General features: G+C 38.6%; 5 protein-coding genes, 1 long non-coding RNA gene, 4 other non-coding genes and 5 pseudogenes across 34 annotated transcripts; 8 read left to right on the top strand and 7 right to left on the bottom strand.

Moving 5' to 3' along the window:
* The first annotated feature begins 14,007 nt into the window (after positions 1-14,007).
* MIGA1 (mitoguardin 1) lies at positions 14,008-87,575 on the top strand. Of its 3 annotated transcripts, none has more exons than XM_065910676.1 (16): positions 14,008-14,116; positions 17,178-17,290; positions 27,854-28,031; positions 33,149-33,285; positions 35,402-35,528; positions 38,067-38,200; positions 38,945-39,068; positions 61,063-61,163; positions 72,893-73,011; positions 73,259-73,331; positions 74,016-74,102; positions 75,938-76,036; positions 77,460-77,594; positions 78,914-78,967; positions 81,542-81,658; positions 83,964-87,575. In XM_065910676.1, exons 2-16 carry the CDS (start codon positions 17,192-17,194, stop codon positions 84,180-84,182), a joined length of 1,803 nt encoding a protein of 600 aa, XP_065766748.1. In that variant the 5' UTR covers positions 14,008-14,116; positions 17,178-17,191; the 3' UTR covers positions 84,183-87,575. The 3 variants fall into 3 exon arrangements, with proteins under 3 accessions (XP_065766748.1, XP_065766756.1, XP_065766739.1); XM_065910667.1 differs by lacking the exon at positions 14,008-14,116 and adding an exon at positions 14,486-14,679; XM_065910684.1 differs by lacking the exons at positions 14,008-14,116; positions 72,893-73,011; positions 73,259-73,331 and adding an exon at positions 14,485-14,679.
* Positions 19,006-19,108, top strand: LOC136156748 (U6 spliceosomal RNA). The gene has a single exon (XR_010661231.1). It is a non-coding gene; the product is annotated as a U6 spliceosomal RNA (small nuclear RNA).
* LOC136156695 (U6 spliceosomal RNA) lies at positions 45,924-46,033 on the top strand. The gene has a single exon (XR_010661183.1). It is a non-coding gene; the product is annotated as a U6 spliceosomal RNA (small nuclear RNA).
* LOC136150963 (small ribosomal subunit protein uS17-like) lies at positions 65,074-67,235 on the top strand (annotated as a pseudogene).
* Positions 87,576-95,557: 7,982 nt separating the features above from the next.
* Positions 95,558-148,192, top strand: NEXN (nexilin F-actin binding protein). Of its 5 annotated transcripts, XM_065910624.1 has the most exons (14): positions 95,558-95,691; positions 117,882-117,960; positions 119,229-119,420; positions 119,631-119,709; positions 119,795-119,943; positions 124,341-124,382; positions 125,567-125,764; positions 125,857-126,033; positions 127,725-127,913; positions 134,160-134,357; positions 142,124-142,345; positions 146,295-146,480; positions 146,741-147,098; positions 147,196-148,192. In XM_065910624.1, the coding sequence occupies exons 2-14, from the start codon at positions 117,934-117,936 to the stop codon at positions 147,207-147,209; spliced, it is 2,031 nt and encodes a 676-aa protein (XP_065766696.1). In that variant the 5' UTR covers positions 95,558-95,691; positions 117,882-117,933; the 3' UTR covers positions 147,210-148,192. The 5 variants fall into 5 exon arrangements, with proteins under 5 accessions (XP_065766696.1, XP_065766720.1, XP_065766712.1 ...); XM_065910648.1 differs by lacking the exon at positions 119,229-119,420; XM_065910640.1 differs by lacking the exon at positions 124,341-124,382.
* A 42-nt stretch (positions 148,193-148,234) lies between these two features.
* FUBP1 (far upstream element binding protein 1) lies at positions 148,235-181,732 on the bottom strand. Of its 19 annotated transcripts, none has more exons than XR_010659711.1 (24): positions 181,506-181,732; positions 175,621-175,711; positions 174,732-174,794; positions 173,872-173,910; positions 172,853-172,892; positions 172,362-172,414; positions 172,198-172,269; positions 172,016-172,073; positions 170,219-170,381; positions 170,029-170,127; positions 169,802-169,903; positions 169,447-169,549; positions 169,250-169,350; positions 168,732-168,873; positions 167,915-168,075; positions 165,080-165,231; positions 164,914-164,993; positions 161,475-161,612; positions 159,410-159,484; positions 153,546-153,605; positions 153,319-153,464; positions 150,654-150,700; positions 149,613-149,749; positions 148,235-148,424 (listed from the first exon to the last, which is right to left on the bottom strand). XR_010659711.1 is itself a non-coding variant. In XM_065910488.1 (23 exons), the coding sequence occupies exons 1-23, from the start codon at positions 181,623-181,625 to the stop codon at positions 149,719-149,721; spliced, it is 2,133 nt and encodes a 710-aa protein (XP_065766560.1). In that variant the 5' UTR covers positions 181,626-181,732; the 3' UTR covers positions 148,235-149,718. The 19 variants fall into 19 exon arrangements, 16 of the variants coding, with proteins under 16 accessions (XP_065766560.1, XP_065766547.1, XP_065766576.1 ...); XR_010659716.1 differs by adding an exon at positions 151,581-151,680 and having other exon boundaries at positions 148,237-149,749; positions 181,506-181,731; XM_065910488.1 differs by having other exon boundaries at positions 148,235-149,749; positions 172,362-172,411.
* A 2,779-nt stretch (positions 181,733-184,511) lies between these two features.
* LOC136163686 (uncharacterized) lies at positions 184,512-211,290 on the top strand. The gene is made up of 3 exons (XR_010662290.1): positions 184,512-188,122; positions 188,256-189,309; positions 210,824-211,290. It is a non-coding gene; the product is annotated as an uncharacterized lncRNA (long non-coding RNA).
* Positions 201,461-201,557, bottom strand: LOC136156803 (U6 spliceosomal RNA; annotated as a pseudogene).
* A 2,093-nt stretch (positions 211,291-213,383) lies between the features above and the next one.
* Positions 213,384-225,154, top strand: DNAJB4 (DnaJ heat shock protein family (Hsp40) member B4). The gene is made up of 3 exons (XM_065910462.1): positions 213,384-213,874; positions 219,903-220,471; positions 221,898-225,154. The coding sequence occupies exons 1-3, from the start codon at positions 213,664-213,666 to the stop codon at positions 222,129-222,131; spliced, it is 1,014 nt and encodes a 337-aa protein (XP_065766534.1). The 5' UTR covers positions 213,384-213,663; the 3' UTR covers positions 222,132-225,154.
* Positions 225,155-226,645: 1,491 nt separating this feature from the next.
* Positions 226,646-226,752, bottom strand: LOC136156697 (U6 spliceosomal RNA). Its single transcript, XR_010661184.1, has one exon. It is a non-coding gene; the product is annotated as a U6 spliceosomal RNA (small nuclear RNA).
* A 22,633-nt stretch (positions 226,753-249,385) lies between these two features.
* On the top strand, positions 249,386-344,688 carry GIPC2 (GIPC PDZ domain containing family member 2). The gene is made up of 6 exons (XM_065910447.1): positions 249,386-249,683; positions 276,779-276,964; positions 286,410-286,590; positions 310,872-310,978; positions 316,459-316,540; positions 340,589-344,688. The coding sequence occupies exons 1-6, from the start codon at positions 249,444-249,446 to the stop codon at positions 340,732-340,734; spliced, it is 942 nt and encodes a 313-aa protein (XP_065766519.1). The 5' UTR covers positions 249,386-249,443; the 3' UTR covers positions 340,735-344,688.
* LOC136156730 (U6 spliceosomal RNA) lies at positions 281,281-281,387 on the bottom strand. Its single transcript, XR_010661214.1, has one exon. It is a non-coding gene; the product is annotated as a U6 spliceosomal RNA (small nuclear RNA).
* Positions 344,689-366,814: 22,126 nt separating the features above from the next.
* Positions 366,815-367,594, bottom strand: LOC136148059 (E3 ubiquitin-protein ligase RNFT1 pseudogene; annotated as a pseudogene).
* A 45,108-nt stretch (positions 367,595-412,702) lies between these two features.
* Positions 412,703-413,052, bottom strand: LOC136163681 (small ribosomal subunit protein uS10-like; annotated as a pseudogene).
* A 17,692-nt stretch (positions 413,053-430,744) lies between these two features.
* LOC136147992 (surfeit locus protein 6 pseudogene) lies at positions 430,745-431,624 on the bottom strand (annotated as a pseudogene).
* Between the last annotated feature and the right edge of the window lie 69,670 nt (positions 431,625-501,294).

Genomic DNA, 501,294 nt, shown 5'->3' with positions numbered 1-501,294 from the left:
GACAGATAAGATAAGGTAAATAGTTGCTCAGTGGTGTCTGACTCTTTGCAACCCCGTGGACTGTACCCCCCTCTGCCCCCGCCCCCAGGCTCCTCTGTTCATGGAATTCTCCAGGCAAGGATACTGGAGTGGGTAGCCATTCCCTTCTCTAGAAGATCTTCCTGACTCAAGGATCAAACCATGGTCTCCAGCATTATAGGCAGATTCTTTACCATCTGAGCTACTAGAAAGCCCCAATAAGTGACAGAAATCTAATTAAATCGTGGTTCCTAATTTGATGAACACACTGGATTTGGAAGGGAGCAAGCAGAAAACAATTTTTCTCTCTCTCATTATTCTTCCTGAATGTCTGTAAGGATCCCTCCCTATTCCTCAGACAAAATCTTAGTCAAAGCCGTTAGTTTTTTCCCTGGAGTTACGGACTCTTTAACATTCATTTTTTTGAGTTTGCCATCTTACAGGGTTTTGTTTTGTTTTGTTTTGTTTTTGGCCATGCCACACAGCTTGTGAGATCTTTGTTCCCCAACCAGCGTGACAAAACTCTCTTAGCCTTTTCCCTGCTTCATTTTGTACTTCAGGGCCAAACTTGCCTGTTATTCTGAGTATCTTTCGACTTCTACTTTTCCATTCCAATCCCCTATGATGAAAAGGACATCTTTTTTGGGTGTGAGTTCTAGAAGGTCTTATAGGTCTTCACAGAACCAGTGAACTTCAGGTACTTCAGCATCAATGACTGGGCTATAGACTTAGATTACAATAATGTTGAATAGTTTGCCTTAGAAATGGACTGAGATCATTTTGTTATTTTTGAGGTTACATCCAAGTATTGCATTTTGAACTCTTGTTGACTATGAGGGCTATTCCATTTTTTCTAAGGGATTCTCGCCCACAGTAGCAGATATAATGGCAATCTGAGCTAAATTCTCCCATTCCCATCCATTTTAGTTCACTGATTCCTAGGATATCTATGTTCAGTCTTGCCATCTGCTGCTTGCCATGTCCAATTTACCTTGATTCATGGACCTAACATTCCAGGTTCCTATGCAGCAATGGACTTTATTTCATCATCAGACACATCCACAACTGAATGTTGTTTCTGCTTTGGCCCAGCCACTTCATTCTTTATGGAGCTATTAGTAATTGCCCTCTACTCTTCCCCAGTAGCGTATTGGACACCTTCTGATCTGAGAGGCTCAGCTTGTGGTATGGTGTCTTTTCGCCTTTTCATTCTGTTCTCGGGGTTCTCGAGGCAAGAATACTGGAATATCTTGGCATTTCCTCCTGCCATTTCCTTCTTAAAGAGATGAGAATACCAGATTACCTTACTGGTCTCCTGAGAAACCTGTGTGCAGGTCAAGAAGCAACAGAACCAGACATGGAACAACTGACTGATTCAAAATTGGGAAAGGAGTATGACAAGGCTGCCTGCTTTTATAACTTATATGCAGAGTACGTCAAGCAAAATGTCAGGCTGAATGAATCACAAGCTGGAATCAAGATTGCCAGGAGAACTATTAACAACCTTAGATATGCAGAAGATACTACTCTAATGACAGATTGTGAAGAGGTACTAAAGAGCCTCTTGAAGCAGATGAAAGAGAAGAATGAAAAAGCTGGCTTGAAACTCAGTATTTAAAAAAAAAGCTAAGATCATGGCATCTGATCCCATCACTTCATGGCAAACAGAAGGGGAAAAAGTGGAAGCAGTGACAGATTTTATTTTCTTGGACTCCAAAATCACTGCAGGAGATGACTGCAGCCTTGAAATTGAAAGATGCCTACTCCTTGGAAGGAAAACTATGACAAACCTAGACAGTATGTTAAAAAGCAGAGACATCACTTTGTTGACAAAGGACCATATAGTCAAAGGTATGGTTTTTCCAGTAGTCGTGTACGGATGTGAGAGTTGAACCATAAAAAAGGCTGAACACCAAAGAATTGATGCTTTTGAATGGTGGTGCTGGAGAAGACTCTGGAAAGTTCCTTAGACAGCAAGGAGATCAAACCAATCAATCCTAAAAGAAATCAACCCTGAATTTCATTGGAAGGACAGATGCTGAAGCTGAAGCTGTAATACTTTGGTCACCTGATACAAAGAGCTGACTCACTGAAAAAGACCTTGATGCTGGGAAAGATTGGAGGTAAAAGGAGAAAGGGGTGGCAGAGGATGAGATGGTTAACTGGCATCACTGACTCAGAAGACATGAATTTAAATAAACTCAGGGAGACGGTAGAGGACAGAGGAGCCTGGCTTGCTGCAGTCCATAGGGTTGCAAAGAGTCAGACCTGACTTAGTGACTGAAAAACAATTTCCCCAACCAGGTATTGAATGATGACCCTTGGCAGTGAAAATACAGATTCCTAACCAGTGGACCATCCAACAGATGATGAGATGGTTGGATGCCATCTCTGACTCCATGGACATGAGTTTGAGTAAACTCCTGGAGTTGGTGATGGACAGGAAGGCCTGGCGTGCTGCAGTCCATGGGGTTGCAAAGAGTTGGACATGACTGAGCAACTGAACTGAAACTGACTGAACCAGTGGACCACCAGGGATTACCCTTCATCTTACTGTTCTAAGTGCAGAGATTTTAGTTTAAAAAAATCCCAAATTGGGTCTTCCCTGGTAGTCCAGTGAGTAAGACTCCAGGCTCCCAGTATAGGGGGCCTGGGTTCAATCCCTGGTCAGGGAACTAGATCCTACATTCATACTGTAACTAAGAGTCTGCAACGAAGATCCTGAGAAAGCCATAACTAAGACCCAGCACAGCCAAAATAAACAAATACATGAATATTTTTTAAAAATTTAAATCCCAAATATTGGGCTTATTGTCTTCACTTGGATTAAATGTATGCCCTGGAGCATTCAGCAAGTGCGTAAAAGAGCAGAGTAGATCCAATGACAATTACTTGGATAAATGGAAAGGAAGTTTCCAAGAGAGAAAAGTAGGCGATCAGGTCAACCCAATATCACACACACAAAAATTGATACTGGTTTAAAGGCTGAGGAAGAAGATTTCTGATGGGCCAGAGAGTGGAGAATTTTTTAGGCACAGCTAATTTGGGAATTTGCAAGGGGTCAGTTTTACTGGTGCAGAGATTGAGGGCAGGGACAGACTACACATGGAAGGCAGGTCATGAATGATCATGTCAGTAAAGCAGACTTTCCTCTCTAAAGATCTGTGAAAAACTTAGAGAAAACCAGCATGATGAGATTTACATATTGGATTACTTGAATAGTAATGATTAGCATAGATTAGAGACTGTTGCAGAATCTAGACAAAACGAAATAAGGGCCCAGCAGTGGAGACGACTGTGAGAGATACTTAGGGGATAAAATCAGTAGATTTTGAACGGACTACATGGGGGTGGAACCTCAGAAGCTTCCTCTGCAGTCTCTTCGTTTCTATCTTGATAGTTCCCTACCAAGCTTTTCTGAGTACCATACTTCTGAACACAACTCTTCCTAAAACACAAATCAAATCACATAACGCATTAATGATTCCTTGTTGCCCCAGAGATTTTTTTTTTTCTTCTCAAGGGTCTACGATGAGAGGAGCAAATTGCCCAGGGTTTAACATCTAAGTATCTTTCACCTGTCTGAACAAGAGACTAGCTTTTCAAATTGTGTGCCCTAAGCACCTGCTTCCCTAATCCTACTCCCCCTTGGCTTTATTATTAGTCAAATTTACTCCTCCTATCTCATTTTTTGTTCACCAAATGTAACATCCTGTCCTCAAACCATTCTAATCTACATCTCATTCTCCTAAAAGGCAAAACATTTGGTTGTGCCCCTCCTATTTACTGCCACTTTCCTTAAGCCTAAATCCTTGGAATGCTCCTCTCTTTTTTCAAAAATCTTGGCTGCGCTGCGTCTTCTCTGTGAAGTGCGGGCTCCTTGTTTCCGGGGTGCGGGCTTTCTCTAGTTGTGGCACCCACGGGCTTCTTTCTAGTTGTGGTCGGCGGGCCTTCTGGGCTCCAGAGCACGCGAACGCAGCAGCTGTAGCAAACCAGCTCTCTAGCTGTGGCGCTGGCGCCTGGAGTTACTTGCCCCTAGGTATGTGAAATCTCCTCCCAGCAGGGATCCAACAGGCATCCCTTGTTAGCAAGGCAAATTCTTAACCACCAGACCCCCAGGGAAGACCTTTTTGTTAAAACCTTTCCTTTTTGTTAAAAGTGAACCCCCACTCATCTTTCAAGAGTTACCTTCTAGGAGTAGCTTTCTTTAACTTTCCCAGGCCAAGTGGGCCCTTCCGTGTATTCTCTAGTGTACTTCCTAATGATATTATACTGCTGATTATAAATTATACAGTGCAATATCATTATACATCGCAATAATTTTTCAGTCTCCTGAATCAAACCAGAGGCAGGGATCTTTCTTACTCATTCTATTTCCAGCATTAAGCATAGTACAAGGCACAGTGTAGAAAACGGACGAATCAATAAAGTTGCTGCTTAAAAATATGAATAAATGTGAAACTATGCAAAAATTATGTATTTTCCAACTTGGAAACAGAGTAATTTTTTTTATACTTTTCAAAATGTCCATCATTTAAACATACAGAAAGCAGGTGCAGTTCATCTTATTAACTTATTATTTTTGTTTCCAGACACTGGGCTGCATGCAAGAGCATGCAGCATTCTTTGACCAGGGATTGAAACCTGCACCTTCTGCAGCAGAAGTGTGGAGTCTTAATCACTGGACCACCAGGGAAGTCCTCCATTTTATTTATTTATTTATGTTTTTAAAAATTTATTTATTTACTGAAGGATAATTGCTTTACAGACTTTTGTTGTCTTCTGTCAAACCTCAACATGAATCAGCCGTAGGTATACATATATTCCCTCCCTTTTGAACCTCCCTCCCATCTCCCTCCCCACCCCACCCTTCTAGGTTGATACAGAGCCCCTGTTTGAGTTTCCTGAGCCATACTGCAAATTCCCCGTTGGCTATCTATTTTACATATGATAATGTAAGTTTCCATATTACTCTTCCCATACATCTCACCCTCTCCTCCCCTCTCCCCATGTCCATATGTCTATTCTCTATGTCTGTTTCCCCTTTGCTGTCCTGTAAATCAATTCTTTAGTACCATTTTTCTAGATTCCATATATATGTGTTTAGTTCAGTTCAGTCGCTCAGCCATGTCCGACTCTTTGTGACCCCATGGACTGCAGCATGCCAGGCTTCCCTGTCCATCACCAACTCCCAGAGCTTACTCAAACTCACATCCACCAAGTCGGTGTTGCCATCCAACCATCTCATCCTCTGTCGTCCCCTTCTCCTCTTGCCTTCAGTCTTTCCCAGCATCAGGGTCTTTTCCAGTGAGTCAGTTGTTCGCACCAGGTGGCCAAAGTGTTGGAGTTTCAGCTTCAGCATCAGTCCTTCCAATGAATATTCAGGACTGATTTCCTTTAGGATGGACTGGTTGATCTCCTTGCAGTCCAAGAGACTCTCAAGTCTTCTCCGACGCCACAGTTCAAAAGCATCAGTTCTTCAGAGCTCAGCTTTCTTTATAGTCCAACTCTCATATCCATACACACTCATAAGCAAAATCAAACAGTCCAACAAAAATAAAGTAAAATAGATTGACCTGGCAAAGGAAACCAAAAGTTATATCTACCAATTAAGAACAAAACTAACTAAAGCACAAACTGGAAAACCAAACTAAAGCAAGGTGCCAATTGGGGAATAAAGCAATGAAAACAAAGCTAACAAAAACTAAAACCAAAAAGACAAGAAGAAAAAATAGATATGCAAAGTTAAATAGAGGTAGATAAAGAAGATTTATATACATTAAAGATCAACTCAAAGGGGAAAAGAACAGTAGAAAAAGCAAACAAAGGAATAAATGTAGAAAAAATAATAGACTTAAAAATTAAAAAGAGCAGGAAAAAAAAGGAAAATTACACAGAACTACAATAGTCCAATGTAGAGGCAGAGGTATATAATAACAATAAAAAAAGTGGCTGAGAAAGAAGAAAAGCTCAAAAGCTTAATTAGATTTCATAGCACCAATAAAACTGACAACTACAAAGAGGAGGGGAAAAAGGAAAAAAAAATACCCAAAAGAATCTACAGACATGTCAAAACATAAGAATAATAAATGTTTTTCTTGAGTCACTGCTGTCAGAATCCTTTCCCTCGCTGGGAGTCACAGTTCACCTAACCTCTCTAGGGTGCCTTCCAACACTGTGTTGATCTCTGGACCTGCTGTGGGGGCCGCTCAGATTCCAATCTGGTTCTACCCCTGTGTGTTCTTGCCTCTATTGTCCACAGCTATCAGAACTACTGTGTTTTCTTTTGTGGGAGCTCTCAGTGTCCTTTTATATATTCCATAGACACAGAATCTGCCTAGTTGATCGTGTGGACTTAATCTGCAGCTTGTACAGCTGGTGGGAAGGTTTTGGGTCTTCTTCCTTAGCCACACTGCCCCTGGGTTTCATTTGTGGTTTTATTTCTACCTTTGCATGCGGGTCGTCCACTGAGGCTGCCCTGGAGGACTTGGGTTTGCCCCTCTGAGGGCCAGGTGAGGAGGTGGTGCAGCTGCTTGGGTCACAGGGGTTCTGGCAGCACCAGGTACCCAGGGGAGTTGGCGGCTAGGGCAGCAGGAAATGGCAACCAGTGTTTGGTAGTAAGCTCCAGAATTCTTGCCTGGAGAACCCCCCTGACAGAGAGGCCTGGCAGGCCAGTCTACAGGTTCGCAAAAGGATAGATGGAAAGTGCATAGATGGAAGACTTTTTTTTGCCTGTGACAGCTCTGTCCCAGTAAGAGTTGAGCATGAAGGTGGTGCAGCTGCTTGGCTTGCGGGGACCCTGGTGGTGCTAAGTGTGCAAGGACACGGACTGCCTCCACTGCAGGAGTTATGGCCCTATCAGAGTCTTTTTTTGAGCCTCTTGTAGCTGGCGATCAGAAGGCCTCTTAGGCCAGTCTTTCTCCATAGCTCTGCCCCGTTCAGGCACTTAGAGGGGTCCCTTGTCTGGGGTCCTACTCTGTAGATCGGCGCATCAGGCACTTAAAGGGGCACCCTGGGTGGGGTCCTATCCTGTCGTTCAGTGCATCAGGCATTTGATGGGCCAGTCTCTCTATTATTCAGTGGCTGCACCTTCCAGTGGAGAAGGAAATGGCAACCCACTCCAGTATTCTTGCTTGGAGAATCCTGTGGACGGAGGACCCTGGTGGGCTGCTGTCCATGGGGGTCACACAGAATTGGACATGACTAAAGCGACTTAGCATGCATGCATTGGAGAGGGAAATGGCAACCCGCTCCAGTATTCTTGCCTGGAGAATCCCAGGGATGGAGGAGCCTGGTGGGCTGCCGTCTATGGGGTCACATAGAACCGGACACAACTGAAGTGACTTAGCTGCAGCAGTGGCAGTGCCTTCCAGGGGACCTGTGTCCCTGTCTGGGGTACATACGGCTGCTGCAGGGACTGTCTGATTCTCTTTCCATTTAGGCTGCCACAGATCAGTGGTTTCACTTTCAGCCTTAAATGTTTCTTTTCTGACTCAGACACTTGCCCTGATGTGGGGATCGGACCTGTTTCAATTCCCCTACCCATCGAGGGCAGGTCTAGTCCCACTAACACTCCTGTTTTTCCCCCAGTTCCTTCATCCTCCCAAGATTTGCCGTGATTCTATATATTCTTTTCTGCTGGTCAGGTACTCCTATCCACTCTCAGCTGGTGTTCTGCATGGGCTTCTGTGTCTGAAGGTGTATTCCTGATGTATTTGTGGAGAGAGATGAACTCCTCATCCACCTACTCCTCTACCATCTTGTTCTCTCCCTTCAATTTATTAATTTTAAAAATACAATGTGGTTTTCTAGACCTTTGAAATATTATGAGTTCTTAACGTACAAAATAGGAATTATTGTTTCCTTGAGATTTAATTCTAATTTTATTGCTCTTCACTTTATTTATCTATTTATTTTTTGCTCTTCACTTTAAACTAGCTTTAGGATGAAGCTCTTAATAGGTAAACATTTGTGTTGTTTATGCTTTATATTACATTTTGATGTAAATACCTCCCGATAGAATGCATGCATCTTATTGGAGCAGCTCAGCATTTTGATAACTACTGAGGCCCGTGTTCAGTTCACTTCAGTCGCTCAGGCGTGTCCGACTCTTTGTGACCCCATGGGCTGCAGGATGCCAGGTTTCCCTGTCCTTCACTAATTCCCGAAGCTTGCTCAAACTCATGTCCATCCAGTCGGTGATGCCATCCAACCATCTCATCTTCTGTCATCCCATTCTCCTGCCTTCAATCTTTCCCAGAATCTGGGTCTTTTCTAAGGAGTCTGTTCTTCACATTAGGTGGCCAAAATATTGGAGTTTCAGCTTCAGCATCAAAGGAGACCAAACCAGTCAATCCTAAAGAAAATCATCCTGAGTATTCATTGGAAGGACTGATGCTGAAGCTGAGGCCCAGGTGGCTCAGTGGTAAAGAACCCACCTGCTAATGCCGGAGATGCGGATTCAATCTCTGGGTCAGGAAGATCACTGAAGGAGGAAATGACAATCCACTCCAGTATTCTTGCCTATAAAATCCCTTGGACAGAAGAGCCTGGCAGGCTACCACCTATGGGGTGGAAAGAATTGGACATGACTGAGTGAGCATGTACACATGGCAATGCAGGAAAAACATGCTCTAGATCAGCCTCTGGCCTCCCATCTCTAGCTTTTAGCATTTTCATAACCTCCTTAATTATCGATTTTTTTCACATAAGAAATCTTGGAGGATAATGCTTTTATTAAGACACAATTCACATGCTATAAAATTCACATATTTAAAGTATACAGTTGAATAGTTTTTAGTATATTCACGCATTTGCACAACCAGAACCACATCTAAATTTAGAACATTTCACTATCCCGCAAAAGAAGTTTCATGCCTTATAAGCGTCCCCTCCATTTCCCCTCAGCTCTTTCTACCCTGGGTTACCATTAACCTGCTCTCTCCCATCCAAGTACTAACCAGGCCCGACCCTGCTTAGCTTCCGAGATCAGACGAGATCAGGCGCGTTCAGGGTGGTATTGCCATAGATTAACCTGTTTTCTTAATAGAGTTGTCTTCTGCAAGTTTCACATAAACAGAATCATACAATAACATAATCATTTATGACTGGCTTCTTAACATATTTTCAAAGTTTACCCATGTTGTAGCATGTATCAATATTTCAATTATTTTTGTGGCCAAATAATATTCTATTATGTAAATTTACCACATTTTATTTATCTCTTATCAGTTAGTAGACATTTGAGTTGCATTTTTAATTTTTCTTTTTGTTCTTTTTTGATTGTTAGTAGTTCCCCAACCAGGGATAGAACCACACTCCCCACAGTGGAAGCACATAGTCTTAACCACTGAACCTCCAGGGAAGTCCCTGGATTGTTTTTCTTTTTCAGCTATTATGAATAGTGCTACTAGGCACATTCGTGTATAATTTGTACTTGATGAATATTCTCATTTCTCTTTTGTATTGTCTAGGCGTAGAATTGCTGGGTCATGTGGTAACTCTATGTTTAACATTTTGAGGAACTGCATTTGCAATATTTGGATGTGCATGGAATAGATGTTCTAAATTAGCATCTAGATGTCTTGGTTGGCTTAGTTCTGACTTGTAGAGAAGTCTTGTCAAACATTCTTGAGTGGGTGAAAAGAACAAAGATACAAGAGCCAGTATATGCCCAATGGCATTCTATTGATTTAAAGGAAGGACCTGAGTTATTTCTGGCGACTCTGCCAGGTTTTAGCAGTTAGTGTAGAAGGTAATTGGATACATGAATTACCTAAAAGAATTCATTTATTTAGGTAATGTAATTGGTTTTAATTGTCAGAGTGCTAGACTTTGTTCAGGCTTAATGTTGACACTTCATAAGTGCAGGTTCCACCAGTAATTAATGAAGTACATTGGTTATATATTATCTCAGCTGGAGTGAGCAGTAATCCTAAGTATCTGGAATAAAATATCAGACATACCCAATCAGTAGAGTCAAATCCAACTTTGGTGTTTTCTGCATGTGGTCTACTCCTAAGACCTGGCTCTTTTCTTCGGTCCCTTTAACACATTCCTCCATGATGATCTCCCCTTTCCCAACTTGCTGGGGACTTTTCAGAGTTTCATTTCCTAATACTTAAAAAAAAAAAAATCTGTAGCTAACCACTTAGATAGTCCATTTTGGTCCTGATTTCAAGATATAACATTTTAAGATATAGTAATTCAAGCCTGCTACATTATGTGGTACTCTCATGGTTCATAGGAAAAATTTTCCTTGTAAAATTGCAAGTATAGGCCACTTCTGCTGCAGCCCTCTTTCTGCTGTGTCATCAAATGCCTCTTTGGATAGTCTATTGCTTTTAGATTCTCCCAGGTGGAACAAACTACTGGGCACAGAGGTCAAATTGAGTGGTTTTTTTTTTTTTTTTTTTTTTGGCTGCACGACACAGCATGTGGGATCTTAGTTCCCTGAACCAGAGACTGAACCTGCATCCCCTACAGTGGAAGTATGGAGCCTTAACCATTTGGGCCACCAACGAATTCCTGTCTTTCTTCTTCTTTTTTTTTTTTTTTCTGTCTGAGTTTCTTAAAGTTCTTTCACTTGTCTCAGGTGGGGGGTAGGATGAAATAAGCAAGCACTCTTTTCTCTCCAGGCTTCCCTGGTGGCTCAGTGGTAAAGAATCTGCCTGCCAACACAGGAGACTCGGGTTTGATCTCTGGGTTGAGAAGCTCCCCTGGAGTAGGAAATGGTAACCCACTCCAGGATTCTTGCCTGGGACATCCCATGGATGGAGGAGCTACAGTCCATGGGGTCCCAAAAGAGTCAGGTGTGACTTAGCGAGTAAACAGTAGCTTCTTTCTCCGTTCTTGGGAAAGGAGAAAAAAATGCACGGCACTCCAGAAAAATGCCTCCAAGGCATTTCTGTTCTCCAATCTTTTTTGATCAATTCTGCCATATCATTCCCTGAAGGTACGTGTAGACTAAAGGTTGCAAAATGGGCTTCACATTTTCCTAGCAAGCCCTGTGTGGATGATCTAGCATCCTTTTTTTCAGAATGCTCAGGGCACTTGGCATCTATTTTTCTCCACTTTAGAGCTTCTGCCAAGAGACGTGGAAAAGTCCCATTTAATATGCCATATATCTTAGAAATACGCGCTGGGGAGTGTTCTAAATTCTTAACCATTTTTTTCTTTTGGTGTCATAGGTGGACTCCATTGACATTCTGGTAAAGCCTATGAACCCCTTTCTCAAAGTAATGTTTCTATGTTTATAAAGCAAAATATTTATGATTCCGAAGGAAACCAGTTATATGCAAATAGAGTTTTATCCTTGGATCCTACAGAGTACAAATAAGCCAAGTTAAAAACTTATATGAAAATCTTAGTGCTTTACAAGTGTTATTACATTTGAACATCCCAATAAGGAAACTGAGACATAATGAGGGTAAGTACCTTGCCTACGGCCATGTACCTAGTAAGTGGCAGAGAATGAATTCAAACCCTGGCAGTCTGACCCCACAGTATGGTATCAATACTATACACATAGGATCCCCAAATTCACTAATGGCTGGTGTAGCAAGTACCTCAGTTTTTGAACAATAGTAACAACTAATCTTCATGAATTCCACTTCCTGGTTTGGTGAACTTTACAGGATAGCTTTAGTTATCTGGGGGAGGGCAAACCTTTAGAATTAATACAAGCCCCATTTTTTTTTTTTTTTTTCTGGGCCAGGATAATGGAAGATATCAAGTTCAAATATGAGACTGTGTCGTCTGTTGCTAATATCCATGCGGGCCATCCTGTCCAGTGGTTTAAGTTACTATTTGTTCAGTGTTCTTCTGCTTCTAGCCTATAGCACCCTACCTGATATATCCAATAATGACTAAGATCAAATATTCTAGTAAGCCATGAGAAAGGAGGCTTGGAGCACATTATATTTATTTATAAAAATAAATAAAATATGGTATTTCCTAAAGAGTAAAATCTATACCCAGTGTGTAACAATATCTTTCTTATAATGGCTATTGTGGTATTAAAGGAGATAGTGTTCATAGGAAAGTTGCTTTAAAAAAAAAAAAAAGAAAGTTGCTTTAAGTGGAGTCATCATTATTACCTCCCAAGTGGCATTAGTGGTAAAGAATCCACCTGCTAATGAAGGAGATGCAAGAGACTTGGGTTAGATCCCTGAGTCTGGAAGATCTTCTGGAGTAGGAGATGGCAACTCACTCTAGTATTCCTGCCTGGGAAATTCCATGGACAGAGGAGCCTGGCGGGCTACAGTTCAAGGGATAGCAAAGAGTTGAACAGGACTGAGTACACACATCATCATCATTATTACTCTTCTTTCCATTAGGCTGAAAGTTTGAAAGTTGTGGGAAGTAGGAAGGAGGCAGCAGAGAGAAGATGGAAAAAGAAACAAACACAGCCTTACAAATTTCAGGTTCTTCAAGTGTCAAGAGCACTATTTCCTTTATAAGTGCACAATATTTTTTTTCCATTTATTTTTATTAGTTGGAGGCTGATTACTTTACAATATTGTAGTGGTTTTTGCCATACATTGACATGAATCAGCCATGGATTTACATGTGTTCCTCATCCCGATCCCCCCCCCCCCCACCTCCCTCCCCAGGTGCACAATATTTTTACATAGGGGCTTCCCAGGTGGCGCTAGTGGTAAAGAATTGGCCTGCCAGTGTTGGAGACAAAGAGAGATGGGGTATGATCCCTGGGTCTTGAAGATCTCTTGGAGGATGGCATGGCAACCCACTCCAGTGTTCTTGCCTGGATAATGCCACGGACAGAGAAGCCTGGCAGACTACAGTCCATAGGGTTGCAAAGAGTTGGGTACGACTGAGGTGACTTAGCACCCACGCATGGGTTTTCACTTAGAACTCAGTCTGTACAATTTTAGTTATTATTCGTCTAGTAATGTCACCCGTGGGCTTCCCCAGTGGCTCAGTAGTAAAGAATCTGCCTGCAATTCGGGAGACAAGGAGACTGCCGTTCCATCTCTGGGTCAGGAAGATCTCCTGGATGAGAAAATGGTAACCCACTCCAGTGATCTTACCCAGAAAATCCCAAGGACAGAGGAGCTTAGCGGAGTACAGTCTACGGGGTTGCAAAAGAGTCAGACACGACTGAGCCACTAAACAACAACAATAATGTCACACATTGGTACTACTGTTCACCCTATTTTCCATTTCACTAATAGGGAATTTTGAACACCACCAGAAATAACTGTTCATTCTTGTTTCTTAGATAGGAATAGTAACATGTGCTCTCATGTTTTAGCAATCCTTGCAAAATTATTTTGGCTTTTCACCACAAATATGCTCAGAAATTGGAATTTTTAAATCCTCAACTTGGACGAAATGTTTGGGCTCAGGACTGCATATAAAAACAGCATGTTAAGCAAAAAAAGAAAGAAAGAAAAAAACCAGCATGTTATTTTTTTGTTCTCCCTCCCCCCTCATTAGTTTATGTGTTTTAGACAGAACCTCAGAGCTGTTGAATACCTTGCCTAACTTGGAGAAAAGCTAAACAGGAATTGAAGTAAATAAAACATCATTAATACAGGATTGGAATGCTCAACATTAATTTGTTTAGGGGCTGAAGGTCTGTAGTAGAAGTTCTTAATCTGGGAGCCATGGATTGGTTCAGAGTATCTAACCATATATATACACAAAATAGACGTATATATTATATATATTCTCTTGGTAATGTACAAGCTATTTTCTTTTACTAATGTAATTAAATGACATACAGAGAAAATACCCCATATTTTTCACCAGATTCCTAGGATGGCCCTGAAGCCTTCAAAAGGTTACAACTGCGATGCTATTTTTTGACAGCACTCTAACAAGATGCAATTCTTGCATTGTACAGTTCACAGCCATCGGGAAGGGCAGGAGCCTCTACCCTCAACAAAAATGGCGGGAGCTGCTTCACACGTAGCCCCTCACGCAGAAAGGCTAGGAGGCCCCGGCTACTTTCTCTCCACCTTCCCACTCCTGACCCCGGAAGGACTCCGCCCCCGGGGGCAGGCTGCGGCTTAGCGCCGGGCTGCGGCGGGGAAGCAGGCGTGGACCGGCTGCACTGGGCCTGGAGCACCAGGTACGCGGATGGAGGGGGCGGGTGGAGGGCTGGCTGGGGTCTCAGCGGCCGCGGGTTAGTGGCAGAAGGGTGGGCGGGAGCTCTGGCCTTCGCCCTCTGGATTCCGTGCTTGGGTGGAGGAACAGAAAGCCAAAGGGAGGCCCGCCACGGAGCGCTGAATCAGGGTGGGCTGGCTGGCCACCGCTTGGAGCCCAAGCGAGGGTCTGGGTGGCCGGGCCGAGAGGGAACCCCTTTCCTGGTCTTGGTGAAGAAAAAGAAGCCCGAAGAGGATAACGCAGTGAGGGCGGAGGAGGCTTGCGGGAGGAGACGCTGGTGTGGTCCAAGTTTCTGCAAGAATGTCAGCGATTTGAGCGGGGAGTGGTTTTGAGCGGGGAGTGGTTTTTGGAGGAGGAAGATTATGCTTTCTTTGAAGGGGCTTACTGAGAATAATTTAGCATCAGGAGGTTTGTGGCCTAGGAGCCCTCCTGTAAATAAAGCTGCTCAACATTTATTTTATGGAGAGAAGACTAAAAGCTTTTGCTTGTGCACAGACCTTAATCATTATTGTTTTATCAGTATTCCAAGTAAGCATTTTTGCTGTGTTTCAGGTATCTTCTCAGAATTCTGTTGTATAGATTTACATTTCACGACAAAATATGGGGGATGTTTCAGACTTTCATTCTTGCTTGGATTATAAAGTCCAATTTAAGGGTGCTTAAGAAACAAACTCTATATATGCCACATTTTTACAAGTGTCTTGTGGTTAGAATTGGAGAGAAGCGAGTGATATTACAGAATATAATATGTTTGGTGATGATGAAATTGTCTCCATGTTTTTTTTTATTAATACGTTTGAAAGCAACTGAAATGACTGGTTTTAAAAAGCTGCTCAATTATTAATGATTAAGTTTGGAATCAGTGATTTTAAATGAAAGGGTATGAGGTGGTTAGAATGCAAAAGTGGACATTTATTTTAAGAAAACCACTGCAGCAAATTGAAGTGTTTGCTTTATTTTCTTTTTCTTCTGCTTCAAAATCTGGAACTGTATTATGGAGAAAATCACTTTGGGTGAATTACTTTCAGGATTTTTTAAAAATGCGATAGTATAGGTAGCTTTATTGGTCCAGAATCTATTTAGTTACTAAAAATGTTTTTCAAAATGAAGTTTTTTTTCCAGGGGGAATGGTAAATGTGCTTCCTTCTTGTTTTGTGAAACATTTGAAAAAAGTAATACATGTAGACACTTTAAAAAGCAAATATTACAGAAGCGTTTTTAATGAAAAATAGTGGTTTTCTGCCACCCTGCATTCCTAGTCTCATTCCTCAGACTTATTTTTCGCTTGTTTAACAGTTTCTTCATGGTTTCCTTGTATTTCTCATTAATATGTCTGTACCACAGTTTGTCAGTTGGAATTATTTTTTTTTCCATTTATTTTTATTAGTTGGAGGCTAATTACTTTACAGTATTGTAGTGGTTTTTGCCATACATTGACATGAATCAGCCATGGGTTTACATGTGTTCCCCGTCCCGATCCCCCCTCCCTGTCAGTTGGAATTAATGTACTGATTATACTAAGCCGAAAAATTGTAGTTAGAATATGAGTGTGGGGAAAATTAAGTTTCCACTCCTTGGATGTCATTGATAGGGAAATAGTAAACTGTTAGTAGCAGTAACCCCACCTTAATAAATATTACTGTGCTTGATATGAAAGGAAATTACTATTTAATCAGTGGTTTTGATAGTCTTCCAAAAAAAAAAATAGGGTTATTAAAAGAAAGGTTAGAAAAAGAGCAGAAATAAAGGACTTAAAGAAAGTATAGCAAATAAGCTATAGAGGGATTGTTGGTAATTTTAATTTTCTGTTTGGTAGTTTATACAACACCATCCAAGGAAAAGAAATATTAAATTTGGTAGGCATAAACATTCTAGTTAGTGGGAAGGCCTACTCTTGTATAATACATCAGAAACAGTTCTCAGACTTTTTCCCAGCCTGTATGAAATACTGTTAAGGACCCACTAATTTTGTGCTTACCCCAGAGCCTTTTATACTTAATTCAACTCCCTACAATGTCTTATTTCAGAAAGGCTATGTTTTGATAGCATATAAAAGATTGGGAGGTGATATATGTACCTATGACTGATTCATGTTGAGGTTTGACAAAAAACAGAATTTTGTAAAGCAGTTATCCTTCAATTAGAAAATAAATAAATTTTAAAAAGTTTTCTTTCACTAGATAGTGTATTTCCTTAATATAAATGAATAAATTTGTAGACTTATATATCAGTATTGTGTGAATTTGTTTAATGTGTGTCCAGCTGGGTGCATTTATAAAACTTGAGTTTCTGGCTCTATAAAGCATAGACCTAGACCCCAAACCATTGTGTTTTTATCCGCATTCTGCTACCTTTAAGCGTCTCTCTCAGTGATGACTGCCTTCTCTGTGAACAACTGACATTTCTTTCTTTGGTTTGAGTAGAAATAGGCATTAAAGCACTATTAGAATTTCATAGCAGGTATGTGTCATTTCTTTAAAGAGCTTAAAAATGGGACAGTAATACCAACTATAGTCCAATATAAAATAAATTTTTTTTTAATGGAACAGTAGGAAGATAAATGCTTGAACTCTGAAGTTCAGTGAGCCCTGAGGTTCATTTCTAGCCCCTAAAGTCAAGATTCCAATCAAATTTCTTTCAGTGCCCCCCCCTCAATCCCTGCTGTTATTGGAAGGAAATGTGGAAATAAAAGTATTTTAAATTACTATTTAAAAGCTGAAACATTTATTTCATCAGAAGAGAGAGAATATAGAACCTACAGTTTTTTAAGGAAAGTTGACTAGCTGAACTCAAAAGTTCAAATCTAACTCATTTTCTTTTTGGCTATTTTGGCTAATAAATAAACTTTTAGCTTAAATTTGGCTCAGAATATTATTTTCTTCAGGTTAGTGTAATGTCATGATTAATTAAGTGCGAAAAAATAAAGCTTTTTAAAAGAAGAGTTAAATTTTCAATTTGTATCTTTCATTTGGTAGAATAACTAGAAATCTTTGTGGCTAATATATTTTGTGTTTCATTGAATTAAGATAGAAGAGGAGTCATGTCAGAAGAAACAGTGAGTGAATCACAGTTTTCCTTGAAGACAGCAGCACTGAGAGTTTTTGATCTTCCTCTGTCTTGGTACTATTCTTTCTGCCAGGTAAAAAAAACTAAAAAAGAAATAACGACATTGACTAATACGTTTATTGCTCAGAGCATATTATGTTTGCAGTATTTAAATTTCCTTTGGCGTTTTAAATGATTCAAAGTGTTTGTTAAAGTAGTTTAAAACTTACTTGGTTTTTATTTGTTTCATGGGTTTTTTTGTTGTTGTTATCAAAAATCTTCCTACCTTAAGTGAATTTACACAATCTGTTATTACAATTATTTTTAGATAATTATGTTATTTAAATAGACTTGTTCTCACTATTACAATCCTTTCATGTTAATTTTGTTTTACTCTGGTAAAATATATATAGCATAAAATTTACCATTTTCACCATTTTTAAATGTGCAGTTCAGTAGCATTAGGTGCATTTATACTCTTATGCAACCAATCTTGAGAACTCTTTTCATCTTGTAAAACTGGAACTCTAGTGCCACTAAGCAGCAATTTTTATTTTTCCTCCCACCAGCTACTTGCAACCTTCATTGTATGTTCTGTCTCTATGAATGTGACTACTCTAGACACCTCATAGGGCTTCCATGGTGACTCAGTTGGTAAAGAATCTGCCTGCAATGCAGGAGACCGTCTGCATGCAGGAGACCTGGGTTCCATCCCTGGGTTGGGGAAGATCCCCTGGAGAAGGAAATGGAAATCCACTCCAGCACTCTTGCCTGGGAAACCCCTTGGACAGAGGAGCCTGGTGGGCTGCAGTCCGTGGGGTCACAAGAGTCAGACATGACTTAGCGACTAAACCACGGCAACCACCACCAGGTACTTCGTAAGTGGAGCTATGCAGTATTTGTCTTTTTGTGACTGGCTTGTTTTCAATTAGCGTAATGTTTTCAAGATTCGTCCATATTGTAGCGTGTGTCAGAATTTCCTCTTTTTCTCCCAAGTTGAAAATATTTGATTTTATGTATATACCAGATTTTGTTTAATCATTCATTGCTGGATACTTGGGTTGCTTCTGCCTTGTGATTTTTGTGACTACTATTTTTGTGAACATGACTGTACAAATAACTGCTTTCAGTTCTTTGAGACACATACCCAGAAGTGAGGTTCTGGATCATATGGTAATTCTATTTTTAGTTTTTTGAGGAATTGCTGTACTGTTAACCATAGTGGCTGCACCATTTTTTATTTCTATCAGCACTGCACAAGGATTCCAATTTCTTACTGTGGTTTTGATTTGCTTTTCCCTAATTAGTCATGTTGAGTATTTTTTCATGTGCTTATTCTCCTTTTGTGTATTTTATATAGTAACGGTCCTTTTTTTTTTTTTCCCCTTTGGGCCAGGCCACACAGCCTGCAGGATTCTAGTTCCCCGACCAAGGATTGAACCCAGGCCCTGACAGTGAAAGTGCTGAGTCCTAACTACTGGACTGCCAAGAAATTCTCAATCCTTTTATTTTTAATACCTGCTTCCAATGCAGTTTGCACTCCACTGTAGTAAATAAGTAAAGACTTCCCTGGTGGCTCAGAGGTAAAGAATCTGCCTGCAGTGCAGGAGCTACAGGAGAGAGAGGTTCAATCCCTGAGTCAGGAAGATTCCCCTGGAGAAGGGCATGGCAACCCACTCCAGTATTCTTGCCTTGAGAATCCCATGGGCAGAGAAGCCTGATGAGCCACAGTCCATGGGGTCACAAAGAGTTGGACACAACTGAAGCAACTTAGCACACACACGTGGTAAATAAAAAGATACATATGGAGTGCTTGCTTTGGCAGCACATATACTAAAATTGGAGAGATACAGAGAAGATTAGCTATGGCCCTTGTGCAAGGATGACACGCAAATTCGCGTTCCATATTTTTACGTTAGAAAGAAAAACACCAATACAGTATACTAACGCACGTATATGGAATTCAGAAAGATGGTAACGATGACCCTATATGCGAGACAGCAGAAGAGACACAGGTGTAAAGAACAGTCTTTCAGACTCTGTGGGAGAAGGCAAGGGTGGGATGATTTGAGAGAATAGCATTGAAACATGTATATTATCATATGTGAAACAGATCACCAGTCAGGGTTGGATGCATGAGGCGGGGTGCTCAGGGCTGGTGCCCTGGGATGAACCTGAGGGATCAGTGGGGAGGGGGGTGGGAGGGGGGTTCAGGATGGGGAGCACATGTACACCCATGGCTGATTCATGCCAATGTATGGCAAAAACCACTACAATATTGTAAAGTAATTAGCTTCCAATTAAAATAAATTTTAAAAAAAGATACATATGGAAAGTAGCATTTATTTCACTAAACTTACAATGAATTTCATCAAATCTAAGATGATCATTTTTCACATTTCAGCATTTCTAAAACTTGCTTACATCTTAAAATGAATAGTGTCTTAGAATTTTAAAATACAGTATGATTTTATTTCTCTCTCTTTTTTTTGGCCACATCATGTGGCATGTGGGATCGAATAGTTAGTTCTGTGACCAGGGATCACTTCCTGGTCCACTTCCCCAGCAGTGGAAGCTCAGAGTTTTTAACCACTGGACCGCTGGGGAAGTCCCTTAATATAATTTTATATAGGAGAGGATGTTACACAGATATAATGTATGAGAATAATACTGCTTAGTGTTCACTGTGTCTAAGATATTAGTTAGGTCTTTTTTACATATAATGTCTCTAATCCTTAAAAGATTCCTCGAATTTCTGTATCATCTTCAATTTATAGTTCTGGTGGCTTTTTAATAGCTTATTTAACTTGTCTAAAATTGTGTATATTATATGGGATTTGAGCTTGCTTTTCTTTGATCCAAAAACCTATTTTCTTTCTTTTTCTTTCTTTCTTTTCCTTTTTAGGATTACATGATTAAAAGAAAATTTGAAAAATACAGAAAAGAATTAAAGAGAAAATAAAATTGCCAACAACAGTTTACTGCTATACTTTACTTAGGTCTTTTATTTCTGCATACATCTCTCTGCTCCCCAGTCCCTCACTCCCCACCCCACTGCTTTGTCCCCTTCGAGATTACATTTGAGATTATAAAGTAGTATATTTTGAGCATTTTCCCTGTCATTAAAAATGCTTTATAAATATAGGCGTGCTATAGTTTATTGAATATTTCCCTATTTTTGAGTTTTTGGGTTGTTTCAACAGTTCATATATGTATATACATGTGTGTGTATGTTCATGTATATATTTGTCCAATTTCTATATTTTTATTTATTTTTTATTCCTAGAGCTGAAAATATTAAGTCTAAGTGTTTGGTATTTATTCTTTTATTGTTTGTGTTACTGCACCATTTGGATGACATTTAAAAAGACCAGCAACAGGACATAGCAACGCCCACTGTGTGTAAAACACTGTCTTAGAGGTTTTATTTGTATACATATGTAAATTCCTTAATCCTTACAGTGATCTTAAACTAATGTTATTCTTTAAAATGTATTATTTGAATAGTTGGAGGCTTCCCTGGTAGCTCAGTGGTAAAGAATCTGCCTGCTGATGCAGGAGATGGGGGTTTAACCCCAGAGGGGTCGGGAAGATTGCTTGGAGGAGGAAATGGCAACCACGCCAGTATTCTTGTCTGGGAAATCCCATGGACACAGGAGCCTGGTAGGCTATAGTCCATGTGGTTGCAAAAGAGTCATTGACTAAACAACATTTATGTGGTTCAAAAATCAAAACTACATATATGTACACACACAGGTACATACATGGAAGTGTTTTATTTTATCTCAGTCCCTATCCACATTAGATATCAGCAAATATAATTATGTGTTCTAATTTTCTCTTCTTTTTAACAGAAGATAGCATGCTACTTAATATTCTTGCTTTTTTTTGGTGCTTAAAAAATTTCTTGGAGATTTTTCCATATTAATATATGTAGATTTTTTTTTATATCTATAGCTGCATGATGTTTTTATATATGGATATTTGGGTTCTTTCTGATCTTGTTCATTACAAACAATTGTTGTTCAGTCACTAAGTTGTGTCTGACTCTTTGCAGCCCTATGGACTGCAGCATGCCAGGCTTCCCTGTCCTTCACCATCTCCTGGAGTTTTTTCAGACTCATGTGCATTGAGTTGGAGATGCCATCCAGCCATCTTATCTTCAGTTCAGTCACTCAGTCGTGTCCGACTCTTTGTGACCCCATGAACCACAGTACGCCAGGCCTCCTTGTCCGTCACCAACTCCTGGAGTTCACCCAAACCCATGTCCGTTGAGTCAGTGATGCCGTCCAACCATCTCATGCTCCATCATCCCCTTCTCCTCCTGCCCTCAATCTTTTCCAGCATCAGTGTCTTTTCAAATGAGTCAGCTCTTGGCATCAGGTGGCCAAAGTATTGGAGTTTCAGCTTCAACATCAGTCCTACCAATGAACACCAGGACTGATCTCCTTTAGGATGGACTGGTTGGATCTCCTTGCAGTCCAAGGGACTCTCAAGAGTCGTCTCCAATTCCACAGTTCAAACGCATCAGTTCTTCAGTGCTCAGCTTTCTTTATAGTCCAACTCTCACATCCATACATGACTACTGGAAAAACCATAGCCTTGACTAGATGGACCTTTGTTGGCAAAATAAAGTCAATGTTTTTTAATATGCTGTCTAGGTTGGTCATAGCTTTTCTTCCAAGGAGCAAGCGTCTTTTAATTTCATGGCTGCAGTCACCATCTGCAGTGATTTTGGAGCCCCCAAAATAGTGTCTCTGTTTCCGTTGTTTCCTCATCTATTTTCCTTGAAGCAGAGAGACCGGATGCTATGATCTTAGTTTTCTGAATGATGAGTTTTAAGGCAGCTTTTTCAATCTCCTCTTTCACTTTCATCAAGAGACTCTAGTTCTTCGCTTTCTGCAATAGGTGTGGTGTCTTTTGCATATCTGAGGTTGTTATTTCTCCTGGTAATCTTGATTCCAGCACAGTGCTATAGTGAATAATCTTGATATACATTAATTCACACAGTACAGATACAGGATTAATTTTTAGGCTTTGTGTTTTTGGGTTGAGTAAATGTACTTAAATTTTGATAAATATCACTTTTCAAAATTTGAAATTGAAAATTTTCAAATTTTCTCCCATAAGGACAGTTTTGTTTTGCACTCCCAAAAGCTTTGGGATTTTTGCCAGTTATTTTTGTATGTTTTATCCAAACTAATTCTACTATACAACCTGCGTTTCAATCATAGGAATAATTTTCTGAGGCTAGGACTATTGTCCACATTATTCCATGGAATATTTTTAAAAATAATACAAAGAATCATTGCAGATAAATTAAGGATACATCCTTTATTTTCAGTCATAGTATTGGGTATCCAAAACTCATTCCATGTTATGAAATGCACCAAGGTGGGTAAGCAGCCTACAGCCTATGGGCCAAATCAAGGCCACCACCTGTTTTTACAAGTAAAGTCTTATTGGAATACAGCCATGCTCATTTGTTAATATATTACTTGTAACTTGTTGTGCTGCAAGCACAGAGTTAAGTGGTTGCAGTACAGACCCGTATGTTCCCCAAGCCTAAGATAATTACTATCTGGCCTTTAACCAAAAGAGTATGTTGGCCCTGTACTAAGAGAGCAGACTATGGTTTGAAGAGCGTCAAAGGACCAAGTAAAGACCAAGGAAAAGCACAGAGTTCTTGTGTAGACAGCTCTGTAGCTTTAGAATTACATTGATGTTTTATGGAAAAAGACATGTATGAACGTTTTTGTTCATTAGTTCAGCCTCCCAAAATTAACAATCCATTTTGGATGCCATTCAGTTATATAGTTAATTGCATACTAAGCTATGTCGTCAGTGCAACTGAAGTAATTTTAACACATGGTACATAGCGTGCATGGATTTAAATACATCTTCTGTGATATGTTTTGATTCACATCCCACTGCTATGGAATTGTGTGATCTTTGGCAAGTTTCTTAACCTTTTTTAAAGCCAATTTGTATCATCTAGGAAGAGGAATGAAAAGCATGTTGTCTGGCATACAGAGAAGATGAGTGAACACCTCAATAAATGTTAGGACCTGTTTTGTTTTCTTGTGTATTTAAGGAATGATATATTTTCCAAGTATTTTTTTCTTTCATTGGATAAATACATACTCTAAATAAATTACTTGTCTTTTGCTTCTGTGGTCTTTTTAAGGATTTCTTTGGTCTATTACTATGTATCATACTAATACAAGCAGACTTTTTTCAGTTGGAAACCACAAAGTGAAGTGGTAAGTAGTTTAGTTGGTTCTCCAAATTCAGAGTATTAATCAGAAGAGTCTTACAATTAGCTCATCACTTAAAAATATTAATAAAAAATCTGTCTAAATGTAATGAATGTGGTATCTTGAATTGGCCCTAGAATAGAAAAAAGAACATTAGTGGAAAAACTGGTTAAATTAGAATAAATTCTGTGGCTTAGATATTACTGTCCTAACATTAATTTCTCAGTTTTGACAAGAGCACTACAGTTATGTAAGATGTTACTGTTAGAGAAAAACAGAAGAACTCTCTGCTGTCTTTGCAACTTCTCTGTAAATTCTAAAATTATTTCAAAATAAGGTGTTTGTTTAAAATTTTTTAATTAAAATAATAAGCACACATTTTTGGAATGCATGCTATGTGTCAGATATTACTTTCAGCAACTCTTTGAAGAAGATGGCATTATTCTCTCTTGTCCAAAGGTCACAGTTAGTATGTGACATGTGGTGTGTTCCAGTTATCAGAGAGGTTCATTCAAACTATGTTTATTGAATATCTTCTCTGTCTCAGTTGATATAAAGTAGTAAATTCTGCCCTTACTGAGCTTAGAACTTCATCAGGCTCTTAGAACTGCCCCTGTGCCCCCTACCCCATGACAGTAAAAAAGGTGTGTAAGGTACTGTGTTAGAGAAATAGACCATTTAGTTCTAGTTAGAAATGTATGCTGATACTAACACATATATATGGAATTTAGAAAGATGGTGACGATAACCCTGTATGCAAAAGAGAAAAAGAGACACAGAAGTACAGAACAGACTTTTGAACTCTGTGGGAGAAGGTGAGGGTGGGATGTTTCAAAAGAACAGCATGTATATTATCTATGGTGAAACAGATCACCAGCCCAGGTGGGATGCATGAGACAAGTGCTCGGGCCTGGTGCACTGGGAGGACCCAGAGGAGTCGGGTGGAGAGGGAGGTGGGAGGGGGGATCGGGATGGGGAATACGTGTAACTCTATGGCTGATTCATGTCAATGTATGACAAAACCCACTGAAATGTTGTGAAGTAATTAGCCTCCAACTAATAAAATAAAATTTAAAAAAAAAAAGAAGAAAGAAATGTATGCTGAGTCGCAGGAAATAGGTTATTGGAGCAGGAAGCTTGTGAGTGACTGCCTGTTCTCTGTCTCCTGAGAACATTAGTTGAGGGGGGAGGTTGACAGGAACATTTAACAATGGCATCAGGTTATGGAGTGGGGAGGAGTGTGGAATCTGAGCGCAAGGAACAGTGTCTTACTCCTTTCTTGTTATTCTCAGTGTTTGGCCTATAAGTTGGTGCTCAGTTCATGTTGAATGAATAGGACAGTGTTAGGTTTTCGTTTTCTCTGAAGTTAAGGAAATGGCCTATTTCACCTCAAAAAACCCCTCAAGTGTTTGGGATTGTGAGATGCTATATTTTCAGTTTTCTGGGTGATGATATAGGAAGTAGTTGACTTTGCTGTGGGGGAAAAAAGTAACAATAAATGGTAGGCAGGAGTAATAGTAGAAACTTTCAGACCTTGTGTCATCTAGATTAATTCTGATAAAAAACTTTTCATGGGAAATTTACCTTGTTTTCGGCGTGGAAAGGTTTCTTTTTTCATCAGATTAAGACTATAAGTTGTAATGGATCTTTTATGCAAAAATAGTAACATGTAAACAGAACTTGGATCTTAAAAGTGAAATTGATTTATATTTGAATTCATATTAATGAAGCGTATTATATTTCTGACAATAGTTTTGATATTGTATTTATGTCTCCTAATAGTTCTCTAATTTCAGTGCCCTAGGATATAGCAGAACATAACCACTTAGCCGTGGTTGGGCCTCTGTTAATAGATTTTTTTTTTTTCTTTTGACCACACCAGACAGCTTATGGGATCTCCTAGTTTATGGGATTGAACTGTGGCCACAGTGTGAAAGTGCAGAATCCTAACCACTAGGCCACCAGGGAACTGCCAGTAGATTATTTTCTTTAGTAGAGGTCCTAATTTTCTTATCTTAGTTTGCTTATGCCATAAATATTAAAATTTGATCTAAGAAGTATTTTTTTGGAGGGCGGGAAAACAAGATCATGGCAGTTTATAAAGTACAATGAGAAGTAAGGTGTTCTTAATGACAGTGCTATTTTTAGAATTTATTTTATTATTGGATGTTTAGCATCCAAATTCCAGGAACTGTTTTCTTTTTTCCCCCCAAATTTCATTTGGTTGCCATGAACATTGGAGCTATGGTTCCAGAGGGAAAAACAGAGATGGAAAGAATCAAAAATTTGGCAGTACCTGTAGTGAAGACATTACTGAAGAGAATAATTCTTACAGTTTGTAAAGGGAAAAAAGCCTGGGACAGCACTGGAATGTTCTGATTTTTTATGATAGTTTTGGAAGATTTAAGTGGATTTGGAAGAAAAGTAGAGTAAGAATAGTTTAAAATTTTTTGTTAGATCATAGTCCTTGAGGCCAAATTCTAATGACAAGTGGAAGTAAATCATTTCTGGTATACAAAAAAGGAGCTTTTTTTTTTTTTTAAACTTTATTTTATTTTTGGCTGTAGTGGGTCTTTGTTGCTGCAGGGGCTTTTCTCTAGTTGTGGGAGCGGGGGCTTCTCTTGTTGTGGAGCACAGGCTCTAGGGACACAGACTTAGCAGTCATGGCTCACAGCCCCTGGAGCACGCAGACTTCAGCACTCATGGCATGTGGGCTCAGTAGCTTTAACTCCTGGGCTCTAGAGCACGGGCTCGGTTGTTGTGGCGCATGGGCTTGGTTGCACCTCAGAATGTGAAACCTTCCTGGACCAGGGATTGAACCCGTGTCCTCTGCATTGGCAGGTGGGTTCTTACACACTGTGCCCCCGGGGAAATCCCAGTGTTCATGTCAATCTTTCCTTGCAAACACCAGTCTTCTTAGTTTGGGGGCCATTTGATTACCCTCCAACTTCAGCATTCTGATGGATTCAAAACAAAACTGAGAATTTGGCATTTGGCTTTTTTGTAGTTGGCAGATTGAACTCTTTGTGATACTCTGTCTAGCTCTCATTATGTCCCCAAAGCTATAGCTTTATTTTAAAGTTCTTTTGCATTTTAGGTGATTAATAGTGTGTGTCCTCCAAGAAAAAGATGATTACCGCTTGCTCTTATGTTAGTACTTAGTTCATACTTAACATTACTGTATTTATCCCATTATACTGTAGTTATTTGTAATACATTATTTGTATATCTGTCTTTACTCTTAGCACACTGCTTGAGGTAAGCAAGATCTGTATCCTCTGGTGCTACTTGATCAGTGGAAGACATTTGATACATATTTATTTGTTTTTTGTGTCAAAAGCAAGTTTATTGAAGAAAGAATAGAAAGAACACCTCAAAGGAGGGGTGGCCAAGCCAAGAGAAGCACTGGCTGATACATACATACTGAATAGAATTATACCAAGATTTTCATTTTCATAACACAATCCTGGTATGTTGTAAAATGCTGAGTAAATGTTTGTTGATTAATTCATGAATTAAAAAGGCTTATTCAGATGACTGGTGGCTCAGTGGTAAAGAGTCTGCCTGCCAATGCAGGAGATGTGGGCTCAGTTCCTGGGTCAGGAAGGTTCTCTTGAGTAGGAAATGGCAACTGACTTCAGTATTCTTGCCTGGGAAATCCCATAGACAGAGGAGCCTGGGGGGTTGCAGTCCATGGGGTCTCAGAGTCAGATACGACTGAGCATTTAGACAACAACAACAAATGATATTTATAAATTGAGTTAATTTATGTTTTCCCAGATTTCCAGATAGTCTGGAAAAAAACAGTTCATTTTAAGATGGCCAATGGAAATGTGCTGTGTGACTTGGAATGAAACGGGGGCTCTGTAACAACCTAGAGGGGTGGGGAAGGGCGGGAGGTGGGAGGGACGCTCAAGAGGGAGGGGACATGTGTATATACCTGTGGCTAATTCATGTTGATGTATGGTAGAAATCAAACCAATATTGTCAGGCAATTATCCTCCGGTTAAAAGTAAATAGAAAAACATTGGTTCATTTTAAAAGTCTGATTAAATCATTCCTGCAATTAAAAATCTTTCTGTTATTCAGATAGCAGATTGAGTTGCATGAATTAATCATTAGTTATTTAATTGATATTAATGGAATTGAATTATTTTGTGTTCCTGATGACTTTTTTATTTTTATCGTTTAGCTGAGAACTTTAGTGGCTGATGAATTACTACATTTGTTTAGTATGTTTTTGAAATTCATTTGGGCTAGCTGTCACTGAAAGAGTGAAATAATGTTATCTTGGCAGTATTTAGAACTATATTAGCTTCAGAGTAATTTTAGTCTTTTTGTAGGTTTTAAGCAAGCAAATAAAATACTTTTTTTTTCCACTCTGACTGCATCTTTTCTAGATCAAATTTTCGCCAGTAGCTAAAAAGTTATTCATGGTAACTGCAGTGAGTGCTGTATCTGTAATTTTTCTGGCCCATCACTTTAAAAGAAGACGTGGAAAGAAGAAAGGAAAAATGTTACCATGGGAACCAGAGCACCTCATACTTGAATACACTAAAAGAGCAGCATCAGACAAAGGTATGTAGAAATAGCTGAATTAAGTCTACAAAGGAAATTTTATATGTACGTCATTACTAGAGTGCAGTAATTTCAGTGTTTTAGTTTCCAAAATTTCCTTGCTTGATATATAACAGAGCATGGCCCCGCCCATCAGAACAATTTGCGCCTCAGTCAGTTTCAGTTTATCCAGTTTGCTCCTCAGTCAGTCTCTCTGATCAGGAAGCTTCTAAAAGCCTCTTATCCTTATCCATCAAAGGGCAGACAGAGTGAAAACCACAATCACAGAAAACTAACCAAACTGATCACATGGACCACAGCCTTCTCTAACCCTGAAACTATGAGCCATGCTGTGTAGGGCAACCCAAGGTAGACGAGTCATGGTAGAGAGTTCTGACAAAATGTGGTCCACTGGAGAAGGGAATGGCAAACCACTTCTGTATTCTTGCCTTGAGAATCCCACGAACAGTATGAAAAGGCAAAAGGATAGGACACTGAAAGATGAATTCCCAGGTCAATAGGTGCCTAATATGCTACTGGAGATCAGTGGAGAAATAACTCCAGAAAGAAGGAAGAGACGGAGCCAAAGCAAAAACAGTACCCAGTTGTGGATGTGACTGGTGATGGAAGTAAATCCGATGCTGTAAAAAGCAATATTGCGTAGGAACCTCGAATGTTAGGTCCATGAATCAAGGCAAATTGGAAGTGCACAAACAGGAGATGGCAAGACTGAACACTGACATTTTAGGAATCAGTGAACTAAAATGGACTGAAATGGGTGAATTTAACTCAGATGACCATTATGTCTACTACTGTGGACAAGAATCCCTTGGAAGAAATGGAGTAACCATCATAGTCAACAAGAGAGTCTGAAATGCAGTACTTGGATGCAATCTCAAAAACGACAATGATCTCTGTTCGTTTCCAAGGCAAACCATTCAGTATCACAGCAATCCAAGTCTGTGCCCGAGCCAGTAATGCTGAAGAAGCTGAAGTTGAACGGTTCTATGAAGACCTACAAGACTTGCTAGAACTAACACCCAAAAAAGATGTCCTTTTCATTATAGGGGCCTGGAATGCAAAAGTAGGAAGTCAAGAAATACCTGGAGTAACAGGCAAATTTGGCCTTGGAGTACAAAAGGAAGCAAAAGTTAACAAAGTTTTGCCAAGAGAACACACTGGTCATAGCAAACACCCTCTTCCAACAACACAAGAGAAGACTCTACACATGGACATCACCAGATGATTAAAACCGAAATCAGATTGATTATATTCTTTGCAGCCAAAGATGGAGAAGCTCTATACAGTCAGCGAAAACAAGACTGGGAGCAGACTGTGGCTCAGATCATGAACTCCTTATTGCCAAATTAAGACTTAAATTGAAGAAAGTAGGGAAAACCACTAGACATTCAAGGATGACCTAAATCAAATCCCTTATGATTCTACAATGGAAGTGACAAATAGATTCAAGGGATTAGATCTGACAGACAGAGTGCCTGAAGAAATATGGATGGAGGTTCATGACATTGTATAAGAGGCAGTGATCAAGACCATCCCCAAGAAAAAGAAGTGCAAAAAGGCAAAATGGCTGTCTGAGGCCTTACAAATAGCTGGAAAAGAAGAGAAACTAAAGGCAAAGGAGAAAAGGAAAGATACACCCATTTGAATGCAGAGTTCCAAAGAACAGCAAGGAGAGATAAGAAAGACTTCAGTGATCATGGCAAAGAAACAGAGGAAAACAAAAGAATGGGAAAAACTAGAGATCTCCTTAAGAGAATTAGAAATACCAAGGAAAATCATGCAAAGATTGGCACAATAAAGGACAGAAATGGTATGGACCTAACAGAAGCAAAAGATATTAGGAAGAGGGGCAAGAATACACAGAACTATACAAAAAAGACCTTCATGACTCAGATAACCACAATGGTGTGATCACTCACCTAGAGCCAGACATCTTGGAATGCAAAGTCAAGTGGGCCTTAGGAAACATCACTATGAAAAAACTTAGTGGAGGTGATGGAATTTCAGTTGAGCTATTTCAGATCCTAAAAGATGATGCTGCATAAGTGCTGCACTCAATATGCCAGCAAATTTGGAAAACTCAGCAGTGGTCACAGGACTGGAAACGTCAGTTTTCACTCCAATCCCAAAGAAAGGCAATGCCAAAGAATGGTCATACTACTGCACAGTTGTACTTATCTCACAGACTAACAAAGAAATGCTCAAAATTCTCCAAGCTAGGCTTCAACAGTACGTGAACCGTGAACTTCCAGATGTTCAAGCTGGATTAGAAAAGGCAGAGAAAGCAGAGATCAAATTGCCAACATCTGTTGGATCATCGAAAAAAAAAGAGAGTTCTGGAAAAACGTCTACTTTTGCTTTGTTGACTATGCCAAAGCCTTTGACTGTGTGGATCACAACAAACTGTGGAAAATTCTGAAAGAGATGGGAATACCAGCCCATCTGACCTGCCTCCTGAGAAATCTGTATGCAGGTCAGGAAGCAACAGTTCGAACTGGACATGGAACAACAGACTGGTTTCAAATCAGGAAAGGAGTAAGTCAAGGCTGTATATTGTCACCCTGCTTATTTAACTTATATGCAGAGTACATCATGCGAAATGCCAGGCTGGATGAAGCACAAACTGCAATCAAGATTGCTGTAAGAAGTATCAATAGCCTCAGTTATGCAGATTATACCACCCTTATGGCAGAATTGGAAGAACTAAAGAGCCTCTTGATGAAAATGAAAGAGGAGAGTGAAAAAGTTGGCTTAAAACTCAACATTCAGAACACTAAGATCATGGCATCTGGTCCCATCACTTCATGGGAAATAGATGGGGAAATAATGGAAAAAGTGACAGACTTTATCTTTTTGGGCTCCAGGATCACTGCAGATCGTGACTGCAGCCATGAAATTAAAAGAAACTTGCTCCTTGGATGAAAAGCTATGACCAACCTAGATAGCATATTAAAAAACAGAGACTTTACTTTGCCAACAAAGGTCCGTCTAGTCAAAGCTATGGTTTTTCCAGAGTCATGTATGGATGTGAGAGTTAGACTATAAAGAAAACTGAGCCCCGAAGAATTAATGCTCTTGAACTGCAAGGAGATCCTACCAGTCCATCCTAAAGGAAAGCAGTTCTGAATATTCATTGGAAGGACTGATGCTGAAGCTGAAACTCCAATACTTTGGCCACCTGATGTGAAGAACTGATTCATTGGAAAACACCTTGAATTCTGGGAAAGATTGAAGGCGGGAGGAGAAGGGGATGACAGAGGATGAGATGGTTGAATGGTGTCACTGGCTCGATGGACATGAGTTTGAGCATGCTCTGGGAGTTGGTGATGGATAGGGAATCCTGGCTTGCTGCAGTTCCTGGGGTCGAAAAGAGCTGCACATAACAGCTACTGAACTGACTGAACTGAATATATAGCTCACTGTTAATACAGATTCATTTTAGACAGCTTAGATAATACAGATAAGCAAGTAAGAAAAAATGAAGATCACTTGAAATTCTGCTACCCAGAAATAACTCCTGATAATATTTTGGCATATATGTAGTCATTTATACTTGCATTTAAATATATTGAGACATAAAATTTTTACTATATACAAATAAGTGATTTATATATTTTTAAGTAAAATTCATACCTCTTGTAGCCTTTTCATATTTAATATTATGGGGGCTTCCCCGGTAGTCCAGTGGTTAAGAATCTGCCTGCCAATGCAGAGGACGTAGGTTTGATCCCCGATCTGGAAAGATTCCACATATGTACAGCAACTAAGCTCAGTAACTTTTGACCCCCTGTGCTCTCCTTAAGAGAAGCCACCACAGTGAGAACCTGTGCACCGCAACTAGAGAAAGCTCGTGCGCAGCAAGGAAGACCCAAGCAGCCAAAAATCAATCAGTAAATCTTAAAAATATATATAATATTGTGTAAAAATGTCTTTAAATGTCAATAGATATATCTCTATGCTGTCATTTTTTAATATATGCTTAGTGTATAGATGTGCTTTACTTTTTTAACCAGTTCCCTATTGTATTCTTTAGGTTATTTTTCTTGCTTTGCATATACTTATCTGATTATATCCTAAGTTTATAAAGTTCTAGAAGTAGAATTGCTGGGCTTTAAAAAATCTGTGTGTTGTTTTTTTTTTTAAGATAGGGTACATATTATCCAGTTGTATCGATTGAAATAATTTCTTGAGCATGCTGGATTTATTCTTTAAATTTTAAATTATTTTTTATTTGTTAATTTAGCCTATGCGCTTGTGATTTGTTGGCATAGCAAGTAATGAATGACTATTTTGTGCCAAGTGTTGTGAACTTTACAACAATAATGATGCCTTTCAGGTTCAATCCCTATGTTGGGAAGAACCGCTGGAGAAGGGAATGGCAACCCACTCCAGTATTCTTGCCTCGAATATTCCATGGATGGAGGAGCCTGACAGGCCTCAGTTCATGAAGTTGCGAAGAGTAGGACATGACTGAGCGACAAACACAGACTTACTGAGGTTTTTATTAGATCTTAGGTGCAGTGTGGACATGCTGTATATTCACTGTGTTAAAATAACCTTTATAACAATCCTGTGAATCCTATAATCCTATTGAGATATGGAAAAGTTAAGTGACTTGCTCAAGTTCAGATAACTAGTAAGTGCCAGGATTTGATCTGAGAAGTTTAACTGCTGTATTAAGATAAACTAAAACACAGCATCTGCCTGAGATGAATGGGTAGATGGTTAGGGGAGACAGATGTATAAAAGACTAAGATAATGTGATATGGATAAAGTTTTGATGTAATTCAAGAAAGAATATAAGAAGTGCTTATATTTTGTTAAGTTTATAATTTGAAGATTCATAGTTGCCAATATTTTTATACTGATTGTACAGTAGACCCTTCAGATACCACCTTAATTAATTAGATGCATGTTTTAATCTTCATTTCAGAAGCAGTGTTAAAAATGTTATTTAGAAATGTAGATTTTAATAATGGTATGATACACTTAATAATTTACACAATTAGGGAAATTATATTTTAAAACGAGCCCTCTGAATGAATATATAAACTTTGAAATTTTGTCTGAAATTTATCATTGGGGTTATTGATACTTTTAATATGTTTGTTTGGTAGGTTCAAGTTGTTCCAGTAGCAGACAGAATTTGACATTATCTTTAAGTTCTGCCAAAGACAAAGGATCTCAGTCTTGTAACTATGCTAATGGAGGACTCTTCAGTAAATACTCAGGTTCTGCACAGAGTTTAGCCTCTGTAAGTAAACATTTTATTAATTTTTTCTTTTAATTTTATTTATGTATCTATCATTACATATTGGTTTAAATGTCATACAATTAGATAGCTTTTAGTATGGAGAGAACCTGAAGAAATCTGGTTGATCCTGTTTTCTTCAGACAAGTAAAATTACCTTTTTGTGAAATATTCAGCCAGCTTGGTTCCAGGTTTTTTTGAGTCAGGTAATGTGATCCTGTCCTGTGGGGTCCTGTGAGGATGGTGTTGGTATGGAAGTGTCGCTTCAAAGCTAGATATTCTACAAAAAGCTAGAAGATGCAGCCAAACGTGGTACCAGGTTACAGAAACCGCTTGACGAACCTGCTTGTGTAACAGCACTCGGCTTGCTGAAGCCGAGTGTGGAGTCTTTCACATCTTCCTTTACACCGTTAACATAGTGTTGATTGACAGGTGAAGAGTAAACTTAGTATTTATTTAAATATAATATAGCTTAAAAGTTATTTTACAAAACAGGTAGGATATGCACTTGCTACTGAATAATGCACATGAAAAATGTGCTCCTAATCTTCTCAATTCCCCTCCTTAGAGATGAACACTGACAGTTTCTTATGTGTATTTCAGGGAGAATAGGCCTCTAACATCATGTATATTCATTTAAAAAATAGCTTATAGAATACTATAATCTGTTCATACCTTGCTTCTGTATTTCATTGGAACGTATAGCTGCTCCTTTCTTAGATTCCTGAAAATACATCACATTTTAAAGGCTCTTCTGTTGTGCTGTGCTGTGTTGTAGTTAGTCTGGCTCTTTCGACCTCTTGGGCTGTAGCCCACCAGGTTCCTCTGTCTGTGGGAGGAACATTTAGATCAAAGACACGCCCTTTCAGTTCTCTGGGAAACTGTAGGATAATGAAGTATATGCCCATTCTATAATCTGAACCTCCTCTGTGTCAGAGAGGTACCTCTCTTTTAAATTTTCTCAACTGAAAATTGAAGCTGTTCTTGACTAGAGAAAAGGAGTTTTATGATAACAGTATAAATCATTAGTCTTTAGAATCACTTTGCTCTCCGTGCCTTAGCTGACCTACTTACTTACTCCGCTGGCAGGACTGTGAACCCAGATTTCTGCCTCTTAATGAGTGTCTGAGCGAGAGTCATGACAACAGGAGTAGAGAAGGAGGGGACAGGGTCCACAAGACTTGATAACTCGATATGAGAGGTGTGGGAAGAGGAATTAAAGATGACTTCTTGTTACCTAGTTTGAGAAGTTATAGAGATAAAAGTAATTTTACTGAACTTGGGAGGAGTTTTTGTTTTGGGAAGATGCAGAGCTCTTTTCTCGTATTATCAGTTTGAGATGCCAGCAGAAGAGCCATGTGGAGTCACCAAATAGGCAGGTGGAAATGTGAGCTTAGATTTCTCAAAAGAGGGCAGAACTGAAATTCAAGATTTGGGAGTCTTTGCAAAGAGGTGACAAATGATTGACTCAGCAGACCTTGCTAGAGAAGGAAAGATGATAGAGGCTTTTTGATTTTCATTATTACAGCAGAAAATCAGCATAATAAGTTCTGAAAGGAAAGTAAGTTAGTTACCTCAAAGCAAAGTAGGTGTGTGTAAAGTTTATAAGTAAATACTTAATGATAGTAAACTATAAAAATAGCTGCTTGATTTTGGATGGAAATAAATCCCCTGGTGGCTCAGTGGTAAAGACTCTGCCTACAGTGCAGGAGATGCAGAGATGTCGGTTTGATCCCTGAGTTGGGAAGATCCCCTGGAGAGGGAAATGGCAATCCACTCCAGTATCCTTGCCTGAAAAATACCATGGACAGAGGAGCCTGGCGGGCTACAGTCCTTGGAGTCAGAAAAGAGTTGGACGCGGCTGAGCTACTAAACAACAACTGGTTTATGTTCAAAATACTGTTCTACATTAATTTTGAGCAAACATGCGTTCAGAGTATTTAGGGTCTTATGAATTCTAAGTTTGATTGAGTATAATCAGGTTAATTTCTTCAGGTTGAAAACCCATGGGTGGTTTTACCAGGATTAGGATTTATGTAAATAATTTATAAATATAAAAGAAAACAAAATACTGTTACAAAAGAGGTTTTGAAGTAACTTCTGTCCATCTCAATTTTAGGTCCAGAGTGTCAATTCTTGTCATAGCTGTGCTTGTGGGAATTCTAATTCCTGGGACAAAGCAGATGAAGATGACATTAAACTTGTTAATATTCCTGTGACGACTCCTGAGAACTTATATTTGATGGGTAGGAATAACATAATAAAGGTTTAAGATACTGTACTTACATGTAATGTGAAAATGAAAAATGATGAATTTTTCTGAGGGAAGCAACTGTAATTCTAAAATGTTCTCATATCTGTTGACTCCAGTCTACATAACATAACATGTTATATTAGTTTTCTGAGGCTGCTATAGAAACTACCACAAACTTGGTGGCTTAAAACGATAGAAATATACTCTTTTGGAGTTCTGGATGCCTGAAGTCTGAAATCTTTATCACGGGACTGAAGTCAAGGTTCGTTTGGGCCATGTTCCCTCTGGAGTCTTGGAGGAGAATTCAATCGGTGCCTCTTGCAGCTTCTGGTGTCACTTTAGGCTTGTGGCCACATGACTCCAACCCTTGCCTTCCTCTTCATTGTGTGTTTCAGATCTCCCTCTGGCTCTCTGTTATAAGGATGGTTGTGATTGGATCTAGAGCCCATCAGATAATCTAGGGTAATCTCCCCATGTTAACATTCTTAATCATACCCACAAAGACTGTTTTTTCTTATATGGTAACATTTACAAGTTCCAGAGACTAGGAACCATCTTTGGGTGGTCATTTTTCAGTCTGTTACACTCTCCTAACCTCTTCTGTTGACTTCTACCTAATGAATATATCAAAATGCACTGAAAGTAGCCTTTTATCTCGCTATTATTTGTATTCTTCCTATATCTAGGAAGGATTTTACGTAGAAAGAGGCCTGTGTTTACAGCTAGAACATAAGGATGTCTAGAAAGTTTCACTGGAGCCCAGGAAGAGGACCAGAGTCCTTAATGCTGAATAAGACTCAAATACTTTTTCAAATCCTTGCCTGTGTTCCTCTGTACTCTATTTCAGGCTGTATTCCTTTTAAGGGAAATGCGTGCTAACTAAAAAATAAAACGAAAAGAGTCTTGTGGTCCCAGCCAGTGAGCAGTAAGGGGGTGAAGAGTTGGCAGAAGGACTGTGTGCCTTCCCCATACTCTAGAATCAACCGTTAAAGATGCTGTCATCTGCGTGGTGTTACACTGGGTACTCCTGCCCTTGGGGAAGGATGTAAGAGTAGTTCTTCTGCTACCTTTTCCGAAGTCTTCCAAGAATTAAACTCACTGTGCTTCTAGATTTAACTATACCTAGTAAACCTACTTTGGCCACTTCGTAGGAATATTGAGAGAGTTGAAGAGAAATAGAGCAAAGCTAGAGAAGCTGTAGGGAGTCTCAGTGTCATAGAATTAGGGTTGGTAGGAAATACTGTTTCAGTTCTCTTACAGAATTGCTGATATGTGACACTTGGGCCATGTTCTGTAGTGAGGTGAGACACAGTACTTCCTGAGAGGCACCTTTTCTCTTTGGGCAACTCTGGCGTTACATAATTCTTCCTTATATTTAACCAAAATAATCGGAGGGGCAGAGAGGGGATGGAGTGAGAAAAGGATGAAGGAATGAGAATTACATAGCAGTGATTCTTTGCTACAGAAAATGAAACAAAGGAAAAGCCTACATTTCATTTACAGAACATTTTATTTGTTTAGAGTAGTAGATTCTCTAGATAACCGAAGAAATGATTTTTGAGGACAGGTGTTCTGTTAACTGCTGGAGAAGGGAATGGCAGCCCACTCCAGTATTCTTGCCTGGAGAATCCTTATGGACAGAGGAACCTGGCAAGCTGCGGTCCATGGGGTTGAAAGAGTCAGACACGACTGAGTGATTAACACACATTCTGTTAACTACTGTATCTTAAAAACATCTTGGGAATGACTTGGCTAGATTTTTAAGCAGCTTTTAAAGATCTTTTATATGTCTAGAGAAATTGAGCTTTTGAAATATTTTGGGTTTGTTTGAAGTACATAATTATTTTGGTAATTTTTTTTTTTTAATTTGAAGAAAAAGAGGCACATAATCACTTATTTCTTCCGCAAAACCTTTTTAAGCGGGGATATGAAATTTCTACTTGGACTGTAACCTTTTATGGGTTCTTCTTGTTTATTTTTAACTCTGGTCCAGCACTTTATCCATCCAAGTCAGCAAGTTGGTGTCATAGTGGATTAAAACACATTTTGGTGGAGAAAAGATAGAAAAGACATTATTTTAGACTTCTGTGCTGTTATTTTTCTTCTTAGCTTTGCTTTCTTCTTCTGAAAGCCTCTTATAAACCTTATATTTTCTTTTCAGCTAGTTTTTCTATTTGCCTATCAGTTTTTAATTTAGAGGGACATTTTGAAAGATAGTTCTGTGACTATGCAAATTAGCTATTGTTGGGACTTTTGATGAATTCATGATATTGTTTTGGAAAAATTCCAATCACTGTATGCATTTGACTTACTAGTTTTTAAAAAGGAAAAACTCATCAGTCATTTCTCCCTTATTGTTGGTTGACTGGAACTGTAGACTTGGAATATATTAGGATATTAAGATTCTACTAAGAAGGACTTACTGGTGGTCTGGTGGTTAAGACTGTACACTTCCACTGCAATTAAGATCCCATAAGCCGCATGGCATGGCCAAAAAAAATATTAAAATTGTTCTGTTCTTAATTTTTAGGTATGGAATTGTTTGAAGAGGCATTGCGTCGATGGGAACAAGCTCTAACCTTTCGAAATAGACAGGCTGAAGATGAAGCCTGTGGTTCCATTAAATTGGGTGCAGGAGATGCCATTGCAGAAGAAAGTGTAGATGTAAGGGTAACTTATTTGGGAGTGATCTTCATAATATTGGAAAAATTTAACTATTTTTAATGTTGATTCAGTGTCCTTAATTTCTGTGGCATTTAACAGAACTTTTTATTTTTTTCTCCTTTGAGATTTGTGTAGGGATATTTCTCACTGGGCTCTTCCTCTTCACTTAGGAGTTAAATCTCAAATTTGCAATTCATCATTTCATGATTTTCCAAGAATATATAGAATTCAACAGATATGATTTCTGAAGGAATTTTTTAACTTCTGCTTTGTGCTTTGGGTTGAATTAAGTGCCATTATATTCATATAGTCATGTAGAGCTAGACTGTTATTTATTGATCATCATCTAGGCTAATGATTTTCAAAGTTGAGCATACATCACAAGCCTCTGAAAGGCTTATTAAAAAACAGACTTGGGGGCCCCACCTCCAGAGTTTCTAATTCACTTCTAATTTGTATTTCTAATAAGTTCCCAGGTAATACTGATGCTCCTGATTAGGGACCTTACTTTGAGAACCCCTGATCCAGTCCAACTCATTTATACAGAGTACGAAATGGAGATGACTCTATGTGAGGCACAGCCAGAACTCAGGCCCCCTGACTTCTATCGCAGTATTCTCACCACCCAACCAGTAGTTTTTTAAATAACATTCCTCACTTTTCTTTCATTTAAAAGTGGAAAATGTGTGGAATTTTAACATTAGCATCTAATACTTGCTGTGTGTATGTGTTCTCTCCTTGTAGGATATTATTAGTACTGAATTTATCCATAAACTTGAATCTCTGCTGCAAAGAGCCTATCGACTGCAAGAGGAGTTTGAAGCTACCCTGGGGGCATCTGATCCTAATTCCCTTGTTAATGATACTGGTAAGGTGGTTATTTTATGTGGTTTTTATGGAATGTGTCATTTTATTCTTTTATGTTCTTGAAATCATTTACTAAAGTGTATTAAGATGGTTACTACTTTTTAGAAAATAGCCAAGAGATAAACAGTTCTATCATATTTATTGGTTTTTCTCCTTTCAGTTTAACTTTGCAAGTCAACTTACTGATACAAATTCAAGTACTTACCATAGATAGGATTGTAACATTATTTTAAAATTACATTCCAAGTGAAAGAATCCCAGTTAAAGTGGAAAAGGTGGAAAAGTGTTGGAGGGTGGAAAAAAATAATAATATGAGAGAGAGACACACTACCTCAGAAATGGTCATGTAGCTCATGACTTACATTTAAAGTATTTTAAGTAATTCTATTTCTTGTCCCTGTTTCAGTTGCAGGCTACATTTTGATGTAAGTAGTTAATACATACATTATCATATACCATTACCTATGTTTCTTACTTTAAAAAGAAAAGAACTTTGAATAGACTTCTTAAGTGAAGTCTTCCAAGGAGAAATGATTAAAACTGCTTTTGGGAGTAGTTGTTAGGATTCTGGGCTTTCACTGTGATAGCCCAGGTTCAGTCCCGGTCAGAGAACTGAAGGCTGCCCAGCACAGCTAAAAAAGAAAAAAGAGAGAGACAGACAGACAGAGCGAGGAAAAAAAGATGCTTCCTTGACTTACTGTCTTAAAAAATTTTTCATTAGACCTGAGTGTTTTTTAATAGTTTTTCTGCTCTTGGCATAGGTATAAGATTTTGACATATAGAGATTATAGGCCAGAAAAAAAAATAGATAATATTCATGTCAACAAATAGAATTTGTCAAAGCTTTCTTTATATTTATAGGTAGATATATATTTATATAATTTTTTCTTTTGTAATTTATTAGGATGGTATCTGTGACAATAAGTTGGGAAAAGAACAAAGAGAAGGATTTTTTTAAAGAAGTCAGATGTAAAAGTGGGAATGGAACAACTAGAAAAGGTAGCAGAGTGGATAAGCAGCAAAGAAAGCCACAGAGAAGAAGTAGGAAAAAATTATAAATATGAGGAAGGGGGCCTGAGATCATTCATGCTTTATTTTAGGAAAGTTGTATTTGCCCTCACTGTTCTAATCTTCTGCTTGCAGTTTCTGTCTGACCTCTTGGTAAGGATCAGGCAGATGTTTGCTGTATACTTATTAGTCTGTTAGTATGCGTCTCAGATTTTGTTCTGTTTGGCATGCCCAGAGTTTCTTTTTTCTACTAATCATAGAGGTTGGTGGAATCCATCTCTCATTTCTTCAGGTTATCAGTTATAAAAGGTTTTTGGGGGTACTGCTCAGAGGGTCTGTGTTGGGTTTACATTGCATCTGGACAAGAAGACCTCTAGGCAGATGGCTTGGTTTCTGGGGCTTCAAGTTGTTTCTGAAGAATTGTTGTTAATTTGGAGCTCTAAATGGGTAGGATTTCTAGAGTGGGACCCATAATCAACCCATCCATTCGGTTAGCTTAGGTTTGTAATAAGTTCCTGACCCCACCCATGTCTTAACTTGAGCTGTCAATGACTATTTGGCTGGCTGGCTTTTCCTTTTCTCTGCAGCCTAACAGTGCCTTGGCCTATTATTGCCCTGGAGACTCCAGTTGACATGACGCTGTTATATTTTGTTCCTTCTTGGGAATTATTTGAATATCTTGTTATTGCAAGTTTCCATTTTGGAACTTCCAGATTGAAAGAGCTGAATCTATGGCCAGAACTCCAGTAAGGGAGTACTTCTGTTATATCTGTTATTTGCTATTAATCAGGATTGCTCAGAAGTCATTTAACTAGCCTCATCCCCTAAATCCAAATTCATTTTTCACACTTGATATATCTTGATGAGAGGCAACTTATTAATAGTCATAAATAAAGAGAGGTTAACAAATGCCTTCAGAAGCTCAGGGGTGAACTTAAACCAAGTATTGATCTGACTTCAGTGAGTACTTTGTCGTTTTGGAGTTTGCTTTGTCTTATTTGATAAAAAGTAATTTTTTTTTCTTGCTAAGAATTTGATAGGTTTTCAAGGTTGGAAGATTTTTTTTAGCAGCAGTCATCTAATTCATCTTTTCCCTGAACTTAATATCTAACAATTACCATTGTCTGCATGTCATGTTCTAGGCTCTTTGCTATGGCCCATAGTTCCTTTTCTGGGTCAGGCACAATTCTGAGTTAAAAACCATCTCGCTTAGTCCTCACAACAGCTTTTATGAGGTAATTATAGTTATCATCCTCATTTTTCAGATGGGGAGAGAGGTACACAGGTATTAAGTCACTTCCCCAGAGTTACACAGTGATAAAGTGACAGAGCTTAGACTTGGACCCAGACAGCTGACTCTGGAGTCCAAAAGCCCCCGTGCTGTATTATCTCACCACTTAGAAGACAGGTGTGTTCCTTGGATTGGAAGACTGACTATGAACTCTTTGTGGCATAGTTCCCTGTTAAGAAATGTTGTTTTGAAGCTTGTAGTCTGGAATCGCCACAGCTGCTGAAGTAAGGAACCTTATTTCTGGTAGTGTATTTCTGGTATTTCATTTATTTTGTGTGGATCCTCTTTTCCTAGAAATTAATTTCTTCCTCCGTATCTACCTGGGGATCTGAAGTTAACTCAGGTGTCTTTCCTCCTCTCTTAGGCTCTCAAGGCAGTCTAGAGAGAGATTTCACTCCTTTTATAGAAGGAAGTTGTCAAGGTTTAATCCAGGAACTGATGGAGTGAACTGCTCTATTTAACTGAGGGAATAGGGGAAAGGGCCCAACTGTGCCAACTGAATTTAGTGTATTGCCTTAATAAGTTACTCTAAAGGATTACCTTTTGGCCTTCATCTGTATAATGACTAAAAGCACAGATTGTAGATTCAGACTGACGGAGTCCAAATTCTGGGTTCACCATTTATTATTTATGTGATTATATAACTTTTCTAAGCCTCAGCTTCTTCATCTGAAAAATGGATATATCTTATTTATTTAACAAAATAATTATGAGAGTTAAATTATGTAACAAATACAAAGCCCAGGGGACAGGGTAGCAGTGTTTGTTAGCTTGGATTTGGAACTTCTCTAACACACCGAAGAGGATGGTTTTTGCCTCTGGGATAATTGAGCTATGGTTTTTTAGGATCTGCTTGAACCTCCATTGGCTAATTTCAATGTATTCTTTAAAATTTCTGGTCTGGTGATACCTTTTCCATGTTTTCCAGTGATGCTGTTATTTTCTTCCTGTCTTTTTCTTTTTTTTTTTGGTTGCACCATGTGGCTTGATTGAATCCATACCCTTGGCAGCGCAATTGGGGAGTTCTATCCACTGGATCTCCAGGGATCCTACCCTTCTTAATGGGCCTTTAGAAAGGAGAAGTAGATGCTTATGCTCCGTCATACTGAACAAGAAATTCTGAGCATTATAATTACGGAGCCTAAGGACTATATTAGTTTTGGGGGTTTTTTGGTTTTGTTTTTAAGTTTATTTATTTTTGGCTGCTCTGGGTCTTTGGTGCTGCACGTGGGCTCCTCTAGTTGCCGTGAATGGGGACTACTTCTCATTGTGGCGGCTTCCCTTGTGGAACACGGGCTCCAGGGCGCGGGCTCCGCAGTTCTGGCTCACAGGGGTTAGTTGCCCTGTGGCTGTGGAATCTGCCTGGACAGGGATGGAACCCACGTTTCCCTGTACTGGCAGGCGAATTCTTAACCCCTGGACCACCAGGGAAGTCCCTACATTAAGTAACATTGCTAATGTTGAGCTAATGGTAAGCTGAAACTTGAGTTCTTTGTTGTTATTGTTTAGATACGTTATTTTTAAGTCACTTCTTCCCTCATCTGTTCCTGTGTAGTTGTTTCTTTGGACCCAAGCTTTTAGATGTTATGTTTATTTTTCCTATTCAACACTAAATTGTCACTTCTCAAGTCATCATCCTGAATTAAGATAGATTCAGATTTAGATTTGACATCCCTCTCAGTTTTGTATCACTTTCTCCTTTGTTCAGTTTGGTCACCTTGGTCATCAAGGGTCTCATTGAAACCATTAACAAAACATGTTTAAAGGAAAACTTGTTTCCCTTTATTTACAACTTTTGACACAAAATGAGTGGATTTTCCATGCCAGGAAATTCTCCAGTTCTCTGTGGACACCAGTTGGGGTGTCCTGCAATTCTCTTCAGTCAAACACTTAAATACCAAGTGTTAGTGCAGATTCCACAGGTTAAAGGCTTATCTCACAAGAGCGTCCCCACTCATATGCCAATCGCAAAGCCAAACCTGTGCTTCTGACCAGTGTTTTTTCTATAAATCACAGGTCCCCACCAATCCCTCCTTAGGTTTGATAGTTTACTATTGATGGGATGGCTCACAGAATTTTGAGAAGCACTTTACTTTCTATTCCTCATTTATTATGAAAGATATAATTAAGCAGCAGTCAAGTGGAAGAGATGCATAGGGCAAGGAACGGGAAATGGGTGTGGGACGTTCATACCCTCTGCAGACACAGCGCTCTCCTTGCAGCTGGATGTGTTCACCAACCTGGAGCTCTCTAAACCGTCGTGTTCTTTTGGAGGTTCCATTATGCCGGCACGGTTGGCTGAGTCATCAGCTATTGGCGATTAACTTAATTCTCGGCCTTTCTCCCTTTAGGGGTCAGGGTTGGAGTTGAAAGTTCCAATTTTCTTTCTTTTTAGTTTATTATTATTTTTGGCTGTGCTGGGTCTTCATTGCTACACAGGCTTCCCTCTAGTTGTGGTGAATGGGGGCTGCTCTCTAGCTGCGATATGTAGGCTTCTCATTGGGGCGGCTTCTCTTACGAACTGTGGGCTCTGACACAGGCAGGCTTCAGTAGTTGCGGCTCCCAGGCTCGAGAGCACAGGTTTAGTAGTTGTGGCACTCGGGCTTGGTTGCTCCGCAGCATATGAGATCTTCCCAGATCAGGGGTCGAACCCATGTCTCCTGCACTGGCAGGCCTATTCTTTACCACTGAGCTACCAGCGAAGCCCCAAAAGTTCTAGTTTTCTAATCTCAGGGTTTGTTCCCTTGGTGAACATCCCCCATCCTCCAGGAGTCACCTCATGAGCATAATCTTTGGTTACAGTTGAAAGGGACTTATGAATAGCATCCCTCTCACCCCATCACTCAGGAAATTCCAAGAGTTTTAGAAGTTTTACTGTCACATTTTTTTCATCTTGATCGTAAAGAGATCTTAGAATACTTTGATATATATCATGCCAAAATATATGTATACTTATCTACTTAACTAGTAATTTAAGAAAATAAAAAAAAATTTTTTTTTTAAAGAGGAAGTTACCAGTTCATGGTTTTTGGCAATATTGTCAATGCTGAGATTTTTTGCAGATAGTAGGTATTTGCCATCAAGTATTCATGGCTGGTTTTATATTCACTTGCAAATAAATAAATCATTTTAGTTTTCAAAGGCACATTGTCAGATTTTATTGATACAAGAACCTCAGCAAAACTTACTTCACTAATTTGAGAATTCAGAATATACATAGGGACTCTACTTAATTTTACATTCTCTTATTCTGCTTATAGTAAGTAGTTTTCCATGTTAACATTGTGCACAAGTTTAGAGGACACTTTAAATCCTCCCCAGCACTATCCTTTTAGTATGTTTAAAACTGTCTTAGCATTTTTTTTTTAGATAGCAGTGTGTTTGTTGAGAGTAAATTGTATCTTCCCATTTTAGCAGATCCAAAAACCTTTTGTCAGTGTTATGAGTTAGTTTAGGTAAGTGAAGGGCTTTCCTGGTGGCTCAGCAGTAAGGAATCCGCCTGCAATGCAAGAAAAACTCAGGTTCCATCCTTGGGTTGGGAAGATCCCCTGGAGGAGGAAATGGCAACTCACTCCAGTATTCTTGTCTGGGAAATCCCATGGACAGAGGATCTTGGCAGACTCCAGTCCATGGGGTCACGAAGCGTCATGTACACCTGAGTGACTGAGCACACACAAGTAAGTGAAGCTAATAAATCTAAGATTTAAATTTTAGAGTTTAAAAAAATGTGTAGTATGATTCTAACACTGGATTGTGGTAATAGTTGCAAGACTGTATGTATTTACTAAAATTCATTGAATTGTACACTTAAAATGGGGAAATTTTATGGTTTGTAAATTACACTTCAATACAGTGTGATTTAAAATACAGTATGATTCTGTTAGCTAATTTTAACTGATTTTTGTGTGTGTGTGTGTGTGTGTGAATTTGAAACAGTACAAAATAGCACTTCATACTACAAATTTTAAGTAGTACAAATGTCAAGCAGTTTATGAATCTCTTAGTTTCAAAGCTGATGGACCTAGTGAATTATAAACCATGCTTACTCTAGGTGGTACCGCTTCAGCTGGTAACAGGAGTAGAGTATCATAAGTAAATATCTAGAGAACCATACTGTTGTTTACGTGCATGGGAACGTCTACAAACGGTTTTGATGATTATTGTGCTGTTGTTTTTACTTTTATTCTTAAGTTTTTATATTCTGTAATATTGTCATTCCAAGTGGTCATTAAATGTGGTAAAGAACTCAAATAACTGCTGACAATCTTGCTGTTAATTTAGTACAGAGTGTCCTGGAAATATTGGAACTAATGCTAAGAGAATAAAAAAGCAGAGTTGAACCAGGAGCCCTTTTATTTGAAAAAATGAAAAACCTCTGGCAACTTGGCTTTAAAATCTCAAGCAGTCCAGGGCACCCCTAAGCCAAGCTATCATCTGTGTTAAAATAGAAAATTATTTTTGATGTTTGGGAAGGAAGTGATAGTGATACAAAAGACTTTACTACAAGTACTTTGTGTTTTTAAAGCATTCTTAACAACTTAACATTCTTTAATATATGTGCTGCTCACTTTGGCAGCACATACACTAAAATTGGAACAATACAGAGAAGATTAGCATGGCCTCTGTGCAAGGATGGCACACAAATTTGTGAAGCGTTCTATATTTTTAATAGTCAAATTAATGAAAAGAAAACAACAGTAGCTAATAAACTATTAAAAACTGTGTGCTTAGTTGCTCAGTTGTGTCTGACTCTCTGTGGCCTCATGACCTGTAGCCCACCAGCCTCCTGTGTCCATGGAACTTTCCAGGCAAGAATACGGAATGGGATGTCATTTTCTACTCCAGGGGATCTTCCCGACCCAGGGATCGAACCCACGTCTCTTGGATCTCCTGTACTAGTAGGTGGATTCTTTACCACTGCACCACCTAGGAAGCAATAAAAGCTATAAAAGCCTCCCTCCACAAAAAAAATATACCCCAAAACAAGCTACATCTCCCAGACTTCCTTGTCCTTAGCAATCTGAGTTTGGGTTTCACAAATGAGATAGATTCTCATCAGATTTGGAAAGCAAGAAGAGGCAGTGACCATCTTTCTACAAATTCTGTTTCTGATGATTGAGAATATTGTGGTTTTCCTGATAAGTATGCTATTTTATAGTAGAAAAAATTGGAGGGAGTAAACCTTCACAGATTTCAAAAAAATAGACATTATAGCCATTTATTATGCTTTGAAGCTATACTTGGGAAAAGACATACAACACAATGGTTTTAATGTAAATTAGCATCTGTTTACATTTATTCTTATAGGAACATAGCTTTGAATTAGCCAGTGTTTGAATTATGTTTTAAGGCATGAATTCCTTGTATAAAATGTAACTACCTGCTATTCTCTAATTCATCTTTTATCGTATTCTGTACTGATACTTCCTTAACTGTTATGAATTAGTGAATCATTATTGGATATAGTTCTGTATTTGCTCTTACACATCAACAGTTTACTCCTGGCCTAAGCAGTTATTGTTGGTTCTGTTCTTCTGATTATTAAATAAAATGAAGATTTTAGTTCTCTAATTTAAAAAAATTTGTTTTCCTTCTTCACTTAGGTGGGACTGTTTAATGTTAAATGAAAGGTGTTGAAATCACTAGAGGGCAGCACATTCTATCTGCTAGTGGCACGCCTGTGACTCACAAATGCCATTCTGGGTTGTTCGTAGCACTGGGAGTTAAATTTAGGTCACCACTCTCTTTCTGGCGTGTTTCGTATACACCTGCTACTGTAACTCATAGTGAGACAGAGCCAGGAGGTTATGCAGAGACTTGAAATAACATTAGTGTACGTTTCCATTTGAGTGTGAGTTCTTCTAGCTAACAGCACGTAGTTAACATTTATTTGCAGTTTCTCTTTTTCAGATAATTGTTAAATTGTAATTGTTAAACTATAATTTTGTTATTGTAATTTTTGAAGTCTCACCCAAAAAACTCCAGTATGTTTTCATTTGTAGACAGTATAGCTTAGAAGTTCAGGACATGGGCTTTGGAGTTAAACAAACATGGATTCAAATCCCGGCTCTACCACTCTGAACTAGCTGTGAAACCTAAGCAGGCCTTGACCTTTCTTAGATTCATCTCCTTCATCTGTAAGCTGGAGGACTACATTAGGATCAGCTTCATAGAACTGTGACAATTAAGTGAGATAACATGCATATTGTATTTTAGCACTAGTACGTGGTAAACATTTGTTCTGCATTCATATACATTCTCACATTTTTCTGAGGCCTGTTCTAAGATTGTTTAAAAAATGCATGGTTTATCCCCATAGAGTCCACCTAATGGATCTCCCACTCACATCAGTCTGTTCTCTCAAGTAGCAAACTGAATTGTGTCCTTGTCATTTCTTTGACGTTCTTTTAGTTTGAAGCATGTAAAATTTCCAGTATTTGATCCTATTTGCCCTGTGAAACAAGCAATAAAATTAAATGTCATTGACTTATCACCCCTGTATGTATTCTTGTCCAATTTATACATTTGACTCTTTCTTACCTTGTTAGAAGATCAGTCTTAATAGAAGATTAATCTTAAAATATGAATTTTGTGTCCTGGCTGTTCCTGTAATTATTGCACTTTTGAGGTTCAGTCATGTTGGTGTAGCAGAAACAAACTCATTTCTAATACTTGGGACTTTACATGTGGTATCTTTTCAACATATATGTTCCTTCTGTTACTGACGGGAATTTAGTTTCTTTGTAATTAGTTCTCTGCATGAATCTTTCTTGAATAGGCTTTTATTTTAAAAAATTCATGGTTACTGGTAGGTGATATCACATGTTCATAACTTGTTTTACATGATATTATTCAGTTATATTCATTTCTGAAATTAATTTGACTTTTTCTCCTAATATCAACATAAATTTCATTTCCTAAAACAAAGTATTTAGGCCATGTTCAAAGTTATTTATTTGGGAAGGTAAAAAAGATGCCCCTTATAAATGTTTTTTTTGTGTGTTAGAAAATTGCCATCTGAAGGACAAATACTTTGTTGAAGAATTTATTCTAGATATAGCTAAGATCACTGATTTTCCTTGATTCTTGCTCTTGCCATATGCAAAGGAGGAAAGCAAGCAGTGGTAATGAATATACTCCTTGCCAGCACATCCAGTTATCTAGTAAGTTCTGTCAATTCTTCCTCCATAATATAGCTGTCATTTATTCTGCTTTCTCTGCACCCTCATTATATTTCGCTTGGATTTAAGAATCCTCCAGTAGGGTTCCTGCCTCCCGTCTCTCCCCGCTGGGAAATCTGTACCTTGTTTCTGGAGTTAATCTTGATGCAAAACTCATCTTGTCATTCCTAGGTTCTTAGATCACTTCTCTGATTCTATTTGTTTTACTCTTTCCCATATATTCCAACCAGACTATATATTCCAAAACTGAAATTCTTCTCTAAGACTGTAGTTTTGTAATCAACTCCAGATTTTTAGTAAATTTTCCATCTATTTCTTTTTCTTTTTTTGCTGTTACTCTTCCTTTGCATAATTCAACATGCTCTGAATCATTTTTTTCTGCCTATTGTGGAATTGGTTAGAAGCTGATTTTTTTAAATGTATATTATTACTCCATTTTTTGTTTTAAGCATTTGGATAACTAGTGACCTCAATACCATTCATTGAATGATGTGTTCTGTTCTTACTGATTTGAAATACACCCTCTCATATGTAAAGTTGTCTTATATGTGTGTCTTCTCTGGATTCTCCTGTTTTGTTCTGTTTGTCTGTTTCTGCATTGGTTTCTAGTATCTCAATTACTATAACTTTATATATAAAGTTTTATAATGAGTCTGGACACCTGGTTGGGTGAGTCAATTCACTGTGCTTTTTTAGAACTGCTTTGGCTATTCTTTTTTTTTTTTTTTCACTTATTTTTATTGAAGGTTAATTACTTTACAATATTGTAGTGGGTTTTGTCATACATTTACATGAATCTATTCTTAAGCCCTTTGCCTTTCCCTGTGAAGTTTAGGACAGCTTCTCAAGCTTCATGAAATCACCTCTTGGAATTTTGGTTATGTTAGGTCAACTTCATAAGCTGACCTAATAATATGAAAAATTTATATCTTTATAATATTAATGTTTCCATCTACAAACATAATATGGCTCTTTATTTACTTAAATCTTGTATGTCCTTCATAATTTTTTATGGTTTCTCTATACAGGTCTTATGTATCTTTATTCCTTTATTTTGTTGTCATTGTACATGGTACATTTTCTGAATTTATTTTCTAATTTGTTGTTACTGGTATCCAAAATATTGTTGATATTTACATTTGAGTATTATCAGCAACCCTTATTAACTCATATTAGTTCCACCACCAGTAGTTTGTCATAGGTTCTTCTGGAATTTTTATCTAGACCACAGATCTGCAAATGATAGTCTGTTTATTTTGTTTCTTTTCAACCCTTGTGCTTTTTTCCGACCTTTGTGTGTTCCTTTCTTTATTTCTTCCAGCACCACCCTCTGCCCCGACCCCCCACCTTACTGCTCTGGACAGATTCTTAGAGTCATTTTGCCTCTGAAGAGCTGTTTACAAAGAAGCACTGTGAGTTAGCTGGCCTGCTGCACAGAATCAAAGACTGTGCGTCTGTTGCTGTAGCCTCCCAGTTAGGTACAAGAGCATTTACGTAGGGACTTGTGAAGACTGCTAAGGTGAATTATAGCTTAAAAGTCAATTTGCAACTATTTATTTGTTTATTGTATGCTTCATGTGTGATGACATGCAGATGAAATAAGGACTAAAGTGCCTGTTTTCGGGTTATTTGTGGTCTGATTGGCAAAGTAAGACTTACTTTTAGGAAGCAGTTAGAAAGCAATATCATATAGACTAGTATAAAGCTCAGTGAGCTATTTTGTGAAACACAGAGCTTTAGGCTACAAAGCAGAAGATCCTTCTTTTATCTTTCCCACCTCCATTCTTTCCCATCCTTCCCAACTGAAGTGCCCTCAGCCTGCTTAAGAGCCTAAGATAAGAACTTAAAAGTAAACAGATCTGGTTTGGGACATGTGGTTATCTTTGGTTATCTGCTGCTGTTTTTACTGAATATCTCTGAAATTTATTTGGAGAGTCATATATCATGAGTATCAGATATCTCCAGTACTGTCTTCTGCATGATGGTACTTTTTTCCTTTCAGTTCAGTCTCTCAGTCGTGTCTGACTCTCTGTGACCCCATGGATTGCAGCACGCCAGGCCTCCTTGCCCATCACCAACTCCCAGAGTTTATTCAAACTCATGTCCATTGAGTTGGTGATGCCATCCAACCATCTCATCCTCTGTCGTTCCCTTCTCCTCCCGCCTTCAGTCTTTCCCAGCATCAGGGTCTTTTCCAATGAGTCAGTTCTTCGAATTAGGTAGCCGGAGTGTTGGAGTTTTAGCTTCAGCATCAGTCCTTCCAGTAATTTTGCAAGTTTTATGATATGGTTGTAGGGATTTGCCTGGCAGTCCAGTCAGTGGTTAGGACTTTGCATTTCCACAGCAGCATACCCGGGTTCCATCTCCGGTTGGGAAGCAAGATGCACTGTGTGGCCAAAAAAAAAAAAAGTGGCTGAAAATGGTTAGTAGATTCACAAATGTTTGTTTCAGTATTTTGATTCAAAATATTATACACACCTATCCTATGTATAGTTTTTGTACATATCAAATATTGTATAATAAAAGTATATATATCTATTGTATTAAACAGAAATTTATGTTATTTGAATTATTTTGGAAAAAAATTAGACTTTAGTTGATCACAACAACTAATGAGAGATTGGTAGACTATGGCATTAAAACCTGACACCAAGGAATGGTTTATATTTTAGGAGACTTTTCTTATCTTCACATCATGCAGAGTATACACCATTACATGGTTTGATAGTTTGTTTCTGTAACAGTGCATTTAGGAAGTAAGGTTATTTTTTACTCACTTTGGTTAGACTCTTAGGGCAGCACCAAAATGCTAAATTTAATACGAGTGTAAAAATAAACCTGATTAATGACAGATGAAGCTTGTTTACAGTTTCTTGGGCACATTATTTAGTTGATATGTTTTACAGCAAACATAATTTAAGGAATCTGTATTTTAGATCTCTTCTAAAATTAATTGCGCTTTATAGTTTGCTTAAATTTCTCTCTGTTTTTAATTGAAGTATAGTTGATTTACAGTGTTGTGTTAATACCTGCTATTCAGCAGATTCTTCCCAGGTAGTGCTAATGGTAAAGAAGCTGCCTGCCAATGCAGGGGACGTAATAGAAACGGGTTCGATCCCTGGGACGGGAGGGTTCCCTGGAAAAGGAAATGGCAACCCACTCTAATATTCTTGCCTGGGAAATCCTATGGACAGAAGAGCCTGGCAGCTCTAGTCCTTGGAGTCGCAAAAAGTTGGACACGATAGAAGCAACTAAGCACAGATACAGCAAATTATCTCAATTATGCGCGCACACACACACACACATATATGTATACACACATTCTTTTTCATTATGGTTTATCACAGAATATCAAATATAGTTCCCTGCGCTCTAAGTAGGACCTTGTTGTTTATCCATCCCACATATACTAGTTTGCACCTGCTAATCCCAAACTCCCACGCCTACCCTCTCCCACCCCCTCCCTCTTGGCAACACCAGTCTATTCTCTATGTCCATGATTCTATTTCTGCTTCATATATAGGCTCATTTGTGTCATATTTTAGATTTTGCTTATAAGTGGTATCACATGATATTTGTCTTTCTGACTGACTTCACTTAATATGATAATCTCTAGTTGCATCCATGTTGCTGTATGTTTACAGATTCTATGAAGGATAGTACATGTTTGCAATGACTGTGTTAGAAGGCAACTCTGAAGCCATAAGTTTGATAAGCATTGATTTTTTTGGCTAAAGCAAAGGACTTTGAAATTCTTTCATAGTGATGTGTACGAATAAATTATAAATTTAGTCCTTTAAACCAGGAATTTTTGTAGCTTAGCAGCATCACTGCATATTTCAGATATGTATTTAGGTCTCTTTATAATCTATTTTTTAACAGAATGAACTCAGAATCTTAGGGCTGGAATATTTGTTTAGCAAACATTTGATTTCCTGGTGTATGTCAAACACGGTGTAAGACACTGGAGGGACTAGAGTGAAGAAAGTCTCACTCTTGCTTTTAGGCAACCCAGAATCTGTCTTTGAAGATAGGCATTAAAATTTTTTATTTTAATAAAAAAGTGCTGTAATAATGTGTTTAGAAGGTGCTCTGGAGGTGTCACGCAGAAGTGTGCCTGAAGTATGTCCATCAGGAATAGGAAAAAAGGGTGTTCCCAGTGGAGGGACCAACATGGATCAAGGTGGAAAGTGGGGCCTGTTTAGGGAACTGTAAGCTGTTTGATACATCTTGGGAACACAGTGTAAGTAAGAGAGTGGTGGGAAAGGAATCTAGAAAGGTGGGCAGAAGATAAATCTTGCAGGTCTTTGTTTTATACGTTTAGGCCAAAGGGAGCCGCTGAGAATGATAAGAAGTCATTTAATCAAATTTACCTGTTTGCAGGAGATTATGGGAGCATTTACTGATACAATTTAAGTGTTTTATTCATCTTTCTTTCTGGTAACTTATGCATAGGACTTCATTGAGACAGGGGAAATTAGGTATTTTTCCAGCCTAGTACTGATTGTTGGAGAAGGAGATAGCAACCCATTCCAGTGTTCTTGCCTGGAGAATCCCATGAACAGAGGAGCCTGGTGGGCTGCTGTCCATAGGGTCGCTCAGAGCCGGACACGACTGAAGCGACTTAGCATGCATGCATGCATTGGAGAGGGAAATGGCAACCCGCTCCAGTATTCTTGCCTGGAGAATCCCAGGGACAGAGGAGCCTGGTGGGCTGCCGTCTATGGGGTCGCACAGAGTCAGACACAACTGAAGCAACTTAGCAGCAGCAGTAGCAGTACTGACTGTACAAATTCCCTGGCAGAGAACAGGAAAAGCTGTAAAGTGGGACCTCCTGACCACTAGAGAAATGTTCTTCGTCTTTCTGGTAAGCAGCCAGGTAGAACATTTAGTGAGACTGAAAGAGCTGGCAGCAAGAGGAAATAACCTCAACCTTATGTCAAACGTCAGACAGCCCAGAGTTGACGCTTTAAGACCTTGTCCCTTTCCTTCCATGCAGAATCACTGTGGTCAGAGGATAAACTCCCCGAGGGTTTATTTTTAGGAGGTGACATGAATTACAGGCTTAACTTGTATACTCAGACTTCTAAATATATATACTGCAAATTTCAGAACACATAAGAAATTTGCCCTGTAACTTCTTGTCATGCATTAAGGCTCATAATCTTAATTTCAAAATTTTTAATAATACTACAAAATGAAGTCTAACTGATGTTATATATGCAAGTCAAAATAGGTTCAGAGATGAAAGCAGTATAATGAAAATTGCTGGGGTGCCACATACAAGGGAAATTCCTGTTTCTTGCCTTTGCTTTTTATGTATTCAAGTTATATCTTACCCACTTGGATTTCTAAGTGCAGGACCTACACTAAACCATCCAAGGCCTTTGTTTGATGTCGATAAAGGCCTATGTAGCGCCTTGGGAGTGGGCTTCCCTCATGGCTCAAAGAATCTGCCAATGCAGGAGATGTGGGCTCTATCCCTGAGTCGGGAAGATCCCGGAGAAGGGAATGGCAACCTGTTCCAGTATTCCTGCCTGGGAAAGCCTATGGACAGAGGCGCCTGGTAGGCTACAGTCCATGGGACTGCAAAAGAGTCAGACACGACTTAGCAACTATACAACAACAGGCCTTTGGGAAGGGCACCTTTGTGATAAGAAAAAGGTTCATCTTCGAGGATGATACAGGCCCAAGATGTGGGCTGGAGTTCTGCCTGCCTTTGTCCCATTGACCCAGGGACCTTTTGTGTGGTGTACAGATTCACTAGCGGTGCTAGTGGCCCTGTTAAAGTCTCTATAACATCAGACCTACCCTTTATTACTTTTAGCCCTTTAGGTTATCCAATTACTTCTCTCCTGCTCCTAAAAAAAGATATAAAATGCTGTTACTCCTTTTTCTTTTCTTCTGTTACTCATTTCGCATAAGCATCTGGATTTCCCAGTTAGGAAATCACAGTTGTTTCATTGGCCAGTCATGGCATCTAAGAAGTTTTGATAAATGGGGAAAGCCAGAGACAGCCATTGTGGAAATATTGTTTTGAGTAGTGCCACAGTATGGGGCTGCTTTGTGCATGTGTGTTTCATATAGGCAAAATGGTATACGTGATAATAAACTAAGAATTGATTTGATTAGATAGCCTTTCTTTTGTTTTAGGAGGTTTCATTGTTACTCTTTTCAGTGTTAAGGCTCATCCAGGGAAAAATCAAGAAAATATCATCTGTTAGCTCACTTAATTCTTCCACTTTCTAAAATTAAGTGTTTTTTTCTTCCAGTTTTATTGAACTATAATTGACATATAGCACTGTGTAAGTTTAAGGCATACAAAATAATGATTTGACTTACATACATCGTAAAATGATTGCCACAGTAAGTTTAGCAAAAATCCATCATCTCATGTTGGTACAAAATTAAAGAAACAGAAAAAAAAGTTTTTTCATTGTGATGTGAACTCTTAGGATTTACACTCTTAATAACATTCATATATAACATACAGCAGTGATAATTATATTTATCATGTTGTACATTACATAACTGAATTTGTATCTTTGACTACCTTCATCCAATTCCCCCCCATTGTTTTGGGGTTTTATATTCCACTTTGTTTTTAGTATTAAATTAAATGAGGATAAAAAATTATCCTCAGTATGGATGGAACCAGATAGTCATACAGGGTAAACAACAGCAGTAATTTTCTAGATTTCTTAATTATTTTAACAGATTATAGAAGATTCTGGAAAATAACTTGTCTTGTCAGCAGCGGACCTTTTCCATTTTTAATAAAACCATAGAAAAGACAAGGTTCCAAATCATATTTTAACTGCTGAAAATCATCTGGAGAATAGCTGCTGACATAGAAGTCAGATGACATTGAGACATTTGGCAGACATCCTCTTCTTGCTGGTGTTACAAAATCCACAGTGGACAGCCTGGATTTGAAAAGAAGAGTGGCATCTTTGGAATCTCCACTAGAATCTGTTGAAGTTAAAATAAACCCGATGCCTTCTAAGTGACAGAAAATGAACCATGTCTGGGGATGGCAAAAGTGAGACACGTTAAAAACCCACTTGGATTGGTTTAAAGAAAATAGATCCAGGCCTAAGGTTCCAAGTTCCAGAGCCGAAGTGTCTTCTGATTTTTTCTTTTTATAACTTTCAAGCAAATTTTGCCTTGGAAAAAGCTTAAGTAATATGTGAATTATGAGATTGTGAAAGGAGGAGGAAGGCTTGAATCCAGTCATATTTTTGGCCTAAGCTATATGACTGTTGAGTTGAAAGTAAACATTATTCTTTCAGTGTTCTTTCAGAGAAGAACATTTTATGTCTGTGTGTGAATATTTTAAAAGTTCTGGGTGATTGAGACATGTAAAAAAAATGTTCTTAAAAATGTTAGGATTACTATTTAAGAAGGTTAAAAAAAAAAAAAGCTGCTCCTCTAAGAGCCAATGAGGTAACCCATGGTACATTTTTTTGTATTTAGTCATCCAATTATGTGGAAAGCTTTTTATAGGTATTTCTGAGGTTAATGATGAATCCTTAAGGGGCTTAAGCTGTATATTTCAGGTTTATAGTATCATAAGTTTAATTAATTTAGTGTATGGAAACATAAGAATTTTAACAGTGCTCTCAAAACAAAATAAAGTCATATAATAGGAAAAATGACCCAGGAGAAATATAGGAGAGGCTCAGCAATTAGCACTAGCTCAGCCATGTCCGACTCTTTGTGACTCCATGGACTGTAGCCCGCCAGGCTCCTCTGTCCATGGGATTCTTCAGGCAAGAATGCTGGAGTGGGTTGCCATGCCCTCCTCCAGGGGATCTTTCCAATCCAGGGATCAAACCCAGGTCTCCTGCGTTGCAAGCAGATTCTTTACCTTCTGAGCCACCAGGGAAGCCCTCATAACCTGAAATCTGGTGTCAAATAACTTGAGTTTGAATCCTGCCATTCCATTTCTAAATGGTGTAACTATGGGCCAAGTTACTTGACCTTCCTGTCCCTTAATTTTTTGATATATAAAAAGAAAAAAAAGTACCTAACTAAAAAGGGTAGGATTATTGTGAGAATTATTAGATAATATATGTGAAACATGTAATTTGGTTTCTGGTGTTGAGTATGTGTAAAGTAAGTGTTTATTAATCACAATCTTACTGTTACAATTAGATTACACACCTCATAATTTGTCTTCTTCCTGAGAATAGTTGATTATCTCCACCTAAAAATTCTCACTTAAAATTTGAAAACAATCATTAAAGAGCAAAGAAAAATCAGTGAGCTTGGAGAAGAAAGCCTGTGAGTGGTACACATGCATGGCATTAGACTCTACTATTGCTCCTGGTGTTTCCTTAGAGGGTGCAGGTAAATTATTTTCAGTTTACTCTTGTACTTAACCAGACTTACCAGATTTTTTGACATTTTGAATTTAGCATTATTTAGATACTTATTCTATCAGGGAATAAAATTCATATCTAATAATAATTTACAGCATCATTGTTAACATTGAAATATGAAAAATATTTTATTGTTTTTTTCAGCTCTTGGGGACCAAGATCCATAGATAACATCATTTTTCTTTCCTTTTATTTAAACCCTTAGAAGAACTGTGCACAAAACAAAATATCACAGTGATTTATCATATCCTCCTGTTAGTAGATAGAAAAATAAAGCATTGCCAGCTCCCTAAAAGATTCTTTTGCACCCCTCCCAATCAATACCCTTCTACCAACCCCCCAATTAGCCCCCTGTCCTGATGGTCATACTAATTACTTTCTGGCTTTTCTTTATAGTTTACCAACCAAGTACGTAGTCCTGATCACTGTTGTTTAGTTTTGCCTGTTTTTTTAAAGTTTTATTTGAATGAAATCATGCATAACGTTTTTCACTCAACATGTTGTAAGATTCACTTGTGTTCCTGCATGTAGCAGCAGTTCCTTCAGTTCTCTTGTTGTATAGTATTTAGTTGTATAAATATACCACAGTTTGTGCATTCTATGGTAGATGGATAGTTGTTTTCCTTCCAGTCTGGGGTTACTTAGTCAGCGCTGTTATGAGCATTTCTATGCATTTAAACATGTATTTCTGTAAAATACACCCAAGGAGAGAATTGCAAAGTCATAAGAATGCAATCTTGAACTTGCATAGATAATGGCCAAGCTTTCCACAGTGGTTTTACCAACTGTTTCTACCAGTAATGTGTGAGTTTCATTGCTATATACCCTTAACAAAAAAAAAAGATCATTTTTTCCTCAAATTGATCATTCTGGTAGATGTGTAATGATATCTTATAGTTTTAGCACTTTTTCCCTAAGAAGAATTTGGTAAGAAGTTTCTAAAACTATTGACTAGATGAAGCCTTTGGTTTTTAATTTTCCTTGCTTTCCATGTCTTTTAATAATTAAGTTGATGATACTTTTATTTATTTATTTATTTGATGATACTTTTAGAAAAAGTATTTTAAATTTTAAAACTACATGAAAGCAGTTAATTTGAGATATTACCCAATATTCTTTCTGTATACTTTTTGCTGGCTTATCTAAAAAACAGATGTATTATTTCTCTTCATAATTATTAAGCTACCATCCCAGAAATCATAACAATTACTGAAATGAGAGATATGGTCTGTGGTTTATGAAGTTGAGTTTAATGAATAAAACTTTCCAATTCCTCTGAGCCATTTTTCTTTGTTAGATTTTTTTAAAAATAAAGTACAACCGTGGTAACTCATCTGGATGACATTGAATGGCTAGTTACTGTTGAGTGAAGTAAAACAGACTTTTAACAGCTCCTGGGTAATGTCTGAAAGGTAAAGTGACATAAGATAAATGTCTGTGTTCCACTCTGAAAATAGCGAAAGGCATATGGAACCAAGATTTAACTTAGTTGACTTGTAACTTAATCCTGCTTTAAATATACTTTTGGGTTATTGAAGGTTGTACTATGATTTCTTTTTGCAGAATTAGTACCAACAATGGGAAATAATTAAGGTAAAAGTTTGAAAGTTTTGAATGCTGACTTAATTTTGTAAATAATTTTCAAAAAGCATAAATGCATTGAAAAGAGAATATTGGAAATTTTTCTGGATAACTGAGTGCCCCAAATAATAGTATTACAGCTATTTATAAGTGTAAAACAATTTGTTCTCAAGCTTGAAAAAATTTTAAATTCCTAAAAGGACTTGTGTTTTTGAAAATAGAATAATTTAACCTCAGATTTTTTTTTTTTAACCTCAGATTTTGTTCTGTTAATAGTTATTTATTAGTAGGATTTTGAACTGAGGAGTTAGGTATTTTAAAAGGACTGATGTAAGCTTGATTGGAAAACAATTATAACTTAAATTTGGAATTTAAATGGTTAAAATGTCAACTATGGTCCCACCAAGTGTAAAGTAGATAAAAATATGCTATGTGTATTTATACTTAATTGATAAGCATTGATGAACTTTGTCCCAATTTGCTCTTCTGCTTGGCTTAGAGATTATAATACAGATTGGTTGCAAATCTTTTGAATTTCAACTAAATTAATGGTTTGGACTTTTTAAAAACTTTACACTTCCTGTAGAGAATCACAAAATGTCTGTTTTCTGGTACTTGGGGGTTGTAAATGGGATTTGGAACATTTATGGTAAAGATAATGAACTTTATTTGGGGGAAAATGATGGAATAAAAATCTGGATGAATGAAAGCCAAAGAGATTTCTGATTTTTTTTCAAAGAAGATAAAGTATCTGACACACTTAGCAGATTGAAAATGGAAATAAAAATCTGTATGTTTTATTCTTTGCTTTTTTAATTCTTGTGATAGAATTTGAAGAATATCACTTGCTTGCCACAGTGTAGTCAGATCTATAAATAAGTATTGAATTTGTTTGAAAATATAATTTCTTTAAACTTCCCATTTTATATTGGAATATAGTTGATTAGCAGTGTTGTGATAGTTTCAGGCTTACAGCAAAGTGATTGTTAGACATACACATGTATCTATTCTTTTTCAAATTCTTTTCCCATTTAGGTTGTTACATAATATTGAGCAGAGTTTCCTGTGCTATACAGTAGGTCTTTGTTGGTTATCCATTTTATTTATTTATTTATTTTTCTGTTTTGGTTATCCATTTTAAATACAGCACTGTGTACGTGTCAACCCCAAACTCCCAATACATACCTCCCCCATCCCCTAACCATAAGTTCAGTCTCTGAGTCTGTGGGTCTTTCTGTTTTGTAAGTTCCTTTATATCATTTCTTTTGCATATAAGCAGTATCATGCATATTTTTCTTTTTCTGACTTACTTCACTCAGTACGACAATCTCTGGGTCCATCCATGTTGCTGCAGATGGCATTGTTTCATTCTTTATCATGGCTGAGTAATATTCTGTTGTATAGATGTATTACACCTTCTTTCCATTCCTCTGCTGGGGGACATGGAGGTTGCTTCCGTGTCTTGGCTATTGTAAACACTGCTGCATTGAACATTGGGGTGCATGTATCCTTTTGGACCACGTTTTTCTCTGGATGTGTATGCCCAGGAGAGGGATTGCAGGATTATGTGGTAGTTCTGGTTTTAGTTTTTAAAGGAATTTCCGTACCGATCTCCATAGTGGCTGTACCAGTGAAAGTAGAGTATCAACAGTTAAGATTCCGGATGATAGTATGTGAAGATACTGACATTCACATTCAGCATGTTAGGTGTTGGCAATAGGTAGCCTGTCTTGGTATGGTCAAAGTAATCATTTAGAAATGCCTTTAAGCTTTTTCAATCCTTTGAAATCATTGTGGGGAATTCCCTGGCAGTCCAGTGGTTAGGACTCCGTGTTCTCACTGCCAAGGGTCCAGATTCAACCCCTGGTTGGGGAACTAAGACCAGTAAGTCACTGTGCTGTGTCCAAAAAATAAATAAATGAAAATGAGGGCAGTTATATTTAACCTTCAAGTGAGCAGAATCAACATCAGCCAACTACACTGATCACTTTAGGCCTTTCAGTGTTTTAAAGTAGACCCTAAAGACTAAAATCTTCCTGAATTATTTTGATTGATTGCTTTATCACAGGTGACTAGCCAGACAGCATTATATGCTGATAACTCATTTAATGTAAATGAATCTGCCAGTTGTCTCAATTTGGGCAAGGCCACTTGCAACTTAAATTGCTGTGTTTCAGACTACCTGTGGTATAACATATACTGATTTACCGTGCTTGGTAGATAATCAACTCCAGTTATTATATACCAATTTGTTATTTACTCAAAAGCTTTAAAAATCTGAAATAGTTTAATCTCTTTTAAAAATAAAAGTGTCTCCTGTATACTATATCGTACTTTCTTCTTTGCTTGGTGGTGTTCAGCATCAGGGTGAAACACTTTGAGAGTCTGGTTAGAGTATATCCCATCAGTTTGTATTGTTTTTCTTTTAGATTCCAGAATTCTAATAAAGACTGAAGTTTAAACAAAAAACAGAAAAAGTCAACAGTAGAATATGAAATATGGCAATGACAAGGAATGTCAACTTCTGAACTTTTTGCCTTTTCTTTTCAGATCAAGATACAGATATCACCATGAAAGGGAATGCGGATGACTTCGGCTTGAGAGACACCTTGAGTGTTGCATCAAACGATTCTTTTGCTTCAGCAGCAGAGGTAGGACATGTATGTTCCTAATGAGGATTTCTTATTCTTTTTCAGCTGAACATTACCGTTTTGCCATTGTGCTGTAACTCAGTTCAGTAGCCATTTATTTAGCATCAACTCTGTGCCAGGATAGGTATCCAGATACCAGGATACAAAGTATCCTGAATATACTATGAACATAAGTTCCCACAGGAGTTTAGAGTCTCTTTAGAGAGGTGGACATGTAAACATAGACTTTAAGTGAACACTTTCCTAGACTGTGGATTATGGATGAGGCATATCAGTGTGTTAATGGAAAGCAATTCACCTTTAAGAATCTTAAAATTATTCAGATTGTTTAGCTGAGAAATCATGTTTCTAGATATTTTTTCCCCAAGGAAATGAGATTCAAAGATTTATATATAAAAACTATTCACAGTAGCATTTTAAATAATAATGAAAAACTGAAAACAGTGTAATGCCAAATTATGAAGTATCCATAATTTGAAATATTCTAGTGCCATAAACACACTTCCAATGTTTTTAATGACATGGGAACATAAATTAAGTGAAATGAGTATAGAGAGTGTGTGCTTATAATTTTGTAATGAAGTAAAATCTGTATGTGGTGTATTACATGAGTATTTAAGCTGACGGAAAAAAGGCTAGATATAAATACACTAATGTGTAAGCAGTGGTGATCACTAAATTATGGATTTATGGGTAATTTGTTTTATGCTCAGAGTTAAATTTTTTATCCAAAGAGAAGGTTGCAAAGTGGTCATCTGTTTATAATGTTTTCTACTTGAGACAGTTTTAAAAATTACATATCGCCAATTTTATCTTAGAATTGTTTCATTTTTATGGTAGATTCTTAGATATTACTGCTGTCCTTTTTTCGATAAATAGTATCACACATCTGTTATTGATGTGTGGATTCAAGCTCTAGTATGGAAAGCTTAGGTGTTCCAACACTCTTTTCCCTAAACTTTGACTCTGCCTTCTTTAAAGCTGTGCAGACCATAATCTTTCATCCTCTCAAGATTTTTCTGCATATGTGTATTTTAGCTATTGCTTACAGTATCATCTCCTGAGTTCAGTTTTCCTTATATTTTTATACTTGTAAGTTTGCAACACACAAAACATATCGACTTGTTTTATGAAGTAGCTATTTCCTCTGCTTTTTATGGGTTGTTATAGACAGAGTTATCTTTCTGTTTTTCCCCCAGCTTTATTGGGATACAATTGACTTATAACATGAAGTTTAACCTGTACAAAACAATTATTTGAAACATATATTTGGAATAATTACCACAATAAGGCTAGTTATTACCTCCAGCACCTCACATGATTACCTTTCTTCTTTGTGGTATGAAGATTTGCTCTCTTAGCAGCTTCCAAGCATATGATACAGTACTGGTAACTAGCATCTCGATGCTGTACATTACATCCCCAGAACATTCATCTTCTAACTGGCAGTTCGTACCCTTTGATCAGCATCTCCCCAGTTGTTTCCACATCCTGCTCCTGGTAACCACCATTCTGATCCTCTGTTTCTATGGGTTTGGCTTTTTTAGATCAAAATTATGTGATACCCTACAGTACAGTTGACCTTGACCCTACATAGGTTTAAACTGTGTAGATGCACTTATATGTGGATTTTTTTTTCAATAAATACATACTGCATCATCTGCAGTTGGTTGAATCCAAGGATGTGAAACTGTGAATACTAAGTGCCAACTATGGGACTTGAGCATCTGAAGACTTTGGTATCCAAGGCAGGTCCTGAAAAAGGAAATGGGGGGATGACTATTTCAACCACTGCTGCTAAGTCACTTCAGTCGTGTCCGACTCTGTGCGACCCCATCCCTGGGATTCTCCAGGCAAGAACACTGGAGTGGGTTGCCATTTCCTTCTCCAATGCATGAAAGTGAAAAGTGAAAGTGAAGTCGCTCAGTCATGTCTTACTCTTCGTGACCCCGTGGACTGCAGCCTACCAGGCTCCTCCATCCATGGGATTTTCCAGGCAAGAGTACTGGAGTGGGGTGCCATTGCCTTCTCCAATTTCAACCACAGATGGGGTCAATTCCCCTAATCCCCATATTGTTCAAGGGTGAACTGCACTTGTCCTTCTCTGTCTTATTGCACTTAACATAATGCCTTCAAGATCCTGCCCCATACATATTGTCACAAATGACAAGATTTCTTTCTCATGGATGAATAATATTTGATTGACTATATATACATTTATTTATGTATACCATATCTTCTTTATCCATTCATCAATTGATGTACACTTGAGTTGTTTCCATTTCTTGGCTCTTGTAAATAATGTTGCAATGAACATGAGAGTGCAGGTATCTCAAGATAGTGATTTCATTTCCTTTTGATACATACCCAGAAGTAGGGTGCTGAATCATGTGGTTTAAGCTACAAAGGTTTGATAAATTATGGAAACAAAATGCATGAATACCACAGGAAGGGCTCACTATCGGCGAAACCTCCTAGGAATGCTTCTAAGTATAAATGTATGATCTCAGAATGTGAATGCTCCAAGATAAATTCCTTTTTAAGAAATGTTTGCTAAATTATTTTTAATTGCACTTACTATCTGCCAAGAACTTAGCAGAAAAAAAAAAACTGTTCAATGAAGAAAGTTGTTAAGAAAATACGACCAGAAATCCTTGGAAAGTTTAAACAGTTTGTGATAATTTGAAAGCTTTAATTCAAAATTATCAGAAAGAGTTTTTGCCTAAATATTTAGATTAAAGCAAGTCCTGGCATAGGACTTTCTCTAAGGTTGGTCAGTTATTTTTGAAAGTGATTAACAAGATTCTCCTGTATAAGCTTTGCCAGACATTGGTTTGGAACCAGAGCCTTTTTTTCTCTGAAAAGTCTTTTTTTTTTAAATTAATACCTTTATTGAGATATAATTCATGTACTATAAAAGTTCACTCTTTTAAACTATACAGTTGAGTGATTTTAGTATATTCGCAGAGTTGTGCAAACTTTCTAATTCCAGTACATTTTTATCACCCCAAAAGAAACTCCTACCTATTGGTAATCACTTCCTTTTCTCTCCTACCCCACTGTCCTAGGCAATTACTCCTGTACTTTCTATCTTTGTGGGTTTGCCTGTCCTGAACATTTCATACTAATAGAATCATATAATATGTGATCTTTTGTGTTTGATGTTCTTTTACTTAGCATAATTTTCAAGTTCTGAAAAGTCTTTTTAATGTTAGGGTGCCACTGCATTGAGTACTCTCCTGACTTTCCTGTCTCTTAAAAAGATTGTCATTTAATTGTTGTTGTTGTTCACTCAGTCGTGTCTGACTCTTTGCAACCCCATGGACTCAGCACACCAGGCCTCCCTTTCCTTCACCAACTCCTGGAGCTTGCTCAAACACATGTCCATTGAGTTGGTGATGCCATCCAACCATCTTGTCCTCTGTCGTCATTTAATAGGTAGAAACTAAGATTGTAAAGGGCTTTCCAGTAGGCTTGGTGGTAGAAGAACATGCCTGCCAAGCAGGAGATGCTGGTTGGATCCCTAGTTCAGGAAGACCCCCTGGAGAAGGAAATGGCAACCCACTCTAGTATTCTTACCTGGGAAATCCCATGGACAGAGGACCTTGGAGGGTTACAGTCCATGGGGTTGCAAAGAGTGGGACATGACTTAATGACTAAACAACAATAACAGTATTTTTTAGCTGTAAATTTAGTTTTTCTTAGAATTACCACAATTACCATTGTGTGTCTGTATATGAATTTAATATATAAATTGTAGGGTTCTCTTTATTTATTTTTAAATAAATTTATATTTATTTAATATAATTTTAAATAAAATTTATTTAATTATTCAGCTGTGTCAGCTGTTAGTTGCAGCATGTGGGATCTTTCAGTGCGTGCAGGGGCTTGGTAACCGTGGCCCACAAGCATGGTTGTTCTTCAGTGGGTAGGATCTTAGTTCCCAGACCAGGGATTGAACCTGTGTCTCCTGCATTGCACAGCACATTCTTAACCACTGGACCACCAGAGAAGTCCCTAGGGTGCTCTTTAAAGAGAAAGTTTTATTTCCTATAATTCAGATACCTCTAGTCATACTCTAAAAGGAAACTTGGAAAGCTTTTGCTGTACCTCTCTGACTTGATAGTCCTTGTTTATAACAACCCAGAATTATCTTATTTCCTCTGGGGTCAATTTTGTCTGTTTATCTTGGGCTTTCATTTTCATACTGATGGTTTTCTTTTCAAATTTGAAAGCCTAATTGGTGACTGGGTTGATTTTCTCAAGCAGTTTGTGTGGGATAACAGCCTTGTTTTATGTTTGTTTCTTCTGGAAGAGGTGAACAGGGAAGGATAACTGGGCTTAGTCGATTTCTTTGAGGTTGCTGATTGGCAGGCATTTCTTTAGGATGAATGGCCTGGAGATAGGCCAGTAATCAGGGCACACCTGTATGCAGAATTGAAAGGGCTTTACTCTGGCAGGTCCATTTCTCACCCTGGCAGACTTACTTTCCCCAGGTGGTGCAAGTAGTTTGTTCTGTTTTTTGGCCGTGGCACCTGGCTTGTGGGATCTTAGTTCCCTGACCCTCGGCAGTGAAAGCACGGAGTCCTAACTGCTGGACAGCCAGGGAATTCCTGTTCAAGTAATTTTTAAAAAGAAATGTTCTTTGGTTGCCAATTTATTTTCCTGTAGCTGCCTTTCTATTCCGTGGCAGAAAGTAGAATAAGATAGAGGACAGCTACAGTTATCTGGGCGCAGGCTTCCATTTAAGCTCCCATTTTCAATCCCTCTTCTTCAGTCCTGCCCTCATCCCTGCTCACTGTGGGCCTGGTGCTCCTCTTTGACTATATCCTGTCTTGAACTTGGGTTTCCCTTGTGGCTCAGCTGGTAAAGAACCCGCCTGCAATGTGGGAGACCTGGGTTTGATCCCTGGGTTGGGAAGATCCCCTGGAGAAGGGAAAAGCTGCCCACTCCAGTTTTCTGGCCTGGAGAATTCCATAGACTACATAGTCCATGGGGTCGCAAAGAGGTGGACACAACTGAGCGACTTTCACTCACTCACTCTCTTGAACTTATTCTGGACTATGGCTTCCTCATCTCTTTCATCTGTCAACACACTTCCATTTGCTTTCCAGTTTTTAGAAGTCTGTGTATCTTTCCAGTTTTTGGAAGTCTGTGTATCTTTCCACTGTTATATTAGTAACTTGTTGCTATGTAATAAACTACCCAAAATTTATTGTCCTAAAACCAGTAAAATCCAGATGTGGACTGGGGTTGGTGCCAAGACTGTAGGTCTGTCCCAGGTCTCAGGAGTGTGTCTTAAAAGGTGGGACCATGTCCTGCAGTTCAGAGGTTAATTGCCAGAGTCCTCAGTTTGCTAGGGATTAAATCAGGTAGGGGGCATGTGCTGGTTTGTTTGCCTATATTAGAGTCTTCTATATATCCTGGGGGTTCCCCAGTCGGGGTTTAATAGAGGCTCAAGCATTTTAGGAGTCTCCTTCTTAAAATCCAAGGCTTATGGGGTGGTTTTCTGGAGGTCCTGGGCCTTAGGGTTAGTCCTGTGAGAACTAAGTCCTGAGCACTAATCCAAAGGGCCTGTTGTTTTGGTATTTAATTCTAGAGTCACATATGTTAGATAAGGAATGACTCCTGCACTGAGCATGCCTACCAAAGGCAGCAGACACCATTTTTCAAAATAGAAGGAGGGTCCAGCTTGAAGAAACTATCAAGGAGAGGGTCTCACAATACAAGGACGTTGGTCTGGGCTTCGAGGCACCCAGACGGCCACTGGGGGCACCTACATTGACCAGAAATGTCCCTTTACTGGTAATGTCTCCATCTGAGGGCAGATCCCGTCTAGTGTGGTGACTAAGACGCAGATGCAGAGGACCATTTTCATCGCCTGAGACACCGCTGTTATATCCCCAAATACATAAAAACATGTCCATTCACCTGTTGCTCTGCTTCAGGGGCATTCAGATTGGTGACATTGTCACGATGGGTAAGGCTGCCCCCTGAGCGAGGTTTTGTGAGTCCAGCATGCTCAAGGTCACCAAGGTTGCCAACGCCAAGAAGTGATTCCAAAAGTCCTGAGAGTGGACACCTGCCCACTCCCCCAGTTATTTCCCATTCAACAGTACCAACGATAGCAAACATTTATTATCTCGTTGTTCTGAGGATCAAGAATGTGGAAATGGTTTATCTGGGGGGTTTTGACTTAAGGTCTTTTGTACGCTGTAGTCATGAAGATTCACTGGAGCTGGAGAATCTTCTCCAAGGTCACTTATGTAAATGGCATGTTGGTGCTACCTTTTAGTAGGAAACCTATGTTTTTATGGTTTTATGGACTTTTCAATAGGACTGCTTGAGCCTTTTCATAACATGGCACCTGGCTTCCACAAGAGAGAGTGAGACAGAAGCAGTGATAATTTTGATCTAGCCTCAGAAATCACACACCATTATTTCTATCTGTTACTGGTTACCCAGTTAGCCCTCTTCAACATGAGATGAGGTATGAAATTCCAGGAAGTGAGAATGAACATGAGTGGCATTTTGTCTTTTATTTTAGAATTTAAAAATGTTTATTTATTTGGCTGCATTGGATCTTAGTTGCAGCATGCAGGATCTTTCATTGTGGTCACACGTACATGGTACTCAGACTTGGTTGCCCCATGGCATGGGGATCTTAGTTCCGCAACCAGGGATCAAACCCGAGTCCCCTGCATTGGAAGGCAAATTCTTAGTCACTGGACCACCAGGGAAGTCTCATGAGTGCCATTTTAGAAGGCAGTTATTGTAAGTTTATTTCCTTTTTTTTTTTCTATTAGTGAGATAGGGGATATAGTCATCCTGCTTTCTTTAACTGTAAGTCCTATTTATAATTTTAGGTGCTTATTTTGAAAGGAAAATGTAAATGTTAAAAATAGTCTATATTAAAATTGAACTTTGCCTATTTTATGATCCAACTTATAATAGTTTTGGGACTTTGGACATTTCTTTCATGGTTGTTCAGAGACTTTTAAAAATATTAGGGCTTTTAAAAATATTACTTCACATTCAGCGAAGTCATTGCTTGCCAAAGAAGATAAGGCCCAGTCTCTCTTGCATCTCTTGGAAGGCATGGGGGAAGTAATTTGAGATGTTAAATAGTTTAGAAATAAAGGGCATTTCAAGTTTCAGCTAGCAAAGAAAAGAACCCTTTTTCATGGTGAATTACATGTTTCCATATGCGGGGATTAAACTGTGTTACTGACTTCCCCTTCTGAAGTAACATCTCAGCTCTAGTAAAATGTTAACCACCTTCTGCAGCCTTTTAAAGTTTTTAGGAATTTTGTCCAAAAAAATCTTACTATAAGATATATTCTTTTTTTTTTTTGAGATATATTCTTTTTTTTAAGATGTATTCTAAAATGAGAATTTAAGCCATCATTTAGTGATTTGCTTTAAAAAAATTCAATCCTAATTTAATTTAGAACCTAAATTAGTAAATTCTGAGTTGTCATTGTCTCTTAGGAGGAGTTGATGATAATGTTAGCTAGTGTCAGATCTTCAATGTGATGTATTTTCACAGCTGCAAGCTTATTTTAAGAGACTTATTTACACAGTCACCTCAGCCAAACCAACAAATAAGCAAGATAGAACAATAAATCAAGACTTGACTCTGGAATCTCTCATTGTTGGTTTTGTTCACTTCTTATTAGTATAAAATATTTTATGTAACGAGTTTAATTGGAGCCCTAGTTTCCTCTTTAGGATTTTTTTCTACTGGTAGGTATCCATGGATCCTATTTGTTTTGACAGTGGTACAAAACTTTAAACTATTTACTATCTAAAGAATTTCCACTCTAATTTTTTTAAACTGTTATCTTTCTTTTTAACCTCAAAAACACTTTTAGCATAATATATTTTCTGTGAAATATAAAGGGATATATAAAGGGGTATATTACTTAAAGTCGACAGTATATAATGTCAGATCATTTCTGCCTACTTTTTTTTTGCCTCTGGACTAATAGACATATATATATAGAGAGAGACATATATATATATATATATACACACACACACACACACTATCTAAATAATGCTGACACTTAAACTTCTCCTTTGCCTTTTTGGATAAGGCTGATAGTAGAGTACATATCATTTGATATTTAAAAGTACATATAAACTGTGGAATAAATGCCTGGTTATAAGTTCTGCCATTTAGCAGTGGGCCTTGGGGCAAGTTCCTGCTCATCTAAATCTCTGTTTCTTTACCTCTGAAATGTAGATAGTAATTTGTTGTTCTGTCGCTCAGTCGGTCCAACTCTTTGTGACCCCGTGAACTGCAGCACTGCAGGCTTCCCTGTCCCTCACCATCCCCCAAAGTTTGCTCAAACTCAAGTCCACTGAGTCGATGATGCCATCCAACCATCTCATCCTCTGTCGTCCCCTTCTCCTCCCGTCCTCAATCTTTCCCAGCATCAGGGTCTTTTCCAGTGAGTTAACTCTTCGCATCAGGTGGCCAAAGTATTGGAGCTTCAGTTTCAGCGTCAGTCCTTCCAGTGAATATTCAGGGTTGATTTCCTTTAGGATTGACTGGTTTGATCTCCTTGCTGTCTTCCTCCTCTATCAGTGGTTGTAAAGAAGTGAGATAATTGCGTATTTAGCGCATTTAGCACAGCACTGGGTGGAAGTGAAGTGCTGGAACTACAGCATGGATGAACACTTCTGGAATAGTAGGGTGAAAGCTTCCAAAGGTCTCCTCCACAAAAGCAATGAAAACTCTGGCAAAAATTGTCAGAAATTTTCAAAACTCTGAACATTAAACACTTGTAAAAATTCAGAGAGCATTTATTTAAGGACAATGGCTGAATCTCCATAGGAAGAATGAACTTTGTAAATCTTTTTTTTTAACTTAAAAATTTTTGGCTCTGCTCAGTCTTTGTTGCTGCCTGAGGCTTTCTCGGGTTGTGGTGAGTGGGAGGTTGCAGTGCATGGGCCCCTCATTATGGTGGCTTAACCTGTTACAGATCACAGGCCCTAGGGTGTGCAGGCTTTAGTAGTTGGGGCCCGTGGGCTCGGTGGTTGCAGCTCACCGGCTCTAGAGCTTGGGCACAGTAGTTGTGGGTCAGCTGCCTTTTAACATGTGGAATCCTCTTGGACCAGGGGTCAAACCCGTGTCCCTTGCATTGGCAGGTGGACTCTCAACCACTGGGATCACCAGGGAACTCCACACTGTAAATTTTTAACTTGTTCATTTTCTATCCCTCTCTCCAGAGGAGTCTTGAAAACCAACAGGTTCACCACTGTGGTGACTGTGAAAATCAAGGGCTCAGCAGTCACTGGAAGAAACTTAATGGCTTTGGAGCCTCCCAGAAGTCCCATCACTAGAGAATTGTCACCATTTGGCCTGTATGGCAGCTCCTTGCAGAGCTCTGTTCTAAGGACTTGTCTTTATTTGACAAGATTTAGAGCTTGCGACTTAGCAGCAGCAGCAGCAGCGGAGCTTGCTATGTACAAAGTTTCTATCCCTAGAGTCTTTGTTGAAAAATATCAGCGGAAATTAACACTACTGTAACTGCTTGAAGTGGTAATACCATCAGAGCTAGTCAGAGGGTGAATAAAAAACTTAAAGGAAAAATTGGGCAATGAGATATTTATAGGGAGCTTTGAAAAGCTCCAACATATTCCTGAGAATCTAGAAGACCACAAGCATGTGCAGGGCTCTGCATGTGTCCAGGGAAGACCTTAGAAATCCCTAACCTCTCACCTCTGGCCAATCTTCATGTTCTGCACAAAACAAAACTTAAGGTGGACAGAAGGGGGAAAAAAGCAGTTAATTGGCATTTATCAGAAGTAGAAACTTTTGTGCTTTAAAGGACACCAACAGGGAAGTGAGAAGGTAGTAGAATGGGAGAAAATATTTGTAAACCAGGTAGTTGATAAAGATCTTATATCCAGAATATATAAAGAACTGTTGTAACACAACAATAAATGGACAAATAACCTAACTTAAAAATGGGCCAGGGATTTCAATAGATATTTTTCCAAAGAAGTTACACAAGGGCCAATAAGGATATGAAAGATGTTGCACATCATTAGTCATTAGAGAAATTTAAACCACTTCACACCCACTATGGTGGCTATAATAAAAAAAGATGGACAATAACAATTGTTGACAGAGGTGTGGAAAAATTTAAATCATTATACATGGCTAGTGGGAATGGAAAATGGTGCAGCCACATTGCAAAACAGTTTCCTCAAAAAGTTAAACACAGAGTTACCATCTGAACACTTCCATTTTTAGTTATATACTCAAGGGAATTGAAAACATAAAAAACTTGTTCAGTTCAGTTCAGTCACTCAGTCGTGTCTGAATCTTTGCGACCCCATGGACTGCAGCACACAAGCCTTCCCTGTCCATCAACAACTCCTGGAGCCTACTCAAACTCATGTCCATTGCGTCGGTGATGCCATCCAACCATCTCATCCTCTGTCGTTCTCTTCTCCTCCCGCCTTCAATCTTTTCTAGCATCAGGGTCTTTTCCAATGAGTCAGTTCTTTGCATCAGGTGTCCAAAGTATTGGAGTTTCAGCTTCAGGATCAGTCCTTCCAATGAATATTCAGGACTGAAAAAAACTTGTACATAAATGTTTAAAGCAGTCTTATTCATGACTGTCAAAAAGTGGAAAAAACCCACAAGTCTGTCAGCTATGGAAAGGATAAACAAAATGTAATATACTCACACAATTCAGTCAGAAAAAAGGATGGAGTACTGTTATATGCTTCCTTATAGGTGAATCTTGGAAACATGATGCTGCATGAAAGAAACCAAATGCAAAATGCTGCATGTACTTGAATCTGTCTGTATCATTTCCAGAGTGGGAAACTCCACAGACACTGAAAAATTATTGGTTTCCAGAAACTGGAGAGAAGGGGGATGGGGAGTGACTGCTAACAGGCAGAGGGTTTCTTGTTGGCATAGTATAAAAGTATTTTGAAATTGCAAAGTGATGCTGATTGCATAACCCAGTGAATGACTAAAAACCACTGAATTGTATACTTAAATGGATGAATTTTATAGTATGTGAATTATATATCAATAAAGTGTAGTTTATTTTATTTTTAAAAACCAAAAACCCCTACAGCATTCTATTTAAGTGGATCACCTGATAATGGAAAATAAAATTGCCCTGGAGTTTTCCTGCTTAGCTGGCAACTCTCTAGTGTTTACAGTTATTTTTTAATGAACTGTCAGAAGGCTAGAGTTCCATTTGTGGAGTTATTATGCTAGCCAGAAGTACATGACTATTTTTCAGTTATACAAATGTTAATCAAAGCTACATATAAGAAAAACCCTAGAATTCACCAAGTTGAGATTATTACAGTGTTTTTGTAGAAAGTTTTACTTCATATACAATCATGAGTTATAATACTTTAAAGCATTCTTTGGATGATAAAAAATTTTCTTTTTTTTCCAGTGCTTCATCATCAATTATTATTGTTGATGAGCTGTGAAATATTGCCTTTCTGTACACTCTGTGAATTTAAGTAGTTGGATTCAAAATCAACTAAGCTTGTTATAAAGTTTTACTCCTTACAACTGAATTTTGAAATAAAATGAATTCAGATCGTACTAGCTGTAAAATCTTATTGAATTATTTTCACATTTTAATCAGATTGTGCATATTAGTAAGGTCCTCTTTTTTATTTTTTATAATTTTTCATCCTGCATCAGTGTAGTCTGTTTTAACACACTGTATTCTTAGCTTGCAGAACACAAAGAAGTACGACATACCTACAGTCTGGAGTCTCTTTGCCACTGCCCTTTTTACGAAGAGGCCATGCGTTTAGTTGAAGAGGGAAAAATTTACTCAAGAGTGCTTAGGTATCATGCTTATGTTTATGAAAAATATTAAGATGCTGTTCATATGCTTGTCTGATATTTATTTAAAATATTTATGAGAATGGGGGAAAATGTTTTTAGGCTCAAAACAAATTTTTTAATGTATTTTGTCAGTATTGAAAAGACATGTGTTTTTTATTAAGGTCCTAAGGTTAAGCCTTATTCCAAACTTGTAGTAGGCTTGATCTTAAATGCACTTTAACAGTTGTCTCCCCTGTTTATTACTTAGAACTGAAATGTTGGAGTGCCTAGGAGACAGTGATTTTCTTGCCAAACTTCACTGTATTCGACAGGCTTTTCAGGTATTTTTTTTTTTTAACAATAAGTGACTTCTTCTAGCCACTCATCCCCACCCTCATGCTATAGAGTTCAGCTGAGTATCAACAGGACAACTCTTTGCTCCTTATTATCCTTATTCGTAATGGCAAATAAAAAGTACTAAGTTTATTTTTCCTCCCTGCTGTCTCTCTTCATTTATCTTCATTTGTCATCCTCTCCTGTAACTTCCTGGGTCTACCACATTTTGTCAGAATACAATATTTTGATGCTAGAAATGTGTGTATACAAATTACTCCTTAAAGTATGTCTTTTTTCTTATTATCAGTTACTATGCATTCTGGAATGTTTTTCTTTTGAATCAGTTGTAAAATCACCAATTTCCTAAGGTAAAATAAGGTCATTTAACAACAAAATTCTCTTTATTTTTCTGTTCTGGAGTTGTTTGATTATTTCAATTTTTTCTAATATTGAATAGATTTAAATTCAAATTTATCTTCCTTTAATCTTTTTAAATTTTCTGTTCAAGAGCTCTTTTTATTTTAGTTACTTAGGACTTTTTTTTTCCTGTGGTCTACCTGCTGAAATAGTACCATATACCATGTATTAACTGTATTAGGGTTATTTGTACATACATGTGCTATAAAGTCAGATATCCATTCAAATTAATTATAGGTTTCCTTTTTTCTTTGGGGATGGATATTTTTCAGGTAATTCTTTCAGAAACAGCCAACAGGATATTCCTTGCTGAGAGTGGAAGGAAAATTTTATCAGCGTTAATTGTAAAAGCACGAAAGGTAAACCTGTTTTGTTGGCAAGTTTATTTTATTGTTATTATTTCAAGATTAAAATCATTAAATTTTTAATCGAAGAAAATGTTTTTGTAAATATCTGTAAAAATTCACATAATAAAAATAAATAACCCCAAAAGTATTTCTGCTTGGGTTGATTTATTTTCTGTGTGTAAAGTTCATACAGTTTTGAGCGAGTTGATGTATATATTCACAGTTTCCCATAAAAAAAATCTATTAATGTCATGGTAAGAATTATCATTAGATCAGCTGTACAGCCACCACTATTATTATTTCTGATACCTCTTTTCTTACGCCTCCCTCAATCCTGTTCAGTAAGAAGGTCCTAGAAAATAGTGTAGATCTCAGAAATCTGGAAATACAAACTGAACTGTCTCTCACTCTTATTCATCTTCATGGGTCTGAATGAGGCAGAAGCAATGGCAAGAATTTTATTAATACTGTAAGGAAACAACTTTTCATTTATGCAGGATGTGTCTAGATGATGAGAAAAAGAAACCTCAAACAGACTTTCCCTGAGCCATTTGAACACCTGGTTTTCAAACACAATCCCTTTGAACCTCAGTTCCCTCATTTGTATAATAGGATTTTATTTATGGTACCCTATTTCAGAGTTCTTACGATGATTAAATAAATGATAAATAGGAAAACATATTTTAAAAGTGCAACATAAACTTGTAGTTTAGTCGCTAAGTCGTGTCTGACTCTACAGGATACTGTAGCCTGCCAGACTCCTGTGTTCATGGGATTTCCCAGGCAAGAATACTGGAGTGGGTTGCCATTCTGTCTCCTGGGGATCTTCTGACCAATGGATTGAACCCATATCTCCTGCATTGGCAGGCAGATTCTTTACCACTGAACCACCAGGGAAGCCCAGTATAAATTTAGGATCATATCAACTACTTACAATTTCCAATGTAAATCTTTTTGAAAAAAATAAAAATAAAAAAACAAAAGAAACAGAATATTAAATAATTACATGAAAAAGTTCCATGGTATTATAGTCAAATAAATTCAAATTAAAATAGCACAATAGGACTTCCCTGACAGGCCAGTGGTTAAGACTCTGAGATTCCAATGCAGGGGGTGTGGGTTCCATATCTGGTCAGGGAACTTAAGATGCCACATGCTACATGGCCGAAAGATTTTTAAAAAAATAATAAAACATAGTAGCCTGTTCTGCCTATCAAATTGCCACCACTAGAAAGACAGTGAAATGTGTTGGTTGCTCAGTCGTGTGTGAATCTTTGTGACCCCACGAACTGGAGTCTGCTAGGCTCCTCTGTCCATGGATTTCTCCAGGCAAGAATACTCAAGTGGGTTGTCATGCCCTTCTCTAGAGGATCTTCTTGACCCAGGGATTGAACCCAGGTCTCCCTCATTGCAGGCAGAAAGACAGTAAACCCAATATAAATCTTATGTTGCTTTCTTGGCCTTCCCAAGGCTGATAAACCCATTGCTTTGAATTAGAGTATGATTTGAACTAGAGTTCCTCCAAAAGGAGTAGAACTCTGTCAAAAGCATCACATAGTATCTTCTGTAACCAAGTTTTTATCTTAAGGACTAACCTAAATAAGCACATATATTTGAATAGTAAGCATTTGCTTATGGCATTTTACTTACATTCTTAATCTTGACTTCTGCAAAATGTTGGACTAACAAAGTAAACCAAATGAATATGGCATACCTTGAAAATGTGTTTTAATTGTTATCTAATAGAATGAAGATTTTACAAGCTTACTGGAAGAGTATATTTACTTTGAGGGTTTGAGCATTTTTATAAAGTTGAGATTAGGATTAAAGTGTGCTTTCTTCTGCAGAATCCAAAGAAGTTTGAAGATGTTTTTGATGAAATGATCTATTTTTTAGAGCAGACTGATCACTGGGATAATACTGAAATGGAACTTGCTGCTAGAGGAGTAAGTCAGATTTTTTTATAGTATTTATCCCCTTTCATTTTTTATATATAATATTTGCATAATTTGAGGCCACTGTTTCTTTGTCCTTGTTAAATGACAGTAAAACCAATTTTGTGATCGTGATTATGATGCAGTCGTAAATAATAGCAACCACAGTCTTTATACATTGGGGCAACCATTGAAAATAGTATATTTTTTAAAAAGCCCTGTGTTCCTTCTCGCGCTTCTTCCTTCCTTCCAAAACTCAATGAGCAGAAGCTTTAGCAGAGCAGTAATGGTACCTGTATAAGGGTGGTTTCAGTTAGGACAGTGGCAGCTCAGGGGAGGCGGGGGACTGGCTACATATACAGGATCAGACAAAAATACATATATTGAGAATAATCAGAGTGAGATTTCTCATGATTAGAGAAGTGAGACATAAAAAGCCAGGGATGGAATTGGAGCTGTTAGTGTGAATTCATAGTTTACTAAATAGAGAAATATATAGGAAGTTTGCATATATGTAAACACATAAACTTACTAACTCTTCACAGAGAGGGTCTGGGAGCAAGAACACCTCAAAGGAAATTATCCCTAACACACAGATCTTGGCTTCTAAGTCCCACTCTCCACTAAAAGGAACTAGGACTCCTTGGAAATTTGGCCGATTTCAGCACCCGAATACAGAAAGCATGTGTGAGCCTGGAATATTTTGTTGTAATGGAAGCTTCAAGAATGAGTTTGCAAGGGGTTGGAAGGCTTTCTTGGCAAAGAAAACAGTAGATGCGGAAACAGAGGTGCAGTCTTCACAGTCTTTCTTTCGCTGGTGTTCTTCACTCGGTTAAGAACCTCCCAGTATCTAGTTCACACGTGCTATAGCATGTAGTACAATACAGTCTGCATGAATGAAAGAGTAAGAGATTCGTAATGTGGTGGAGAAGACAGGCAGATACCCCAGTAACTAAATGACAGGCTTCCCCTGTGGCTCAGCTGATAAAGAATCCGCCTGCAGTGCGGGAGACCTGGGTTTGATCCCTGGGTTGTGAAGATCCCCTGGAGAAGGGAAAGGCTACCCACTCCAGTATTCTGGCCTGGAGAACTCCATGGATAGTGCATGGAGTCACAAAGAGTCGGACACGACTGAGTGACTTTCACAAAAATGACAGAGCAGAGAGAGCCTGTAGATACCATAATAAAAGCACGGACAAAGGCCTCCTAGAATAGAGTGGAGGGAGAGATTAATTTCACCTCATGGGATCTAGGAAGGAACAACTGACATGTGAATTACAGTTTTTGGCTGTGAGTTGTTTTCAGTGTTGTCTCTCCTCTGTTAACCTGATTCAACTAAAAGCGTGCTACTGTTGTCATATACGAAGCCCTCACTCAGACTGTATTTCAGCTCTCTGTAATAGTAATTTCTATTTTAACTTACAATTTAATACAGGTAAAAAATCTAAACTTTTATGATGTTGTTTTGGATTTTATATTAATGGATTCCTTTGAAGATTTAGAAAACCCACCTACATCCATACAGAATGTAGTAAATAATCGCTGGCTAAACTCCTCCTTCAAAGAAACTGTAAGTGATGGTTTACCTTTCTCAACATTTAAATTTGATGAAAAGTAGTCAGAGCTGAGAAGATGAATAAGATTAATATATATAAATATATGTCTGCCTGTAGAACGACTATTATGGAAACTGAGCTCATCCTTTGATATCGGGATCAGATGTGCATGATATGTAACATATGAAAGTGAAATTTTCCTTTTGGCTCTTCTGTCAGTCCCTGCCTTGACTTTGAGGACCCAGTATTTCTTTAGATATCAAAAAACACTTGGGTTTCAAACTAGGTCAGGCCTAACAAAAAATTGTAACTGAAATGACTCTATGACTAAATAGAAATATAGCAGTTTCAGTGAAAAGATGATATATATTTTTTTGGAGGAAAATACAGTTTCTTGTTCCCAAATACTATAAAAAATTCAGGTAGAAGGGAATTCCCTGATGGTCCAGTGGTTAGGATTCTGCATTCTCAGTGCCAGAAGGCCTGGGTTCAATCCCTGGTCAAGGAATGAAGAACCCAAGGCATGGACTTGCAAACCCCCCCCTCCCCAAAAAAAGATTAAGGTAGAAAAAAGTAAGCATGTGCAAAAATAAAGTGGGTTTAAACTGTATTATTTGCTTTGAATATTTTCAGTTTCTGGGGGGTTTTTTGTACTCAGATTTCTGTTTAACATTTTTTTGGTTGGGCTGAAGTGTGTACCTTGAAGTAGGTAGAATTAATGAAAGTTAGAATCTTTAAAAAACTTTTTAAAAAGTTTCAATTGGGTATTTCACAGTTATTTTGGAAATGCCTGATACCACATTTTAAAGCATTTTTCATAAATCCACTTTTCCCTCAAAGTATGTTTTAACCATTAAAAGGTGGATGTTCTCCATTTCTGTAACTGCTTTGGGACAGTGACCTTGATCGAAGTTGGGTCATTCCACAGTAGGGTCAGATTTCTTCAGAATCCACTGGAATGTTTTAGTTCCTGTTATTATGGATGTCTCTTAGTTTTTAATTTGAATAAAACTTTTGGCTCAACTCCTAACTATTTCCAGCACTACTACAATTCTTGAGGAAAAAATATCACTTGAATTTAATTACTGAGTTCCTTGGCACCAGAGTTCAGCCTTTCTGTCAGTGGCTTTGAATTTAATTTTAAAATTTATAAATACTTTTTCATTAATATTTATAAACAATAGAAAGAACATGAACTAGTTCTTTTTGTTAATATTTTAAACATTTTAGACCTTTTCAGTTTGAATTTCTAATAAAAGTCACTCTTTTTTAAATGAAAAGTTTATATAATTATTCACTTAAATCTTGCTTTTTCTCCTCTGTATACATTTAGGCTGTGGCTTCAAGTTGTTGGTCAGTGTTGAAACAGAAAAGGCAACAGATGAAGGTAAAACTCATCATGTCTTGGATTTCTTCGTAATTTGAGGCTCCTGTTGAAGAAACATCTGAGTCAGTTTTCCGCTGGGGATGGCAGCTCATAAGCCCTGCCCTTCAAGCTCGATGAGTGATCTGTTGGCACTGGGTTGGGTTCTCTGTTTTTGAAGTTGGGAACAGAGTTTTTGCTTTTTTGTTTTTTCATTTAATGATATTATAAGATTGAAAAAATTGTTTAACATAGTGGATGTTATTTTGTGTACTCCAATTGAGAAATGATGATTGATTCTTAAAGCTGCTTTATTTAACACCAACAGTCACGTCAAGGTTTATATCCTGTGCCCGCACCGCACACCCTCCAGCCCATCTCCCCCCCCACACTCTGCTCTCGGCACACGCTCCTGTGGTACAGGACGGACTCTGGAGTGAGACTGGCTCCAGGTGCCACTTGTCAGCTGTGACCTGGGGCAAGTCTTAAGCTTCCTTGCCTTAGTTTCCTCATCTCTAAAGAAGAGCATAGTATCTACCTTGTGGGGTTTTTTGTTAGCATCGAAGTGCTTAGAGTAGTGCTTGGCGTAGTGCATCATCCAAGTGTTGGTTATCATGATTATTTTTTTATTATTTGCCCAATGACCTATAGTATTTTATCATGTCCATATTTCTAAGCCTGAGCCTTATAACTTTGAGATGGTATTTCTGAGGGCAGTGTTTTTGAGCATAGTCCTCATAGCATCTGCAGAAGGGTGCTTGTTACAAGTAATTCTGGAGACCATATATTTGAATAATTCTTGTTTAAAAGATGTTGAACAGGGATGTATTGTAAAACATGGGGAATGTAGCTAATATTTTGTAATAACAGTAAGTGTAGTGTAACCTTTAAAAATTGTATAGAAAATGAAGTACTTCCCTTGCAGTCCAGTGGTTAAGACTCCATGCTTCCACTGCAGGGGCTGCAGGTTCGACCTCTGGTCCAGGGACTAGGACCCTGCATGCTGGGCAGCACAGCCAAAAAAAAAAAGAAGAAAAAAAATTGTACAGAAAATGATTCCAAAGACCCTGTGTTTTAAACAAGTTCCCCCAAAGATGATTAGAGACTCTAATGTTTGGGAACCACTGGTTTAGGACTGGGGAATAGACTTGTCAACTTGGGTTTGATTTTCATATTCACTGGTGTGATCATAGGGTAAGTTACTGGCAGCCGACCTTCAGTTTTCCTGCTTGCAAAATGGAATTAATATTTGCCTCATAAAGCTGCTGTAAAGATGAAATGAGGTGAAACATAAAAATTAAAAGAGTAAATATGTAAAAAAAAGAGTAAATATATAAAAGTTTAATAAATAGTAGTATCTATAATAATAGCGATTGTTATGGAATATTATTAATAATATTATTATTATTATACCTAAGCTTATTTCTTCTTAATATAAATCTTGTGCCTTGGACTACTGTTCTTCGTGTACCCGGACATACCTATATATTTCACCTCTTGAGGAACTATTTCCTATACCTGGAATGCCATACTCTATCCTCTGTACTTAAATAGTTCTTACCTACTGTTCAGTTCAGATTACATTACTCCCTGGTGCCTGTGCTAACTTCTTACCTGTCTGAATTCTTAGTATAGTTAATGTATATAGTTGATATAAATATGGGATTTAGAATTTTAATATATGCAGAACATCTCTTAGACTATTGTCAGTGGATCCATGTAACCTTTTGGCCTTATTTGTGAGCTCCGATAGTTTTTATAACCCCTCTGAAGTCTCACTTTTTATGTGGGATAATGATGTTAACATGACCTACTTTTTCAGACACATTTTATTAAATTAAGTAGAACTTAGCTTATTATCTGGAATATAATAGGTACTCATTAAATGGCAACTACTGCTGTATTTTTAAATTGAGGTTTAAACGATGTCTTGCAGCCTATAAAAGAGAAAATAACTTCTCCAAGAGATAGAGCCTTAAGGCATACTTATGCCCAGTAGATGCTGTGATAAATCTCACAGGGTGCTATTTAACATGGGAAATTTAGAAAGTTATTAATAAAGACTTTCCTACATCACAGCTGTATATATTACTATTTCACAAGAAGGTGCATTACATAGTTAAATGCTTCAATAATATCTGTTTCTTAACTGAAAGTTGAAATCCTAGTAAGCGTATTTTTGTGCTTAATCAATGTAAACTTTGTTTTAGTCTTTTTCGGATAATCTAAGTAAGTGATTGAGTAGAAGTTCTTCAATTCTACTGAGCTAGCTAAAACCATGGTAGTCTCATTAATCCTAAAAATTGTACTGCTAAGGAACATTGTAGCATTCTTGTTATTGCTTGGTTACAGCACTGTGATTTCTTTTTTATGAGGTGAAATGCCTTTAAGAAGTAATGTTTTCAGCACATTGAAATTGTTGGATAGATTATGAAATGTTCATAAAGCTTTCTGTGACTCCTAACAGTTGCTTCTAAGTTTATTAGACTGGCTTATCATTGACCCTTGGTCTGTCCTCAAAAAGAGCTGGTCATATGATGGCTAGCAAGCAAATGCAGGAAGGCAAAAATAATTTGTTTCTCCTTTACTTTGCAACAGATCCCAGATGGATTTTTTGCCCATTTTTATGCCATTTGTGAGCAGATTAGTCCTGTCCTAGCCTGGGGCTTTTTGGGTCCTAGAAATTCTCTCTATGATTTATGTTGCTTCTTCAAGGTATGTTCAGTCATTGAATAATTTCTTTTTCCTAAATTGAAAAAAATTTTTACTGGTTCTTTTTGCTTTTGTAGAAGAAAGAATGTTATTTAAATATAAAGTTATAAAAGTCACCCATGCCAGTGGAACAGTTTTATATAGATCTGTGCTTTATCCTGGAGAAGAGTCAACAATTCCATTCATCATATCAATTCCTTCTGTAATGGATACATATTTTCATATGTGTTACAGTGTTAAACAAGTTGCTATAGATAATTCTTCATGCCTGACACTTTTGAAATTTGTAAAACAAATAATATCTATTTTATTGCACATGCAGCAGTTTAAAAATAAGTTCTGGTTCAAAGTCATGTGAATGATAAAATCCTAGCTATAAGAAAGAAGGTGGGAGTTTAAAATTGTATTCTAATGTCAGCAATTTAATTTGACCAAAACACAAATTGCATCTTGTTGCAGAATTTTCTGCCTGGCACAGTGCCAATAAAAGTCTCACTTTTTTTTTTTTCCATTTATTTTTATTAGTTGGAGGCTAATTACTTTACAATATTGCAGTGGGTTTTGTCATACATTGGCATGAATCAGCCATGGATTAACATGTATTCCCCATCCTGAACCCCCATCCCACCTCCCTCTCCACCCGATCCCTCTGGGTCTTCCCAGTGCACCAGGCCCGAGCACTTGTCTCATGCATCCAGCCTGGGCTGGTGATCTGTTTCACCCTAGATAATGTACATGTTTCGATGCTATTCTCTCGAAACATCCCACCCTCGCCTTCTCCCACAGAGTCCAAAATTCTGTTCTGTACATCTGTGTCTCTTTTTCTGTTTTGCATAGAGGGTTATCATTATTTAATAGTCCTGAATTTAGACTGAGTTTCAAGGAGCAAATAAAAGTAAACATAATCAAGTATAAATTTGAAAGTTTTTGATGTTTGTAGTTTTGGATGTTTCTCTATACCTTTTATTTAAAAAATTAGATTGTTTATGTGCTATTAATGTAGCATTTGTGTAAATAGCTTAGGACTTTTTTTTTTTTTTTTACTGTCATTGAAAACTCATAAATTTTACTTGACCTCTCAACTGTAGGGTAGGTGTTTAGTGGGAAAACTTTGGACTGGGAATTGTCTACCCTTAAGGAACATTTGTCGGAGAAGGCAATGGCACCCCACTCCAGTACTCTTGCCTGGAAAATCCCGTGGACAGAGGCGCCTGCTGGGCTGCCGTCAGTGGGGTCACACAGAGTCGGATACGACTGAAGCGACTTAGCAGCAGCAGCGACAGCAGCGATGAACATTCGTGACTGTGGGCAAATCATGCTTTGTTCTCCTCATCATCATCTATATAATGAGAGGACTGGACAAGCTGATAGCCAACAACCCTTCCCAGATATAAAATCCATTGAAATCTATGATGTGCCTTCTTAGTACCTCTTAACATTTGATTTCTTGAGCTTCCCTAGTAGCTCAGACGGTAAAGTACCGGCTACAATGCAGGAGAACTGGATTTGATGCCTGGGTCAGGAAGATCCCCTGGAGAAGGAAATGGCAGCCCACTCCAGTATTCTTGCCTGGAGAATCCCATGGACAGAGGAACCTGGCAGGCAAAGAGTCGGACACAACTGAGTGACTAACACATGTAACATTTGATTTCTGTAGGATAAAAGCTAAATATTCCTGTTTGTTTGTTTTCTTGTTGTTGCTCTTTGGACATACTTTTTTCCATCACAGCATAACAACCTGAGACTTAATGCTTAGTAGTATACAAGATGCTTAAAATGAGTTTCAGCCTTAGTATTAAATTACTGAAATGAAATATCCTTCACGATCTTCCACTGATTTGAGACCTGAAATTATTTTTATTTTTCACGTCTTAACTTTTTTTGGCACAGAAAAATAGACATTTGGAATTTATAATTATTGGAAACAGTTTACTCTTCTGTCTTTAAATGGTACCAGTGCTCATAGGTAACACTGAAAACGTCAGTTATTGGGAATGGACTAATAATAGTAGACCCTTACATCTATACAGTGCTCTAGTGTTTACAGGCATTTCTCAGAGAGCTCTTTTTTGGTTGTTGACCATTACGTCAGCCAAGAGTAGTAAAAACAACAAGTAGTAATTAGCTCTTATTTTACCGAAAAAGAAAACAAGACCTTCCAAAAAAGTTGAAACACTTTTCCACTGAGATTTGAAATTAGTAGTGGAAGTGACCCCTCCTTCAACATTTGTTACAACATTAGTAACTGTTTGGATTTAATATAATTTTGGTCTAACAAGTGCCAATTTGTTTTGTGTTCATTTTCCAGAATCAAGTTCTTTTCTTTCTCAAAGACATTTTTGATTTCGAGAAGGTGCGCTATTCCAGCATAGAGTCTCTAGCTGAAGACCTCATGCAGTTGCTTATTCGCCGCACTGAACTTTTAATGGCCTGTCTTGGAGCTGATGCCCTGAGGCATACAAGTAGCTGTTTAAGTGGTCATGTTCCTGTTATGCCCAGTGGCCTACTAGAAGCCAAAGTACAATAAGTACCATAAAAATCAGACAGTTTGCGTGTGCTGTGAAATATTTTGCGGTAACTATTAATTTTGTAACATATATTACACAGAACTGGTGGATATGGACTCAGGGAGGATTAAAAAAACCTTGTAAAGGATGAGTGATTGTACTGTACTTACACAGAAGTTCTGTCATTGAATCCCTGTGTGGTGTATCCAAAGTGTCTTTTTACAAGCTTTAGGGAATAATTGTTGTGAAATGTTGTATATTTTATAGAAATATTGCTTGAATTGAAACCAGTACGTGGGAATTAATCGATTTGTTGTCTTCAAGCTGTCTGAAATGTCCAGTTTCATTCTCAAAAGCTTTGTTTTTATGCTTCACACCTTGAAGATACGTACTTTAGCCAAGACTTTTATAGCCCACACATGTAAGAATATATTACTCCTAGTGTCAACGAACTTAACTTTGCCTGAAAATGTATTTTTAATTGTAAAGTTATTCGTTGTTTAGGCAGTAGTGATGTTTAATATGTACTGCTTACGTCATTGCTTGTGCATTTGCTTAAGTATTTGAATCAAAGAAATTGTAATGGCCAAGTATTGTTATAAAACATTTAAATGAATTGCCACTGAGAAGTTTACAAGTTGATATTAGATTTACTGAAGTTTCCAAAATATATTACTGTTGGTCCCATAAGTTACAATAGAGAGACTGAAGAAATTTCTTTTGTCTTGGTATAGGTAAGAGAATTTCCCTTGAATGAATATTGATTAAAAATATAACATTTGTTAACTATAACAGCAATTAAAATTTCTCCCATGTATTTTTGAGACTACCTCCCAACATTCTAAGGTATTAATTTTGACTTAGGAAAATCATTTCTTCTTTCTCCTTCTACAAAACTAGCTTTTAGTTATTTCATAGAGAACTTAGCACACTTGAGAGTTTGTCGTATTCTGCCCATATTTTTGAAATATTCATTGACACTTTGAATCTTAGGGAGGTCTTAAAGAAGACTTTTTCCCCCTGAATATAGAACAAAATATTTTTTAATGGTATGGAAGTATGTTTTCTTGTCCTTGGTGATAAATATATGAACAAATGGGTTGTTTGTATAAGGATCTGGAGTATATTAGATACTTTCACAGCTGTTTTAATTTTGTGTGTAAATTATATACCACTTATTTAGAGTGGCCGGCTCAGTATAACAATGGATTAGATTTGTTGATTTTGCTCCTAAAGTGATCTTTATTCATTTTGGGAGTGAGTTATCCAGAAGGATCTAAAATATATTTTTTTAAATGTATTTTTAGATTAAAGTGCCTAGTTTCTGATTAATGAGTAGAAAATGAAAAGTGGGGAAAGAAGCATAATCTTTTAAGTTTTAAGTTTATGTATGTGCCATATTTATGTAATACTAGTTACAAAATAGATTCAGAATCTTTATGCTATTTGCATGTACTATATTCCATAACATGTAGGTTACAGCATTAAACAATGTGAAATATTGCTATAATATTTTTTGAGTATGTAGCTCCTTGATTTTTCTTACATGTATTCTTAATTTAATACTTGACTGTTCATAATTCTTATTATTAATGGAGGAATATCTTTAGATATATCAAAGCTAAAAATTCCATTGTATAGTATTTTGTATTTTATTTTTAAATTCTGTATTTTGGTTTCTTGTTGAGGTACCACTGACCTTGAATGATTCACACATAAACACATGTCTGCCCATACTCATCCCTATTATTGTGTAAGCAAAATAGTTATTGCTTAGGTTAATTTTCCTGTTTGAAGGACTGAATGTTTTAAGCTGTGGTTTTATAAGCAAAGCTATAAGTAAACTTTTTTATTTGAGTAGAATATTGTTTGAAATCTGTTTCAAAGAATTGCACTATTTAATAATGCTGCTAGTACAAGAAACAACTCTGGGGAATTTATTTCATCAGATAAAATGAATGGCTTTCCAGAAGTTGTATTTTTCTCTTTTATGCTTCACCTTAAAAAAAAAATTGTCCATGTTTAAGAGATTGGTTTGTCCTGTTCAGTGCTTGAGGTTGATTAGTTTCTGTTCAGTTCAGAAGCTACTACTTTAGTAAGATGCTTTCTTTGTGGCCTTTGACACAAGAGACAAGAATGACCAAATAGATTTTTAGGGTAATGGGTATAAAAAAAAACCCCTCTCTATTGTAAGGGAATAAACTTGACTTTTCTACAGAAACGTCTCTTAAAAATGTTTCTAAGCACTGAAGAGTACTTAAGGTGTATGTTCCAATTTCAATTTGCCTTGAAATTGGGTTGAACAGATAAAGCAATGTTTTAAAAATAAAAAGTAAGTAAACAAGTCTAGAGCCTTTTAGAATGAAACCCTGTTTGACACTTACTCATGGTAGTAGTATCGGAAAATTGCCTTTGCCACCATGAATCCGACTATCTGCTTCCCTATATAAATTATAAGAGGACTTTGAATTAATCATGAGAAAATGGGTTTTTTTTTTCCCTCCTATTTTCTGGAGGAAAAAAAATAAGTGTTCAGGTGATTTCTATTTGATACTTTTTCTTTCTTCTTTGGTTTCTCTATATCTTTGTTCAACTAAAAGGCTAGTTATTCTTGAAGGATTACAATATGTTTATTAAATATAAAAATGAGATTCTTTTTTTAAAAAAAGGCAAGTTTTTCATACTGTAATAGTCAGCGCCAAAGAACTTTTTCCTTCCCATAAGTATTTTTTATTTCCATCTGTTTGGTTCTATTAATTTTTTCAATTAACTCACTTTATAAAAAATATTTGCAAACTTTTTCTTGCCTTAAGATGTAATATTTTCCACTTAAATGATTGCCTATGGATGATTATCTGCATTACAAGAGAATTCTTTAGCTTATCATTCCTTTAAACTTGTGAGATAGGAGTGCCAAAGTAACATTTAACATCTTCTTTGTGACCTTTCATAATCAGAAATTTTAAATTATGTTCATAACATAATTTGCTTTTATTTTAAAGTGAATACATATTAGGGAGTTATTTGGAATATGTCAATACATTTCAAAGTGATTATAAGAATGACACTAAATTAAAAAAAATTTTTTTTTGCCTGGATTAACCAAATTTAGAAGTATCTCTGTGTGTGAAACTGAAGAATTTATATAATCTGTGATTAATGGAAATAAGGGCATCCTTTCTTTGTTACTTGTGTTTCTATTGTTGTTTTGCTTAATTTGAGAACAACTGTGTATTAGCTTCACTTGGCTGATATCCGTAAGTGTGTCTATTTCCTAAGTGTAAAGACTACATTCATTAATTTATGTAAAAGTAAAACACTACAGTAGCAGAAAAAAAATAGCACTGACTCTTTAGCCAAAATAAGCACTGTTACATGGTATTTCTGTATTGCCAAATAAAAAAGTGATGGTACATCTTGCCTGATGTATTGAGTACTTTATACAATACTTATATATATTTGCAAGGTCACACTTGTCTCATTAAATCCTACATACCCTATGAAACTTTCAGTCTCCATAAGACCACATATATAGGCATGGAGGATATAGAACACTGCAGAAGTACTGAAATCAAGTGTGAAAGTATATGTTTCCTTTACATACTAACTGGGAGAGAAAATAGTTTCATGATGAATAAAGGTAAAGTACTTGTGGGGTTTTTTAATTAATAATTTCAAGGGTTATGGTTAAAATTGCCATCAAACTCAGTATGAATCTATCACATTGATGGACATGCATCCTTCCCTATTCAGACATGCCCATTGCCCACCACTTGGTAGGGGTTCAGATACATTTACTTAAGGAGAGGGATGCTGCCTGGATACTGCTGAAGATACCAGACGGAGAGAAGGGTTTATTTGGTTATAAAAACAGTATTTTGATTTGGGGCTTTTAATGAAGAGGTTTGTTTTAGAACAAACATGTACAGGATAGGTAAATGTATATAGCTATATTTTTAGACTCTTAGACATAAACTTAAGTATATTAATAAGCAAATCATATAAATAGGAGTTAAACTTTTTCCTAGCAAGGATATGAGGTTGGAGACGGAATGGAAAACTAGATCTGTGTCTCCATCTCATCTTCTGTTTTCTTTGTTGTCTGCCATCCTTTTGTTATCTCATGCCATCTTTGATGGTGCTATGTGAACTTAATATTTTGCACTTTAAATATATCTCTCCAAATTATTATGTTTGTTTAAAATACTTCTCTACAGGCATCTTGGTGTCTTCATTGCTTGCATGCTCCCAGGTGTTAGTCTGTCAGTCGTGTCTGACTCTTTATGACCCCATGGACTGTAACCTGCCAGGTTCCTCAGTCCATGGGATTCTCCAGGCAAGAATACTGGAGTGGGTTGCCATTCCCTTCTCCAGGAGATCTTCCTGACCCAGAGATGGAACCCAGGTCTCCCTTATTACAGGCTGACTCCTAACTGAGCTATCAGCTTGCATAATCAGTCATGTCCAACTCTTTTGTGACCATATAGACTGTAACCAGCCAGGCTCACCTGTTCATGGGATTTCCTAGGGAAGAATACTGGAATGGGTTGCCATTTCCTTCTCTAGGAGATCTTCCGACCCAGAGGTTGAACCTACGTCTTCTGGGTCTCTCGCATTGGCAGGCAGATTCTTTACAAATGTGCCACCTGGGAAGTCCAGTTCTTAACACTATTTGTAGAGCTTTGCTGGAAATCATTAAAAACTCACTTGGTTTATACACTGTCTTTCTTACTTTCTTGTGCTGCTGTGACTTCTATTTTTTATGTAGTGTTGCTTCCTACACCCTGTATTCTATAATCCTTTACCCTGCATTTCTTCTCCTTTAATCCCTTTCTCTCCTCATGCTACTGACATAGCAAGTCAGTATGATCAAGTCACACTGATCACAATAGCAATAGCTGCACAGCTCTTTTGTCTGATGAGGTTCTTTTTTTGTTTTTTTTCTACCTTTTAACAGTGAAAACCTTTAAGTAACCTCTATCACTGGGACAGGAAAGGACTGAATTCCCGTACAGCAAAAAGAAGGGCAAGCCTTCCTTCTATGATGCTTTTTATTCTTTACTTAAAAGTCACAGCAAGGCAACTGGTATATCAAATACCACCTCAATGTTTTGCTTTTAACTGCCTCTTATGTGTGTCAGAAGCGTTTCACACAGTGTACTTATTTATAGGAAATTACAGAACTTTTATAATTTGCTGTTTGAAATAATATCACAATACTTAAATATAGAGAAGAACTTTGACATTTGAAAACACCTGAGATACATGACTTCTAAAAGTTTGCTAATTCTTTTATTTAATAACACTGTGAGAGAATAGGTCCAGAGACTTTAAAAAGGATTGAATACTTGGTGTGATAGCAAATGGGATTTTTTTTTAAGTAGGTTAAAGCAGGTGTACTTGTTATCTATTGCTACCTAAAAAATTATCCCTGAATGTAGCAGCTCTAAACAATGAACATTATGTCCCATGGTTTCTGAGGGTTGGGAATTTAGGAATGGCTGGTTCCAGTGGTCCTCGCTTAGAGTCTGTCCTGAGCCTGCAGTCATCTGAAGGCTTGACTAGGCCTGGAAGATTTTGCTTCCAAGAATTGCTTATTCACATGGCTGTTGTCAGAGAGCTTTAGGTCCTTGTCTCATGGGCCTCTGAACAGAACTGCCTACATATCTTTAAAACCTAGCAGCTGGCTTTCCCCAGAGTGAGTAATCCAGTAGACATCAAGACAAAAGACACAGTATCTTTTATAACCTAGACTTGAAGGGGACATACCATCATTTGTGCCGTTTTCTATTAGTCACACAGACCCACCATGGTATGATGGGGGAGGAGTTTACACAAGGACGGAAAGACTAGCAGGCAGGATCATTTGAGGTTATCTTGGTGGTTGAATATCACACCAGGGAATCATAATAAATTGTAAAGAGATAATTGTAGTTACATTATGTAGAAATACATGTTACATTATTACAATGAATTTTTTTCATTTATTTTTATTAGTTGGAGGCTAATCACTTTACAATACCGCAGTGGGTCTTGTCATACGTTGACATGAATCAGCCATGGATTTACATGTATTCCCCATCCCAATCCCCCGTCCCACCTCCCTCTCTACCCGATCCCTCTGGGTCTTGAATATGTGCACATTCTTGGGCCAATCTTTTGGGGTAGGGTCAGGGCCTTTATTTGTGTATATGGATCAGCACAGTATTCTGAGATGTCTGTTGCATAAACTATACCTCTAAATCATCATCTGAGATTTACAGTTTCCCTTACTTTTATTTATTTATTTTGGCTGTACTGAGTTTTCGTTGCTGCATGGACTTTTCTCTAGTTGCAGGGAGCGGGGGCTACTCTCTAGTTGCAGTGCACGGGTTTCTCATTGTGGTAGCTTCTCTTGTTGCAGAAGACAGGATGTAAGGCACATGGGCTTTAGTAGATGTGGTTCCCCGGCTCCAGAATATAGGCTCAATAGTTGTTAGGGCTTCACAGGCTGAGTTGCTCTTCAGCATGTGGGATCCTCCCAGATCAGGAATTGAACCCGTGTCTCCTGCATTGGCAGGCGGATTCTTTACCACTGAGCCACCAGGGAAGCCCTCCCTTACTTTTAAAGGAGAAAAAATATACATGAAAAGCAATGAGTGCCAAATCCCCATAGGTTTTCATAATTTTCTACACAGTCTTTTACATTTGTCTTCCCCACACCTAATTGGATGGTAATTTTTGAAAGCTGTTTGCCTTCAAGTCTTCAAAGCATTCAACTTAGCTTTTATAAAAATGATAACTATTTTTGCTTTTGTGATTTTTCCTTTTTGTAATGTTTATGTAATTTCAATAATGTGCAACTAATAGAATCAAGTCTGAGAACAAATCCAATTGATTCATGATAAATATACAAGAAGTGTTTATGTAAGTCAGCAAATCTTGAATTTCTAATAGTTTTCTCAAACTTAGCATGTCCAAAAGGCAGCTCCTATCCACACCTGCCTAAACCTCCTCCCAGTCTTTCTCGTCCTAATAAATGACAACTCCATTTTTCCAGTTCCTCAGGCCAAAAACTTCTTTTCCTCACATTTCATACTCAATCTGTTACCAAAATCCTACCAGTTCCACTTTTCTAAAGTACCAAGAAAAAAATACACCAAGCATTTCTCAGAGCCTTCAGAACTACCACCTGGGCCCAGACTCCCTTGCCTATCATCACGATTATTTGGGAAGTCTCCTAATTGGTCTCCCTGCTTCATTTTAGTGTATTTGCAGCACATCAGCCAGACTGAGGACTTCTCTTGTGGCTCAGCTGGTAAAGAATTCACTGGCAATAAATGCAGGAGACTCTGGTTCAACTCCTGGGTCGGGAAGATCCTCTGAGAAGGGATAGGCTACCCACTCCAGTATTCTTGGGCTTCCACGGTGGCTCAGCTGGTAAAGAATTGGCCTGCAATGCGGGAGACCTGGGTTTGATTCCTGGGTTGGGAATATCCCCTGGGGAAGGGAAAGGCTACCCACTCTAGTATTCTGGCCTAGAGAATTCCATGGACAGTATAGTCTGTCCATGGGGTCACAAAGAGTTGGATACGACTGAGCGACTTTCACTTCACTTCAGCCAGACTGACATGTTAAAAATACATCATGTCACTGCTTTGTTCACAATCCACCAGTGGTCACACATCTTACTCAGGGTAAAAGCCAAAGTCCTTACAATGTGAACAATGTTTCTCACAGCCAGTCTCCTGCCCCACTCCACTTGGTGTTATTTCATCCTTTGCCTACTTAGCTAGAAAGATGATGCTGTGAAAGTGTTGCACTCAATATGCCAGCAAATTTGGAAAACTCAGCAGTGGCCACAGGACTGGAAAAGGTCAGTTTTCATTCCAATCCCAAAGAAAGGCAATGCCAAAGAATGCTCAAACTACCGCACAATTGCACTCATCTCATACACTAGCAAAGTGATGCTTAAAATTCTCCAAGCCAGGATTCAGCAATACATGAACTGTGAACTTCCAGATGTTCAAGCTGATTTTAGAAAAGGCAGAGGAACCAGAGATCAAATTGCCAACATCCGATGGACCATCGAAAAAGCAAGAGAGTTCCAGAAAAACATCTATTTCTGCTTTATTGACTATTCCAAAGCCTTTGACTGTGTGAATCACAATAAACTGTGGAAAATTCTGAAAGAGATGGGAATACCAGACCACTTGACTTGCCTCTTGAGAAACCTGTATGCAGGTCATGACAAACAGTTAGAACAGGACATGGGACAACAGGACTGGTTCCAAATAGGAAAAGGAGTACGTCAAGGCTGTATATAGTCACCCTGCTTATTTAATTTATATACATAGTACATCATCAGAACTGCTGGGCTGGAGGAAGCACAAGCTGGAATCAAGACTGCTGGGAGAAATATCAATAACGTCAGACATGCAGATGACACCACCCTTATGGCAGAAAGTGAAGAAGAACTAAAGAACCTCTTGATGAAAGTGAAAGAGGAGAGTGAAAAAGTTTGCTTAAAGCTCAACATTCAGAAAACTAAGATCATGGCATCCAGTCCCCTCACTTCATGGCAAATAGATGGGGAAAGAGTGGAAACAGTGGCTGACTTTATTTTTTGGGGCTCCAAAATCACTGCAGATGGTGACTGCAGCCATGAAATTAAAAGATGCTTACTCCTTGGAAGGAAAGTTTTGACCAACCTAGATAGCATATTAAAAAGCAGAGACATTACTTTGCCAACAAAGGTCTGTCTAGTCAAGGTTATGGTTTTTCCAGTGGTCATGTATGGATGTGAGATTTGGACTATAAAGAAAGCTGAGGGCTGGAGAATTGATGCTTTTGAACTGTGGTGTTGGAGAAGACTCTTGAGAGTCCCTTGGACTGCAAGGAGATCCAACCAGTCCATCCTAAAGGAGCTCAGTCCTGGGTGTTCATTGGAAAGACTGATTTTGAAGCTGAAACTCCAATACTTTGGCCACCTGATGTGAAGAGCTGACTCATTTGAAAAGATCCTGATGCTGGGAAAGATTGAGGGCAGGAGGAGAAGGGGACGACAGAGGATAAGATGGTTGGATGGTATTATCGACTCAATGGACATGGGTTTGGGTGGACTCTGGGAGTTGGTGACGGACAGGGAGGCCTGGCCTGCTGCGGTTCATGGGGTTGCAAAGAGTCGGACATGACTGAGTGACTGAACTGAACTGAGCTACTTAGCTTTGCCCACATGGCCTTCTTGTTCTTTCTAGAATATGTTAGAAAGCATCCTTCATGGGGCCTTTGCACTTCCTCCTGGACCAGTCTTCTCCCAGAGATCTCCATATATTTACATAGCTCATAGGCTTTTCTCATATGAGGCTTTCTCTAAACTCTTATCCAAAGGGATAATATCCAGCCATTCCATTGCCAGCATTTCCTACTTTTCTGCTCTGCTTTATCTCTATTGCTTATTACTGAGCTGTTTATCTGTTTATTGTCTGTCCTGTTCCACTAGAATGTATGTCATATGATGGCAGGGCTTTTTGTTTTGTGACTGGTGTATCCTAAGTAGAACTAAATATTTGTTGAGTGATTGAATGATAAATCGAGGGGAGAAGACACAGCTTTGCATGCTGTGGGTAGCTTGCAAAGTTTATAGAATGAGGAGCTTTGTTGTGTCTGATGAATCTGCCGAGTAGATCTTTTAGGAGAGTTTCTACTCACTTCTCTAAGTCATAAATATAAATGTGTAATTATAAGTTGGTAAGTGTAGGGAGGAAGAGTGGAATAAGAATTTGTGATGGGACTGATACGTGCATGCATGCTGTTGTATCTAACTCTTTATGATCCCATGGACTGCAGCCCAGGCTCCTCTCCATGGAATTTTCCAGGCAAGAATACTGGAGTGGGTTGTCATTTCCTACTTCAGGGGATCTTCCTGACCCAGGGATCAAACCTGTTTCTCCCACATTGTGAGTGGATTCTTTATCGGTGAGCTGCACTGAGAGCCCAGGGACTGATACAGATTGGGGTAAAAGGAAGACTGCTCTGAGAAAGCAACATATAAGCAGATAGCAAAAGCATGTGTTGAGTTTAGGTAGGTTAAGAGTCTAGGGAAAGAATTTCATAGAGGGGGAACAGCTTGTGCAAAGGCCCGGCAACTAGAGTGACCACAGAAAGTTCCATGAATTGAAGAAGGTCAGGGTGATGGTATTGAAGGGAGCAAGAGAACAAGTTTAAATAGCTGTTTTTTTATTACCAATCTAGAACTTTTCTGTAATTTAAGAATAAATGGCTTATACCTCTCAAAAGAATTGCCATCCTGAGTAAACAGTGTATGGGGATGGGGTGGAGAAAGAAGGTTATAGTTAAGACCAGAAGGCCTTTTCAACATCTCTGAAAATGTAACCTGAGCTCCACTGTCTTTCCAGCGCTAGAAGTTGGAGGTGGTTGTCCCTGGTTTGTGTAGATGCTAGTTCAATTTTGTTTATTCATTCATTCATTAAGTTGATATTCATCTTATGCATGCAGTGAAGACTTGAAGATCTCCTCCACCAGGAAAATGTCCCCATTAAATGAATATTTCAGGGTTTAATATGGACTGTCTGATGACTTTAACTGACAGGCTGGTGGTCCAGATTGAAAACATTCGATTTAGTTCTAATATTCAATTAGCTGGTGCTAATATTTGCAAGACGCCTTAATATGGATTTAGAAAGACCAGAGATGATTTGCCCTCAGTTAAGGAAAACGAATACTATAAAAAATCTTATTTCTTTTTATGCCTCCTCCTCCCCGTCCACCCCTCTTTCGCATCCTCGCTTTCGTCCACTTTTCTCTATCAACCATTCTGTTGAGAGTGAAAGACCAGAACTAAGAGAAGGAGAGCAACAGACAGATGAAGTGGTCCCCGGTCTGCTGCCCTCTGCTCTCAACAGTAAAAGGAAAGCTGGCCGAGGGGCGACGCTTTGGATGAAGATGAGGTGGTGGTTTGGCTACTGAGACCCCAGAACCGATAGCTCAGCTGAGAAGCAGGCCCTAGCGCAAACCGTTAGTGGCTAGAGGGAAGGCAGCTGCAGCCTGCTTCCGAATCCCACTCCAGTAGCTCCCGTTCCTCACTGGGGAGGCAGCCTCCTTTCCCCGGAGCGCTTCGGGACGCGGAGGCGGACCCGAGGGGAGGGGGTCAGCTCGGGGATCCAGAGTCGGGCGACCGGCAGGTCCCGGCGGAAAGTTGGCAGCCGCCGCCCCCCTCGCCCGCCTTCTTTCTCGACTCCCCACCCCTCTCCGGGCGATACGGCGGAGGCGGGGGTTGGGGGAACTGGCCTCGTGTTTTGGAACAGCTGCAGCCGGCGCTGGGCCCGCCTGGAATGCGGGAACAGGCTGCGCACCAGGACTTTTATGGAAACTTGCTGTTGGAGCGGGCGGCGGCGGCGGCGGCCAGAGAGATCGCAGCGGCTGGAGCGGCGGCTGGAGCTCCCGGACCCCTGCCTACACCCCGGCGCCCGACGCGCACAGCCTCCCCGCGCGCACCCCGGACCTTCGCGTGTCGCCGGCTTGAGGAGGGTGAGAGGAGTCGGGGGGACGTGGGACTGGGGCGGCCGAGATCGAGCCGTCGGCTCCCCTTGGGCGACTGGCGGGGGCTGCGGGGACGCGCGCCGCGGCTCCTGGCCGGGGTCCATCCAGCTGTGTGGACGTGCTGGTCCCCGGCGCGAGCGAACCGGCCCTCGGAGCCGCATCCCCGGGCTCCGCGCGGCGCGGGGCGGGCCGGGGCGGCCTGGCTGTCTCTCCGCGGTCACCGGCCTTGGGCAGATTCTGGCCGCGACATCCCTGCCCAGCTCCGCAGCTTCAGCTCAGCTTGCGCCCTATGTGCGCAGTTTCGGGAGCTTTCTGGGTCCCGGAGGCAGTGATCCTCCGGGAGTGATCCTCTGCGAGTGGAGCGGGCTCCCGACCCCTTGCTCGGTCCCAGTGGGCCCGGCAGGTAAAGTGCCGCGTCCTCCCCCACCACGTGCCCCCGGCGCTGTCTCCTTGTCCGCCGGCCCTGCCTGCTGTTTTTAAGAGAAATCATTCCCCGTCTGTCCCAGTGGGAGGCTGGGCAGTGAGATGTGATTTAACTACTCGTCGTCTGCCCCTTCCCTCCAAACTAGTTGTTCGCGATTCTGTCCGAGGTCGGATGTTGGGAGTTGTGCAGCTAGAGCTGAACTTGGAATGAGTGATGGAATCACCTCTCGAGACCTCCTTTGACTATAAGCTGTTTAAAAACGCCAAGCCATTCCAGCTGTGTTTGTAAACTGTGAAACGCTCCACGAATGCTTATATATATATATATATATATATATATATATATATATATATATATAAAATTAATGGCTTTTGTAAAGAAAATAGCCAAGTTCAGAAGTTCGTTGATGGCTTCAAGGTCTTCATTTCATATTTATTTAAGGTCCAGAATGTGAACAAAGAGTTGGAAAGCGGGGTGGGGGGAAGGAGGGAGAGAGAGAGGACAGAAGGAGAACAAGATAAAAATAGCATAAGGATATGTCCTAACAAAATGTCTGTCCTTGGGTAGGAGGCAGGTAGAGAAAAGAAATAAGCCATAATAAGAAAGAAATCAGTTCCATGAGCGAAGCAACTGGAGCATCATTCACCAGCTAAATTTTGTTAATGAATTCATGTGTGGGCCCACCGGTCTTCGAGTCACAGCATAACTATGTGTTGGGTAGCATGATTAAATCAACTTAAGTATTTATACCATCTTAGTCACCCGTCATTGAAAGAATTGCCTTCCTTTCCCCCTGATAATCCTTTTACAGATTAAATTTCTGCTGTCAGAAAACACAGAATACACATAAATCTCTGAAATTCTTTTCAGTTTTGAAGTCCAGTAGGGTGGAAAAGTGAAAAATTAATTAAATTGAGGGACAAGGTTTTCTTTTTTTTTTTTTGAGGAGGTATATTTAGTAATAAGGCTTCCCAAGGGGCTCAGTGGTAAAGAGCCCACCTGCCAAGGCTAGAGAAGCAGAAGACTCGAGTTCGATCCCTGGGTGGGGAAGATCTCCTGAAGGAGGGCATGGCAACCCACTCCAGTATTCCTCCCTGAAGAAGCCCATGAAGTGAGGAGCCTGGCAGGACTACATGGAGGCACAGAGTCCGACAGGACTGAGCACGCACACATACTTAGTATAAATGAACTTGCATTATTTAATGAAGCTAATTAAGATTCTCACAGCTATTAGCCCCCTATTTTTTTTTTTTAATATTTTGTATTTTAACTGGAATATTTTAAAGAAAAATGTGGGCAACTCTGTATTTTATCTGCAGTGATTCCCTTAAAGAGCCCAAAGTAAAAACCACAAGATTCTTTAAAATCCAGTTTACCTTAATACGGTATTGATGTAATTCCATTTTTATGAAAGAGTCACACTTTTAAATCCATTTAAAACTGAAATGTAGAGAATAGCAACTTTTCCTGCTCACCTGAAAATGGAATCTGTGCTATTTTTGAAAATTTGATATGTAAGACTGATCATTGTCAAAATGTATGTCATCTTGAGATGACTATATTTAGCATCAACAAAGGAATGCATTATCTAGGTTTCTGAACAGTATGTTTCCCCTGAAATTACATTTGAGGTATTTAGGTTAGGGTTTCACTTGTGAACAGAATAAAAACTGGGTATGTATATTTGGGTGAGATTAATTGGCAATTTAAGAGCTTCCCTGGTGGCTCAGCGGTAAAGAACCTGCCTGTAGCACAGGAGACGCGAGAGAGATGGATTTGATCCCTGTATGGAGAAGATCCCCTGGAGTAGGAAGTGGCAACCCACTCCATTATTCTTGCCTGGAAAATTTCATGAACAGAGGAGCGTGGTGAGCCACAGTCCATGGGGTCGAAAAGAGTCGGACATGACTGAGCACATGCACACACAATTGGGAATTTAGATTGCTTAGAACCCAAGTGGCCTGAAATGAGATAACTATTTCTTTTAAGGGGGAAAAACCGCTACTGTTATCTTTGAAACTCATTAAGGGAAATAAGGGCCTTTCCCTTGGCTCAGCTGGTAAACAATCCGCCTGCAATGAGAAAGACCTGGGTTCGATCCCTGGGTCCGGAAGATCCCCTGGAGAAGGGATGGGCTACCCACTCCAGTATTCTGGCCTGGATAATTCCATGGACTGTATAGTGTATGGGGTTGCAAAGAGTCGAACTCAACTGAGCAACTTTCACTTTCACACTGGTGGCTCAACAGTAAAGAATCCTCCTGCAGTGCAGGAGACACAAGAGATGTAGGTTCGACCCATAGGTGGGGAAGATCCCCTAGAGAAGGAAATGTCAACCCACTCCAGTATTCTTACCTGGAAAGTTTCATGGACAGAGGAGCCTGGCAGGCTATAGTCCATGGGGTCACAAAGAGTCAGACACAACTGAGCACACACACACATACACACATGCAAAAGCAAATAAAAATATTGTTTAAATAAAAATACATGCCTAAAAGAAAGAAAACAATGTATTATAGTAAATGTAGAAAAGTATGTAACAGATGGGTAGATGTCTGGATACTTTTATAGAAAAGAGGACTCTGTGCATTTTATGTTATGCTGGCCAGACACACAAAACATCTTAGTAGTTGACTTTATAATTAAGAGGGAAAATGACCTATACCATTCTTAGTAATTTCACATATTTCTATTCTTATTTAAACTATCTGTGGTCTCCATCACCTGTGTGGTTACTTTTATGTTCTCTTCCTTCTGGTTTGATCATTTATCTTGATTACATACTTATATACACTTGGAGTTGTTATATTTTCTTCATCTATTTAAATACTCAGACCCATACTATGAAAGTATGGGTCTTCCCGGATGGCTCAGCAGGTAAAGAATCCACCTGCAATGCAGGAGATACAGGAGACGCAGGTTCAATCCCCGGGTCGGGAAGATCCCCTGGAGGAGGAAATGGCAATCCACTCTAGTATTCTTGCCTGAAAAATCCCATTCATGGAGGAACCTGCAGGGCTACAGTCCAGAGTGTCACAAAGAGTCAGATATGACTGAGTACATCCTTCACATTGCATGGTAATATACTTTCTATATGGTAGGATGGGTGAATTTTTACCCAGAAATCCAGTTATTTAACTTTCAGTCAAATTCGTTTTTTTATTAGAAAATTAATACAACTCTGTTATATTTATGGTTAAAAATTGTGGGAAACCGAAAAGGGGGCTGTCATCATCTGACACATAAACTATTTGATATAGTTCCCTCTTTTCTTCACAAATAGGAGTTTTTTCCCTCACAGTGCTATATCTCAGTGGAAGTACCTGTGTGAAAGCATTGATGCAGTATCTGCCATCTAGTAAGTGTTCAATAATTGATTCTTTTACTCCCCCTCCTTTTTTTTTTTTTTTTTTTGGTCATCTCTTCCTTTTTGTTCTCTGATTAGAAGACGGTTTGGTGTCCCTAGGCCAAGTTTTGAGGTTGGTGAAAAAAAATTTTTTGTCTTGATGCAGGCAGTTTGGTTTTAGATTATATGGGCTTCTGTTAGAAGTGTAAGCCAACAGAGTTATCACCATACAGCCGCTTACACAAACCCTGGGATTTACCGTCCTGATTCCTAGTCTGATGTTGCTACACCCTGCAAGGCAGTGGGGGAGGCGGGCAATGCCTCTACAAGGCTGGTTGGCAAGAGCCTCCCCGCCCAATCCTGGCTCCTGGCTCTGGTTTTGAAGGGATGACCCTATCAGCACACTTAACAAGATGAATCAAAATGCTGCTACTTTGGAAATTCAGGCATGTGATTAAGAGAAGGGACATTTAGGCTTTAATGACTTAAGTCGCTACTTGAGAAACTGTAACTTCTTGATGCCTGGACCCACTTGAGGTTGGTGAAATTTGACTTCGCCTTTCTTTCTGGACCTCTTTCCTGCCATTTTCTTTCTTTTCACTCTGCCTCCCTCTTTCTAGCCAAAACAGCCCACCCCTGTCTCTTTGTATTTTCTCAATGCTGCTTGTTTATTTAGATCAGGGTCTATAAATTGGGAGCCAAAAAGTGACTTTTAGCCACAGACATGTTTAAAAATTGTACATTTTATATTGAAATATGGATTTTCAGTCTCTCTTGAAAAATTGAAAGGTCTTGGCAAAACTGGGTCCACATTTCTGCATAGCAGGTACTCTGAAACTAAATAGTGACCCCCTCCTGAGACAGGGCACACAGCACACTCTCCTGTTAGCGTAGTCTCCACCATCCCCTATTGTCTGATAACCAGTCATCACTGATATACACTATTTGTCAATTATATTGCATAACATTAACTTACATTACCTGACCACAGACAGTTGAATATGCAGGGCCCTGATCTAAGTATTAGGGCAAGTCTGAAGCCATGATATGATGGAAAGTCTGCTGGACTTGGCATTAGGAAGCTGGACTTTAAATGCTATAGATATATTTTGATTAGCATCCTTCTCTTTAATATAATCATGGAGCTGGGAAGGAGAGGTTAACTGTCATTGACACTAATTGCTGGTGTCAGTTGAGCTGAAAGGAACCATGTATTGAAAACTAAAACAAAAATATTTTAACTCATGGGATTTTAGAAAGTATAGGGGAGATACTTCTGGGAAAGAGATCTTTCCTAGGAACTCTTAAATAATCCTTCTTCTTCCCCATCTTAGAAGTCTTTAGGAGAGTTTTAGCAACCCTTACACATTGGTCATAAAGTGAAGTTTACCTCTATTCTTCTACTTCTCCGCCCTTCCCACTTGTTTGCAGTCAGAGGCCTGGGTCTTTCCATTCCCAGTGGCATCCCTCATTGAAAGGCCCTCTTCCACTTGAAGAGGGTTGAGGAATTCCAGTCTGTTCCAGAAATTACCACATCCATTTGTTTGGGAATCCCACATCTGGTTTTTCATGATATCTAGCTTAATGTAAACTAACTCCATTTAATTTTACTTTCTACAATTTTGTTTGCTTGTTCATTCATTCATTCATGTATCCTCATCATCAGCTTTCCTTTGAGAGATATCATACACAAGTTTTATTTGGGCTCATTTTGGATCAGACAGTTTTCTGGTATCTCTTAGTTATTCATCCACTAGCTCAAATGTGAACTGACTTTGTACTGTGTCCTAGTTGCTATGTGAGACACTAAAGATGAAAAATGGAGTGGAGCACACTTTTTCCCTTCAGGGACTCAGAGTATGGTGAATGCTCTTTGAAAAATATTCCACACAGTCATACGAGTGCAAAGTATTATACGTTAATATGGAAGAATGACGAGGCAGGTTGAAAAGACTGTTGGTATGACTCCAACCAGAGATTATCATACGAAGTGAAGTAAGTCAGAAAGAGAAAGACAAATGTCATATGATATCACTTATATGTGGAATCTAAAATATGGCACAAATGAACCTATCTACAAACGGAAACGGATTCACAGACATGGAAACAGGCTTGTGGTTGCCAAGGGAGAGGCGGGTGGCGGGGGGAAGGACTGGGGGTTTGCAGTTGGTAGATGCAGACTATTACATTTAGAATGGACACACAGCAAGGTCCTAATGGATAGCACAGGGAACTGTACTGAATATCCTGTGATAAATCATATGGGAGAGAATACTTAAAAATGTGTAAATGTGTATAACTGAGTCACTATGCTATACAGCAGAGATTGGCACAACATTGTAAATCAGCTGTACTTCAATTAAAAAAAATAAAATAAATTAAAAACTAAACAAAATGAAAAAAAAACAGTCAAAGCAAAAAAAAAAAAGATTGTTATCAGTGAGGAATTACGTATTGGTAGGAGGAAAAAACTCACTATTTTAAGTAGGTAAAATAGGATCTAGTTTCATATTTTTGAACTATAATGAGGTTTATAATGTTTAATAATATAATTTTCAAAGTAGAAGGTTACAACCTTCATTAAATGTAATAAGGTTACATAAGTTTATATTTCTTGTACAAGTAGAAAATGATAAAAATTTAGGCTCACATTTTATGAAGCTGAAAACAATGTTGTTTGTTCTATAAAGAGGTGGGTTTTAACATTTGCTTCTAGTATATAGGTAAGTGTTATGTCTATAACCTTCTTAAAAGTTGAGACCAAAAAAAAAAGTTGAGACAAAGAATTTACTTGAGTTTAATGAAATGCAGATTTAAAGCTGTCACTGTCTTGTCAAGTCTGTTCTCTTGAGAAAGGAGATAATACTTTAACACGATGAAACAGTTATTGTAAATGATAGAGCTGTGATTTAAAATTCTTTTCTTAAATCTTGCATTGTTTGCTATCTTGAAATATTTTAATTGCACATCTAAAAATCAAAGTAACTAAATTTAGAACATTTAGAGGTCAAACAGAGGTCCAGTGAAGTTTTAGAATGGGAACATCAGCATGCATATTTTAAGATGATCTGTTATACTTAATATTATATTCTACTTTGAGACTCATATTATTTCAAAGTTTGAGTTCTATACCTTAATATTCAACCTGTAAATTACTTTATAACAGCCCCAAAGTATATTTTGAAACACATTTTATTAGGCTATTAAGTCATTTTCAAAAACTTCCTGAAGTCTACCTCATTAATTGCTATGCCAGTTGATACCAACATTAGTGTATTTGCTTATGTATACATATATACAGGCTTTCCCGGTGGCTCAGAGGTAAAGAATCTGCTTGCAATGCAGGCTACAGTCCATAAGGTCACAAAGAGTCAGACAGCACTGAGCAGCTAAGCACATACATATATACAATTCATGTTTATATATTTCAAGTACTTTTAGATAAAAATGTATAATGGTAGAGTGAAATAAGTAGTTGACTAGAAGTCAAGAAACTTGGAGTCTAGTTCCTTGTTCTGCTGCTGAACAGTTTGCAACCTTGAATTAGTCACTGAATCATTTTGAGCCTCCTGGTTTTTCATATAGTAAATGAATGGCTTTGACTAATTGGTCTTTAAGGTCTTTAGTGAATAAGCTCTAAAAATTCATAATTCTTAGTACATGTATAACAAGACCCCTAATGTAATTCTGAGAGGTAGTAAAACCTGTTCAAAGCTGAACTCATTTATTACCCCTTAAACATGCTTTTAATGGTAACCCTGTTCATCCATTCACTCAAAATAAAAACCTTGAACTAATTCCTTCCTTCCTCTCCTCACCTCTACTCTCCAAATCTAATTGGTCAAAATTTTTGCAATAATGCTCCTAAGAGAGCCCCCTTCCCTGGAGGAAAGGACTTTGACTTTTTGTTCACTTTCATTTCTTCATAGCCTAGGATCATCTCTGGCATATAGTTGGAACTTAATAAATACTTCTTAAATAAATGAATAAATGGGTTACATCTTGTCAATCCTATTTGTAAAATATCTTTTCTGATTTCATTCCTAATGCTACCATCTTAATTCAAGCCCTTATCTTTTCTTGCCAAGATCATTGTACTTGTCTTTCTCCCTGTAGTCTTCCCCCATTTTACTCCAATTTTCTGCACTGCTATCAGTCTCGCTCTTTCTTTTCTAGAATACAGGTATTGTTAAGTCACATTTGCTTTAAAAATCCTTTGCTGGATCCCACTGACTGTAGGATCAAGCCTAAACGTTTTCTTAGTCTGGCATTTGGGAATCTTTCTATTCTGTGTCCAGTCTGTCTGTCTCATTTTACCAGACGTTCTCTGGACAGCTCATGGATCCCCACATTTTCAGTGGGCTGTCAAGCATGGGTGTTTTTGTTCATGTTGCTCCTTTTGCCTAGATGCCCTTTCTCTCCTTTCTACTTCGTGAAATCCTCTCATCCTTCAGTGTCTACATCAAATGTCACCATTTATCTCTGTGCAATCTGCCTTAAACCCAACCTCCTCCTTAACCCCACCATGATCTTTTCCATGACTTTTCCATATTTCTATAGCTCTGTACATATCCTGCTATTATATACGCTTACTACTTTGTATTATAATTAGCTGTGGTCCCATCTATTTTTCCTAACAAAGGTAACTGATTTCAAAGGCTGTCACATATATTTTGTATACCATCACCAAGGCATAATTCCTGGTTCATAGTAGGTTTTCCTCACAAAAATACTATGTTGTAAATACTGGTCTAATCTGTCAAGTTTGAAAAAATGCATTTTTGATAAATCATAGACAGGCTATAGTAAGACTGCAATACTCCCTCAGAACCCTATGATGGACACTTGGTTGTCTTCATTTAACATCAGCACCTAATATGCTGGGTTGGCATTCTTAAATCCCTTCTGTGTGCTGTTCTCGGTCGCTCAGTCGTGTCTAACTCTTTGTAACCCCATGGACTGTGGTCTGCCAGGCTCCTCTTGTCCATGGAATTTTTCAGGCAAGAATACCACAGTGGGTTGCCATTTTCCTTTTCCAGGGGAGCTTCCCAACCCAGGGATCAAACCCAGGATTGAACCTGAGTCTCTTTTGTCTCCTACATTGGCAGGCAGATTCTTAACCCCTAGTGCCACCTGGAATTAAATCCCTTTATTATTCATCGTCCCTTTATGATGACCAAACTTGTTGATGAATCACACGTTCAACCTTATCCTTAGGTGGTTGTTCTCTCTTAGTTTTGATAACAATTCATCTGGCTTGCCTGAGATCTTAGACTTTAGAAAAGTGCAGTGGGGCCTAATGGTTGTGCTGCTGTTGCTGCTTTAAGGCGGCTAAGACCTTACCTCTGCCTGCTCAGACAAGAAAAGTCAATACTAGATTAAGAAAAGTCTGTGAGAATCCAGATATAGAATCCCTTGGTATTTAGGTTACTGAGTGTAAGAATTAAGTTGTTAAACTAATCCTCATTTAGTGTTCTAGAATACAGACAGGGAGTGCCCAGTCAAACTACTTTCTTTTTTGAATTAAAACTGGTGTGATTTGATAGAATATTTTTCCTATAATTCAGCAAATCTCAGAATATGGTTTTAGAATCCTTGGGAGTCCCGGAGACCCTTCAAGGACCCATAGGCCTTTCTTTTATAACTATGTATCTATATGAGGCCATACTTTCTTTATATACTTCAGTCAAAACAATGTATCACAATAGTTTGAATACAGAAGTAGATATGAGAATATAGCTATCTTTTTTAAAGCCAGATATTAAAGAGATGTGCAAACATGTAAAACAATGTCATTCTCCTAAGTATTTTTATTTTGGAAAACACATTTTTTTTTCATAATGTGTGTATGTTGATGTATAATAGGTTTGTTATTATTTCCCATGACAAGTATATATTTGAAAATTCTCTTTTAATTTTTAATACATTGATATCTGTATATATAATCTATATAAACAAAGGGTTTCTGAGCTCCTCAATAGCAGGCCCATACATTGGGCCCTTTTATATTTTCTTGGTTATTGTCTGTCATCCCATGTGGACTATGAGCTCCCTGAAAAGAAATATTTTATTCTACATTCATCTTTGTATATCTAGTGCCTTATACTGTCTAGTTCATTGTAGAAAGATGTTTAATAGATGTTTTTGAATTAATTAAGTACATATTTATTCATTTTAGCTAATTTTTCATTTCCCAATTATTTCTAACCCTATCATACTTATCATGTCTAAGTTTATGAAATAACATGCAAAGCACCTAGTATATTGCACATAATAGGGATTCCGTTGTTAGTTTCCACTCTTCTCCTTTATATAATGTAGAGAAACCAAGTCTTTCCTCTAATTTATTATAACTTTTAAAAAATTCTTACATTTTGTTGATATATGTAACTTCATTTTATTAATGACTTCCTCAAATGAGAACTCACCAGTTTTCTTTGAGTGGTTACTTTAAAGTCTTCCCAAGAGCCCAGGTGGGATGCATGAGACAAGTGCTCGGGCCTGGTGCACTGGGAGGACCCAGAGGGATCGGGTGGAGGGGGAGGTGGGAGGGGGGATCGGGATGGGGAATACATGTAAACCCATGGCTGATTCATGTCAATGTATGACAAAAACCACTACAGTATTGTAAAGTAATTAGCCTCCAACTAATAAAAATAAATGGAAAAAAAATAAAGTCTACCCAAGAAAGAATCAAAGGTAAGAATGATAGGGTTTGATTCTGGGCATAATTCTGGGGTGTTGGGAGGATGCACTGCACAGTGCCTGGAATGTGGCGAGTGCAGCTGGAGTGGGGTTTAGAGCATCTATAAAGTATTGTGCATTATGCTGAAATAGATATCGGACAAAGTAAATGAAATAGATTGTATTGTTGAAGACAATGGAAGAAGCGAATACTTGTTGAAGCTTAGTGGTGGGTATGTGAGGTTTGATTATTAAATAAAGAAGATAGATTAGACTAATATATCTGATATGTTTAATATAAAAATTTTAATTAATGCCGGATGCATCTAGAAACCAGAAAATCTAGATATATCGAGAAAAGTCTACGCACATTTTGAGATGTCAGAGACTGAAGGCAAAAAAATCCATTCTTAGCATGAAATGCAGAAAATCACCATTGTTAGTTTGGGAAAATACTTCACTGGTAAGGAAGTGGCTTAAGAATTTTCTTGGAGGGAATTCACTGCAGTCCAGGGGTAGGACTCTGAGCTTCCACTGCAGTAGGCAGGGTTCCATCCCTGGTGGGGAACTAAGATACTATATGCACTACAGGGAGAAAAAAATCTCTCAGAGGTAGAAACAGTCATTGAATATATTTGTCAAGGTGGGAGGCTGAAGGAATGGGAGAAGACACGTTAAATCAGAGAGGCTAAGGGAAGCTGCAAAAGGGCCTAATAAGCCCTGGTAAGAATTTTAGTTCTGGTCTTATGCAGTTAACAACCTCAGAGCTGGAGTCATAGACTAGAGTTAAAGAGCTCAGAGTGGTAGAGAAGGTAGTAGCCAAGCTGATGAAGGTAGAAAGAATGGCAAGCTGTTATATTATTAGAAATCAAAATAATTGGGGCTGGAAGTTACTCTGAATTTTTTTTTGACTGCACAGCATATGGGATCCTAGTTCCCCCACTAGGGATCAAACCAGAGTCCTGAGACGCCTAAATTGGCAGCACAGAGTCTTAACCACTAGGCCATCAAGGATGTCCCACTCTAGAGCTTTTGAAACTTTATTTTACAATATGTAACACGTACTTAAATTCATTTTTCTGATTATATGTGCCAGTTAAGAACTTTGAAGAAACTGTGTTTAATCAGTGTTCCTGTAGCGACCAAGGTAACTTTGTGTCCTTATCACATTGAATTCTGGTACCAACTGAAAAGTTTTAATGATTTTAAAAGGTTTATCAGCATTCTGAAGGAGAGAAAACTATTAAAGTGAATACTTTGAATTTTACAGCTGTTCTCATGTTGTAAGTTTATTAATCATAATGATAATGATCCACATGACTAATAAATATATATGAATATTTCTAGTAAGGATTATTATATGAAGTTGAAGGAGGGCCTGGGACCTCTGTGCTATAAAGCAACAAATATAGCAGCAAATTCCACATAAGTTTATAGACAAGTAGGTGAAACTCATCTATATGTTAACTAATAATATATGTAGAAAGCATGAAAGTGGGAGATGATAAAATGATCAAAGATTGAATGGATATTTGGAACTTGAGAATATGTTTCCAAAAGATTAATTTGAAAATCTTTTGTAAATATTCAATGGCAGATTTTAAAATGTAGTATAGACAGTTTATTAAGGGAATTAAAAACTGAGTCAAAGAATGGGATCTTTTAGAGTTCTTAGTTTTGATGGTTACTACATGGATATTGAAAACCTTTTCATGATGGCTTTGGGGATTTATTTTAAGTTATAGTTTATTAATTAGCAGGCATGGAGCTAGGCACTAGAAAGGAATCAATCCTCTGTATTGTAGAAAAAGAACATAAAGTTTACCAAACGTACAGATGAAGGTCCAGGTGGAAGTAAGAGAAGAGCAAAATGTGGGCTGAGAATGGAAGTCACTGACCTTAGGCATCTAATGGGAAGGTTGGGGTGTGGTGTCTGCTGTCTTCAATTCTGTATCAGCTATGGTTGATGTTAGAATCTTACCTGAGTCTACAGAGAGCATAGTGGGCTGGACCATTAAAAATCCTATTCCAAGGCTTTTGTTCAGAGTTTTGGCCAGGAGACTATTAATAATATGAGAATAGAGAGAGTGTCTGTCTATTCAGTGCTGCATTTCTCAACACCTGGCGGAGTGCCTGGCACATAAAAGATGCTTAATAAATATTGGTGTAATGAATGGTGTGTTCTGTTTATATTGTAGTCCCACATAATGTTAACCATAGTGAAAGTCATGCATTATATCCCAGCAAGTAAAGCGCTTCCTCTGGAAGTTGGCAGGATTTCCTTATTAAGTAAACAATTATTATATAAGTCTTCTATATATCAGCACATGCTCAATACTGTGGATACAATGGTATATAAAGTACAGTCTGTACTCTCAAAGACCTCACTTTCTGGTGGAGGAGGTGGTCAACAAAGTGCTTTATTACCACATATTATGATTGTTGTGTTTGTTCAATTGCTAAGTCATGTCCAACTCTTTATGATCCCATGGACTGCAGCCCACCATTCCTCCCTGTCCTTCACCATCTCCCAGAATTTGCTCAAACTCAAGCCATTGAGTCAGTGATGCCATCCAACCATCTCATCCTCTATCACTGCCCAGAATGTTCAAGTCATGTCTGACTTTGCAACTCCATGGACTGTAGCCTCCTCTCTCCTCTGTTCATGGGGTTGTCCCAGCAAGAATACTGGAGTGGGATGCCATTTCCGCTTCCAGGGAATCTTCTTGACCCAGGGATTGAACCCACATCTCTTATGTCTCCTGCACTGGCAGGCAGGTTCTTTACTACTAGCGCCATCCGGGAAGCCCTTATGCTGTGGTGAATGCCATAATTAGGGTAAGCATGGGAGTGCTATTGTAACACACACTAGAGAAGCCCCTAACCCAGTCTCATGAGTCAAGGAAGGCTTCCTGGAGAAGAGTGACAGTTTCAGAACTAAGGGATTAGTAGGAGTTAGCTAAGAGAATGAGTAGAATATCAAGCTGAGGGAGCTAGCTGTGTAAAGGCTCAGGTGGGCCAGTATTTCAGGACATGTGATAGAGTGGGAGGGAAGTATGGAGAAAGATGAAACCAGAAAGGTAAACCAGTCATGTGTATTAACTCATTGAAATAAAAGTGTAGAGTGAGAAGAAAAGGGCAAAGACTGAAACTTGGGGGCAAACAACACCGAAGAAGTGTAGAGAGGCAAAGAAACCCTCAAAAGAGAAGGAATGGCTAGAGACATGAAGGAACAGGGAGAGAAATGGTATCATGAGCCAAGTGAGAAGGATTTCAGAGTAAGGAAGTGACAGAGTGTCAGATGCAGCAGTCAAGTTCAGAGGGTAGAAACTGTCCGTTTTATTTGCTAGTGGTAAAGAACCCGCATGCCAGTGTAGGAGACGTAAGAGATGAGGTTGGATCCCTGGGTTGGAAAGCTCCCCTGGAGGAGAGCAAGGCAACAGACTCCAGTGTTCTTGCCTGGAATCCACATGGACAGAGGAGCCTGGCGGGCTACAGTCCACAGTGTTGCAAAGAGTCAGACATGACTGAAGCAACTTAGCATGCACGTATAATGAGAAAGGGGCTTCCCTGAGAGCTCAGTTGGTAAAGAACCCACCTGCAATGCAGGAGACCCAGGTTCAATTCCGGGGTTGGGAAGAGCGCTGGAGAAGGGATAGGCTACCCACTCCAGTAATCTTGGGCTTCCCTTATGGCTCAGCTGGTAAAGAATCTGCCTGCATTGCAGGAGACCTGGGTTTGGTCCCTGGGTTGGGAAGATCCCCTGGAGAAGGGAAAGGCTCCCTACTCCACTATTCTAGCCTGGAGAAGTCCATGGACTGTATACTCCATGGGGTCAAAAACAGTTAGACACAACTGTGCAACTTTCACTTCATAAAGAGAAAAACATTGTGCCTAATTTATATCTAAAATGGAAGTTCACAGAATTTAACTGGCTTTCCCAGGACCATACATCTAGTAAATGACCTCATCGAATTTTTCAGGCTCTAATTCCAGTATTTCTTCCACCACTGTTGTCTTTTGTTTTTGCTTTTCTGGCCACACACACTGCACAGTTTACATAATGTTAGTTCCCCAACCAGAGAGCAAACTTGGGCCCCTGGCAGTGAAGGTGCTGAGTCCTAACCACTGGGCTACCAGGGAATTCCCACCATCTTTGTTGCCATGTATTTGAAAAATCAACAATTAAGTGAGATATTCTCATTAGGATATAATTCTGAACTCTACCAGGGTCCTTAAGCATCAAAGGTTCTAGGAGAAAATTTTGAAAGATTTCATATTATATTTGTATGAAACTTTTGTCCAATTGAAAAAAATACACAAATCTGTAAACTTTTGTATGAGGAGGTTTATGAAATGTTATGACAAGATTGAACCTGTACATGTCATTTGTTTTGAAATTTTAATTTCATAATACACATTCTACCACATATAATTACGATCATTTACATATTGAGCAACTTAGTCCACAGCCTGGTCCCTAGCTAGCTGACAGAAAAGATGGAGGTAGTTTTGTCAGGGTTGAAGGTTACTTCCCAGGTGGCGCTAGTGGTAAAGAATCCACCTGCCAATGCAGGAAACGTAATGAGACTTGAGTTCGATTGCTGGGTGGGGAAGATCCCCTGGAGAAGGAAATGGCAACCTACTCCAGTATTCTTGCCTGGAGAATCCCATGGACAGAGGAGCCTGGCAGGCTACATACAGTCCATGGGGTCACGAAGAGTCAGTCATGACTGAAGTGACTTAGCATGCACGAAGGTGACTGTGGCTGTCTGGTAGGAAGGGCATGAGTATTTCAGGCTTATAGAGTGAGGATGGAGAGAGAGACAGAAAGAAGAGGATTTAAGGAAACTGAAACATTTTCAGCTGCAAGTTAGAGAGCACTATGGCTCCATTCCTTGACTAAAGTTCAGTGACTGCAACTCCCTTTCACAGGAATTTCCTTGATGGATTTATGGTTTAGTGTTGAGATTCACTAAAATGTGTGACATTCAGCTAATTTTTAAATGCTTCATAGAGTCCTTGTCATGACTTTGTTGGAGTCAATACTTTAAAAAGTTTTCATAGGACGTCTCTGGTGGCCCAGTGACTAAGACTCCACATTCCCACTGCAAGGGCCCCGAGTTTGATCCCTGATCCGAGAACTAGCTCCTATATGCCTCAACTAAAGAATCTTCATGCTGCACCAAAAATAAAAGATTCTGTGTACTGCAAGAAGACCTGGTCGCAGCCCTGGTGGTTCAGCGGTAGAGTCCAATTGCCAATGCCTGCAATGCAGGAGATGTGGGTTCGAGCCCTGGGTCAGGAGGAGCCCCTGGAGAAGGAAATGGCAACCCACTCCAGTATTCTTGCCTGGGAAATCACATGGACAGAGGATCCTGGCGGGCTATAGTCCATGGGGTCACAAAGAATCAGACACTACTAGCAACTAAGCAACAACAGCATTAAAAAAATAAAAAGTTTTCATAAAATCAAAATTCTCAGTAACTAAATAAATAAAAGGGAATTTGGTTACCCTGGGAGTACACTGTTAAATAATGTTCTGTCAGATAAAAATTTAGAAGCCTTTTGTACTTTTGGCAATTTAGCAGAATGATAGAATATATCCATGTGTTCCTCAATCAAGAGAATAACATATATGTGAATATTGCTACTGGATTCTTCATTAGTTGCAGCAGTCAGAGTGCTGCTTGCATGTTGCTGACTTGGACACTTTAAAAATCAGAGCCCAAACGGCCCCTGACTTCATCCCACATGAATGAGTTTACTAAATGAATTCTAAACCACAACCAGCTGAGATAGCAGCATTTGTTTCAGTACCTGGGAATGATTTCCTAACCTCAGTCTGTGTCCTGCATAAAGTCAAGAGAATAACTGTTAGCTTGTATCATTTTTAAAAGGAAATAAGCTACTTAAATAAAAACTCTGTGATGCTCTCATAGGGCAAAATACCTGTTTTTCAATTTATCCAGCACCCTATTCTGCTACTAGTTGCCAGCTAAAGATTACAAATTCACTAAATGTAGAGAATACCATTAATCATGTCTTTTCAGCTTCCGACATATTTCTACTGCTTGGAATTGTGGCTCTCAAATAATTGGATTAAAGGCTCTGTTGATTACACAAGTAAGTCAAAGCTTCTAAGCCGGTTGGTATTCCGCTCGTCCCCACCACACAAAGCAGTTGCGCTGCTCTCTTGGCATCAGCATAATACAGTGGGTAAGAGTGCAGACTCAGGAGTCACACTGCCAGTCCCTGTCCCCTTTGTCCATCACGCGTTATTTGTGTGGTCTTTGGCAAATTACTTGACTTTTCTAAGTCTCAGTTTTCTGTAACAATTTCCATAAGACTTCAGATCCTACTAGAGAAACTCCAAGACATTTTTCTCACATTAATATTTTAAGAAATTTTAAATGACTGCGTCTGGAAAGTTTTTTGAGATAGGGTTTGAGAATAGTATTCACTTCAAAGGATTATTGTGGAAAATAAGTGAAAGAATGATTGTTAGCCAGTTGGTACATTACCTGGCACACAGTAAAGGCTCAATAACTATTAGCTTGGATTATTATCATCATAAATTATTCATATTGTGATAAAAGGATGTACTAGTGAGATAGTGCTAGTGAGATAGTATAATAGTACTAGTGAGAGAATATAATACAGTCAATGACTGTGGAACAGAATTTTTTCCTGTAAAATTAATAAACTAAATGTAGTCAAATTTACAACTTTAACCCTGGTTTAGCACAGAAAGAGAACAGAGATAGCGATGGAATCCTGCTATTGTTTCTACCAGGCAGTGTAATGTCTTCTAAAAATTATCTATAAATCCTACAAATATTTATCTGCTTAATTTTGAAATCTTTCTGTTCAACCTAAAACTATGAAAGAGATATGGGCCCTACTTGTTTGTAATTTACACCTTAAAAAACAAAAGCTAATAAACTTATTTTGCTACAATTTTTTCATCCTCAAAGTTCAGAACAGAGTAAACTGTCAGCAAAGGATAGTTTGCTTATATTTTAAGCAAAAATGTTAACATTAGTACTATTCACATTTTCACAGACTTTCAGAATGAGAGCTTAGAATATTGAAATGACACTTTAAAAACTATTTTAATTGGTTTTGTTTATGTTAAATTCAAAAATCAGTATTTTATTCTGAATCTATAAAGAAGGCAAAATATAATGTGAATTATTTTTTAACGAGGTGACAAGGGTTAACGGATCCATTTATTCTCCAGGATTACTCTTGACAGCCTGATTCTTCAGTATCAACAAGCCACACAATTTTGTTTAGTTTAATTTCACCAGGATAAAAAGACTTCCTGAAATTCCTTCTGGTCAATTAATTCAGCTAAAATGATCAGTCCTTATAATCTCATGAGATTGCACAAATTTTCATCATACCCCTTTGTATTATTATTTTAAATTGCATAAATAATATGTGAATATATGCTCACTGGCAGGGAAATGTAGGTTTTTGCTGAAAAGGGTAAGGGAGACATGAATAATGAAATCAATCAAAATTATTGATACCAATAATGTAAGGCATTATTCTTGAGATAACATGTTACATGTTATCTAATTCTAACGAGGAAGCAACAGAGTTGGAATTTAGATTTAGGTCTGATTATCAAATTGTAGTAATCAAACTGTGAGGTGATGAAGGCTGTGTTAATACTGGAGCAGTGAAAATAGTGAATTAATACATAAGAACAAATCTGAAAGTAACATTAACAAATTGTGATAATCTGTTAAAATTAGGAGATGTAGAAGAAGAATGAACCATAAATAACTCTAAAACTTGAGAAGCTATGACAATGAAGACTGGGTTTTGTTAAGTTATACAGGAAGAAATATCTGATAGGTAACTCTAGATATAATAGAATGGCTCAGGTAAGAGAAAAGAACTAGAGCTGTTTGTTATTTTTATCTCAGGCGCATAGATTACTCAAACCTTGGTTAATGACACTCTCATTCATGCATGACCTACTTTTATTGGGCAATTACTGTTATATTGTTTCTTCCCATGTACAAAACCATTTTTTTCCTACGGAGTTGTTGTTTTTTTTTTGCGTTGGGGGGTGTAAAGGAAAGCAGAATGTTTTATCATGATTTTTGCTTCAGCAATTTTGGGACAAATTAAAAGTCCTAGAACTCTGAAAAAAAAAATATATATAGTAAGCACTCACAGACCTACTAAATGACCAAAGTTAAGAACTTGTTAATAATTACATGGAATCATGTCCACCTCCCTCCTACCATATTTTCTCCTGCCACAAAAGGAAACTTTAGCCCCAGATGGCTTCACTGGGAAGTTCTTGCAAACATTTAAGGAAAAACTAATACCAATTCTGCATGAAGCATAAAGAAAAGGAAGAAATTTCTTAGGGAAAATTAAAGAAAAGGAAATACTTCTCAACTCATTCTACGAGAGCAGTGTTACTCTGTTAACAAAAACAGATGTTGTAAGAAAAAAAAAATCTGCAGACCAATATGCTTTATAAACATGGATGCAAAACTTCTCAAAAGTTTTTATCAAATTATCAGTATGTTAAAGGATAATGCATGATTAATTTTATCCTGGGAATATAAAGTCTATCAATGCAAAGAAATAGAGGAAAACAACAGAATTGAAAAGACTAGAGATCTCTTCAAGAAAATTAGAAATACCAAGGAAACATTTCATGCAAAGATGAACTCAATAAAGGACAGAAATTGTATGAACCTAACAGAAGCAGAAAATATTAAGAAGAGGTGGCAAGAATACACAGAAGAACTGTACAAAAAAAATCTTCACAACCCAGATAATCACGATGGTGTGATCACTCACCTAGAGCCAGACATCCTGGAATGTGAAGTCAAGTGGGCCTTAGAAATCATCACCACGAACAAAGCTAGTGGAGGTGATGGAATTCCAGTTGAGCTATTTCAAATCCTGAAAGATGACACGGTGAAAATGCTGCAGGCAATATGTCAGCAAATTTGGAAAACTCAACAGTGGCAACAGGACTGGAAAAGGTCAGTTTTCATTCCAATCCCAAAGAAAGGCAATCCCAAAGAATGCTCAAACTACTGCACAATTGCACTCATCTCACACTCTAGTAAAGTAATGCTCAAAATTCTCCAAGCTAGGCTTCAGCAATACGTGAACCGTGAACTTTCAGATGTTCAAGCTGGTTTTAGAAAAGGCAGAGGAATCAGAGATCAAATTGCCAACATCTGCTGGATCATAGAAATAACAAGAGAAAAAAAAAGAAATAGCAAGAGAGTTCCAGAAAAACATCTATTTCTGCTTTATTGACTATGCCAAAGCCTTTGACTGTGTGGGTCATGATAAACTGTGGAAAATTCTGAAAGAGATTGGAATACCAGATCACCTGATCTGCCTCTTGAGAAACCTATTTGCAGGTCAGGAAGCAACAGTTAGAACTGGACGTGGAACAACAGACTGGTTCCAAATAGGAAAAGGAGTATGTCAAGACTGTATATGTATGTATGTATACATATGTATATATGTATGTCAAGATTGCCGGGACAATATCAATAACCTCAGATATGCAGATGACACCACCCTTATGGCAGAAAGTGAAGAAGAACTAAAGAGCCTCTTGATGAAAGTGAAAGAGGAGAGTGAAAAAGTTGGCGTAAAGCTCAACATTCAGAAAACTAAGATCATGGCATCTGGTTCCATCACTTCATGGGAAATAGATGGGGAAACAGTGGAAACAGTAGCAGACTTTCTTTTTTTGGGCTCCAAAATCACTGTAGATGGTGATTGCACCCATGAAATTAAAAGACTCCTTAGAAGGAAAGTTATGACCAAACTAGATAGCATAAAAAGCAGAGACATTACTTTGCCAACAAAAGTCCGTCTGGTCAAGGCTATGGTTTTTCCAGTGGTCATGTATGGATGTGAGAGTTGGACTGTGAAGAAAGCTGAGTGCTGAAAAATTGATGCTTTTGAACTGTGGTGTTGGAGAAGACTCTTGAGAGTCCCTTGGACTGCAGGGAGATCCAACCAGTCCATTCTGAAGGAGATAAGTCCTGGGTGTTCATTAGAAGGACTGATGCTGAAGCTGAAACTCCAATACTTTGGCCACCTCATGCGAAGAGTTGACTCATTGGAAAGGACCCTGATTCTGGGAGGGATTGGGGGCAGGAGGAGAAGGGGACGACAGAGAATGAGATGGCTGGATGGCATCACCAACTCGATGGACATGAGTTTGGGTAAACTCTGGGAGTTGGTGATGGACAGGGAGGCCTGGTGTGCTGCGATTCATGGGGTCACAAAGAGTCAGACACGACTGAGTGACTGAACTGAACTGAATTGATACTAAGTGTTGATAAAGATGCAGAGAAAGTATAGCTCTCATACAATATTCATGGGAAGATAAAATATTACAGCCATTTAGAAAACAACTTGGCAGTTCTTTTAAAAGTTGAACATATATTTACCATAAGGCCTAGTCATTATAATTCATTTATTTACCCAAGAGAAATAAAAAAGCATATGTCCACACAAAGACTTGTACGTGACTATTCGTACCAGCTTTATTTGTAGTAGTCATTGGAAACAACTTAAATGTCCATCCGCAGATGAATGATTAAGAGTGGTTAACTCTGGTATTTCATACAATGGAATATTATTCAGTAATAAAAAGAAATGAACTTTTGACATATGCAACGACGTGGATGAATCTCAAAATAATTATGCATGGTGAAAGAAGCTGAACAGTAGAGTACATACTTGTATGATTCCTTTCATAGAAAATTTAAACTAATCTACAAATGACAGAAAGCATTATCTGCCTAGGAATGGAGGTGGGAACAGTTGAAAGAAAAGGGAGGTTAAGGGGATCTGAGAATACTTTTCTGGGTGTAAGTATATATTCAGTTCTTTTCTTTATTTCTTCTTTTTTTGGTTGCACTGTGTGGCTTCTGGGATCTCAGGTTCCTAACCAGTGATTGGACACAGGCCACAGCAGTGAAAGTGCTGAGTTCTAACCCCTGGACCACCAGGGAATCCCTATGTATTTATACCTTGATTGTGGTGACAGTGACCTGGGTATATACATATGTCAGAACTTGTTGAACTGTGCACTTTCAAAGAGTATAGCTTACTGTATGTCTATTATACCTTTGAATTTTTTAAAAATTAAAAGTTTGAAGCCAATAGACAAATTAAAATAAAATTCTAAAAAATGTTCAGTCAGTACCGAAGTAGGCAGCAAAGGGGAATGGCATATGTACAGACGTGCATGCATATGCATTGTTAAAAGTTTGAAATTACATGAAATAAAAATGATAGAATTAAAGGAATAGACAATTCCACATAGGTTAAGAACTAGACCAAAACAAATGTTTATTAGTAAAGACATAGAAGATCCAAATAACATGATCAACCACCTTGACCTCAATAATTATAGAATAATACATCCAGTAACAATACAAATTCTTTGCACAGGCACTTGATACATTCACTAAACTATTTTGGGTTATTAACTTATAAGGATTTTTTAATACCATACACCTTATACCTTCTATACCCTAAATCTTAGGGAAAGAACTGAGAGTTACTATAATTAATTATGTGCTTAGATTATGTCAATATTTTTTGAGGAGTAATAAATGTGCTATTTCTCTTTATAAAAATATTTATATAGCACATTAAAAAATTAAGTCATCAAAAATTCTTACTCAATACTAATATTTTTTTTCAGGTGCAAAAAATTACAAAGCTTCATAATCACCCCAAGACCACATAGAGCAAACATGAATGATATTTCCCAAAAGGCTGAGGTAAGCTTTTTAACTTAAAAGTTAAAAATGGGGGAATCATAGAGCTGACTGCACAACCGCTGGAAGGACCACTGGTGGAAAGGTCATCCGCAGAAGTTCATAGTAACATAGTGTCAAGATGTAAGACATAAGAAGAGAGAAAATTCACAGGTTGGTCTGGGGCCCAGTATTTTCATTTGGATTCTTATCTAGGAAGCATGACTATAAAATTTTGTGTGTGATGGTAAAGTGGATGTGATGGCTAGCATCTTGAGTAAATTTTAACATGATATATCTTAGAAGATATATCTTAGAAGTTGTTTTTTCAGTATTAAAAAAAAAACAGAATTGACATATACTCTTACCAGAAACCAATGACACCATAAGTAGAAAATAAAATAGAGGCTGTGTATGCCACAGGTTAATTAATCAACTTGCCATTATCACTAGGAGAAGGAGTTTGGTGTTCTGAGGTGATGAAGTTTTATTTACTGAAACTTCTTTTAGAGATCAGTGTAATTTTCAAAAAGATGAAAATAATTTGCTTTCCTGGTTTCAGAATGGAGAAAACCCGTTTCTCCAGTCTTTTAACAGATTCCTCCTCCTTTGGAAAGCTTGTTTGTCATTTGGGAATTTCTCCTTAGAGCACATCCTACTTGGAATGATATAACATTCTCATATATTTTCAGTGTTGGCTTAAAGAAGTTCTAGATGGGCAGTATAGCAGTAGTAACAACAAAAATCACTGCTTGTGCACAAAGACCATGGCTCACCTCAACCCAAATGAGAAGCAAAGACTCTTCAGTTTTTCTCATATTAGATACAGAAACAAGCAAGAAAATCAATATGTAAATTAGGCTTAAGTTTTTTGCTTTGTTTTCAACTTATCTAACTTACTAAAATTAGACTTGGTATCTTTTAAGCAAGCAATGTAAAATTTGAATCTTTAATAATGAAATAGGTCAGTAGAATACAGGTTGTTTTGAATTGGAATCCAGTCTTCAATGTTTATATTTTTCCAGCTTTCAGCTTCAGTGGAACATATACAAAATGGGATTTCGTTGCAATATATTAGTAACATTTTACTCTCATATTTTCTGCAATATCATCTTTCATACTTAGATTTTAGAAGGTATCTAATCAGATTCTTATACAAATAAAGGTTTCAAACTCATTTCTATATTCTGTTTTGATAAATATTTCTTATATTGCTTATTCTGATCTATCTTTACCTAATTTCTTCCTCTCTTATTTTTTAACTTTCTTCTCTTTATTTTCTTCTAATGAAGATTCTGCTTTCTTCATCTAAACCTATACCAAAAACCTATGTGCCAAAACTTGGCAAGGGTGATGTAAAGGATAAGTTTGAAGCCATGCAGAGAGCAAGGGAAGAAAGAAATCAAAGGAGATCTAGAGACGAAAAGCAAAGAAGAAAAGAACAATATATTAGAGAGAGAGAATGGAACAGGAGAAAGCAGGAGGTTATTTTATTTTATTTTTATTTCATTCTTGTGCAAATATTCATTTTCATCATTTAAATTCACATTTTATTTATTATTCACATTAACCACATTTCATATTAACTGTACTTAAAATATTTTCTGCATTTATAAGCTAATTTCAAACTCTGCATATAATATGACTTAGTATGAAGTTTGGACATGTTCATATTAATTTATTTACCCATCTAGATTAAAGATATGCTTGCTTCTGATGATGAAGAAGAGGTATCTTCTAAAGTAGAAAAGGCTTATGTCCCAAAGCTAACAGGTAAGGCACTTGAGGGGTAAATTGTAAATAAAACTGCAAACAAGGAAACAAAACAAAATGTCAAACTTGTTTCATATATTCCTAGGAACTGTTAAAGGTAAATTTGCTGAAATGGAGAAACAAAGACAAGAGGAGCAGAGGAAGAGGACGGAGGAGGAACGAAAACGCCGAATTGAGCAGGATCTTTTAGAGAAGAGGAAGATACAGCGTGAATTAGCAAGAAGGGCTGAGCAGGTATACAATAGATATTAAGTCAGTAATTGCTTCAGAAACTAATTGTACAGAGTAAAACTAACCAGTATGTTGCCTAATCAAAGTGTTTTATTATAACATAAGCCTATTAAATAGCAGCTAGCATGAAAGTAAGGTCTTAAGCACAATATTTAGTATCGAATGCCTAGAAGGATAAGGGCAGAATGTGTCTATTTCAAGGTTGAGTACTGAGATAACTTTTGTTATATACTGTCTTATTCTGTCCACATTCTATATTTTTCTTGACACATTAGAAAATTTTACAAAGATATAAGGCAAATTCACACATAAATTATCCAGACATGTAACAAAATGCTAATCTTTTAATAGCAATAAAAAGTGCTTGCTGGTTATTACCAAGCACTAAGGCTTAATTAGAATATCTTCCTACTCAATTATTTGTAACATGTAACAAAATTAAATCACATTTTATTCAATAATGGTATTATTAGCAAGTTGGGGATGGTAGTAGGAGAGGGGAGATACATGTGACAGTCATGTCCTTCACGTAGCCATTCCTGATGCCCATAGCCATGAAGGACAAACTAGAAGAAAGACATTATTACTATGATTTTATAGAATCTCTTAATGAACTTAAAATTCCCATATATTTTCTGCTCAAAGGATGAGAACTTAGAGGCTGGTAAAGATTTTAAAATACTCAAGAATCTAAGTTCCAAAAAAAGTTAATCTCTCAGAATGATTAATGATTATAATGACGTAGAAACTTGAAATTCTAATAGTCAAAATTAACATTTTATTAAGTAAAGAACTGATCAGTTCACAAAAATTTCTCTAATATATTGATATTTGTTTTATATTATAAATGATCTGTAGTCATAGAATTGAAAAAAATGCCAGAAGACAGTTATATTGATTATTTACTTTAACCTTATCTATATTGTAGGATCAAAAGAGATGATTAATATACTGATTTTAGTGAGACTCAACTAGTACAATAATGGCATTTATCAGAGTTTTTATTAAGATTATATGAGTTAATAAATGCAAGCATTTAGGACAGTGCCTGGTACAAAGTAAGAGGGCTATAAATGGATGTTTCACCTAAATAGTAGTACATATAAATAAAATGTCATGAAGCCATTTTAGTTTTCCCCTCTCTCATCAACATTTTAACAATTTCCCTAATATAATCTTCACAGTATATTGTCTCTCTCATAACCATGTTTACTGTGAGGTTGTACTTGGCTCTTTTTGCCTTTGCTTTAAGTGTCTTAAATCTGTTTGCTGTGCTTCTTTCAGTTCCTACAACTCTTCTGAAAAAAGTGACAGGGACTTCCCTGGCAGTCCAGTGGTTAGGACTCAGCGCTTTCTCTGCTGGGAGCCCAGGTTCAATCCTTGGTCAAGGAGCTAAGATCTGACAAGCTGCACAGCATGGCCAAACAAACAAACAAAAACCCCAAAACAAACAGAAAAGTGACAAAGAAGGCAAAGCATATGCCATATTTGCATGTCAAGGAAATTTATTTACTCTGACTTTGTGAATAACCACTCTTATGGCGCAAGTAGCCATTTGTATGGTGTCAAATAATGATACATGCCAGATGAAATTATAGAAAAGAATTGGGATTTTCTATATTTTATTACTTCATATCTCTTTGTATAAAGAGAGAATGGCATACTTTACCTCTGTCACCTCCAGTCATCAAAGATTAGGATTCATTTTGAAGTGAAATTTCAGAAGGGAGCACAATTATTAAAAAATGAACATTTTAGGTTATGTGTTATAAATATAAAACATATCACTATATATAATTATATTTATAATGCAAATTGTAAAAGAACATAATAAAATTATAGTAAAACATATAATTAAAATATATGGTGCTTGGCAGGAAATAGAGTATACACATGGGGTTAGTCTACTACTTTTAAATCTTGTGTTCTTTTCCAAGAAGCACTGATTACACACTAGACTTTGAGACCCACTACAACCCCATGAACTGAATATGCAGGCAGTGGTTTCGCAAAGAACTATGTATGTGTTGAAGAGGTGAATTTGAATGTGATGAAGACATAGGGTACTCAGAAAGAAATGGAAAAAAGCTAATCATTAAAAAGAACCACTTTAGTAACCGTAGATACTGCATGGCAAGAGAATCTTGGTTAATAAAAATTTTAGCCTATTGAATTATTTGAGAATATGTGGGTAGAGCAATATAAAGCATTAATAGTAATTTCATTTTGTAAATATGGGAAATCTAATTTTAAAACCTAATTAAGTTTTCCACTCAAATCTAATAAAATTTTATCTATCTTTGAATATAAGAAGTAAAGCATGATATAGGTAGTTAAGAAGAGTCTTAATGAAAAATCATCTTGTATAAGTCCATTACTATAGATAGGATTTTTGAGTCAGACGAGTAGTTGAATAATGTTTGAAATAATTACCAGTTCTAAGATTCTAGATTATTTTTGTTGTTCAGTCATGTCCAACTCCTGGCAACCCCATGGCCTGCAGCACACCAGGCTTCCCTGTCCTTCACCATCTCCTGGAGCTTGCTCAAACTCATGTCCATTGAGATGGTGATGCCATCCAACTATTTCATCCTCTGTCATCCCCTTCTTATTATGATGAATTAAAAATAGAAATATTTTGTATACAGCATGTTGGAATCAAACACCAATAAAATTTGGGGGAGATCTTAATTTGGTATAATCTAGTTATCGTCTAGGGTATTTTGATGGACAACGTTAACATCTATGAAAGTAGAAAAAAAGAAGTTATTAGTGGGAGACTGAGCTGTTAAAGAGAAAAGGGAGCAAGGAAGTTGATTTGGGAAGGAGCAAGAGGAGTTTTTCCCCCCATGAATCAAAAGGAAGTGTTGGGAAGCAACTCTTCCATGGTAGCTTCTGAAAATTAGCACTGTAATTGAACTGAATGCACCCAGATATGACAACTGTCACAATACAATCTAACAAAATTGTTTCAAATGAAGTTAAAGGCAACTAAATGCTACTAGAGCCAGCTTACAGAAAAACCCAAATGAATTTTTTGGCCAACACAATAGTTTATTATCTAGTGCAAGCTAATAAAAATCTGAAAAGGTGGTAGCACCAAGAAAAAGAAATCTGGGGTTAAAAAATTTAGAATTTTTCCCCTATGCTCTCAATTTCTCACTTCTCACCATACCTCCTAGAAATTTTTATTGAGATTAACACAAATTGTGGGGTAATTATTATCACTCTTTTGAAGGGAAATAATTTTATAATTATTTTATTATAGGTCTACTAGAATTTTTCATAGTATCATTTATCATTCAATAAAAGTTTCATCATTTACACAGCAAATCAGTATAATAGATACTTCCATAACAAAGCAAATTATTCTGAACAAAACTATTTAAAATAAATTATTAAAATACACAATAAATTTATTTTTAAAATACAATTTGTTCAGAATAATTTATTTTTCAAGAAATTTGATATCTTAGTAAAATGCATAATTTCTCCCTTGATGGAGACTGTAGAAAAGAGGGATGATGAGAGAATAGGGATTAAACCAGCCCAGTTCCTAGCATGAGCAATGTACAGCCGAATTCCCTTAGCCTGAGTGAGGAACAGACTACTTCCAGATTCTTTCACTGGTGTTAGAAATCAAATTAAAACAGTAAACAATTTGAATTTTTACTTTCTAACTTTTTCATTTTCCCATTGTTTATGTTTCTTTTTCCTGAGACTTCAAACACTGTGCTATTTAAGTCATCTTTCTGTCATTTCTCACTCTGTTATATACATTAGCTTGCTAACCTCACTGGCCATATGGAGCTCCCTCCTTTTGAATGAGGGTCTTTCCTATATAGATCTGGTCAAAATATTTAATAAACAATTATGATTGTTTTTCCTTCTAAACTAGACATGTGAAAGCCTATACCTTTCACTGCACTTCATTATTGTGTCAGTTATATTTTGGCCATATTGTAAAATACAGTCATGATGATTATTTGGTTGCTAATGATAGATTTTCCTTTCATTGTGGCAGAGAATGGAGAAATGTTTCTGTATCTCAGTTTAAATTGCTTGTTTATTTAATAACTGTTGGTTGTAAGCTCACAGCCATGTTGTAAGAGCTTGGTCTGTTATTCAAATTCCAGAATTACAAAGGTAGGCTTTATTTTAATTTTTTCTTAATATAATGTTCCCAAGATATTGATATCAAAATACAAAAACTAGTAGAAGGTTTAATCTCTATTTAAAAGGACATAATTGGCTAATTTGGAGCAACATAAAAATACTTCCAAAATTCTAAATTTTGAAAATTTACCATAAATCACAACTAAATTACTTTTCAGTTATATGTTTAAAGCAAAACTCAGAAATCTGATGTAATGTAATGATATGAAATTCTTATTCAATAGATTGAGGACATAAACAATACGGAAACTGAATCAGCACCAGAGGTAAATGGACATTTCCTTTAATGAAACATTCACCTAAAATTATCTGGTTCACAAATAATCTTTCAATTAAAAAAATTAAAAGTTTTATTATGAATATAGCAACAAGAAAAAGGACAAAAATATTTTGCAAAGCAAGGTCATACTTTTGCACTTTCAAACACTATAGCTTAGTGTTTTTGGAGAAAAGTATGTTTTTGCTCTCATGGTTCAAGTAGAGGCACAAATCGGAGTCTGAAATACTCTGCCAAGACTATACATTTCTTGAACTGTTACTAATAGTTGAGACTGTTGAAAGCTAATGTTGAAAAATGCATTTTTCTTTTCATCGTTTGTCTTCTTTCCTCAGAGTTCCTGATAGTTTGTTTTGGTTATTACATACTAGCAGAGAGTACAATATCTATTGCCATGAAGGAATGTTCAACAACCACAATAGTTTTAGATCTCTTCTAATCTAACATACAAAGTTAAAGATCAATCAATTTGACGGTGTGCCTAGAAGTACAGACAAATAAATTGGAAGCAGTTTTACTTCAGGGGCCTATGTTACAAATTATAATTCTTCACTTTGTTTTTCAAAAAAGTTCAGAGGCAATAATAGATGATGTAAAAGAACTAATTAAAATGAATTTCAAAAACAAGTTTAAGAATATGTGAATAGGACCAAATGCCAAAGAGTTTTGTCTATAATATAAATGTTTTCTAGATCACTTGGAAATACTGTTGTTTTTTTTCTCACTAAATGTTGGTTTTATTAAGTATTTAAAAACTTACATGGAGAGAAAAGCCATATGCAGAAAGCTTTCTTGTGTGTTTAAACTGAATCTGTCCACCATCAAATTGATTGAGAGTATGCTCACATGCACATTACCTTTTGTGGGATGAGTGCATGATAGCGAAATTCAGATAATGTCACACGGTTTTATCTGAACACTGTATTAACACCATCTTCTAGGAAAAAGGATGCTTCTTGAACCTTGTCAGCAGTGGATTTCAGTAAGATTAATTCATAATGTACAATGAATTCAGAGAAAGAGCTATTTAATAGTAATCCATAAAAACTATATTTTTGTTCTTCATAGCATTGATAGCAATGTAATGAAATCCACCAATGATGGAAGTAATGTCCCGTGGAATCTAAATTTTGATATGGAAGAAATATGCTAATCACCTATTTTATAAATTAGGAAGGAGATGAGTCACTGCTTGTAACAGTGGTACCTGTCAAATCACACAAAACATCTGGAAAAATAAAAAAGAATTTTGAAGATCTAGAAAAAGAACGAGAAGAGAAGGAAAGGGTCAAGTATGAAGAAGATAAAAGAATAAGATGTGAAGAACAACGCCGATCTCTCAAGGAAGCAAAGTGTCTTTCGTTGGTCATGGTAATTTTTTTTTAAGAACAAATAAAAAGTTAAGTTGATTCAAATCATATCCTTTTATGATTAACGGGTAGGTTTTCATTATGTTTTCTTAGGATGATGAACTAGAAAGTGAGGCAAAAAAAGAATCACTTTCTTCTGGAAAATTGAAACTGACTTTTGAAGAATTGGAAAGACAAAGACAAGAAAACCGAAGGAAGCAAGCTGAGGAGGAAGCAAGAAAACGTTTAGAAGAAGAGAGGCGTGCTTTTGAAGAAGCAAGGCGGCAAATGGTAAAACAAACTGATGTATATGTGACATTTATATATGTGGATTATAATACATAATTATATTGTGATATATAATATTCATATATTACAATATTATATAAATTATATGTATAATATTATATAAATGCTATCTGTAAAGCATTCAATATTAAGAGAGGTAGCTGGATTTGGAAAGGTTCATTGCTATAAATTTAAGGAGATTTTCTATGTAGAAGGGTCTGATTTTGAAACTGTATACATATTCCATATATAATATGCATCCATATTATGTTCTAGTTTTCATTTTTGGATATTTTATCTAATATTCTCCAAATTTTTATTTGTATAATTTTTATAAATATGCAAAATATTTATTCAACAGAATAATTATTCAACTCTATCTGTTAGTTCAGTCTGCAGTGTGTTTAGCAGCCTGGTGCAGCACACTTTGAAGTCTAATCATTAAGTATACACTTAGTGTCAATGTGTGCATACACACACACACACACGTATATACTGAACATACGTGTGTGTGTAAATGTATACAATCTAAGTGGTTAAGAACATGGACTTTGGAGCCAGACTGCCTGGATTCATATATCTAACATTTATTAAATGTGTATCCACATACAAGTTATTTAACCTCTCTATATCTTTCCCCATTTGTAAAATGGTGAAAATAATTGGGCCTACTTCTTAAATCATTAAATGAGTTAACACAGAAAGCAATTAGCATCTAGCGTATAAGAAGTGTCTTATTTTTTATTCACTTTTATTTTGTAATTTTTATCTTTTTGACCACACAGTGGAGCTTGCAGGATCTTAGTTCCTTCTCCAGGGATTGAACCTGTGCACCCTGCAATGGAAGTGCAGAATCCTAACCACTGGGCCGCTAGGGAACTCCCAATAAGTGCTTTAAAGTCATTAACTGCTACCACAGTAACAGATTTACCAACAAAAAATAAAACTGAAATAAGAAAACACTGATTCCAAATCTCATTGCAAGAACCGAAGAATGGAACATATATAATCTTTTAAGCTTTCAGACTTCCTTGATCAACTTTAAATAATGATGTTCTAAGGACTGTACCTCCAAAATTAAAATTTTCTAGATATTTTGTTTGAAAATATTGTTACTTTTGGGCAGTTATAGTTGGATATCTACACATTTTAGATATCACTGGTGGTCAATTTAGTGAAAAGACATAGTAATATCATTAATTAATTAAATCATAAATTTCAATGAGTAATTAATTTAATTCATATTATATTAATTATAAAATAATTAAATTTGAATTGTATATAAAATAGCTCCAGATATTTTACCCATTTAATTACCATAGTTCATAGTAAAAAAAAAATCTATGAAAATTACAGAATGACTTTAATTTATTATCAAAGAGACTGTGTGTGTATACTTGAACCTCAATTAAAGTACATACACACACTTTTAAATAACCCGTAATTTTTCCAGCTTAGATTTTTTGGAATCATATTAGATTCATATTTTTTGAATATTAGATTCTGAATTAGAATATTAATCTAATATTAATTAGAATATTAGATGAAATATTAGATTCATACTTTTTGAATTATATAAAGGAAGGAGATTCTGGTCCCTTATGTGAGGTGACTGAGTCTGTGCCTTTCGATTGGTAATTCGTTCCTGTCTTTGATGAATCTCATTTCTTAATAATGAGTTGTTTGTTGGATAGATAAATGAAGAGGAGGAAAACCAAGACACAGAAAACATTTTTAAAGGGTACCGCCCTGGTAAACTCAAGCTCAGTTTTGAAGAAATAGAAAGACAAAGGAGAGAAGATGAAAAAAGGAAAGCAGAAGAAGATGCCAGAAGAAGAATAGAGGAAGAAAAGAAGGCATTTGCTGAAGCAAGGAGAAGCATGGTAAGACAGAATGTGACTGCAGGTGGCCATTGGGATTCAGCTTTTTAGAGTATGTTAGGAGAAAGCATTCAACTGAGGGGAATACCCTATTATTTCTGGAAGTTGTGCCAAAAGTAGGGATGGCATATATGTTTTTAAAAGTCTCCTATGGCATAATACCATCAGTTAAAGATGTTTGCTTCAGTACCATGTTGAAAAGGTTCTGATTAAATTGCTCTGCCTAGCATATATTATCTTCCTTCTTTGAGAAGGTGTGTTTCCCAGAACTAAGTATCTAAGCTAGGAGGGAGGGGGCTTCCTAGCCCCACCTTCCCTTCAATTCTCTCCATTCTTTTCTCGAACCTAGCCGCATTTCCTCCTTCGCTTCCTTACTCCTTCTTTCCTTCCCTCTTTTCTTTCCAAGTTCCATCCCATCAGGATACATTAAATGACCAAAGCCATTTAATCACAATTATTTAACTCTCCAAAATGCTTATCACCACTCTGGATATTGCTACCCAACTTAACTCTGCTACAAACTTATACTTCTTATGCCATTTTAATATTTGTAAATATATAATTATTTGACAAACTCTATTTTTAAGTACATTGACATGTGAATGCTGCACAATCTTCTTGAAACATTTTCATTCGCTTCAGTCATATAATGACTTGGTTTTTTTCCTATGTCTGGGTGAGCTTCAGACACATATTCCAAGTGTTTTTTGGCCTCATTATCCACACAGATGCTTAAATCAGACCTGAGAACCTTAAGCACTTCCACCTCTCATTTGTGCCTCATATCCAATCACTCACTCACTAAGTCTCATTTCCTATATATAACTCTAAAAATTCCCCCATTTCCCACTGTTGTTCAGTTGCTAAGTTATGTCTGACTCTGTGACTCTATGGACTGTAGCACACCAGCCTTCCCTTCCCTTCACCATCTCCCGGAGTTTGCTTAGATTCATGTCCATTGAGTCAGTGATGCTATCTAACCATCTCATCCTCTGCCGCCCTCTTCTCCTCCTTTTGCCTTCAATCTTTCCCAGCACTTTCTACTGGTACTACTATAATGCAGGTCACTGTTACCCCTTGCCTCAGGCCAACTCCTAATTAATTTGCTTTCTTGCCTATAATCTATTCTTTCCTATAAAGCCAGGAAAGAAAGAAAGAAAGTGAAGTCGCTCAGTCGTGTCCGACTCATTGCAACCCCTGGACTGTAGCCTGCCAGGATCCTCCGTCCATGGGATTTTCCAGGCAAGAATACTGGAGTGGGTTGCCATTTCCTTCTCCAGGAGATCTTCCTGACCCAGGGACTGAACCCAGGTCTCCCCCACTGCAGGCAGACTCTTTACCATCTGAGCCACCAGGGAAGCCCATAAAGCCAGGAGAGTTCTCCTGATGAAACTATGGACGGAAGTTCATGACATTGTACAGGAGACAGGGATCAAGACCATCCCCAAGAAAAAGAAATGCAAAAAAGCAAAATGGCTGTCTGAGGAGGCCTTACAAATAGCTGTGAAAAGAAGAAAAGCAAAAAGCAAAGGAGAAAAGGAAAGATTTACTCATTGGAATGCAGAGTTCCAGAGAATAGCGAGGAGAGATAAGAAAGCCCTCCTCAGTGATCAGTGCAAAGTAGAGGAAAACAATAGAATGGGAAAGACTAGAGATCTCTTCAAGAAAATTAGAGATACCAAGGGAACATTTCATGCAAAGATGGGCTCGCTAAAGGACAGAAATGGTATGAACCTAACAGAAGCAGAAGATATTAAGAAGTGGTGGCAAGAATACACAGAAGAACTGTACAAAAAAGATCTTCATGACCCAGATAATCATGATGGGGTGATCGTTCACCTAGAGTTAGACATCCTGGAATGTGAAGTCAGGTGGGCCTTAGGAAGCATCACTACGAACAAAGCTAGTGGAGGTGATGGAATTCCAGTTGAGCTATTTCAAAGCCTAAAAGATGATGCTGCATAAGTGCTGCACTTAATACGCCAGCAAACTTCTAAAACTCAGCAGTGGCCACAAGACTGGAAAAGGTCAGTTTTCATTCCAATTCCAAAGAAAGGCAATGCCAAAGAATGCTCAACTACTGCACAATTGTACTCATCTTACATGCTAGCAGAGTAATGCTCAAAATTCTCCAAGCCAGGCTTCAACAGTATGTGAACTGTGAACTTCCAGATGTCAAGCTGGATTTAGAAAAGGCAGAGGAACCAGAGGTCAAATTGCCAACATCTGTTGGATCATCAAAAAAGCAAGAGAGTTCCACAAAAACATCTATTTCTGCCTTATTGATTATGCCAAAGCCTTTGACTGTGTGGATCACAATAAACTGTGGAAAATTCTTTAAGAGATGGGAATACCAGACCACCTGACCTGCCTCTTGAGAAATCTGTATGCAGGTCAGGAAGCAACAGTTAGAACTGGACATGGAACAACAGACTGGTTCCAAATAGGAAAAGGAGTACGTCAAGGCTGCATATTGTCACCCTGCTTATTTAACTTCTATGCAGAGTACATCATGTGAACTGCTGGGTTAGAGGAATCAAGATTGCTGGGAGAAATATCACTAACCTCAGATATGCAGATGACACCACCCTTATGGCAGGGAGTGAAGAAGAACTAAAGAGCCTCTTGATGAAAGTGAAAGAGGAGAGTGAAAAAGTTGACTTAAAGCTCAACATTCAGAAAACTAAGATCATGGCATCTGGTCCCATCACTTCATGGCAGATAGATGGGGAGACAGTGGAAACAGTGTCAGACTTTAGTTTTTTGGGCTCCAAAATCACTGCAGATGGTGACTGCAGCCATGAAATTAAAAGACGTTTACTCCTTGGAAGGAAAGTTATGACCAACCTAGACAGCATATTAAAAAGCAGAGACATTACTTTGTCAGCTATTGTTTTTCCATTAGTCATGTATGGATGCGAGAGTTGGACTATAAAGAAAGCTGAGCACCGAAGAATTGATGCTTTTGAACTGTGGTGTTGGAGAAGACTCTTGAGAGTTCCTTGGACTGCAAGGAGATCCAACCAGTCCATCCTAAAGGAGATCAGTCCTGGGTGTTCATTGGAAGGACTGATGTTGAAGCTGAAACTCCAATACTTTGGCCACCTGATGCAAAAAGCTGACTCATTTGAAAAGACCCTGACGCTGCGAAAGATTGAAGGCAGGAGAAGAAGGGGATGACAGAGCATGAGATGGTTGGATGGCATCACCAACATGATGGACATGAGTGTGTAAACTCTGGGAGTTGGTGATGGAAAGGAGGCTTGGCGGGCTGTAGTCTATGGGGTCGAAAAGAGTCGGACACGACTGAGCAACTGAACTGAACTGTTCTTTAAAAAAAGAAGTTAATTTGATTTTGTTACTACTTTGCTTAAAAATTTTCTATTTCCATTAAAGCAAAAATCCAAACACTACAATTTTAAAACAAATTTCTTTACAATCTTGCCCCAGTATTTTCTCGTTTCATTTTTTGATTCTTTGTTAATCTGCCGTGTTTGTTCCAGACATACTAAATTTCTTTCCATTTCTTCAAAATGCTATGCTGTGATCTCTGGAACTTCATAAACACTGTATGAAACACGTTACCCCTCTCCTTTCCTTTCTCTGCTCTCTCCTATTAATATATTCCATTTCCTCTGGAAGCCTTTCCTGATAGTACAAGTCCCAGAAAGGGTTCCTTTCATGTACTGTTAAAGCATTTTATGTTCCCCCAGCATAGCAGTACTGCTGTATTTCTTGTTGCTTATGACTGTCTTCCTCCCTCAGTGAGGCTGAGACCACATTGAGCACATGGCACAATGCATTCTAGTGTAACAAGCTTCCTACTTGTGGAATAAGTGATATTAAAACTATCTTATGTCTATTATTAGGTAATCCTTGATTCACAAATGGTTTCTACACAGAAACCCTACAAAATTGTGAAAGCACTTACTTTTTCGAGAACAAGCTGGTTCAGAAGCGCTAGATGAGAACTAGCTGTGAAGATTAAGAAATACAGTCCTGGGGCAGATTTTTAGGCCGAATCTGTCTTTTATCATGATGTACTAGTGAGAAAAGTGCAGGGAAGGGAAATGTCATTACACCAAAACTCTAGCTTCCTAGAGACATTTCTATATTAGGAACGAGAAACTTTTTCCTTCGTTTATGTGGTTTTCTTATCTAGGACCAAGTATTGTCATTTCATTGTTGTTCAGTCGCCCAAGTCGTGTCCGACTCTGTGACCCCATGGACTGCAGCACGCTAGGTCTCCCTGTCCCTCACCATCTCCAGGAGTTTGCCCAAGTTCATGTTCATTGCATCAGTGATGCCATCTAGCCATCTCATCCTCTGACGCCCTCTTCTCCTTCTGCCCTCAATCTTTTCCAGCATCAGGGACTTTTCCAATGAGTCATCTATTCGGATCAGATGACAAAAATACTGGAGTTTCAGCTTCAGCATCAGTCTATATTATAGCTCAAGTAGCTCATATATTATAAAAAATTTGGGGGGTAATATGTGGATTTTAAAACTGTATAAATGTTGTTTCTGAGTTGAACTGGTTTTGTGGTAAAGCCTGTCATTTATAAAACTTGGAACAAATAAATAATTACCATTTGTTTTTTCTTATTCAAGTGTGTAGTTCAACCACAGGGACATTATTTATTTATTTATTTATTTATTTGATTTTTAAAGGCTTACTTTTATTTATTTTTTTTCCATTTATTTTTACTAATAAAAATAAAAAAATAAAGGGACATAATTTAAATGAGAAGTTTATGTATGTACTTTCAGGGAATAGAATTAGGTAATTGCTTGTCATGCAAAATGTATTACAAGTCAATGACTTAAAAGCAAAGTTTTTGCAGTTTAGAGACTGCCTGTATACAATGATATTGTAATAATAAAACTGCTCTTTGGGAGCTTACCTTGGTGTCAGGCACACTGCAGAGTGTTTCCAAACTTTATGTGATTCATGACAATTCAATGAAAGTTGTCGCAGATAAGGAAATTCAGATCTAAAGAGGCTATGTAATTTGTCTACGGTTGCAACTAAATCGCAACTAAATGGCAGTTAGACATGTAATTTATAAAATTATGAAAAGGTAGTCTAAATAGTTATTTATAATTTTATTAGATTTCTCAAGTTTTGAATCTCACCTTTTCCGTATAGTATTTGTATCAACTTTGGACAAGTTGCTTTTTATTGCCTTAGTTTCCTCATCTATTAAATAGGGATATTAATAACACCTACTTCATATGGTTATAGAAAAACAAGTCAATACATATAAAGTGCTTAGAATTATACCTGGCAATTGTAAGTATTAACTATTATCTATTTTTAATTAGCCTGACAGGAAATAAATCAGTATAATAAAATCACAGCATTAAGTGATTATTGCCTGATTATGAAGGGATCATAATGACAACTCATTCAGTTAAAACCATGATTTAACTGAAACGCTCTATTTTAATTACCAGAATTGAGGTTCATTTTACTTTTTAAAAATTTTATTTATTCGACTGTGCCAAGAGCTAGTTAGGGCACATGAGATCTTTGATCTTTGTTGTAGCATGTGTGAGTTTAGTTATGGCTTGTGGGATCTAGTGCCCTGACCACGAATCAAACCTAGGTAGGCCCCCCACATGGGGAGCATGGAGTCCCAGCCACTGGACCACCAGGGAAGTCCTGAGGTTCATTTTAATCCAATTAAAAAGTTTTCCCAATATTAGAACACTTTTTAATTTTTTTAATGAAAATTTTTGTTGTTGCTAAAGCTTCTTAATGCCTAATTCAAATTGTGTGCTCCGTCTCTCAGTTGTGTCTGACTCTTTGTGATGCTGTGGACTGTAGCCGGCCAGGCTCCTCTGTCCATGGGAGTCTCCAGACAAGAATACTGGAGTGAGCTGCCATTTCCTCCTCCAGGGGTCTTCCCCACTCAGGGGACTGAACCCTCATCTCTTGCATCTCCTGCACTGGCAGGGGATTCTTTAACCACCGTGCCACTGGGAAGCCCCTAATTCAGATTACTCATAGTAAAAGTCAAAGTATTTATTTGTGTTCATTGGAATGGAGACTAGATGGTCACCATTTTCTGTGTTACTACAAAATACTTTAGTCTTATGTTTTCTAATAACTATTACTTATTTGTTTTATATTTTTAAGGAGAATTTTTGTTTCTTAGTTCAATGTGAAATCTTTCTATTCAAGAGATATTCCCTTTTTAGTATGTATAATTCTGGCAAGAGTGATAAAATAATTATTTTAAATAGGTAGTAGATGATGACACCCCAGAGATGTATAAAACAATCTCTCAAGAATCTCTTATACCGGGAAAACTGGAAATTAATTTTGAAGAATTATTAAAACAAAAAATGGAAGAAGAAAGACGACGAACAGAGGAGGAGCGGAAACATAAACTAGAGATGGAAAAACAGGAATTTGAACAACTGAGACAAGAAATGGGAGAGGTAAGATTTTAAGAAATATCCATTTATATCTCACAAATATCTATTAATCTAAGTATTTCCCATACATTACCTTACAGTAACTTTCTAAGTATTATTATTCACATAAAGAACATTCCTATGAGGCACTTGGTACGAGTTTTAGCATAGTTGAGTTGAGTGTACCTTTCCAGCCTGCTATAACTCTACTCCTGCTTGCTAGTTTGAAAAATATACAATTCCAAGTGACTGAGATATTACATTAGTACTTATGTAAATATTTCTTCCTATATACCTCACAGTTGTGTGTGATTACACCATGATTGAGAACTGTTGTTCTAGAGTGCTTAGTATACCCATTTATACTTATTTTCCTTGAAACAGAATTAAACTGGTCATCAAAATAAAAACCTACAAGAGTACCATGGATGCTAATAGGAACATCAGTTTGGCAAGTCTTTGCATCATTTTACAGGCATACTGCATTTCATTGTGCTTCACTTGATTGCACTTTACAGATATTGCGTTTTTTAACAAATTAAGTCTGTGGCAACGCTGCATGGAGCAAGTCAATGGACCCATTTTTCCAACATTTGCTCACTTTGTGTCTCTGTAAAACATTTTGGTACTTCTTGGAATATTTCAGACTTTTTCATTATTATTATATATGTTATAGTGGTGTGTGATCAGTGACCTTTGTTGTTACTATTGTAATTGTTTTGGGCCACCACAAACTGCACCCATAGCAGATGATGAACTTAATCTATATATGTATTCTGTTCTGACTGTGTCACTTACTGGCTTCCCCTCTCCTTGGGCCTATTTCATTACACAAAAGTACTGAAATTTGGCCAATTAATGGCCTCTAAGTGTTCAAGTGAGAGTCTCATGACTTTCACTTTATGCTTGGTTGAGAAGCGATTTGTCTAACTTTAAAAGCTAGAAATGATTAAGCTTAGTGAGGAACGCACGTTGAAAGCTGAGATAGGCTGAAATCTAGACCTCTTGTGCCAAATGGTTAACCAAGATGTGAATGCAAAGGAAAAATTCTTACAGGAAATTAAAAGTGCTACTCCACTGAACACATGAATGATAGCAAAGTAGAACAACCTTACTGTCATGGAGAAAGTTTTAGTGGTCTGGATAGAAGGCCAAATGAACCACAACATTCCCTTAAGCCAAAGCCTAATCCAGGGCAAAGCCTTAACTCTCTTCAATTCTATGAGGAGTGACAGATGAAGAAACTGCAGAAGAAAAGTCTGAAGCTAGTAGAGGTTGGTTCTTGAAGTTTAAGGAAAGAAACCATCTCCATAACATAACAAGTGCAAGGTGAATCAGCAAGTGCTATTGTAGACGCTGCAGCAAATTATCCAGAAGATCAAAGATAATTAATGAAGGTGGCTACACTAAAAAATAGATTTTCAATATAGGCAAACAGGCTTATGTTGGAATAAGATGCCATCTAGGACTTCCTTAGCTAAAGAGGAGAAGTCATTGCCTGGCTTTGAAGCTTCAAAGGACAGGCTATCTCTCTTGTTAGGGGCTAAAATAGCTGGTGACTAAGTTGAAACCACTACTCATTTACCATTCTGAAAATCCTAGGACCCGTAAGAATTATGCTAAATCTACTCTTCCTATGCTCTATAAATGGAACAATGAAGCCTAGATGACAGCACACCTGTTGACAACACTGTTTACTGAATATTAAGCCCGTTGTTAAGACCTACTGCTCAGAAAAAAAGATTCATTTCAAAATATATTGCTCATTGACAGTGCACCTGGTCACCCAAGAGCTCTGATGGAGATGTGTGATGATATTAATGTTGTTTTCATGCCTACTGGCACAGCATCCATTCTGCAGCCCATAGGTCAAGAAGTAGTTTCTACTTTCAAGTCTTATTATTGAAGAAATAAATTTTGTACGGCTTTAGCTGCCATGAAGGTCTTTTTTTTTTTTTTTTTTTTTGTATAGTTCTTCTGTGTATTCTTGCCACCTTTTCTTAATATCTTCTGCTTCTGTGAGGTCCACACCATTTCTGTCCTTCATTGTGCTCATCTTTGCATGAAATGTTCCCTCGGTAGCTCTAATTTTCTTGAAGAGCTCTCCAGTCTTTCTCATTCTACTGTTTTCCTCTATTTCTTTGCATTGATCACTGAGGAAGGCTATTCTTTGGAACTCAGCATTCAGATGGGTATATCTTTCCTTTTCTCCTTTGCCTTCTGCTTCTCTTCTTTTCTCAGCTTTTCTTTTCTCAGTAAGGCCTTGTCAGACAACGAATTTGCCTTTTTGCATTTCTTTCTTGGGAATGGTCTTGATCCCTGCCTCCTGTACAGTGTCACGAACCTCCATCCATAGCTCTTCAGTTACTCTATCAGATCTAATCCCTTGAATCTATTTGTTACTTCCACTGTATAGTCATAAGGGATTTGATTTAGGTCATACCTGAATGGTCTAGTGGTTTTCCTTACTTTCTTCAGTTTAAGTCTGAATTTGGCAATAAGGAGTCATGATCTGAGCCACAGTCAGATCCCAGTCCTGTTTTTGCTGACTGTATAGAGCTTCTCCAACTTTGGCTGCAAAGAACATAATCAATCTGATTTCAGTATTGACCATCTGGTGATGTCCATGTATAGAGTCTTCTCTTGTGTTGTTGGAAGAGGGTGTTTGCTATGACCAGTGCATTCTCTTGGCAAAACTCTGTTAGCCTTTGACCTACTTTGTTTTGTACAAAAAAAATCTTCATGACCCAGATAATCACAATGGGGTGATCGCTCACCTAGAGCTAGACATCCTGGAATGTGAAGTCAAGTGGGCTTTAGGAAGCATCACTACGAACAAAGCTAGTGGAGGTGATGGAATTCCCATTGAGCTATTTCAAATCCTGAAAGATGATGCTGTGAAAGTGCTGCATTCAATATGCCAGCAAATCTGGAAAACTCAGCAGTGGCCACAGGACTGGAAAAGGTCAGTTTTCATTCCAATCCCTAAGAAAGGCAATCCCAAAGAATGTTCAAACTACCACACAATTGAACTCATCTCACATGCTAACAAAATAATGCTCAAAATTCTCCAAGCCAGGCTTCAACAGTATGTGAACCGTGAACTTCCAGGTGTTCAAGCTGGATTTAGAAAAGGCAGAGGAACCAGAGATCAAATTGCCAGCATTCGCTGGATCATCAAAAAAGCAAGATAGTTCCAGAAAAACATCTACTTCTGCTTTATTGACTATACCAAAGCCTTTGACTGTGTGGATGACAACAAACTGTGGAAAATTCTTTAAGAGATGGGAATACCAGACCACTTGACCTGTCTTCTGAGAAATCTGTATGCAGGTCAAGAAGCAACAGTTAGAACTGGACATGGAACAACAGACTGGTTCCAAATCAGGAAAGGAGTAAGTCAAGGCTGTATATTGTCACCCTGCTTATTTAACTTATATGCAGAGTATATCATGTGAAATGCTGGGCTGGATAAAGCACAACTGGAATCAAGTTTGCCGGGAGAAATATCACTAACCTCAGATATGCAGATGACACCACCCTTATGGCAGGGAGTGAAGAAGAACTAAGAGCCTCTTGATGGAAGTGAAAAAGGAGAGTGAAAAAGTTGACTTAAAGCTCAACATTCAGAAAACAAAGATCATGGCATGCGGTCCCATCACTTCATGGCAAATAGATGGGGAAACAGTGGCAGACTTTATTTTTTTGGGCTCCAAAATCACTTCAGATGGTGACTGCAGCCATGAATTTAAAAGGCTCCTGCTCCTTGGAAGAAAAGCTATGACTAACCTAGACAGCATATTAAAAAGCAGAGACATTACTTTACCAACAAAGGTCCATTTAGTCAAATCTATAAAGAAAGTTGAGCACCAAAGAATTGATGCTTTTGAACTATGGTGTTGGAGAAGCCTCTTGAGAGTCCTCTGGACTGCAAGGAGATCCATCAAGTCAATTCTAAAGGATATCAGCCCTGAATATTCATGGAAGGACTGATGCTGAAGCTGAAACTCCAGTACTTTGGCCACCTGATGTGAAGAACTGACTCATTGGAAAAGACCCTGATGCTGGGAAAGATTGAAGGCAGGAGGAAAGGGGACAACATAGGATGAGACGGTTGGATGGCATCACTGACGCAATGAACGATTTGGAGTAGTTTCCGGGCGTTGGTGACGGACAGGGAAGCCTGGTGTGCTGCAGTCCATGGGTGTGCCAAGAGTCGGATATGACTGAGCTGAACTGAACTGAGCTAGTGGTGATTTCTCCAATGAATATGGACAAAGCCAACTGAAAATCTTCTGAAAAGGATTCAACATTCCAGGTGCCATTATGAATATTCATGATTCTTGGAAAAAAAGAAGTCAAAATATCAAATTCAGAAGAGCTGATTTCAACTCTTTCAACTGATGATTTCAACTGATTTCAATGTAGAAAATGTTGATTTCAACTCCATGGATGACTTTGAGGGGTTCAAGATCAGTGAATGAAGTGACTGTAGGTGGAAACAGCAAGGGAATATGAATTAGAAGTGGTCTCTGAGGATAGGAATGAATTGCTGAAATCTCATAAAACGTTAATGAATGAAGAGTTGCTTCGTATGGGTGAGCAAAGAAAGTGGTTTCTTGAGATGGAAGCTACTCCTGGTGAAGGTGCTGTGAAAATTGTTAAAATGACAACAAAGGGTTTAGAATATTGAATAAACTTAGTTGATAAAAGTGCTAGCAGTTTTTAGATTGACTCCAATTTTGAAAAAAAATCTACTGTGGGCAAAATGGTATCAAAGAGCATTGCAAGCTACAGAGACATGATTCACAAAAGAAACAGTCAATTGTTGCAGCGCACTTCATTGTTGTCTTATTTTAAGAAATTGCCACAGCCACTGCAGCCTTCAGCAATTACCACCCTAATCAGTCAGCAGCCATCAACACTGAGGCAAGAATATCCAACAGCAAAAAGATTACGACTCACTGAAGGCTCAGATTAGCCTTTTTAGCAATGTTTTAAAGTTAAGGTATGTACTTTGTTTTTTTAGACATAATGCTATGGTACACTTAATAGACTATAGTATAGTGTATGCACTGGGAAACCAAAAAATGCATGTGACTCACTTTATTGTTTATTATGGTGGTCTAGAATTGAATTCACAGTATTCTCAAGGTATGCCTGTACTGTAGACTCTACAGGGCCAGCTTCATGAGCATGCACCTTGTGCCCACATAGGACCCAGACTCAGAAGGGTCACACTTAGGATTTAGTGCTCTGAGGTTGTCTTTGACACTTAACATGTTTATCTTTGACTCTCTGTGTTACAAGCAAAGTAGTTGGACAGTGGAGCTTGCACTAGAGTCTTGGAGCCTTGCCTCAACCACTCCTGATGATGTCTCTCTGCTTGTATCCATGGTGGGCTCGTGACACCTCTTCTCCTACCTCCTGATGCTGCAGAACCCTGTTTAACCTTCTTCCTACCTCTGGACACTCCATCTGGATGGCCAAGCAGTTAGTGGGGAGGGGGAGGGAGGAGGCCAGCATTCTACTGTCACCTTAGGCTTCTGGCTGGGCAACGGGCCACAGAAGCAACACAAGCAGCAGTCTAGGATGCGTGCACAACCCCATTGCTTGGGGTGAGGCGAGCACCCCAACTCAAGTAGGACTGGTAGTGTAATGGTGTGTTTAACAACTGACTCTGGGGGTACTTCTTGCCAGCTCCTGATCTAGGAACTGAGTGGGTTCCTTCACAGGGGTTGCAGCCTCTTAGAAGCTGACTCTGTCATGGGTTGGAGCAATGGACCTGTAGGGATATTTACTTCCTTGCCCAAATCGACCAAGAGACTACAAATGCTGTGTATATAGTTAATAAGACAATATAATGAATATGCTACAGGAAAATACTGCAAGGTCTAGCCTTGGAATTTAAAAAAGAGTAATAGCATTTATCTTATAAAGGAAGCTGGAAATGAATTGTCTGCCTAGAAAAATGAAGTAAACTAGAATATATTTTAGTATACTATTGAGAAGTAATCTAATTAATATATGGCAAGTTAATTGTCAGACATTATGGTGCTACTCCGCTATGTCTGGGAGTTTTCAATCAAGTAGAAAGCCAATTTCAAGATTACTCGGATTGTAACTGATTAGCCAACCATTAATTTTGATCAGCGACCTGGGAACCACTGTGATATGATACAATGTCATAATTGTTAATTTCTGCTATTTTAGGAGTTGCTCATTTTCACCCAGATAGACCAAAATGTGGAGGTAGTATGAGAAATGACTTTTTTCCTTTTGTTGAATTAAAAGATTAAGCCTCATGTCAAAATCATCCATTGTAACTCTCCCTGCTTACCGTTTGCTCCTATCCAAACCCGGTCCAACCTTTTTACTTCTCTGCCTGGAACTCTAGGTCTTCCCCAGGAAAAGTGTACCAGGAATAACTGCAATATTCTACTACTCCATTAGGATTTAGTGTAAGAAGTATACAAATACGTTATATTTGTGAAATACATAATATTTTGTGAAAAGCAAAGGAAAAACTTGAATAAAAAGTATTCAAGATACAATGGTATAAAGAACTGGAGCCTGATTTTCACTGACTCCTTATCTTTCTTGGCAGAATATAGAGAATACAAGTGATATGTAGCAAAATGTAAGGATTTTTATCACACTGTGTCTGTAGAAATGCTTAATTCAGAGTATTCAGTGATATTTGACTATCATCAAATCAAAGGCAGGAGTAATTTTTAGATACTGTGGCTCTATATAGAGATGAAAAAATCATGTCCAGTGGACTAAAAGGCCACACAGTATCAGAGTCAGAATTAGAACTTCTCTTAGCCCAGTGTTTTTTAAAATTTTCTTTACCTCCCCCTAAAAGATTCCTCTACAATTCCTCATAAAAGCTAATCTTCACATGCATATTTTAGTTTTAGCAGATTATAATGGAATATTAATGAGTTTTTCAGCCATAGTCTCTAGTTAAGTAGTATTTTAAATGAAGTTGTTATCTGAAGTCTTACATTTGTAGCACTATTTTTTTTTTTATTTGTTGGAGGCTAATTACAATATTGTAATATTTTTTGCCATACATTGACATGAATTATGTATTTACATGTATGGACTTACATGTATTTACATGTATGGATTTACATGTGTTCCCCATCCCGATACCCTCTCCCACATCCCTCCCTACCCCATCCCTCTGGGTCTTCCCAGTGCACCAGGCCCGAGCACTTGTCTCATGCATCCAACCTGGGCTGGTGATGTTTCACCATAGATAATATACATGTTTCGATGCTGTGCTCTTGAAACATCCCACCCTCGCCTTCTCCCAGAGTCCAAAAGTCTGTTCTGTACATCTGTGTCTCTTTTTCTGTTTTGCATATAGGGTTATCGCTACCATCTTCCTAAATTCCATATATATGCGTTAGTATACTGCATTGGTCTTTTATCTTTCTGGCTTACTTCACTCTGTATAATGGGCTCCAGTTTCATCATCTCATTAGAACTGATTCAAATGAATTCTTTTTAATGGCTGAGTAATATTCCATGGTGTCTATGTACCACGGCTTCCTTACCCATTCGTCTGCTGATGGGCATCTAGGTTGCTTCCATGTCCTGGCTATTATAAAACAGTGTAGCAATACTTTTAATTAGTAAATTTAGGCACAGTTTTTAGTGGAAAAGTTATTTATAACATTTAGTTTTGATTTCAAATAAGAAATAGTAAACTTTCTGGATAACTTATGTACAAACTAATTTTATGGTATTTAATATGTAAAAATCTTATTTTTTTGAAGGAAGAGGAAGAATATGAAACCTTTGAACTGAGCAGGGAATATGAAGAATTAATCAAATTGAAAAGGAGTGGTTCTATTCAAGCTAAAAATTTAAAAAGCAAGTTTGAAAAAATTGGACAATTGTCTGAAAAAGAAATACAAAAAAAGATAGAAGAAGAACGAGCAAGAAGAAGAGCGATTGATCTTGAAATTAAAGAGAGAGAAGCAGAAAACTTTCATGAGGTATATAGTTTTATATTTGTTATAATACAATAATGATGATGAATTTAACAGAAGTAACAATGACTTTGAAATTAAGTGTTTGTACTTACAATGAACCATCAGCGGATATAATAATCTGGGAACTAATGAAGAGCAAAATCACATTAAGATCTTGAGACTGAAAGATTTCGCTATTCTAGTATTGTTCCAAAATGACTTTGGAACAGAGAGAATGAGAGCCTATGGTGAACATCAAATGTTTCACTCTAGCAAAAATAGCTCAACAGTAAATATTTATTGGCACAAGTTTTTACTTTGAATCCGTAGGAACCAGTGCATATTTGAGTTAAACTCCAGGGATTATTCATACCTACTTAAAAGATGAGGCCAACAAAGCCTACCTATGTGATCTGCTCAGTCATGCTAAATCATTCAGAACAGAGCCTAAATAAAAATTCAGGTGATGTGAATTTGAAGTACCTCCATATGTAAAATAAGGAGATAGAGATACTCACGAGATGACCATAATGTCCCTTCCAGTTTAAGGACTAGTTCCATGATATGAATTTTGGTTTAAATAAGATCTGGAAAGCTTATTGTCAGAATTGCCATTTTTGTTGTATCTAACACGTACTCTTCTAAAAACTCATTCTCACCAAATATTCAACTGTAATACGGTGTGAGAATTTGGGAGGGCATTCAGAGGAGATTATTGAATAAAAACGATGAAAGTATGGGCAAACTCCAAAACTATAAGCAATTCATTGAGACAGGGAGAATGCGAGCACAGCACAAGGTAATGAAGACACAAGCACAAGCAAGATGACCCATCTTTGATGCCGTGTTAAGCAACTTTACTGGGGTGCGCCAAAGGGACTTTTAAACCATGGAATGATATTATCAAATAGACATCTTCATTGCATGATCATGTTGAAGCCAAAGATGGGTTTTGGATTCATGCATTAAAAAATTATTTGAAAGCCTAAGTTCCAGGGACTGTTCTGGACACTGGGGCTACACTGGCAAATAAACCTCCATGAGTCCTGGCTCATATGGTGTTTAGAATCATCTAACAGGTGTAGGGATGTAAAATAATGACTGGGAAGTAAAGTCACATGGTGAAGTGGAAAATAGTCTCAAACAATTATAGGTGATAGGATAAAAAGTTGTAAAACTAGGCGTTGTTAGCTGAAGGGCCTTTTTAACCTTGTAGGCACTATGATTTTGGAACAATGTTAGTAATCAAAGTTTTAGGACAGAGTATAAAAAGCTAGCTTTAAGAGTCCTGGGGTCATGGAGGATGAACTGGGACAAGGTAATGAAGTTGGGGGCAAGGGAGAAAAATTGAGTTACAGGCAGGTGGTTGCTTTCGAAAAGGCTAACATTTCTTCAAGATTACAAGGCAAAAAACTATATGATGTTACAGAGAATTCAGGAAGTCTGGAGAGGAGGGGTGGATGAACAAATTGTTTTGGACCTGTGAAGTTTGAGCTATATTTGGACAAGTAACGGCAGTCTGAAACACAGGCATTGAGCTCAGTTAAGAGGCAGGAGCTAAAAAAAAAAAAAAAAAGAGGCAGGAGCTAAAGACTAACTTTTTTGGATACTATTTGAAAGTACAGATGTAGATAAAGCCATCTTGAAAGGGTAGTTGTCAGATGAATAAAATCCTGGAAAGTACGAACATTCAGTGGATGGATGGGCCACAAGATCAGTTGATTCCTTACAGATAAATCACAGAAGGTAAAGAATTTAAATCAGGATGCACTTGCCCCCCTTCCTTTTTTTCTGGTTAAAGGTAGTAAAATCTCATAGTAGTCACACCTAACCCTATAAAATTTGTAGGTAAGAATAAGAGAAATGATGCTGATGGTTTCTTGTTTTAATACTGTTACTGGCTCTTGTATAAAACGACATGAGATTAGGACCTGGATGACTCTCTAACCCATGAGAATGTCCTGAGTTGAGTTTCCTGTGAGGAACCTGACATTCTTATCTCAATAAACTAAGGGTCACTGAAATACTGTATTAGCATAGTTTTGGCAGAGTACAGTCAACTTCCAGGGTAGGACCTGTCCCTTCTGATTGTTTCAGGTTTCCTTCTTTAGAAAATACCTTCTCTTTGTATTCCAGACATCTTTCAAGGCCTAACTCATTCATGTAAACTTACCTAATGTAAGAATTCCATCCCAGCTCCTGTAGCCCTTAACTGTACCAACATTTGGTACATAAATCACTTAACTGCCTAATAGTGTTTGATTTTCTAGTTTGATTCTCCAGAACCATTCTTTACATCCTCTTTTATCCCAAATTCACTGCTTAATTGTATTGCCTGTAATATTCACATGCTGGGAGTACCAATGCCCTACTAAGAATGCAACTAAAGAACAAAGATAATTCCATTTATAACATAATTCTCTGTAGATCCATTTCCTGTTAAAACTTCTAACCCGGCTTTACACGGATTCAAGGAAAGGCAACTGTACTTAATAACTGTAAGATTATTCATGAACTTTCTCCCAGTTAACTTTTACTTAAATTTACTTTCTAAAGGCAGGTTTTGTAACTACATAAGTAAAATTTATGAGTTTACACAAACTTTTATACAAAAATTTACAAGGTGAGTTATTAAGTGGGAGGGATTTAGTCAGAACAGTAGTTGTTATACTTGCTGAAATATACTATCTTGAAGATTTGTTAAGAATAACATTAAATATTCAGTGTGAACAAAGAGGTCCATTTTTCTTTCCATTTAAGTCTCAGGAAAGTCTGTTGAGATAAAACTGCAGTTTATTAGTTTGTTTATTAAACAAGCAGACCATTGTTTAGTATGTATTTTTTACCCTTTTTTTAAATATAACAAGAAACAATCAATAAAATTCATTAGCAATAATGGTAGTCTGGTATGTTTATCAACTGAAGGCTAAATAATGGCATGAACAATAGAATTTACCCATCAAGTATCTAATTATGTCTGATATCCTAGCATTTTCCAGTATCAAATAAAAACTGGATTCAGGAGAACCAGGAAAACAATCCAACTTAAACTTCTATATTCATTGGATCTGTGGTACAACACTTTAAACTATAAAACATTGGTGAACCAATATTTTTCTTATACAGGCAATTATTTTATAGCTTAAACTCGTAAGAGTCTAAGTAGTCTAGAAACCAAGAGTCAACTATAACCAAGGTATTTTTGAAACCATGGGTTAACTGTACTCACAAGACCCCATTCTACTAAAACTGCTCTTAAAGGCTAGTGAGTGACCTCCTCATCACCAAATTAGTTTTACAGACGCACTACCTGACAGATCGAATTCTACCCTTACATTACCCCTTTATTTTCATGGCTCCCAACTCTTACCCCTAAATAGACTGACTCAGAACTGTACTCCTTCCGTTTCCCCAAGTTTCAGTCATTGCCTCTTTCAACAGTTGTCTTCCTATTTTATTCTACCTGTAAACGTTCTTCTTTGCCATTGCTTATCGATAAATTATTTACTGGATGGAATTCATCTGTTATTAACAAAAAAGGGTGAGGAAGAAATCATGAAGTGGGAAATAACAAAATTGCATTTCTGTATTATGTAGTAGGGTAGAGAGTTATGTGGAGACTCTTATGAAAGTATTTTAATAATTGTTAATAGTGTATGATTTCCTCATCCTTTTCTGTCACTCAGTACTATTAACAAGCACTGAGATTTGGTTGGGCAAATAAAATACACTAGGACTTTAGAGACAATGTGTGATATTTACACTGGGAGAATAATTCCAACTGTTAAAAAGAGTACTTCACAAGTGAACTTTCATCTTTCCTAAACTGGGGGATAGTCTGCAGTGCAGCAAATAGCATAACCCGAACATGTTAATTATCTTGTGCCTAGGCATCTCCAAAACTATTAACATTTTAGTTCTTGCTGGTTTTTAGAAAGTAAACAATTCTTATTCTTGGCTCCTTTTTATAAAGGAGGAAGATGTTGACATTAAGCCTGCAAAAAAAAGTGAGGCTCCATTTACTCATAAAGTGAACATGAAAGCTAGATTTGAACGTATGGCTAAAGCAAGAGAAGAAGAAGAACAAAGAAGAATTGAAGAGCAAAAGTTACTACGTATGCAGTTTGAACAAAAGGAAATTGATGCAGCACTACAAAAGGTACCAGGCTTTCATAGCCTTTCTTTTCCAAAGATGATTTCTGAAAAACAATGAAATTTAAGAGGAGGGATTAAAAATACATTTTAATAGCTTTCAAATCAGTGAAATGTTAATGTAAAACACACTTTATAGTAAGCACACTTACATGTTCTTTACTTTGGGGGAAAATATACCTACCTCCAAATTCTATTACTAAATCACTATCCTTAAAACACAACTACAGTATAAATGCCAACCTGAATGCACTTATTTTAACACAGAAAAGAGAAGAGGAAGAAGAAGAAGAGGGTAGCACCATGAATGGATCTACCATTGAAGATGAAGAGCAAACCAGATCAGGAGCTCCGTGGTTTAAGAAGCCTCTAAGAAACACATCCGTTGTAGACAGTGAGCCAGTCAGATTTACTGTTAAAGTAACAGGAGAACCCAAACCAGAAATTACATGGTGGTTTGAAGGAGAAATATTGCAGGATGGAGAAGACTATCAATATATTGAAAGAGGAGAAACTTATTGCCTTTATTTACCCGAAACTTTCCCAGAAGATGAAGGAGAGTATATGTGTAAAGCAGTGAACAGCAAAGGATCTGCAGCTAGTACCTGTATTCTTACCATTGAAAGTAAGAATTAATCACTCTTTGAATCTAGAACTTTCATTCTATTTAAAAATTTTTTTCTGAGAAAAAAAAAAATCATTTTTCTTCTTTTCTTTTTTAGCTGACGACTACTAGGTCCCCTTCCCTCTCCCTGGAACACACCCTCTCTCTCCGACTTTCTTACTACATCCATCTTTTCTGTGGCGGGGCCAAAAAAGGAAACTGGAAGTACCAGTGTGTTGACTTCTTATTCCTTTCCCTAACAGTCTTCAAAAAACAAGCTCATCTAAAAAATATCTTTTTCCTTTCCAAAAGAGCACCAGATTCATCACCCCATTATGCAGTGTGAGTTAATGTGTAATTTAATGGGGCAAAGGGGGGGGGGATTTACTCAAATTATTCTATCAGAACCTATTACAAACGCTGTGTATTTTTCATGTTTACAGCAATTAAGTTTTAAAGAAATTATAAACAAGACACATTTTGCATGAAAAGACTATCATTTATGAACTAGTCACACCTCAAATTAGTCTGAAATAGATGAATAGTGAATTTGGAACCTATCAATTTAAGTGGGCTTTCCCCTCAGTAGTGCATCATCTTGGCTGTTGTAGTTTCAAAGTCTTTTTGGAGCAGAGATGAGGGGGTAGGGTTGTCATTTCTCCCTCTATGCAGAGAGAACACAAAACAAAACAAAAATTAAAAGACTTTTAAGAAACAACTGCCAGAGCAAATCTGATGGATACCACTGCCTAATACGGAATGTTGGGAATATCAAACATGTATTTTTCAAATCTGTGTAATATATATTCAAGCTTATAAAAAGTAAATTTATGTTGTGACTTTCCTGAGCAAATTATATTTTAATGAGAAAACTTTGTATTAATAGTTCATGCAGGAGAAAACATAATCAAAGATTTTCAGATTTAAGAGAATTAATTAGATGTAGGGGAAAATGGCACAATCATCAATTTTTAGTTTTTAAAGTGAGTTTGTAAATAATTAGCTATCATGTTCTATTATCAAGTTGTTTTATATTTTAGTTTTCTGGAAAACAATTTTATTTTACAATGTAAACCCATAATAAAGTCACTTCTGTATTTAAGAAAAGAGACAAACACTCCTTTATAATATTCACCAATGTACATTTTATTTTTTTTATTGAGGAAACCATAATCAATACAAAATTACATCAATCATATACCCCTTTACATACAATGGTATTAAAACAAACTAAACCACAGTTTGTAAAGTATTCAATTTACCTCAAGTCCAAGCTGCATCTCCCTAAGACACTGATCCCATCACAGTAGCCATTTTAAGCCAATCTTCTTTTTACACGGGTAGTTTCTGTAGAGAACACTTTTCTCAGGACGAAAATGCATTGAGCATGCATAAGAAAAAATATATATATGTGCAAATACATTTATGAGTTCCTATAAGGGGTATCACCGAAGAAAATAAAATCCTGGGACTTATTTGCTTTCTTAAAAGCACCAATTTAAAAAAATCCCTCAGAAGTTTATACTGTGGCAAGAAAACTCACGTGACTAAACAAAAAATAAGGTTATTTTCAGAGTCAAAATTATCTTTAGGTATTGTTAAAATACATTTTAAAGTGAGGCAGAATTTTCAGAAAATAAAAAGACATCTTTATTAACTAGTAATTTCTACAACCTTATTCTAAAGAACATAACTTTGCAGGTAGAAGCGGTTCTCCTGGCAAGAGTATTCAAACAAACATTATCACTTCTGAATATATTCCTATCTTCCTCTTAAGGTATTGTTTACACCTACACAAAACCCACTCCTGTAAATTAACTACTCAGGTATTTGTCTAAGAATATATTTTACAATGCTCATAAACAACTAGTATTAAATGACTAATTTTAGTATTAAAACCATTTTCATTTATTAAAAATAAAAGTTTACTTCCCATTTCTAAGAGAAACATCAAACTATAAGAATTCTAATTATCACCACCTATGAAATCTTAGAAACAAAAACACATTGTCAAGTTTAAGTGCTAAATAAATCAATTTCAAGCCAAACATTGTCTCTACCACTCCTAACACCACTGCATTCACATCAACTGGCTCACCTTTTCTGCTTTCCATTTATTTCAAGGTTAAGATTAGCGCCATTTAAAAAATGCCTGCAGTATCAATGAAGGCTTATGCTAATGAATAAAAAAATTCTCATGAGATAGAAACAATGCCCCAATATCTATTAGCATTCATATGTATTTTCTTTTATAAAAATGCAAACTACAACTAAGCAAAACTTGACAGGCTCTTAAGGTTCAAAGAGCTCCTTTATATTATCAATTTTAACATTGACTATTAAAACACATATACACACACATAAATGTGGTGCAATAACTGTAACTTTCAAAATTTAACATTTCATGGAACATTTAAGATCAAGTGAATAGCACTTTAAAATGAAAAGTGATCAAAAGCAGGTACAGTACACCCTGTATCATATTACGTATGGGAAAACATTTCATTTTTCTCAGTTACGATTTGCCAGTTTTACCTTCTACATTGAGCCCTTCTATGGTCCATGCTCATCGGCTCACCAATGGCATACACTCAAAGGATTCCTCTTTATGGGTAACTATCTCAGGACCTGATTTTATGAGCTATGATTTGGTGCTTGCAGCATCTTCAGCACTGTGTGTGAAAATGAAGGCAGTATTTTTTGAATATTTTTCTTTGTTGCAAAGATAAGCAGGAGTTTTAAAAGGATCAGCACATTTTAGAAATCGAATAAACAAAACTGATAAGATGCTGCTTTAATACATTCATCTTAACTCAAAATATTTACCAGTTAAAATTATCTATAAGAACACACAAACATTTAAAACTGGCAAAAAATAAAATAAATGCAGCGTCAAGTTATTAAAGTATTGTAAATCAGAAAAATATTGGTTGCTATACAGATTATGAAAGGTTATTTGCTATACAGTTAACATTTCACTGATGCACATGCCTTTTATCAAACATACTGCCAATATTTCTTTCGGTGTATATAAATAAGAGTTAGGAAAACTGAGTTGTCTTAAGAAAAAAAGGTCATAATAAAACTCTGACCCATAACGTCCTTACTGAATTGCTATAGTTCAAGAACAAGAAAAAAAGTAAAGACTCCATAGCTTTGGAGGGCAAAGAAAATGTCTTGTCAATCATTAACAGACTGTGAAGGCTGTTGAAGTTTCTGACCAAATGATCTCCTAAATCTTGAAAACTATGTAACTTTTCTTTTAAAATTCTAACAATTTTTCTATATGAGGGAAAAGATTATAAAAAGTTTGGATGTAGTTTAATTACAGCAGCAATCTACTCATCATTTTTTGTTTTAATAAAAAGAAAAATCAAAATAAAAACATCACCTAGAAAAGTAAACAGTTGTTTGAACAACTTACAGACTTTCCACTGAAATGGTAGCATAAATAACAAAATACATTTTGGGGAAGCAGTAGCAGATTGCTTTTGAATACACAACCACAAAAACCTCACAGGGACAACATTAATGTACTGAAATATTTATTTATATATGTCCTTAGGTTGTGCTTACCTGTTGCTTTTTGCAGCAGAACCTAAGGTGGAAGGTCTGGGAAGGCACTGTGAAGTATAAATAATTGCACTGTTTGCAATTAATAAAGATTTTAAACCTTAAATGAATCAAAATCAACAGCCTCCAATTTGTGAGTTATGATACTGAATCCAACTGAAAACTATCTCTTCAGTTTAATTAATAAATGCACCACTTTCCTAAAAGGTCATCTATAAAACAGTATCATGCAAAATAGTGAAACTGTTCACATCAATACCCTACTCTTAAACAGATAACTCCTTAACTATTAAAACTTCAAACTAGAACTACATATCCATATCTAAATAAGGGCAAGGGAAAAGTCACTCTAGGTTCTATAAGATAGTCAAAAACATTTCAAAATATCTACAATGAACTGTACCGCTATTTTCTACCCTATAAATAATCTCAACATTTATGTCCTGTACATCTTCCTTTTATAGTATATTCAGAACAACAAATGGTGCTCCCCTACCAATGAAAGAACTAGTATATATATTTAGGAAATGGTATTAAAACCACTACATTGCTTAATATTTGCAAACTGAAAACCACCCTGTCTGATACATTTCAAGTCTTTCAAATTAATATATAAGATATGCATTATTTTACATTGAAAAGCAATATATTTTAGGAGCACCAATGAGTAATACTATTCAACTTTGTTAATGATGAGTTTTCTTTAGCTATAGCTAAAGCATATCAAAAATACTTACCCATTAAGCTCACTTAAAAAAAAATACAGATCTATGAATATTCTATGTTAAATTAAGAAGCAGTTATGGTTTCCAAGATATAAGCACTGTATTCCAACATAATATTCAAACAAAGTATGGCATTTGCATTATGTGGAACATTGACAAAAAGATACTGTTGCAGTTCATCAATTTGTCATTCTGATGTACTTACAGTGCAATGCTCCTTGAAGGAACACAATCAAGGATGATACACAGCACAGTCCTCCTCACCCCTACAGAGCTAGTTCTATACTGGCTGGATCAAACCTGCACTTCAACAGACAATGGCAAGACAGACTGTATTTGCATGTAGTCTAATATATTAATATGCAAAGAGCCAACAAATATGCAAAGAGTAAAACAATGGATTTCAACAAAATATCAGAACTTCAGCATGAGTGTTATAGAGTAATAAAATGATTTCAAGTACATAAAAAAATTAAGTTGATTCAATGATTGGACTTGTGCATTTACAAAACGAAGCTTATCTATACTGCAAAAAGGAAAAAAAAAAAAAGAAAAAATAGCTCAAACATTTTCATACCACAATGTTTCAATGGCAGATGCACTGTAGCTATACTTTTTGCATACTATTCACTTTTTCTACCCTACATTAGAAAGAAACACACTAATATTGCATACCTTGCAAAAGCTCCTTTACATGAAAAAAAAAAAAAAACTGTTCTTATTATAGACTACTCATATTTACTATCTGAAAACTGTTTAAAATTAGTTATGCTGAAACAGTCTTGGAAATCAAGTAATTATCAAATTAAAAACAGAAAGGTTAACTGTTATAGCAGCAGTACAGGTCTGAAACAGTGGTCATGTATAAAAGGAAATTTCACTGTTAATGCAATGGAAGTATGCCAAAAGATCATTGTACACACATGCAGTTTTTAATCAAACAGAAGGAATAAAATGAAGATATCAGGATTACTTGTGCTGAAAACAGCCAAATACAATAAATGGAAAAGATCCTCCAATCTACTACTATACTGCAAGGGGGAAGAAAACATGCCAGTGTTTAAAAACTCAAATTAATATTTCATGGGGAAAGCTTATATATTTGTGTATATGTATCTTAATTTATCATTACTAAGAAATTATGAATTCTTTAAATACCCACATATCCAACTTACCGACACAGGAGGTTTCATATCATTTATTGTAAAGCACAAAACAGGCATTTTAAAAGTGAAAGTATACATTGAAAAAAGTACATTTATATCACAAAGCATTAACCACATAATAGTTGCAAATACATTTGCTGGAATGTGTACATCTACACTAAATACTAAAAACAAACCAATTTTCATTTCTACACAGAAATATTAACCTCCTATCAGTAGTGATAGATATTTTGTACATTTTCAAAAAAAAGAAAAAAGAAAGGAAGAAAGAAAGAAAGGAAAAACACTATTTAAACCAAAAACAAAATTAAGATCTTCATCAAGCCGTCTGCATCCATATATTTAACAAAGGTTTTTTTCCCCCACACAATGAAGCAAATACTGTATTGTCCACTTCTTATTATTGGCCCTGTGCAGAAGAGATACATAAGAAATACACAAAAAGTTAAAGAAAATCCTTTAAATGGAGCTAACTCAGGAGTGAATCCTCTAAGAAAGAAAAACTGGTTAATATAAATGGTGGTGGCTTCTTGCATGATTTGCAAATCCCTGGGGGAAAAAAGTTTATTTTTAAAATCAAAGGCATTATAGAAATATTCAGCACTCAGATGCCAGAAAGCAATATAAAAAACAAACAAAAAACCCAAACAATATACCACAGTACTTCATTTAGTTTTGCCAGATAAAAATTTAAAAAGCAAACAGAATCCCAGACAAAAGTAAACATGCAGAGAACATGACTGAAGTTAAACCAACACATTAGCAAGTTTATTATACCTGAGGTGCTGGAGGATGCTGCGGCATTCCCTGGGGACTTGTCTGGGCATAGTAGGCTGCTTGCTGTCTATAGTACTCAGCCCAGGCTGCACTATAATCCGGCTGACCACCTGGGGGAGCACCAGTAGGAGCAGGAACTGCTTGACCTTTTGAGAAAACAGAACAACTTTGTTGCTGTAACCACAATTAAAAGCCCCAAAGAATCTCATTTCTAATAAAAACAATACCTTGCTTCTTGTAATATTCCTCCCAAGCCTTTGAATAATCTTGTGTCTGCCCTTGTTGACCTAAAAAAAACCCCCTAAATTTTAATACAAAATTATATCCACTGTAAGTACAGGTTAAAAAGACAAAAGCACAGAGGGTCAGAATTGCTCCTGTTCTATTTTTAATATTCCTTAGTGTCAAAAAACTACTCTGTAATTAAAAAATCAAAATGCTCTTTAGTTTCTTTTTGCCATACTATCATAACTTTCAGTTCTTTAGCATTACTCTTTAATAAAAAACAAAACTATCTACATAGTTTCTTGATTCAGTTACAGTTTTTATGAACTATTCATATTCTAAATTGAGTCAGAAACATGCAGTCCACGGTTCCCCAATGGTTATGCTGGGCGGAATGAATGGACCACTATTTTTTGTAGTTTTCTTCTCCATTCGGATTTGTTACACTACAAGTTTTAAAATAAAATGAAAATCTTCAGTGAAGAGAAAGAATATTTCTTGAGAAACAAAAACCCAGTTAAAAGCTATTATTTTAAGATCTGGCCAAGATTTGTTGTTTACAGATTAGTGTTATACATAGTTTATAGGTTACTAATCTTCAAGATATCTTTTAATAAGATATTTACTTTTAATATGCTGTGCTCAAATGATAACAATTTTATTAAAAATAACCTGATGCAGGACATAATAATCACTATTGAAGAGGTTCTAAGCAACAGAATCAATGAAACACAAAGCTCAACAGCTTTCAAAAAGAGGTCTTTTTTTCTGGGTGACTTTCCTGAATTAAGAGACTAAAGAGACATAATCAAACGTAACGCATGAAACTTGAATGGGCTCTGCATAAAAAAAAAAAACAAAAACATAATGACAACCCCACCTCTCACACAGAAGTAGCTACAAGGCATTGCTTCTGACAACCAGGGAAACTTAAATAATATCAAAAATTTATTTAGAGCAACAGCTTGCAACTTACTTTGAAATGGCTTGGGCACCAAAACAAGTATATATACACACACAGTACATATGACAAACTTTTTGAAAACGGTGAATCTGGACAGAAAATACATATATATGGGTGTTTGCTGTACTGGTTTTCCAATTTTCTGAAGGTATTTAAAAAAAACAAAAGTTGGAGAGAAAGAGAACATAATTTTTCCTATATAAGTCCTTTATTTTGAACAGAATTTTATTTAGTTTGTAATTCATTTGGCTTTATGAAGTTATGACAGCCAGACAAAAAATACTCAGAGAAAGCCGTTTTATGTTTGTTAGATGTGCCAACAAGGCAGTTTTAGAAAATAGTCTATCACCATCACAAAACTGGTTAAAGAATAAAAGCAACTGAGGAAAATAAAAACTGAAGATGTATGACTTAAAAAACATAAGAAACTCCCCCTACTTATACAGGTAGCAGCACAGAGAAATCCTATATTCTCTCAACAAAATTACCACACTTTCATTTTCCATACTCTTTTTAGGAAATGAATTTAATATTTTTATTTTATGAGACACAATTCAAGTAAATCTAAAACTAGTCTCAGTATTTAGACAACTGCCAAATATCCTGGTACTAAGAATAAAAAACCACACAAATTTTTTGAGGCCAAATTTATTTAAGGCAACAACAACGTCCACTTCAGGTTTAAAAATGGAACTAAAACTCATTAAAAGATACTCATTTTTAGAGGGGAAAAAACTACAGTAACATGGAGACATATCAAGAAAATATCAAACTCAAATGTTCACTGAAAAAACACCCTCCAACTCAAAATATTCCTGTGGAAACCTGAAAGTAAACATGTTAAAACTCCAAGGAACATAAACACGTGGTTAAGTCATCAACATCCGAAATTCCAATCTTGAAAGCATCCATAGAAAAACTCATTCCACTCCTATATGAAGAGCAAATGCGATTGTTTTTGCTCAGCTGAAAAGTAGGGAAAGAACTTTTCCCATCTAATCTGTTTATGTTTTGGCTCTTCCTCTAGCCTCTTGCCCTTTGGAAAGGCATGTACTTAACTTGTTCCCTTTATTCTTTTCCTCAGTTCAAAAACTGTTTTGAACTGGGACAGTTTAGTTTATACTTCAGTAGAACATTACTTAACATTTAGATATAACTTGACAATGTATGAAGTCTTCATTTCATTTCATTCCAGAGATAAGACTTACCACCCTAGAGTTCACATGCAACATTCCATTACAGCCTAAGAGACAGTTCTGCTTGAACAGATTCCATCCTCAGACACCTTTATCTTTCCCACAATCACTCTCTCCTGGTTCTTTTAAAGGCTTAAGGTATCATATGCTAAGGGTTCGGAGTTCACCATATCAGAGCTTAACATCGAAAGGGCCTCCCTGAAGTCAAACTTATCCCAAAATGTCATCACTTACTCTCTTTCAAATAGAAACTCCCTATATCTCTTTTTTGAAGCCCTGTTTCTCTTTAGGGAGTTTAGTTCTTAGAAAAGTTTTCTTTCGTTCTAGCTTCAAAAGCACACACATCCAGATTACTATCAATTCCTTATAATGCAGCAATATGAATTTCTCAATTTCTTTCATTAACCTTCAAGAATTTTCTTCAACAGAAAAGGCTGAAAAGGCTTCAAAGTCTGGGACAGTTCTCCTAGTATGGTGACAAGGGCACTGGATGGAAATCAGGACATCCAGAGTCCTAGGAAATCCTACCTCTGCCACTTGGAAGAGGTAAAAATCTCTACAAATAAAGGAGCTAATTAGGAGATAAAGATCACTGTCTCTCCCTGGTATTCTAGTACTCTTTTCTTTCCCTTCCATTTAAAAACACCAAAGATTAAACTGATTAGTTTTATCCTTTAAGGTCTCTTATTTGTAGCTATCCTAAGAAGGTCTTAAGGACAAGCAATGCACTTAGAAAAAATCAAAGTGGTTAAGTAATCAATCATATATATATATATAAAAAATCCAAAACAAAAGAAAACTTACACAGGAAAAATAGACCTTGTAGCTATCATTAAGGGAGAAGGAAATGGCAACCCACTCCAGTGTTCTTGCCAAGAGAATCCCGTGGACAGAGTAGTCTGGTGGGCTGCTGTCCATGGGGTCGCACAGAGTTGGACACGACTGAAGCGCCTTAGCATGCATTCATGCATTGGAGAAGGAAATGGCAACCCACTCTAGTGTTCTTGCCTGGAGAATCCCAGGGACAGAGGAGCCTGGCAGGCTGCTGTCTATGGGGTCGCACAGAGTTGGACATGACTGAAGCAACTTAGCAGCAGCAGCAGCAGCTATCATTAAAGATCACCTAACATTATTTAAAATTTACATTTAAGGGGAATCATTCAACCAGTTCACTTTGCTCACAAAATTAACAGCTTATATTTGCAGTGCTACAGAAAAATAACAAGTGAAAAGGCGGCAAGGGTTAAGGAGGATCTTCAGTCAAACATACTGTTTTAAGTTATTTCTATACCACCTTTTTCCACAAAGGTTTCAAGACAGACAAGCAGACTACCTCTATAATTACAATTTTATACAGCAGTCAGCAGGGAAAAGAACACAACTTTTAAAAAGACAAAGTGAAATGTCTACCCTTAAAAATAAAGATTTGAATGGTTAGACCTGGCAGATTATACAACACATTTTGTGTGAGTAAAACGTGAATTTATTAAACACCTAAGTCTACCAACAAGGTTTATTTTTACCCCATTTCAATATTAATGTAGGGATCATATAAAGCATACTGCCCATTGTGAAAATACAACTCTTTAACCTTTAATAATCATGCTACTTCATAAAAGCTAGAGTGACCACAGGTCATGACCCCTATGTTGTTAAGGAACGATTACTAATAGCATTCCCAGTTATTCTCAACAGTATCCCAATTTGGGCAATAAATTGTGTGATCACCCTAATTACAGTATTCTGTCTTAAAGTATTTTTAAAATTTCTTTTTGCAGAATATCAGTTGTTGTAGGTCTGCCTGAGATAAGCTGGGTCAAGCTGGCCCACAAAAACAAAACATTCTTATCACCAGTTATATGTACTTTGACATAAAGGAATAGAATCACCATTCTGGAAATTTTTTTCTGTGAAAAATGGCAAACATTCTTTGGCAAATAATCCTGAAATTTACACTGAGAATCAATCACAAGTAGACTGTTATCTTATGATAAACCTATCACCAATAGATACTTTCAATATCAGTGCAGAATGGGCAAGTTTATATGATTAGCTTGTCTGTCATTTAACTTTAAATGACTAAGAGAATAAGCACCCAAGAAACAGCCTGATCTATCCAGAAGTACATCATCGGATGTGAAATGGTCCCTGAAAAATGCAAACTCAGGAGACAGGTTCAGAACTTGGGCCTTCTTAAGATTTCCAAAGTCTGGTTCCACCACTCTGTAGCTGTGTGACTTGTTTCCCAATCTGTACATGTGTACACACACACATGTACTGTACACATACTATACATGTACACATGTACTGTACATGGGTCAGTAAACAGACAGTAGCCCCCCACCATCCCCACCCATGGTTTTGTTTTCTGTAGTGAAATGACCTAAGGTCAATCGTGACCTGAAAATATTAAATAAACAATTCATGAAGTTTTAGACCGCACATCATCCTGAACGGCAAGATGGAATCTCACGCTGTCCCTTTACCTAGCATATCCCACCCATTAGTCACGCAGTAGCCATCTTGTTTACATAATATTGACTGTCCTGGTATTGCTGTGCTTGTGTGTCCAAGTAACCTTTGTTTCACTTAATAATGGCCCTAAAGTGCAAGAGGAGTGATGCTGGCAACTGGGATATGCCAAAAAGAAGGCTTTTCCTTTAAGTGAAAAGGTAAAAAGCTATCTGTTTAATAAGAAAAAAATTGTAATGCTGAGGTCGCTAAGATCTACAGGAAGAACAAATCTATTAAACTGTGGCAGAAAAAAATTCATTGAAGTTTTGCTGTCACTCCTCAAAATCCAAGTTACGGCTACAGTGTGTGACACATGGTTGGTTAAGATGGAAAAGGCATTAAATTTGGACAAGGTAATTTTGAGAGAGGTCATTCATGCTCACTTTCATTCAACATAATTGTTCTATTTTATTAATGTTGTCACTCTCTTACTGTGCCTAATTAATAAACCTTATAACAGGAAAAAAGCATAGTACATATATAGAGCTCAGGATGATCTGCACTTTCAGGAATCCATGCAGGGAAGTACTTAGAACATATCCCCCATGGGTAAGGGGGGCGGGGAACCACTGTATAGTTCTTTTCACTCACAGGAGTTTGCAATAATGTATTTGCAAAGTACTTTTATTAACAACTGTACTTTCCATTAGAATATAATAACCAGAAGGGTAGGACTCCTAGGTGTTATGCCCACAATCACATTCTCAGCATCTATTTCTATGCTTAGCATGTAATACATGTTCTATGTTTACTGAATGAAGACAGCAATTCTAGGTGACTGTTTCCTTTTTCACATATGCAAATGTTATTTAATTAACTTCCTTTATCACTGTAGGTTACTTCTGTATCTGTTTATTTTGCAGCAAAAAATAACATTGCACACAACCAATTTTTGCTTGGTGCTCTATATTTTAGTTTCAATTAGTAAGTGGCTGATAAATGTGTTTAGAAATAAAAAAATTTCTTAACCACAATTTAAACAATGATTTGTAATGACCATGATACTTCTGAGAGTTCAGTGATTTTGGAATGTATCCTTCTACACATCAAGATTTTAAATTATTGAATGAAAGAAGTCCAAAGTACTAAAACCATGGAAAAAACATGCTTTTTATAAAAACCTTTAACCTTTTAGTGTGGTATTTACTGAATATTTTGATAAAATGCATAAAAAATGAAATGTAGAACATACCCATTTTCTTGTAGTACTCTTCCCAAGCCTTGGTATAATCAACCTGTCCAGCTGGCGCTGGATTCTGCTGATCTCCTTATTCAGGAAAAACATAAAAAAAAATTATGATTAAGATTTCTAGAAAGCAATTTTGGCCCTCCTGGGGTTATTTTTGTATATGTGTGAGAGGTGTTGGGAGTAGTCTGTCACAGGGACTGAGGGGAGGGAAATGCTGTGTGGTAGTGGCATCCTTGCTGGTGTCAAAGACCCACCCAGGATTCTGGGGGAACAGAGATAGTGGGCAGAGAGATGGTCTATTTATCTAGAAGAGTAGTTATACTGAACATATAAGTAAATTCATTGGTCAAATAAGAAAACACACTGAATATACCAGGCCTTTCACCATGTATAAGCATGGAAGACAGAAAAGCTAGGAAAAAACTTTCAAGTCTTAGAATAGAATTGCAGGTTATATGAATGTATAGTTTAAGAAATATATACACATGCATATTTATGTATTTTTATATGTACGTAGGTATGCATGCATGTAAATTCATTTCCTAGTTCTGCACACTGAATGGAGCTAGTAGCGGTCACACTTCAGTGACAACGAACACAACTGTTTAGCTTCTAAATACCATCATCTACTAAAAATCAGGGCTCCTTGGAAAAATGGTTAATTCAAGGGCTGAAGCTCCAAAAGCACAAAGTAAGCATCTTATTGCGCAAGAAAGCAGGAAAGTGCTTAAAGAAATGACAGGCATGTCAAAAGAATACAGGAATATAGGCGCCATCTTTTTTTTTTTTTTAAACTAGGTCAGCCCTGTCTTTAATCCTTCCTTTGGGAAGTCTCAGTGCACATCTTGAAGGTGTTCCCGACTGGCCAATCCTAGGGCAATCTGGCTAAGTTTAAAATATAACCTACTAAATCCACACTGACATAAAGAAATAAACAGAAAAAAAAAGTAAAGCTCTTTCTTATAGTAAATATAGTAAAATACCACCTAATAAATGTAGAAAAAATTATATTTGTAATTGAAATTAGGTAGGCAATATCAACGAACGCTAAGGCCTTCAATGAGGAACAGAATCCTAAGTTTAGCTGAGAAATCTTAGAAAGTTTTCTAAGGAAGTTTAGCTGTGGTGTTATGTTTTGATCAGAAAGGTAACTTCTCTTTGCTATAATAGTTTTATAATTTGTACTAGTTCTTTATTTCTGTTCTCATTTGTTTTAAAAAAAGTTAAAATTATAAATCACATCTAATCAAACTGAATTGTAAAACTTCTACTGTGTCTTTAAGGAAAACAATGAAATTATCCCACTTGTCCTGCCAAAAAGAGAATAGAACAGTGGTATAATCACAGTATAACTCTCCTGCTGCTGCTATAACTCTCCTGACAATATTAATTTCAAAGAGAAAAATGGTGATCTTATAGAACCTTGGCAGACCTCATTCATTTTTTTGCACTATTCTTGCCATATTGTATGTAAGCAGGAAACATGATCATGACCTCATCTTCATGAGAAAAGGTTGAAGGGACCTATGGTTGACCCATCACAAAAGGTCTGTACTCTTTTGAAAGAAAAAGATAGGAATTCTTTTCGATTGGCGAGAAACTGTTGGAACAACTGGTGAAATGGAGTAAGGGCTATGCCTTGGGATAGTAAAATGTATCAGTGTTGATTAACTGATTTTGAATGCTGTGTGATGGTTATATATTTTTTGAAAAACACAGAAAGGAGTACTTAAAGGTAATGGGCCATTAAGTCTACACTTTGGTCTTAATGATTCTGAAAAAGACTAATGACAATAGATATGGACACATAAGATAGGGTGATGGAACAAATGGGGGGAATATACACATTTAACAGCTAGGTTATCTGGGTATTCTTTGTAATGTATCTTACAACTTTTATTGGTTTACCAGTTATCTCAAAGTAACTTGTTTTTAAAAAGTGAAGGCTACTTACTTAAGCTATTAACTGAGTATTATAAATATGGGGGTATTATACACTGATGTACTTCATATATAATTCCAAACACAAGTTTTCACTTCTATATAAAAAATAAAATTCTTTAGTTACCATAGTTACCTTGTCCATTGGTTTGGGTTGTAGCTGGTGCACCAGCAGGAGCTGCAGGTGGTGGCTGTGCTTGTTGCTGATAATAGTGAGCATAATAAGCAGCCCAAGCTGCTGAATTTGGATCCGTTCCTGTTTTAGCTAGAATAAACAAAAGTTATGCATTTGCATCTAAAATCCACAATCAATTAATCACACACACACACCCCTCTCTAACAAATAAACAGAACTCCAAGTTAACTGGACATTAAAAAATAGAAGGTGAAAAAAAAAAATAGAAGTTGGAAACTTCCAAATTCTTCTATTATTTTTACTGCCACAATTATCATTTATTTTAGAAAACTGAGGCTCAGATAAGTTCCTAGAAAACTAGCTCGTGGCAGAGTTGGGATAGGAATGAAGATCTTTTGGTTTCAAATCCAATGCTTTGTCTTAAACCATCCTGTGTGGTTTTCCTAAACCAGGTTTGCCTCAAGCACAACAGTCCTTATGAAGAATTTCCAGGCACTAGCCCGCACAAGATACAATTATTTTGTAACTATGAACCGTCCTATCTTCTTTCAATGAAGAGTAAATTAAAAAATCTTGGAAAAAGAAATCGAGATTAGCCGTATTTCATCTCATCATATTCAAGTGATTATCCTAAAAGATAAATTTGATATCACTGTCCTATTTGAAATTCTTTATTTCCTGGTGTCTTCAGGACTAATAAGACTTTTAAGGACAGCATGTCATTCAATGTTTTTACCAAGACTATTTGGACAGTCTGGCTTATACTTTCCTTTCCAGCCTCTCTCTGCCGTCAGTATGTTTCCAACACTCAAGGTCTGAACACAGTAAACTGGCTGTATTTTTCAAGTCATCATGCTCATATCTGGGCCTTTCAGCATGTTACGCTTCCTGTGCACTTGATTGTCCCTCACTCAATTCGTCATAAAAAACTGATTCATTAACGGTATGGGACTTTTCAGTGAGAAAAAGAAATCCTCTTACTGATTCTCTTATACTTGGGAATATCATAGAATGCTATACCTTTATTAGTTTATATCCTCAAGAAAAATCCTGGTAATTTCCTTAATCAGTCTATATCTATATGAAAGCCAGTCTACACATATGACTAATACATACCGAGAACTTACTAAATTCATTCAATATAATATTCATTCATCATTTTATAGATAAAACAGACTTAGAATGGTTCAAAACTTGCTTGCTATCCCATAATTAGTAAGTTGTAAGAGTAGGACTTATTCAAGTCTCTTACCTTCTGAAGTCAAAGTTATGGGACTTACTACACAAATCTTTCATAATCCACTGGTTTTTTATAGGAAGATTTAATTCAGAGAAAACTGACTTTATTGTCAATACAGGGCCACATTAAAATACCAGGGTATTTAACACAAAATCACAATTTCATTTAAATAAAATATTTTGGTTTTACAAGCAATATCTAATCCTAGATGCTATCTTTTAGCTAAATGGGTAAGTAACTTCTTTCCCAAAGGCACTGCTGAAAGCCACACTGAGTAATACCAATTCTTAGAGGAGTGGTGACTTCACCACTACTCCAAGTGGGAAAATGAGATTGTGATACAGAGACCACTTCTTTTTTAAAAAAAGCAAAGGAAGATCAGCTTTTACTTTCTATACAGAGATAGTCAAACATATAAACCATCTTTTTTTTCAGTAGCTTGAATGAACAGAAAATAAAGCTATATATAATTTTTGATATTTGGTCTTCATCAGCAACTCTCACTTCAAGGGCATGGCCTCATACAAGGACATCAACTATTCCAGGCATAAAGTATAGATGAGCTACATTTTTTTTGGGGGGGGTGGGGTGGGGAAGAATAACTGCTTTACGATGTTGCGTTGGTCAGAGTCCACTTCTTATTTCCATCATTTCTTTCAATCTTACTACTTACCTGAACAGAGCACCCAAATAGGTGCAATCCTACAGATTCAAGTTAACCAATATAAATCTGCCCCTTAACTTTCTCAGTCTCTTCAGTGGTGTGATTCTTCGGCTTAATAACACCATGCCTTAGCTTACAAGAGGGAAAGAAAAGTTCTTCCATTTTTAAAGACTAACTTTTAGACTATTATACAATAAATCATATTTGACCTTTCTTCTGATAAGTCCTTCTATTAAGTGCACAGTATTGCTAACACCTTAAGTACCCTCTTCTGCCTCATACTCAGACGTCAGCACACTTCTTGAATGTGTGAGAGCTAAGGTTATTTGCTGTCATGTTATATCACTGTATTCCAAAAAGCATACCTCTTATCATTCGAAAGAGCATGAAAAGTGAAAGAGAAAGTGTGTGTCACTCAGTAGTGCCTGACTCTATGTGACCCCATGGACTGTAGTCCACCAGGCTCCTCTGTCCATGGAATTCTCCAGGTAAGAATAGTGGACTGGGTTGCTACTCCCTTCTCCAAGGGATGTTCCTGACCCAGGGATTGAACCCAAATCTCCTGCATTGCAGGTAGATTCTTTACTGAGTTACAAAAGGCATACCTCCTACGAACTTAAAGTATGTTAAATATAGGACCACCCTCAAATACCAGAAATGTTTAATAAACTTCACTAAAACAATTTTATTCAAATCAATTTAGCTGTTTATATATATATATATATATATATATATATATATGTGTATATATATATATATACACACACACTAGTATGAAAAGGAATCCTTAATTCACTACATTCCTTGAAAATACTCCAGTGAAAAGGTACACAGTAGGTGAGAAAAAAGGATCATAAAAATGACTGGTTTCAATGAATTCCCTCTTTGCCCATAATGGAAAGAAAACTACAGGGTAGGAAAAGATTCATGAATAGGATAAAATGTAACAAATGCATAAATCCTGATCTGAACAGAAAAAATCTTTATCTAAATGAAATTTTAAGAGTTCCAACATGCAGATATTTAATACAGGCCTGACTTTTACTAATATGTGAAGTTATCATATCAGGAATACTAGAATAGACAACTTGCATATCTTATTTGAGAATCTATAAGTTTAATGCCAAAGTATTAAACACTTCAATTGACTCACATAATTTTGTAAACAAATGTACATTATTCTTTCAAGGATAATGTCACATTTAACAGACGATATATTTGATGGCACTAGCTTCTAAAACCTAACACACTGTACTTCTTCCTATAGCTTTGGCTTTTAGTATTCAGCTGTATCATTTCAGAAACAGAGAAAGCCAAATGTAGGTAGAAAAAGACTCATGAAAACAGACCATATTCACAACAGTCTTATTTGCTATAGTAGAACCAGAAGCTAACACTCCTGTTAAAGGAGTGAAACAAGTATAGAGAATGCACACAATATAGAATCAACACTAGAATACTTAATGAATGTAACAGAAGTGGAAAGCAAAAACACAGATTATACCCAAATGATAATCATCTTTTACCTGGATCTGGAGGGGCTTGTTGCTGCCAATGTGGATATGCATTTCCCCACCCTTGGGGAGCATAAGGGGCTGGAGGGCCACTGAAAAGACAGAAATCAATTTAAAAATACAATTTACCAAATCTGAAATCTTTGAGGAAAAGCCAAGAGCAAAACTCAAAACTTACTGAGGAGCAGGCCCAGGCGGTCCTGGATTATAAGGTGCAGGGTTGTATGGTCCCATTGGAGTTCCTGGTCCAGGAGGCCCAGGAGGCCCATGGGGGCCAGGGACGCCATGGGGCCCATGGGGTACAGGTGGCCCTAAAGGATTTACTGGGCCCTGCAGAGAGACAAAAACACAGAGACAATAAAGGTCAAACATCTCAAAGTTCAGATAACCTTTCACTGCTACCCCTTTACCTACCTGCAGTCTAAAACTTATGTTTTTCAAATTAACAGTATTAGCAAAGACCTGATACATTTCCTTTATCTTTTACTCTTTTCAGACTACTTCCCTTTCCTTGTACAATGTTTACTTTTACTATTTCCTTTATCACCTTAATCACGGAAGCTTACCAAACATCGAGTTCTTCCTTTACCCCTTCTCTCTCTGCACCAACTCTACATCTACTCTCCTAACATTAAGCAGACAAACATCTTAACAACATAGTGAAACGGCTGAATACTTTACCAATCACGAATACTAAACCAATAATATTTAGCAAGTTCTTCTTCAACAAACTAGCCCTCCTCCTAGCCCTTCTGTCACTGAATCCCATTTGAATCAATAATTTAAGTTCATTTTCTCCCTTACCCTTTTTCATAATTTTCCAAATATAACAAAGATTCCCTTTTAATTGATTTAATAAGTCACAGACTATTTCATATCCATTTCATGTTACAGCATAATTAATAATGCTTAGCTGATTCCTTTTTGATAATCCAACTTCTAAGGACCACTAGATTCACCTGCTCTAAAATAAAATACAGTTAGTACTCACCATGTGACAATTTGGATCAAAATGCTTAATCTATTTGGTTGTCAACTTTCTCACAATAAAACTAAACTTCAAGACTTTTAAAATCCCTTTATTAACATTATCCCTCACTTCTATTAGCCATAACCTATCCTTCCAAAGAGTAAAAAAAAAAAAAAGATTACTGGAAAAAAAGTAGCAACATTTTTATAGGGCAGGCACGCTTTTAAGTGATAGACACACATACTTCAAACATTTCATCCCAATAACCCTGTAAGGTAGGTATAATTATTCTCACTTTCAGAAGAACGAGAGGCAAAAAAAGTGTAAATATCTTCCTCCAAGATCACACAGTCAGTAAATGATTGAGAGTATTTTGAACCCAGATAGCCTGACTCAGGAGTCCATGTTCTTAATTGCTTTTCCAGAACAACCTGTCTTGTATGTCCATCAATCCAAATGCAATCCTAATTTTGCTAATGACAGCAAAATCCAAAACCAAGGTGCACTAATTGTTCTTCTGGCATCAATTCTTGCCATTACCGAGTTCAACAGTTACTTTCCTCATGTTTGTGAACAATTACACTTATTCTCCTTATCAGAGAACTTATATTTGTGTATATTTTTAAGGTATTCTTAGTGTCTTTTCTACATCTATTTTTGTTTTCCCAAGCACAGAGAACACCTCATTCAGAGCACGGCAAACATCAAGGAGAATTTTCCTATGATATTCTAATTATTATTAATAAATTAAGAAGCTCCCTCACAATATGTTAATTCTTCACAGTAAAATAACCATAGTAAAGCAGTATTTTGGGGGCTCCAAAACCACTGCAGATGGTGACCTCAGCCATGAAAATAAAAGACGCTTGCTCCTTGGAAGAAAAGTCATGACCAACATAGACAGCATATTAAAAAGCAGAGACATTACTTTGCTAACAAAGGTCTGTCTAGTCAAGGCTATGGTTTTTCCTGTAGTCATGTATGGATGTGAGAGTTGGACCATAAAGAAAGCTGAGTGCCGAAGAATTGATGCTTTTGAACTGTGGTGTCAGAGAAGACTTTTGAGAGTCCCTTGGACTGCAAGGAGATCCAATCAGTCCATCCTAAAGGAAATCAATCCTGAATATTCATTGGAAGGACTAATGCTGAAGCTGAAACTCCAATACTTTGATAAGAGTTTTGCCACCTGATGGGAAGAACTGACTCACTGGAAAAGACCCTGATGCTGGGAAAGATTAAAAGCGGGAGGAGGAGACGACATAAGATAAGACGGTTGGATGGCATCACCGACTCAATGGACCTAAGTTTGAGTAAACTCTAGGAACTGGTGATGGACAGTGAGGCCTGGAGTGCTGCAGCCCATTGGGCTGCAATGAGTTGGACACGACTGAGTGACTGAACTGAACTGAAAGCACTATTTCCTCATTCTTTTCAAACTTGGTTAGGCATCAGGATCACCTGGAACATTCTTCTAAAGTTAGACACTGGGCCCTCCTGCAGACATTCTGAACTACAACTATGTTACATGTCGAAATGTAAAGCACACAAGCTGTCTACATTCCAAATTCCCCTAGATGACTGTCTGGAGCCAGTCTAAGAAATAGGATAATGTGAAGTTCTACTGTAATGAGGGGGGGGGCATCTGATTCTTCTTTGCCTCACCAAGGTTGCCCTTAATAAATAGTAAGCAAGTAGTAACAGTCACCAAGTAAGTCCTTAACAAATAGTGACTTCTGGTTAACTATCTATACCTTTTAGTATTTTTCACAACCCTCTACTAACCCTAATGTTATAACTCAAGTAATGTCATCTTGTCTTATTTACCCACACTCTAGTACAAGATTTTGAATACCTGTAACTATATAACTTTTTTTTTTTTTTTTACTGCTGAAGAATTTTTCTATATTGTTATGTATCTATTATGTGATCAGATCTATAATTTTAGAGTAGAAATTTTCATTTTTCTTACAGGAACATATGAATTAATGTCTTATTTAACTAACAGAACCTGTGCTAACAACAGAAAGTTTAAAGCATACTCACACCAATCTTTTCTTCTATGAGTTGCCGAGCATAGTCTATTTGCTGTGGAGTGCCACGAATTGTAAATAACTTCATATTAGGATCTGCATTAGGTGGAGGATTTCTCTGAAGTTCTATTCTTGCACCAGACTGTTGGCTTATGCTTTTTATGGTTTCACCCCCTAAAATCAAAACACAGTAATTTCTTTAAAGATTCACAGGATACAAGTGGAGTTATTCAAAAGGAACCTTAATTGGTTACAATTAAGGAAGTTTTGAACAGTATCCCATCTGCCAATATGCTATTAGGAGTTTCCATTTATTCTACACTTTAAATTAATTTATGTAATATATAATCAATCATAAATTTTAAAGTTTTAAGACATAATTTAATATGTCTGTATCCAACCTTAAAATGAATTATAGCATCAACACTTGGTTCAAAGAAATTGCTTTTATAAAGCAATGAGAACTAACACAATGACTTAAAAATTCAAAAATTTAAAAACACATGTCAGGAAACAGCAAAATAAAAACACTCAAACCATTTTCCAGGTGAGAAGAAAAGTTTTTTACACTAATAATTAAACTGCTGATCCTCTTCTCTAGAAACCAATGTGATTCAAATCCCACTCTGGATTTAAGTGCATATAAGGCCGTTCATTTAAGCTTTAGCTGTTACATATCAACCATATCAGCATTAAGAACACTTTCCTACTAAAATACAGCCAAAGAAAAATCACTGCTATTCATCTACAACAGTAACAGAAATGGCATCCAGAAAATCAGATCAAGTGTTAAATTATTAACCACACATTAATAGTTTTAAATACATTGCCTTTTCCTATTATTAATCCAGTTTTCCCAGTTGGGACAATGAAATTAAATTCCTGTAGTCCACCAGGTGGTCCCATGTTCCAGTTGCCTTGACCTCTACCTCTTCCTCGACCACCAGGTCCAGGTCCACCAGGATTACCAGCCTAAAGAGGGCAAAGACAAAGTCAGAAGAGTCAGAAACTCTTCTTTCCACAATAAAATTATCACATGTCTATTTTCCTCAACTTTCATTTTCCTAAATCTGAAATTTAGAGAAACTGGCAGACGCCATTCACCCCCAAATCAACAAACCACCATCATCTTTTTATTCTTTTTTACTGTGGTGAATAAGCTAGTGCACTTATGTGGCTGTCCTCCTGCTCCAAGATGTGTACCTTAAAGCAATTTAAACTTTCTAGCAATTAATAAAGTTTCATCAAACAGATTTTGATTTAAAAACTATGGAGGGGCACTTCCACATTTAATGAAGGAAAATATTCTTTAAATGAAAACAATGAAAATATTAACATTCTATCAAACCTGAACACTTCGAAGAAGGTCTGTAATAATTTCTGCAGCATGTTGACATCTGTCTGGAGGTCCTGTTATTTGTGCTATTCTATCAGGTGTTGTTCCATCATCTTCAAAACAATGAAACCAAATTGTATTAACATTAAATTAATGAGTGTCAAAAGAAATTGCCAGTAATGCTTAGAAAATAAAACGTAAGTACTCACCTGGCTTAAACTGAATTCGAACACCAGCATCATTTTGTATTTTTTTAATCATCTCTCCATTTCTTCCTATTACAATGCCAACAGCAAATCTTGGAATGGGGACCTTATGCAAAGAAAACTAAGTATTAGGAAAGCCACTTCCTGAGAAATGTATCTGCCTCAAACCATAGAAGCACTATGTTTATACAGAAGAGGTTAAAAAGATACAAAATACACTGCATTCTAAGTAGAAAAGTTGGTGGGTGGTGTTGGTACAATACAATATTAGAGAAGGCTATGGAAGACAAAGCAGGAAAAATCCTACTTCCTTCATGGACTAGCATTCAACCATTTCTGAACTGGTATTTTTACTTACATCTATTCCTTCATTTCCTCCTATTCTTGACCCATACTCATTTCGAACTTCTCTGAAACCACCTTGATCACGAATTAACTCTAACACCATCTCCTTGGCTTGCTGAAGTAGAAAAAAAATTACCCAATTTAGGAAGCGTGTCTCAAAACATTGTAATTATTCACGTATGTTTTGCCCGCTGCCATCCACCCCAAACCCCTCTCTGTAAAATATAAACTTAAGTTTACTTGAACTTTGTATGGGTCTCCTGTAATCCTAAGAGGTTTGTCAGCACCAGTATTCTGAGGTCCATCTTGGATCATAACCATTTTAACTCCAGCCCGTTCCTGTTAATCATAGAAATTAGATGGATTAACAAAAGGGGAGAAGGAGGAAACAGGCTTCAAAATAGAAAGTAATCATTTTACACAATAATACCTGAAGTTGTTTAATAGTCTCTCCCCCCTTTCCAATAACTAATCCTGCTTTGCTAGCTGGAATCATGATTTCTTGAACTGCATTTCCTGGCCCATCACCATGATGGAAGCCAGGGGCTGGTCTTCCTTTTTCAACAATCTGGTCCAGTAACCGTTTTGCTGATCTGTTAACAAATTAATAGTCAATACAAAATAATCAGGTATTTCATCCATCCCAATTCAGATTTAGGTGGCCTAAAAGTAAATTTTAAAAATTCAAAGGAAATATCAATATCAAAAACTGAAACCATGCAATAAAGTTTCCAGGTATATAATCTTCAATATTTTTAAGAACAGTATGAAACTTCCAAGAAGACATACCCTACTTCTAAAGTTATCTCAGAATAAAGCTCATTCATCTGAAAATTAAATGATGCATTTATTTTTAAAACTTTACTTTGGTTACTAATGTTAAAATTTATTTGTTCATTCAACAAATAATTTAAATAGGTCAACTATATATGCCAGGTACTATTCTAGGTTGGGGTTACAGCACTGAAATAGTCAAGGTATTTGCTGATGTGGCTTAACTTTAATAAATAAGTAAAAACAGAAGGTTAAATAACTCATTTGTTAAGTGCAATAAAGAATATTAAAGCAAGATAAGAAGGACAGATTGTATGTGTGTGTGAAGGGATGCTATTTCATGTAAAATAGATGAATGAGGAATTCCCTGGCAGTCTAGTAGCTAGGACTCTGCACTTCCACTGCAGTGGGGCATGAGTCCAATCTCTGGTCAAGCAACTAAGATCTGGGCAGCCGCATAGTAGTGATCAAAAAGTAAATAAATAAAAATAAACAAAAACTTTACTGATACGGAGACATTTAAGCCAAGACCTGAAGTACAGGAGTGACTATGAAAACATCTGGGGGAAAAACATCCCAGGGAGAAGAACAAAAGGATTCAAATGAGAAACATTCTTGGTGTCCTGAAAAAACAGAGAAGAGGCTAAACAGAAAAGAGACTACTAGAACAGAGTGGGCTGGGAGAATGGCAAAACATGCAGTGAGAAAGGTGGCAGGGAACCTGAGCCATAATAAAGACACTGACTTCTACTGTAAATGGGAAAGAATTAGAGGGTTTTGAACAAAGTAGTATATGAACTGACTCACATTTTAAAAGGATCAGTGTGGCTGTACTATAATTGGACAAAGCTAAAAAAACAAAACAAAACAAAAAACGGAAACACCTTGCAGTAACACAGGCAAATGGTGCCAGAAATAAGATGACATGGGAGGTGGCGAGAAGAGACTGAATTCTAAATAAATTATGAAAGGTAAAATGACCAAGAGTTGCTTATGGATAAATGAGTCCTAAAAGAAAGATCAAAGTATTAGAATAGTTGTCACACAATGAAATGAGATGAATTAGACAAGTAAAAGAAAACATATGGACTGGAAAAACAATGATTCTGTTTTTAACAAGCTAAACTTTGAGATGTCTAAAAGACATCCAAGTGGAGAGTATACTGAGGAAGCAACAGAATATATACATCTGGAATTTAGGGAAAGAAATCAAGTCTGAAGATTCAAGCAGTGACCACCTTTTAAGTTTTTTGGTAAAAGAGACCTGAAAAATAGAAATGTGGGGTTCAAAGATGATTTTATGTTCAGATAGAGGGATTTTTAAAGCATGTTTATGTGCTTTTAGAAATTTTCTAGATAAGGGGAAAAGTAATAATGCAGAAGAAAAGTTGGTTCAATTGCAGGGACAATATCCTTCAGGAAGGAAGAACTAGAACATGATTTTCATACTTACTGGACAGACTCGGGTGTCCCAGTTAACATACAAGACCTTTCTGGAAGGCCACCACTGTCTACAAGTAAAAAGAAACAAAAATCTTAGGCCAAGAAAAGAGTAACAGCATCATTTTCACTAACAACTTTAAAAATGCTAGTTTTCTTGTGACTTTGAAAATTACAGCAAGAGAATAACATTACCAGGAGCTATCTGTATTTTACATCCAGATTCCTGTTGTATGCGTGAGATCTGTTCACCTCCTCTGCCAATTACTAGTAAGAAAAAAGAAAATTATTTGCTGAAAGGTTTTAAAGCATATTTTGATTATGTCTTTTCAAAGTTTAAAAAAAATTAGATTACTTACTAAATCCAACCATTCCATCTGGAACTTTGTATTCTTCTGTCATTACAGACCTGCTAAGAAATGACAGAAACTAACATTTTTCTTTGAAGAAATGTAATCTGTTTACAAATAAAAATAAACATAGAAATCTAACAGCTTCTACAAGCTTAAACTAAGTTTGTAGGCAAACACTTAAAATACTCAAAAGTAAAAATATGAGGCCTATGTAGCTAAAAAAGCAGATGGGGTGCAGTTCAGAAGTATCATTTTAAGTTATTTTAATCCTCTTTAGTTTTTCCAAAGGGTGGCTAATTCCACCCATCCTTCCAAAGTATAAATGTATTTCACTCAAAAAGAAAACTGATCATTCACTATTACCTATTTGAGTCAAGGGAAAGGATTCACACACACACAGACATGTATATTCACTACATACTAACTTGGTTACATTTCACATTGAATTCAACTAAAACTTGCAAAATACTCTTTGAAAAGCTTTTATTTTACTATACCTTTGCTGCTGATGCATCGGTGGTAACTGTGTTCCAAAAGCTGCCAAAAAATTAAATGAAATAAAAATTATTTTATTTAAATTGACAGATGTTTAACAATATAATCATTTAAAGCAATTCTACAATCTTCCCCTGACATAAGACAACATTTTGAAAAGAATAAAATTTTATGCAAAATACTTAAATCAACAGAGCTGGCAAGAAACTCAGCGAAAGGGCAGACATTATTAGCAATAGCATTAAAAAATGTCCTTTTTCAAGTGTTGTTAAGCAACAATTAAGAAATGGAACTGTAACACTTATGCTCACAGCAGCAGGATTCACAATAGCCAAGACATGGAAATAATCTAAATGTCTGTTGACAGAAGAATGGATAAAGGGAGATAAGGTATATATACAGAGTAAAATACTATTAGCCATAAAAAAGAATGAAATATTTGCATTCACAGGAACATGGATGCAACTAAATATTACCATACTAAGTGAAGTCAGAAAGAGAAAGACAAATACCACATGATATCACTTATATGTGGAATCTAAAACATGACACAAATCAATCTATCCAAGAAATAGAAATAGACTCATGGGCAGAGAACAGACTTGTGATTGGTGGAGGGAGGGCTGTTGGTGGAGGGATGGAGTGAGAGGTAGAGGTTAGCAGATACAAACTATACATATATATGGATAAGCAACATGTTCTTACTGTACAGTACAGGGAACTATATTCAATATCCAATGATAGACCATAATGGAAAATATAACAACTATCCATCAACTAAAAAGTGGGAGTTATAAAACAAATTGAATACATAAAATGATTTAGCAACCAAATCTTATAATATACACACTGCCATAACAGAACTGGAATATTATAAAGATAGAAGGTATAGTTTTACAAATAAATTCATTCAAAAAGAAAATTTATGGCCTTCAAATAACTTCAAAGATACCACAAAACACAGGAACAAAATCCTGTTATTAAAATCCAGTTTTTAACCAAATTTAAAATAAATACTTACAGTCATTTTGAGGAGCAACTTTCTTAGCATCTGGCTGATCTGCAAAATTAAAGAGTCTTTTAATTTTTTGCCAATAATATAATATAAGACTCAGCTCCCCCATACCCAATCAAGAACACCAATATAAACATTTATTGAAATAGCTGAGGGTATGGTTTATCATTTCAACCAAAACCACCAAAACTCAGCCCAAACACTTAGGAATCGAAACAAAGAAAACTACACTTCTTTCATGCTCTTCATGTTTAAAAGATGCACAGACATTAAAAGAAAATTCTTTTTACTGAATCAAATCACTGACCTTAACGTATGTCAATCACTTTAGAATGATACAAGAAAGTATTTAGTCCATTAGTTAGTAAACATCACATGCTAAAGTCTAATGATGCTTCCCACTGTAGGAAATGAAGATTGGAAGGAAAAGAACCTATCAAAATGTGAAATTTTGACATATCAAAAGCTGAGTGTACCTGACAATGAACACAAAGCTATGCAAAATAAGTTAAAAAAAAAAAAAATCACATTACAAGGCAATCTCAAGCTAAACTGTTCTACTGTTCCTAACCAAACATTTCACAGCATAAACAGCATAAACTTCAGCAGAAACTCAACAACTACATGACTTCATCTTTATCTACATCCTTTACACACATGAATACAATGCATTCCTTAGAATAGGCAACCTACAGCTCAAAGTACTACATTCTCCTCCCCCCTTCAAACTTAAATGATTAAACATCAGAATGTTGTGCAGCAAAAATTCAGACACATAATCCAAGAAATATTTGTGTCCATTTAAGAATCCACTGGTTTATTTCACGTTTACATACTGAACACAGGTAATAAATAAAAATTCCTGCCTTTAAAAGGAGAGGGCATTCCCTCCCAGTGTGTTGTACTGCTCGGACTTGTCCAAGAGCCATCTACACATAAAATAAAAAGAATACATTACATACAACATCTGAAGCATCATTAGCTCATTTTTTTTTGTATATTAAAACCTCACTATAAATGTGAAAGACACTTAAATAAAAGGAAACCAAGTACTCCTGATCAAAAGCTACAAATACATTCTATAAGCTCATTCAGAATCCTCCTTTAAAAAAGAATAAAAGAGCAAAAAGAAAATGTATCAAAATTCATACATCAAATCTAAAATAAAAAATACGTGCAGACTTCTAAGTTCAGAAGCTTCAACAATTATGTTTTTTTAAAAAATACAAAGCACTGTATATCTACTGTTTTAAGCCACATTTTAAGTTAAACCTGAAACACAAAACAAGGTACTAAAGCAAACAAAAAGGTAACGATGGTATAACCTGCAACACACGAAAGTAGCAATCTATATAGCAACTTCAACCTTTAAAGTGAAATCTAAAATAACAAAGTAATGAGAATATAGCATCTCAGATTAATTCATGTATGATGAGAAAAACCAGTGAAATGTTTCCTAGACTTTTACTTCAGTATATTAACAAGTTGTCTGTGCAAACTATCAATCTGGCACAATCCTAAAAAAGGAAAAATGATGTCTTCTACTAATACAAAACTGGCTGGTTAACTCAAATTTTACCTACCTTGTTTAGGTCTCTTTTTACCCCCTCTCCTTCTGAGGCCAATATAACCCTTATAATTTTAGGAACCTTATAATAAAAGCAACGTTTCAAAAAAAGAACACTTAAAAAACAATGAAAATCACTTCAACTAGACACTGTAAAACAATTTAAAATATTTATGGCTATAACTTACCTCCATCTTCCAAAGGTCTTTTTTGTCCCCCATAACCATAGTCATTTGAATTCAGTGACGTACCAGCATCACCTCCAATTTTTGCTGCAATCTTAAAAAACAAAAACACAACACCATCAAGGATAGCATCATAGCTTTAACTATTCATTACTAAATTTCCTCACATATGCTAAATATCTATCACGTAGGAAAATTAACCTGATAGACAAATTAATTCAATTTATTACTATCATTAGTAACTTCAGAAAGTTAAATAATCATCATCTGAAAGTTTCTCATATAGCTCTATAAAAACAAAAGTAATCAATTAGAAATCTTTAGAAGACTGACTAACGAACTTTGAGGAAAGTCTGACTCCTAATTGTATCTTCTCCATGACCATGTGTTGGCACAGAGAGAACAGCTGTGAATAGCTTATGAGATGCTAAGGCTATGCTGCCTAACATGGTATAAAACGCTAGTCACATCTGGTCAGTGAGTACTTGATATGTCTAGTCCAAACTGAGATGTACTTCAATTGTAAGAGACACACTAAGTAGTGAAACTGTGGAACAAATAAAAAGAATGTAACGCATCCCCCCAATTTTTATACGGAATACATTAAAATGGCAATATTTTAGGTATGTTGAGTTAAAATATGTAACTTGCATAATACTTCTTCTAGACAATCTTTTCCTAAGGATACGTTGGAGGTGTGGGGGAAACCTGGGAAGTTGTACATCTAAGTCTATTATAGAACCATGTCCTGGGGCAAACGTCATTTAAGAAGTACCAGCCTCACAAGTGAGGCAAAACTAGGGGATATTTATGGCATTTTTCTATGAAAAAGGAAATGGAAGTAAAATTGCTGAGAGCCAACAAACCAAACTCTACACTGTAATAAATGTTTTATACTCATTTTGTCACTGAATCACAACAATTCTATGAGATAGAGTGCTTATAAGATAATTATTTTACAACTGAAAAACATCTCAAGAGGCATAGTAAGTCAATGGTGAAGTTCCAATTTCTAGAGTTCCACTGAAATTACTGAAGGGGTAGTCACCAAAGATGGGTGATGCACTGATGCTATTCTTTGAATCCTGAGTTATGTTTGAAATTTTCCATGATAAAAGTTAAAAAAGTGAAACTTTTGATAACTGGAATTCTTCCAAAGAGAGATCTTGATGTGGAACTAAATCAAGTGCCTCAAGCTTCACTGTAATTAGAAAACTGTGAAGGATTAAGTGTATTTAACAACATGAATTCAAAATGTATCACATAAATCCTGATCCCATATACCAAATATATTTCCTAGGGTTCCCAGATTTTCCTTTGTCTCACCTGTAAATGCAAACACCCACTACAAAGCATATTAGGATTAAATCTAAAAATGTTTGATAAAGAGATATTTCTTGATGCTATAGCTTTGGTCACTCTAACCTACTACCTTAATCATCTTTTACTTTCTCAAAAGCTTATTTGTATATTTGATCTAATTAATATTATTTTTTTGAAAATTTTCCTCATCACACCTGAAAACTGCCTTTCCACTTCAGTTTTAAAGCAATGAGCATCTGAATTGTTGCAAAGGAACTAAGGTGCTGGGCACTGATTTATAAGGGAACTATTCCAGGTCTGAGAAACAACAATATAAATGAAGGAAATAGTTTAGGCTGGCAATACCTTCTGCAATTAGCTTTTATAAATACTCTGAGTTTGCAAAGCAGCACTCCTTGAACTCCAAGGAACTTCTGCATAGAAAAAGGATACTTAATTGGATACCTTCCTATTTATTGAATAGTTCTAAAAATATCCAAATGAAAACTGATCATTAAGTTCACTCAGAAGAACCAGTTAACACCATCTCAAAAATTCCAAACCAACACAAAAACATTTTTTGTGTGAAGTTGCAACCCCATGGACTGTAGCCCACCAGGCTCCCCTGTCCATGGGATTTCCCAGGCAAGAATACTGAAGTGGGATGCCATTTCCTTCTCCAGGGGATCTTCCTGACCCAGGGATCAAACCCACATCGCCTGCATTGGCAGGCGGGTTCTTTACCACTAGTGCCACCTGGGAAGCCCCCTTCACTCAAAATGTCAGTGAAGAGTTTTTAGTAAAAATACCACTTACTATTCGATCAGTTAAGCATACATTTGCTAGGTTACTTCACAGGATTAATTTAAGAGAAATAGTAATCCTTAAACTTCAACCTCTAGCTATACAAATTTCTTATGAGACCAGTAGAACCAAGTATAGGCGACTTCTTTGATTTTAATTTACAATAAAAATACGAGTGTTCTATTTGGACTCTCCTTACTTCTCAAAAGGGTAAATAACTTTTGTATTTTCATTGTTTTAGCATTTTCCACCTTTCTTCATTGATTATTCCTAGAATCCAAGAATTTTGGAGTTGAAAGAAAATTTAAGAGATTCAGTCATACCACCTGAATTTCAAGATTAAAACAATAAAACCACAAACAACAACACACAAAAGGCTGACTTTTAGAAGTAATTACCTAAATGCCCAAAATGACTATCTCCTAAGTTTCAGTCTACATACTTCCTTAGGCTTTGGGGTCCAACCGTGATTTGGGGTCAGTGGTAATTCTGGTTTTACTGCTTTGTGTCCTTGCCAAATTTCCTTAAGCATTTTGTGCCTCATTCATCTTCTGTGTACAAAAGAGATAGTTTCTCCACTTACCTTGTAGGATAATTGTAGGAATTAAAGGTCATACATTTTGAAAGAATGCAATTATTTTCAAAACAAAATTTCATCACTAATTCATTAAAGATATGTTAATTCAATTTAACAAATATTGAGTACCTACTATGGGAAAGGTCCTAATGGATTGTTTCCATGCACCAGAAATGTGAAGAGGTTAGAAATATTACCAGGCCACCATTTCATTAATATTGTCCCCTCTCTATAGTCCTAAGTCTTTATTATTACAATCAAGTTTTGCTATCCTATCTCAAAACATGTTACTAAAAAAAGCCCCCAAAACAAAACTCTCAAATGCTAGTTTTCACTGAAGAGAATAATGGCAAGTAAAAAGTTAAGAGTTCTATTTTATAAATTTTTCTTTTTATTCAAACATAGTAGTCTGAATTACTTTCACAATTATCAAGGAAGAGGTTTAAAGAATTGAGTATCTAACAACTAATTTAATAGTTCTTTAGGGGGGAAGTGATGAGGGTTGATAATCTTGCTTAACCGCAATCTACTACTCAGTCTCAGATTTACGTCTATCTTCATATAACTTTAAGCCGAAAAAAGTAGATATATATTAATTTTCTAATGTTTCAGGGATAGAACTTATTATCAGTGTGATCACTAAATATCTAGTCAAAGAATTTCAACATCACCCTCTACAGATAAACTTGAAATAGCCAAATATAATTTCTAAACTATACCGTTGGAAACCCTAGAGAAGCAATTTGGTGCCCTTGTGTTAGATTTAGCTCAGAGAGTATTATAAAATCTGAAAACTTCACATTTAAAAAAAAGTTATTAGAATTCTCTGGAAAAAAGACTGGGCTCCACTGCCAGATGGCAACAATCAGCTGGAGTGAAGGCTACGAGCTTTAACTAGATAGGGTCCAGGGACCCTAATTATTTGTTCTGCTTTCCTGCATAACAAAGAACTGTTCAGCTGAAATGCCAATAGATTTCCCACCAGCATGTAGCTCTTTGAAGGCAATAAGCTGTTCTTATACCTCTTCCTTCCAAAGAACATAGCATAATACTCTGGACAAAGAAAAGAAACTTAAGGTTAGATGGAGATTTTGGAAATACAATTCAGAATCCATTTAATACAAATAAGGAAAAAAGGAGTTCAACTATTAACCTAACTTGTTCCTTCAGCCCAAACTCCTTTCCCTATACTCCACCTGAGTAATCAGACAAGCAGCTACAACCAATATATATATGGAAGCATTCTCAGATACAATGAGAAGGGGCAATTAAACTCAAATGCTCAAATTGAGAATATGAGATTTAAGATCAATTCTGAAGAAATAAGCAAATCACAGCAAAGACACTTGTAAACGCTATTGCAGGACAAGAAATCCATAGTTTGAGGACAATTTCTATATTAAAAAAGCATTCTAACTTGGTAAGAAGATTGTCTTCAGAAGCTGTATCCATCTGCACTTTTTCTTACCTCATTTTCCACCCTCCTTACCCACCCAACCCTATCCTCCAATGACTTCACTCTCAGGTTCTCATCTTCCCCCAAACCCCCATACCTTAGTGAATGCTGCTTCTTTATCCACTGGTCAAACTCTCATTCTTTAATGCCTTGCTTAAAATATCAGTCCTTTGGCCGTAGGGTACCCCACTCCCTTGTGATGTGTACAGTACCTGATTCACAGCAGAACTCTATAAATGTTTACAGAACAAACGGACGAATTAACAGTGCCTAAATCTTGTCTACGCTTTGAAAGCATTAATCAGATACTACTACTCTTTTGCATTTGGTTCCATGACTCTATCATGGCTTCCTAGAAAGCAAAAAAATCCAATTAACACATTTAAAAAAGTCTCCAGTATGGAAGTATAGTGTACGGAACAAATTGATTCAATGCGCTGCTTGAATAAATTAATTCTTGTTGAGTCTTCTCTAAAAACCCCTCTAACAGGGTTGCTGTGATTATATTAACGTCTCAGTCACTATTTCAAACACGATCAGAAATAGTAAATAAAAATTAGGCAAACAAATCGAGTAATTAGTGTTAATGGTACCCCCCTGCTGACTACTTGGAAAATTTCTGATTATAAACAAGTACAGGTACATTTTTATTTATAATGTGTTCACATTATAAAAATATGAGCGATATGCTACATCACTGCAGATTTTATGGATTTTGAGTCAAAAGATCCTTTAATCCAACTAGGAGTTAAAAAAAGTAAGTTAACGAAGTGAACTCCTAATGTTATCAAAACACACCACAAAATTGATTTCTGATTACCATTAGCTTAACACTGTATTCCAAAAATGTCTAGCATCTAATACGCATCGTGTCACAAAAATTCTTACTTTTGCTTTAGACACAAGTTCATACCGACATCATACATTTGAAAATTACATGAAAACTACATGAAGGTAAAGTTCAAATTAAATCCTAGAGTACAACGGTACTTCTTTTTTTTAACAGCTCCCGTTTGGGAAAGTGCCTTCAGGGCAAATGTACGCACCTACGTAATACAAAGAGTCCTGGTCAGTTTACGACTCTGAACTGAGAGGCAGATTCAAATTGAAACTTCGGGTATGAGGACCTGAAGCCATTTTGAGAAGAGGGAAGGAGCCATAGAACACGCGTAAATCCCGCCGTGAGGAGGGATTCCAGCCCGGGATACTAGTGCTACCGTAATTCTCTTCCTTGAATGTGTGAAAGTGAATGATACCGAAAGATTAGCTGCGGGAGAGTTCGAATGGGCTGGAAGCTCTAAGGACTGCTTTAATGACAGGTCCCATCCCTTACTATGGCTCCTACAGACGGACCCTAGTCCTTTCCCAAACTCATTACTAGAAGCTTCCATGCTATTGTGTAAAACTACGCGCGCTTTATCCCATGGAGGTGGATGTTCACTCAGAAGAAAAGGAAATGCTAACTCCTTGGGGAAAAAAGCGCGAGTACCGCAAAAGCTGGAAAATAACCTAAAGCCATCTTCGCAGAGCATGCGTTGGGGTTCAAAGTGGCTCACAGACTAAGAACACAAAACCCGAATTCCAGCTTCTAATCAGTATTACCAACGTGGAGAAAGGTGAGTCTTCTCACATTTCAGAGGCCGGAAGGGCACTTCTTTCCTCTTCCTAACGCGCGAGAAGTAGCGGCCTACTCAGCCAGCGGCCAATTACCGTGAGCTGTCGGGATCCCGCCGCGCGGTCCTGACTTACCTGCCGGGCTCTCTGCAGTGCATCTTTGAAAGCATCGTTAACTCCTCCACCACCACCGCCGCCGCCTCCGCCACCGGCTGAGCCAGAGGAGGGTGGAGGCACTGTTGAATAGTCTGCCATGCCTACACTACAGTTGCCGCTACCGATTCTTCCCAGTGACCTCTCAGCCAACTGCTAAGAAAGAAAGAAAATGGCGGCCGTCAAGCCTGTATCGCATTCTTGTGCGACCATCGTGCCGTAAAGGGGCGGAGACTGAGAGAAGAAAATCTCGCGATGTTTTGAGGCAACGCGCTAGCCTGGGGGAGAGAGGCTAGAAAAAGACAGGCGAGTAGACATCGCGAGAATTGTCTTTATATTTCGCGAGAATGGGGTTTACTTTGGCACCGCCTCTTTGTGCATCTTTGGGCTAAGGTGGTACGGTTTTCCTACTTGGGTGGTGGGTAAAGACTCGTGGGGCGACTGCGGTTAGGTTTAATTTTTGAAAGCCTGGAGGAAAGGAGTAGTGTCTTATTGACCACCGCCTCAGGGAGTAGAGTGGGTGGATTTTTTCACCGAGGGTCATTCTGTTGTATCCTTGGGGAAGCAGGTGACGTCGACAGGCGCAACGGCGGCGCAACAGTGTCTCGAGAGCGCTGCGGCCGGGAGTGCGCCTGGGAGAGAGCGCGCCCCGGCCGCCGCGAGGTGATGCTGCCGAAAACGTCCGCCCGGCCTAGCGGGAATGCGGCCTGATTTTCAGGGTAGTAAAGTGTCCCTGTATTTTACTTCTAGATGGTCAGTTTGGAGTTTTATCACAAGCGGGGTGAATCCAGGCTGGAGGCCTTTAGTTCTAGAGTTTATTTCACAAAGGTTTTATGTAAATATTTTGGATGAGGCTGTGACGACATGGTTGCTCATTTCTTTAATTTTTAGAAATGTGATTGTTCCTAAAATGTAGCTTTTGCCGGACTTAGTAACCTAATATCGTATGTAACCATGGCCAGTTTTATTGAGGTCCTTATAGTTATGAACAGCATCCATTTCTTGACAAAAATTCTTTGTGGCTTCTTAAAAAGTGTCCCAAACCTGTGAGAACTCAAATGTAATTTATTGTCATCTGGGGACTAGGTGGTTATTCTTATGTATTTTCTGTTATCTTAGGTTACCAGATAATTTCCTTTTGGAGCATATCGTCACACGTATTTTACTGCAATAGTAGTAGTAGTTTAGACTCATTAGTAATAGTTTCAGACACATTACAATGCTTTAGGAGTCTGTTACAGTGATTGTATTTCCCTCTCTGCCTCCATTTTTTCCGCTTAGGTAACAAAGAATGAGGTAAAATGAACTTTACCAACTTTGTTTGGTATTTACTTTATATTAGTTTATATTATAAACTTTGTTTAATGAATCAGTTCTCAAAAGTTTTTGTTTAGTCTCTCAGTCATGTTTGACTCTTTGCGACCCCTTGGCCTGCAGCACGCCAGGCTTCCCTGTGGGTCACCATCTTAAGGAGTTTGCTCAAACTCATGTCTATTGAGTTGGTGATGCCATCTAACCATCTCATCCTCTGTCATCCCCTTCTGCCTGGAATCTTTCCAACATCAGGGTCTTTTCCAATGAGTCAGCTCTTCTCAGCAGGTGGCCAAAGTATTGGAGCTTCGGCATCAGTCTTTCCAATGAGTATTCAGGATTATATCCTTTACGATTGACTGGTTTGATCTCCTTACTGTCCAAGGGACTCCCGAGTCTTCTCCAGCACCACAGTTCTGAAGCCATCAGTTCTTTTTTATTGTTCGGCTCTCACATTCGTACATGGCTACTGGAAAAACCATAACTTTGACTATACGGACCTTTATGGGCAAAGTGATGTCTCTACTTTTTAACATGCTGTTTAGGTTTGTCATTACTTTTCTTCCAAGGAGCAAGCGTCTTTTAATTTCATGGCTGCAGTCACCATCTGCAGTGATTTTGGAACCCAAGAAAATAAAGTCTCACTGTTTCCATCCTTTCCCCATCTATTTGCCATGAAGTGATGGGACTGAATGCCTTGATCTTTATTTTTTGAATGTTGAGTTTTAAGTCTCATGCTTTTTCCATTGCTAGTCTTAGAGTAATGGAGAGAAATATGTGCTGCAGTCTTCCTTACAGCTGAAGTTAATGTGTCCACTTGCTCAAGGCCCAAAATAAGTCAGATAACAGTTACATGCACGCAGATACACGTGGGCCATCATTCTCCTATTATTAGCTTTTCCTACCATCTTACAGCTCTGATTATCTTTTTCAGTGTGCAGCATGGCCATCTATTTCGCTATAGGGGAGATTTGTATTTGGAAAAGCAGTGCATGTGTTGGGCTACAGATTTAAATGTAACCGGTAAAAAGAAAATCTAAAAACAGTGTTGAGTGGTATTGCTAAATAGACTTCCTTCAGTTGTTCTTCGAGAAAGTCTGCCCAATAAATGGCATTTGTTAGTCAGTAATTGATTTTTTGATACTTTGTTAATTAGACATACACCAGTTAGTCCTTATTGACATAGTCACAGAGTGCTAATTTACCTCCAAAGAGATAGACTTTATGTATACCACAATTTTAGTTATCTCTAAATATTAAAACATCTGTTTCTGCTTTATTGACTGTGCCCCCACCCTTATGGCAGAAAGGGAAGAAGGCTAAAGAGCCTCTGGATGAAAGTGAAAGAGGAGAGTGAGAAAGCTGGCTTAAAGCTCGACAATCAGAAAACCAAGGTCATGGCATCCGGTCCCATCACTTCATGGCAGATAGATGGGGAAACAGTAGAAACAGTGGCAGACTTTGTTTTTTGGGGATCCAAAATCACTGCAGGTGGTGACTGTAGTCATGAAATTAAAAGGCTCTTGCTCCTTGGTAGAAAAGCAATGACCAACCTAGGCAGCATATTAAAAAGCAGAGACATTACTTTACCAACAAAGGTCAGTCTAGTCAAGGCTATGGTTTTTCCAGTAGTCGCGTATGAATGTGAGAGTTGGACTAGAAAGAAAGCTGAGCACTGAAGAATTGATGCTTTTGAACTGTGGTGTTGGAGAAGACTCTTGAGAGTCCCTTGGAGTGCAGAGAGAGCCAACCAGTCCATCCTAAAGGAGATCAGTCCTGAGGTTCATTGGAAGGACTGATGTTGAAGCTGAAACTCTAATACTTTGGCCACCTGATGCAAAGAGCTGACTCAGAAAAGACCTTGAAGCTGGGAAAGATTGAGGGCGGGAGGAGAAGGGGGTGACAGAGGATGAGATGGATGGCATCACCGACTCAATGGACATGAGTTTGAGTAAACGCCGGGAGTTGGTGATGGACAGGGAGGCCTGACCCCCTGCAGGTGTGCTACAGTCCATGGGGTCGCAAAGAGATACTACTGAGCAACTGCACTGAACTGAAATACTAAAAATAAGTAAAGGCCTCCATTTCTAGTTTTTTTTTTTTTTTTTTTGGTAAAGCCTCCTGGAAGTATGGATATTCTAGGATGGGAACCATTTGAAATCAGTCAAGACCAGGATTTCTCTGCCTCAGCACTGTTGACACTTTATGACCAGATGCTTTGCTTTGTAGCACTACTGTGCATTGTAGTATGTTTAGCGGCATCCTTGGCCTCTACCCATGGATGCCAGAAGCACATACACCCCCATACCAATTATGACAACCAAAAATGTCTCTAGATATTGTAGCTGTCCCGTGGGAGGCAAAATCACTCCACAATTAGGACCACTGGTCAGCCTTAATAGCTGCCCCTGATTTTCCATCAAGAAGACGTATTTACCATCCTTCAGCAGTATATTCTACATGCCACTACTTTTCGCCTTCACTGCTCCTGAATTACCATCACCACAGTCCTGGGCTGTTATAGTAGCATTCTAGATTTTCTGCTTTTACCCTTACTTCTCTTCAACTTACTTTTAAAAATTATGAAATTTTGTACAACCAAGTATATAATTATATACGTAAGTTCTCAAAAGTAACAAGCACCCGTGCATCCACTATCCAGGAAGAGTCCAGAAACAGACCATGAACAGTACTTTTGAAGCTCAAAGTTGCCTCTACCTGATTGTATTATAATTGTATCTTCATATAGGAGCTTAAAAGCTTTATTTAAAACATCAGTCAGATAATCTCACCTATGTCTTTCCTACTGCACTTTAAATCCTATCTCCTGGAATGGCCTATGGGCTCCACATAATTAGGCTACTATCTAAACTCTCCTGTTCCTTATTCCACTTGAGCCATCTGGCTGCCCAAGATCATTCCTGCCTCTAGGGTTTTATATTTGCATTTTTCTTTACCTGATTTAGATGTTCTTACTGACCTTCTCATGGACGAATTGTCCTCGTCATTTGGATCTCAACTTAGATGTCATCTTAGACCATCTCTGACCTCTGGTTGTGCCATTTTGCAGTCACTCCCCAATTACCATGTTCTCTTTATAGAATTGATTGAAAATTGTATTATGTTGTATGTGTTAACTTGTTTATTGTCTCTCTTCTATTAGAATGTTAACTTCTGGATAGCAAGGACCTTGTCTGTTCTCTACCATTGACTAGTCCCTAACATGTACGCTTACATATTTGTTGAATGAATGAATATTGAAAAAAATCCACTTCCACATTTTAGTTGACTCTGTGATCTTGGTCAAGTGAACTTAGCCTCTGTGTCTCAGATTTCTCATCTACATAAGGCTCATAATCTGTGTTGGTATCCTTAAATGAGACTTCTCTGTGAGCTCTTCAGAAACCGGGAAACACTATCAAATGGAAATTGGCATTATTAAATGTAGAATTTGTCTTCTGGTTTTTCATAACGGGCTTCCCAGGTGGCACAGTGGCAAAGAATCCACCTGCCAGTGCAGAGTACACAGAAGACATGGGTTCTATCCCTTAGTTGGGAAGATCCCCTGGAGTAGGAAATGTCATCCCACTCCAGTGTACTTTCCTGGAAAATCCTGTGGAGAGAGGAGCCTGGCAGCCTAGAGTCCGTGAGGTTGCAAAGAGTCAGATACTACTGAAGTGATTTAGCATGCACATCTGAGTTTAAATCTCCAATTCATCACTAACTACCTGGGTGACCTTAAGTCACTGAACACACAACAGCGCATTTCATAATTAGGAAAGGATAATCCATGGTACGCCACTTCTATACACTTTTTGGATTAAACATCTATGTTAAATCTTAGTTTTTGTAAAAGCCAGGATCCTGAAATAGCAATTGAATTGTGGAAAACTATAACCAATAATTTTTGATTTGGTTATATGTGAATTAGTTCTGAATCCACTCAGTCTTCAAACCCATTTGTACTTTGCTTGTGACTCCAGATGGCTTCCCTGGTGGCTCAGATGGTAAAGTGTCTGCCTACAATGCGGGAGACCAGGGTTCAATCCCTGGGTCAGGAAGATCCCCTGGAGAAGGAAATGGCAATCCACTCCAGTACTCTTGCCTGGAAAATTCCATGGACTGAGGAGTCTGGTAGGCCACAGTCAATGGCATTGCAAACAGTCGGACATGACTGAGCGACTTCACTTTCTTTCTAATGTGACTCTAGATAATTTCATTATAGCTGATGAAATCAGACTTTTCTTTAGTTAAGTTCATTTCCCTTTGCCTAATGTAAATCATGGGCTTCCCTGGTGGCTCAGATGGTAAAGCATCTGCCTGCAATGCAGGAGACCTGGGTTTGATCCCTGGGTTGGGAAGATCTCCTGGAGAAGGAAATGGCAAGCCACTCCAGTACTCTTTCCTGGAAAATTCCATGGACTGAGGAATCTAGTAGGCTACAGTACATGGGGTCGCAAAGAGTCGGACATGACTGAGTGACTTCACTTTCTAATGTAAATCATCTTAAAAATGGGTGTATAATAGCTAATAATCTAAAACTGGTTTATTGTGCTTTAAGAGATTGGCTAATTGTTCAGCTGAATTATATTTTATAGTCACTGCCTTAACATAGAAATTAGTATTTCATATTTTGTGCTTAGAATGAAACAAATTCAGTGTTTTTAAGCTTATAAAAGTCTATCCACTATAGAATTTGTTAAGTTTGTGTGAAATATTAACAGATTTTTATAGCTCCTGAAGAAAAACAGTCCTTTATGGCTTTTTGGATAGGTGTTTGAGTGGCAAAATTGTAGACTTCTTGCCTCAATTTTATTATCCATCACCTACATCCGAACAACTCTTAGCCAAAAGGATCTGATAACTTCATCCCGTACTCTCTGTGTCATTTGAACCAGGCCTGTACTTTGTCAGTGCACAGTCACAACAGGTCCAGGTTAGATATGAGGAAGAAAGTGGCCAATTCAAACTGAAGTAAGTGGTCCACAGTGTTATTTTAAGGTATTTGATGGTTAATGTTGTTTTAGGGTGTTTGATTATTGGTCTTAATGACTTGTGTATCGTTTCTGATTGAGTTTGTAGGATACTGTTTCAGACTAAGGTGTGAATGGAAGCTGGAAATACTTTTATTTTAAAGGACAAAGCTGTTAACACAAAGGTAACTTGAGAGCTTTGAGGAGAACCACAGTTGACCAGTGTCTGAAACTGGAGGCAGCTTCATATAGTGAAAAGAACTCTGGACTTGGTCCCAGAGGATCTAGATTCCAGTCCAACCCATGTGCCCTTTGGTAAGTCACGTAACTTCTTCCTTTTACCAGCATGCTAAAAAGAGAGAGCAGTTTAATCTGTTTTTGAAAAGTAAAAAAAATGTTTTTAAAAAGTCATCTGTTTTTACAGAGTGATTTTTGTTTTCTCTTTCAGAAGTATCATCTCACCCTCAGTTATTAGAAATTTCTTCTCTGATTTGGATGTCAGATTTAACAGTGTGTCCTGATTGAAAGGCTGTTAGCAGATTGACAGATCTTCTAGGATTTTGCTGATGACCATTAATTTGCCATAAATCCAGCCTATTGCCATCCTTGTCATTCCCACCTATTCTTAACTGCAGAGCCCCTGGGCCTTTACCCATATCTTTTTCTTTGTCAGGAACACTGCCTCACCTCTTACTTCACTGTTGTCTGTTGAAAAATTTCCATTTTTCCAAAAAACCTGTATACAACTCTAAAATTTAAGGATTCCTATTTGTTCTGATATACCGTGTCATGGTAATAATACTGTAATATCATTTATTGTTTACTTAGGATTTCACTAAATTGTAAGGTTCATGATAGTAAGGGCCATGTCTTTTCCTGTGTCTTTACTCCATAGCACACTCTAAAGTGCTATATACTGGGCACTCTTCTACGTGCTTTGCATGGTGCATGGTCAGTCACTTCAGTCATGCCCCACTGTTTGTGATCCTATGGACAGTAGTCCACCAGGCTTCTCATTCCATGGGATTCTCCAGGCAAGAATACTGGAGTGGGTTGCCATGCCCTCCTCCAGGGGATCTTCCCAGTCTAGGGATCAAACCCGCGTCTGCTGCGTCTCCTGCATTGCAGGCAGATTCTTCACCGCTGAGTTACCTGGGAAGCCACCTCTAAGTGCTTTACATATGTTTAATTCATTTATCCATACAATGGCTTTATGAGGTAGGTGCTATTAATATCTCCATTTTACTGGGGTACAGATGAGTTAACTAACTTGCCCAAGGTCACATGTTAATAAATGTTAGGGCTGAGATTTGAACTTAGGCAGCCTGACTTGGAAAAAAAAGAATCTATTAAAAAGTAAAGTAATGAAACGTATCTCTCTGTAATTTCTAGGGTATGAGTCACAAGTTGTCATTTCTTACTTGGATTTTTAAAATATTTGCGTAAGTTCTTATCAAGATGTAGGCTAAAATTCTTCATGGGAAGGCAGCTCTTAATGTAAGGTAATAAAAATATTTAGATTACTTACAGACTTTAAAGAACCTATGTGTTGTATATTATAGAAGCTTATTTTTCTGTATGACTGATTGCATTGGTGGATTAGTAATATACCTTACTAAAGTACATAGTGCTTTATGGTGTGTATGGATGTGTATATATATATATATATATATATATATATATATATATATACCTGTATATTTGATGATGCTGTGTTATTTTTTAAATATATTGTTCTAGGGGGTTTATGTATTTGTAGTACACATCACTAACTAGACTGTAAGACTCTTCAGGACCAATTCCAATGATCTTGTCTTTAATTCAGTGGTTGTCTGCAATTGATTACAGGAGATTTTGTTTTAAATGTTAGGACTGAGCCCCAGCTACCACTCCCAGAGACTCTGATTTAACTGGTCTATATCTGTACCTGTAAAAACTGTAAAAATGTTGATTTTTAAAGTGCAGCCCACACTAGAGAACCACTGAAATATAAAGTCTATGTGCTCCGTCAGCCTTTTGCTTATTTTTAATGCCTTGCAATTTGCCCTCTGGTCGTTACAGGCATATAATCTTGAGAACTCAAGCTCTAGAAACACTTTCTGTTTCTAAACCCTATCAGCTTTTTGAAAAATGTGGATACCTGAGCCCCACCTGGACCTAGTGAATTATATTTTGGGGAGATACACATTTTAAAAAATAAGCATCTTAAGGAAATTCCCTGGCAGTCTAGTGGTTAGGACTTGATACTGTCACTGCCAGAGGCCTGTTCAATACCTGCTTAGGGAACTAAGATCCCACAAGCCACAGGCATGGCCAAAAAAAAAAAAAAAAAAAAGAGCATCTTAGATTCTTAATGTTTATCATAGTTTGAAAACTGACTTTTATACAAAAAAGTATTTAATAAGTATTTGCATGAGGAGGCTGAATTAAAATTTGTTTCCCCAGCTAGACTGTAGTAAATGTTCTGAATTCAGAGATCTTATCCTATCTAGTTTCCCCTCTGTGTAAGAGAGGGCTGTGGTCAAGGACTGCATCTTATTCTTTGGCTTGCCCCATCTGGCTTACACTTTTCTGCTGGTAGAAGCCTAAATTTTTTTTTTGTTTGTTTTGAAGCCTAAATTCTTATTGAATTGAGTTTTATGTGTAATCATTATTTTTATAGTCTTCCTGCCAAGCTAGAGCTAAAAACAAATTGTGGAACATGATTATGAATGTTGGGGCCCTTTGAGGCTAAATGGTGCTGAACAGCATCTTCATTCCAGCTTTTTCTAAGAACTTGGAAAGATGTTGAGGATCATCTAGTCCATTTCTTTCATTTTACAGTGGAGGAAATTGTGACCCAGACTACTTGAGTGCTGTGTACAAAGTGACCGAATTAATTGCAAGACTAGATTCCTAGTCCAGTGCTTCTTATTTCATGAAATAACTTCTCTTTTGAAGCAGCAGTGATTGGGTTAAGTTTCAGATAGAGGTTTTCTGCTTTTTAGGTACATGGGAAAGAAGAATCTGTGCAGAACCAAAAACATTTTGGTTTTTTAAATTAAGACATCTGCCTTTACTCACATTTACTTTTTAAGATAATTAGAAGATGGAGAATCTTTGCCAGTGAAGTCTTTAACTGAAGATATGTGGGTATGAGATATAAAACTCTTTTGGCGTACAATTTTGTTGTTGTTTTTAGTGGAACTTTGCTTCTCTGTCCTGACATTTCCACATCTCTATTTATAGCAGTGATCTCTTTGGAATTTGTCTTCTGATTCTGTTTGTTCTTTTATGTTGCTTCATATTAACTGATATTCTCACTTCATTTTTTAAAAAATGTTCTTTAAGGGACTGGAGAAGGAAAATAAGAAATAAAATTTTTAAAAGTATCTGAAATTACTATTTTCCTGTGACTTAACCATAATATTCTTTATAACATTATATAATTATTGTACCTAATGATAGAAATAACTAACTTCTCAAGATAGAATGGTAGTTTATTTTCTAAATTTAAAAACATATGAAGTAAAAAAAAAAACTATATGAAGTCTACAGTGAATTCCTTTTATCCAGGATAAAAAGAATTACTTTGAGTCTTAACAACTTGCTTTTTAAACTATACTCTGATATAAGTAAAGATCAATAAATTTTATTTTAGTTAGAGCCTTTAAATGGTATACTCTTTAAGGGCAGGAACTGTCTTATTTACTTTTGAGATAAATATAATATCTGGCATCTAGTGGCTACTTATTAATCTGTTCATTTATTCAGTTCATTGAAAATGCTGGGCATTGTTCTAGGTATCAGAGATACAGTGGTGAACCAAATAGACAAATATCCTTACACTCAGGGAGCTTATTCTAATGAGTGAATGTTTAATGAAACCGTGAATCACTTTGGAAGGACTCTGTGTTTGTTTTTATGTAGTTATTTACCTCAGTCTGAAAAAGGGAATTCCCTGGTTGTGCAGTGGTTAAAACTTGGTGCCTTCACTGCTGGGGGCCTGAGTTAGATCTGTGGTCGGGGAACTACAATCCCATAAGAGTGAGATGCAGCCAAAAGAAAAAAAGAAAAAAAACTTTGAAGGAATGGAAAAGAATAGACTGTAGTTTACTAAGCAGTGTATTGCAGAGTCAGAATGGGAGATCAGATCATTTGTTTATTTAAATACTGATTTCCTAGTGTATGTAAAATTATTTGAAGTAAATTGCGTAACTGCCAGTCTTTGTCATCCCGATTGTCATTTAATTCTTGTGTTTTGCTTGTTGTTGTTCAGTTGCCCAGTCGTGTCCAACTCTACAATCCCAGGGACTGCAGCACTCCAGGCCTCCCTGCCCCTCCCTATCTCCCGAAATTTGCCAAAGTTCACGTTCATTACATCGGTGATGCCATCCAGCCATTTCATTCTCTGACAGTCTCTTCTTCTGCCCTCAGTCTTTGCCATCATCAGGGACTTTTCCAATGAGTTGGCTCTTTGCATCAGGTGACCAAGATACTGGAGCTTCAGCTTCAGCATCAGTCCTTCCAATGAGTATTCAGGGTTAATTTCCTTTAAGATTGACCTGTTTGATCTTGCTGTCCAAGGGACTCTCAGGAATCTTCTCCAGTATCACAGTTCGAAGGTATCAATTCTTTGGTGCTCTGCCTCCTTTATGGTCCTGCTCTCACAACCATATATGACCACTGAGAAGACCATAACCTTGACTATATGGACCTTTGTTGGCAGAGTGATGTCTCTGCTTTTCAACACACTGTCTAGGTTTGTCATAGCTTTCCTGCCAAGAAGCAGTTGTCTTATGATTTCACATATCATCCACATGTCAAGTTCTTGTTTTTCCCGTCTGTCTTGATTCCTGCTTGAAACTCATCAGCCCAGCATTTCTCATAATGTGCTCGGCATATAGGTTAAATTAACGGGGTGACAGCAGACAGCCCTGTCATACTCCTTTCTCAATCCTGAACCAGTCCAGTTGTTCCATACAGGGTTCTAACTGTTGCTTCTTGACCCGCGTACGGGTTTCTGAGGAGACGGTTAAAATGGTGCCTGGTATTCCCATCTCTTTAAGAGCTTTCCACAGTTTCTTTTGATCTACACAGTCAAAGGCTTTATTTAGATAGTCAAAGAAACAGAGGTAGAGGTTTTTCTGTTTGTAACCCTGAGTAAAATGTTCTGTTTGTAATTCTGATTAAAGGCCTCGGTTGCAAGCCAAGGAACTTCATAAAAAATCAGATACCACTGAGTGCCTCTGACTGTGGGCCCCAAAACTCGGTGCACACCAAAGTTCTAGTTGGTTGTTTGCTGCCAGTGTTTCATACCATAGTGTGAGCTCCACAGGGTCTAGTCATCACTATATCCCAAGTACAGAAAATGCGTCACGTAGTAGATGCTAGTAAATGTCAATAACTCAATCCTTGACCACACAAAATGCAATTTCCTCCTACTCACAGCTACAGTCTGTGAGTACAGTCTACATTTCATCTTCGTCCAGACCACTCAAACAATAAAAGCCTTCCATTCCAGTATTCTCTTAAAAAGACTTACTGTTTTAGACTCTTGACTAACACTCTTTCTGTTCTTCTTGTCTTTTCACACTTCCCTTTTTTTCAGTCTCTGTTACTTCCTGGTCTTATTTGTCAGTCCAGGAATTCTCAACTCCCGTTCCCCTTTGTCTTTCAGTTATGTCCACTGTTTAAAATCCACTCTAAAATAAATAAATAAATAAAATAAAATCCACTCTAAATCCCTTGAAAAAGATTTTGGAATTAGATAAGCTTCAATTCATCATTTGCTACCTATGTGTCAAGTTATTTAACCTGGCCATGTTTAATCTTATTTGAGTCTCATTTTGTTCTTTGTGCTCTGAGGATTGTTATGAAAATTAAGTGAGATTATGGTAACCATATAAAATTGCCTGTAAGTAATGAAAACCCTTACTAAATAATAACTAACAAATTTAGATGTAGAATTACTCTTGGGCTGGTTGATTTAGCAGCTCAATAATATATGAGGTATCCATATATTTTTCTTTTTTTTTCATTTTTGCCCTCTGCCATCAGCATTTGTCTCAGTGCACCTAATGATTGCATAATGGTTATCACAGTTCTCAATGTTATGCAGGCATGATTGTAAAGTGGAAAAAAGTTTCTTCTCTTTAAAACAAGGAAACAACTGAAAAAATTGGTATGGATGATTTTCATTACAAAGCAGAAATAGAGACGCAGATACAGAGGACAAACATATGGATGGATACCAAGGGGGAGAAGAGGGGATGGATGAATTGGGAGATTGGGATTGACATGTATACACTATTGATACTGTGTATAAAGTAGATAAATAATGAGAACCTACTGTGTAGCACAGGGAACTCTACTCAGTGCTCTGTAGTGACCTAAATGGGAAGGAAATCCAAAAAAGGAACATACATGTACATATATGTATAGCTCTCCAACTCTGGGAGATGGTGGGGGACAGGGAGGACTGGCGTGCGGCAGTCCACTGGTTGCAAAGAGTTGGACACCACTTCGTGACTGAACAACAACAAAATACCTGATTCACTTTGCTGAACAGAAATGAATACAATATTGTAAAGTAACTATATTCCAGTAACATTTTTTAAAATAATAAAAGCAAGGAGACCTTTCTACTACGTCCACCTCCTTCTGGATGCCGACTGATTAACCTTGTGCTGATCAGAGCGGACTCACTGGTTTACTTTAGCAAGTATCATACTTGTCTTTGAATAATTGAGATTCATCTTCTAAGGCTGAGAGAAACCCTAACTTATTAGTGATAGTTATTGTTAGTACTATATTTGTAAATCTGTGACTCTCTACTTGGACCCTTTTTTTTTTTTCTTTTTGTGTTCTACATTCCATTCACTCTAGTATAATCTGCTTAGTCTTGCAGTTTTAAAGTTCACTTCTACTGATTTTTTTGTCTTCCCTCTGTACTGCCTCTATGAATATCAAACTCATATCCAACAGCCTATTAGACATTACTGTTTATATGTTTAACTGGCATCTTAAACTTAACATGTCCGATACTGAACTCTCCAATTTCCTCAGCTAGCTCTTCTGTCTTACTATTTTAGTAAATAACAATTCTGTTCTTTTAATTTACTGAAGCTGAAAAACCTTGGAGTCATTATTGATTTCTCTTACATTCCACAGCTGAGTCACCAGAAAATCCTGACTCTACTTCTAAAATAAATAAAATAGGCCCTTCACTACTATATCATGGACTAAATCACTTGAACTATTATTGCAATACATTCTTAAATGGTCTTCCATCCTTGCCTACTATCCTACATTCTAGAAGCCAGAGTAATCCCATCATTTTTCTGCATAAAACTCTCCAATGGCTTCTTAATTTCCCCCAATGCAAGGCTCAACACCATCTAGGCATCTTATTTCTCTGACCATTTCCCAACTCCTTCACCACTCCTACCCCCTTATTATTTTTTAACTTATTTATTTTTGGCTGCACTGGGTCTTCATTGCTGTAAGCAAACTTTCTCTAGTGGTGAGTGGGGGCTACTCTCTAGTTGTGGTGTGCGAACTTCTCATTGCGATGGCTTCTCTCCTGTTGCAGAGCACAGGCTTTAGGCGCACAGGCCCAGTAGCTGTGGTCACAGGCTTAGTTGCTCTGTAGCATGTGGGATCTTCCCGGATCAGGGATCGAGCCCTTGTCTTCCCCATTGGTCAATGGATTCTCAACCACTGGACCACCAGGGAAATCCCCTACCCCACCGTTTTTAAATAATCAAGCCTCAAAGATGCCTGGCATTCCCTCACTTCTCAGCTTTTGTACTTGAAATTTCCCTCTACCATATTTGTTTTACCCCCCATATTTATATTGCTTTCCCCTTTCCTTCTTTCAGGTCAGAGTGCAAATGTTATTTTCTTGGTGAAGCCATTTCTGGCCACCCCATCTAAAATTTAAATTCTCTTATTTCCCTTTTCTACTTTATTTTCTTTAGTACCTACTACCATCTAATATTTCATATAGTATTTTAAAAAATATTTTAAAATTATATCTTTATTAGAATGTAAAGTACATGAGGCAGGAATTTTTGTGCTCAGTTTATCCCCAACATCTAGGAAAGTGCCTTGGCATATGGAAAATCCTTAAAATGTTTATGAAGAAATGAATAAAATATGTTGATTGATCTTACGGTTTCTGGTTTTGGCTGGGTCCTCAGTGAGACTTAGTAATCCTTTACATGTTTCTGATCAGTTTCCTTCCTAGTTCCCATAACTGCTGTGTCAAACCATCATTCTGCATCAAATGCCCTACTTTTATTCTCAGCTCCTTAGTTGTGGATATTCTAATCCTCTTGCTTTCAGATTTATAATTTTTTCCTTATTTATTTTCTCTTAATCTCAGAGCTTTACTTCTGAGTTTGCTCCAATTTCCTCTGTTTCAAACCTTCCTATCTCCTCTGAGACTTTACTTAAGCAAATATTTCTTTTCTTATGTATTTGTATGTATTTTTATATATCTCATTTTCCTGTTTTTTTTTTTCCCTCTCTTGACTGTCTTAAAATTAACTTACTTGCTGCTGTTGCTGCTAAGTTGCTTCAGTTGTGTCTTACTTTTTGTGACCCAGTGGACTGTAGCCTGCCAGGTTCCTCTATCCAAGGGATTCTCCAGACAAGAATACTGGAGTGGGTTGCCATGCCCTCCTTCAGCATATCTTCCCAAGGCAGGGACTGAACCCGTGTCTCTTATATCTGCATTGGCAGGCGTGTTCTGTGCCACCTGGGAAGCCCCAAACCTTCCTTATCTCTACTTTATTACAACTCTCTCTTCTTCCCTCAGATGATTATCTTTAAAAGCTTAAATTTACTATTTCATTTTCATATCTCTTATTGTTTAGTTCATATGTATTAAAGTTTTTAGAATAATTCTTGCACATAATTAATGACTGAGTGCTTACTATGATTAGTTATAGTTACTGAAACCAAAATCATTCTCACTCTTGTGGGTACTTTTCTGTCACCCTTCCTGACTTTTCAGTATCCTTCATGAAACACTGCCCTCCTTTTGGTTTTGGGACACCAGTGATATCAAGATGCTTTCAGCTCCAAGTAACGGAATTCCTCTAACAATAAGGCCAGTGATAGATGGTCCCAATACTGGTTCAGGGATGCAACCCAGCCTCTTGCTTGCTTTTTACTCTAGCATTCTCACTGTGTCACAGATGTTTACTTTCAGGGTTGTAAGATAGCAGGCACAATATTTTCATTATCCCAAAGCAGAAAGGCAATGCTGGGTTTTCTCTTGGGTAGGTATCTCTTTATAGGGAAGAGAATTTCCCCCAGAGTATTTCCCGTGCATCTCATTGGCCACCTGTGCACCAGTCACTGGCAAAAGGAAATGCGATTACATGATTGACTTAGACTAACCACTAGTCATTCCTCAGAAGCCAGGGGGAGGCATCAACCTTCCTTGAGTTCATTACTCTGGTGGAAACTAGATATCTGTTTTCCAGGAAGAAGATAGGAATGGCTGTTTGGTTCATAATCAGTCCTGTCTGCCATACCACTCTCACCTGGTTGATCTCCGAGTGTGACTTCTTAGTATTTTTCATTTTCTCCTCTTTTTTGAAGTGTCTCCTAAATACTGGTATCCTAAAGCATTCTGTCTTTGATTCTTTAAAATGTTATTCTTTTTTTTTTTTTTTAAAGGATTGTTTTGGTGTGGGCCATTTTTAAACTCTTTATTGAATTTGTTACAGTATTGCTTCGGTTTTATGTTTTGCTTTTTGGCCATGAGGCATGTGGAATCAGCTCCCTGACCAGGGATCGAACCTGTACCCCCCCTGCCCCCCAACACACACACACATTGGAAGGGGGAGTCTTAACCAAAGACCACCAGGGAAGTCCCTCAAATGTGATTCTTTTAATCTTTTTAAAAATACCACCTGTGTTATGATCTTTTCTAAATCTTTATCTCCAGCGAAGACTTCTTTCCTAAAAGCCTGTTTAGAATATCCAGCTGTCTCCTGGACATCTTCATCCACATTAAATTCAATTAAATATTGTTGTGCCAGGTTTTGGGGAGTCAAAAAGTAAATAAACTTTGCCCTGTATGATCTTACATTATAGTTGGAACAAGTTATTCCAACATAGCTAGTACTTAGGAATGCAGTTTTATCAGGCAATAAAATTTTCCAAGTATAGAAGTAGCATAGATGAAGGGGTTATAGGCAACTAAATGGAACTCATCTATTTCTTCAAATCTACTCTTCCTATATTCTATACTTTCATTGGTAGCCCAACATTGCACATCTTTGGCCTAATGGTTATGATTCCGGGCTTTCACAGATGGTGCCCGGGTTCAATCCCTGGTTGAGGAAGATACTGCAAGCCACATGGCCAAAAAGAAGAAGAAGAATCCAGGGCAATCTAAAATCTTTCCAAATTCCCCATATAAACTTGGTTGGTAAATTGTGTGTATTCTACCTCTATCAGATTTACCCACTTGTCTTTTTATATCACAGTCTTCACACTTTCAGTTCAGTTCAGTTCAGTCGCTCTGTCGTGTCCGACTCTTTGCGACCCCATGAATTGCAGCACGCCAGGCCTCCCTGTCCATCATCAACTCCTGGAGTTTACTCAAACTCATGCCCATCGAGTCGGTGATGCCATTCAGCCATCTCATCCTCTGTTGTCCCCTTCTCTTCCTGCCCCCAATCCCTCCCAGCATCAGGGTCTTTTCCAGTGAGTCAACTCTTCGCATGAGGTGGCCAAAATATTGGAGTTTCAGCTTTAGCATCAGTCCTTCCAGTGACTTCATACTTTAGGTCCTTATAATTCCTCATTTCATTGAATAATTTGCTCAGTAGAAGTTAATCGAACAGCAATGTATAGTAAGGCCTTATGCTAGGAAAATGTTCTTAAAAAAAAAAACAACAAAAAACACACCGTAGGGAGGCTACAAGCCAGTGAGTAGGGTATTGGCAAACAGATGGTTACATAGTTGTGATAAGCGATAGAGATACTGAGAAAAATGTGGGAACTTGTGGTCAGAGGAACCTAACCCAAGTTGGGAGTCTGATTTTTTCAATTAGAGATTGAATCTCAAAGCAGTACTAAGCTGAGTGTGGAGAAGAGGAAAATACACACACACATACACATCATTTGATTTATACATACTAAAGAAATATTACTTCCAAGACATTACTTTGGGTGATTATGTGGTATTCATTTTGCTTTTGCTTAAAAATAATTTTTAACTGATCATAATTTAGATTATCAGTAGTAGTACATCATTACACAGTTGATCCTTCATTATCCACCAATTCTTGCAATTTGAGCACTCACTAAAGTTTATTTATAACCCTGAAGTTAGTACTCAGGGTGCTTTTCTGGACATTTGCATGTGCATGTGCAGAGCAGCAAAAAAAATTTGAGTCTTATGTTCACAGCTGATTTCCAATAAGGTGTTGCTTAGCCTTATTTCAGCTCTCATGAAGAAGTCTTTGTAGTGTATTTAGTGCATTTTTGCATTTTTGGGCTTTTTAAAAAAAATTTTACTGTTTAAAGAGATATTTCAGTGTCACACTGAAGTGCTATCTGATGTTCCCAGTAAGCACAAGAAAGCTGTGATGTGCCTAATGGAGGGAATACATGTGTTAAAATAAGCTTCATTCACATAGGAGTTAAAGTGCTATTTGACCATGAGTTCAGTTTTGTAATAAACAGTCTTTATACAGGAACACATGTGAAAAAAGGTTGTGTGTTGATGGATTGACTTAATGCAGCATTTCTCTTAGGGGCAATGATTCAGTATTTGCTAATTCGGTGTTCATGCAAGTTTGTAGAATGTAACTATGGTAAATAATGAGATAGCATAAATTTGACTTTTCATTTATGGCTAAAATTGATGAGTTAGATGATCAAACTGGACGATATAGAGGTATGATTATTAAAGTATTGTGGGACTTCTAAAATACATGCCCCTCTTTTGATAAACATCTCACCTCACTACCCTAAGTTTTCTTATATGTTCCCTTTAGCAAACGTGCCCAGGTTGAGAATTTTAGTTTACAAGTTTTATTTTATCATCAGCCAGGCTGACATTTTATAAGCCAAGTGTTTATAGTGAAAACTATGTTATTTTTAAAAATTTGCTAGATTTAATAGGATTTTATTGTGTTCACTGCTGTTTTAGTTTGCCCTCTGCCTCCAGTCGAGCAATAATTTATATAATGCAGGGGTTGGCAAGCATTTTCTCTTTAGGGTCAAACAGTAAGTTTTTAGGCTTTATGGGCCACAGTCTCTGCTACAGCCACTCAACTCTGCCCCTGTATGGGGCAAGCAGCAATAGACAGTACGTATTATTTTATGTTTATATTGTAAGGGGAGGGATCATGACTTAAAACTGTTTTGATTTCAGTAACTGTTGCCAGAGTAGGCTCTGGGAGTTGGTGATGGACTGGGAAGCCTGGCGTGCTGCAGTCCATGGCGTGCTGCAGTCCATGGGGTCGCAAAGAGTTGACAAGACTGAGTGACTTGAACTGAACTGAACAGTTGTCTTAACTTGCTGCTTTAGCCTAGAAAATAAAAAGGCTGTATTTTAAAATATTAAAAACTGAAACATTAAATCCAATTCGTTTAAAATTAAATAATTCTTGAAATCCTACTTCTCTTTAAGCAATTACAGTACTTTGGGCTCATTGTATTTGGAGTTAGGCAGTCAATGGCCTAATTTTATAGCAGTTGGTGAATACTATAGAACAGGTTGGCTTATTTTATACATGTCTTAGTACTATTTACTAGGTTTCAGTGAAGTCTTTGAATCATATTTTAGTTTCCACAGTGGCAGTGGTTTAATTATTTATGCCTTTACAGATGCAGCACATAAAGATATTTCATAGTTAAGGTTAGGTACTGTTTTAAATGTAAAATAAATCATTTTATTGAGTTATAAACAGTTGGAGAGTTAAACAAACTTGCTAAATAATCAGCTTATTGCCGTCTTGCCAGAGTCTTAATAGTTGGCAAAACAGCAACTTATCCTCCCCTTTCCTGCCTTACCTCTGTGCTGCAATCTTTTTTTTTTTCTCTCTCTCTAGTGCTTGTCTTATCCTGAGGAGGTGTTGGTTTCACTTTTTGACAGACTGCTGTCTGACCAGCCAATTAGGTTTTCCAGGTGACTATGATGCCTTCCCTAGCTACCTGTGAGAGGAGAAACTTCAGAAAAGAATAAAGTGAAAATCACATGAATTCCTCATCTCCCAGTGTTGCTTTCACTTTTAAAATTGTGAAAGCATATATTGAGGGAGCATGTGTAAACAGAACAATTCCCACTACTTTATCCTAAAAGTAAAGTATCACTTTGAAAAAATCCTCACAAAAAAAGTCTTTTTGTAGATGAAAAATGAGATGCTTTGTTTTTTGACTTTATTGAGATATAATTGACAATATTGTAAGATGTTTCAAGTGTACATTGTTAAAATTTGATATGTATACATTGTGAAAGGATTACTTTTACTCCCCTCTAATTGATACATCCGTCACTTCACATATTTATCTTTTTTTTTTTTGGCCATGCCAAGTGGCTTGTGGGGTCCTACTTTCCCTACCACGAACGTGGGCCCTCAGCAGTAAAAGCTCAGGCTCCTAACCACTGGAATTCCAGGGAATTCCCTTCCTATCTTTTTAAAAAATGTAAAATGCTTTATGAATATGCATGTTTCCTAGGGCAAGGGCTATAATAATCTTCTCTGTGTTATGCCAATTAATGTACAACTGGAGTCAGCACTGAGATACTATTTTATAAGTCAAAATAAACTTTTATTTTAAAATTTTATTTGGCCATGCAGTGTGGCTGTGGAATCTTAGTTCCCCAAGCACAGAGTCCTAACCACTGGACCACTAGGGAATTCCCCAAAATGAGCTTCTCTTTAGTATTCCCCTGTTAAGATTTTGTTTTCCCCAAATGTGCGTGTAAGAGATGTGTATATATGATGTACTTAAGTTTATAGCTTAAGGTTTCTGAAAAGTTGGATCATAGCACTGGTAATTAGAAGAAACCTCTAGATCTACACTGTCTAATATGGTAGCCACTAGCCACGTGAAGCAAAGTACCTGAAATGTGGCTCTCTGAATTGAGATATTGTATAAATGTAAAATTCACATTGGATTATTCTGAAGACTTAGTACAACAAAAAAGAATTGTAAAATATCTTATTGATATTTTTATATTAACTACATGTTGTAATGTATATCTTAGATTTGTTGAGTTAAAATATATTATTAAAATTTCACATTTCTTTTATTAAAATGTGGATTATAAAATTTTTAATTACATATGTGGCTTTCATTTGTAACTCACTCTATTTGTAGCTCGCTGCTGGACAGCACTGCTGTGAATTATGTGATCTTTCAACATAATTAAATACCAGTTTACAAGACCCATTTAAAGTGACCTAGAAATTCTCTATAGCTTTGTTTTTACTTTCTGATTCAGCATTGAAAAATACTGTACAGAATACTTTGATTCTTCTTTTGTAATTTTTGACTGCACTGTGTGGCAAGTGGGATCTCAGTTCCTCAACCAGGGATTGAACCCATGCTCCCTGCGGTCGAAGTTCATAGTCCTAATCACTAGACCACCAGGGAAGTCCCAGAACTCTAATTCTAAAATGTTAGGGAAGTATGAGATTAGCCCACTGTCTATTCACTAGCCCTGTGGTAAGTTTTTCAGTGACTTCTTGTAAAAGAGGGTTGGAAAGAAGGGCAAGTTATTATTGGGCTATTTTCATAGGAAACATTTTAATATCACTACAGAATAAAATCAATTCTATATTCCCCAAAGGGAAATGCTTTCTTGAAAAGTGTGGAATATTTCTTATACCTGAGTGTCTCCAGATAACACTACTATTTTTTAAATAAACATTAAATCCATTTTATTTATTAAAGGGTGTATACTTATTTTTTTAAATTTTACTGTCTTTTTTTGGGTAAAGACTATTAAAGTGCTAAAATTGAATGGATACATTCTGTTATAGTGCTTTGTGCTGGGGAAACTATTGTAAAAAATCAAGCAATGATGGGATCAAAACTTGGAAAAATCAAAATTTGAGAACTTGGGGATTACTATTATAACTATAGTGATTAAAATACTGGGAAATTTAGGTGGCATAGACAGTAGTCCAAGGAGAATTATTATTGATAAATCTCTCCTTCCTATCAAACTTTTAATGTTAGTTTGACATCTTTTCCTGGTGTTTTTTTTTTTCCTGGTGTTTTTGGAAGCTTACAAATATTAATGAAACTTTTTACCTTAGTAAGAGAACTAAGATAATTGCACTAGCTTACTAAGAGAACTAAAAAAGTCACTTCACTAGCTTCAAAGTAAATTGACACTTAAGATATGAAACAAGGTTTCAAATAATTTATTTCAAAGTGAAAGTGAAGTTTGCTCAGTCCTGTCCAACTCTGCAACCCCATGAACCATACAGTCCATGGAATTTTCCAGGCCAGAATACTGGAGTGAGGGGATCTTCCCAACCCAGGGATCACACCCAGGTCTCCTGCATTGCAGGTGGATTCTTTACCAGCTGAGCCACAAGGGAAGCCCAAAGTTTATTTCAAACACCTATGGAATTAGCACTTTTTGAAACATAAAGGAGTAGTCATTAGGTTAAAAAATTGACATTTAAAACTTTCTCAGCAATCTGATTATAACTTCTTTGTGTCAGCTTTTTAAACTGAGCCTTCCTAAATCTTATGGTTTAACCTGATGAATAATTTTAGGAACCAAATTCTCTCATTCCAAATCTGATGCTCTTTCTTCTATGCCTCAATGGCCCTTTTACTCCTGTTTTAGTTCAGTTCAGTTCAGTTCAGTCGCTCAGTCGCGTCCGACTCTTTGCGACCCCATGAATCGCAGCACGCCAGGCCTCCCTGTCCATCGCCAACTCCCGGAGTTTACTCAAACTCCTGTCCACCGAGTCGGTGATGCCATCCAGCCATCTCATACTCTGTCGTCCTCTTCTCCTCCTGCCCCCAATCCCTCCCAGCATCAGGGTCTTTTCCTGATGTGAGTCAACTCTTCGCATGAGGTGGCCAAAGTACTGGAGTTTCAGCTTCAGCATCAGTCCTTCCAATGAACACCCAGGACTGATCTCCTTTAGGATGGACTGATTGGATCTCCTTGCAGTCCAAGGGACTCTCAAGAGTCTTCTCCAACACCACAGTTCAAAAGCATCAATTTTTCAGCGCTCAGCCTTCTTCTCAGTTGAACTCTCACATCCATACATGACCACTGGAAAAAACATAGCCTTGACCAGACTGACCTTTGTTGGTAATGTCTGTACTTTTTAATATTTTAGTTACATAACACCACTTAACTCTTAATTGTTTATGGTCTTTGTATCAAACTATTTAATTTGATTGCTAGCTGTAGACTTGAGATATGTATGGATTTGTACATGGGGAATGGAAATGGAAAAGATGATAAGAGCTGAATACAATTCTTCTTAGTAACAATTGAAGAGGTCATTAAGAATTCCTTACCAGCCCGTTAGCTTCTGAAAGCATTATATCTTTTAAAGTATGATACCCAGGCTTGCTGCTTTTCATCTAGCCAAGCCACTACCTCCCTTTTAGTGCCAAATTGTTAGTATAATTTTTATTTATTGTTTTATAATCTTAGATTTTTAAAAATTAATTTACTTTTGGTTGCACTGGGTATTCATTGCTGAACTTGGGTTTTCTCTGGTTGCAGTGAGCAAGGACTGCTCTCTAGTTTCCATGTGTGGGTGTCTCACTGCAATAGCTCCTCTTTGCCGGGCGCAGGCTCTGGGGCACATGGGCTTAAGCACACTGTCATGTGGAGTCTTCCCCAGACCAGGGGTCAAAACGGTGTCACCTGCATTGGCAGGCAGATTCTTAACCACCTGAGCACTAGGGAAATCCCACATCCATCTTTGAAAACAAGTATGGTACCCATCAGATACTATAAAATGGGCACTCAAATACTTCTATTGGCTGCCTAATTCCAGTATGAGTCCAAATTACTGTAATTACCCAAAGAAGGACATTTAGAGTTAAGAAAAAAACAAAACAGGGTTTCTAGAACAATTTAATTTTAAGTAGATGGTTGTTTAATGTCTTAAAGATACTTGCTTTTAGTTTACATTTTCTGTTTTGTAACATGGATGTAGTAAGAAATGAATCTTTTCAAAATATTTTAATTTTTTCCCTAAAGTTACATTTGTAACCATGACAGAATTTTTAGGTATTATAACTTATGCTTATTCCACAAGAATGAGAATATAGAATCCAAATTTCAAACTCACAAGCAATTTGCTGTAAGAAATCTATGATAATGATGCCTCAGTGCTTGAAGGCATTTTAGGAAAGTATAAAATGCAGAGGTAAAATATATTAGATGGCCAGTAGTTTGATTATATGTAATGATTTAGGTATTATCTAAAACAAGGACCAAATATTAGAACAGTCAGAGCCTAGTAGTACTCCTCGCGTGCCTGCTGTCTCTTCAGTCGTGTCCGACTCTTTGTGACCCCGTGGACTGTAGCCTGCCAGGCTCCTCTGCCCATGGGACTCTTCAGGCAAGAATACCTGAGTAGGTTGCCATGCCTTCCTCCAGGGCATCTTCCAAACCCAGGGATCACCTGAGTTTCTAATGTCTACTGCATTGGCAGGCAGGTTCTCTAGTCACTAGTGCCACCTGGGAAGCCCAATAATACTAAGTTTATATTAATATTGGAACAGTGTCTATTTAACTATTGTTAGAGATATCTTAAATCACTATTAGATTGATAATTATTGAAAAGCTCTTTGAAATCTGATCACAAGTTTTAATATCAGAGGTTTATGCCTGTGTCCATTAGATTACACATGAGAAAGTACATAGTGTTTGATATACTGTTAACATATAATTATTAAAGGGAAGACATAGAACAATTTTTTTAAAAAAACATTGATTAAGAGTCTAAAATTCAGAGATAAAGGTCTGAAAAGGGAACATGGTTAGGGGCATGATCTTAGAGGATGCCTGAGTTCTTTGGGGATGATTCTGGTAGTTACTCTAATGCTTTATACTAAGTAAAATTTCCTCAGTGAAGAGAGACGATTAGTCAGTACACCTCCAAGTAGTAGCAGAATAGTTTGTATAGCTTAAAATAATGAAAACAATTTATAAATATAGGCCATTGTATAAATTTTAGTGCTTTCATGTATATTGCCTGATTCTCACAGTAACTTTCGTAAGTTAGGAATTCAGAGAAATAAATGACTTGCCTAAATTACCTATTAAATGGCAGAGTTGAGAGTAGGAACCAAGCATTGAAATTCTTAGGTCTTTATTTTCTTTTTTTAAAAAACATTGTTAATTGGAGGATGATTACTTTACAGTATTACGTTGGTTTCTGCTGTACATCAACATGAAGGTCTTTATTTTTTCTTTTTTTTTTTAAGGTCTTTATTATTTGACTTACTCTTTAGACATTTGTTGGGGCTTCCCTGATGGCTCAGAGGTTAAAGCGTCTTCCTCCAATGCGGGAGACCAGGGTTTGATCCCTGGGTCGGGAAGATGCCCTGGAGAAGGAAATGGCAACCCACTCCAGTATTCTTGCCTGGAGAATTCCATGGTCGGAGGAGATTAGTGGGCTACAGTCCACGGGGTCGCAAACAGTCGGATACGACTGAGTGACTTCACTTTCTTTCACTTTCACTTTAGACATTTGTAGTCCCTTTATGCTAGTCCACGAATAGTTGAAAATTCAATGATAATAGTTTTCTCAAGGCATCTTTCAAGTAATATAGAATGATTGAAGTATATGAAGCAGCAACAAATCAAGACTGAAAAGATCTGACTCTAAGATCAAAGATATATATTAAACAAAATAAACACTAAATTTTTTATCCACTTATTTTTAAATTACTATAAATAACAACTTCATTTTTAAGGTCGGTTTTAGGTTCACAGCACAACTGAATGGAAGGTACAGAAATACAGAATTTCCCCATATACCTCCTGCCTCTACACATGCATAGGGCACCCCCCCCATTATCAACATCTCCCACTAGATGGAACATATGTTTACAACTGATGGACTTATGCTGTGTGTGCTTAGTCAGTCAGTCATATCCAATTCTCGTGACCCTGTGGACTGCAGCCTGCCAGGCTCCTCTGTCCATGGAGACTCTCTAGGTAAGAACACTGAGGTGAGGAGCCTATCTCTTCTCCAGAGAATCTTCCTGACCCAGGAATTGAACTGGGTCTCCTGTGCTTCCCTGACGGCTCAGACGGTAAAGTGTCTGTCTGCAATGATGGAGACCCGGGTTTGATCCCTGGGTCGGGAAGATCCCCTGGAGAAGGAAATGGCAACCCACTCCAGTACTCTTGCCTGAAAAATCCCATGGACAGAGGAGCCTGGTAGGCTACAGTCCATGGGGTCGCAAAGAGTCGAACACGACTGAGTGACTTTACTTACTTACTCCTGCATGGCAGGTGGATTCTTTACCAGCTGAGCTACCAGGGAAGCCTGATGAATTTACACTGATAGATTATTATCACCCAGAGTCCATAATTTACATTAGGTTTCACTCTTGGTGTTGTATATTCTATGAGTTTGGACAAATGTATATATTGACATGTGCCCACCGCTTGGTATCATACTGAGTAGTTTCACCACCATAAAATCCTCTGTACCCCACCTATTTATCCTTACCTTCCCACTAACCCTTGGCAACAGCTGATCTTTTTATTGTCTCCATAGTTTTGCCTTTTTGAAAATAATATATAGCATGTAGCCTTTTCATATTGGCTTCTTTCATTTAGTAATATGCATTTGTTTCCTCCATGTTTTTACATGGCTAGATAGCTAGTTTCTTTTAATTTTCTTATTTCTTTATTTTATTTGAGAAAGTCGTTTCTTTTTAGTGCTGAATAATGTTCCATTGTCTGAATGGAATTTTACCAGTTTATTCACCTACCGAAGGACATTGCTTCCAAGTTTTGGCAATTATGAATAAAGCTGCTATAAACATTCATGTGCAGGTTTTTGTGTGGACATTGGTTTTCAGCTGTTTTGAGGAATACCAAGAAACGTGATTGCCAGATCACACAATAAATGTATTTTAGTTTTGTAAGAAATCACCAAACTGTCTTTCAAAGTAGAAGACATGCCTACTAGCCCTGAAAGAGAGTAACTAGTATTCTCTGCCAGCACTGGTATTGCCAGAGTTCAGAATTTTGGCCATTCTGATAGGTGTGTTATGGTATTCTATTGTTTTAATTTGCATTTCCCTGCTGACATCCATTATGGAGCGTCTTTGTATGTAGGGCTTCCCTGATAGCTCAGTTGGTAAAGAATCTGCCTGCAATGCGGGAGACGCCAGTTCAATTCCTGGGTCGGGAAGATCCACTGGAGAAGGGATAGGCTTCCCACTTCAGTATTCTGGCCTGGAGAATTCCATGGACTGTCCATGGGATCACAAAGAGTCAGACACAATTGAGCTGCTTTCACATTTTTATATGCTTATTTGCCATCTGTATATCTTCTTTGATGACATATGTGTTAAGGTCCTCGTTAAGGTGTTTGTTAAGGTCTAACAAACGTTAACTCATTTTTTAAACTGAGTTGTTATTGTTGAGTTTTAAGAGTTATTTATGTATTTTTGATAGTAATCCCTTACTAGATATATGTTTTAAAATATTTTCTTCCTGTCTATGGTTTGTCTTTTCATCCTTCTATCAGTGTCTTTTGCAGTATAAAATTTTAATTTTAATGAAATCCAGCCTATTAATTAATGCTTTCTTTCATGAACTGTGCCTTTGTTATCATATTTTTTAATAAAAAGCATTTAATAAAAACCAATGTCATCTAGATTTTTTTCCTCTGTTCTAGGAGTTTTATAATTTTCCATTTTTCATTTAGGTCTGTGATCCATTTTGAGTTATTATTTGTGAAGGGTATGAAGTCTGTATCTAGATTCATTTCTTTTTTTTTTTTTTTAGATTCATTTCTTTACAAGTGGGTGTCCAGTTGTTCAAATACTATGTGAAACTTTTTTTTTTTTTCCTATTGCATTTCCTTTGTTCCTTTGTCAAAGATAAGTTGTCTGTATTTATATGAGTCTATTTCTGGGCTCCCTATTCTGTTTTATTGATCTGCTTGCCTTTTCTGATCTATTGTTCTTTCACCAGTACCATACTGTCTTAATTACTGTATTTGAAATACAGTGTATTTGAACACAATGAATACCACCTATAACAGCATGATTTAAGATGATTTAAAATTTTAAATATAGTCAAGATGAGTAAGTAGAAAATATTAACTGGAACATTTGGAAAAGGCCATTTCCTCTTAGTTGGATAGCTTTTGTGTGAGTGGATGCGTGTGCTTGTAAGTAAGGGCATTTTGTTATACACATGTTACAGTAATCATTTTTCTAGGAAAAAATTCTTCTAGTTCATATGATAAGGTCATTGACATCATAATAGTAGCTAACACTTCCATGGACATCATTATTTGCCAATTACATTTAAGTACATCACACATTTATCTCATTTAATCCTCCCCCCAGCCCTTTTAAGTAGGTAGTAATATCAATCCTGTTCTACAGATAAGGAAACTTGAGGCTCAGAGAGGTTAAGTCCAAGGCCACACAACCAGTAGGTGGTGTTGCCAGGATTCTAATACAGGTAGTCTAACTCCAGAGTCTGTACTTTTAACCACTGCACTATCAATATTCCCTGATGCACCTTAGCAGATTTTATAGCCACTATTCAAATATCTCAAGCACTGTTAACAAGGTATAAAAGAGACTTGGTTTACTTATTCTTGGACAAGAAGCATCAGGGAATGGAAGTCATAATTTACTAACATTAATACTAGATGAGAAATTTCAGGTCTGAATGTACCCAGTTAAAGAATCAAATTAATTAAATTTAAATTAAATTAAATATTGATAGAAGTTTTCAGCAGGAATATCAGTAAACAGAAATCATTTGTCTTCAAGTATTTCAGCGATGATCTAAATTTTAATTGTACTTTCATCTGAGACTTTAGAAGGCATACTGTCTTTCTCTGTATTTATTATAAACTGAGAAATGGTTTGCGAGTTGGAGAAATAAAACTTGTTTTCTTATCATCTATGAATAAAGCCAAAGTAGAAGATAAAGATGGTATCAGTTGAATGATTAGTTATAAACTTCTAGGTTTTTTTTGCTAGTTAAAATACTACCTTTAGTTCTCATTATCTAAACATATTTAATATTTAAATTGTGATTGTAAAATAAAAAAGAACTCATACTTCTGTAAAAAATAATTTTTCTGTACTTATTATTAAAGTATAATATTCCAAGAAGGGAACTTTGTTAAATCTATTAAAAATAAAATGTAACATCATTAGAATATTTACTTAATTCTGGCCCTTAGCTCCCCTGATATTTATTATTAAGCACAAAAGTTTTGTTGCTATTAACTTTTATAAACAAATGTAATAAATGTAAAGTTTTATGATTTGGTTGAAAAAATTAAAATCATTTCTTTAAAATACATTGTAACTGTCCTTCAATTAGACAGAAACCACCCAGCATAAGAACTTGACCTTGTAAACTACAAACATTAAAAAATCTCAATGTTTGTAATTTTCTTTTAATAAAGGGAAGAAAATTGTGTTTTCATGGAATAATCTCATCAATGTTTGAGTGGTAAAAATTAAAAAACACAAATACTAATTTCATTTCTTTGTTAAAAATATAGCCTTAAAGAAATGAAAGGAAAAAGTATGCTTTCCTAACTTGCTAGTTTTTGTTCATGCTTTCTGCCACATATACACATACCTATAAAATCAAATAAGCAATGATTTATGTAATTTCTAAAGTGTTTCAAATAGACTTCTTATGTAATTTTTTTGGTTTTTATTTTTACTTTAAAAAATACATTTATTAAATGAATGTTGTTTACATCTCTGCTCCATTTACCCTACAGGCTGCCATTACTTTTCCTTTTACACACACTATTTTGTCATGATAATTATTTACAGGGAAACAACTGCTCTTGCACCGCACCCCCCCCAAAAGAAAAAGCAACCCACATTCATCTCAAACAAACTCGGATGAAGAAAATTCAATACAAAGTGATTATGTAATGGATTTTCAGCTCTTAAGTGGTAGAAGAGACAACTCAGTCTGAAAAAGTAAATGTAAGAGTAAAATGTTTCTCAAGTACTATGTAGTTTAATAATGACCACATTGATTTATTAGCCTCTTGCGTGTAATTGCAGTGGGTATATTTGTATATATAATTTTTCTTATTATTTTCTAAGGACAAATTTCCAGGTATGATATTTATAGTGCTTCTGAAATTATTTTAAATAAACCATTCCCAAATGTTGGAAAGAATTATTTATACTGCTTATTTTAACAAAACCTAGTTAGATTATTTTTTCATTTAAAGTCTTATAATTGCCTCCTTATTAACTCGAAATTCCAAGTTGAGGTGAATTCTTGTATTTCAACACTACTACTCTAATCCTTTTGTTATTCATGATATTTGAAAAAGTATGAAAATCGTTTATCACCCTTCTCTCTGCGTGATGAGCCAGGTTTCTTTCCATTTGTTGATATGTTATGCATCTTTCAGAAATGGGAAAGTTCTAGTAGTTTTTGGCTTCTAAAATCATTTAACATGTCAATTCCTGATAATATTTCTAGCTTTCTGAAAATGATTGACTCAGATAAGAATCTATTTTTTTTTTTAGTTCCCAGAATTGCCCTCCAGAACAATTTAATACTTTTTATACTGCTATACCAATGTTCTTTGATAATGAATATTTAATGGACTTTTCTTAGAAACTAATTCTAGAATACATGATTTTTATTATACTTTTATTCTACTCTCAGTGCTGATCCTTGCACTGGATTCCAAATTGCAATATGCTTTTCTAAAAAGTAAGAGTCTTAAGGTGATTTTTAATCTTAGCATTTCCCCCCAAGTTTTTTGGACTTAGAAAGTTTATCTTTTGACATTGAGTATTTCTTGGTGGTACTAAACATTTTTGCTGAATAGCTTACAAACCTCCGTAACCTGTAAGTAGGCTAGATAGATATTATATCTTTCTATATCAAGGTGTTTTTAAAGTAGAGTTTTGAGAAATCTTAAGTTGTTAAAATGCACAAAGATGAACATTATGAAAGAATTGCTGAATCATTTTCATAAGGCTGCTTGGTTTATAGAGTAGGCGTTCCCATATTGTTAAAGGTTAACATGATCATTGCCTTTTCATTATCCTCTACACATATATGTACATTTAGTTTTTCTCATAAATGCTCTTTTTTCTTTTCATTTTACAGACTTAAGATATTTAAATACAGTGCTCTGTGCAATTCTTTTGATATTTTCTTATCAATCCATCTTTCCAATATTAGAACTAGGAACATTTTTGAAAAGATGAAGAAACTATGTAAAAGATAAAAGATGAGTTATATACACTGAAAATATTTCTTATAAATATCCAAAATATATATTAGAAAAGCAAGCATCAAAACAGTGTATAAAGGATATTTGACGTAAACTTTTTTAATACAAAATAGAAAACTACAAAAAATAACCATAAATATTCATAGGAAAAGAAAGGATTAGAAGGAAATATACTGACATTTATTGAGGATTACCTAAAGTGGTAAGATAGGAAGTTTTTTAAGATTAAAAACGTTTTTCGGTCTTTTTTCTTTCCGTGTTTTCCAAAATCATCAATGAGTGTTTATATTTATAATTAGGGAAAATGTGTTTTTAAAAGAAAAAAATATTTCTCATATTATACCTTGTAAATAGCATATCCAGATTCTAAGCTGATTCAGTTAAAGTCTTAAAAGAAACGTGAGTTTTTACTGCCTGAAACCTGATACTTTTTCCTGTCTTTCCAGAAGCAGCACAAAAATTCTTTAAATAGTGACCCTGGGAATGAGGAGGGCGGATCTCATTCTGTTTTACTTGAAGTAACTAAATCAGATATGAAGCTTTCACAAGTATTAGTCTGCCTGAACTATTAACTATTGCATACTACAAAAAAAAACCCCACAAAACTTATTAAAATCACCAGCTAAAGACATATTTAAGTCCTTTACTTATTTTAAAATATTGCTTTTGATATTTATGATATATAGCCTTTTACAATGTGAAATTCCTGGCATTTCTGATTGCAGACCCTAGGAATTTTGAAAATGACACAAATTATTTGACAATTTTAATTTAAACAAACCATATTTTAATACTGTATATCTTAATTTGAATGACTTGAAGTTGAAATTAAAATAACTAAAATAAGTATTTTTATTTGTATGTATCTAATTTTAGTAAGATACTTAATGGTTAGAATGATTTTTTTATTGTTGCTTTTTCACCTAGAATGGAGTAAGTAAATGTGTAGTTATGATATTCTATGCTGAAATACTGGTTTCTTAATCCACTTGGCCTCTTAAAAAGGAAACAAGTATGGTAGAGCCAGAAGGAAAATGAATAGTTAATCGTGGAGGAGGAGAAAACCTAGCTCGTACTTTGACTAGAGGCAGCTGGGGAAGTGACGTCCTGTAGCATTTGCTGTTCTAGAAAGTGCAGAGACACGTAGTGAAAATGGGAGGATCTAGAAGGAGGCCGTCTCCCGTGTAGTGTATATTTATCTGTAAGTGAGCCGTTGGGGAAGGAATTAAATACTGAGACGCTGTCTGCTTGCTGCCCTAAGACAGCGAAGCTGAATTGCTGATTTGCTTTAACTTTTAAAATACCCAGCTTGGTTTATTTTTCTTAGAATCATTGTATTGCTAAGACTGGGGACGCTGTTTTCTTTCACAAAGGGAAATCTAAGTTCATTTCAAGGCACTCGAAATGGGGAAAGACTATTATTGCATTTTGGGAATTGAAAAAGGAGCTTCAGATGAAGATATTAAAAAGGCTTACCGAAAACAAGCCCTCAGATTTCATCCGGACAAGAACAAATCTCCTCAGGCAGAGGAAAAATTTAAAGAGGTCGCAGAAGCTTATGAAGTATTGAGTGATCCTAAAAAAAGAGAAATATATGATCAGTTTGGGGAGGAAGGTAAGAATTCAGTGTATATCTTTCTGTCTCTCTTTTTTCTCTGTCAGCTTTGTGATTATTAAATTCTCTGACATTTCAAAAGTAGAAAGACAAATAATGGATAAAAGCAAGATTTCATCCCTGATCATATGAATGAATGTTACATAGCTATGAATGAAATGTACTTGTTTGCCCTTTTTTGGATTTTGACATTTTGTGTAACATATATGTTCTGCCATTAGATTTGTATTGTTAGCACTGTATTTGAAAAGAAACCTTAAATTCCCATACTCATTAAGAAATTGTGTCAAAAGTCTTATGCAACCTGTTTTTTTTTTTTTCCCCCTAATGAATTTTCTGCCAGAGCCAATAAAGATTCTTCAGTCATTTAAAATCTTAAGATTGGCAGTTCAAACTCTGGGTAGTTTATATTTTATTCACAAAAACAAAATTAGTTTTTTGCCTTTCTTATGGCAAAGCTAGTTTAGATTAAACAGGACAGAATCTTCTCTCTGAGAAGCTGAAGGCCCAGGCATTTAGCTGTAGTTGTTTTTGGCATTCTGCCTGGGGAGGAAAGAATTTTCCTGATGTCATAAAATACCAGAACAAGTTTTTAGCTTAATTGTAAACAGTAATTGTGTGCCAAGAAACTGAGATCTCAGAAATGCAATTTTTGACCTAAAATGGCCACCTCCTTAGAACAATGACTGATTTACTTTAAGATAACATTATTTCTTTTGAAATTTTACTATCTAGGTGTAGAGGAAGGCATGATAACTTCCCTTTCCTCTCCCTGCCACACTTTTGTTTCTTGGATTGTGAGATCTGAAACTAGTTGAATACAGTAAATGGGAGTAAAATTTAAGATTATCCTTTTATCATTCTGTTTTTTAAATTGTCCATCATCGCCATATAAATGTAGCTGTAAAGTAAGACTATTTAAAATTGCTAATTAACAGCAACAAGAACATTTTAATTTTTACAAGTTCTGGAATTTCAACTTTTTATATCAGGACTAAGTTATTTTATTACTAATTTTTCTCCCCAAATATTATTTTAAAATCATTCATTGCAGTTATGAAAACTTTTTTTTTTTGCTTTGTTGCATTTAATGTTAAATTTCCCTAATTAAAAATCTATCTTAAAATACAATGAAGTGGTGACTGCTTATTTTGAGTTAAAGAGTTAAATTTAGTTAAGCAGGGTAATTGTGTAGAGGTTTTTTTTTTTTTTCTTTTTATGCTTTTTCTTTTTAATCTGAGTTGCCCCAAATTGCAGTTTCTGCTGCTATGAGGACCTGCAGTGTCAGGTTCCTGCAGAGTAAAGATTGGAAAAAGCAAGTAGTGGGCAGTTCAGTCCTTCTGGTTCCTTATGGCCGTACTACTCAAAATACTATGATTTGTTTCATCTCAAAAGCTAAGCAGGATTCTCAGATACTACTAGTTATATACTACCCTTTCTGAAGAAGTTATTTTGTAATTTTGTAAAGATACCTACAAACACAGTGTAACACTATGAATTCCCATGAAAAAGCAAATATCCATTGATTTAATCCATAGCTCACTAACAGCCCAAATCTGTCTATAACTAAACCATAAGATTCAGTGTTTCTAAGGATATTTATCTTAAGAATTTTCGAGTCACCAAATGATACATTTTCCTTGGCTTAACATTACCTCTTAATAGTGTTTTTCTTGAGTTATATTTCTCCAGTTTGATTTTTACTGAGCGTCATCAGTGAAGTGAATTTTTAAAAAACTAAAACAGGATCATCTATGTACCCCAAATCTTTTATTGTTCTTGAATTAGATAACTGATATAAGCAATAGAAGTAATAGTGAAGGAAGAATAAGTTTTTTAAAGCATTGAAATGTATTATTCAGAAATACTGTTTTCTACTTATATTACTTTAAAATAGTTAAAATGAAAGTTATTTGATTATGTTTTAGAAATTATTCTTCCTTTACAGAAAAGCATTATAATTATTTATCCTTTATTCAAAATATCTCATTAAGTATACTGTTAAAACGTGGAAAAATATTTTTGTTTAAAAAAAAAATATTTTTGTTTCTTCACCTGTCATTGACCTGTTTGTGCTTGCAGACCTGGTTGCATAGCCCTCTGTGTTTTTCTAGAAGTAACAAAACACTAATTTACCTGATACACTCTTCCCCCTGAATTATTACATTTTCTTGTACGACCTGAAGCTGTGGGAATAAACCATGAACTGAGAATTGTATGAGTTAAACATGCTAAATTTGTGTATTTAGAACCTAGGAGAGCCAGTGATCCCAGTATATTTGTGTTTTGAAAATGTCTAATATCCACAATTTTAAATGCTGGGTTTTAAAAAAGCTGGATAAAAAAAGAGGTGTTTTAAATTTACCACATGACCCAGCATTTCCACTCCTGGGAATCTATAAAAGGGAAATGAAAATACAGGTCCACACAAAGACATGTACGTGAGTGTTCGTTGCAGCATCATTTGTGATGGCCCCAAATGAAAATATCTGAAAGTATCATCTTTTAGTAAATGGATAAATGAAGTGTGGTATATATGTATACTCACACAGACACACACACACACACTATTTAGCAATTAAAAGGACTGATTTAATAAAACATGCTTTGTAAATGAAATAACCTCAAAAATTATAAGTTATATGTAAATGACTGCATATTCTATTATTCCATTTATATGAAATGCATGGATAAGGCAAATTTATAGACAAAGAAAGCAGATCAGTGCTTGTGGTAGCAAGGATTAACTCCAAATAGAAATGAAATTACTCTTTGGGTTGATGGAAAGAAATGTTTTATAAGTGGATTGTGGTGATGGCTGCACAGGTCTGTAACTTTACTAAGACCATGGTATATTTACAATGGGTTACTTTTATAGTATGGAATAAATAAAACTTTTATAATAGAGACATTTCTCCATAGTTGAATAATCTGAAAACAAAAATCATAGAACTACTGAAACTGGAAATTGGATTTTGATCTAATTTCTCCCCCAAAGTTTTAGGTTTAGTTCTGAATTGTTCTGTGAATGTCAACAGAAGTTCATATTAAAAGACTTAAAAACAGATTTTCAGTAACACATCCTTTTAGTGGCCTAGTTTTCTAACATTTCTTTCTCTTAATATCTTCCCTTTTTTTGTTTGTTTCACTCAATAACTTAAAATTTAAACACTGAAAGGTAGTATTTATATGACCAAATCTGTGTTTAGTACATTAATCTTTATACTAGCTATTAATCTTTATACTAGTTTGCTGCTTCTGTTCTTTATATAGTTAATTAACAATCTATTTACTATATATTTAAAAAAATAAGTAAATTGGATTTCTATGAATCAAAACTTTAAAGAATCTCATTGTGCTAGTTAACTCTAAGTATTTTTATAAATCTGGATTTTTGCCTATTAGATCTCCTTAAAAGCAGTTATTAAAGTCATATAATTTTTTTTCCTTGAAGTGCTAATTTTTCTCCAGTGCTGCTTCTTTTGATAAACTTTAATCAACTAATTAATGGATATCATTGTTATGAATAATATCCCAGGCACATGATTTTTTTTTGGATTGCAATTGGTTGGTGGCTTGTTTTTTAAATAATAGCAGTCTTGGTACAACATAAGTAAATGTTGACTCTGGGATGCATTTCTTGCTCACAGGAAGTGATGATGGTGTCTAGAAAAAATTTTGATAGCATAGATAGTCTAGCTGCATACTAAAAGTTTCCATGAGCAGTCAAAATGTATGTAGTGAAAAGTTGACCGTATAGTTGATGACAGGCTTGTTCAAGTGCTGGGCAACGCAAGTGATACTTGCATAATAATTCATGTTATATTGGTGTGAATTTTGGTAGGATTTTCTCAGTCACAGTAGTACACAGTTGACTGTTTAGTGTCAAAGCTTTATTGGAGGGTGTTTGTTATCTTTGATGAATGTCAGTTCAGACAGTGTGTGAATCTTCTCAGGGACTCAGTAATCCTGCTTGAGTTACCATTTTTGGCAAAGGGCAATTAGGGAAAAGCCAAACCCATGATGTAATAACTTAAAATGTAATTCTTTCTTTTCATGAATCCATTATACATCCAAAACAGTTAGATTTTGTCTTGTAAAGGGTTCAATTGGGCAGGCTAGTTTACTCAGTTTATGAACTCTGTTAAATCATTATACTCTATTTGTGGGATGAAAAATAGAGTGATTGAAATAATTTAGTATTGGTTTAATCACATTGGTAATGACCTTGAGTTATATACATATTCTATCATTTAAAAAAAAATCTGCCACTAACTTTTTTTTAACATTTGGAGTTATAACTATACCACTAAAATTTAGAGAAAGGAGTTTTGAATGAGCTGTATGTTAAAAGTTCTTGTCCTGCTTATACTTGTCATTGCTTTCTACAAGGCATATCCTGAGTGAAAGATGCCAAATAGAATAAGACATTTAAAACTCTCTGAGAAAGCATGCTGAGTGACTTCCGTAGAGTTTTTTACTATTAAATTTCTCATATGTATGTGTGTAATTATACTTTATATTGTTTTCGCTTCTGCCTTTTCTCTGTCTTGACACCGAAGACACATTTTAGTGTTTCTTTTGAACACTTTAAAAATTAGTTCTTCCCTGTATTCAACACTCATGAGTGACTGTCATTTTCAGAACTGTATGCATGAACAGTGCAAAAATGAATAAAATGTATTTCCTGCCCTCAAATTACTCACTGATGAACGTATTTGAACCTCTTAGTTTAATTCTCTTGGATTTTTTTTGTTTTTTGCAGTTTTACAATTTTTAGGTTCTGTTCCTGCTTGTTTCCTTGGTCAGGAATGCCCATAAGGATCATCCAAAAACTTTGCTGAGACTGGAATGATATAAATCCTTGTCAGTATCAATCCCTTAGAAAATCACTGTACTGTTGTTTTGTAGGTTTTAGTAGAATCTTTCTTCAGTATGTAGTAGAAAATGCTACTTCAAATATGTTATCTCTTGTGAACTACTAATTGCTTAGATGAGTCTTAGAGATCAGGATCAGAGAGTCACTGTCTTGGTGTCGGAAGCAGGTTGTCCATAATAGACAAAAATAACCAGCCCAAAGGTCTTACAGGTCAAAAGGGTTTACAGCTCATGATTTCAGTTTTCTTTTTACATGCTGTTGAAATTAATGCTATCATGTGATATGCCTAGATAAACAGTTTCATTATTTAGAATATGGATAGTAATTTTAGTGTCTAAAATTTTCTGTTAATGGGATTTTTTTCCCTTTCTGCCATGAATGAATTCTTTTTTAATTCTTAAACAGTAAAAGATGATCTGAAATAAAGATAGTTATTTTGAATATGATATTTTATATCACTGATATGTGTTCACTGATTATGATGGTGCTCAAAGATTTAGGTTACATATTTTGTTTGCATTGATTACTGAAGATCTTTCGATTGACATCTTTTTTTTGTTGTTGCTATTTTTAAAATTATATTTAAAGTATAGTTGATTTACAGTGTTGTATAAATTTCGGCTGTGCAGCAAAGTAATTCAGTTATACATGTATGTGTTCTTTTCCATTATGGTTTGTCACAAGATATAGAATATAGTTTCTGTGTTATACAATAGGACCATGTTGTTTATCCACCCTATATATTGTAGTTTGCATCTGCTAATCCCAAATTCCCAATCCTTCCCTCCCCCAACCCCTTGAATGACATTTTTTGAAAACCTAAATTTATATACTTCAGATCATCAAACCAGTAGCTTATAAGAGGTTCCCAATTTATATTTATTTTCTTTTTTACACATGGAGCAAAGAGTCGGGAATAAATTATTATTAAAGATGGGGATTTGGAGAAAGAATCTGAAAGCTAAAAATTTAACTTAGGGTGGAATGATTGGTAGTTAAATGGCTGTTTTGTATTTAGTTATAATGGCATTTCTGACCAATATTAATAAATAGCAACCTAAGTTAGCCAAAGTTTATGAGTAATACAATTTTTGAAAGTTTAACTTTCAGGAGTTGTATTTTTCTAACCATGCTTATCTTCTCATTTAGGGTTGAAAGGAGGAGCAGGAGGTACTGATGGACAAGGAGGTACCTTCCGGTACACCTTTCATGGTGATCCTCATGCCACATTTGCGGCATTTTTTGGAGGTTCCAACCCCTTTGAAATTTTCTTTGGAAGACGGATGGGTGGTGGTAGAGATTCTGATGAAATGGAAGTAGATGGAGATCCTTTTGGCGCTTTTGGATTCAGCATGAATGGATATCCAAGAGACAGGAATTCCGTGGGGCCATCCCGCCTCAAACAAGATCCTCCAGTTATTCATGAACTTAGAGTATCACTTGAAGAAATATATAGTGGTTGTACCAAACGAATGAAGATTTCTCGGAAGAGGTTGAACCCTGACGGGAGGAGTTATAGAACTGAGGACAAAATTCTCACCATCGAGATTAAAAAAGGGTGGAAAGAAGGCACCAAAATTACTTTTCCAAGGGAAGGAGATGAAACACCAACTAGTATTCCAGCAGACATTGTTTTTGTCATTAAAGATAAAGATCACCCCAAATTCAAAAGGGATGGGTCAAATATAATTTATACTGCGAAAATTAGTTTACGAGAGGTAAGTTAGTAGGACATCAGATTCTGAAATCAAACAATTATGCATGTAATCTTATGGAATTTATCTAAATAATTACTAACATTAATGTTTACTACACAGCATTCTTAAAATTTTCATAAGAATCCTCTAAAGTAGTACTACTGTTTTGCCTCTTTTGTAGATAAGATTATATTTTCTAAGTAGTTATTTATACTAACAATTTAAATGCCAATTTTAAATGCTAGCTAGATTATATACTATGAGGCCTACCTAGTGTGGATTATCTGTATTCTGTTTTTGCAGTTTGTCAAATCTGCATTGTAATCTCATTATCTTAGTCCATGTATAAGATTTCTTCCAAAGTTGTTAACTTTTAATAATTATATAACAAACAAGGTATTAAAAGACAAAATAAGTTATGATGATACTGCTTTAATACACTAGTTTATATTTATTATATTTTTCTATTATTATTATTAAGTAATAATTTTTTCTATTATTATTATTATTAAATATTATTCTGTTCTGTTTTTCAAATTGGATTATAATCCTGCAAATATGCCCATGTCAGTTCCCTACTTAAAATTCTTAAATAACTTCATAGAGCATCTACCATAAAGTCTAAACTTTTTAGCTTAAACTAACAGGTTGTTTTTAATCTAATTTCTACCCATACATGTGCATACATTTCCCTAAGTTTGATATATTATTATCTTGTATACCTCTGTCTTTGTCTGAGTTGTCCTCTATGGAACACTGCTATTCCTCGCTCTACCTCAACACTTATTAATGGTCCAGTGCTTACCTCAAGCAATCTGTATTCTCAGAAGCTAAGGGGGTATGTTGGGTGCCCTTTGTCTCACAAAAGAATTCTGCACATACTTCTCTGACAACTTTATACTGTACTATAATTACTGGTTTGCTTCTGAATTCTTTGTGCATTCCTTGTGGTGGGGTCTGTGTTCATGGTCCCTGTATGTTCAGCATCTAGCAGAAATATATGACATATATGGTACTCAGTAAATATTTATTGACTAAAACAAAAAATATATTTGTTGTCCTAATGTTTTCACTCTGGAGAAGTATGTAGTTGCTCCTATCTTTTTCTTTTTGATTCTTAATTTCTCCCTCTTCTCTTCTCCCATTCCATCCTTGCAACTTGCATAATAGCAGCCTCAAACAGTTGTTTTCACTCTAGGACAATGTGAAAGACATTCTTTCCTCCTCTTTTCCTTTTTCCTTTCCTTCCCATTCTCCTTTCCTTCTTTTGTAAACTATCTGATTATGTGTGTCCTGAAGGGACTTTTTAATAGGGAAGAAGTATTAAAATTATTGATCTTCTTTTGGAGGTTAAAAATTTACCTTAGAATCGTTCTTTACAGCTGGTAATATTTTTGTTTAGACTTTTATATTTTGAAGTTTGTTAATTTTATTTGGTTCACTTTAGGCATTGTGCGGCTGCGCAATTAATGTGCCAACCATGGATGGAAGAACCATACCTATGACAATAAATGATATTGTGAAACCTGGAATGAGGCGAAGAATTATTGGATATGGGCTACCATTCCCGAAAAATCCTGACCAACGTGGTGACCTTCTAATAGAATTTGAGGTTTCCTTCCCAGATACTATATCCTCATCGTCCAAAGAAGTACTTAGGAAACATCTTCCTGCCTCATAGAATGAAAAACTTTGTTAACCATATTTTGATAAGGCACTGAAAATATAAAAGGACTGGCCATTTACTGATGTAGATGTGAATTCTGTATAAAGACATGTAAATTATTTTGAGGGTTCATTACATTGCATGAATAGAGACGGGTCAAATAAAAAGGCAAAAGGGATTTTTGCAGTTCGAGATGAAGAGAAAACCACTCACTATTTTATTTCATTTCTCCCAAGTCAGAATTTTTTAGTATTTTGCTTACATGTAAAATTCATTTCTGTGGAGTTAATAGATGTATTTCTAATAAAGTACTAGGCTATTCAAGTACTTTATTTCTTATATATTTACACTGTCAGTGTGATAGGTTCTTGTTTATAATGGAAATTTAAATTCTTAACTAAACTATACATGTGATAGGTACTTCTAGAAAAGAAGAACCTAAGTTACTTGGAAATCTGGTTAACTAGATTAAAATCATATGAAATGCTGCTATAGGGCTGGTACCCATAAAAGAGTATCCTAATACATATATTTCACCATTTTGATTTTTAAAGTATGCTGTAGCATTTCTTAATAACATAGTTATAATGTTCTTATGGCAGACCTTTTCTTCATAAAAAGGAAATTAATGGCAATTTATCTCCTGTGGAAATCCCAATTGCCTGAATTACTGCTATTTTAGAAATAGGTTGTTTTTAAAATGCCATATATAATTTTATGCAAATTAACTATATATCTTGAACTTAATAAATTATAGGTACATTTTATTGTCCATTAGTTAAGGATAATTTGTTTGATAATAAACGTGTTTTTAGAGGAAATATTGTTACTTGGAATTAATTTTCCAATTACACAGTCTTCTATAACTTACTCATAATATGCTGTATGTACCATATGCAATTTCCCTAAAAAGAATGAACTACCACTATGGTGTTAAACCAAAATATGGGGAAAATAAACACTAACTGCTGCTTATGAATGATGTTGCTACTACTCGTTATGCATATAAATATTTTACTTTTTCATATGTATAGATTGCATTTCTTAGGTGTTTTAATTTTTTAAATATATTTACATTTAAAAAATTATTCTGTTTTCTGTTTTATAGATATAGTAGGAATGATATTTTGAAACAAAGTTTTTGGTTCAAAAGAAATTTTCAGGATAATTGGTATACAAGGTTTATTGGACCCTATCACCTTTTAGCAGAATATGGTCTTCTTTTAGAAATTCAAAACATGTACTTTATTCAAAACATATACTTTACAGCTTTATTGAGATATAATTCTCATGCTAAAAAGTTTACCATTTTAAAGTACACAATCCAGTTCTTTTAGTATATTCACCTTATATAGCCACTTTGTAATTTCAAAACATTTACATCGCCCTAAAAAAGCCCACATAACCATTAGCACTCACTTCCCATTTCTCCAGCACCTGGCAAACACTAATCTACTTTCTACTTCTATGGATTCATCAATTCTGGAAATTTCTTATAAGTGGGATTAAATAATATTTGGCTTTTTCGTTTATTTCTTTCACTTAGCATAATGTTTTCAAGATACACTCGTGTTTCCTCATTCAGTACTTCATTCCTTGCTTTATGGCCGAATAATATTCTGTTGTTTGGATATACCACATTCTGTTTATCCATTCATTAATTGATGGGCATTTAGGTTATCTCCACTTTTTGGCTATAATGAATAATGCAACACTGAACATTTTTATACCACTTTTTCTATACATAATTTTTAAATTTTCTTGGGTATATACCTCAGAATAAAATTGTTGGGGATAACCATATACTTTAATTGCAAATGGAAAATGCTTGAAAATGTCAGAGAATTCATAATCATGCATATTATTCCATTAATTCATAAATGATTCCTTTATAACTTTCTTTAAATGACAGTTAAAGCTCCTTAAGGAAGTGTGAGCATCATGATTTTCTCACATCTAAAGAGATAAGAGCTGAAAAGCATCAGTGAGAGTGGTAGGCATGGTTTCTATTTTAAACCCACTGTCATTATTTTCTTGATTAAGCATTTTCTCCCAAGTTAAATGATTTGTAGATTAGATAGATGAATGATCTTAGGATTAAAGAGTATTTGTTAAAGTACAGAATTATTCTAATAGTAAAAAAAAAATTAATTGGCATTGCCATATAAACACAGATTATCGGGGATACCCTGGTGGTCCAGTGGTTAGGACTCTGCTGTCTCACTGCCAAGGCCCTAGGTTCAATCCCCGGTCAGAGGACTAAGATCCCACAAACTGCGCGGCACAGGAGAAAATAAAAAACAGCATATCAGTATCTCCCGGGTCTTAAAGGGTATCAATGATGCTAAGTGCCCAATTTTCATTTGCTGAGTGTTGACTTAATGTAGAAATAGAGTTTTAAAGTTTTCTTACTTGCTTATCTTATGAAGGTACTTTTGATTTTAAAAGGTTCTCTTAATGTTAAACCAGGTTCTTAGATACCTGGAATGGTTTTGAAAGTATTGTGGATCTTAGTAAGCTAATAGATAAAATATTACCTATCCTACAACTGAAATTTAGTACATCATCTCTGTAGCTATTAGAGTTTTGGGTTTTGTGAATGTAGTTCTCCTTTTCTTTTCTCTTTTGGCCCCACCACGTGTCTTGCTGGATCTTGACCTGGGATGAAACCCCAGCCTATGGGCTATGAAATCACCGAGTCCTAACCACTGGACTGCCAGGGAATTCTCAGTTTATCTAAATGTGATTCTTAAGCCATTCTTATAAAGAGGAAACTGGAGATTTAGGAAAAGAAAAGTGGAGATTTATGTCATTCACATAAAGGGAATGACAGGAAAATGCAACCTTAAACATGAGAAATAGAGGCAAAGAACTCCTGTTTCTGTTAAAGGGATGGCACTGAGATGAAGATAAAAAACTTGGACCAGAAGTACTCCTGTATTAAATTGTAAAGGAGGTCTATGTTAGAGAAGAGCTTGAGAAATTATTTAGTTTTGTTTATCTAATAGATTAAAGTTTGCACAGTGTTGTTTTTTTTATTTTTTATTTATTTTTTATTAGTTGGAGGCTAATTACTTTACAATATTGTAGTGGTTTTTGCCATACATTGACATGAATCAGCCATGGATTTACATGTATTCCCCATCCTGAACCCCCCTCCCACCTCCCCCTCCACCCGATTCCTCTGGGTCTTCCCAGTGCACCAGGCCCGAGCACTTGTCTCATGCATCCAACCTGGGCTGGTGATCTGTTTCACCCTAGATAATATACATGTTTCGATGCTGTTCTCTTGAAACATCCCACCCTCGCCTTCTCCCACAGAGTCCAAAAGTCTGTTCTGTACATCTGTATCTCTTTTTCTGTTTTGCATATAGGGTTATCGTTAACCATCTTTCTAAATCCCATATATATGTGTTAGTATACTGTAATGTTCTTTATCTTTCTGGCTTACTTCACTCTGTATAATGGGCTCCAGTTTCATCCATCTCATTAGAACTGATTCAAATGAATTCTTTTTAATGGCTGAGTAATATTCCATGGTGTATATGGACCACAGCTTTCTTATCCATTCGTCTGCTGATGGGCATCTAGGTTGCTTCCATGTCCTGGCTATTATAAACAGTGCTGCGATGAACACTGGGGTGCAGGTGTCTCTTTCAGATCTGGTTTCCTCAGTGTGTATGCCTAGAAGTGGTATTGCTGGGTCATATGGCAGTTCTATTTCCAGTTTTTTAAGAAATCTCCACACTATTCTCCATAGTGGCTGTACTAGTTTGCATTCCCACCAACAGTGTAAGAGGGTTCCCTTTTCTCCACACCCTCTCCAGCACTTATTGCTTGTAGACTTTTGGATAGCAGCCATCCTGACTGGCGTGTAATGGTACCTCACTGTGGTTTTGATTTGCATTTCTCTGATAATGAGTGAAGTTGAGCATCTTTTCATGTGTTTGTTAGCCATCTGTATGTCTTCTTTGGAGAAATGTCTGTTTAGTTCTTTGGCCCATTTTTTGATTGGGTCATTTATTTTTCTGGAATTGAGCTTCAGGAGTTGCTTGTATATTTTTGAGATTAATCCTTTTTCTGTTGCTTCGTTTACTATTATTTTCTCCCAATCTGAGGGCTGTCTTTTCACCTTGCTTATAGTTTCCTTTGTTGTGCAAAAGCTTTTAAGTTTCATTAGGTCCCATTTGTTTATTTTTGCTTTCATTTCCAATATTCTGGGAGGTGGGTCATAGTGGATCCTACTGTGATTTATGTCGGAGGGTGTTTTGCCTATGTTCTCCTCTAGGAGTTTTATAGTTTCTGTTCTTACATTTAGATCTTTAATCCATTTTGAGTTTATTTTTGTGTATGGTGTTAGAAAGTGTTTTAGTTTCATTCTTTTACAAGTGGTTGACCAGTTTTCCCAGCACCACTTGTTAAAGAGGTTATCCTTTTTCCATTGTATATTCTTGCCTCCTTTGTCGAAGATAAGGTGTCCATAGGTTCGTGGATTTATCTCTGGGCTTTCTATTCTCTTCCATTGATCTAAAAATATGGAACGCTTCACGAATTTGCGTGTCATCCTTGTGCAGGGGCCATACTAATCTACTCTGTATCGTTCCAATTTTAGCATACGTGCTGCCGAAGCGAGCAGTGCACAGTGTTTTTACTCTCAAGTAGATATTTTTCATATCTGGGACTGGGAATGAAGGGGTTCAAGAGATGGGATTAACTGAGAATCCTAAGACTTGGAAAATATGAAACTTTTGGGATGAGGGTAGGTTTCTTTTTTATTAATTGCCTTCTTTATATGTCTATTTTCTAACAAAGTAAAAATAAATTTGCAAACATCTTATGGAAACTGTGCGAATGAGAGATCCTGAAAAGTTTCTAGAAAGCAAGGAATGGTAAACCATGTTTATTACTAATTAAAAATACAAATATCACTTTTTACTTAGTACAACCATCATTTTAGTTAGCATTAAAAGTGACTTCTGGGTGCAGCCCCACCCCAACCTAGATCCCCCACCCCCCTCACCCCAATCTCCTCCACTCCAGGCCTGTCAAAGTGTGCCCCACTCCTGGGCAGCCCCACACCCCCTACTCAGGAGCACCATGCTCTCCCCTGGGCAGACCTCCTCCCCTCCCTCCACAGGACTGGGTGCCATCTCCAGGCCACCCCGCCCACCTCCTGCGCCCCATTGTCCCTCTGGTTGAGTTCCCCCAACTCCCAGGAACATGCGCATTGACCAACCCACCTCTGGTGACCCCATTTCCTTGTCCTCTCTTCTCAAGTCCCTGGGCTCTTCATGCCCTTTGTTAAATAGGATCCCCTCTTCTCACCCACCCCATCCTACATAATCACAGTCGCTCAGCCCCCAGGCCCTTGCCAGCCAGTGGCTGAGCCCGGCTCTGGCCAGGCAGATCCACCGGCCAGAAGGAAGGGCAGGTGCTGGGCCTCATCAGAGGGCCTGGCTGCTGGGGCTGGGGTACCAATTTGCCTTCCCCACATCACAGTTCCTAGGAAAACATTAATCTGAGAACTGCTTGAGTATGATGACAATTCGGTTGGAAACCCATATGCCCAGGCCGGGGCTTCTGAGGGTCTTTATTTCTGTGTGCCATCCTCAGCAGAGGGTGGCAGGTGTGTGTGTGTGTGTGTGTGTGTGTGTGTGTGTGTGTGTGTGTGTGTGTGTGTTCATTTTTGTCTGTCTCTTCAGAAACTTTGGGTGGGGTCGTTTCTGTTTCCTTCAGCAAGTTGTTCCTGTTTTGTGGTGTTTATGGGGAGAAAAGTTTAGAACTATCCAGAGGTTCCTGTTTGAGAGGTCGCTAAGAATACAAGGTCAGTTACAAGCCACAAGGTGGCCAGCAGGCATCCAGGTGTGACCCACACAGCCAGGGTCAGTCTCTGCCTCTGCATTTGTGCTGAAGTATGTATGTGTGCACATGCACATTTCCTCTTTGTGTGTGTGTGTTTCCTCTTTGTGTGTGTGTACGTGTGATTCCTCTTTACCTTACTCAGATTTTCTGATTTTTCTGTAATGAACTTGCTTTGCTTTTGGTGAGGGTGGGGCAGAGCTAGGGATAAGGAAGCATAAACTACAATAGAAAGAACACCAGTATTTTCAAGTTTGGATTTTAAAAAGTCTCAAAATCCAAGAAAAGAAAAATGAAAAAGAAAAATCTGACGTCTTAGGATTCTGCCTAGAACTTTTTTTCCCCCTTTTCATAACAACTTAAATTTCTCAGCTAATTGTTTTCCTACCAAATGCTTTCAGAAACGTAACCCTCTCAACTGGGGAAATTCTATTTCACTCTAGCTTTTACAAATTACACTCCCTCACTGATTAAAGCCAACATGAGCATTGGCACAGCCCACTTCAGAGTAGTAATTATACAATAGGGCTAGTTAAACATTTTATGTCTTTTTTTCCTAAAAATATTTGACTCAATTCTTGAAGGAAAATTTTCACAAGTTAGAAGTGGAACCCTTAACTGATAATGGATCCTTGGTGGTGGTGGTTTAGTCACTAAATTGTGGCTGACTCTTTGTGACCCTCATGGACTGTAGCCCGCCAGGCTCCTCTTGTCCAGGGGATTTCCCAGCAAGAATACTGGAGTGGGTTGCCATTTCCTTCTCCAGGGGATCTTCCCCACCCAGGGTTGAACTCCAGTCTCCTGCATTGCAGGTGGTTTCTTTATGCACTGCGCCCCCAGGGAAGCCCAGAGGGGCCTTGTGTGCTGTGTGTAGTCGCTCAGTCGTGTCTGACTCTTTGTGACCCCATGGACTGCAGCCCGCCAGGCTCCTCTGTCCACGCGGATTCTCCAGGCAAGAATACTGGAGTGGGTTGCCATGGCCTCCTCCAGGGGATCTTCCCAACCCAAGAATTGAACCAGGGTCTCCTGCATTGCAGGCAGATTCTTTACCAGCTGAGCTACGAGACCTTAATATTATTTAAAAATTAGTTGCTGGTTGGCAGAGTTCCCTCACCTGTCTGCTTGCATCTCTTACAAGCATCCTATATTAATAAATCTATTTCTTGCTTACTACTTTGCCTCTCGCTGAATTCCTTCTGTGCTGAGACACAAAGAACTTGAGGGTTAGTTAAGTCCAGACAGCAGACCTGAAGATCACTCCACAAGGTAAAGCAACTCATTGACCTATTTGACTTGGCCCTAGGCATGCTTGGTACAGAGATTTCCTCTTCTGAAGGATTCTGACATAACTCCTTGGGGGAAAATATGCATTTTAGTTGGCAAACACCAGAATCACTGAAATCTGTTACTACTAAGTTACAATTCATTAAAATTTGGAAGGATTTCAGAAAAAAATTTAGTTGCTGGCTTATATAAGTGTCTTCTCATTATGTTTGAAGAAGGTATACATGATGACCAAGCGGGATTTATTTTAGGAATGCAAGACTGGTTTAGTATTTGTAATTTCTCCAATACAGCATTGTTCTCACCTTCTTTGTGTTGTTCTTGGCAAATATTCTACAAATATACTCCATTTTTATATGTTATGGCCAATACATTACATACACGTTGTTTTATACAATTGCTTCCTAAATCAGTTAAGAGAAAGGGAGAAGAAATACGATCTGCATTGTCTTTTATAATTACATAATTACCTCATCCAGGGCTCTTTGTTCATGTGGATTTGAATTACTCTCTGAGGCCACTTGCTTTCAGCCTTAAGATCTTCTGTTAGTGTTTCTTATAAAGTGGGTCCACTGTCAACAAATTCTCTCAGTTTTGGTTTACCTGGGAATGTATATTTTGCCTCCATTTTTGAAAGCTAGTCCTGCTGAATACAGGATTCTTGGTTGACAGATTTTTTTCTTTGATTACTTTTGATATCTTATCCCACTGCCTCTGGTCTCCCTTATATCCAGTTATAAGTAAATTGATTTTATTGGGGTTCCTTCGTAAATGATGACAACAAGTAGTTTGTCTCTTGTTGCGTTCAAGAATTTCTCCTTGTCATTGACCATCAGCATTTTTACTATGATGTCTATAGATCTCCATGCTTATCCTATGTGGAGTTTGTTGACTTTCATGGCTATATAGACTAATGTTTTTCAATAAATTTGAGAAGTTTCCAGCCATTACTTAAAATTTTTTTTTTCTTCTTCTTTCTCTCTTTCTTCTCCTTTTGGTACTCCAGTATTGCATTAAAGTGAAAGTGGAGTCACTCAGTCGTGTCTTTACGACCCCACCGACTATAGCCTACCAGGTTCCTCTGTCCATGGGATTTTCCAGGCAAGAATACTGAAGTGAGCTGCCATTTCCTTCTCCAGGACATCTTCCCAACCCAGGGATTGAACCCGGGTCTCCCGCATTGTAGGCAGACGCTTTACCATCTGAGCCACCAGGGAAGTCCACCATGAATTTAATGGTGTTCCACGTTTCCTGAGGCTCCGTTCATTTTCCTTCATTCTTTTTTCTATCTATTCTTTCTTCATTCTCTCTATTCTATTTAATTATATCTTTATCAATCTATCTTCAAGTTTGCTAATTTTTTTCCACCTGTCAGTTCAGATCTACTGTTGAGCCTCTCTAGTGAATTATTTCAGTTATTGTCATTTTAGCTCTAGAATTTCCATGTATTTGTTTTTCATAAGTTCTCTGTATTGACATTCTCTATTTGATGAGACCTGATCATCATATCTTCTATAATTAATCATGGTTTTCTTTTGCTCTTTAAAAATATCTATACTGGCTGCTTTGAAATTTTTGTCTGTTAAACCCAACATCTGGTTGCTTCACATGCAGTTCTTATGCCTTCTTACTTTCTGACGGAGGGGTCATACATTATTTCTTTATACGTTTTGTTATTTATTTTTTGAAATTAAGCATTTTCAGGCAACTCTAGGTACTGTGTCTCCACTTTCTTTTTGGACTTGTTATTTATGTTTGCAGGCTTCCCACGTGGCTCACTGGTAAAGAATCTACCTGCAATGCAGAAGGTATGGGTTTGGTCCCGGGTTGAGAAGATCCCCTGGAGAAGGAAATGGCAACCCACTTCAGTATTCTTGCCTGGAAAATACCATGGACATGAACAGAGGAGCCTGGTGGGCTACAGTCCATGGGGTTGCAAAAGAGTCATACATGGCTTAGCGACTAAGCAACAATATTTACATGTTTAGAGACTGGCTGAATAATTTAGTGAAGTCTATTTCCCCCTGTGATGGAAAGCCTCTGTTATTGTTCTTCAGAGGATGCAGACTTGAGTATGCTCAGTCACCCTGGGATGACAGTGGTTTTAGTAAGGCTTTCTTTGTCTCCCTGACCGCACCCTGCCATTACTTTACTGACTGACACAACACCCTTGGGCCATAAAGTGCTCCACAAACTGATCCAATCAGATTCTTCGAAAGAATAGTACTGAAATCTTGTTTGAGATTTGTTCTGACCCCAGGGTTCCTCTCACTTGTGTCTTTTCTCTCTCAGGCAAACTAATGATGGCAGGTGGGAACAATATTGCCAGTCTTTCGAAGTGACACCCCAACTTTCAGAGATGAGTGCTGCTGAGGTGGGGACAATTTGAGAGTGACCCCAGATCTCCTCAGCTCGTCTCTCCCAGCATGGAAACTCTGCCAATCAGCGTAATGGCATTGAAGGCTCCAGGCTTCTCAGCTGTGCCACTCCCAAGGCAGAGCCTCCATCCTAATTCAAGAGTAGCAGAAACCATCCCTCAACTGTCCCTTGTGTGTGTATGTTAAGTCACTTCAGTCGTGTCCAGCTCTTTGCGACCCTATGGACTTAGTCCTCTAGGCTCCTCTGTCCTTGGAGATTCTCCAGGCAAGAAAACGGGAGTGGGTTGCCATGCCCTCCTCCAGGGGATCTTCCCAACCAGGGATTGAACCCGTGTGTCCTGCATTTTCTGCATTGCAGGCAGATTCTTTACCACTGAACGACCAGGGAAGCCCCCAACTCTCCCTTGCACGCACTCAGAACTTAGCCTCAGCAAGAGATAACAGGACAGTATGAGAAATACTTGCATCCTGCCTTCCTAGGAAGATAATCCTCTGACTGGATTATAATTCCTCCCATTGGAGCAACAGGGTTCTCTTGGCTGTGGTGGTCTGGAGTGGAATTTCCATCTCACTGAGTTGGAAGAGGGAGGGATAGTGTGGGTCTTGGTTCAAATACCACAGATTCTCACTATTCTTATAAAATTGTAGTGGCTTTCCTTGAATAAATGTTTCTTTCTTTATGTGCTATAGGCCATTAGAACAATTTCCAGAGACTTTAAATAGTTGTTTTAAAAAATAATTTGCACCAGTTTCATTGGGGAGTGGATCTGTGGAGCAGATCATTACTGTCTCATACCAGAGCCTCATAAGTTTTAAATCCTAATAGATTAAAAAAAGCTTCTTATAAGGGTGATTGGTAGTTGCTTATAATATGTTTTAATTTTTTGCATTAGTGCAATTTTTTAAGATGCCTAAGCTAGTAATGATGTATTTTAACAAGTTTCTTTGGAGAAAGACTGTGAATGTGCCTTTATTCATTTTTTAAAATTTATTTTATTTTTTTATTCTTTTTTTAATGAGTAATTTTTTGTTTACTTCTGAAGTATAAGCTGAAATAAAGTGTATATAATAAATAGCACTCGAGGGTGGTCTATTTAAAATACGATCCACTAATGAAGGAAAGCAAGACGTTGGTGAGAAGAATACTATTAAGCATCAGGTTTTACTAATAACTAACATTTGTGACCTTGGGTGGGTGGTTTAACTTCCTTGCTTTAGGTGTTCCTCATTGATAAAATAAAAGTTTTAGTAAAACAGTCTCTAAGTCCTAGGACACTTGAAAATATTGTATTTCTAAGAAGGAAAATTATGGAGTGATAACTTCCAATTTTTCTTTTAAAATTATTTTGCAGCGGGTCAAATTTTTAAAATTAGGGTATGATGCTATCTATAATGTATCTATAGAAAAAGATTGGAGGGACTTCCCTGGTGGTCCAGTAGTTAAGATTCCATGCTCCCAATGCAGAGGGCCCAAGTTCAATTCCTGATCAAGGAACTAGATCCCACATGCTGCAACTAAAGACCCCACATGCTCAACAAAGACTGAAGATCCTGCATGCCACAACTAAGACCCTGCACAGCCAAATAAATAAATAAATATAAATTTTAAAAAGGAAGAAAAAAGACTGGAGAAAAAGAAATCAGAATATGTAATGGTGAAGTTTTGAGATGGTGGGATTAAGGATAACTGTTGCCTTCATTTTAATTTTTCAATTTATATGCTACAGTGTTATTTTTTCATGTTTTAACTAATGTTTCCAAAACCTTGGATAAAATGTGATGGAGTAGTGAATATTAATTTATCAGCTAAAGAAAAATTAAATTATGTATAATGTTAAAAAATTTTTTTCAAGGAGCATATGCTACATTTATAGTCAGAGAATTGTTTTATAGTGACCGGTGTTTAAAATCACATGGCATTAAGCAAGAGAGAGGACAAATGTCTTTGGAGGTTGATTTGCTTGTCCAGAGTCATACAGCCAGTATTCATTCAACACATTTTGACTGGTATCTGCTCAGATGTCAGGTGCTGTTCTGGACCTGAGGGAGGGAGCAGTGGACACAGACAACTAGACTACAATTCCAGCCTCCCTTACAATTAGGTGTGGCTACCTAAGTCTCCTCCAGGAAATGTGAGCGGTGTGCTATCTTTTAGGGAACACAGAATCCAGCTTGCTTTTCCTCCGAAGTCAAGAATTAGAACACTGGAGACTTCCCTGGTGGTCCAGTGGTTAAGACTCTGCACTTCCACTGTAGCGGGTGTGGGTTCAATCTCTGGTCAGGGAACTAAGATCCCACATACCGGTAAGCTAAAAAATTATTAGAACATCTTTAGGACCCCAAAGCACCATGTGTACTCTTTCCAGGACTAACCTCTTCCCTCCCTTACAGGTAACCAGTGACCTGATTTTACAATAATCTTTTTCTGGCTTTTTCTTCTGTATTCCTGATATAGTTGGTTTGTATGTTTTTCAGTGTTCCTTGGTAAGATTCACATGTCCTTTAGTGTTTTGCTGTTCCTTAACATGTCTATGAGATTTATCCATTTCGTTGCCCGGAACTGGAGTTCATTTTTATTGCAGGATACTATTCCACTTTATAAGCACACACCACCTACCCAAGATGGATATTTGGGTTGTCTTTGGGTCTTGCTTACCGTGTACAACACTGCTGAGAAAATTCTTGTCCATTGCCCTCGGTACACACGTGCAGAAATTTCTTTAGGGTAAATACCCTGAAGAGAAAAGATGTATCTTAGGATGTGTCCAAGTTCCCATGATAATTTCTGTCCTCCAAAGTAGTTAATATCATATTGTCAGGGTGCTTATAAACAGAAGGTAAAAACAGCATCTCACCATGCTCTTCTGCATTTCCTTGACTACCGATGAATGAGCAGCTTTTCACACGGTTACTCTGCTCAGCGGTGTTCTCTCTTTGGTGAAATGAAATGACTGTCCCTGACTTTTTCATTTGTTGTTGGGTTATTTCTGTTTTCTTATTGTAGTTCTGTATATTCTGGATATTAATTACTTGTTGATTAAATGTGTTTGCAAATATGTCTTTCAGGGTTGTGGTTTGTCTTCTGGGTTTTCTTCATGACATCATTTGGTGAATAGAAACTCTTAATTTTTAATGTAATCTGGTTTCTCAATCATTTCTTGTATGATCTAGATTTTTTGTGTCTTCAGAAATCTTTACCTACCCTGAAGTTCAAAAAGATCTTCTTAATATTTTTAAAAAAGTTTTCAAGGTTTTAAAACTTTCACTTTAAAAATATTAATCTGCCTAGAAGTACTTTTTCTGTATGGTATGAGGCAGACCTCCAGTTTCATTATTTCCACCTGAATATTCCTTGGTGGCTCATATAGTAAATAATCTGCCTGCAAAGAGGGATCTCCGGGAAGATCCCCTGGAGAAGGGAATGGCTACCCTTTCCAGTATTCATGCCTAGAGAATCCCAGGGGCAGAGGAGCCTGGACTAATATATTTACTTTTCACTTTCAACCAGTTATCACAGTACCATTTATTCAACAGACCATCCTTACCTTGGTTGATCAGCAATGCCACCTTGGGTATTTCATCCTTTGGGAAACCAGGAATCTGGGAGCAAACATTGTGGTGGTTCCATCAGATTTCAGCTCTGGGTTCAGGCAACAGGGAACTTGAGCTGGAGGAAGGGAGTGAGGGGAGGAGGAGGTGGGCAGAGGGAGCAGCAGGAAGGAGGTTGCAGGGTGGGGGCATCCAGTGAGCACTGTGGTTGGAGCCCCAGCCCAGTCTGAGCTGGAGCACATGCTTACCTTTTTTTAAAAAAATTCAAATTCATGATTTCTAAGGAGTTTATTTTTCACCTATTGTTGTTTTCAAATTCTCTAAATTTTATTTTTATTTATTTAAAAATTTTATTTTTTATTAGAACATATTGTTTTCATTTAAAAGTTTTCAAAGTATCAAAATAAAATTCATTTTATCATTTTATTTTAAAAAGCCCTCATTTAGTTATTAGACAAGTGTTTACTGAGCATGTGGTATGTACATCACTGTTGCAGATGTGAAGGATACAGTCCCATCACTAAAGACCTTATGTTCTAATCATGGAAGCTAAAAATAAAAATGTTTAAAAATAATGTATTTTTTGGATGATGATAAGCTTTAAGAAAAAAAAAGTGGGATAGAAACTGACTGGTAAAGAAAGAACAGTGCAGCCAAAGAATGCCTCTTTGTGAAGAGTGACATTTGTACTCAGACCTCAGTGACGCAAAGGGGGCGGCTGTCCAAGACCTGGTAGGAGAGCATTTAAGGCAAAAGGAATAGCAATTATAAAACTCCTGAGATACAGGAACCATTACTGAAAAGAAGAAAAATACATTTAAGATTTACATCTTAATTTTCAAACAGTGCTGATATAATGTTTCCTAATTCATTCCCAAGAGGCAGAAGACAATGTCAAAAAAAGAAAATGGAATTAGAAAATGTCAAGGTATTGACCTCTGATCCTGGCTTTCAGGCTATAGAATCTAAATTAAATTTCTTTTCAGGCTTGTTTTGCCTATTTGTAAATGGAGAATATTTATCTCTTCCTAATAAAATAAGATACTATATTAAGAATACTAGCTATGGACAGGATGATATTAAAAGAAAAGTTTACTAATACACTTTAAATTACAGTAAGTTAAAATTTATATTTGGCTGAAGTTTTTCAAGTGAAGAATTTAAAGGACGTATGGTTCTATAGCTCTTAGACTGTTGATTCATAAACGGGAGATAATATTCCTACACATTTTTGGAACTTGAAATTCTTACCTTTTGAAAATAAAAATAAAGTACAGAAAAGATTTACAATCAAAAAGTTTTTAAAAAAACATAAGTATTTTATGGTGGAAGCAATTTATTTTGTAGTCTTGGTTTCAAACTTTCTATACCACTTGACCTTACATTATTTCCCCCCATTAAGTCTTTTCAAAGAGTTTTTTCTGTTGAAGATACTATATTTATTAATAAAGATAATTTTTAATATATCAAACAATGCACCTGCATGTCAGCTACTGATAAACAGAGTGTAAACAACTAGAAAAAAAGAACTTGTTTAAAAATTATTCTCAATTATCTGTTTGAGGATGTGTGAGTTTTCAATTAAGGTCCACGAATCAAGGCAAATTGGAAGTGGTCAAACAGGAGATGGCAAGAGTGAACATCAACATTTTAGGAATCAGCTAACTAAACTGGACTGGAATAGGCAAATTTAATTCAGATGACAATTATATCTACTACTGTGGGCAAGAATCCCTTAGAAGAAATGGAGTAGCCATCATAGTCACACAAAAGAGCCTGATATTCAGTACTTGGATACAATCTCAAAAACAACAGAGTGATCTCCGTTGGTTTCCAAGGCAAAGCATTCAATATCACAGTAATCCAAGTCTATGCCCCAACCAGTAATGCTGAAGAAGCTGAAGTTGAATGGTTCTATGAAGACCTACAAGACCTTCTAGAACTAACACCCCAAAAAGATGTTCTTTTCATTACAGGGTACTGGAATGCAAAAGTAGGAAGTCAAGAAACACCTGAAGTAACAGGGGAATTTGGCCTTGGAGTACAAAATGAAGCAGGACAAAGGCTAATAGAGTTTTGCCAAGAGAACACACTGGTCATAGCAAAACCCTCTTCCAACATCACAAGAGAAGACTCTACACAAGGACATCCCCAGATGGTCAATACCAAAATCAGATTGGTTATAAGATGGAGAAGCTCTATACGGTCAGCAAAAACAAGATCTGGAGCTGACTGTGGCTAAGATCATGAACTCCTTATTGCTAAATTCAGACTTAAATCGAAGAAAGTAGGGAAAACCACTAGACCATTCATTTAGGTATGACCTAAATCAAATCCCTTATGATTATACAGTGGAAGTGACAATAGATTCAAGGAATTAGATCTGATAGGCAGAATGCCTGGAGAACTATGGATGGAGGTTCATGACAGTGATCATGAGAAGAGGTTCATGACAAGAGGCAGTGATCAAGACCATCCCCAAGAAAAAGAAATAAAAAAAGGCAAAATGGTTGTTTGAGGAGGCCTTACAAATGGCTGAGTAAAGAAGAGAAGCAAAAGGCAAAGGAGAAAAGGAAAGATACACCCATTTGAACGCAGAGTTCCAAAGATAGCAAGAAGAGATAAGAAAACCTTCCTCAGTGATCAATTAAAAGAAATAGAGGAAAACAATAGAATGGGAAAGACTAGAGGTCTCTTCAAGAAAATTAGAGATACCAAGGGAAAATTTCATGCAAAGATGGGTTTGATACAGGACAGAAATGGTATGGACCTAACAGAAGCAGAAGATATTAAGAAAAGGTGGCAAGAATACACAGAAGAACTGTAAAAAAAAGATCTTCACGACCCAGATAATCACAATGGTGTGATCACTCACCTAGAGTCAGGCATCCTGGAACGTGAAGTCAAGTGGGCCTTAGAAATCATCACTACAAACAAAGCTAGTGGAGGTGATGGAATTCCCATTGAGCTATTTCAAATCCTGAAAGATGATGCTGTGAAAGTGCTGCACTCAATATGCCAGCAAATTTGGAAAACTCAGCAGTGGCCACAGGCCTGGGAAAGGTCAGTTTTCATTCCAATCCCAAAGAAAGGCAATACCAAAGAATGCTCAAACTACCGCACGATTGCACTCATTTCACATGTTAGCAAAGTAATACTCAAAATTCTCCAAGCCAGGCTTCAACAGTACATGAACTGTGAACTTCCAGATGTTCAAGTTGGATTTAGAAAAGGCAGAGGAACCAGAGATCAAATTGCCAACATCTGTTGGATCATCAAAAAAGCAAGAGTGTTCCAGAAAAACATCTGCTTTATTGACTATGGCAAAGCCTTTGACTGTGTGAATCACAACAAACTGTGGAAAATTCTTAAAGAGATGGGAATACAAGACCACATGACCTGCCTCCTGAGAAGTCTGAATGCAAGTCAAGAAGCAACAGTTAGAACTGGACATGGAACAACAGACTGGTTCCAAATCAGGAAAGGAGTATGTCAAGGCTGTATATTTTCATCCTGTATATTTTAACTTATATGCAGAGTACATCATATGAAATGCTGGGCTGGATGAAGCACAAGCTGGAATCAAGATTGCCAGGAGAAATATAAATTACCTCAGATATGCAGATGACACCACCCTTACAGCAGAAATTGAAGAGGAACTAAAGAGCCTCTTGATGAAAGTGAAACAGCAGAGTGAAAAAGCTGACTTAAAACTCAATATTCACAAACTAAGATCATGGTATCTGGTCCAATCACTTCATGGCAAATAGATGGGGAAACAATGGAAACAGTGACAGACTTTATTTTCTTGGGCTCCAAAATCACTGCAGATGGTGACTGCAGTCATGAAATTAAAAGATGCTTGCTCCTGGGAAGAAAAGCTATGACCAACCTACACAGCATATTAAAAAGCAGAGACATTACTTTGCCAACAAGGTCTGTCTAGTCAAGGCTACGGTTTTTCCAGTAGTCATGTATAGATGTGAGAGTTGGAGCATACAGAAAACTGAGTGCTGAAGAATTGATGCTTTTGAACTGTGGTGTTGGAGAAGACTCTTGAGAGTCCCTTGGACTGCAAAGAGATCCAACCAGTCCATCCTAAAGGAAATCAATCCTAAATATTCATTGGAAGGACTGATGCTGAAGCTGAAGCTCTGATACTTTGGCCACCTGATGGGAAGAACTGACTCATTGGAAAAGACCCTCATGCTGGGAAAGATTGCAAGCAGGAGGAGAAGGGGACGACAGACGATGAGATTATTAGATGGACATCACCAACTCAATGGACATTGGTTTGAGTAACCTCCGGGAGTTGTTGATGGACAGGGAAGCCTGGTTTGCTGCAGTCCATGGGGTTGCAAAGAGTTGGACACGACAGTGACTGAACTGAGCTGAAGACTATTCAGGAGAAGGTGGCCTAAGTCGATTAACAGGGCATTTTTCTCTCCATACAAAGTGGACAACGAAATAAGCAGCCTAAGTTTCTGCACACTGAGGGGATTTCCCTTCAAGAAGTTTTTCAAGGCCACTCAAAGTGGAATGTCATGCAATAGCTTTCCGTTTCTGGCTGGTGCCAGTAATACTGTGCAGATTCAGGCTTGTGTTTTTTCCTAACCAGTCTTTACTTGGCCCCAGTATCACCATATCGTTTCTATTTAATAGAATGTGTGTGTGCATGCTCAGTCTTGAAGTCATGTCTGACTGTTTGTAACCCATGGACTGTAGCACACCAAGGTCCTCTGTCCTTGGGATTCTCCAGGCAAGAATATTGGAGCAAGTTGCCATTTCCTTCTCCGGGGGATCTTCCCAATCCAGGGATCAAACCCGCATCTCCTGCCTGGCAGGTGGATTCTTTCCTGCTGATCCACTAGGGAAGCCAAAAATCGAACTATATTACCTTAAATGATGGAAATTATATTATACTGATCATTAGTTTTCAGATAAAATTATAGTTTTTAAACTTTCTGGGTAAGTTCAGTATTCTAAATTTAATTATCAAGCATGGCAAAATATTTCTGGATAACATTTACTAGTATAATTTTTCCAGTAAGACCGAGGAACAGTATGAAAAATATTTGGCCATGTTTGAGAACCTGTTATTTGCATGTATTTCAAATTAAAAATGGAACAGTTGGGGACAATTATCTCATCACCACTAATGACTATCAGGTGCTTACAATCTGTTACCTTTTCCCCTAGCAAATGGATAGAAGAGCAACCTCAGATTTCACATTTTTGACGTATAACTGCTCCAGAATTTCTACTCTTATGTGAGATAATTTTTCCTGAAAAATTACTCTTTTTGCCTTTGCTATGTGTTGACATGCTCACATTCAAAGGTTACTTAGTTATTGTTTTCATTAAAAATATTTGTTACTCTAAGCAGTCTTTGTTCTAAATACTATTTTGGATTCTGTATAAAGGAAATTATTTGGCCAACTCTGAAGAGTCATCAAGGGCTTATATGCCAACTAATTACTATTTTCAGTTTTGAATATAGTTCTTGAATGATTAAAATACGTGACTTCTGAATGAGACTGCTTTCTAAATCCCACACAGCTTTTTAATATTTATATTATTATAGAAGGACTTTTGTTAATTTAGTTTACTGTTCACATTATTTTTGTTTGTTTACTCTTTTATTTACCATAACCTTGGAGATGCAGAGTAAGTTGGATTCCAAGCCAGAGGGTTTTCTCCAAGTATCCATGGATGAGATGATGCACGTAATACGGTGGACACTATGCCAGGCACAGAGTGGGTGCTCAGTGAAAATCTACTTATTATTAACTTTATTCATCCCACTGTATTACTTTGCCTTCTTTTCTTCTTCCCACTTTCCAGTTCTCTATTTCCAGTTATTCCTACAAGGATTTATCTGGATTTCAGCTAAATAAGGGTTATTTCTGTTCCTGCTTGTCATCTTCAGTTGTTCATTGTTGCCATGCAACTATAAAACACACTATCTTTAGTTCCAGGGAAAACTGCATATGGTTTAACAAATCCTGTGTTTATTTTCTCCCAAGTATTTGCTTATTGGATACATATATAACTGGGGTCGGGGAAGTGAAGGGTGTTGAGGAGGTTGGGCAGTGTATGTTTTGGTGGGCAGTGTGCGTTTCTTCAGAATTCCTAATGTTACATGTAATTAGAGGTTATATTTCCTGGGAAAAACAAAAACAAGTTAGTAAATTTGTCTTATGATTCATTTGATGACTACACCTTTTCTTTCAAACAAGGTAATATTATTGCTTTTGGCAGACATGTAAGTTTATATTAAGCTAATCCTAGAATTTTTTTTTGTGACTCAGTCATACTTGGGCTAGAAGCATGAAATGCTACTGAGTGGAAATACAGATTGATAACCTAGGTTGAAATGTAAGCCTAGATATAAAGCAAAGACAATATTTTTGATTAGTTGTGGTTAATCATTTATCTTAGGTAGGAACAAAGATCAGTTTATTATAGCCAGTTATGTTTACTGATATATATTACATATACAAAACTATGTGAAAACCTGGAGAGGATACCAAAACAGAATATGAAACGTGTTTTCTACCCTCGAGAAACTATGTGGTTAGGTAGACAATTTCCCATACAAGGAAAAAGTGAGCATATATGCAAGATCAAAACTGAAGAGTCATCAAGGGCTTATATGCCAACTAATTAATACTTTCAGTTTTGAATACAGTTCTTGAGTGATTAAAATATGTGACTTTGCACAGAACTATTTCTGGTACAATAGATGGGGTTAAGTGGGCTGGTATTTTGGCCTCTTTAGACCCAACTTTCATTTTTTCCAATTTTTCCTGGAGATGCCTGCAATGTCGACAGTATCAACAGACACTTTCTTTCTCCTCTGGCATCTGGTTTGTTTCATGGTAGAGTTTGGCCCAGTGACCTGGGGAGGAAAATGAGGTCAGGGTAGGCATATATGTGGGACATGGAGGCCCAGATACCATATCCTAACTGCTGAAAAATAATTGCTTAAAAACAAACTGTCAGATAATGTATGTTCTAGCTTCCTATTGTGACCAATATATTTTAATAATGATCTGAAAGGTTAGGTTCAATATTTGAGGTTCCCAGTTACATACAGGAGTGTAGCGGGACATGGGAGAGACAGGTCTATGCCTGAAGTCTACCCCATTCTATTCCTCCGAAGCTCTGCTCTGAGCTCCTCCCCTCCCACCACCTCATACTGTGCAAAGATCAGCTCCTGGGCCACTGCTCCCCACCCCCCAACCCCACCCAGGCATACCTTTGTGAACATCAGGTGTGGGCCTGCCTTGACCCTGGGAAAAACTATGTAGTTTTTGGAACCAGACTTGGGCCCACCTGGGCAGGAAAATCCAGGATCCTGGGTATCCAGAGCATGTTCTAGAAGAGAGGGCATGAGCTCTGGTGACCATACCCCTTGAACCTATGGAGTCCATATCTTTTCCTCAGGTCTAAGGGATTACCCTTAGGGTTTTTCCAGGTGGTGCTAGTGGTAAAGAACCCTCCTGCCAATGGAGGAGACATAAGAGATGTGGGTGTGATCCCTGGGTTGGGAAGATCCCCTGGAGGAGGGCATGGCAACCTACTCCAGTGTTCTTGCCTGGAGAATCTCATGGACAGAGGAGCCTGTGGGCTACAGTCTATGGGGTCACAGAGTCGGACATGACTGAGTAAGTATGCACATGTGAACCCCAATTTGAAAAACAGAAAATTTCAGGCCTGAATTGATCTAAGAGGTTAGGGAAAAGGAAAAAGCTTGGTATGATGACTCAAATATATCTGGTTTGGGCCACAGAGTATGTGATCATGATTAGTGAAATCAGGAGAAACAAAGATATTTTCAGGAGAAAGGATGAGTTTGTACAATCTCAATTTTAGTTTCCTACAGTACATTCTCTTTCTGGTAGATTGAACTGCAGATACAAATTTGGAGGTCAACAACATCTACTGAAAGCAGAAGACTAGAAGTGGTCAATCAAGGAGAGTATGTAGGGTAGGAAGACAAGATGGCCAAGAAAAAAATGCCTCGCAGAACACAGTTCTGGGAGAGTAGCACTTAGCAAGGACAGGAGAGGTACCCCAACCAGTGAAGCTGCCAACTAATGAAGGGTGATCACCATTCGGCTCTACAAGAATTGAGTTATTAGTCACTGCAGCTGTTAACTTTTAACACATTTTGACAGAGGGTCAGGCTGAGGTACTCTGCTTTGGCATGTACTGGCAGAACAAGCTTTCAGATAGTTAAACATTTTCAGGAGAATTTGCTTTGAATCTGGGTTCTTGCATCTTTCCACACTTGAACAAGCACCAAAACCATTAATGAAGACATCTGATCCTCATGACTAGCAGCAAGCTTCTACTGAGATGTGTGCCTGCTTGTATGTACTCCCTTTTCCAAAATCATATACACTGACCTCCCCCCTTTACCTCTTCTGAGCAGTTCCTCAGAGCTCTCCAAGAGGCTGTCTCCTGGTTTATAGTCCTAAGTCTCTCAATAAAACTGAAACTCAGAGCTCTCACTTTCAGAGTTTTTATTTCAGTTAATAATTTTGGTGACCACTAAGGGAAGCAGGGGCTTCCCAGTTGGACCTAGTGTTAAGAAACCTGCCTGCCAACGCAGGAGGTGTAAGAGACGCAGGTTTGAACCCTGGGTGGGTGCAGAGGGGGGACGATCCCCTGGAGGAAGACATGGCAACCCACTGCAGTATTCTTGCCTGAAAAATTCCACAGACAGAAGAGCCTGGAGGGCTACAGTCCATAGGGTCACAGAGTCGGACACGTCTGAAGTGCCTGAGCACGAACAGCAGGGACCCAGAGCAGACTTCTCTGCTCTGCCCGAAATCTGTGTGGAGCTGGAGCCTTGGTGCCCGCAGGGACCCTAGTGTGTGTCCACCTCCTTGGTGTGTCCAGACAAATGGGAGCAAGCTCTTCTGGTGCTTAGATCTTCCAATTATTGGCTGATGAACCCAAGTTCTGTTTAGTGGTACAGAACAGGCTCTCCATTGGAAAGATATTGGAATTTTCTCAGAAAGACACTGAGCGGTCTGGGTGACTAGGCAGGAGGCTGGCCTAGCATCTTTCCTAAATGAGGGTTGTCAGAAAGCCAGCCTCCAACCAACACTCAAGTCAGGTTATACAAAACTTATATTTATAAGTATCAACTTAATTGAAAATTAAAGGAAATTTTGTCCCTCCAAATGGTCAAAATGGGCTCTTTAATTGCTTACGCAGTTAAAAAAAAGCCAGCTTGATGAAAAGTCTTTTCACAATCCTGATCCTAAGAGAACAAGTTCTTCTAGGAGAAACTTGCATTTCTCTTTTTGTGTCTTGAGATGTGTATATTCTACCAGGGCTCTTAGGAACACATCTCTTATCCTAGACCATCGCCAACTCTTGAGACAGAAAAAAAAGAAGGGAAAGGCCTTTTAAAATTCAGGTGAGTAAACTTAATGTATTCCAATTGTTATTTATAAATTAGTGAGTTTTATACTGTAATACTTGTTTCATGGCTAAGTTTTAAAATCAGATTGTGAAAAAAAAAAATCAGATTGTGAGATCTCTGTGTCTACATGAATGTATATATGTCTGTGTGTATGTTATAGATACATGTCTCTACCTCCAGATGGTATAACCAAAATTAACTTGGAAATGAGCTCTATTTAATCGATTTAACAAAAATTAAGTGCTTACATAAATTCTGAGAAATATAAAAGAAACTAACCCAAATGAATTTCAGGTTCGTATGAACTGGTAAATATTCAGTATTAAATTAATATTTGTTATTAAAGTTAGTTTAAGTTTATTGGTTTAATATAGACATATCTTTAGAGCTATCAACATTAAGTATAATAGCATGATTGTACCTAAGTTTATTAGAAGTCAAATAAGACCTTATTATATCTGGTGCAAAATTTATAAAGAAAAAAAATCACTTGGTATGATAAAATTGTTTATAAGTAAATTAAATGTAAATAAGAATATTTAGGTAAACTCTTTAGGAATAACTATGTTTTAGGCATATCTACTTAAAAATAGCTTCTCTAGATTTTGGAAACTTAAAATTTTAGAGTTTTACTAAATTAAGTTAAATGATTAGAGTTTATTGACTAGGTCATTCTTTTTTTTTTTTTTCTTTTTTTATTAGTTGGAGGCTAATTACTTCACAACATTTCAGTGGGTTTTGTCATACACTGATATGAATCAGCCATAGAGTTACACGTATCCCCCCTCCCACCTCCCTCTCCACCTGATTCCTCTGGGTCTTCCCAGTGCACCAGGCCCGAGCCTTAAATAAAATAAGATACTGAAACATTAATTACTGAACATTGGGTTTCTTTTACAGAGAAACTAAAGATATTTAGGACTATTAATAAATATGTCTGGTGCAACACTGGGACATTTTCTATAAGAAAGCACATGTTTGTAAACATTATGAATAATATTTAAAATTTTGCCCATGTATAGAATGAGAATGTAAAAGTTCCTAAGTGCTTACTTCTTAGTTTTCACTAAAAATTGATTAAGAGTTGAGAATTCTAATTAAAATATGTATTAAAGCTACTAGAAATAATAAGGGAAACATTTCAGTATGCAAGAAAAGTAGAAATTGTATTTTCAGTAAAAGAGATGAGGAATGAAAATGTGTTTTGTTAAGGGAAAAGAAGGGGCTTCCCAGTTGGCTCAGTGGTAAAGAATCCGCCTGCCAATGCAGGAGACATGGGTTTGATCCCTGGGTCGGGAAGATCCCCTGGGGAAGAAAGTGGCAATCCACTCCAGTATTCTTGCCTGGAAAACCCCAAGGACAGAAGAGTCTGGCAGGCTACAGTCCATGAGGTCACAAAGAATCAGACAGGACTTAACCACTACAAGAAAAAACAATCCCTGTAAGCAGAATTGAAACATTTGTCTTTTCCTCTCTACCTGATCCATCCAGAAATTGGAAACTTTTAGGTTCCCAGCAGCCTTATCAGGTGAATAATGAAGGACACCTCCTGACAAGTGCAGGAATTTCAAGGTATCTTAGAGATTTCAAGAAGAGAGGAGTTCATACCAATGTGTAGCTATCACAACTGGACTTGAGTTATTAGCCACTGCAGCTGCTGACCTTTAACACACCCTGAAAAGAGGTCAGGGCACAGATTAAGAGTAAGACTCTGGGAACACTCATAGAACAAGGCTTCAGATAGTCAAATATTTTGAGAGGAAATTTTTTTATAAACTTGGCTTCTTGCATCTTCCCACACTTAGAAAAGCACTAAAGCCGTTAATGAAGGTTCCATACGACTAGCAGCAACCGTCTACTGAGATGTGTGCTTGCTTGCATGTACCCCCTTTGCCAAAATCACATACACACTGATCTCCCCGCTTCCTGAGCAGTTCCTCAGGCTATCTAAGAGGCTGTCTCTTGGGCTATGCTGTTGTTCAGTCACTAACTCATGTCTGACTCTTTGTGACCCCATGGATTGCAGCACACCAGGCTCCTCTGTCTTCCATTATCTCCTAGAGTTTGCTCAAATTCATATCCATTGAGTCAGTGATGCTATCTAACTACCTCATTCTCTGCTGCCCCTTCTCCTTTTGCCTTTAACCTTTCCTAGAACCAGGATCTTTTCCAGTGAGTCAGCTCTTTGCATCAGGTTACCAAAGTACTGGAGCTTCAGCTTCAGCATAAGCCCTTCCAAGGAGTATTCAGGGTTGATTTCCTTTAGGATTGACTGGTTTGACCTCCTTGCAGTCCAAGAGACTCTCAAGAGTCTTCTCCACTGTTTGAAGGCATCAGTTCTTCAGCACTCAGTCTTCTTTATGGTTCAACTTCCACATTGCACGCACTGGGCTATTGTTGTTCTGTCACTAAGTCGTGTCTGACATTTCATCACCCCATGAACTGCAGCACACCAGGCTTCCCTGTCCTTCACTATCCTCCGGAGTTTACTCAAACTCATGTCCATTGAGTCGATGATGCCATCCAACCATCTCATCCTCTGTCATCCATTTCTCTTCTTGCCCTCAAACTTCCCTGGATCAGGGTCTTTTACAATGAGCCAGCCACATCAAAGTATTAAAGAGTATTGAAGTGGCCAAAGTATTGAAGTTTCAGTTTCCGCATCAGCCCTTGCAATGAATATTCAGGGTTGATTTACTTTAGGATTGACTGGTTAGATCTCCTTGCTGTCCAACGGGCTCTTGAGAATCTTCTCCAGGACCACATTTGAAAGCATTAATTCTTCGGCGCTCTTCAGTCCTTAGTAAATCTCCAAATAAAACTGAAACTCAGAACTCCCATATTGTACATTTTTGTTTCAGTAGACAGAATCCAAAATAAAGGCATGATTTAAGAATAAAGGTGGTCAAAGCAGTCAGATACTCCAAAAGGTGAAGTAAGATAAAGACCGGAAAGTGTTCATCGTAACTGATGACTAAATGCTGACCATAGTAAGAGCAATTTCAGTGACATGTGGGGGTAAAATCTGAACCCAGCGAGTCTAAGAGCAAAGAGGGATTGAGGAAATTCAGCTGATAATTTAAGGCTGCTTTGCTCTGTTGTGAAAATGTAGAGGTGACTGTAGGGGTGGAGGTGTGGAAATTTCAATTTTTACACTTGAAAACAGTGTAAAATATTTGGGCTTTTGACCATCAGTGGGTGGCACCAGGTGGAGAGGAGAAAGAGTCAGCTGGTAGCTTAAGCATAGAGATCCTTGAGGAATGAAGAGATCAGAACAAGGGTCAAGTAAAAAGAAGAGATTTCTTCAGAGTTTGGAGAAAGGAGGTAAGTGGAGTTATAGACAAGGGGTTGGGAATTGAGGGAGTTCAGAAGTCACACTGAATGGCCTTAGTTTCCTCTGCAGAATGAGACAGGGTTTTCTGCAGAGACCAAGGAGGGCAGAGGTGGAGAAATCACTTAGGTAGAGTGCTGAATGTTTGGGAGAGAAGGGTACCCAGGAAAAAGTAACAAGGATTATTGAGAGTTGTTGAGGGCTCAGCTGAGGATATGTGACTATAAATTTAATGTGGTACTAATCTCAAAACTTTTCGTTCCAATTCTGCCTTGCAGGGTATATGCTGCTGCTATTGCTAAGTCACGTCAGTCATGTCTGAGTCTGTGCAACCCCATAGATGGCAGCCCACCAGGCTCCTCTGTCCCTGGGATTCTCCAGGCAAGAACACTGGAGTGGGTTGCCATTTCCTTCTCCAATGCATGAAAGTGAAAAGTGAAAGTGAAGTCACTCAGTGGTGTCTGACTCTTCGCAACCCCATGGACTGTAGCCTACCAGGCTCCTCCGTCCAAGGCATTTTCCAGGCAAGAGTACTGGAGTGGGTTGCCATTGCCTTCTCCAATGGTACAGAGAAAAAAGATGGAGATTGTCTTCCACTTAAATTCTTATCCTCTGTGTACAGACATGAAAGCTCGTGGCCCGGCCACAAACACGTAAGCACCTACCGCACATTTATGACTGTCACCAGAAGGGCCATCATGTTGTATCCTAAGATGTGGTGTTCTGTAGAATCAGCATCCTAAGGCTTTTATAGAAACTGAGTCACTTTTTAAATTTTTTTAAAGAGGGAAAAGAAGCTAGGAGATGAGGGAGTGGGTTATCAACTGAAGAACATGCACAACCTAAAAGTTTCGAGTTAAGTTTCACTTGAGAGACAGCCTCTCAGATAGCTCTGAGAAAGCTCAGAAGAGTTAAGGGAGGAGCCAGGATATATGAGTGTTTCTGTTGGATAAAAACACGTACTGGAATATCAAAAGATTACTGCTAATCACAAAGAACAGACATTTCAAGTTAATGACTGTAGAATTTTCCTAGGTAAGGGAAGATGAAAGAGTCTGGGTTCACTGAAATTATTCCTTAAGATATGCATCTTAACTGTCTAGGGACACTCTCCAAAGCACAGAATGCTTTCTTCTTTTCGGCATCCTGAATTCCCCTCAGGGTACGGGGTAGCGGTAGGGTCAGCAGCAGAGACTGATGGCTTGATTTTCGTAGAACTGGAAAGGCAGGCAACATTCCCTATCCTGAGGTCCAACTTCCCTTCTGGCAGATCCCTCCAGAGGGCTGGTGGCCGCTCCGCCTGCAGGTGAGCTCCTCCCAGTGGAGGAGGGGGCCCTGACCGGACGGGGCCCGGCCGAAGGGCCTCTGCTATTGGCCCAGCCCAGGCTGCACCTGCCTCGAGCGGGCGGGCCGCTGGGCACAAAGTCCGGGGGGCCAGCCAAGGAGGCAGCAGCCCGCTGGCAGCGCAGGTGGGGCCAGGCAAGATGCCCCTGGGGCTGCGGAGAAAAAAGAAATTCAACACCAAGGAGACCTCCCGGCTGGTGGAGGGCGAGCACACGGATGCGGCTGTCCGCAGTCTGCCCAGCCCTCCGGCGCCCACCCGCAGGCTGGTTTTCCACACGCAGCTGGCCCACGGGAGCGCCACGGGCAGAGTGGAGAATTTCTCCAGCATCCAGGAGCTCTACGCCAAGATCGCGGGCGTGTTTGAGATCCCTCCGTCGGAGGTAAGCGCCGGGCGCTGGAGCTCAGCCTCTCCCACTCCTGCTGCGCAGGTTTAAATTGGCTCTGACTGCGCTTCCGCGATTCCGAGGTCGGAAGAGGGATGGGTGTCCCTCGTGAGCGCCCCAGGGGGAGCGAGAGAGTTTTACTGGGAAGGGAAGACGGCAGTCCCAGGACCGGGGAGAGTCACGTTCTCGAGGCTCGATCTGGCTTCTGGGAAACCAGGGGCGACCTTACTTCCTTATGCAAATGAATAGGTTCTAGTAGCCCCAGATTCAGCAGCTTCAGCGGCTTTCCAGCGTCGAGATCTGGTTGGTAAATTAACACCCTTCACTTTATCTGGACCTTGCCCTCCTGCTTCCTCTGCCGGGGTGAGATGACCACGCTGAGCATCTCCAGGATTGAGGGGCTAGGTGATGCCAAACTAGGTGATGCCAAACTGAGCCCCACTTTGTCCCTCATTTGTCATGTCCAGCACCAACACTTTGGTGTTTCCAAGATTATTATTCCAAAAGTGGATAACTAAGAAAGTTATACTGAACTGCATGGGACTAGTTGATAGAAGTTTCAGAGGGGTGAGCTCTGCATTTGACACCGTATCCTTGAAATGGGACTGAATTTTGATTTAATTAGATTGATGGCATGTGTGCCAGGAACTGGAGTTTGTTATAGTTTCAGGAGACATTTATGTAACTTTTTATACTTAACAAGCTAACTGCAAATGCAGTTAGAAGCTAGTCCAAGAAAGTATTTTGTTCACATTTCAAGGAGAAGAACAAGGTCTTCAGGCCCTGAAGGCCTCCCTGGTTGCTTAGGGGGTAAAGAATCTGCCTGCAATGCAGGAGACCATCCATGGGTGGCAAAGAGCCCCTGGAGAAGGGAATGGCTACTCACTCCAGTATTCTTGCCTGGAGAATTCCATGGACAGAAGAGCCTGATGGGCTATGGTCCATGGGGTAGCAAAGAGTCAGACACGAACTGAGCGACTAACACTTCGTTGCCCTGAACTCTTGGGCGTACATAGAACTATCTTTGACTGTCTGTCCTTTAACGTTGTTTATCAGATCGGCTCAAGTGAAATCGAGGTAAAGACAGATTTCCAAGAAGAGATGAAGGAGAGGCTGAAGCTAACCTTTTAGTGAGGGGCAGGCAAATCACAAGCCCATTCTCTGATGTTTCGGTTCAAAAAGTACTCTTGCAGGAGTAATGTTCTTTGATTTTCTCTAGGAGAGGCAGGTCATTTGGGTGGTTAAGTACAGGATTTGGAGACTGATAAGCCAGGCTGTGGATCCAGGTTCTACCAGTTACTAGCTGGATGGCTTTGAACAAATTTGATTTCTCTCAGTTTCAGCCGTTTGTAAAATAGAGGTAAGAGCCTCTACCTTGAAGGGTTATTGTGAAGACTGGAGCGCCTAGATAAACATCAGATTGCGTTGGCATATGGTCAGTGCTTTATATATAGTAACTATTAATAATATCATTAATACTTAACAATTAAATAAAGGGGCTGAGGTAAAATGTGACTGGCCTTTGGCCATGGTCACTTAACTAGTAACAAAAAGGCTGGGCCATTATTTAAACTTGGATCTTCCGGTTTATAAGCTAAGTGAGCCTGTTAACATTCTTAATTGACAACTTTAAACTTCTTTCCTGTAACTAGGGACTCCAGATTTATTTATTTTGCATTAAGTCTTCATCATCATAATGTGTTATTATTTTGAGCTCAAGATGCATAACTTTACTCAATCCACTTAATACCTGAGAAGTACTATTATTAGCTCTGCTTCATAGATAGAAAACTAATGCTTTGAGGTTTAGAAAATTTTCAAAATGACATGTGTTTGTGAGGTTGTTTTTTTGGCTGCTCTTCAAGGCATGTGGGATCTTAGTTTCCCGACCAGGGATTGAACCCATGCCTCCTGCAGTAGAAGCCTGAAATCAACCACTGGACCTCCAGGGAAGTCCCTAAAATCAGGTTTTCTTCTGCCTCCAAATTCCATGAGGTTATATTGCTATATTGGTTCCCACATTTTCCAGGGTGTCTCAGTAATAGCTTGACAACCATGTTCAGCGTTTTTGGTTTCCAATGCACTGACTTGCATTAGAATTTCAAGACAAACAGTGGGTATTTTGATGTGCTTTATCAAAGTTCATAAATTTTTGTAACCCTAGGCATATATGTTAGTGTGTTGTTGTTGTTTTGTCATTAAGTCATGTCTGACTCTTTGTGACCCCATGGGCTATAGCTTGCCAGGCTCCTCTGTCCATGGAATTTCCCAGGCAAGAATACTGGAGTGGGTTGCCATTTCCTTCTCTAGAGGACCTTCCCAACCCAGGGATTGAATCCGGGTCTCCTGCCTTGCATCTGAGCTACCAGGGAAGCCCCATATGTTAGTATGTTTATGTACATAAACAACGTTAATGCAGGTTTTCCATTTGGATTAAAAAGAGTTAAGTATATTCAGGATAAAGTATGTGTATCATCATAGTCATATGACATATATGTGACATAGTCACTTTGACATATATGTCAAAGTATTTCAGTAGTTACTTTTTAAAATAATTAATGTTTGGCTGTGCTAGGTCTTCATTGCTGCTCACAACTTTATCTATCTAGTTGTGGCGTGCAGGGGCTACTCTCTAGTTGTGATGCTTGGGCTTCCCATTGTGGTGGCTTCTCTTGTTGCAGGGCATGGGCTCAAGCTGTGGGCTTCAGTAGTTGCAGTGCATGGGCTCAATAATTGCAGCACATGAGTTTAGTTGCCCCATGGCTTGTGGGATCTTTCTGGAACAGGGATGGAATTCATGTCTCCTGCATTGGCTGGTGAATTCTTAACCATTGGACCATCAGGAAAGTCCTCAATAGTTACTTTTGAAACAAGTAATTTATTAAAATGCATATCAGGGAGATTCCATTTGTCATCCCATCCTCCCAGCAAGAGGAATAGTGGTATAAACTTGAGATGTCAGTGGGGAGGAAAATCCCCCAGACAAACAATTTCTTTCTTTTCTATGATTATCCCAGAAGTCCTGCCTTTTCTCTAGAGAGGTGGCTCTAAGGATACAAATGGCGCTGTCTGAAGAGCTGTGCTTTTTCTGCTAAGGGAGACAGGGAAGGCTTTGGCCTGTCCTGATGGCAGGTGTAGCAGATGCAGGTGGATTTGCTGGGAGTCTATAATGTGCCCCGGCTGTGCCAGGCATATAAGTCTATATGGTGGTCATCCAATCCTTGCCATCGCACTGAGGCAAGATTCTTTTAATTTTGCCATTGAGCTAAGTGAGGCTCTGAGAAGCCAAGCAGCTTGCCTAGAGTCACGGGACTGGCGTGGGGTGGAGTTGGGATTTGAAATGTTTCCTGGTTCCAAGTTCACTCCATAGCAGCCATGGGATTCTCAGTAACTGCATTTGAATTCCAAATACAAACCAGCAAAACTTCTTTTTTAAACAAATGATCTTCTCAAGTAAAGCCTCAGAGTCAACCACAAAAATACTTACTGCCTCAGAAAGAGTCTGTTGTGAATCTGATAATTATGGATTTCACCTATTTCCTGGTTCCTGAAGGAGGAAGCTAACGAAAGCTATGGGTTGCTTGCAGGGTGCAGTCTGTAATCATTACCTTGAAACAGATGGCCAATTATGCAAAAAAATCTCTTGCAGCTGATATCATTTTTCTAAACAGCTAAACGAGCAATTCAGTAAAGAGAAAAAAGAAAATCTCATCTAAAAGAACAGTTAATTCATAAATACTAGGACACTCTTACAAAAAGTTTAACACCATCTTTTAAAATATTCAGGATTCATTTGTGTTGGTCACTACACTCTTGAGCTGTGGTCATAAAACTTGTTGAAGGGCGTTTTGATTATCTGAACCACTGTAATTGTTTGACAAGCAGTTTGTGTCTTGGTGTGTTTTCTTAATTCTATTAGGTGGAAAGATTGTAGGAAAAGAGTGAATTTGAAAGATATTAAGAAATAAATTTTGTTTGTTTGTATGATACTTTACATATCCAGAAACTGAAACCTCTAAAGATTTCTGAAATGATTAACTTTGATTTAGTCATATTAGCTTGTATGTGATGTATGTGTCGTCGCTCAGTTGTGTCCGACTCTTTGTGACCCCATGGACTGTAGCCTATGAGGCTCCTCCATCCATGGGATTTTCTAGGCAAGAGTACTGGACTGAATTGCCATTTCCTTCTCCAATGTGATGTATAATACTAAGTAATTTGTTGATTGAATGGGTCAAGCAAATACGGCCCCTTCTCTCTCAATACTTAAAGCAGTCAAATACAACAATGTACTTGGGAAGCAGAAAAGGCAAAAATTGTTATTTTTAAGTTCAAGCTGTATATTCAACATGCAATCATGCTATTTGTCTTAAAAAATGAGACAAACTTTTTCTTGTCACCTGCTCCCATCCCTCACACTATTACCCCATTTGTCCTTTATAGCAAAACTCAAAAGTTGCTATCTCCAGTGAGATAACATTTTATATCTCATTTCTCTGTTCAAGACTGATAGCTCCTCATCTTACTTAGAGCAAAAGTCAACATCCAGTGATGGTTACAGGCCCTGGGGTCACTCTGTCATCACTGTTCTTTATGCTCCAGCCAGTATGGCCTCCTGGCTAGTCCTTGAACTCTAGAGCCTTAGGGCTTTTGCATCTTTCTCAGAATCTATCCCTCCTTAGCAGAATGCTCTTCTTTGTTTTTTTGGCCAGATACCACCCAGTTTGAGGGATCCTAGTTCCTTGACCAGGGATCAAACCTGCATCCTCAGCAGTGAAAGCTGAGTCCTAACCAGTGGTCCACCAGAGAATTCCCAGAATGCTCTTCCTTAAGTTGGCTCTAACATCGACTTCTCACTGAGACTGGTACTGATCGTTCTGTTTAAAATTACAGCACCCCTAAAAAAAAAGGGAACAAAATCCCTAAATTATAGCACCTCCTGTTCCCTTCAGTACTTAATTTCCTCCACTGATGCTAGCATCCTATGTATATTTAACTTTTCTTTTCCCTCTCCCATATACTAGAGTATAAGCTCCACAATGAATTTTGTCTATTTTGTTTTCTGATGCAGCCCACAAGGGCCTAGAATTGTACCTGAAATATAGTTGGAGTTCAAAATATGCTGAGTAAAAGGTTCTTCATGAAAATATGGTATTTAAAATCCTGTATCTTTAGCATAAAGCTTTAGTACTGATTACAATACTGGTATCTTATGTATGTGTTAATTTTTTTTTAAAATACTGTAGTGTGAGGAAAGAAACTAGCCTTTGAGGGTCTTAGGCAGGAGGAACATCACTCATATCTTGACTGGGGAGTAGTAAGAGGTGAAGTATGGAGACTGAGAAGCTAAGTAAAAATTACTTGGATCCAATGTTTACACGTCCACAAATTCCAAAAATTGCAAAGCTGGAATCTCTGTTTGTAAGTAGAATGCTTCCTAAGTAAGTTACAGTGTATGGGGTGCTGTCTTGTGAAACCTTCCAGAAACTGAAACTGCTTGCTTTTCTCAACTTGCTGATGCCAGCCCTGAGCCCCTGTGGAAGTCAATATTCTGTCATCGTGGCACTTTCTGGAGACTGTGAGCAGTGCTGCAAACTTGATCATTTCCCAGCAATGCAGATAACTGGCAAGTCGAACAGTGTCTTTCTGGTTCCCATATGAGAAATCTAGGAAGAAAGAACAAAATGGGGCTCATTGACTTGTATACTGCTCTCCTAGGAAAAACAGTAAAACACAGGTAAATGAAGGAATTGGGAGTTTGGTGTGCACTTTATCATTGAGATCTGAGGATTATGAAGCAAGTCCAACAACACTGAGCAGAAAGAGTGTGAGAAAGAGAAAGTCAGCTCCTGACATCTGGGAGCTGACCTGACACTCACAGCCAGGTCTTGATGATTTCATGTTGGACATGATAATTTCACAGAAGATCATCATTAGAAGGGACCATTCTGTGACTGTGATGGGTCAGACAGAAATAAGGCTACTCTGTAATCATGTCTGAACAGAGACAAAAAAATGCAAATTGTCCATACCACAAAAATAATCAGATATCCCCTTGCCTTGATTAATCTAATTGACTAAAGCTCCTTTTACCAACCACAGCTTTACTTTTGACAGTTTTACCCACCTTGTAATAGGTTTACTAGGTTATTGAGTCATAGATTTGGCCCCCCTTCCTGACATCAAGTCCAAGCTGCCCTAACTTTGCCTGACACAAGCCCAAATCTTTTCTAATACCCTCCTACTCAGACTTTCCCCACAGTTCTCCATGGTGTGCTGCCTCCTTTGTTGCAAGGGACAATAAACTAGAAATGAGAATTCCTGGTGGCTTTTGGCTAGAAGGCATTGACAGTGGTCTATTACAACACAGATTCTAAAGGAGCTCCCTGAGTATGATTTCCCTGATTCCACCCATCCTTTATTTTTTTCTTTTAAAAGTTTTTTTGGTCATGACATGCAATGTGTAGGATCCTAGTTCCCTGACCAGGAATCGAACCCTTGCCCCTGCACTGGAAGTGGGGGTCTTAACTATTGGACTGCCAGGAACTGTCCCACACCCATCCTCTAGTTTAATATTGATGCTCTGATCATACCAGTTTCAAAAAACTACAGGGCTCCCAGTTACTGTCTTATTCCTTTCAGGCTGCTATAAAAAAGTAACACCAACTGGGTAGCTTATAAAAAGCAAAAACTTATTACTCACAGTTCTGGAGGCTGGAAAGTCTAAGATCAAGTTTCCAGCATGGTTACCTCTGAAGGCTCAATTTCCTAGTTCATCACCAGCACCTTCTTTCTGTGTCCTCACTTGGTGAAAGGGGCTAAGGATCTCTCTGGAGCCTCTGTGATCAGGCACTAATCCCATTTATGAGAGCTCCACCCTAATAATTTGAGCAACACCCAAAGACCCCACCCATTGACACTAGGATTTCAACATTTGAATTTTGGGGGAGGGAAGATAAACATTCAGACTTACAAATAACCCCCACCAGCCAAATGTTTTCTAGTCTGGCCTGCCTGTCTAGAGTCCTGCCTCGTGCGTGCTTAAGTCTCATGTCCTAACAACCTTTTTAATCCAGAATGTTTAACTGTTTAATTCCTCTGTGCCTTTTCTCTTGATGTTCTCACGTCTTTGTTCTGATAGCTCCTACTCACCTCTCGAGTCTCAACTGTTACCTCCTCGAAGAAGCCTTCTTTGTGAATCTGTCAATCTAGCCATGTTTCATACCCACAACTGCATATTTTAACATAGCATTAGCACATTGAATTTAGTTACTTCCCTACCTCTTACTGAGGGCTGGGAGGATTTTTTTTCTTAACATCTCATGTGCAGAGTTGCTAGGTGGCTTAGATGCTCCATTAAAGTTTAATAAATAAAAGTAGATGATGGAAGATATATGTATATGTCTAACAGATTCATTTTGATGTACACCTGAAACTAACACAACATTGTAAATCAATGACACCCAATAAAAATTTTGAAAAACAGATGATGAATCCAGTAGGAGATTAAGCTGAAGATGTAGACAGTAGTGAGATTACAAATGTCCTTAAAGCTGTATAGGTTTTATTCTGTAGGCAATAACAACAACTCAAGTGTTTTTCAGCAGAGGAATGATCCCTGGCTGGTGTTTTATCAAGTTGAAACACAACTGACTATTCATTTGCTCTGTTTTCTTCATAAAATTGGTTTAATTCAAATAGGATGGTATTTTCTGGAACTGCACACTACTATCTGAGAAGTTCTAAATATACTACAACCATTATACTTCACTATGCCTTTTGAACATCAGCCTTGGTTTTATATGAAGAATGCAAGCAAAAACAAAGAAACAAAAACCCCCCAAGAGCTGTAACTCATTTTGAGAAGTGGGAAGTTACTCTCACCAGACTGCCCTGTAGACCTCGTTGCTATGAGGAGGATAAGAAATGGGTTTAAGATTGTTGCTCTGTGTTCTGTAGATCCTCTGAAGTAGGTGTGTAAACAACTGTAGAATCAAGTCTCAACCCCTCCCCAAGCCTCTGCTACCTCACAGACAGATGGTGGCCTCTTTGCCATCCCTCCCCTGCTCCCACCCCTCCAGACATCCTGAATGCACGTGGGAGTCTCTTGCAGGTGGTAAGAGATGGACACACTCAGGTTACCTTGGACAACATGTATGTATTTGTTAGGACATACAGGGAGGTGAGGAAGCCCAGATTCACCTCTGCAGCTGGACAGTCCAGTTCCGTAGACTGCTGGAATATCACTCATGCTCGTCCGGGTGAAAGCAGTAACTTTAGACTCTGGAAAACCAAGAGCAAGTCCTTTACCTTCCCTCTCTGCCACTCTCTCCCTACTTCTTACTCTTTTATTTTTAAATTTTCTTTATTTATCTACTTTTTACCTGTTTTGGCTGTGCTGGATCTTTGTCGCGTTGCACAGGCTTTCTCTAGTTGTGGTGCCTGTGGGCTACTCTTCACGTGGTGTGAGGACCTCTCATTGCAGTGGCTTCTCTTGTTACCGAGCCCAGGATCTAGGTGCACGGGCTTCAGCAGTTGCAGCGCTCCGGCTTCGTTGTTGAGTTGCGGGGGCTCAGTAGTTGTGCTGCACAGGCTTCGTTGCTCTGCGGCATGTGGAATCTTCCTGGACCAGGGATCGAACCCATGTCCCCCACACTGGCAGGCAGATTCTTATCCACTCCACCGGGGAAGTCCCTCTTACTCTATTCTTGACTGTCTCTCCTCTCACCCTTTGATTTTGCTCCTTTAAGGCCCTTATTGCCTCCTCTTTGTGTCTCTGAGTTTTGGGAGAATGCGTCTCTGCTGGTGAGTCAGGGTGCAGGACGCGTGGGGCAGAGGGGGCCTGGGGATCAGTGCTCATCTCCGGTCCAGTGTGTAGGTCCTGTGGTGCTAAGGCAGATGAACAACAGATAAGGAGTCCTGTTGCAGTGGACACTGGGGAGAATATGTAGCCTGAGACTTCTTGATTTAGAGTGTTGCAGGTATCTTCCACGGCTTGTACAGAACACGAGACTATTCTCAGTTCTCTGACTTTTATCTATTGTTCTTCCCTTTACCTGGAAAAATTTCCATGATTCTTTCCCCATTTACTCTGTTAAAAGATAAAGTGAGCCTTATTAAAATTGATTTATATTTGAGCAAAAATTGATTTGGGCAGCGGCAAAAACCAGAAGGGGTTATGGAGTGCTCCACCAACAGGAGTCTGAGGCAAGGTTTTTCTAGAGGAGTGTGTGCATGCATGCTCAGTTGGGTGTGACTCTTTGCAACCCTATGGACTGTAGCCTACCAGGCTCCCCTGTCCATGGAATTTTCCAGGCTAGAATACTGGAGTGGATTGCCATTTCCTACTTCAGGGGATCTTCCTGATCCAGGAATCAAACCTGCATCTCTTGCATCTCCTGCATTGGCGGGTGGATTCTTTATCATTGTGCCACCTGGGAAGCCCAATTTAGTTATATGTGTACATATATCTTTTCTTTTTCAGATTATTTTCCCATATAGGTTATCACAAAGTATTGAATAGAATTCTCTATGTTATGCAGTAGGTTCTTATTGGTTATTTTATATATAGCAGTGTGTGTATGTTAAACCCAACCTCCTAATTTATCCCTCTCTCTTCCCCTATCTTCCCTCTGGTAACCAAGATGAAATGTTTCAAACTCAATAAAAATCTTGGGAAATAGAATGCCATGTATATGATTCAGTAAGGTACAGTAATATGAATTGAAATAAAATTTTAGGAGCTAAGACATTTTCTGCTTTTGTGACATCAAATATGTTTCTTAGACATTTGGGATTGTGGTATCACACAAGTTCTTTTGTAGTTACCTCAAAACTTTTTAGGTATAAACATGAGAGCTAAAATCAATATATAAGATATATTCCTAATCCAGCCTGTCTCATCTCTTGACCTCCTCTTCAATGTTATTAATTACAACCTACCTTCCCTTCCATTTGTTGGCTCTTAGTTAATGAGCATATCTGTGTTTGACCAAAGGCCACCAAAGGAAAATGTTTTCTGTGGTTTTGTTTTATCCATTCACTAAATCTCCAAGCAGAAATAACTCTCCGAAGCAGAAGTCCACAGTGGAGCTATATAGTAAATGTTATTTAAAACCAATGTTTAATTTAATTGAAAAAATAATATATGTACTTAGTGGAAAGTGTATCCACTTTTTTTGTGGTGGGGGGGGAGTGGGAACCGTAGTTCCCTAGTCCTCTTTCCCCAGAAGCATCTGACTTGGCCACTTTTTTGACTGTCTTTATAGAAAAATAAAATCTGTGAATTTATAAGTATGTGTGTGAAAGTAAATGCATATCTATGTGAGTGTAAACCTCCTTTCTACTTTTAACCAAATTAGGAGCATGCATTATATCTGTTCTGTACAGTTGGTAGTAGCAGAAACAGAAAAGCGGACCTAACACTGAAGCCTGGAGATGATAAGAGTCACTGCAGTCTTTTCAGGGTCACAGAGGGCCATCAGAGTGTCATTCATGTCAGGAGAGCTGATATTGTGTCTTTAATGGCAATGAGCCAATTTTTAGTATTTCTAAGAAGCCTGTCTTCTGAAAATGTTTCCTGTATTTTTGCTTCCCTGTGTATCCTTATGATAAACCCCTATCACCTGACATAACCAGAGCCATTCAGTTTTTTTGAAAATTGAAGTATAGTTGATGCACAGCATTATGTTTCAGGTATACAACACAGTGATTCACAATTTTTAAGGTATATTCCATTTTTAGTTATTATAAAATATTGGCTATATTCCTGGTGTTTTACAATGTATCCTTGTAGACTATTTTTTATATATAGTAGTTTGTACCTCTTAGTCCCCTATCCCTATCTTTCTCTCCCTCCTTCCCTCTATCTACAGGTAACTACTAATTTGTTCTCTATATCTGTGAGCCTGTTCTTTTTTTTTTTTTTTTTTTTTTTTTTGCTTTATTAACTAGTTTGTTGTACTTTTTTAAGAATCCACATATAGGTGATATCATATAGCATTTCTTTTTTTCTGTCCGACTTATTTCACTTAGCGTAATACCCTTCAGGTCTATCCATGTTGCTGAAGTAGCAAAATTTTATTCTTTATGACTGAGTAGTATTCCAACTGTATGGGTACACCACATCACCTTTATCTGTTCACATTTAGGTTGTTTCCATTTTTTTGGCAATTGTAATTAATGCTTCTGTGAATTTTGGTGTACATCTAAAGCTGTTCTTGAAACTATTTATTCAATAAAAAGCAACTAACAAATACTTTTGGGCTAGATACTTGCCGAGATAAAGAAAAGAAGAAGCCAACTGAGAATGGATGACTGTCACTTTTTCTCTGTATTGTGATCCAAAAACTGCTTTTTTTCCTCATTGTCTTAGAAACTCCAGCTTTTCTTTTTGGGGTGTGCTGAGTACTCTGAAGTTTTGGTGACTAAAATGAGTAGGAAGTTAAAGCTTGGACATGTCTAATACCAGGGAGGTCCTATGGCTTCTACAGATAAGTAAAAGGGTAGAAAGGATCTTAGATCTTGTCAGTGATAGAATATTTATTTGCCTTTTAGGGACATATTTGGCCCCAGTTAGTAGTGGTTAAGAGGCTCTCCAGAAAGTACATCCTCTATTGTATAAAAATCTCCACGGAGATAATCAAAGCACAAGTAGAGGAAAAGTTCCAACCTTAAAAAAAAAAAAAAAAAAAAGACTAAAGCCAGGATCTACAACTCAGTCTGTAAAAGTCACAGGTTCTTAAGTTACAGTGTTAACTTTAAGTGGTCTTAAAGGGATACACAGTAACAAGGTTGAAGAAATGATAATTCTGTATCCATTCTTGGAACAATTTGCATAGCCATATATTGCATTAAGTAGTAGTGTTTGTAGTAGTGTTTGTGTGATTGGCATTAACAACCTGTTCTTCATGGTCTAGGGCCATCATGTAACTTGATCTAGGGCCAGAATGTAACTTGAACCTTCTCACATCTGATACTAACAATGTGTTCTGGGTGTAGTTAAGTATTAGGTACTGATCATGATTTGTTACTCCCTTTCTCCTTCTGTATTCTTTATACTTCCTGCTTCCTGTCTTAATTTTCCTGCCTTTTTGTAAAGGTAAGTGGGGGAGGGAAGCACAGCTTGAGCATTGAAAACGGAGTTATTGTTGAACACCTATTATTACCACTTAACCTGTGCTATTTTGTCTGAAATAGCAGTTTTTAACAGAACCCCCAGAAATGAATATGATTGATAGATGAAGCAATTGTAGCTCAGAACAAAAGTAAACTACTCAAATCATGTAGTCCAAAGAGATATCTTTTATCTTACGTTTGTCAAACTCCCAGCTCATGCTCTTTTCTTTATATAAGTGGTTCTTAACCTTACTGGACCCAAAGTTCCCCTGTAATAACAAATATTTTGTGACATCACTTTTACTTATCCTGAAATAAATATTTAAACAATAACATCTACCTATATATATAACTTTAAAAATTAATATATTCCTTAACAGCAATATTAGAAACAAATATGGATTTCAATGCAAATATTTGGGAAAACTATCTTAGAAGGTATAATGAAGCAGTCAGTTGCTTGTACCTATGCTACTGCTGCTGCTTGCTGCTAAGTCGCTTCAGTCGTGTCCGACTCTGTGCGACCCCATAGACTGAAGCCCACCAGGTTCCCCCGTCCCTGGGATTCTCCAGGCAAGAACACTGGAGTGGGTTGCCATTTCCTTCTCCAGTGCATGAAGTGAAAAGTGAAAATGAAGTCGCTCAGTTGTGTCTGCCTGTTAGCAACCCCATGGACTGTAGCCTATCAGGCTCCTCCGTCCATGGGATTTTCCAGGCAAGAGTACTGGAGTGGGGTGCCATTGCCTTCTCTGGCTTGTACCTATACTTAATAGCTAATAAATTTGAATTTAAAAAGAAGAGGACAATAGGAATAAGACATGAATGTTTTGATTCTATGTTATCTTTTGCTAAGTATTTGCAGATATTCATAGAACTGTATAATAATGTAACAATAAAAGGAGCAGCTGATATGTTTTATGTTAAATTCAAGTAACATGGACAACACTGCTGCCAGTGACTTGACTTTCTGAGATGATGAACAACTCTTGATAAGGTTCTATGTAAATAAGAAAGGCTTTCCTTGGTTTACGTGGTAATTGCAGTCCAGGAAAACTCATAACAAAGCCTACTTTATCTGTAATCCAGAGGATCTAGGTTTTAATCATTATATATATACTCTCTTCCCAACATGAATCTCTAGTAGGACATTTGAAAATCATGCAGGGGACTTCCCTGGTGGTCCAGTAGCTAAGACTCTGTACTTCCAAAGCAGGGGGCCTGGGTTCCATCTCTGGTCAGGGAACTAGATCCTGCATGCAACTAAGACTCAGCACAGCCAAAAAAAAAAAAAAAAAGAAAAGAAAAAAGGGAAGAAATAAAAAAGAGAGAGAGAGAGAAAATTCTGCAGAATGCCAAACAGCTCTTCACTGAGCTGAACCTCTCTGAGATTAGAATTCACACAGTATCCTTACCTCATCCTCTACCTCTCCCAGTGCCAATGGTGTCACATAATCATTGTAAAACCAAAAAAGCTCCCATAACATTTCAAACAGTTTTCCAGTATCACCCCACCCACCCACTGGCAACATTGCTTTATGCCAGTTTGCTTGAGGTGAAGCACTTGCTCTGAGCCCTGAAGCTAGGCAGTAAAGGTGGGGGTGGGTGCGGCGGGCAGAATGGGAAAGCAACAGGAAGGGAAAAACAGTAGAAAGGCCTCCTGTTTTGCACTTTAGTTTTAGGATCATCCTTATAGGATTGTAATTACACAGAGTAAAACATGACTGGTTAAATCTGTGAGATTCCAAGCTTTTGCAATAGCTCAAAGTTACATATCTGCTGTGGCTACTTCACAGGCTTGTAGGATCCTGTGATAGTCAGTCAGGGTGGCATGACCACAGTGCTTTAGGTCAGTCTAGTGGGGAGGCGCTTTCAGGGTAGGATGGTGTGCCCTGAGTTTAGTGCCTAGAGATGCCACTGAGCAGCTTCAATTTTCTCACCTGGAAAATTGAGTAATGGATTCGAACCTGGAAAATATACAAATAATGCCTGCCTTACAGGAATGTTGTTAGAACTGAATGAAATAGCGTATTAGGTATCTAGGACAATGATTCAATAAATGTTAGTTCTCATTCCTTCTTTTCCTCAAAAAAGATGCTTTTTAGGCAATTTTTGACTAATCTTTTTTTTTTTTTTGCTTGTAATTTTTTCCTTTTAATATTTCTATTCTAGACCTGTATAATTTCATTCTCCTACATTTTGCCTAATCCCAGAAAGTAAGGAAAGCAAATTTAAAAGTTTGCTTCTATACATGATCCTCAAACTAAGCTATCTCAGTGTAGAATTCTATGTTATGGTAACTAACGTGGACTCTTCCGAGAAGGGCTTCTTCAATAAAGCTTAGTGTAAACCTAACAAACAATTTCAGTCAACAGAAATCTCAGTTAAACTTGAAATATTAAATATATTAATTTACTCAGAATTATTTTTCATTGTATTATCAATGCTTATTTCTCTTGAGCCAAAAATAACTCTGTAGGAATACCCATATTTCTTTTTGTTATATCTCTAGACATCCCTGTGACAGAATTTTCCTCAGCGTGGAATTCTAAATTATTCTATTCCCTCTTGCCACAGAACACTTAGAGCTCATTTTCAACTCTCGCCACACTTGTTAAGACTCATAGAATCGTAATTTTGCTTCAATCATGGACACTGACTTCCAAGAAGCTTCTGGGTAAGATTACTTAGGCGCTAAAGGATAGAGGAAGAACTCTACCATTACCTTACTTCAACATGCAAATCATATGCTTTTCCTTTTATTTCATGTTGTCTGGTCTTATCATCCTGAAAAGGAAGCGTGCTTATTTGATCAGCTTAATAGAAGAAGTATTATAAATAGATGGCCAGGTAACTTCTATTTCCTACCCAGACACTTCACAGAGTGAAAAGGAAGGTATTAATAATTACTCTGGGACAACAGGGGTTAAACTAGGCCTCCGAGTCCCTCTAATTATAGGAAAGGAAAAAAAATGTGATGTGAGAAAGTTTATTGTACCTTTGCTAATTAACTACCTACAAGACAGGCCAGTTTCCTGGGCAGTAAGGAAGGTTTTGAATGGTAGGCATTTGGGGAGGGTGTGGGGAGAGGAGGGTGTGGGATAAAAACAGAAGCAGGTAGCGAAGGGACAGTGTCAGCACTAAGCTTGAAGCCAGGAGACGCGGGTACTGCCTGTCCTGGCTCTGGCCCGGTGACACATTCTGGGGAGTTGAGGACGGAACTCTGCCGCAGCCTGCCAGCTTCTTCGGGAAGCGTCCTGCCCTGCGGGCCGCCTCCCCTCTTCTCTGACCCCTCCCTCTGCCCCAGTCCCGGGAGCCCCGCGGGCAGGAAGGGCAGGAAGGCTGGCCAGCAACGTTGGCCAGCAGAGGGTGGGAAGAAGCTGCCTCGTGAGGGGGCGGGGTGGGAGCGGGTCACAAACAACCCCGGAGCAAAGGTGAGAGGCTCTAGCCGGGCTGTGACTAAGCGTCTCCGATGCTATGACAGGATTCTATTCCTGGCAGCTCCTCTCCGCGTCTTCCCGGTCTCTCTTCTTGGGGCTCTCTACCCCTGGGGTGGGAGGTGGCTCAAAATTGAGCAACCCAAGCCCAGAAGAATCTTCACACACTCTCCCTTGAGTCTCACCTGCCCTACCCGTGGGTGAGGTTTTCTGTGCATCTCAAGCCTTCTAATGAATTAGGGTCTAAGGCGGTCAGTAAGTTGCCTCCGCTCCCTCACCCCAGCCCTTAGTCACCTCTCATCGGGGGAACCCCATGGTACATGTTCCTTTGCCTCCTCTTGCCCTGTCACTCTGCAGTACATTTTTCTGTCTTTCAGGTGTCCTAGTTTAGAATAAAAATCAATTGCATTCTTCCTCTCTCTCAAGATGTTTATAGTTTCTTGCATGGCCCATTTTCTTCACAAAGTGCTCATCTCTTTATGTCAGGATCACATCCCCTCATCACTCTGTTTTGACCGCTGGTGGCTCCGCATGCTTGCTTTCCAGTTTTCCATGATTTCTTTGGGTGGGTTTTTTGTCTTGTTTTTGTTTGGCCATGCCGCAGGGCTTGTGGTCTTTTAGTCCCCTGACCAGAAATTGAACCCGGACTCTCAGCAGTGAACATACAGAGTCCTAACCACTGGACTGCCAGGGAATTAATTCCTTTGGGTGGTTTTGAAATATCACATGCCTCATAGATATTTCATTGTAAGTGTTACAAATCTGCTTCCTGGTTAACATGAATGTGGTCATACATGAGCATTTTGCCAAACAAATTTCAAAATTTTGTTTAAGGACCTGTTGGGGATCAAATAGCTATTTTTTTTTTTAAATTCATGTTTGTATATTTATAAACTGGAAAGTTTAGTCATAAGTCTCTTTACTAATAATTATAATTTAATGTCTCACAAACTGCTACATTCTTGGATATAAAACATCTAGTTGTAGTTTCTCCTTCTCTTTTGAGGTTCTCTTACATCTTAAGTGTCAAACAAAAGGAAGCTTTTAAGAGGATAAGTGGTTTAGAAATCTGGAAAATTTGAGACAGCACCTGACATGGGGAATGTTGGTGATTTATGATGTCTTTCAAATTGGCTCGTAACTTTGCAGCATTATTATACTAGGCTAAAGCTCAGATATCTCCTCTGACCTGAAGCATATTGTGGAAGAGGATAGATATATATAGCTATTCATGTTTGATTTATCTTACTCGTTGCTTTAGTATCTATGTAATATCCACAAAGGCAAGACTAAAACCTATCTCAGTCCTTTTAACCTTTTCATATATTTCAAGAATTGGTTTGAGCTTTTTACTTTCTTTGATAACATAGTTGGTTTGATTAAATTTCATTAACAAAGGAAAATGTTCTTTTGGTTACTCTGGGAAGTCATTTCATAGATTACAACATGTGACTTGATTTTCCTTTTTCGAGGGGTAGGGAATAAAATTATCTTTGTCACATTATTTTGTCCATTAAAAAAAAATGGGGAAAAACAGTGGTTGTACCAGGGAAAGAACAGTACAAAGGATGAATCACCTTTTATTTAAGACGCCACTGCTGACCCAGGACAGCTAATTTAGAAGTGAATCATTTATAGAAAGTTCTACATAGTTCAAGGCAGGGCTTTGTACAATATCCTTATGAAGGTCTAAAATAGAGCATACAGTATCAGGTTTCTAAATATCTGTCTTGTTGCCAATTTTATATCTTTGACAAACTGAAACTTTTTTCTAGATGACTGTAGCCATTGTCAAGGTGAAGGCAAAGGTATTGTATTTATAAAATGATATGTATTTAAAAAAACAAATCTTTAGAAATTTATTACATGTGTTATACTGGGAAAATAATAGAGATCTTAACTATCTATTTAATTACATTCATTTCTTTGGGTTATGGTCAGTTTTAAAATTAACTGGAAGAAATAATTTAAAATGACATATTAAATCAAATTAAACAATGTATCAATACTTAAAAAAAGTATTTATTTGTCTGTGTTGGGTCTTTTTTTTTTCATTTATTTTTATTAGTTGGAGGCTAATTACTTTACAATATTGTAGTGGTTTTTGCCATACATTGACATGAATCAGTCATGGATTTACATGTGTTCCCTATCCTGATCCCCCCTCCCACCTCCCTCCCCATCCCATCCTTCTGGGTCTTCCCAGTGCACCAGCCCTGAGCACTTGTCTCATGCATCCAACCTGGGCTGGTGATCTGTTTCACCCTTGATAGTATACTTGTTTCAATGCTATTCTCTCAGAACATCCCACCCTCACCTTCTCCCATAGAGTCCAAAAGTCTGTTCTGTACATCTGTGTCTCTTTTTCTGTTTTGCGTATAGGGTTATTGTTACCATCTTTTAAAATTCGATATATATGCATTAGTATACTGTATTGGTCTTTATCTTTCTGGGTTACTTCACTCTGTATAATGGGCTCCAGTTTCATTCATCTCATTAGAACTGATTCAAATGAATTCTTTTTAATGGCTGAGTAATATTCCATGGTGTATTGTGTTGGGTCTTAGTTGTAGCATATAGAATCTTTGGTTGCAGCCTGCAGAATCTATCAGTTCCCTGTCCAGGAATGGAACCTGGGCCCCCTGCACTGGAAGAGTGGAGTCTTAGCCACTGGACCACCAAGGAATTAATTCCCTGTATTAGTATTTTGATGTTAATCAAATATATTAGATGGTTAATATCAATATTTTGATTGATATTTTATTTTTTAATACATTTGATTTTTAAAGTCCAATTACAAAAGCTCCTTTTTGTAAACTACCTTAACTTATTTTTTAAAAAAATTGAAAGATATATTTATTTATTTGGCTGCACCAGGTCTTAGTTGCAGCATGTAGGCTCTAGTTCCCTGACCAGGGATCTAACCCCAAGTCCCCTGCATTGGGAGCATAGAGTTTTAGCCACTGGACCACCAGGTAAGTTCCTTAACTCTTTTAAAGAAGTGGATGGTTTATTAAATAAACAGTGTATTTGGCTCCATGTAGAGCAAAAACTTTGTAGTCTTTGCCTTCTAGGAGTTTTAGGTTTAAAGCTGAATTTATATTTACATCACGGCTATGCTATCATGGCTTAGAAAAAGCACAAAAGTCTGAATTCCAGTTTTGACTCTGTCATTCACTAGTTATTTGACCTTAGACGAATTATATAAGGGATGTTGAACCTTTTTTTTCCCCTTCTGCATAGGGCATAGTGATGCCTGCACTTATGACCTGATGCACTGAGTTAATAGATTAGCTGAGCTAATGCTTTAGGAAGTGATCAGTAACTTGGATCTCTCTGTGCAGATATTAGGTATGAGAGAGGCAATGTTGTAGGGGAAAGAGCTTAGGGTTGGATAACCAGGGCTGAAGTTACATATGCACCAAATACTACTTAATCACAAACTGTTTTTATCTCTCTAAATATTTATGTTCTCATCTGTAAAAAAAATGGGTGTAGTAATGTCTCTCACATAGAATTGTCATAGGATTAAATGAGGTAGTATGTGGAAATGCCTGGTACACATAAGTGATCAATTAGTGTTTCTGAGATCTTAATTTTTATTTACTTTGTTCTTCCAGCCCTTTATCTTCCCAGCTCTTTCACTTTTACAGTGGTCTACTAGAGCTGGGAGCCAGTCTCCAAACTGTGTAGAGCTGAGAGGGATGGGCAGGTGTCCCAGTCGTGAATGTCACTGAAGAGTTGTTTGAGTTCCAGAAGTTCCTTGATAAAACACATCTACCAAATATTTTTGGGAATCATGTAGAATAAGACACTCAGTTTTTGGAAGGAGTTTTGAGTAATATAATTCTGTCACTCTGGCTAGGCTATAGTTTTTTTGTTCAAGCAATCAGGATAAGTGGGTGATCTTTTTACCTCAATAATTATTCTTAGTTTCAGGTTGTTTTTAATTCTTGCTATTTTAAAGGCAATTGACTAGGTGGAAATACAGTCTTTTTTCTCTTTTTGAGAAAAAATTCTGTGAGGTTTAGATAATAGCCTAAATAGTTATATCTGAGAATATCCCAGATGGAACCTTAGTCATTAACAAAGAAAACGTAATCCAAGTGGTTTTCTTGTGTACAAAGATGGTGGTATTAACTCCAGATGAAAGTATGGTTAATTACTAGGTTTAGTATTATTATGTACTTTCTCATCTTTATTTTCTGTAATGACATTGGCTGATATTTCTATAATGCTTATTTTAGAAAAGTATAAAGAGTTAGCAAGGTTCTTGGTAGATTGAGATATAGGAAAGTAGTTGTATTAAAGTATTTGGTAACACTGTTATTTTAGATAATCACAGGAGGAAACTGTTTTAGTTGCTTATGTTTAAAATCACATTCCCAAATACTGTAACGCGAGCCATATAAGCCCATAATTTCTTCCAGAGATTTTGGAACATGTGGAATCTTGGGCCAACTCAGTTCCTGTTTAAGGAAGGCATTAAACAAAAAGTTGGAAATGGACTTCCTGGAGTTTTAAAAATGAATCTGATGTGTTTTGGAGAGATTTGTGATCTGTTTGTGGGTCAGAATATCTTTTGAAACACTAATGGCAAATGATTTATTTAAATGTATTCACAAAGCATACTTATGGAATATATAATGGCACCACCAGAGAAAAACTAATATTATTTTATGTTAATGGCTCTATATAGTAGTTCAGACTCTTATCATCCTAGCCATATTGAGTTTCCAGGGTGAATAATCATAACCATGTGATAAGAACTGAAAAATAGCAATTGAAATATAAAAGCATGGTAAAAAAATGCTCATCAGTTACACTCAACAAAAAACATTGAAGTATAATGTAATTTATAGGAGAAAATGAAATCCATCCTGGTTATGACATTTAAAAAGGAGCAAATCTAATTTTCAGGAAAAATAATGCAATTTAAGAAGCTGTCAAGCGTAGGTGTAAGTATTCAAGGAGCACCTGTATTCCAGGGATAATACTAATAATAACCTTTAGAGTTTTTTAGTTTAAGAAGACTTTTATGTATACTCTCTTACTGAGTTTTAGTAATAGCTGTGTGATGTAGACCAAGCTTTACTAATACCAGATGTCCATGAAGACTAAGAAGGTCAGATGACTGAACTCGTGAGAGTACAGAATTGGGACTGGATGTGGGTCTTTTACCTCTTAACCCACTGTTTCCTTCTTTCTTTTACTTCTATTTTTCTCTTTCTTTTTCATAACCATTCCAGGTGTAACCTAGCTCCTTTTTGGATATCTATTTTGCTGATATTGGAGTAAGGGAAGGCTTTACTTTGTGCCTAAAATTTTTGAGAGGATATGAAATTATAGGATAAGAATGCATAACACTTCAATGCCTAGCATTTCATTGCATAACACTTCAATTCATAGCAATTACATAACACTTCAACACATAACACTTCTATGCATTAAAGGAAACACAATTCACCATAGACCTCAGAGTTGCCTCTTTTTTTTTTTTTTTTAGGATTAAATGAAATAGGTAGAAAGAACTTTTAAACTGTGAATTGTAAGGAGTTCCTGATAGTCTAGTGGTTAGGATTCTGTGCTTTCAGTGCCTTGGCCCAGGTTCAGTCCCTGGTTGGGAAACTGAGGTCCTACAAGCGGTGTGGTGAGGCCAAAAACAAAACAAAAAAGCCCCCTGTGAGTTATGAAGACACAAAGGATAATAATTCTATCAGTTAGAAATCTGTTAGCCCGGAATTGGTTGGTGAAATTATTGGCTTCTGGGATAGGACTGTGTATCAGATAGGATTTTTTCAGCTACAAGTAGCACAGAGCTAGTTAAACTGCCTAAGACAACTTGTTTTACATACAAGAGGTATTGTGGTGGTTGCCAGAGCTGGTTATCAGAGCAACTCACCAATGTCAAGGACCTAGGTTCACTCCAAATCTTTGCCTTTCTTGGTGTTGATCTCTTCCTCAGTTAGTAGTAAGGTGGTGGTGGAAGTTCCTAGATCACGTACAGGTAAGGGCACGTACAGGGGCAGAGGGGATGGCTGTCTTACTGTGTTTGCTTCTTAGGAATGAAAAGACACTTCTCTGAAGCTTCCTGGACTTCCTCCCAAGTCTTGTTGGCCAGGGTTGGGCCACATGCTTACTCCTATATTACCACTTTCCTAGTTTGAGCCTTATGTCTGTAACGGAGGAGGTGAATTGTCCTCCAAAGCACATAGAAGGTATAAAAGTGAAGTCACTCAGTCATGTCCAACTCTTTGCACCATGGATTGCAACCCACCAGGCTCCTCTGTCCATGGGATTTTCCAGGCAAGGATACTGGAGTGCTTTGCCATTTCCTTCTCCAGGGGATCTTCTTGATCCAGGGGTCAAACCCGGGTTTCCTGCACTGCAGGCAGATTCTTTACTGACTGAGCTACCAGGGAAGCACTTCATACCTGCTATCTGAAGATTACCTTAGGAGGGGAAGGGGGTAACAGCTTCCAGTGTCCATTACTGAATGTCTTTAGGTGAGACAGGATCCAGAGGCTCTACCCTTCTGCATGTGTCAGTTTTGTCCCCAGGGTCAGTCTTCTAATGTTGAAGTGACAGCTGCAGTTAGTCACATCAGAGTGGGAGAGATACCTTTCTAGGAGCTTCTGTGGAAAAGAAGATTCCTTCCCCAGAAACCTTAACAAATCCTTTCTTGTATCTCTTTAAAATAATTTTATTTGCTTGGCTGCCTTGAGTCTTTTGACATATGGGATCTTCTATCTTTAGTTGCAATATGTGAGATCTAGTTCTGTGACCAGGGATCAAACTCTGGCAGCCTGCATTGGGAGCGCAGAGTCTTAGCTACTGGACCACCAGGAACGTCCCTCTTCTTTGTATCTTACTGGCCTAAGTTGGATTATGAATTAGTCATTAACTGATTTAAACCTAATCATGATTCATTTCTGATGGAACTGAGGGTGGGGTCACTCGTCCCCAAGTTGCCATATGTCAAAAACGGGGACTGAAACTTGAGGGGGCAGGGGAACGGGTACTGCAGATATTGATGTCCAGCACAATAACAATTTAAGGCTCTCCATCTGGCCCCAAAGGGCCGTGGCTTTCTCCTTGCCTTCAGCTGTCTCTCCTATAAATCACAGTGACAGGCATGCAGTAAGACAAATATGACAATAAGATGAATTCCTACCTGCCAGAAGTTTACAAAGCAACACATGGTTAAGTTCCACAAGAAACGTATAAAATTTGATAGGTATATAGAAGATGAAGTAATAGCATTAGCTTAGGGTGTTGTTAGAAAATGCTGTTTAGCTAGACTTTATTGGATGGGGAAGATTTTGATAGATATAGACTAGATTTAGAAGTCGAGTTTTAGCCATGGCATTTTTGACCAAGGGAACAACATGCGTAGATATATGGAGATAGGAAAAATGCAAAGTATAAAATTATTAAAGACAAAAAAAATTGGTAAAGACATGGGATTCTAGAACAGAGCTGTCCAATGGTAGCTGCTAGTGAAGTATAGATATTGAGAACTTTAAATGTGGCTAGTCCAAATTAGGGGTTTCTCCTGGTGACTCAGGGGGCTTCACTGGTGGCTCAGATGGTAAAGAATCTGATTGTCATGCAGGAGACCTGGGTTTGATACTTGGGTCAGGAAGATCCCCTGGAGAAGGAAAAGGCAACCCATTCTAATATTCTTGCCTGGAGAATTCTATGGACAGTGGAGCCTGCTGAGCCCCAGTCTATGGGGTCACAAAGAGTCAGACACAGATCTTAAAAACTTATTAAAAATGTAAATTCTCAATTTCATTTTAAAAATAAATGATTAGATGTTAAAATGATATTTTGGATATATGGGGTTATATGAGGAAATTAGATTAGTTTCACCTATATCTTTTGTTGATGTGATTTTTTTAGAAAATTTAAAATTATGGTGCTTGTGTTACATTTCTATTGGGTAGTACTGCTTTAGAAAGTGGAGTAGTCATAAATACGCCATCAAGCTTATTAAAATTGGCAATGGTGTTGGTAAAGCACCAAATATAGATACCCCAAAAGATGTTAAGGATTTCATTTTACAATAAAAATCATCAGAAATGTATCTCTAATGGTTGGATAATTTTCCTTATATAGTACCTTACTCTGAGTTTACTTTCTTTTGATTTAATTTGTTCACCATAGAGTATAAAAAATGATGTTAAGTACCATGTTGTCCTGACTTTTTCTAGTATATCCCTGGAAGCGAGTATTTCTTAAAGGAGCATTGATGATAAAACTGTTTCAGTGTTTCTTTTCTTGTATTTTTTCCCTTTCTTTTGACATCAAACATTATAGTGCTAATTGGATAAAGTCATAATTTTCTCATCCACAAAATGAGGTTAGTAAAACTTAGTACACAGGTTGGTTTTATTAAATGAAGAAAGTGAATGTGCAGAAAATGCCATTTGGATATAAACCGAGCAGGGCCCTGTGTTAAACTTCATAGGAGAGAGAAAGATGACTAAGTTCTCATCTCTCTGAGTCAGGGTGACAAATGCATGTTACACCAATGGACTTGAAGGGAAGGTGACTCAGACACTCAAATGAGGTGCTAGATTTAAACGATGGCAGAGAAGTAGAGTGATCCCTCCCAGGCAGTCACATCCCTGCAGAATCTCAATAGACAAGAGCATGGGGATAGGGTGGGTGCCTGGGTGGCAGGCTTTTTAGATTTTGGATTGAAGGAAATGTCTGAATGGAGATAGGAAAGTTCACAATATGTCATGAGATTCCTTTTTTGGTCTTAAATATCCACGACTCTTAATATATTGCAGCTGGATTATGTTGCCCCAATGTATATCAGTGGATCATTGCCTAGCCTGGGAGTTTCTTGTGTATGAGGACTGGTCCTAGTCATCTTTGTACATCTAGTATGCACCATGGAACTTGGCAAAAAGCACCTGTCCAATAGAGGATTGTGAGTAGATGAATGAGCACGAACTTTCCAGCATTTAGAGAGTTATATACCACTTTTTAACTTTTCAGTTCAAAATACAGTATCTACGAGGAGTATTTGAATCTCTAGACCTTTATGACATATAGATGTATTCACTGATAGTTGTGCATTGACTTGTGTGATAGGATTTTATCTTTCCTTGAGGGACTAATCTAAAGCCACAGAGCTTCAGTTACCTGCTGCCACAGGGGGCTCTTCCTCCACCTCCCAGGGACCATGACATTTCTGCTGATTTTCAACACAACCTTCTGTGGAACTCCGTTCCATGGCTTTACTCCTTCCAGGAAAGAAACCCTGATGCCTTGGCTGCCAACTGCTGGCTGCCCAGAGTGGAGCATAATTCTGTCTTGGAGGAAGCATAATGGGGAAGGGTTATACCTAACAGGAAATCTAGTATTTGCTCTGCAGTGAAGTGTGTAAAAAGATTGAAAGAAAGGACGCAGCTTAGCAACTAGACGTTTACTTTGTGTGGGATTTCCTTTTGGGTTTTTTTTTCCCATACCCTATTTTATCATCATTATGTTTTAATGTTTTATTTCCTGTCTGCTCAGTAAGGTGCTGTATTAGTGGTGGTTGGATCTGCTGTGAACACCATTTACCGATTCACTGGAAAAAGAACAAGGAGAAAACTTTTCTACTCACTTTCCATCATTTTGAGAAAGGAAGTGAGAAAAGCTGTTTTCTATGCATTGCTACTTCTCCCCTTTGTCCATTAATAATCATTTTTGTTAGTGGACTAATTGATACCACTGAGTTTACAATTGGAGTAAGAAATAGGGGCCACTATTGGCCTAAATGACTTCTCATCACTCCCCACCTTGAATAATAAAAATTTAACACCTGCAGATATTTGCAAAGAGTAACTACAAAGCCAAATGTATTATGTCCTCACTGGGACACAAAGGGTTGTGTTAAAGGCCCAGCAGTTTTTAGCACAACTCACCAAAGACCTGGGTGAGAAAAGGAAAGGGCAGGGGCAGCTGTTCTTGCTTTCAGGCACTGATCCTTCATACCCTGTGGCCTCTTCCTTGTCCTCATCACTAGCTCATTTCATGTACCTCTGGGATTTGATCAGGCCTTTGATGAACATGCTGGGCCTTTAACTGTAGAGCAGGGAGAGCTGTTTCAATTCAGACGTATTTTAATAGGGCTTAAAAAGCCATTTAACAAGTAGTGATTGCACAGTTCTTGAGCTCCCAGAGGTTTATGGGTGTTTATGGTTTAAAGCTCAAGCAGGGAAATCAGGAATGGTGTGAAACTTGGAGAGGTAGGGAGCAGGTTGGAAGTTGAAAGCTGAGGCAAGGATCAGGAATGGCAATATCTATGGCAAATGTTACTTGATAACAAAAGGTAAACTTTTTCACTTAGTCATTTTGGTATAAAAAAGCTGCATTAAAATATCTTTGGTACACAGAAGGTACTCAGTAAATATTTATTGAACTTTAAACCAATGGCATGTTTTTCTAATTAAAAAAAAATATGTATTTATTTATTTGGCTGCACCAAGTCTTAGTTGCCTCACACAGGATCTTTGACCTTTGTTACAGCGTGAGGGATCTTTAGTTGTGGTGTTCAAACTCTCAGTTGTAGCATATGGGCTCTAGTTCCCTGACCAGGAATCAAACCTGTGACCCCTTGATTGGGATCAAAGTCTTAGCCACTGGACCACTAGGTAAGTCCCCAGTGGCATATTCTTAACCCTCCTTCTTCTCTTCCATTTTGTAGTTGGGCCCCACAAATTACTGAAATTATGGTTGGCAAGCTTGAGTAGCATTGCAGATTTTAGCAAAATAAATTGTATTTTTGAAGGAAAATGAGGTCAAACAAAGACTTGGTAAATGTAAGAAGTCCCTTTACAACCTCCACACAACTTCTACCATCCTGTGTATCTGACTAAGTTGCATTAGTCTCTCCAGCCCTCAATTCCTCCATTTTTAGAGCCAAGGGATTGGACTAGTCTTCCAGGTCCATTTTAGACATGTTTTAAACAATTAGGAAAAAAAAATGACTTCATTCACCATTTACTTTTCTCAAGCACAAAAATGCAAGATAAATAAAATTTTCCTTATTTAAAAAAAAATTATGTGTTTTCCAAAATAGTGTTGCCTCTACTCTTATTGGGTTATACATATCATGACCTTTGGGAACACAGCCTTTGATGTCAGCATTGTAAATAACAGGTAACAAAGCAATGTAAACCTCTTTGAAGTTGGTGAGAACTGAGCATGAATCCTGGCTCTGACAAGTACTATCTTTGTGACCTTAGGCAAATAACTTACTCTCACCAAGGCTCAATTTCCTTATTGGTATTACGAAGATGATAATGTATTTAGAAAGCTGTTGTGAGGATTAAACATAATAATGGATATAAATTGCTCAACACAGAGCCTGGCCTGCAGGAAACACGCAATTCATATTACCTACTGTTAATGATATAACTGCTGGCATCGTAAATTGAAGACTATCTCACTGACATTGTAAATTGAAGTATTTATTGAATAATGATCAGAATGTTTTCCTGATGGAAACTGACTTAAAATATTTCTTTCTCTTTGCAGATCTTATACTGCACTTTAAACACACCAAAAGTTGACATGGGAAAACTCTTAGGAGCACAAATAGGTCTTGAAGATTTCATATTTGCCCACATAAAAGGGATCAAAAAAGAAGTGAATGTGTATAAATCTGAGGATTCACTTGGTCTCACTATTACAGATAATGGTGCTGGCTATGCTTTTATAAAGGTAAGTATTTAAACAAAACAAAACAAAAATGACTGTGTGGCTTAACTAAGGGTAACACTTAAGAAAAGTTACCAGGTCAGAGAAAGTTTGCAATGATCTTTAGAGTGAGAACTGATTCAGTAGGAATGGATGGAGTGGTAAAGTTTCCTTTAAAAACTGTTTCAAAGACACCATTCTTTTGTTTCCCCTTTCCTTGAATTTTTTCCCCTTTTGGTTTAAACTTCCTCTAGGAGTTTGCATTTACTGAAGAGGAAAGCCTGGCCCTGGTGCCTACTCATCCATAAGGGCCTGGTACATCTGTAAGCTCATCATCTGGTCACTTCCATGTTGATTTCCATTGATTTAGTGTTATTTCCAAGTGCATATTTATTTGGCCACCTATTTCTTTAAAACAAGGCTCTTTAAAAATTTCTTAGCTATATACAGTTGATTCTTGAACAACATGTTTGAACTGTGTGGGTCCACCTATATGCAGATTTTGTTCAGTAGGAAATTATACTGTAACAGTCCTAGGTTGGTTAAATCTGTGGATGTGGAACTATGACTACGTGGAACTGCTGACATGGTGGGATTTTGTACAGGAACTTTCCATTGAACAAAGGGTCAGCACCCCTAGCTCCTGCATTGTTCAAGGGTCAGCTGTAATTGCTTTATCTAATACAAAGAGCAATATAGAACTGCAAAGGCAAGAAAAGGAAGTTTGAAATGGTATGAAAAACTTTTAAGAACTGAAGAGGGGTAAAAATATTCATCTCTTAAATAACAATTCTATTATTATAATAAGTAGTTTTTTTTTGCTGGGGTGGGGGGACACAGGGCTTGTGAGATCTTAATTCCCCAAAATTGTGAGTCCCTCTAGTGAAAGCTCCGAGTCCTAACCACTGGACTGCCAGGGTATTCCCTGTAATGAGTAGTTGTAACACTGACTGTTGTTGAATGCTTCTCAGGCATGTTGCGTACATTTTCTCATTTAATGCTTACAACAGTTCTATTCGAGACCATGTTTCCTTTTTAATTACTTAAAAAATATTTGGCTGCTCTGGTTATTAGTCACAGCATGTGGGATCTAGGTCCTTGACGAGATCAAACCTGGGGCCCCTGCATTGGGAGCGTGGGGTCAGCCCCTGGGCCACCAGGAAAGTCTCTTGATTACTTTTTTGTTGAGGTGTAAACACCGCCCAGAGCAAGGGAAATTTCATTTCTACCTAGAAGGCTCCCTTGTTCTCCTCTCTGTCAATACCCTTCCCCAACAAAGGTAGCCATTAGTCTGACTTCTGTCACCATAGGTTTGCTTCTTCCTGAACTTCATATAAGTGAAATCACATATTACTTACTCTACTGTTTCTGGTTTTTGCTCAACAAGTCTGTGAGGTTCATCTCTGGGTAGGCACTATTATCAACTTATTATTTTTTAGACATAGAAACAGGTTTGGGATGGTTATGCAGCTAGACAAATTCAGGATTTGAATCCAAGCTATCTGATTCCAGAGCTGGCGGTCCTAACCCCTGAGCAAAGAATTAATGAAGTTTCTTAATACTTTTATTTTGTCCAAACCTTGATTTGCTGATGCGTCGTCATCGTTGAAAAAAAAAATAGCCTTAGGGAAATTATCCTCTTAACTGTAAATAGTGCTTTATTTAACTCCCCACTTGATAGAATGGCTATTTTTAGCTCTGCAAAAGATATGACTCTGCTGAAGGTTGAGTGGGTGACCAAATGGAAAATCCGTGAGGTGGGAAAGTCATGTGGGATTATCTGGGGGAAGCTCAGGACATGAGGCACATGGAGCAATGCCTTTCTAATGTCAGCAGGGAAGGGCTTGGAAGTTTTGCAAACACGCATGGATTTTTTAGCTCTTAGCCTCTGATGTCCAGAGCTGTGTTTCTATTTTTTTTAATGCCTCTTCAAACATGTGCCTGCCTCAGAGTACTAGTCACTAGTCCCGTGGAGACAGAGAACATGGTGTTAAAGAGAAAGCAGAGTCTAAGCCAAACCTCTGGCTTATAGTTCAACTTAGAAGAGAAATGAATATCATACTGCGTAAAAGGTTGATGTGGTCTTTTAAAAGTTAAGGGGGGATGATTTCAAACTTGAAAGTTGTAATAATACAAAGAACTCACATGATACCCTTAACTCAGAAAATTTTGCCATTTGCCATATTTGCTTCATTCTCTTTCATGTATATATATATGAACACACTCATATCTATATGTAAATTTTCCTGAGCCATAGGAATAAGCAGAATGTACATACAATATCTCCTTATTCCTTATTAATTTAAAAATGTAGTTTCTAAGAGCAAAGATATTCTCTTCAATAGACCTACAGTATGGTTATAAAATTCAGAAAATCTAATAGCGATACAATACTCTCAAACTAATCTAATGTTCATATTGCAGTTTTATCAGTTGTCCTAACAATGTATTTTTCCTGGTATAATTCCAATCCAGGGTCATGTATTTTATTTAGTTATCATGTCTTTCTAGTGGTCTTTAATTTAGAACAATTCCTCAGCCTTTTATAGGATGTCCCTCAACTTGGACATTTCTGATGTCTCTTCTTGTTGTGAAAGAGGTTATTATGCATTTTTGGCATGAAAATTAAATAAGTGATGTTGTGTCCTCAGTGTATTATGTCAGAAGATGCATTTTATTGGTTTGTCTCAATATTCATGATGTTAATTTCTGTCCCTTGTGCATGCAGTGTCTGCCAGTCTTATTTACTGCAAAGTGATGTTTTCCTTTGTAATAATTTGTGGGGAGATACCTTGAGATTATGTATATGTCTTGTTCTCTTACTTGCACCCCACAGATTTAGCATCTATTGATGACTCTTGCCTGATTCATTTGCAAAATGGTGATTTTTATAATTCTATCATTTCCTATGTTTCTTTAAAACATTCTACATTCTATTATAATAAAGCATGCCACTTATTTATTATCTCTTAGCAATATGGTACATGCTTAATTGCTCAGTCATGTCTGACTCTTTGTGACAATGGAGCTCCTCTGTCCATGGGATTTTTCAGGCAAGAATATTGAAGTGGGTTGTTAATTTTAAAAAATCACCTATTAGCAATGGACACATGATTTTTTAAAATTAATTTTTATTGCTATACAATTGATTTACAACATTTTTCTCGTTTCTGCTATACTGCAAAATGAATCAGTTATACATACATATTTATCCACTCTTTCTTACATTCTTTTCCCTTGTAGGTTATTACAGAGTATTGAGTAGAGTTCCCTGCAGATACAGTAGGTCCTTAGAGGTTATGTATTTTTTGTATAGTAGTGTGTGTAGGACACATGATTTCTCCTTCAGGGGATTCACTACCATCATCTATTATGATGCTCAAGTTTCCTGAGGTTTGGTCTGCAGGAGTCCCATCCAACTAGCTCCTGTATCCTTTTGACCTGCCTCCCATAATTTTATTGAGCAGTTCCTTCTTTTCTGGTACAAGATGTTCTAAACTCATCTTTTATCTTTTCTCCAGACTGAGTCAGCCATGTCTTCAAGGAACTCTTTTATTTTTTTTTTCCCAGGGAGAACTGGTATTTCAAAATCAAGGTCTGAATGCTGGTTGCATGCATTCATTGCTACCAGTGTGTCCCTGTTTCTAGATCCTTTCAGGTGCCATATAAGAAGTTCAGAAACATGTATTTTAGAAATTATGAATTCATAATTATGCCTCCAGTTCTATCTTGCCTCACAGTGTTCTTCCTTGGCTTCCCAACTGAAATATTTACTTTCAAAATTATTGGAATATTTACTTATTTCCTTAGTTCTGTAATATACACAGAATAGTTTCAGAATTGCTATCTATTTGTACTCTGAAAAATAAACTTATTGAGAGTTCAAGATTTGTAGGGACTTCCCTGGTGGTCCAGTGGTTAAGACTCTGCACAAATTCAGTCTTTGGTTGGAGAACTAAAATCCCACATGCCATGTGGTGTGGCAAAAGATTAAAAAGATTTCAAGATTTGTATGACCTTTTTGTCTTTAAATGCAGGTATACGATCAAAGTATTCTCTTCAGGAGTTATGTGGAATAGGTTCTCGCTTGCTCCTCCTCCCTTCACCCCATAATTTTTATTCATTTGAAATACTGTTGAATCCATTTGCTTCTCTTTGAATTGAGTTTTTCCTCTCATGTTGATTTAATTTTCTGAATACATAAAATGATTTCAAAAGTCGAAACTATAATAAAAGTTGTATTCTCCCTGACTCCCATTACTCATTTCCCCCACTCCTTAAAGTAATCAATTTCATTAATTTCTGGCTCACTCTTCCAGTGTGATTTGCCAAGATAAGCAGAAAAAGTGGAATGTTCCAAGAGTTTGCATGTCATCCTTGTTCAGGGGCTATTCTAATCTTCTCTGTATGGTTCCAATTTTAGTGTATGTGCTGCTGAAATGAGTACTTATATGCTTTTAGCAGTGGTTGGAAGTCAGAGTAGGTTGGTGTAAGAGGACAGTGTGGTGGGGATTCAGAGAAGGGTAAGGAGGCAGGAGTCCCTGATTAAGAAGGTAGTGCAGTGTAGCCCACAGGACCATGCACTTTAGAATCAAGTCTGTTTTCAGTCTTGTTTCCACCATTTATTTACATGCTGGGTGACACCTTAGACAAATCATTGTATGCCGTCTTTCAGATAGGAATATTAGCACCTGCTTTATACGATAAACTAATGACATATCTGCAATGTTTGAGAGTACCTGTAATTGATAGCTATCTTAATAACAGCAAATCATCACATAATTAGGAGATGAGACTGATGGCAGAGAGATGTATTTAATAGTACTGCATGGTGCTCACACTAGAGGGGTTGGATGGGAGGGGTGGGAGGGAGGCCTACGAGGGAGGGGTATATGTATACTGATGGCTGATTCATGTTGTTGTCCGGCAGAAATTGACACAACATTGTAAAGCAGTTGTCCTCCAATTAAAAGCAAATTGAAAAAAATAGTACTGCACGGCTCTCCTAGATGAGCCCCTTCAGGTGGAGAGACAGCAGACTTACATATTTGTAACTTTTGTACCCAAGTGTTAACACTTCCCAGGAAAAAGTGTATATATAACTTAATCAGAAAAATCAGAGTATATTTACAACTAACTTTGCAAATTCCTAAAATAGTTTAATACTAGAGTTGGGGTACATTTTCTATAAAGGATCAGATAGTGAATATTTTAGGCTTCTTTAAAATTTAGGCTTATGCAGTCTTTGTTGCAACTACTCAACTTGACGTTGTAGCACAAAAAGTTATATACAGTACTTAAACAATAAACATAGATATCTTCCAGTAAAACCTCATTTATGGACACTATAATTCAAATTTTGTACAATTTTCACATGTCATAGATATTATCATATTTTTTCCTGACCACTAGAAAAGGTAAAACCATTTGTAACTCATGAGTTGTATAAAAGCAAGTTGTAGACCAGATTCGACCTGTGAACTGTTGTTTGCTGATCCCTAGATTAAGAGTAGAAAATACTTTTAGATTCAAAATAAAGATAAGGGCTTTACCATGCAATTAAGACATGAAAATCTAATTGGTTTTGAATTAAAGTAACATAAATAACCACAGAATGGTCATTTTCAGAATGTCTTCATATAGCAATCTTCATGATTTGAGGTACTCTACTAGAACTAAATCACATTTTAGCAACATCCTCTGAGAAATACAGTATTCATATATTTCTACCATTTTGATTGTTTAACCATCCAGAACTAATAATTAGTAAGGTTGGACATGTACAAGGTCAAGAGGTGTGGGGGATTCTGGGATGGGAGCTAGGTTCTCTGAGAAAGAGGTATGTACAGAGAGAGTATAAGTGGTGAGAAGTGGTGATCTGAGAAAAGAGGTAACATTGAGATCTGGAGGTCTTGTTATAGATGAAGAACAGCTTAGTAGAGGTAACAAAAAGTAAAGTAGGAGGGTGGGAGCTGTTAAAAAAAGAATCAGAGTTCAAAGGTGATAGGTTGTTTTTTTCTAGCTTTATTGAGGTATAACACCATTGAGGTATAACAAATTTAACAAAATTTTGTACACCTTAACAAAATTAAGGTGTACAGTATGCTGATTTGATTTGATTTGATTACAACTTACATGTTGTAAAATGACTGTCAAGGTGATAGGATACGTCATCTGGGATAACTACAAACTCAAACTCTAATCTTGAGGTCAGAAGACTTTGGATTCTTCATCTGACTTTTCTTTCTTTCTTAACCAGCCATGTGGTCTTGAGTTAGTTAGATCTGTGTTGATTGGAAGTGTTTTGAGGAAAGAGCATGATGTCTTATGATTATACTACCTCTGTTTGAAACCCAGTTCTCTTGCTTATGAGCTATGCTACTTTGATTAAGCTGTGTCATTGTTGTGCTTTGAGTTCCTCATTCCCTAATGAAGATTAAACATTCCCTCCCAGGCTTATTAGGACTAAATGAAATAACTATGTACAATTTTTATCTAAATGCTTATTCTTATGAACAAGGTTTGAGGACAGTATTTGGAGGGTCAGTAGCAGAGACTCAAAGTTGCTGACCATGAGGGCAAGATCAGCTCAAACAACCTTGAATGAATGCTTGAGACTTTGAGGATGATAGAGTGCCATTCTAGAGTTCTGATATGTGATGAGAAGATAGAGTTTTGTAATTATATGGGATGAATTGATAGAAGTTAATATAATAATGATCTGAAATATTTGGGAACTTATAAGTTTAATAATATTGTAAATCTTCTAAAAAATATTTAAAGTTGTCTTTACATTTTGTAGCATCAAACTCTAAAGCCAGATGACAGAAAGTTCTAAGTGTTATAATGATATTAGGTGACTCAGTAAATATATAGAAGTAATACCTCTTTTTTCTTTAAAGTCCTTCATGCACTTTTAGCAATATTTTTAACCCCTATCAAGTTCTGGTATGATTATTAAAATATAATAGATTACAGAAGCTTGTCTCAGTTGCTACCTCATTCTTTATACTTATGAAGTTGGGGTTCAGGTAACCCACACAGTATATCATCAATGTTTCCCACTTTGCTTCTACATATGATTCATCTTATGATGCCCTTCTCCAAGTTTCTTATGTTGGTTTTCCTCTCTCTTCATCCCAGATTATTATCTGCTGGCTCTGATGATTACCTATGCTTTGATTTTTCTCTTGCTCACCTGGATTCTCACCTTGCTGCCTACTGACTTCTGGTAATTGTATTTCCACTCTCTGGACACTGATCTGGCTACCTGTGGCTACTCATAGGCTCTGGTTACCCTATATTCTGTTACTCCACACTTTAATTTACTGGTTTGATTCATAGTTGTCTTTAAAGTCTTTCATTTAGTTTTATATAATGCTTATTTTGTAAATAAAACAACAAGTCTTAAAAATGAAAAATAGATGGAGCTGAAATTTGTGTAGTGTAGGTCATCAAAGGAAAAATAGGTTCAGAATATGTCAAGAAATAAATTAAAATAAAAATTAAAAATGAGTTATAGATTTTCACATTCTCCAATGACTTAAGAATGGTTAGATGACAAAATATTAATTTTTTTCTTTGTTTCTTAAGCTCTAGTCTTTTGTTTAATTTCACTTATGTTTCTATGACAGTTTAGAAACTCCAGTTGTACTGAGTGGTACCGTGTGTTGTGGTTACCCTTGTTTATTTCTGTAGCTTGTAAGTTGAATATGGAATTACTTAAAAAAAAATTGTCAGTTAGATTATGATATTTCTAGGTTTTTTGCTTTATAATTAACTACTTGTAATGATAATAATTTCCAATTGAATTGGTATTATTGTATCATTTTCATAAAGCATTTTAACAGTTATTACAATGAACATAGCCATGTTCTTAAAATTGGATGATAAAAAAGAAACCTACTGTAAATTTTGGTCTATTGTAATAAAGTTTAAAAATTAAAAATGACTAGCCTTCCTAGGTTAGTCTTCTGCAGCTTCTTTTTTCTTCTGACAATATTATGGAAATGCTACGGTACATGGGATCAGTTTTTCTCTTAACTCTTGGACACAATGATCAATCCCCTACTGACTCAGATGTTGTTATTCCACCTGATAAAAATGCAGAATACACACACATCTATTACACAATAACAGCAGCCCCTAATAGTTCTATCAGGTCATTCTCAAAAAGGATTTGTGATGCCCAAGGCAGATTGTAACCTGCATTTTGCCATGTTCTTCAATGCTGTTGAAGAATTTGTATATCTTCTGCTGGGTTGTTACCTGTGCAGAGTTTTCTGGAAGTTCTTGTCCCTAAAATTCTTTCAGAAATTCTTAGTATTATCTTAGGGAGTCTTACATCTCATTTTGAAAGTCTGCACTGTTGATATGTTGTTTGCATACCTGTGATAGGAGGGCATGGTAACCTGCTCCAGTATTCTTGCCTGGAGAATCCCATGGACAGAGCAGCCTGGCAGGCTACAGTCCATGGGGTCACAAAGAGTCAACAGGACTGAAGTGACTTAGCATACATGCACACACCTATGATAGAGTTAGGAAATACCAATTTGACATTTCTACTTGGGTCCTAAGTTCTCCTCACCTGAAATATATAAATAAAAAGTGATATATAAATGAAAATTCTTCTCATTGGCTCCCCAGTGGTGACTACACCTATCTACTACATATCAATTTTCTTGGTTAAGGTTGTACTAATTCTTGTCCTGCCTTTGTAACTAAGGTTTATAGAATGTGGTCGATAGAAAAAGCTCAAGCTTTATTCTGATGTAATGGGCTTCAGTGATTGAGCAACAACAATAACAGTGGGTCTCATGTTGAAATGATTCAACAACAATTTTTGATAGGTATTGTGCTAGGCACGGGGCATGCAATGGTGAATAAGAGCATCTCTATCCCCAGGGATATTACAGTTCAGTAATGGAGTTTGTTGTTGTTTAGTTGCTAAGCTGTGTCCAGCTCTTTTGCCTGCCTATGGACTGTAACCCTTCAAGCTCCTCTGTCCATGGGAAAGTGGAGACTAACAATAAAATGGAGAGTTGCACTGTGGTTGGTTGAACTTGGCAAGTTGCTTGATCTTCCTGATTTAAGACATGAGACTCTCATAAAGGTTGTTAAATGAGATCATGAATATAAAGTGCTTAGCTTCGAGCTCAGGACATGTAGCAGAAAGTACTACAGAGGCATGAGATTAGGCACCTTGCCTAATCTTGGAGGAATGGGCTGGCAGTTGTCAGGAAAAGCTGCTCAGAGGAGATGGTGACCTGATGGAGCTGAATTCTGAATGAGAAAAAAGAATGTTTGGGAGCAGGTTGCTTGTCTTTGTTGTTTGGTCTTCTCTGTCTTTAACTGAACGTTAAACTGCATGGATGGGTTTTTGTCAGTATATTATACATAATGTCATAAGAGCTTGAAAAGTACTGTTACATGTTGCTCTTTTTTATTATTACCCTTAATTTTCTTTCAGAGAATTAAAGACGGTAGCATAATTGATTCAGTTAAAACAATCTGTGTGGGGGATCACATTGAAGCCATCAATGAAGAAAATATCGTTGGGTGGCGTCACTTTGATGTTGCTAAGAAGTTAAAGGAACTAAAAAAAGAGGAACTCTTTACCTTGACATTAATAGAACCCAAGAAGGCCTTCGGTAAGTCATTTTGGCTTATCTTTCTCAGGGAAATGAGTACTGTGATATGGTGTCATGTGCTTTTGTATATCAGTGAAGAACATAGGAAATGATAGACAAGCTCTAATTATAAGGAAGGCAAACATGAAAGAAAAAAATTGCTTAGAAGAACATTTTCTTAAAAAGACATTTGGAGTTATAAAGTCTAATGTCTAGTGACTGTGAATTTGTTCCAAGCTGGAAGAACAGCACACTGCATTGATTCATCTTGCCGAGCAGGGAGATGTGTGACTGAGCTCTCTAAGCAGTAGTAACTGTCATTCAAGGACCTCAATAGCAGAAACTGTAGTTACACATAGAATTGGTATTTAAAGTAGCTATCTAGTCTATTTTAAAGACTTCCTTCAATACTTTTCCTCCACTGGCATTTTGAACTTGGCAGTGTGGAATGGTAGGGAACTGCTTCTGCTTTGGTGTGGCATCTGTACTCGCTTGGTTTTAGCCATGGCAGCTGTGTTCCAACTGTTGTTCAAACCCCCAGGGCCACCTCATCTACAGGAAAATGTGCCAGCCTCTCTCTCTCACTACCCTTAATCACAGCACTATTTTAATGAGCCAAATGATGGCCTAGTGCTCATCAGCGTTAAAATATCTTCAGCAGAATCTTCCTAGGCCTGCCCTCACTCATCCGTGACTCCACCTACCTTATGTTCTTTTGTCTATCACACAACCTAAAGATTCCTTATAGTTTGTTTCCAATGGCTACTTTCTCAGGGCAGTTAATGACAGTGATGGGAGAACGTGACAGGTCTGGGCAGTTATATTTCCGCACCCTTAGCAAGTAAGGGGCAGATCCTAGCCATACGAAATTGAAAACTTTTCTCTGGCTTCCAAGTGATTCTGTGCCATGTAATAGAAATACAGGGTAGGTGGCATTGCTTGTGGGAGACAGAGTTCCAAGAAGATGTCAGAAAAGGATGTCTTATGCCCTTGCTGCTCCCGGAGGGGCCATTCTAGGAACTACTTCTGCAGATACCATGATTCTACATGGTGTAGTATAGCAGCTGAGCTCACTTCCCACAGAGGAAGGTGGGCCAGCACTCAGGTTTCCATCTAGCAGCTCCCCTTTTTTTTCTTTAAAAAAACCTTTTTATTTTGTATTGGAGTATAGCCAGTTTACAATGTTATGATAGTTTCAGGTGGACAGCAAAGGGACTCAGCCATACATATATATGTATCTGTTCTCCTCCAAACTCCTCTCCCATCTGGGCTGCCACATGACATTGAGCAGAGTTCCCTGTGCTAGACAGTAGGACCTTGTGGGCTATCCAGTTTAAATATAGCAGTGTGTACATGTCGATCCCAAGCTCCCTAACTATTTCTCCCCTCCATCCTTTCCCCTGACAATTATAACTTTGTTCTATAAATCTGTTTTTGTTTTGTAACTAACTTCATTTGTAAAATTTCTTTTTAGATTCCACATATAAGGGATGTCATATGATATCTCTCTCTCTCTGTCTGACTTGCTTCACTCAGCGTGACAATTTCTAGGTCCACCTGTGTTGCTGCAGATGACATTATTTCATTCTTTTTAATGGTTGGGTAATATTTCTTTGTATATATGTACCACATCTTCTTTATCCATTCCTCTGTTGATGGACATTTAGGTTACTTCCTTGTCTTGGCTATTGTTAGTAACGTTAGCAGCTCCTTTTGAAATGGCTTTGTTTAGAAACCAGCTTCCCAGACATCATAGCATATGGAATGATAGGACGTAGGCAGTTTGAGATAAATATTATTTGATTTAGGCTGTTTATAAATCTAAATTTTTCTCTTAGAATAATATAGTTTCTTTATTTCTACGGCATAATCTATTTTCCAGAGTTAATCTCTTCCTATTTTCCTTGTCTGCATATGAATTTTGTGGTCCCTGTGTTTTTCGTAGAGAGTTGCTGATACACTTTAAGGTGGATGTTAGGTTGATAATAGTCTTGGATGTTACAGATGTCATTGTATTTAGCTATTCCTGCTCCATGATTAGAATTTTCCTTCAACCTTGAGATACATGTGTAGACAGTTGGTATACTTCACTGCCTTACATGCCTGCAATGGCTGAACCTGGTCTTTGCTTCATGTGAATTCCATGGACAAATTTGAAAAGGACAATGAATAGAGTTTTCCTAAAGAGGTTACGTTATTTTGGCAGCTCACATTCTGGTGATAAAGGTTAAGGTACCTAAAGATTGATTTGGGAAAGTAACAAGGTTTTGTTTTCCAAGGTTTCAAGGGCAGCTTCACTCAATTTAACCCAAATTATATCTGCTGGTCTATATGCCTTTTCCACTTTGTTGATTGACCTCTCTCTCTGGGCTCTAGCCTGGGGTGTTTTAGAGTAGGACTTGCTTCTCTGCCTAGCTTTGAGCCCTTAATTTTGGTGTGTTTCTTTTTGCCCCTTGGATAAAGGCAATTCATTTGTTCCTCATCCTGTGACCTTTTCCCAGCACTTAGCTCTTTGCCAGGAAGGCAGTATACATTAGGAGGTACTTGGGGGACCAGGTTTGGCCCCATTTTCTCCATCCCAATCTTATCTTTTGCTATGTTTCCTTCCTGCCTGTGTTTTCCTAGCATTTTCATTGATTCAAATTTAAAGTTCTTCATGATTATCTGACTCTCTGTGTCATCTTGGATTCCTACCAGGAGAAAGGGCCAGTCTAGGTAAGGCAGAATTTTATAGCTTCAGCCAGATTGACCTGTCATTTCTGGGACTTTACCAAAAGCTGTCAGAAATAGCCACACACTCCAGTATCTTGATGTTTTCCTACCAACTTCCCAACAATTTAGCTTGTGGACTGTGTCCCAAAATCCAGGAGGGAATAATGTAGTTGGCAGCTATGTGCTCACACAGCAGATATGATGAGCACAACTTCTTAACCGTTGATGAGGGACTCCTTGCTGCCCACTCTATTTCCATATTTTACGTTCACCACTACAAACACCCAGCTTCTGGGGCCCATATGTGTGTCCAGATTCTTTGAGAGCTATACAATAAGCAAATGTCAGTTTTGGAGAGACTATCATTTCAGTCTCAGAAACAAAGACAGTTCAATCAAGTCTTGGAAAGGTAGGAACCAAGCCTGTTTCAGGGATGTATGAACCAGGAACCCTTCATGGTAATGGCTTAATTGACTCCTTCCAGTTGTTTCCTATCTTAATGTTACTCCAATTAGGATCCAAATTCCTTGGAGGGGGAATTTATTAGATCATGTGTCTATCTTGATAGTGCAGGCTACTTAACTGACAGATGAACAGTGAAGGGGAGGAAGTTTCTTTTTGGATAGGAAAAGGCAGCTGTCCATGCCTTTAAACCATTTCTTTAAGCTGTTACACTTTGTTTTTTAGGTAGAGAAGTGTTAGTTTTCTCTTGACTTTGATTTTAGCCATGCATGATGCTAAGCGTATGATGATGTCTGAGCATATCAGAATGAGTCTGGAGAGAAAGAGAATATTGTCAACTGGCTTTGGGTGTCCAGTCTTAAGGATTTTATTATTCCACCAAGTGTTGGTTCTGTATAAATGACTGTTTGGTACTGGGCCATCTGGAGACCATGGCAATATGAAGCTCACTTTCAGGGAAGGGCTAAAACTCTTCTTGATGCTGGCCACCAAACTTAGAAGGGGCTTCACTCCATAGATTTGGACTGCACTCCTGGAAGATCCTTCATTTATATATCCCACAAATAATTTGAAAATCTGCTGTGTTCCAGGTACTCTGCTAGGCATAGCAGATACTAAGAAAGAAGACATAACATCTAGCTCCTGCCTTTTGAGGCACTCATAGTTTAGGAGGCTGTTATGAACTGAATCGTTTCCCCCTAATATTTGTATGTTGAAGTCCTAGTCTCCAGTACCTCAGAATGTGATTATATTTGGAGATAGGATCTCTAGTGAGGTGACTAAGTTAAAATGAGGTCATCAGAGTGGCCCCTGGTGCAATATGACTGGTGTATTTATAAGAAGAGGAAATTTGGACATGGAGGCACATAGAGGGAGAATGCCATGTGAACATAAAGACTGCCAAATGCAAGCCAAGCAGATAGACCTCAGAAGAAAGTGACCCTGGTAACAGACTTCTAGCTTCCATAACTGTAAGAAAACAAGTTTTTGTTGTTTAAGCCATGTGGTTCTTCATTGTGATAGTGCTGGGAAACTGATGCAGAGGCCAATGAGCAAAAAAAAAAAAAAAAAAAAAGAAAGGAAAAAAGAAAGAAAATATAGTGCAAGTTCTTTTACTATGGCAGTAGTTCTTGGATTTCCTGACAATATAGAAGGTATAGGTAGGGTATCTTAGCAGTTCTTTGGCCCTGGGCAGATGGCAAGAACATACTGATATGTTTTCATTTAAGAAATAATTGAGTAATTAGCATACAATGGTCTTAGGGTACAAGTTTGCTGGGGTAATAGTCATTGTTTATTGAGAGCCTCCTGTGTGTTCCATTACCACGCTACATAATTGGTATATCCATAAATAAGATCAGTTCTTGCCTTCAAGAAACTCATATTTGGTGGGAAGAGATAGATATGAAAAATTTCAATAAAGGATGTTAGAGGTGATAGAAGATACTGGAGGTCTTAAAGATGGGATACATCAAACCAACCAAGGAGTTTAGGAAAAGCTTCCTGGAGAAGGAATTTGAGCTGAATCTTAAGAGGCTGACTCAGAGAACAAATTAGACAAGGTTGTCCTAGGGAGTAGGACTAGAATAAGCAATGTGCAGAATCACAGAGCAGTGTTGTATTTCTCAGAATATGATGTCTGGGGAGGTGTGATTAGAATAGAGGTTCTAGGTGGTAGTGTGGTAAGAGAAGAAGCTCAAGAGTCAGTGGTGACCAAATTATCCAGGGCCTTATGTATGCAGCTAAAAAGTGGACCGTGGAGAACCACTAGGGTATTAGGCAGTGGAGAACCTTAATGAGACTTGGATTTTAGATAGGTATTTTGGAGACTGTGTCAGAAGGTAGGGCATGATTTAGAGGTCAGGAAATCAATAAAGGCTGTTGTGTTGACATATATACAGAATTTAGAAAGATGGTAACGATAACCCTATATGCAAAACAGAAAAAGAAACACAGAAGTACAGAACAGACTTTTGAACTCCGTGGGAGAAGGTGAGGGTGGGATGTTTCAAAAGAACAGCATGTATATTATCTATGGTGAATCAGATCACTAGCCCAGGTGGGATGCATGAGACGAGTGCTCGGGCCTGGTGCACTGGGAGGACCCAGAGGAGTCGGGTGGAGAGGGAGGTGGGAGGGGGGATCGGGATGGGGAATACGTGTAACTCAATGGCTGATTCGTGTCAATGTATGACAAAACCCACTGAAATGTTGTGAAGTAATTGGCCTCCAACTAATAAAATAAAATTAAAAAAAAAAAATAAATAAAAATAAAAAAGATAAAAAAAAAAAAAAGACTGTTGTGTTGAGAAGAAGAAAGATGAAATCCTGAATTAAGGCAATACCAGCAGGTATGGAGATAAGAAATGGTTCCTTGGAATAGATAGTAGTGTGCTGGAACCATTCATACCCATCTGTTTCAATTCCATGTTCAGTGGCATCCAGTTGGTTGCTTGAAATTGGCCCTGGGTGGGTGTTTACATCATGGAAATAGGCAAGTGCTGCAAGTCAGGGCTTCTTCTTCTTCTTTTTTTTAATCTGGAAGGTTGATTGTACCTACACACTACTGAATGTTTGTTTGTTTGTACCAGGTCATAGTTGCAGCATGCAGGATCTTCCATCTTCATTGTGGCAGTGGGATCTTTAGTTGTAGCATGTGGGATCTAGTTCCCTGACCAGGGATAGAACCCAGGGACCCTGCATGAGAGCACCAGAGAGATTTCCTTACTGAATATGAAGACCGTAGAATTGGTAACCCATTGGATGTAAAGATATAGGAAAAGAAATTGCAAATTGTGACCCACAGATTTGTGGATTGTGTGTTGCCATTCTTTGAGAGGAGAAAAACTGGAAAAGAAAGATTTGGGTGAGGAGACAGGGAAAAGAGATTGTACTTACAGTACAATTGTGAGTCTAAAGAGTTTGAAATCTGTGGGGCAATTCAGTTGGCCATCCGTAAGAGGTAGGTGAGCATTTAGAATTGGGACCTACAGAATGGAGTTTCTGAGTAATTTGAAGCCATGGAAATAAAATCCAGTTACTCAGAGTAATAAGAGAAAAATGCCAAGACCAGAGCTGTGGGGGAACCCTGCATTTAAGGACTAGAAAGTAGAGTCAGTACAGTGAGGAATGGCTGGACATGAAGAAGCCAGTGTCTGACTGTTCTTTACCCAAGCACTCAAGAGCAGGTCACTTGTCCCAAGAACAGATGCGCCACTGCAGTTTTCCTAACTTGTCTGTGGGGCTCTGAGGGAGGAATAATGGCTATTATTATAAAGCATACCCTCAGAATCTCCTCTGCTGGTTTAAATCACTGTTTTCAGCCAGTAGGTCTCAACCACTGTGTTGAGAATGCAAAGTAGAATAGAATTGAAAATTTCATAGAGCTTTGTGCTTAGTAAGGATAAGTATTTTGGTTTCAATGTTTTCATATATGCATATGTGTATTTCAGTTAGGTATGTATTTATGCGTCATGATATAATGTATATGGGATTCCCCGGTGGTTCAGCTGGTAAAGAATTCGCCTGTAATGCAGGAGTCCCCAGTTTGATCCCTGGGTTGGGAAGATCTCCTGGAGAGGGGATAGGCTACCCACTCCAGTATTCTTGGGCTTCCCTGGTGACTCAGACGGTAAAGAATCTGCCTGCAAGGCAGGAGACCTGGGTTCAGTCCCTGGGTTGAGAAGCTCCCCTGGAGGAAGGCATGGCAACCCAATCCAGTATTCTTTCCTGGAGAATCCCCATGGATGGAGGAGCCTGGGGGGCTACAGTCCATGAGACTGCAAAGAGTCAGACATGACTGAGTGATTAAATGCACGTGCATGTGCGCGCGCGCGCACACACACACACACACACACACACACACACACACATAATATGTCTATTTCTTACTTTGTGTCACAGTAGCAACTGGTTTAAATGACTCGCTTGTTAAAACCTTGCAGTTTAATGGGAAATCTTATTCATACCTAACATGGTTTCTCCTGGTCAGCTGCTTTCAGATCCAAATTTTCCTCCTTCTAGCTAGGAGTTGATGGCAGCCTTCCCAGTCCTTATCAAGTAGTGGCTGGAATGTCTCTAGTGGTAATTTTTTTTTTTTTCTTTTTTCTTTTTTTTTTTAGGGCATGGCTCACTTCCTTTCCTCTTTTGCCAGTGAAAAGGAACATGTCTCCACAATGAGCTCAACCCTCCAGAGTCTGCCCTATAAATCTAGGTTTCCCAAGGCTATGAAAATTCATTCTTCCATTTAACTGGCTTTAGGATCAGACTTGCTCAACTAGTTTATTTTTCTATGAGGTCTTTAATAAATGTTATGAGGCTTTGATTCAGTTTTATTTAGATGAGTCTCCACTTCACTTATCCTGGAGAATTTCTTTACTTTGTTATTGTTGCCCTTTATGGAAAGAGGTTTGCCGGAGGAGGTCTGAAACATTTCTGTGAAGTGCTTTGAAAACCAAAAAGGGAGTTGAAAGAATGTTTGCCTCCTAAAGCACTGATAGTCTTTGTTTTGAGGTTAGATTTTGTTACAGATCTCTGGGCTCTGTCTTCTTTTAGAGACCTCATTTCTGTGCTGTGTGCCCATCAGAATAGGATGTTCAGTATGTGAAGTACGTTCGAGTCCTTTGAGTCATTCACAGCTGGAAAACTCGGACCTCATCTTTGTGATCCAGCCTAACGGATGTGTTCATTTTCAAGGACTTAAGTCTACTTGCTATTAAGGGAAACTCTATGACTTTTTAGATAGACACTTCAAACATTTAAAAAATAATTTCTATTATTCATGGTATTTCGAGTGAACATTATTCAAGCAACAGTGCTTTTGGTACTTTTTATGTACTAAGGAATATGTTTGAAGAAGGAAATGGCAACCCACTCCAGTACTCTTGCCTGGAAAATTCCATGGACTGAGGAGCCTGGTAGGTTACAGACCATGGGGTTGCAAAGAGTCAGACATGACTGAGCGACTTCACAGGCAAGGAATATGTTACTAAAGGGACACCAAAGTGTAAGTAGTTAAATCCATAGACTCTGCCACATCTGGGCTGTGTGTTAATATGACATTGGATGGATTAATCTTTCTCTGTGTTGATTTCCTTCCATAAAAATAAAGATCGTAACATCAACAACATTGGACAGTTGTGAGGATTAAATGATTAAACACATGAAAACAATCGTAGTATAGTCCCTGCTGCTTAGAAGTGTTTGATAAAAGTTAGCTGCTAGTATTACTGTTATCTTGAAGGTATAGTCCTTTCTTTAAGGAGTAATTTTATTTTATTTCGAGAACTATTTATTTGGCCGTTCCAGCTCTTGGTTGCAGCACGTGGGATCTTCGATCTTTGTTGCAGTATGTGGAATATTTAGTTGCAGCCTGGGGGATCTAGTTCCCTGACGGGAGATTGAATCTGTGCCCCCTGCATTGGGAGTGTGGAGTCTTAACCACTGGACTGCCAGGGAAGTGAGAAGTAATTTTAGCAACAAAATGAGCCCACGTGAAGCAAGGAAAAAAAGTGGGTGAGTTGGTGATTAGCAAGTGTTTGTTGAGAGCTCTGGCCCTCTTCTGTATCCTGGAAGGACAGATGGTAAATCACATCTCATATCAAATAATGAAATATATCAGTATGTCATTGTCATAGCTGCCATTCACTTTCCTAAGTACTTTCTAAATTGGAAATAATTTAATCCTTACAACCATTCTAAAAGTTTAGGCAATCTGTCCAAGGTTTTAGAGCTGGCTAGTGAGGGAGGGAGGTAGGCTTCTAACCCTGCAATGAGCCTCCAGAACCAGCTCCCTAACACTTGTGGATGAGTCAGCATGTTTTTACTCTCCTCATGGAGCTTGAAATTTACATAAAGAGGCAAATACATTAACAATCAAGTAGTTCTACCACTAGCAGTCATAGCTACCATTTGAAGCAATATGCTATAAAGAATAAGAGTATATTAGAAGTAATATGGTATAATGAATAAGAGCATAGATTCTGAGCCAGACTGCTTGGGTTGAATTCCTACCTCTGCTGCCTACTTCTTATGTGATCTTGGACTACTTACTTATTCCCTTCTATGTCTGTTTGAAGTCAAGTAAAAGTGTTAGTCACTCAGTCTTGTCCAACTCTTTGTGACCTGCCAGGCTCCTCTGTCCATAGAATTTTCCAGGCAAGAATACTGAGTGAGTTGCCATTTCCTTCACCAGGGGATTTTCCTGACTCAGTGATTGAATACGAGTCTCCCGCATTGCAGATGGGTTCTTTTACCCCTGAGCCACTGCGGAAGCCCCTATGTCTGTTTACTTATCCATAAAGTGTCATGGGGGTTGAATGAGTTAATATATGTAAATCACTCACAATAATGCTTGACACACAGTGCTACATAAATGTAAGTCATTGCTACCAGGATTTCTACTATTCTGGCTTGACTTAATCCTTGTGTTGTTCCTATGAGGGTTTTCCAGATAATTAAATTGAGGTTTTGGGCAGTTTAATACCTCCTTGAGATCATTTAGTGCAAGTATGGTACTCCATTCCCGTTTGCTCCTGAGGCTTCTGTTAACATTATGTGTTACTGTCTGTTAGACTGTGGTGGTGATGGTGCTGGTTTAGTCGCTAAGTTGTGTCCAACACTTGCCACTACAGGGACTGTAGCCCACCCGGCTCCGCTATCCATGGGATTTCCCAGGCAAGAGTATTGAAATGGGTTGCCACTTCCTTCTCCAGGGAGTCTTCTCAACCCAGGGATTGAACCTGAGTCTCCTGCATTGCAGTTGGATTCTTTACTGACTGAGCCATGAGAAAAGCCCCTTTCTTAGAATATAATGCAAACCGTATGATCTATATGCTGTAATACAGACTTGAACAAAGCGTAGTTCAGCTGAGAGCTGTTATGTCCATGATTGGGAAGGGTCCTGAGGCTGAGAGTAAGGGAGGCTGGGAGATGTGGTAAGATTGGGAAGGAATTTCCTCAGAAGAATAAGCCACGGGACAGATAGTTTTAGCATGTCCCAACAGTACCAGGGACCAGTGTGCCTGTTGAGTTCAGTAGCTCAGTCACGTCTGATTCTTTGCGACTCCATGGACTGCAGCACACCAGGCTTGCCTGTCCATCACCAACTCCTGTAGCTTACTCAAACTCATGTCCATTGAGTCGGTGATGCCATCCAACCATCTCATCCTCTGTTGTCCCCTTTTCCTCCCCCCTTCAATCTTTCCCAGCACCAGGGTCTTCTCCCATGAGTCAGTTCTTCTCATGAGATGGCCAAAGTGTTGGAGTTTTAGCTTCAGCATCAGTCCTTCCAATGAATATCTAGGACTGATTTCCTTTAGGATGGACTGGTTGGATCTCCTTGCAGTCCAAGGGCCTCTCAAGAGTCTTCTCCAACACCACAGTTCAAAAGCATCAATTCTTTGGCACTCAGCTTTCTTTATAGTCCAACTCTCACATCCATACATGACTACTGGAAAAACCATAGCCTTGACTAGACTGACCTTTGTTGGTGAAGTAATGTCTCTGCTTTTTAATATGCTGCCTAGGTTGGTCATAATTTTTCTTCCAAGAAGCAAACATCTTTTAATTTCATGACTGAAGTCACCATCTGCAGTGATTTTGGAGCCCCCCAAAACAAAGTCTGTCACTGTTTCCATTGTTTCCCCATCTATTTGCCATGAAGTGATGGGACCAGATGCCATGATCTTAGTTTTCTGAATGTTGAGTTTTAAGCCAGCCTTTTCACTCTCCTATTTCACTTTAATCAAGAGGCTCTTTAGTTTTCTTTATTTTCTGCCATAAGGGTGGTGTCATCTGCATATCTGAGGTTATTGATATTTCTCCCAGCAATCTTGATTCCACTTTGTGCTTCACCCAGCCCAGCATTTCTCAAGATGTACTCTGCATATAAGTTAAATAAGCAGGGTGACAATATACAACCTGACGTACTCCTTTCCCGATTTGGAACCGGTCTGTTGTTCCATGTCCAGTTCTAACTGTTGCTTCTTGACCTGCATACAGATTTGTCAGAAGGCAGGTAAGGTGGTCTGGTATTCCCACCTCTTTAAGAATTTTCCACAGTTTGTTGTGATCCACACAGTCAAAGGCTTGGCATAGTCAATAAAGCGGAAGTAGATGTTTTTTCTGGAATTCTCTTGCTTTTTCATTGATCCAGCAGATGTTGGCAATTTGATCTCTGGTTCCTCTGCCTTTTCTAAATCCAGCTTGAACATCTGGAAGTTCACAGTTCACATACTGCTGAAGCCTGGCTTGGAGAATTTTGAGCATTACTTTGCTAGTGTGTGAAACTCCAAGATGGCAGAGTAGAAGGACGTGTGCTCATCTTCTCCTGAGAGTACTCCAAAATTACCAGCATCTCATTCCCATGCAACTCCCCATGAGAGGTGATAGGACTCCTGATAGAGTTGCAAAGTGATTTCAGAGCTATAAAAGCTGTCTCCTTGCAATCTGAGGTTAAAGAGTCTCTGTTCCCTGGGCATGGACACATTGACTTGGACGTTGAGATTCAGGGTAGCATCTGTGTTGGACTGAGCACTGCATCAGCCTTTTGGATCCTGAGAGGGGGAGACTCTAAAGCAGAACCAAGACTTAACTTCTCACCAAGATTATAAAGTGAGGGGCTCCTAGTCAGATTCCATATGGTATTCTTTTCTCCAGAATGGTGGAGCAAAGATTTAAATCCACTGCAGAGATTTAAGTCTGTATAGTCTTAAGGTCTGTATAGTCAAAGCTATGGTTTTTCCAGTAGCCACGTATGGATATGAGTTGGACCATAAAGAAGACTGAGCACTGAAGAATGGATGCTTTCGAACTGTGGTGCTGGAGAAGACTCTTGAGAGTCCCTTGGACTGCAAGATCAGATCAAATCAGTCCATCCTAAAGAAAATAAACCCTGAATATTCATTGGAAGGACTGGTGCTGAAGTTCCAATATTTTGGCCACCTGATTCAAAAAGCCCACTCATTAGAAAAGACCCCGATGCTGGTAAAGACTGAAGGCTAAAGGAAAGAGGGCAACAGAGGATGAGATGGTTGGATGGCATCATCAACTCAATGGACATGAGTTTGAGCAAACTCCAAGAAATAGTGAAAGATGGGGAAGCCTGGAGTGCTGCAGTCAATGGGATCGCAAAGAAATGGACATGACTGAGCAACTGAACTGAACTAAATAAACTGAGAGCTCTCAGAGCAAAGAGCTGGACATGCCTTAGCAACTGAACAATGAAGAAAGGGTAAAGATATTAGTAGGTGAGGAAGACTGTTGAAGAATATTACAGTTGAATTTGGACTTATAAGATGGCAGGGAAAGTACAGACAAAGAAGGAGAGCTTCCTGTGGAAAACAGCTTAGTCTTGGAGGGACTACAGCAAATCAGGCTGCAAAAGCAGCTCCAAGCCATGTTAAGAAGATCTCTGGAAACTAGGTGGGGAACCTGAGCTTGTTGGAGAGGATAACGGGGAATCATTGAGATATTAGAACCAAAGAATGAAATAATGAAATCCTTTGGGGAATTAAGCCTGGAAGAGGAATGTTGGGTGTATTTGATTAGAGGAGGTGCCATGTCAGAGGCTGCTGCAGCAGTCCGGGAGGAAATAATAGGGCCTGGGATTGGAGGCAGCAGTGGGAATTTGACTGAACAATATTGCAGAGGCACAAATGAGGGTTGGAGGTGGGATCATGCTCTTTAGCTAAAAGAGGGAGGAGACAAGGGTTTGGACGAAATAAATGTGACCTCAGGTTTCTATTATCAGAGCTTGTGATAAAAGTGATATTTGGAAATGGGGCAGTTGAATGTAGTAATGGTTTGGGAGAAAGGGAGAGAAGTTAATTTTAGATACATTGCATTTTATGTGACAGTGATGCTCTCATGTATTTTTTTGTCAAAGATTTAAGGTCAAATTTGGGGGCTGGAACATATTGCTTAATCATCTCTTTATGTCCCAGAGTTTGTTCTGCCCTTATATCTAGATAGACCTGGGTTTGGCATTTACCACAAAGATACTACAGGAGAAGATAAATGAGGAGCCAAGTTCTCTTTTGTGGGGTGTGGCGGATGTATTAGATGAATGCTGTGTGTAACTGATAATTGTGTTTTCCATGTAAAGACTCAGCTGGATAAAGTGAAAGTCGCTCAGTCGTGTCCAACTCTTCATGACCCCATGGACTATACTGTTCATCTTCCCAACCCAGAGATCGAACCCAGGTCTCCCGCATAGGAAGTGCATTCTTTACCAGCTGAGCCACAAGGGAAGCCCCCAGTTGGATAAAGACCCAGGCTAAATATTCAGTCTTTTCTACTCTAGCTATAAACTCTCATTAACGAAAACTTATTAAGTGTTCATGTTTTTAATCCATGAAAAGTAAAATTATTATATTCTGTTATAGGAAAAACTCTGTCATGTATTTCCCAGTTCACTTACCCTAAGCAGTGATTGATTTCTTAGAGCTACAACATTTAAGGAACCTTTGGAATTAATGACAACCACAAATAGAAGGTAGCTATCACTTCAGTTGTGTCTGACTCTTGCTGACCTTATGGACTGTAGCTTCCAGCTGCTCTGTCCGTGGGATCCTCCAGGCAAGAATACTGCAGTGGGTTGCCATGCCCTCCTCCAGGGTATCTTCCCGACCCAGGGATCAAACCTGAGTCTCTTACATCTTCTACATTGGCAGACAGCTTCTTTACCACAAGTGCCATCTGGAAAGCCCTCACATATCCAGTGAAAACTATAATTCTCAAAGATATATGTACCCCAATGTTCACCGCAGCATTTTTTACAATAGCCAAGACAGGGAAGCAATGTAAATGTCCATCAACAGAAGAATTCCTAATACACACACACACACACACATATGTATACCGACATAGACACAAACACACACACAAACACACACAATGCAACACTACTCAGTCATTAAAAAAGAATGAATTAATGCCATTGGCAGCAACATGGATAGACCTAGAGATTATCTTATGAAGCAAGTAAGTCAGACAGAGAAAGATACATACCATACCATACCATTTGTATGTGGGATTTAAAATATGACAGAAATGAACTGATCTACAAAACGTAAACTGACTCATAAAGTCAAAGCTGTGCTTGCCGAGGTAGAGGAGGGTGGAAGAGGGATGGAGTGGGAGTTTGGGATTAGCAGACACAAACTATTACAAATAGAATGGATAAACAACTAGGGCCTACTGTACAGTATAGGAAACTAAATTCAACATCTTATGATAAACCATATGGAAAAGAACATGAACAGAATGTGTGTATATGCATAACTCAATCACCTTGCTGTGCAGCAGATATTAACACTATATTTAGATCAAGTATATTTCAATAAAATTTTTAAAAATAAACATGATATTTTAACTCGAAAAAAAAAGTTCTTGGCTGTTTGTAGGCTTAGTAATTAAAATAGCAATAGACAAAGGGGTCAAAACTGATGCTAATATGTGCTATGTCTTCCTTAATATGGTATAACAGTGTGAAGGTAATGTCACATCGGTAAAATTGCTCTTTTTATAATAATGCACATTCTATTAATAACAGTATTTGTATAATGAGAGTTGTTATATAATTGTAGGAAATGGATCTGACAAATTGCACTCAAAATTGTCAGAGTGTGTCTTCAGAAAAAGTTAAGCATAAGCAGTTCTCTTAATGTATAGGAAAATATTTGATAGATTAAGTAAAACGGCAATTACAAAACAGTGTACAGTAATATCCTTTTTTAAACTATATTTAAATATAGAAGAGAAATGACTTGAAGTATATATATATTGTAATGTTAACAGTTACCTCTGGCGGTGGCTTTTGAATGACTTGTTTGTATGCGCCCAGTTGCCTGCGGCTCTTTGCGGCCCCATGGGCTGTAGCCTCCTAGGCTCCTCTGTCCAAGGGATTCTGCAGGCAAGAATACTGCAGTAGGTTGCCACTTCCTACTCCAGGGAATTGTCCCAATCCAGGGATCGAACCCATATCTCGATCTCCTGTGTTGGCCGGCAGATTCTTTACCACTTGGGCCACCTGGAAAGCTTGACTTTTTTCTTTAGGTTTTCTTGTATATTTCACATTTTAAATATAAACCATTCACTTTCATAACCAGAAAACAGTTATTTAAAAAAAAAAAAAAAAAGACTAGGATTCCTAGTCTATGAAGTAGAGAATCAGAATCATTTTGCTTTTAGAGGTTTTATAATTTTTAACTATATACTCTTTTTGGAAAGTTTTCTTTAGTATTATCTTAAGTGGTTCCATGTTACAAATGTGGTAGATTACAGTGTATCGACTTTTTAAATTGGTGGGATTGTTTTTGCAACTACTAAACTTTTTAAAAGTTGGAGGAAAAATATGTGTAATAGACCTCTAATAAAAGTGAACAGTTTTTGAATTCCCATAAAATCATCCTATGGATAAAATAAGTATAGAAGGATGAAAATACTTTAGCCATCCTTTTAAATTCTTTGTACTAATATTAGAATCTAGAGGTTAATAATATTTTTTAATAACAGATATACCCCTCTGGATTAAAATTATCCCAGAGATTCATTCTGTAATTTCAGGGAGTTGTGAAAAATAGGGTTGAGTTTTTCTCAAATGACACCTTATCTAAAAGAGCAAGATGATTTTTGGCGTAGTATTTCCCTTCCGACACTTGTCATGCACCGTTCAGTCTCATCAAAGGAACAGTTAAGTCACTTCCTTTAGCCTGTTTTTGTGGGAGGGTGGGGTGGGGAGGGTTGGGTCACGCATTGCCAGCCCATTGATCCAGTAGCCACCTTGTGTATGTGGCATCCACTTATCTCCTTTTCCTTCTTATCTGCACCAGCACCCTACCAGCTGAATCAAAACAAAAACAACCCCATTGCTATTCTAAAGACATATGAGGAATGCTGGGGAGAGGAAGGACACATAGAAAAAGGGAATGAACAGTTAAAATTTTTAAATTCTGGGGCAAAGCTAGATATGTCAACTATTCAGAGAGAGAAAGAGTGCATGTGTGGTAGGGGTGAAGGTAGAGAGGGGAGCACAGCAGCTCTTTATGGACAGTGCTGTTTGTATGAGTTCAGGCATTGGAAGTTCTTTTTATTTTTTAAAAAATTTTATCTTGCTGTGCTGGGTTTTACTTGCTGCATACAGGATCTAGTTCTTTAACCAGGGCTTGAACCTAGGCCCCCTGCATTGGGAGCGCAGAATCTTAGCCACTGGACCACCAGGGAAGTCATGGAAGGTCTTTTTTAGAAGGATTGCTTCATTGCTCAGACACAATTCTGTATCTGTGAGGTATCTTTCAGCTGGAGACAGTAGAAAACCTCACCAAACTGGCTAATGCAGAAAAGCGAATCTTATAAATCAACCATCCATGAGTGGTTCTGGCATCAACAAAGCTCTGTGTAAGGGCACATACAATGTGATCAGGACCCATTCATTGTCCTTCCTTTCCGTTCTGCCACCTGAAGCATCAGCTTCATCATCTATAGGTCATCTTAAGGTGGCCCACGATGGTGGTCAGCATGGCTGGGACCATGTGCTTTCCTATTCACACAGAACAGAAAGGGAGAGTGTCCTTATCTCAGAATCTCTAGCAACAGTCCTTAGATGTTTTTCTCACTGACCTTTGTTCATGTATCCACCTCTGAAACCATCACTGTGATAGAGAGGATCAATTAGGTTCCACCTGTGTGTCCCATCCCTGAAGCTGGGAGCAACCAGCTGGGAGAATTTCTAGCACCTGGGACATAGTAAATTGATCAGTTTTTTAAAAATCACCTTTATTTTATTTTTTAAAGATTTTTTTTTGGGATGTGGACTGTTCTTTAAAGTCTTTATTGAATGTTACAATATTGCTTTTTTAAAAAAAATAAATTGTCCTTTAAAATTGTATTTGTTTATTTTGGCTGCATCAGGTCTTCGTTGCGGCTCGGGGTGGCTGCTCTCTAGCCATGGTTTCACTCTCCTCATTGTGGTGGCCTCTCTCGTTGTGAAGCGCTGGCTCTAGGCAAGTGGGCTTCAGTAGTTGTGGCTCACTAGCTTAGTTGCTCTGCAGCAGTGGAATCTTCCCAGACCAGGGCTTGAACCCAAGTCCCTTGCACTGGCAGGCAGATTCTTAATCGTTGGACCACCAGGGAAGTCCTGCTTCTGTTTTTTTCTTTTTTTTTTTGGCTGCAAGGCATGTGGGATCTTACGAATGAAGATTGATTCCATACCCCCTTCATTGAAAGGTGAAGTCTTAACCACTAGACTGCCTGAGATGTCCCAATATTACCTTTAAATTGTCTTCCCCAGATGATCCATGTTATTGTCCCTAGATGAATTATAGTATATATATATGTGTATATAGTTATTCCTTTGAAATAAAAGTGTGCTCTAAGACTGGCACTGGTATAAGAAATGGCAAGTAATGCTTCATAATCATATGTAGTGAGAAACTCTATGTCTCGATGAAATTTGAAATTGAAACTGAAAGTTGCTCAGTTGTGTCCGACTCTTTGCGATCCCATGGAGTATAGAGCCCATGGAATTCCCCAGGCCAGAATACTGGAGTGGGTAGCCTTTCCCTTCTCCAGGGGATCTCGCCAACCCATGGGTTGAGCTCAGGTCTCCCGCGTCGCAGGTGGATTCTTTACCAGCTGAGCCACGAGGGAAGCCCAGGTGTCTGAAAAGGAGGGCAGAGAGCTGCAGACCCCAAAGTAAAGTTGTCAACTCAAATTATTATTGTTTCGTAGGCATGTGTCAGTCTCCAGGAGGAACTTAACATTTGATTTTTGATGAGAAATCACCCAACTCTTAAAAGTTGGCTATTAATTTTAAAAGTCTGAAAACACTGTACACTCCACAAACATGCCTGTGGACCACATGCCACTGAGCTACCTGCTGACAGCCTTGGGCCCTAAGAATTATCCTTTGTGCTCACGTCCTTTTCCCCAGCATGAGCCATGCTCAGTAAGCTTCTTAGGTACCCAGTGGGAAAAAATTTCAAGTGATTTATTCCCAAGATGGGTAGAGGGCTGATAAACTGAGAGTCACACAGTTGGGAGGGACTCTAAAACATCAACTGTCCATCGTTTGCTTTTGGAGTCTTGAAACTCAGGGTCTGGGGCACACTGCCTTGTCCTTCCTCCCCTAACCTTGCTGTCTGGGTCTTTGCTTACACATTTTGCCCAGGAAGTTTCTGGCTCGTGAGAGGGAAGCACGGGAGCCCACTTGGACCCTGTGATTAATACAGTGATGTGATGACATCTGTTCTTGTGAATTTGGTTAATGTGAGTCAGTCCCTAAGACTCAGGTCAGCTCTGGGAACACTGGAAAAAAGCCTTTCTGGGCCTGCAATGCTGCAGGTCATTGGCAAATACAACTTGCAAACTCCTGCAAGTCCTGAGTTGCCATCTGGTTGCTGTTTTGTTGCTGTGTAACTCCAGAGCTGGAAATTATAGAAATGCATTAGTGAATCTGGTAAAGTAGCTTAGTTCGCCTACACAGGTGGAGGCGAGGAGGAGGCTGTTTATTTCCTCTTCCAGGAGGGAGTGTTGATGTGTCTGCTCACGTGACCACATGGTGTCGTGTAACTCTAACAAGAGACGTTTTGAATGGGGATTGGGGGGTCCAGTGAGATGGACACTGGAGGGCCCCCATTGCTGAGTGTTCCCCTGAGAGGCTTGGCTTAAATTCAGTTGGGCCACTTTGGAGAATCTGAGTAGAGTAGTGGATCATCTTTTGTTTGTACCCTTCTGTAAATGGAAGGGAGAAAATCATAGTTCTATAGGAGATGGAAGAGGAGACCTTTGTATTTGAAGTGATAGCTTTCTGAACATTCAAAGAGAGACTTCAGCATGTTTCTCATCCTGAGAAAAGTGATGCAAATGGTTTTGTGGGAGAGGGTGTGGGAAGAGCAGCTGGCTCTCTTTCCAGGGTGGATGTGTCAGCAGAAGCAGGTGCGGCAGCCGCCGCCCCCGTGTGAGTCGGCCCATGGGGCCTGGCACCCTTCACCCGGCAGCCCTCTGAACGCGTTAGACCGCATTCTGTGTAGCTGGTGTTCTCAGGGCACATGCAGATGAGGTGTGGCGGTTTAATTGCTAAGTCGTGTCTGACTCTTCTGAACCCATGGACTGTAGCCTGCCAGGCTCCCCTGTCCATGAGGTTTCCCTTCTTCGGGGGATCTTTCTGACCAAGGAACTGAACCCGGGTCTCCTGCCTGGCAGGCGGATTCTTTACTGACTGAGCTACGAGGGAATCCCTACAGATGACGTATTCCTAACTTCACAGAATTTGTAAATGGGGAGCTGTGTTTTAACTCAGTCTCTGATTATGAAGTCCATCTCTTGTTGAGTACAACTGTGTCTGTACCTACCCTCCTCTTATGGACATCAGGGCTCTGAGCCTACTCTGAGCCTACTCTGAATTGTTCTCCAGGCCAACTTAGGCCCTCAAGGGAACAGAACAAAACCTTGTCCTGTGCAAAAGCAGGGGAATGCCCCGCCTCCCCACACACGCCCTGTGTGGGTTGGGGAGCTCAGCTTGGTTTGCTGGTTCTCTGCCTCCAGACAGGGCCTTGACTGATGCCAGCCTCCCTCCTGCCCTGGGGCTCAGGGTGGGACCAGAGACAGACATCTCCCCACCTCCTCTGTTCCCCCGTCTCTCCCTGAGTGTCAGTATATAGCAGGGGCCGGGCTGTTTACTGGTAATGCCAGTTAAAATGGTATCATAAAAAATGACAAGTAGGTATAAGCATTTTATTTAAAACATAAATCTTCATTCTTTTCCTACTCTTCACGTGTAAAAACTCTGAGAGGACACAAATTGGAGTGCTATTAAGTCTTTCTTTAGTAATCAGAACGGTAATGCACATCTATGGGGTCTGTTTCATATCTAAAACCCAGATATGTGAAATGCTGGATGTTTAAAGATATTTTTCTAATCTCCTTGTGTCATCTTGCCCACACCGTTCTTTCCCCCCGCCCAACTCGCCTTTATGAAGTCTTTCCAAATCAGTTAACCTAGTTTGCTTAGTAATAATAACTCTTTTGTTTCACACTTCTTTCATCAGTTCATATAGTTTTAAATTAAATTACATAATTAGAGTAATAGATACGATTGCCACGAAAGGGTTTGGGAGTTGAGACGACTGCTTCCTGGTGATGTCCGTCTCAGCCGTGGGAGCCCGCTGTGCACCCTTGAGGGGTGAGTGCCCTGGGCTCTGGGTGACATGGGGTGGGGGTGGGGAGCCCAGAGTCTAGTGGATCCTTGGAGCTGCAGGCTGATCACCGGGGTCTCCTGTGTGAACTGCATTCCTCTCATTGCTCATCCCCAAGAGAGGCCTTATGCACGTCCATTCAGGAGGAGTGAAATGGGGGATTTAGGGCTTGGCCTGGCTGGTTTGAGAAGCTTAGACGGGCCAGCACCCTACAAGTAAGCCAGATTAACAGCATTTACAAACATTAAAAAAACAAAGCTTTTCTTTCCCCTGCAGGCTAACAGGACCATCCTGCCTGGTTTTATGTATAAACCGGTTGATTTACTTCCCAGAATCAGGATGGTAGAGGAACATGGCTTCTTTCTTCAGCCATAAAAACTGCCTTTCTGGAGGCGAAGCCAGAATGAAAATTTCAGCTTTTGTTTTGGCGCCACCAAGTGGCTGGCTTTGAGATAACACTTTGGAGCAGAAGATGACTTGACAAACATAATGATTAAAAAAAAAAAAAAATCTGGGGTGAACAGGGGCAATGAAACTACTCTGTGATACTGTGATGCTGAATAGATGGCATTATTCATTCTTCCAAACCCACAGGATATGCAGCACCAAGAGTGAACCATGATGTAAACTGAACTTTAGGTGATGTGATGAGTCTGTGGAGTTTCATTGATTGTAACGAATGTACCACTGTGGTGGGGAGTGTTGATCATGGGGAACGTGATGCATATGTTGGGGCAAGACGTGTATGGAAGAGCTCTGTCTTCTCAATTTTTTGTGCACTTAAAGCTGCTTTAAAAAGTTGTTGTTCAGTCACCAAGCCATGTCTGACTCTTTGTGACCCCACGGACTGCAGCACGCCAGGCCTCCCTATCCCTCACCATCTTCTGGTGTTTGCCCAAGTTCATGTCCACTGAGTTGGCAATGCCATTCAACTATCTTATCCTCTGTCACCTTCTTCTCCTTCTGCCCTCAATCTTTCCCAGCATCAGGGTCTTTTCCAATGAGTCAACTCTTCGCATCTGGTGGCCAGATGTATTAGAGCTTCAGCTTCAGGATCAGTCCTTCCAATGAGTATTCAGGGTTGATTTCCCTTATGATTGATTGCTTTGATCTCCTTGCAGTCCAAGGGACTCTCAAGAGTCTTCCTCAGCACCACTGTTTGAAGGCATCAATTCTGTGGCACTCTACCTTCTTTATGGTCCAATTCTCATATCCGTCCATGACTACTGGAAAGACCATGGTTTTAAAAAATAAAACCTATTAGAAAACAATCTTCCATTCTATATCACATTTTCTCTTTTAGCTACTGGTGTTTCAGGTGAGAGCCAGGTGCACAGAGACATAGAGAGGCTGGCTGACTTCTCAAGCCTGGATGACAATCCCTCCGTGAAGTTCCAGCATTCCAGAGCCTGGGTCCTTAGCTTCATACAGCCCAGAAATCTTTAATTTCTTCAGTGTATCCAGACTTGGGCAATTTTCTAGGGTTATATCATGCTTACCAAATTTACAAAAGACTTGTTTATAAGTCAGAACGCCTGTGTATTACTTTGCAATCAGAAATGTGTATATAGCGGCAGACCAAACATAGGTGTTAACTGAGCATTTCCCACCATGCAGGACACTTCCATGGGAAGACAAATTATTTGGAGTACGTTGCTTGGTGAAATCTCAGTGGATGTGTGTAAGGTTGTTTATCTTGGAGGCTAGTATCATTCAGGTTGAGGCTGTCTTGACTGCCATACGTCTGTACATGACTCCAGCCTGGTCAGTGCAGAATTGTGATCAGTGCTGGTGACTGACCTCACCTTTTTCTGTGGGTATTCTGTTGGAAACTCTGTGCTGAGTGAGCATTTTCCTGCTGTTAATTTTCTTCCCTCCGATGGGACACAGTGTGACAGCCAAGGCAGATGCTGTAAACTTGCTGATACAGCTCTAGTCTCCCGAGCATCTGTCAGATCATCGTGACCAGCATGAGCACTGTCAGCTATCATTTAGAGGTTTGGGGTTAGGGGAACTGTCCTCGGTACCACATGATCTTTTTTTTGTGTGTGTGTGGACCATTTTTAAAACCTTTATTGAATTTGTTACAATATTGCTTCTGTTTATGCATTGGCTTTTTGGCTACAAGGCATGTGAGATCTTAGCTCCCCAACCAGGGATTGAACCTGCACCCCTGCATTGTAAGGTGAAGTCTTAACCACTGAACCACAGGGGAAGTCCCTCAATTATTATTTTTAATAATTTCACTCTCAGAGGAAAACTTATGTTTATGCTTTGGTGACTCTGTCCTCAAATACATGTTAAAATTAACATGTAAAATCCTACCCACCTTGGTGTAGATCCCCAATAGTGAAACAGGGCTTGCTAAAGATGGAAATTACCATTGATTATAAGGAAGGATGCATTCGTGCAGACAACCTGATGTCCTTGAGTGCTCTGTACAGATCTCACTACCCGCTCACATACCACAGCCTGCCCTGCAACTCCACATCAGAGCTCAGTTATCTCCTGGGCTGGTTGCTGTGTCTTCCCACCCCCACCTCCAACCTCGCCCCAAACTGCTGCTCCAGAGTCCTCAGTCAAGAGGACCCCGGGGATACCTGCAGGAGCTCAAAACTGGTGGCCTGTGGTTGGAACCTGATCCACAAATCTTTTATTTTTGTCATTGTGTTATTTTAAAGTTTGATTTAATTGCTAAAAGTTAAAAATCTGGCACAAAACTGAGCATTCATTTTCTTTGCAAACAAACAGAAGATCTGTCTGCACAGTGTCTACTTTCTGACAGGGCAGGCAGTCGCTGGTGTGGCCTAGATAGGGTACCTCCTGGGAGTCATCCTCCATTTCCATTCTATCCTTTCACTCATTTATGTTACTGTCTGGTACTAAGGGGGTAACTCTTGATATGTTGGAAAAGCGCAACCGAAATAAAACACACACATAGAAAGAAGCAGCATCCTGTGAACTCTTGTTCCATCATGCTCCCTGTTCTCTGCTGCTTTCTCAGAGGACCTCCTTCCTGGGAACCTGTTCCCAGCCTCCTGAGGACCCTGCCTCTCTCATCCATCCACCTCTGAATGTATTCCTTGTGCTTCCAAGAGGTGTGGTGGTGAAGTGTTGTGGAGAAAGGCATACAGACTTTGGGGTCACAAGACCTGGATTTGAATCCCACCTCCAGCTGCTTCCCTAGTTGCTCAGATAGTGAAGAATCTGCCATCTGCAATGTGAGACCCAGGTTTGATCCCTGGGTAGGAAGATCCCCTGGAGAAGGAAGTGGCAACCCACTCCAGTATTCTTGCCTAGAGAATTTCATGGACAGAAGAGCCTGGTGGGTGTAGTCCAGGGGGTTGAAAAGAGTCAGACATGAATGAATGACTAAAACTTCACTTCTGATCTCTACTGAGTTCAGTTTCCTTTTCTGTAAAGTGATGGCTCTAACTTGCCTCTTAGGTTAGCATGAGAATTAAATGAGATTTTGTAAAGTGTCAATCAGAAGGTAGGTCCTCAAATAATGGTGCCTCCATTCCTGTCTTCTATGAAGACATGACTCTTTCCCTTCTTCATGACCTTGATGAAGTCCAGCTGCACACCAACCTCTGCCTTCATGCCATATAGACTTCTTTACTCTTACAATAAAAGCAATTGTTTTAATTTTTGTTCCTTGTAACTTCCAGTCTTTCCCATCAGCACATTTCACATATTCCCTTTTCTTTTTGTAGCCAGACCTCCCATACCTCTCTATCATTTGAGAGACTCTTGTATGAGAAAAATGGATGACAGGTGAATTTATTTTGGGAAATTCTATCAAGAGGCATAGCTTTTATCAAATTTCACAATAATGTACAAAAATTTGTGATGGAAACTCCATTAACTTTTATAGTCATCAGTTGAAATTCTTAATATATGTACCTTTCCCTATCCATTGTATTTTTATAGATATGGAGCCCAGGTCAAAAGCTGGAAAGTCATCAACAGGAAAGATTGGTACGGGAAGGGAGACACTTCGTCTGAGATCGAAAGGTCCTGCCACTGTGGAGGAAGTGGTATGTTAGGTTCACTTAATTCCTATTTGGCTTGGAAATGCATGAACATTCATGTTTGTCAGAGCTGAAAATAAAGGTAAAATCACAAGATTAAGTAAAATGCCTTGTATTCTAATTAAGGCATGGTCTTTAATTCATTGCCTACTTAGACAATATGAAAGTTATTGAAGGCATTTGAGAAGGAAATACAGAAACTATGTGTGTGAGGAGAGATTGTGATACAGCAGTCTTCAGCTACCTGCAGTCAATTTTTTCTAGAGTATACGGACATCTGAACTGCCTCAAAAACTTAAATCAGCGAAAGCTCTCTGAGATCTAAGAAGAAGTCACTGAGCCACCTGTAGGAGTAAACAGACTTGAGATTTTGATAGTGAAAGATGATGTTCATGAAAACCAGTCTCCTCAGGCAAAGCATTTGATAATCATCTGGTCTCCTCTTTCATGTCCCACATCCCTTCCATCAGCAGATCCTGGTGGATCCACCTCCACAGCAGACCAGAGTGACCAACTTCTCCCCACCTCTGGCCCCACCACTCTGACCCAAGGCACCAACATCATCTCAACTATTGTGGTCACCAGCTCATGCTTCCTGCTTTGTCTCTCCCTTGCCTTCTTACCCTCTTTATCCACATAGCAACTAGGGTTATCCTTTGAAAATACAAACGAGATTGTTACTTTTCTGTAACAATCTGTTCAAAATCCTCCAGTGGGTTCCCTCAGAGTAACAAGCTAACACCCTCAGAGGGACCAGCATGATCTGACTGTGTGTTTCTCCTCTGATCTCATCTATGCCTCTCTCCTCCTGCCTCCCCCTGCTTCAGCCACTTGAGTTTCCCTGCTGTCCACAAACGCTCTAAATACATCCGCATCTCAGGACCTCTGTAGGAGCTGTTACATGTGGCTGATGCTCTCCCTGCTTATGGGCACAGCTCACTCTCTCGCTGCCTTCAATTTCTGTCTTTGTCCCTCCCTGTCTAACCTCTGAGTATGCTAGTATAATAGCAGTTCCTGCCACCTGCCCTCTGCCCGATCTTCCTCGTCCTTTATTTTCTCTAAGGCGCTGAACCTGTTGGGCCTCACTGTATCTTTGTTTCCTTTTTGCCTCTTGTCTTGTTCTCATCTGACCTGATCACTGCCCTATCTCCAGCACCTAGAACAGTGCCTGACACTTCAGAGGAGCTCAGATCTTTGAATTTAATGAATTAGTGAGTGATTCATGTATACCTGATGGGAGGAAGGGTTTTGCTGATTGTGTCTATGAGAAGGTCAGTATTTAAGTGAAAAACACCAGGAGAAGAGATGAATGGAGGAAAGGAGAGCAGAAGAGGGCAGCAATGGTGAGGATTCAAAGTGGTAAATGCAGGCCTGCTCACCGCAGGAAGACAGCAGTGATGACGCCCTCCGGGGGGGTCGGGGGTGGGGAGGACAGGCCAGGCACGCCTCTGAGCTCCAGAGTGCCTGCCTGGGGTGGGAGGGATGTGTCTGTGTCTGTCCTAGGGCTCCCAGCTGCTCGAAGAACAAAAGAGTGAGACAGATGAATGGTAAGGAGGCTGTTATCATAGGATCCAGAGCTTGTGGGGGACGGTGTCAGTCAGTCATGGGTGTGGTTTGTTGGGGCAGATACTTAAGGAACCACGAGGCCAAGGTTGTCTTCCTGAACGTTGGAGTCACCCAGATTGTTGTCAGTTTTGGGGACTCCAGAGGAAGATTCCGAGTTGGGTGTCTTGTTCCTGGGTGAATGAGTAGATTGAAATGGAGGCTGGTGACAGCGGAGAGGCCCCGGAGAGCCAGAAGCATTTTGAAAGTGAGAGATGATGAGGTTTGTGAAAAACCCTGGGCAGTCACTCTGGTCATTTCAGAGTCTTTACTTTTTGGGGGCCCAGGCATACTGCTGAAGGCCAGTACGTGTTCCTTGAACAAGTGAACACAGCTGGGTGGAAGAAAGGCCTCTGTAAGAGGGTGAAAGGACAGTGGGAAGGAGCTGGGGGTCCCAGCTGTCCTCTGCAGTGGAGGCTGGGAGGGGAAAAGCACAGACCTTCAAACTGCTTGCATAGGAAGTGGAGTCTGCAGGAAAAGCTCCATGTCACTTCAGGAGGGGGGCCGCCTTCTAACAGTTCATGTGGGGCACACAAATCTGTTTATTTATGAGCAGCAGCTGAGTATCAAGTGCTGGAATGAAAAAGAATAACTGAAGATCTGCCTGAGGCGGTGGGAAAGATTCATTCCAATATAAACATCTAAATCTCTCTTCCTATTTGCCTAGCCTGTTTCTTGAAATAAGGCAATTAAAGTAGCTCATAATAAAGGGGAAAAAAAACTAGTTTGGCACTAATATTAAATTTGATACAAATGACCTATGATTTAGTTTCAAACAGTAAAGATTTGAAACCAAGCAGCCCCTCATCACCTAGCACAAGTTCTGAAAACTGAACAGTACTCCACTTGCATGAGTTACTTGGTATGTTTGTTGAGACAGGCACAATCCAGGTGCTGGTAACACAAAGGTGATTAAAGACCTTGTTTTTCCTTTAAAGGGAAGAGGCATGAAAATAAACTGTTACAAACCAGAAGGGCAAGGTTGATGTCACAAGGAAGGGGCTAGCTGATGAGCTACAGTTAGGAATCAGTGAAGAGGGAAATTGGGAGAGTTGCTTCCATAAGAAATAGTTGAGTTAGTCACAGATGGAGAGAGGTCTGGGCATGAAATGATAATGGATATGGGACCTTGTAAATGTCCGTGAGGTTGGAGTGTGGCTGCTGAAAGTGTCTGGTGGGAGGTGTTGACACTGGAGATGGAGGCCTGGGTCAGGGCGTGAAGGGTCTGTAAATAATGCTGAGGGTTGGGGGTGGCTATTTAAAAATTGCAAGGGGAGCAGCAAGTCGGTTTTGTGTTTTAGAAAAACTCCTTGGTTCTAGGGGATGGAATGTTGAATAGGGTAGATTTGTGAGGATGTGAGGATTGCTGGTGGGGAGACCAATTATGAAACCTCTGCAAATAAGAAAAGACGAGGGAGGATTATTCAGTCAAAAGAAGGAAATCCTGCCATTTGTAGGTTGTGGATGGACCTGAACAATAGTGTAATACGTCAGAGAAAGACAAATATTGGATGACCTCAGTTCTATTATCTCCCCCTCTCCCATTCCAAACAAAACAAACCACACCTTGTATAGAAACAGAGCAGATTGGTTGTTGCCAGAGGCAGGGAGTTGGGCAGGTGGGGTGGGTGAAATGGACAACGGGGGTCAAAAGGTACAAACTTTCAGTTATAAGGACGTCCTGAGCATGGACTCACAGCTTGGCGATTATTGCTGATAATACTGTATTATATATTTGAAAGTTGCTAAGAGGCTAGATCTTAAAAGTTCTCATCACAAGGAAGAGAAAACTATGTGTAGTGATGGGTAACTAGATTTACTGTGGTGTTTTTTTTTTTTTTTTTTTACAGTATATACACATATAAAATCATTATGTTGTATACCTGAAACTAATAGTATATGTCAATTATATCTCAATTAAAAAAAATTAGGACTGAACACAGGCAATCAGAATGTGAATGGAAGAGGGATGATGAGATCCAGAGCTGTTTAGAATAGTATGATATTGGTGGCCATTTTTGTGTGAGAAGTACTGATACTTGTTGCAATAACCTGCAATGTATCTGGATAGATGCAAAGATAAATACCTAAGTTACTTTGCATAGCCTGTCACTTTACACAGACTATTCAAAATACATTGTAAAGATGTCGAGTGATATATCATGTCTTCTGTCTCATTGTTAATGTAAATAACTTTATATATAAATACATATATAATACATAATATATATATATAATACATAATACATATATACATACATATAAATAAAATATATGTGATCATGTTTTTTCATAGAAACTTTTACTAAATAGTTAGGAAGAACAAAAATACTTTGGTACCCTTAATACACATATTATGTATGTAGTTGATAAAGAATGCATACAGTAGTCTCCTTTTATCCACAGCAGACACATTCCAAACCCCCCAATGGGTGCCTGAAACTGTGGATAGTACTGAATCCTGTGTATACTGTTTTTCCTGTACATATATACCTATGATAGAGTTTAATTTATAAATTGGGCATAGTAAAAGTTGATGACAACTAATAGTTAAATAGAACAAGTAGAAAATGTACTATAATAAAGGCTGTGTGAACGTGGTATCTCTCTTCAAAGATCTTATTTTACTGGACTCACTCTTCTTGTGCTAATGTGAGATGATAAAATGCCAGTGTGATGAGATGGAGTGAGGTGAATGATGCAGGCATTGTGGCATGGCATTACGCTACCATTAGCTTTCTTACTCTAGGTCAGGAGGATCGTCTAGCTGTGATGATGGGGAATGTTGGATCTTAGGAGCAGATGATGTTGATGGTTGGGGGTTCTGGGATGGAGCAGACGGTGTGAGGTTTTATATTACTCAATGGCACACGATTCAAAACTTAGGAACTGTTTATTTCTGGAGTTTTCCATTTAATAATTTTGGACCTCAGTTGACTGAAGTAACTGAGGAGGAAAGCAAAACCACAGATAAGGGTGCAGGTACAAATAATTAGATGTATGTGTTCAGGATGTTGTAGTCTTGGGGTGAGCTCTGCCCTTTTCAAGGCACACAGGATGCCTTGAGATCTAGTCATGTCTGGAGCTCTATTACCCATCACATGGGATGTCTTGCAGTCCCTTTAGCCTGCTGCACTTTTCTATCAGACTCTGTGACCCCACACTGACTTCATGTCTCTATTGCTTCTATCTGTCCTGGTTTATCCGACACCAGTTAATTTTGAAAACACAGTTCTTAAGTCACCTTTCTGAAATCTTCCTGGACTCTTAGAGATTTAAATTTACTTCCACTGGGACTTCCCTGGTGGTTCAGTGGTTAAGAATCTTCCTGCTTATGCAGGGGACCTGGGTTCTATCCCAGTTCTGGGGAGATCCCCACATGCCATGGGGCAGCTAAGCATGAGTGTTGCAACTACTGAGCCCATATTCTACGGTCTGTGAGCTGCAACTACTGAGCCCTGAACCTCACCTAATGAAGCCCACACACAGCAAAGAAGACCCAACACAGCCAAAAATAAATTAATAAAAAAATTTATTGCCCCTATGATGCTTCCGTGCCTTTGACATCCTTTAGAAATTGTCCTTATTGTGGTTAAGTAGCTATTTATTTTCACATCTCTCTCCCTTCTAGATTGCTAGCTGCTCGGATATAGCATTCCTAGTTTTTCTTCTTTGAATCTATAATACTTACCACAAACACTAAAAATAAATATTTACTGTATTGATTTTTATTGAATTACAGGGCACATTCTAGATATATTTCCATTAAAATTAGCTGAAGTACACAACCAGGAACTGGCTTCACTTCAGATTTCCCCCATGTATGCCTCAATGTTCAAGAGATTGCATGTAAAAATGTCTTATTTCTCTTTTCTTCAATAAAGCCTTCTGAAACGAAAGAAAAGGCGATTGGAAAGGTTGATGATCTTCTTGAATTATACATGGGAATTCGAGATATCGATTTAGGTAAGGTTATGTTATTTAAAAAAGTCTTATATGTCTTAATTTTATGGAACTTAATGCTTATTTATGTCTTGCTTGCGTTTATAGTCAATTATACTTTTCAAGGTAAAAAGTATTTGTGGAGTGATCAAAAGCATAATGAAAATGAAGATAATATATAAATGTAAGAAGAACACTTGGCCCTTATCCCTTACTAGTTTTGAGGCCTCAAAGTCAAGTCAACTTTTCTAAACCTTAGGGTTTTATTATTTTTTTTAACAAGAAAATGTTTAACTATTTTTAAAAAGTTGAAATATAGCTGATCTTACAATATTGTGTTTTAGATGTGCAGCAGAGTGATTCAGTTATATATTGATATATATTTTAGATTCTTTTCCATTATAGGTTTTTACAAGATATTGAATATAGTTCACTGTGCTATATAGTAAATCCCTGTTGTTTATCTGTTTTATGTGTATATCTGTTTAGTGTACATCTAATTTGTCTCTCCCTCCCTTTCCCCTTTGCTAACAGTAAGTTTGTTGTGTATGTCTTTGAGTCTGTTTCTGTTTTATATATTAGTTCATTTATATTGTTTTTTAGATTCCACTTGTAAATGATATCATATGATATTTGTCTTTGTCTGATTTACTTCACTCAGTATGCCAGTCTTTAGGTGTTAGTATATTTTTCTTTATCTGTCTTACTTCTACTCACGTTGCTACAAATGGCAATATGCCACTCTTTTCTATGGCTGAGTATTACATTGTGTGTGTGTGTTTGTGTATATGTATATATACATATCATACCTTTTGTATCCATTCATCTGTCAGTGGACACTTAGATTGCTTCCATGGCTTGGCTATTGTAAATAGTGCTGATATGAACACTGGGATGCATATATCTTTTTGAATTAAAGAGTTTTGTTTTCATCTTTTCTGGATATATGCCCAAAATGGGATTGATTGCTGGGTTATTATTATTTTTTAAATTAATTAATTAATTTTAATTGGAGGCTAATTACTTTACAATGTTGTAGTGGTTTTTGCCATACATTGGCATGAATCAGCCATGGGTTTACATGTGCTCCCCATCCTGACCCCCCCCTCCCGCCCCCCTCCCCATCCCATCCCTCAGGGTCATCCCAGTGCTCCAGCCCTGAGCACCCTGTCTCATGCATCGAACCTGGACTGGCGATCTGTTTCATGTATGATAATATACATGTTTCAATGCTATTATCTCAAATCATCCCACCCTCGCCTTCTCCCACAGGGTCCAAAAGACTGTTCTTTACATCTGTGTCTCTTTTGCTGTCTCGCATATAGGGTCATTGTTACCATCTTTCTAAATTCCATATATATGCATTAGTATACTGTATTGGTGGAGAAGGCAATGGCACCCTATTCCAGTACTCTTACCTGGACAATCCCATGGGCGGGGGAGCCTGGTGGGCTGCGGTCCATGGGGTCGTGAAGAGTTGGACATGACTCAGCGACTTCACTTTCACTTTTCACTTTCATGCATTGGAGAAGGAAATGGCAACCCACTCCAGTGTTCTTGCCTGGAGAATCCCAGGGATGGCGGAGCCTGGTGGGCTGCCATCTATGGGGTCACATAGAGTCGGACACGACTGAAGTGACTTAGCAGCAGCGTACTGTATTGGTGTTTTTCTTTCTGACTTACTTCACTCTGTATAATAGGCTCCAGTTTCATCCACCTCATTAGAACTGATTCAAATGAATTCTTTTTAATGGCTGAGTAATATTCCGTTGTGTATATGTACCACAGCTTTCTTATCCATTCATCTACTGATGGGCATCTAGGTTGCTTCCATGTCCTGGCTATTATAAACAGTGCTGCAATGAACATTGGGGTACACGTGTCTCTTTCAGATCTGGTTTCCTCAGTGTGTATGCCCAGCAATGGGATTGCTGGGTCATATGGCAGTTCTATTCCCAGTTTTTTAAGGAATCGCCACACTGTTCTCCATAGTGGCTGTACTAGTTTGCATTCCCACTAACAGTGTAAGAGGTTTCCCTTTTCTCCACACCCTCTCCAGCACTTATTGTTTGTAGACTTTTTGATAGCAGCCATTCTGACCAGTGTGAGATGGCACCTCACTGTGGTTTTGATTTACATTTCTCTGATAATGAGTAATGTTGATCATCTTTTCATGTGTTTGTCAGCCATCTGTATGTCTTCTTTAGAGAAATGTCTGTTTAGTTCTTTGGCCCATTTTTTGATTGGGTTGTTTATTTGTCTGGTTTGAGCTGCAGGAGCTGCTTGTATATTTTTGAGATTAATTCTTTGTCTGTTGCTTTGTTTGCTGTTATTTTCTCCCATTCTGGAGGCTGTCTTTTCACCTTGTTTATAGTTTCCTTCATTGTGCAGAAGCTTTTAAGTTTCATTAGGTCCCATTTGTTTATTTTTGCTTTTATTTCCATTACTCTGAGAGGTGGCTCATAGAGGATCCTGCTGTGATTTATGCCAGAGAGTGTTTTGCCTATGTTTTCCTCTAGCAGCTTTATAATTTCTGGTCTTACGTTTAGATCTTTAATCCATTTTGAGTTTATTTTTGTGTATGATGTTAGAAAGTACTCTAGTTTCATTCTTTTACAAGTGGCTGACCAGTTTTCCCAACACCACTTGTTAAAGAGATTGTCTTTTCTCCATTGTATATTCTTGACTCCTTTGTCAAAGATAAGGTGTGAATAGGTGTGTGGATTTATCTCTGGGCTTTCTATTATGTTCCATTGACCTATATTTCCTGTCTTTGTTCCAGTACCATACTGTCTTGATGACTGTAGCTTTGTAGTATAGTCTGAAGTCCGGCAGGTTGATTCCTCTAGTTCCATTCTTCTTTCTCAAGATTGCTTTGGCTACTTGAGATTTTTTGTATTTCCATATAAATTGTGAAATTATTTGTTCTAGTTCTCTGAAAATACCATTGGTAGCTTGATAGGGATTGCATTGAACCTATAGATTGCTTTGGGTAGTATACTCATTTTCACTATATTGATTCTTCTGACCCATGAATGTGGTATATTTCTCCATCTATTTGTGCCATCTTTGATTTCTTTCATCAGTGTTTTATAGTTTTCTATATGTAGATTTTTGTTTCTTTAGAGAGACTTATTCCTAAGTATTTTTTGTTGTTGTTGCAATGGTGAATGGAATTGTTTCCTTAATTTCTCTGTTTTCTCATTGTTAGTGTATAGGAATACAAGGGATTTCTGTGTGTTAATTTTATATCCTGCAACTTTGCTATATTCATTGATTAGCTCTAGTAATTTTCTGTGGTGTCTTTAGGGTTTTCTATGTAGAGGGTCATGTCACCTGCAAACAGTGAGAGTTTTACTTCTTCTTTTCCAGTCTGGATTCCTTTTATTTCTTTTTCTTCTCGGATTGCTGTGGCTAAAACTTCCAAAACTATGTTGACTAGTAGTGGAAAGAGTTTTGTCTTTGCCTTGTTCCTGACTTTAGTGGAAATGTTTTCAATTTTTCACCATTGAGGATGATGTTTGCTGTGGGTTTATCATATATGGCTTGTATTGTATTGAGGTATGTTCCTTCTATGCCTGCTTTCTGGAGGGTTTTTTTTTTTTTTAAATCATAAATGGATGTTGAATTTTGCCAAAGGCTTTCTCTGCATCTATTGAAATAATCATATGGTTTTTATTTTTCAATTTGTTAATGTGGAGTATCACATTGATTGATTTGTGGATATTAAAGAATCCTTGCATCCCTGGGATAAAGCCCACTTGGTCATGATGTATGATCTTTTTAATATGTTGTTTTTTAATATTTTTAATGTTTTTTAATATTCTGTTTTCTAGAATTTTGTTAAGGATTTTTGCATCTATGTTCATCAGTGATATTGGCCTGTAGTTTTCTTTTTTCAAGGCATCTTTGTCTGGTTTTGGTATTAGGGTGATGGTGGCCTCATAGAATGAGTTTGGAAGTTTACCTTCCTCTGCTATTTTTCTGGAAGAGTTTGAGTAGGACAGGTGTTAGCTCTTCTCTAAATTTTTGGTAGAATTCAACTGTGAAGCCTGGGCTTTTGTTTGCTGGAAGATTTCTGATTATAGTTCTATTTCTGAGCTTGTGATGAGTCTGTTAAGATTTCCTATTTTTTCTGGTTCAGTTTTGGAAAGGTATACTTTTCTAAGAATTTGTCCATTTCTTCCAAGCTGTCCATTTTATTGGCATTTAGTTGCTGATAGTAGTCTCATGATTCTTTGTACTTCTGTGTTGTCTGTTGTGATTTCTCCATTTTCATTTCTAATTTTGTTGATTTGATTCTTCTCCCTTTTTTTCTTGAGTCTGGCTAATGGTTTGTCTATTTTATTTATCTTCTCAAAGAACCAGCTTTTAGCTTTGTTGAGTTTTGCTATGGTCTCCTTTGTTTCTTTTGCATTTATTTCTGCCATAGTTTTTATGATTTCTTTCCTTCTACTAACCCTGGGGTTCTTCGCTTCTTCCTTTTCTAGTTGATTTAGGTGTAGATTTAGGTTATTTTTTTTTATTTTTCTCTTGTTTCTTGAGGTAAGCTTGTATTGCTATGAACCTTCCCCTTAGTGCTGCTTTTACTGAGTCCTATAGGTTTTGGGTTGTTGTATTTTCATTTTCATTCATTTCTATGCATATTTTGATTTCTTTTTGATTTCTTCTATGATTTGTTGGTTATTCAGAAGCATGTTGTTTAGCCTCCATATGTTGGTATTTTTAATAGTTTTTTTTCCTGTAGTTGACATTTAATCTTACTGCATTGTGATCAGAAAAGATGCTTGGTATGATTTCAATTTTTTTGAATTTACCAAGGCTAGACTTAAGGCCCAGGATGTGATCTATCCTGGAAAAGGTTCTGTGTGCACTTGAAAAAAAGGTGAAATTCATTGTTTTGGGGTGAAATGTCCTATAGATATCAATTAGGTCTAGCTGGTCCATTGTATCATTTAAAGTTTTTGTTTCCTTGCTAATTTTCTGTTTAGTTGATCTATCCATAGGTGTGAGTGGGGTGTTAAAGTCTCCGACTATTATTGTGTTACTGTTAATTTCCCCTTTCATCCTCGTTAGCATTTGCCTTACATATTGCAGTGCTCCTATGTTGGGTGCATATATATTTATAATTGTTATATCTTCTTGGATTGATCCTTTGATCATTATGTAGTGTCCCTCTTTGTCTCTTTTCACAGCCTTTATGTCAAAGTCTATTTTGTCTGATATGAATATTGCTACTCCTGCTTTCTTCTGGTCTCCATTTGTGTGAAATATCTTTTTCCAGTCCTTCACTTTCAGCCTGTATGTGTTCCTTGGTTTGAGGTGGGTCTCTTGTAGACAGCATATATAGGGGTCTTGTTTTTGTATCCATTCAGCCAGTCTTTGTCTTTTGGTTGGGGCATTCAACCCATTTACATTTAAGGTAATTAGTGATAAGTATGATCCTGTTGCCATTTACTTAGTTGTTTTGGGTTCGAGTTTATACAACTTTTCTGTTTCCTGTCAGAGAAGATCCTTTAGCATTTGTTGAAGAGCTGGTTTGGTGGTGCTGAATTCTTTCAGCTTTTGCTTGTCTTTAAAGCTTTTGAATTTTCCTTCATATTTGAATGAGATCCTTGCCGGGTACAGTAATCTGTCTTCTTTTTCTGGGACTCCTATGATTCAAATGTTGGGGCATTTCACATTGTCCCAGAGGTCTCTGAGGTTGTCCTCATTTCTTTTAATTCTTTTTTCTTTTTTCCTTTCTGCTTCATTTATTTCCACCATTCTATCTTCCACCTCAGTTATCCTATCTTCTGCCTCAGTTATTCTACTGTTGGTTCCCTCCAGAGTGTTTTTTATCTCAGTTATTGCATTATTCATTATTGATTGACTCTTTTTTATTTCTTCTAGGTTCTTGTTAAACATTTCTTGCATCTTCTCAATCTTTGTCTCCAGACTATTTATCTATAACTCCATTTTGTTTTCAAGATTTTGGATCATTTTTGCCATCATTATTCTTAATTCTTTTCCAGGTAGACTCCCTATCTCCTCTGCTTTTGTTTGATTTGATGGGCATTTATCATGTTCCTTTACCTGCTGAATATTTATCTGCCTTTTCATCTTGTTTAGATTGCTATGTTTGGTGTGGCCTTTCGTATGCTGGAAGTTTGTGGTTCCTTTTTATTGTGGAGGTTCCTCCCTGTGGGTGGGGTTGTCAAGGTTTCCTGGTTAGGGAAGCCTGCATCTGTGTTCTGGTGGGTGGAGCTGGATCTCTTCTCTCTGGAGTGCAATGAAGTGTCCAGTAGTGAGTTTTGGGATGTCAGTGGGATTGTTGTGACTTTGGACAGCCTGTATGTTAAAGCTCAGGGCTGTGTTCCTGCGTTGCTGGGGAATTAGCCTGGTATGTCTTGCTCTGGAGCTTGTTGGCTCTTGGGTGGAGCTTGGTTTCAGTGTAGTTATGGAGGCTTTTGGATTAGCTCTTATCATTTAATGTTCCCTGGAGTCAGGAGTTTTCTGGAGTTCTCAGGTTTTGAATTTAAGCCTCTGGTTTTCAGTCTTATTCTATCAGTGACCTCAAGACTTCTCCATCCATACAGCACCACTGATAAAACATCTAGGTTAATGGAGAAAAGATTTTCCACAGTGAGGGACCCCCAGAGAGGTTCGCAGAGTTACATGGTGAAGAGAAGAGGGAGGAGGGAGATAGAGGTGACCAGGTGGAGAAGAGGGGGAATCAAAAGGGGAGAGAGCAATCTAGCCAGTAATCAAATCCCTATGTGCTCTCCACAGCCTGAAACACCCAGAGAGGTTCATGGAGTTACATTGAGAAGAGAAGAGGGAGGAAGGAGATAGAGGTGACCAGGAGGAGAAGAGGGGAAGTCAAAAGAGAAGAGACAGATCTAGCCAGTAATCAGTTCCCTAAGTGTTCTCCACAGTCCAGAATACCCAAAGAGACCCACGGAGTTAAGTAGAGAAGAGAAAGGGGAGGGAGGAGATAGAGTTGACCTGGGGGAGAAAAAGAAGAGTCAAAAGGGGGAGAGGGCAATCAAGCCAGTAATCACACTCCTAAGTGAAAATGGATACTGAAGATTGGATTCTTAAAGGTACTAAATTGATAACAAATACCAAAAAGCAAAGATTAAAAATCTAGAGTAGAGGTTAGACTTTCAAAAATACAATATTAAAAAAACAAAACAAAATAAAAAAAATTATAAAAAATATATATGAAATTTGCTTTAAAAATAGGGTCTTTTTTTTTTTTTTGCAAGGTAATAGTAGGTTATACAAATGAAAATTGAAGGAGTAATAAAGGACTTAAAAATAAAAAAATTTAAAAAATGATAATAGTAAAATATATCTAGGAATTTCTCTGGAGCTGTTGTGGGTAGTGTGGAGTCAGTTCAATTTCAGATAGTTCCTTGTTCCAACTTATACTTCCCGAGGTCTGTAGGCCCCTTCCAATAGAGTCGGTGCTAACTACAGGGTTTTAATCTGTTGCACCTGTCACTTCCAAAGCAGTTCCCTCTGTTTATTTTGGCTTCTTCTGTTTGCTGGTCTCTTCAGTGTCTAATTTCCACCCTGACACAAGGGGGCGGTGGTGGTTACTTATTTAGGCTCACTAGCTCAGTTGTGCTGTGGGCAGGGAGGAACACTGCATACAAATATTACTGGCGTGCGTGGGGAGTGCTCGCAGTGTCTGGGTCACACTGGGTTTGCCCCCGCTCACAGCGTGTGTGCTTTCCCAGTCTTCACTGCTCAGGCTCTAGGTTGCTCTGCCGGGAACTGTCTAAGGAGGCTGTGGGTTGCATGCACTCCTCAGGTCTAAGCCGCTCAGGTTCAGGTTCTCGGGTACTCCACAAAGGTGTTTTGTGCCCTTCCCAGGTCTGAGCAGCTCTGGCGACCAGGTGCTTGGCGAGTGCACTCTCCCCAGCTGGGCGGTGCGTCTTATCACCTCCCCTGTTCCAGCTGCTAGATTTCCTGGGTGCGCAGCAGGAATGCCATGTGTCTCCTCTGGGGATCTCTGGCTGTGAACCTCCTGGCGGATGTCAAACATCCAGGATCCCGGGAAGACTTGGTTAGCAAATGGGAGCCTGCTCGCAGTTTGGTAGAGGGTGCCCTCTATGGGGCCAAGATTGCCCCTTTCCGGCTCTGGCTGTCACCTGCCTGCCTCTCTGCCTCCGGCAGGGGATGGGCCAGTCTGCAGCCAGCTAGCTCTCCTCTGGTATTGGCTCAGTCCTTTGTTCTGTGAGCGGTCCAGCAGTGCCTTAGGCTAGAGTTTTTCACAGGAAGCTTCTCCCTTTCTCTTTTTTTCTCTCTCTGGCTATCCCACAGTTTGGGTTGTTATCTCACATTAGATCCCTCCGATTGTCCTTAGGACATTCAGGCCCAGCCTTTACCCTAAGCAATGCAGCCCATGAATCCCTGTTCAGCCCCGCTTGCTGGTGGTATGCAAGCATCTGGACTACTTCTCTGCTGGGGGTTGCAGTTAGGCACATAATCTGTGGGTTTTATTTATTTATTTATTTATTTATTTATTTATTCCTCCTGGCTATGTTGCCCTCTGAGAATCCAAAACTCCCCACAGACCTGCCGGTGAGAGGGTTTCCTGGTGTTTGGAAACTTCTCCTCTTTCACGACTCCCTCCCCGGGATGGGTCTCTGTGCCCAACTCTTTTGTCTCTCTTTTTATCTTTTATATTTTGTCCTACCTCCTTTTGAAGACAATGGGCTGCCTTTCTGGGTGCCTGGTGTCCTCTGCTAGCATTCAGAAGTTGTTTTGTGGAATTTGCTCAGTGTGCAAATGATCTTTCAATGAATTTTTTGGGGGAGAAAGTGGTCTCCCCATCCTATTCCTCTGCCATCTTAGGACTGCCCCTCCAGATTGCTGGGTTATATGGTAGCTCTACTCTTAGTTTTTTAAGGAACCTCCGTACTATTTTCCACAGTGGCTGCACCAATTTACATTTTCACCAACAGTATAGAAGGGTTCCATTTCTTTCACACCCTTCCCAGCATTTGTTATCATAAACTTTTTAATGATGGCCATTCTGACTGGAGTGAGGTCATCACATGATAGTTTTGATTTGCATTTCTCTGACAGTTAGTGATGTCAAACATCTTTTCACGTGCCTGTTGGGCATCTGTTTGTCTTCTTTACAGAAATGCCTATTTAGGTCTTCTGTACCATATTTTTGATTGGGTTGTTTATTGTATAGCTCTTTTAAACTTCAGATTTTAATCTATAAATAATATTTCCTGCATAAGTTGTTTTTTGTTTTATGGACTTAAATAATATATATGATGACAGATGTTAACTTGATTTACTGTGGTGATCACTTAACAATATGTTCAGTTCAGTTCAGTTGCTCAGTCGTGTCCAACTCTTTGTGACCCCATGGACTGCAGCATGCCAAGCTTCCCTGTCCATCACCAACTCCCGGAGTCCATTGAGTCCCGGAGTCCATCACCAACTCCATTGAGTTGGTGATGCCATCCAACCATCTCATTCTCTGTTGTCCCCTTCTCCTCCTGCCTTCAATCTTTCCCAGCTTCAGAGTCTTCCAAAAAGTCAGTTCTTCCCATCAGGTGGCCAAAGTATTGGAATTTCAGCTTCAATATCAGTCCTTCCAATGAATATTCAGGACTGGTTTCCTTTAGGATGGACTGGTTGGATCTCTTTGCAGTCCAAAGCACTCTCAAGAGTCTTCTCTAACACCACAAGTCAAAAGCATCAATTTTTCAGTGCTCAGCTTTCTTTATAGCCCAACTCTCACATCCATGCATGACTACTGGAAAAACCATAGCTTTGACTAGACGGACCTTTGTTGGCAAAGTAATGCCTCTGTTTTTTAATATGCTGTCTAGTTTGTTCAAAATAATATTCCCTTAGTATCTCTAATTTTCTTGAAGAGACCTCCAGTATTTTCCATTCTATTTTTTTTTCTTCTATTTCTTTGCATTGATTATGGAGGAGGGCTTTCTTATTTCTCTGTGTTTTTCTTTGGAACTCTGCATTCAAATAGGTATATCTTTCCTTTTCTCCTTTTCTTCTTCATCTTTGCTTCTCTTCTTTTCTCAGTTATTTGTAAGGCCTCCTCATACAGCCATTTGCATTTTTGCATTTCTTTTTCTTGGAGATGGTCTTGATCACTGCCTCCTGTACAATGTCAAGAACCTTCATCCATAGCTCTTCAGGCAGTCTATCAGATCTAATTCCTTGAATCTGTTTGTCACTTCCTGTTTATGATCATAAGGAATTTGATTTAGGTCATACCTGAATGAACTCGTGGTTTTCCCTACTTTCTTCAATTTAAGTCTGAGTTTTGCAGTAAGGACATAGTTAACAATATGTATATATTTTAAAAATATGTATGAAAAACTTTTGTAAATGGCTTATGAAAAGTATTTAATACATCATATTTAATGGATAAATTGTATATTTATTACAATATTAAAGTTGTACCCATTTAATAAGATTACTGAAACCTTGTGAACAAGGATTAACATGAGGAAAGTAGACACACTTGGTGTGTGACTAACAAGGCCATTTGAGCATTATGTGCATTTCTTATTTCATCATTGGGATGTCAGAGTCTTGACTTATCTATTAAGACTCTATCAGTTGCAAATAAAAAATGAAACAAATGAACTCAAGAAATCTCCAACTGGTTTAAGGGAAAATAGGAGGGAAAATGTCTTGGTTCTTACAGCTGAAAAGTTCAGAGGTAAATCCTGCTTCAAAAATGGTTAGATCTGGAGTTCTCATGCTGTCATCAGGATGTGGTTTCTCGTCTCTCAATTCTGGCTTCATTTCAGGTCTTCATGGTATCCCCTAACAGCTTCAGACCTTCCCTCATGGAGCAAAATTACAGTCATGGCTCCACCCTCTGCATCTTCTTGGTGGCAAGCACAACGGGAGAGGGGGAGGGCCTTTTCCAAGTCATTCAAACAGCATGCTCAGAATTGTCTCATTGTCTCAAGTGAACCAGTCACAGAGACCAAGGACGTGGTTAGGTCTGGGTCACAGGCTCTGTCTGTGGAATAGAGAGAGACTCTGAAGTACAAGCGCTGAGATTGTGAAGGTCCTGGCCCCTCCCATGTTGAAGCAAGATGATTAATAGAGAGTTCCCTTTAAGAAGGGCAAGTGGATGCTGGGTGGGGAAATAGTGAGTGAACATGATAGTGGTGGAGTTTGTCACCTGTCTGCATCTGTGTGTGTTGGAAATTATTTATTTATTAGATATCAGATATTTAATAAATTTATTATTATTATTATTTTTAATATTTCTATTACATTTAAAAATGAGCATCACAATAAGGCTAGTTACCATGTAAGTGGAATGTTTTAGATAACCAAATGCTTTGTAATATGAAATTTCCTCTACATAGAGGCACTAAAGAACTAGATGGTCCTGTGGTCTGAAAGAGTTAATATGCATGCGCAGTTTCTCCTCTTCCATCAGAGAGTCACAGGCAATGGGTGGCAAATTAGATGTGATTTGAGAAAAGTTGGGGTTTTAAAAAAAATTTAGTGTTCTGTCTATATTTGGTTAATGTGCATGTCTTATTTTTCTTTTCTTTTTTTTTTCAATTATTTTTATTAGTTGGAGGCTAATTACTTCGCAGCATTGCAGTGGGTTTTGTCATACATTGACATGAATCAGCCATGGAGTTACATGTATTCCCCATCCCTATCGCCCCCACACCCGATTCTCCTGGGTCTTCCCAGTGCACCTGGCCCGAGCACCTGTCTCATGCATCCCACCTGGGCCAATGATCTGTTTCACCATAGATAATATACATGCTGTTCTCTAGAAACATCCCACCCTCGCCTTCTCCCACATTAATACATTTTTTAAAGTCAAAGATTTAGACTATTTTGTTTACTTGCTACCAAGTAAAGTATTTTACTCTGCATCAGCTAGAAATATTGAAAACTCATTCTTCCTTTTCTACTTCTACTTATCTTCTTTTTTTCTTATATACTTTGTCCTAATTTCTTCCCTGCCTCTCTGAACTTTAAAAACAAAATTTATGTTGGCTATACAGATGATGTAATTTAAAAAAAGGGTACTCTTTTCTAGTTCCTTAAAGAGAAATATAAAATTTGCTTATAATACCTCCCTGCTGTACATGGATCCAAAGTAAGAGCTGAGATGATCCTATAGAAAGAAAGTGCTTTAAAACATTTCTCCCAGCCTGTTTGTATTTGGAAAAATAGAGAGATTTGCATAAATGATGTGGGCCTGTAACAGTTATGCAAATGAACTTGCCAATGAAAGTAAAGGGGATTAAGAGATGTCAATATTCTTAAACTTAGGTGAAGTGAAAGTTGCTCAGTTACGTCCTATACAGTTCATGGAATTCTCCAGGCAAGAATACTGGAGTGGGTAGCCTTTCCCTTCTCCAGGGGATCTTCCCAACCCAGGAATTGAACCTAGGTCTCCCGCACTGCAGGCAGATTCTTTACCAGTTGAGCCACAAGGAAAGCCCAAGAATACTGGAGTGGGTAGCCTATCCCTTCTCCAGCAAATCTTCCCGACCCGGTTATTGAATAGGGGTTTCCGGCATTGCAGGCCAATTCTTTACCAACTGAGCTATCAGGGAAGCCCGCTTAAAAGCAGGTATTATATGTTAGAAAAATAATCTATCTCTATTCAATTAAGAGGTTTTCATATTGTATACTGTATAAATATTATAAGATTTAGGAATTAGGGTATCAGTTGCTGGGTCTTGATAAGCTTTAGGAGAACCACACTTTTCAAAAATGAGAACTTAAAGTAGTGCTCAGCTTTAGAACTTGATTTTGGGCATAGGTCCTATTGCTACTTAAGTATGAATTAGGCATAGCTAAATAAATTATATTTAACAATAAATCTTTTGTTATTAAAATATACAAGTGTATAGGGAAGAGTGTTGGGCAATGGTACAATAATTATAGATGAATTAAGAAACAATCTTAATTAAAGTAGGGTCCTTACTTTAAGGATCAGTTTTCTTTCACTTTGACAAATTCAGGGCACTAAACATTTCTCACAAATTCCTTGTAAATTAACTAGTAATCACTTTATAAAGTTAATTAATCATCTGTAGCAAATTATCCAGTGACACAAAAAGTCATCATCATTATACATGATTAGCAATGTGATCAGTCACCTAGGGAGGTAAAGTTTAAGGAAAGTAATTATTTGGAGAATGTCAGCCATTGTTAAATTAGGAATTTCTCTCATTATTTCTATCTGATTAGCATGAAATATGAATCACAAATGTGACACTGATTCAACAGACAAATGAATATACTTGTTTGTATTCCAAGTATTTCTTAGAAATGTTAGTTCTTAATGCAAATTACATTGATATCATGTTATTTTGGAGTTGTTAAAATGCTTTTGTTAAAAATTTAAAGAAGTAATATGGCAATAAAATGACTAAAACCTGAAACCCTATCCTCAGAAAAGCACTAGTATGTATTTACCATTAGGAAATGGAAAACAATTTGAATGAGTTTATGAAGGGGTCCCCTGGTGGCTCAGTTGGTAAAGAATGCAGTCAGTAAAGAATACTTGCAATGCAGAAGACCCTGGTTCGATCCTTGGGGTGGGGAAGGTCCCCTGGAGAAGGGAATGGCTGCCCACTCCGGGATTCTTGCCTGGAGAATTCCACGGACAGAGGAGCCTGGCAGGCTACATCCTCACGGGATCGTAAAGAGTCAGACATGACTGAGCAACTAATACTGTGTTCTTCTACTATTGGAAGGGACTAGTACTTCATTTGGTTGTAAAGTTGTGACCTATTTCACAACCAACCCAATGTCGGCCAGTGTGACTTGCCTTGGTATGTTATCCATGGGAGAAAATGGTTTCTGGAAGATTTTGAGTCCTGTAAGACCTTATATGAGACTGACCTAACTTAAAGGGAAGTTATCATGCAAGTTTCTTCATGAATATTTAAGGCAGTTGTGTAAATTGTATATGGAACTAGAGTAGGTTCTGATGATTTCAGTTTAGGAGTTTGGAGATCATCCCAGCAACTTCAGAATTTTAGGATTTCTAATTTATAAAGAAATCTAGAAATGTGTCGGAAGGAAATTTGAATGATAGTTTCTTAGTAATTTTTTTCCTGGAAAATCTTTTATGTGCTAAGCCACTTCAGTCATGTCCAACTCTTTGTGACGCTATGGACTGTAACCTGCCAGGCTCCTTTGTCCATAGGATTCTCCAAGCAAGAATACTGGATTGGTTTGCCATGCTGGAGATCTTCCCCACCCAGGTATTGAACCCATGTCTCTTATGTCTCCTGCATTGACAGGCAGGCTCTTTACCTCTAGCGCCACCTGCGAAACCCTGTAAAATCTTTAAAGCTCTTTTAAAAGTGTATGATAATATTATTTAGAGATAATAACATTTCTTCCTAGAATTATTTTCTTTTTTTTCAGTGAATTCAAAGTAATGAACACTATAGAAAGTCATTCTTCTCAGATAAAGCCAATGAAATTTTGGAAATAGATTTTCATTAAACATTCTATGCTGGCTCTGTTTTTTGATGTTTGACACATATGTAAGTTGCTTGAAATGGGTTGATATTTATGGATAGTCTTAGGGAAAGTAAGTGTTGGAGACCTTACATAGAGGCACAGTTATAGATTTAATGGTTAAAATGAATAATAGCGATTACTTACCTTTATCTAAATCCTGCTATGTGCCATTTTCCAGATTTGAGGACAGATTCAGAGACATTTGGTAAATTGTATAAAATCAGCTAACAAGCTAAGGGCTGAGATTTAGTTTTGGGACTTTGATTCTAAGATTTTTCACCTGCAGTGGTATCTTATATCTAAAAGTTATGTTTAAGTATTTAAAAATTAAAAATATAAATTGACCTATATCACCAAAATAAGTTTGTAATTAATAATAACTTAAAGGTTATTGAGGGTGTTCCTCATAGCTCAGTTGGTAAAGAATCTGCATATCAATGCAGGAGACTCAGGTTTGATTTTCAGGTGGCTCAGCTGGTAAAGTATCTGCCTGCAAAGTGGGAGATCAGGGTTCAATCCCTGGGTCAGGAAGATCCCCTGGAGAAGGGAATGGCAACCCACTCCAGTATTCTTGCCTGGAGAATTCCATGGACAGAGGAGCCTGGCAGGCTACACTCCATGGAGTTGCAAGAGTCGCACACGACTTAGTGACTAAACCATCACTAGAACATGTTAGCTAGCATCCTTCGTGGGGCCTGTGAACTTCCTCCTGGACCACTTTTCTCCCAGAGATCTGCAGATATTTACATGGCTCATAGTTACATGCATCTTCTGATATTTCCATAGCTCACTGCCTCACTTTCCTCAAGACTTTCCAGCTTCCCAGGTGCTAGCAGTAAAGAACCTGCCTACCAACATAGGAGATGTAAGAGACGTGAGTTCGATCCCTGGGTTGGGAAGATCCTCTGAAGGAGGGCATGGCAACCCACACCAGTATTCTTGCTTGGAGAATCCCATGAACAGAAGAGGCTGGCGGGCTACAGTCCATAGCGTCTGAAAGAGGTGGATATGACTGAAGCGACTTAGCACGCAAAGATTATTCAGTAGCGGTGTTAATATAAAGGTATTCTCAGTATCGCCACTAGAGGTCAGCACTTAGCTGCTTTATTTGGTATCACAAATTCTGCATTTTAGTGGTATATTTTTTTGCCAGGTTATATTCAGGTGATAAATATTACTGTGGCATATTGCAGACCTAATATAGTTAATAGATTAAAAGCATTTTAGTAGCTGTCACTATGTAAGTGTAATAAAACTTTCTAAAAAGTACTTCCTTTTTTAAAAGTTTCCTTTGCTTTTCTCTTAAATCAGAGATTCAATCTTTTATAATACTAGCTTATTTTTCCTGTAAAACATATTCAAAATCTATGTTTATAATTTATAGACATATCAAATTTATTAACATTAGCAAACAATTCATAATTTGTTCAGGGCATACTCTGTTCTTAATTTCTTTTAAAATATATAGTAAATTACAGATTTTGCAAAGATCTATGGGGCACTATATTACATACAATGTTTCCAGCATAACTAATTGATACTTTTCTTGCTTCTACTAGACCAGGGGTTCATGGAAGGCAGATAACTTACTCCGCTTTTAATCCCAGCTCCTACCCCAGTATTTCTCCAAGAGTAAATACTTGGTAAATGTTTGTTGACTGAATGTCTGTTAAGAGGCACAAAAATAGTGAATCCACTGGGAGTAAGAGTCCTGATATCTTTTTTGAAGCTTTAGCCATTGGCAAATTTTAAACTTTGAACCATAATTTATGGTTCAAAAAAGGGTATGATAAAAAACCACCTTATTGGGTTGCCAAGGCATTGCATTAAATATGTATAAAGTTTCTGTCGCATCATGAATCACAGGTATAGCTATTATCATTCTCAGCAATGATCACTAACAATCATTACTAGTAATAGTGGCAGTGGTTGTAAAGGTAGAAGCATGTAGTGGGTCTGGCCAACTCTAGGGCTGTATTTAGGATGGGAGTTTTTCTTTCTGCTGTGCCAACATAGTGAGGTTGTACAGTTAGGACTTTAAGGTGGTTGTTTGGGCATTTTAAACCATCTTCTTTTTTCTTTTTTTTTCATCTCATGACTAGGGAACACAAACCAGAGATTGCAAGTCAGGGTAGATCTGATTCAGTGTCCATCAGTGAACATCTGATCCTGGTCATTGTTGCCTCCAGCATTTAAGAGCATCAGTCATATGCACCGTTATTTTCTGCTTCTGAATGGTCCATAGATTTCCTTATATCTTTTATTTTTTGCTTTATTGAAATTTATTTATTTTTAATTGGAGGATAATTATTTTACAATATTGTGTTTGTTTCTGCCAAATATCAGCATGAATCAACCATAGGTAAATGAATATCCCCTCCCTCTTGTATTTTTTATTTGTGCACATCTTATTTCTTCCTTAAAGAGATTGTATATCACCCATATGTCATTATGATCTTCAGGTAACTGTCTCAGTAAAGGCTGTCTGTAGGCCCTATGACAAATATTTAGCATTGTTGCCTAAACAAAATTCTGAACTTGAATCCTACTTTTGCAATATTTTAAGTTTTGGCTTCTCTTTCATTTCCTGGCTACAGGATCAGAGTTCTGGGCCTCACTTTCTTGAGTGTGTGCTAACTGTGTGGGTGCAAAAATTTATTAAGTGTAATTACAAGGATTCTTTCTGTACCTACCCATCTACCAGCACATACTGTATATAAGATTCCAAACTAGTTCCCCTGGGCATAAAAGACTGACTAAACTATTCAAGATCTGTTGGGAGTTAATTTTTTTAATAGGGGTGATATGTAGATGAAAATAATGACAATGTAGAGCAATGTTAAATATGCTCTATAAGACCTTATTCCTCAAAGTGTGGTCTAGGGACTGGCATTACCTGGGGGTCATTGGAAATGCAGAATCTCAGACCTTACTGCAGAACTACTGAAGCAGTATCAGTATTTTGCCAAGATCTCAGGCAATATGTTTACATATTCAAGTATGATAGCACTTTGAAGGCAGAAGGCTTTAGGGAATGCAGATATCACTTCCACCAGTTGGGGACCCAGAATTTCATGGAGGAAGGCGCCTTGAGGGAGACAAAGGAGTTTAATGGTGGAGCTGGGATTAGGAGGAGGCTGTCCTGGTGAGAGGGTAACAGGCAGGAAGGCCAGGGGTCTCCAAATGGAGGAAAGAGGCTGTAAGTGCCAGACATTTTTCTCTCTCTTAACCGGCAGGAAAGAACAAACCAGCGATCTGGTTTTCCTTCTCTATACAAATTTAAAAGGAGGTTTCTCTTAACATTCTGTGTTGCCATGACACCTGGTCTCACCTAAAGCTAACAACTCTCAAACCTTGAGTTAACCAATACATTTCTTTTTCGTATGGAAATGTTGTCTTAAGCTTTGTTAATGAACCCCAGACTCCATCTTCAAGTTGGTTCCGCCAAAGGGCCTAACTTACTTATTCAGGTATTGTTCCCCTAATCTATGTAAACGAAACTATTTGTTGGTACAAGATGCAAGTCAATAGTTTTATGGCTTGGGATGAATTATCTGGTGCCATTCTAGATTTTATGACATTCCTTTCTTTTCATTAACAGACTGTGACTATATAACATACAGCTAAAGACTAGGAGGGGGGTTCTCTTTTGCCCCCTTCTGATGCCTATGTCAGAAGCTTTCTCTATCTCCTTTATACTTTAATAAAACTTTATTACACAAAAGCTCTGAGCGATCCAGCCTTGTCTCTGGCCCCGGATTGAATTCGTCTCCTCCGGAGGCCAAGAATCCCGCATCTTATCGTTCAGCAACAACCTTTCACTGGGCAAAAGTAGGAGGGAGAGGAAAGATGGTTTTTTGGAGTTGTCGGATTTCTAAGGTACAACATTCGTGCAAAGGAGTAAGCCATTTGGGAGGTGGGGGTACTTCGGATCAGAGCGCCAGACTAGGGTGTAGAGTTTTTAAGACTGTGCCTGTGACCAAAGGAATCTTTTCATATATGTGAATGCCACAGTCCAGAGGTGGAGAGGAGCTTCCTGGTCCTTTCGTCTTATTACCTGTAAGGATCAGAGCTGTCCTTTAGGAAGAGACATCCAATGTGCCTCTGAGAGATGGTTTATGACTAGACCCGGAGATTACAGAAATATAACCTCAACAAAAAGCAGGGTAGAGAGATGCTCACCAGTCCCCAGCTGTTCCAGTCATTCCAGCTGAGATGCAGACATGTCAGTGAAGAAGCCAGATGAGGCTTCATATGACTCCAACCCCTGGTGCTTACTGCAGCAACATGAGAGACCCAAGGGAGAACCACCCCGCTGAGCACAGTCAACCCACAGAACCGTGAGCCACAAAGGTTGGGGGTGGTTACCGAGCAGCAACAGAAAACTGCGATGGGAAGCGATGGTGACATCTCCCTTTTAGGACTGTCACAAAGGTTAAAGAAGATTTTTATTTGCTAAATCCTTAGCCCACAGCCTGGAATAAAACAAGCCTTCAATGTGTGTGTGTGTGTGTATTTATTGTGTATATATCTATAGCATAAAAGGAAATAGCATGGTGGCAGAGTGGAGTGAAGATTAGAGAGGTTTACAGAAATAGAATCAAGGGGAGGCAGTTTGGTATACAGGCAGGAAGAGAAAGGTAATAGGGAGAATGATTGCACTGCTAATGACACTGGTAGCAACAGAAGGAGTAGCAGTTCATCCAGAGAGAAGTCATTTGGTTTCTTGACATGCTGCTTGAGATGCTAACAGAACACAGGCTAGAAGACTTGTGCAGCCTTTATTCAGAAAGATTCCTTGTAAACTGTGAGAGAAGTCAGAGATGGAAGCAAAGCGTTGGGACTTCTCTGCAGCCAACCATGGTGAAGCTAGTGTTGTGGTTAAGACCCAAGGCAAGACTCCCTAAGGAGCGAAGGGACACGGAACCTCCCGGTGAACGGGGAATATCAAGAGTCTGTTTCCTGAGCACTTGGTTCTCACTGTGGAAATGCACTCTGAGGGCCGCTTTCCTCCTTTCTTGACTGTGATGCTGCTGAAAGAGCAGCATTCCTTGTAGACATAGGAGCGTTTCTCAGTGGCATAGGAAATAATTTCTAAAATACAGCTGGTACCCACGAGCGCATATGGTTTTACTGCATTGAATAGGCCATAGCTAAAAAAAAAAACAAAACTCAAAAACTTTCTCTCCAATTTGGATTTATCTACTGTATTTTAAATTTTCCTCCATTGTCTTTGTAGAGGTCTCTCTTCCTAATATTTTATAATGGTGATTTTCAAACATACAGTATGGTTAAAAGACTTTAAAAATAGTACTTCATAGCAATTTCTTAGATTCTAACAATATTTTTATTACAATTGCTTTAATGTACACTTCTCTTTTTACCCATGCTATGTAGAAATTTTTGTAAAAATGTAGTGTGATTGTAATATAAAGTTTTTGTACTTCTTCAGTAAATATTAAAACAAAAATATTTCCTCACAGTATTGCAAAGTTATAAACATTGTTTATATATAAACAAATATAAATTTGTTTATATATATGTTTATATATATACATATATGTATATACATACATACATATATACATACATACATATGTTTATAAATAAAAATATAAAACAAATATAAAAATCATTTAAAATTACTTCAAAATAGTTCATGTAATTTATTTCATCATACTAAAGGTGATGTCATGATCCTGTGTCTTATTAAATAAAAAAATGATTCCGTATCTTAGGTTTTTTAAAAACAAAATATTAATGCTAAATTCCTTTCTATTTTTAAGATTTTTTAAAAAAAATATAGATTCTCTTATGTGAAGGAAATGAAGATACTGTGTTGAAGAGATATCTGTACCCTGTGTTTGTAGCAGCATTATTCACACCAGTCTAAGAAAATAGACTTAGCAAATAACCTAAGTACCTATGGGCAGGTGAATGAAGAAGTTGAGGTATATATACAATGGAATATTATTCAACCATAGAAAGGAAATCCTGCCATTTGTGACAGCATGGATGAGACGTGAAGACATGCTAAGTGAAATAAGAGAAAGAAAAACACTATATGATCTCACTTATATGTGGAATCTGAAGACAAAACCAAACACCCAAAACTAAGCTTGTGGAAAAAGATCAGATTTGTGGCGACCAGAGGTGGAGGGTAAGAGGAGGGGAATTGGCTTAGGGTAGTTAAAAGATACAAGCTTTGAGTTGTAAGATAAGTAAGTACTAGGAATGCACACTTGCTGACTCTAGTTAACACTGCCCTAGGGTGTTTATGAAAGTCAAGAGGGTAAACCCTAAGGGTTCTCATTGCAAGGAAGAAGACACTTTTTGGTATCTGTGTGAGATGATGGATGTTCGCTAAACTTACTGTGGTAATCATTTCATGATGTAAATAAGTGAAATCTTTATGCTGGGTACCTTAAACCTGTACAGGAATGTATGTCAATTTTATCTTAATAAAACTGGAAGAAAACATACAGATTCTCAGAAGTGGAAATAGTAATAATATATCAAAGGATGTGAACATTTTAAAAGATAGATACTTGTCAAATTGTTTTTCAAAAGCCAGATTTATTAATACCAAGTTCCACACCAGTATATTTGAGTGTTTGCTTCACTATATCCTGGCCAGCCTTGGCGTAGATTGAAAATAACATAAAAATTTCAAGAAACTTGGCAGGGCTCTTGGGTTGGAACAGATCTGCCTGCAGCTGGACCTCCTTCCCTTTTGAAGTGTGTATTTCTAGGATAATGGTAAATGGAGAAGCTTTGGGGTCATGGTTGAGGCCTGGGGCAAGGTGAGACATGGGGGGATGATGAAGGGAAAAGATTCAATTTTCCCTCACTTTTTATTGCTTAAAATATTTTTTGAGGCAATCTCAAAACTTATAGAAATATCATACAGTACAAAATTTTTTTCTCTTGAACCATTTGAGAATAAATTAGCAATATACTATTGCCCCCAAATACATTAGTGTGTATTTCCTATAAACAAAGGTATTCTTCTGTCTAACCCTAAAATAACCATCCAAATAATGAAATTAACATTGATATATTACTAACATCTAATCACATCCTGTTTTTGTTCCACCAAGTGCCTTAATATCCATTACAGCAAAAGAGCACGTTCGAAATCCTGTGTTATTTTTCCTTGTGTCAATTTGAAACAGTTTCCCAGCCTTGATTTTTATGACCTTCACACTTTTGAGGGGTACAAGTCAGTTATTTTGTAGAATGTGCCTCAGTTTTGGATTATATTTTCATAATAGCATTCAGGTTGCACCTCTGGCAGAAATATCACAAACGTGGTGCTGTGTTCTTTGCATTATATTTTACCTGCAGGCACAGGACTTTGATTTGTTCTGTTTATGATGTTATGTTGATGACTTCTTTAGGTTGTATCTGCTAAACTTCTCCACTGTAAAGTTATCCTCTTCATAATAAGTATTTGGTGAGGACATATTTTGAAGCTATGTAAACATCCTGTTCCTTGTGAATCAACCAATCAACCTTTCATTCATCTATTTGTCAATCAACCAATCATTTCATTATGGATTTTTGGTTTCCTGTTTGGTTCAGTAGGATTATAATTTATGACCATCACTAATTCTGATGCTCAGATTGTTCCTCATTGGTCAATGGGAATTCTTCCACCCTGGTATCTGTGTCTTTTCACATGTTCCCACCATTTTTTGGGAGACATTACTTTTGGAGGAGATATTCTTGGTTCATATTGTACTTTGCCTACTCCAGCCCTGGAATCAGCATTTTGTCTGAGGAACTCTGATTCTTTTTAGATACTTAACAACCAAGATCTGGGTGTTTTGTCTGCTCATTACTATTGGGATGTTGCTTCTCCCAGGCCCTCCCAGTGGATTGGGAAATGTGTGTGTTCATGTCTTTACCTCTATAGCTTTTCATCTCTCTCTAAAAATACATGTTTCACTGATCCCTACAATTCTAATTTAGCAGGGTTCATTCTAGTTTTCTCCTTTTTCCTATTAATCTTTCTCTGACAGTGACAAAACTTGGTTCCCATTATTCAATGTTTATACGCTTATGTGATCCTTGCCCATGTATATAACCAATCTCTCATCAGTGTGACTGCTGTCTTCCTTTCCCCTCCCCCATGCCCCCTTTACCCCCACCTTGGACTCCACCCTATGCCAGGCTGTCCAGCCAAGAGGAAGGCCTTCTTACTTAATTAGGACTTTGACCCTTGCCCCAGGTCACTGCATCCACATCCCACTTCTGCTCTGATTATGGTGCTCCTCTATGGGCCACATCTCCCCCTTCCCCCTAGCCTACCCATGTTAGTACTGAAATGTTTGAGATGAGGAACAGTTCTTAAGTGTCCTTAAGAGACCTAGTGGATTTTAGCTGGAAGGACCAACCTCTTGGCTCATTCATAGAAATCATACAACCTTTGGTTTGTTTAACCTTAACCTGAGGACTGCCCTAGTGGTACAGCGGATGAGAATCTGCCTGCCCATGCTGGGGACACGAGTGTGATCTCCGGTCTGGAAAGAGTCCACATGCCATGGAGCAACTGAGCCCATGAGCCGTACTTACGGAGCCTGAATGCTGCTGCTACTGAAACCCATGTGCCCAGAGCCCGTGCTCTGTAACAAGAGAAGCCAGTGCAATGAGAAGCCTGCTCACCACGATGAGGAGCAGCCCCTGCTTACACAATCAGAGAAAGTCTGTGTGCAGCAGTACCGGCACAACCATATATATAAATATATGTATACAAATATAAACATTAACCTGGGGGAAAAAAGAGGCTGGGCTTTGCTGTTTCCCTTCACCCAGCAGTTTTTCACCCAAGTCCCAGATCGCATCCACACTGTCTCTTCTGGTAGCTAGTGCTTTAGAGGAATGACAAAAAACCTGATGAGTCTTACGGAGTCCCCGCCAGGTGGGGCAGGTCTCATGGGAATGTTTACTCCTGAAGATGCTGGTTTCCCAGACATAGAATATGTCCAGGCAACTCATTAGAAAAACAGAACAAGGGTAGCATCTTCACTTTCTAACCCAAACTGGAAATGGACTCAAAAAGAGCTACCTCAATTCCATGAGTAGACAGATTTCTCCCCCTTCTCTCTAGCTTGATTGCTCCATTACAAGCTGTTATCCTTTGTATTTTTTTCATAGTTGCTGGTGGGGGACTGGCAGAGGGGACAGAAAGAGCTAGTGACTATGGGGAGGTGGGGACGGGTGTACTCTGGGTTTCCTGTCTGAGTTAGCCAAGGGTTTGCTTTCAGGGACTCTTGCTCCACCCAGAGGAACAGCAGCAGTTCCTACCTGATGGACTTCAAGACAGAGGAGAGGTCAGGGGTAGCAGCTGCAAACCTGGGTGCAGAAGATAGATGGTTTAAAATGTCTTTGCTAACTTGATATGTGATGATAGCATCTTATTTTTGTGTTTGTGTGCTAGAAGTATGTATATATGTATCTGTGTAACTTTTAGAAAATGCTTTTCCTGTTGCCCCTTTTCTCAGTCCTCTGATGCTGTTTCATGTATCATTAATTTTTAAAAATTATTTTTGATAGCTACTACAATGTTTGAAGCTGGAAAGGACAAAAGTAATCCAGATGAATTTGCTGTGGCACTTGATGAAACTCTTGGAGACTTTGCGTTCCCAGATGAATTTGTCTTTGATGTTTGGGGAGTCATTGGTGATGCCAAACAGGAATGATTATGATGTGAATGATTGACTCTGGAAGAATGAACCATTGTTCCTTAAGAAAAAAGTAAGATCTGCCTTCAGACACTGTTATGGACTCTGGCTTGGTTTTATGTGTATGAGTACATTCTTCTGAAATATAGTCTTGATTTTGGGGCACTTTTTTAATGCAGTTGTATATGTAGCATGCTTAAAATAAATTACCTCAAATGTAACCAATTTTAATATTCATTCAAAAGCTTTTTAAAAGTTAGTTTTACAGAGTATTTCTAGATAGATTATTTTGTTTCCCATTGATAGCTATGTTTTGTTTTTCACATAAAAGTTGATTGCAGTAGCTTTGTAGTTCTTTTGCAAGATCTTAATGCAGTAAAAACTAGGATTGCAGTATAGTTTGCCTCATAGCATCTTCATTTTGTTATACTAGTTTGAACAGGATGGGTTCAGAACATGAAATGTGAATTATGCCTACTAGATGTCTAGTAACATATATATTTTTTAAACCTGCTGAGTTAGGGGAGGAAGATTCCTACAGCTTATTGAAGTCTAGGGCCTACTTTCTGTGTTTGTTAAAACAAGGATTGATTAACTTTTATTTTTTGCTTCTTTGTAATTGCTTTCTTGATTCTTAAACTTGTTGAAATCTATTGTGTTGTATATGTGTTTGCATGTGTAGAAGAAGGTGAAAAAGAGGAAGATAGCTTAGAAAACATTAATGTTTGATTTTTTTTTTTTTAGCAGTTCTTACAACACTATTTCTTTTCCACTCATACCTATTCTTATGTTACCCTTTATAAGCATTCCAGAGAAAGTTTTTTATAGTCTTTGTAGAACTTTTCTTCTGAAAGATGTTTACTCAGAAAATAGCTGTGTTTGAGGACATTTTTTGGGGTGGTTAAAGAGCAACACTTTTAAGCCTCCTAAACTTTAAAGGAGATACTATCAGAATAGATTTCCCCCAAGTGAAAATGCAGGAGTAAGGGAAAGTTGAGAAAAATATATTATTCTATTACTTTGGAGTTCTAATGCACTCTCTCTAAAACCTTACATTACTGAGAAAATTGAGGGTAAATGACTGTCTTATCACTGTTTCTTGACATTTTACAGATGTAAGGGAGATGGAAATGAATGGTTTCAACATAGATCATTTAATAAGGCAGAGCATGGTGTGACCAAGCATTTTTCTAAAGTGTTAGATGGAAAATGCTGCATGCTGCCATAATAATCGGAAATAATAACCTGTGTGAGGTATATTCTAGGAAATCAGAAGTAGTTCCCTTTTCATGCTGGGTTAATGCTTACATAACTTGTTTTGGTGTAACTTCAGTTTTACTGCCTTCCACCCTCTTTTTCACATACATTTAATTCTTTGAAGCTTGATATTCTTCATCTCATTGATCTGAAACCTTCACAGAAACTGTCATTAACATGTAACAGAAATAGTTTAGAGGAAGTGGATTGTCTTATTGCCCTTGCCCATCATTTGGAAATAGGATCCAGCCTAGGCTGCAGTAATTTCTTGCTGCTTGTTTAGTGAATTTCTTATGGAGGTTCCCATGTACTGTTAATTCTTAATATCATTTCTCATAGAAGAACATACTATAAAAGAGCTGATATTTTCAGGGATAGGAAAGTTATTGGATGACTTGGGAGGCTCACAGAAATATTTCAGTTTAAACAAAACATAACTTTTTTGGCACTAGATGTTAGATTTGAGATGATGAAGCATTGTTTATTATTGATGCTGTCTGCTTCTCTTTCCCTTTTGGGTATAGATGAATGCTGACGCTTGGTGCAAATTCCCTGTGATTTATGGAATCTCATATTTACAAAGTGGTTGTCCTTACCATGATCTCTCTAGAATTTTGATGTGTAAGGTACTGACAATCACGTACAATTGCAACTGTAACTTGCTTGTTAACGTTAGATGAGCATTTATCATTAAGGGTCTTAGCTGGGCACAGGTGCTTCCCTAGTAATAGATTTTTGCCTTGAAATGTTCTCTCTCACGTCTACTGCTAAACTGATAACAAGGTCAGTTTCTTTATGTCATTTTGTTCTCTTACCTGAAAATATATCTCTTTTTGTGCCTTTGGTAAAATTCCCAGTGCATGAAAAAAACAGCTTTTCGGGTCTCACAATCTGCAAGATGGGGCTACCCTTCTGCTGCTACAATGACACAGGCATTTTTTAAACTGGGCCGTATTTCTGGGAAGCGCTAAACATTTTCAGAACTCTGTTGTTTTTTCTCAAAGAACCTTTTTTTCCTAGTGGAGGGTGATTGTTTTATTCTTTTTAAAATGTTGATTCTTGTTTTATTTATTTATTTTATTCTTGTTTTCCTTTCACACAAAACAGCACCTTTCAGTGACCACTAAGAGCTCACTCCATTTTTTTTTTTTTTTTTAATATGGAGAAAATGCAAAGGATGCTTGAACACTGGCTCTGGTAGCTTGGCTCTGACCAGGTCTACACATTCTGATGATTACAAATGAGTACATTTTGGGTTTCTGTGATGTTTCAGAAACACAGTTATGTAATTATACCATGTGAAACTCTTTAAGAATTCAATTATAAAGGTTTTAATCAGTTAACCTCTTTTTGGAGCTGCTGTAGCCAATAGTCTAATATGACAGATATTTAGCTAAATAGAGATAATTTTTCCAAATAATGTTTAATTTGCAGTATTCCCCCACACCTTAAACAAGTAGACATTTTCCAAGTGAGGCACACTTTATTTAGCTCCATGTTGTTGCTAGACCTCCATCAAGTCCAGAGAGAGCCTTCCTGTTTCCTTTAGTTATCATTGCCTCCCTAGCATAGTAGCAAAATGAATTTCATCTGCAAATGGTGTTTTCAAAATAATGGTTCTTCTAATAGAGCATAATTATCCACCAAAGATTTAAAAGAATGGTCATATGATTACCCTTTCACTCTATGATACAGCTGAAAAATATGGATACTAACAGTGTGCTGTGATTCTTGAGGAAGTAATAGATTAAAAGGACTGCTACTGCTACTGCTAAGTCACTTCAGTCGTGTCCGACTCTGTGCGACCCCATTCCTAGGATTCTCCAGGCAAGGACACTGGAGTGGGTTGCAATTTCCTTCTCTAATGCATAAAAGTGAAAAGTGAAAGTGAAGTCGCTTAGCCATGTCTGACACTTTGCGACCCCATGGACTGCAGCCTACAAGGCTCCTCGGTCCATGGGATTTTCCAGGCAAGAGTACTGGAGTGGGGTGCCATTGCCTTCTCTGGATTAAAAGGTGAGTATTTTACTCAAGCTGTGAGTGAGTAAAGAGGAGATGCTATTCAACTCACAGTCCCAAGTATTAGTGTTCTGTGTAAAATTCACTTTTATTATCTTCTTGACACAGGTTGAAAGCATTATCAGAGTAATTTATTATGATTATAAAATGTTTCTAAGATTGTGAAGTGTACCAATGGCACAGCCTGTCCCTACCTGTTACCTGAAAACCTAGTTCCAAGAAATGACTCACGGTTATTATCTGCTAGAAGGGCAAGCAAAAGTTGAATATGACATTTTTTATTTCTTTGGAGGCATTACATCTCCATGACACTTATGTACAGTCATAAATATTTTCAAGCTATAGAAAAAATTAAATTAAAAAAATTCTGAAGGATAGTTTTAAGTAAACATTTTATATTTTGAACTGTTTGTGCCATGCATACAGCTTTGACTATATACAGGTAAAATATTCTATTTTTTCAAAAAGAAATGTTTTTTCTCTTTTATAAAAATCATATCTTATACTTTAAGATGTATTTTTGAGATTGAACTTGGAAATCTATTAATATGTGAAATTAAAAATTATATTTGATATTGTTTAAAAACAGTATTTACTGTATTTCTACTTACAATGTATAAAATTTCATGTATTGATCAAAAATAAATTATTTGTAAAGCTAACATAACTTTATATTTCTTATATTTAAAATAGAAATCCTCAAATAAAAAGCTTTTAATGAAAAAAAGTGATGAGTGTTTTTATGATGAAAACAACAAAAATTTTGGGTTTTAAATGTCAGACTCTTTAGTTTTGTCCAAATAAATGGTGGGAATAACACACGTGATTGTCTAGGCCTTTGTGTTTTTAGCGTGTGTGGTGCTGTGTTTTAGTTGTGCAGTCGTGTCCGACTCTTTGCGACCCCATGGACTGTAGCCCACCAGGCTCGTATGTCCCTGGGGATACTCCAGGGAAGAATACCGGAATGGGTGGCCAAGCCCTCCTCCAGGGGATCTTCCCAACCCAGGGACTGACCCCAGGTCTCCTGCATGGCAGGCAGATTCTTTACCATCTGAGCCACCAGGGAATCTCAAGAATCCTGGAGTAGGTAGCCTGTCTCTTTGCCAGGGGATCTTCCCAACCCAGGGATTGAACTGGAGTCTCCTGCATTGAAGGTGGATTCTTTACCAGCTGAGTTACCAGGGAACCTGACCGCTACCCACGGCGTTCCTCAGGCCTTGGGCCTATCCCCTACTTTACCTCTTCTTAGGTGACTCATCCGTTCCTGTGCCTTCAAACATCTTTATATTTTCAACCCCCAAGTCAGTATCACCAGGATGGGCCTTTCTCTGAGCTCTACCCTTGGATATTCAACTGTTTCCTTGACGTCTCCACCAGGTATGTCAAAACCTTAACATGTCTGGCATGAAACATTAGACTTTTCTTAAAAGTCTTACTTTCCTTAATTTTCTGTGATAGGAAATGGCATCATAATTCACCTCATTGCTCTTTTACTTTGTCAAATTCAGCAGCAAGTCATTTCATTTCCAAAAAATACTGAATATGTCTACTTCTTTCCAGTTTCACTGCCGCCCATTTTATCCACACATCATTTCTCCGTGGTTGCTCCAGCAGGCTCTTTGTGACTCGTAATGAAGGTGCTCTGAAGAGGTGTACTGCAGGGCATGAGTGTTCAGATTCCTTTAAAATGAAAGTGACAGCACCTCATTTTTTTCTTCTTTGAAAAGGTGTGACATTAAGCTCTTTTCTTTCTTTGAAGAAAGGGGTGCTGCTTCTTGGATGACTCAGCTTCTACTAAAAGTTTCACAGAGTCTGCTGTGAAAGAACTAGGGGGACAGAGGCAAGACAAAGAACTTTCGCAGGTGTAGACTAAAGCGGGGAGGGGAATGAAGGAATCTCACAGGGGTAGACTAAAGGCTATGGGCTGAAGTGTGTGTGTGCACGTGTGTGTGTGAAGGGCAGAGAGAGAGAAGTGTCTTAGGGGCCCAAACAGAGGAGGATGGGACCTTGCTTTCCTGCAGCCACGTTATGGTTAGATGGAGTGTTTAGACCAACAGGGACAAAATTCTTTGAAAGATTCCTGATCTTTCATCGTGGCACAGAGGGAGACAGACCCATAGTGTGGAGTGGTGTTTGAGCACCCAAGACCTGTGAGGAAGCTTGAATCATTGCCCAGAGCACCAGCCTCCATAGAGCCAGCTCTTCCCATCCCCTATTTGTTTCTATCATCAGTGTTTAGTGAAGGTTTTGTCAGCAGAATTGCCCGTTGTTCTGCAGGAGTGTTACCTAATCAGCTGAAACATCTGGCTTATTACTCTGATGGCCCTATTTCCAGGTTCTTTTTCCCAGTTTTCATACATGTAATGTATATGTATATAACCATAAACAACATGTAGCATTGCTCTTTGTGTTCTTATAATTAACTCCAGTTGTATCACACTGACTGTGCCCTTTTGCCACTGATGTTTTTCATTTAATGTTATGTTTTTGAGACTTAACCATCTTTTTTTTACCCTAGATCTATAATTTTATTTTTAAATGTCGTATAGGACATACAGAAAGTGTATGAATGGTTGAGAAAAGGGAACACCTGTAGCTACTACCCAGTTACAGCCCATCACTGTCACCCTGGAAGCCCTGTTATTATTATTGTCTGAATGCTTATGTAACCCCTGTATGCATGTGTTGAACCAGACTCTTTTTTAAAAAGTACACATAAGCTTTAGAAAAGTGAAATGGCCTCTTGAACACCTAGTGATATGTGGGGGAATCCTTGCTTCTATACTTGGGAAGCTGACCTGAGCTAGCACATGAGCCCCTGCTGAGACACCGGCAAATAACATGTTAATAGGATGACAGAACTTCCTTTCAAGCTCCTTACTGTGCCCTCTAAATCACTGCCCGCCCCACTGACTCCCTCAGCTCTGTGCTCTGGTTGTGTTGAACCTTCTTTTGACCTCTGCGCTCTTACCTTTTTCAGATATTTTTCACTTGCTATTTTCTCTGCCTTGAACACTCTTTCTCCTATTTGCACAGCTTGGTCCTTGTCATTTTTCTGTTGTTAGCTAAGGCCAGTTCTTTGGAAAAGCCTTTTTTGATTTTCTCCATCCCCTTATTCTCTGTGTTCTTGATCTAAGCCCTTGTTTGTTTCCATCACAACACATTGTTATTTGTGATTATTTTCTTAATTTGCTTTTATTCTATATTTCCTATTTGAATATCAGCTTCTTGGGGTGGGATTGTTAATGTCTTTCTCATAGTTTTACCCCCAGTATTCATCATGGAGCCCGGTATATATCAAGCACTAAAAAAGTAATTGGACTTTCCTGGTGGTTCAGTGGTAAAGAATCTGCCTGCCAACGCAGGAGATGTGGGTTCGATCTCTGGGTTGGGAAGATCCCCTGGAGATGGAAACAGCAACCCACTCCAGTATTCTTGCCTGGAGAATTCCATGGACAGAGAAGCCTGGTGGGCTACAGTCCATGGAGTCACAAAAGTCAGACACAAATTAGTAACTAAACAACGACAATAAGGTAATTATTGATGAGAAATTTCAACAAATATATGTTGAGTGCCTACCATGTGTCCAAATGCAGGAAATATATCACCTCACCTAGTCCTCAGCCACCTCCAAGGTAGGTAAACATTATCCCCATTTTAAAGACAAAGAGACAGGTACAAAGAAATTAAATAACTTGCTCTAGGGCACATATTTTGGTTAGTGGTAAAGATAATATTTGAAACTAGTTTTGAATTTGTCCTGAACTTTCTGCAAAATTGATCCTGTTAATACTTTACCAGAGCAATGTTCTGAATCACTCAACTGATGAAAGATGTGGAGGGGATCAAAATTAGGAGAACAAGGTTATAGACCTAGTTAATTGCTCTTATTGGCCTGAGTAAGGGAGCAGATACACAGAGGTCAGGCCAAGAAGTATAAAGTAACAGATTTTAGGTTAGAAACCATGTGCTAAAGGGTTTTAATAGTTCCAGGTTAAAAAGTATTAATAACAAGTCCAGATTTTTTATAGTCACTGGCATAATAATTTCTTGCTAGTTTGACTGAAAAAAAAAAAAAAGATTAAGGAAAGAAAGGTCCTGACCATTTTTTGGAGAAAAATGGCTGGCCTTAGAAATCCTTCAACTGTTTCTTTGGGTTGAAGTGATTTCATAGTTTAGTTGTTTTGACTTGGGCTTTGGGTATATTGCTTCTGGAGTCATTACTTGTTTATGTTTCAATAAACAGTTAAGGAGTGATTGCTGTGTTCTTCAGGCTTGTTTTTAATAGGATGCAGCAAATTAAAAAAAGCAGCAGCTTGTTATCAGATATACTGCATGCCATTCACTGTTTGAAAATGTCATTAGCAATTGAAGTTTTGTGGAGCATGGAATCTTATCATTAAACATTTTAGACTAAGATACTTGAGTTCTGAGAAATGAATTGGTAGTTATATTGCAGAAGGCTTATTTATGGACTCATATTCTTAATTTATATGCCAAAGGGGTGAGTTTATAGAGATGATAATAAATTCCCTGAACACATTCCCTACTCAGTTCCTTTGTATACATGAGTAGTCAATTTCAACATATTAACTTTTGAGTTGATGAGTAGGGAATATTTGTGAGGCTTCCCTCAATATTAAACCGAAAGTGAGACTATTTGTAACTGTGGTGATTTAAAAATTAAATCAATCGTGTTCCTTCCAGGGGGTTACATATTCATTTGTAATTTGGACATGTTTATTGAATTCCTATTGAAATGAGGTGCAAGGAAATTCTGAGTGGGAAGTTACACTGACTGAAATAGAGAGAAGTGGCATTTTCAAGAGTGATCATTCTAAAAGTCCAAGTATGTCTGTGGCTCTTCTTTTCGGTTTTCTTGATAAACATTGTTAATAACCTTGGCTTAATCTTTAAAAATAAATTAATTAGCTTCCAGAAAGATTCCTCCAGGTGATCTAATGCTTATTTCATTGACTAGAAACTCTCCACTACCTTCTTGTCCAATATGGCAGAATTCACTAGGCAATTTAGCACATTTACCTTGGCTGTCCAGTATGTGGCATCACCTGCCTTGATTTCTCCCTTGAGTCTATCTTCCCCTATGTGAACCTGAATAGCAGATCAGGTGTTTGCTATACTTTCATTGTATCCATTCTGACTTGTCTACAGATTTTGAGCCTATCAGAGATCCCACTAAGCATAGCCCTTTGACAACTAAAGTGTCTTTGATACCCAGATAGCTTCTCCTCTGACTCCTGGGGATTAGATCATGCAGTTTCAGGTAGTATTCAGAGGGAATGACTAATCCTACGAAACCAACCAAGATTCCTCTAGACCCGAGAGGCAGAGAAATGACCGAGTGCTGATATGCTGCAGAAGTAATTATGGTTAATATCCTGTGAAAATTACAGCCGGCTTCATACCAAGCATAAAATTAAATAGGTACATTTAAAACTTTAAAACCTCACCCATGACTTCAAAACTTTTAAATAAGATTCAAGCAAACAGTTAATTGTGAATTTACCTGTTCTTTGCCTGAATAAATAAAACAAGTTGAACTTCTTTGGACTTCACACTGAATATCACAGGGATGATTCACATCACTAAAAAGCTTGTTTCCATTGAGATAGAATTCTGGCCAGACACTGATTCATATGTTACTCTTTCAACAGTTATTACTTGAACTAGCTTTTCTTCTCTCTGATATTTTTCTCATTTGAATAATTTACCAACACATTTGAGGTACATCAAGGACTTTTACACTTATCATAGGATATTTCCTTCTTACTGCATATTAGCTCTATTAACACCTGATGTTACTTGGGAGACTCATCAGCTATCGTTAAAGAGCATTTGATTTATAACGATAACCCTCTATGCAAAACAGAAAAAGAGACACAGATGTACAGAACAGACTTTTGGACCCTGTGGGAGAAGGCAAGGGTGGGATGTTTTGAGAGAACAGCATCGAAACATGTATACTATCAAGGGTGAAACAGATCACCAGCCGAGGTTGGATGCATGAGACAAGTGCTCAGGGCTGGTGCACTGGGAAGACCCAGAAGGATGGGATGGAAAGGGAGGCGGGAGGGGGGTTGAGATGGGGAACACATGTAAATCCATGGCTGATTCATGTCAATGTATGGCAAAAACCACTACAATATTGTAAAGTAATTAGCCTCCAACTAATAAAAATAAATGGTAAAAAAAGAGCATTTGTTAGAAACAAGAGTGTTTGGAGTTGGAATTATAATAATTTCCTTTCATTAGAATAATGTAGAATGGCTTTCTTACAGATCACACCTGTTAATTCAGGTCCAGGGTTTGTATGAATGATTTCCTGCTGCTGTATGAGGTGGAGCTGCCCATAGAAGAAGCAGTCAAATCACAAATTAACAGCATCAATTAAAAATGTTTTCTCTGGGTTTTATGACTGGTCATGGTACAACAGAGGCTCACAGAGAATAGTGGAGATATTAAAGCAAATGAAAGTTGGCAGGAATCAGTGGCTTCTAGAAAATTTCCCTTCACTAGATGAACTGAAAAGCCCTTCTGTAAGCATTGATCTTATTTTGAATATCCAAATTCTTCATGTTGTTTTGATAATAAGCATTTCATAATCTCTAGAGTTTAGTAATTGGTTACAGGAGTAGCATGGATGCTTAGGTGGTTAATGATGGACCATAAGCTATTGTTAGATTCCTTAACATAACTGGTTTGTGTCTCATTCTTGCATCACTGTTTTCTCTGTCCACAATGCTTTAATAGATATGGCATGCTCCTCCTTTTTGGAACCAAATATCCTAACCAAATGTTGGTCCTGAATTTCAGTAGCCTGTGAGAGACCATGGTCCCTGGTTGACAGTGATCAGTTCAGTTCAGTTGTTCAGTCATGTCCGACTCTTTGTGACTCCATGGACTGCTACATGCCGGGCTTCCCTGTCCATCACCAGCTCCTGGAGCTTACTCAAACTCATGTCCATCAATTTGGTGATGCCATCCAACCATCTCATCCTCTGTCATCCCCTTCTCCTCCTGCCTTCCATCTTTCCCAGCATCAGGGTCTTTTCCAATGAGTCAGTTCTTTGCTTCAGGTGGCCAAAGTATTGGAGTTTCAGCTTCAACATCAGTCCTTCCAATGAATATTCAGGACTGATTTCCTTTAGGATTGACTGGTCAGAACTCCTTGCAGTTCTAGAGACTCTCAATAGTCTTCTCCAACACCACAGTTCAAAAGCATCAATTCTTTGGTGTTCAGCTTTCTTTATGGTCCAACTCTCACATTCATACATGACTCCTGAAAAACCATAGCTTTGACTAAACAGAACTTTGTTGGCAAAGTAATGTCTCTGCTTTTTAATATGCTGTCTAGGTTGGTTATAGCTTTTCTTCCAAGGAGCAAGTATCTTTTAATTTCATGACTGCAGTCACCATCTGCAGTAATTTTGGAGCCCAAGAAAATAAAGTCTATCACTCTTTCCATTGTTTCCCCGTCTATTTTCCATGAAGTGATGGGACTGGATGCCATGATCTTAGTTTTCTGAATGTTGAGTTTAAGTCAGCTTTTTCACTCTTCCTCTTTCACTTTCATCAAGAGGCTCTTTAGTTCTTCTTCGCTTTCTGCCATAAGGGTGGTGTCATCTGCATATCTGAGGTTATTGATATTTCTCCTGGCAATCTTGATTCCAGCTTGTGCTTCATCCAGCCGGGCATTTCACATGATGTACTCTGCATATAAGTTAAATAAGCAGGGTGACAATATACAGCCTTGATATACTCCTTCCCCAATTTTGAATCAGTCTGTTGCTCCATGTCCAGTTCTGTTACTTCTTGACTTGGATACAGATTTCTCAGGAAGCAGGTAAGGTGGTCTGATATTCCCATCTCTTGAAGAATTTTCCAGTTTGCTGTGATCCACACAGTCAAAGACTTTGGTGTAGTCAATAAAGCAGAGGTAGATGTTTTTCTGGATAGCCAGAATGTATTTATATAAATTGGTAAACTATCTGTGCCGCCACACTTCTACTTTTAAATAAAACCAATAGTTTAGTGAATAAGAAATAGCTAGCATCTTTTGTAGGTATTTATTTTAAAGTTGGTGAAATATTGGACATAGGATAAAATAGTACCACCCAAGCAGACCCTGTTGCCATAAGAAAACATTGTCTACATTATAGGATTTTCTTTTTGAAGATATGAAGCAAAAGTGAGCTTCATAGATTAATTGTTGATGTGTGTGCAGAAGGGCAACTTGTTATTATACTCCTTTTTCTGTATTTCTCATTGGTGATATGGGACATCAGAGCTGTTTTTTGTCTGGGACTCAGGGAGTGGGCACCCATCCACTGTGTTTTTGTTTTGTTTGTATTTTACTTGTTGGGTGATTCAAATGTTTCAATTTTCTTACTTTTCCTTAAAAAGATCCTTTGTTCTTATACAAAAGTGGACTTTTAATAGGCTTACTTCATTATTATAGGGGATTTCATTGCAATGGGCACAGACAAATCATATTAGGGAACTAGTATGCTCCTAATAGATCTAAATGAGCAAATGACTTTCTTGCCTCCCTGTTGTTCATGCCAAAGCATCTTCTCAATGAATTACATTTTTACTTTCCAAATTGAATTTTGTTAATGCAAGTGATACAAATGGTAGTGATACTTTCCTTTATTTGTGCTAAGAATTGATCTGATTGAATGCTTATTCTCTAATTATTTTAGTCACTGACTTGTGGCTACTATAATTCCACCTCTGACTGATTGTTGTGATACTAGTTTGGCCATTCTCGTAATAGACACTTTGATTTTTGCTTTAAAAATTGTAGATCATTAATGCTTTAAATGACCCACACACTGAGAAATTCATGCTTCTGCAAATCTCTTGGCTCAAAGATACCAAGTTGAGTGATATATCATTGCTATACCATTTAATGTACCATAGAATAAGCTTTGCACTTAGAATTCCATTGTGGCAAGACAATGCTCTAGATGTATAACATTTTCAATTTGTGGGAAAGTCTGGAATCTTCTATGCCTATTCCTCTTACATGGTGGTAAAGCCATTTATATCTAACAGTGTCAAATTCTTTTTCCTTCTTTTTCAGTTAGCTTCTTCCATCTGCAATAAGAGAAATAATTAATATATGTAAACATATCAAAAGGAACAGTAGGGAAAAATGGCTCATAATGGGAGATGTATTGCAAAATGGCTAAGGAAATGACTTGGAATCATTCAGACTTGAATGCTAGACCAGGGCCACAACCTACAGACTGGACAAATTACTTCTCCAATATTCCATTTCCTCATCTCTTAAATGGGAATAATAATACCTACTTGCTGTGGGGTTGTATTAAGTATTAGATTAGAGTATATACCTAAAGCACTTAGCATTTTATCTGGAGCATAGTAAATATTTAACAAATGTATTATTGTTGTTGCTACACTTTCAGGCAGACGTTAAGTTTTTTAAAAAATTATTTTACTGAAGTATAGCTGATTAACAATATTGTATTGATTTGCTATTCAGCAGAGTGATTCAGTTGTACGTATCTGACAGGATGAGATGCTGGATGGCATCACTGACTCAATGGACATGGGTTTGAGCAAACTCCAGGACAGGAGATGGTAAAGGACAGCTTCACTTGGCGTGCTGCAGTCCATGGGATTTCTAAGAGTTGGACATTACTTAGCAACTGAACAACAGCATTTATATTTTCATCTTCTTCTCCATTATGATTTATTACAGGATACTGAATATAGTTCTTTGTGCTATAAAACATGACCTTACTGTTTATCCATTCTATACATTTGGATAGTTTATATATAGAAAGCCTCTGGTAATCCTAAACTCCTAACCTATCCCTCCCCTTTTGCCCCCTCCTCCTTGGCAATATCTGTTCTCTATGAGTCTGCATCTGTTTCATAGAGAAGTTCATTTGTGTCCTATTTTAGATTCCACATATGAGTGGTATCATATGGTATTTTAGACATTGAGTTTTATAAACTGGTGGAGAGGTTCTTGTATATGATTGCAGCAAGCTATAAGTACCTGATTTGCCTTCTCATACCTTCCCATTTAAATAATCTTGAAGAATATGGAAACCTATGATATTCAGCAACAATCTGCCCTGGTTGAGAAGGACTTTCCAGCATCAATAAAATATGTAATTTTCTGGAAGAAATTACATAAATTGATTTAATGTAAATAGAAAATCTAAATAGTTCATCACCTCCCAAATGACTCTTAATATAGATAGTTAGAAAAAGTGAGTTTTTTCAAGTTTTGGAAAAAGATAAATCCCATTTTATAGGGCCTGTTGCAGAGCATAAAAACATAATGTTAAAGTTTAATCAATTAATTTAAAATAGTAGCATAATACTAATATAAAATGATAAAATTTTTGAACACTTGAACAGTGCTTTGGATACAAAGATGATCATCATGATGGAATATCATTGTAATGCTTTATTTAAAAACATTTACTATCATGAAAAAAATGTATAATGTTAAGTGAAATGAAAAGACATATTACATTTAGGATCCATTTTGTTAGCAAAGTATATAAAAGGAAAGTAATTAATATAAATATTAACAGTAGTAAAATCTGGGTATTACAATTGTGGATGACTTTTGTTTTCTCCCTTGTTCGTGCCTTTGTCTGTTTTCCAAATTCTCTACAATGAGACAATTATATATTATTTCTATACTTGGAAAAAGAATGTTACTATAAAACAAGACTGACTACATCAAAATATAATCATGAAGGATATAATAAAATTGATAATATTTATGAAAGGTTTGTTAGACACTTTCACATGACTAAATTTGTCTTTGGAAAGCTTGGGAGGTTTCTCTTTTAAAAATTTTATTTAAATTAATTTATTTTTTAATTGGAGGATAATTGTTTTGCAATATTGTGTTGGTTACTGCTATATATCAGTTCAGTTCAGTTTCTAAGTCATGTCTGACTCTTTGAGGCCCATGGACTGCAGCATGTCAGACTTCCCTGTCCATCAACAACTCCCAGAGCTTACTCAAACTCATGTTCATCAATTTGGTGATGCCATCCAACCATCTCATCCTCTGTCGTCACCTCCTCCTGCCTTCAATCTTTCCCAGCATCAGGGTCTTTTCCAATGAGTCAGTTCTTTGCTTCAGGTGGCCAAAGTATTAGAGTTTCAGCTTCAACATCAGTCCTTCCAATGAATATTCAGGACTGATTTCCTTTAGGATGGACTGGTTTGAGCTCCTTGCAGTCCAAGGGACTGTCAAGAGTCTTTTCCAACACCACAGTACAAAAGCATCAATTCTTCGGCTCTCAGCTTTCTTTATAGTCCAACTCTCACTCACATCCATACATGACTACTGGAAAAACCATAACTTTGACTAGACAGAACTTTGTTGGCAAAGTAATGTCTCTGCTTTTTAATATGCTGTCTAGGTTGGTCATAACTTTTCTTCCAAAGAGCAAGTGTCTTTTAATTTCATGACTGCAGTCACCATCTGCAGTGATTTTGGAGCCCAAGAAAATTAAGTCTATCACTGTTTCCATTGTTTCCCCATCTATTTTCCATGAAGTGATGGGACTGGATGCCATGATCTTAGTTTTCTGAATGTTGAGTTTAAAGTCAGAGTTTTCACTCTCCTCTTTCACTTTCATCAAGAGGCTCTTTATCAATTGGATCATCCACAGCTTCTGGTAGATAAAATTCATCTGCTTAAATTTTTTTTTTAATTTTTAAAGGATAAAATAGAAAATGAAGAAACATTAAAAGAAAAACCTGGGTTTACTCAGAGGAGTCGGGTGGAGAGGGAGGTGAGAGGGGGGATCGGGATGGGGAATACATGTAACTCTATGGCTGATTTGTGACAATGTATGACAAAACCCACTGAAAAAATAAATAAATAAAATAAATAAATTAAGGAAAAAAAAGAAAAACTTGGGTTTAATTTTTCTTCATTTTCTATTTTGTCCTTTAAAAATTAAAAAAAAATTTTTTATGCAGATAAATTTTATCTGTCAGAAGCTTTGGATGATCCTAATTTGGAATGTAGCAGTGTTCTCTAGGGAATGTTTAAAGGTTGAGGGGATTTCTCTTAATTTTTTTCCTGCTTCCCATAATGTAACAAAAATAGAAGGCTGGTTTACCAAAAATTCAATAGCCAATAACTTTTATCAAAAATTTAACACAATTTGGTAGTAATTATCCTTCAGTTAAATATAAATTTATTAAAAGTTTGTTTTACACATAAATTCAATGAATCAATTAGAAAATACTGTTAGACACATTAAAATAATTTAATATAGCAAACAAAAACATTTTATATGCTAACTTGGATCTTATGTTTACAAACTAACAAGTTGAATTTAAAGCCATAGAAGTATCTCCCTGCACAATAAAAGCTGCTCAAATAGTACATGAAAAAAATTAATTTCTTCAAAAACTTTATTATATTCCATGCTCTTCTCCAAAGAGATTTTATCTGGAAGAATCCTAGAGTATTGATTTTCCCTCTTGTTCTTTGTCTTAACATAATATTCTGTTTACTATGTAAGATTGCTGTAACTTTATGAATTTTTAAAACCTTTTAAAATCCATTTATATTACTTGAATTTCAAAATTGTTTGGTACTATAAAGATTACTTAAAGCTTCCATTAGGAATTTTGGGATAACATTGATCACATGTATACATTAAATATTAGTAATAGACATTAATCTTAGATACTCCATTGCTGAGAGGAAATAAAACATTATTTATAAATGATAACAAACATTTAATAAATATAATAATAATATATTAATAAAATATTCAGCTCTGAAAGTTGTGAAGGGGATAAAACACTTGAGACTTTAATACCCAAAGATAAATTCTTAATATTTTGGTGCACATACTTCCAGTATTCTTATGTGTTTACTTATATATTTTAACAAATAGTGATTATACTCTATAAATTGCTTTAGATCTTGACTTAAAATATTTAACAATATAAGTGTTTCCAATGTTCTAAAAGTTTTTCTACTAGATGATTTTAATACTTTAACATTATTATTAATTAATGATGACTATTATCATTTTTACATGGGCTTCCCTGGTGGCTCAGGCAGTAGAGAATCTGCCTGCAGTGCAGGATTCTCTGGTTTGATCCCTGAGTCGGGAAAATCCCCTGGAGCAGGGAATGGCTACCCACTCCAGTAATGGAGTGGAATTCTTGCCTGGAGAATTCCATGGACAGAGAAGCCTGGTGGGCTACAGTTTATGGGGTTGCAAAGAGTTGGACATAACTGAGTGACTAACATTTTCCCTTTTCACATCATAATTTATATACAGTGAAAATTTAGATTTTAAAAATAGCTTGCAGGTATTATAAATAATGTGGTGATAGAGTTCTTCTATTTCACATTAGAGGAACACAAAATCCCCTAAAGACATACACATTCCAAAAAATCCATCAATTTATCATCAGAAAAATATGATTTTATTTTATCTAAAAACTTAAGTGTAAAATAAAAAAACTTGACTTTTGCTATTTATTTTTATATACTTACAGACTGTGAAGGAAGGGAGATGAGGGAAATAAAAGATACTTTTAAGGAAAAGCAGAGACATTGCAAAAAGACCAATTGGACAGGATGATGTGGTAGGCACATTCCTAAGATGGCTCCCAGGGATCCCACCTGTTGGTATTATGTCCTGGTGCAATCTTCTTCTTGAGAGTTGGCTGGGCTTCATGAGTTGGTTATAGATAGTAGACTAGGGCTGGGACTTCTGAGTCTGAGTTAAAAATTACTGTGACTTCCCTGTTGCTAACAGATCCACTCTGTTGTCTTCTCTCATGCTTTGGTGAACAGCTGCTGAGGGGGAGAGGCACATGTGGCCAGGAGGTGAGAGAAACTTCTGGCTCACAGGCAGCCAGGAACTGAGGTCTTTAGTCCAACAGCCTGTGAGAAACTGAATGCCCCAGCAACCATGGAGTGAGCTTGGGAAGTCAGTCCTTCCCGATTTGAACCTGTAGATCCTGGGCCAGCCGCTTGACTGAGAGTCCGTGAAGCAGAGTCCAGATAAGCTGTGCCCAGACTCATGACCTATGGAGGCTGTGAGCTGAAAATGTGCACTGTTTCCAGCTGCTAAGTTTTGGGGTAAACTGTCTTACGTTTGACTAGAAAGAAGGGACAAGAATGAGTTCAAAGATCATGGAGAAGAGGCTTGTACTTGATATCATAGGAAACAGCAACTTTGACTTTTCAGGCATCTTTGCTGAATGGATGGTACTGACTGTATTTAAACACTTTAAATCTAATCTATTTAAGCACTTCCATAGAAAAGTTAGGAATATGGAAAAGTTCAAGGAAAAAATAGAAATCATAATTTTACCACAAGTACATAATTAAAGTTATTATGTTGATACACATTTTTCAGTCCTTTCTCTACAAAATTGAATTATTCTCTAATAGTGTTTTATAATCTGGCTCCTAAACATGTACTACATTTTCCATTTCATATTCTTTTACCCATCTTTTAAATGACTGTACAGTTGCCAATTGTTTAATATATTGCAATTTATTTAACCAAACCTCTATTACTTGACATTAATACTATATTTTAATGCATGAAATTTGGACTGTCCCAGAAAATCAAGGTTCCCAGGACAGCACATGTGTTTTGTTTCATGCTTTGCTTTATCTCATAGACATAAGTGGTAAATTTTCTGAGCTAAAGGAGGACATAACTTTTATAGCCAGCTTTCTCGGGCAAAGAGCACGTTACTCTCCGGAAAATCTCATCAAGGGCATTTCTGTCTAGTGTTAAATGAAAGGGCTTAGATATAATCAAGTAACTGACTAGTGGAAATAAGTATTGGGAAGCATTAAAGTGTGAATCATCTATGACCTCCTTATTTAAACAAAGTTTTGGACTCCAGGGTAAAAGGAAATCATCTTTTGAAATGAAGCTGAAACAAAGAAATAGAGAAATGTTATAATAAAGCACCTGCCTCTGTTGGCCTTACTTGAGCTTGAAGGATCAGACAGTGGCCCTATGTAAGTGGGGCAGAGACCCCATTGTGAGCACCACAGCCAGCAGGGACATGTGTTGTGACATGATGTTCACATTTGACAGAGAAGTAATGTCCATAGTGACAGACTTTTTCCTGGCCTCCAAAGTCACTGCAGATGGTGACTACAGCCTTGAAATTAAAAGACACTTGGTCCTTGGAAGAAAAGCTATGACCAACCTAGACAGCATATTAAAAAGCAGAGACATTACTTTGCCAACAAAGGTCCACCTAGTAAAAGCTATTATTTTTCCAGTAGTTGTGTATGGATGTGAGAGTTGGACCATAAGGAAGTCTGAGCGCCAAAGAGTTGATGCTGTTGAACTGTGGTGTTGGAGAAGACTCTTGAGAGTCCCTTGGACTGTAAAGAGATCCAACAAGTCAATCCTAAAGGAAATCAATCCTGAATATTCATTGGAAGAGTTGATGCTGAGCTTGAAGCTCAAATACTTTGGCCACCTGATGGGAACAGCTGACTCATTGGAAAAGACCCTGATGCTGGGAAAGATTGAAGGCAGGAGGAGAAGGGGGTGACATAGGATGAAATGGTTGGGTGGCATCATCGACTCAATGGACATGAGTTTGAGTAAGCTCTGGGAGTTGGTGAAGGACAGGGAAGCCTGGAGAGCTGCAGTCCATGGGGTCACAAAGAGTGGAACACAGCTGAGTGACTGAACAACAACAACAAATTCTTGTAGATGCAATGTTGGAGTTTGAAGAATCTCAAGGCACTTTTCTCAGATGTAACAGTCTGGACCAGGAATTCTGCTCTTGCTCTGAAAGTTATGAAATGATAGCTTTATTTAATTGGTGCTTTACATATATTGATGATAAAACTTTGGATTTCTTCCCCCAAAAATGTACTCTATGAAGGGAAAAGCTTTTTGGTTTGCTGTATATGTATTTGTATATATGCTATGTACAAATCTCAGTTGTTCAGTCATGTCCAACTTTTTGCGGCCCCATGGACTGTAGCCGACCAGATTCCACTGCCCATGGGATTTCCCAGGTAAGAATATTGGAATGGATTGCTATTTCCTTCTCCAGGGGATCTTCCTGACCCAGGGTTCAAGCCTTCCTCTCTCTTTATATGTGTATATCTGCAGGAGAATTCTTGGGGCTTTGAAGGAGTGTCCGACTTGTGAATGCATCAGAATTTCCATAATGCTACACATAAAGTGACACTGACCTTGCATTTCTAACAGGGCACAGAGATTAGATACGAGTGCTTCAAAAAGGATTTTTCAAGATGAAAAGCAAAGTGCAAATATTTGAAGGTGGTAGAAAGAAATATTAGAAAAGAATTGCAAATAAATACTCTTCTTAATTAGCCTAGAAAAGTAGCTAGCTTTTTAGAAAAGAAGAAAAAAGCCAGCTGGGTGGATAAATAAAAGAAAGCAGTAAAGTTCTTGTATAGCTCATTTTTGATACGACCTATCGCTCCAGTACTGTTACCTGGAAAATCCCATGGACTGAGGAGCAGGGCAGGCTCCAGTCCATAGGGTCACAGTTGGACCCAACTGAAACGACCGAGCGTGCACACGTTGCTCTAGGGAGGAAAGGGTTTTCTTGAATTGAGCAAGCCCAGCGGACCTTGGGAACTTGCTCTCATGTAAATCCTGCAATTTTGATGATCCGAAGAGGTCTTGGAGTCTCAGCCTGTGTGTGTACTTAGTGGGGCTGTAACCAAGCCGCATCACATCCCTTTTATTTATTTATTTTTGCCCACAAGTCATATAGGATCTTAGTCCCCTGACCAGGGATCAAACCTGTGCCACCTGCATGGGGAGGGTGGAGTCTTAACCACTGGACTGCCAGGGAAATCCCTACGTGCCTTTCTTATTTTTTCTGTTCCCTCTGCTGGTTTATTTTTCTTCAAATATCCATTTATTAACTTAAAAAATTATTGACCAATTATTGAATTGTTACTGTAAGGCCTGTATTTTGCCACACATAGGGTACACAAAGGTATGTTTCCTGCCCTCAGGGAGCCTGAAAACTGAGACCTAGTCCTAACTCTTGCACTAGTCCTTTGCTCTGAGCAGGAGAGTAGGGACTCATTGTTCTAGATTTCGTTCTCATAGTTCTAAAGTTTGCTTTCTTTTTCACCAGATGTTCTATTAACTGCTGTTGTTAATTCTGTTAGTAGTAATATTTCTTGCCACCTGACTTAAGCTTTTTTTCTGCCTTCTTCCTGGTGGCTCAGAAGGTAAAGTGTCTGCCTGCAATGTGGGAGACTGGGTTTGATCCCTGGGTTGGGAAGATCTCTTGGAGAAGGAAATGACAACCCACTCCAGTACTCTTGCCTGGAAAATTCCATGGATGGAGGCGCCTGGTAGGCTACGGTCCATGGGGTCGCAAAGAGTCGGACATGACTGAGTGACTTCATTTTCACTTTCATATTGTGCCTCCTCAGTACTCATTTCCCTGACTTTTTTTTCTTGTCTTTATCTATATGGTAAATGTGAAAAAAAAATACTTATTTAAGTAATGTTTTTATTAGATAGGAGCTTAATCCTGACAGTATTAGTTTCAGATCTATGTCTTAGTATACTTACAAGTTTCCAAGGACATAGTAATTGAAAAATCTTCATTTAAAATCTAATTTAAAGTTTAAAAATGAGGTACAAATGTAAATGATATCCCTAGTTTCTATAAAGAGAATTGTGGGTTCTTAAGTGTTTGAGACTAAAATGTACTTGCATTAAATCCTAGACTAGTAAAGTATATAAATTATAAAGTTACTATAAGAAAGGTTTGAGAGGGAGGCTCATTTTAAATGTAATTGTGATGATTAATTTTATGTGTCAACTTGACTGGGCCATAGGGTGCACAAATATTTGATCAAACATATTTTGGGCATTTCTGTGAGGGTGTTTTTGGATGAGATTAGCATTTTAATGGGTGGAGTGGAACAGACTAACCTCTATAATGTGAGTGGCATCATCCAATCAGTTAAAGGCCTAAACAGAACAAAAAGGCCAACCCTCACCCAAGTAAGAGAAAGTCATTAGCAGCCTATCTTTGGACTTCATAGCTACCATCAGCTTTCCTGGGCCTCTGCGTGTTGGCCTTGGTATTAGAGATGCACCGTCATTTCTCCTGGGTCTCAAGCCTGCCAGTCCACACTGCAGGTTTGGACTTACCAGCCTCTGTTTTCATGTGAGCCAACTTTCATAATAAATATATACACATACATATATCCTATTGGTTCTGTTTCTTTGGAGAATGCTGAGTAATACAATAATGTATGTAGCATTTGCTAACAGTATGCTTATTTTAGTACTTTATACAGTAGTATATTTACTGTATATTTTAGTACTTTATACAGATGCTCAAAAAGTAGTTGATTAATTGACTTGTTAATCATTATGCTCATAGGCTTCACAGTCATATAAATAGTTTTGGACTCTGGTCCTGCTACTTACTAACTGTGTGAACTTAGTCAGTTCTGTTCCTCAGTTTCTCCATATTTAACATCAAGATAATTTTAACTTCCATGTAAAATTGTTGTGAGGATTAAATGAAATAGTGACAGAAAAGGAAAGCAGAAGCTTTGATGAAAGCTTGGACCATTTACTTTGCTAACAAAGGTCAGTCTAGTCAAAGCTATGGTTTTTCCAGTAGTCATATATGGTTGTGAGAGTTGGATTATAAAGAAAGCTGAGCACTGAAGAATTTATGCTTTTGAACTGTGGTTTGGAGAAAACTCTTGAGAGTCCCTTGGACTGCAAGGAGATCAAACCAGTCAATCTTAAAGGAAATCAGTACTGAATATTAATTGGAAGGACTGATGCGAAAGCTGAAATGTCAATACTTTGGCCACATGATGTGAAGAACTGACTCATTGAAAAAGACCCTGATGCTGGGAAAGATTGAAGGCGGGAGGAGAAGGGGATGACAGAGGATGAGATGGTTGGATGGCATCACTGACTCGATGGACATGAGTTTGAATAAGCTCTGGGAGTTGGTGATGGACAGGGAAGCCTGGCATGCTGCAGTCCATGGGATCCCAAAGAGTTGGACAGACTGAGTGAATGAACTGAACTGAACTGGACCATTTACGTCCATTCCGGGCTTTCCTTGTGACCAACAGTCCTATTTGTTCATAGAACATGGGGCAGGGTGTGTTTAATTTTGTAGATGCTTTCAGAAAAGACTATGGCCTCCTTGACATTTCATAGTCTGCAGTGGATCCAGTTCAGCCTTCCTTCTGTGATGAAGCTAACAAATTCATGTTTGTCCTGATACCAGTCATAACTGGCCAGTGCTCTGAAAGAACTAATTCTGAACTCATGTAGTATGAAAATTGATTTTTTTTAATATAAAACTTTTTTCTGAATTATTCCATCAATTGGAATTGAGGAAACACACAATGACAAAAAGCTTCTAAGAATTCAGGAACACTTTAAAGTGAATTTATATAAGAAACACAGATACTGTTCAAGGTCCCCTGAAGATCAGATTAAATTAGGCTTGAACTCTATTTCCAGGATCTGTAATAGGCAAAGTGCTACCCATGATTCCTTGAGTTTCCCCTCTTTAATGCTTCATGCTTCCCTTTACTCCTTTTTCTTTTGTTATTTCAAATGATCCCAGTGCCAAATCCAGAAGTTCAGCCCCTTAACTATTTCCCACAAAAAAGTAACCATACACAGAATTTTATGAATGTGGTAACTTTCCAAAGATCTGAGCAGTCCTATTGCTCACTACAAAGCCTATGCCATTGTGCTGACTCCACCACCTCTCTTTTCTGCCCAAGGCTTTTCAAAGCCCATGCTCCTGCCGTGATCATTTGCATTGATCATGTGCACCCAAGATGGTGATGAGTAGAGTCCCATCTCTGCCTCTGACAGCTCTTCCCACGTGATAAGCTAGATCAGCCTACCTGGTTCCTCCAACCTGTCTTACATTCTGTTACTCATCAGTGAAATATCTACATGTTTGTGTCAAATGGTAGCACGTATGTGTAGGTATATCCACAGGCAAGATTTGCTGTGCCTGTTTAAGTTCTCCTTATAATAATTACAGTGGTCAAGGGGCTCCAGAACCCAGCAGATTGGGACCACTTCCACAAAAATCTCTCTATTATCCATATACTTTATGGAGGTGTAATCCATAGATTGATTTATTTATATTTTCTTTCTTGTCTGCTCTTGTTAACAAAAACTTAAAGTTCACCTCAGTTAAGAAAAACTTGTGCATACTAAAACTTTTAGCTTCTAACTCTCTTATGACATCATTGTGGGAACCTTATAGTCAATATTTTCTCCTCACCTGCCTATCCTCACTCCAATAGCACTTGCTAATGGTATTGATATTCAAAAAGGAGGCAGTCACCCATTTTCTTCTTTCTGATTGTTCAAGAGCAAATGCTGAACATGATATTTTGAAAGTTAATAGAGATTCTTCCAGAAAAGATTGTTTTGCAGTACAGAAAACTTGGAGATTTCAATCTTTTCTAATCAGTAAACTACTGTCTATTGAACTTTCTTAATTTTTGTGAAACAGGTAAGCATAATTTTTACTTTCTTGTTCATTATCACTGAATCCTCTTACAAAGTTGCCCTCCTCCCTTGAGAAAACATAATATCTCAACCAACATTTAAGCTCTGGACCAAAGCATACAGTGACTACTGGTGTGTGCTGAGTCAGCATCCTCAGGTAGTGAGTTGTGGGTTTGAAATTCTAAATTCAGAAAATACCTATTGAACATCCACTATGTACCTACAAAGTGCCATACCTGGTACTGGGAATATAAAAAATGACTAGAAACATTCCAGGTTCTCAGGGGGTTTACAGTTGAGTCTCCATAGAAAAGACCAGCAAGCCAGAAAATAACTATGATACATGGCAGAGAACGATAACCTCCTGAGAGGCAGTGAGAACCAATGGGAGCTCAGAGAGGGAAGAGTCCACCTCATTGGCACCAGAGACAGTTTCATGGGTGAAATCTTAGTAGCACTTTAAACAGTGCCCAGCAATGAGTCATAGAGAATTTGAGGCAGAGGGCAAGGCATGGAAGTGGAAAAGTGGAACTTGGGTATGAGAGCAAGTAATTGTGTGAATAAAAGGAGTAAGATTTCAGCCTTCAAAGGCAGGTTGGGTCTGATCAAGAATGATCTTCAGTATGGGGTTAAGGAAATTCAGTTGCTCCTGATTCTTTCCCAACCTTTGTAGTTCTAGTGGGTTGTATTTTTATAATAACATGTGCTGTCATGTATCCTGGTTAAGCTGTCTACATGCCTACCAACTGTATTAGTCTGTGAGTGATTCTAAGTCCTGGTGAATCATTTATTTATCTTCCAGTCATAGGCACCTTGCGGGACACTTGCCACATGGAGGGAGCTTGGAAAATGTGCCGTGAAATGAAGGCCATCTCAAGTTATGTTTTGTTGCATGAATATCATTCACTATCTGGAAACATACCACACATGTGCGTGTATGCGTGCACATACACAGTTTCATAAAGAAGCAGACTTTAAAAGTTTTTTAAAAATCTTTTTAAAAAATGTCCTGAAAAAGAAGAATTTTTCTTCTCAAGGTTGTTGAGTCTTAGTTTTCTTATTGAATTCAGCAGGATCCATTTTGGTATGAGTTGTAGCTTTGAAAGTGAAGTTGCTCAGTCGTGTCCGACTCTTTGAGACCCCATGGACACCAGGCTCCTCCGTCCATGGGATTTTCTAGGCAAGAGTACTGGAGTGGGTTGCCATTTCTTTCTCCAGGGAATCTTCCCAACCCAGGGATCGAACCCAGGTCTCCCGCATTGTAGACAGACACTTTACCGTCTGAGCCACCAAGGAAGTCCAGTTGTAGCTTTAGCAGAGTGCAAAAGCTGTTGTCAGCCTGGCAATCACATATCATGTTCTCAATTTTGCGGGGCAAGAGCCAAAGGCTTTTCCAGGTTAAAATTGTGTTTATTTGGCAGTATAGTTTATCCAGAAGTTTAAAACGTTTTTGATCTGTTAGTTTCTAGTCAGTTCCACATGACAGTATTTATATTCAAAGTTTTGCCTAGATGTTGTTCTCAAGTTTATTTATTTGCTTCCTTGCCTCTATGCCCTTCTGTTTCAGCTTGATGGTGGTTACCTTGAGGGCAATAGGTTTGGGTGGAAGCCACACCATAATGTAATCTTTGCATTAACACTGAGGTTTTGAGATAATTTAATGGTTAATTCTTACTGATTGCTAATCATATAACAAAGAGTAATACAATATTAAAATATATCATCCTCAGTAAATTAATATGCACTTAGAAAATCTAATGGTTTTAGGTAAAATATAGCATATGAAGCTTTCATTTAAAATATAGCTTATGAAAATTTAAAACACTTCAGAGTTTGGATAGAAATCTATCTTAAAATATTATGAAAAATATTCATTATTCTGAAACAGTGTCAGAAAAGAAGACCCAAATTCCTCTAAAACAATTAGTTCTAATTAGCTATCCAGTTGCTGTTTTTGGTAAAATTAACAAGAAAACATATTTACAGTTTTACATTGCAATCGTAGGTCAAGTAATTAGGACTGAAGAAGTATTGCTGACATACAAATTAGGTTGACTATGATATTTTAAAAAACAGTGTTCTTTCACTCATTTAAATTAAAAAAAATTAAAACATGCTTAAATCTTATTCTAGTGTTCTAAAAATGTTTGGAAATATTTTTCTTAGTTTTTAGTACTGAAATCCATCCTAATGCCTTTAGCAATAGTGACTGTAACCAAATGAAACTAGTATTTTGTGGTTTTAATAGTTTATAATAATTATATTTGAAGGTGTGATGAGACAGCCCCATCTTTCCATTTGGGACTATGGTCTAAAATCACAGTCCTGCACAGTGGACATACATTCTTTTTGTAAAACCATAAGTTAATGCACTCTTCAAAAAATATATGCTGACATAAGGGTAGAATAATTTTCTGAAATTCAGCTTCACATATTGAACAAATATCACCCACAACTGAATAAGTCACTCTGTAACTGGTTGTGTAAAAAATATTCACAAACATATCTGAAATTTCTTAGATTTCCAAAAAATCCAAAAGCTTTAAAATGAGGTAGAATAAAGCCAGTAATATCCAAAGAACCTATTTAATTATATTATTAAACTCCCTGAGGCAAATAAGGTAATGAAACCAAAAGTGATAGGGGATAAAATTCAGTAAAACTGACTTAATTCTTCTAAGAGCATACCCTAGGAACCCTTGACTTTAAAAAGCATGATGAAAGAAGGCACCACTATAATAAGACTTTTTGAGCCATGAAAAGCAATTTCAAAATGAAGTCTGTAATTCCAGTAATCCAAAGTACTTCTGAGAAGTTCGAATGATCCAAAATAGGATTTAAAAAGATTAAGTTGTAATAAAGAGACCAAGAATGAAAGAGAATGGAAAATCCTGCTAAGAATGCCAGTAACCAGCTTACTGGATCTTTGAGCACCTATTTCTTAGAAAAGCCTGATTTGAAAATTATTTGGAGGCCCAGTTCCAGGAGAAATTTAACATTTTTCTGGAGTTTGGATTTTCAGCATATCCTTTAGGCATGGCATTTGTCTGGGTATGAATCTCTAGATACAGATCTCCAGAATGAAGGCAAGGTCCTTTTCCTGTCCATTTGGTTACACAGGCACTTTGGGAGGCTAGGCAGCCTCACGGCCTGCAGTTCCTGGAGGACTGGCATGGCCCTGGTATGCAGTTTCCTCTGATCCAAATTTCTTTGCATTAGGACTGTATTTCCTCTCATGATGAGTGGATGGAGGCCCCATAGTGCTGTCAGGGACAGCAGGAGACAAGACTCAATTTATTCAAATTGCTGCAACAGAGCCTGCTGGGACCAGAAACTGAAGCTGGAGAAGGAGGGGTCCAGAAAGGAGAGTGGATGAATCAGGGGAGTCACTAAGTCATCCTTCTGTAGCAGTGGCATGGTCAAGTCAGAGCTTGAGGGGAGTCTGCTGTGAGGGACCACTAAGGGGGCGAGTGTAGAAGTCTGTGCAAGGCTGGGACCTGCTCCTAGATATAGCCTCTGTGGATTGGCATTCCAGCCTTTGGGCAGCGGAGGAGGCAGGCAGGATGAACAGCTGGCCCTGGAGGCTGTAGCATGGGGAAGGAGGAAGAGGGCAGACTGGCATCTGCCACTTTTCTGAGTCTGCCTCACCTTGCCTCTAACTGTGACGACCTTCAGAGCATAAGGCAGCAGCTTCCTTTCACTTTCCAAATCTTGTGCAATTTCGTGCACGTTTCTAGCACAAGAGGTGGGAGGGAGGTTCAGGATGGGGAGCACATGTACGCCCATGGCTGATTCATGTGAATATATGGCAAAAACACCCACAATATGGTAAAGCAATAAAAAAAAAAAGAACCACATCTAACTCAGAATTAAATAGGGACAGGGACTCTAAAATGTGGTTACAACTTAAGATTCACACAAAATAAAGCCATTTTATATTTGTTCTCTCTGCATCACCTTCTTCATCCAACCAGCCACCAACTCCTGTTGATTTGATATCATTATTTCTGTGTTATGAACCCTTCCTGTCTCTGCCACTGCCCTTTTCTAGTTCAACTCTTCCTACATTTTATGTCTGGAGTACCTTATTAGCCTCCTTACTTGCAACTACACTAACTCTGGCCGTGTAGGTCAGGCACTGCACCATGTCAAAGGTGCCATTTCATGACTCTTGCTAGCTTGTAGAGGATACAACACACAGAACTGTATGGAGTGGTTCCATCTCCTATGTAGTCCTGTTTCTTCCCCTCAGTAACTTGGGCCATCCTTTTGAAAGGCACATAGGACCATGTCATTCTCTAAAATTCTTGGCTGCCCATCACCTCCCAGGTCAAATTTTAATTCCTAGCATAGCATAAAATCCGTTCATGCTGAGCAGATGAGTTGTGGCTCTGGAATAAGAATTTCTAAATTGAAATTTTATCTTAGTCATTTGTGAAATATACAACCCTCGGCAAGTCACTTAATCTCACTGGGCTTGTTTCTTTAACTGTGAGATTGAGGAGGAGGGTAAGAATAGCCTTTTTTGTCATCAATTTTTGTCAGCATTCATTGAGGGTAAAGATGGAATATTCTTTCCGTAATGCAGTCTCTCACCATTGTCTGTCCTCACCCCTACTTTGTGCTTCAATTAAACCGAACTTCTCATAGTGGTTCTCCACCTTGTGGCCCATCCTGCCTCTGGGCCTTTACACAAGCTCTCCTGAATTACCCTTGTTTTCTTTTCCTGGCTAGAACCCGCCCATTCTCCAGGATTCAGCGAGTCATCAGTTCCTCCTGGAGGCCTCCTCTGAGTGCCTCAGACTCAGTGGCTGCTGCCTTGGGCTGTCTTAGCAGTCAGTGCTTGATTATATCACAGTGCATTCTCTTTAATGCTTACCTAGCTCCCTCATTATGTAAGCTAGAGACTATCTCCTCTGCTGGACCATGAACTATAGACTAGGGCTTCCCAACCCCTGGGCCCCACAGACTCCTACTGGTCTGTGCCCTGTTAGGAACTGGGGTGCACAGCAGGAGATGAGAGATGGACAAGTGAGTACAGTTTCATCCATATTTAGAGCCACTCCTCATTGCTCACATTACCGCCTGAACTCCATGTCCTGTCACATCAGCAGTGGCATTAAATTCTTACAGAAGCCTGAACCCTAACCCTAAATCAAGGCAGAATACCCTGAGGTTGCCGCAAAATAGAAATAAAGTACACAATAAATGTAATGCACTTGAAATAACCCAAAATCATCCCATGACCCAGTCCATGGAAAAGTTGTCCATGGAAACTGGTCCCTGTTGTCAAAAAGGTTGGGGGCCACTGCTATAGACCATGGGGAGACTGTGGTTTTCCAGCCCTGTCTGTGCATTTTTGGGAAATTCTGTTTAATTCCAGCTACTGCTTTAGGAATCTCGATGGGTTGCATACCTGATCCATGTTCTTTATGCAACTTTAATCAAAAGTAAGGTTGATATCTTGATTTCCACCTGTTAGTCTCCTCTTTATTGCTCAAATAACCTTGAACTTGGGCTTCCTGATGCCTGCAAGAAGTCACAGTAACAACAAAATAGAATTCAGACATTAAAAACATGGGATGGATTTAAAATGTTTGTCAATAAAATTGGATATGATGTAGCAATTCAAAACAATCCATTGTTGCACATATTGATACATAAAGGGAAGATTCTAATATAGTACTTCATGTATGAACACACTTATTATATATATATAGTTTGCTCTTTTCCTCTCTCTTTTCTCATCCATATTTTAGAAAGCTTCTGTAATGACATAAAATAAGTTCATTACATGTTTGCTTCTGTATAGGCTGCTTTCCCTGGGTCTGGAAGATCCCCTGGAGGAGGGCATAGCAACCCACCCCAGTATTCTTGCCTGGAGAATCCCATGGACAGAGGAGCCTGGTGGGCTACAGACTCTGGGGTCGCATAGAGTCAGACACAACTGAGCAATTAATGTTTTCAGTTTCTTCAGGCTGTTTTCACCAGTGTGCTTTCTGTGTTCAAGGTGGCTGGTGTGTGCTTTCGCTTCTTCTTTTGTCTTGATTTTCTTGGTGGGGTGAGAAGGGTCTTGGCCGCAAGGAGGAGATCTGGAATTGGGTCATCTCTTCCCATCTGGACACCTCCTTACATGGACGCTCACACAGGAACCAGCCCCCCATGAACTGTGGCTACTGACTCCATCCCTTCCCATTTTCTGCAGAGCCTCACCTGGTCAGAAAGGAGCGTGGGCCGCAATGAGACCGTGTTCATCCTGTTCCCCCACTGCCCCATTTGGTCTCCTTCCTGGGAAGATGGGTTGAAGTCTGAGAAGAGCCAGTGCCTCAGACATTTTGGGGTCATTGAGGGGTGGGAGAATTCTTCTACTCAAGAGAATAAAACTCTAGATACTAACAAGCCCAGGGTGAGCTGGTGCAGAGAATGACCTCTAATTCATGGAGGTGCCAAAATCATCATCATTCTCAATGGCTCCTGGGAAATGGAATTTTCCACACAAGTTAAGTTTCTAGATAACTAGCATTTACTACCTGAAAAACTTATACTATTTTTCTTCATCATTTTTAATGGAAATCTTACTGAAGGGTTTTCAATTTATTTCTGCAAGCCTTCAATATTTTCTTGATATGCAGTCTCATTCTTACCCAGAACAGGTCTTATTGTGCTGCGGAATGGTGATGTTCTCTGAGTACATGGAAATTGGTAGTCCCAAAGAGCAGCTCCTTGTGCTTTCAGGCCATGGCCTACTTTTCCTGCTGACAGCTGTTCCATCTGACCATCTGTGTCATGTGGTTGAGACTCTGCTATGTCAAAAAAGCATTTGGTTGGGAATGGCTCTGATTAGTAGCAAGGTTCAGCATCTTGTGGCAAACACTTCTGCTGCTCTAAGGCCATTTTCACTTGGTTCTGAGTTTGCAGCTGGGTTTCAGCCACTTAGTTATAGTGGTCCATGGTCTGACCTTATTGAAGGGGCTAATCTTATACTTTGCAACAAAATTTATAGTCACCTTTTTGACAACGAAATTAAAATTCACAATTTTCCTTTACACTCAGGCTTCCTTATAGATTAATAATCACTTGCATTATAATTTTAGGAGCTGTGGTTCAAACAAATGAAGTCAATTTTCTAATCTTGTTGTCAATGAACTGTTTATCAACTTCAAGATCTGTTCCTGAGGCTATAACTAGAAATCATAAGATATTTCTAAAAGAATTTTAAGGGGATAATTGAGTGATAATGCATTCATTTATTTAACAACTCTATTTAACTTAATTAAGAAATTAGTTCGCTTATTGATTTTCGATTGCCTAAAGTATAAAATACAGTTATTTTAACAATTATATCATTTAGTTTGGTCACCTAAAAAAATGCCCCAAACATAGTTGTTTAAAACAAAAAAGGTTTTACTATTTTCTATGGTTCCATGGGTCAGTGGGCAGCTCTTTCAGTCTGGGTTATCTTGGCTTGAGCTGAATGGTCACATGTCTGGGATGGCTGGAATGACTGGACCTTCTGCCCACCAGGTGTTTTATCCTTCAGGGGGATAACCTGGGTATACCCATACGGCAGCAGAAGGTTTTCTAGCAGCAAGAGAGGAGAAACCCCAAAGTACATATATTTTTTAAGCCTTCGCCTATGTCACTATTATTAATGTCTCATTGGTCAAAGCGAGTCATGTTAGCTTGAGAGTAGGGGTACAAGAAGGCATGACTCATGGGAGTCATTACTGCCATGACCTATCAAAGCATGTTCCAAGCTGTCCTTCTAACCCTGCAGTCCCTAAACTGTGACTGAGGTGGCCTGGGACATCACAGTGGATTCTCAGGGACTGTTGCAGGACAGTTCACCATTTTGAGGGAAACATAATTATATTCTAAGGCTGCTGGACATCACAAAAACTACTAGCTTGATGCAGGTCACAATGTCAACATCATAATGATAAGTTCCTTTTGGTGCTGTCGTATCTTTTCAAAGCTGGATTTTTGGTGGTTGCTGTGATTAAAAGCGAGTTCTGTATGAAAATGATTGTAAAGCAGGAAGTGAGTGTGGTGGTGTCCAGTTTGGTTCCAAGATTGCAGAAGTTGTGTGGTCCCAACAGGTACATATGTCCTGCTATTAAGTAAATGTGGTTAAAAAAGAAAATATTACTTAAAATTTTGTATGTATTACTTTTTAAATATAATTAAATTGTTAGGACATACGTACCTACAAATTTATTTGGATCTAGCTACTCAATTAATGGAACTATTAAGTATTTCTTTTGGTCCAGGGCACCGTGAAAAAATGAACAAGATTCTAAGGATGTCATGAACCAGGAAAGGTTGGGAACTACTGTTATAAATTCACTTTTTTTTTTTTTACTGCTTATAAGAAAAGAAAGTCAAAAAGGACAGCTAGTTTTGGGGAAAGATGAATGGATTCAATTTTGGATATGCAAAGTCAGGACCTAATGGATCACTTAAAGAAAGATACAGAGCTGTGATTCAGAGAGGAGATTTGGAGTGGAGCTGATTCCATCCCTAAATATTCAAGTGTAGACTCTCTTTTGGATTGCTTTGGATAGTGTCTATACTCAACAATTAGTTGTAAAAGGAAAAGGTGTGTGGTTAGTTTTTCAGTCCTGTCCAACTCTTTGTGACCCCATGGACTGTAGCCTGTCAGGCTCCTCTGTCCACGGAATTCTTCCAGGCGAGGATACTGGAGTGGGTTGCCATGCCCTCCTCCAGGGGATCTTCCTGACCAAGGGATTGAACCCGGGTCTCCTGCATCACAGGTGGATTCTTTACTGCTGAGCCACCAGGGAAGCCCAAGGAAAATGTTGGTTTGCTGAAAGAGAATAAATCTAAAAATCAAAACTAATCTGCAAATAAATGTTCTTGGCTTAATATTTTTGCAGATGTTAAATAGATGCCTTTAAATTTTCCTCTTCTGTCATATTTTTATTGCAAAGGGCAGACTTCCGAGGGGGAGCTATGGGATTTATTGTCCTAGAGAAGGAGAAGGTGAGCTCTTAGCCTCTTAGTCAGTTGTTGTGGAGATAGAGGGTTTGCCAAATTATTTCCATTTCACACATAACTAGCTGAGCCTAGAAAGCTCAGATCATAGAGGGGTTCCCATCATATAGAGAAGGCACCTAAGGGTTAACAGAATTGATATCAAGAAGCAGGAGGATATGATGTACTAAATGTAAAGATCCTCCCATCCCCAACACACATACTTTTTGGCCAAGGAGATTGTGGAAGGAAATAGGAAGAGAAGATAATAATTTATGTCCTGTGACTTTTGCCTATGGCTTGAAACAAACTGTATCTCAAAAATGAGAGCAATAGTAAGGGTAAAGAGGGGAGACGTTTCCTGTTTCCAAGTTGGGAGCTCTAGAAATCTCATCTTTTATTCTGTCCATCTGTACCAACTTGGGGGTATGACCACAACATCAGGGTCAAAAGGAGATCTTGTGGTTTTATTTTTTCTACGTTGCTCCTACTACTTCCCATATTTTATGGACGATGTGACAAAAGCCAGTAGGCCTCCTAAGGCGCCCTCTTCCCATCCTGCCCTGACAAGTCAGGGTGGACTGCCAGGCCAGTAGACTGGATAAGGGACCGAGGAATCGCTGTACAGTCTGCAACAAGCATCATAGGGGCGAGGTTGTCATGCCGAGGTGTTGCTGGATCCTGACCCAGCTAGAAGCCCCAGTGAGTAATGGTCACTATCTTGAGACCAGTAGTAACTTTCGAATGCATGCCAATGACCTCCCTGAAGCCAGGAGAGCCTTCCATCAGTGTCATGAGGGCTCATTCATACCTCGTCTTCACGTGCCTAGTTGTCATCTTCAGGAGAGAAACTAGGCATGGAGGCAGCTGTCTGAAGGCCCAGACTGGCTAGATAATTTTCTGGGCCTTGTGCAAAACAGAACTGCAAGCCCTTTGCTCAAAGGCTAATGATTTTAGGACTGTGATGTGCTCAGTCATGTCTGACTCTTTGTGACCCCGTGAGCTGTAGCCACCCCGTGGACTGCAGCCTGGCAGGCTCCTCTGTCCATGGGATTTCCCAGGGAAGAAAACTCAAGCAGGTTACCAATTTCTCCTCCAGGGATCTTCCAGACTCAGGGATTGGGCTGGCGTCTCTTGTGTCTCCTGCTTTGGTAGGCAGATTCTTACCACTGTGCCACTTGGGAAGCCCAAGATTGTGATAGCAGAGCCTTAAACCAGATGAGAGGCCCCACTTCACAGGTCTCAGACACAGAAAACAGGCTGAGAATCTAAACATTTTTATTCCAACTAAAGATTCTCAATACTACCCAAAGGGATTGTTTAAATTAGCAGATTGGATTGAATTTAAACTGCAGTTAATTCTTTCCCCATTAACTAGTGAATGGGAGCCTGGGGGAAGTACCAGATTTGTTTATGGACAATCAAGACAATACTGAGTTGGGTGTGAGTCAAATTTGTGGTCCTACTGTCAAGGCATCCTTTCTTCCTTTCATTGAAAAGAGCTGGTGATCAACGAGATTAAGAGATTGCTTAAGGCCACCCAGGTAGTGATGAAATTGAGATTTAAACACAGATGTGTGCGTGCTAAGTTGCTTCAGTCATGTCTGACTCTTTACAACTCTATGGAGCCCACCAGGCTCTTCTGTCTATGAGATTCTCCAGGCAAGAATACTAGAGTGGGTTGCCATTCCCTCCTCCAGAGGATTTTCCTGACCCAGGGATTGAACCTGTGTCTCTTAGGTCTCCTGCATTGGCAAGCATGTTCTTTACCACTAATGCCACCTGGGAAGCCCTTAAACTCAGATATGACTCCAAAACTTATATTTGCACTCTTCTGATGTGGGTAATAGATATAGAGTCAAAGCTAAGTCTGAAAAATTGAACTTTGAAGTGAATTTCTTTTAAAACGTGCTATTTTCATAAACACATGAATAAAAGTATGTCTGATCATCACAGGAATGATACTGTACCTAGAGGGCATGGTGGAAAATTGGGGGAGGTTTTGGTTGTGTGAGACGATGCTACAGGCATCTTATGGGCATAGGCCTGGGATACAAGGAGTTTGCAATCTGCAGGACAGTCTTCTACAAGGAAGAATTGCTTGATATCCTACATAACTTTTGAAGGTCTCATCAGTCACTCAAGTAGGTGAAAAGGTTGTTTATGAGTCTGGAACCCAACAACACTTTGTATATATGTGCTGTGTGCATTCTCAGTTGTGTCCGACTCTTTGTGACCCCCGGGCTGTAGCCCATCAGGCTTCCGACTCCATGGAATTTTCCAGGCAAGAATAGTTGAGTAGGTTGCCATTTCCTCCTCCAGATCCAGGGAATCTTCCCAACCCAGGGATTAAATTGGTGCCTCTTGCATCCCCTGCATTGGCAGCAGATTCTTTTCCAACTGCATCACCTGGGAAGTAGCTTTACGTATATACTCATAGTATTTTTGCCGTGGATTAAAAATAGGTTGGATTTTCCGTGACCACAAAAGTTGTGTAGATGGAAGGAAGAGTGTACATGATTAGCTTCAGACTTTACCAAGAGTTGTTTCCCATTTTGGAAAACCTCATCACCCAGTGGCCAGGCTGCTTTTGGCATTTGCATACCCAACACAACATACCTAAATCAATTTTTGTTAGAAGTCAAAGTTCCTTGGGTTTCACATGTAGATGCATCAACTACTTCACTAATCTTCATGTATTGCTGTGCCTGAGCATTTCATTAAAAATTCTATTATTTTTGTTTCTCCTTTGTGTTATAGTCAGGGCATTATGTTGGTTTGCAAAAGTTATGTGTGTAGATAGGTTATAGTTTTGCATAAATTCCATTTTAGGGCTGTCTAGGGAGTGGTGTTGAAAAGGGAAGGGATAAGTCTAGTAGATTGAGAACCATGGAAGTAGATGCAATGTTTGGAATCAGTATAGAGCAGATCTCTTTTAGCAAGAAAACCCCAGAGTTGTTGACTTTTCCTGACGGGTTAATTGGCTACATTGGCAATATTACTGGGCCCGATGTGAAAGAATTATTAAGTCTTTCAGGAGACTATATGTTGTGTGTTAGGTGTAAAGTTATCTGACCTTGTTTACCCAAGGAATTGGGCTTTTCAGGTGACTGTTTTTTTTTAAGTTAAATTTTTTTCCTCTTGGCTGGACAAAAAATTGTGCTTTTCATTTGAGGGAACAACTTTGGCAGAAAAACTCTTTTGATTTAGGTTTACTTTTTTTCCAGTGAAAGAACTATATAGGACATTTATGCTGCAGCTCAAAACCCTCACGGTTACTAATTGTTATGAGGAAGCTGGCATCAGAAGGGCTTTGGGCAAAATGTCCTAACTCCATGGACAGTAAACCACCAGGCTCCTCTGTCTATGGGATTCTCCAGGCAAGAACATTAGAGTGGGTTGCCATTCCCTTCTCCAGGAGATCTTCTTGCCCAGCGATTAAACTTGGGTCTCCTGCATCCAAGGCAGATTCTTTGCCATTTGAGCCACTGGGAAAGCCCCATCTGCAGTCAGTCATATATAAATTGTTGAGATAAGGTAAAAGATAGTATTTCATTTTGGGCTTGAGTGAAAGAGAGTGAGTTCTTTGTACAGGGTCATGCCATGTGCAGACATCTATTATGGTCAGCAAGGAAAAACTTTCCTCTTCCTCCTTTGGGCCCTCTTTTATCTGGAATCCCCCCTCTCTCCTTGCCTTGCCTAGACAGGATCATGCTGCCCCAGGGACTTGCCTCTTAGCCTGCTCTGGTATGGATGGTTGGTTGAGCAGATGGAGGGAAGAGAAAAGTGCCCTTGATCTTTCAGGCAGGGAATCTACCCTTTAATGTTAGGAGCTCAGTATTGTTTGTTGGTATTTGAGGGCCCAGTTTCTGGAACCCATCAGTCAGGATTTCATGTCTGGTTCTGCAATTAACAGTTGTGTGACTTAGATACTCTGTATTTCAGCTTCCTCATCTATAAAAGGAAATATAATAATACCTAATCCTCAGGTTTGTTGTGATGATTAAATGTGTTTGTAAATGGAAAGCAGGAAGGGAAAAAAGATTTTTTCTACCACATTTAGACATTTAAGCAAAAGAATATTTTGTTTGCCTCTGTTTCCTGGTTGGTGTTTCATTGCAGATTTCAGTTCAGTTCAGTCTCTCAGTCATGTCCGACTCTTTGTGACCACGTGGACTGCAGCACACCGGGCCTCTCTGTCCATCACCAACTCCCAGAGTTTACTCAAACTCATGTCCATTGAATCGGTGATGCCATCCAACCATCTCATACTCTGTCATCCTCTTCTCCTCCCACCTTCATCTTTTCCCAGCATTGCAGATTAGTTGAATTTATTTAATTCCTTCAATCTTTTGGGTAGTGGGACTAGGAGAACAGTACCTAGTAGAAGGAGTCATCAGCTTGGGCTTTAGATGGAGAAGTTGGACTTGTTGAAATCTGAACTCCAGGTGGATCCATCTCAGTCCAGAGGAATTGGAGACTGATAGGAAATGGACTTTGAAGTACTATTCATTTTATTGTTGAAGGTCTGCAGCCTTACATGCACTGGACTAAGTCCTGCAGCTACACTAGTGAATAAGATAGTCAAGTAGGGAGACAGACAGGAGCACATACATAAAATGTAAGCAAGATAACTTCACATGGTGTAAATACTTTGAAGACTGTAACACCGAATTCCAACTTTAGTTAGAGGGGTCAGAGAAAGCCTTTTCACTCTTGAGCTGGGGGGTAAATATAAAGATCTGGGGCAAGACCTTGCAGGTACATAAATAGCAAATACAGATAAATTCCTGTAGGTGTAGGACTGGTTATCTGTTTTCTCTTAAGTGAGTTTTGGCAGTGTGACTTTCAAGGAATTCATCCATTTTATTTATAGGCATGGAGTTTTTTTTTTTAAATAATATTCTTTTATTATTAGATTAGATTTACCTAATGATATGCTCTCTTCCATTCCTGATATTTTATAATTTGTATCTTCTGTCATTTTCTTGATCAGTCTGGCTAGGAGTTTATTAATGTTACAGATCTTTTCTCAGAATCAGCTTTTTGTTTTATTTCGCCTTTTCTATTGCTTTTCTATCTTATTGCTTTTCTTTCCTTGTAGATTTCTGCTGTTATCCTTATTTTTTCCATCTTTCTGCTTGCTTTGGTTTTTACTATGCTCATTTTTTCTAGTTTCTAAAGGCAGAAACTTAGATAATTGATTTGAGAATTTTCTTACTTTCTAACATAAACATTTAATGCTCTAAATTTACTTCTAAGTATTGTTTAAGCTGCAACTTTCAAATTTTGATATGCTGTATTTTCATTTTCACTCAATTCAAGTTTTCATGGAGAGCCAGACATTTGGAAATGAGCATTCCGACTCTCTTGCTAGGCTTTTGTTGTGGAAACTTGAGTCACTTGCAAGCTCCTGCATGCTTTCCCAATCTTTCTGTCAGGATGATGGGGATAAGGCTCTAGGCGCGGTTTCATGCCTTTTTTCCGTTTCACTATTGTTTCTTCTCAACCCCCCATGGTGTTCTTTCTCTTCTCCTGACCTCTTATGTTGGTTTGCTCTCAGTCTTTTTCTATCCACAGTTACCCTGAGAGATGTCTTCCAGTCTTATGGTTTAAATACCATCAGTAAGGCAATAACGTCCACATTTATATCTCCAGGCCAGATCTCTCATACGGTTTATGTCTAAAAGTGAACTCCTGCTGTTCCTTTATAAATTTGTTCTAACTTCTTTCGTTTCACTTGGTGACTACTTTCATTCTAGTTGGCCAGACTAAAAACCTTGGAGGCAAACAACTTCTCTTTCATACTTTACATCCAACCCATCAGCAATTGTGTTGACTCTACTTTCAAAATATATTCAAAATCTGATCCCTATTAACCACCTCCATTGCTACCATTCTGGTACAAAACACCATCCTCTTTCATTTGGGTCACTGTGGTAGCCTCCAAACTAGTTTTTCTGTGTCTATACTAGCCATTCTACAGTCTATTTTCAATAGAGTAGTCAAAGTGATCCTTCCAAAATTGAAATCAATTTTGAACTGATTAAAAACTGATTTCAGTTCTGTGTTCAAAACCCATTGAAGGGTCCCTTCAATGCTTACTTCAAATGCAAAGACTTGCATCATCCAACCCTTGTGTCTCCTCTGACTTCATCATCGACTGCTCTCCCCTCTGTGAGTTCCACTGCTGTCCTCCTGGCCTCCTTGCTCTACCTCTGATTTGCCACTTATCCTACCTCTCATCTTTGCTCAAGTTGTATCCTGTGTCTGGAATGTTTTTCTCTATCTTTAAAAAAAAATTGATGTATAGCTGATTTGCAATGTGTTAATTTCTGCTGTACCACAAAGTGATTCAGTTATACATCTACATACATTCTCTTTCATATCCTTTTCCATTATGGTTTATTATAGAATATTGAATATAGTTCCCCGTGCTATACAGTAGGACCTTGTTGTCTATCCATTCTACATATAATAGTTTGTATCCACTAACCCAAACTCCCAATTCTTCCTCCCCCCTCTCCCTTTGCAACAGCAAATCTATTCTCTATGTCTGTGAATCTGTTTGTGTTTTGCAGATAAGTTTATCTGTGTCATATTTTAGATTGCACATATAAGTGATGTAATATACTCTTTGTCTTTCTCTGTCTGACTTAATTCACTTAGTATGATAATCTCTATGTCTGTCCATTTTGCTGCAAATGGCATTATTTCACTCTTCTTTATGGTCGAGCAGTATTCCATTGTATATATGTATCACATCTTCTTCATCCATTCATTTGTTGATGGATATTTAGCTTGTTTCCATGTTTTGCTATTGTTAGTAGTATTGCTGTGAATATTGGGGTGCATGTATCTTAAAATTATACTTTAGTTATATGCCCAAGAGTGGGATTGCTGGATCATATAGTAATTCTGTTTTTAGTGTTTTGAGGACACTCCAAACTGTTTTACATAGTGGCTGCACCAACTTACATTTTCACCAAGAGTGTAGGAAGATTTCCTTTTCTCTGATCCTTTCCAGCATTTGTTATTTGTAGACTTTTTAATGATGGCCATTCTGACAGGTGTGAGGTGGTAGCTCATTGTAGTTTTGATTTGCATGGAATGATTTTTCTGTTTTATATCAGTTTGTTTCACTCCTACACCACCTCTTTCAAGCCTTTGCTCAACTCTTACCTTCTCAATGAGGCCTATCCTGATCACTCTATTTAATACTGCAGCCTACTTCCAAACTCTACCACGGGCATTTCCATTCCCTTTATTCTGCTCTACTTTTTCTTCATAATGTGATCAATCATGTAATTAACCATTTAATTTGCTGTAGTATTATATTTATTGTTTCTTATCTGTCTTTCTCTACTAGAATTAAAACTTCAAACAAATAGGACTTTGTCTGCTGTTTCACTTATATCCTTAGAGTCTTGAGTGCTCGGTGCATAAGAGGTACTGAATAAATATTTATGGAACAAATATATGATTCACTTATTGAGGCTGAGCATATCACCAATCTAATCAAATCAGGCTCTCTTAGCAAGAAACAAAAGAGAGTAGCTGTTGGATGGTCAGTTAACAATATCTGACTTGGATTCTAAGATGCTCAACTACACACTGGAGAAATTGAATTATGGACCATGTGGGGAGTTATTTGAGCTTTTATCCAAATCTGATACTCAAATAGGAGCTACATTTTACTTCCTGAGCTTATTTTACTTTTAACAAGAGTATGAAATTCTTTATGGATTAATAAGAATATGAAATTCTGTATGTAGATATGAACTAGTGGTAGTATTGAAATGTTTTTAGTTTTACAGAGATGCCATAGTATCAGCGATGGAAGGATGGAGGTATAAGTATGTATAAAGACACATGGTTCCGGCACATAGGGAACACTCAATAAACATCTGCTAAAATTTTCCTAGGGCTATTTTCTTTTTTGGCCACACTCTGCGGCATGTGGGATCTTAGGTCCCTGATCAGGAATTGAACCTGGATTCCCTGCCTTGGAAGGATTCCCTCCAGGTGGCTCAGCGTAAAGAATCCACCTGCAATGCAAAAGACACAGGAGGTGTGGGTTTGATTCCTGGGTCAGGAAGTTCACCTGGAGGAGGGCATGGCAACCCACTCCAGTGTTCTTGCTGGGAAAATCCCATGGACAGAGGAACCTGGTGAGCTATGGTCTATGTTGTTGCAAAGAGTCAGATATAACTTAGTGACTTAGCATGCATGCATGCCCCTGCATTGCAAGGTGGAGTTTAACCACTGGGCCACAAGAGGAGTCCTTCCGAAGGCTATTCTTATTTGTACAAGTAATCAGAGAAATATATGATAGAATATATTGAATATATCATAGTATCTTACTATTGGAAGGGACTGGGATGATGTACTTCCTTTTTATTTATTTATTTTTGGCTGTGCTGGGTCTATTTTGAACTGTGGTATTGGAGAAGACTCTTGAGAGTCCCTTGGATGGCAAGGAGATCAAACCATTCAATTCTAAAGGAAATCAATCCTGAATATTCATTGGAAGGACTGATACTGAAGCTGAAATTCTGATACTTTGGCCACCTGATGTGAAGAATTGACTCATTGGAAAAGACTCTGATGCTGGGAAAGATTGAAGGTAGGAGAAGAAGAGGACAACAGAAGATGAGATAGTTAAATGGCATCACCAATTCTATGGACATGAGTTTGAGCAAGCTCTGGGAGTTGGTGATGGACACGGAAGCCTGGCATGTTGCAGTCCATGGGGTTGCAAAGTGTCGGCCACAACTGAGCTACTAAACTGAACTGAACTGAACTGTACTGTGCTGGATCTTCGTCACTGTGTGTGGGCTTTCTTTAGTTGAAGTGCATGGGCTTTTCACTGTGGTAGTTTCTCTTGTTGCAGAGCACAGGCTTTAGGTCTCACGGGCTCAGTAGTTGCGGAGCATGGCCTGAGTAGTTGTGCTGTATGGGCTTAGTTGCTGCATGACATGTCAAGTCTTCCTGGGCCAGGGATCAAACCCTTATTCCTTGCATTGACAGGTGAATTCTTAACCACTGGACCACCAGGGAAGTCCTAAACCTCATCTTTAGTGTTCTTCACAGGTTAGCCAAAATGAGCGCAAAAAATGAGCACAGGTGAACTAAAATCTGCTTTCCTCTAAATTTTACTCCTTGGCACTACAGAACAAATCTATACACTTTAATACATGAGAGCCTATCAAATATTTGAAGGCAGCTATGGTGTCTTTTCTGCAGAATAAACACCCTCAGTTTCTTATCTAGCTGTTTCAAGAATCTTCATCATGCTGGGCACCCTGTTTTGGATGAAAATGCAATTTTACTATACAGTTTTAAAAAGTTAGTGGCCAAAGTGATTCAGTGCTGCTAATCAAGTCTGATAAAATGAAGTGCGGAGAAACTTTTATTTATTTTATTTATTTATTTTTTTAATTTTCTTTTTTTTTTCATTTATTTTTATTAGTTGGAGGCTAATTACTTTACAGTATTGTGGTGGTTTTTGACATACATTGACATGAATCAGCCATGGAGTTACATGTATTCCCCATCCCGATCCCCCCTCCTACCTCCCTCTCTACCCGATCCCTCTGGGCCTTCCCAGTGCACCAGGCCCAAGCACTTGTCTCATGCATCCAACCTGGGCTGGTGATCTGTTTCACCCTAGATAATATACATGTTTCAATGCTGTTCTCTCGAAACATCCTACCCTCGTCTTCTCCCACAGAGTCCAAAAGTTTGTTCTGTACGTCTGTGTCTCTTTTTCTGTTTTGCATATAGGGTTATCGTTACCATCTTTCTAAATTCCATATATATGCATTAGTATATATATTGGTATATATATATTGGTATATATATATATTGATCTTTATCTTTCTGGCTTCACTCTGTATAATGGGCTCCAGTTTCATCCATTTCATTAGAACTGATTCAAATGAATTCTTTTTAATGGCTGAGTAATATTCCATGGTGTATATGTACCACAGCTTCCTTATCCATTCATCTGCTGATGGGCATCTAGGTTGCCTCCATGTCCTGGCTATTATAAACAGTGCTGCGATGAACATTGGGGTGCACGTGTCTCTTTCAGATCTGGTTTCCTCGGTGTGTATGCCCAGAAGTGGTATTGCTGGGTCATATGGCAGCTCTATTTCCAGTTTTTTAAGAAATCTCCACACTGTTCTCCATAGTGGCTGTACTAGTTTGCATTCCCACCAACAGTGTAAGAGGGTTCCCTTTTCGCAGAGAAACTTTTAACTAAGTACGATGTTGAACAAACAATCGTTCAAATACAAATAATACAAATGTATTAGTATGGACAACTGGTTGCAAATGACAAAAGGTACAGCTCAAATCAACAAAAGGTCCACCAGAATGATGAAATACATGAAGTAAGAAAATAAGCAAGCAAGCTGTCAAGCAAGTAAGAAAGTGATGGAGGAATATAGACGAACATCTAAAAAGTCAAAGGTAGGTCCACCTCTAAGTAGAGCTGGAGATCCAGGGGCTCAAATATCATCTGAACTCTGTATTCATTGCTTAATTCTGTTTTCTTTTGTGTCTTCTTCACACCCAGACAGATTCTCTTCAGACATTTCTTCTTAGAAGCTCCAAGTTTACATCTGACTGAATTAGCAACTCTACTCAATGCTAAAGACAAAATTCTGGAGAAAAACCAACTTTTAATGAAAGAGAAAGACACTTTGCTGATCTTCCAGATTAGAAATTCTGTCATAAAGGAAATGATTTCAGAGTAGTGTAACTTGCTGTGACTGGCTCTATATTGGTTTTTAGTGACACCTGCTATCTTTTGAATGACTCATATGCATCCAGTTGTGTCTTCCAGAATTCTTTCTGGTACTGATGTCAAACTCATGATTTGAAGGTTGTAGAATCTAGCCCTTATGTATTTGGGAAATTAAGATATCATTTCCCATGCTGTACACTGAAACTAATACATTTTAAATCAGCTATATTTCAATAAAAAGATATGATTTCCCTTTTATCTTTTGATCCCTTTCTAGTTCACATTGATTCTTCAGAGACCTATAGTAGTTCCATAAACATTTATCAAATGCCACTTAATGGAACTTTCCTCACTCATATTTGCAAGTTTTTGGATTCTGAGGAATTTATTTAGGCTTACTCACCTTTATATTAAAATTTTAAATCCTACCTGTTGTGATCTGCCCACCTTCCTTGACCTTCTAGGTTTCCATCAAAGACATTTTTAGTTTGGATTTTTGGCTTTAAGAAACAGAGAGTTAACCAGTTTTTAGTTTGGATTTTTGGCTTTGATAAACAGAGTCAACCAGGTTAGCTCTCGATTATGGAGAAAGCTTTATTATAAGATTACATGTACCTGTGAGGAACAAAGCAGGCTCATAAGAACAGAAAGGTGGATCAGGGAGAGGGGTGTCTGTGAGCAGGTCCTAGGCAGCAGAAATTCGTGAGTCTTCTGGATAGGATCAGACCAACTTTTGACTCAGTCAATTGTGACTGTGATCCGTGGCTCACTGTTTGCCTTGATCTCTTCTCCACACCTAAAGACATATAACTGGCATACAATAAACTATACTATACTATACTTTTTCAAAGGCATACAATTTAATAGCTTTTGACATATTGTACCTGTGAAATCATTACCACAATCAAGACAGTGAACATATTTATCAGCCCTCAAAGTTTCCTCATGTTCTTTTTTCTTTAAAAAATATTTATTTTTATTGAGGTATATTTGTTTTACAATATTGTATTACTTTCTGCTGTACAATGAAGTGAATCAACTATATGTGTACATATATCCCCTCCCTATTGGATCTTCTTTCCACTTCTCCCTGCCCAATCCCACCCTTCTAGGTCACCAAGAGCACTAAACGGAGCTCCCCCCAGCTTCCCACTAGCCATTTCCTCATGTCCTCTCTTTATTATTGTTGTTATCCTCACGTTCTTTTGTGATTTCTCCCTCCTTATCCTTTCTGTCTCCCTCCTCACTCTTGCTCCCCCTTTTCTCTGTCACAAGAGATTGGTTTGTATTTTCTAGATTTTTATATAACTAGAATCATAGTGTGTGTGTGTGTGTGTATGTATATATATATATATATACACTGTACACTGTTGTTAACTATAGTCACCATGCTCTACATTACATCTCCAGACTTATTCATCTTATAACTGGAAATTTGTACCTTTTAACCAATTTCACTCATTTCCTCCATGTTTTGGCTATTGTAAATAATGCCACAGTGAGCATGGGGATGCAGATATCTCTTCAGGACAGTGATTTTAATTCATTTGTATACATAATCAGAAGTGGAATCACTGGATCATACGGTAATTCTCCTTTTAATTTTTGAGGAAGTTTCATACTGTTTTTCATAGTGGCTGCACCAATTTACATTCCAATTTGTTCATTCCCAATAATGCACCAAGTGTTCCTTTTTCTCCACGTCCTCACCAGGATTTGTTATCTCTTAGGTTTTTGATGATAGCTACCCTAACAGGTGTGAAGTGATCTTCTCATTTTAGTTGCATTTCCCTAATGATTAGTGATATTTGCACATTTTTATGTACCTGTTGACCATTTGAATATCTCCTTTGGAAAAATGTCAAGTAGATTCTTTGCTCATTTAAAAAATTTTTTAAATTGGAGGATAATTGCTTTAGAATGTTGTGCTGGTTTCTGCCATACATCAAAATGAGTCAGCCTCAGGCATACATATATCCCCTCCCTCTTGAACCTCTCTCACATCTCCCACCCCATCCTACCCCTCTAGGTTGTCAGAGAGTATGGGGTTGAGCTCCCTGTGTTAAATAGCAAATTCCCACTGGGTATATTTTACATATGGTAATGTATATGTTTCCATGCTACTCTCTCAGTTTGTCCCACTCTCTCCTTCCCCTTCTATGTCCACAAATCTGTTCTCTATGCCTGCATCTCCATTGCTGCCCTGCAAATAGTACCATCTTTCTAAATTCATCAGTACCATCTTTCTAGATTCCATACATGTGTTAATATACAATATTTGTCTTTCTTTTTCTGATCGACTTCATTCTGTACAATAGGCTCCAGGTTCATTTACCTCATTAGAATTGCCTCAAATGTGTTCTTTTTTTATAGCTAAACAATATTCCACTGTATATATGTACCACAATTTCTATTTTCATTCATCTGTTGATGGGCATCTAGGTTGCTTCCATGTCCTAGCTATTGTAAAAAGTGCTGACTGTTTATAATAGCCAGGACATGGAAGCAACCTAGATGCCCATCAGCAGATGAATGGATAAGGAAGCTGTGGTACATATACACCATGGAATACTACTCAGCCATTAAAAAGAATTCATTTGAATCAGTTCTAATGAAATGGATGAAACTGGAGCCCATTACACGGAGTGAAGTAAGCCAGAAAGATAAAGACCAATACAGTATACTAATGCATATATATGGAATTTAGAAAGATGGTGACGATAACCCTATATGCAAAACAGAAAAAGAGACACAGAAGTACAGAACAGACTTTTGGACTCTGTGGGAGAAGGTGAGGGTGGGATGTTTCGAGAGAACAGCATCAAAACATGTATATTATCTAGGGTGAAACAGATCACCAGCCCAGGTTGGATGCATGAGACAAGTGCTTGGGCCTGGTGCACTGGGAGGACCCAGAGGGATTGGGTGGAGAGGGAGGTAGGAGTGGGGATCGGGATGGGGAATACATGTAACTCCATGACTGATTCATGTCAATGTATGACAAAAACCACTACAATATTGTAAAGTAATTACCCTCCAACTAATAAAAATAAATGGAAAAAAAAGAAAAAAAATAACCAAAATAACAAAAAAGAAAAAAAAGTGCTGCAACAAACATTGGGGGTACACCAGCCTCTTTCAATTATGGGTTTCTCAGCGTATATTTATAGAAGTGGGATTGTTGGTCATATGGTAGTTCTATCCGTAGTTTTTAAAGGAATCTCCATACTGTTCTCCATAGTGGCTATATCAATTTGCATTCCCACCAATAGTGTAAGAGGTTTCCCTTTTCTCCACATCATCTCCAGCATTTATTGTTTGTAGATTTTTTTAATGATGTCCATTCTGACCAGTGTAAGGTGATAACTCATTGTAGTTTTGATGTGTATTTCTCTAATAATGTCTTTCATAATTTTTAATTGGATTGTTATTTTTTGCTATTGAATTACATGAGTTTTAAATATATTTTTAGATATTAAGCCCTTGTCAGATGTGTAGTTCGCAAATGTTTTCTCCCATTCAGTAGATTGCCTCTTCATTTTGCGGATTAAAATCTTTTGCCCCTTTATTTCTGAGACTATGTATTTTCTTATTAATGAGTTTTGAGATTCTTTATATATTCTAGATAAAAGACCTTTGTCAGATAAATGATTTGCAAATATTTTCTCTCGATCTTCTTTTATCTACAGATTATTTGGAAGTGTGTTATTTAGTTTAAAAATATCTGGGGATTTTCCAACTATTCCTCTGCCAGTGACTTATAGTTTACTTTCTTTCTTTTTTAAAAAATTACTTATTTATTTGATTTTGACCGTGCTGGTCATTGCTGGTGCACAGGCTTTTCTCTGGTTTTGGTGAGAAGGGGCTCCGCTCCAGTTGGGGTGCGCAGCCTCATTGCGATGGCGCCTCTTGTTGCAGAGCAGGGGCTCCGAGGCGCGCAGCTTTCAGTAGGTCTGCTGGCCGGCTCAGTGGGTGCGGCTCCTGGGCACTAGAGCACAGGCTCAGTAGTCGCAGCGCACGGGCTTAGTTACTCCCGGGCATGTAGGGTCTTCCTGAATTAGGGATCGAACCTGTTCTCCTGCATTGGCAGCGGGATTCTTTACCACTGAGCAACCAGAGAAGTCCCGTCGTTTACTTTCTTTCTGATCAGAGAATATACTTCCTTGTTCTTGTTAAATGTACTGGGGCTTGTTTTAAGGTCTGGAATATGAGCCATGTTTTGACTTTGCACTTGAAATGAGCATGTTTTCTGCTATTGTTGGGTGGAGTGTCTCATAAATGTCAATTAGGACAAATTAGTTGACAGTCATATTAGTTTCCTAGGGCTACTGTAACAAACTACCACAAACTGGGTGGCTTAAACCAGTAGGAATTTATTCTCTGATGTTTTTGAAGCTAGGAATGAAAAACCAAGACGTCAACAGGGTCACGCTCTCTCTGAAGGCACTTGGGGAGGATTTCTTTGGCTTTTCCTAGCTTCTGGTGGTTGCTAGCAATCCTTGGTGTTCCGCTTGAAGATGTATCACTCTAGTCTCTCTGGTCATTATCACATGGTTTTCTCCCTGTCTGTGTCCTAATTTCTCTTTTCTTATAAGGACACCAATCGTTGGATTAGGACCCCCCTCATATAGTACATTTAGTATAACCTCATTTTAACTTGATTATATCTGCAAAAACCCTATTTCTAAAATAAGATCACATTCATGGGCATTAGGGGTTAGGGTTTGAACATATCTTTTTTTGGGACAAAACCACATCAATAACCTTTTTCCATATTGTTACTGCTTTTTCTGTGTACTTGCTTTATCGATATCTGAGAGAGGGATATTGAAATCTCTGATGATAATTTGTGGGATTTGTTTATTTGTCCTTGCAGTTCTAATTGGTTTTGTTTCATGAATTGCGTTGTTATTTGGTGCATAAAATTTTGTGATTATTATGTTCATTGAATTAAATAACTCAATATTACTATGAAATAACTCTGTCCTGGTAATATTTTTTGCTCTGAATTCTACTTTGGTGTTAATATAGTCACTGAACCTTCTTTCTTTGTGATAATACCATCCTATTTATTTATTTAAAAATTTTTTGCTTTATATTAGAGAATGGTTGATTGACAATGTTGTCAATTTCAGGTGTATAGCAAAGTGATCACTGAATCTTTTGACTAGGGTTAGTATTGTATATTTTCTCACATCCTTTTATTTTTAACCTATTTATGTTTTTATATTTATTTATTTATTTATTTTTTATGTCTTTATATTTAAAGTGAGTTTCTAGTAGGTAGTTTTTAATTGGGTGTAACTTTCTTATCCAATCTTCGAGTTTACTTAAAATTTTATTCTGAAATGTCTAATTTGCTCTTAATCTTAGCAGTGTATTTTTCAGACATTGTGGTTTTCATTTTTGGAGTTGTATACACATATACCTGGGCTTCCAGGTGGCTCAGTGGGTAAAGAATCAGCCTGCAGTGCAGGAGACTCAGGAGATGTGGGTTCTATCCCTGGGTCAGGAAGATCCCGTGAGGGACATGGAAACCCACTCTAGTTTTCTTGCATGGAGAATCCCATGGACAGAGAGCCTGGTGGGCTGCAGTTCATAGGGTTGCGAAGAGTCAGAAATGACTGAAGCGACTCAACATGAATGCACACACATATCCACATAATCTAGAATAATCTCTTTATTTCAAAGTCATCTGGTTAGTAATCTTAAGTCCATCTACAACTTTAATTCCCCTTTGCCATATATCCTAACATAGTTTCAGTTTCCAAGAATTGGATGTGGGTATTAACACCCATGTTTTTCCTTCCACAAGAAATTAAATCCTTCTTGCTGGGGTCTGTGGAATAGCCCAGGAGACTCTCTTTATAGGGTCAAATCTCACTATTCTGACATTAAAGAATGCAGACTTGGACTTCCCTGGTGGTACAGTGGATGGGAGTCTGCCTGCCAATGCGGGGGACATGGGTTCAACAGCTGGTCCAGGGAGATTCCACATGCCATGGACCAAGTAAACCTGTGTGCCACAACTACTGAGCCTGAGCACTAGAGCCTGCGAGCCACAGCTGCTGAGTTCCTGCACCGCAACTACTGAAGCCCATATGCTCTGGAGCCCACAAGCCACAACCACTGAGCCTGGATGCTGCATCTACTGAAGCCCATGAGCCCTAGAGCCCGTGCTCCACAACAAGAGCAGCCATCACAATGAGAAGCCCATGCACTGCAATGAAGGGTGGCTTCCCCTCACTGCAACTAGCAAAAGCCTGCTTGCAGCAACAAAGACCCAGTGCAACCAAAAACAATAAATAAATAAAATAAAAGAATTTAGACTTTATTAAGTGCCTGTGTATAACATTCCACAGCATCCACAGCAAACACTTTGCTATCATCACTTCTTTCAAACTCCACCAGAATCTTGCAGTGCAGCTATCATGCCCATTTTACATGAGATCCATATAGTCAAAGCTATGGTTTTTCCAGTAGTCATGTATGGATGTGAGAGTTGGACTATAAAGAAAGCTGAGTGCCGAAGAATTGATGCTTTTGAACTGTGGTGTTGGAGAAGATTCTTGAGAGTCCCTTGGACAGCAAGGATATCAAACCAGTCAGTCCTAAAGGAAATCAATCTTGAATATTCATTGGAAGAACTGATGGTGAAGCGGAAACTCCAGTACTTTGGCCAACTGATGCGAAGAACTGACTCATTAGAAAAGACCCTGATGCTGAGAAAGATTGAAGGCAGGAGGATAAGGGGATGACAGAGGATGAGATGGTTGAATGGCATCACCGACTTGATGGACATGAATTTGAGCAAGATCTGGGAGTTGGTGATGGACAGGGAAGCTTGGTGTGTTGCAGTCCATGAGGTCACAAAGAGTCAGACACAACTGAGAGACTGAACTGAACTGGACTTACAAGTGAGGATACACAAGCTCAGAGGTTATGGAGTGGATCCAAGCTCATTTAGCTATTGTGTGTTATTTCCCTTTGTGACATAGTAAATTGACACAAATTTAGCAGCTTAGAACAATGTTCATTTATTAGCTTACTTGTTCTGTAGGTCAGAAGCCTGGTCACAGTGAGTGAGGCTGGGTTCTCTGCTTCAGTTCTCAAAGGCTGAAATCCGGGTGTTGGCCAGGATTTTTTTTCCCCCTGGAGTCTCTGGGGAAGAATCTGTTTACAGCTCATTCTTGTTGGTGAAATTCAATTCCTTGTGGTTAGAAGATTGAAATCCCTGTGTTCTTGCTAGCTGTCAGCTGGGCCAGTCCCAACCCCTAGAAGCCACTTGCATTCCTCGCCACATGGTTCCTTCCATCTTCAAAGCCAATAATAAAGAGTCTTCTTTGTGTTGAATTCTTTTCATGCCTTAAATCTCTTTTGCCAGGAAAAGCCCCATTGCTTTGAAGGGTTTACCTGATTAGGTCAGGCCCACTAAAGCTCTTTTTAAAAGTCAGCTGTATCATATAGTAAAAACTAATGAAGAAACAGACATCCCTTCCTATTCACAAGTCAAGGGGGGAATTATAAAAGGGTGTGAGTCACTGAGAGTAGGTTAGAATTCTGCCTACCTCAAACGGGTAAAGCTAGGCTTGAATCCATGTATAGCAGATTCTAAAGCCTGTGCTCTTTTTTTCTTTAAATTTTATTGAAGTATATTTGATTTACAATGTTGTGTTAATTTCTAATGTACAACAAAGTGTCTCAGTTATGCATATACATATATTCTTTCTCATATTCTTCTTCGTTATGGTTCATTGTGGCCTTTCCTGGTAGCTCAGTTGATAAAGAATCTGCCTGCAATGCAGGAGACACTGGTTTGATTCCTGGGTCTGGAAGATGCACTGGAGAAGGGATATGTTACCCATTCCAGTATTCTTGGAGGATATTGAATATAGTTCCCCATGCTATATAGTAGGACCTTTTATCTATTCGTTCTATATTTAATAGTCTGCATCTGCTAACCTTTAACTCCCTGTCTATCCCTCTCCCTCCTAACCACAACCACGAGTCTGTTCTCTGCTCCTGTGTCTGTTTTGTAGAAAAGTTCATTTGTGTCATATTTAAGGTTCCACATATGTGATATCATATGATACTTGTCTTTCTCCTCTGACTTACTTCACTTAGCATGATATCTCTAGTTACATCCATGTTGCTGCACATGACATTATTTCATTCTTAATGGCTTACTAGTGTTCCACTGCATATATATGTCTGTATACACACACACACACACACACACACATATCACATCTTCTTTATCCATTCATCTGTTGATGGACACTTAGGTTGTTTCCATCTTGGCTACTGTGAAAAGTGCTGCTATGAACATAGGGGTTGCCTATTCTTTCAAATTATAGTTTTGTGTGATTATATGTCGAGGAGTGGGATTCCTAGATTTTGTAGCAACTCTATTTTTAGCTCTTTAAGGAACCTCCATACTGTTTTCCATAGTGGCTGTACCAATTTCCAACAACAGTATAAGAGGGTTTCCTTTTCTCCACACCCTCTCCAGCATTTATTATTTCTAGATTCTTTGATGATTCATTCATGATAAAGTGGTACCTCACTGTAGTTTTGATTTGCATTTCTCTAATAATTAGAGATGCTGAGCATCTTTTTGTGTGCTCATTTTTTATCTGTATGTCTTTGGAGAAATGTCTATTTAGGTCTTTTGTCCATTTTTGATTGAGTTTTTTTTTTTTTTTTTTTGTTGTTGTTGTATGAGCTTCTTGTGTATTTTGGAAATTAAGCCTTTGTCAGTTACATCATTTGCAAATATTTTCTTCCAGTCTGTGGGCTGTCTTTTTAATTTTTTCAGAAAAAAATATTTAATTATTTGGCTGTGCTAGGTCTTAGTTGCCCTACGTGGGATCTCTGATCTTTGTTGCAGCATGCAGGATCTTTAGTTGTGGCATGCAAACTCTTAGTTGGGGCATGTGGGATTTGTTTCCCTGACCAGGGATTGAACCCAGGCTCCTTGCATTGGGAGCACAGAATCTTAGCCACTGGGTTATCAAGGGTGTCCCTGCCTTTTCCTTTTGTTTATGGTTTCCCACCAGTGGGGTAGAGGGCAAAGAGAATTCCCTTAGTGGGGTGGGGGCAACCTAGACTCCTTATCCCCTTGGGACTCAGACTCCTCTGCCCTTCAGGGGCATCTTCTCAAGAAGGTGGCCCTGTCAGCTCCCAAGGCTTTGGCATCCAGTGTAGGACATCTGGTGGGAAGGTCTACTGGTAGAGGTTGATGTGCTGTGTGTGGAAGACTTCACTGTTGGTGGAAGGTGGGGTCCTGAGACATGAATTGAGGCCAGAGAAAAACATTCCAGCTGCGGAAGAACAGTGATGACCCAGGTCTCCCAAGGCTGCTATTTAGTTTTTGATAATTCTGGAATGGCTTTTAGTTCTACTGGATGTTACTCTGCCTGCCCCAAGCTAGGCCCTTAGGGCCTTAAGGGGCAGGTAAAGGCTGCACCCAAGTGGCGTGAAAAAAAAAGTGTGAGTTTTATTAGATCCCATTTGTTTATTTTTGCTTTTATTTCTATTGTTAAGGCCTGTGTTTTTTTTTTTTTTTTTTACTGGGCCAGTCTGCATGTGAAGACCAAGATCCTTGTTTTTCCAGCACCAATGGTGGAGGTGAAGTATTGGGCTTCATGTTCAGAGGGCAGGGCAGGGTCCAGAGTGCTGCTGAAGGCCCTGTATAATGTATGTATAATGTATGTATAATATATGTATAATGTAAAGGCCCTGTATAATGTCTGATGTGCTGGCTCCTCTAGTTGTTGTGGGGCAGCGGGGTCCGCAGTTCTTCCAGCTCTTACCAGATCTCTTCCTTCAATGTCTCTGGGTCTTGGGCTAGGAATACATGTGTTCCTTGGTGAAGGAGATCAGTTTCTTACACACAGTGCCTGTGTTGTGGGTTAGAGACAGATGCTGGTTCTGCTTTGTATGTTCTAGTCTGTTCTTTCAGTTTCCTGTTTGTCTTCAGGTTCTGGATTGTTCTTGCTCTCCCATGATTTATGTCCAGGTTTTTTTCCCCTCATCTGCCAACTCTTTTGACTCACAGTGACTTTAGACTGACTACCAGACATAGAGGCAGTTGCTTTCATTTCTTTCTTCACAAGCCCCCGTTTTCATGGTCTCTGCTAATTTTTTTTCTTTGATTCCTTCCTTCCCCTTCCAGGCTTTTATTTCCCTAACTACAGTTGTGTAAGGTATCATCTCTATGAAAAATCATCAGTCACTGTGATTCTGCTTCCCTGATTGAGCCCCGATTGAGTGTGATGGACTGTCTCTAAACCTTCATATATGCTGGGTTACCATGAGTTAAGAATATTCACCCTCCACATTATAATTTCCTTTGCCTATACCTCACCTCTTAGTAAAGTTTGATCTATCGGTACAGTGGAGAATCAAAGGATGGGGCAGTGAAAAGATATGGGGCCTGCCCCACAGTCATCTCTGTTCTGAGACCAACTGGAAGCTCAGCATCCTATTTAGGGGGCCTGAGATCCATCAGTGGTACCTGCTGTGCCTAGAGCAGAGGGAAGGAACACAATTAATGAACACACATATTTCACCCACATTTCAAGAACATTTCTTTACTGTAAGCCTCGTGGTTCTAGATATAATGAATATGCTAATGACTCCTAAAGTCCAATTTCTAATCCAAATGTCTCCCCTGTATTTGACACTTGTATATCCACCACTTAGCAAATGTTTTTGAGCTCCTATTAACTAATGGACACTAGGCTAGGTCTTGGATAAATAGTGATGAACAAAATCCCCAGGTTCCTATCCTCATGGGGTTAGTGATGGATGGAGTTAAGCAAGTAAACTCACATAGGAACATATACTTCCAAACAGAGGCTGGTGTTTTGGTGGAAAGGGGGGGATGCCAAGAGAAAACAGTGTGAGAGATGGTTTCACATCCAGTGGACGGGAAAGCCCACTCCAAGAAGTAACACCTATAGTCTGGGACAGAAGGATGCGGAGGCATCTGAGACTGAGGCAGAGGGAATGATGACTTTGACATGGGAAAGAGCTGGAATGGTTGAGGGACCAGAAGAAAGGCAGTGTGGCTGGAATTTTTGAGTAAGTAAATTTTTTTTTTTTTAATGCTGGCAATAAATAAAAGCAGTCAATTTGTTGGGAAGGGGTGTTGGGAGAGAAGGCAAATTGGGGCACTTGGAGCTAGCTTAAGGAGTCAGATTTATAGATGAAAACTCCGGCTTTCTCTAAAACATCACTTTTCCCCCTCATGTAAATTCGGTCTGTACTATTATCTGTCATTTGATCAAGGAAATAGTTAAATACTTTCTCTAGGTAAGTATTGAATATTATCTGAAAGTGAAAATGCTTTCTCTGAGTAATCTTGCTCAGTCATCTGATTGTACGAGAACATTTTGTGTCGCACAGTTATTTGTGTGCTAGCTAACTTCTGGCCTGGGTTATTTAGTATTCACAACAACGAATGAGATAGTTTGTGTGCTTGAAAAAGCAGAGTGGGAAAAACTATTACAATTTTATAATTAACTCTTGGTTCTTTGTAGTGTTCTCTTTGCTAAGATACGGTTATTAAAGAAAATAAGAGATTCTTATTTGTAAAGCCTAGTCTGATTTTTCCTATTTAAAACCTTACTATGACTCATTAATGTGTTGCACCATCATTAATTCAATTCATCCATAGTTACAACATTTTGCATTGCTATGTCTATCTTAACTGTCATCAAATTTCTTTGACCAAAGGATTTTGTTTTTATTTATTTACCAAACTTTATGCTTTTCTCAGTCTTGGTGTCTTCTATTTGAAGCTACGTTTTTCACTGTTTCAAGAGCATTAATTGGTAGAGCCCAGTATTTTTTCATTTTTTTAAAATTGGAATATAACTGCTTTGCAATGGTGTGTTAGAAGGGAGGTCCAAGAGGGAACGGATATATGTGAACATAGAGTCCAGTTTTTAAGATCAATGAAGTATGATTTAGCTATATAGTGGAAATAGCATTGGTCTTAGTGTTGCACAGACCTGGATGTGAATCCCAGCCCCACTATTTACTTAGCTATGTCATCTTTGGTTAGTTCCATAAGATTTAAAAGTAATTAATTAATATTTCTTTGTGCTGGGTCTTCACTGTGTGCATGGGCTTTCTCTCGTTGTGGTGAGTGGAGGCTACTCTTGGCTGTGGTGCATAAGCCCCTCATTGCGGTGGCCTCTCTTGTTGCAGAACACAGGCTCCAGGTGCATGGGCTTCAGTAGTTGAAGCTTGGGGGCTCAGCAGTTGCAGTTCACAGGTTTAGTTGCCCTGCAGTATGTGGAATCTTCCCAGACCAGGGATCAAATCTATGTACCTTGCATCAGCAGGCAGATTCTTACCCAATAGACCACCAGGGAAGTCCTAGTTACATAAACTTTTGAATCTTACTTTTTCATGTGTAGAATGGACATGATCTCTTCCTCTCAAAGCCGACAGGATTAAATGAGAGGATGACTGTAAAACATAGCACATGTCTATCACTTGGTAGGTACTCGACTGTGTATGTTGTCTTTGGCAGATCAGATCAGATAGACTACTTAGAATTGTATTTCAATGAACAGATTTCGATTTGCATTGGTTCTTCTACCTTTGCATTCAAGGATACTTTTATTTCTCACTTGAAAAGTGTTAGTCTCTGCTATTCCCTTCATAGTAGCAGAGAACATAGTGTTAGTCACTCGGTTGTGTCTGAATCTGCGACCCCATGGACTGTAGCCTGCCAGGATCTTCTGTCCACGGGATTCTCCAGGCAAGAATACAGGAGTGGGTAGCCATTCCCTTCTCCAGGGGATTTTCCCCAACCGGGTTTCCTACATTGCAGGCAGGCAGATTCTTTATCATCTGAGCCATTGTATTAGATTTCTCACTTGGAATAGAGAAAAAGTTGCTGGTGGCACAAGGCTGGCTGTGGCCAGGAGGGAGCAGCAGACTGTTTAGATCAGAATGCTCTACAACTGGTTGGGCTCCTAAGGGAAGGCCAGGCCAGAATTTAAGTAAAAGTTCCCAACCATGGGGAAGAAATTGTGGTTGGACGCTAAATTCAAAAGTGCAATTCAGGGTTATAATCAAGAAACAAGATCATTCATTCAAAAAACACTGACTAGAAACTGCCATGCATCAGGCCCTATGCTAAGCAGTGAATTCATTGCAGTGATCCAAACACAGTGTCAGGGGATTCTGGTGTAGAGGGGAGCCCCACAATAATACTGCAGTGAGTTGAGTGCTATTATAATGGTGCTAAGCAGGAAAAGGGTGCAAGGGTCTGGGAGTTTGAAGTAGATAGAACCAGTTATACTTCCGGAAGAGGTATAGGAAGCAATGAATTTAAGAAACTCACACCTGAGCCAATAATTAAATCAGTAGTTTAAAAATAATGAGGATGGGAAGGTAAGTTGTGGGTCAGACAGTGAGAAATAGTTCCAAATGATGTTTCTGGTTCTTAAAGGGACCATGCAAGGAAGCAAGGAAACAAGATACTTAGGTTGGTTCTGATAATATCTGTGGGATGCCCTCTAGAGGGTCGAACACTGCTCAGAGAATAGAGATGCTGCCTGATCCAACAGGGGGCGGAAAACTTGACCTTGTCTTCATTAACTTGAAGTAGAAATGATATAAATGACTCTAGTGACCTGAGATGGTTCATATATAATTTCTGTTGGACGTGGCCCCAAGCAGGATAAGATTTACCTACAGAGTAATCAAAATTTTTGCTGATTTTATGGGACTGGAGAAAGGGCAGTGAACCATTTTCTTTTTACCCTAGAAATTCCAGTGGACTGCTGTGCTTGGGAATATTTTTGAAAGTTGGCTAAGTATTCTAAATCTTGGCTGGAAATCTCACCAAAGATTTTTTTGTGGTTGTTCTGGGGGCTCAGAAGTTATACAAATTGGGTTCTTCTGTTCATTGTGTCTGGCAATTTCTAGCGGTACACATATAGCATGAATGTGCCTCTAAGTGCTGATATGTCTGTCAGAGAGCACGTAGTTCATCTAAGGAGCTGGAGACACTCATTTGTTCAGTTCTGCTCATTGTGTTTTGTGTGTTTATGTCTGTGTGCTCAGTTGTGTCCAGCTCTTTGTGACTTCATGTGCTGTAGCCTGCCAGGCTCCTCTGTCCATGGAATTTTCCAGGCAAGAATACTGGAGTGAGTTGCCCTTGCCTACTCCAGGGGATCTTCCTAACCCAGAAATCCAACCGACATCTCTTGTGTCTCCTGTGTTGCCAGGCAGATTCTTTACCACTAGTGCCACTGGGAAGCCCTGATTATTGGCGTTGTATTAATTCCCTTTTCTTTAAAATGCATTCTCAGAAGACCCATTTCTGTGACTGTCTGGGAAAAGATGCAGCTGAGAGAGTTATGCTGGAGAGACTAGAAGTATTTGCCATCTTTTTCTGCAGCCAAGGTTTGCAAGCAAAGATTGATTTCCTAGTAAGGATCCATTTGAGAAAAAGCAGCAACAATATCTTGTGTTGACATTATGATTTCAGAGTAATGATGTTCCAAAATTTTCTCAAGTATTGTACTATGGGAAAGTGAGGATTTATATAGGACATATTTTACCTACTTCACACTACAGTTTATTCCTACAGTTCCTACAGTTTCCCATTCCTACAGTTCATAGACATAACTATTTAAATCAGTGAAAGTCTGGAAATTATTTGCAGAGTGAGGCAGAAAGTTCTCACTGGTTAGGTTACTAAAATCTGTGAGTGTCTTAAAAATAATCAGGGGATTTAAAAATCACTTGAACATGTTTCTCATTTCTGATTGTTGCATAGTAAACTCTGTTGATCTGGGTTCTTGTTTTAAGCCAGTTTGTTTTGAGGTGACTTGTTTTGGAGCAATAGGTACCAGAAACAGTGGATCCAACAGTTGATGATGGGCAGTGGGGTGTTGTTGAGCATTTAGTCTCAACTGGCCCAGGAGTAAGCTAGGAGATGTTATTTTTAAAAAAGTGAGTAGTTAACAACAGATGAGGATCCTAGGGGTCTTTGCTGTTATTCTTTTATTAGGGCTTACCAGTGACTGCATACCATTTCTCTATTAATCCTGAAGCTCCCTGAATTTACTGATGATGAGCAGTGAGTGGAAGGTGGCAGTGCATAAAAACTTCGACCTCCTGCAGAGAGGAGGTCTTTTCATTTAGCTGTAGTCACCATGTTGGGAAGTACATTAACTTCCCAAGACTTATTTATTTTATAACTGAAAGTTTGAACCTTTTGTACACAATTTCCCTTGTCGCTGGAAACCACCTGTTTGTATCTATGAGTTTGTTTTTGTTTTTTACATTCCACATATAAGTTAGATCATGCAATATTTTTTTTTTCTGTTTGATTTATTTCACTTAGCATAAAATCCATTCATGTTGTCACAAACAACAAGATTTCATTCTTTTTTTATGGCTGAGTAGTATTCATATGTATACATATATCTCACATCTTTATTCATTGATCTATCCATAGGGAATTAGATTGCTTCCATAGCTTGGCTACAGTGAATAATGCTACAGTGAACTTGGGGGTACATAAATATTTTTGATTAGTGTTCTTGTTTTCTTTGGATAAGTATCCAGAAGTGGAATTACAGGTTCATAGAGTAGTTCTGTTTTTAACTTTTTGGATGAAACATCATACTATTTTCCATAGCAGTTGCTGCAGAGACTTCTTTAATTCTGGGCTCCCCTCAACACTAGTAGCCTAAGGGTTATTTGGTCAACGGGTCAGAGCAGCACACCAAAATGTGGTATGAGTTCTTCCAATCCAAAACAGAGCTGAACTGCTTTCCAGAGCTTATAATTTCTACCCCCACTGGCAGTTTATCTTTACATCCATACCTATGCTCATCATTGCCACACATTTTAGTGTTTACCAATCAGCTAGATATAAAAGAAAATCTCACTATGTTGTTAATGCAATTTTACTAATTACTAATGAGGTTAATTTTTTTACATGTTTGTAATTTTATTTCCTTTCTTTTGAGACATTTGTGAATATTATCCATCTTTCTATTAGGTTTTAAAATTTTTCTTAAAGCTCATTTGATGTTATTTCTGTATTTTGGGTAGCACCCTCCTTTCCTTGCTTTCTTTAGGCTAGAAAGAAAATGGTGAGCTTATGGTGAAGAAGATTCTCATATCAAGGGGTCCCCTGGATATTTCTCTGGCTGCTATATCCCCTCTCCATGAACCTCTTGCATCATTGAAAACTGGTGAACTTTGCCCAGGACCCTGTCACCTCACCTTGTGTCCCATAGGTTGCTTGAAGAGTCAGGGTAGGGGATGGCTGAGGGTGAGAGTGTGCAGAGAGAGGAAACATACCTTCATCTCTGGAATCTTCTGTTTCTCTATCGTCCAGTCACTATTTCAAATGTTGTGTTGAAGCTGTGTTCCTTCCTTTGAGGGCTGCTGCTTCCTAATCTGTGTCTGCTATTCTCTTTGTTAAGTTTGGAGTGGGCAAGGGGCTGTGTTCTGGTTTCATTCTGCCATTTTACCCTGGGAGTCAAGGCAACTTTTAAAGGCTGCCTTTGCATGGCACCCCACTCCAGTACTCTTGCCTGGAAAATCCCATGGATGGAGGAGCCTGGTGGGCTGCAGTCCACGGGGTCACGAAGAGTCAGACACAACTGAGCGGCTTCACTTTCACTTTTCACTTTCATGCATTAGAGAAGGAAATGGCAACCCACTTCAGTGTTCTTGCCTGGAGAATCCCAGGGACGGCGGAGCCTGGTGGGCTGCCATCTATGGGGTTGCACAGAGTCAGACACGACTGAAGTGACTTAGCAGCAGCAGTTGCATTCAGTTTAAACTGATTTCCTCAGGGTAACAATGTTGGAGAAAAGATATATTTACCTTTGACTCTGTGCTTCTCTAGGAGGGCCCATTGTAACAAGATGGGCTCTGCCTATCTTTCCACTGCAAGATGGTGGAAATGGATTTAACATGCCACAAAAATGAAACATTTCCTCCCCCACAACTGCAAATTTCTAGCCTGAACCCCTACTATTAGGCAGATATCTTACTCCCAACATTTAGGAATAGATTCAGATACTTCTGACACTTTCCTTACACATTTCAGTAAAATTTAAGATTTTTATTTTTAAAATTTACTTAAAAATTAAAATAATTTATTTATTTTAAAATACTTGTGCTTATTTTTATTCTTACAATTTTCTTAATATGTGTGTTATAAATTTGGATATAATTTTCAGGGGTTTTATATTGAATTTGTCATTTAGGTACACACAACTTAGAGTTTTTTTGATTTCCTTGTTAACCTGAAAATTTAGGATTTTTAACAGCACCTTCCTTGTTAGGACAACTTTCTTGTCCCTGAAGTTACTACTAAGATTGACTTATGGAGAAGTGCAAATGCCATCCCCCATAGGTAGGAGGGTTCTGCGTGTCTAGGTCTTTGTTGCTATCCCCCGAGAAAGGGCTTATCCTATTGAGCCTCTGGCTCTCCCATCCCGGCCAGCATTCACAGAATTGTTACCCAGTTGTTGCCCATCCAGTCTTTAGCCTCATGGTACAAGTCTGTATTCTCTCATACCTGGCTATGTGAATTAGCTTTTTATTGCTGCAAAACAGATGACCACATACCTAGTGGCATAAGGACTGCACCCTGCAAGCCTGCAAGCCCTGTAATTGCCCAGCTGTAAGACTGAAAAAAGAGCCGGGAGTTAGCAATGGAGACATCATGGTTTATTGGATGGGGGCTTTTACATATCTGAAGCAAGGTCCTGGAACAACACTCCACTGTCTATAGCAGATTACAGGCAGGCTGTGGTAGCAGTCTCAGACTTCTCTAGTTGGGGAAAGAGAGGTTACCAGTTACAGGGAGGACTGTCATCAGGATGGGGCTTCCCTGGTGGCTCAGATGGTAAAGAACCCACCTGTCATGCAGGAGGTGCAGGTTTGACCCCTGGGTCAGGAAGATCTCTCGGAGAAGGGAATGGTAACCCTCTCTAGTATCCTTGCCTGGTAAATCTCATGGTCAGAGGATCCTGGCAAGCTCTGTTCCTGAGGTCGGAAAGAGTTGGACATGACTGAGTGACGTAACACTTTCTTCTTTCTGGCTCATTGATTACCAGGGAAATCAGCAGAGGGGCATGTCCCTCACTTCCCCTTTGATAAACTATCATGGTGGAAACATTCTGATCAGATTAGAACAACCACCAGCAGGGGTAGGTGGTGGAGGGGAGTTACTGATTCGGCTCTATGATTAAGAAGGAAGGTCAGATAGGAAAACAGGGTGTAGGTGAAGCAGGTATGAGTTGAGCAGGGGGTGTACAGAGGGCAAGAGAATAACCATCTTGAGTGGCCTGTTTGTACAAGATCCATGTATTATCCAGTAAGTTCTGTGACTCAGAAGTCCAGGCACAGTTTAGTTGGGTCTGCTGTTCCATTGTCTTCCAAGGCTGAACTCAAGAGGTCAGCCAGGCTATATTCTCACCTGGAGGTTCTGGGGAAACATTTGCTTCTATGCTCATTCAGGTGCTGGCAGCATTCATTTCCTTGTGGTGTATGACTGAGGTCTTCATTTTCTTGCTAGCTGCCCCCCAGGGACCACTCTCAGCATCTAGAGCTGGCCCCCAGGTGTCCTCGCCATGTGGCCCTCTCACAGGTCCTCCTCAAACATGGCTGTTTTTTTCTTCAAGGTGAATAGAGGACCCTCTCACTTCCAGTCTTTCCCTACAGGGAAGGCCTTTTAAAGGGCTCACCTGATTATGCCAAGCCCACGCAGGATAATCTCCTTCTTGATTAACTAAAAGTCAACAGATTAAGCACCTTAATTACATCTTCAAATTACCTTCACTTTTATGATACGAGATAGCATAATCCCAGTTGCAAAATTTTGTTATATTCACAAATGTTATCCACACTCAAGGGGAGGAGAGAATACAGAGCAGACACAAGGGGATGTGAATCTTGGGGTTAATCAGAATTCTGCCAGCTATGCTGTGGGACCCTCAGGGCTGTAGTTCTCTCTGCTAACTTCTGTGTCTCTCTTGGCATCAGAGACATAGGAAGTTCAGATGCTTTGCTATGCCACTCAAGGACTGGGAGGAAATTCAGGGCTCTTTCCAGGCCTACCAGACAGTCCACCATTTTTATCAGGCCTGGGGGGGTTTCTTACTGAGGTCTGTCTCATATCCTGAGTCTTAAAGGAAGAACCACCTCCCTTTCATCACACAGGTCCCTGGATGGGCAGGGAAAAGAACAGAACGCTCATATAATTTCTAATTTTTTTTTTTTTTTTTGCTTTTTCTCCAAACTATTGCCACCCCCCTCCAATCCACAACGGTTTATTTGCTCTCCTCATTGGTGAATGGGGAAGGGATGGAAGAGGTGGATGGTTAAATAGTTTTCCAAATCTACTGCTTATGGCAGGACCTCAACTCTGTAAGTTTAAAAGCTAAAAATTAACTTCTTTTGTTCCTATTTGAATTTCAATGATGGTCTAAGATTTCCTAGGGCAGCAGAGGCCAGGATTAGTTTGAAGAGGTGGTGGGAGCTATAGCGTTAGCAAAGGAATTGCAAGGCTGTCTCAAGGCTCCCTTTTCCCTGTTATATATGAATTAATACTTCATATGCACAATAGTTCCCAAAACAGTCTAGATTTTCTGAATCATCTTGAGAATTGGATTAGTTCCATGTTAATTTTTATGCCTCATCTACTGTTTTCTTTATCTATGAACATTTCCTCCTTCTCTAAGCAGGTGGAAACCCCAGAGAAGGGAAAATTGAAATGGCTCTAGAAATTAACAAAATGTTAATTAAGTTTCCCCTTGCTGAGGGGAAAACTGAATTTGGCAGTGTTTCAGAGAAAATAAAGGACTCATGCTTGTACTAATTAAGGGTATTACTCAAGTGAAAAAACTGGAAGTCAATATAAGCCCCAAAGCTTAGTAAACATAAAGAATGGTGCTGGATTGGAATAAAAGTAAATGGGTAATAGGATGTGTCCAAAAAGCAGTTGATAATTCTCACCAGAATAGTACTGTTAGGATAATTTTACACTCAGCTACTAACCACCATTTCCCTCCATCCGCACCCCTCAATACCCAGATTTGATTGTCATGTAAATAATATGTTAATTTGGTGCATTAATGCAACTGATGGAAAAATCTCAAAGGAGAACCTAGGTTGGCCTGCCTCCTCAAAGCCAGATGGAGGCACCTTGTCAGGCTACTAATTCACCAGGCAGAGCTTCTGGGGTATTGATTTTTCTTTCTCATTCTTTCTTCCTGACTGCCTTTTTCATGTTCTTTTATCTCATTTCCAAAGGCATAGGACTATCTCAGACAAAGTCTGTCTCATTTTCACATAGCTCGTGTCAGAATGCTCATTTCCTACTTTTTAAATTACTTCTTTTTTTTCCCCTGAATTTATCTTTGCTTAACTTGGGTCATAATACTTTTTTCTTTTTGGTGAAGAACAGATGCCTGGCATCTAACATGAACATCTAGAATGCAATAGCTGCTCATGTTGTTGATAATATGAACACATCAAAGAAATACTTATCTACTTATCTGTCTAACTCCCATTAGACAGTGACCACTTTGAAGGTAAGGATCTATTTCATCCATTTTTGGATCCCTAGTATCAACACAGTACCCAGCATATAGAAGTTCTGAAGCAAACTGTACCAGATAAATCAATAATAACTAGAAGTTTACTGATGCATCTTACCACACTGCAAAAGAATAATAAGCTCTGATGTTATAATTTAAGAGTAGAGTACCGTAAACATAGGTAAGGAAAGGTTGATGGGTTGGTTTTCCAACAATTACTGGGAAAGTGAATGGAAGAAAGGTACAATGAGGAATAATTTTTAAGAAACCACAGGTGTGACCTCTCCCTTTCTGAGATGGTCCACACTCTGTCTATGGACTGTGTATCTCTCTCAGTAAACTTACTTCTTACCTAAAAAAGAAAGAAAGAAAAAAGAAAGGAAGAAAGGAACTACAGGTGAGTGGTCTCACTATGTAGTCTTTACAAAGTCAAGCTTATTTCTTATTCAAAGCAGAGAACAAACCCATCCCTTCTTTCCTTGAGATAAAATACAAACTTGAAATGGTCTCTCAAAAGTCATTATGAAATCTTTTCAACCAAATGGCTGCAGGGAATTGAAACTGAGACGATGTCTGAGTCAGACGGTTGGGATAATTTTCATTAGCAGGACTACTTGTCCACTGCTGATTTGGTAACGACCTCAGAGCAAATCTCATTTATTCCCAGGGTGGATGACCTTAATTTGTTTCAGCCAAAAATGAACAAAGAAATGATGAAGAACAGAGCCTGTTTCTTTCTCAGTGGTATGCTCAGGTTTGAAAAAGAAGATGAGATGATGTCTTTTTTTTTTCTTCTTCTATGTTTGCCTCAAAATTTTCCGAGCTCTGTCCTCTTTCCTCCACCTTTGTCCGTAGTGTCTCATACATCTTAATTAACTGGATATAGTCACTTTTCCCTGCCATATTAACCGGATAATGTCTAATTCTCTTGGATAATTCTAGATTAACTAATGTGGTAATTAGTTTGATCCCATAAGTGCCATATTTTTCTTTTTGTCAATCCATTCTTCCAAATTGAAACAACATATCCAATTTGAACAGTATCTCAGTTCCTAGGAGGTAGTGTTATACCTTGTTAAGACAGTAAGTTTTAAACTCAGTCATAATCGCACAGGAGACTTAACTCCTAACTTTGTTACTTACTCCAAGGTGTGGGGCTAGGAGTGTCTTTTTTAGTATCTCCTGATTAGCAAAATGTAGGAAAGAAACCCCTACATCATAGGAATTGTTTGAGATTTAAATAAATTAAGAGATCTCCTTTAGTAAATATTTTCCCCCAAGTAAACACTTTTAGCTAATATTGAAGTTTAATGTTGATTCTCTAGTCTTACTTTTAAAGACCCTAGTTAATTACTAGTCTTCTTTTTTTTGGTGGAGTGGGGTGGCCATACCGTGAGGCATGTGGGATCTTAGTTTCCTGACTAGGGATTGAACCTGCTTCTCCTGCAGTGGAAGCTCAGAGTCTTAACCATTAGACTGCAAGGGAAGTCATAGTGACCAGTCTTAGCGTCAATAAATGTGGGAATAGTTATCAATAAGAAATTTTGATTTTTGATCTTTAAAATTAATATTTTTGTGACATAATTCTACAATCTGCAGATTAAGAGAGTTGAAAGTGACAGTCCATAGTTATTACAATACTTTATTTTTCTGATGAGGAAAATATAGTTAAACAGGAGTTGATTGACTTGAGGAAGATCACACAGACAGTTAAGTCAGGAGTAGACTCATGGATTTCCAGTTGGGGGATAATACACCACATCCAGTGATTTCTCACTTTTGGCTCCCCCTTTTCTACTAAGTTTATAGCAAACTCATTAGCCTGGTGTTCAGAGTCTTTTGTAATAAAGCCTCAGGTCCATGCGTTTACTCAATGAACATTGTTGAGCGCATACTGTATGCCAGGTTCAGATGCTGGGAATGTTAACAGTGAACTAAACATAATCTCTGCCATCACTGAGCTTATATTCTAGTTCAGTGGTTCTCACAGTTAGTCAGGGAACTTAAGGGGCTTTGGGGACTCTCTCAGAGTGTCTGCAAAGTAAAGATTGTTTCCATAATAATACTAAGATTTTACTTGTCACTTTCACTCTCATTTTATTTTCTTACGTGTGTATAGTGAAGTCTTCCAGAGGCTATCTGATATGTGATATCACAATAGACTGAATATAGAAGCAGATGTGGGAGTCTAGCTGTCTTTCATTAGGCCAGATGTTAAGGAAAATTGCAAAAATGTGAAGCAATGCTATATTTTAATGACTTTATGTGAACATTTTTTTCCATAAAAATGTTCTTTACATTAACATGGAATGGGTTTATTTTTGTTATTTTAAAGTGATTACATAAATGTTTAAAAATTCACCAATTAAAAAAGTTAAAATATCTTTATTAGGGTATAATCGATATACAAAATATCACATATATTTCATGTATATAATTTTATGAGCTTGGATATATGCATACACCCATAAAACCATCACCACAGTCAAAGTAATAAACATATCTGTGACCACCAAAAGTTTTCTTTGCACCTGTCTTGTGTTAAGAATACTTAACATGAAATCTAAACTCTTTGCAAAAATTTTAAGTGCACAGTGTAGTGTTCTTAATAATAGACATCATGTTATACAACATATCTCTATAACTTATTTATCTTACATAACTAAAACTTTATACCCATTCTAATATGGTTTGTATTTATAGATATATCTTTCATAAACCAAAACTCTTTGGGGCCTTAAATAATTTTTAAGGATGTAAAGGAGTTGCTGAAACCAAAAGGTTGGAGAACTGAAATTCTGGTTATTCTAGAAAATAAACAGATATCAGAGTTGACACAATCAGATCATGAAAAAGGTCATGAAAAAAAATGCAGCAAAGAATGGAAATAAATTAATTGGGTGATCAGTAAGGATCATTGTCTACAACCTGTGCTCTGAATCACTTGGACTTGTTTGAATACAATCCATGCTTTTCTCCTTCTAGCCTTTGAAATGCTGTTCTTTCTGCCTGTTTTGTCTTTCTTTCCATTTTTATCTATCAAAATTCTATTCTTCTTTAAGGCCCATTTCAAATGCCACTCAAACCACCATTTCTTCCCTCTTTATCTTCTAACAGAGGTGACTTGTCTTCCTTTTATTGTCCCCAGCCTCACTGATAATATTTTGACCTTGTGACACTCTTAATTTTATAATAATTTTATGCTTTGTACAAATGTGCAGTTTAGTGTATACCACTCATGTTCTTAGGTTTATGAAACTTCTTAAAGTTGGAGACTGTTTCTCATCTAACTTTGAATACAAACCTTCTCTCTATCAACAAGGCTTAAGTTCAACAATAACAGAAAACCTCTAAATAATAGTGGTCTCATCAGCATAAAAATGCATTGTTTCTCATTTAAGTCAAAACATCGGCCAGGGCTAGAGTAGTGACTCTTGCTCTAAAAGTCTTCAGGTTGCAGGCTTCAACCCAAGAATGCGGTCCTCAGCCTCCAAATGGCAGCATCTCTTTCAGGAGGAAGAAAGCAGAGAGGCAAAGATGAGACATCGTTTCTTAAGGAAGGTTCCTGGAAACCTCTTTGTAGAATTTAGTCATGTGCATGCCTAGCTGCAGGGGAGGGTGGGGAATGAAGTCTTTATTTTTGGTTCTGTTGTGCTCAGCCATCACTAGAAGGGAGAATAGATACTGGGGAACAACTCTGTGTCTATTTTACTCCCCAAAGTGTCTACCATAGGCACAATTCCAGGTAAAAGCTTAAAATGAACTTTCTGCCAGTAAGTAATACTGAGATAGTGAAGGACACGGAAGCCTGGCATGCGGCAGTCCGTGGAGTTGCCAAGAGTTGGACACAACTTGGTGACTGAATAACAACAACAAATACTGAGATCCCACCTCAGAATTATTTGTTGTATAATGAATTCAGGGGGACTTTTACTCATCAAAATTTGCTTTCTCTAAAGGAGGTAATAAAAATGATTAAGAAATCACTGACTCAATGGACATGAATTTGAGCAAATTCTGGGAGATAGTGAAGGACAGGGAAGCCGGGAGTGCTGTAGTCCATGGGGTCATAAAGAGTTGGACGTGAGTTAGCAACTGAAGAACAAAGGAAACTCTACAATCTATCTTTTCAAATGTAATTGTTTTGGGGCTCACCAACTTGGGGCTCACCAAGTGACAGTGTCGATCTGTCACTACTATTAGACTAGGAAACTACTTTTATTAGAACCTCCCAACTTGTTGTTTTCACCATTTCACCTTCTCCTGCTTGCTCTTCCCAGTGGTGATAAGAACTTCACCAAACCCTTCCTTGCCAGAGGCGTCCACAGGCTTCCTGGTATGATGTGATGCTCTTGTACCCAAGTCCCTCCTGTGGTCCTATCACAGAGAAAATAACCTTCAGAAGAATCCCTTGACATTCTGCTCAAGTTGTTAGGTTAGTCTGTATATTTGTTTCACATAAAAGCAGATAAAAATGATATAATTTCAAGGTACTAAAAATATTGGGGCTTTGAAACAATGTACATTGGCTTTCCAATTTCTTCTCACTGCAAGTAGGTCTTTGCAAATGATAGTGCCCACCTTTGTGTTTTGAGTCTTTGGATATTTGTCTCCAAAAAGGTTTCACTGGGATCTACAGAAACATCCTTTGACGCACTTTTGACCCGCTCCTCTATACCTTCTCACACATGTTCACATCTGGTTCTTGGTGCTTTCAGAAAATAGTCACGGCTCCACAAAAGTATCTGGAATTTCTACACAATTGAATTTATACTTAAAATACTCCATCCGGGCACACAAAGCAGTCTGTGGTCTTTAAATATAAAAACTTGTAGTTTTTAAAAAAAAATTATTTTTAAAACATTTATATATTTTTAATTGAAGGATAATTGCTTTACAATATTGTGTTGATTTCTGCCATACAGCAACATGAATCAGCCATAGATATATATATGTTCCCCCCTCTTGAAACTCCCTCTCACCTCCCAATCCCTCTCACCCCACTAGATTGTCACAGAGCCCTGATTTGATTTCCTTGAGACATACAGCAAATTCCCACTGGCTGTCTATTTTACATATGGTAGTGAATATGTTTCCACCTTCCCGCCTCCCCCCGCCCGCCGCCCCTGTCCATAAGTCTGTTCTCTAGGTCTGTGTCTCCACTGCTTCCCTTCAAATAGGTTCATCAGTATAATCTTTCTAGATTCCATATATATGTACTAATATGTGATATTTGCTTTTCTCTTTCTGACTTCACTCTGTATGACAGTCTCTATGTCCACCCACCTAAACTCAATTAGAACTAACTCAAATGCATTCTGTTTTATGGCTGAGTAATATTCCATTGTATATATGCACCACAGCTTCTTTATCCATTCATTTGTCGATGGACATCTAGGTTGCTTCTATGTCCTAGCTACTGTAAATAGTGCTGCAGTGAACATAGGGGTGAAAGTGAAAGTCACTCAGTTGTATCTGGACAGTCCTGGAATTCCCCAGGCCAGAACACTGGAGTGGGTAGCCTTTCCCTTCTCCAGGAGGTCTTCCCAACCCAGGGATCAGACCTAGGCCTCCTGCATTGCAGGCGGATTTTTTACCAGCTGAGCCACAAGGGAAGCCCAAACATTGGGGTACATATCTTTTTCAATTTTAGTTTACTCAGAGTGTATGCCTAGTAGTGGGACTTCTGGGTCATACAGTAGTTTTATTCCTAGAGAAACTTGCAATTTTAAGATGTTTGGAATTACCCCAGAGGTTAGTTCTTTGAAAAAGTTGAATTGAAAGTGAGAACTTATTAGAAATGGCATTTACTGTGTTTGTTTTTATTTGATTTTTCATTTCCACATGTATTATTCTCTCTGGACTGTACACTTCTTGAGGACTACTTCTGTGTATGAAACAACAGTTATAAAGTGAAAAAAAAAAAAGTTGCCTGTAGCTGACAGTGATGGTGACATGGGATTTGTTTTACCATGTGGCATGAAGCTTCCACGAAATAAAGAACACTACATAGGACTTCATTTATTTATTGTGCACTATTCATTCATCTCATAGGTTTTTATTGAGCAACAACCAAGCAATCTGCACTGTGGTAGATTCTAGGAGCCAGTGTTGAGCAATATTGATACCATCCCTGCCCCTATGGAATGTACAATGTGTAAGAGAAAGACAAGACAAAGAAGTAATAACTGTGAAATAGAACGAGTGCTTGTTGGGGAAGCACAGATTGTTCTGGGAGCACTCGAGGGAGGCATTTACTCCAGTGACAGTCTTTATGGAGGTTTCACATACAGATACCTCATCTTAGCCTCACAAAATCTTCTGCAATGAGTAGTGCAGGGATTACTCTTCTCATTTACAGATGAGTAATTAGCCTCAGAAAGATCAGCAAGACGCAATTTCCCATAGACCCAGACCTGGACTTAGAACTCCTTCAATGCAATGCTCTCAGCACTGCTCCACACAGCAGCTGGAGTGCTGGGAATGTGAGCTTTGTGGTGTGAGGCAGATGCTCCCAGGCTTTGCGGTGCCCTTATCCCAAGCTTTAAACTCCCACTGGCATCAATTAATTAATTCTTGGCATCTATTGCAGCTGCCTGGAAGTCATGCAAGTGTTGTGACCAGCATGACTCTAAATGCTCTTTAACTAGGGCTAGTAATCCAGTGTTCCTGCTGGGGACAGCCTTTGCAATTAGGAAAGGGGCCAGAGGATCTTTCAAGCAGACACAAACTACAGAAGCTCAACCATAGAGCCTTAGTAGAATGAGGCACCAAGCAGCCGTCAGCTAGGTGGGCTTTTTTCCTGTCCTATTAAGGAGAAGTTAGATTCCCCAAAGAGAAAACAATTGTAAAATGCCAGAGTTCATTTGGCTTTATGTTTAGTACCACTGAGCTGAATGGAGGAATGAACACAGCTGTTGGGCAGGACATTTTCCCTTAATGCTCTATATTCCCACCTATACACTATTCCCTGATTATTCTGGAAAAGTTTCTTTCTTACAATCTTTTGAACTCATTGAAAATTTCCAAGTGATAGTAGAGTCTTACAGGAATAATATACTCTAGCAATAGCTCTGGCAAAATTGAGGAGTTGGTGATAATTATTTCCTTGGTTTGTAGTGCAGTAGACATACCATGGAAGAGGGGGTGGCAACCCACTCCAGTATTCTTGCCTGCAGAATCCCATGGACAGAGGAGACTGGCAGGCTACAGTCCATACGGTCACAAAGAGTTGGACATGACTGAAGCGACTTAGCACACACGCATGCAGACATACCATGGGCTTTGGAGTAAACTTAAATTATCTCAACTCCTTCACTTTCTAGCTGTGTCATCATGGGAAAGTTTGCGGACTTCCTTGAGCATTGGTTTCTTTAAAGGATAGTTGTAAGGATTAGAAGAATGATATTTAATATATCTATTACAGTGACTGGTACACATGATTGGTCCTCAATGAATGGAAAATATGACTATGGTGGTTAAAAATCACTTTTTTCCCTGGGAACTCAGTGTGAACTCTAGCATCTCTTCTAAGCCTGACTATTCTGGTAATGTAAGTTCCTCTGGTCCTTTACTTTTATTATAAATGTCTTGTTTTGTGTCTTCCATAGTTAGGGCCTATGTGATTATTTAACCCATGAATACTCAGTAATATTAATTTACAATCTTGCTGGTGAGATAGGATGTTGTTAACAGATCTAGGCATAACAGGTGAAATGAGTGATGCAGACAACTGGTGCTATGGGATTTCTTTTTTCTTTTTAACAACTGAGTATCAGTTTATTAAAAAGGTTGACTTAGGCATTGGCAGTGGTGACTTCCACCTTGACTCCTGGCTCAGTACTGATGGAAGTGATCTGCTTGACAATATGAGAAGGACTCTGCAGGTCAATGAGTCGCTCATGGATCCTCATCTGGAATTGATCCCAAGTCTTAGAACCTTCACCTCAAGGAGTTTTCGTCGCAGTTATTCTCAGTCTTGGTGGGCCTCAGAGTCTGATCAGGTCCTTTCACTTTCATATCCTTTTCCTTCCCGCCTCTCATCAGGTCAGCACATACCTTCTTCAGAGACTTCACATTGCGGCTGGTGAGGGTGATCCTCCATCTTTGGCTCCAGCAGAGTATTATCAGTGTCTTTAAAGGCCATGGCTGTGGTGTGGCTTCCTGACCGACTTGCTCCTCAGCAAGAGCGAAGAGTGGGGAGTCAGGAGCAGGAGTGGGTGGCAGAGGGCTCTGCTGTAGCGGTGTCTGCGTCTTCCTCAAAGCGTATGGGATTTCTAACAAAGAAAATTTGACCATGGCCTGAGATTTCTGAAAACTTGCACAGATAGTCAATAATAATCACTTGGATAGACTAGGGGGGGAATTCTGGAACCTGGAGCCAAACCTGGCTAGGTAGTGACAGCAGATAGAGAGGGGAGAGAATGATTGACTTGCTGGTATTGATGGGCAAAACATGATGTTTCAGGGATAATGGAAATAGATGAGAGTTCAAGCATGTAACTGGCCAGGAGGTCAAGATAAAGCATCTAAGCTGTCCCAATAGGTATGCAGTGCCCAGTGATGGGAACTTTGGGGAAGATAATATTCAAAAGTCAAAGAACATAGTCATGCACAGTAGGTCTTCTGCTGACTGAATTCCACTTCCTTTGGCAGGAGAATTGGGGAATTACCCCAGTCCTTGAAGGTTTGCAGGGTCCAAATTTTGATGGTGGGGTGAGATAGAGACAGTGTAGCTAATTCTAAAATTTAACTGAATATGTGAATCTTAGGACAATGCTTCTCAAAGTCTCTGGACCATCTGTTTTAAAATTGCCTGGGAGGCTTGTAATAAATACAGACAACTAGAACATCTGGGGGAATGAATCCTGAGGATATCCATTCTAAATAGAATACACAGATAATTATGTACTTTAATGCTAAAGAGTACTGGATAATTCACATTAGATGCCAGACTTGAAAGCCAGGTTAGAGAGTCCTGAAAAAGAATCAGCGACCCTGTGAAGAAGTCAGACTTTTCTCACTCAATGAAAAGTGGTGTGCAGAAGGGCTGGTTATATGGAAAAGAAAACTGTGCACAAGTCTTTTGTCCTGACAGTAGGATTGCAAGTAGGATTTTAACTTCCAGTCTGGGGAGTTGGAGTTTCTGGAACAAGAATGAAGACAGAGAATACCAAGAAAAAGAAATAGAGTACAAAGACTGGAGATTAGGCAAAATATGATATAGGGTCTGCAACAGGATTGCCTGTTTAATGTCTCCCCTGCCCCTCAACCAACTAGCTGTGGGCTCCCTGAGGGCCCAGCTTATAACATCTTCATCCTTATTTCTTTTGCACTTAATATAGGGCCTGGGCTTCCCAGGTGGCTCAGTGGTGAATAATCTGCCTGCAATTCGGGAGATGCAGTTCCATCTGTGGGTTGGGAAGATCCCCTGGAGAAGAAAATGGCAATCCACTCCAGTATTCTTGCCTGGGAAATCCCATGGACAGAGGAGCCTGGCAGGTTATAGTCCATGGTGTCACAAAAGAGTCAGATGTGACTTTGGGATTAAACAACAATAACAGCATAGGGCCTGGCACAAAGTTGGCTTTTAAATGTTTATTAAAGAAACAAATAAATGGACAATTGAACTAGTGGCAAGGATGATTTAATGCTGAGCTCTGGAATGTGGACTAGTTACTCAAAGGTCTTCTGGCTCAGTTTATACATGGTCCTGGGAGTTGAGGTGGGGCTGCACTGGAAGCTTTGGAGTTGGATAGAGGAAGCAACTATGTTGACTCAAGACATAGACTGAACCTACAGTTAGGATAGTTTAGGACATATTCTGGAAGACAAGTGTGATTTGAATCTGCTTTGAAGGCAAGACAGACATCATATGACTTAGTTCAATCCAACTCACTATACATTAATTTGGCATCTACTCTGTGCAATGGATGAAAATGCAGCTCTGAGTAAAATATAGTCCTTGTGCTTGAAAAGACTAAGAGATAAGAAAGGACCAAAATACAGTGTTATAGAGGATACCGAATTCCTTTTAGAGGTGTTAAAGGTCAACAGCTGCAGCAGCACAGGATTCAGTCTCCGCAGAAGCTGATGGCAAATGCCCTTGGTTAGTGCCAAGTTGTAGTTAACATACATATATGCAATAGAATATTACTCAGGAATGAATCTGAGTCAGTTGAACTGAGGTGAATGAACCCAAAGCCTGTTATACAGAGTGAAGTATGCCAGAAAGAGAAAAACAAATATTGTATATTAATGCATTTGTGTGGAATCTAGAAAAAGCATACTGATGAATCTCAGGGCAGGAAAAGAGATGCAGATGTAGAGAATGGACTTGCAGACACACCCGGGGAAGGAGAGGGTGGGATGAATTGAGTGGCATTGAAATGTATACATCACCATATGTAAAATAAATAGGTAGTGGGGAGTTGCTGTGTAATACAAGGAGCTCAACCCAGTGCTCTGTGATGACCTAGAGTGGTGGGGTGGGGGCAGGGGTTTGGAGGGAGATTCAGAGGGAGGGGATATATGTGTGATATATTCATGGCTGATTCATGTTGTTCTATGGGGAAACCAGCACAACCTTGTAAAACAATTATCCTCCAGTCAAAAAAAAAAAAAAAACCAAACAACTAATTGATGCAGAGATACTAGTGATAAACAAGGGTTTAAGATAAGTACCATCTGAGTATACTCTTTGCCTTTGAGAAGGCTCTCCATAAGGGTGTGTGAATACTAATGAAGAGATTCTCCAGGCTCAGGGAGGGCACTTTTGGTTGTCTCTTGTCTATTCTTCCCTCACCTACAGCTGGCCCTTGCTAGCTGGTCTGCCCTGAAAATGCAATGCAGTTCTGTGACCTGGAGGAAAGTTCACAGGTCCCAGAGCACAGGTGGTTCTGTGATGTTTAAGTAGTGACTAGCATGAACTTTTTCTCTTCTCTGAAGAGTTCTTCCTCAGATCAAAAGCATTCTAAATGTGCCTTATTTGGCAGGTCTCAAACACACCAATTTTTGAGAGCAGAGCCCAGAACTTGTCTTTTCATCAAATGGTGTTCAGCCCTGGGATCAGGACTTAGAAGTCTAATTGTTGTTACCATGAAGATTCTTATTATCAAAGTCCTAGAGTTGTATTTTCTCAGTCAATAAATGTGTTAGAAATTTGTGTGAATTAAAATTAAAAGGACATCAAAACTGTTCTCTTTTTCCATTCTTTCACTCTTTCCTACCTACCCTTACCCAAACCCAACAAAAATTATTCCCTGCCAATAAACTCAATGTTTATAGAATAACAGAAATGATTTATCATATGGTATGATTTTGTTGTGTTGTAATGACACTCAAGAAGAATGTTAGATCAAAAATAAAAGCATCTGAGTTATGTTCTTTTTGATGGTGCTTACTAAATTGTGTAACCTAGGGACAAATTACTTCAATTTTCCCAGCCTTAATTACTACAACATGAAGGGTTAGATTGGACTCTGTGTGTAATTCCTTTTAACCCTAAGAATCAAGGATTCTATAAGCCACCCAGCAGTGATGACATATTTCTTTATGTGAGGTGGAGAAACTGGCTTCTCTGGTGTCTCAGTTGGTAAAGAATCTGCCTGCAATGCAGGAGATCTAGGTTTGACCCCAGGTGGGGAAGGAATACTCCAGTGTTCTTGCCTGGAAAACCCCATGGACAGAGGAGCCTGGCAGGCTACAGTCCATGGGGCTGCAAAGGGTCAAACATTTCTGAGTGTCTGAGCGTTATACGGAGAAACTGGAATACTGCTCTGGAAAACTCTGTAAACCTTGTAATTCCCTGGCTGTGAGACCTAGGAAGGAACTCAGAACAACAGCAGAGACATCAGTGGTTTATTGGACAGGGGATCTTATGCATCTGAAGCAAAAGCTTCTGAACGAATATCCCACCGTGTACAGCAGATGGCAGGCAGGACATGGCAGCAGTCTTCACTACTGGGGGGAGAAGGAGGCTACCAGTTGTCAGGTCGGCTCCTCAGTTACCAGGGAAGTCAGCAGCCAGGGCAGGGGGCAAGCACATAGGCAAGTACCGATTAGGCTCTATGATTAAGAGGGAAGGTCGATCGGGTGAGCAGGGTGTAGGTGAAGCAGGTACTGGTTGATCAGGGGATGTACAGAGAGCAAGAGAAAGCCATCTTGGGTAGCCTGACCATATACCTGTGTAATGAACACTTGTTGACTGCTTCATCAATGTCTGTTTCTTCATTTCCCTAAAAGTCTTCAAATTTTTTTCCTTTAGGGATATGTTTTCCTTTGCTCAGCTATACAGCTGGTCCGCACCATGGACACCATGTTTGGTAGATCCTATAGGGCTGAAACCAACCAGTGTATCTCATTCCCTGGGTGAAGCAATTGGTTCCAGGATGGGCATATGGCCAAATTCAAGACAATGATGGGGAGGAAATTTCCCTGTTTACTGGAGGCTCCTGGAAAGCAGGCTTCTGTTTTCATTTGTGGGAAATGGATGAAGAGCTCTTTTTCTTTTGGCAAGGTGGAAAAGGTGAGATGTGGAATAACTGCTACTACAAGGTAAGCTGAGAAGGGCAAGCTGTCATTCAGAGCATAGGGCACAGAGAATCATAAAGGAGCCAAAGCCTAGGGTCTCTGTGAAGCTCTGGAGAAAAAACCTGCCTAAAACTTCTGGCCTTTAAAAGACTTGTGAGTCAATGAAATCATGGATTTAAGTCAATTCACACTAGTTTTTCTGTTGCCAAGAACTCAATACTAAATGTATTTCTGACTATTAAGCTTTTTACCCCTCGAAATGAAAAATCTTGCTTATTTCTGAATTTTTGTTATAGCCAACTCCTAAATCGCTACCTGTGAAATTTTGAAAACAACAAAAATGTAGGAAGAGTCAGTGCTTGGTACACTGAAGTTGCTTTATAAATGTTGAATGCATGAAGTGAGAGTAAATTAAAAGGAAAGATAATATTTCCTGGACTGGGAAGGGGGTAAAATTATTTTATAGAATTATTATATGGGTAGGGGGCACAAGCTAATGAAGAAAGGTATGCGTGATCATAAAGCTAAGCTGCTGGGCCACCACAGGCAAGAACTGTCCTTTCTCTTCTCCTTTGAGATGTTGCTTAATGTTGTGTGTGTGTGTGTGTGTGTGTGTGTTTTCCTTGCAATTTACAATTCAGGGAGAAAGAAGGGCCTAAAGTCCCTTAATAAATTTTGCTTCAATTGAATCTATTGATTAATTTAATGGGTGTTTTATGAGTCATTACAACAATCTCTGCACTCATGAAGTTTACTATTTAGTAGCAAAGATTCTTAGTCAATAATGATTACAAAGTTGATGAATATTATGAGAGAGGAAATATTGGGAATTATGAGAGCAGAGCAAAGGGACCTAACCTCAACCAGGGTAAGGAAAGCTTCTTTGTGGAAATGACATTTAAGCCGAGATCTGAAGAATAAGTAGGTGGTAGTCAGATGAAGATGGACGGGGGAAATGTGTTCCATGTGATGACCTAATAGAAGCAGGGATTGAAACACCTGGGAAGACTTGAGGGCAGTTCAGAATAGATGAAGGGAAGAGGGGAATGGGGTGATAAAGCCAAGGGAAGCACCACGTTTTGCAAGTCTTTGAAGGAGCTGGTGAAGGAAGGGTCAGGTGAAGGAGTTGGGGCTCTGTTTAAAGGAGAGTGGGAGGTTTCTGGTGGGTTTAAGCAGAGAAGCAAGAGAACCAGATTGGCACCGAACTCGGACCACGTGTGGCGCAGGGTCCTAGGGCCCCTCCTTCTTGCCTGCTCCTCTGTGCCTCTGCGTTGTTACCTCTACTTCCTCCCTGATTGTTGTCTCTTTCCTTTTAAAACACTGGAAAAAAATAAACTGGGCACTGTTTGTTCCCAGAACTGGTTACGGCCCTACCTTCGTAGGCAATTTGTTTTTCCTGGTAAATCCAATTCTCCCTTTTTAAATTATGGTTTGGGTTTCTGGTCACTGTGACCTGTAATTCAGCACTGATTCTCAGCTTTAGATCTTCACAGTGGGGTCCAGCAGGGCAGGCACAGATTCTTCTGGCCTTGTCTGTGACTGGCTGTCCTCGGAAAGAAGCTGCCGTGTGCTCCAGCTGTGCTCCTGTTTTGGGTCTTTGGTGTAGCCTAAGCACAGGTGTACCTAGCTTGTCTCCCTGAGGCATGTGACCACCCTTTCTGACTCACAGATATCTCTGTCCTTGCTTCTTCCAATGGTTCTCCATACCAGACATCAGAATTAGCCTCCGAAGGTATAAATCACAGTCTTCAGTCCCCTTTTGCACCTGTTGTATGCACCCCAGGGCAAACACATTGCTTTGCTTTGTCTCACTCTACTAAAGCAATGGCCCCCAATTTTTTTGGCATCAGAAACTAGTTTCCTCTGACTGCAGGTGGTGGGGGGGATGGTTTTGGGGTGATTCAAGTGCATTACATTTATTGTGTACTTTATTTCTATTATTATTACATCAGCTCCACCTCACACCTTCAGGCATTAGATCCCGGAAGTTGGAGACCACTGCTCTATGGGGTTGAGCCTTTTTTCAGGATCTGATTATAGACTCCTGGAGGGCAGGGACCTCTGACTGCATCTCAAGTTTTGGATATAGTGAGTGCTGGATAACACCAGTAGAAGGACCAAAAGAGAAAAGACATTAAAAAGTTCTAGTCTGGACTGGATGTTTTTCAGAAACAGTGCTGTGCTGAAAAGACATTGGCAGCTGGGTTGGAAAATGGGAACACCTGTGTTTGATAATTTGATAATCCTGATTGATTGGTAATCATAATCATTGCTCTGAAGTCTACTTAGAATCTGACTTACTGACTGAGAAGGATATGTACTTCTCAGCAGGAAGGACACAACTCAACAGAGAAAGCGTCTACAGGGTCTGTACTGGGCAATTCCTCCCCTGAACCTCCAGTATTGTTGAAAGGTTCCAATGAGATAATCCATATAAAGTGCTTGGGAGAATACTGAGGATTAGGGAGCAATCAGGTCCATGTTTTGTTGTTTATTATGGAGGTTGTGATCATTACAGAGAGCAGCCTGGCTCTGTGGATGGAGCTGGAATCATTCTTCCTGAAAGGTGGTAATCCTTCCACTTATTTGCTGAGCCACTGATTTCTGCAACAATGATTTATTGAGTGTTTAAATGTGCCAGATACTAATTCTACCCAGTTGAAACAGGAGGGTAAAGGTTGCTTTATTTTCAAAGATTTTGGTTTTCTCTTGAGGCATATCCTTCTTTCAGAAAATAGTTGCTGAGTATTAATCCACACCTTTCACGTGTGGATTTAGGGCAAAGGGAGATGACATTGAGGGGGTAATGCATAGGTATTTCTGCTTTACCATGACTAACTATTATCTACCCTGGTTCTGCTTATTCCCATTTTTTTATGGTGCCACATTTATTTTATTTTGGCCACACTGTGAGGCTTGTGGGATCTTAGTTCTCCCTCAGCAGTGCAAGTGCAGAGTCCTAACCATTGGATCCTTAGGGAAGTCCCTATTCCCATTTTTTGCTTGATTTTTCTCAAAGCACATTTCACTATCAAACATATTGTATATTTTATTATTTGAGTTGTTTATTGTGTGCTTCCCTGCACTAGAGTATGAAGCCCACAAGGGAAAAGCTTCTGTCTCTTTTGTTCTGTGCTGTATTCTCAACTTGGAACTGCACCTGGCAGGCGTGCTAGAACTATCTTGTTGAGTGAATCTGCCCCACCTTTGAATGCTCCTCTTATACTCTGGTTTTGCCATGCCTTCCCTAGACTCTTCTCTAGGGCTAGAGCTGTCTGGTAGAATATCTGGTTCTTTTGCCTTGTTTGTCCTGCTCTTTGGGGCTTTGCAAAAGACATTTTTGAGGTTTCCAGATATCTGGAAAAAAGGCAAGATAGCATCTGGCCAGTAATTAACTAACCACCTTGAAGATTTTATTTCAGATGAGAGCTGTCTGCTTTATTTCAGAATCCATCAGGAATAATTCTCATTTGGAAATGATAACTGTTCTAACATATTTATTATGTACTATACCAAGTGCCTTACCTACCCTTTTCTCGCTTCATTCTTATAACAAATCTATGAGGTCAATATTATTGTCGAAAATTTTACAGGTGAGAAAATCAAGACAGACTGATTAAGAAAAGTAAAGGTCACACAGCTAGTTAGTATCCTTCCTGGAGTTTGAACCCTAGTTTCACTGACTGAAAAGCTCACCCACCAACAACTAGGCTCCCCCCAGGCTGTTTGGAGTTTCTATTACGGGCTTTGTTTTTTATTTGTGCCAATTCTTTTATCTTAAAGGAAGCAAAATGACTTGATTTCATTGATTCCTGAGACCAGTGGCTGTCCTGCCTTGCAGATGTTCTTCACCTTAGCGATAGCAAGAGCATACTTTAAATAACAAAGGATGGAATATAGGATTTTATGTTAAAGATCACTGTAATAGCTTCCAACGATATAACTGGTCAGATAGATACATAGTGCTTGTTTCAAAATAATGTGTATTTCAAAATGATGTAGAACAGAAGTTCTCAAGCTTTATTTAGAGTGCATAGAAGGAACAGCTTGTAGAACTTCAAGCATTTGAGCCTTCCTCCCAGAGACCCTGGCTCAGCTGATGTGGGGAAATTAAGTTTTTAATAAGTCAGATGACTTTGATGTCAGTGGTCCTTGTCCACAGTTTAAGAAACACTAACATGGAAACATCAGGAAAGAGAAATAGAGTTGAGGAAATATAATATATAGCCTCAGAAAGGGGCTAATATATAATATCAACAAATCTATAATATCAAGAGCCTCAGCATGTCCCAAACATGCTTCAAATCTCTTTTGCATGTGAACTTGATAGGTTCCCTGAGAATATTGTAAAGAGCATTTGTTGATTATTTCTTAAGGAGACTGAAAATATCCAGTAAGGTATGATGCAAGACTGTGTGTGTGTGTGTGTGTTGCTGTGGGGCAGCAAACATAAAGTGTAATGATACTGCCATATAGGGACAGACCAAGATGACTTAACTCCTTGCTTGGAACAGTGCTTTATAATCACTGGGAAAGAACTTTTTGAGTAGGTTATTGTTTTCTGACAACTCAGGGGGTAGCTTTTATCATGTTATCTGAAAGACTGTCTTACAGGAGAATAAGAAGGTAAAACTATCCTTTACAGGAGATTTACTAAAAAAAGAGAGCAGGGTCACAGTTAGCAATCTGGGAGAGATGTAACAAGAGTGGGGAGAGAATCTTTCCCTATATTTGTGAGAGCAACAGGGTTGGCCCAGGAGAGTGGTGGGCAGCGCTGAGAGGCTGGAGAGGACGGGGTGAAGGACACTCATCACTGTGGTGGCCCTGCTGTTGGGAGCAGCATTAGCAGGGACCACTGAACGGGGTAGGGAATGACTCGGCCACTTCAGTAGGGGGATAGCTTGGCCTCGATCCCTGATCATGCCTCCTGATGGTGACAGAGCCTGGTTAAAGCCAGGGTCCTAACAATAACTAACAGATTGTATAGTATTTACCACCTGCTAAGTTCTCATCTAAGCCCTTTGTATTTATTACTCAGAGGTTACATTGTTTATCCTATTTGACCTAAAAGGTGGCAGATGTGGGAACGGAACCTGGACCACGTTCAGCCTCACTGTGTATAATTACTGTGCTTTATGCTTTCTCCCACATGCCTTAATGCCAGTTAGCTTTCCCTGTTACAGATCATAGAGGTGAGACCCTGGCCAGCTATGTCCAAGCCTGTGACATTATTAATTGGTAGGGTAAGAAGAAGAGATTAGTACCCATCTCTACTTGGAATATGACTCTAATGACTCTTGTCCATGCCAGAACTCATAGAGGTTATCCAAAACATGTTTACTCGAACGAAGAATAAAAGAACTTGGCTTAAATGGCTTGAGGACATTATCTTTGAGCACCTTACACTTGAACAACTCATCCTAATGACAAAAGCCAGAGACTGTTTATAGTCATAAGCTGAACTGCTTAATGCAGTCTCGTAAAATGGAGCATTACATGTCACAGCCAGGAAAATGATGTCTCCTTGAAACACACACACACACACACACACACACACAACAAAACCAAAACAAGGTTGCGTTGGAAAAACAAAAAAGTCCAGACCCCTCATGTCTTCTTCTTTCTCAGCAAAGATAGGATCTGATTTGATAAGAAACCTTACACTCCTCTGATTAGTAACACACTGATTAGACATAATGAATTACCTGTATTCTTCTCCTCTTGAAGAACTTGTATTCCATTGAAGGAAAAATAAAAATGCTGTTTACTCACTTCCTCTGAATCTCAGAGTTTTCCAATGGTGACTCCTTTCCTTTTTGCTAAAGAAAAGAAGATGCAAAAGTAGAAGTTGATCCAGGAAGCTTGGAAAAGGGGGGTGCTTTCTGAAAGCTAAACCAGCAGCCAAGAACCACCCCTCAGAAGATGAAGAAAGAGCAATTACCTGGATGATGGTCACAGCGTGTGGATCCACAGGCCTCCAGCCGCCCTCCCCTGCCTCCAGGCTGTTCTCTTACCCACACTGAGGAAACATCCATCTCTCGGGCCTCTTCGGCACCCCTCCCCCGCTTTGCACTGGACTCCACTGGGAAGGCAGCTGTAGCGTGTCTATTTGAAAGACAAGAAAACAGCATAGTTAGACCAGAGATTTAGATTGCAGCAGGACATGATGTGGGCAATTTATTTGTTCTCAGTATCAAAACCAGATCTGGGGACAACTATCAGGAAGATTAAAGCAAGTGTTTTCTGTCATCAAACTGTTCTTTTAAAAGATGTCAGGAAACAAAACATATTTGTAGCAAGATAAATACTGTGTACTGGATTGATTAACAGAATGATTTATTAAACCTGCACAATGTTATTTACTGTTTGAGGGGTACATGTGGTTTCTTACCACATTGGCCTTTTTTGGCCTTGCTGTTTTCCACAGAGGGGCATCTGACTGTCTGCACCACAGCCCTGAGTCTAAGCAAAAGCCCATGTGTTGACCAACTTTTATTCCTGCTGTCCTTGGGAGTGGATGTATTGGTGGAGTGGGGGAATCAGGCAAGACTTTCAAGAACACTTGATTCATTTTCAGGAGTCAAACAGGAATGCAGCCTCTAATCATGAAAAGAGGATTGCTTTATGACAGGCTAGAAAGAATGAGAGAGAGAGTGTGTGTGTGTGTGTGTGTATGTGAGCACGTGCAGGTGGGTGGGGGGAGCATATTCTCACACACATGGTGTTGCTGCTTTGTATCATTTCCTCCTTCAGTCTGAAAATAGGAAGTGTCAGGGTTTGCTGAATCCTGTCGCTCCTGGTATACATAATGCCGTAAGCAGGTGAAGGGCTTCTAGGTATGTGGTGACTCAACCTTTTCCTTTTTCAGATATTCTTTCCTTCTACACCTTAATTTTGAAAAGTCTGGCAAGGAGTTTGTGAGAGTCAAAAATCTTTAAAGGCTCTCCATGTGCTCAGCGATAATGCTTTGCAAATAATCCTCTTAGAGGTGCTAAGCTTCTAATTAGGCAGTGGAGAAAAAAGTAAATCTCAACCTAATACTGTATGTTGCATTATGTATCAGGAAACAGTGAAGGACTTAGACTGTCATAACTCTTTTATTTCAGGAAAATATTAATTAAAAAAAGTCTTATTCTGAACAGAAAACAAGAAATAGAGTGGAGCTCTTTCCTATTCACTGGGTCAAATGCATTACCTGGTGGCCCCTCTGGCTTTACCCACCAGTGTCATTAGTCTGCTTCTCATTCTCTGTCCTGCTCTGGGATTCAGGAGGCTGCCGCCTTCTATGGATTACCTTCCCCAGCTCCCTTGCTTGTTATTGGATGTGGCCATTGACAGACCCTGGCAGGGTGCTGGAGGGTGACAGCACAAGGAGATGAAATGTCTGCATATTTATTCCTCCCCGCTCTTTCTGTACATTCCTGATTTTGACAGTGACTAAATCCCATTCCTCTACTTGGGCCAAGACTCAGACCAAGGCACCCCAACACCTCCCTTTCATAGGGTTCTATTAACTCCACTTCTTTTCCTGTTGTGCCTGTGGAACTGCAGCCTGCTCTTGTTAGGCCCTGTAGGCTTTATTATTCCGTGAGGGATACATTACCTTGCCTACTCCTCTTTTTTTTTTTGATATTTATTTATTTATGGCTGCACTGGGTCTTCATTACTGTGCATGGGTTCCCTCCAATTGCAGTGAGTGGGGGCTACTCTTTAGCTGCATTGCTTGGACTTCTCATTGCAGTGGTGTCTCTTGTGGAGCACGGGCTCTAGGGCACACGGGCTTCAGTACTTGTGGTGTTAATCGTTCAGTTCAGTTCAGTAGTTAATGGCCTGTGGCATGTGGGATCTTGCTCAACCTGGAATTGAACCTGTGTCCTCTGCACTGGCAGGTGAATTCTTAACCTTGGACCACCAGGGAAGTCTCCCTACTCCTCTTAAATAGTACCTCTAGTAAATGATCCTTTGCCATTTGGGATATATCACTTTTTTTTTTTTTTTTTTTACTATAGTCATATCTCCATCCTGTCCTCCCTCTCCCAAACTGAGCCTCTTGCTGTTCGCCAAATATACATCTGCTCCTTCTCTGTGCTTTTGTGATTCTCAATTTTCTTCACCTAGCCCCAAGGACTCGAGGGTCCTATTTAGTAGTTAGCTGGTTCAGTATCAGATGCTTCAACTGTTTCTGTACATTTTTGCTAAACAAATGACTCTTCTTTGCTTAAATATACCTGGTGGCAGGAATTTGCTGCCTCTTAAGGTATAGTATTCATTCATTTTCAATTCATTCACAGAACAGTTCTCTTTTTGCTGTCTATTATGTGCCAAGTTCTGTGTATGGTCTCATCTCTCAAGAGGCTCATAAAGAGGAGATAAATGTATGAATAAGCAATTTTGGGATAATCTTATATATGTTACTTTAGAGATATTCAGAGTGATATGAGAGCATGGACAAGTGATCACTCACTTCTGGCTTGTGCAGTCAGGATAATCTTCCCCCATGGGGCAACACATGGATTGAGACTTGAAGGATGAAAGAAGCTCTTCAAGCAAACAAAGGTGGGGAAACCGTGCCAGAAGAAAGAACTGAGATGTGCAAATGCACAGCATTCAAGAGAGCTCTCTATGTTTGGACTGTGACAAGTAGGTATGGCTGGTGAGTCTGAAAGCGTGGCCAGAGCGGAGTTCTTCCTTGTATGCATTTACAATCTATCACCACTGTGCTGTACACCTATACTTCTTCCACCTCAAGACATCTGTATAGGCCCTCTGTTTTCTTTAAAAAAGCTATCCTTGAAAGATTTCTTAGCCCTGTAGCAATACTGCCCCTACTTTAGAGTTGATGAAGTGGAGGCTTACAGACAGTAAATGACCATGGACATGTGACTGGTGGTGGAGACAGGATGAAAATTTAGGCAGTCTTATTCTAGAGCCTGAGCCAGAAGACACTGTGAATTCTGCTTAATTCCTTTTCACATGGACTCAGGCTCCTGTGTCAATGTGGTGGTTATTTTTCAAGTCACTATCTTGTCAATGTTCATTTTATGGAAGAATATCCAGAGCACAAACTGTCATAGCAAGAAGGGAATTGCTTGACCAGTGCAGTTTAGAGCAGGACTGGTGTTTCCACTCACTTTGAGACCATTCTCACAACAATGGAGATGCAGACCACGTGGTCTTTCTTAGTCACGTCTTACAGGTAAGTAATGATCAGTCCACAGTCAACCAAAGTCACTGTGTTAACCATTACTCCCTTATTTGCCTGCCTAATTCAGGTCTCCATTTAAAAGTCATTTTTGGAGCCCTTAAACTATTTAGGTCCCCCTGCCATATGATTTCAGAGGACCTCCCACTCCCCCCAGTGTGATGCTTATCACAATTTATGGTAGATATTTCTCTAATGGTCTCTGTCTTCCCTGATAGATTTTTAAAGCTCCACGAAGACAGAGGCTTATCTTGATTGCCATGGAATCCCCTTAACTTAGCCTCTGGTAGGTGTGTTCAATGTGTAGTTATTGAATGAGTAAGTCTTTCTTCCTTGTGCTATTGTTTCCGTCCCTCCTTGACCATAAGGGTCACCACTATCTTGATTTCAGGCAGCACAGACTAGTTTTGCATATTATGAACTTCATAAAAATGGGATCAAACAGCATGCACTCTTTCTTTTTTCATTTATTTTTATTAGTTGGAGGCTAATTACTTTACAATATTGTGGTGGTTTTTGCCATACACTGACATGAATCAGTCATGGATTTACATGTGTTCCCCATCCCGGTCCCCCCTCCTGTCTCCCTCCCCATCCAATCCCTCTGGGTCTTCCCAGTGCACCAGCCCTGAGCATTCGTCTCATGTATCCAACCTGGGCTGGTGATCTGTTTCACCCTTGAGAGTATACTTGTTTCAGTGCTGTTCTCTCAGAACATCTCACCCTCGCCTTCTCCCACAGAGTCCAAAAGTCTCTTCTGTACATCTGTGTCTCTTTTTCTGTTTTGCATATAGGGCTATTGTTACCATCTTTTAAAATTCCATATATATGCGTTAGTATACTGTATTGGTGTTTATCTTTCTGGCTTACTTCACTCTGTATAATGGGCTCCAGTTTCATCCATTTCATTAGAACTGATTCAAATGAATTCTTTTTGATGGCTGAGTAATATTCCATGGTGTATTTTGGAATACACAGCTTTCTTATCCATTTGTCTGCTGATAGGTATCTAGGTTGCTTCCATGTCCTGGCTATTATAAACAGTGCTGCGATGAACATTGGGGTGCACATGTCTCTTTCAGATCTAGTTTCCTCGGTGTGTATGCCCAGAAGTTTCCTCGGTGTATATGCCCAGAATTCCTCGGGATTGCTGGGTCATATGGCAGTTCTATTTCCAGTTTTTTAAGGAATCTCCACACTGTTCTCCATAGTGGCTGTACTAGTTTACATTCCCACCAACAGTGTAAGAGGGTTCCCTTTTCTCCACACCCTCTCCAGCATTTATTAATTATTAATAACTATTAATAGAGGAGTAATAGAGGACTTTAAAAAAAGAAAGAAAAGAGAAAAAGCTTTTTAATTAAAAAAAAATAATAGTAAAAATATATCTAGGAATTTCTCTGGAGCTGTTGCGGTCAGTGTGGGTTCGGTTCAGTTTCAGATAGCTCCTTGTTTCAGCTTACACTTCTCGATATCTATAGGCCCCTTCCAGTGTAGTCGGTGTTAACTACAGGACTTTTAGTCTGTTGCACCGGTCATTTCTGAAGCGGTTCCCTTTGTTTACTTGGCTTCTGTTTGCTGGTCTCTTCAGTGTCTAATTTCCACCCTGACACAAGCGGGCGGAGGCGGTCTCTTGTTTAGGTTCACTTGTTCAGTCGTGCTGCGGGGAGGGAGGGGCGCTGCAGACAGATGTCACTGGCCTGTGTGGGGAGCACTCGCAGTGTTCCGGCCACACTGGGTTTGCCCCCGCTCACGGGTGTGTGCTTTCCCCGTCTACACTGCTCAGGCTCCAGGTTACTCTCCAGGGAGTGGGCCCTGAGTTGCATGCACTTCCCAGGCCTAAGCCGCTCAGGTTCGGGTTCTCGGGTAGTCCACAAAGGCACAGACTCGGCTGGGCCTGCGTTTTGTGCCTTCCCCGCCTGAGCAGCTCAGGCAGCCAGGAGCTTGACAGGCACACTCTCCCCGGTTGGGTGCGCCTTGTGTCTGTCCTGGGGAGCTGATTTCTGGCTGCGACCCTCCCAGAGGATGTCGACCCTCCAGAATCTCAGGAAATCGTTGGTTAGAAGCTGGAAGCCTGCTTGCCGTTTGGTAGGGGGTGCCATCTCTGGGGCCGAGTTTGCCCCTTTCCCCTCCCCCCTGCCTCCTGCCTCCGGCGGGGGATGGGCGGGCCCACAGCCGGCTAGCTTGTCTCTGGTATTCGCTCAGTCTGTCGTTCTGGGAATGGGCAGGTAGTGCCTAAATTTAGGGCTTTTCCCAGGTTAATTCTCTCTCTCTTGCTAACCCACGGCTTAAGTTGCTATCTCACGTTAGCTCCCTCAGATTGCCCTCAGGGCACTGAGGCCCAGTCCTTACCCTAAGCACTGCCGCCCGCTCCTCTCCGTTCTGCCTCCACTTGCTGGTGGCGGATGCAAGCGTCTGGGGTACTTTTCTGCTGGGAGTTGCTTTTAGGCATGTAATCTGTGGGTTTTATTTACTCTTCCTTCCAGTTAGGTTGCCCTCCGAGTTTCGAAAACTTCCCCCAGACCCGCCAGTGAGAGGGTTTCCTGGTGTTTGGAAACTTCCTCTATTAAGACTCCCTTCCCAGGACAGACCTCCATCCCTAACTCTATTGTCTCTCTTTTTATCTTTTTTATTTTGTCCTACCTCCTTTTGAAGACAATGGGCTGCTTTTCTGGGTGTCCGATGTCCTCTGCTAGCAATCAGAAGTTGTTTTGTGGCGTTTGCTCAGCGTTCAAGTGATCTTTCGATGCATTTGTGGGGGAGAAAGTGGCCTCCCGGTCCTATTCCTCCGCCATCTTAGTTCCCTCCTCAGCATGTACTCTTTTGTGTTGGGTTTCTTTTGTTCAATGTATCATGTGTGCCATATATTTTCAATCTATATCACTTCCTACCAGAGTGCTACCAGATAGCCTCTAAGATTTCCTACCTCTTCCTCCGCTTAGCTCCCCAGACTGGGAGTTTGATGGATTTTACTCCTGTGGTTAGGTCATGTTAGGTCATGCTATATGATGCATGTGACTGGAAAGAGATTATCCAGGTGGCCCTGACCTAATCACATAACCATTTTATTTTCTTAATTAACAGTTTTATTGAAATATAACCCACATACCATAAAATTCATCCGAGTTTTGTCCTGCATTCATTCTGATTGCCTGTGGGCTTGGACTTAACTCTGCCCTCTTACTCTGCATCCTGCTAGAACTAATCCTCGTTTAGTTCTAGGTTTTACTCTTCCTTTCTTCTAGACTGATGTCATCCATCCCACTCCATTTTTCTTCATTGTTTGGTAACGTTGTTTCTGTCTTGTAGTGGTTATCTTAGGACATCTTAAATGTGTATGCTTATCTTAAATTTTAATTTTTACCCAACTTACAGATAAATGTGGTTCTGTTGTATGTTGTGTTTTAACCATTAAATTGCTCCAACTCTTTTGTGACCCCATGGACTGTGGCCCTTCAGACTCCTCTGTCCCTGGAATTCTCTAGGCAAAAATACTGGAGTGGGTAGCCATTACCCTCTCCAGGGGATCTTCCCAACCCAGGGGTGGATACCAGGCTTCTTGCACAGGCTCCTACATTGGCAGGTGGATTCTCTACTACTGAGCCAGTAGGAAAGCCCACAAGTAGAATAATTCACTTCCAGGCACACCTGAGGACGGTCCTACCTACTCACAGACACCCACGGGTCAAGTCCATCTTCAGCTCTGCCTTAGAGGAGTTGATTTTTGTCCTTTCCAATCGAGTTTTGGACTGACACAGCAGTCGCAAAGGCCTGTGGACACGGGAGAGGAAAACCCGGCCAGGGAAGCGTCTCGCACATGCCCACTCTCTCACTGCATCCTGTTCCCCACCCTGCAACTTTCAGGGAGCCTTCCACCTCACCAGAGGAGGCTGGAAGCCGATCTGGGTCACCTCTCCCCCAGATTTGAAGGTGCTTTTACACGTGCAGCCTGAGCCCTCTCCACAAGTGGGAGAGGTAAGCAGGGCAAATGCCCACTTTCGGCCTGGGTCAGGACTGGGGTCGTGGGGACCGGGTCTGGCTGCCTGGTCCTCACGCCAGGCCGGTCTGCTCCAGGACAGGATCCGGCCTTTCTTGGGGGCCTTTTCTAGGCGTTGCCCGTCCTGGCAGGCGGTATCTTCTCCACCGCGCTTCGCCCACGTGCACCTGGCGCCTCGGGGCCTCCAGGAGCAGGCGTTTGGCGTCGCAGATCTTCTTTTTTACCGCGTTTCCCCTTGAATTCCCTGGCCTTGCCGGCGTCCAGGTCCCACAGCCCCTCCAGCCTGGCTTGTGGTGCCTTCGGGCGCGCCGGAAGCTGCCAGTAGTTTCTGCTCATCAGCGCGTGAGGTTCCCCTTCGGCTCTTGCCTCTACTTCCGGCCCTGCTTCTTGCGGGAGGGCTGCTCCTCGGTCACCTCACCTTGTTGAAGAGCAACCTGGGCACGGGTGTCTCTGCAGCCTCAGTTCCCGCGGAGCCCTGGGCTGCCTTCGCCTTTGCTCTCCTTCCTTCTGCTCCTCTTTTGGTCCTGCTCCTGCTTCCTCCGTCATCTTTTCTTCAAAGCCAGGGAGACAGCTCTTAGGCGCTGCCCTGGCCTCCGGGCCTCCTGTATCTTCTCACGCAGGCGCTGTCCCAGGACATCCAATGCAGACAGTCCGGCTCCTGGGCCCGGCCGTCTGCAGTGGCTGAGGCCGGCTTCCTGGTCTGACACTTCTCTGCAGGGGCCTGAGTATTTGGCGCCACAACCTTCTCCTCCCACGCTTTCTCCTGTTCTTTCTTCCTTTTTTTTGCGGGCCTAACAGTTTCTGCAGTCTATGGGGTCGCACAGAGTCGGACACGACTGAAGCGACTTAGCAGCAGCAGCAGCAACAACAGTTTCTGAGACTCGAGTTTTGCCAGCAGACTTGTGCTTCTGTGGCTTGGATGGAGCTGGGAGCAGACCTTCGTGGCCAGGCTCTGCAGGTAGGCATCCTTTGCAAGCAGAGGACCCATGGCTGAAGGCCCTGGGGTCACTGGGGGCTTGCTTGGACTCTTACTCGAGGGGAGAAGGGCTGAGTTCCAGCGTCCCAGGCCAGTATCCGCACACCCCCACGCCCCAGCTGAAAACCACGTCACGTAGCCACTTTAAATGCAGAATCTTCCCAGGTTAGCATCTGCTACTTAGAAAATAGGGGCTTCAGTCCTACAACTGCAAGGAACTGAATTCTGGCAATGACAATGGGTTTGGAACCGGATTTGCTCCCGGAAAAGGTGGTCGACATATTGATCTCGACCTCGTAATACTGAAAATAGAAAATTTAGCCATGCCATGCTGGACTTTTACAAAACTGTGCACTGGTAAGTGGTACTTCTGAAAAATTATTGTTTTTTTAATTGAAAAAATGTGTTTTTGCTGTACAACAAAATGAATCAGCTATATGTATACATATGTCCCTTCCCTCATATAAGTGGTATTTTTTTTAAAGCTGCTGAATTCGTAGCAGTTTGCTACTCCACTATAGGAAAGTATTGAGAGTGTGGTACCCAACTCTTAGCTCCTTTGTAGGCAGTAATCCCGTAAGACAAGTTGCCTCATTATGTAAACATTCTGTAGCTACCTTATTACAGAGGACTCATCATGAAGTTATGTTTCTTAAAAAGTAGAAATTTTATAGATGCTTTCCTAAACTTGCTTTCTGGTGGAGATAAGTTTTTGTTGTTTTAATATGTATCTGTTTTGGCTGTTCAGTTTAGTTCAGTTCATTCGCTCAATCGCGTCCAACTCTTTGCGACCCCATGGATTGCAGCATGTCAGGCTTCCCTGTCCGTCACCAACTCCTGGAGCTTACTCAAACTCATGTCCTATGAGTCAGTGATGCCATCCAACCATCTCATCCTCTGTCATCCCCTTCTCTTTCTGCCTTCAGTCTTTCCCAGGATCAGGGTCTTTTCAAATGAGTCAGTTCTTTGTATCAGGTGGCCAAAGTGTTGGAGCTTCAGCTTCAGCATCAGTCCTTCCAATGAATATTCAGGACTGATTTCTTTAAGGATGGACTGGTTGGATCTCCCTGCAGTCTAAGGGACTCTCAAGAGTCTTCTCCAACACCACAGTTCAAAAGCATCAATTCTTCGGCTCTCAGCTTTCTTTATAGTCCAACTCTCACATCCATACTGACTACTGGAAAGACCATAGCTTTGACTAGACAGACCTTTGTTGACAAAGTAATATCTCTGCTTTTTAATATGTTGTCTAGATTGGTCATAACTTTTCTTCCAAGGAGCAAGCGTCTTTTAATTTCATGGCTGCAGTCACCATCTGCAGTGATTTTGAAGCCCTCCAAAATAAAGTCTGTCACTGTTTCCATTGTTTCCCCATCTATTTGCCATGAAGTGATGGGACCAGATGCCATGGTCTTAGTTTTCACGTTTCTTTAGTTTTCTAAGTGGGCTTTTTAGCTGCAGCACTTAGACTCTTAGTTGGACATGGGGGCATCTAATTCCCTAACCAGGTATTGATCCCAAGCCCTCTGCATTGGGAGTGCAGAGTCTTACCTGTTGGACTACCAGGGAAGTCCCCAAGATACATTTTTAAGCTACTGTTTTTTTGTCAGATTTTAGGATCATGGTAGTGTGTTTTTTTTCATTCAGGCTATTAGCTCAAATGATTGTCAAATGTTCTGCACTTATCTGGCAGTACACAAACACTGAGTTCTGGGTATGCATCAGAGCTTGAAACGGCTCTGCCAACTATTAGTTGTGTGGTATGGCAAGTTACATACCACCTTAGGAACCTCAAGTTCTTCGTTTGAGATGGATGTAATAGTGTCCATCTTGTGGGCTGTCTCTGAAGTTGGCAGATGTGTATATAAAGTGCTACACTACTCCTTTAGGCTTTCTCCTTCACTAATCCTTGCTCCTTTATCCTTTTCTTTTTAAAAATTGGTTTTATATCAGTACAGTTCAGTCACTCAGTCATGACCGACTCTTTGCGACCCCATGAATCATAGCACGCCAGGCCTCCCTGTCCATCACCAACTCCCGGAGTTTACTCAAACTCGTGTCCATCGAGTCGGTGATGCCATCCATCCATCTCATCCTCTGTCATCCCCTTCTCCTGCCCCCAGTCCCTCCCAGCCTCAGGGTCTTTTCCAACGAGTCAACTCTTCACATGAGGTGGCCAAAGTATTGGAGTTTCAGCTTCAGCATCAGTCCTTCCAATGAACACCCAGGACTGATCTCCTTTAGGATGGACTGGTTGTATCTCCTTGCAGTCCAAGGGACTCTCAAGAGTCTTCTCCAACACCACAGTTCAAAAGCATCAATTTTTCGGCACTCAGCTTTCTTCACAGTCCAACTCTCACATCCACACATGACCACTGGAAAAACCATAGCCTTGACTAGTTGAACCTTTGTTGACAAAGTAATGTCTCTGCTTTTTAATATGCTGTCTAGGTTGGTCATAACTTTTCTTCCAAGGAGTAAGCATCTTTTAATTTCATGGCTGCAATCACCATCTGCAGTGATTTTGGAGCCCCCAAAAATAAAGTCTGGCACTGTTTCCACTGTTTCCCTATCTATTTTCCATGAAGTGATGGGACCAGATGCCATGATCTTAGTTTTCTGAATGTTGAGCTTTAAGCCAGCTTTTTCACTCCCCTCTTTCACTTTCATGAAGAGGCTTTTTAGTTCCTTTTCACTTTCTGTCATAAGGGTGGTGCCATCTGCATATCTGAGGTTATTGATATTTCTCCTGGCAATCTTGATTCCAGCTTGTGCTTCTTCCAGCCCAGCGTTTCTCATGATGTACTCTGCATAGAAGTTAAATAAGCAGGGTGACAATATACAGCTTTGACACTCCTTTTCCTATTTGGAACCAGTCTGTTGGTCCATGTCCAGTTCTAACTGTTGCTTCCTGACCTGCATATAGGTTTCTCAAGGGGCAGGTCAGGTGGTCTGGTATTCTCATCTCTTGAAGAATTTTCCACAGTTTGTTGTGATCCACACAGTCAAAGGCTTTGGCATAGTCAATAAAGCAGAAATAGATGTTTTTCTGGAACTCTCTTGCTTTTTCAATGATCCAGTGGATGTTGGCAATTTGGTCTCTCGTTCCTCTGACTTTTGTAAAACCAGCTTGAACATCTGGAAGTTCATGGTTCACATATTGTTGAAGTCTGGCTTGGAGAATTTTGAGCATTACTTTACTAGCGTGTGAGATGAGTGCAGTTGTGTGGCAGTTTGAACATTCTTTGGCATCACCTTTCTTAGGGATTGGAATGAAAACTGACCTTTTCCAGTCCTGTGGCCACTGCCAAGTTTTCCAAATTTGCTGGCCTATTGAGTGCAGCACTTTCACAGCATCATCTTTCAGGATTTGAAATAGCTCAACTGGAATTCCATCACCTCCACTAGCTTTGTTTGTAGTGATGCTTCCTAAGGCCCACTTGACTTCACATTCCAGGATGTCTGGCTCTAGGGGAATGATCACACCATCGTGATTATCTGGGTCATGAAGGTCTTTCTGTACAGGTCTTCTGTGTATTCTTGCCACCTCTTCTTAATATTTTATGCTTCTGTTAGGTCCATACCATTTCTGTCCTTTATCGAACCCGTCTTTGCATGAAATGTTCCCCTGATATCTCTAATTTTCTTGAAGAGATCTCTAATCTTTCCCATTCTGTTGTTTTCCTCTATTTCTTTGCATTGATCACTGAGGAAGGCTTTCTTATCTCTCCTTGCTATTCTTTGGTTTTATATAGAGACAAAAAATAAACAATGGAGAGTAAACAGTAAAGAAAAGCCTCTTGGGTTTCATCCTCAGTTTCTTTAATAAATTCACTTGTCTATAGAGGACTCTTGTCTATAGGGGTTCCATACGGAGCCCCAAGAAGAAATGTTTCCTGCCCTCAGGGGGCTGACATTCAAAAGGAGACAGGATGAGCTCACATGTATCATTTTCTCATGTTTGTGTTTCCCTAGTATTCTCTCTTTTTTGACAAGCAGGGTGTGGTTTCTTTAGCAAATGGGATTGCTCTAGTGTGTTTTAAGACCAGTGAAGCAATCTTTCCATTGTGAGCTATGCTTGGAAGGGAGAATGGGAATACAAGGAAGGAATATGTATTTTTTTCAAGGTAGTGGCACATGACTGACAGCCCCTGCTGCCTGTGGTCTACAGGAATGCTTCTGCAACAGAGCCTGTAAACATAACATTCGTGACTAAGTGTTTTGTCAAATGGAAAATCAATGACTAGACCAGGAAAGAAACCGTCATCATAGACAAATAGCAGGCTAGCATTAGTGGGACAGGAGGATCATAAACTTGAGGTAGGGACTGTTGAACATACTCAACTTATTAAAAAAAGCAATTTTAATTTTCCTAATTGTTCCCCCAAACACAGATGAAGGTTACGGTCTTGTGCAGTTGAATTTGGTTGCTATTATAAAAAATTTTTACAAAGTTTAAGAGATCTTTCTTTTTTTTCCACAAAAACCAGTGAAATTCTTACACTTCACTTGGGAATTGTGTTTGAATTCTGAATACAGATGTGTGTGTGTCTTCATTTCCCATCAACACAGATGTTTATTTCAGAAGGACAATCAATGTAGACGTTTCCTGGGCTGTTACCCAAGATTTTTTTCACAAGAATATTGTCTTATGAAATAGAGCAGCTGCTGGTATCTTTTATACTTATTGGAAAATTCTTTAACCTTTTAAAAATAGTTTTTATTGAGGTATAATTGATATACTGTGTTGTATTAGTTGCAGGTGTATAGCATAGTGATTTGATATTTGCATACATTGCAAAATGATCACCACTATGTCTCGTTACCATTAGTCACCATACAAAGTTAATGCAATATTACTGACTATAACTTTTTTAAAAAGAGTTTCTACAGAGGTGAGATGATTTTGTTTTACTGTTAGAATATCTGGTTTTTAAGGGAAGCCTAGTTAACTCCTATGGGCTGGGATCCAGGAAAAAGAAAGTAGAACTAGTATAGGCAATATGACTGATATAGATTGCTGTTATGATAAAGGGAAGATGAAAATTGAAATAATGAATTTTTCTTATTTTATAGTAAAGAGAATGTTAGACTCCTGACAACGGACCTAGTTTCCAGTATCAGATGACTATTTTTAAAAAACCATATCTAATTCACAATAAATGGGACACAATTATACTCCTTACTGTTTAGCACTTTCTAAACTCAAGGTAAATCAGTAAATTGCATGCTCTCTGGGCATGGGCTTGCATGCTCAGTCATGTCCAATGCTTTGTGACCCCATGGATTGTAGCCTGCCAGGCCCCTCTGTCCAGGGAATTTTCCAGGCAAGAATACTAGAGTGGGTTGTCATTTTCTTTTCCAAGGGATCTTCCTGACCCAGGGTTGGAACCTGCATCTCCTGCATTGGCAGGAAGATTCTTTACCAGTGGCACCCCTTAAAGAATTGATTAAAGAGTTCACCTAGCAATGTGGAGAAGGAAATGGCAACCCACTCCAGTATTCTTGCCTTGGAAATCCCATGGGCAGAGGAGCCTGGTGGGCTACAGTCCATGGGGTCACAAAAGAGTCAGACATGACTTAGTGACTAAACAGCAACAAGAAAGTATAGTTCATAGATATTCTTACATTCTAATTCATCCACTTCTCTCTTTGCATCAAGTTAGAATGAGAGAAAAGATGTCTGTTTCAAAGTCAGAGTCTTTCACAGTGCGATTTGGTAGACATTTTTGAAAAAGGTTTTTATAAAGATTTGAAATAACATGAATGATTTTTGGTAAATTCATCAAGAATACTTGTTTTTTTGCTCCTCTTTCCCATTTGTAAATTTTTCTGTAACGAGTTTTAGAATTCCAATATAAAGTTGACTAGATAATGTATCTGTATGCCATTTACTGTAAGCAGTTTAAGAAGCAACATAGATGTGCCTGGCAGGGTTTATTATGATGATAATTTCTTTTGGTTGATTACTCCAGGAAGATTAAAGCTAAGGTTGAAGTTTGAAGTAATGGTTAACATAATATATAAACTTTTTCTCCAGTACTCTCGACACTGAACAAAAGAAACTCTTTATATGTAGCTTGGAAAAAATTATTTAGGGATAATGCTGCTCATTCAATGATAAATTGTAAAAGTCATTATTTCAAAGTTGAATATATGAATATAGCTGAGAGGCCTTAATAAAGTTATTGAGGGAAGCCAATGATTTGGGTCCCAAAGCTCCTGAGACTGGTAATGTGAAGGACAATCTGTAGAGTATGACAGGGTATCACTGTCAGCTGAAGCCTTCCAGAAAAGACCACTGCTCTTATGCACCAATGAAGTTTTAAAAAATAGCAACTTTGTGACTTGTGGTACTTTCATGCTTATAAGGGTAGGTGGGAAACAAGACTGTGAAGCAGTGGGTAGAATGCTCATTGTTATATCAGCATTTTTGAAGAACTGAAGCATATCATTTTTTTCTCCACTCAAGTGTACCAAATTACAGTTAACATCATGGGATTTTGATGGATTTTTTTCTGTCTCTGAATGATTGTGTTAATGAATTTTTCAGAGGAAGAAACCTCATTTAACTCTCGATTCTCTGCAGCTTATAGTGACTACATAATGATCCGTTCATAGAAGCCTATTTTTCATATGAATATTTCTAAAAATTTATTATTTTCTTGCCTTGCTTCAGCAACTTTTAGACTTTAGACACCAAAAATTGTTAGGAGTGTAGCCAATAGTGGTTAGGAGCCAGTGCTTTCACTGCTGTAGACAAGTGTTGTTGGCTGGTCACAGATGCAGTAATCTTAAAGGAGCTGGATGTAGTGAGAAGAATAATGACTGAAATCAAGCAGTCCTGGGCTGAGATCTTGCTTTGCTGCTTAATGTTTGTATTAGTCAGGTTCTCCTGAGAAACAGAACTAGTACAATCTGTCTGTCTGTCTTTCTGTCTATCATCCACCTATGAGATTAATTACCATGAATTTGCTCATGATCTGCCATCTGCAAGCTGGCAACCCAGGAGAGCTGGTGGTATAATTCCAGTCTGAGTCCAAAGGACTGAGAATGAGGGGAGTCAGTGGTGAAAATCTTAGTCCAAGGGCAGGGGAAGACAGATATCCTAGTTTAAGAAGGCAGGCAGGAAGGGGGCAAATCCTTCTTTCCTCCTCATTTTGCTCTGTTCAGCTCTGCAAGGGATTGGATGATATCTACCCTCATGGGAGAGGGCAGTTCATTTTATCAGTTCAGTATAGTTCAGTCGCTCAGTTATGTCCGACTCTTTGCTACCCCATGGACTGCAGCATGGCAGGCTTCCCTGTCCATCACCAACTCCCAGAGCCTACTCAAACTCATGTCTTATGAGTTGGTGATGCCATCCAACCATCTCATCCTCTATTGTCCCCTTCTTCTTCCACCTTCAGTCTTTCCCAGCATCAGGGTCTTTACAAATGAGTCAGTTCTTTGAATCAGGTGGGCATAATATTGGAGCTTCGCTTCAGCATCAGTCCTTCCAATGAATGTTCAGGACTGATTTCTTTTAGGATGGATGGGTTGGATCTCCTTGCAGTCCAAGAGTCTTCAACACCACAGTTCAAAAGCATCAATTCTTCGATGCTCAGCTTTCTTTATAGTCCAACTCTCACATCCATACATGACTACTGGAAAAACCATAGCCTTAACTAGGTGGGCCTTTGTTGGCAAAGTAATGTCTCTGCTTTTTAATATGCACCTAGGTTGGTCATAACTTTTCTTCCAAGGAGCAAGCGTCTTTTAATTTCATGGCTGCAGTCACCATCTGCAGTGATTTTGGAGCCCCCCAAAATAAAAGTCTCTCACTGTTTCCATTGTTTTCCCATCTATTTTCTATGAAGTGATGGGACCAGATGCCATGATCTTAGTTTTCTGAATGTTGAGTTTTAAGCCAGCTTTTTCACTCCTCTTTCACTTTCATCAAGAAGCTGTTTAGTTCTTCTTAAATTTCTGCCATAAGTGTAGTGTCATCTGCATATCTGAGGTTATTGATATTTCTCCCAGCAATCTTGATTCCATCTTATGCTTCATCCAGCCTGGCATTTCTCATGATATACTCTGCATATAAATTAAATAAGCATGGTGACAATATACGGCCTTGACATATTCCTTTTCCAATTTGGAGCCATTCTGTTCTTCTATGTCCAGTTCTAACTGTTGCTTCTTGGTCTGCATAGAGATTTTTCAGGAGGCTGGTCATGTGGTCTGGTATTCCTATCTCTTTCAGAATTTTCCACAGTTTGTTGTGATCCACACATCAAAGGCTTTGGCATAGTCAATAAAACGGAAGTAGGTGTTTTTCTGGAACTCTTTTGCTTTTTTGATGATCCAGCAGATGTTGGCAATTTGATCTCTGGTTCCCCTGTCTTTCCTAAATCCAGCTTAAACATCTGGAGGTTCACGGTTCACATACAGTTGAAGCCTGACTTGGAGAATTTTGAGCATTTCTTTGCTAACATGTGAGATGAGTGCAATTGTGTGGTAGTTTGAACTTTCTTTGGCATTGCCTTTCTTTTGGATTGGAATGAAAACTGACCTTTTCCACTCTAGTGGCCACTGCTGAGTTTTTCAAATTTGTTGGCATATTGAGTGCAGCACTTTCATAACATCTTCTTTCAGGATTTGAAATAGCTCAACTGGAATTCCATCACCTCCACTAGTTTTGTTCATAGTGATGCTTCCTAAGGCCCTCTTGACTTTGCATTCCAGGATGCCTGGTTCTAGGTGAGTGATCACACCATTGTGATTATTTGGGTCATGAAGATTTTTTTTGTATACTCCTTCTGTGTATTCTTGCTACCTCTTCTTAATAACTTCTGCTTCTTTTATGTCCATACCATTTCTGTCCTTTAATTGTGCCCATCTTTGCATGAAATGTTCCCTTGGTATCTCTAATTTTCTTGAAGAGGTCTCTAGTCTTTCCCATTCTATTGTTTTCCTCTTTTTCTTTTCATTGACCACTGAAGAAGGCTTTCTTATCTCTCCTTCCTATTCTTTGGAACTCATTTTGTTCTGTTCAGCTCTTCAAGGGATTGGATGGTGTCTTTCCTCATGGGTGAGGGCAGTCCATTTTATGTAGACCATCAGTTCAAATGCTAATATCACCTTGAACCACGTTTACAGACTCACCCAGAAATAATGTTTAATCTGGACAGCCCGTGGCTTAACCATCATTGTACGTCTGAGTGACTTTGGTAAAGTTACTACTGCTTTGTACTTCAATTTCCTCACTGAAAATATGGAGGTAATAGCTACTTTGTTATAGTAAAGGTACTGCTTTACTATAGTAAAGATCAGAGACAGTCTATTCAAAGTGCCTAACATGGGGTAGGAATTTTTTTCAACTCTTTTTTGTGAGAGTGGGTCAAACAGTGAGGATGTTTTCATTCAAAAGCAGCACATGTTTATTGCAGAAAATTTATGGAATACAGATATATGCAAAGAAGAAAATAAACCCCTCATAATCACAGCCCTGTTAATCTTTTAGTAATATTTTTTCCATTTATAGCTTCAGTGTACATTTCAATTATTTCCTTCCAGTGCAGCAATTTTAAGGGTTTCGTAGTGTTTTATTTTACAGGTGTACTATAATTTATTTAATCATTTAAGTGTATGTACACATTTTTCTCTCTGGGTTGGGAAGATCCCCTGGAGAAGAGCATGGCAACCCTCTCCAATATTTTTTGCCTGGAGAATCCTGTGGACAGAGGAGCCTGGTGGGCTACAGTCCATAGGACTGCAAAGAGTCAGACTCAATTGAAGCGACTGAGCATACATTTTTCTACTAATAGTGTCTTTGTATATGCATTTATGTTCATAAGCATAATAATTGACTTAGGATAAATTTTTAAAAATAAAATCACTGGGTCAAGAAGTGTGGAGTTACGAAGGTTTTTGATTTGACTTGCTTAATTATCTTGCCCCATGTTCCATCAATATACACTTTCACTAGGAATGGATGGAAATACTAATTTCCCCTTACCTTTCATCCTCTGGGAGACAAAAGTGACTTATTATTTGACTTTGCCTTTAAAAACTATTGGTGAAGTTGAAATAAAGCAGATTTATTGATCACATTGCATTTATTTTAGAACTGTTTTAAGTTCACAGTAAAACTGAGTAGAGATGCAAAGAGTTCCCTCTACTGCCTTCCTCCACATGTGCATAACCTCCATTATCCATATCTCTCATGACAGTGGTTGTTGTTGTTGTTATTGTACCTTTGTTAAAATTGATGAACCTACACTGACACATCATATTCACCCAAAGTCCATAATTAACGTAGGATTTACTGTTGGTATTGTACTTTCTGTAGGTTTTGACAAATGTATAATGATGCGTCCATCATTATGATGTCATGCAGAGTATTTTCACTGCCTTAAAAATTCCTGTGTTCCACCTATTGGTCCTCCCACACCCAAGTCCTTTGCAACCTCTGATCTTTTTACTGTCTCCACAGATTTGCCTTTTCCAGGATGTCATATGGTTGAAGTTATAAATTAGGTAGTCTTTTCAGATCAACTTCTTTCACTTAACAATATACATTTAAGGTTTTTTCATGCCTTTTCATGACTTGACAACTTATTTTTTAGTACTGAATCACTGTCTGGATGTACCAGTTTATTTATCCATTCAGTTACTGAAGGACATATTGTTTGCTTTGAGAGTTTGGCAATTATTAATATGAATAAAGCTGTTATAAATATCCTTGTACAGATTTTTGTGTGGACATAAGGTTTTAACTCCTTTGAATAAGACTAAGGAGCACAATTATCAGATTGTATGGTAAGACTAAACTTAGTTTAGTAAGAAACCTCCAAACTATCTTCCAAAATGGGTGTACCATTTTGCATTCCCACCAGCAATGAGCGAGAGTTCCTGTTGCTCTTCATCCTTACCAGCCTTTGTTGTTGTCACTGTTCTAGATGTTGGTCATTCTAATAGGTGTCTAGTGATATCACATCAATATTTTAACTTATATATCCCTGGTAACATATGATATGAAACATCTTTCATATGCTTTATTTGCCACCTGTGTATCTTTTTTTGGCGGTGGTGGTGTTCGGTCGCTAAATCGTGTCCAATTCTTTGCAACTTCATATGACCCCACTGCAGCACACCAGGCTTTCCTGTCTTTGACTATCACCTGGAGTTTGCTCAAACTCATGTTCATTGTCAGTGATGCCATCCAAACATCTTGTCTTCTGTTGTCCCCTACTCCTCCTGCCCTCAATCTTTCCCAGTATCAACGTCTTTTCCAATGAGTCAGTTCTTCGCATCAAGTGGCTAAATTATTGGAGCTTCAGCTTCAGCATCAGTCCTTCTGATGAATATCCAGGGATGATTTCCTTTAGGATTGACTGGTTTGATCTCCTTACAGTCCAAGGGACTGTCAAGAATATTCTCCAACACCACAGTTCAAAAGCATCAATTCTTTGGTGCTCAACCGTCTTTATGGTCCAACTCTCACATCTGTTCATGACTACTGGAAAAACCATAGCTTTAGACTAATACTTTTCACTTGACTATACAGCCCTTTGTTGGCAAAGTGATGTCTTTGCTTTTTAATATGCTGTCTAGGTTTGTCATAGCTTTTCTTGCAAGGAACAAGAGACTTTTAATCCAAGGATGCCTTTAAGGAGCAGTTATCTATAGTAGGTGGTGCCAGAGCAGAGAAGAGGTTAAGAGTGTGGCTCTTACAAAGATGAACCTCTCTCATGTGTAAAATGAGACTTATTATCACACCTGTGTTCTAACTGTGAAGATTAACTGGCATGAATATCTGTCAAGATTTCAGCACTTTATCTGGGACACAGTACTACTACTAATTGTAATGACTATTATTATTTTCATTTAATAAGCATTATTGAACTTAGCTGATTTGTATTAGTATTTCTCCTTTGAAAATGGATGTTGGGAGGTGGGGACAAAGAGTGGTTTTGAATTTCTGCTTGAGGTCAACACACGGCAGGCCAGCTTTGCCTCTGTCTCGGGCCTCGCTGAATGTCTTGTAGACCCCGTGTTGTAGTCTGTGTGGTGAGCACCGTCATTATTAGAGCCTCCACACTTTTTCTGTCCTTGCCCCACTAGATTGAGCCATTTTGTCTCGCATCCTGTACACTGTGCATGAACAGGAGTAATACTTGAATTTGGTAATATTAATATTTATTGAGAATGTGCCAAATACTATGTATATGTCTTATATTCTGCAGTTTTTATATAACCATCTGAAGTAGATACCCTCATGTTCACCATTTTACATGTTACTACAGTTGGTCCACCCATTAGATCTCAAATTTTTTTTCACTTGGAACACAGTTTATGGATCCTTATATTCCCAGGACTTACATAGCAGGAGTAGAATAATTTCTCCATAATGGTGGATCTGTGATACTCTGTCTCCCAAAGTGTCTCATTCCTGTTCCTGGAGATGTTGCATTTTTCTCTTAGCCCTTCCTTGCCTGCTCCATGCCTTCTGGCAGTTGCTCTGAGTCTTCACCCTCCTAAGTGGTTCCTCTTCTGCTAGAAATCTTGCCTTAGCCCCGCAGAGCCCCCATAGACAGCTCAAAGCCTCATGGGCTACAGGCCATGTGAGCAAGAGGTGGTAACAACTCTAGGGGAGATGTATTTATATGACCCAAGTTTAAGCTTCGAGCGGGCTTTGCTGCCAAGCTTTTGCAGAGCCCTTTCATCTGCCTCAGGGAGCCTTTCTTCCTTCAGCTGTCAGCACTGGGTGTCCCCCACCTTCCCATCGCCATTACCCACACCCATGCTTCCTCCATCCTATCCGTGCTATTGTCACAGCACTGACTGCTCTCTTCTGGATCTGATGTTCTTCTTGTTTGTACCATTCCTGTGAGCATCTCAGGGGCAAGGATCCTGCTTCCTGTGTTCTGCGACTCTGAAACCCCAGTAAAGCAAGATGCCTGGTACACAACAAGTGTTCCAAAAATACCCTTAAAATCAACAGAAACAAGGTTCTCATGTTGGTAGGTCCTAGAGTACTGTTTATAGTGTTTTAGAACTCTAGATTAAACGAACATTTGTGGGCTCATCTTACTGCCAGGTACAATGTGTTCCCAGGGGAAAGAATGCTGGGATGCTCACATTTATCCTCAGCACTAAAATGTTAGTTCTGCTTTCAAAGTCTGAAGGATCCAGTGTATTCTTCTCAGATTGGCACAGTTTCTTCTGGACTCGGCGGGAGTCATATGCCCATGGGAAATAATCTGGCAGCCTTTGAATAGAAGATGTTGGAGCAACAGTAATAAATGTCAGAGTGGATACAGTTTGCATATGCAATAGCTTATTCCCATAATTCGGAGTTTCCTGAGTGACTGAGAGGCTCCAAAGGTAGAGTCCGCCCCTCCATCATTTCCGCTTAGTACCGAGCTGTTGCCAAGCTCTGACCTGTTAAATGTCTCATAGGACTCCCCAGAGAGTTCTAGAAGCAGCCCTGTTCAGTTTGCTGGTATCATTTCACAATATTAATAGTTTGTGATTCCTGATGTAGAGGGCATATTGAGCATGTGCACTTGGCTCATAGTTTCATGAAGAACACTCTTAATTTTCCTTCCTCCCAAGTGTGAATTTTTCAGCAGTGATGCAGCATGAGTGGGTTCAATTTAATCAAAGTTTTCCAGGACTTTTCTTGCTGAGGAGTGAATCACTGGGTTTTCTGATTAATTATGGGAGGAACATGTGTGCATTTGCATGTCTGTAGTGTGCAGTGCAGTGGGCTCTAAGACAATCAAGTGAGATTTTTCAAAGTAGTGTAATTTCTTTTCTAGCTCTCTACAGTCTGTCTTCACCATATGTTTTGAGGCTTATTTCTTGCTCTCACTTTTGAACTTTGCACTTCAGTGACATAGGGTTTGATATGCCCCTCAAAGGATCATAACAGTGGATGCACCAGCATCACTACATAGAAGAGGTTTAGGATAGGCAATCTGGTTGGAATAAAGGACTAGACCTTTCCTCGAGATTTCATTTGTATGGCAAACCCAATATTTATGCATAGAAGGGGTGCTGCTTCCTGATGACTATACCAGGCTTCTAGTAACTTTGATTAAGATCCTTGAAATCATCTTTGGTTTGTCATTTTCTTACTCTGTGTTTAATCTTTCAACTATCTTTATGACTCCACTTTCAAGCATATCATTAATTGCATCCCTTCATCTCAACGGGTTCCAAATCGGGAAAAGAGTACGTCAAGGCTGTATATTGTCACCCTGCTTATTTAACTTATATGCAGAGTACATCATGAGAGATGCTGGGCTGGAGGAAGCACAAGTTGGAATCAAGATTGCCGGGAGAAATATCAATACCTCAGATATGCAGATGGCACCATCCATATGGCAGAAAGCAAAGGAGAACTAAAGAGCCTCTTGATGAAAGTGAAAGAGGAGAGTGAAAAAGTTGCCTTAGAGCTCAACATTCAGAAAACTAAGATCATGGCATCTGGTCCCATCACTTCATGGAAAATAGATAGGAAAACAGTGGAAGCAGTGAGAGATTTTATTTTGGGGGGCTCCAAAATCACTGCAGATGGTGACTGCAGCCATGAAATTAAAAGACGCTTGCTCCTTGGAAGAAAAGTTATGACCAACCTAGGCAGCATATTAAAAAGCAGAGACATTACTTTGCTAACAAAGGTCCATCTAGTCAAAGCTATGGTTTTTCCAGTAGTCTTGTACAGATGTGAGAGTTGTACTATAAAGAAAGCTGAGCATCGAAGAAGTGATGCTTTTGAACTGTGGTGTTGGAGAAGATTCTTGAGAGTCGCTTGGACTGTAAGGGACTGCAGGAAATCCAACCAGTCCATCCTAAAGGAAATCAGTCCTGAAAATATTCACTGGAAGGACTGATGTTGAAGCTGAAACTCCAGTACTTTGGCCTCTTAATGCGAAGAACTGACTCATTTGAAGAGACCCTGATGTTGGGAAAGATTGAGCGTGGGAAGAGGAGGGGAACGGCAGAGGATGAGGATGAGATGGTTGGATGGCATCACCGATTCTATGGACGTGAGTTAGAGTAAGCTCCAAGAGTTGGTGATGGACAGGGAAGCCTGGCATGCTGCAGTCCATGGGGTCGCAACGAGTCAGACATGACTGAGCAACTGAACTGAACTGATCTCATCTTCAGAGCTACTGTTTTGGTCCAAGCTACCATCACCTCTTGTTGAGATGTTGCAATAACCTCCTAACTGATTTCCCTACTTATATCTTTGCTTTCACATTCTGTCTCCAACATATCTTTTGAGCCTTGTTTCTTTTGAATAATTTTATTTGTTTATTTTTGGCTGTGCTGGGTCTTCATCGCTGCTTGGGCTTTTCTCTAGTTGTGGTGAGGGGGGCTACTGTCTGGTTGCACTGTGGGCTTCTCATTGCAGAGGCTTCTCGTGGCAGGTGAATTCTTTACCACTCAGCCACCTGGGACACCCCTGAGTCTTGTTTCTTGTCCTCACACAGTTTCCCAAGTGATCTTGCTAAAATATAAGGCAGATCATGTCTTTCCTCTGCAGAAAGCCATTTGATACCTTTCCATTTTCACTTAGAATAAAATGCATAGTCCTTAAGATGGCTGGAAAGTTTCTACTTGTGTTAAGGTAAAGGACTCCTGTTACCACTCAACCTCTTTCTTGCTTATATCCTTGTTCACTCTGGTCACACCGCTCTGGCCACCTTGCTGTTCTCTGAGCATTCATGAAATGTTCATGGCTTTTTCATGTTCATGGCCTTTTCCGATTGTCTGGACTGCTTTTCATTTGGAGACCTATGTGGTATCTTCCTCTATCATCTGCTTCAGTACTTTACTCATCTCACTTTTTCTTTCTATTCCATTTGACATTGCTTATTTTTCTCTATTTCCAGAAATTTTGTTCTTGTACATTCTCCTGGAATTATTTATACCTGTTTACCATTAATTTTTGATCTTTTTTATGGGCTGCTCTTCCTCTGTCTACCCCTTAACTGCCAGATGTCTATTGTATATCTTGCTACCTATTGCTTTCTTGAGTAATATTATCCTCTCTGAGGTTTTTAATGACCACTTATATGCTCACAAGCTCCCAAATCTCTATCTCCAGTCAGTTCTCTTTCTTGAGTTTCAGCTGCATAAGTCTTATTATCTGCTATACATCTAGCTATCTCATGGACACCTCAAAATCAGCATTTTAAAAGGAAGCCATCTTCTCCCTTAAAAGGGCTCTTCCATCCAGCTTTTCTATTTCAGTTGAAATAACTGGTTCTCACCTAGGTATTTAGTTAAAAGTTATTTTTAACTCATTCCTCCACTTCATTCCCCGCAGAGAATTAATCATCAAGTTCTGCTGACTATACCTCTCAAATAATTCTCAGACCTCTCTCTTCACAATTATTACCTATGATGGGTTGATGGGTTCAGTGGTGGTCTCCAAAAGATATGTTCACCTCCAAATCCCTGGAACTTTTGAATGTTACTGTATATGGAAAAAATCATGGCAGATGTAATTAAAATAAGGATCTTAAGATGAGATTATAAGAGAGAAGAAGAAGGAGAATTGTGACAGAAGAGGACAGGACACAGATCCACTGAGGAGAAGGTAATATAAAGGTAGAGACAGAGGCAGAGATTGGTGTGATGTGGCCACAAGCCAAAGAAGCCGAGAAATGATGTCAGCCACTGGGAGCTGGAAGAGACAAGGGAGGATTCTCCTTTGGAGCCTCCAGAGACCTTGATTTTGGACTTCTGGCTTCCAGAAATGTGAGACTGTGAAATAATCCATTTCTGTTGTTTTTAGTCATTTAGTTTGTGGTAATTAGTTGTGGCAGCCACAGGAAGCTAGTACTCTACCTTTGCTCTTTCAGAACTTTGTCTTGGGTTGAAGTGACAGTTTCCTCATGGTCTCTCTGGCTCCCGTCTTAGTATTACTTCCTCTTGTATTATATTTTTAGCTCTCTTCTAGTGCAGATAAACATGCTGGCATCTTTCTTGATTTAAACAAAACTTAGTCTTCAATATGTTCAAAATTTTGTGAGAATAGTTTTGTGGGAATAAATTAAGCTATCTGAAAAAAGTTGTAGTGGACCCTCAATTATGACTTTGAAAAGTAGTCTGAACTTTTCTTTTGTTGCTCTTTTATTATATCCAAGGAGGAAATTTAGACAAATTAAAGAAATATACTGAGTGTCAGACAACATTACCAACTATTTGCTGATAATAACTTTCCTTCTCCTGTGACTGGAAGGAGGGTAAATTACATTGCTTTCGGTGACAACCCCTTTACCTTTGCAGTCCTGATTTCCTTAGCACTGCCCCCTACTAGCACCATCTGCCACTATTTACTAAGAAATTTGTTACTTGCCTTTGTCTGAGCTGGTCAGAAAATGTACATTCACATTATGATCATATATGTATGACATTTAAAATTTTGCTTTTTATTTTCAATAATTTACAAATACAAAATCCTAGAGTATTCATAATTTTAATCAAATTCAGAGGTCCCTTTTAAAGCATTTCCTTTGTGGGGAAAAAAAAGACTTTTCCTTTTCATGCCTTGAGTTGACTCCTTTTCTACCTCACCTTTGCATGTCTTTCAGTTGGATCTCTGTGCTTACATGTATTGTTGGCATCAATACGTTATGCAGTTACCATCTATATCGGGAGCATGCCCCTGCTCACAGAGAGAGGGGACCTGAAAAGGAAAGATGGTAACCAATGAAAAAGCAGGTGGTGGTGTCCAATTGTTATCTTCTTTTAGGAGTGACAGTGTCACATTTATATCTGAATTTTTAATTGAGAAAAAACCTTATTACACAATTGTAACTTCCCTTCCTCTGTCCTCTGCTTTTCAGGTTTTTAGTGTCATTTTCTTTGTTGCTTGTCACTGATAGGGAATTTAGAGCTGTATATTTGCTGTTTTTTTCTTTAAAAAATCAAAACCTGATTCATTCCTTAAAATAATTTTTTTTCTATGAATTAGTGTGGTGTGTAGAATAATAGTCCTCTCAAAGTGTTTGTGTCCTAATCCTGGGAATATGTTCCCTTGCATGACAAGAGACACTTTGCAAATGTTAAGGTCTTAACTGGTTTAAGATCTTGGGGTAGGGAAATTATCTTGGGTTATCTGCATGGACCCAGTATAACCACAAGGGTTCTCATAAGAGGGAGGCAAGAGGGTCAGAGTGAAATAGTTGGAGAAGGAGCTGTGACAGCGGAAGCAGAGGTTAGAGTGATGCCATTGCTAGAAAGAGCATGCCCCCAAAGAAAGGGGGCAGCCTCTGGAAAAGCAAGGACTAGTTGATCCCCTGAAGCCTCCTGAAGGTGCAGCTCTGCTAGTACCTGACTTTTAGCTCTGTACGACTCTCATTTAAACTTTTCCAAAACTGCAAGATAATAAATTTGTGATTTTTAAGCCACTAAATTTGTGGTACTTTGTTGAAGCAGCAATGAGAAACGAAAACCCTGGGCTTTTAGTAAAAACTACAATATGATTTTCATTCCTTCAACCTAGTATTTAGTGACAAGTTATTTCAGATCCTATCTAGGGAGCACTGTCACTTTAAGATGTATTGCAGGCTCACCAGAGCAGCTGAGGGCTAGTGAAAGTCGCTCAAAAGTCTGACTCTTTGTGACCCCATGAACTATACAGTCATGGAATTCTCCAGGCCAGAATACTGGAGTGGGTAGCTTTTCCCTTCTCCAGGGGATCTTCCCAACCCAGGGATCAAACCCAGGTCTCCTGCACTGCAGGCAGATTCTTTACCAACTGAGCCACAAGGGAAGGCTAACTCACCTAGAAAGCATCATGACTGACTCATTACCATACAGATTTTCTCTTGGACCCACGCTCACCCCATCTTCTTTACTTCCCTTTATGTTTTCTCTCTCTTTTTCTTTGTGGCTGCATCAGATTTTAGTTGTGGCACGTGGGATCTTCATTGTGGTACATGATCTTCTCCCTCGTTGTGATGTGCAGGCTTAGTTTTGGGATGCAGACTTAGTTGCCTCAAAGCATGTGGGATTTTAGTTCCCCAACCAGAGATTGAACCTATGTCTTCTGCATTGAAAGGCAGATTCTTAACCACTGCACCACCAGTGAAGTCCCCCTCTATGTTCTCTGGCCACCATTTTGCCTGGTAATTTGCTCTGACCAGCATCCAGGCTTATGAGTTAGTTTCTGGCTGTGAGTTGTTTAATAAACCTCAGAATTCTCCACTTCTGTCTGGTTTTTAGGGTCCATACATATTGATTCTTTCTGTCTTAACATTTCTTGCCAATCTGATAAGATGACTTTTTGCGAAGAGGCCCTCAGCTCTTGGTGTTCTAAAGGAATCAACCGTTCTAGTCCCCAGTTTGCATGTGTTCAAATACACATGCTCCTGTTTCAGTTAACAGTTGTGTCTGAGGATTTGGCTCTGTCTGCTCATCTGTTCATTCCTTCATTAAACAGCAATTTGTAGAACAGCTACTCTATGCCAAGAACTGGAATAAAAATGGATAGATAGATTAATGAGATATGGGCTACATCCTCAAGAAATTAATAATCTCTTGTAGAAGACCAGCACAGAGAGAGGTAATTACTAAACCATGTGGTAAGGGTAAAGGTGGAAATATGCATAGCTCTCCCTGATCCTAGAGAAGAAAGACTTTTGTGGGTGGACTAGTGGGAAAACTACTGCAAGGGGGAGAAGCTTCAGTAGAAACTTAACAGGAAAGAATAGGAATAATCCAGATAGTGGCAAGGAGGTGCGTATGGGGGAGGGTATGAATGGAGGAGACTGCGCATAGTGATAGGGGTTTTGGGTAAGAACAGACAAATTGGGCAAAGGCATAGAGAAGAAAGGGGTTGTGCAAGGAACAAAAAGAAACCAAATGTTATTGGAGTGTTGAGTGTGAACAGAAAGTTGGGAAGGAGAAGCCTGGAGAGGTAGTCAAGGGCCAGATTCCAGAGAACCTTACGTACTCTGGATAGGAGCTTTAGCTAGTGTAAGGATCATTTATTCAGTTCACCAACACTGTTCAAAGCCCTGGGGATCAGCAGGGAACATGAAGATGAAGTTTCTGCCCTCCTGGGACCCAGTGTAGCAGGGGAGACAGATAATGTGGGAAGCATGATAGGAGGTGTTGGGGTCGCTTGTAAGCTGGGTGAGGGTCCAAAAGAGACTTTCCTGAAGATGCCATTTCTTAGCTGAGTTTTGACGATGAAATTATCTAGGCGCTTATTAAGAAGGGAGATCTCTTGCCTCCAACCTCAAAGAATCTTATTCACGAGAATCTGGGGCAGAGAATCTGCATTTTGCACAGCATGGTAGGTGATTCTGATGCAGGTGGATTCATCGAAGGGTTCAATTTTTTTTTGCTTCCATTAAATGAATCTCAGATGTTGAAACTTCTCTATGTCCTGATTCAGAAGGCTCAAACCGCAAACAGCCTTATTGAGATGCTGTAACACACGTGATACTTAAGAAAAACACTATTGCAATAAATTAGAGCTGTCCAACCCACATCTGGATGTCTCTTGAATGATTCAGAGGGAAACTTGGATGGTATATAGTTAGAAGCAGTTTGGGAAGTTCCCTTTAAAAGATTGAGTAATGTGAGAGCATGCTTCCACAGATGACTGAAGAATGGGTGAACAGTCCCTTCCATAATTCCTCTACTAGGTTCCACCAACTTTCTGCTTTTGTCTCCCACTGCTTTTCAAGCAACTGGGGCTCAAGTGCTTAATCCTTAGTCAGGAATTTGGGCTGCGGATATCTCCAATTCCTATGTAGAACTAGCATCACTGCAAAATTTCCCAGATGGTAAATGATAGGTAAACAATTTAGATCTTTTTATTCCAGGAAGCAGAGTAATAGAGTAGAAACAGCACAAACATTTTGTATGTGTAGTTTTATTTATTAATTTAATTTATTAAAAATTTCTATAGTGCTTTATAGTTTTCCAAAGTTTTACATACATGATTTCATATAATCCCATAATAACCCCTTTTATTATTATTATTTTTATAATAGCCCCTTTAAAAAAAATCCCCAGTCCCTGTATTGCCTCTCCCCACACTGGTGACCACTAATTTGTTCTTTATAACCGTCTAGTCTGCTTCCCTTTTAGAAACAGCATAGAATTTGAAGCCAGCCTTCTCAGTGAGTATTTATCTGCTTTGTACCAGGCACTGTGCTAGGTGCTCACAAAACAAAAAGGAAGATCTTGTCCTTGATCTGTAGCAGCTTACAGTTGAGTAGAGAAGACAGGTAATCTTAATGACATTGTGGTAGTGAAATGACAGAGCTAACAGGATACTGTGGAATAAGAGATAAGACCTTCACTTGAGCCTGGAGTAAGGGCTCACAGAAGAGATAAACCCTTAGCTGGGACTTGAAGGTTGGCTAGACATTAACTGGAAGAGGAAAGTGAGGGTAGGGCACATTTTATTTCTGCCTTTTATACTCTGTGTCTCATTTCTTTTGTGTCTAACCACAGAGTCTTTTTATGGTGTGTACACAGCAGGTTTGTGGTCTGATAGAATCACTGTTTACATATCTTTCTTAACTTTTTAATTGGTTGGAATGAAAAGATCACTTATTTCTGATTTGAATGACCTAAATTGGCAGTTTACTCAGAGTTTACTAATGGATCATGTTCAAAGCAGAATACATATATTTACAATGAACTTGCCCTTTGAGGCAATACTCAACCAGTCTATTAGCCTTTCTTGAAGTCTTATCAGTGCACATTTGGTCCACTTGGTTGTTTGGGGATGCAGTATGGGTAGAGTCGATAGTCGTGGTGGTAGCCTGCTTATGGACCAGTCTGACTGTGAGAGAGTAGTCAGATGGCCTTGCTCAGTTCCTGAGAATCACAGTGCTCTCCCTACCCCTGCCCCTCCAGCTCCCTCCCTTGTTCTTTTGATAGTTCTTAACAAATTCAACAAAACCTTTCAGATTATGATGAACACCAAGACTCTGCTAGAAAATGCATAAGACAAAAATGATTAATATTGGAATGTTCAGATATTTTTCTCACCTCCTTCCTGCCTTGTAAATAGAATCCTCAGCCCAAGTGAAGTGATTTTTTTCTTTCTCTTCCTTCAAAAATTTATTTTTGCAGAAGAGAAGCTAGGTTGATCTACTTGATAAAGCTCTTAAAGAGGAAGGGATGAAGGGATGGAGAGAAGAGAAAACACTCTGGGCGATGAAGGGTTGGTGGAGGAGTGTTTTACCCTGGGAGTTTTGAGGAGAGAGATCCTGGTATAACTAACCGCAGGAGAGGACTAAAATGGGCAGGAGAGTGGAAGGTATTTTAGTAAGTGCTTTTATGCATTGTGTTTGAGTCCCTTTAAGTAATATGAGTAAAATGTGGGATTTCTTAATTTTTAAACTTATTTTTGGCATTGCACTGTGATTCTTGGTTGTAACAGAGCTTTTAGACTAAATCACGTTATGGGTATATGCATCCTCATATGATTCTGTAGATATAGCATCTAGGAAATTGTGGATCACTCCTTCCCAAGCCTGTCTATAGGCTCCAGGTTAAGAATGTCTGTTTTGGGGTCTGGATTACAGAGATAATCTGCTAACTTGTCTTCTTATTGCCACTTTTCCTTTTCTCCAATCTCTTCTGTATACTCTAGCCACACTGCTCTTAAAATATAAATTGGATAATGTTACTTTCTTGCTTAAATCCCTTTAATGACATCCCTATTTGCGTAAGTTTTATAGGCTGAATTGTGTCCCCCCAAAATCCATATGTGGAAGCCCTCACTCCTGCTACCTCAGAATGTGACTATATTTGGGGATAGGGTCTTTAGAGAGATAATTAATTAAAATAAAGTCACTAGGGTGAACCAAAGCAATCTTGAGAAAGAACAAAGCTGGAGGTATCACATTCCAGACTCCAGACTATACTACAAAGCTACAGTAATCAAACCAGTATGGAACTGACTCAGAAACAGATACATAGATCAGTGAAACAAAATAGAGGGTCCAGGAACAAATGCATGCACTTATGGTCAATTAATGTATGGCAAAGGAGGCAAGGATATACAATGGAGAAAAGACAACTTCTTCAATAACTGGTGCTGGGAAAGCTGGATAGTCATGTGAGGAATGTTCAAATTGGACTACTTTCTCACACCATATTAAAAAATAAGCATGAAGTGGATTAAAGATTTAAATCTAAGACCTGAAACCATAAAACCAGAGAAGAAAACATAGAATACTCTATGAAATAAAGCCTAGAATTTTTTTCTGATCTGACTCCTAAAGCAAAGGAAGCAAAAGCAAAAATAAACAAATAATTGACCATAAGTGCTTACATAAGGACCTAATTAAACTTAAAAGCATTTTCATGACAAAAGAAGCTATCAGCAAAATGAAAAGACAAAGTGCTGAATGGGAGAAAAGCTTTGCAAATGATATGACCAACAAGGAGTTAATATCCAAAATGTATAAACAGTTCAAACAACTCACTATAAAAAAAAAACCAGATTAAAAATGAGCAGAAGACCCAAATAGACATTTCTACAAAGGAGACATACAGATGGCTAACAGTATATGAAAAGATGCTCAACATTGATTAATAATGTTTAATTGATTATAATTAATAATTGATTATAATTGATTATAATTTTTATATTACATTTATATTATAATATATTTGCTTATAATATTATTATATATATATATATTTGCTTATATATTATTATATATTTGCTTATAATAAGAGAAATGTAAATTTAAACCACAATGAAATACCATCTCATGACTGTCAGAATGACTGTCATTAAAAAGACCACAAATAACAAATGTAGAAGATATGGAGAAAAGGGAATCCTTGTAAACTGTTAGTGGGAATGTAATTGGTGCAGTCACTATGGAAAACAGTATAAAAGTTCCTTAAAAAAGCTAAAAGTAGACTACCATATGATAGTAGTCTATGTATTTATTTGATCCTAGGTATATATTTAAAGAGAACGAAGACACTAATTTGAAAAGATACATGCACCCTAGTGCTCATGTTAGCACTATGTATAATACCCAAGATATGAAAGCAACCTAAGTGTCCATCAATGGATGAATGGATAAAGAAGATGTAGTATATATATGCAATATAATACTGCTCGGCCATAAATAAGAATGAAATTTTGCTATTTGAAACAAAAAGGATGAATCTGGAGGGTATTATGCTCAGTGAAATAAGCCAGAGGGAGACAAATACTGTATGTTTTATCACTTATATGTGGAATCTAAAAAACTGGACAAATGGACAAACAGACTCACAGATATAGAGAACAAACTAGTGGTTATCACTAGGGAGAGGAAAGAGAGGGGGGGCAAGATAGGGATAAGGGATTAGAGGCACAAAATACTATGTATAAAATAAATAAGCTACATGGATATATTGTATAGCACAGAGAATGTAGCCAATATTTTATAACTTTAAATTGAGCACAATATGTAAAAATTTTGAATCACTGTGTTATCACCTGAAACTCATAATATTATAAATCAACTATACCTCAGTAAAAAAAATTAAAAGGTCTTCCAATCAATGAAAAAAATATGGTATACTCATGGAGTGGAATAGAATACAGCAATGAACATTAGTGAATCAATGCTACAAAAATATGAATCAATGTATGAATCAATTGTACATTTATATTGTTGAATGAAAGAAGCTATACATAAAATTATACATATTACAGGAATCCATGTATGCAAAGTACAAAAACAGGCAATAATAACCTGTGGTGCTAGAAATCAAAATGGTTAAGACTGGGGAACAGGGAAAGGGTAGTGATTAGGAAGGACTCAAGGGGGCTTGTGGGATGCTGACGTACTGCTCTTTCTTCAGCTGGAGATGTTTCCTAAGTCTATTGATTTTTTGATGGTTTATCAAGCTATGCACATATGATTTTTGTGTTTTTATGTTATACCTCAGCTATCACTTTATTATTGAAAAAATGCATATGCAACAATATTCATCATTGCATTATCCACATGTCAATGGATTCATCAGTTATGGTATTAGTTGAATAAATTGGGGAACATCTATGAAATGAAGAAAAATTATCAGAGTGAACCCTTTTACAATATGACTGGTGTCCTTACATGAAAAGAGTAGAACAGAGACAGATACACGGGGAAGACCACAAGGATACAAGTAGAACCTGGTCATCTATAAGCCAAGAAGATAGGCCTCAGAAGAACCTTGTCCACAACCTTTATCTTGGATCTTGCTTCCAGAGTTGTGAGAAAATAAATCTTGTTTTGATGTGGACCATTTTTAAAGTCTTTACTGAATTTGTTACAATACTGCTTCTGTTTCATGTTTTGGTTTTTTGGCCCGGACACATGTGGGATCTTATCTCCCTCACCAGGAATCAAACTTGCATCCCCTGCATTGGAAGGCAAAGTCTTAACCACTGGACCACCAGGGAAGTTCCAAATTTCTGTTTTTATTTTTTGAGCCATCAAGTCTATGGTACTTTGTTATGACAGTGCTGGTAAACCAATATAGCAAGTAAAATGCAAACATTTTATTGTGTCTTACAAAGCTCATGATTTGATCCTGCCTAAATTTCTGCTACTCTTTAAACTCTAGGCATCATGGTCTTCTAGAAATTCCTTGATGACAAGACTTTTTTTCTTTTTTAATGTATTGAGTCTTCTTGCTCATTGTTCCCTGTGTCTGAAGTTAATGTTCTCTTATTACTTTCACCTCTTTGGATAGCTAACTCATTTTCATCCTTCAAGCTCAGTTTAATTGTTACCTCTGTCTCTACCCTCCTTCCCATTTATGTATGTACCTACATATATATATATTTTACTTTTGTTTTCTCTCCCAATACATAACACTGCTGTTGTTGTTGTTTAGTTGCTAAGTTGTGTCTGAATCTTTGTGACCCCATGAACTGCAGCATGCCAGGCTTCTCTGTCCATCTCTATCTCCCTGAGTTTGCTCAAACTCATGTCCATTGAGTCAGTGATACCATCCAACCATTTCATCCTCTGTCACTCCCTTCTTCTCTTGCCTTTAATTTTTCCCAGCATTAGGATCTTTTCCAATGAGTCAGCTCCTTGCATCAGGTGGCCCAAGTTATACAGCTTCAGCTTCAGCATCAGTCCTTCCAATGAATATTCAGTTTATTTTCTTTAGAATTGACTGGTTGGATCTCCTTGCAGTCTAAGAGTCTTCTCCAGCACCAAAGTCAAAAGTGTCAATTCTTCAGCACTCAGCTTTCTTTGTGGTCCAACTCTGACACCTATACATGACTACTGGAAAAGCTATAGCTTTCACTATATGGACTTTTGTTGGCAGAGTGACATCTCTGCTTACTGTGTAGTTTGACATAGCTATTCTTCCAAGGAGCAAGCATCTTTTAATTTTGTGGCTGCAGTCACTGTCTGCATTGATTTTGGAGCCCAAGAAAATGAAATCTGACACTGTTTCCACATTTTCCCCATCTATTTGCCATGAATTGGTAGGACTGGATGCCATGATCTTAGTTTTTTGAATGTTGAGTTTTAAGACAGCTTTTTCATTCTCTTTCACCTTCATTAAGAAACTCTTTAGTTCCTCTTCATTTTCTGCCCTTAAAGTGGTATCATCTGTGTATCTGAGTTTGTTGATATTTCTCCCTGCAATCTTGATTCCAGCTTGTGATTCATCCAGCCTGGCGTTTCTTATGATGTACTCTGCATATAAGTTAAATAAGCAGGGTGACAATATACAACCCTGGTGTATTCCTTTCCCAAATTTGAACCAGTCTGTTGTTCCATGTCCGGTTCTAACTGTTGCTTCTTGTCCTGCATACAGGTTTCTTAAGAGGCAGGTAAGGAGGTCTGATATTCCTGTCTCTTTAGGAATATTCCAGTTTGTTGTGATCTACACAACAAATAGCTTGCAATTATTTTGTCTCACTGGACTGCTAGCACCATGGAGGCAAGGACTCATTTGGTCTTGTTAACCCTTTTATTTCCAGACCAGATCATAGGTTTTAACAAATAATGAATGAGTGAATATGATCATTTTTTAAGGTCATCTTTGTTTTGACCATTCCCATCCTTCCACTGAAACAGCTTTTGCTAATGTTACCAATCACCTCCTTGTTCTAAATCCAGTGCACAATCCAACTGCTCACCCTACTTGACCTCATCCTTCTCCTGGCTTTTAAATGTAGAAATTCATCAAGACTTTATCCTAGGCACCCCCTTCTTATCTGATGTTCTGGTTTTTCCAAAATGCAGATAAATCATCGCCCATATAAATGTTTATAGCCTAGACTTTTGTTGAAGTTTCAGATGCTGGAGGAGCTTACACTTGAACATATCTAAGTCAAAATTTATGATCTTCCTTCCAAAGCCTGCTTCTCCCTCAGTGTTTATTGTTTCAGAGATTGCACCACAGTTCAAACAGCTGTGGAAACCACCTCACCCCTGTTTCTAGTCTATGGTTAAAGCCCTGTTTGATCTTGCTGCCTGAATATCTCTAAAATTTCCTCATATATCTCTCCATCTTTACTACTGTCATCAAGCCTAAGCCAGCACGTTCTCTTGCCTGCACTATTACTGCAATAGTCTCCAATGGGTCTCCCTGTATTAACTCTTGCTTGTGCCTGTCTGTTTTACATGTTACATCCCGAACTATCATTTCAAAGCCACAGATTTAATCATGTTATTTTTCTGCTTATAACCATTTAATGGCTTCCTCCTGCTCTTAGAATAACAACTGAAATCATTAACAGGGCTTGAGAGTCCTACATGTCTTCTTTCTGCTACCTCATCCTGAATCTCTTCTTTTCATCTCCCTTCCGTCACATGTGTTTTCATCATTCCTGAAATGGCTCTTACTTCCCCTTTCCTCAGGTCTTTTGTGCTGTGTGCTCCCATGCACTTGTGCACACCACATCCCACTTTACCCTGTGTCATCTAAAACACTTCAACTTGTCCTTCAGATCTTTGCTCATCAGGTCAGCTTCTTAAATGTACTTTTCGGTGTACTGAATGCAGTTTGTAATGATATTTGGGTGATTAGACAAAGCACCCATATGGTTAGGACAGGATAGAATATTATACAGTGACAAATAACCTCAAATTTCAGTGGCTTAATATAATAAAAATATAGTTATCCTTCATGCTATGTTTAGCAGGGGAAGCTCCACTTCCCATTGTCACTTAAGAACCCAGGATGATGGAGGTCCCATCAAGTGTTCCATTGTCACCTTGTCAGAGGGAAGAGAATGTGGGGACAGGAGCCATGACTTACAAGTTTAGCCCAAGAGGGACATCAGTCCATCCTATTCATGTGTTGGCCAAAGGAAGTCATATGGGCATACCTAATCAAGGCAAATATAGTATAATCCCACCATGTATTTGGAAAGAGGAAAGCTGCAAATATTTCGTAAGCAACACTGGTGACTCTGTACTACAGCAACCCTCCAGATACACAGGAGGAGGTTTCCATGAATCAAGTTGTTTTTGTTTTTTCCCTCTGATCTCTGGACAGCCTGTCTAGACTCTGAGTTCTGTAAGGACAGGGGCTGTGACTGTCTTGGTCATTTCTGTATTCCCACTGCAGAGCATCTGACACACAGTAGGCTGTTCCTAAACATTGGGTGAGCAAATGAATATGAGCAGTCATTGACTGATTATTGTGTTAAGTCCTTCTCAGGTATTGCCTCCTCTACTCCTTATGATGTGCCTCAATACAGGTTTTATTATTTTATAAATGTGCAAGCAGTTTCCCACTGGCTATTTTACACATGGTGGTGTATATATATCAATGCTACTCTCTCAGTTCACCCCAACCTCTCCTTCCCCTGCTGTGTCCACAAGTTCATTCTCTATGTTGGCACCTCCATTCCTTCCCTTCAGATAGGTTCATTGGTAGCATTTTTCTAGATTCCATGTATATGCATTAATATATGATATTTGTTTCTCCGTGTGAATTACTTCACTCTAACAGCCTCTCAATTCATCCACCTCACTAGAACTGACTTGGATTCATTCCTTTTTATGTCTGAGTAATATTCCATTGTATATGTGTACCACAACTTCTTTATCTACTCATCTGTTGATGGAAACCTAGGTTGCTTCCATGTCCTAGCTATTGTAAATAGTGTTGTGGTGAATATTGGAGTTCATGTGTCTTTTTCTGTATTGATAAGATTTTAACTAATCCCCTTTTTTAGATGATTAGTTTCCATTTAAATTGGAAATGTAATCCAGATTCTAAAACAAGCAAGTTAAAATGAACATTCCTTCTCTTTCTAGAGATCAGGTTTGGAGGATGGAGATGAGAAAAATACGCTTATCTAAAGTCTTACTGAACCATATTTATTGTTATTGAATGGACATCCCTTGACGTTTTTGAGTTGGAACTGTCAGGGAGAATTAGGTGAATGGCTGAAGGGAGCAAGATGGAGCAGGTCTAAGTTCTTCGCCAGTCAAATGTGCTCACCCACAACTTAAGTGGGGCCAGCCTTCTGGAAACCCCAACCTTCAGTTTCTTCATAAAACGCTTTTGTTCACTGATGAGTATCTTCAAGAGAGGAAGTCTAACACTTGGTTACCTGCTCTCTTGTGATACTTGCCAATTTGCCTGCTTTCTTGGATTAACTGAAAGACAAAAATGCTGCTGATGGCTGCTGATTGGGCTGGTCGTTCTGTTGTTCCAGTCGTGTCCGATGCTGTGTGAGCCCATGGACTGTAGCTCACCAGGTTCCTCTGTCCATGGGATCCTCTAGGCAAGAATATCGGAGTGGGTGGCTATTTCCTTCTCTCGGGGATCTTCCCAACTCAGGAATTGAACCTGCGTCTCCTGCATTGGCAGGCGGATTCTTTACCACTGGTTACCTGCTCTCCTGTGGTACGTGTCAGTTTGCCTATTCTCTTGGATTAACTGAAAGACAAAATGCTGCTGATGGCTGCTGACAAGGCTGATCCTTAATTATAAAAACCCCTATTTCATCTCATTTCATTACTCAATTCCAATGATGCATCTATAGCCTTGCTGTTAGGTAGTTACTACACCTTAGTGAATCTTAATGCTCAGCAGAATACAATGTGATGAAGACAGAGGGGATAGATACCTGTTCTTTTATTTGTCTTGCCTAAAAAGACCACAATTTAAGAAATGATAAGGTAGGCTCTTTGGAAATAACCTGATTTCCTAAACTGAACTAATACTGAGCAATTCAGTGCAGTAAAAGAAAAAAAAATTCAGCTATCATGTCATTTTACTTTTTAAAAAAATCTTGTCATTTTAAATGTTCTATTTGTTCTCAGGATGAGAGGTTTGTTTAATAGCTTTCAGTGTGAGAGTATCCTTAGAATTTTGCTCATGATTATATGGGCTATTAGTATTACATGGCACATGTATCCTGTCAGTAGGGCATGAAATTCTTTTAGTTCCTGGCATTTATTTGCTATTAGAGGTATTTGATTAGACCAATAATAAACTCATATCTCCTCGTGTTATAAGGAGCTGTTTTCTTGTTTGCCTTTCCCATGTGATTGGGAGATTGAGGGCAAAACATATCTTCTGAATATTCCAGTTAATTTAAAATTGTAACTCAAAATGCTTAATTGCAGCTAGGACTCTGTTGTTGGATAAAATTGATGCAGTGGGTTTGGGGATTAACCCAGTTAGAGATGCTGGCCTTAGCTGAAGTCGGCCTTTTCCCTGGCCCATGTGCTCCAGTCCTTCATTGCACACTCTGTGATGGGCGTTGGGCCATTGTCACTCTGACTCTCCGGCTTTGCTCAGGTGTGTTGGGGATATCAGGCAAGGTCCCAAGCAAAGGTCTTTATTCACAGTTCCAGGCTCACACCTCCCCAAACCCTTGGAATTTCCCGAGCAATAGAGCAATGGGATGATATTTGGTTTCTTGTCCCAGTTCCTGAAAATGATTCAGGGAAGGTGACTTTTGGGTTCTACCCAAGGGTAGGTGCTTCCCTGATGGCTCAGACGGTAAAGAATCTGCTTGCAATGTGGGAGATCTGGGTTCAATCCCTGGGTCAGGAAGATCCCCTGGAGAAGGGAATGGCAAACCATTCTATTATTCTTGCCTAGAGAATTCCATGGACAGAGGCTGCAGTCCATGGAGTTGCAAAGAGTAGGACGTGACTGTTTGAAACCTTGCCTGATACATGTGTACCTTCGTTTGGCTGTTGATTCATAACTTTTAATATCCTTTTATAATAAATCAGTAATCTGGTGTGCAAATGGGCTTTCTTGAGTTCCATGAGCTGTTCTAGCAAATTAATTGAATCAGAGAAGGGGGTTCATGGCAATCTGCTTTGTAGCCAGTTGATCATCAGAAGTACAGGTAATAATCTGGACTTGAAATTGGTGTCTGAAGTGGAGGATGGTCTTGTGGAACTGAGCCTTTACCTGTGGAATCTGATTCTATCTTCAGATAGTGTCAGAATTGAGTTGACTTCTCAGACACCTGGTGGAACCTGAGAATTGCTTGTTGGTGTGGGGAAGCCTCCATACACACACATGTTGGAATTTGGTCAGGGAACCCCTTTTCAGTGCCAAATACATGCTTGGTGAATGAACAAGTAAGGGTGTGTGTGAATGCCTTAAATACCTCTTGTGCTAATTTTTCAAATTTCCCATCACAACAGTTCATCCTTTGGGATTTAAGCATTATTTACAAAGACCTAAATGAAAACCCCTTACAGGAGAGAGACATCATTGGTTTTTTGTATCAGTTTGGAGGACAGATCTTATACAAATTGACTCAACTTGGAACAGAAACAATTTAGTGGGAGAAAGGAGGATGGAGGAATACAGAGGCCCAAACTAGGGGTCCTTCCTCAGGGTGCCAAGCTAGGATGGCCTGCTGGTGGGGTCTCTGGGTGACTAGGGGTCAGTAGGAGGGCCCTGAGCTCTATGGAAGTTTATGATATTGTTGAAAAAAGGAGAGCTAAAGAGGTCAGGCCCAACCCAGGGATCAAACCCAGGTCTCCCGCATTGCAGGCAGATTCTTTACCAGTGGAGCCATAAGGGGAGCAAGGAGGATGGGAGGGGGTTGCCAAAGACCAATAACTGGCTTTAAGATTTTGTGTAGGCAGACCTGTCTATCCTGCCCACAGCAAAGCTTGTATTTAATGAAATCATGAGTGGGGTAAAAACAGACTGACTAAATACAGGGTCACTTGGAAGCCTGTGAAGATCCCAACCCCTAACTTACCCTCTGTATTAGGAGTGTTTATAAACCTAGTTCAAGGTCATGTTGAACATAATGAATCAAACAAAACAGAAAACAGAAAATACCCATAGTTAAATTGCTAGTTGACTGGGAACTCATAAAATCTTGCTTGCTGAATGTGGAGCATATCTGATAAGCAAAATATTAACAGTATTAACAGCTTGCACATAGCACTTCATCAGTGTTTATTTTTATAATTTTGTTTTTGGCTGTTCTCTAGTTGAACAGGCTTTTCTCTAGTTGCAGCAAGTGGGGGCTTCTCATTGCAGTGGCTTCTCTTGCGGCTTCTCTAGGGCACGTAGGCTTCAGTAGTTGTGACAAATGGGCTCAGTAATTGTGGCTCCTAGATTCCAGAGCACAAGCTCAGTAGTTGTGGTACACAGGTTTAGTTGCTCTGCAGCATGTGGGATATTTCTGTATCAGGGATTGAACCCTTGTCTCCTGCATTGGCAGGTGAATTTTTTACTGCTAAGGTACCAGGGAAGCACCACACTTCATCATTTATAAGGCACCTTCCTGTACATCTTTTTAGTATTCCAATAAAGCAGGTAATTCGATTGTTATCCCCCATATACAGATAGGGACACTAAAGCTTGAAGCATTAACTTGACATGTACTTGCTTATGTGGCTGGTGAGTGGTGGAGGTTAAGACCAGACTTCATTTGAGGTCCATGTGTTCTTTTGTGCCAACCTGCCTGGAATATTTTCCAGGAGAGCAGCGCAGGTTTAATTGCTCAGGGCCTTATTACCTTGCCATGTTGACCCAAACACTTGTAGGATTTGGTAAAGCTGTTTAAATAAAGGTGGTGAAAGTTTGGGCTGATAGAGAGTAAGATTATTATGGTTCCTCTTTCTTGAATCTGGTGTTCATTAAGGTTTTCCTGGCCGTAGCTGAAGTTATGATATTTACACAGTGTATTAGTATGGGGTTGGAAGCATATTATTGCTGAGAGGTATTTATACAGCTTGCAAGAATTTGGAACCCTACTGATGTCTTGACCATGTTGTGTTTCTTGGAAAGAGAAGTTGCTCATGGAAGTGTGTGGTACCCTTAGGTTGAAACTTGATTGTTTCCAGCAGGCACTTTAGGGTACCCCACAAATCATGTGGGGGAAGGGAGTCCTTAACCACGACCTCAGTATAGGGTCAGCTCTGCTTACTTCGAGTAATTATTATTATAATTAATTATTAATAATGGATGCCACTTATTGAGTGCCATCTTTGCCAGGCACAGTGTTGCCCACCATATATACATTATCTTTAATCTGAAAACCATCAGATAAAATAGGCATTGCGATCTCTATTTTATTAGTAGTGGGACCAGAGAGGCTAAATATATAGATTCTAAAATTAAGATGGTTTAAATTTGGTCAGTTTCACTCTTGTATATGAAATGTTAGTGATGGATGATCTTATAAAGAGTTAGACATATACTGAATTTTATTAATTCTTGTACACTGTGAATGAAAAAGAGCTTTCCTAGTGAATGTGTCTAATTGTGGGACTTCTCTGAGCATGTTATTGTATCTCAAGCCTTTTGCTCCAGAGGTGATGGGTATGTGTCTAGCTACACCTGGAGTCTTTTCTTTCGTGGGGGGAAAACAGGACAGTCCTATGCAATTCTCGCCTTACAAGTGTCCCCTTGAACATTCCCCCCCACCACCCCGGTTTTGATTAGTTGTACTTCTCATGAACTTCTCATTACTTCTCAGTTCAGTCACTCTGTCATGTCCGACTCTTTGCGACCTCATGGGCTGCAGCACACCAGGCTTCCCTGTCCATCACCAACTCCTGGAGCTTGCACAAACTCATGTCCATCGAGTTGGTGATGCCATTCAACCATCTCATCCTCTGTTGTCCCCTTCTCCTGCTGCCCTTAATCTTTCCCGGCATCAGGATTTTTTCCAATGTGTCTGTTCTTTGCATCAGGTGGCCAAAGTATTGGAGTTTCAGCTTCAGCATCAGCTTCAGCATCAGCCCTTCCAATGAATATTCATCACTTCTGGATCAGTGAATTCAAAGGGTTCATACTTCTGCTAAAGGTAGATGTAGACCCAAACAATTTATTTACCTTAGAGAATACCTATCAGGTAGGCATACTGGCTCTTTAAGTTAGTGTCTTAGAGTTGTTTGCAGTAACTGCTATCCTGATCTCCTACATGAGTAATTTATCTCAGGAAGTGGCTTGAGCCTCTGGGAATATCTGGCTCCTTACAGCATCAGCACAGCTGGGCTTAGGAAAAATTGTGTTGGTGAGGCTGCTGTGGTGGAGTGGACTTGACCTGGAATTGGAAGGCTGAGCTAGGGCTCCAGCTTTACCAGCTAACTGGCTATACAACTTTGGCAAGCTCACCTATCTTATTAGTGCTCAGTTTGTGCAATTTGAATTTTCATATGAAATCCAAGTTTCAGCTGCTTGAATGATGGGCCATAAATCCTCTGGTGATCTGGAATGACCCTTAAAACACATCTGTGTAAAATATCTTGATTTCCTAACATATGTGATATGAACATGTCATCACCAGTACTTTTATGAGTAATTTTCTTTTTTTGGTGAAGGGGATGGGAGAGCTTAGGTTTCTCCTGATGCAAGTTACTATGAAGCCTGCTTCTCTCTTGTCCCTCTTAAAAAAATCATCAAAACTACACTGACGCCAAACACTCACAAATGCTGGGGGAGAGCAGTGGACAGGGTGTGTGGGGTCACTCCATCCCAACATGGAGAAGCAAACAGCTTAAAATGGAATGTTCGCCATCGTTATGGTCAAATTCTCAGTGGCTCAGGCTGCTTTCTTCTAGCATCTTCTTCCTTATCCTACTACATGCTTAGTCACTTCACTTTTGTCTGACTCTTGAGACCCTATGGACTGTAGCCCACCAGGATCCTCTGTCCATGGGATTCTTCAGGCAAGAATACTGGAGTGGATTGCCATGCCCTCCTCCATGGGATCTTCTCAACCCAGGGATTGAACCTGCATTTCCTGCGTTGGCGGGCTGATTCTTTACCTCTGAGCCACCAGGGAAGTCCCCACAACAGAGCAGCCCAAATCTGTGTCCACCCCTTCTTACAGGGGAGTACTCAACATTTGTCAGTTTATTATAAAGGGTAATTTCACCTTTTTCTATTTAAACCTCTCCCATCTGCGATCTGCCCCAGGTGAAGCTTACCTTAAAAATCAAGACAAGTTCATTAAGGTTTTTCCCGTTGGACACGACTGAAGCGATTTAGCAGCAGCGGCAGCGGAGAAAGAGACTAGAGCATGGAAAACTTTTTTTGTCAGTTTGTTTTCATAGCTATTAGTTCCCTCTGTGAATATATTCACCTTGGTCTCCCACAGCAGGCAGAATGATTGTTCTACACACGGGTTAGATTATGTCTTCTTTTCTCAAACCTTTTCACTGTAAAATTCAAAGCTCCTGGTGTGGCCTTCAGGGCCCAAAGCGCGGCTGCCCCAGGTTCCCTCTCTGAGTGGCCATGGCCTTTCCTCTCTGTGGTCCCCCCACAGCAGCTTCTAGGGACCAGCCAGACTCCATACGCCTCAGGGCCTTTGCACTTCCCCGAGAGCCAGCCCACAGCTTCCCCTAGCTTCTTTCGGCCTCTGGTTAAATGTATCAGACTCAGGAAGGCCTTCTGTGGCTGCCCTGTAAAACTGCACCCCTCCACTCTTCCTCTGGGCTTCTGGGGTGGCTCAGATGGTAAAGAATCCACCTGCAATGCAGGAGACCTGGGTTCGAGTCCTGGGTCAGGAAGATCCCCTGGAGAAGGAAATGGCAACCCACTCCAGTATTCTTGCCTAAAGAATTCCATGGACAGAGGAGCCTGGCAGACTACAGCCCATGGGGTCACAGAGAGTTGGACAGGACTGAGCAACTAACACACTTCACTGTTCCTCTACCCTAACGTATTCTTGTTAAATCGTTTCTAAAGTGTTATTATTAAATCATTTGCATAGTTATATGCTTAATTTCTGTTTCCCTGCACTAGAATGAAAGCCCCAAGAGTACAGTTTTGTTACTTGCTCCTGGCTTATTGCTCTTTCCACATCTCCTGGTAACAGTGTGTTGCACTTGGTAAGCTCTTGATACATATTAACTGAATGAATGTATTTAGCCAACAGATATTTCTTGAGTACCTACCTGTGCCAGAGCCTGTGATATCAATCTTTGCAGATTATACTGTGAGAATTAGTTATTCAAAGATCCTTCCTTAAAGGCAGTGTTCCCAAATGGAAAGCATTGTTACTTTAAATTCCCCAGCTCCTCTTTCTTTTTCTCTTGACTGCTAGGACCCCAAGGGGCCCATTGTTCTATATCAGGAATTCATAAACTTTTTCAATAAAGCACCAGATGGTAAATATTTTAGGTTTTGTGGGCCGTACCATCTCTGTCTCAACTCTTCCACTGGACTGTTGCAGCAGGAATAAGCCATAAGCAAGAGGTGAGGAATGAGCATGACTATTTCCAGGAAAACTTTGGCCCATAGTTTGCTAGTCTCTGCAGAAAAGAAAAAGCTCTTTCACAGACCAACCCAAAACTTGTTAGGGCACAGTGTGATACTTTCTTATGGTAATTGTCATTTTAGGGGATCCTGAGAGAGAAGGCTTCATTTAATACAAACCTGGGGCTTCTGTGGTGGCTCAGACAGTTAAGAATCTACCTGCAATGTGGGAGACCTGGGTTCCATCTCTGGGTCAGGAAGATCCCCTGGAGGAGAAAATGGCAACCCACTCCAGTGTTCTTGCCTGGGAAATCCTGTGCACAGAGGACTCTGGTGGGCTACAGTCCATGGGGTTGCAAAGAGTTGGACACAACTGGGTGAATTTAACTCAACCAAATCATTCTAACTTCCATTAAGTTCAAAGTGGTGTGAAAAATAATGTGGCTTAGATGGTAAAGAATCCACTTGCAATGCGGGAGACCTGGGTTCGATCCCTGGGTTGGGAAAGTCCCCTGGAGGAGGGCATGGCAACCCACTCCAGTATTCTTGCCTGGAGAATCCCCATGGACAGAGGAGCCTGGTGGGCTACAGTCCAAGGGGTTGCAAAGAGTCAGACAAGACTGAGTGACAAAGCACGCAAGTACAAAGTGGTGTGAAAAATAAATGTTCTTTCAAGATAGGTTTAATACATTTACTAGTGATGATCTGTGTCATCTGAAAATTATAGGACCTCACTTGCCAGAATTGTTGTACATCTTGTAGGCAGTATATTTCTAAAGAAACACCTGGATTACCACTTGTGCTGGGAAGCTATATCTCAGGCTCAAGTTTCAAATTGCCTTATGGTTTACTTTTTCTTGACTTTATTTGCCATCAAAACTGTCTTTTGTGAGTGTACTTGATTCCACTGCTGAATTTCTGGATCTTCAGACTGGCTCCAATCTTTGTAGCCATAGGAGAATTTTTATTAATTGAATTGTTAGGTTATGGGCAAGTCAGTGTGTTCCATATGTTCACTGTCTTATGCCAACTCTGTTAATTTGAAACATACTGATATCTGGCAGGGCCAGAATGGAATTTTGATTAGTCATTATGTAGGTGTATATGTGTAGCATTTCTTTTGCAAAAAATTACTAAGGGGAAAAAGAGCTGATGAGTCAAAGTATTTCATAAAACCAAATTTCCACATATAGATGACAGAAAAATGTGCCTCATTAGTAAGATGCTATTGTGTTCTTGTAACCAAAATTAAAAAGATATTTAGGAAACATTCCATCACTTTTTCAAGATTACAAGTTCAGTATGGACTATGCATTACTTTAAAAAATTTAGCGTTTATTCTTCTTGAGTTATAATCAGCTTATAAAATGATGTTTCACAGTGGAACATTGAATGGTAATGTCATGCCACTGTATATTTTTAGTTTATTTCATTTGATACAGAATGGATTTTATCCTGAGTGAAAGCACATTCAGAAGCTCACATCTAGTAAGAAGCAGAGACTGGAAAGGCTGTACAGAGGTGGGTGGCCAGGAGAACAGAGTAGAAATACCCTGAGCTCACCTCCTCCACTGGGCATAGCAAATTACAACTATTTACAGAGCAACTATCCATGAGAACGACCTGAAGACTAGCAGGAAAGATTGTTCACAACTAAAGATACAAAGAAGGATTAACAATGAGATCTGTAGAAAGGACAGAGACACACTGTAGTCAAGACCCACACCCCTGGGGTGGATGACCCACAAATGGGAGGGTAATCCCAATTGTAAAGGTTTTCCTCAAGGAGTGAGGGGTCTGAGCCCCACATTGGGTGGCCCAGCCTGGGGTTTCTGCTCTGGGATGATGAGCCCCCAGAATACCTGGCTTTGAATTCCTCCAGGGTTTGCATACGGGAGAGCCAGGTGGCTATAGGAAACAGACTCTGATCATAAAGAGCACACACAAAATCTCTCATGCTCTGAGATACCAAGGCAGAGGCAGGGATTAGAAAGGAGCCTGGGTCAAACTGACTTGCTGATCTTGGATAACCTCCTGGAGAGGCCGGAGGCAACTAGGACTCCCTTTGTGGATACAGACTCTGGCAGGAACCATTTTTGGGAGCTCATTCTACCATGAGGACACTAGTGGTAACAAACTGCATTTTGGAGCTTTCCTTCTGGTCTATTAGCACCTGGGGCTTACTCACCCAGCAGCTGGCAGGAACTAGACATCCCCTGCTCCACCCCTTGTAAGGGCTGCATAGCCAACAACCGTAGGGACCCTATCTTGCCCACTAGTAGTCTGGCACCTGCCCTGGCCCCATCCACCACCTACCAGGCATGCTGCCAACTCACTGGGACCTGGCCCAATCCACCGGCAAGCCAGCACCAGCCTCAGGCTCCCTGAGCTGCACGGACAGTGGTGCTGGGTCCTGGCCCCGCCCACCAGTGGACTGGTAGCAAACTGGGCCAGGCAGTAGCCCCACCTATCAGCATATCCACAGTAGTTGACCGACCACAGCAGAAGGGACAACACAACCCAGAGAGGGGCACCCCTGCTGCATATGGTTCTGATGCATACGGTTCTGATGGCCAGAGCGGAGTGTGCCACTAGGCCCCATAAAGAATTTGCTCCATGTATCTAAGATCACATATATATATATATACACACTTCAAATAGGAGTTTATCCATCAGACTGATTACTTGCCACATCTCAAATTGTTTTTATTTCTTCCTTCTCCTTCCTTTTTTCCTACTTCCCCTTTCTCCTCATTTTTACTTGAATCTATTATATTTTTTTTAAAAAGTACCATTAGACAAATATTTAGTTTTAAAATGAGTTTTATGTAATAAGACAATTCACATAATGTGGACATTAAATGCAAAGCCAAATTGTTTGGTTAGCATGAATGCATGCCCTTCCCGTTTCTAGAATAAGATGTATTTACGTAAAACGCTGATTGTTTTTCCTTTTAAAATCCAAGTTAGCTCAATTATGTTAGTATCAGCAGATGGATTTAATTTGTGTGATTTTTCACTTTGGACCACCTCATGTGTTTTTCTGGGAGCCAAAAATGAGAGTGATCTCATAGAAGGGATTGCATAAATGATACTTATTAGGGTTGTTTAAGAACCTGAGTGGACATGCCCCATTGATATTAGAAACTAAGCAATAATTTAACATTATCAAAAACTCTACCAAAACTCTTTTTTCATATCTCTGGATATTATAAGAGCTAAGTCAGCTATTTTGAGTAATATGTTATTTGGAAAGTAAATTTAGGGCAGTTTTTTTGTTGTTGCAAGTTTGACTTTTCAAATTTTGCATAAATAATATGTTAATTTTATTTTGATTTAGCGATTTAACAGCATTTCTGTCTTTATTATTTAATTTGCTGATCATGTTAACCACCTGAGATGGGCATATTATCCCTGTTTTACTGGAATGGCAAGCAGTCCCCAAAGGTTAATCCAATCCCTGATGAGTAGGAGTGAAATTGGACCAGGAAACAAGATAGAATTGACACTCAGATGTGACCACTAGATTTTGACCTCGGGCACATGCTATGTGAATTTGTGAGTTTTGTTTCAGAATGAATACAAAGTGGTAGCTTCTCTAATCCAGACTAAGTCTAACAGAAACTTTAGAAATAGCTAGAAGATAGCATTCTATAATTGGACATTTGCATAACATCCCACTAAAAGCTACAAATTAAAACAAAACTTATATATTATCTTCTTTACTTTAACAAAGCAAAGAGAAATAGTTTCAGTTAAACTATTCACATTAAAAACTATTTGTGGAATCATGTTCATATGATGTTTGCAACTATGCATGGTAGATATCGGGCTTCTCTGGTAGCTCAGTGATAAAGAATCCACCTACCAAGGCAGGAGATGTGGGTTTGATCCCTGATCCAGGGAGATCCCCTGGAGAAGGAAATGGCAACTCACTCAAGTATTCTTGCTTGGGAAATCCCATGCACAGAGGAGCCTAGTGGGCTGCAGTCCATGAGGTCATAAAGAATCAGACACGACTTAGCAACTAATCATGACAACAATGGTAGATATTACTTCTGTGCACAGTCATCTGATTCTTACCTTTTCCCTTTGGCCATATGAATGAAACAGTTCTCTATCCCTGGGAAGCTAGATATGGCCATGTGACCTGCTGTTGTCAATGAAACCTGAGGTGAGAGGCCCTCTAGGGGGTAACATTTAAGAGCTGGGTGTGTTTCTGTACGCTCTCTTCCTTCACTTTGGCAATCGTGGAAGCACATGTTGAGATGGAGATGCTATTACTCTGAAGCAGCCAGGAGTACCCAGCCAACACATGGAGACCAGCTGCCCTGGAGAAAACCCTGCACCAGCCATGGACTCTGTTTGAAAGAGAAGTAAACTTGTGTAGTCTTAAGTCACTGGAATTTTGGTTACTGTGGCAACCTCCTGTGTCCTCATAAATTAAAAATGAAACTGAGCTAACAGTTTTTTTTATTACCAAAAGATTCCAACTGGGCCACGAGTGCTTTTACCCCTTTCAAGTGAGCCATTTTCCTCCCATATCACCCTCAAAAACAATATTTTTGAGTAATGTGGATCATATTATCAAAGAGTTTTTTAATAATGAGTTTGTAGAGAGTCTAGAATCATGAAGACAAATTGTTCAAAATGTCTTTTAAGTTATTTTTTTCAGTGATGTGAAGCCAACCAGTTTACTTTTTGAGAACTAAAAAAAATATCTAACCAACCCATCAATCACATTTTATCATTAATTACCAGAAACATCTGTTTTAATATAATGCATATATGTCAGTGAACTAGTTCAAACCTTATTGATTATATATATATAATATACACAAATAAAATACACACACACACACACACACACACATATATAAGTATTTAAAGTTATATGACTATTTTGTAACTTTTCTTATACTAGGTGCTATAGAAATGAATCACCATTTTAGGGGTTTGCTGCCTTTCAGGGGAGAAGTACAAACTAGATCATAAACTCCATGCTGGCAGTGATGATACGTATATATTTTTTCACTTTGTACCTGAAGTCTATAATGCAGGCTCATAGGTGGGGCTTAATAATTATTTAAAAGAATAAATCAATGCTGGGAATTTGAGTGATTGTGCCCACAGGAAATGAAAGTTGTGGTCTGTATGCCCACAGGTGGCTCTCACCTTTCTAAAGCATCTGGGCAGTGAGATGGCAGATGAGCTCAGTCTGGACGGGTTGTCTGTGGAGCACCAAGATAACCGTATGTGGGTATTAGGAAAAGCATCGCATTTTGAGTCAGAGGATCTGGGGTTCGCATTTCTGCTCATTGACTCATTACTTTGAGAAAATTAGTTGACTCCTTTGGGACTCAGTTTTCTTCTAATAGTAAACTACCTCACAGAATTTGAAACCTGGAGTCAACCTGGAATCCCTTGGAGTTATATGCAATTTGAGGGTGAGCATATATATGTATATACGTGCTTTTCTAGGCTTGAGAGTCAGTAGCTTGGCTCATTCTCAAAAAAGTTTAATGAAGCAAAAAGGTTAACAATAACTGATACAAATCTGATGTTATTGAGCTTCTAAAGCCCAGAGCAATGAGAGCAGGAGTTGGGACTGAGAGTACTTTTATCTCCAAACATCCATTTAGCTCATTTTGTATGTTTAGTGGCTAGTCCTAAGGACCAGTTTTAAATGTAAAGCAGGAAAATCAGTATAAATCAACAAGAATTTGCAATGTACACGAGGTTTTCTTACCCATATCTTACGGTGGAGACAGGCAGTGTGGTTAGTTCTTTGAGTTGCGTTGGAGATTGACTCGGAGCTGAGTGACCTGAATTAGCGGTTCCAGGAGCCTCCCCCTCCTCCCCTCAGTGATGGGGGCTGCCCTGACTTCACTTCCTGGAGCACCTGGTCCTCCAACGTGTCCAGGTTCCGGGCAGCTCTTGTTTCCCACACTCCTAACCAGCAGCTATGCTCACATTGCCAGCTGCCTGAACCCAGGAGTTCTCTTCCCCCTTTGAGAGTGAACTCATGCCTGTCCCATAAAAAGAGAGAAGTCTTGAGTGGAGTCCCACACCAGGAGCCCAGCTACAGGGCACAGCCACCCAGTTCTGCTCCAGCCTGTGAGTGTCACAGGCGACTTCCTGAAAGGGGACCCTGAGAAACCTACCAAACCTGTGACCTGTGACCTCCAACTTGCTCCAAAGTGATGCTGACGTTTGCTGAGCCTCTTGCCCGACACGTGTCTCAATTAAAAATGTAATCCTAGCAACAAAACCGTGAGGTAGACAACCTTCTCCCTTCTTCAGGGCTCAGAGCACTTAACTGATTTGTCAAAGGTTGTACCTGCAGGGCCAGAAAGCAAATGCTGGCTTCCCAACTCAAGTCTGGGGTTCCCTACCCTGAAGCTGGCTCTTTCTTAATTTAATAGTTTTGAGCCTTTTTCTGGATGTGTAAAACAGTAATATTGATGTCTACGTCCCAGATTGCTGTGGGGACAATGGGTGAAAAGGTTTTGTGAAGAAGAGGAAGTCCCATATCTACTTAGGAATTAGCCTGGGACCTTTCCCTGTCGTCGTCATTGTTTAGTTGCTCAGTCGTGTCCGACTCTGCGACCACATGGCCTGTAGCCCACCAGGCTTCTCTGTCCATGGGATTTCTCAGGCAAGAATACTGGAGTGGGTTGCCATGTCCTTCTCCAGGGGATCTTCCTGATCCAGGGATCAAATTTGCACCTCCTGTAGTGGCAGGTTGGAGAAGGCAATGCCAACCCACTCCAGTACTCTTGCCTGGAAAATCCCATGGACGGAGGAGCCTGGTGGGCTGCAGTCCATGGGGTCGCAAAGAGTCAGACACGACTGAGCGACTTCACTTTCACTTTTCACTTTCAAGCATTGGAGAAGGAAATGGCAGCCCACTCCAGTATTCTTGCCTGGAGAATCCCAGGGACGGAGGAGCCTGGTGGGCTGCCGTCTATGGGGTCACACAGAGCCGGACACGACTGAAGTGATTTAGCAGAAGCAGCAGTGCCTGGTGGATCCGTTACCACTGAGCCACTAGTGGGGTTTATTCCAACAGCCATCTAGGAACAAGAATGGGAGCTTGGAGGAATATGAACACTGGGGACAAAGATACAGTTATTAGAAGGAAGGAAAAGGTTCTTTTGTGGAAGGGAGAGGTTTTGCATTTTTTCCAATTTTATGTCACTGGGTACTAGATATGGTCATATTCCTTTCAATGGTGTCAGACTTTGTTCTGCTTTGAAGTTAAGTTACTTAAGCTCAGTTTGATCCCTTTGAGGCTTGCCTTTAAGCTTTACTAGGGCAGACCGAGCTGTATTTAGTCTAGGGCTCATTTAGTCTCACTACCTTTCTGAAGACTTTATGCAACACTGTGGGTATTAGGCCATCTTTCCGTTCTGGCTGGTGGGAACACAAAATATTCCCAGTCCTGTGTGAGTTCAAGGAATTGTTTGGTTTATTAGTTCTTTGCCTGACCTGGGGCAGTTTTGGTTCATGCATGCCAAAATAGTCACATTATAATTGCCAATGTTGGAAGAGACCCCTCTGCATTCTCTCTGTGCAGCTCTCTTGTATTTGGGGAGCTTTTCCTACACATTCTAGCTTCCTTGGCTTCTCTCTACTTTTACCTCTGTCTCTTCAATCCAGTGATACCATTGATTTCTATTTGGGTCACCCATGCTGTGTGCTGCAGCCTGGAAATTCTTCTAGGGCTTATCTCATCTGTTGCTATTTTCCCAGGGATCAAGTCTCATGCTGTCTGTTGTCCAATGTCTGAAAATCATGTTTTCCATATATTTTGTTTGGTCTTCTAGTTGTTTAAGGTGGAAGTGTAAACTGGTCCCTGTTACTCCATCTTGGCAGGAAGTGAAAGTTCCTGACATGCTGATTTCTGATTGATGGCTAAGAGCAATATGTTTTTCCACAAATATTCTAAGAATTTGTTTTTTAAACATATAAACAAAGGCCTGCTATGAAAATAGCCTGTTTTCTATTTCTTTCCAGGTCTAAACCTCCCACAGTGGAAAGTTTTTCTTCTTACTGTTGAATAAATTTTTTTAAAAGAATGAGTTTTCAAGAAAATCTGCAGAAAAATAGATGGAAAGAGTAAGAATTCAGTTCTGACAGTCATTAGCTTCTTGAAAGAAATACCTCTCAGTAATAATTAGTTTTCACTGCAGAGTAGTTTTTCCTGCAAGATCTACATTAGTTATAAAATGTATTAATGAACAAATGCAGGCCCCTCATATGCCTCTTAGTTTATCTAAATATTGCTTTCCTGTGTTATTAGAATCTGTAAACAACAAACAGCCTCACCAGTCAAATGTGGAATCATTTTCATTGACTGTGAAAGAACTGAAATGAATTGCAAATTGCACACCAACAGCCTTCTAAATACTGTATTTACTTTGTAATAGTTATTTAAAAAATGTTTTTATTGTAGTATAGTTAACTTACAATGCTATGTTAGTTTCAGGTGTACATCTAAGTATTTGTATCAGTTATTCATATACATATTGTTGTTGTTAATGTGCAGTCGCTAAGTCATGTCTGATCCTTTGCAATTATAGACTACCAGGCTCCTATGTCCATAGAATTTTCCAGGCAAGAATACTGAAGTGCGTTGCCACTTTCTACTCCGGGAAATCTTCCTGACCCAGAGATCGAACTCGCATCCCTTGAGTCTCCGGCATTGGCAGGTGAATTCTTTAGCACTGGGCCACCTGGGAAGCCGAATGTAAACATATGCTGCTGCTGCTGCTAAGTCGCTTCAGTTGTTTCTGACTTTGTGACCCTGTAACTGGCAGCCCGTCAGGCTCCTCCATCCCTGGGATTCTCCAGGCAAGAATACTGGAGTGGGTTGCCATCTCCTTCTCCACATATACATATATTCACTCTTTTTTAGACTCTTCTCTTATACAGGCCATTACAGAGTATTGAGTAGAGTTCCCAGTGCTATACAGTAGGTTCTTATGTAATAGTTATTTATACAAGTGATTCTATCTCTTATTGAGTCCAGAGTGAGGAGCAATAGAGAGAAGTTCTGAGGCAGCAATACCTGTCCAAGCTGTAAACATTGCCAGTGTATTTTCTGAAACTGGAACGAGTCTTCATTAAAGATTGAAGCTTAAAGCATATCCTTATGAAACATTTCTTTTTCTACTGAACCATTTTAGAAACTTGTTTCATGGAATCCAATCTTTCTGCTCGGGTTAGTTTTATACAGAAATTTTAGAGAGAAAAATTCACTTTTGACATAGTTTTGAAGAAATTTCAGATTAGAAAGAGATTATAATTTCACTGAGGAATTAGGACAAAGGAATGTTTTATTGCCATGACACATAAAGCTGTCCTTCATTTATTTGTTAAATGTGTATTGAGTGATCCACTATATTTGGGGTATGGTGCTGACACAGGAGAATTCAGACAAAGAAACCAACAAACCTGCTTTCTCAAAGAAAAAGTGACTGCTTTGAATTTCATTGCCATTTGAGTTGCTTATTTAAATTAAACAATATTTTCTCCATTGATTTATAGAACACCATGAAACAGAGGGTAATTCTTTATCCTAAGGCAAAACTGATCTTCAAGGTTTTGTTTTCAACTGCCACCAATGCATTAATTTTGGCTTTTAAAAAATCTCTACTAAAGAAGAATTCTTTTCCATTAGCTATGCTTGTTAAAAATTTAGGGCGATTTTTAGTGTTCAAATAAAAGTTGCATTGTGTAGCAATACTTTTTAGATTTTAAATTAAAGTACTAGGGATCCTTGCCTATTGTTTGGCATGGTTCTGCTGGGTTGTGTTAAGTTCAGTTTCTGTATTGACCTTAAGTTTTTGGCTTTTGATCTCATCTCTGACTGCCTGGTTTTGACTGAGACTCCTTTCCTCTGGATTTCTGTCTGCTTGACTGTTCCAATTTGAGACCAGCTCCATTAAACTCTTTTGGCTCTTGGACCTTCTGCATCACTTCCCAGTCGATGGTTTGCTCACTCCTGGCACAGGATTTTCTTTGGATGACTGTCCTATTGGTCTTACTCATTCCCTTACTCCACCCAGCACTGGGTCTCTGGCACAAGCCTAAGGCAATGTAGCCGTGCACCTAGAGGGAATCTGTAGACAGGACCAGGTAAATGCCTTTAGCTTTTATGCTTTCTTCCAAAAGGGGTTTGCTGCCTATAGCACTTTTGTATTGCTGAGGCTTTTATTTTATATTATAACTTACAGAAATCTTTGGGCTATGTGTACATTGGGCTTATCCGAGGCCTCACTACTTAGCTCTGAAAAGTGAAGAATCAAATCTCAACTCACTATCAACAATCTTATAGGTTATTTTGGTCAGTGTAGCTCTAGCACTTTCAAATCACCAGATTCCATTTTAAGAGCTGTCTTAACTTTGAGTGTATTCTTTTATTTTAAATTGGAGTATAAGCTATTCAATGTTGTGTTAGTTTCTGCTATACAACAAAGTGAATCAGCCATATGTATACATATATCCCCTTCCCCCTGAACCTTCCTTCCCCGCTACCATCCCAGCCCTCGAGGTTATCACAGCCCACTGAGCTGAGCTCCCTGTGCGGTACATCAGCTTCCCACTAGCTATGTGTTTTACACACAGTAGTAATATATGTGTGTTAATCCTGCTCTCTCAGTTCGTCTTACCCTTCCCTTTCCCCTTTACGTCCGTGTTCTCTACTCCTGCTTGTGTCGCTATTCCTGCCTGGGAAGCAAGCTTATCTGTGCCATCTTTCTAGATTCTATACATATGTTTTTTCCAAACTTTAAAAAGATTCATTTATTTTTGGTTGTTGCTTTGTAGGGGTTTTCTCTAGTTGCTGCACGCTGGGGCTACTCTTTGTTGCCATGCAATTTTCTTGTTGTGGTGGCTTCTCTTGTTGCAGAGCACAGGCATGCAAACTTCACAAGTTGTGGCATACACGCTCCATCATTTTAGCTTGTGGCCCCAGAGCACATGGGCTTCTGTGGTTGCAGCCTGTGGGCTCAGTAGTTGTGATACAGGGGTTAGTAGCTCTACAACACGTGGAATCTTCCTAAGCCCATGTCCCCTGCATTGACAGGTGGATTCTCATCCACTGAGCTACCAGGAAAGTCAACACATGCATTTTAATGTCATATCTATTTAAGTATTTGATTAATTAGAACAGTGAGAAGTTTTGTTAGTTTAGGTATCTTACTAATTTTTTTAGAACTCTAATTAATAAAATACATAAGCCAATAAAATTCAAATCTGTCCTTGAATCACCAAGGACATCATTAGGATAAAGTAGCAGTGACTAGTAATTGTTAAGTTGAATAAACTATACAAAGTTGAATAAAATATAAAAGTCAATATACAATATATGTACTAAACACCAGGTTCTGGGGATATAATGGTAGGTAAGACATGGACCTTATCCTTTCAGAGCTCATGGTCAAGGTGGGTAGGTGGACGCTCAGCAGACAATTTCAAGAAGATGGAGAAAGTGCCTTGACAGTACTGGTTGTGCACTGTGAGAAAGGTCAAGGGGCCATCCGATCCAGTCTGGAGTTAGAGGTGCTGAATCAGATGAGCAAGAAAAGGCCCCAGAAGAGAGAGATGGAATTGAGTCCTAAAGAGCAGACTTATCCAGGTTCTTTAAGCAGGGGCAGGGAATTACAGGAAGAGTCATAAATGACTTGCCCTGAGTAAGGAAGACGTGATCTCTCCCCTTCTGGAGGGAAATGACTTTATTGTAAATAAAGTGGTGGCTTTACCATGGTGGCTCAGATGGTAAAGAATCTGCCTGCAAGGCAGGAAATCCCGGGTTTGATCCCTGGGTAGGGGAGATCTTCTAGAGAAGGGAATGGCTACCCACTCTAATATTCTTGCCTGGAGAATTCCATGGATAGAGGAGACTGGTGGATTACGGTTCAAATATGTTTGAATTTTGTGTAACACTCTATAGTATATCAACATTAACATCATACATGTTCAAAAAAATTTTTTACAACATTAATATAATTATCATTCCAAGAAAATGCTCTATGTTTATACTGTGTTTTGTTTGTTTTTTAATAGCCCTGGCATATTATCAGGTACTCTTGTGAAAATGAGAATCTCAGTTTGAGAGGCTTTGATAAACACTTAAGAACCTTGATTGTGGATTTAGATTGATCTGGTTTGAATGCTGACTCCCCCTCTTCCTTAATGGACATTTTCCTTAATTATTACTCTTAAACTTTAAATCCTTCTAGTATAAAATGGGGATTCTGCACCACATTATAAAAATAAGTTGTCTTACATTAATTCAGTGTAATGAGGCCAAGGGTAGAACCCTGACAGCCAAGGCGGTCTCAAAAAACCCTTAAAAATAAGGTAAAGTGGGGATTCTGGGAGACGAAGATGAGAGTATAAACTTAGGGATCCTGTACAATATCCCACTAATTCATGAATGGAGATTATATGGACTTCTTAAAGTTGGGAAATGTGTCTTTCTTGTGTCCTCCATGTATGCTTAACACAATGCCTGGCACCAAGGAGGTACACAGTAATTAGTTATTAAATTAATAAAGTGATGACATTATGTTGTGTTTTTTAATCTATAAATTAAAAAGTCTATTTTTATATATAAATAGATAAAAAAGTCTCTTTTAATCTATAAATTCTTCTTTCACTCCTATCTTTCCCTTGCAAAGTTTCTTTGAAGAACTTGGGCTGTTTTGTTTGACTTCCAGAGTTTCCCATCATCTGGAGTGAACACTCATGGTGCAATTCAGCTTTCTTTGTTCCTTGTAGTTTCTGGAAATTGGCAGCTTTATCTGAATAATGATCAGACAGAGCTTCTAACCCTTTGACAAGACTAGGTGGTGTGTTTCCCCAGGCACCTTTCTCTTTCTCTCTCTCTTTCTTACTGAGATGTAATTGACATAAAACATTATGTTACTTTCAAGTGTAAAGCATAATGATTAGATATTTGTCCATATTGCAAAAGGATCAACACAATAAAAAGTCTAGGTAGCATCCATCACCATACATAATTACCGATTTTTTTAAAAATATGACTTTTAAAATTTACTCTCTTAGCAATTTTCAAATATGCAGTATGATATTATTAGTCTCTATGCTGTACATTACAAACCCACTATTTGTTGTTTATAATTGGAAATTTGCACTTTTTGACTCCCTTAACTCATTTCTTTGATCTCCCACTCCAACCTCAGGAAGCCAGCAATATTTTTTCTGTATCTGGGAGTTTATTATTTTTTAAATTAGTTTTTCCAAGTAATGTTTTAATTTCTGCTGTACAGCAAAGTGATTTGGTTCTAAATATATATATCTTTCCCATGTTCATTTCCATTATGATTTATCACAGGGTATTGAATACAGTTCCCTGTGCTACTCAGTAGGACCTTGTTGTTTACCCATTCTATTTATAATAGTTTATGTCTGCCAATCCCAAACTCCCAATCCATCCATTCCCCACATCCCTCCTCCCTGGTAACCACAAGTCTGTTGCCTCTGTCTGTGAATCTGTTGTAGATAAGCTCATTTGTGTCATGTTTTAGACTCCACATATAAATGGTATCATGTGGTATTTGTCTTTCTGACTTACTTCACTTAGAATAATAATCTCTAGGTCCATCCATGTTGCTGCAAGTGGCATGATTTCATTTTTTATGGCTGAGTGTATATGTATGGTGTATATGTACCCACGGTGTATATGTACCATATCTTTATCCCTTTATCTGTCAATGAACATTCAGGTCGCTTCCATGTCTTGGCTATTGTGAGTGGTGCTGCTGGGAATGTCAGGGTGCATGTATTTTTTGAATTATAGCTTTATCTGGAAATATGCCCAGGAGTGGGATTGCTGGATAATATGACAAATTTACTTTTAGTTTTTTGAGGAATTGCCGTACTTTTTTTAAATAGTGACTGGAGGGATAAGAAAGCCTTCCTCAGTGATCAGGCAAAAAAATAGAGGAAAACAATAGAATGGGAAAGACGAGATCTTTTCAAGAAAATTAGAGACACCAAGGGAACATTTCATGTAAAGATGGGCTCAATAAAGGACAGAAATGGTATGGACCTAACAGAAACAGAAGATATTAAGAAACGATGGCAAGAATACACAGAAGAACTGTACAAAAAAGATCTTCATGATCCAGATAATCACGATGGTGTGATCACTCACCTAGAGCCAGACATCCTGGAATGTGAGGTCAGGTGGGCCTTAGGAAGCATCACTACGAGCAAAGCTAGTGGAGGTGATGGAATTCCAGTTGAGCTATTTCAAATTCTAAAAGATGATGCTGTGAAAGTGCTGCACTCAATAGGCCAGCAAATTTAGAAAACTCAGCAGTGGCCACAAGAGTGTAAAAGGTCAGTTTTCATTCCAATCCCAAAGAAAGGCAGTGCCAAAGAATATTCAAACTACCGCACAGTTGCATTCATCTCACACGCTAGTAAAGTAATGCTCAAAATTCTCCAAGCCAGGCTCCAACAATACGTGAACTGTGAACTTCCAGATGTTCAAGCTGGATTTAGAAAAAGCAGAGGAACCAGAGATCAAATTGCCAACATCTGCTGGATCATTGAAAAAGCAAGAGAGTTCCAGAAAAACATCTATTTCTGCTTTATTGACTATGCTAAAGCCTTTGACTGTGTGGATCACAATGAACTGTGGAAAATTATGAAAGAGATGGGAATACCAGACCACCTGACCTGCCTCTTGAGAAATCTGTATGCAGGTCAGGAAGCAACAGTTAGAACTGGACATGGAACAACACATTGGTTCCAAATAGGAAGAAGAGTACATCAAGGCTGTATATTTTCACCCTGCTTATTTAACTTCTATGCAGAGTACATCATGAGAAGCACTGGGCTGGATGAATCACAAGCTGGATTCAAGATTCCAGAGAAATACCAATAACCTCAGATACGCAGATGACATGAACCCTATGACAGAAAGCAAAGAAGAACTAAAGAGTTTCTTGATGAAAGTGAAAGAGGAGAATGAAAAAGCTGGCTTAAAGCTCAACATTCAGAAAACAAAGATCATGGCATCTGGTCCCATCCCTTCATGGCAAATAGATGGAGAAACAGTGGAAACAGTGGCAGACTTTGGTTTTTTGGGCTCCAGAATCACTGCAGATGGTAACTGCAGCCATGAAATAAAAAGACGCTTACTCCTTGGAAGAAAAGTTATGACCAACCTAGACAGCATGTTAAAAAGCTGAGACATTACTTTGGCAGCAAACGTCCGTCTCATCAAGGCTAAGGTTTTTCCAGTAGTCATGTATGGATGTGAGAGTTGGACTATAAAGAAAGCTGAGCACCGAAGAATTGATGCTTTTGAACTGTGGTGTTGGAGAAGACTCTTGAGAGTTCCTTGGACTGCAAGGAGATCCATCCAATCCATCCTAAAGGAAATCAGTCCTGAAGGTTCATTGAAAGGACTGATGTTAGAGCTGAAACTCCAATACTTTGGCCACCTGTTGTGAAGAGCTGACTCATTTGAAAAGACCCTGATGCTGAGAAAGATTGAAGCGGAGAGGAGAAGGGGTTGACAGAGGATGAGATGGTTGTATGGCATCACCGATTCAATGGACATGAGTTTGGGTAAACTCCGGGAGTTGGTGACAGACAGGGAGGCCTGGCGTGCTGCATTTCATGGGGTCACAAAGAGTCGGACACGACTGAGAGACTGAACTGAACTGAACTGTACCAATTTACATTCCAGTAGCAGTGTAGGAGGGTTCCTTCTTTTTCACACCCTCTCCAGAATTTGTGATTTATACTTTTTAATAATACTATTCTGACTGGTGTGAGATCACCACATCATTGTTTAAAAAATTTTTTTTTTTTAATTGAAGGATAATTGCTTTACGGAATTTTGTTGTTTTCTGTCAAACCTCAACATGAGTCAGCCATAGGTATACATATATCTCCTCCCTTTTGAACCTCCTTCCCATCTTCCACCCCATCCTACCCCTCTAGATTCATACAGAACCCCTATTTGAGTTTCCTGAGCCATACGGCAAATTCCTGTTGGCTATTTATTTTACATATGCTAATGTAAGTTTCCATGGTACCCTTTCCATTCATATCACCCTCTCCTCCCCTCTCCCACGTCCATAAGTCTATTCTCTGTGTCTGTTTCTCCACTGCTGCCCTGTAAATCAGTTCTTCAGTACCTAGATGCCCATCAACATATCAGTTTTGGTTTTCGTTTCTCTAATAATTAGAGGTGTTGAACACCTTTTCATGTGCCTGTTGGCCATTCTGAAGACGTCATATGTTTTCTTTGGAGAAATATCTATTTAGGTCTTCTGTTCATTTTTTCATTTGGGTTATTTGTTATTGAGTTGTATGAGCTGTTTGTATATTTGGAAATTAAGCCCTTGTTGTTTGCAAATATTCTCTCCCATTCTGTAGGTTGTCTTTTCATCTTGTTTATAGTTTCCTTTACTGTACAAAAGCTTGTAAGTTGATTAGGTCCAATTTGTTTATTTTTACTTTTATTTCTATTGCCTTGGGACACCAACCAAGAAAACATTGGCAGGATTTATATCAGAATGTTTTGCCTCTGTTCACTTTTAGAAGTTTTATGATGTCATGTCTTGTACTTAAGTGTTTAAAGCCATTTTGAGTTTATTTTTGTGAATAGTGTGAGGGTGTGTTCTAACCGCATTGATTTACATGTGGCTGTTCAACTTTCCCAGCATTATTTGTTAAAGAGAGTGTCTTTTCTTCATTGTGTATTTTTGCCTCCTTGTCGAGAATTAATTGACCATAGGTGTGTAGGTCTATTTTGGGGCTCTCTCTTCTATTCCATTGATCCATATATATGAACTTGTTTCTTGTTTGTTTTTGTTTTTATATTCTACTCATAAGTAAGATCATACAGTATATGTCTTTCTTGGCCTGACATTTAATTTAACATAATACCCTCAAGGCCAATCCATGTTGTTATAACAATTAATTATGTTAAATTAAATATCAGAAAGAAAGACATATACTGTATGATCTTACTTATATATAGACTCTAAAAACAAATAAAAAATATGTTCATATATATGGATCAAAGGAATAGAAGACTTAACTTATATGCAGAGTACATCACGCAAAATGCTGGGTTGGATGAAGCACAAGCTGGAATCAAGATTGCTGGGAGAAATAGCAATAACCTCAGATATGCAGATGGCACCAACCTTATGGCAGTAAGTGAAGAGGAACTAGAGAGCCTCTTGATGAAAGTGAAAGAGGAGAGTGAAAAAGTTGGCTTAAAGTTTAACATTCAGAAAATGAAGATCATGGCATCTGGTCCCATCACTTCATGGCAAATACATGGGGAAACAGGGGAAACAGTGAGAGGCTTTACTTTTTTGGCCTCCCAAATCACTGCAGATGGTGACTGCAGCCATGAAATTAAAAGATGCTTGCTCCTTGGAAGAAAAGCTATGACCAACCTAGACAGCATATTAAAAAAAAAAAGAGATGTTACTTTGCCAACTAAGGTCCATCTAGACAAAGCTATGGTTTTTCCAGCAGTCACGTATGGATGTGAGAGTTGGACTATAAAGAAAGCTGAGTGCTGAAGAATTGATGCTTTTGAACTGTGGTGCTGGAAAAGGCTCTTGAGAGTCTCTTGGACTGCAAGGAGATGCAACCAATCAATTCCAAAGGAAATCAGTCTTGAGTATTCATTTGAAGGACTGATGCTGAAGCTGAAACTCCAATACTTTGGCCACCTGATGCAAAGGACTGACTCAGGGTCTCAGAAAAAACAGTGATGCTGGGAAAGATTGAAGACAGGAGAAGGGGATGACAGAGGATGAGATGGTTGAATGGCATCACCAACTCGATGGACATGAGTTTGAGCAAGCTCTGGGAGTTGGTGATGGACAGGGAGGTCTGGCATGCTGCAGTCCATGGGGTCAAAAAGAGTTGGACATGACTGACAGACTGAACTGATACGTATATATGTGTATGTGTGTGTGTGTGTGTGTGTGTGTGTGTGTGTGTATTTAACCATAATTTATTTATCCACTCATCCATTAGTGGACACTTTAGTGATTTACATATTTTGACTATTATAAATGATAATACTTCAGTGAACATGGGGTGAATATATCTTTTCAAGTTAAGAGTTTTCATTTTCTTCAGATAAAGAAGTGGAATTGTTTGATCACATGGTAGTTCTAGTTTAAAAATTTTTTTGGAACCTCCATACTGTTTTCCATAGTGGCTGCATAAATTTACATTCTCGCCCATAGCACCTGAGTTTCCTATTCTCCATATTGTTACCAAGTCTCATTATTTATTGCCTTTTTGATAATAGTCATTCTAAGAGGTGTGAAGTGATATCTTGTTGTGGTGATATCATTTTGATTTGCATTTTCCCAATGATTAGTGATGTTGAGCACCTTTTCATGTACCTGACTTGTGTATGTCTTCTTTGGAGAAATGTCTATTTGGCTCTTCTGCCCGTTAAAAAATCAGATTATTTGTTGTGCTGTCTTGTTTCATTGGGAAGTATATTGTGCCTTGATTTTCATACATTTTGCTTTTCCTTGGTGTTAGAAGCTGTTAATACTCAAAGCTTAAATTTGTTACTTCAGTGGAGAAATTCTAATTCTGTAGTTTCTTTTTTATATTGTAACTGGAATACTTTTATAAATAAATGCTTTATTTATTTACCTACTTGTTGTTTAGTTGCTAAGTCATATCTGACTCTTTGCAACCCTATGGACTCCTGCACACCAGGCTTTCCTGTCCTTCACTGTATTCTAGAGTTAGCTCAAACTCATGTCCAATGAGTCAGTGATGCCATTCAACCGTCTCATCCTCTGTTGCCCTCTTCTGTCTTGTTGACCACTGTTTCACTTTATATAAGAAGGCAGGATTAATTCTTTGATCCTTTATCAAGGCTGGATCTCCCTTCTCCTTCTAAACCATTACTTAAGATATTAAATTTGTTCTCTATTATCTTTTGAATTTTCAAAATATAATGGAGTCATGGATTTAAGCATATTTGATGAGTTTCACTGACATTGTGGGAATCAGTGAACTAAAATGGACTGGAATGGGCGAATTTAATTCAGATGACCATTATTTCTACTACTGGGGGCAAGAATCCCTTAGAAGAGTGGAGTAGCCATCATAGTCAACAAAAGAGTCCAAAATGCAGTTCTTGGGTACAATCTCAAAAATAACAGAATGATCTCTGTTCATTTCGAAGGTAAACCATTCAATATCATAGTAATTCAAGTCTATGCCCCAACCAGTAATGCTGAAGAAGCTGAAGTTGAATGGCTTCTGTGAAGACCTACAAGACCTTCTAGAACTAACACCCCAAAAAGATGTCCTTTGCATTATAGAGGACTGGAATGCAAATGTAGGATGTCAAGAGATACCTGGATTGGTTGATTCATGTATGAATTCATGTATTGAATGAATACATTCATTCAATGTATGGCAAAAACCACTACAATATGGTAAAGTAATTAGCCTCCAACTAATAAAAATAAATGAAAAAAAAAAAAAAGAGATACCTGGAGTAACAGGCAAAATTGGCCTCAGAGTACAGAATGAAGCAGGGCAAAGGACAACAGAATTTTGCCAAGAGAATGCACTGGTCATAGCAAACACCATCTTCCAACAACACAAGAGAAGACCCTACACATGGACATCACCAGATGGTCAATACCAAAATCAGATTGATTATATTCTTTGCAGCCAAAGATGGAGAAGCTCTATACAGTGAGCAAAAACAAGACCGGGAGCTGACCGTGGCTCAGATCATGAACTCCTTATTGAAAAATTCAGATTTAATTTGAAGAAAGTAAGGAAAACCACTAGACCATTGAGGAATGACCCAAGTCAAATTCCTTATGATTATATGGTGGAAGTGACACATATTTTCAAGGGATTAGATCTAATAGACAAAATACCTGAAGAACTATGGATGGAGGTTCATGACATTGTAAAGCAGGCAGGGATCAAGATCATCCCCAAGAAAAAGAAACATAAAAGTGCAAAATGGTTGTCTGAGGAGGTCTTACAAAGAGCTGAGAAAAGAAGAGAAGCAAAATGCAAAAGAGAAAAGGAAATTTATACCCATTTGAATGCAGAGTTCCAAAGGATAGTAAGGAGAGATAAGAAAGCCTTCTTCAGTGATCAATGCAAAGAAATAGAGGAAAACAACAGAATGGGAAAGACTAGAGATCTCTTCAAGAAAATCAGAAATACCAAGGGAATATTTCATGCAAAGATCAGAACAATAAAGGATAGAAGTGGTATGGACCTAGCAGAAGATATTAAGAAGAGGTGGCAAAAATACACAGAAGAACTATACAAAGAAGGTCTTCATGACCCAGATAACAACACTGATGTGGTCACTCACCTATAGCCAGACATCCTGTAATGTGAAGTCAAGTGGGCCTTAGGAAGCATCACTACAAACAAAGCTAGTGGAGGTGATGGAATTTCAGGTGAGCTATTTCAAATCCTAAAAGAAGATGCTACGAAAGTGCTGCACTCAATATGCCAGCAAATTTAGAAAACTCAGCAGTGACCACAAGAGTGTAAAAGGTCAGTTTTCATTTCAATCCCAAGAAAGGCAATGCCAAAGAATATTCAAACTACCACACAATTGTACTTATCTCATATACTAGTAACGTAATGCTCAAAATTCTCCAAGTTAGGCTTCAACAGTATGTGAACCAAGAACTTCCAGATGTTCAAGCTGGATTTAGAAAAGGCAGAGGAAGCAGAGATCAAATTACCAACATATATTGGATCATTGAAAAAGCAAGAGAGTTCCAGAAAAACATCTACTTCTGCTTTATTGACTATGCCAAAGCCTTTGACTGTGTGAATTACAACAAACTGTGGAAAATTCTGAAAGAGATGGGAATACCAGACCACCTGACCTGCCTCCTGAGAAATCTGTGTGCAGGTCAAGAGGCAACAGTTAGAACACGACATGGAAGAACAGACTGGTTCCAAATCGGGAAAGGAGTACGCTGAGGCTGTATATTGTCACCCTGCTTATTTAACTTATATGCAGAGAACATCATGCAAAATGCCAGGCTGGATGAATCACAAACTGGAATCAAGATTGCTGGGAGAAATATCAATAACCTCAGATACACAGATGACATGAACCTTATGACAGAAAACAAAGAAGAACTAAAGAGCCTCTTGATGAGAGTGAAAGAGGAGAGTGAAAAAGTTGGATTAAAGTTCAACATTCAGAAAACAAAGATCATGGCATCTGGTCCCATCACTTCATGGCAAATAGATGGGGAAACAGGGGAAAGAGTGAGAGACTTTACTTTTTTGGCCTCGCAAATCACTGCAGATGGTGACTGCACCCATGAAATGAAAAGATTCTTGCTCCTTGGAAGAAAAGCTATGACCAACCTAGACAGCATATCAAAAAGCAGAGACGTTTCTTTGCTGACCAAGGTCTGTCTCGTCAAAGCTATGGTTTTTCCAGCAGTCATGTATGGATGTCAGAGTTGGACTATAAAGAAAGTTGAGCACTGAAGAATTGATGCTTTTGAACTGTGGTCCTTGGAAAGGCTCTTGAGAGTCCCTTGGACTGCAAGGAGTTCAAACCACTCAATCTTAAAGGAAATCAGTCCTAAAAATTCATTTGAAGGACTGATGCTGAAGCTGAAATTCCAATACTTTGGCTATCTGATGCAAAGACCTGACTCACTGGAAAAGACTGTGATACTGCGAAAGACTGAAAGCAGGAGAAGGGGACGACAGAGGATGAGATGGTTGGATGGCATCACTGATTCGATGGACATGAGTTTGAGCAAGCTCCGGGAGTTGGTGATGGACAGGGAAGCCTGGCATGCTGCAGCCCATGGGATTGCAAAGAGCTGGGCACTACTGAGTGACTGAACTGAACTGAACTGATGAGTTTCAACCCATCTCATTTCTTTTCTTTAGCAAAGCTTATATCACTCATCATTAACCAGTGGTATCCTGTTCTTATTGACTTCTAAATCCTGTTTATAGCCTCCTTGCTGTCTGGTGTGTTAAGATATTACAGATTCTTCTTGTACATTTTCTCTCTTAGACTTGAGATCAACAATTTCTTTAAGAAAATTTGGCGGAAGAGTAGTACGGGGAGACCACTTTCTCTCCTAGAAATACATCAAAAGAATAACTGAACACAGAGCAAACTTCACAAAACAACTTCTGATCGCTAGCTGAGGTCACCAGGCGCCCAGAAAAGCAGCCCATTGTCTTCGAAAGGAGGTAGGACAAAATATAAAAGATAAATAGTGAGACAAAAGAGCTAAGGATGGAGATCCGTCCGGGAAGGGTCTTAATAGAGGACATTCCCAGACACCGGGAAACCCTCGCACTGGCGGGCCTGGGGGAAGTGTTTGAATCTCGGAGGGCAACCTGACTGGGAGAGAAACAATAAATAAAACCCACAGATTACGAGCCTAAAAGCAACTCCCAGCAGAAAAGTACCCCAGACACCCGCATCCACCACCAGCAAGTGGGGGCGGAACGGAGAGGAGCGAGCGGCATTACTTAGGGCAGGGGCCGGGCCTGAGTGCCCTGAGGACAATCGGAGGGAGCTTCTGTGAGTTCCCAGCTTGAACTGTGGGAGAGCAAAGAGAGAGAAAATTAACCGGCCCGAACACACTGCCGGCTGTTCTCAGAACAAAGGGACAGAGATTCTGGATGGTCGACATCCGCCGGGAGGGTCGCGGCGAGACACAGGGCGCAGGCACCCGACCGGCGCGGGCGGGGACTGGTGCTGGGGACGCGGAGGGCAGAAGGCGCACGCACCGGACTGGCGCTGGCGGAATCTGAGACTGGGACCGCGGAAAGGAGTGGGCGCTCACACCCGGGGAGAGTGCGCCCATCAAGCGTCAAGCCCCTGGCTGCCTGGACCGCTCTGACGGGGAGGGCACAGGGAGCAGGCGCAGCTTTCCGTTCCGACCTTTGGCGGAACACCCGAGGGCTGGAATCACGCGCAGTGCGTGCTCCATATAGAGCAGCCGGAGCCTGAGCAGCGCCGGCCCCGCCCCTCAGCGCCGGCCCCGCCCTGCAGCGCTACGGAACTAGCTACCTGAATAAGAGTCCACCTCCGCCCGCCTATGTCAGGGCGGAAACGAGGCCCTGAAGAGACCGGCAAACAGAAGCCAAATAAACAAAGGGAACCGCTTCAGAAGGGACTTGTGCAACAGATTAAAATCCCTGTAGGAAACACTGACCACACCACAAGGGGCCTGAGGATATCGAGAAGTGTAAGCTGGAACGAGGAGCTATCTGAAACCGAGCCGAACCCACACTGACTGCAACAGCTCCAGAGAAATTCCCAGATATATTTTTACTTTTTTTTTTTTTTTAAGTAAGGAAGAAAAAAAAAAAAGATTTTTTTTAATTTTGTTTTTTCTTTTTTCTTTTTTTCTCTTTTATTTTCCTTTAAAATTCCCTATTACTCCCCCATTACTCCTTAACTTTCATTTTTATAAATTCTTACGATTTTTTTAGTTAGGGAAAATTTTTTTTTTCCCTCTTTTTTCTTCTCTCTCTCTTTTTTTTTCCCCCTTCTCTTCTATTTTCTATTTTTCTTTTTCTCTTATTTCTTTTAAAGTCCTATAGTACTCCTCTACTGCTCCTTAATTATTCATTTTCAATACACTATAACCTTACAAAGAGGAAAGGGAAAAAAAGAAGAGAAGCCCTATTTTTAAACTGAACCTCATATATATTTCTAAAATTTTGGGGGGGGCGTTTTTGTTTTTAATATAATATTTTTAAGAGTCTAACCTCTACTCTAGATTTTTAATTTTTGTTCTTCAGTATATGATATAAACTGTGAACATTTAAGAATCCAATATTCAGTTTCCATTTTCATTCAGGAGTGTATTGACTATTCTCTCCCAATCTTGACTCTCTGTTTTCTACCTCAGAACACCTCTATTTCCTCCTTTCCCTTTCTCTTCCCAATCCAATTCTGTGAATCTTTATGGGTGTCTGGGCTACGCAGAACACTCTAGGAACAGATGACTGCGTAGATCTGTCTCTCTCCTCTTGAGTCCCCCTTTTTCTCCTCCTGCTCATCTCTATTTTCCTCCTCCCTGTCCTCTTCTTCATGTAACTCTGTGAACCTCTCTGGGAGTCCCTAACGGGGGAGAATCTTTTCGCCATTAACCTAGAAGTTTTATTATCAGTGCTGTATAGTTGGAGAAGTCCTGAGACTACAGGAAGAATAAAACTGAAATCCAGAGGCAGGAGATTTAAGCCCAAAACCTGAAAACACCAGAAAACTCCTGACTACACGGAACTTTAAGTAATAAGAGACTGTCCAAAAGCCTCCATACCTACACTGAAACCAACCGCCACCCAAGAGCCAACAAGTTATAGAGCAAGACATACCACGCAAATTCCCCAGCAACGCAGGAACATAGCCCTGAAAGTCAACATACAGACTGCCCAAAGTCACACCTAACACATAGACCCATCTCAAAACTCATTACTGGGCACTCCATTGCTCTTCAAAGAGAAGAAATCAAGTTCCATGCTCCAGAACACTGACACAAGCTTCCCTAACCAGGAAACCTTGACAAGCCAACCGTCCAACCCCACCCACTGGGTAAAAACTCCACAATATAAAGGAACCACAGACCTCCAGAATACAGAAAGTCCATTCCAGACACAGCAATCTAAACAAGATGAAAAGGCAGAGAAATACCCAACAGGTAAAGGAACATGACAAGTGCCCACCAAGTCAAACAAAAGAGGAGGAGATAGGGAATCTCTCTGAAAAAGAATTTAGAATAATGATAATAAAAATGATCCAAAATCTTGAAAGCAAAATGGAGTTACAGATAAATAGCCTGGAGACAAAGATTGAAAAGATGCAAGAAATGTTTAATAAAGACCTAGAAGAAATAAAAGAGAGTCAATTAAAAGTGAATAATGCAATGAATGAGATCAAAAACACTCTGGAGGGAACCAAGAGTAGAATAACTGAGACAGAAGATAGGATAAGTGAGGTAGAAGATAGAATGGTGGAAATAAATGAAGCAGAGAGGAAAAAAGAAAAAAGGATAAAAAGAAATGAGGACAACCTCAGGGACCTCTGGGACAATGTGAAACGCCCCAACATTGGAATCATAGGAGTCCCAGAAGAAGAAGACAAAAAGAAAGGCCATGAGAAAATACTCGAGGAGATAATAGCTGAAAACTTCCCTAAAATGGGGAAGGAAATAGCCACCCAAGTCCAAGAAACCCAGAGAGTCCCAAACAGGATAAACCCAAGGCGAAACACTCCAAGACACATATTAATCAAATTGACAAAGATCAAACACAAAGAACAAATACTAAAAGCAGCAAGGGAGAAACAACAAATAACACACAAAGGGATTCCCATAAGGATAACAGCTGATCTATCAATAGAAACCCTCCAGGCCAGAAGGGAATGCAGGACATAATGAAAGTAATGAAAGAGAATAATCTACAACCTAGATTACTGTACCCAGCAAGGATCTCATTCAGATATGAAGGAGAATTCAAAAGCTTTACAGACAAGCAAAAGCTGAGAGAATTCAGCACTACCAAACCAGCTCTTCAACAAATGCTAAAGGATCTTCTCTAGACAGGAAATGCAGAAAGGTTGTATAAACGTGAACCCAAAACAACAAAGTAAATGGCAACAGGACCACACCTATCAATAATTACCTTAAATGTAAATGGGTTGAATGCCCCAACCAAAAGACAAAGACTGGCTGAATGGATACAAAAACAAGACCCCTATATATGCTGTCTACAAGAGACCCACCTCAAAACCAGAGACACATACAGACTAAAAGTGAAGGGCTGGAAAAAAATATTTCACGCAAACGGAGACCAAAAGAAAGCAGGAGTCGCAATACTCATATCAGATAAAATAGGCTTTCAAATAAAGGATGTGAAAAGAGACAAAGAAGGACACTACATAATGATCAAAGGATCAATCCAAGAAGAAGATATAACAATTATAAATATATATGCACCCAACATAGGAGCACCGCAATATGTACGGCAAATGCTAATGAGTATGAAAGAGGAAATTAATAGTAACACAGTAATAGTGGGAGAATTTAATACCGCACTCACTACTATGGATAGATCAACTAAACAGAAAATCAACAAGGAAACACAAACCTTAAATGATGCAATGGAACAGCTAGACCTAATTGATATCTATAGGACATTTCACCCCAAAACAATCAATTTCACCTTTTTCTCAAGTGCACATGGAACCTTCTCCAGAATAGATCACATCCTGGGCCATAAATCTGGTCTTGGAAAATTCAGAAAAGTTGAAATCATTCCAGTCATCTTTTCTGACCACAGTGCAGTAAGATTAGATCTCAATTCCAGGAAAAAAATTGTTAAAAATTCAAACATATGGAGGCTAAATAACACGCTTCTGAATAACCAACAAATCATAGAAGAAATAAAAAAAGAAATCAAAATATGTATAGAAATGAATGAAAATGAAAACACAACAACCCAAAACTTATGGGACACTGTAAAAGCAGTGCTAAGGGGAAGGTTCGTAGCATTACAGGCTTACATCAAGAAACAAGAAAAAAGCCAAATAAATAACCTAACTTTACACCTAAAGCAATTAGAGAAGGAAGAAATGAAGAACCCCAGGGTTAGCAGAAGGAAAGAAATCTTAAAAATTAGGGCAGAAATAAATGCAAAAGAAACTAAAGAGACCATAGCAAAAATCAACAAAGCTAAAAGCTGGTTTTTTGAAAAAATAAACAAAATTGACAAGCCATTAGCAAGACTCATTAAGAAACAAAGAGAGAAGAACCAAATTAACAAAATAAGAAATGAAAAGGGTGAGATCACAACAGACAACACTGAAATACAAAGGATCATAAGAGACTACTACCAGCAGCTCTATGCCAATAAAATGGACAACTTGGATGAAATGGACAAATTCTTAGAAAAGTATAACTTTCCAAAACTGAACCAGGAAGAAATAGAAGATCTTAACAGAACCATCACAAGCAAGGAAATCGAAACTGTAATCAAAAATCTTCCAGCAAACAAAAGCCCAGGGCCAGATGGCTTCACAGCTGAATTCTACCAAAAATTTAGAGAAGAGCTAACACCTATCTTACTCAAACTCTTCCAGAAAATTGCAGAAGAAGGTAAACTTCCAAACTCATTCTATGAGGCCACCATCACCCTAATTCCAAAACCAGACAAAGATGCCACAAAAAAAGAAAACTACAGGCCAATATCACTGATGAACATAGATGCAAAAATCCTTAACAAAATTCTAGCAAACAAAATCCAACAACATATTAAAAAAATCATACACCATGACCAAGTGGGCTTTATCCCAGGAATGCAAGGATTCTTTAATATCCACAAGTCAATCAATGTAATACACCACATTAACAAATTGAAAGATAAAAACCATATGATTATCTCAATAGATGCAGAGAAAGCCTTTGACAAAATTCAACACTCATTTATGATTAAAACTCTCCAGAAAGCAGGAATAGAAGGAACATACCTCAACATAATAAAAGCTATATATGACAAACCCACAGCAAACATCACCCTCAATGGTGAAAAATTGAAAGCATTTCCCCTGAAATCAGGAACAAGACAAGGGTGCCCACTCTCACCACTACTATTCAACATAGTGTTGGAAGTTTTGGCCACAGCAATCAGAGCAGAAAAAGAAGTAAAAGGAATCCAGATAGGAAAAGAAGAAGTGAAACTCTCGCTGTTTGCAGATGACATGATCCTCTACATAGAAAACCGTAAAGACTTTTCCAGAAAATTACTAGAGCTAATCAATGAATATAGTAAAGTAGCAGGATATAAAATTAACACACAGAAATCCCTTGCATTCCTATATACTAACAATGAAAAAACAGAAAGAGAAATTAAGGAAACAATACCATTCACCATTGCAACAAAAAGAATAAAATACTTAGGAGTATACCTACCTAAAGAAACAAAAGACCTGTACATAGAAAACTATAAAACACTGATGAAAGAAATCAAAGAGGACACAAACAGATGGAGAAACATACCGTGTTCATGGATTGGAAGAATCAATATTGTCAAAATGGCTATTCTACCCAAAGCAATCTATAGATTCAATGCAATCCCTATCAAGCTACCAACGGTATTTTTCACAGAACTAGAACAAATAATTTCACAATTTGTATGGAAATACAGAAAACCACGAATAGCCAAAGTAATCTTGAGAAAGAAGAATGGAACTGGAGGAATCAACCTGCCTGACTTCAAACTCTACTACAAAGCCACAGTCATCAAGACAGTATGGTACTGGCACAAAGACAGAAATATAGATCAATGGAACAGAATAGAAAGCCCAGAGATAAATCCACGAACCTATGGACACCTTATCTTTGACAAAGGAGGCAAGGATATACAATGGAAAAAAGACAACCTCTTTAACAAGTGGTGCTGGGAAAACTGGTCAACCACTTGTAAAAGAATGAAACTAGAACACTTTCTAACACCATACACAAAAATAAACTCAAAATGGATTAAAGATCTAAATGTAAGACCAGAAACTATAAAACTCCTAGAGGAGAACATAGGCAAAACACTCTCCGACATAAATCTCAGCAGGGTCCTCTATGACCCACCTCCCAGAATATTGGAAATAAAAGCAAAACTAAACAAATGGGACCTAATGAAACTTAAAAGCTTCTGCACTACAAAGGAAACTATAAGTAAGGTGAAAAGACAGCCCTCAGATTGGGAGAAAATAATAGCAAATGAAGAAACAGACAAAGGATTAATCTCAAAAATATACAAGCAACTCCTGAAGCTCAATTCCAGAAAAATAAACGACCCAATCAAAAAATGGGCCAAAGAACTGAACAGACATTTCTCCAAAGAAGACATACAGATGACTAACAAACACATGAAAAGATGCTCAACATCACTATTATTAGAGAAATGCAAATCAAAACCACAATGAGGTACCATTACACGCCAGTCAGGATGGCTGCTATCCAAAAGTCTACAAGCAATAAATGCTGGAGAGGGTGTGGAGAAAAGGGAACCCTCTTACACTGTTGGTGGGAATGCAAACTAGTACAGCCACTATGGAAAACAGTGTGGAGATTCCTTAAAAAACTGGAAATAGAACTGCCATATGACCCAGCAATACCACTTCTGGGCATACACACTGAAGAAGCCAGATCTGAAAGAGACATGTGCACCCCAATGTTCATCGCAGCACTGTTTATAATAGCCAGGACATGGAAGCAACCTAGATGCCCATCAGCAGATGAATGGATAAGGAAGCTGTGGTACATATACACCATGGAATATTACTCAGCTGTTAAAAAGAATTCATTTGAATCAGTTCTAATGAGATGGACAAAACTGGAGCCCATTATACAGAGTGAAGTAAGCCAGAAAGATAAAGAACATTACAGCATACTAACACATATATATGGGATTTAGAAAGATGGTAATGATAACCCAATATGCAAAACAGAAAAAGAGACACAGAAGTACAGAACAGACTTTTGAACTCTGTGGGAGAAGGTGAGGGTGGGATGTTTCAAAAGAACAGCTTGTATATTATCTATGGTGAAACAGATCACTAGCCCGGGTGAGATGCATGAGATGAGTGCTCGGGCCTGGTGCACTGGGAGGACCCAGAGGAGTCGGGTGGAGGGGAGGGGTGGGAGGGGTGATCGGGATGGGGAATACGTATAACTCTATGGCTGATTCGTGTTAATGTATGACAAAACCCACTGAAATGTTGTGAAGTAATTGGCCTACAACTAATAAAATAAAAAAAAAAAAAAAAAAAAAAAAGCAGAGATATTACTTTGCAAATAAAAAAAAAAAGAAAATTTGGTTTCTTTTAATGAGAATTAATTGCATTAACGAGATTTAGCTACTGTGCTGATCAGTTTCTAGGCTTCTTCAATGGACAGTTAGGACATACATAATAATACATGTATATGTATATTTGTGTATATATTCAAAGATATATTTTTTTAATTAAAATAAATACCTCAGAGCTATTTCAAGTTTAGTGCTTGTTTCCTGTACACAAGCATTTTTAATAGGCAAAGTAGAGAATCTGGTTAATACTATGTCAGCTGACTCTGAAGCCACTTGATTAAATAATGAGTTCCTAAGGCTTTCAAATATTCGATATAACAATGCAAAATTACCTCAAATATGTGCATAATGCTATTAACATATATCATTTCTGTACACTTGAAACTTCCAGGTGTTCAAGGGAAAAATACAGAAAGACTACAAGGATATTTATAGTAGACTGTGCTTCAGTTTTACAATTCAATTTAGCCTATGTTGTTATAACAGTATTCTATTTGGTACAGCCCTAAATAAACAGTAATCTATAAGCTTTCTGGGTGCTTGCTCTTCAGTTTATTCCCAGCAGTTAGTATAGTGAGCTTAGTGGGCTCATAGCAAGTGCTTAACTAATGCTTATAAAATGAATATTATTGCTGATAATACACTGATGAGTAAGTTGGGAGACATTGTCCTTTCTTGGCCCCCTCTCAAAACATTATTCATAAGCATTGGCATTAGTTTTAAGTACTTTGTTGGGTCTGTCTGACCTATGCTGGCAAGTGAATTGAGAGTTTTAAAAGCTTATGAGGGGCTTAACTTAATAAACAATATTAAGAGGTTCTTAATATTATTGATAGGGTCTGTAAATTTCCTAAATGCAGTCTGTCTGTGGTTTTTACCTTGTATTTTTCACTACATCATAAAGGTTAATTTGGTAAAACAGATGATAAAAATGCATTTTAAGGCTAATACTAATTAAAAATTAAAAGAAATAATGTTGATGAATAAATTCTGGAATTGGAGATAATGTTGTCATCTAAAAATTTTCATTAAATGGCTTTTAATTAACTCCTGAAGGGTTACTCATTTTGCAACATTATGTAAAAAAATTATCAGTCAGTTATCAGGAATTTTTTTAGAAATTATTTTATTCTGCTACTTTCTCAGATAGAATTTTTTTTTTACCTTTATGACTAAATTATTGAATTTAAATATGAGTTATTTATCTCCCATTTCTCCTTTGGTTATGGTATATTTTGTTTTGTTTTTACTTGGTGATTTCAAGCTTTCTGGTACTTTTAATATTGGGAAGCCATAGAATGGCTTGATCCTTTCAGATTTGATAAAACAGAGAAGGGAGGGAAAAGGAGAATAGTGGTAGCTTCATTGTGTGTAAAGACTGAAGGGAAAAGGTAACTTGACTCCATTTATCTTTCTATTTCAATATTGCCCCAAGTGAACTTGCATTGACCCTGGGCCAGAGATCTGTGGTTTTGTTGTTTAACTAGGAGTACAGATATTTTTCTGGAGAGTTTTGGAAGCCAGTATTTAATTACTTGTGGCTGGAACCCTCTGTTTCTGTGGGAACCTCCTAAGTATTTTAAATTAACTTTGTATTTGATATGGTAACATCAACAATAGAAACACTGAAGCCTTTCTTGGAGCCTCAGATGGATCTACTATAGGCTCTCCCTGGCCAGTGATGTGTTTTATCTGAGCTATATTGTATTAGAAAAAAAGTGAATTATTTGCCAACATTAAAATTTTTGAGTTTTCTAAAATCTCAAATGTGTATTTCTGGTACCTCTTGAGAGATTAAAATATTTCACAATAGTGGGCCCACATGTTAATACCATAGCTATTGATTGGAGGTGGCTACTGGAGTTGCTCTTCATATAATTTCTCTGATGTTGAGACTGAGTGTAAGTTACCATTTATTAATAGAGAAGTGGAACACTTCTTGTATCCTTGTCTCCAGCACCAGAAGCAAGGTAAAAGATAGACCAAGAAGGTTGCCTATGTCAAGAAAAATGGGAGAGAATAATAGAGAATATTTTGTGTGTGTACATGTAAGAGAAAAATATTCCATGCATTTAACACCAGAGTATGTCTACTTTGAAAGAATACAACTTAATAAGACCTTAAGGAAGCAAACCATCCCTAGGACTGTGAATGGTAAAAGGTAAAGATAATTGATAAAAAAAAAAAAATCATAATGGTCTGATAAAGGAGCTCACATTTCAGTAGAACTTGTTTTTAGAATGTGGATAACATAGGTGCAGATGCTGTAAAACACAATTAGTTATTAACTGGGAAAAAAAAACCCTGACCAGGTATCAGAACTTCTTGCAGATGGTAAACTTGTATAAGATTATCTACTGAATGTAGCAGAAATCATGTGCTAAACAGAAGCAAGCATTTACGGATGTAAACCTCTCTAGAAGTACTGCTTCTCAGTATGTTGTAGTACATATGGGGGTATTTGCAGAGTTTTACAATTGTGAATGCAGGGAACACAGACATTTGTCTTGGACTTAAGGGAGATTTAGATGTGACTGAAGAACTTTTAGATATGGCACCTATGACAGCTGTACCATTAGGATATGTGATAATATGTTGGGAATGATATAACACAGGATGGTCAAAATTAATGGTTGGGACTCTTCAAATGGTCAGCATTAATTTGTACTTATTATGATTTTATAACATTTATGTCCAAGGTGGCAGCATTTTACAAGGATATGAGACTTAGGTCCATTCATTACAGCATCATCAAGAGTCATTTGTAGAAAAAGTGAAGTACAGTGCAGGCCATTGGCTGAAGGTACTCGTGGCCTGAACTGCGGACAGCTCAGTCACAGTGACTGGAGTCCCTGGTCAGCGGTCTATTGTGCTGAAAAGATTTGTTTCTGTTTCTAAGGGAAATTAACTGCTAAGAAAAAATGCCTACCTTGACTCATCAAGTAGGACTGGAATATAGACTTAACATTTTTGGTTGTTTGAATATTTTCTGTAAGCATTTACATGTAATTGCAATAGTAGGATTTGACCTGCTCATTCTTAGTAAAATTCTGTTTTTGAGAACTGATTAACGTCATTTTACTATTCCCCTGCATAGACGGCTTTCCATGGGCTGTGTTGG

Source organism: Muntiacus reevesi, chromosome 1, assembly GCF_963930625.1.
Source record: "Muntiacus reevesi chromosome 1, mMunRee1.1, whole genome shotgun sequence".
Taxonomy (NCBI): domain Eukaryota; kingdom Metazoa; phylum Chordata; class Mammalia; order Artiodactyla; family Cervidae; genus Muntiacus; species Muntiacus reevesi.
The sequence above is the reverse complement of the archived record's forward strand: the minus strand, read 5'-3'. Positions and strand labels throughout refer to the sequence as shown.

Excerpts from the sequence above, each read along its gene's own strand:
- MIGA1 (XM_065910667.1), top strand. The coding sequence starts at position 14,514 with ATGCTTTCTTTGAAGGGGCTTACTGAGAATAATTTAGCATCAGGAGGT. Across the intron at positions 33,286-35,401 it reads CTGCACAGAGTTTAGCCTCT|GTCCAGAGTGTCAATTCTTG; the intron begins GTAAGTAAACAT and ends TCTCAATTTTAG. Across the intron at positions 76,037-77,459 it reads TGGAACTTGCTGCTAGAGGA|GTAAAAAATCTAAACTTTTA; the intron begins GTAAGTCAGATT and ends AATTTAATACAG.
- GIPC2 (XM_065910447.1), top strand. The coding sequence starts at position 249,444 with ATGCCCCTGGGGCTGCGGAGAAAAAAGAAATTCAACACCAAGGAGACC. Across the intron at positions 249,684-276,778 it reads TTGAGATCCCTCCGTCGGAG|ATCTTATACTGCACTTTAAA; the intron begins GTAAGCGCCGGG and ends TTCTCTTTGCAG. Across the intron at positions 316,541-340,588 it reads AATTCGAGATATCGATTTAG|CTACTACAATGTTTGAAGCT; the intron begins GTAAGGTTATGT and ends TATTTTTGATAG.
- DNAJB4 (XM_065910462.1), top strand. The coding sequence starts at position 213,664 with ATGGGGAAAGACTATTATTGCATTTTGGGAATTGAAAAAGGAGCTTCA. Across the intron at positions 213,875-219,902 it reads TGATCAGTTTGGGGAGGAAG|GGTTGAAAGGAGGAGCAGGA; the intron begins GTAAGAATTCAG and ends CTTCTCATTTAG. Across the intron at positions 220,472-221,897 it reads CGAAAATTAGTTTACGAGAG|GCATTGTGCGGCTGCGCAAT; the intron begins GTAAGTTAGTAG and ends GGTTCACTTTAG.
- FUBP1 (XM_065910475.1), bottom strand. The coding sequence starts at position 181,625 with ATGGCAGACTATTCAACAGTGCCTCCACCCTCCTCTGGCTCAGCCGGT. Across the intron at positions 172,074-172,197 it reads TAAAATACAGATAGCTCCTG|ACAGTGGTGGCCTTCCAGAA; the intron begins GTAATGTTATTC and ends TTTTACTTGTAG. Across the intron at positions 165,232-167,914 it reads TCATAGAAGAAAAGATTGGT|GGCCCAGTAAATCCTTTAGG; the intron begins GTGAGTATGCTT and ends GTCTCTCTGCAG.
- NEXN (XM_065910624.1), top strand. The coding sequence starts at position 117,934 with ATGAATGATATTTCCCAAAAGGCTGAG. Across the intron at positions 119,710-119,794 it reads TTATGTCCCAAAGCTAACAG|GAACTGTTAAAGGTAAATTT; the intron begins GTAAGGCACTTG and ends ATATATTCCTAG. Across the intron at positions 142,346-146,294 it reads AAGCAGAAAACTTTCATGAG|GAGGAAGATGTTGACATTAA; the intron begins GTATATAGTTTT and ends CTTTTTATAAAG.